This window comes from Nycticebus coucang, chromosome 3 (assembly GCF_027406575.1).
Source record: "Nycticebus coucang isolate mNycCou1 chromosome 3, mNycCou1.pri, whole genome shotgun sequence".
NCBI classification, from domain to species: domain Eukaryota; kingdom Metazoa; phylum Chordata; class Mammalia; order Primates; family Lorisidae; genus Nycticebus; species Nycticebus coucang.
This window is the reverse complement of record NC_069782.1, coordinates 7,891,087-8,467,802: the sequence shown is the minus strand read 5'-3', so window position 1 is coordinate 8,467,802 and position 576,716 is coordinate 7,891,087. Positions and strand designations below refer to the sequence as shown.

General features: G+C 42.9%; 6 protein-coding genes, 1 non-coding gene and 1 pseudogene across 32 annotated transcripts in view; 6 read left to right on the top strand and 2 right to left on the bottom strand.

The window, feature by feature from the left end:
- TNRC6B (trinucleotide repeat containing adaptor 6B) overlaps positions 1 to 169,580 on the top strand; it is a 259,143-nt gene extending 89,563 nt beyond the window's left edge. For 3 of the 7 annotated variants that reach the window (XM_053582661.1, XM_053582659.1, XM_053582660.1), the window contains 22 exons: positions 583 to 650; positions 92,127 to 92,214; positions 99,055 to 99,076; positions 108,363 to 108,704; positions 111,257 to 113,608; positions 115,147 to 115,305; positions 118,582 to 118,757; positions 121,239 to 121,313; positions 123,059 to 123,104; positions 124,334 to 124,482; positions 130,559 to 130,684; positions 142,331 to 142,462; positions 142,787 to 142,882; positions 143,034 to 143,226; positions 150,527 to 150,664; positions 153,163 to 153,339; positions 155,917 to 156,063; positions 156,298 to 156,393; positions 159,239 to 159,463; positions 159,867 to 159,937; positions 164,024 to 164,163; positions 165,720 to 169,580. In XM_053582661.1, the coding sequence (XP_053438636.1) occupies positions 583 to 650; positions 92,127 to 92,214; positions 99,055 to 99,076; positions 108,363 to 108,704; positions 111,257 to 113,608; positions 115,147 to 115,305; positions 118,582 to 118,757; positions 121,239 to 121,313; positions 123,059 to 123,104; positions 124,334 to 124,482; positions 130,559 to 130,684; positions 142,331 to 142,462; positions 142,787 to 142,882; positions 143,034 to 143,226; positions 150,527 to 150,664; positions 153,163 to 153,339; positions 155,917 to 156,063; positions 156,298 to 156,393; positions 159,239 to 159,463; positions 159,867 to 159,937; positions 164,024 to 164,163; positions 165,720 to 166,107 (5,406 nt within the window). In that variant the 3' untranslated portion in view covers positions 166,108 to 169,580. Of the gene's footprint in view, positions 1 to 582; positions 651 to 20,768; positions 20,986 to 92,126; positions 92,215 to 99,054; positions 99,077 to 108,362; positions 108,705 to 111,256; positions 113,609 to 115,146; positions 115,306 to 118,581; positions 118,758 to 121,238; positions 121,314 to 123,058; positions 123,105 to 124,333; positions 124,483 to 125,450; positions 125,622 to 130,558; positions 130,685 to 142,330; positions 142,463 to 142,786; positions 142,883 to 143,033; positions 143,227 to 150,526; positions 150,665 to 153,162; positions 153,340 to 155,916; positions 156,064 to 156,297; positions 156,394 to 159,238; positions 159,464 to 159,866; positions 159,938 to 164,023; positions 164,164 to 165,719 lie in introns of those variants that run through there. The other 4 variants (XM_053582666.1, XM_053582662.1, XM_053582663.1 and 1 more) reach the window with 4 other exon arrangements.
- On the bottom strand, positions 61,409 to 62,566 carry LOC128582439 (phosphopantothenate--cysteine ligase-like; annotated as a pseudogene).
- A 15,563-nt stretch (positions 169,581 to 185,143) lies between the features above and the next one.
- ADSL (adenylosuccinate lyase) lies at positions 185,144 to 204,342 on the top strand. Of its 5 annotated transcripts, none has more exons than XM_053582684.1 (13): positions 185,144 to 185,352; positions 189,179 to 189,382; positions 192,144 to 192,188; positions 192,859 to 192,938; positions 193,859 to 194,030; positions 194,256 to 194,302; positions 196,338 to 196,428; positions 197,239 to 197,308; positions 197,433 to 197,580; positions 199,805 to 199,895; positions 201,005 to 201,094; positions 202,359 to 202,535; positions 204,223 to 204,342. In XM_053582684.1, exons 1-13 carry the CDS (start codon positions 185,200 to 185,202, stop codon positions 204,307 to 204,309), a joined length of 1,455 nt encoding a protein of 484 aa, XP_053438659.1. In that variant the 5' UTR covers positions 185,144 to 185,199; the 3' UTR covers positions 204,310 to 204,342. The 5 variants fall into 5 exon arrangements, with proteins under 5 accessions (XP_053438659.1, XP_053438661.1, XP_053438662.1 ...); XM_053582688.1 differs by having other exon boundaries at positions 185,161 to 185,297; XM_053582689.1 differs by lacking the exon at positions 185,144 to 185,352 and adding an exon at positions 185,723 to 185,872.
- Positions 204,343 to 209,141: 4,799 nt separating this feature from the next.
- On the top strand, positions 209,142 to 250,128 carry SGSM3 (small G protein signaling modulator 3). 11 transcript variants are annotated; one of them, XM_053582674.1, is made up of 23 exons: positions 209,142 to 209,297; positions 233,008 to 233,156; positions 233,603 to 233,685; positions 234,144 to 234,210; positions 236,696 to 236,907; positions 237,002 to 237,109; positions 237,578 to 237,721; positions 237,962 to 238,157; positions 238,374 to 238,519; positions 238,750 to 238,974; positions 239,570 to 239,624; positions 239,757 to 239,884; positions 239,983 to 240,138; positions 240,277 to 240,331; positions 240,504 to 240,553; positions 240,670 to 240,822; positions 240,996 to 241,066; positions 241,160 to 241,208; positions 241,296 to 241,381; positions 241,595 to 241,717; positions 241,802 to 241,862; positions 242,072 to 242,167; positions 250,119 to 250,128. In XM_053582674.1, the coding sequence occupies exons 2-22, from the start codon at positions 233,120 to 233,122 to the stop codon at positions 242,150 to 242,152; spliced, it is 2,286 nt and encodes a 761-aa protein (XP_053438649.1). In that variant the 5' UTR covers positions 209,142 to 209,297; positions 233,008 to 233,119; the 3' UTR covers positions 242,153 to 242,167; positions 250,119 to 250,128. The 11 variants fall into 11 exon arrangements, 10 of the variants coding, with proteins under 10 accessions (XP_053438649.1, XP_053438654.1, XP_053438653.1 ...); XM_053582679.1 differs by lacking the exon at positions 250,119 to 250,128 and having other exon boundaries at positions 233,008 to 233,126; positions 236,699 to 236,907; positions 242,072 to 242,816; XM_053582678.1 differs by lacking the exon at positions 250,119 to 250,128 and having other exon boundaries at positions 233,008 to 233,126; positions 242,072 to 242,816.
- On the bottom strand, positions 242,853 to 457,203 carry MRTFA (myocardin related transcription factor A). Of its 6 annotated transcripts, XM_053582668.1 has the most exons (16): positions 456,868 to 457,110; positions 431,417 to 431,503; positions 421,585 to 421,646; positions 390,938 to 391,199; positions 297,662 to 297,727; positions 270,920 to 270,975; positions 265,002 to 265,077; positions 263,545 to 263,706; positions 258,303 to 258,478; positions 257,442 to 257,591; positions 254,428 to 254,681; positions 253,997 to 254,168; positions 250,857 to 251,873; positions 249,915 to 250,064; positions 249,565 to 249,625; positions 242,853 to 244,431 (listed from the first exon to the last, which is right to left on the bottom strand). In XM_053582668.1, the coding sequence occupies exons 5-16, from the start codon at positions 297,666 to 297,668 to the stop codon at positions 243,914 to 243,916; spliced, it is 2,799 nt and encodes a 932-aa protein (XP_053438643.1). In that variant the 5' UTR covers positions 297,669 to 297,727; positions 390,938 to 391,199; positions 421,585 to 421,646; positions 431,417 to 431,503; positions 456,868 to 457,110; the 3' UTR covers positions 242,853 to 243,913. The 6 variants fall into 6 exon arrangements, with proteins under 6 accessions (XP_053438643.1, XP_053438645.1, XP_053438647.1 ...); XM_053582670.1 differs by lacking the exon at positions 431,417 to 431,503 and having other exon boundaries at positions 456,868 to 457,203; XM_053582672.1 differs by lacking the exons at positions 421,585 to 421,646; positions 431,417 to 431,503 and having other exon boundaries at positions 456,868 to 457,005.
- Positions 368,721 to 369,159, top strand: LOC128580610 (V-type proton ATPase subunit G 3-like). The gene has a single exon (XM_053582703.1). The coding sequence runs from the start codon at positions 368,721 to 368,723 to the stop codon at positions 369,147 to 369,149; it is 429 nt and encodes a 142-aa protein (XP_053438678.1). The 3' UTR covers positions 369,150 to 369,159.
- Positions 457,204 to 461,006: 3,803 nt separating the features above from the next.
- Positions 461,007 to 505,596, top strand: MCHR1 (melanin concentrating hormone receptor 1). Its single transcript, XM_053582697.1, has 3 exons — positions 461,007 to 461,180; positions 502,031 to 502,557; positions 503,775 to 505,596. Exons 2-3 carry the CDS (start codon positions 502,476 to 502,478, stop codon positions 504,752 to 504,754), a joined length of 1,062 nt encoding a protein of 353 aa, XP_053438672.1. The 5' UTR covers positions 461,007 to 461,180; positions 502,031 to 502,475; the 3' UTR covers positions 504,755 to 505,596.
- A 33,780-nt stretch (positions 505,597 to 539,376) lies between these two features.
- LOC128582767 (U6 spliceosomal RNA) lies at positions 539,377 to 539,482 on the top strand. The gene has a single exon (XR_008379212.1). It is a non-coding gene; the product is annotated as a U6 spliceosomal RNA (small nuclear RNA).
- The last annotated feature ends 37,234 nt before the right edge of the window (positions 539,483 to 576,716 follow it).

Sequence of the window (576,716 nt, the reverse complement as noted above, 5' to 3'; positions counted from 1 at the left end):
TGCTGCTGTCACAGCTAACAGCAACCTCAAATTCTTTTTTTTTTTTTTAGCAACCTCAAATTCTTAGGCTTAAAGAATTCTCTTGCCTCAGCTTCCCAAGTAGTTGGGACTGCAGGCGCCTGTTACAACGTCCAACTATTTTTTGTTGTAGTTGTCATTGTTGTTTAGCAGGCCCAGGCTGGGTTCAAACCCGCCAGCCTCAGTGTACGTAGCCAGTCTGTTCGTGTATGTGGTCAGCGCCGTAACCACTGTGCTACCGGCGCCGAGCCTAATTCTGCAGTTTTCAAGTAGGTTGTCTTTTCTCGCTGACTTTTATAGCTCTTCTTCTATATTCTGGATACTAATCCTTTGTCACAGTTATATGAGTTGCAGATATAAATGCTTCCTATTTCATTCTGCAAATCTAGTCACCCAATGAGAAACATTCAGCAAACTGGGAGATTGAAAACCATTGGCCTAACCTTCTGTTCTAGGCACCATAGTGAAATGTCCCTGTGGTTCTGCACAGGGCAGGGCCTGGGACTTGGAGTGAGTGCATCGTAGTTACTGACTGTTGCTGACCTGTGGTGTTTGCATTTGCAGGTGGAACAGGAGGATTTTGTAATGGAAGGGCATGGCAAGACTCCACCTCCTGGTGAAGAAAGCAAACAGTGAGTCACAGTTTATTTTAAAAGGATCATATTACAGATCATCAGAAGCATGTTGGTTAAACTTGCTGGAAGCTTGTTTGCTGGGATGTATACATTAGAGACACTGTGGAACTAACTCACCAGTTGCTTTGGTGTCTGTTAATGCATTGCTGTATTTATAGACTGACTAACTGGAGGAACAAGAAGGTTGGCTTTGTAGTTTTTCACACTTGATTAATCAAAATTTATGTTATGCTTCAGCAAAGGCTTTAAGGCTCAGTATGTTGCAAATTGAACTAATTCAGTCTGGTTGATTTCCAAAGAAAGTATAAAATGGTACATCCTTTTCTTAGTGTATCTTTATGAAGTGAACTAAATTAATAGGCTGTTTCCCTGCGAACCAAGTGTGAATTTATTTGAATAGTACTTCCTGAAATTCTATTCCATTTGGTTATTTACACTTCTGGTCTTTGTTTAAATAAATTGTTTCCCTTAAGGACCAAGAATTATAAATAGTATAACTTAGCCAACATTCTAAATAATTCAGGATCTCTCCCCTGACTTCTTACAGGGTGATTGGTTTTAAAACCGAAGTTGAGAATTAGTAGGGTAGCTTTTTGGTAGCAGAGTTTTGGTAGTAGATTTTTTTTCCCTCCTGTCACAGAATTTGAAAAATTGTATTGCAAAGCAGACCGATTTTACGTATGCCCTCTTAAAGGAAAAGCAGTTAAGACCGGCTTAAAGTACTAACATAATTACTATTTTTTATTCAGATATTAATTTCCTAAATCGAACAAGCCAGGGATTCATAGAATTTACCAAAAATCTGTAGAGAGAAGTTCTTCTTGTTTGTCTGTTTCTTTTTTCCTAGAAGTAGTTTAATTTGGGACCAGGTGCAGTGGCTCATGCCTGTAATCCCAGCACGCTGGGAGGCCAAGGTGGGTGGATTGCCTCAGCTCACAGGTTCAAGACCAGCCTGAGCCAGAGTGAGACATTGTCTCTAAAAATAGCTGGGCATTGTGGCGGGCGCCTGTAGTCCCAGGTACTTGGGAGGCTGAGGCAAGAGAATTGCTAGAGCCCTAGAATTTAAGGTTGCTGTGAGCTGTGACACCACAGCACTCCTCCAAGGGCTACAAAGTGAGACTCTGTCCCCAAAAAAAAAAGTTTATTTTGCTCAGTCTCAAGAAAATTGTATCTCTGAAACCCCTAGGAATCAGTTATGCAGAATGGACTATGCTGCCACAAGGCTAGATTCATTAAAGGAGAATGGCTCCCATCTTGTATTTGTTGTGAATGGAAACCAGTATATTTTCACAACTGGTTTAATTTGCTAACCAGGCAGTTTTAAAAATAGCTTACAATATAAATCCTAACTTTGCTGATTTCTGTCAAATGTTCTTATATTCTGCATGAGCCGATGGAATCAATTCATCTTTAACAAATTATAATGCCAGATGTCTAGTCCCTACAGAATGACAGGAGTAAGACTCCAGGCACTTTTCTCCATGTCTCTCACTCATCTCTTCACCCCTACATACTGGTCAGAGGTCTTACAATATAAAAATCAGACCTCCCATTTGGCAAGGCTTTTCTGTGCCTAAGGTACTTTGCATAAATGTTTTTTAAGCTGTCATTTCCACTGATTATACCATATCATCTTCATTTCTCTCAGAGATTAGAGTAGGTACCTTGTCCATGCTTGAAATGGAATTAGGATTTGAACCCAGATCTTACTGACTTTAAAGTATTTTTTTTTTTTTTTGTGGTTTTTGGCCAGGGCTGGATGTGAACCCGCCACCTCCAGCATATGGGATTGGCGCCCTACTCCTTGAGCCACAGGCGCCGCCTGACTTCAAAGTATTTTATAACACTCTTTGAAATCCTTTGCCATCTTTGGGAGCTGTGTTCCTGAAAAATACTGTGGTTATCAAAAGGGTGCTTGTCAAAATCAAAGTCTCATGAATAAGAGGGAGTTGGGGGAAAACAATGAAAACAGCATTCAGCCTATTTTTCAAACACAGATGAAAGTTCAGTTCTCTAGAAGGTATCCATTTCCCAAACAAACCAGTCTTTTTCTCTAAAAACCTGCTCTAGTGACCGCTACCCTGAATTAGGTTTTTAGGTATTCAGGAAACATTGCTGGGGCAGATTCTCTCACAAGTTTTTTGTTATACAAACTATACTTCTTTTAGAGAGTCTCCAACAGCCCCAGCAGACTCGAAACGTCATGCATAGAATCCTTACCATTCTCCCTTGTTTTGTTTTCACAAGTCTCATACTACCTACCCTTTTCACAGATGGATTCTGCTCGTTTTTTTTTTCCGGAACCTGGTCTGCTATCATAAATTGAAGTGGTAAAGCAGAAATCAGTCTTCTTACTAGGCACTCCTCAGTAGGTCTGCCCACCTCTTCTGTGAGAGTGGTGAGCAAAGATGCTGTGTTCTTTTGTTTGAGGCAACAGCAATAAAAATATTTACAATCTTTTTTTTCAGAACTAAAGTTGACATATGATTACTTTATAAGTATAATTGAATCAGGATAGGAAATCTTGGAACTGAATTCTTTTTTTTTTTTTTTTTTTTTGTTTACAGTTTTTGGCTGGAGCTGAGCTTGAACCTGCCACCTCTGGCATATGGGGCCCGTGCCCTACCCCTTTGAGCCATAGGCGCCGCCCTGATTTTTTTTTATTTTTAGTACAGACAGGGTCTTGCTCTTGTTCAAGCTGATCTGGAACTCCTGAGCAGTCCTCCCATTTTGGCCTCCCAGAGTGCTAGGATTACAGGCATGAGCCTCCACGCCTGGCCCAGAGTGCTGAGTGTTTCTTGCTATTTCATCTCTGAGGGAGAAGCTGTTCAGAGGATGCATGAGGGACCTATAAGAAAATCAAAGTACTGAAGACAGTTTTATATTGATCCAGAGAGAAGAATGTAATTTATGGAGTTAGCACTGCTCTCTATACCCCAGTGTGGTGTAGTGTGGTTTTGTGATAACAGGTGCTGTTTTTAAAAACTCTTCTTGATTAAATTCTCTCCTCCCTAGTTACATTCTTCCCAACTTAAATGCCCTTTTAGGCTTGGTGCCCATAGCATAGTGGTTATGGCACTGGCTACATACACGAAGGCTGATGGGTTCAAAACCGGCTTGGGCCAACTCAACACAATGACATCTGCAACAAAAAAATAGCCAGGTGTTGTGGTGGGTGCCTGTAGTCCCAGCTACTTGGGAGGCTGAGGCAAGAGAATTGCTTAAGCCCAAGAGTTTGAGGTTGCTGTGAGCTGTGATGCCATGGCACTCTACCAAGGTTGACATAGTGAGACTCTGTCTCTCTCAATCAATCAATCAATAAAATGCCCTTTTAATTTTTCTGAATTATGTAGACTTTAAAAGTCCTAACAGTTTGTCCTTAACTTATCTTTATTTCTGTTCCTGCTCTGATTCCTTAACTTACAGTTCTGTCTTCCTCAGATTCATCTTAGGCTGCAGTGAAACTTCCAGAAGTTTATTTTTCCTAAATCTCTACAGTAAATATTCCTTTATTAATGTATTCCTGGTTGCATATTTTGATCACTTAATTTAACACTAAGCTTTTTTTGGAATCATTCTTTTGGGTGTTTGTTTAAAAACCTTGAGCAACTTCGTAGCATTTCCTAAATACAGAAAAAAAGAAAATATTTCCAAATCAGAAATCTTATAGATAGGCTCGGCACCTGTAGCTCAAGCGGCTAAGGCACCAGCCACATATACCAGACCTGGCAGGTTCAAATCCAGCCCTGGCCTGCCAAACAACAATGACAACTACAACCAAAAAATAGCTGGGCGTTGTGGTGGGTGCCTGTAGTCCCAGCTACTTGGAAGGGTGAGGCAAGAAAATCACTTAAGCCCAGGAGTTGGAGGTTGCTGTGACCTGTGATGCCACAGCACTCTACCCAGGCCAACAGCTTTAGGCTTTGTTTCAAAAAAAAAAAAAAAAAAAGGAACCTTATAGATAATGATCCTCAAAACACAAACCTTGGTATTGGCCATAGGAAAAATTTTTGGTTTTTCTTAACATTTTATTTGTATGTAAGGTTTTCACCAGTTTTTCCCCCTTTTGAACCATTAAAATATGTACATATTAAAATAAATTTATTAAGAAGTATCAAATTGAACTCTCTGTAAACCCAATCATTGTTACACTGTAGTAAGTTAGACATCAGAAGAACAGTTGGTTTTTCTATTTTTTGTATAATCTTTCAAGAGTTTTTTGGGGAAAGAGGAAATGATTTTAATTTTTAAGTTAATTGGTGTCTTGAAAATGCCACAAAGAGGTTCAGTACATTGTAGTTCATGTTCATGGAATTTTTGCTGCTAGGAATTTTAGTAAAACCATCAACATTTGTATTAGATCTTTGGGGAACTTTCAGTTACTAATACATTTTTTACTTTGCATTGAAGTTACTTTAGAAATTGATTCTCTGAAAACATCCTTTTTCCCTCAAGGGTCTCAGATTCACAGTAAATTCTAAATTCTATTTTATAAGGTTTTTCTTGGATGCCTGGGCCAGAAGTTAATTATAATAAAAGTAATTTCAATAGGCATGTGTTTTGCAATTGAAAATGAATGCAGACAATATGGGTTAGTTACTCTCACTTATAAGCTCTCGTGTTGACTTTTAAATGGCAGTGAATAGGTAGGTAATATAGAAAATTGCACTTAATTTTTTAAAAGTCTTATTTATTTGGTTTATATTTCATTTCTATGGAGAAACAATATGCCTTTATGGAAAAACATAAAGACAAGATGTATTAATCCTGTTCCTTGAAAGTGGTGTTTCCAGTCTGGTATGGTGGCTCACCCCTGTAACTCAGCACTTTGGGAAGCCAGGGCAGGAGGATTGCAACAGTGAGATTCTGTCTGTACAAAAAGAACATATAGAAAATATCTGGGTATGGTAGCATGTACCTTAGTCCAGCTATTCTAATTGGGAGGCTGAGGCAGGATGATCACTTGATCCCAGGAGTTGGAGGTTGCAGTGAACTATGGTGATACCATTGTACTCTAGCCTGGGCAGTAGAGTCTCTGTCTCAAAAACAAAAACCAAGAAAGAAAAAAAATAATAAAGTGGGTTTTTTGGGTTTGTTTTTTGAGGCAGAGTCTCACTTTATCACCCTTGGTAGAGCACCCTGGTGTCATAGCTCACAGCAACCTCAAACTCTTGGACTCTTGGACTCTTGGACTCAAGTGATCCTCTTGCCTCTGTTTTTCATATTTAGCAGAGATGGGGTCTCACTCTTGCTCAAGCTGGTCTTGAGCTCATGAACTCAAACAGTCCACCCTCCTTGGCCTCCCAGAGTGCTAGGATTACAGGTGTGAGGCACCACACCCAGTCTAGAAAATGGTGTTTTAAGGTTTCTTTTTGGAGATATTATAATCATTTAATATGTATATGTATAATTATAATCATATAATAATATAATACATAATAGTTGTTAAATATTTGGAAATCCTTAGCATGTAAAAATGCTAAGGTGAAGGTATATGGTGGTCAGCATCAAAAATCTCCAGTGGTTTTATGAAGAGAAGGTAGTGGTTGGTTATTCCTTACCCCAACCCTCCACTTTTTACTTTTTAGGGGTAAGGTCACTATGTTACCTGAGCCAGTCTCAAGTTCCTAGGCTCAAGAGACCCACTAGGAGCTGGGAGTACAGGTGCATACTACAGCATCTGGCCTTATTTACCCCCAAATTGTATGATCGCTAGAGGATATGGATGCAGTTCCAGTGGTGTTTGCACTCTCTTTGGGAATCTCTGTTGGCGAAGTGGGGGAAGGGGTTGAATATAGTAAAGGGGAGGGAAGGAAAATTTCACAACTTAGAAAAGATTAGGTTAAGGTTTTATGCTAGACCTTTGGCTCTACAAGGATAAATTTTTGTTGTCTTAGTCACTGCTTAGAAAAGGGCCTAGCACACAAAAAAATGGTAGTGAATATATATTGGCCGGGCATAGTGGCTCCTGTTTGAGACCAGGAGTTTGAGGCCAGTTTGGACAACTTAGCAAGACCCCCATCTCATAAATAAATAAATAGAATGGTTCCATAAACTCTTAAGAGTCCCTTTTTTACATACTAACTTAGAAAGTCTGAGGTAGAGATATTAGAAACCTAATTCCAGAATATTTTGTTATTGGCAAAAACAAAAAAAAAAGATAACACATGTTTGACTTTATATTCAGTCCTTTCTCAAATATGTTCCAACAGACCTGATTTTATAACTATTCTTCTCTTTAAGCATCTTTACCTGTAAGCCAGTAGTTGGTGATGGTTTATTTTTCAAAAAAGGCCTTTCTAGCTGAGTCTGAACTTTTTCTTTGCTTCTAAAGGCCTCCCTGAGATGGCTGTAGCCTGCTTATACATATTTTCACTATTCTTTGGAACATCCTGGCCCTTCTAGTGGGTCTCTTTAAGATCTTCCGTGCAGATCTGTTTTCTTTCCCCCTTATATGCCTCTGTTCACATGAAGAGACATTTCTTTCTGACTAAGCATAAATCCAGATTTTGTGGAAGTGCTCTTTAAGAAAATGAAAATTTATTTCAAATACAAAATTAGGTTCAATTAGGTGGACATTGTGGAGGGCACCTGTAGTCCCAGCTACTCAGGAGGCTGAGGTAGGAGGATCGCTTGTGCCCAAGAGTTTGATGACACCATGGCACTCTACTGAGGGCAACAAAGTGAGACTCTGTCTCAAAAAAACAATCAAACGAAATAATCCAGAAAAACAAAATTAGGTTCAGAAGTGAATCTTTGCACTGAGGAAAGAAATCACAAAAATGGTAACTTAAAAAGTTGACAAATATCACAAAATTGAGAAAAATAGCATAATATTTGTATTAATTCATTGTTTAAAACATTGCTTTGAAACTTTTTCCCTTGCATTTTTGGCCACATACTTTTTGATCATACTTTCATACTACAATAATTCTGTGATATTTTCTTAAAAGATAATACATGGCTGGGTGCCTGTAGCTCAATGGTTAGGGTGCTGGCCACATGCTCCAGGGTTAGTGGGTTCCATCCGTGCCCAGGCCTGCTAAACAAAAAAAATAGCTGGGGTGTGGTGGGCTGTAGTCCCAGCTACTAAGGAGGCTGAGGCAAGAGAATAGCTTGAGCCCAAGAGTTTGAGGTTGCTGTGAGCTGTGACGCCACGGCACTCTATCGAAGGTGACAAAGTAAGATTCTGTCTCAATAAAAAAAAAAAATAATAAAATAAGGCTCGGCGCCTGTAGCCCAAGCAGCTAAGGCGCCAGCCACATACACGGGAGCTGGAGGGTTCGAATCCAGCCCGGGCCGCCAAACAACCATGAGAACTACAACCAAAAAATAGCCAGGCATTGTGGTGGGCACCTATAGTTCCCAGCTACTTGGGAGGCTGAGGCAAATCGCTTAAGCCCAGGAGTTGGAGGTTGCTGTGAGCTGTGATGCCATGGCACTCTACCCAAGGTGACAGCTTGAGGCTCTGTCTCAAAAAAAAAAATAAATAAAAAGACAGTAAATAAATAATTCAGTGTTTCCTATAGCATGGTTGACTAAAATAATGGTTTTTATTACTGATGGATTAGAAAAGTTCCTTTATGGGGTGGCGCCTGTGGCGCAATGAGTAGGGCGCTGGCCCCAAATGCCGAGAGTGGTGGGTTCAAACCCAGCCCTGGCCAAACTGCAACAAAAAAAATAGCCGGGTGTTGTGGCGGGTGCCTACGGTCCAGCTGCTCAGGAGGCTGAGGCAAGAGAATCGCATAAGCCCAGAAGTTGGAGGTTGCTGTGAGCTGTGTGACCTCATGGTACTCTACCTGAGGGTGGTACAGTGAGACTCTGTCTCTACAAATAAAAAAAAAAAAAAAAAAAAGAAAAGTTCCTTTTTGTTTCACAACTTGTTATTGGTAACATCATATAAATTTGTTAAGATTGTTAGCGATTTGGAGAAACCTCTATCAAGGATCTTTCGTGTATACACTGTAAGATTGGGAGGCTTCACTTTTTTATACATTGACTAATCTGAAATAGTCTGTGAAGTGACACATTTATATCATGGTGTAATCTGACTCTGCACATTTCAGTCGTGATGCAGAGTATTGACCCAGTAACAGATCTTTGTAAATAGAATGGTTAATATTATCTTAGCAATACAGTTCCATGAGAACCGCATACATACAGAGGGTGCCAAAAAATGTATACACATTTTAAGGAAGGAAAAAACTGTATTAAAATTGTAATACTCAAGATACATTGAAAATGAAAGATGAATGAATACATACCATGTTGAAAACCTCTTATAATTGTAGAAGTCAAACATGACGTGAGTATTACAAATTTAACACAGTATTTTTCTTTCTGAAAATGTGTGTACAGTTTTTTGGCATCCTCTGTAATTTCACTAAACCCAAAATAAATGTACCCTCAACGTAAATTCTCCTTAGGGGATCTTCAGAATGCTTGCAGCCACTCAGAGTTCACTGACAAAAGAGGGGAATCACAATGGGAATAAAGTTGAGATGGAAAGACAAATGTACTATTTGATTCCACTTAATATGAGGCACTTAAGAGTAGTCAAAATCATGGAGACAGTAGAATGGTGGTTGCCAGGAACTAGTGGAAGAGGAGAAGTGAAGTTGTTTAGCTGTAATCTCAGCATTGGGGGAGGCTGAGGTGGGAGGATTGCTTGAGCTCAGGAGTTTGAGGCTTATCTGAGTGAGAGTGAGATCCCGACTTACGGAAAAAAAAAAATGGAAAAACCCAGCTGGGCGCTGCGGTAAGTGCCTGTATCCCAGCGGCTTCGGAGGCTGAGGCATCAGGATGCCCACAGACTTGAGTCTGAGGTTGCAGTGAGCTACGATGCCATTGCACTTTACTCCAGGGCATAGGGACCCTAACTCTGTCTCGACCAAAAAAAAAAAAAAAAAAAAAGAAAGAAAGAAAAGTGAAGTTTAATGGATATAGAATTTCAGTTTTGCAAGATAAAAAAATTCTGGAGATCTCCTTCACAATGTTAGACCTTCACACTTTAACACTACTGAGTTGTACAGTTAAAAATGCTTACAATGGTAAATTTTGTATTAGGTCTTTTTAACACAATAAAAACTTGTAGGCTGGGTACATGGTGGCTGACACCTATAATCCTAGCATTCTGGGAGGCCAAGGCTGGAGGATTGCTTGAGGTTAGGACTTTGAGACAAGCCGGAATAAGAGTGAGACCCCATCTCTACAAAAAAAAATATAGAAAAGTTAGCCAAGCATGGTGGCAAGCATCAGTAGTCCCATCTAGTTGGGAGGCTGAGCCAGGAGGATCCTTGAGCCTAGGAGTTGGAGGTCACAGTGAACTATGATGATGCCACTGCACTCTAGCCTAGGCACAGAGTGAGATTCTGTCTCAAAAAAAAAAAAAAATTTTTTTTTTTAATCCATGGTAACAGGGAAAAATGGACCATTTGGAACATTGTTGGGATCCTCCTCAGGCTTTAGGAAGGGCCTATGAAAGTGAGTAACACTGCAGCTCAAGCTTCATTAGCTTCACAGCAAAGCAACTCTGTTTTGAACATTCTGGTCTTCCCCTTCCTTTGAAGCCCAGCTGAAATGAGTTGTAGTGTCTCCATTTTCTAATCCCTGTCTATTTTATTACAGAACCATTCAGTTAACAATTTATCTTAAAGCTTTCTTGTTGACTGTCTCATGTATATATATCATAACTCTAAATTGTAGGATAAGTGTTGTCTTCTTATGGATATGCATCCATTCGTTTCCTTGTTTTTTTCTTTTTTTGAGATAGTGTCTCACTCAGTCACCTTGGCTAGAGTGCCAAGGCCTCCACCTAGCTCAACAAACTCAAACTCCTTGGCTCAAGCAATGCTCCTGCCTCAAGCAATCCTCCTGACTCATCCTCCCGAGTAGCTAAAACTACAGGTGCCCGTCACTATGCCCTATTTTTTTTTTTTTTTAATTTGGCCGGGGCTGGGTTTGAACCCGCCACCTCTGGCATATGGGACCAGCGCCCTACCCGCTGAGCCACAGGCACCGCCCACTATGCCCTATTTTTAATAGAGACAGGATCTCACTCTTGTGGGCGGTGCCTGTGGCTCAGTCGGTAAGGCTCTGGCCCCATATGCCGAGGGTGGCGGGTTCAAACCCGGCCCCGGCTGAACTGCAACCAAAAAATAGCTGGGCGTTGTGGCGTGCGCCTGTAGTCCCAGCTGCTCCGGAGGCTGAGGCAGGAGAATCGCTTGGGCCCAGGAGTTGGAGGTTGCTGTGAGCTGTGTGACGCCATGGCACTCTACCGAGGGCCATAAAGTGAGACTCTGTCTCTACAAAAAAAAAAAAAAAGGATCTCACTCTTGCTCAGGCTGATTGTGAACTCCTGGGCTCAAGAGATCCTCCCACTTTGGTCTCCCAGAGTGGTAGGATTATAAGGGTGAGCTACCACCCAGCCCATTCATTCATTTCTTCTCTTATTTGTTCATTCATTCAGTAAACATTAATTGAATTTCTCTTGTGCTAGAATCAGAAATAAAACCTACCTGCCCTGCCCTCTTGAGGGTTCATAGTTTACAGGAGGAAATGGCAAGTAAGTGGGTAACAATAATAATAGGTTATGAAGGTGCTATTGTAGGGCGGCGCCTGTGGCTCAGTGAGTAGGGCGCCGGCCCCATATGCCGAGGGTGGCGGGTTCAAACCCAGCCCTGGCCAAACTGCAACAAAAAAATAGCCGGGTGCTGTGGCGGGCGCCTGTAGTCCCAGCTACTCGGGAGGCTGAGGCAAGAGAATCGCTTAAGCCCAGGAGCTGGAGGTTGCTGTGAGCTGTGTGATGCCACGGCACTCTACCAAGGGCCATAAAGTGAGACTCTGTCTCTACAAAAAAAAAAAAAAAAATGAAGGTGCTATTGTAAAGGTTATGTGCTAGGTGCTGTGGAGTACAGCAGAGGTTACCTGACTCAGCCTGAAGTGTCAAGGAGAGCTTCCTGCAATTGCAACTTCTCTTTTCTTTCTTTTTTTTTTTTCTGAGACAAGAATTTCACTTTGTCACCCTTAGTAGAGTGTCATGGCATCATAGCTCATAGCAGCCTCAAACTCTTGGGCATAAGTGATCCCTTTGCCTCAGCCTCCGAAGTAGCTGGGACTATAGGTGCTTGCCACAACGCTTGGCGATTTTTAGAGACAGAGTCTTGCTCTAGCTGGGGCTCGTCTCAAACTCCTGAACTTAGGCAATCCTCCTGTCTTGACCTATCTCGAGTGCTAGGATTATGGGTGTGAGCCACCGCACAGGCCCTGCAACTTTACTTTTTGAGGATACTTTGAATTTGGGGATACTTTTCAATATTCCTCAAAAGGCATGCTAGCATTCTAATTTATAATAATATAAATGCTAACATTCTTGTTTTTAACTATAATCCAAAGATTTTGGATTCAAATGGCATTCAAGATCCTCATGTAGCTTTTGCTACTATTTCTAGCTTCTTACTTCATTGGGTATAAGAGTACTAGAAGCACTTAGCTCTCACATTTATATTTTTTCTTATCAGCCTTCTTATGTGCCATGGTTTGGTAGTACTAGAGTTGTTAAAACTTATAAGAGCCTTTGCCTTTCCCCTGTAAAGTCCCTGACTCTCCCAGCAGTTAGCCCTTTGTATTCCCATGGCATAAGCATGTTAATATCTCTATTTACCTTTTCATTATGATACTCACCATGGTATATTTTATTATTTTTTTATTTTTTTATTGTTAAATCATAGCTGTGTACATTAGTGCAATCGCCTATACCCATTCTAAGATGCACCATAGATGTGGCCCCACCCACTACCCTCCCTCCACCAAAACCTCCCCCCTCCCTTCCCCTTCCTTGGCCCTTTCCCCTAGACCATGGTATATTTTAATTATGGACTTATGTACCTCTCTGTCCATTGAAGTGGTAATAATCATGTTTTGATCCCCTAGTCCTGGTTTTAGCTCAGTACCTATGACACAGTAGGAGGTATGCAACAAATAATGCTTGTTGATTTCATGAAGGAATGGTAAGTCTAGAGTTTGAAGTCTTATTTTGAGTGAATTGATTGGCCATATTGTGCATATTATTAATATTTCATGGTCACAGATCGCATTCTTAACAAGGACCAATTAGCTTACAACAGGATCACTTCTACCTTCAAAATATACTGTTCTCCACCTCTACCACCTCTGTCTGGCTCCCTTCTCTTACCTAGATGGCCTTAGTCACTTCGCAGCTTGTCTCCCCACTTCTCCTCTTCATCCTCTGTAGTGAATTCTTCATAGAGAAGCCAAGATGAGCTTCTAGAAACAAATCTGATTGTGTGTCTCCTAAAGTGGTTTTAAGACCTCCATGGGTCCTTCGCATGCTTGCTTTTGGAGATTTTGAAGACTTCTTCCCTTGTTTATAGGAAAAATGAAAAGATACCCAAATTACATGTTAAGTATTTGGTTTTATTTATTTTTGCAATCACAATTTATAATTTTGCTTCTGAAATTCTTTAGCTACAAGTAACTGGTTTAATTCATAATTATCTAAGACTTCTTGTGATTAATATACTTAGGAATTTTTGAAAGTGAGAATTGCTTTAAAATGTGATTAAAATTTTATAGATACTAAATTTAACAATGAATGAAATTCCTCGGTAGTTGTGGACATTTGCAGGTGTGGTAACTCGTAGCAGCATGAGCAAGATAGTGAGACCCCATCTCTAAAAAATTTATATAGTATATATTTATGTACATTTAAGCGTTTATTAATTTTAATGGCTATAATTTGTTTTTGTATTTTGGACTTGTATTTTTCCAAGTCCCGTAATTTTTCTAGGTCCCTAAAAACATGACAGACCCTAGATATTCAGTGGAGAGCAACCAACTAATGGATAAAATGGCGCTGTTCACTGTCCTGCTTAAAACTCTCCTGTGACTTTCCACTATTCCTAAAATAAAATCCTTACTGTGGCCTGTGGGGCCTGGTATGATGTAGCTCTTCCTATCTCTGTCTTCCGCTCACATGTCGAAGCCTCCTGATCATCCCTCCTATTCCTTGACCACTCAAGCATTTGCTTTTCACTTCAGTTTAAATGTCACTCTTTTTTTTTTTTTTTTTTTTTTTTTCATTTTGGCCGGGGCTAGGTTTGAACCCGCCACCTCCATCATATGGGACCGGCGCCCTACTCCTTGAGCCACAGGCGCTGCCCTTAAATGTCACTCTTAAGAAGATCCTTCCCTAACCACTTTATCTAAAGTGAGCCTCCCTCAGTTATTCTGTATCCCATCACTCTGGATATTTCCTTCTCAGTAGTTCCTTTTGCCCTAAGGATGTTGGCTCCATGTAGGGAAGAACCTTCTGGTTTATTGCTATATCCCTAACACTTAGCACAGAGTCTGACATAGATAGTACTTAGTATATATTTGTTGAACAAGTGAAGAGTTGTATTAATAGATAATTTAACTATTCTTGTAGTGTTATAATTTTACCATCTTTATTTTTATTTATTTATTTATTGCAGTTTTTTTTTTTTTTTTTTTTTTTGTACGGGGCTGAGTTTGAACCTGCCACCTCCAGTATTTGGGGCCGGCACCCTACTCCTTGAGCCACAGGCACCATCCTTCCATCTTTATATTGTTGGTATAAACCCTACCTGGTTGTAATTTTCTTAAAATTGCTGAATGATTATTTTATTTATTTTATTTATTTATTTATTTATTTATTATTATTTTTTTTTTTTGTAGAGACAGAGTTTCACTTTATGGCCCTCGGTAGAGTGCCGTGGCGTCACACAGCTCACAGCAACCTCCAACTCCTGGGCTTAGGCGATTCTCCTGCCTCAGCCTCCCGAGTACCTGGGACTACAGGCGCCCGCCACAACGCCCGGCTATTTTTTTGTTGTTGCAGTTTGGCCGGGGCTGGGTTTGAACCCGCCACCCTCGGCATATGGGGCCGGCGCCCTGCTCACTGAGCCACAGGCGCCGCCTATTTATTTTTTAAGAGATGGGTTCTTCCTCTGTTGCCCAGGAGTGCAGTGACACAATCATAGCTCAGTGCAGCTTTGGACTTTTAGTCTCAAACAGTCTTCTTGCCCGAGTAGCTGGGACTGCAGACAAGCGCCATCATGCCTGGCTAATTTTTCTTCATGTTTTTAGAGATGGGATCTTGCTCTGTTGCCCAAACTGGTCTTGAACTCCTTGCCTGAAATGATCCTCCTGCCTTACCCTTCCATCTGCTGGAATTATATGCATGAGCCACTATACTAGGCAAAACTACTAAATTTTGTTTGCTAATATTTTACTTCAGGTTTTGACATCTGTCTTCACAAGTAAAGATTGGTCTACAGTTATATTTTTTGTACTTTCTTAGTCCAGATGGGTATTGAGAATATGTTAGCCTTGTGGAACAAATTAGGAATCTTTCCCCTTTATTCTCATACATTCTGGAATAGTAGGGATAACATGGAAATTATCTGTTCCATAAAAGTTTGGTCGTATACACCCAGAAAACCATTTGGGCTTGATGTTGTTTTAGTGGCTAGCTCTTTGACTATCTTCCAGATTTCTGCTATGGGTTATTTCCCTAATTTTTCTTGAGTTGATTTTGATAATTTCAGTTTTCTTGAGTATCCATTTTATTTAATCTTCATTTATTGACATAAAGTTATATGTAATTCTCACCCAATTTAAAAGATCTTTTCTAAATCTGTAGTTGGAATGCCCTCTTTCTTAGCCCTAATGTTTTATTTATGACCTCTCTCTCTTTCTTAATTGACCAGATTTTCTAGAGGATTATTTTCCTTCTTTCTTTGTCTTTTTCTTTCTCTTTCTCCCTCCCTCCGTTCCTTCCTTCTCTCTCTTTCTCTCTCTCTTTCTTTTTTTCTTTCTTTCCTTTCCTCCCTTTTTTATTAATCATAACTGTATATATTAATGCATTTATGGGGTACAATGTGCTGATTTTATATGCAATTTAAAATGCTTACATCAAACTGGTTAACATAGCCTTCACCTCACTTACTTGATTATTGTGTTAAGACATTTATACTCTACACTTAATAGATTTGACATGTACCCTTGCAATATGCACCATAGGTGTGGTTCTACCCTTTACCCTCCCTTCATCCAGCCTCCCCCCTCCTTTCCCCCTTCTCTCTTTTATTGTTTTGGATTCATTGAGGGTACAAAGAATTAGGTTACCCTGATTGCATTTGTTAGATAAAGTTCTTCTTATAATTGCATCGTGCCCCCAAGAGGTGTGCCATACACTGTTACCCAGTCCCCCGCTCTCCTCCCTTCTCCCCACTTGCTTATCCCTCCCTTTGTATTAGCTCATCAGCTGCCTTCATATTAGAATAGAGTACATTGGAATCTTGCTTCTCCATTCTTGTGATGCTTTACTAAGAAGAATATGTTCTACCTCCATCCAGGTTAATATAAAAGATATAATGGCTCCATGTTTTTTAGTGGCTGAATAGTGTTCCATGGTATACATATACCAGAGCTTGTTAATCCATTCCTGTGTTGCTGTTAATCCATTCCTGTGTTGCTGGGCATTTAAGCTGTTACCACATTTTGGGGATTGTAAATTGAGCTGCAATAAACAGTCTAATATAAAAGACCTTATGATAAAAAGAATTTTTTTTGTGTGCAGTTTTTGGCTGGGACTGGGTTTGAACCCACCACCTCCGGTATATGGGACCAGAGCCCTACGCCTTTGAGCCACAGGTGCCGCCTGATAAAAGGATTTTTTTATGAGATGAGGTCTTACTGTATCACTTAACCTAGAGTACAGTTGTGTCATCAAAGGTCACTGTAACTTCAAACTCCTGGGTTCAGGTGATTCTCAGCCTCCCAGTAGTTGGGACTATAGGCACATACTACCATAACCAGCTGATTTTTCTTTTTGTACAGCCAGGGTCTTGAGGCAGGACTCAAGCTATACTCCTGCCTTGGCCTCCCAAGTGCTAGGATTACAGGCATCAGCCCTGAGTTGTACTTTTATTTATTTAAAATATAAAACGGAGCCAGATGTGGTAGCTCACACCTGTAATTCCAGCACTTTGGGAAGCTGAGGTAGACAGATTGAGCTCAGGAGTTCATGACCATGCTGAACAAGAGTGAGACCCCATCTCTAAAAAAAATAGCTGGGCGTTGTGGCGGAAGTTTGTAGTCCCAGCTATTTAGGAGTATAAGGCATGAGAATCAACTTGAACCCAATAGTTTAAGGTTGCTGTGAGCTAGGCTGATATCAAGGGAACAGAGTGAGACTATGTCTCAAAAATAAATAAATAATAATAATAATACAAATAAATAAATAAATGTTAAAAAATAAACCAAAAGAACTGCTTTTTGTTTTATTGTGCTTTTTTTTTTTTTTTTTTGCTCTTTCTTTATATTTACACTTTTTATTTCTTTGGAGGAGTTCTTATTCTTTTTCTAGATTTTTGAGTTAAATGTGTAGTTTTTTTTTTTTTTTTTGATCTTTATTGGTAAAAAAAATTTTTTTTGAGACGAGTTTCACTGTGGCCCTGGGTACAGTGATGTAGTGTCATAGCTTGGCTAGTTTTTTTCTTTTCTTTTTTTTTTTTAAATAGAGACAGGGGTCTCGCTCTTGCTGAGGCTGGTCTAGAACCCCTGAGCTCAGGTTGCTCTACCCTCCTTGGCCTTCCAGAGTGCTGGGATTACAGGTGTCAGCCACTGCCGTGGGCCTGGTAAAAATATTTTGGTATGGTAAAAATATTTTGGTATGTAACTTTCAAAGGTGCCAACTTTGAAAGATACTCATTCGAATGTATAAGTTTTTGTTATTTGTTTTGAAAAGTAAATTTTTATTACTTTTTATCCTTTACCTTGTAATAATATGATTTTAAAATGCTATCTTAATTGTTAATATGAAAAAAGTATAATAAATATATCTGAAAACATAAAGAAAATTTGGCTCAGTGAGTAGGGCATTGGCCCCATATACCGAGAGTGGCGGATTTGAACGCAGCCCCGGCCAAACTGCAAAAAAAATAGCCGGGTGTTGTGGCGGGCACCTGTAGTCCCAGCTACTTGAGAGGCTGAGGCAAGAGAATCGCCTAAGTCTAAGAGCTGGAGGTTGCTATGAGCTGTGATACCATGGTGCTCTACCGAGGGTAACAAAGTGAGACTCTGTCTCTAAATAAATAAATAAATAAATAAATAAAAAGAAATAGGGCAGCGCCTGTGGCTCAAAGGAGTAGAGCGCTGGCACCATATGCCGGAGGTGGCGGGTTCAAACCCAGCCCTGGCCTAAAACTGCAAAAAAAAAAAAAAAATAACATAGATAAAAAGAAATAAAAATAAAGAAAATGTATTTATTATACTTGTTTCTTTTGGGTAAACAATCGGACTAATTACTTTAAATTTAGAGGTATCACACAAAAAAGGAGGTTAAAGAAAAAATATTCAGCTTAAAATTTGCAAAGTAGAACTGATAATTGTGTTTTATTTATTTATTTATTTATTTTTTGAGACAGAGTCTCACTATGTCATCGTCGGTAGAGTGCTGCAGCGTCACAGCTCACAGCAACCTCCAACTCTTGGCCTTAAGCGATTCTCTTGCCTCAACCTCCCAAGTAGCTGGGACTACAGGTGCCTGCCACAACATCAGCTATTTTTTTGTTGCAATTGTCATTGTTGTTTAGCTGGCCGGGACTAGGTTCAAACTTGCCAGCCTGCGTGTATGTGGCTGGCGCCTACCCAGTGTGCTATAGGTGCCAAGCCCAGTATTGTGTTTTAAAACGTATTCTGTTTCCTGACTTTTCATGCACCTTGCTGTTTAACACTTGCAAGGCAATGCATGTAAACACTTGGACACAATAATATTCTGCACTGGGGAATAGAGACTTAGCAAAATTCAGTTTCACAAAGAAATCATGTCTGTCATAAATTAAAACAAGGTGGCTGTATAATCTTGATGCATTTTAACATATTGAACATGCTGCACGTAAGGAAGCTTTCTGTAATTCATCTGGAAGGTATTTGAAGGATAAAAATAGACTAAATAATCAGAATTTCCATCCCAGGAATTTCCTGCTTTTGCCTACATTTCAATTGTTGGTCCAGGGCCTTGCTCTTCCACTCAGTACTGGGCAAAGACAGTGGAAGCTTGTTACATCACAAATATCCAAGCTGCCAGATTGCAGAGGCATCAGCCTGTGCCTGCTCTGAAACAGCCCCTTTCCTATTCTCCTTTCTTTTTCTTTTTGAGACAGAGTCTCACTTTGTCACCCTCGGTAGAGTGCTGTGGTGTCATAGCTCACAGGAACTTCCACCTATTGCACTCCGGTAATTCTCTGCCTCAGCCTCCCAAGTGGCTGGGCGCCATAATGCCCAGCTATTTTTAGAGACAAAGTCTCGCTCTGGCTCTGGCTCAGGCTGGTCTCAAACCTGAGCTCAGGCAATCCACCCGCCTCGGCCTCCCAGAGTGCTAGGATTACTTACAGGTGTGAGCCACCACGCTTGGCCTCCCTGTTTTCCTTTCTGAGTGGAAAAGCTAAGGAGACTGTATAAAGACCCAGAAGCTGCGATGACAAATGTGTGGGATTTTAAAAGCATTCATTGGTTCCTTTTCAAGGAAAACTGGGCTTCCAGAATCCATCAGTTCTTTGCTGGCCAGCTTGACAGCCTAGTTCATTTGGAAGAAGCAAAGGAGGGAATCTTCCTTTCCTAACTTACATAGATAGGTGGAGTCTGGTTAGTCAAAGGACACTCTTGCCTGCTTTTCTACACCATTTTAGTTACTTCATTTTCTCAATTCTTGCGTTCCTCTCAATTCTTATATATGGGTGGCAGATTTCTTCCTGTTCAGCTCAGCCCTTCTGAATGGGGTCCAGCCATCCATTCATTCATTTATTCACTTAGTATGTTGGGTTTGGTGAGGGGTCTTACAAAGCAGTAAAGAAAGAGGTGGTATTTGCCTTTGCATAGCTTACAGTCTGCTGGGGAAACCAATATTAAGCAATTTTTTTTTTCAAATAATAACTGTTATGACCATTGCTTTGAAGAAGTTGTGTTATGGGAATGTTTTCAGGAAGGCCTGGTCTAGACTGCGAGGTCAAGAAGCTTTCCAGGAGTAGTGACTTTCTTTTGAGATGGCCAAGATAAGATGACAACTGCTAAAAGAAAAGTCAAGTGTAGCATTTTAGAGGTGGAAGAAACCAAAGATACCATCTAGGGAAGTCCAATCTCCACATCGTACAGATGAGAAAACTGAGGGGGAAAGTTAGGGACTTGATCTTACTACTAAAGTTACAAAGCCTATTAGCCACAGAGCTAGAGATGCAGATGCAGCTTGGGTTTCTTGGGTGGGTAGTAAAGGAGATGCATACAGGGAAAAGAAGGGACACGGGACTTAGGGGTGTTGGAAACCAGGTAGGTTTTAATGTAGTGCTTATTCTGTCAGCTGCAGAGCTACTTCCTGTCTTGGGGGAGGGGGTTAAAGATGACTCAGACCTGCCCCAGCCGGAAGGAACTCAGTGTGCTATGCTGTAGCATAGTTTTTATGGGGGGAAGAGGTATAGAACTCACATTTACGCAGAACAATAAATGCAGAATTCAGAACTGGGAAGCCAGTCCCTGTTCTTGGGATAAGTCAATTAACCTTTCTGAATTGCTGTTCAGTTTATATTTGGTGCATTTCCTTTCAGTCTTTTCCTTTGCATTGTAGGAGCTTGTTAGAAGTCAGTTGTGCCCTATGTTTCACCTTAATCTTTCAAAACTTAGTCTCTTGTTCAGATAAGCTTTGTTTAATAAGCCCCTGTAACAGAGTAGTTTGCCAGCTTGTGCTTGCCCAAAAATCTAGAGAACAACTAGCAAGTGAGCCAGGATAAGATCCAGGAGGTATAAGAAACGTTAGCAACTAAGCATATTTCTATAAACCAATAAAGGTTTTTCTGTTTTGTTCATCTGTTACCCTTATGCTGTTGTCACTTTCACATGCAGTGTCTGTAGGCGGAGAGTATGAGATAACAGCATTTCACAAATGAAAGTGAGTGGAAAAGGGCTGCTTCCCCTTTAAGGTAGTTTGAGCCCCAGTTCCCTCCCCTTTCCTGATTGACAAACCTACCCAAAGTCACATGATCCGCCTCTATTTGAAGGTCACAAAAAGCTGCTTCCTTTAGAGACAGAGGGGGAGAAAGAGAGCTAGAGGGAGAGTGAGTGAGAGAGAGTTAGTTCAAGCCAAAATGGCCGACAGAGTCTCTGCTGGTTTTTGAATATTTAAAATACAAAAAAAACAGATAGACAAAAAGATCTCATTTTTTGGACCTTTTTTCATTTCCATTTCTACCTTGTATGCCTCAATTTGCTGGATTTAAGCACTGCTGCACTTTATGAGGTTGGTAAATATTTTCGATTTTTTTAAACCAATAGATTTATATGGATCTTGTCTAACCGTTTTCACTGGTGGTGTTGCAAATCGACATTTTCTAGCATGGAGACTGGTTTCAGACATTTCGTGGTTCTGTGTAAATCAGACCTGTGATGTACTTTTGGTTTGGCATTTTAGAAATGGAAAAGACTCGGTAAAATATTTAGATTTTGAAGTGATTTAATTGCACTTTTAATTTATATGCATATTTTCATCCTTGTTTCTATCTTGCAAATAAATGAAGCTTCGAGTAATTGGAAATTTGCTAGTTAGAAAGAGGTTTTTAAAAAACACAGACCTTTCCCTCCCCCCTTAAATCTGCTGCAAAAATTTGCATAAATATAAATGGGTTTGCATTCTTTCGGCTTCTAAGGCCGACAAAGGATCTGGGAGGGCAAACCCTGGAATGAGAAAGCCTTTTAATATTTTAAAAATTGTTTTAAAATGGGCCATTCTTCCTAGAGAGATTCAAAACCTAAAGTAAGACCTGATACATTTTAAACATCAGGTTGGGGGCGGGTGAACACCAGGAGGTTTGAGGTTTGTAGATTCCCCTGCTTGAAAGCCTCCCAAGCAGTATGTGGCTCACCCCTCTCCTCTCTGCGCGCGCTCATTTGCACTGGGTCTCTGTGTGTGTTCTCAAACGTGCAGCCAGATGCGCTTTTATTTTGATCGTGGTTTCAACCAAATGTTAGGACTATCTTGTAAACATGGTGTTTTAAAGATATAACCAGCTATTCACCCCGATTAGGAATTAGGTCTTTATCAGTTCTCACTGTAGGTTGGCCTTCTCCATTTCTCACGAAATAAAATTTTTGTTTAATTTTATACAAATGAATAACTGGGCTCTTCACAAATTCAATGTGTATGTGTGTGTATGTGTTTGCCTGTTTCAGCGATGTAAACATGTTGAAGTAGTCATTTAGGGTCAGATAAATAAGTAGCCGTCTGTGCGATTGTTATAACCCCTGAAACTATACAGTCTGAAGTTAAATTCCATTACTCCTAGTGCGGGATTCTAGAAGCCTGAGAGCAGGGAGGAAAGAAAGCTGAAAACTTGCTTTCTCAGAGCCACCTCCCCCTATCATTGTGAGAGTGTGATGTAATGCTTCTCGGTCTGGTGGGCTGAAAGGATTGTAGTTTGTGATGTGGCGGGTAAATTACCCCCACCCCTGGGTAAATTACCCCACCCCCTTCAGTATATCCCTGGCTCTGAGAGGCCTTGTTTTCTTTTTTTCCTAATTTGTACCCTCCTGATTTATGCTGTGGCATATTGGCATGAGAAAGAGACTGTTCTTCTAAATCTGTTACAAAGTATAGTTTAGAAAAGGCATTTAAAATATGCAAATGGGTTGAATTGTCATATCCCCATCATTAAATATGTAGACGTGGATTAAGCTAATTAAGCATAAATGGAATAATTTTCATCAGAAGGGAGCAGTGTTTTTTGTTGTTTCCTTTTTTAATTAATCTAATTATGAGATGCTTATTGGGTCTGAAAGTGTTAAAAAAAGATAAAATGAAAAATGCTGGACTGTTTTGAAAATTTGACAGTCTAGAAGAGGGTGTGTAGTGCTTTCAAAAGCTTTATTCACTGTTAAAATAGATTGGCCTCTTGTGCTGAAAATGGCCTGTTTCTTTGGGCCAATTGTGTGTAGATGAAGGGACTTTCACGCTAATTTAGCAAAAAGATTTTCCATTTGAATACATAAAGATAATTAAAGTCCCCTGTTTCTGAAAAGCAAGTATTTTATTATTTTTTAAAAAATTAATGTTGTTAGTATATTAGTAATGGTAATAAGTAGAGAAGTGATTGTTTAGATTCAGAGTACATGTTTTGGTGATAATAGATTTAGCTTTTGTGTAAGAGGGATTGGAAACATTACATTAAAAAGGTGGTCTGAAATAAATTGTGTCTTTAATTTTTTTACAGCTTTCATTTAAAGGAAAAAAAGATATAGAAATTACCTTGGTGATACTGTTGTATTGTGGTAAAATAAGGAAAATTAGAGCTCTGATTTTTGTTGTTGTTTTTCTGAAAATGAAAGTGCTTATTTGGGGCCTTACTTGTTAGATGATTAATTTTACACTTATTTCCTGAGTTGGCCTTACTGAGGAAAAGAGAAAAACCTAGCTATTTTGCCATAGCTTATTTTTGTGGACTGGGTAAATGTGATGGCAGTTTGCAGAGCAGAAGAACCTGAGCAGGGTGTCCACTCTCTTAGGCAAAGGGAGGATGATATAATAATGAGCATTAACAGATTGACATCTGATTGTTTGAAAGGTTTTTAAATATTCTGTTCCAGACAGCTAAAAGGTGAGATAAATAAGACTGGGTTTCATGTGTGGTTAGCATAGCTGTGGTGAGCTTCAGAAACTCAGCTGCCATTTTGGATCTAAGATCCTACAGAGCTAATAATCCTTAGGGTTCATCAGTGATGGCAACTCAGAAGCAAATAAGTCAAGTGTGCAGATGGATAGTATTTAACTTGTACCTTTTGTTGATTTTTTCTTTTTCTTGGTAGTGTGAAATGAAGCTATAAAAACTTTAAAGACACGGCTGATGTTCTGAAGAGCAAAACTTGCATCTTGTGGTTTTACTTTTTAAAAATGTGATGGCATATGTTGTAGAGAAAGTTTCTTCCTGGAGAAATGAATATAATCCTTACTAAAGCACCCCCTCCCACTCTATTTTTCCTTATATTTGTGTTATTATAGTACTAAGTCATTATTCCACAACACTGCTCTTCAGAAAGAAATGTCACAGGTTTATTACTGAAATATCACAAAAATTAATGGCATTTATCAGAAGTGGTGTCTTAATTTTAAAGTGTTTTTCGGTCATTCCATCTGCTTCCCAGATAGAAAGCCTTGGCATCTTTGATATGTAGCACAATCTCAGCGCTGTTGTTCAGCTTCAGATGGTCATTTATTATTCTCTATTGACACTAGGATAGTTCTTTAGAAATAAATGTCTGAAAATTGAAGTAGAGACTTCTAAGGTTTTTCCAGCTTTTACATCCCTGCAACAGATAGTGAAAGAGTAATATGTGATGGAGAGACATTCAGGTTCTGCAAAGCAGACTGGGCAAATAACCGTAATAAAGGGTGGTCCTCACTCTACCCGGGTGCCCCACGTCTGAAGAGATTGGGGGGATTTAATTTTTATAACTCAGACCATATAGTCATCAAGTATATGCAGTTAAAACTGAACATGGCCTTGAGAAAACACAGACAGATGCATGTACTTGGTACCTCTCTTCAAGGAGTACCAATCCAGTAGGGCTAGTAAATAGATCATCACAACTTGGTGGTACTTGTGCAAAATTTAGAACAAGTACCTGATAATCGAGTATCCTGAGTATCTTCATTAAAAGAGCCCTTATTGGGCAGCGCCTGTGGCTCAGTGAGTAGGGCGCCGGCCCCATATGCCGAGGGTGGCGGGTTCAAACCCAGCCCGGGCCAAACTGCAACAACAACAAAAAAATAGCCGGGCGTTGTGGCGGGCGCCTGTAGTCCCAGCTGCTCAGGAGGCTGAGGCAGGAGAATCGCGTAAGCCCAAGAGTTAGAGGATGCTGTGAGCCGTGTGATGCCACGGCACTCTACCCGAGGGCGGTACAGTGAGACTCTGTTTCTACAAAAAAAAAAAAAAAAAAGAGCCCTTATTGAAGGCTGGGCATGGTGGCTCAGGCCTGACATTCTAGTACTTTGGGAGGCTGAGGCAGGTGGATTACTTGATTAATTAGGAGTTTGAGACCAGCCTGAGCCAGCATGAGACCCCCATCTCTAAAAATAGCCGGGCATTGTGGTAGACTGTAGTAGCTGTAGTCCCAGCTACTCTGGAGGCTGAGGAAGGAGAATGGCTTGAGCCCAAGAGTTTGAGGTTGCGGTGAGCTGTGACGCCATGGCGCCGTAAGACATCTCCTCCCGCCCTCCCAAAAGTGCCCTTACTGAGAAATTTCTTTGAAGAAGCCAAATAATAACCCCTTTATTAATTTTTAGTTATCATTTAGTTATTAGATTTTCTTTAAGTGGAACTTAGGGTTTCAAGATGGCGTTTCCAACCATTGGCTGGGAGAAGGGGTAGCATGTGCTAATTATTTCTTCATGGATTTACACTAATCCCACTTCCCTCACCTGTTTCTTGTGATTAAGACTGGTGGCAGAGTGAGGGCTGAATTGAAGCCACTTGGCCTGAAAAGGGATTTAACCCCTGACGGTGACATCTTAACATTGTTCTCCTTCCTTCTTTCATACATTCAGCAGTTGTTCATTATGCCCTGATACAGGTGCTGGGGGGAATCTCAGAAGTAATTTGGTCAGCCCATTGCCCTGAATAGCCACTTGGTTCATGTTGAAATAGTCTATCTAACTTTACTGCTGGAGGTTATCACTGGGATAACTCTGTAGTTCTCTTTACTGATAATCAGGGAATGAATGGTAATTTGTTACTTCCAGTAGTTCTAGAGACTTCCATTTAATGTTTAACTTTATAGTCACTTTATCAAACATTTTCTTTAGCTTGGTATATTGTCTCCTCAAAACTATCTTTTGAATTATCTCTGAGAACTTTGCAACCCAAAGTTGCCTTCCTAGTTATTCTGTCACATCCCTCAGTTTTACTTTTTTAACATCCTGTAATTGTATCACTGTGTAAATTTATCTGTGTATGGTACATCTGTCTCCCCAAAACTGCGTTTTCCTGAGAGCAGAGACCTTATCTGTCTTGCTCACTGTTCTGTTCCCCGCCTCTAGGAAAGGGCTTGGCAGGAACAGGTGCTCAGTAAAAATGTATTTGAGTTAGACCTGAGTATAAGGTCACCAGGACTAGCTGTGTGACCATCGGCCCTTTTCCTCATCAGTAAAATGGGGAAAATGTATTGTTGTAAAACATAAAGAAAATACACGAAGACCGGGCACCTACTCTTGTTGCTTAAAAAGTGTTTCCTTCTCCTTTGCCATATTTCCCTTTGTTGAATAAACCAGAAAGGCTTTTATGGCGTCGTAGAATGCCTCCGTTCTTTCTCTGGACTGCCAACATGAGGCATGTGTGGTGATTACACAGAGCTTTCGCCTGGACAAGGACAGAAGCAGTGCTGAGCCTTTCTTTTTATTAAAGTCCCTACATTCCTGTAGTCTGATGTTGTCTCTTCATACTCTGTAGTTTCCTTCAGGCTCTGCCTGTGTGATGTATCCACGTTTGCTTGGCTGCTTTTCATACCTTCTGTGTTTTGCATCAAAGGTTCTCAGCAATTTCAAATGAATTGATCTTGGAGTTTACAAGGCAAAAGAGAATATAGAATACAGTGTTTTCCCTTTCATTTTGATTATTCTGCGCTCACACATGTAAATTCTGTTTATTTAACCAAATTATTACCGGTTTTGACTCCACAGACAGATAAAATAAAAATTTAGGTCAATTGCCCACTTTTCTACAGTGCTGTTGAATGAATAGAGTTTGTTTGTTTTTTTTGAATGAATAAAGTTAACAAAAATGTCTCAGTCAGTAACCTTGGGATTTTTTTTAAAAACCCAGAAAATTATGATCTGTTTATTCATTTATTCAGCGGGTAATTATTGACTGCCTATTACATGCCAGGTGTTGAGATAAGTACTAACATAGAAGTAGAATGAAAATTTTCTTCAATACTGTTGTTGAAGTTAGAAAGAAATAAATTTGAGGAGGCTGATTGTTGCTTAGGGTGTTGGGTGACTGGTTACAGAGGAAGGACCCCTGTCTCCAATAGACAGAATAGCTTGTGCAAAGGGCCTGGGGCAAACGTGGACATTGGCATATTTGTAGTTGTAGTATGATGTGCTTAAAGAAAGAGATGATTGGGTAATGCCTGTGGCTCAGTGAGTAGGGCGCCGGCTCCGTATACCGAGAGTCAAACTGCAACAAAAAAAATAGCTGGGCATTGTGGCGGGCGCCTGTAGTCCCAGCTACTCGGGAGGCTGAGGCAAGAGAATTGCTTAAGCCAAAAAGCTGGAGGTTGCTGTGAGCTGTGATGCTATGGCACTCTACCGAAGGTGACAAAGTGAGACTTTGTCTCTAAAATAAAAAGAAGAAAGAAAGAAAGAAAGAAAGAAAGAAAGAGATGATCACGGAAACTGAAAAGCTAACCCTTGGCCAGGTGCCGAAGAGTCTACAAGCCATGTTTGGAAGTCTTTTTCCTGAGAACAGTTGAAGGGTTTTAAACAGGGATGTTACCTGTTTGGGTTGAATTTTTGCAAGATGATTCTGGTTGTGTTGTGAAAGTTTTCTGGGGGTTTAGGGGTTACATATAAAATCAGATGATAGTATAGTAATCTGAGGTAATGGTAGCCTGAACTGACAACAGAGAAGTGGATAAATTTCAGAGACATTTAGGAAGATTTCATAGGAGTTGTTCATTGGGTGTGAGGAGACAGGGTTTGAGAAACTAAAAATGACGCCTATGCTGGGCTACTTGGGGGGATAGAGCTACTATTCACTGAGTTATGGCCCATTTAGACAAGGGACAGATGTGGGGTTGAGAGCCGGAGTTCAGTTTTGGAATTATTAAATCTTGGGACTTCCAGTTGAAGGTCTGGAGTAATTAAAAATTTGGTCTGGAGATAAATATTTTAAGAATCATCGCAAGTTTCAAGTTTACCAAGGTTTTCCTTTTTAAGTTAATTTCTTTGGTAAGATGTCCAAAGATAACATACCTATAACATTCAGGGCAATGTGCTGTTTGATGCTGTTAAAGGTGATACTGTTTTATAAAGAAGGCCATATGGTCCCCTTACAACTGTGGTTATTAGAAATACTAAAGGAGTTTGAGGGAAGAGAAGCATGATTTTAGCTGTGTTGAGTAGAGAAAACTTTATCGAGGACCTTGTGTTTGAACAGAGCCCTAAAGGTTGGGCAGAGCTGTGGTGAGTAGAACGAGGGCAGGCTGTTCTAGCTGGAGGAAGGTGGAAGACTAGCTGTGTCTAGGGAGGACTGGGTGTATACAGAGGAGCTGGATCGTTTCCAAGTAGTTTTGGATTGCCATGGTGGGTAGTGGGTATCTGTTGAAAATTAGAAGGCCAAAGTGTTATTCTGAGAATACTAATATGGTAGTGGGACAGAGGAGGACTTGGAAGGGATTAAGTGGAGAATTTGGAGATAGGCCAGTTAAGAGGCTGAGGATGAAGAAAAGACTATTATGGAAAGACCTTCTAGAAGACCATGGCCATGGGACTAGAAAAGAGAACTAGAGTCTTCAAGTTTTTAACATGAATGGTGGGAACCTTCAATAGAACTGAAGATGAGGACTTCCAGGACAGATGTACCAGTTTACAAAGTTGGTGGGACTTGGAGGTGGAACTCTTAGGTAGGTAGCTGACATGTAGAGCTGCAGCTTGAGAAAAAGGTCAGAAGTGGAGATAAAGAATTGAAAGGTGGGTGGCGCCTATGGCTCAAAGGGGTAGGGCACTGGCCCCATATGCCGGAGGTGGCGGGTTCAAACCCAGCCCTGTTCAAAACTTGCAAGAAAAAAGAAAAAAAGAATTGGAAGGCTTCCCTGTAGAAGTGATAGCTGAAGCTGAGGGAGTGGATGAAGTTATTGTGGGAGTGTAAAGAATAAAAAAGAGAACTGAGAATGGGATATTGGAAGAGAAAGACTTGGGAAAGGATTAAAAGAAAGGTGGTTCTGCAGGAGGTCAGGCAGTCATTATCACTGAAGATGAGGGAAGGACTTTTCAGTTGCAGGTACGGTCTGCAGTTTTAGACACTGCTCAGGAAGGAAGAATATTTGGGCACGGCACTGTTCCTGAATCTGGTGTTGAGTGGTGTTCAAGAGAAAAGTTTTGGAGATTATTAAATTATGCCAGTAGTATTCAGTAGGAAAAGAATGCTAGCCACTTAAGTTATTTTAAGTTTTCCAGCAGCTGCATTAAAAAAGTAAAAAAAAACCAAACAAACAAATGAAATTAATTTGAATGATGCATATTTTATTTAATCTCTTATCTGCAAAGTATTATTCCAACATGTAATTGATTTTAAAATATTAATATGATATTTTACATCCTGATTTTTCATACTAAGTTGTTGAAATCTGGTATATATTTTACATTTAAAAACATTTTGGTTTGAATGTAAAATTTGCATTGGAAATACTGGGTCTGTATTTAGATTTCATTAAATTTACTACTTTTTCATTCACATGCCCAAGTTTTCCAAAGCATACAAAAATTTTCCAATAATAGAAATAAGTGGTAGTTTTAGATTTAAAATAAACTAAAATACAAATAAAATTTAAAAATTCAGTTTCTGAGTGGCACCAGCTCATTGCAAGTGGGCTACCATATTGGACAGCAAAGTAAAATACTCTAGTTTATAGCAAATATGCACTTTGAAAATAACCAGAATGGTTTATACCATCACAGAGCATTTCATAGGATTAGTATTTCTTAGAATGCATATTGGTTTATCTTGGTGGGAGTTTTAGAATTAAAAGGATCAGATCCCTAATTTTGTGTGGGAGGAGGCAAACTTCTTATGAAAGTATACAGATAACAAAATTTAAAATTTCTGTTTTGGTTAAGGTCATCTAAAATACATTGGTTTGTATTCTTTTCTGAAATGCTTGGTACAGAGGCTTACAGAAACAGATCCCAAATCCCACCACTCAAGGCGGGTGGATTGCCTGAGCTCAGGAGTTTGAGATCAGCCTGAGCAAGAGTGAGACCCCTGTCTCTACTAAAAATAGAAAAAATTAGCTAGGCATGGTGGCACATGCCTGTAGTCCTAGCTACTTGGGGAAACTGAGGCAAGAGAATCGCTTGAGCCCAAGAATCTGAGGTTGCTGTGAGCTGTGACGCCACAGCATTCTACCAAGGGCAACAAAGTGAGACACTGCTTCAAAAAAAAAAAAAAAAATCCAGTGGAGTGATAGGAAGACTTCTGCCCATTGTTATGAATTTCTTTTATTTCTTTTATTTTATTTTTATAGAGACGAGGTCTCACTCTTGCTCAGGCTGGTAGGTATCCACACACCTCAACCTCCCAGAGTGCTAGGATTATAGCCGTGAGCCACTGCACCGGCTTTTTTTTTTTTTAGAGACAGTCTAACTATGTCACCCTGGGTAGAGTGCCCTAGTGTCACAGCTCACAGCTTAACCCTTGGGCTTAAGCGATTCTCTTGCCTCAGCCTCCCAAGTAGCTGAGACTGCGGGCGCCTGCTGTAATGCCCGTAATGCCCGGCTATTTTTTTTTTTTTGGTGCAGATGTTATGGTTTCAGCTGGCCCGGGCCAGGTTTGAACCCGCCAGCCTCAGTGTACGTGGCCGGCACCCTATGCACTGAGCTACAGGTGCCTCTGCACCTGGCCATTTTTATGAACTTTTGAACTCCCTGGAGTTAGAGAGGTGGTGGCTTCAGGTAGGTATGGATGAGATTACTTTAAATCAGTGTCCCAGCCTCCTGGTGTGGTGGAGGTATGAGGAGGGAAAGGCTGTCACAAGGCCAGTTATCTGTGCTTGCCTCTTAAATTGCCCATTGTGTATTATTTGCTGATCTGGGACAGTAGAACTAATGTTTACTAAAAACAGGTGGTTCTTTTTAGTTTATAAAAAGCAGGTTTAAAGACTTTCATATACTTGTCTCATTGATGTAGACTGCTTTGTAGTTATCAACTACGAGACCTTCTAAGTGGTAACTAGTAAAGATAGAAATGACTTTGAATTCTGCCTGGAAACAGACCTTGTTCACCCTGGAAAGTAAGTTCTGGTTTTGGTTATTGCACAGTTTCATTTCAGTTGACATAGAAGAGTTACTTTTTCTTTGAAGTGCCCTGTGAGGGTTTGGGGTGCCTGCTGGCAAATCCTATTTTTTGTTTGTTTAATCAATATGGAAAGTAGTATCTTACATTTTTTTGCTTCCCTTTAGAGGTTCATTTTGGTTATCCATTTATGCTTTTGAAAGTGGTGGACTTGAATCAGGCCCTTAATGTTTTAAGGCCAGAGACCTAGCAGAGGGTCACTGGCCCTTCCCAGGAGCCCAAAGCAGCAAGGCTTATGATCAGTACTTGCCTCTTGCTGCCATTGTTTCTTACCCTTTTGCTTATAGAAAATAAGTGCTGTTCTTTTTATGCTAAGAAGTTCCTATTTATAAGCTGAAGCTAGGCAAATAATTAATTGGGTAGCATAGAACGGTGGCGTTCAAACTTTTTGATGGGATCTACTGTAAAAATTCAATTTGCATTATATTACAGAGCTGAATGTATATACACTGAAAGCAAAAGTATTTACTTTCTGATACTGTATGTAATGTAGTCAGACATATTCAAGAGCATTTTGTAAAATACAAAACAAAACTCGTTAAAAGCTGATCCCAACCCATCAGATTGATTTAATAATTCAGTGAGGCTTGTCTTCCTGTGGTTTCAAGAAGTTTTAGAGGGAACCACCGTATTTTAATGTATGATCCTCAGTATTGCTGGTCTAGAGAATCAAATTTATCATTCCTACTCTGCCATCACATCAACCACATTCTTAAGCAACTTAAAAAAATGTTAATTTGGCTTGGTCCATAGCTCAACTTTTAGGGCGCTGGCCACCTGCACCGGGGCTGCTAAACAACAATGACAACAACAACAAAAAATAGCTGGGTGTTATGGTGGGCACTCGTAGTCCCAGCTACTTGGGAGGCTGAGGCAAGAGAATTGCTTAAGCCCAAGAGTTTGAGGTTGCTGTGAGCTGTGACACCACATCACTCTACTGAGGGTGACAAAGTAAGATGCTGTCTCAAAAAAAAAAAAAAAATGTTAGGGCGGCACCTGTGGCTCAGTCGGTAGGGCGCCGGCCCCATATACCGAGGGTGGTGGGTTCAAACCCGGCCCCGGCCAAAATGCAACCAAAAAATAGCCAGGCGTTGTGGCGGGCACCTGTAGTCCCAGCTACTTGGGAGGCTGAGGCAAGAGAATTGCCTAAGCCCAGGAGTTGGAGGTTGCTGTGAGCTGTGTGAGGCCACGGCACTCTACCGAGGGCCATAAAGTGAAACTGTCTCTACAAAAAAAAAAAAAAAATGTTAATTTGTTATTTCAATATGTGAGAGATTGCTATTTTTGATGACCAGAATGTTACCTCCTTTGTTCAGAGCATCTCATTCTGATAAAACAGAATAGGCCATCCATATTGGGAAATGGTATTTATATTGAGAAATAAAATATGTATACTTCCCCCCAGGTTTTAGAGAAACTTAAGTAGAAAACATCTTTTTAGCAATCAAATAATGTATTCTTTCTTGGAAAAGCCTCACAGAAAACACTGCCAACTTCTCTTTTTTGGAAGAGAGGGGCATACCCCCCAAGTTTCATGACGACACATCTCTCAACTAGTAATACATTCTGTTTTCAGACACAATTCAGTACATTTGATTAGTTCAGCATTCCCCACTGTTTATTGAAGTACTAATAGATTTGTCCACCGAAACAAAACAAAACAAAAAACAGGTTTGTTTCCTGATAAAGCTGAATTAAACCAGCCTTTGCCTTCTGTAGGACTTAAGATGGTAAGTAATGTGTACTGGAAATCTTAAGTGATATGTATATAAAACCTTTTTTTAAAGTACCAGGTTTTTGTTTTTTGTCTTTTAGTCTTCATTTGAGGAGATTATTGACTAGCTTACTCTTTCAGTTATTGCTTTCTAAAACCATATCCTACTCTAACAAGCTGGATTTGGGTTTTTCCCAAGTCTCAAAAATTTCCATACAGTGGTTCTCAGACTTGGGTTTCAGGAAACTGAAACATTAGAAAAGTAATATTGGGACCTAGCATGAGTTACTGGTTTTAAATTTGCCAAGTAAAGGCCTTACTTCAAAGATAAAGAATTTTAACACAGAAGTAGAATGGACAATCTCAGAATAAGGCACATCTCATTAAATTGAAGAGAACTTTATGAAAACCATTACATTTCCTTTTTTCTTTTTTTGTCCCCATGGATCAGCACAAGATCTTAAGTTCAGCATTTGGGAACTGTATCCTAATTATATACCATCTCTTAGCATGTATTACCATTAACTATATGCTTGCTGGCTTTATTAGCCTTACTCTTAGGAATAAACCTTATTTAAAGTTTCAAAACTACCTTCCTTCATTCTATGATGATGATTTCATAATTCACACTTTATAAAAATTACTTTGTTCCATCTGAATATATTGTGAGAAGATAATCATTCTCCAGTATTGTATAAAAAAAAATACGTCTCCATTAGGTGCTGAGCAGTTATTGAATCTAGAACAATAATCAAAACTTACAGCAAAGTTTATTTGATTCAGTGAGATATATAGTAATAGGGACTATGTGAAATGGCAAGTAGGTTACAAAACTAATATCTCTCTCGCTCTCATTTTTTTTTTTTTTTTTTGCATTTTTTGGCCAGGGCCGGGTTTGAATCTACCACCTCTGGCATATGGAGCTGGCGCCCTACTCCTTTGAGCCACAGGCACCGCTCTAATATTTATATTCTTTATGTATGTTTTAGCCAGCCTGTTGGCTCTTTAGGAGTAATGGCCAGGACAGATTTTCTATTATGTACACTTCTGTCATCCACTGTCACATTATAAATGACAAAGACCTTAAATCTGGAAACCCCCACATTGAATGGCCCTTCTATGCCTTTCACCCAGGGAGAGAAAGTGCTTCTTAGATGAACTTTACTCTTACAATCAGGAGGACCATGGCCAGCAGTTCTGAGCCTGCCCTGCTTGTGATAATGCTATCAGCTTATGTGAGGGGCCTCCCCAGCAAAGGCTTTAACTCATCACTGAGGAGTCCCAGGGCAGAGAAAAGAAGGGGGGAGAGAGAGGTTAAGGTTGGCAGCATAGGGCTTCTGGAAGTAGTGACATGCTGGACAGACTTGAATTGGAGCTTACTATAATCTATATCCTGTGTAATTTGAAGGAACTATTTATTACATAAGTATTTATTGAACGTTTGACAAAATAAGGGCAGTAATAGTACCTACCTCAAAGAATGGTTATGATGATGAAATGAGAATTTATTTTGAGTGTTCGAGGCGTTGAATGTCACGTTAGCTACTGTTTTTCTTGATATTACTGTTAGCATTTCAGGCAGAGGAATTAAGGCAAATAAAGGCAAAGACTTTGGAAGTGAGTGGGAGACTGACAAATAATGAGAGATTAGTGAGAAAAGTGTTGGCTGTCTGGAGGAGAGTGGAAGGGTAATTTGTAGTTGTATTCTGATGGGTTTTATATTCTGAGAAATTTGGATTTTATCTTGTGGAAAGAAAGCACTTAAACAGCTGTTTGTAGAGTCACTCTGAAATGGAATCCACTGGACATGATGAGGAATGGGGGGGGGGTTAGCCCCAGGCTGGGTGAAGAGATGATACTGTGACCTGGTGTGGGTGTTCAGTGGGTGGAGCAGGGGTTTGTGTATGTGGTGGGGTGATCATCAGGGTGGAAGGAAGTGTGTTTTGCCTGCAATGTGTTTTGGATTTGATGGACATTTAATTATAACTTGGTGGGTCTGGAGCGCGAGAGAAATTTGGGGGCTGTTGATTTACATTTTCAGATGGGTGTGTAGGCCATGGGACTGACAGGCTCCTTTAGTGTAAAGGAGCAGGATGAAAACAGAAAAAAGGGTGGTACAAGAGAAACCCAGCAGAGTTTAGGGAAATAAAAGGATAGGATAGCATCAGGGTAGCACCCAGCAAGTCAGCTGAGGAAGCCCTGCATGCCCTGGATGTGGGCAGTTAAGTTTGGCCTTGAGGAGCAGTGGAGTTGTTCATCCTGCTTGCCACACTATCTGTCACATTGGGAAGTCTCCCCATGGGCTTTTCTGGCACTACGTTGAGCAGCTTACTTCATAACCCCAGCACCTACCCGTCTGACACCCACTGTGGTCGCTCATGGAGCATTTGTTGAACGTATAAGTGAACAAAGGGTGACTTGAAGTAGCTCAACAAGTATTTGTCAAGTGCCTTGTATGTTCTGGGAGCTATGCTAGTCAATGATAAATAGTGAGCAGTAAGATGGGAAATCACTGCCCTTATAGGCCTAAAGAACAAAAGGAAGGCTAAGGCGAAGGAGTGAACAGAGAGGTAAAACTGGAAGGTACAAGAATGGGCTCTGTGTCTTGGTCATCCATGACTTAGAGCGTGCCACCCAAGGGGCATTCAGTAAGGTTAGTTGACTAGAACATGGGAGAGATCTTCTGGGTGTCGCCCTCAGAGAATAGACCTGAAGCCTTGGAAGAAGTTTGTGCACAAGTGACAGGCTAGCTTCAGAGAGGGAAAAGTAAATTTGGCAATGGAGGGAAGGGTGTTGAAGGGAGTTCTCCTATGTAGCTTTTATTGTTTCTGTGAAATAGAAGGTGAAGTCTAAATGGAAGAAAGAACCTGAAGAAAGATAAAACATTGGAACAGTGCTCCACCCACAGGTGAAGAAAAAGAAAAAGGACTATGGAGAGAACCATCTGCCTGCTCTGAGGGCTGTGCTGAAAGAGGAGGTGGCTTTCAGCAAGTCAGGGTGGGGTTATAGTTGGGGGTTAGGGATTGTCTGAGCCGGGACTGGTCAAGAAAGGTAATGTGGGATCACCAGGAGCTCAGGTCTTTGGAGAATGCTGGTGAATGTTCATGAGAGTCCAGGCCAGTGAGGAATAGAACAAAACCAGCAGCAGGCATGTGGTCTAGGTCTGCAGGAATAGGGAACAAAAGGGTCTTGTTGAAGGAGGGGAATTTATGTGTTGGGAGTTTATGTATTGGAAGAGAAGACTGTCACTTCTCGTGGGCTTCCTATGATGAATAATCCCCCACTCTGACCCAGCGTTCTAAGTACTTTCTATCTGCTAACTCAGTCTTCATGGAGACCTTAGAAACTTGCTACTGAAAGATTAACTCTGTTGCCCAAGGCTGCACAGGTGGGAAAGTGGCCCAGACAGCCTTGCCTGCTGAGTTTGTATGCTGGAGCACTATGAATTCTATCTTAGGAATAAAACAGATAAAAAGCTTCTTCTAGGCCAAATAGCTGTGCAATAGTTTTCTGAAGTTGCTGGGTCAGATTTTCTTCTAAAAGAAATATTTGGGGTCAGGGGGAAGAAGGCTGTGGATTATCCTCCCACCTCCTTAAAATACATATCTGTTTTAGGCAGCAGAGTACTTTATGTAGAACTCTTCATTTTCATACCCACTTTGCTCATGCTAGAACATTCTCTAATAGGAAACAAAGAATGCCTAACATTTCATGATTAAGGAAGTTTAAAATGCAAATCATACAAATCGGGGGTCTGGCATGGTGGCTCACACCTGTAATCCTAGCACTTTGGGAGGCTAAAACAGGAGGATCCCTTGAGGCTGGGACTTTGAGACCAGCCTGGGCAATGTAGTAAGACCCCATCTCTGTGCAAAATAGAAAAATTAGATGGATGTGGTGGTGCACACCTATAGTCCCAGCTACTTGGGAGTTTAAGGCAAGAGGATAATTTAAGCCCAGGAGTTTAAGATTGCCGTGAGCTATGCTTTTGCCACTGTACTCTAGCCTGTGCCACACAGCCAGATTCTGTCTCAAAAGAAAAAAGTAAATGCCAATCAGTCTGTGAATTCTCTCAGCTATAGCACATTCTCTATTCACCTGTCCTCCCCCCACCAAATAGAGAAAAAGGCCAGAGTAGCTGGCCCTTTCACCAGCTTGGGGGTGGAAAAATTACATGGTATGTGGTGCCTTTAAAAGGAGGGGAAGATAAAATTCCTAGCTTGACGAACATAGGAAAAGACACTCTTGCTAGAGAGTTTGCTTGTGTTTTAAGTTAACAACATTCTGGATAACTAGTTAATTCCTTCTTGGGTAAGGAATTTAGTCCTTGGCCCAATGCCTTCTACCTATATCTGAGGCCTGTGACATATCACTCAGGGTCTAGGCTCTTTGTAAACCCAGGGGAGACTTTTTTTTTTGAGACAGAGCCTCAAGCTGTCGCCCTGGGTAGAGTGCTGTGGCATCACAATTCACAGCAACCTCCAACTCCTGGGCTTAAGCGATTCTCTTGCCTCAGCCTCCCGAGTAGCTGGGACTACAGGCAACCACCACAACGCCCAGCTATTTTTTGGTTGTAGTTGTCATTGTTGTTTGGCAGGCCCAGGCTGGATTCAAACCCGCCAACTCTGGTGTATGTGGCTAGCCCCTAGCTGCTTGAGCTACAGGCGCCAAGTTTGGAGGCACAGAAGCTTTGCAAATGAAACACGTGGATAGCTTCATCCTTTATGAAGAAAGAGTTATTTTGTAGAGACAGCAGTATATATTCATGGTGCCTTTTCTGTTTGCATTTTGAAAATATCTAACTTTGCTCTTGAGGCAGTTTAGAGTGTACGTCACTACATTTTCTTCAATGTGAACAAATTTTCATGGTTTTAAAAGAAACATGACACCAAAAAATACATAATCTTATATGCCAAGAAAGGTTAGATTTTTTTTTTTTTTTGTTTAGGGAATTTCTTTTTTCTTTTTTTTTTTTTTTTTATTGTTGGGGATTCATTGAGGGTACAATAAGCCAGTTACACTGATTGCAATTGTTAGGTAAAGTCCCTCTTGCAATCATGTTTTGCCGAAAGGTTAGATGTTTTATATATTGAGAATGTATAGCATGTAGAGCATCTGGCATTATTTGCTGGCGGTTTTTAGATTGACTCCTGATTCTCCTGATTTGAAGTGTCTCACCTGCTGGGATCTTTCCAGTTCTGCTTGATTCACTCTTAGGATTAGCTTTTTTGTTTTTGTCTTTTAAAAACAAAAACACTGCTAGGATAGCCCACACAGTGCACTACATTATTAACACCTTTGATTTTTAAGAGGCATATTTACATCTAATGCATTTTTAACAATGAAACCCTAATATGTATATGCTAGTGTACCTGACAAAGTTAGATCACCCAACACAGAATGAGACTGTTTAGAGGTCTCTGTGCCCTCAGGCCAGGATTCATTGGGATCTCTAGGACTGGTTGGCACCTTTATTTGGAAATCAGGATGGAAAATATGCCCTTTATTTACCTTTTTTTAATTCCTTATTTATTCTTCATTTCTTTTCCCTTGAATACTGATACTATTCTCCCAGGGAGGGAGTGATTTGGTTGCTTATTTTTAGGTTATGGGACTCTTGCTGATGTGTTTTCTTGTTTGTCTTTGTTTTGTTCGGGGCAGACACACTTCAAGCCTAGAGTTACGACCTGTCATTCTTCAGTAGGTTCTCTTTGAGATTCTGTGTGACCAGATTTTAAAACGTTGGTCTGAGTCATACTGAGTTCTGTGAGGCTCTGTAGGGAAGGGACGTGAGCTAATACTCATTAAGTGCCTATTATGTATCACGTACTTCCATTACCGTATTACCTGTTGACAACCTGATATGGAGAATGGTTTTATCTTCACAAGAAAAGTGGAGTGCAAACCGTTCAGTGACCAGGCTGAGGCCTTCCTAAATACAGTGCAGAATGATTTATTAATTAATTGGGTGAATTAATTAATCTCTGTTTTGTTAAATGGAGTGTCTTAAATAAAACGTGGACACAAATAATGGGGACCAGTGGCTTTATGGGTAATCTCAGTGCAGCAGTCACAGTAAATAATAGGAGAATGAAACCTGGGCTGGTGCAGGGGTGTCTAACCCATGGATTGTAGGTGGATTATGTGAGGACTTTTTTGCTTATCTGTGCTGGCAGATATCATGAAAATTATGCACAGACTTTTTTTTGGAGACAGGGTCTCACTTTGTCACCCTTAGTAGAGTGCCATGGCGTTCTAGCTCACAGCAACCTCAAACACTTAGGCTCAAGAGATGCTCTTGTCTCAGCTTCCCGAGTACCTGGGACTACAGGTGCCCGCCACAGCACCTGGCTATTTTTTTAGAGACTAGGTCTCACACTTGCTCGGGCTGGTCTCAAACCTGTGAGCCCTGGCAGTCCACCACTTCAGCCTCCCAGAGTGCTAGGATTACAGGTGTGAATACAGACCTTTTTTTTTTTTTTAAATTTGTCTTTGTTCATCAGGTTTTGTTAGTGTTTGTGTGTTTAATGTGTGGCCCAAGACAACTCTTCTTTTTCTAAATATGTCAGAGAGAAGCTAAAAGGTTGGACACCCCTAAAAGAGGTCTTTGGGAGCGATCCTGGGTGATCATTGATGGGTCCTTTTTACTTTTTGAGCAGCATGACACATTAATGAAAAAGAGGAAGTCACAGAATTATTAAAAACTTTATTTCAGATTAATTGAAAAGCCAAACTGATTAATAAAGAGACATTTTTAAGAGGATCTTAACTGTATCGAGTCTGAGTTGTACTTCTTGAAGTGTCATCAAATAGAGGGCTTATCAAAGCTATAATGAAGAAAATAGAAATCATTTGTAATTAGACAGTAATTAAAGGCAAGTACATGCCCAGTGATTTTAAAATGCTTGAAAACAATTAGTTTTCTTAAGTAGGTTAAACATCTGGGTTACAAGCTTGTTTACACCATTAATTTACACACCTGTTTTTCATAGATGATTCAAAAGTGAATGAACTTTGGCTTGGCTCTCTGAATTATCACAAGTTCTAATTTAAAAAATATTTTTTAAGTTCTTTTTTTTTTTTTTGTAGAGACAGAGTCTCACTGTACCGCTCTCGGGTAGAGTGCCGTGGCGTCACACGGCTCACAGCAACCTCTAACTCTTGGGCTTAGGCTATTCTCTTGCCTCAGCCTCCTGAGTAGCTGGGACTACAGGCGCCCGCCACAACGCCCGGCTATTTTTTTGTTGCAGTTTGGCCGGGGCTGAGTTTGAACCCGCTACCCTTGGCATATGGGGCCGGCGCCCTACTCACTGAGCCACAGGCGCCGCCTTTAAGTTCTTTTTAAAAAAATATTTTTACATGAATTCTTCTTAATTATAAAAGTGTTCTTTTCTTTGCTCTTTTCCTTCCTGACCAATTTTAGTCCTAAGGCTATTAAGTGTGCAGAGCAAGGGCTTGGCCAGGGCAGCAGAACCCAAATAGGATGAGGAGGTCTTCACACAAAGGGAGGGTATGGTGTGGCACGTCAGAGCACAGAAGAGATGAGAGAGGCATCCATTACTGCTGGGGTGCCCTCCCTGTATTGACTAGTTCAGTATAGGAAGCTGATCAAACAAGTAAGTTTACTATGCTTATAGAAGCCAGCAGCTGCACTGGAGAAGGGTGTTATAAATACTGGGAGAAGACAACTAGAATGAATCTTGCATGTTAGATTGGAATCAAAGTATCGGTGTAAATGCATAGATTAAAAGGACCAACAAATATAGCAATAAAACCATTGTAAAATGCATGTGTATTTATATACATATGTGTGTGTGCACATAGAAACATACATCTGTTTCCTAGCTGTGTCCACAGTAGAGGGTAGCAATGGTGTCTGGAAACATTAACACTCTAATAGCAATGAGTACACCAAGTGCCCAGATCTTGGCTTCTTTTTTTTTTTTTTGGTTTTTGGCCGGGGCTGGGTTTGAACCTGCCACCTCCGGCATATGGGACCGGCACCCTACTCCTTGAGCCACAGGTGCCACCCCCAGATCTTGGCTTCTATATACCATTTTTCCCTAAAAGGAACCCCACCTTCTTGAAAAATGGCCTGTTACAGGATTGGGACAAAAAAGTTCAATATAAACCTGGAGGGTGAGTGTGGTGGCTCATGCCTGTAATGCTAGCACTCTGGAGGCTGAGGCAGAAGGATCACTTGAGCCCTGGAGACCAGCCTGAGCAAGAGTGAGACCTGTCTCTGAAAAAAACAAACAAACAAACAAAAAAAAAAAAAAAAAAAAAGAGGAAAAAGGGTAGCGCTTGTAGCTCACCAGCCATATACACCAGAGCTGGTGGGTTCGAATCCAGCCTGGGCCTGCCAAACAATGACAACTACAACCAAAAAATAGCCGGGTGTTGTGGCTGGTGCCTGTAGTCCCAGCTACACGGGAGGCTGAGGCAAGAGAATCACTTAAACCCAGGAGTTGGAGGTTGCTGTGAGCTGTGATGCCATGGCATTCTACCCAGGATGACAGCTTGAGGCTCTGTCTCCCACCCCACTCCCCCCCAAAAAAAACCCAGGGGGAAAAAATTAGGCAAGCATGATGGTGCATGCCTATAGTCCCAGCTGCTGGGGAGGCTGAGGCAGGAGGATGGTCAAAGTTTGAGGTTGCAGTGAGCTGTGATCATGCCTTTGCATTCTACCTGGCCAGCAACAGATAGAGGCTGTCTTAAAAAAAAAAAGAAAAGAACCTGCAACATCTGGTGTTAGAAAGCAAGAAAGACTTCAGAGTGATTAAAAACTTGCTAAAAAGTCCCAGACGTCTCTTTGAAGGGGTTCTCCCTGGCCAAGTCAGAGATAATTTGATCATTGAAATTTAAGAAGTGATAGACATGGGTGGCACCTGTGGCTCAGTGAGTAGGGCGCCAGCCCCATATACCGAGGGTAGTGGGTTCAAACCCAGCCTCGGCCAAACTGCAACCAAAAAATAGCTGGGCGTTGTGGTGGGCGCCTGTAGTCCTAGCTGCTCGGGAGGCTGAGGCAAGAGATCGCATAAGCCCCAAAGCTGGAGGTTGCTGTGAGCCGTGTGACGTCATGGCACTCTACCGAGGGCAGTAAAGTGAGACTCCGTCTCTACAAAAAAAAAAAAAAAAAAAAAATTTAAAAAAGAAGTGATAGACATGGATTGAAACCTATTCGATTAAAAAAAAAATAGAAGGGCGGTGCCTGTGGCTCAGTCGGTAAGGCGCCGGCCCCATATACCGAGGGTGGCGGGTTCAAACCCGGCCCCGGCCGAACTGCAACAAAAAAATAGCTGGGTGTTGTGGCGAGCGCCTGTAGTCCCAGCTACTCAGGAGGCTGAGGCAAGAGAATCGCTTAAGCCCAGGACTTGGAGGTTGCTGTGAGCTGTGTGATGCCATGGCACTCTACAAAAGGCCATAAAGTGAAACTCTGTCTCTACAAAAAAAAAAAATAGAAAACTAAGAGTTCTCCACAGTCTCACCTACATTATTAGAAAACCTGTTATTGGACTTAATAAATTTCATTTTAAGAGTGGGTTATTTAAATTTCAGAGTACCTTTTCACAAAGTACCTATTGATTACAAAGGAGGAACAAAGCAACTTTACAGTGAAAAAGACTGGCAGGCACTACCCAAAGTGATCCAGTGATCATCATCAGCAGTGGGACAAACTGAAATCATGCCATCTGCTAGGATGCAAAGAAAAAGCCACTTTGCTTCTGTAGTATTCTTGCCAAGGTGCATTACCTGAATTCAATCATGAGGAAATGACAGACAAACCCAATTGGGGGACATTCTGCAAAATAACTGACCTGTGATATTCAAAAATTTCAAGTAAGACTGAGGAACTGTTCCATACTGAAGGGAGACTACAGAGACATGTCAACTAAATGCAGCTTATGATTCTGACCTTGATCTCCGTGCTGCAAAGGCTATTGCTAGGACAAGTGGCAAAAATTAAAATGAGATGTGAAAATTACATGGTAGAAAAGTATCACTGCTAGTTTTCTGATTTTGATGGTTGTAATGTAGTCACATGGGACAATGGTTTTGTTTGCTACTGGAAAAACTTATACTAAAGGGTTCAGGTGATGAGGCCTCAAACTGACAGCTTTCCCTTGGTGGTTCTTTGTATTATTCTTGCAACTTTTCCATGAGTTTGAGATTGCTTCAAAAATTGATTGATTGAATGAGACAAAGTCTCACTCTGCTGCGTCAAGCTTGAGTGCTGTGGCCTTAGCTCACAGCAACCTCAAACTCCTGAGTTCAAGTGATGCTCCTGCCACAGCCTCCTGAGTAGCTGGGACTATAACACTCACCACAACACCCACCTAATTTTTCTATTTTTAGTAGAGATGGGGGTCTTGCTCTTGATCAGGCAGGTCTCAAACTCCTGAGCTCAAAGGATTCTCGCACCTCCACCTCTCAGAGTGTTAGGATTGTATGTGTGAGCCTGGCCTCTCAAAATTTAAAAATAATTTGAAAGGTGGCTTGGCGCCTGTGGCTCAAGCAGCTAAGGTGCCAGTCACATACACCTGAGGTGGTGGGTTCAAATCCAGCCTGGATCTGCCAAACAACAATGATGGCTACAACCAAAAAATAGCTGGGTGTTATGGTGGGCACCTGTAGTCCCAGCTACTTGGGAGGCGGAGACAGGAGAATTGTTTGAGCCCAGGAGTTGGAGGTTGCTGTGAGCTGTGATGCCATGGCACTCTACCCAGGGTGACAGCTTGAGGCTCTGTCTCAAAATAAATAAATAAATAAATACATAACTTGAAAGGTAATATTCTTGCCTAAGATTTAAGCCATAAGAAGTCCATAAAATTAAAAGTTCCCTATTTATTCAGTCTCACTTCGTTGCTCTCAGTAGAGTTCTGTGTCGTCACAGCTCACAGCAACCTCAAACTCTTGGGCTTCAGCAATTCTGTTGCCTCAGCCTCCCCAAGTAGCTGGGACTACAGGCGCCCGCCACAACGCCTGGCTATTCAGGCTGGTCTGGAACCTGTGAGCTCAGGCAGTCCACCTGCCTTGGCCTCCCAGAGTGCTAGGATTACAGGTGTGAGTCACTGCACCTGGCCTAAAAGTTTCCTACTTATTTTAACCTCTTCTCTTAAGCATTTTATTTATGTGTGTATGAATGTGTATATATAATGCATATTGTAGACCATAATGAGTGTTACAATGAGTGATGAGTATTTACAATATGCTACCCTGTTTCCCCGAAAATAAGACAGTGTTTTATTTTAAAGTGTGCTCCCAAAGATGCGCTAGGTCTTATTTTCAGGGGACGTCTTATCTTTCCTGTAAGCAGGTCTTATTTTCGGAGGATATTTTATTTTTGGGGAAACAGGGTAGGTACACTGTATTCCTGGAAATCACAATGATCAGCAAGCAAAACGAGCAACCCTCCCTCCTGCCCCTGAAGCTGCATGCTCTTGTGTTACTTGGAGGTGCTATCATTTTTTAAAGCTCCTCTCCTGAGAGGCAGCAGAATGTGGTGCTAAGACCTTGAGCTCTAAATTCATATCCCGGCTCTGCCAGCAACTCTGAAATCTCACTCAACTTCACTGTTCCTCCATCTCCTTACTTGTAGGTTGGAGATGTTAGTCATCCCCATCTAAGAGAACTGCTGTGAGAATTACTTGCAGTGATAATAATTCTACACTGATTGAATGTGTTACACCTGGGGGTGACACAGAGCAAACATAGTTAATAGTAGCTCCCACTAGATAGAAAAGGCTATCAAGAAAAGGCAAATGTGTGGAGGAAAGATGGATGGAGAGCTGTTGTCGTAGAGGCTATGATGAGGGCAAGTTCTGTGTCAAATGGGCTTCAGGCTTTGCAGATTGGCATTAGCTTACTAGCAGGTTCTAAAATATGCTGGCCACTGATTATCAGCCTGTCTTGTTCAGTGTAGTAGAAAGAAAGAATTACTGGTGAATCACATGTTCATATTGTTTAACAAACTTAACTGATAGCTCAAAAGAAAAAAATATTTTGGTCCCTAACCTATTTGTGCTTCCCAGCCAGGTGTCAGGACACTGTAATGCATCACAAAGACCTAACATGTCACAACATGCCAGGTTCCCCCCTACCCAGACTCTGGCTCACCCCTTTAATGGCATCAGGGTTGCTTCTGGCTTGTGTGACCCACCTTCCTCTTTCCATCAGCCTATGCCCTGCCATTCGCCCTTCCCTATCAGAACTGAGCTTCATGAGAATACTCTTTGCTTCTACTTTAATCTCTTCGAGGTATGTCATAAAACTGCAAAAATGTACAAGGCTATGGTGAAATATAATTGGGAATACTGCCCAAGAAACTCTTTGATTACTTTAATAAATACCACTTATGGTAAATCTTTACAGTTGTAATCTTTACACTTCAGATGAAATTTCGAGACCTCCTGTTTTCTCTTTTCAGACAGCCTAAGGTTCTGTCATCAGAACAGTCTCGTGTGGTGAGGCCTTCTGCTTCTGCCTATTTTATTTTGCTTTATTTTCATTTACTGCCACATGGCAGGTGCAGCTGAGAAGTGTTTTCAGAAACCGCTGAAAATTCTTACCTCATCTTTCTAAGGGTTCCGTGATATGGTGGGAGAGTGGCTGGCATTGACTATGACCCCCAGCTTATCTTTCCTTGTCCCTTTTAATGTATCTACATCACTTTTTCTTTTCTTTCCTTCGTCAGTTTTCCTTCTTTCTATCTTTCCACCTAAATAGCCTCATCTCCTGTGTTCTCCTTTTCAACTCTTAATAAATGAAAGGGAATCAAAAAGAAAAAGAAAGAAGAAACATTTTATAATGCAAAGTTTTGAGCAAAATACTTAACTTTGTACATTGCCACATCTCTTTACATTTGTAGAAAATGTGCATATATAGCCCTTTGTATTTCATAAGCCATCTGTATAATGTTTAGACTCTGTGGGTTCTTCGTTTAATTATAGGAGACGGAGGTATTCGACAGGAGCTTTTACACACTTGCAAATTTTGGTCAGTCCTGTGAAATGTAGGAGGCCAGCAGTTATTCACGGACCATTAAGATAAACTGTTTGTAGATTCATTCATTTCCCCCTTGTGGGGACGCTGGGCTAGTGGCCAGAGTCAGTGATCCCAGATTCACTTTGGTTCTCAGGGGTTAGCAGAACCCAGGCAGTGAACATTTTCCTGGCTGCTGACCTGTCCTCCTGCTTCCTAAAAAGTGACTAGTCAGAGTAAATTTTACATGTTACAAAGCAGTTTGTGGAACTTGGATTTTCATGCTTACACCACAATTTGTAAGCACGATGTTACCTCTAAATGATACAAGTGTAACCGACCCAGGAGGCTGCCTGGCCTCATTGATGCTCTTCTGTGAGAATAATTGACTCTGGTAACTACAGAGCTGCCTGCGGCTATGAAGAAGCTGTGCTATACTTACGCCACCTGCCATTGTTCTCTCTGGGCTGCTGCTTCTGCTTCTATTTTTAATAAGTTGCCAATTACTTGGTTTTTGTAGGGATACCAACAGTTCACTGAAATGGGCATAGGAAAATATCATTTATCCACTAAACCTTACTCTACAGCACTGTTTAGTTTTTCCATTTTGGAAACAGTATATAACCATGTAGCTAAGAGCAGTGTGGCAAACATCAGTTTTGACAATGATGTCAATTCCAGGTGTGATTTAATAAATTGCTCAACTCTTCCTGATCACTCCTGGACCACACTGGAGTGTGCTAAGCCCCCACCTCCCAGGGGAAAAATGTCAAGCAAGATCTTTTGTCTCTTTTTTTCACCGATGTGCCCCCTAACCCTTAGTAGAAGTTTAATTAGCATTGTAGCATTGTATTATTGTAAGCAAACAAATGCAATTACATAATTAGATGATATTCACCCATTATTTACTAACATAAGGGAAGTCCAAGGTTATGTGCCTCATTGGTGAAAATAATTGTTATCAACTAAGGTCATAAGATTACTGGAAGGTGGTTTTTCTAAATTGTTTTTTATTAAATAACTTTGTCCATTGGTGCATTTGTGGGTTCAGGGTACTGCTTCAATAGACAATGTAAAATGCTTACATTGAACTAAGTAACACATCCATCACAATTATACTCATGGAAGGTGATTTTATATATGCCCCTCTGGTCCCAAGAATGTCCAGAAGGATATCAAGATCACCAAGAATAATTTGGAGGTTGCCAAGGACTTGTTTATAAGTATTTTCAAGTCCGACCGAGAACTCAGACATTTAGCGAGAGGGCAAGAAAGAAAGAAGGAAGATTATTAGTATTGTAGCTTACATATTAAGGAATTTAGACATAACATTAATGAAATCACCCTGCTGTTCCAGTAAAAGTCATGAGTGTAGTCAATTGTTGGTTTGCCCACAGAAGCAGTAATAATTATCCTAATTTTCTTTTATTTTTTTGAGACAGAGTCTCAAGCTGTCACCCTGGGTAGAGTGCCCGTGGCATCACCGCTCACAGTAACCTCCAACCCCTGGGCTCAAGCGATTCTCCTGCCTCAGCCTCCCAAATAGCTGGGACTACAGGCACCCGCCACAATGCCTGGCTATTTTTTGGTTGCAGCTGTCATTATTGTTTGGCGGGCCCGGGCTGGATTCAAACCCGCCAGCTCAAGTGTAAGGCTGGGCGCCTTAGCTGCTTGAGCCACATGACCATATCACCCTGAACGCGCCTGATCTCGGAAGCTAAGCAGGGTCAGGCCCTGGTTAGTACTTGGATAGAAGCAGTAATAATTATCAACCTAGAACCTTTGGGAACTGGGTGAGGTTCACTGCTAAACCTTTAAAGTGAAATACTAATTCAAAAATTGACAGTTAAACATTGAGCTTTTTTTCTAAGTAATTGAAAAATTATTATTAGTAAGTTACCATTATAACAGAAAATTTAGTAAGTTACTAAATTTAGTAAGTTACCATTGTAACAGAAAATTGTTACCAATTAAGTTACTAAAAATTAGTAAGTTACCATTGTAACAGAAAATTGAAAAATTATTATTAGTAAGTTACCATTGTAACAGAAATACTAGTGTTGTGGTATTCTCAGTTAATCATATTATGTAATTATTTTTAAAGTGTTAATTATTCGGAGTGTTGAATTATTGATCATTATCAAATATTTTATTCTAAACTAATCAGAAAAATAGTTTGGAATCCATACATGCAGTCAGTTTCAATACTGTTTTGATTTGGAGAACCCACCAAGTGAATTTAGGCAGTCAGAAGGGATTTTATTAATAAAGTCTTCTTGGATTCTGAAGTTACAGGTGAATTTTATTTGTCTCATCTGTCACAACAAAGGACCAGTACACACTGTAGTACTCAGGAAATTAAACAGTAGAGGCAAAAACTGGTTTCTGTGTCTAGTGCTGCCTGCTTGGGTTCTTACCTCTTTAAGCCTCAGTTTCCTGAAGTGTACAATGAGATTAACAGAAATAACCTCTTAAAAGTATGAGCTTTACACATTGAAGGCAATGTCCAGCACATCATGAGCACTGAAATGTTAGGTATTAATGTGGTTATTAAAATGTCTGGCTTTTGTTTAAGATGCTCATTGAAGAGTTTATTGGGCATATGATTGGGGAGCTGTTTTTAATTTAAGTGATGTAGTTTTTTAAAATAACATTACAATAGCAAGAGAAAATCTAAGAAATCTGGGACTAAACCTAATAAGACTCCTATATGGAAGGAGTTGTAAAACTATATTAGAAGACATTAAAGTATGGCCTAATAGACATAGAGCTCTGTCATGTTCATGGATAAGAAGCTTCAGTAATTTTAAAATGTCATTTCCTCTCCAATTAGTGTATACCTTCAAAGCAATTCTATTATAATAAAAATTCTAATAGTTTTTCCTAAAACTCGATAAGCTGATTTTGAAATGTATATGGAAGGAGAAAGAGCAGGAATAACAAGTAGGATTTGACATACCATCGTTAAGCTGTGGTCAGGAGGGCAGTGTGGTGCAGATGCAAGGGTTGAGCTGGGTCAGCAGATGGGATGGAATGAAAGCCTAGACTCAGACTGCCGGACACACAGGATCCTGGTCTGTGAGAGGAATCGCTTTACTGATCAGCGGGGAAAGGTGACAGTTGACGCTACAGATTAGTGGGGAAAATAATGGACTTTTCAACAAATGGTGCTGGAATACTACTGATGGATGGTGTCTTAGGGCTGCCATAACAAAGTACCACAGATTGGCTTAAAACACCAGATGTTTATTCTCTGAAAGTTTTGGAAAGTAGAAGTACAAAATCATGCTCCCTCTGAAGACTCTAGGGAAGGATCATTCCCTGTTTTCCTAGCTTCTGTTGCTTGCTGGCAGTCCTTGGTCTTCCTTGTCTTACAGCTATATCACTTCAATTTTTGTCCCTGTCATCACAGAAAAATCTTTCCCTGGTGTGTTAAGGATCAAGTTGTATACCATATATACAAAAATAAATACCAAATGGGTTCAGATAAATATGAAAAAGTTTATTATTTCTAGAAATAGAGAAGAATGTGTATGACCTTAAACATAGTCAGAAAAAGCACAAAACATGAATTAAAAAGTTGATACATTTTTGTTTATTATAATTAAGAATTTAAACATTCACCAAATGCTGCTATAATGAAAGAAGCTAGGAGAAAATATTTTCAGCCCATTTGATAAACAGTGGATTTGTATCCTGAATACAATACAGAACTCCTACGAATCAGTAAGAAAAAGGCCTAGTAGGGAAAAAATAAACAAAAGAAACAAACAGAAATTTCACAGTAGAGAAAATCTAAATGGCCAGTGACTATGGTGGTGGTGGTAGGGAATCCAGCTTAATTAGTAATCAAGGAAATTCAAGTTAAACCATGATGAAATACCATTTTATGCTAATCAAACTGGCAAAAATTAAATAGTTTGAAAATGCCAAGTTTTTGTGAAGATTAGAACTATGAGAGCTTGTACTTGTGGGAGTGTAAATTGTTGCAACCTCTCTAGAAAACAGGGTAGCACTGTCCAGTAAAGTTGGAAAACATAGACAACCTGTGACCCATTCATTTTAGTTGTAGGCAAGAACTACCCCCACAGAACTCTTGTGTGTAGACATGGACTAGAATGTTTGCAGCAGCATGGCTTGAGTGGGAAAAAAAGGAAACTTAAACACCCATTAGAAGGAGGCTGTATAAATACATTGTGGTACTCTTTATAGCATTTATATGAATGAACTATAGCTAATTCATCAGTGTTAAGTGAATTTTGGGAGCATAGCATTCAGCAAGAAAAGCAAGTTACAGAAGAATAAAGTAGTATAATTGTACTTTATAAAATTCCAAAATATATAAAACTGAAATATTGTTTAGGGTACTTAGCATTATGTGGCAAATCAAAGAGATTGCTAAGCATTCAGTTAAGAGAGTTAACCCTTGTGAAGTAGGATAAAGTGGGACCATAGAAGGGGTTTCTGGGTACTGAAGATGTTCTATTCTTAAGTAAGTACATGGAAATTTTTTGCGTGTATTAAATACTTAATAATAAAAACTACTCCTAGAGTTGCATTATTTTTAAGAGTGGAAGAATAACCAAAATGTCATCTCCCTCCAAAAAGTAATTTAATACTGAATACTTAATTTTAAATGTGTTTCAGATTCTTTGTATATGAGAGATACTTGAAACACAGAAGGCAAAGGCTTAGTGGTCCTTGTTTGTCCCGTGTCTTTGGCTTTGAGAGGCTTCTGCTGCCCTAGATGGGGCAGTATGTCTCAAGAGCCAGCCAAAGGAGGTTTTAGCAGCTTGTGAAAGCTTATTCACATTTTGATTGAAGAAACAATATGCCCATCTCCTGTTCACTTTATTTTTTCTTGGCATCTAAGTATTTGAGCCAGATGGAAAATGTTTCCCATGTTAGGTTCTCTTTCAGTATGTCAGCCATTTAACACTTCCTAATGTGAGTAGCTGACTGAACGAGTCCAGTACAGAAGCTTTTAATGATAGTTTTACCTGCCCCTTTCTATTGGCATTGTGTAGTTAGTAGATAGTAAGAACAAAATAAATAAAACCAGCTTTCATTTCTCCCAAGCCTGTCTGCACATGCAGGCCTCTGGTCAGTTAGCAATTGAATTTATCTTACCATAAGAACATGGGCTTGGAAATCAGACTGACAGACCTTGATTCAGACCACATCTCTGTTTCTTACTATGTGTAAAAACTTTGTAATGAAAGTCTCCGAACCTCAGTTCAGAAAGTGGTGCCCATTGGCCACTCTCAGAATGGTGGGGTCCTTGCACTGACCTGGGCTCTTGGCCCCATGGCACACACAACTAGCATACTCTAGTGAGAGGAGCCCTGAGTTGACTCTGCCTCAGTCAACAGTTGCCTGATCTCAAGTAATCCACTTGACCTCTCTGAGCCTCAGTCTCCCATTTGCCAAGTGGGTAGAAAGAACATTCATGTACGAGCATGCACACACTGGTGACCTGGCGATCCTGCAAACTGCAGGCCCCACATAATCGCTGTTGTAGGACCAGTGCCTTGCCTGCTTTATGCCTACCTGTTTCTCACTCCTTGATGCTGTATTCCAGGCCCTGATGCTGCCTCATGGACACCTTCTCCCCTCACCCTCACCTGAATGGTTTCTTCAGGTATGAAACAGAGATGGCAATATCTGTGTCACAAGTTTGCTGCACAGATCAGGGAGTCAAGTGAGATGAGACAGAAGGAATGAAAATACCTTGTCATCTCTAGTGCTGGGAATATAGGCACAGCTGATGTTCACCTAAACTAACGCTAGGCATTGGCCCCCTGAGCAAACCTAGAGATGTGTTGTTCAATGTGCAGAGTTTGATTTATAAAATAGCTCTGAGGGTATGTGGCCTAGTTGGTAAGGGAGTTTATTTTCTACTTCCATATTCATTGAATACTGGTAACACCTTGGTCAAGATTATTTTCTCTACACCATTTTATATTCATTCCTTTCAGTAGTTAAAACAGATGCAGACTCTGGACTCCTTTCTGTTTTAAATTTTTGCTCTTTGCAGCAGAGATAGATAAAGACTGGCATTGGAAACCACTATGGTAACATACTTTGGTAGCAGTATTCTTGATACTTGTCTTTTCTAGAACTTAATTCAATTAAATTGAAAGAAAGATATAATAGTTTCATATGCTCAGTTTTTTAAGATTTATATTCTCCTTAGATCTGTCCTTTGGCATTCTCTCTTCTGTTTCCTGGATAAACTCATTACTCCTAGGACTTTGGCATCCTTCTCTGTGTACCGTGAGACTCTTTATTCTTATTACCAGACAGCCCTTACTCAATGTATATATCTGGATGGCCTATGGGAACCTCTGTTTCAACATGTCCCAAACTGATGCATTTTCCTGTTCCCTCCCCTAGTCCCTACTTGTATTCATCCTCCTGTGTACTGAATCTTTATTGATAGCCCCAGCTCAGGCACTTAGACCAGAGTTTCTATACCTTGGAAGTGACATTTGGGGATGGGTAAATCTCTGTTGTGGGGGCCATCCTGTGCATGTAAAGTGTTTAGCAACCTTCTTGGCCCCTGCCCACTAGATGCCCAGGGCGCCTGCTCTCTCTGTGACAGTCAGAATATGTCTACACATTGACAGGTGGCCCCTGGGGGACAGTATCATCTTTGTTGAAAACCACTCTTACTTACACTTTCCTTTTTCACTTCCCTGCCACATTTAGTCAGTTGCGAGCCCGTTTGATACTGCTTTCTAAATGTCTTCCTGAGATTTCTTCTTTTTTCTTTATTCTCATTGCTCATGCCATAGTGCAGGTTCTTTTCATATGCCTGAACTATTCTGGTAGTTACTAGGAACACCCCCACCTATATTGAGTAACTAGTATGTGTAAGACACCATGCTTAGTGCTTTCCATGTATCATTTGTAATCCTTACCACAACCTTATTGTAGCTCTCTGGGTTGCAAGCAATGTAAATCCAACAGAAATTTACCAGCTTAAATTATGAAGCCTCAACTCCACCTTGTCTATCTTGAGGCTATGCTTGCTTGTGCTTTGCTCCAAGCCCACCTTTGCCCCGGCCCGCGGGGAATTCAACGGCGACCTGGGAAACAAAGGGGTCAGTCGAATGAGGGGACAAGAGACACGAAAGAATGAGAGCAAGTCAAGAGTCTGATCAAGCTCCGAAGAGTTTCTTTTTCAGCTGGGCTTATAAGCACACAAACGAGGAAGTAACTAAGGGCTGTTCCTAGCAGGGCGGGGAGGGGGCTAGTTTCTGGAAAATTACTAGGAGAAGGACCCTAAGGCGGGGGGTGCATTTTTGAGGAGATATGCAAGGGGAAAGTACCGTTGCTGTTTATGGTTGAATTACTGAGAATAGTTTGCTCGTAAAATCAAGATAGCAAGGGGCATTCTTGTGATATGTTTTGGCTCCCGGCATCTCCTCCCTTTTAGTTTTTTAAATTGTTGGGGTCTGTCAGTTGTCGGCGTAGAAGAGAGGGCATTAACCTTTTGGGGGGAAGTATTGACCTGATTCCTCCCGCGGGCATAATGACCGCATGATAAGTTTGAGCGTCTTTTGGGGAGGAGAGGAGAAATTTTTACAACGCTAACCTCTATGCAAATCAGGTTTGCTTCCAAGGGACTCAGAGAGGCTGTTTATGCTTTCCCTCTGCAGTGTCTTTATTGCACCCCGTAAAAAGGTACCCAGGTTGTACTCACATATGATGGTGAGTCAACATGCATAGCTCTGAGTGCTTACGAGGTTCCCGGAGGAATATCTTCGTTGGCAAGGCCCCGGTCTGTAAGGTCGAGTCTATGATAATGGACTTGAATGGGTTTTGATGCCAGGGAGCCAATTGTGATTTGATAAAATTCATGATTTTGTTAAGAATAATGGGTCCAAGGGTGATTATTAATAGCAAGAATAAGGGGACCTGCAAGGGGCATGAGTAAGGAGTACATGGAGGATTTCCATCACTCGTTTGCCTTAGAAGAAAATTTTTGTTTTTGTAAATCTAAGCTAAGCTTATGAAGTTTGTCAATCTGTGTTTTCATCGGTCGAGTTTTCAGTTAAATAAAAGCACCAAGCGAAGGGCTTGGTAACTGCTGGAACAGGTTGGCCCAGTGCCGGAAGGCAGAAGATCAGGAGATAAGGCAGCATCATGGATGGAAATCCGTGGTTCTGGAAGGGAAAGGAGAAAGATAATCTCAGGGAGGTTTTTCTCCCTGGATTTTAGAATTGCTATCAATTTGTTTTACTAATCTTTCAGGCAGCCATCTGGCTGCATTTTCTTTCATATTTGGACTGCACATAATTAGTCTTAGTTGGGCCAGGATGTCTCTGCCCCAGAGATTGACTGGGAGGCCAGGCACAACATAAGGTTGGACAGTACCAGTGTTGCCTTCCTCGTCTGTCCATTTGAGGATTTCAGCACTCTGTTGGGGGTTGGAGGTTTGGCCAATACCCCGGAGATGGGTTAGGGAAGTAGTGAGGGGCCAGGAAGGGGGCCAGTATTTACTGGCGATTACTGTGGCGTCTGCCCCAGTGTCAAGTAATCCTTCAAAAGTTTTGTCGTTTAATTGTAGCTTAAGGAGGGGTTTTTCTTGTGTGATTTGTCTGACCCAATAAGCGTCAGAGGAACCGAGGTTATGAGTACCCCGGGTTTTTAGAGAATAAGGATGGTTGGAGGGTAAGAGGGGAAGTAATATTAGCTGAGCTATTCTTTGGCCTGGGTGAATGGTTATAGGGCAGAGGGAGGCGGAAGCAAGTATTTTAATTTCTCCGGCGTAATCGTTATCAATGATGCCGGGGGGAATAGTGAGGCTTTGTAGGGTGGTACTGGCACGGCCAAGAAGAAGTCCGAAAGTGTTGGGGGGCAAGGGACCATAAACCCCAGTAGGGGAGGATTTGGATGCCCATTTCAGGTGTTAGTATTGCGCCGGCGGAGGAACAGAGGTCCAGTCCTGCGCTGCCGGCAGTTGCTCGGGAGAGGGAGAGGAGGCTTGGACTTGAGGGGGCGGGTTTTGGGGGACAAACCTGATAGCCCCAGGGGTTTGTGCCCGTTTGGGGGCCAGGGGCTGGCCCCGTAGGAAGTTTCCCTGCTTCTGAGGTAAGGGATTGCCTTGGGCGTCTGTTTTTGAATGGCATTCGGACGCCCAGTGTTTGCCTCGCTTGCATCGTGGACAAAGAGTGGGCGGTATGGGTCGTTCGGCCTTAGGGGCCGTGCAGTCTCTAGAAAAGTGTCCTGGTTGTTTACAACTAAAACAAGTTTTTGGGTTGTTTCCCTGAGCGAATTCTTTAAGGGCGGCTCCAATAGCGAGTCCCATGGAGTGAGCGGTGCCGATACCTGCACAAAGTTTAACATAATCAGAAATGGTCTTGCCGCTGCGGTGAGGCCGTATGGCGGCTTGACATGCAGGGTTTGCATTTTCTTTCTTTTTTTTTTTTTTTTGTAGAGACAGAGTCTCACCTTATGGCCCTCGGTAGAGTGCCGTGGCCTCACACAGCTCACAGCAACCTCCATCTCCTGGGCTCAAGCGATTCTCTTGCCTCAGCCTCCCGAGTAGCTGGGACTACAGGCGCCTGCCACAACGCCCGGCTATTTTTTGGTTGCAGTTTGGCCGGGGCCGGGTTTGAACCCGCCACCCTCGGTATATGGGTCCGGCACCTTACCGACTGAGCCACAGGTGCCGCCCTAGGGTTTGCATTTTCAAATGCGAGATGTTTAATGCACTCGCTTTCATTTTCTTGTTGGCCGACGAGCCTCTCAGCCGCATCGGTAAGGCGGCTGATGAAATTACCATGAGGCTCGTCAGGGCCCTGTTGAATGTTGGCCAAGGAGGTAGTTGCCGATCCCTTGGGAGGGAGCTTTCTCCATGCTTTAAGGGCAGCATTCTGTATTTGGGCCAGGAGGCCGAGGAAAAATTTAGCTTGTATGATGTTACTATCATAGGGACTATGTCCCATGAGTTTATCCCTAGTCCATTTCTTGGAGGTCTTATTTTCGAGATTACGGGCTGCTGTTTCTTTGCAGTTATCAGCATATTCGGTTCTCCAGAGGACATAATCACCTCCAGGCAGGGTGGCACGGGTTATAAAGAATCAGTCATTTGGGGTGAGCCACCGCTCGCTCAGAGATTCAACTATAGATATAGTGAAAGGGGCTGTGGGGCCATAGAGGGACACAGCAGTTTTTCAGAGGCCTCGTGGTCATTATCTGAGGCTTCATCTGCCGAGGGGTGTTCATCCCCATCAGAGGGGGGTTTTGGTTCTGATTCGGAAGGGGGATTCCCTTTTATCTTAGTTACAGGAAAGGCGTGCAGCGCCTTTAAAGGTTTTTCTTTTGAGCTATGTTTATGGAACGTTGGGGTGGGGGGGGGAATTTTTAGCTCCAATTCTAAAGCACGTAACTCTTGAATGAGTTTTAAATGTTCCTTCCTTGTTTGGAGTAAGTCCTTAAGGGAGGAGACCTCTTGACATAGTTTGCATTTGACATTTTCAATTGGCGTATCTACGCCTAGAATTGGAGCACAAAATGGAGGGGCAGAAGCATAGGAAGGGGGATGATTTAGGACGGAAGGGAAGGGAGGCCAGTTAGAATTAGCGGCCTCCTCTTCCCGGGTGGTCGTTTCTTCGGGGGAGAGGGAGTTGGGAGGGGGCTCCTTGAGGGAGGGGTATAGGGAATTAATAGGAGGTTTGAGAGGTTCAGGATTGGGGAGAGTGTCAGGCTCAGGCATAGGAACAGAAACAGAAGGGCAGGCTGAGGGTGGTCTGGAGTGTTCTTTAAGCACCTTTTCTCCTTCTTTAACAACTTCTTGGATATCAGGCCATTGGTTGTAAGTTTTTAAAATACCATAGATCAAGTTCCAGTAGGAAAATGCCTGAACGGGGATTTTTTCGGGGCCAAATGTTCTATAATAATCTTTTAGACAATCACCGACTCTAGTCCATCTCAGAACATCAATAGTGCCTTCTTGGGGGAACCAAGGACAGATATCACCAATAAAAACAAAAAATTTATAGAGATCTTTTTTCTTTACCCGAATTCCTCGTGTCTTGAGGGACTCCTTGAGTCCCTGAATAAACAAGTCATGTTTACTTAACGTTTGTCCCATAAACTCGTTGCTTTCTCTTACCTTGACGGATCAGACTCGCAGGTGGGCAATTCTGCAGCGATCTCAGTGCGGATCTTCACTCACGTCCTTCTTGTGGCGCGGCGATCACAGTGCGGATTTTCACTCACAACCTTGGTGTTGCGGCAATCCAATGATAAGGGTACCCTTACTGGCAGCAACGTTCGATGACACCCCCGTACCCTTGCCCCACGTCGGGCGCCAATTGTCCCGGCCCGTGGGGAATTCAACGGGGACCTGGGAAACAAAGGGGTCAGTCGAATGAGGGGACAAGAGACACGAAAGAATGAGAGCAAGTCAAGAGTCTGATCAAGCTCCGAAGAGTTTCTTTTTCAGCTGGGCTTATAAGCACACAAACGAGGAAGTAACTAAGGGCTGTTCCTAGCAGGGCGGGGAGGGGGCTAGTTTCTGGAAAATTACTAGGAGAAGGACCCTAAGGCGGGGGGTGCATTTTTGAGGAGATATGCAAGGGGAAAGTACCGTTGCAGTTTATGGTTGAATTACTAAGAATAGTTTGCTCGTAAAATCAAGATAGCAAGGGGCATTCTTGTGATATGTTTTGGCTCCCGGCACACCTTAACACCGCTCCATCCCAGAAAGAGACTACAGGAAACTGTCACCAAACACTGGCAGCAGACCTTGCAGGGGTCAGGTTTTTGTCTTCACCAAAAATGTACAGAGATAGCCCCATCTTACCTGACAGGAAATGGAGGCTCTGGGAAGGGAACCCTGTTGCCTAGCCTACATTGTAGGTGGAGCTAGTGGGCCCTGACTCTGTATTCTAAGCTCTTTCCATTGATAAGCCAGCCTCCTGACTCCTTTCCTTTGTCTATCTTCAGCTGTGGGATAGCCTTTCTTCACTTTGAATGTTAGTTTTCCAGAATACAAGTATGGTTGTTTATAATTACTTTGATTAGTAGGTTCTTTCATGGGTTCCTCACCAAGATAAAAATTTAGCCTGGAAGACAAAGCCTTTTATCTTCCTCAACTGCGCTTATCTTAGGGTTATAGACTTAACATCTGTCATTTACCTGTTTGTGCTTACGCTGTAGGTACTCCCTGCTTCAGTACTTCATGCTTTTGCTTCTGAGTAGAACAGTCAAGATCATGACTGTGGGAAACGGACAGACCTGTGTTTGAGTCTTGGCTCCATGGCCTCCTAGTGCTGTGACCTTGGGCCCTCCCTAGAATGCCATGCCCATTGTGCCCCTCTAGCGGATGTCTGCTCCTTAAGAGGAAACACAGCCTTTACTGGAGAGGCTTTGCCAGCCTCTTTCTGCCTCTAGCCTCTTAACCATTTCATTCTTAGCCTCCTTGAATAGTGCTGTTAAAACACCCTCATTAACATCTTTAATGCCAGCCTTTGTATTTTTTTAAATGCGTACCTTTGGGAGCAGATTGGTTTGGAATTTTTGTGGCCTTTGGGTGTAGGCACAGGCCAAGGCTGTGGTCTGTATGTGCTGGATTTGTACATGCTTTTAGCATGCGTCGTTTCCTCTGTGGCTGGACAGCTTTGTTTCTGCCTATCTGCCAAGACCCTCACCAGCTGAGCATTTTTTATTAAAAAAAAAAAAATTGTAAGAATACTCTTACAGCACTTATTCCAGTGCTGTCCAATAGACTTTCCTTGATGGTGGAAATATTCACCTCAGCTAGAATGCCATGGCGTCTTAGCTCACAGCAACCTCAAACTCTGGGTTCAAGCAATCCTGTCTCAGCCTCCCAAGTAGCTGGGACTGTAGGCAGCCATCAAAACACTTGCCTCATTTTTCTATTTTTGATAGAGATGGGGGTCTTGAACTCCTGAGCTCAAGCAATCTTGCCACCTCAGCCTCCGGGGTATGCTAGGATTACATGTGTGAGCCATCACACCCTGCAAATGGAAATATTCTTATCTCTGATGTTCAGTACAATAGCCACTAGCTGCATACGGCTATTGAGCATTTGAAATGTGACAGGTGCAGTTGAGGAACTAATTTTAAAATATAAATTAAATTGCCACTGTGGCTAGTGGCCACCATGTTGGACAGCTCAAGTCTTAACTGTTACCAATAGCTTCCTGTTAAATGAAAGTTCATGTCTTCTCTAACTTCCTCTCCTAAGGAAAACTGTTACACATTTCACTCAGTGCCTTCTGCATCTGGTGTGATAAACATGTAGGAAAATTGAATGAAGTGGTGAGGGGACACAAAGCCTGCAGTGAAGGGCCATCAGAGAGGTTTCACCAAGGGGGCAGCACCCTGAATCTGACTGGAGCAAACTGTGGCCCCCGGGAAGGAGATGGCAGGTGGCTTCCTGACCTGGACCTGAAGAGGGTGGAGGGCAACTGGTCCCGAAAGGCATGGGAAGCGATGGAGGGAATTGAAGTAAGCAAATGACATGCTTGGATTTCATTTCTGTAAAAGAACACCCTGGCTGCTTAGGTAGAGTCTACCTCGGAGGAGGCAAAACTAGATCAAAGGAGATATAATCAAGCTAATGACAATCACAATAATAATAGCTACCATCTGATGTTGCAGGGGTTCAGGAGGAGATGAGGAGAGCCTGAAAGGCCATATAGAGTGCAGTGATCATACAGTAGTAAACAACAGGGTTTGGAGAGATGCCAGGATTTCCTCATTTGGAGAAATCTTTACCTATTATGCTGTGCCCTATGGTATAGGGATAGCAAACCCCAAGTCAACTGAGAGATTGTGTTCATTAATCACCCTTTAAATATGGAAAACAGAACTGTGGCATTGATATGACAGACAATGATGGGGTAATTTATAAGCTTTTTTCCTTAAAAAATAACGTAGACAGGTATGTCAGGAAGAGAGATGGCCGTGATCATCAGAGATTAGCGTGAGGATCCTTGTGGTGGAACTTTTTTTTCTTTGTAGTGGTGGTTTTACGTATCTCCACAACAAATCTCATAGAACTAAATACAGATACACAAATGAGCGCATGTAAAATTGGTGAAATCTGAACAGCATTGGTGGATTTTATTATTGTTGATTTCCTAGTTGGGATATTGTACTATAGTCATGTAAGAAGTTATCATTGGGGGAAACTGGATGAAGGGATCTCTGTGTTGTCTCATACGACTGCATATGTATCTATAATTATCTCAAAATAAAAAGTTATGGGCGGTGCCTGTGGCTCAGTGAGCAGGGCGCCGGCCCCATATACCGAGGGTGGCGGGTTCAAACCCAGCCCCGGCCAAACTGCAACAAAAAAATAGCCAGGGCGTTGTGGCGGGTGCCTGTAGTCCCAGCTGCTTGGGAGGCTGAGGCAGGAGAATCGCCTAAGCCCAGGAGTTGGAGGTTGCTGTGAGCTGTGTGACGCCACGGCACTCTACTGAGGGCAATAAAGTGAAACTCTGTCTCTACAAAAAAAAAAAATCAAAAAAAGTTAAAAAAACTAAATGAAGTAGTCTCCCTTGGTACTCCTAGTTTTCACTTTTCCTTTTATCTGGATGTTTCTTCACTAATAATTTTCTTCAGAAATGATTTGTTTTAATTAAATTTGGCACCTTACTAAAGAATATTTAGCTTTTTTTTCAACCTTTTAACATCTTTGAAATAACCAATTCATGGAGAATTAGCATTGATTCAGTTTAATTGGCAGCAGTTTTTCTTGGTGCACATAAATTATTGATGTGTCTTTCAATCACTGTTGTCCTAGATTTGATACATATGATTAGTGAGTCGTTTGTATCGGAAAAGAATGGTAGCTGGTAAAAATTTTTTTTTTTTTTTGTAGAGACAGAGTCTCACTTTATGGCCCTCGGTAGAGTGCCGTGGCCTCACACAGCTCACAGCAACCTCCAACTCCTGGGCTTAAGCGATTCTCTTGCCTCAGCCTCCCGAGCAGCTGGGACTACAGGCGCCTGCCACAACGCCCGGCTATTTTTTGGTTGCAGTTTGGCCGGGGCCGGGTTTGAACCCGCCACCCTCGGTATATGGGGCTGGCGCCTTATCGACTGAGCCACAGGCATTTTTGTGTGATTTTTTTGGTTATTAAGTGTGTGTTTCTCAGCTCCAAGCCCACCTCCCTTCTATACTCTGTTCATTCCTTAATTTTTTATTTTTATTTATTTATTTTTCAGCTTTTGGGCATACACTTTATTGTACTTTTTTATACATCCATTTCCCAAACAAGACATATTTGTTCATCGTTTTAATCCTCATAGCTCAGCATAGGGCCTGGCACATAGTAGGCACTCAACAAATACTTGATTTTCTTTTTTTTTTTTGTAGAGACAGAGTCTCACTGTACTGCCCTCGGGTAGAGTGCCGTGGCATCACACGGCTCACAGCAACCTCTAATTTTGGGCTTACGCGATTCTCTTGCCTCAGCCTCCCAAGCAGCTGGGACTACAGGCTCCCGCCACAACACCCGGCTATTTTTTTTGTTGCAGTTTGGCCAGGGCTGGGTTTGAACCCGCCACCCTCGGCATATGGGGCCGGCGCCCTACTCACTGAGCCACAGGCACCGCCCCAAATACTTGATTTTCAAAGCATGATCACTCATGCATCCATAATCCTTTTTTCATAGTATAAAGAAGGCTGATGTTCAGGCCCCCATGTAGATTTTGAGGAATATATAATTCCCAGTAAGTTCTTTTGTTAAAGGTGAGAAACAGCTTTAGGTTTAATTTCAAAATCAAGATGACATTCAGGTGAGTGTGTCAGGTGTCTTGGTCATTAAAAGACAAATCCCAAATTTTATTTGCCTGCACATCACTTTCCCTTTCTTTCATTATTTCTGTACTTATGAAAGCAAAGGATTTATTCTGCTTCTCACCATTTGATCCTACAAGGGCTTTATTTCAGTTTTTGTCACATATAAAAGTTGTGTGTCGAGACTGAAGATTATCCACTATCTTCTATCTCTATGCCTTTATCTACTTCTTATTCTGATAGCAGTAACTTGGTTTCTGAGTCTTTGGTTACAATAACCACAAACGAGGGTCGTGACTCAAGGATATTAGCCACCACCACTTGATGTTGATAAACTTCCAAAGCGTTCCGAGCACGATTAATTACGATGGAGGGTCCGTCTCCAACTTGAAGGAAATTATAAATACTTTGGGAGCCCAATCTTTTACCAAAGGAGAAAGCATTTTTGGCACCATCTTCGTTGTTATCTGCAATAGGCCCCCAAATGACTGGATCTTGTGTTCAGACAGGAACATAGAAATCTGACACGGCCGCAGCCAGGTAAAACATCCCAGAAGAGCCCAGCAGACTGAGTGCCTGGGCTGCAGCCTGCAACAAATGTAAATAGTCCGCCACAGTGGTGAACTCCACCACCAGAAAAATGCCGGCAGCCACAGCCTCCTGGTAGTTCCTCAGAGCCGCAGCAAAGCGCGGGAGTGTATTCTCCTCGGCCTCTAGGCTCAGCAAGCCCGAATGGGCTGGGCTGCAAGGCCGCAGCCTCTGTTCATTCCTTTAAAGTTGGGGTCCTACCAAGTAACATTTCTGATTGCCCTCTGACTCTTCATTAGGCAATGCCAGCAGGGGTATGAGAGGGTGAAGGAAGAAGGAACTTGCTGCTTCCTGTCTGCTTCCTGTTCCCTAAAGGTACTTGAGCAACACTTTTTTGCCTCAGGAGCAGTAGTAATTCTTTCCTGTGACAGCAGCTGAATCCATTTTGTCCTTTTTTCAATATGTGCAGGACCAGTGTCATCACACCTCCTAAGGCATTTGACACCTGGCCAAAGACCCATGGAAGCCTTTTCCTTTGTTGGGCCAGCCCTGGAGCAGCTTCTGCCTCTCAAGATCTCAGTGTTTTCTTTTTTTCTCTCTCTATCTCTTTTGCCTTTTCAGTGACCAGTCAATAACTTTATACTTAACAAAATAGTGAATGTTTCTATTTCCTGCATGGATCTTGACTAATACCTAGTCAATGGAGCTTCCAGTTCCAGTGGTGACTGTGTCCAGGGTTTTTTCTCATCCATACTCTGTGCAGCCAGTGACCTTTTGAAGTGTAAATATTCTTCCACTTAAAACCCATCAGTGGGTTCCTATGTTCTCAGAAAAAGAGGAAAATTCTTAGAGGACCTACAAGAGCCATGAGTGCTGTCAGCCCATCTCACATCCACTTCTCTCTCTCTCTCTCTTTTTGAGACAGAGCCTCAAGCTGTCACCCTGGGTAGAGTGCTGTGGCGTCACAGCTCACAGCAATTTCTGACTCCTAGGTTTAACGATTCTGTCTAAGCCTCCCAAGTAGCTAGGCCTACAGGTGCCCACCACAACACACAGCTATTTTGTTTTGGTTGTAGTCATCATTGTTGTTTGGTGGGCCCGGGCTGGATTTGAACCCGCCAGCTCTGGTGTATGTGGCTGGTGCCTTAGCCTCTTGAGCTACAGGTGCTGAGCCCCATCCACTTATCTCATACTTTGCTTGCTTCTCTTCCCTCGTTGTAATCCAGCCATGCTGGTCTTATTTAGTTCCTTTGTAACTAGGTTTCTTCCTGCTGCTCAGCCTTTGCCCATGGCGTTCTGTCTGCTTGGCCATCCCCTACCCAGTAGCTCTTTCTTTGGCCTCTGTTTAATTGTAACTTCCAGGGGAATGCCCTTCTGCCAAGGTCCGTTCCCCCACTTCAGGTGCTCACAGTTCTTCTTTCCCCTTACAGCACTCCCCACAGTCTAGGGTACATTTTTTTGTGTGCTGGTCTCTGAAGCATACCTCTTTCCCCAACTTTACCATCCAGGAACTAGTCGGTGTTGTGGGTTTTTCCCTTCCTACTGCTGTGTGCCTAGTGCCTGGCACATTGTATATGTTTGATAAATGTTTGTTGAATGGACAGTAGAGACCATTTGGTAATATCTTGGTTGTGAATCAGTTTTTGCTATAAGCTGAAACATTTTGAGAAAAAATCTCTCTTGCTGTTCATTAAATCATTTCAATAAAAATACTGAGAAGGAGCATCAAACCATAAGAAAAAATTTACTTATTAATTGCAAGTTACCATATGTTTGATTGCCACTTTTTGTAATACTCAGATGAAAAGATAATATGAAAACCTGTGCAGCCCAACAAAGCTTATTCTTACAGGGGTTTTATATTACCACCCCTCCTTAAAAGACATGAATTGTCCTACTTAAACATGAATTATCCTATTTCCTTTCTTTGAGTTGCTATTAGTCCCATGGTAGAGGTTTTTCTACAGCAGGAACCCACAATGTACAGATGTTTGCCCTCCTAAAACTTTCTCTCATCATCAGTATAGTGCCTCTTGTCTCACGGGCACAGCCTTTTGCTCTGGCTAGATGTGCCATATGTCCTTTCCCTTTACCTGGCTCCAGAAAGTCCGTCTGCCCTAGCTCATTACTGTACTCTGAAGAGTCCTTCTGATTTTGGAAGTGTTTCCTTCTTTGCTTATTGTCTTCTGTCACTGCATCATTGGTGTCTATTTTTTTATAGTGAATAGTAAAAGTGAAGACTTTTTTTTTTTTTTTTTGAGACAGAGTCTCACTTGGTCACCCTTGGTAAAGTGTTATGGCATCTTAGCTCACAGCAACCTCAAACTCTTGGGTTCAAGATTCTCTTGCCTCAGCCTCCCAGGTAGCTAGCTATTTTTTAGAGATGGTGTCTCGCTGTTGCTCAGGTTGGTCTTGAACTCGTGAGCTCAGGCAGTCCACCCACCCTACCTAAGGCTTCCCAAGTGCTAGAATTACAAGCATGAGCCACTGCACCCAGCTAAGACTATTTCTTTTTCTTTTTTTTTTTTGGTTTTTGGCCGGGGCTAGGTTTGAACTCGCCACCTCCGGCATATGGGACCGGCGCCCTACTCCTTGAGCCACAGGCACCGCCCCAAGACTATTTCTTAATACTTGTCCCACCTAGTAGTTCCCGGATTAGTCTGTTGTCGAAATCGGATTTTACCAATTCTCTAAAATCAACATAAAATCCAGAACTGAAGGGACCCTGACATTGTCTAACCCAACTCTTCTCTCACATGTATGACCCAGAATAGCTGAGTGGCCTGTCCAGGTCCCAGGTGGTGTCAGAGGCAGAGCCAGGGCTGTAGATGTGCTACCTGTGTCTTTTGTGACAGTCAGGACTACAGACATACTGTGTATATGACAGTGTTATGAAAGGATGGACAGTGTGAGTATATAAATTAATTTCTTTAAAAACTAGTCTCCTGGGTGGCACCTGTGGCTCAAGGAGTAGTGCGCCGGTCCCATATGCCGGAGGTGGCAGGTTCAAACCTAGCCCCGGCCAAAAACCAAAAAAAAAAAAAAAAAACTAGTCTCCTAGAACTTATACAAATCAGTGTTGCTTAAAAAAAAAAAGCAGAATTTGCAGATGTTGAAAACGGTCGTGTGGCCCTGCACTCCAGCCTAGATGACAGAGTGAGACCTTGTCTTTAAAAAAAAAAAAAAGAAAGAGGGCGGTGCCTGTGGCTCAGTGAGCATGGTGCTGGCCCCATATACAGAGGGCAAACCGAGCCCCAGCCAAACTGCAACAAAAAAATAGCCGGGCGTTGTGGCGGGTGCCTATAGTCCCAGCTGCTCGGGAGGCTGAGGCAGGAGAATCGCCTAAGCCCAGGAGTTGGAGGTTGCTGTGAGCTGTGACGCCACGGCACTCTACCGAGGGCAATAAAGTGAAACTCTGTCTCTACAAAAAAAAAAAAAAAAGAAAGAAAGAAAGTAAGAAAAAGGTGCCCCAGCCCTGGTTCAGTCTATCTGAAAGTGGCATTCCGAAATGGTATGAACCATGAAAACTAAGCTAGAATAAGCACAGAACCCTGCAAGGTAACTGCTTTGAATGGGACAAGACACATTTATCTCAGCACATTCTAGTATGAATTTTAAAATTCTCAGACTTATTTCTTGATAATACGGTTTATAGAATATGGCTACTATTTACAAGGTGCTTGACCTAGTTAATGATATTAGAAATAATTTGTAAAATCCTATTACATGGCACTTTATTGATCATTAACTGATTGCAAGGAGTAGGCATTCTGGACAGGAAGAGGAAGTGAAGCTAGGAAAGCTTTTCCAAGTTAGCTCCTGGTATAGTCGCAGGGACCTTCCCTTCATTTCTTTGTTTAGCACACATTTATTAAGTGCCTTTCTTAGACCAGGCATGGGTGGCACAGGGTGACCAGAGAAAGGCAGAAGGTTACAACTTACAGGAGTGTTCAGGGGGCTAGCAGGTGTGGTCTGTTCAAGCAGAAATGGTAGCAGAGATAGGGGTGTAAGTTGAGGTTACATGAATAGTGGGCTTTAAGAGCTAGGCCAAAAGTGGTGGCCTGATCCTGATAGGAAGGGGAAGTCATTGTCCACAGTAGGACACTTTTAAAAGAGGAATACATATAAAATAGAACTTTCTAGGCATTATGGGAAGCAGGTTCACTTGCTCCTTGGGTTTTCAGGCTGATCTGGGCAGATGACATCATATGCACACTCAAGAAAGAGTTAAGCTGCTATCAAAACCGTTATCTGATGAAAAGTCAAATGAAATTTTATTGCCACTGTTGGCTCACTGTATAGAATTTGTATGCTTACCAGTCTGCACTCTGGCTGAGATACTTGAAGAGAGTCGATATCTGTTTCACCTCTGTCTATGCCCGGGTTAATACCTGGCACTTAGTAGGTGGGCAGTAATATTTGCTTAAAAAAAATGAGTAAGCTCTGGGCTCTCAGGAGAAGGTGAGCTTTGGAGAAAAGATAAGAAGGAACAAGAAAGTCATTTATAGAGGTATTAATGACCTAAGCAAAGGTCTAAACTTGGGTATGAGGACAGGAGGAGGCCAAAGGTTCTTTAATTGCAACCCAAGGAGAGGACAAGTGCTGGAAAGGGTGGCAGAGGCTCTCTCCTTTTGTATTGTGTAGGCATTTGTCGTGCCCCCCCCTAGCCACACTGCACCTACTCTCCTAACTTCCATCCAGCCTGCCAACTTGGGCTGGTGGCCACAGTAGCCACCCAGACCTTCTTCATGTGTCTTACACTCAAAAAAGACAGTTCCCGCATTCTTCCTCTTGTAGGATCTGTCTTCTACAGTGGTCTTTTTCTTTTTCTTTCTTTTTTTTGTAGAGACAGAGTCTCACTTTATCACCCTCTGTAGAGTGCGGTGACATCACAGCTCACAGCAACCTCAAACTCCTGGGCTTAGGCGAGTCTCCTGCCTCAGCCTCCCGAGTAGCTGGGATACAGGCACTCGCCACAATGCCTGGCTATTTTTTTTGTTGTTACAGTTTGGCCGGGGCCGGGTTTGAACCCACCACCCTCGGTATATGGGGCCAGCACCCTACCCACTGAGCCACAGGCACTGCCCCAGTGGTCTTTTTTCAATATTCAGTTCTCAAATGTCCCTCTCTGAAGCCTTCCCTGACCTTATTAAAGACAAATATTTATCTCCATATTGGGTGCCATTACCCCATCTAATTTTTTTTCTTCCTAGTATTGATTCCTGCTAAAATCATCTTATTCATAGTTCTGCTGGTTCAATACTGATTCCTCTTACTGGAATCATTGTAACATGATTTCAGTCTTTTTCTCCATCCAGAGTGCCCTGAATCAGGTTGACCTATAGGGGAAAATAAGTCAATGTGTGTGTTTAGGGAGAATGGGTTTTATTACAGAGGGAGAACCTTTGTTTAAAGCAAATAATTTGTAAACTTAGGAACTTATATTGGCAACAAATTATGATAGAAATCACGCTGATCTCATTGAAAATTGCTGCTGTTACTCAATTTACAATTGGCAAAGTGTGGAAACAACTTAAATGCCCACCAACCCAGAAATGGATTAATGAGCTGTGATATCTGTATACCATAGAATACTATTCAGCCATTAAAAAAGATGGAGACTTTACATCTTTTTAAATTTAGTTTCTTTATTTAATTTGAGACAGAGTCTCCTTATGTCGCTCTTGGTAGAGTGCTGTAGCATCACAGCTCACAGCAACCTCAAACTCTTGGGCTTAAGCAATTCTCTTGCCTCAGCAAGTATCTGGGACTACAGGTGCCCGCCACGACACCTGGCTATTTTTTTGGTTGCAGTCGTTGTTGTTTAACAGGCCTGGGCTGAGCTTGAACCTGCCAGCTTCGGTGTATGTGGCTGGCACCCTAATCACTGAGATACAGGTGCCGAACTGAGACTCTACATCTTTTGTATTAAACTGGATTAAGTTGGAACACATTCTTCTTAGTAAAGCATCACAAGAATGGAGAAGCAGGAATCCAGTGTACTGAATTCTTTTTATTTATTTATTTATTTGAGAGAGAGAGAGTGTCTCACTTTCTTCCCCCAGGTAGAGTGCAGTGGTGTTATAGCTCACAGCAACCCCAAACTTATGGGCTTAAGCGATCCTCTTGCCTCAGCGTCCCAAGTAGCTGGGACCACAGGCACCTGCCACAATGCTTGGCTATTTTTTAGAGATGAGGTTTCACTCATGCTCAGGCTGGTTTTGAACTTGTGAGCTCAAGCCGTCTGCCGGCCTGGTTTCCTCGAGTACTGGGATTACAGTTCTCATATGAATGCAGTGGATGATCTAACACCAGGTAGAGGGTAGAACAATGAGAGTGGGGAGAGAGGAGGAGGGAGGAAGATGGGGGCGTCACTGTGAATGACACACCTCTTGGGGGTGGCACACAATTATAAGAGGGACTTTACCTAACAAATGCAATCATCGTAACCTAATTCTTTATACTCTCAACGAATCCCAAACAATGAAAAAAAAAACTGAATTCAAAATCTCTAAGGGAAAAAAAAAAAGAAAATTGCTGCTATAGTAGATGAGGGGTGGAGCTTTCATAGGCAAGCATTTCAACGTGTCCTGGCTTGACTGCCCTGGCTGTCTAAGCTCAGAATCTATACTGCTTACTCTCAGCTTATGGAATGTGTAGTGGGGAACTGCTGTGGATGGATCCCCAAACCCTTGATAGAGGCCTGGACAGGCCCCGTGGTCCTGGAGCCAGATCTAGAATTCTGAGTATGACCGGGAGCTAGTGTAAGGCATGGCAATGGGTGTACCTCCACGCACTTGCTATTCCTTTGAGGGTGGGGGAGCCCCTCCACCTCCCACTCGCACTGGTGCCTTTGTCACTCTGTCAGCTTTAGCATGACTTGGAAGGGAGAGGTGGGGGGGTTGTTTGACTGTACTCGCTGTAGGCAGTAAATAGTTGTGTGTGTGTACGCTCTGTTGTTTAAGAGGTTTTTTTACTTTTTGGTTACTGCCTTTACAGTTCACTTTTTGGTACTTAGTTTTCCATTTCCCATCTCCTTTCATCTTTTTTTTTTCCCTAAGCAAAAGATGCACATGAAACAGTGGAAAGCTTAGCTGTAGAAACCCTGAGTTGGCCAGAAGAATTGGCAGGCGTGAATGTGCTTGCTTTCTTCACTTTCCTTTCCCTTTTAAAGCCTTTGTTTTAGGAAAAAGGAAATTGGTGTGTTTGGAGAGCAGTTGTTAGCTTTTCAAGACCGGACTAGTTGGTCTAATTTGGTAAGGGCCCAGAGCACGTTGCATGAAGTAAATGAAAAATGTGAAGCTGAAACAGGCATGTAGAGGAGAACAAACAACTGGAAACTGTGACCCCAGGGCCCTGTCTCATACGCTTTTAGGGAAAGGCTTTGCTGTTTTCCTGGGAAGCTTTAGGTTTCCTTATGATGGTGGCATCCCTTCAGTTCTCTTGATAACCGGCAGCATTTCTTCTTATGTCTGGACACTCAGGCCAGGCCAGCATGTGGAAGATTCCAGATCTTTCTTAACTTTTTGTGGCACAGTGTGATGGGCAGTTTCCTTTTTGTTGAGGCAGTTGTTTCCTTCTTTTAGTTGGACTGTAACGCATACCTGGGCTCCTGAGATGCATCTCAAATGTCTAGCTTAAGTGTCTGGCTGCTGTTTCAGAAGCAGTGTTCATATACCAGTTGAGTGCTCAGGAACTAGATGAGCACCAGCTTCTTTAGTCGGAAATGGTTCAGCCAAGGTGAAAAGTGTTGGGCCCCTTCTTATCCCCTTTACTGACTTCTGTCTACCTTCCTGCTACCTCTTGCTCCAAAACTCCCACTGGACATTCTGCGCAACCCTGTCTTTACCCTGGTGCCCTGAGCAGGAGAATTAGATGGTTGGTTGCTCAAGATTTCAAAGAGTCCATATGTGGGGTGGTTGAACTGAAAGATCTTAATGCCTTATGTCCTGAAGTTAAGGTGTCCTGGCCCATCTGTCCCTTTTTCATTTTAAGGTGGAGGCAGGATGGTTTGGGTCTAGTAATGGAGGCACTTTCAGCTCCAGGAAAACTGGAGACACCATCAGAATTGTTCTGTGTGGATTCCTGTGACCATCAGTGCAGTATTCTGTCTTCATGCCGTTTCATAGCCTCTTCCTAAAGGTAAAAATAGAGAGTCCCTGAATCCTCTTAGTGATCTGTTGGCAGCTTATTGCTGAGGAGGGTTTAATCCTGTCATGGCTAATCTGGGACAGCTTGCATCTTCATGTTGGGGTACTTAAGTTACCTCTGTGCACCACTCTGCAAACTACTGAGATGTCAGGAATAAAAGAGGCTTCAAAGGGATTCATAGGTAAAGGGGAGGTAGCGTGGCTATTTGAGGGCCTTGCTGGAGCAAAGAAGGGAGGAATGCAGTCTGGGGTGAACCCGAGGGCCACCAAGGAATGGGAATTATTTGTGGGGATAAAGGGTTCTCAAAGAGGAACTTCAGGGATCTCGTAGTGAAGCCTCAGATCTAGTTTGTATTACTTACTGAAATAAAATGGATTATCATTTCTTATTTAAAATTTAAATTTTTATTTTGAAATAATTGTAGGTTCAGATGCAGTTTTAAGAAGTAATCCCTTGTATTCTTCTACCCAGTTTTCTCTATTAATAGCATCTTGCTATATTATCTTTTTTATTTCATTTTCTCTTTTTTGAGACAGTGTCTTGTTATTGCCCAGGCTGGTTTCAAACTCCTGTGCTCAAGGGCGACTCTGGCCTTAGCCTCCCAAAGTGCTAGGTGTGAGCCACCGCATCCCTCACTTGTATTATTATTATTTTTAATTAAATTTATCTGGTTAAAAAGGGTATATAGTTGTCTTACACCAGCTTTTCCTTCTCTGTCTCAGTAGTATTACTAGTTTTTTTAATTTCCTTTCAAGGAGTCCCTATTCATATAATAAAAATTACAGATGAGCGCCTGTTTTTTTTTTTTTTAATACACATGTTGGTATAAAAAGCATACTTTCTGGGGATCTTTTTTTTTTTTTTTTTTTTTGGTTTTTGGCCGGGGCTAGATTTGAACCCGCCACCTCTGGCATATGGGACTGGCGCCCTACTCCTTGAGCCACAGGCGCCATCTGGGGATCTTTTTTGTATGTATCTTAAAGATCTATCTTCATTAATACATAAAAAACCTTTGTTTATAGTTGCATGGTATTCCCTTGTGTAGATAAAAGTATAATTTGTTTAACCAGTTCCCTAATTAATGGACTGTTTCTGATTTCTTGCCATTACCAACATTGTTACAGTGAATATCCTTTATATACACAATTTCCCACATGTGTAATTATTTTTCTATGATAAATTCCTAGACAGAGATAGCTGGGTCAAAAACCATGTATGCTTTCATTTTGAAAGATAAGTTTCAAATTGTCCTTCACAGAGACTGTACCAGTTTATGTTCTTGTCAGCAATACCATACGTGAATGCCTTTTCCCTGTCATCTTTGACAGCTCGGTACTGTTACCAAATTTTATCTTTGCTAGTTCTGTCAATAAAAAGTGGTATTTCAGTATACTTTTAATAAATGCTAGAAATACATGTTGTCAAATGTTTTAGAACTCTTCATTTCCTTTTTTTGTGAATAGTCTGTTCATTTCTTTAACCCATTTTTCTGTTGGATTGTTGGTCTTTTCCTTGTTGATTTGGAAGTGCTCTTTATGTATTGTGGAGTCGAGCTCTGTGATATAAATAACTGATACTTTTCCCCAGCCATACTGACTTTCTTCTTGGTGGGTTTTATCATAATAATTGTTTTACAGAGTTTGTATGATTGGATAATAATTGCTATCATTTGTCTATGGCTTCTGAGTTCCTATCATAGTTAAAAGCCTTTGTTCATTCTGCATCAGGAAGAGAAAGATCAGCCACAATTTCCAGTGCTTTAATGGTTTCTTCTTCATGTGGTTCTTAAGTACCTTCTCAGGGGTTCTGTATGTCTCACCTCTCTTGTGTTGCACCTAGCTGCTTCTCTGGCATTTTATGCATAACAGGGACTTAATTGGTGGAACAGGGAGGAAGGGGAGGAGCAGGAGACGTTCCTGAAGCAGCAGCTGCAGTGATACCAGCCCATGTGTTCTGTATTGTTAGGTGCTTTCCATCCATTATTTCTAACCAGTGCAGCCTCTCTTGTAGATAAGTAGTACAGCCTCTAGTTAAAGATGCAGAAACTGGCTCAGAGGCCAGATGATTTGCCCAGGTTCCTACAGTTAGTGTCTGAGATACATAGAAGCTGATCTTAAACTTTCAGACTCCAAAATCTGTGCTTTTTTGCTCATTACCTGGGTACGGTGTAGAAAGGGAACACTTGTGGTGCATTAGTGTGTCACAGTTGATCATGCTTAAGTTTAGGACTTCAAAAGATGGATTCAAAAGAACTTTGAAGATGATGTTGGAAGCTGAGGATACTGAAACACAGTGAAATACAGAAATACAGTATGCATTCATTAACAGAATCCCTAGACTCAAAAGATGCAGAAAACCGGCTTCTCAACTAGAGGGGGGAAACAGTCCTCTTCGTAGCATTTTTAGGCGAAACTTAAGTATCCTCTCTGAAGAAAGTGATTTAATGTAGCTATTACTGAGATTATCTGTTGAAGAGTATAGTGGTATATCATTCACTAAACATTTCCCCAGAAATTATGTGCATTTATGGACTTGGATACCATTTTGAATGAAGCTAGGTATTCTATATCTGATCCTGAAGAGTTAAACACAGGTTAAGTGTTGGCTTAATTGTTACCAAAAGGCTGTTTATAAACCAAATTTTAGATTTTACGTCCTTTTCTCCTACTGCTGTATAATTTTAGTTAAGAACCAGCTCACGTAAGTTCACAAAATCAGCTTTACTCTATAGTTTGTTACTTAACTATTAAACATGATTATCTTTCAGAAATATATGTTTCCCTCAAGGTAATTCAATTATTATCATTCAGCTTGCTAAATTTAAATGACAACTGCTGGCACACAAGAACACGACTTTCCATTTTTACTTTTCTGAAAATAGAGCACAAATTACGAGCATTGAGAAGTAGGGTACAACTGTCACCTGTGGAATCTTGAATTTAGAGTTGATTTCCTTGTCTGCTAATTTTTTTCAATACCAAGATAAGTGTCACAAATAGCACCCTTTCTCAGAGGATTTCCAGAATTAGAATAACAGATACAGACTTAATAAAGTGGTAGTGATGCCTCACAATCAGGAAGCTTACCTGCTGCCGGCTCACTCCCTATTTGCAGTAGATACTATGCTGTGCGATCTCTAAGAAGGGTTCAGATCTCTTCCACTTAATTTCTGACGTATATGCTTGGATTTTTCCTCAAAGCACAGATTGAGAACAGTGTGCAAAAATCACATTCCTTGGTGGGTGAACTAGACCAAGTTATAAAAAAACTCCTCCGATTTTCCTGTGTCTGTGTCAACAAGGTTCTCATCAGCCCAAGTTCTGAGGACCCGCATCAGAGGAGAGCCAGATGTATTGTTGCTTGAATTCACCTTGTCTTTTTGATTCTTTTTTTTTTTTTTTTTTTTTTTTTTTGTGGTTTTTGGCCAGGGCTGGGTTTGAACCCGCCACCTCCGGCATATGGGACGGCGCCCTACTCCTTGAGCCACAGGCGCCGCCCTGTCTTTTTGATTCTTAAAATTTGAATAATGTTTTTAAAGATTTTCATGCCCATGATTTAGCTCCATTTCTTCTATCTGCAAGTGAGAGTAAGTAGCTTGGTCAGAGAGAGGGTCTAGAGCAGTGATTCTCAGCCTTCCTAATGCCTCTTAATGCTGCGACCCTTTAATATAGTTCCTCATGTTGTGGTGACCTCCAACCATAAAATTATTTTCGTTGCTACTTCCTAAATATAATTTTGCTACTGTTATGAATTGTAATGCAAATATCTGATACACAGGATATATTTTCATTGTTACAAAGGGGTCGTGACCCATAGGTTGGGAACCGCTGGTGCCCTTTCCTAGTGCCGGCAGGCAGGGCCGTCCTAGAAACCCTGCTTTCTCCACTGGGAATGCTCAGAACAGGGTTGGGGAACCTGTAGCCATCCTTAAGTGTAGCCTTTTGACTGAATCCACATTTTACAGAGCAAATCTTTTTATTTTTATTAATACTTTTTTTTCATCTTTTATACAGTAGAAACTCTGCAAGTTGAACACGCAAGGGACTGTAACAAACTGGTCACTATATGGAAGTAGTCAATGTAAAGAACTAGGCCTACTCTACTGATACGTCGTATATGTGGTACCTGTCCGGTCTGTGAAAATTAGGTAAACAGAAGGAGGTCATCAGTGTAGGGAGGTGGTTAACTATGAAGATTCTACTGTATTTTTATTTTATTTTTAAAATGAATGTATTTAAAATACCAAAGAATAAAATAAGTTTCAATAAAATAATCCTTCCAGGTTGACTAGCACCATTAGAACATTATTAAGCCATTAGGGCTAAATTGATGGCTGCAGCACTCAAGATTTAGTTCTAACTTCCCACGCCTGACTGGTACCACTGCTGCACAAGGCTGGTTGGTGAGAGTTTGTGGGGACTGTGTAGGCCAGTCTGTTACTGGCTTGTCACAGTGGTGCACTGTGTTTCTATTTGAGGTAGAATTTGTGAATAGTTACATAGCTCGACAGTATTTTATAATTCTCTCTGCTTAACAGACCACTGTGTCGAAGAACAAGATAATGCTGAAGGACAAAAACAGATTTTTTAATGAGGATTGGGAATTGCAATATGATCTTGTTTCTGCTAAAGATAAGGTGATTTGCTTGCTTTGTGATACTGCAGTATCAACATTAAAGAATTACTCATCAGCATTATAATACTCACAAGGACCACATACCTATTGTTCATCAGCATTATAATACTCACAAGGACCACAGACATTTGAAATTAGAGGGTAAGACGCAGAAGGTTGTATTATAGAAATTAAAAGATGAAAAGCAAAAGCAAAAACAATTCTTTCAAGCCACCTGTGAATAATGCCACTGAAGCAGCTTATAAAGTAGCATTTATTCTTAGGGGAAAGGTGAAGCCATTCAGTGACTTAGAAATTCTTAAAGAATGCATTGTCAAAGTTATAGGGTGTGTAGATCCTGATAATGTTTCAAAGTATAGACAGCCGCATCTTTCAAGGAGGACCATAACTGATCTACAGCATGAATTAGCCTTCAACTTAACACAACAGATTCATGCATTACTTCAAAAGGAAAATGGATTATTCAATCATGTTGGAAAAGTGAGCGGATACTACCAACTGGGCTAAAGTTTTATTCTTCATTCGGGTTATAATAAGATTTTCTTGGCTATGAAGTTAACTCTATTTGGACACTCTTGCGAACAGAACATGGAGAAATAGATATCTTTAGCAACTTTCAAGATAAATGTCATGAATTTGGACTGAATGTGGTAAATTTAGTGAGCGTTTATACAGACAGTGCACCTTCCATGACAGGAAAATATGAAAGGTTTATTGCACAGATAAAAAGTATTAAGAGACCAAGATGCTCTCATTTCTTTTTACATCAGCAAAATCTCTGTGCTAGGCCTAGCGTGGTGGCTCCCACCTGTAATCCTAGCTCTCTGGGAGGCCAAGAAGGGTGAATTGCCTGAGCTTGTGGGTTCTTAAGACCATCCTGAACAAGAGCGAGACCCCCATCTCTTAAAATAGGTATGTGGTGGCCACCTGTAGTCCCAACTCTCAGGAGGCTGAGGCAAGAGGATCACTTGAGCCCAAGAGTTGGATGTTGCTGTGAGCTATGATATCATTGCACTCTAGGGTGACAAAGGGAGACTCTTTCTCCCCCCCCCCAAAAAAAAATATGTGCTAAAGCTACTGTTTTAAGTGACATTTTGCAACACGTTCTAAGTAAATACAACATGGCATCATTGGTTTCATAATATGCTAAAGTTAAACAATGAGGTATTCAGTGTAGATTTGCCTTATCATTTTAAAGTACAGATGTTAGCCAAAATTTTATCTCTGTGAGAATAGATAGTTAAATTTTATGAGGAACAGAATAAGCAATGTGAATTATTAAAAGATTTCTATAGGAATGTGGGATTTGTGTAAAACTAAGTCTATATATGATATGTGGCAAAAAAATTCAAGCATTTCCCCAGAAGCTATCTTTTTTTCAAAACACTTCTTCAAAAGAAAATTTCAGATGAATATTTTCCCCAGACAGCAAAGGTCATTGATGATATATGTTCAAATCATTTGAAGAATGCAACACTCTTACAGACCTATTAATTGGAGAATACAATGTAAGGTTCACTGACTGGAGAATCATGGCATCACACTCAAACTAGCATTTCAGCCTCACCTAGTTGATATCACCAAAGTACCTAAGAACTACTGATGGAATTGATTGAGCTCTAAGTAGATGACATTTTAAAGTCACTATTTGATGCTAAGAAAGATCCATTTGAAATATGGACAAATTCAGTAAACTACCCATGCCTTTGCAACATGCCCCCAAATTGCCTTCTTGTTCTTCAGCCACATATTGCTGCGAATCTGCATTCTCCTACCTAACCCAAATCAAGATGTCCTTAAGGACACAAATGACTGATACCTATCTAGAGGATCAACTGAAACTGTGGACTTCCATGCTACAACTAAAAATTCAAAATGCTTTCCAACAAAAAGACACAACAAAGTCATTAAAAGGTTAGTTAACTTTAAAATCATCAGATAGTTTTCATTTTTTGAAATTTTTAAGTAGTAAGATCTTTGCAAAATAATGTACATGTTAAAGTGTATCTAATTGATGCTTCCTGAATACAGCCATATTTGATTATAACTAAATAAATATGGCCTTCCACCCTGAAAAAGTTCCTACCCCTGGCTCAGACCATGGCTTCAAATCAGCATGTTTAGAGAAGAGGCCCTGTTGTAATCAGCACATTTGAAGCTCTTCGGGTCATTTCTGTGTCCTAGCCACTGAATCGCTGCTTGATGCATTCAGATACCACATACTCTGACAGTCGTATGCCATGCTTTAATTGCTTTAAAATTATCTTTTAACAGTTTCGTCTTACTATAATTTTGATGTTGAATTGCTAACAATCTGATTGATTTCAAAAGTCAGATATTATTTATTCTCTCAGTATAAAAGAGTAATAGTTTTGGACCATGGATGGAGGCAGGTGAAGAAGAAAAATTATTATAACACAAAAATGAAAGCACCTCAATGTTTGTGAAAGCAACCCCTCTACCTGCTGTTAATCAGTCTCAGTTCTTCTTTTTTTTTTTTTTTTTTTGGGACAGAGTCTCACTTTATGGCCCTCGGTAGAGTGCCGTGGCCTCACACAGCTCACAGCAACCTCCAACTCCTGGGCTTAAGCGATTCTCTTGCCTCAGCCTCCCGAGTAGCTGGGACTACAGGCGCCCGCCACAACACCCAGCTATTTTTTGGTTGCAGTTCAGCCGGGGCCGGGTTTGAACCCGCCACCCTCGGTATATGGGGCCGGCGCCCTACCGACTGAGCCACAGGCGCCGCCCAATCAGTCTCAGTTCTTCTAAGTAACATGTGCCTCAGAGCTGTAGACTCTTAATTGATAAACTTTCTTTCCTGTTTTTGGATCTTATTTCATCACTCTTCTGTAATAAATACTTCTTTCCAAAGCCATGGCGTAGACTCCTGTTCCTTGTTTTCTTTTTTGTTGCCTTACTATGAAACGCTAAGCAGAGAGTATTTCTCTGGCTTGTGTGGGTTTGGCCTTTAAGGTGTAAACATAGTTTTTAGTGGTTCCAGGTTATAAATATTAGAGTATGTGATATAGCCTTCATTGTAATGCTGCTCCTTAGCCTGTTTGGATATTTGTAAAACTGCTCTTTAGATTGTCTGTAGGGGCCTGGCATACTAATTGTAGTGTATGGGAAAGTAACTTTTAGGAGTAAAATGTGAGGTGATTTTAACAGATTTGTTCACCACATCTAACCTTAAAACCTAGAGGGTCCTTTGAGATTAAGAATCTTATTTAAGGCAAGCAAAACCATAAGAATGGTTGAGGGCGGCGCCTGTGGCTCAAGTAGTAGGGCGCCGGTCCCATATGTCGGAGGTGGCGGGTTCAAACCCAGCCCCAGCCAAAAACCACAAAAAAAAAAAAGAATGGTTGAAAAATTAACAACTTTGATTGCATTGCTATATAAACACACAATATAGGTTTTACCAGTCAAATGAAAGTTCAGGAAAAATCTTATGATGATGCTAGTTTATGACAGTCCAGAGAGTTAAAGTGATGAGATGTAAAGGTACAGGTCTGAAATTCAAATGTTTGCCTTGTTAAGTTCTCTCTTACACGAGGCTGCATGGCATTGAAAAATGAAACCTGACACCCATTTTAGGAATGTTATCCGTGCAGAATCTCCAGTTTAGAGATTTGCGATCTTAGGGAACAGTGTGCATACCCAGGGTGAAATTTCAGCTGATTTTTATCAGATCTCCCTTACTGGCTGTATCAGTCAGTTCGGTCAGGGAAACCGAGGCCATTCTAGGTATTCCATAGGAATAGGGAGGGAAGGGTTTTCTTTTTCTGTTATTTATTTTTCCTTTTGGCCCTTCATTAAGGTTTAATTGACATAATAAACTGCCTATGTTTGGGGCATACAAAAGAGAATGACTATATCTTTCACCCTTCCCCGCTCAGGTCTCTCTTTGCCCATTTATCATCCTCTCTTTCCACCATTCCCCACCCTCCCTCATCCCCATTAATGTGCTTTCTGTCATTGTAGATGTTTGAATTTTCTAGACTTTTATACAACTGGAATCATACAGTAGGTACTCTTTCTTGCCTAATTTCTTATACTCAACATAATTATTTTTAGGTTTATCCACGTTGTGTGTATCAGTAGCTCCTTCCCTTTGTGGCTGAGTGGCATTCTGTTGTGTGTTATACTTTAATTTGTTTATTCCTTCACCTGTTGATGCTTAGTAGGGCAATTTCTAGTTTTCAGTTATTAAAGCTGCTATGAATATTCATTTAGAAGTCTTTGTTGGACATACGCTTTTTTTTCTCTAGGCTAAGTACCTGGGCATAGAATGGCAGGCTGGGCCATATGATAGGTGTATGGTGACCTTTTTAAGAAACTACCAGACTGTTTTCCAAAGCAGTTGTACCATTTTTACCTTCCTACCTTGAGAGAGACCCAGTTACAAAGGCTTGGTATAGTGAATCTTTTCTAATTCTGGATATTCCATTAAGTCTCTGTGTGTTGGCATCTCCATGTGGTTTTAGTTTTTTCCTAATCATTAATGATGTTAACATCTTTTTATGTACTTGCTGTCTGTATGTCTTACTTGGTGAAGTGTTACTTAACATCTTTTATCTACTTTTAAAATGTGGTAGTTTGGTGAGAGTTCTTTATGTGGTCTAGATACAAATAACTTTTTTTTTTCCGTTTTGTGGCTTATCTTTTCATTCTTTTACATGTCCTTTTGAAGAGCAGTTCTTAAGTTTGGCCAAATTTATCAGTTTTTAAAAATAGATTGTGCTTTCTAGTATTTTATGTAAGAAATAATTTGAGCCAAGATCATAAATATTTTCTCCTAGTTTTGTTCTATAAGTTTAGGTTTTACATTTAGGTCTATGATTAATTTTGAGTTAATTTTTATATAGTACAAGGAAGGCATGGATTGAGGTTCTTTTTTTTTGAGACAGAGTCTCAAGCTGTTGCCCTCGATAGAGTGTTGTGGCATCACAGCTCACAGCAACCTCGAAGTCTTGGGCTTAAGTGATTCTCTTGCTTCAGCCTCCCAAGTAGCTGGGACTACAGGTGCCCACCACAATGCCCAGCTATTTTTTGGTTGTAGTTGTCATTGTTGTTTGGCAGGCCTGGGCTAGATTTGAACCCACCAGCTCCCATATATATGGCTGGTGCGCTAGCCTCTGAGCTACAGGCACTGAGCCCTGAGGTTCAATTTTTGACATGGCTACTAGTTTTTCTGACACCCTTTGTTGAAAAGACTGTCCTTTCTCGTTTGAAGCCTTTGTACCTTTTTGGAAAATCAGTAGTCTATTTCTGGACTCCATTCTATACCTCCATTTATTTTAGTGCTATATCACACTGTTTTGATTATTGTAGCTTTATAACAAGTCTTGACATCAGGTGTATAAGTCCTTCATCTTTGTTCTTTGTAGAAGTTCTCAACCAGATGCGATAGTTCACACCTGTAATCCTGGCACTCAGGAAGGCTGAGGTGGGAGGATTGCTTGAGGTCAGGAGTTTGAGACCAGTCTGTGCAAGAGACTCCCATTCATCTCTATTTAAAGAGAGAGTGCACATGCATGCTTCTTGGTGGCTGCTGATCTGGAACCAGATGGGGAATTGGATTCCAGGAAATGTAGTTCTTGCCTTTCCCTGCAGTGCAGGGAAGATAGGGGTTGGTGGTGAAGACAGGTTGACAGTCTGGCTCAGAGGGTATTAGTAGGTATATATGTTAAGATCTTGTGCTTGGTTGTGGAAAGTGAAAAAATAGCGGTGTTAGGCATCTGTAACTCAGTAAGATGGTGATTTTCAAGAAAGCGAGCAAACAGGCTCTTTGACAGTATTGACAGTGGTATGTCATCTGAGATGAGGAAACTAGCAAATTCCTTACGTGTGCCTCAAAACTGGGAAACTCACTCGACATCTCTGAAATCTGCATTCACCCTACAGCTGATGGCACTTGCATGGCTTGATGCCTAAGTGCCTTCATTTGCATCGTACAGCTAGCAGGCGTCCTTGCCTGCACATGCACAGATTGGTCTTACCTGTTCCTAACGTCATCCTCTCAGTGGATTTTCATGTAGTCACTACTACTACAAGGAGTCATTTAATTGCCCTTTAAAATACCTCATGGGGTGGCACCTGTGGCTCAGTCGGTAAGGTGCCAGCCCCATATACCAAGGGTGGCGGGTTCAAACCCAGCCCCGGCGAAACTGCAACAAAAAAAATAGCCGGGCGTTGTGGCGGGCGCCTGTAGTCCCAGCTACTCGGGAGGCTGAGGCAGGAGAATCACTTAAGCCCAGGAGTTGGAGGTTGCTGTGAGCTGTGTGATGCCATGGCACTCTACCAAGGGCCATAAAGTGAGACTCTGTCTCTACGAAAAAAAAAAACAAAAAACAAAATACCTTCATAAAGATTACACTGTAATTTGGCATTGAAACAAAGAAATAAGACATAAGTGTAATATTAAGGGGTTATGACTCAGCAATCACTACAATTCTATATTTTCTTGAAAAGAAACAACCAAGGGCATTATACCTGTTCTCTTCAAAAGTAAGGCCCAGGGACCAGCAACTTACTAGAAATAGAGAACTGTAGGCCCCATCTCTACCTGCTACGTAAAAACCTGCATTTAATAAGATTCCCATTAAAAGTTGACAAGCATTGCTTTATACAACCTCAGAAAAAAAGATAACACAGATGTAGAAGGAGTTGTTACTTTTGTCAAACAATATAACTGAAGGAAGGAGAAATTTCTACATCCCTTTAAATCAATGAAAAATGTACTGAAACCTTCATTTTTCTAGGTTTAATGTTACTGTGTTCTTCTCATGAGCCACTAAGTCTCAGAATGATTTTTGTGTCCCAGTGCTGTTTGGCCTTGTCTGCTAATTTAATATGTGCAAATTACATTAGCATCCCATTAAACTCCCTTGGTGAGATCTAGCAAATGAAATAATGTTAAGAACAAATTCAACACAGATATTTGGAGTACCCTACTATGTAATTTCCTCTGCCTGAATGGATATATTCCAACATTCTCTTTTTTTTTATTGTGCATTTTTAATTAAAAACACTCTAAATGGATACTTTGAGCACTTTGCTTAACCCTTTTTATTGTAATCTTTTGTTAATTTTTCTCACCCCAAGCATGCATGTGGTATTGCTAATCTTTAATTGGTTATGATTAGTAATGGCTTCTTGCCTAATTATTTTATTACTGTCTTAAAAATTGCCTAGATTACCTTTTGTCTTCTGAGGAAATACATATCTCTGTGAGTACATATATTGGACACATTTTGAAAATCCTCTGTTTAAATTAGCGTTGAGCTGAGTTCTCAGTGTGCAGGCAGTAGAATTCACCCTTACTGGCGTTCAGGGTTTATTAGTGGTGAAGCTACCTCAAGGTCCTTGAGAAGCCGATGGTCCAGTGCTTTCCAGCACCACAGAACTAGGGTTCCCTTGGGAGCTTTTTCCTTTCCCAGCACATTCAAGAAACTGCTATTATAGCCATAAGCTCCAGCACCGTGTCTTCCCTGTTATGCTCCCCGAGAAGAGAAGTGTTCCCTATTGAAGTCACAAGTGCACTTTATTGGCAGACTATAAATCACATCTCTATCTTTAGTTGTGAAGGAGTCTAGGAAATAGAGCAGAGGGGCTTAGAGTTGGTATTGGGGTACATACCACCTCAAAGAGAAATAACAGCTTATGTGGCTGTTCTACCTCTGAGTTTTTTGTTTGTTTGTTTTTTTTTTTTTTTTGAGACAGAGCTTCAAGCTGTTGCCCTGTGTAGAGTGCTATAGCGTCACAGCTCACAGCAACCTCCAACTCCTGGGCTCAAGCGAGTCTCCTGTCTCCGCCTCCCAAGTAGCTGGGACTACAGGCGCCCGCCATAACGCCTGGCTATTTTTTGGTTGCAGCCGTCATTGTTGTTTGGTGGGCCTGGGCTGGATTCAAATCTGCCAGCTCAGTTTTATGTGGCTGACGCCTTAGCTGCTTGAGCCACAGGCGCCGAGCCTACCACTGAGATTTTTAGTAAAGGAATTATAATGTGAATTAGGTGGGCAAGGAGTAGTTTTAAATACCTTTGCGCATATCTGCCATATATCTAACTGTATTTAGAAAGAACATTTGATCAATTAAACTATAACAATTAAACTATACAATTTGAACATGTTGGGATGCAATGTCGATTTTAGAATGTTTTTGGCAATGCATTTCTGTGAATGTTGGAACTAAATGATTTCTGAAATTCCTTTTGATTCTTATAAGACTTTCATAATGAGATGAGAATTTTGACATTGATACAATCTGCCAGTCTTATCTTGATTTTCCCAGTTTTACTTGTACTTGTGTGTGTTTAGTTTTACAGTTTTTTGACATTTTATCATGTGTAGTTTTGTGTGTCTACCACCACTATCGAGATCCAGAACAGTTCTATCACCACAAAGATCACTGGTGTCACTGTTTTTTATAATCATACCTGCCTCACCCCATCACCCCTTGCAACCTCTGGCAACTAACCACTTGTCATTTCAGAAGTATTGTGTAAGTGGAATCATACAGTATGTAACCCTTAGGATTGGCATTTTGTATTCAGCCTAATTTCCTGGAGAGTCATCCAAGTTTTGGATGTGTAATATTATTACAGTTTGTTCCTTTTTACCGTGAAGCGCTTGTTAATCTTATTTGCTTCTAGCATAGTTCCTGTGTTGGTTGGCTTTGCTGTTCCTGTTCAAGTCTGCCTGCCTCGATTATGTGGGGTTGGTTCTGATCTAGGATCAAAGATGCTGCCACCCTTGTTGACCACAGAGTGTCGGGGAAAGGTTTGCATGCTGTTACGGCCAGTTATTCAGAGCCTTAAGAAAAGGATATTTTGGATATCTGCAGCCATTTTCCCATCAGGGTGAACTCTGGCTGTTTGTCTAATTGAGGTTCTTACAATCATTTGTGTACCAGTGGAGATTATTACTTTCATGTGTGAGGTGACCCTGCCTCTCCTTCCTGTTTGAGGCGCAATGGACTTGGGGGCATGAATTCAGAAACCAATGGTCATGACTCTAGTTTGTGGAAAGAAGTTGATCTCTTACTGGATTTTCACAGCTTGAATTCACACATCCAAGCTTGTGATACTTTTGAAACGCCAAAGGTGGCCGGGTATTGTGGTTCACACTCTGGGAAGCTGAGGCGAGAGGATCCTTAGTTCAGGAGTTCTAGACCAGCCTAAGCAAGACCAGGACCCTGTCTCTACTAAAAACAGAAAAATTAGCCTGGCATTGTGGTAGCCACCTGGAGTCCCAGCTACTTAGGAGGCTGAGGTAGGAGGATTTCTTGACCCCAAGAATTTGAGGTTGCTGTGAGCTATGATGCCATGCCACTCTATCCAGGGGGACAGAGTGGGACTCTGTCTCTCAAAAAAAAAAAAGGTCGGGTGTGGTGGCTCACACCTGTAATCCCTACACTTGGGAGGCCAAGCAGTGTAGATTGCCTGAGCTCACAGGTTCGCCTGAGCCAGAGTGAGACCCCGTCTCTGAAAAATAACTGGGTATTGTGGCAGGCACCTGCAGTCCCAGCTACTTGGGAGGCTGAGGCAAGAGGATTGTTGAGCCCAAAGGAAGACAAAGTGATACACTGTTGGGGGTGGGGGTGGGGGTGGGGAGACAACAAAGAAAGAAACACCGAAGGCACTGGCAGTAAGCCTAGTGTGTGGCGTCCATGGAGAGTAGTAGGAAGAGCACGGGGTCCTGCCCTGAAGGTGCTGTCCGGAGGGCTATGAGGTACCGTGTCTTATTTGCTGCTGAATCCTCAGCCTCAGTGATGTCAGTGTGCTGCCTGGCATCAAATCGACACTGAAATATTGAATGAATTAGTAGGAAGGAAGCTTTTAAATAGGATGCCCAGTTCTTTTGGTGTGGGTGAGGGCTGTCACCAGAGAAGCACAGAAAACTCTGAATGAAGGGTGTGGTACATGTATGCCCAGGGAGGCTTGCCGTGGAGGCAGGGCAGAAGAAGGGAGTATCCCTCTCCCTGCTCCCAAACTCACACCAGGTACTTGTCCATTTTGTGGTTTTGGGGACTTACTGTCCCCTCTGCCTGATTATTCATCTCCCAAATAATTTTCTTCATTGAAGTGTCTAAATGACCCTATCTCGTAAGAAGCCTTTTGGACATCTCATGGAAAATAGCCCACCCTCTTCTCTGTCTCCCATCTGTCTGTCTTTTGCCTGCTGTTATATCAGTGTTTAGATCAGTGCCTGACACACAACAAGCACCCAGTTGTCTGTCTATTACATGATTGAGTTCAGGTTTGGAGGCTTTTCTTTAAACACATCTTTCCTGGGAGGGAGAGAAAGTGCTGTTCTCTCTTTAATCATGCATTTGGTAACATTTGCAGGGAGGCCCTCCTGTGTTCTCAGTATATGTTCTAGGTGCCTATGACTGGAAGTAGAGTAAGACTGACTCCCCATCCCCTGCCTTTGCAGACACTAGCAGTAGGAAATGGACACATACTTAGCTGCTTTTCTCTGGTCTGACAGGTGCTCTGGAGGAGGCAGGCCAGGTACCTGTGGGGACACACATAGGAGCTTGTTTGTTGACACCTGAGGGGAGTGGTAGGCCTCTTGATTGGAGGTGGGAATAAGAGGTCGAGAAGTTTTAGTTGATGTATTTGTGTACACCAGTACCAGTTTGATTCCTTATTCAGTTTCTAGAAAATGTATGCCAGTTAATTTGAAAAATGCATTTCCTCTAGGGGGAGCCCCTCCCTGCAGGTTCTTCCCTGTCCCCTGCATTCACTCTTCCTGCACCTCCTCAGAAACACCAGGCTCACACTTCTTTGCCTTTGCTATTCTTTCTGTACAGAATATTCTCTCCCCACATGTGTACATGTCTCCATCCCTTGCCTCAGTGGGTCTCCATTCTCTATCCACTGTTATCAGAGAGGCCTTTACTAATTGTCATGTGTGGCTGTCACCCCACCTGTATCCTCTATCTGCTCAACCTGTCCTCTACATGGCACTGTTGCCTCTCTCCCCTACTTGATTGTAAGCCCCAGTGAAAGCCTAGGCTTGGTTTTATTTCTGCCATATCCCCAGTGCTTAGAAAAGTGCCTGGCTCATGTTAGACACCCAGTAAAAGTTGTTAAGGGAGTAGATCAGTTCCTGGCTATCCTGCTAGTAGGGAGGTGAAACACAGGAGCCTCCAAACCAGTCTTTGCCTATCAGATCCCTGGTAAAAGCAGCTCTGTGGCACAGAAAGTCATTTCACATGTTCTGATGCTGCCAATGACTGACAGCATTTGCCTTGAGACACTTCAGTGCCAGATGAGAGGCAGGTAATAGTTGTGGGATGTACGAAGGAGGACGGTTTTCTTTGGAATTGGAGTTGTCAGGGAAGGTTTCATTGAAGCAAATGGATGTTGAGCCGGGACTTGGCACTGGACTAAAGTCTGATGGGCAACAAAAAGATTCTTTTCTTTTCTTTTTTTTTTTTTTTGCAGTTTTGGCTGGGGCCGGGTTCGAACCTGCCACCCCCAGTATATGGGGCCAGTGCCCTACTCCTTGAGCCACTGGTGCCGTCCACTAAAAGGTTATTTTCTATGGTTAGGCATGCAGATGGGTGAGGGAAATGTGGGAGTTGCAGCTGTGTTGTGAGTGGCCTTGAATGCCAGCTCTGGGAGTTGTGGTTCAGATTCTCCAGCTCTGAGCATTGCTCTGTGTGATTTCAGACTGCTGGAGGGTTTGGCTGTGGATGCAGCAGGTCTTTAGGAATATCACCGTCATTGCTCGTCAACGTTCTGTACTTTTACGCAGAGTAGGGACTGCGCCTCAGTTCATGAGAATTCTGCATGTTTTCCTTTCTGTTCCAGAACTGCCTTTCTTTTAAAAAGTCACTTCTTTTTCTCTCAACTAAGGATTGTTGTAAAAAAAATAAAGAAAATGTTGTTGAATTTCTTTCCTCACCTTAGAGGTTCTTAAAAGTAGTTTGAAGTCAGGGATGGTGCCTGTGACTCAGTGAGTAGGGTGCCGGCCCCATATGCCGAGGGTGGCGGGTTCAAACCCAGCCCCGGCCAAATTGCAACAAAAAAATAGCCGGGCGTTGTGGTGGGCGCCTGTAGTCCCAGCTGCTCGGGAGGCTGAGGCAAGGGAATCACGTAAGCCCAAGAGTTAGAGGTTGCTGTGAGCCATGTGACGCCACGGCACTCTACTCGAGGGCAGTACAGTGAGACTCTGTCTCTACAAAAAAAAAAAAAAAAAGTAGTTTGAAGTCTTACCATTCTGGATTTATTCTAGATTATGGTGTTTGCACTTGCTTTATCTTTTGTTTACCCATACGGTCCCTCAGTTCTTCCAGTACTGACAAGAGTCAAGCAGAAGTGACAGGAAATCCCCAGCTCCTAGCCAAGTGCTTCCTAACCTGTTAATGTGAAGACACAGAGAAACAAGATTTGTGCAGCACACTGCAGCAAGATGAGGTTAGTTTGGGCTGGGAGTTCCTGAGGGCCATGAGGACTGTGCAGGGCTCTGTATTCCTTGCCTACCTGGAAGCCGGGCACACCTCTGAACCATTTTTGGCACATAGCACGGAAGTAGAGGTACCCACAGTATTCAGTAAATTTAGTAAGTGTTTACCAATGAGCCAAAGCAGTTTTATATCTGGCTGTGTTCTTAGAGATAAGAGAAAAGATGGATGATCTCTCCTGCCCTTTATGCTTAGACACAGTTGATGGTTGAGTAGGATTCACCTCGTCATCTGGCATTTGTATTTGGTTGCTGTATAGGAAGTTTGATTTTTGAGCTACAAATTAGGTAATAATCTTTTTTTTTTTTCTTTTAGAGATGGGGTCTTGCTTTGTCTTCTAGGCTGGAGTGCAGTGGCACTGTGATAGCTCACGGCAGCCCCCAGCTCCTGGGCTCAAGAAATCCAACTCAGCTTCTCAAGTAGCTAGGACCACAGGCATGCACCACCAGGCTGGGCTACTATGCATGTGTGTGTGTGTGTTTAGAGAAGGGGTCTCACTAGCCTGTTGCCCAGGCTGGTCTTAAGTTTCTCTCCTCAAGTGACTTGCCCACCTCAGCCTCCCAAAGTGCTGAGATTACAGGCGTAAGCCCCTGCCTCCAGTGGTAATAATGTTTTAAAGTGTATATTTAAACAAGAATTTTAGAGTAATGGTTCTCAACTCCAGCTGCATGTTAGAACCACTTGGGGGAGACTTCTGAATATCCCTAGAGATTTCTATGTAATTGATCCAGGGTGCTGCCTGAATAGTGGTTTTGTGTTTGTTGTTTGAATTTTGTTTTTAGAAACAATCTCAAATTTACAAAATCAGTATGATTTTAAAAATCCCCTCCCCACAGTCATTTGAGAATAAACTGCTGACTCAGCATCACCCACCTGCAGCCCTTTCACTAAGGCTGTAGTGTATTTCTAACAAAAAGAATGTTCTTCTGTAGAACTACAATATAACCAACAAGGGAAAAAACTAACACTGATACATGGAGAGTGCCAAAAAAAATTTAAGATGGGGAAAAAACTGTATTGGAATTATCATACTCAATATATACTGATAACAAAAGATAAATACAAGTCACATTTGACTTCTGCAATTACAGAAGATGATCAAAGTGATTTTCATCAGTGTCCAGACACTTCTGATTACAGAGACCTATTGCATGAGCAACGTTGACCAAAGTGTCCACTTGTATCACCGCGCATACCGTTTTAATTTCTTCCCAAAGTACGTTCAGGGTAGCTGGTTTCTTAGGGTACACCATATCCTTTAAGGTTCCCCATACTCACACCTCGTTATACTTCCACAACATTCTCAGATTTCACACACCACTTCATGCTTCTGCCATTTTCTTTGTCCTGCCTATCACATGGTGACGCTAACATTCTTTTGATTAATACCATCTTTTGAGCAAACTTCATCCTACACATTGCTACTATAATTCAATTCAACTTCAAAAATTAATACATCGATAATAGCTCTTAAAATGTGTATGCCTTTTTTTTTTTTTTTTGGTACTTTCGGTATTACTACTTCTTACTCTTTAGCTCTATTAAAGGTATGACACTCGCCTTTATAGGACCACAGGTTACATCTGGTTTATGTCTCTTCAGTCACCTTCCATTTGTAACAGTTCTCATTCTCTCCTGGACTTCCATGGCCTTGAAACTTTCGAAGATTGAAGGCCAGTATTTTGTAGAATGCCTATCAGTGTGAAATTGTCTGATATTTCCTTGTGATGACACACAGGCTATATGCATTTGAAAAGACCATTGAAGAAGTGCTGCTGTGTTCTTACATCATCCTGTGAAGCAGCTTACAGTTTCAATTTGTCCATTACCAACAAGGTTCACATGGATTCCTTGATTAAGGTGGTATCTGCCAGGCTTCTCCTTTTTTTTTTTTTTTTAGACAGAATCTCATTTAGTTGCCGTTGGGTTGAATGCCGTGGTGTCATAGCTCACAGCAACCTCAAACTCTTGGACTGAAGCTATCCTTTTGTCTCAGCCTCCAAGTAGTTGGAACTATAGGTGCCCACCATAATGCCTGGCTGGTTTTTCTGTTAGTAGAGGTGAGGGGTCTCACTTTGCTCAGGCTAGTTCCAAACTCCTGAGCTCACAATGGTTCTAAACCACTGTGCCCACATACTTCTCCTTTACATGATTACTCTTCTCCCTTTTATAAGTATTTTATAGAGAGATGCTATGAAACTATGTGAATATTTCATTCTTTATCACTTTCAGTTTCTTTGGTTCCTATTTCTCTTTGTATGGACTCATGTCTTCCTCTCATTATTTATTTTGATGTTCAACATGAACATGACAAGGAGCCCCTTCAGACTGTCTTCTGTGACCATTTGAAATTCTTTGAGCACTTCCTTAATTATTGGCAAACTTAATAAACACATTCTAGGCTCTTTTTCCAAAGGACTCTGGTTTGTTTAGTGACAAATGGTATTTAGGAGCCACAGAACTGGATGCTAAGTGTGTTCATTGCTGTCTCCATGTTGCTTGTCCTATAGCCCTTGAGGAGAGATTCAGCACAGAATCTCAGATTCCCTTGAGGAGAGAGATTCAGCATAGGGATCTTTTTAAAGCTCTCCAAATGCTGCTTATGCTCAGTCTAGATGGAGAGCACAGCTGAATTAGAAAAGAGGTGGATCCCACACCGTTTAATTCAGCATCAAGTAAATGGCAAGTTTTTTAAGTCTAGTTTGGCAAAAAGGAAATTCTTCCTAAGGAAGTAAAATATAAAGAGGAGACTAACTTCTACCAAGATCCAAGGTAAAAAACAAGGGTAAAAGCACAGTCTGTCTCCTGGAAAGCTTTGAAAAATATTTGTTTTGGAAATAAATCTTTTAGTAAGCATGAATGTCTATCTCCCTGAATTACCCATTTATAGGGAAAATATTTGAAAAGGTTAGTTGTTTTTTTTAAGAATATGTCTCATTAGAACTTCTTTTTTTACATTGTATTTTTTCAAGATAAACTTTTAATTTTATACTAATTTTAGATTGAGAGAAAATGGCAACTTAATGCTTGTTTTTTGTTTAAAGAATATTTAAACAGACATTCAGGCTGTGGTTGCTTTTTTTCTGTAGGCAGTTTCACTATAAAATCCAGCAATTTGGACATGAAGAAACCCCATCCCTCAAGCACTTTCAGCAAGAGGCTGTTAGAGCCAAATGTGACAGGATCTGTGGCCAGCCTAGCTTAGATGGTCAGCATCCATCTTGCCAGTTCTTGTAAACTCATTTTCGCAAAGTAGTGCCCTGCTGCTAGTGGATTTTCTCCAAGAGCTTCGTACTTATGCATACTCTGACTCCAAAAAAATCCAGCATTAGACCTAAGGAATTTTCAGTAAAATCTCATCCCTGATTGTATGAATTTTACTTACCGGGTTTTTGTATGTTTATGCCCCGAGGTGCAGGAGGAGAAAGGCTAGTGTTTGTGGAGGTAGACAAAGTCAGTGACAACTTAAACATGTAGGTAAAACAATTTTTAAATTTTTTGTTTTTTATAAATAAAAGATTAATTACTTATTCATGAGAGCCCACCTCAGTTTTGGTCCTCAGTTCTTTTAGTATGGGTTGAATGTGTTAAACTAGATCTCCACTGCCCAAACTTGAGTCCTTTAGGAACTATCTTTGTGATTTTTGCCATGTTTGCAAACCTACTATTTACTTACCATTTTTCTTTAATTTGATTCACTTTTTTCTTTTTTTCTTGAGACAGAGTCTCACTGTGTCACCCTCAGTAGAGTGCCGGGGCGTCACAAATCATAGCAACCTCAAACTCTTGGGCTTAAGGGATTCTCTTGCCTTAGCCTCCCAAGTAGCTGGGACTACAGGTGCCCACCACAATGCTCGGCTAATTTTTGGTTGCAGTTGTCATTGTTGTTGAGCAGGCTTAACCCACCAGTTTCCGTGTATGTGGCTGGCAGCCTACTAACTGAGCTACGGGCACCAGCCTTGACTCACTTTTTTGAGACAGGGTCTCAATCTGACTCCTAGGCTAGAGTGCATTGGCACAGGCAAAGCTGTTCCCTAAGATTATGGGTGTGAGCCACCTCACTTGGCCTATTTTAACTCACTTCGAACTTGGCTTTGATCTAGGGGATATTTGTGAAACTGTGGATTTGTTATGTTGATCACAGATAATCATAAGTACTGTAGGCATTGTCTGTTCAGTACTCTGGGGACCTGAGAAATAGGTCTGTGTTTCAGTAAGCATTGGGTCTGGGGGTTCCTACCTTAAGCTTTGAAGTTATACCAGTAGGTTGCTTATATAGTTTTTCTCGGTTTATACATAGAGTAAAAGTTGATGGAATTAGAGTAAATGTTACTTTCAATAGTTATTTGTGAAATGTGAAATATCAATTATATTATCTTAATTTCTTAAGATTCAGCACATTTCTTCAATTGGTATGTTTATTATTGTGCATTATTCTGTTGTAATTAAGTGGAACAAAACTTGATTGTTTTAATTCATGTGTACAGGAGGATACAGTTGTGAACTCAGTAGGGAATACATTGATTTATACTCTTTCAATAACTGCCTTAAATACATATATATCTATATAGAACCTGCTGTATTAATAATGAGAAAATATGGACTTTAGGACATAAGAGTTTTTCTGTTCACTCTGAAGATGTCATGGGAAAACACTGAAATTATGATATATATGTACTATAATTAATTGCATTATTTGTGAGGAATATTGCCAGAAGCAAATGGAATATTACCACATGCAAGTCAAGTCCTTTGCTGAGTAGAAATACGTTAATCCTCCATGTGCGTGCACATATTCTTTTAGCTAGATATTACATAATCTCATTTTAATAGACTTCTTTGAAACTAAATGCCATGTTTTATAAAAGGGATGATAAACCAAGATGTGAGAATAATTAAATGTGGTACATTTTATGCGTCCTTTTGGGTTTAGGTGAAATACTGTTCACAGAGATGAACAGTCTTGGAACCATCTATAAGCATTGAATTTGCTTATAGAAATGAATTATGAATATAGCTGTGTAACCTTCTGGTATGATATTACTTTAACAGAGAGAAGGAGCAGGAAAGGGAAGAACAGTTAATGGAAGACAAGAAAAGGAAGAAAGAGGATAAAAAGAAAAAAGAAGCCACTCAGAAGGTGGGTTTCATCAATTAAGTCTGTCTTACATCTGCTGAGCATCCACAATAAGAAACTGGCTTCAGGTGGTGCCTGTGGCCTCAGTGAGCAGGGCACCGGCTCCTTATACTGAGGCTGGTGGGTTCGAACCCAGCCCTGGCCAAACTGCAACAAAAAAATAGCCAGGCATTGTGGCGTGCGCCTGTAGTCCCAGCTGCTCGGGAGGCTGAGGCAAGACAATTGCTTGAGCCCAAGTGTTTGAGGTTGCTATGAGCTGCGATACAACGGCACTCTACCGAGGGCGATTAAGTGAGACTGTTTCTTAAAAAATAAAAAGGAAAAAGAGAAAAGAAACAGATCCCAATAATGCTACATGAGATATTAGTTTACTTAAAAGTTAGAAGAATTGGAAGTGGTAGAAAGTTCAGGGTCCGTACTTGTTACCATAAAGTAAATGTTAAATAGGGCTGCAGCTGATATTTTTCTTAATAAAAAATATTAAGAAAGGCAGGAGAGTTTTCAAATGCCCAACTTGTGTCATGCTTCCTTATTTGTCTAATAACCTAATCTCCTAATCTCTCATTTCCTAAAGCAAGTATAGAGAATAACTTTTTAAAATGTGCTAGAGTTTGCCTTGATATTCTTTACCACTGTAGCACTGTTGTTTTGATGAGTCTGCCTTTGGATAACTCCCCAAAGCAGAAACCCCCCCTCAGAAAGGATCCAGCAGGCCTCTGTAGTGTTTGAGGGACAGGGGGATCTAGCATTGCATGGCTTTGAGGAATTTACTTGAGAAAAGGAGAGACACTAAAAGAAAAAACACACAGGGCTGACAGCTGTCAACTGTGAGGTCTCACAGTGTTTGACAGAGCTATCTGAGGCAGAGTGGCCCTTGCCCTTGCCTGCTTCCCCTGCCTCACCATTCTTTTTGTGTCTCCTAACTGGGACTCTGGTTCAGCAGGGTCACTTTGGTGGCTTTTTTGGAGGCAAGATGATTTGCTACCAGTTCTGGTTACCACTTGGGAATTAGGGCCTCACTGAGGGGCAGGTTTGAGGGTCCCTGCTATGGTGCTAGTTAAACTGTTAATAAAGTTTAAAGGATCTCTCTAGGTTTAGAACAGTGTCAAAGCAATCAAATACAAGCTAGGGTAAGGTGTAAGGGTCACTGCAGGTTTTCCCAGCATTATTGGATATGGCATTTCCCATAATTCATTCTTTAAGTTATTGAAGTAAATCATTTGTGAGAATCAGCATAAGATTTTCGGATTTGGATTGTATGTGACCCTGCCATGTTAACTATATGAAATATAACTTTATCTTTTCTTTGTAACTTAATTCAAAGGGACATTCATAAATATTTGATGCTGTTAATAGACGGCTGTGCTCTTGAAGATTTTGTCTGTTTTTGTTTCTGTCGATTTCTGTTAATAAACTATGTTGTCTATCACCTCTTTGTGCTATCAGGGTATCTGCTTCTAATGTGTTGTTTCTCATCTATCTTAGTTTGTTAGGGTTGTATAAAAAATAGAATCTACAACAGTGGTTCTCTACCTTCTTATTGCCACAACCCTTTAATACAATTCCTCATGTTGTGGTGACTCCCACCCATAAAATTATTTTTGTTGCTACTTCATAACTGTAATTTTGCTACTGTCAAGAATCGTAATGTAAATATCTGATATTAGGTGACCCCTGTGAAAGGGTCATTTGGATCATGATCCACAGATCTAGAACTGCTGATCTAGAATAAAGAGTCTGGGCCAGGTGGGCATGGTGGGTCATACCTATAATCTCCACACTTTGGAGAAGGAGGATTGCTTGATCCCAGGAGTTTGAGGCTGCAGTGAATTGTGATCACACCACCTCACTCAGCCTGGGCCACACAGCAAGGACTCTGCCTCTTTTTTTTGAGTTTCACTATGTCGCCCTTGGTAGAGTGCTGTGGCATCACTGCTCACAGCAACTTCAAACTCTTGGGCTTCAGTGATTTCTCTTGCCTCAGCCTCCCAAGTAGCCAGGACTATAGGCGCCCACCACAATGCCTGGCTATTTTTTGGTTGCAGTTGTCATTGTCGTTTTAGCAGGACCGGGCCAGGCTTGAACCCCCCCTAGCTTCAGGGGGCGCCCTAGTCACTGAGCTTACAGGCGCCCAGCCAAGCCTCTGTCTCTTAAAAAGAAAAGAAAAAGGGCCAAGCACAGTGGTGCATGCCTGTAATCCTAGCACTCTGAGAGGCCATAGCAGGTGGATTTCCTGAGCTCACAGGTTCAAGACCAGCCTGAGCAAGTGCGAGACCCCCATCTCTGAAAGGTGGTGTGGCAGGTGCCGGTAGTCCCAGCTACTTGGGAGGCTGACACAAGAGAATCGTTTGAGCCCAAGAGTTGGAGGTTGCTTTGAGGGCGACAAAGAGAGACTCTGTCTCAAAAAAAAAAAGTTTGAATAAAGAAGTCAGATAATACCCAGAAGCTTTTTTGTACTTCCCTTTGGATATACAGCCACTTCCCCTATCCCTGAGGTTGCAGCATGCAGGTCCACCAGCTGTCAGGTGTTAGTAGCATCCTCCCTGTGGCTTCCAGGCTCTTGTTCCTTTCCCCTTGACCCACTGCCCACTCTCCCCCCGCTAATGGAGTGATGTGAGATAGAACCTTAGTGAAATCTTTATTTCCTTCAAGGTACGCACACATTTCATCTACTAAATTGGTACAGACATCAACTTTTGTAGTCTGTGGGAATGGCTGGACACAAAAGAACTCAAGCAAAGACTTTTAATAAGAGGATGCCAAATAGAGCAATTGTTTTACACAATATTCATTTCATTTTCATTCTTAGCATAGATAAGTGTTTCATTAAACTAAAAATATTAATATCAAGAAATTATTAATAAAATATGCATATTACCTATTACATACTTGTGTTGTGGATTCTACTATGAAAAATTATTTAAAATGGAGATGATATGGATATATTTGAGAGTGAATTGGGATTGCTGACACGGAGAATGGAATTTCTGCAGCTGGGCAGTCTCCCTTGTGTGCTTGCCTCTGCATTAAGAACTGATTAAGGAGTGCTGGCAAAGAGGAAAAGCACCATAAATGAGATTTGAAGTGGTTAATTGCGAGCAATAAAAATTCAATCATTTTTGCTCAAAAATTTTTTATTTCAGCTAACAGTCTAGGTTGAGACAGGCAAACCCGTGGCCTTTGAGATTGTTTTATTATATTGGACCATTGCATAATTTCAGAATTAAATTCTGATGTAGCAGTTTTAAGGAGAGAACACAAAGCTTACCATGTGACTGTCTTAGTGGTTTCCGACCTTATTGTAGAAACAACCCCTCAACTAAGAGGCATAAAATGTGCTGTGATGCAAAGAACTATAGAGAATGTGCCAGAGGTTCTATTACGTGGTCAGTCAGTCAGTCAGCAAACATTTGTGGTGCCTCTTCTAAGTGCTTCCACATCTTTCATGCTGCTTACCTCCCCCCCCCCCCGCTCCCCATAGCCAGTTCTTTGTGTCTGTCTTCACTGCTAGACTAAGTTTCTTGAGGTTTTATTCATATTTGTATTGCCAGTATCTGGGGCAGTGGCTGGTGCAGAATAGTCACTTAAAAATTGCTTATTTAGTGAATGGTCAAGAATGAATGACGGCAACATCATTTTCTTAAGGAACTGGTTTTTATTTAAAGCTAAAATTAAATGACTTCCACCCAGCAGTTAAGCATGAGCTTTTTACACTGTATCCAGTGGCACTGGCGGTTTACTGTTTATAAAGCCTTCACTGAGTAAACTGTTAGATTTCCATTCATGAGAAAGGTGTCAAAGAAGGATTCCATTCATGTTCATTAGGCTGATGCTGCTAAAGGAGCATTGTTTAGTGTTGGCTGAATAGACGCTTTGATCATCCAGCTTTTCACCATCTGGGGGACAGCTCTTTTAACAGAACCTACATTTTAAGACATATTTGACATTATTTGGGTTTGTAGCTTTCAGTGGGAAGGCATTGACTTCCTGTATTACGGATTTTCAAAATGGCATTCTAAGAAATACTTATAATGGTATAAAACCTAAATTGCTTTAGGGAATTGGTATGTGGATGCAAATCATTAACTCTTGGATAAGTGGGGTTATAGAAAAATTAAACAAGGATATTTTTGGTAGAATTGAGCTCTGTAACAATGAGTACTGAGTGAGAAACATTCGTTTTAAGGCACCATGTTCCACAAATTGACTACCATAGAATTAGCTTGTCCTTTCACGTAGGAAGCATTCCAGGAGGTCTTGCGGTAGACTACTTAAGTCAGATGTATCCCCTGACAGTGGAGTGCTGGAAGCCCTTGTGAGGGGGCAGGTTAGCTGCAGGGCATTCCCTCCAAAGGTGACCACATGTTCATAAACACCTATAGCAGTAACCCAATGTGGTCAGCTGCAAATGATCAGATCTTTTCTTTTCTAAATGAATATTTTTATTGCAAATATCAGATAACAAATATAAAAATGCTTTAAGAGATTAATAGTTAGCAAAAGAGTGACAAAGCACTTACAATCTCAATACTGTAAAGTAACCACTAGTGGAATGCCAGCATATTTCCTTTGGATGTTTTTCTTATGTCTGACCTTTGTGGGTTTCATGCAGGACAAGTATAATTAGGTATGCTCCTTTATTTCCCCCTCTTAACAGTATCAGAAGCAGTTTTTCACGTGGCATCCAATCATCATTTCCAAACTCTGTAAAAACCCATTACTGTGTCAGTCTGTCCAACCTTTTAAGTTAATTACTTCCATAGATGAATTAGTCACTGTATGAAGAAATGTTTTTAACAGAGAACTCTTGATTTGTTCAAAATTTACATATTTCAGTCCTATTGCTATACCTCATGTTATATATCAACTTTAAGAATGATAGCAAACATTTATTGAGCATTGGCATGAATATCTGATTTAATTTGTACAACAATTCATAACAACGTATGCAGGGATATACTGTTATCTCTGTTCAAAAGATAATAGAAAATGACAAGTCTTAGTTTTGAATCTTTCTTTCTTTTTTTTTTTTTTTTTTATTGTTGGGGATTCATTGAGGGTACAAATAAGCCAGGTTACATTGATTGCAATTGTTAGGCAAAGTCCCTCTTTTTTTTTTTTTTTTTTTTTGGCAAAGTCCCTCTTGCAATCATGTCTTTCCCCCACAAAGTGTGACACACACCAAGGCCCCACCCCCCTCCCTTCGTCCCTCTTTCTGCTCCCCCCCCCCCCGCATAACCTTAATTGTCATTAATTGTCCTCATATCAAAATTGAGTACATAGGATTCATGCTTCTCCATTCTTGTGATGCTTTACTAAGAATAATGTCTTCCACTTCCATCCAGGTTAATATGAAGGATGTAAAGTCTCCATTTTTTTTAATAGCTGAATAGTATTCCATGGTATACATACACCACAGTTTGTTAATCCATTCCTGGGTTGGTGGGCATTTAGGCTGTTTCCACATTTTGGCGATTGTAAATTGAGCTGCAATAAATAGTCTAGTACAAGTGTCCTTATGATAAAAGGATTTTTTTCCTTCAGGGTAGATGCCCAGTAATGGGATTGCAGGATCAAATGGGAGATCTAGCTTGAGTGCTTTGAGGTTTCTCCATACTTCCTTCCAGAAAGGTTGTACTAGTTTGCAGTCCCACCAGCAGTGTAAAAGTGTTCCCTTCTCTCCACATCCACGCCAGCATCTGCAGTTTTGAGATTTTGTGATGTGGGCCATTCTCACTGGGGTTAGATGATATCTCAGGGTTGTTTTGATTTGCATTTCTCTAATATATAGAGATGATGAACATTTTTTCATGTGTTTGTTAGCCATTCGTCTGTCATCTTTAAAGAAGGTTCTATTCATGTCTCTTGCCCATTGATATGTGGGATTGTTGGCTTTTTTCATGTGGATTAATTTGAGTTCTCTATAGATCCTAGTTATCAAGCTTTTGTCTGATTGAAAATATGCAAATATTCTTTCCCATTGTGTAGGTTGTCTCTTTGCTTTGGTTATTGTCTCCTTAGCTGTACAGAAGCTTTTCAGTTTAATGAAGTCCCATTTGTTTATTTTTGTTGTTATTGCAATTGCCATGGCAGTCTTCTTCATGAAGTCTTTCCCCAGGCCAATATCTTCCAGTGTTTTTCCTATGCTTTCTTTGAGGATTTTTATTGTTTCATGCCTTAAATTTAAGTCCTTTATCCATTTTGAATCAATTTTTGTGAGTGGGGAAAGGTGTGGGTCCAGTTTCAGTCTTTTACATGTAGACATCCAGTTCTCCCAACACCATTTATTGAACAGGGAGTCTTTCCCCCAAGGTAGTTTTGAATCTTTCAAAAATTCAAAGATAGAGGTGCAAAATACACAAGCCCAGGCCTCCTGCCAGGTTTTGAATACTTTCTTACCATGACCTCTCATGCCTCTATGATGGGTCCCTGAAGTTTTGCTTTGTAGGTGTAAGGCTAAGTGTCTGAGTCTGTATTCATAGGGGAATCTTTTTGTCTCTATGGCTAATTTAGTTTGGGGGCCATAACGATTTGATTTTCTCTAGTCATAGCAATCAAATGGCAAATAGCATTCACAGTGTAGCGACCACATCATGTAATGAGAGTATAGTGCTCTTATTATTATTTTTTTTTTTCAAGTATTCTTCCTAATGGTCATCAGGTAAATTATAGCTATGTTCTAGAAGATGTTTGAATTGACTCCCAGTTTCTTTTTCTGGATTTCAACTATGCTTGTGTATATGACAGCCTGGATTACCTGAGTTGTCAGAATAAAAGTAGTCATACATTATAATGCTGAATTGGAAAGCAAATCTCATTTGCTGATGTCTGTTCATTTTGCAGGTCACGGAACAAAAAACCAAAGGTAAGATATTTTTTCTTTTTAAATTATTAGAATGTTTTGTGTTTAGATTTTAGTGGCTGAGCAGGTTACTTTACAGTCACTGAAGAGCAGTAGTAACAAATTATAAGTACTTGTATTAGTGTTTCTAGTTGACCTTAAATTTTTTGGGAGACAAAAGAGGAAACACCTTGTTTTAAAAGTATATGGCGGGCACGGTGGCTCATGCCTATAATCCTAGCACTCTGGGAGCCCCGGGCGGTTGGATTGCTTGAGCTCATGTGTTTGAAACTAGCCTGAGCAAAAAGTGAGACCCTATTTCTACTAAAAATAGAAAAACTGAGTCAAAAGGATCGCTTGGGCCCAAGAGTTGGAGGTTGCTGTGAGCTATGTTGTCACGGCATTCTACCCAGGACAACAGTTTGAGACTCTGTCTCGGGGAAAAAAAAAACTAAACTAAATAAAAGTATACAGATCATGATTTTGAACTGAACCTTTTCAAAAAATTTTTTAGAGTCAGGGAAGCAAGAGGATCACTTGAGCCCAGGAGTTTGAGGTTACTGTGAACTATGATGACACCATGGCACTCTATCCTTTTGACTCTTGTCTCAAAAAAAAAAAAATTTTTTTTTTTTTTTTCAAGCAATATCAAAAGACAGACCACCAGCTCCTGATTTACAGATGGGAACTAGAAGGGTCGTTAAACACTTTAACCCATGGCACACATTGAATCCAAAAATGGAATGTTGGTGTGTGGATGTTCACACTATCTTCTGAGCTAGAGCCTGGAGTATGCTTTTTAAAGATAACACATCTTGAGTAGGTTAACTGTGTTACAAAATAGTGATGTGGTATAAATAAAAGCAGGAATCCCTCAGGTCATTCTTTACTTAATGGTCTTTGTCTCTTTGGTTTTTTTTCTCTCCTATCGATTTTAATTTTGATATGTTATGTCTGGTGATGGTTACATTTTGAGTCAGTTCCCCTTAAGAATGGGAGACTTCATCCCTGGATGTGGCTCCTCTTCTTGCTCACCTAAATATGTGTATCAATTTGGTATATATAAGATAGAGTCATTTGCATAGAGGTACAAAATACACAAGCCCAGGCCTCCTGCCAAACTTTCACAGTCCAGCCGTGCGTGGCCCTAGCAGATTTGTTTTTGAAAAGCTCTATAGGTGATCCCAGTACATAACCTTGGCTGAAAACCACTGTTCTGGAGAAAGGGAATCAGAGGGGACTGTAACTTAGAGGAGGGTAAGGGTGATGGAGAGGGAGAGGGGAGAGGTCAAGGCTTGACAGCGAGGCCCTGTAAAGATTGGTATCTTCATTGTTATGTTGTGTTTTGTTGTCTTGGAATACCAAACTAAAGCATGTCACACAGCGATGGAAGACTAATAAAGACAGTGCTAGTTCCTTAGAAAATTCTGTTATGGAGAACAAATTCTTGGATAATTAGGGAGTAATGTAATACATTTCTAATCAAAAGAAATTTCAAAGAAGAATATAGTCTAGGATTTTGAGGTGATTTATAAATTAAACTGAGATAACCATTACTAGTTATTATTAGTTACAGTTATCTTCATTGGCTGGAGAGAATCCTTGTACATCCCCTAATTTCTAGCCCAGAAGTAAGCCTTATTTTGGAAATATCTTTGTGAATTACTTGTTCGAAATATAATTTATACTTTGTCATAGAAATAGTATTATTCATGGTGGTACAGTGTATTTTCTAAACCAACATACTATTTGGGCATTTAAATATTGATATTTATAGGACTGTTTCATAATTTATGGGAGCAGCAGATGAGAAAATTGTCATTTTCCTGGATAATCCAGGTTCTTTGGTTTCTGGAACATGGTGGTTGGGTTCCTAGGCCTGGCCACAAGTCTAATACTTGTGAATCTAAGTATTAGTTGGGCTTTAGAACCAAGCTGTTCTGTATGGGTTAAGTGGTGTTTCTACTGGAAAACTGAAAATCTGTTAGGCATTTTTTCTCATAAAAATTTTTTTCATACAAGCTGTGTTCTCAAATGCATTCCTCTTTCCTTATAAAAACCAAACTTTCTTTTCTATTCACTTCCAATTTTTTTTTTCTAATTAGGATCTTTTCTCATACCTGCCATAGAATGGAATACAGCTTCATAGTCCCCATATCTCCCCTCTCCCTATTCTGCAATCAAAAAATAAAGTAAAATTAAAAAAAAAAAAAAAGGTAAAGTAATCCTAAGGGCAGCTGAAAGCTCATTTCAGGTTTCCTAAGGAATTTAATTATTAGAACCAGTGAGTAGACAGGAAATAAAAATACAAACTGCCCCTGGGGTGTGTTACACTATAAGTGTAAAAGGAGGTCTTGACTTGTCTAGTTTGGGGCCTAGGTTTGCAGCCACAGCGTCACCTTTCTTCCTGAGAAGCTGCCTGGGTGCTGTAAGTCTTATTCTTTTTGTCTTCCCTCAGTTGACATGTCCTGAGACTGGTTGCTCTTCCCAAGATGATGTCTTCTGGTGATGGTTACATTTTGAGTCAGTTCCCCTTAAGAATGGGAGACTTCATCCCTGGATGTGGCTCCTCTTCTTGCTCACTTAAATATGTGTATCAATATTTTAACTTCCTTCCTTTAACTCTAAATTTCCCCCCCTTTCCCCAACAGTCCCTGTAAGAAAAAAGAAAAGACTATTGGTATTGAGTCTTTGGTTGTAGAGAGGACGAAAGTCAAGATTTTTCCATATTTCACAGAAAAAGTAGATCCATTATATGGTCATTCTTTATCTTACATCATTTAAAAAATAGTGAGCATTCTGAAGAGAATAATTCAGAGATTTCAAGTGGAGATTATGTGAAGATTTAGGCTAGAGCTGGCTTGCTATCCAAGTACTAATTGATAAAAAACACTGAAGTTAGCGAATATCCTCCTTTCTTGGACATTAGACTTAGAATCCAAAGAGTCTGAGGAACTGATGTAACAGATCAAATTTAGGACAATAAAATTTAACAGAGATGAAGGCTAAGTTTAGGTTTAAAAAGCTCAATTTCATAGACTTATATAATGGAGGAATTTGGACACAGCAATTTAACCTTATTAAAAAGGTGTCAGTGTGATGGTTGACTTAATTAGAATTTTCAGTATTGAATAACTAACATGACCTTTAAGCAGCATTAATTGAGATATAGTATCCAGGAAGGGACTTACGGTTCTTATAATGGACCCCATGCTATGGAAAGAAACAGAGATCATTCTCCACTGACCATATGGAGTTTGGGCCACAACATTTAAGGAATTTGTCACCTTAGGAAGGTTAAACACCTGGGGGGCAAACAGGGAGGTGTTGCTTAGCTCAGGTAACTGTCTTCACAAATTTGAAGGGCTCTGGTGCCTGACACTTGATTGTTCCTTGGTAATTTTCTGTTGCATGTTTTGTTTGGTCACACTTGCAAAGACATCCGTGTGTGCTGACACTATGGTGAGAAACCACTTATTTAGAAATAAAACTGCCTGCCCCTAAGAGAGGGAGTGAATGTGGACTATTATGAAACATGGATCAACGCAGTGGGCATTCAGTGTTGGGGACCTGTGGCGTTCTGATTTCAAGGTTCTTACTTATTTTTTTTTTTTTGGAGGCTAAGTCTCATTTTGGTAGTGTGCCATGCCATCATAGCTCACAGCAACCTCAAACTCTTGGACTCAAGTGATTCTCTTGCCTCAGTCTCCTGAGTAGCTGGGACTACAGGCACCTGCCACAACGCCCAGCTATTTTTAGAGATAGGGTGTGGCTCTGGCTCAGGCTGGTCTCTTGTGAGCTCAGACAATCCACCTGCCTTGGCCTCCCAGAGAGCTAGGATTACAGGCGTGAGCCACTGCACCCAGCCAAGGTTATTCTTTTTTAAGTGCCAAAGGAGGTGAGAAAACCTCCATCCTTCTCTGCTGCTTCACTTTTATTTATTTATTTTGCAGTTTTTTGGCCAGGGCCAGGTTTGAACCCGCCACCTCCAGTATATGTGGCCGGTGTCCTACTCCTTGAGCCACAGGCACTGCCCTGCTGCATCACTTTTAATAAAAGGATTTGTTCTGTAAAATTTGGATTCAGTCAAAAGGCCATACTCAAGGATCCAGAAGGCCACATGTGGCCTCATTATCCACAGATAATGAGGGCTTGGATCTGGTTAGGAGCACTGGGGGTAGAAATTAAGGAATGAATTGCAGAAGTGCTTTAGTTTAACTTAAAGTAGATTGGATAATGATGGAGGGACACAGAAGTCTTAAGATACCTCCCAAGTTTCTGACTTAAGCAGCTGGTTGGATAATGGCTTCGTTCTTTGAGGGAGGAGAAATGAGATTTGGGTTATAGGGAGCAAGTTTGAGGAGAAAGGTAAAAAAGATCTGAGTTAGAGATTGTGATTTGAGAAACACACTATAAGTGTGTGATGGTTAAAGGAGTATGGAAGTGTTTGCATGCAAGTAACTTCAGTGTTTGAACTGTACAGGCCCTGATTTTTGTTTTTTGAGACAAAGTGTTTCTCTGTCACTCAGGCTAGAGTGCAGTAGCATCATCATAGCTCACTGCAACCTCTAACTCCTGGGATCAAGTGATCATCCTGCCTTAGTCTCCCCTTTAGCTGGGAACTATAGGAGCACACCACTATGTCTGGCTAATTAAAAAAAAATAATTTAGAGACAGGGTCTTGCTGTGTTCCCAGGCTTGTCTCAGATCCTGGCCTCCCAAAGTGCTGAGATTACCGGAATGAGCTATGTCGCCTGACCCACATTGATTGTTTTTTAAGAGCCACAATTCAATAACTAAATTCTGTAGTTAATGATTATGGAGGTAGTCAAAAGCAGGAGTTGCCCACTGCTGCCAAGGCTAGCTCTACCTCACCACCTATTTTTGTACTGCCCATTAGCTAAGAATGTTTTTTACATTTTTTAATTATTAGGGAAAAAAGAGCAATATTTCATGACACGTGAAAATACGAAATTCATATTTCACTGTCCATACATAAAGTTCTATTGGAACACAGCCATACTCGCTTGTGTACATATTATCTATGACTGTTCTTGTGCTAGAAGTGCAGAAATGAGTGTTAGGAAAAAGACTATATGGCCAATAAAGCCTAAAATATTTACTGTCCCTTCGCAGAAGTTTGCTGACTCTGATGAAGAGTTTGAGAATCTGAGCAAGAAAGAAAGGAAGAGCTAGCTGGAGCAGGTCTCATGAAAACAGAGAGAGGGAATGACCAGTAGTGTCAGAAGCTACAGAGAAGTCAAAGAAGAAATGGCCAAATGAGTACTTGTTAGATTGGCAGTGAAGATCATTAGTGACTTAGGGTAAAAGCCAGTGTACTTTTCTTTTAACTCAAAGGTTGAGAGGAGGGGTGACTGGAAGGTAAAGAAAGGGAGACAGTGCTTAGTAGTTACTGAAAATTGTTCGGTACACACCATTCATTCACTGTGTGTCATCAGATGTGAAACATTTTAAGACCTTGTTTATATATTAAACATTTCTAGATAATTTTTTTATGTTTGGTCCCGTCAAGATGATTAAAGGAAATAATAGTTTGTATTGGTCCTGTGTAGTTGTGGGCTTGTCATGAATATATACGTTTTTGTTTTTTGAGACAGAGTCTTGCTCTGTCCCCCAGGCTGGAGTGTAGTGGCATCATCACAGCAACCTTGAACTCCAGGGCTCAACCAGTCCTTCTGCCTCAGCCTCCTGAGTAGCTGAGACTATAGGCGTGCATCACCAGCTGATTTTTCTACTTTTTGTAGAGATAGGGTCTCACTTTTGTCATGTTAGTCTTGAAGTCCTAACATCAAGCAGTCTTCCTGCATTGGCTTCCCAAAATACCAGGATTATAGGAGTGAGCCACCGGGCCCAACCTACTTTTAAAAAATTCAGAAACCTATTTCAGAAGTTCTTAGAATACTTTTACCTGAAAAAAAAAGTAGCATCTTATTGCAGTTTTTTAGAAATAGACATTCATACTGTAAGACACGAGAATGGTATACTGCAAAGGGGATAAGAATGGTGAAAATTTGATCATTAGAATATGTAAGTAGTTAGCTCAGCGCCTGTAGCTCAAGTGGCTAAGGCACCAGCCACATACACCAGAACCCCCAGAGCTGGCGGGTTCAAATCCAGCCCAGGCCTGCCAAACAACAGTGACAACTACAACCCAAAAAACAGCTGGGTGTTGTGGCAGACACCTGTAAGAGAATCACTTGAACTTAGGAGTTGGAGGTTGCTATGAGCTGTGATGCCACAGCATTCTACCCATAGCAACAGCTTGAGGCTCTGTCTCAAAAAAAAAAAAAAAAAAAAAAAGAATATGTAAATGGTTTATAGAAGTAAATGAATGGAAATTAGAAAATAGAATGCCCAGCATTTTTACAATGTTTTTATTTCCCTATGATACATGTTTGGTCCCTAGAGACCATGTTTAAACACAGACCTTTTCTCTAGAAAATAAGAAAACTGTGCCCTTACTTAGAATGGCATCATCTTTAGAAAGACTTACACTATAACCTACAAATCCTTAACACTCAGAAAAGAAAGAACCTGCAATTAACAATTTGATCAATTCTGTGGCAAGGCGAGATGGGCAGTGTGTTCCAGACCATAAATGGAGGACGCTCATTCCACCTACTCTTAAGAACTCAGAAAAGGTTTTTCAGACTTAACGATAGTTTCTCATGATATTGCATAATGTTCTGGAGCATGACAAGGGACACTTACTGATTCTGATATCTTAAGTTTGGACTTGGGCTGATTAGGTTGTATCAGGCTTCTTGCCAAAGGCAGCATTGCTCTCCAGTTAGTTCCTAGAATTCTTACTAGCCTTTAAGTGCTTGATGTTCTTGAACTCACAGAAAGATATAATTTAAAAAAGAATAAGAATTGAGCAGCACCTGTGGCTCAGTGGGTAGAGCACCGGCTCTGTATACCAAGGGTGGCAGGTTCGAACCTGGCCCCAGCCAAACTACAACAAAAAATAGCCAGGCATTGTGGTGGGCACCTGTAGTCCCAGCTACTCCAGAGGCTGAGGCAAGAGAATCACCTAAGCCCAGGAATTGGATGTTGTTGTGAACTGTGACGCCAAGGCACTCTACTGAGGGTGATAAAGTGAGACTATGTCTCTAAAAAAAGAATTCATTTATGTACTGAAACACAGCTATCATATGACTAACATAGTATTATAGGCTTTTTCTATGTCCTGGAGTTTTGAATGAGTTATATCCAGGGACAGAGCACTGTATTGGAAGGAAAGTGGTTGTGGCATGTTCTTGTTTTATAATGACTTTTTCATTTTCATCCCTTCTATCTCTATGATGTGATGGTGGGAAAGTGCCCTGAGGAGCTTTTGCAAGGAATCTTGCACAAATGTGATGCCCACCAGATTTCTTTGATTGAAATGATGCTATAACTGTTGCAAAGTTAATCAAACTAGTGGTCAGCTCCAGTCCTATAGGCTGATCTGTCTTTGTCCTATTGCTTTTTTAGAGAAGTGAATTAAGGCATGTAGCGGACTTGGTTAAATAACTTCAAGTGAAGATCCTAGTCCTTTTATAGATGGGTAACTTCACAGAAGCATAGCTCCTTCTATCCTAAAAACCAGTTAGGAAGAATCCCTCCCAGACCATGCCAGCTTCTTAGTCTCATAATAAGGGAAAAAGAATTGGGAATGCCATGTGCTGTGAAATCCTCCAGAAACGTGTAGAAAATGAATCATTACATTATCTTTATTTATTCATTTTCTAAGTATTTGTACATCTGCTATTACAGGCCATGCTCTTCAGACTGTGGATGCTCTGACCTCCCTTCCTTACTAGGAGGGCCAGCCTTATGACTGGCTAAGGTTAGACACAGGGGTCATCTGGAAGTTACCTCCAGGCACCTGCTCTTTTCTCCTGTCACTCATAGTACCCGTTAACATTCAGTGGTGCTATAGATTTGGCCTCCAGATTTTTGATGATGTATCTCTCTCCTCATAAAGGAGCCAGTTAAATGAGTGACATGCTGGCCCAGCATCATTTTAGCAGGCAAAGCAGTACTGCCACCAGAGCTGGCCCTAATGTTAACCCTGGTGGAAGGGATTTGGGCCTCAGCCTGTAGTTGCCGGGTGGAGGTTTATGGAATAGGTAGTGGTCTCTTGGTACTATGAAGCTAGAGAAGTGCAGAAAGAGTCTTCTGTGGTGAGGACAGGGGAGGGCCAAAGATCTAGCAGTGTGCTGCCCTACATAGTCCTGTGCTGCCTGTTTGCCATTTTAAAAAGTTAAGGTAAAAAAAAAAAACAAACAGAAAAAGTAAATACATTTTGAAATTTTTATCTTAAATAATTGAGGAAGCATTTTTTATTTGACAAAAGCACAAAGATGTATGATGTTTGTAATGTCTACACAGATTGCTGTACAAGTCTTTGAGTCCTGGAGGCTGTAGAAACTAGAACAAGTCGAGGTCCTGTAGGCCCAGAGTTTCCTGTTGGGGTCTGCAATAGGGAGGGTGGGGCTTATCGAGGAGAGGGAAAGGGTACTGTAAATGTAGAACTTCCACACAATTTGATAAATTCTGTGGCAAGGCGAGATGGGCAGCGTGTTCCAGGACCATAAATGGAAGACGCTCATTCCAAGTACTCTTAAGAACTTAGGAAAGGTTTTTCAGAAGTAGTTTTTTGTTGTTGTTTTTTTTTGAGACAGACTCTCACTATGTTGCCCTCAGTAGAGTACTGTGGTGTCACAGCTCACAGCAACCTCCAACTCTTGGGTTTAAGCAATTCTCTTGCCTCAGCCTCCCACGTAGCTAGGACTATAAGCACCCGCCACAATGCCCAGCTATTTTTTTTGTTGCAGTTATTTAGCTGGCCCGGGTTGAGTTCAAACCCACTACCCTTGGTGTATGTGGCTGGCACCGTAACCACTATGCTAAGGGTGCCAAGCTGCAGAGGTAGATCTTTAAAGGAATGTGAGTGAAGAGTAGGGACCCTTGGGGAACCCCTTACCAAGGACTTTGCTAGGCAGTCCTTCAGGGACTTAATCCCGCTGTTAATTTAGGGGAGTAGATAATGATTGTGTCCCTCTCCCTTTAATTAATGCAATATAATTCTTTGATCTTACTGTGTTTGAATCCTTGTCACCATCACCCACTGCCTTCATTCTACCTTCAGTAAATTGAAGATGTTGTGGAGAATTTGGCAAGACTGTGTCCTTCGATAGTAGACTGAAAGAAGTTATTGGTCTCATATAAGCTTTCTAAAAAATAATCTTCAGAAAAATATATTTGACATATTTCAAAGATTGTTTCCCAACCTCTCTTTCAGTGCCCGAAGTGACGAAACCAAGTTTAAGCCAACCAACGGCCGCCAGCCCAATTGGCAGCTCTCCATCGCCACCAGTCAATGGTGGCAACAATGCCAAAAGGGTGGCAGTGCCGAACGGACAACCGCCAAGCGCCGCCCGCTACATGCCTCGGGAGGTGCCGCCGCGATTCCGTTGCCAGCAGGACCACAAAGTGTTACTGAAACGAGGGCAGCCCCCTCCACCGTCCTGCATGCTCCTTGGGGGTGGGGCAGGGCCTCCTCCCTGCACAGCACCTGGAGCAAACCCAAACAACGCACAAGTGACAGGAGCGCTGCTGCAGAGTGAGAGTGGGACTGCACCAGGTGAGGCTTGGGCTGGGGAATTGAATTCATGGCAGCTCTGAAAAGAGAATGCACGCTTTATTGCGCTGCCTGATGTTAAGTCCACGAACAGACTGTTGGGATTATTCAGAAGATGGAAGATGTTCCCAGTATGAAGTGTGTGTAGGTAATTCTCAGAAACTGCGTTTTAGTGTCCTGTTGGTGTGTGCTCTTGGCCTGAGAAGCTAGTGGAGCTGCTGTTGGTCATCACTCCTGGGGCCTTTCTTCCCCTTTTCAGACAAGAGCATTACAAAGTCGATCCTTCTGTGGTTCCACTGTCACCACAAGTGTGTGTTCAGAGCATGAGTGAAGGGGAGCTTCTGTGGAGGCTTGTTCTGTTTGTTTCCAAAAGGCTAGGAGAATGGAGAAAATGATTTCTTCGATTAAAATGTAGACTCTTGGAAGGTTATCAAATAATTCCTTCCATGGTTATTAGATTTTTAAACTCAGTATTTCTTTTGAGGGCCATGGATTTTAAGCTTTGTTAAAAACTGTATGGCTCGTCGTCTGTGGCTCAAGCGGCTAAGGCACCAGCCATATACACCTGAGCTGGTAGATTCAAATCCAGCCGGGGCCCGCCAAACAACAATGACAACTGCAACCAAAAAATAGCCTGGCATTGTGGCAGGTGCCTGTGGTCTTAGCTACTTGAGAGGCTGAGGCAAGAGAATCACATGAGCCCAGGAGTTGGAGGTTGCTGTGAGTGGTGATGCCACGGCACTCTACCCAGGGCAACAGCTTGAGGCTCTGTCTCAAAAAAAAACTGTACATAGACATCTTTAGCTGTTAGGAGTTTTTAGAGTTTTTAATAGATGAATACTAAGTCAGCTGACAGCTAAGAACTTCCAAGTACTTTTTTTCTTTCTTTTTTTTTATAGTTAACAGATTTGACTTATATCTTAAAATGCCTTTTTAGGTGATACTGAAATTGAGAGTTTGAACAGAGGCATTAGCAAGGACAATGAATCGATAAGTTGATGGTTGTCATTGGTAGGATGCTTTATTTGAGTTCTGAGTTTGAACAAAGAATTGCCTAGAAAATTCTTTCACCACCTTGTCATGTGCAGAGTAATAAGAATGGAAAGAAACCTGGTGGTGACACAGACGTCATGCAGAGATAAGCCCTACCCATGAGGCTTCAGGCCAGGCCCAAAGTAGAGGAATGGCCTCGTGGCCTGGCCCTGGTAACTAGTTGCAAAGAGAAACATGTGAGGGGATGGCCCTATCAGGCGTTTCTGCAGCTGATTCTAGTTAGGCCTGAGTGGAAACAGGGGACCACTGTGAGTCAGAGTCTCTTGTTTATGTTATTAAAACCAAGGAGGCTCCTAAATACCAAGAGTTCGGGGTTTTAGACATTCTCATTTTATATGGCTCTCTATATTTTTTCAACTTTATATTAATTTAAAGCTACTTTGTTGAAGGAGCTAAAATAAGTTTAGAAGAAATTAGCTCATTAAAAATGTTTCATTTTTTTCCCCCCACCAAATATGGTGAATTCTACCCAAAATATGTGCTGAGCCAGACTAATTTATCAGATGAATTTCCCTGGGGCTACGAAATCTGATTTTTACTTGTGCGTCCCATGGCATCTAGCTCAGTGGGCATATATCATTCAGCAGATGCTTACTAAGCAGCACTGTACTAGCTGCTCTGTGGAATTCAAACCTTCCCAAGATAGGGTCTCTGCCTAAGGGGCACTAACATGGGGAAGGAAAAATGTGATTGTGTTCATATCAGTACCACAACACTGAGCAAAATGGCTCTGGATAGGGCAAAACTATTTTCAAATGCAGAGCACAAAAAACAGCTTCATAGCAGAAATGAAGCATTAGCATGTAGGCCCGCTTGAATTAGGCCCAGAAGAATGAGTAAATATCATTGTGTGACTTCTGGAGGTAAAAACAGTAAGTGCCAATGTATAATGGTGCCAGAGTGAGAAGGCACAAGTTGTGGAATGTTGAGAAGTGTGGATCTACGTAAAAAGTAGCAGGACATAAGACTAGAAAGTTGATGGGTCCCAGGTCATGGAACATCTTGATCAAACTCCAAACCAAGGGGTTTAGCATTACTCTTGTGCATTAAGGAACTGTTGGAGACACTAAAAGGCATCCTTTGCCGGGAAGTATTACACTAAATACAAGAAGCCAGAAAAAGGCCACATGTTATATTTAAAAAAAAAAAAAAAAAAAAGGCATCCTTTGGAAAATTAGTCCAGCCAGGAGTGTCTAGAGCTGGTTGGAGATACAGAGCAAGTTCAAGGTGTTATTGCATCATCTCAAGATAGGAGAAGGCCCTTCTCTGTCCATAGGAATGGCAAAGCGATACTTTTGAGAGGTATTATGGAGTTAGACTTAGCCATTATAATACCAAGCAGATGAAAGAGATGACTTAGACATTTGTGACACAGGAACCAAATAGCAAAGGTGATTTATGGAGAAATGTGCTGAGCTCTCCTAGAAGCAATCTGAACTCTGGATTTTAATGGGTAATAAATGCATATGAAACTGTGATTGATAAGACAATCTCTTTCCTAGAGTCAACCCTTGGAGGTGCTGCTGCTTCAAATTATGCAAATTCCACTTGGGGCCCGGGAGCCTCCTCCAACAACGGCACCTCCCCCAATCCAATTCACATCTGGGACAAAGTGATTGTAGACGGGTCTGACATGGAAGAGTGGCCTTGTATTGCCAGCAAAGATACTGAATCTTCTTCCGAAAACACCACCGATAACAACAGTGCCTCGAACCCTGGCTCTGAGAAGAGCACTCTGCCAGGAAGCACCACCACTAGTAACAAAGGAAAAGGGAGCCAGTGCCAGTCTGCAAGTTCTGGGAACGAATGTAATCTTGGGGTCTGGAAATCTGACCCTAAGGCTAAATCTGTTCAATCTTCCAACTCTACTACAGAGAGCAACAATGGACTAGGAAATTGGAGGAATGTGAGTAGTCAAGACAGAATTGGACCTGGCTCTGGCTTCAGCAACTTTAACCCAAATAGCAACCCATCTGCCTGGCCAGCACTGGTCCAAGAAGGAACTGCTAGGAAAGGAGCATTGGAAGCAGATAATAGTAATTCCAGTGCACAGGTTAGCACAGTAGGTCAGACATCCAGGGAACAGCAGTCAAAGATGGAAAATGCGGGTGTTAATTTCGTTGTCTCTGGCAGAGAACAGGCTCAAATTCATAACACTGATGGACCAAAAAATGGAAACACTAACTCCTTGAACTTAAGTTCACCAAACCCCGTGGAGAATAAGGGAATGCCCTTTGGAATGGGCTTGGGGAACACCTCCAGGAGCACTGATGCCCCTTCACAAAGCACTGGAGATCGAAAGACTGGGAGTGTTGGATCTTGGGGTGCAGCTAGGGGGCCTTCTGGAACTGACACAGTCTCTGGACAAAGCAATTCTGGAAACAATGGGAACAATGGAAAAGAGAGAGAGGACTCCTGGAAAGGAGCTTCTGTTCAGAAATCAACTGGGTCAAAAAATGACTCTTGGGACAACAATAACAGGTCTACGGGTGGGTCCTGGAACTTTGGCCCTCAGGACTCTAATGACAACAAGTGGGGTGAAGGGAACAAAATGACAACTGGGGTCTCTCAGGGAGAATGGAAACAGCCGACTGGGTCTGATGAGTTGAAAATTGGAGAATGGAGTGGTCCAAACCAACCAAATTCTAGCACTGGAGCATGGGACAATCAAAAGGGCCACCCCCTCCCTGAAAACCAAGGCAATGCCCAGGCTCCCTGTTGGGGAAGATCTTCCAGCTCCACAGGAAGTGAAGTTGGAGGTCAAAGCACTGGAAGCAACCACAAAGCAGGAAGTAGTGACAGTCATAATTCTGGCCGTCGGTCATACAGGCCCACACACCCTGATTGTCAGGCTGTCTTGCAGACTCTTTTGAGCCGAACTGATTTGGACCCCAGGGTGCTCTCAAACACTGGCTGGGGCCAAACTCAAATTAAGCAGGACACAGTGTGGGATATTGAAGAGGTGCCAAGGCCTGAGGGGAAATCTGACAAAGGAACTGAGGGGTGGGAGAGCGCTGCCACACAGACCAAGAACTCAGGGGGCTGGGGAGATGCACCCAGCCAAAGCAATCAAATGAAGTCTGGATGGGGGGAGCTCTCAGCCTCTACGGAGTGGAAAGACCCTAAGAACACGGGAGGCTGGAATGACTATAAGAACAACAACTCTTCCAACTGGGGAGGAGGACGACCAGATGAAAAGACATCTTCCTCTTGGAATGAGAATCCCAGTAAGGATCAGGGGTGGGGAGGTGGACGCCAGCCCAATCAAGGATGGACTTCTGGGAAGAATGGTTGGGGAGAGGAAGTTGATCAAGCAAAAACCAGCAATTGGGAAAGTTCTGCAAGTAAACCTGTGTCTGCATGGAGTGAAGGAGGACAGAATGAAATTGGAACTTGGGGTAATGGTGGGAATACAAGCCTAGCTTCAAAAGGTGGATGGGAAGATTGCAAAAGATCCCCAGCATGGAATGAGACAGGCAGACAGCCCAATTCCTGGAATAAACAACACCAACAGCAGCAGCAGCCACAGCAGCCACAGCCACCACAACCAGAGGCTTCTGGTACCTGGGGAGGTCCGCCCCCACCACCTCCAGGCAACGTTCGACCTTCCAATTCCAACTGGAGCAGCGGGCCACAGCCCACAACCCCTAAGGATGAGGAACCCAGTGGTTGGGAAGAGCCATCCCCACAGTCAATTAGTCGGAAAATGGACATCGATGATGGCACTTCAGCATGGGGAGACCCTAACAGTTACAACTACAAGAATGTGAATCTGTGGGATAAGAATTCCCAAGGGGGCCCAGCACCACGAGAACCAAACCTGCCCACCCCGATGACCGGTAAATCAGCATCAGGTAAGCAGTGGGTTTTTCTTGCAGATTTTGATAAAGAAAAGGAATCGTAGACCAAAGCACTTTTGTTAAGGTGCATTTATTCAACTTAGCTTTATTCTCAGAATCTTTCCTACAGTTCCTACTCTGTTGCTTACAGAACCTCTCTTTTTATAAAATGCTAGGGATGGCAGATGCTGGTAGTACATTCTAATGTTCTTTCTTGGCAAAAGAAAAAAATGACAACCCCATGTTTGTCCCCGTAATTATTTTTCTGTAATTGTATTGGTTTGCAGAATCCAGAAGGCTTCTATCTTGGTAAACAAACTATGCTCTAGATTTTAAAATAAAGAATTAAAGTAGTAGCAAAAATAGACCTGATTTTCATTCTGGTTCTACCATGGGCACATCCTCTTGTGTTTCTCTTTCCCCAGCAAAGGGAAATATTCTGTGTTGTTCTTCCAGAGGCCATCATAATGCTGTAGTAAAGCTGGTATCTGAAAGGTTTCAATCTCGTTCTGGATGATTTTTAATCATCAGCTCTGGAAGGGGGAGTGCTTTGGGTTGGAGATTATTATCTCATGATGATCAGTTGTCCAGGATTAAACTTTGTTTCTCCCTATTTGAATAGGAAACATCATACCTGGTAAATTCAAAGTAACAATGGTAACAGTATTTTTAGTTTGGCATTGTCAACTTGAATGTTCTCATAAAGCATGTAGTTCAAAAAATTAAGGGGAATGATTATTTAAAATTAATTATAATATTAATAACTAGTTTTCCACTTTTCAGAGTAAACCTAGTGGTCATTGGATCCATTTCTGACCACTTAGAAAATGATTGTTTTTAACTGGTTCTTTTTTCCAAGTATTGAAAAGAATAAGGAAGGAAATGAAAATTGCTCATTAACTCCCTATCTAGACAAAAACCTGCTAACACTTTTGAAACTGTATCCACATAGTAAAAGCCTTCAAACTGTATAAGAAAGCAAAAAGTAATAATAAAAGAATCTTGACTTCCCTGTATAGGTAATCTCTTTTTTCATGCCTACAGCAAGATAGAGACACCTGTCCTTTACAGATTTTACAGAGAAGGGATTATACTTTCTACACTGTTCTTCACCTTGCTTTCTTCATTTATTTTACTTACAAGCTTTCCATTTTAGCACATACAGTTCTTTTTCTTAATTGCTTCTTGTATAGTATTTATTTTATGGGGGACCCACAATTGGTCTAACCAGTCCCTTTTGGTAGGCATTTAGGTTGCTTTCAAATTTTTTTCTAACAGTGATGCAGTGAGCATTGTAGTACATGTAATTTCATCTACTTTTACAAACATACCTGACGTATAATTTTCTGGCAGTGGAGTTACCAGAGTCAAAAGTTGTGTGGGTCAGACTTTTTAAAAAATGAGATTCCCAAATGCCCTCCATGAACGTTGAGTCCAATTACATTTTTATTAACAATGTAGGGATGGCTGTTCCCGCCACCTTCACCTCCATTGGATACTATGGTGTTTTATTTCATAAACCGTTCATAGAGACATATTTCCTTTCTTTACAGTCTGGAGCAAAAGCACACCACCTGCTCCAGATAATGGTACTTCAGCTTGGGGTGAGCCAAATGAAAGCAGTCCTGGGTGGGGCGAAATGGATGATACAGGAGCATCGACCACAGGCTGGGGGAACGCACCCGCCAACGCTCCCAATGCCATGAAACCTAGTAAGCGTGCAGCATTTTTATTTTTGAGAGATTTCTTGGTTAATTTGGGAATCCAACATTTTGGTGAGAGCTGTTTAGTGTTTAAACTATTGATCCAGTGAGATTCAGGACCTCGAATGTTATATAAATAGTAGCAAGTGGTGGTGACTTAACTTAGCATATGTTAAAATGTTTACAGTGAACTGAAAGTTATAAGCTGGGCACAGTGGCCCATGTCTGTAATCCCAGCTACTTGGGAGGCTGAAGCTAAAGAATCCCTAAGAGCCCAGGAGTTCCAGTCCAACCAGGATAACATAAGAAGACCCTGTCTCTTTTGCAAAAAAAAAAAAAAAAAGTCACAATTTTGTTTTAAATTAGGTTTAGTTATCTAGACAAAATTGTACTTTTGATGTTTTTTTTTTTTTTTTTTAGCCCAGTAACTTAAATATGCTCACCATCTCTAGTGCTCATTTATATTCTTTTGTCAGTATAATTTAAAATAAAATTCCCTGGCTTTCAGGAACATTTCATGTGGAATGTAGTCTTTGCTGCCCAGTGACTTCATCCTTCTCTGCTGTCCTTTTGCCTTTGTCTCTCTTTTCTTATATCCACCCTTTTAAGAGCTTTTCAGGTTTCTTGAACCTGACAAAGATTTCGTTTCAATTATTTAAACAAAGAATGCCATACTTATCCATAACCACTGAAAATCTAAGCTGTACTTGACATCCAGCTGGCAATGTATAGTTACAGTATTTGCAAAACTTTGTAGTCTGACACTATTAAATGTCTCATTGGATGTTCCTAAATTGAAAATTTTGAATTTCAAGTGCCCCTTTCCATTTGTTTATAACTTAAAAATGTTGCAATATCGCTTTTCTACCAAATAGTAGAATTAAGGGATTATTTTTTGATTAAATAATGAAATTTTATGGAATGCTCAAATTTTGAACAAGAAAAAAATAATCTCTTACGTGTAGTATGATATTTAGGACTCTGACAGTGCCACTTGAATGAATATGATATTCTAGACATTCACACTTATGCATACCTTGTCACTTGACTGCATTTTAAAAATCATGAATCTCTGGGGCGGCACCTGTGGCTCAGTGAGTAGGGCGCGGGCCCCATATGCCGAGGGTGGCGGGTTCAAACCCAGCCCCGGCAAACTGCAACAAAAAAATAGCTGGGCGTTGTGGCGGGCGCCTGTAGTCCCAGCTGCTCAGGAGGCTGAGGCAAGAGAATCGCGTAAGCCCAAGAGTTAGAGGTTGCTGTGAGCCATGTGATGCCATGGCACTCTACCCAAGGGCGGTACAGTGAGACTCTGTCTCTACAAAAAAAAAATAAATAAATAAAAATCATGAATCTCCTCTTCATAGAAGTAGCTTTATGAAAATTTTGTTTTCATCATGGTTTTCATAGTGAAATCAGTTGTGTCATCATTGGAATTATCGTCTAGTATACTTGAAATAGATCCAGAATGCTGGTGGAAGACATTAAACCAGACCCTTGGTACAAAGACTGTTTAGCAGTACCTTCAGGATCTTTATGTGTCTTTCCCAACCTCAGGACCACCTCTCCTCCATCATAAAACCCTCACTTTTCTCCAGATTTTAAAAATGTCTTCTATTCATCAAAATTGTCTATAGGTATAGTTCATGTCCTTTCTATGTGTGATTGGACTGTGTACTGAGTAGAGAAAAGGGCTAGCTCATCACAGCCTGCCAAGTGATGCTAGTAGTTACCCTGTGACTCTAGCCTGCAGATGTCTTAAATTCAGTGTTATGAGTCCTATGATGAAAAATGAGAGCTTTCTCATCTTTTCTATAAGAAACATTTGATAAAAGTGATCTCCTTCCTCTAATAGAAGGGTTCACCTGCATGTCTTCATTTTTCTAAAGGGATTAGCATGTTATTTATTAATGGGTTTTTTATTTCTATTACTTGTCAATAAAGGCTGTGCTTACATAATCACAAGTATATTATGGGATTATGTGAATTTATAACTCAATATGCAGAGGAAGCAATCCTGGTTATCAACTGCACTTGTTCATCAGCAGGGCCAGGGGCGTCTCAGCCCTGTTTCTTGCTGCCCTGTTGCCCCTGCATATAGCTAAAGTGAACCCCATTGAGGGGCTATCAGATTCACCTGGGCCTTGCTGAGGGGGTGGGGGATGAGATGGCATAGTTAGAAGAAATTTGTCACCCTGTGCCTTGTCTATTTAGTGAAAGCTTATGTGACTCTCATAGGCCTCATGTTTAAAGAGTGACAGCTGTCATTGGAGGGAAAGCCTGAAAGAGCCACTTTGCTGGCTCTAGAATCTTCATATGGAGCATCTGTAAATTAAATGATTTCCATAAAAATCCTGTCGTTTGGGAAAGTGAAGGGAGGGATGGAAATACTCGGGCACGAGAATGTATTTCTTGGCCAGAGAATGTACATCTTTGTCTCATCATTTTATCCAGTGTCATTACTGCACTGTGTGTCTTTTCATTCCATACAGTATTTTCAAAGGGAAATTAAGGATGTGTTCCGCCTTCAAATTAAAGATCTTAGCTTAGACCATAGATACTGACATCTTGCTTCCTCAAGCATGAAAGTCTCTTTTGATTTATATTTTTCTTCATCCGTCTTCCATATTTCCTCTTCCTCCTCTTTAAAACCTCATGTGGTCTTTGTCTGGAACGGCTTTAGTATCTAATACATTTCAAGTACTTAGGTCTAATAAATTTCAAATTGTATGGGCATATGTGAATTTCTCTTACATAATTTTGATATACAAAATCTTATAAAATTTTCATTTTCTTCCCTTTTTCGTGTCCTTTTTTTCTCTATACCGCATGCAAGGTAAACACTTGTCCTTTACCATGCCTTGTATTTGTAATGTCCATTGTATATCAAGTGTATAATGGATAGAAAAGTAAATCTAAGACCAGTAAATCATGTACATTAAAAGTAACAGATATCCTTTAACTGAGATGTGAAATTTCTTATCATGAAAGTAGTGATAAGTTGTTTTCAATTTTGTAATTCCTTTCAACTTGATACAAGGGAAAAAGCTTTGAACCAGAAGTCAGGAGGTCTTGATTCTCTTGGTTTTCCAACTTACTGAGTATCATTGGAGCATTACCATTTTCAGTTTCCTGCTCTCTAAAATAAGGATAGTCATATTTGCCTTCCATATAGATGGAGTAGGTAAAGTTAAAAAGATATTAAAATGCTGGATCTTCGTGGAATTATTGTTCTGGTTATTGTTATAAACACCTGTTGCAAAGAGTTTATTTATTCTTCCTTTAAAGATTCCAAATCTATGCAAGACGGCTGGGGGGAGAGTGACGGGCCAGTTACAGGAACTCGCCATCCCAGCTGGGAAGAGGAGGATGATGGAGGAGTCTGGAACACCACTGGCTCTCAGGGAAGTGCTTCCTCCCACAACTCAGCAAGCTGGGGACAAGGAGGAAAGAAACAAATGAAGGTAGCTCACCTTAGAAATGTTTCTGCTTGCTTATTTGTTCTTAGAAGGCAGAACTGAGAAATTTTTATTAGAGGTTATGAGGCAGCTGGGATCCTACAAACAATTAACGATTTCCGTTTTACCTGTTTTACCGTTTCCTTTCCCATGACCTTGACACTTTGAAGTACAGAACTATTGCTGTAGGTAAAATGAAATTTTCAAAGATACAAGATATTTTACATTTTTAGTTTCCACGTGGTAATAATTCAGTGGACGCTTATTTGATGAGAACTTTGGTTTTTAATCTATAATAGCAGTCTTCGAATCTGAACTACTATCTTGGCAGAAGCTCTCTTGTTTTTCCTTCATTTCTCTCATTTCCTACACATAAAACGGTGGAAATAAGTGGGCATCATTGCTTGATGGATGTTTATTTAGAGAGCCTTATATTGCCCTATGAAATGCTTTATAGCTAATATTCTCCTGGTGTTCAAATACAAGGTGCTATCTGAGAAGGCCTACCAGTGGCTAAAGATTGGGCCTTTTCTCCCTTTGCCTATAAAGTATTAATTGTATAGGATAACCTAACTTTTATACCATAGGAATACTTTTCCTTTCCCTTAGAGATATTTGATTTAAAGCAGTCAGTCATTCATAGCTTTCTCTCTTATAGGGGCTTTTATTTTCTATTTCTATATTTTAGTCACAGAAGGAATTATTCAGCAAAATTTTCAGCATTCTTTTCACTCTTACATTGTCTAGCTTGCTTTTGACTTTCTTTTGTTTATTTATGAATTAACAATAAGACCAAATTGAGGAAAAGGTGCCAATAAATACTCCACTCAGGTGATAATCAAAATTTAATTAATCAGGAATTGAATGTTTCAGCCCTAGTACCAGTGATTCTACTGTGGCCTTTACTATCTTAACAATTTTCAAGCATGTGATCAAGTGGCATTAAGTACATTCACATTTTTGTGCCACTGCTACTACCTCCACCACCGCCATCCATCCATCCACAGAACTCTTTTCATCTTGCAAAAATGGAACTCAGTACCTATTAAACAGTAACTCTGGCTGGGTGCGGTGGCTCACACCTATAATCCTGGCATTCTGGGAGGCTGAGGCGTGTGGATTGCTTGACCTCAGGAGTTCAGGACCAGCCTGAGCAAGAGCGAGACCCCATCTCTACTAAAAATAGAAAAACCAACTGGGTGTGATGGCAGGCATCTATCGTCTCTGCTACTCAGGAGACTGAGGCAAGAGGATCTCTTGTGCCTAGGAGTTTGAGATTACTGTGAGCCATGATGATGCCATAGTATTCTACCCAGAGCGACAAAGTGAATCTCTGTCTCAAAAAACGAAACAACAATAACAAGAAAAAAAACCTCATTCCCCCTCCTTCCTGGGTTTTTCTTTTTTTTTTTTTTAACCTTAAAACTTATACCTAAAGTTAAGTATCTCATCACTTTGAAGAGTGATAAAATTGACATGCTGGATGTTATTATAGCATACAAAATGTCTACTTGTGGAACACACACGTGCTAGAACCCCAGCATCCTCTCCCCAACAGATTCTCGTCATAATTCCTCCTGCCTTCTTCACAGAAATGGAAATAGAGCTGATAGCTGGTGCTTTAGTCCAAGGAGATAATACATTGTCCCCTTAAAAAGTGAATACCCCCCGCCCCCAGCCTTATTTTGCCTAGGGTATTGGTGATAACATGTCTCCCGCTGGGAAACCATGTCCTTTGTACTGTTAAGCAAGCAGATGAGGTGCTATGTGGTTGTTCCTCATAACGACCAGTTTAAGGGGCTCCTTTCCATATAAAATGCGCTGGCATCTGACTTTCTTTTCTCCTCATGCACACCAGTTTGGGTTACAAGAGAGCAGCCCGCTGAAAAATTACAGCCTAGCATGTGAAAATTTTATTTTATAAATTCTGATATTGACTTATTTCTATTTAAAAAGTAAAAATAGGCTTGGTGCCTGTAGCTCAGCAGTTAGGGCGCCGGCCACATATACCAGGGCTGGTGGGTTCGATCCCGGCCCAGGCCTGCCAAACAACAATGACAACTACAACCAAAAAATAGCCGAGCGTTGTGGTGGGTGCCTGTAGTCCCAGCTACTTGGGAGGCTGAGGCCAGAGAATGGCTTAAGCCTAGGAGTTTGAGGTTGCTGTGAGCTGGGACACCACGGCACTCTACCAAGGGTGACATAATGAGACTTTGTCTCAAAAAAAAAAGTAAAAATAACAGCTGACCATATATACTTTTCTAGTTCCCATTCAGTGCAGTGAATAAAAAAGAATTAAAACATAGATATGAACTAGAACTTATTAATTATTTAAACTAACAAATACAATATCACAATAATTGTAGTTGAAGAGAAATAGGATTTTTAAAGGTAAACTTGCTTCAACATTTTCAGTCTGTGGTGTACTCAGACGAGGTTGAAATAAATTATTATTTGGTTCTGAGTTTCTATATTTCACTTCTGTAGTGCTCACTAAAAGGAGGAAACAGTGATTCATGGATGAATCCTCTTGCCAAACAGTTTTCAAATATGGGGTTGCTGGTAAGTTTTATTTTTTTTCATATGTATAATGTATTCCAACGTTTAGGTTTAGAACAAACTTTTAGGATCACTGCCACGTATAGTACAAAATTACAGATTTAGAAACTGGTCTGGCACGGCACTGTGACTCACATTGGTAATCCCAGTATTCTGGGAGGCTGAAGTGGAAGGATTCCTTGAGCTCAGGAGTTTGAGATCAGCCTGAGTAATAGTGAGACCCATCTTTACACAAAACAGAAAAATCAGCTAGGTGTGCTGGCAGGTGCCTGTAGTCCCAGCTACTCAGGAGGCTGAGGCAGGAGGATCGCTTGAACCCAGGAGTTTGAGGTTGCTGTGAGCTATGATGACACCATTGTATTCTAGCCAGGGTGACAGCAAGACTCTGTTTCCAAAAAGAATAAAAGAAAAGAAACTGATCGTTTGGATTAAGCAGTATTTGTTTTCTCTTATTTTATTCTTTATGACATACTCCAACATCTAAAGGTTATAGCTTTTAAATGTGTGGTTTTTGTGTCCTTTTCTCTGGGAGGGTAGGGAAGAAAGAGTCAGACACTTTATATTTATGAAGATTTCCCTGACCGCACTGACATACTAGTTTTCATATTATAACTTTTAAAAGGCAACAATGATAAAATAACTTGAAAAACTATATTGGAACTACTTAGGAAATTCTTGTAGAATGTTTAATTTCCTTATCTCTTGGGAACATTGTAGGGACGCCCTGTCCCTGGTTGCCAAAAGACAATGACATGATTTGGCTGCACATTTCAAGATTTGATGACTTGACAAGTCACAAGAAGAAGTTGTCATCATTTGGCTGCCACTCATGGAATTTAATCCCAGGCTGACTGGAACTTGAGGACAGGGGTTTATTTCTTCAGGCAACTATTTAACTATTGCTCTGTTCATAGATTTATTGAGGCTAATTGTGTGCAAAAATTGAATTTTAGGAATATAGGCACCAGCAGGAATTAAAACTATTGTATTAAAAACATTAATATTGGTTGGGCGTGGTGGCTCATGCCTGCAATCCTAGTACTCTGCGAGACTGAGGCAAGAGAATCACTTGAACTTAGGAATTCGAGACCAGCCTGAGCAAGAATGAGACCCATCTCTATTAAATAGAGAAAAAAATTAGCTGAGTATTGTGGTGGATACTTGTAGTCCTGGATACTTGGGAAGCTAAAGCAGGAGGATCACTTGAGTCGAGGAATTTGAGGTTGCGGTGAGCTACGCTGCTGCTGCACTCTACCTGGGGAGACAGACTCTGTCTCAAAAGAAAAAGAAAAAATTAATATCTTGATTCTAGTTTAAAGTTCATTTCAGAGGTCAGGTACGATAGCTCACGCCTGTAATCCTAGCACTCTGGAACACTGAGGTGGGTAGATCGCTAGAGCTTACAAGTTCAAGACCAACCTGAACAAGCATGAGACCCCATCTCAAAATAGCCAGGCATTGTGGCAGGTGCCTGTCGTCCAAGCTACTTGGGAGGCTGAAGCAAGAGATTTGGTTGAGCCCCAATAGTTTGAGGTTGCTGTGAGCTGTGATGCCATTACACTCTACTGAGGGTGACAAAATGAGACTGTCTCAAAAAATAAATAAATAAATGAATGAATAAGTAAAGTTCATTTAAGAGGACCTTATGTAGTGCCCACAGTAAGATGTTGCTCTTACATGACTAATGCCACTTCTCTGATCAAATATGTACATCCTTAATTCTCTCTCATCTGTTCTTTATTTTCCAGAGTCAAACTGAAGATAATCCAAGCAGCAAAATGGATTTGTCTGTAGGTATGTATCATTCCATTGATAGGAATGGAATGTGTTGGTGTTAATGATATCCTGTTGGGCTTCTCTGCCTTAAGTTGGGATGGCTGTAGTCCAACAGATATTTATTAAATTCTTACTTTTTGTAAGATACTGTGTTAGACACTAGGTAGGGGTTGAAAACTCAGATGACCGTAAGATCCGGGAAAGAATGTGAATGAGTGAAGGGTGCTAGGTATAAGAAATTAGGATGATGAGCTCCTGGTTAATTGTGGAAAAGTGTATCTCACCTAAAAGAATCAGCCTTGTTTGGTTCCTAGTGGTGTTGGTGAAGGGGAGTGCAGGCTTAGCTGTGCCCAGTCTTCCAGGCTTTCATGAGAGGCCAGAAATTCAGATATATATTGATACCCTGATTTTTAAATACTGGGAACAAAATCAGATCTTATAAAATGCTATTTGGGGCCAATCAAAATATGTCCATGCCCTGCCAGACTTGGCCCCCAGGTTGCCTGTTGTGTAGAGTCAGCCATTAGTCTGTGGGATTTTCTTTGTAACGGTTGCTGTTGTTGCCCCTGAGGAACTTAAAAAGGATCTAACTAAAAAGAAAAGAAGACAGCCCTGGGTAGGAAGAGAAATAGCTAGTCATAGATCAAAGGTATTTTTCGATGTGGGAATAATTAAACCATAAGCTTCCTGGGGCACTGATGATGTCAGGAAACAATAACAAATGTGTAAATCTGTGAAAGGCAAGTGGGTATAGTCATTTGCATGGGGAAGAAATACATTGTGCAGGTAGCTTGCCTCTTTGATCTTTTTATCCCCATAACTGTGTTTTATGTTTAATAGCCCTGATCATTTATCTGGCAGGTACAGAAAGATCAATAACAGATAACTTCTCTTATGTAGGATATTTGAATTTATGAGCAAGATGTTTTCATCAAATAAATCAATAATGAAGCTAAAGATATTCTCAGCCAGATTTTTGCCAGGGTAGCCGTAAGGCTCTCTTTCAGTCTTTCAAGGAAAACAAGCTACAACACATCAATACTTTGTTTTGTTTTTAGAAAAGGACCCATGTGTGTTCTAGGGACAAACGCTAGTAGCCTAAGGCAGTGAGGGTTCTTCTGGTTTTACCCCCAGGAAGTAGAAAGAGGTTGTACCTGGCACCCCAGGAAGGACAGTGGGGCACATCACTCTTGGTTCATAAGGGACAGTGACTCTAGGGTTTTCACTGTATTTATGCTACTTTTCAGGAAGCCTTTCAGATAAAAAATTTGATGTGGACAAGCGAGCAATGAATCTCGGGGATTTTAATGATATCATGAGGAAGGATCGATCTGGGTTCCGTCCACCTAATTCCAAAGACATGGGAACCACAGATAGTGGGCCTTATTTTGAGAAGGTGAGTTAAACCTTTGTTTAAGATAATAATTCCTGAGAACCACTTTGGTTCCCCATTTGTCTTTTGGTAACTAATTTTGGAAGAGGCATAGAATTACTAAACTAAATGAGCAAAACACAAACATCACCTATTTTAAAGTGGTGACATGAAAACAGTTGATGTCAACAAGTGATTAGGAGCTAGAACCATCTGTCTGTAGCATGTATTGTGAAGAACATCTGAGTTTTGAAAAATTTGTAAAATTTGGAGATTTAGAGATAAATTTATTATGAGTTCTTTTTTCTGCTGCTTTGCAGCTACAAAATACATTTTGGAATTTTGTGTAACTATACCCTGTGTCTCCCAAGGCCTTACTTTCTAGTTTTGAAGAAACTCTTTTGTTAATCTTTCGCCATTTCCCTGGTGATCTGTGTTTAGTTACAATGCTGTACTTTTCAAATTCTCAACTACCTGATTTAACCAAGTAATTTATACTTATTGGCTTTGATTTTTTAACACTTCTAATGGAGGAAATTATTCTTTGATTCAGCATAAGAATTTGCAGTGTTTCTGGTCTTTAGAAAAACAGTTAAGACCAAAATTTTTAGATGTGGCACATTTTGACATGATTGGTTACTAGTCCAGTCAGCAGCATATTCACAAGATTGCCCTTGGCTTCTATTTGAGCAGCCACAAAGAGTAATGAGCATTAAATGCATAAAAATAAAGCATCTGGCAATTTTTATCTTAGTGCAATAGGAGAGAATGTATTACTAACTCAGAGGATAAGAAAAAGCTATATCAAAGAAGATGACAGATGGTGTCTGTTGGACAGAATATGATGATGATTATCAGAGCCAAATTCCATCCTCGGTTATTGCTAATACACTCTTTGTTTGTTACTAGTGTCTCTCTCTTTTCCCTTCTTGCATTCTGTTGCTTCACTAACCAACACTCATTGTGATTGGCTAACTCCTACTACTTTTCAGCTGACTTTGCCTTTCTCCAATCAAGATGGGTGCCTTGGGGATGAGGCTCCCTGCTCTCCCTTCTCCCCTTCTCCCAGCTACAAGCTGTCTCCCTCTGGTTCCACACTACCCAACGTCAGCCTTGGAGCAATCGGCACAGGGCTCAACCCCCAAAACTTCGCTGCTAGACAAGTAAGGAGGCCTCTCAAATTTACAACTGCTTGGCTGTGACCTCGCCTTGGCCCTGGTCTGCAGTTTATTGCATCTTTTGTCTGTCTTGGGAAATTTGTTGATTACTGAATGCACAGAATGATACTAAGTATAGGTTTTAGATCTTTCAGCCCGTAGAACCCATCTCTCTTCATGTTTCTCAACATGGATTTTATTTTAAACCTGTTTCTTTTGTCTTCTCATTTTTGATCATAAGTTCACATTTAGTAAGCTAAGTATTAGCTGACTCAGGAAAATGTTAAAGAGGTCACCTAAGTACCTTATATAATCTCATTCAGCACTGCATTTGCCATTTCCAACATTTGATTGGATAATAATACTTCGAAGGTCTTTTCAGTTTAATAATCCTGCTAATTTAAACACAAATCCTAGCTACTCAGAAAGCTGAGGCAGGAAGATTGCTTGAGTCCAAAAGTTCGAGGCTGCAGTTGTCTGTGTGTAGCTATAATCGTGCCACTGTGCTTCAGCCTGGGCAACAGACCGAGACCTGGTCTAAAAAGAAAAATAAATTAAAAAACAAAAATAGAAGCAAAACTATTAAGATTTAGTATTTGAACATCTTGAAATCTAGTGTCATAAAGTTTAAAATATACTAATTACCCAGAGAAGGGTAACTTTAATGGTAGATAATAAAGCTTTGAGAAGAGCAGGTATTGCTCAGATGTGGCATTGCTTCTTTGGCCCAGGGGTTGAATCTGGCAGTCCTCCAAGAAAGGGCTGTGCAGTCAAAACTAAACAGGTAGAGCTGGTAGGGCGATGCCACCTAACCTTCACAGGCCTGAGGGCAAGAGCAGGGCTCTGCCTGCCACCCCGCAGTAATTCTGTTGTAGATTTTTTAGAGACAACCAGGAATTTGGAGTCAGAATTCCTTTGCAACAGTAACTCCAGCAGTGGTATTTTCCTAGCCATAGTTCTGTGACCACTTGTCACTGTGACCTTCACTGAGGACATCATGGGAGGACATTAATTGTACAGCTTACAATTATTAATTACACCCATTTTCTGTTCCCACATGACGACTTTCACACGTACATTATGGGATGATGTAAAACAGCACCTCTTACACCATAGTCAAACTGCACGTGGGCCTTTCATATGCTTTCTAATTGTTGCAGTGGCAGGTTTTAAACAGTAGATGACATTATTTCCCTGTGTTCAGATTGGTTATCTCTGGATTGGGAGTTATAGCTAATTTTTTGTTTTCTTCCTTTATATTTCACTTTTTCTTAATGCTTCCAAAGAGGGCATGGATATTTATCATTTATATAAGTAGGAAGGAACAGTTACATTTGTGTTTGGGGGACTCTTGCTTTGAGTTGAGATACAAAAAACATGAAACAGACATAGTAGTCATGGTTAATAGTGATTATAAATGTAGTTACAGGATAACATGATTATCAAAAGCTATTAGTACATAAACTTGAGTATAATAAACCAGCCAAACTAGCTGGGCATTGAACTCTAAAAAAGACCATTCTTGGTTTCCCTGATGGGTGAATTGCTAATAAATAAAGGCCATTGTTCACCAGGTTGGCATACATATTCTATCCTAATATGGTCATGATTTTTAAATATGATCTTTTTTTATAGAGTATTTAATATAATACTTCATAATTATAAAATGTAAGATATTTTTGCAAATCACAGAAGATTTCAGTTAGCTTGATAATTTTATTCTTAGTTTGTTTACTATTCTGATTTAAACACTCATTGAGGAAAATATCACCAATAACTATGAGGGTGTGGGTCAGGCTTCATAGATAATAAGTAAAGGTTTAGCAGTAGCCAGATAAATCAGTGGTATATAGTAGCTTTTGATGACCATTTTCCTTATTTCTAAATATAATTTTTTTTCTTTTTTTTGTGAGACAGGGCCCCACCCTATGCCTAGCAGAGGGCAGTGGTGTCCTTGCTCACTGCAACCTCAGACTTGGGCTGTGGGCATCCCCCTGCCTCAGCCTCCGGAAGCCAGTGGGATTACTTGTGCTCGCTGCAGCACCCAGCTGGGTTTTTTTTCTGTTTGTTTGTTTTTTAAATGAATCGGGGTCTCACTCTTGCTCAGGCAAATCTCGAACTCCTGAGCTCAAGCAATTCTTCTTCCTCACCCTCCCACAGTGCTGGGATTACAGGCATGAGCCACCATGCCCGGCCTAAATAGAATTTTTTGAAACGTAGATCTATATGATTGCTCCTCAATACATCACTACAAAATAGCTATATCTGAACCAAGAAAATGAAGAGCTTGTGATGCCAGGGTTACATATTAATATACAGAGAAGGCATTTTTTGATCAACTACTATTGACTTACCTATACTGTTGGCCATTTCAGATGTATCAAAGTGCTTCGTACAGCTTTAAAGATCCTTGATAATGAAAAAACCTAAAACCTTTGTGGGGGGGGATGGTGGAATTTACTGTGAAGGGGAAAGTGGAGCTTGATTTTATAGAAACTTACAAAAGCAAATTCTTTTTAATACTTGTTATTAAAAGAGGAAAGGGATTGAAATTAAGAAGGACCCTTACGGGCGGCGCCTGTGGCTCAGTCGGTAAGGCGCCGGCCCCATATACCGAGGGTGGCGGGTTCAAACCCGGCCCCGGCCAAACTGCAACCAAAAAATAGCCGGGCGTTGTGGCGAGCGCCTGCAGTCCCAGCTACTCGGGAGGCTGAGGCAAGAGAATCGCTTAAGCCCGGGAGTTGGAGGTTGCTGTGAGCTGTGTGAGGCCACGGCACTCTACCGAGGGCCATAAAGTGAGACTCTGTCTCTACAAAAAAAAAAAAAAAGAAGGACCCTTACAAAGCAGTTCTGTATTTGCCAAAACATACATTCTGGGAAGGGCTTTAGTTGCTAGCAACCCTGCCATCCAGGACAGGGCATGAATAATTGACATCTAATGACAAAGGTCATTACTTCGATGGTAAATTGTAAGTGACAAAGATCTTAGCAGAATATTCTTAGAACAGTGTTAGTGAGACAGGGGAAGCAACAATATTTGAGTTTTTAGAATTAAAGGTCTTCTGATGTTTAAACAACCCTTTGGGAGATATAAAATTCATGGCAGATCTTTGATTTTCCTTTATGAGGTACATGGGTTTTAATTACCATTTCTACTTTATGTTTATAATCATTTTTATTTATTATGCTTTTAAGTTCATGAATTTCCCTATAGCAGTCCCTTAATCTATTTTTGAATCACTAAGCCATCATAGTATCTTCAGTATTGTAGAACTTCATGATGCCATTACAAAATTCTTCTTTATAAAATTACCTAATTTCCATGGTTTCAGGGATGAGATGATGGTGGTGACTTCAAATTAGAGTATGCAGAGTTGGAATAAGCACTGGTGCAGGCTCAGCACCAAAAGCACAGTGGTTATGGCGCCAGCCACATAGACCAAGGGTGATGGGTTCGAACCCAACCCGGGCCAGCTAAACAACTGCAGTAGAAAAATAGCCGGGCGTTGGTGGCGGGCACCTGTAGTCCCAACTACTTGGGAGGCTGAGGCAAGAAAATCAAGAAACCAGAATCAATGAATCATAGCAACCTCCAACTCTTAAGCCCAAGAATTGGAGGTTTCTATGAGCTGTGGCTCCATGGCACTCTACTGAGGGCGACATAGTGAGACTCTGTCTCAAAAGAAAAAGAAAAAAAAGGCACTGGTGCAGCTGCCTTTACTGAAGATGTTCAGTGGGACATTTTCAAGTGTATGGAATTGTGGGACGTGGATCTTTGCAAATGATTAATTCATCCTACAGGCCAGGGCTTTATTGAGATATGGGAGTGCAAAGAGGGAAGGATTAAACTGATGGTAGAATAAATAGAAAATATCTATAATGTGGTTTGATGATGTGTGTCATCCAAGAGTTTTTAAGGGTTTTGAGAACAGACAGGTGTGCTCAGTTAATTTGAACATGAAGTAAGAAAGGTTTGGGGGAAGACTTTCTGATGAGGACGACCTGGAGCTGAGCCTTCAAGAAGCCAGGTGAAGGTGGTGTAGAAAAGAGCCCTAGGCAGAGAGGGCAAACACAGTGTCTGTCAAGTTACCAGATACAGTTCTTTGCTAAAGGACTTTTCCCCTGCCAGAAACAAGTCAGAAAGGAAGGGCTACCCTATTATCCAGCTTTCTCTATCTCTCCTTGGGATAGAATGGAAGTGCTGAGTGAGTTGGTCCTTCAGAAGTCAGGGAGTAAGCTTATTTTTAACTAGTTTGATAGTCATGTGTTTGATGAGAAGTTACAGGTGAGTAATATTTGTTTTGGTATCCCTGTAATTATTTTTACTTTTTCCCTTTCTTATTTATATCACTGTGTGACTGACCCATATTTCCTCATCTAGCAAAGAAGGGGGCAGGCAGATCCAGGATAAAGAAGGGTATTCAGATCTGGAGCAGGGTCCTCATGATGCTAGGCTTGCTCTTTGATGGCACTGGTTTTATGATTAACCAATTCAGGAAAGTAATAGCATGGTGTGGTTTTACAGCTGGTAGTCGTAAGCCTGAGTTTTTACTCAAGTGCCTTTCAAAATGGATCTCAGATTATAAAGTTTAAGGATAAACTTAGCAAACCCAATCTCAAAGAATAGTTGAAATAAATGTTATATTGCCTTTATGTTTCAATCACAGAAAAGAATGTAGGACTGCTTCTGACATTTGACTAAATTTAACCCTTTTAGTTATAGAGTTCATCAGACTGCACAGATGGTGGTGATATATATACCCATGGTTCTATGTAAGTAATTGCCCCAAGCATTATAAGATCAGGAACTTGTCAGTTATAAAATTCTGTGATTCCATAAAATACAGTGTATGATTCTTATGAGTGATAGAAACCAGAAGTGTTACTTATGTGCATTTTCTTATGTTAACAAAAAAGTCTTACTATTTCTCTTATGTTTACAGGGTGGTAATCATGGTTTGTTTGGAAACAGCACAGCACAATCGAGAGGTCTGCACACACCAGTGCAGCCACTGAATTCTTCTCCTAGTCTCCGGGCGCAAGTGCCTCCCCAGTTTATTTCCCCCCAGGTAAGCAATTTTGTGTTTCAATGATTCAAAATTAAAGACCTTTCAGGGGGTTACTGGTTGTTAACTGACCAATTTTTGAGGGCATGAAGGAAATAATACTACTAGTTTTAATTATGAGAAGTCCAACATGGGCACTATGGCTCATGTGTGCAATCCTAGTACTCTTGGAGGCTGAAGCCAGTAGATTGCCTGAGCTCAGGAGTTCAAGACCAGCCTGAGCTAGAATGAGACCCCTTCTCTTAAAAAAATAGCTGGGGATTGTGGCGTGTGCCTGTAGTCCCAGCTACTTGAGAGGCTGAGGCAAGAGGATAGCTTGAACCCAAGCGTTTGAGGTTGCTATGAGCTAAGACGCCACAGCACTCTACTGAGGGTGACCAAGTGAAAGTCTGTCTGTCTGTCTGTCTGTCTCTCCCTCTCTATATATATACATATATAATACACACATATATATAAATAGTCCATTATTTCTTGGTCTTTTGAGTGAGGTCAAGTATAATATGAAATATCCATCTACCAAGGATCAAAACTTTTAGGAGAAAATATCAAATCTTATTTTTTATTGTATCATGCATACTAACAAAGTAGATTTTTTTGCATGAAAACCGTTCTGAGTAGATTCCTAAACTACCTTGATTTCTTAAATTGCATCTAATTAAACTAGTTTATGAATTGTGACATGTCAGCATGCAGACGTTGGTTGCCCTCAAGGATTCGCCCACAGATAAACCAGAGAATTGCCACGTTCTGGGTTATCCTAAAAAATTCTGAGGTGCTATCTGCTAAAGCAACGAGCATCTGCTTCCCCTCCTCTTCCTCTTCCTCTTTACCCTTTCTTCCCCAATAAATTTCAATCACCCTTCAAGCCCCAGGTGGTGGTATGTCTTCCAGACAGAGCCGTTCCTGACTTCCCTCATGCTGCACAATGGCAGTGTCTTTTTTGAGACAGTATGTCGTTCTGTTGCCAGAGCTAGAAATAGTAGTGTCATCATAGCTCACAGCAACCTCAAACTCCTGGGTCCAAGTGATCCTCCTGCATCAGCCTCCCGAGTAGCTGGGAATACAGATGCCTGCCACCATTCCCAGCTAATTTTTCTACTTTGGGGGAAGACAGGATCTGACTGTGTTGCTCAGGCTGATCTGGAAGTTCCTGTCCCTAGTAATCATCCCACTTTGGCCTCCCAAAGTGCTGGGACTACAGGTGTGAGCCACCATACCCAGCCAACAATGGCAGTACCTAAGTACAATGGCAGCCGTACTCTAAGTCTTAGAGTACTTTTCAGTATCCATTACTGTTAGGCTGACAGTCATCCATGGTTATCAGTTCCTTTACAGGCTCTTGGAGTTGGAGGCAGAGGGGCAGGTTGGGGTGGGGAGGAGGTGCTAACAGAATAAACAATAGCTGTATGGTAAACATTGCATAAAAATGTTGACAGAGTTTAGAGAATCAGGTGAGGCTTCTTATTAGCAGTGACATTTAAATTGGATGCCATTTAAACTCTTGAAGAGTCAGTCTTTTGGGCACAGCAGGTTAAAGGTGGCTTCTAAGCAGCCGTAGCCTCATGTGCAAGGGGCTTTAATACCTCGAAGAACTTGGCATGTTTGGGGAAATGCGGTTAGTTTGAAGAATTTAGCTTTTTGCATGTGTGCATATACACACACACCCTGTTTGGAATGGAACAGGAAGAAGTGAGACAGAAATTTGGAGACTGAGTGGCAATCAGTGTCTTGCTTAGGAATTTGAGCTTTGTCCTGTAGGCCAATCCTTGTCAGCATGGTTTACAGCCGTTATCTGGGCTGCTGCTTAAAGGTACAGTCCTCAGATCTTCCCTAATCTATTGATAGAGAATCTTGGGCTTTGGGGCCTAGTCACCCCCAGGTGATTTTACATGCACTCTAAAGTTTGGCTGGGTATACAGTGTTAAACAAGATTTTTCACCTGGGTGGTGATGTAGGAAAATTTAAGGTTTAGAAAGAAAGATAGGCCAGGTGTTTGGTGGCTTGTGCCTATAACCCTAGCACTCAGGGAGGCCAAGGTAATCATCTGAGGTCAGGAGTTTGAGACCTGCCTGAGCAAGAGCGAGTACTGAAAACAGAAAAATTAGTCAGGCATGGTGGCGGCACCTGTGGTCCCAGCTACTTGGGAGTCTGAGGCAGGAGAATCACTTGAACCCAGGATTTCGAGGTTGCAGTGAGCTATGATGTCACTGCACTCTATCCAGATGACAGAGTAAGACTGTCTGAAAAACAAAAAACCACAAACAAACACTGCCAGTAACATGTTTGAATGGCAGAATCACTATACTGTTGTAAAAGTTGGCTGTGATCCTTGTGTAGAGAAATACAAGGGTCTATTCTGCAGTCTGTATCAATAACATTTGACATGCTTACTTGGCCTTGGGGCACTTTCTGTATTGGTTCTTTATCTGCCTCTCCTCATCCATCTCCTTCACAAGTTCCTCCTCACCATTCCAACCTTTAGTCAGCAGAGTGCCCGGATCTCCGTCCTTGCCCACAGATAAACCACTAAGATAAACCACTGTTGACTAAGGTCAAGTATAATAAATGCTTATACGTGTATAGCCACTGCTGGGTGGTTTTCCTGGTGGAATAACTTCAAGTGCTAAATTCCAAAATTGTATCTTCATTCCACCATCTTTTTTTCTCTACTCCAGAGACTTCTAGACATCTACCAGGACATCAAGTTAACGTGTAAAACAGACCTTCTGATTCTACTCCGCATTTCCCACAAAGACATCCTTTTGCTCCAAGTAAATGGTACTCCCAAAGGCTTTGGAGCTGATCAGATCTTTTCTCACTGATTACATTCATCTTATCAACAAATCCTCCCTTCAAAACTTTATCCCAAATCTAACCATTTCTTATTATCTCCACTAATGGTGGCCCCTGGCCAAGCCACTGCTGTTTTTCCCCTAGATTACTACAGTGATCTCCTGCCTGGTCCCTGACTGCTTCATTCAACACTTGCTATCTCAAATCTGGGTCAGACTGATCCCCTAATACTTCATTGTCCAGTGCGGTAGCCAGTAGGTACATGAATGATCAAAATGTGGGTAATGGACTGAAAGAACTAGGTTTTATTTTATTTCATTTTAATTAAATTTAAGTGGCCACACCTAGTTAGTGCCCACCGTACCAGCAGTAATGTAGAACATTTCAGCATTGTAGAAAGTTCTGCACAGCACTCCTCTAAAACAGAAGGTAAATCTTGTTATAACTTTACTAGGAAGCCCTTCATGGCCCATCCCTGACAGTGCAAAGCAGGGGGTCTTAACTGTGGTTTTTAAGGCTCTTGGTGATCTCCCCACATACATGCTATTCTCCAATACATTTGTATTGCTCCAGCTAGCTGGCCCTAACACACCAACCATACTCATAGAACATGCTTAGGAAAGTGTACTTTGTCTAAGAGACTTGGGGTACCATTCTTTTATGGCCAGGGTATCTGCTCTGTTTAAAAAAATGTACCTGTATTCTCTACATTTTTGCAGTTTATTTATTGGGGAAAATATGGTTAACATTTATTTATGGAGGGCAGCGTCTGTGGCTCAGTGAGTAGGGCGCTGGCCCCAGATACCGAGGGTGGCAGGTTCAAACCCAACTCCTGCCAAATTGCAACAAAAAAATAGCTGGGTGTTGTGGCAGGCACCTGTAGTCCCAGCTACTTGGGAGGCCAAGGCAAGAGAATCACCTAAGCCCAGGAGTTGGAGGTTGCTGTGAGCTGTGTGTGATGCCACAGCACTTTACCTAGGGTGACAAAGCAAGACTCTGTCTCAAAATAAATAAATAAATAAATAAAATCCTATTTATTTATGGTGTAATAGGTGCAGAATATTAAATAATGGAATCTCCAGTCTTTTCCTGACATTTCTATATTAAAAAAAAAACAAATTTTGGGGTAGCTCTATTTAATAAAAATTTGAAAAGATAACTACATAGAAAGTTTGGATAGTGGAGGGAAAAAAATTCTTTTAGAAACTGCCTACCAAGGTGGGTGGATTTCCTGAGCTCTGGAGTTCAAGACCAGCCTGAGCAAAAATGAGACCCTGTCTCTAAAAATAGCCAGGTGCTGTGGTGGACCCCTGTAGTCCTAGCTACTTGGGAAACGGAGGGAAGAGGATCTCTTGAGTCCAAGAGTTGGAAGTTGCTGTGAGCCATGACGCCATAGCATTCTACCAAGGGTGACAAAGTGAGACTCTTTCTCAAAAAAAAAGAAGAAGAAAGAAAAAGAAACTCCCTCCCCAGATACAATGACAGGGATTATTTTTACACAATCTTCTACTCAGACTTTGTTCATGTACAGGCTTGCTTTTCACATAATTGCATTCATTGTCACTAGAACCTGCTGTTTTTGTTAACATTATGTCCCTGGGCGGCGCCTATGGCTCAGTGCGCAGGGCGCTGGCCCCATATACCGAGGGTGGCAGGTTCAAACCCAGCCCCGGCCAAACTGCAACAAAAAAAAAAATAGCTGGGTGTTGTGGTGGGCGCCTGTAGTCCCAGCTACTCGGGAGGCTGAGGCAGGAGAATCTCCTAAACCCAGGAGTTGGAGGTTGCTGTGAGCTGTGTGACGTCACGACACTCTACCAAGGACAATAAAGTGGAACTCTGTCTCTACAAAAAAAATAAAATAAAATAAAAAAACATTATGTCCTAATCGTTTCCCCTATTACTATATAATCTCCATGTTGATCATTCTTAATGATGTTTGTTCATCAGGTAGATTTACCTTGATTTACTTAACATTCCTTTCCTCTATTATTGTTTATTAAATTGTTTCCAATTTTCACTGTTACAAATAATGCCACAGGCAAATCCTCGTACATAAATCTTTGCCCACATTATTTCTAAGTTTAATTGCCCAGAATGAAATTCTACACATGAATGTTCAAAAAGGCTTTGATAGTGTCATCACACTTTACATCCATTCATCCACATTATCGGGGCAGTCAATTTTTTTTTCTTTTTTGAGACAGAGTCTCACTCTGTCACAGCCCTTGGTTGAGTGCCCTAGCGTTATAGGTCACAGCAACCTCAACTCTTGGGTTCCAGCGATCCTCTTTGCCTCAGCCTCCAGAGTAGCTGGGACTACAGGTGCCTACCACCACTCTGGGCTAGTTTTTCTATTTTTAGTAGAGATGAGGTCTCACTCTTGGCTGAGGCTGGTCTTGAACTCTTGAGCTTAATCAATCTAACCTGCCTTGGTCTCCCAGAGTGCTAGGATTATAGGTGTGAGCCACCATGCCCAGCCTGGCATAGTCAATATTTAATGTAAACATAAAAAGATGCTGCTGAAACTCATCTTTACAATTTGTTACAAGTGTCCCAGGCCTTGGGTTTCTGCCATTGCCTTTTTCCTCTGGTTACTCAGATGCAATATTCAGAAAACAGTACATTCTAGCAGGCTTTTGTGTTGCCTTTAAATTACTGTCATTTTGCACCTGCTGTGCTTCGTTAAATGCCATATTGATTGCAACAGATCTTCACTTTCTCCAACTCAGCTGGAGTTTGAAGGGCTTTTAAGACAGAGTAATTAACTCCTTGCAATAGGGTATGTGCAAACCTGCCCTGTAATTACTCTGCGCCCAGGTATGAATAGTCATTTGCCTAGAGCCTAGTGGTGTTCCTCTGTGGTCCTTTTTGCATTCTTTGGAGAAGGATAGTAGTTGGCTTTCTGAAGAAGGGAGAAATCGAGCAAGGCTATGATAGGAAGGCTCCAAAATGTGACTTTTATAGTCTGTAAAATAATCAGTGTACGGGACATGAGATGCCATCTAAATGTAAGATCACATTCCTTTTTTTTTTTTTTCCTTTATAGTCTTTCTGTGTTTCTCTTTCTGTCTTTAAATAATGTTGTTGTCATTTTGCCTTTTTTTGCCCTTTATAAGATTTCCTGTGCCGATTTGGGCAGTTGTAGTTCGTATGGCATTTCGTTATACTTACCTATTCTACTACCAACTCTGTTGTTTATACACATTTGAATTGTTTTTAGTTTTTTTCTATGATGAGCAGTGCTGCTATGAATATTCTTATATTTTATGTCCTAGGCTGAGTTTCCTTAGGTTATTACTGCTGGGCCATGGGCATGTTTTACTTTGAGTGGTAGCTTCTTTAACTGGTAGGGATTGGTGGAGAAAGAGGGGAAAATAATGGTCTCTTGGTAAGGGATAGCATTTATTCCTAAGACTGAAGAGAAGTGGGTTGATCCAGAGACTAGTTGATCTTTTCTGTAGAGCTTTAAAAACTGAACAGACAAGGAAAGCGATATGAAAGCTCAGATAATAGTCATTCATTTTGGAAGCCAACAAGTTGGAAAACAAAATAAGCACAGGAGATTTCTGGTACATCCCAGAAGAAAACTTTGGAAAGGAAGTTGGAAGCAGTGCCGTGGCCCAGAGCAGCACTGTCCAATAGAAAGAAATGCAATACGAGGCTCAGCGGCTGTGGCTCAATCGGCTAAGGCGCCAGCCACATATGCCTGAGCTGGCAGGTTTGAATCCAGCCCAGCCTGCCAAACAACAATGAGGGCTGCAACCAAAAAATAGCCGGGCGTTGTGATGGGTGCCAGTAGTCCCAGCTACTTGGGAGGCAGAGGCAAAAGAATTGCTTGAGCCCAGGAGTTGGAGGTTGCTGTGAGCTGTGCTACTGCAGCACTCTACCCAGGGGCGGTGACAACTTGAGGCTCTGTCTTGAAAAAAAGAAATGCAATATGAGCCACCTAAGGTAATTAAAACATTTTTTAATAGCCACATTAAAAAAGGTAAAAAGGGCTCAGTGCCTGTAGCTCAGTGGCTAGGGTGCCAGTCACATACACCAGAGCTGGTGGGTTCGAATCCAGCCCAGGCTTGCCAAACAACAACAACAACTACAACCAAACGTAGCTGGGTGTTGTGGCAGGCGTCTGTAGTCCCAGCTGCTTGGGAGGCTGAGGCAAGAGAATCACTTAAGCCCAAGAGTTTGAGGTTGGTGTGAGCTGTGACGTTACAGCACTCTACCCAGGGTAACATAATGAGACTCTGTCTTAAAAAGAAAAAAAAAAAAAAGGTAAAAATGGCCAAGCGTAGTGGCTCATGCCTGTTATCCTAGCACTCTGAGATTCTGAAGTGGGTGGATTGCTTGAGCTCATGAGTTCGAGACCAGCCTGAGCAAAAGCAAGACCCCCATCCCTATACTAAAAATAGAAAAATCAGCCAGGTGTGAAGGTGGATGACTGTAATTCGAGCTACTCAGGAAGCTGAGGCAAGAGGATTGCTTGAGCCCAGGAGTTTGAGGTCACTATGAGCTAGGCTGACACCATGGCACTCTAGCCTGGGGTAGCATAGTGAGACTATGTCTCAAATACATAAGTAAAAAGGAATGGGTAAAATTAATTTCAGTGACATATATTTTTAACATAATATTTCCAAAATATTTTTTTATCATATAATCTATGCTTAATTTACTGAGATTTTTACTTTCCTTTCTTTTTTACATGAAGCTTTTGAAATCTGATATGTATTTTTAATTAAAAGCATGTGTCAATTTAGATAAGCCATGTTTCAAGTGCTCAATAGCTGTATGAAACTAGTAGCTAACATTGGACAGAGTTGAATGGAGTTACTATATTAGTTTCTTAGGGCTACCATGATAAATCATCACAAACTATGTGGTTTAAAACAACAGAAATTTATTCTCTCCATTTTGGAAGCTACCAGTCTGAAATCAAGGTTGGTTCAGGGTTGGTTCCTGCTGGAGAACCTGTGGGACAATCCTGGTGGCTGCAGCTACCCTTGTTGTCTACTGGCTGGTAGATACATCACTCCGGTCTCTGCCTCTGTGTTCACCTGGCATCCTCAACTGTGTGTCTCATCTTTAGGTGGCTTTTTTTTCTCTTCACTGTCTCTAAATTTCCCTCTTATGAGGATAGGAGTTACTGGGTTAGGGCCCATCCTAATCTAGTATGACCTCCTCTTAAACTTGATTGTGTCTACGAAGACTGTATTTCCAAACAAGGTTACATTCTGAGGTTTCAGAATCATTTTAACCTCACTATTAGAAGGATATTCAAACCAAAAGAACTAAGACAGATGAAATCCTATAGTAGAGAAAGAATTTGTGAAGAGAGTTACAAAACTCTGTCTGTGATGATGTTTTAGGAATTCTGAGAGTCTTCAAGGAGAATTTAACAACAACCACCCCTCTTTCCTGCCTAGATTCTTTTAAGGCAAAAGTGGAAGCATTCTGGGCGGCGCCTGTGGCTCAGTCGGTAAGGCGCCGGCCCCATATACCGAGGGTGGCGGGTTCAAACCCGGCCCCGGCCAAACTGCAACCAAAAAATAGCCGGGCGTTGTGGCGGGCGCCTGTAGTCCCAGCTACTCGGGAGGCTGAGGCAAGAGAATCTCTTAAGCCCAGGAGTTGGAGGTTGCTGTGAGCTGTGTGATGCCATGGCACTCTACCAAGGGCCATAAAGTGAGACTCTGTCTCTACAAAAAAAAAAAAAAAAAAAGTGGAAGCATTCTAGTGGGGCTAGAATATCTCCTTTACCAGAACAGATGCTGGAGAATGTGTGAATTCCAAACTTCACCCTGAGTAACTAGAACAAGCAGTCTCCCTATAGCCTTGCTTCCAAGAAGGAGAAAGAGGCCTGGAGGGCTGTGATGAAGGGGCTGTCCCTCTGTGTGGCGCCTCAGATCAGAAATGAGAAAGAAGCACCCCTCCCCTAAAAGGAAGTGAGGGGAAATTTTTAAAACAATTTTCGAAGGAAAAAATAAGGAAAGTTGCTTAGACACTGATGCCGATGCACTTGGTGCCAATCCAAGCAACAGTCTAGATTAGATTATCAAAAAGATTGCTTTTGAGCACCTGTGACAGTAATCAGTAATCACAGTTCTCTAACAAGTTTTAACTCATTCACTTCATTGATTGGTAAAAATATTGGGTATAAAAATGATGTAGTTGTGTCTCTAATAGTAGGCCATTTGACATGCTATCTCTGTATTGGATGAGATGGAAAAATATAGGCTAAATGCTAAAACAGTTGTGTGAATTAGTAAATGATCGAGTAAGCAGATCCTAAGCTGATCTGTTTCATATTGGAAGGACTTTTTTATTTTTTTTTTGTAGAGACAGAGTCTCACTTTATGGCCCTCGGTAGAGTGCCATGGCCTCACACAGCTCACAGCAACCTCCAACTCCTGGGCTCAAGTGATTCTCTTGCCTCAGCCTCCCAAGTAGCTGGGACCACAGGCACCCGCCACAACGCCCGGCTATTTTTTGGTTGCAGTTTGGACGGGGCCGGGTTTGAACCCGCCACCCTCGGTATATGGGGCCGGTGCCTTACTGACTGAGCCACAGGTGCCGCCCCAGGACTTTTTTATTTTTGGAGAGAGTCTTCCTTTGTTGCTCTTAGTAGACTGCCATGGCGTCACACACAGCTCACATTAACCTCAAACTCTTGAGCTCAAGCCATTCTCTTGCCTCAGCCTCCCCAGTAGCTGGAACTATAGGTGCCCACCACAGCGCCAGGCTATTTTTAGAGACAGTCTCACACTTGTTCAGGCCAGTCTTGAACTTGTGAGGTCAGGAAATCCACCTGCCTCGGCCTCCCAGAATTCTGGGATTATAGGTCTGAGCCACTGCACCCGGCCCTGGAAGGACATTTTAGTGGCATATGACTGGATTATACCAGGTCTATCACATGCAACATTTCCATCCATGACCAGATGAGAGAATAGAAACTGGAATAAATGGAATGATGGGATCAAAAAGAACTTAGCGGAGTGACTCTAAACAAGTTAAAATATAGGCCAGATGCAGTGGCTCACGCCTATAATCCTAGCAGTCTGGGAGACCGAGGTGAGTGGATTACCTGAGTTTAGGAGTTCTAGACCTGCCTGAACAAGAGCAAAAGCATGTGTCTTAAAAAAAAAAAAAAAAATAGCCAGGCGTTGTGGTGGGTGTCTGTAGTCCCAGCTACTTGAAAGACTGAGGTAAGTTAATCACTTTGAGCCCAAGAGTTTGAGGTTGGTATGGGCTATGACGCCAGGGGGACAAAATAAGACTCTGTCTCAAAAAAAGAAAGAAAAAGCCAGCCAGGTGTTGTGGCAGGCGCCTATAATTCCAGCTAACCAACAAATTAAAATAGAATAGAGATTCATTCATGTAATAAGTTATTTATCAAGCATTAAGCACCTACTACATGTCATGTACATAAAGGTAAATGGAAAGTCCTAAGCTCAAATAAAACAATAAATTAATAAAAATGTTAAAACTTACTTGCATGGATTCAATAATATATAAGGGAGCGAAACATACACACACATATATATATGTATATATTTTAGAGACAGAGTCTCACTTTGTCACCCTTGGTAGAGTGCTGTGGCATCACAGCTCACAGCAACCTCCAGCTCTTGGGCTTAGCTGATTCTCTTGCCTCAGCCTCCCAAGTAGCTGGTACTACAGGTGCCCGCCACAATGCCTGGCTATTTTTTTGTTGTTGTTACAGTTTGGCCAGGTTGGGTTTGAACCCACCACCCTCGGTATATGGGGCTGGCGCCCTACTCACTGAGCCACAGGCACCGCCCCAACAAAACATTTTCAAATACAGTACATTTTAATTGACATTAAGCTTAGTGTATGAGTTGGGAATTATAATTGATCACTGGAAAAACTGAGGTCTTGGGCATTATTAGTAAAAGCATGACTTTTAGCAGAATGGATAGGCATAGCCAGATCTACTTAGACTGCTCTAGAAAATGGGCTTTCTGTTCCAGACTGTTTATCAAGAAATGAAATGGGATACAAATGAAAGAATAGATCATATTTAGCCTGAAGATGAGACACAAAGAAACCGTCATCATTGTCTTCTAGACATTTGAAGAACCAACCTGCGGAATAATATAAACATTTATGGAGTGCATCTAAGCATTTGACATAGATTAACTCACAAAAATCCTTAAGCCACCAAAGTTAATCTTATTATTGTTATTATTATTCCTCTTCTGGGAGATAAGGAAAGTAAGGGTCCGATTATGTAACTTGCTGTGGGTCACATAGCTTTGAAGGAGCAGAGCTGGGTTCGAGCCTAAACAGTTGGCACCTCGAGCCAAACTCGAGACCATCGTGCTGCCTGCTATTCATAGAAGAATTCTGAGTTCTTTTTCCATGCTCCCGACTGATCCAGTGTGTTCAGTGGATAAAAGTACAGTACTATCTTAGACAGTAGACCAATTCTTTCTATGTCACCAGAGGTTCCCGCAGCTCAACCCATACCTAAAAACTAGAGAGAGGAACCAGCTGAGTCAGTTGGCCTTGTAGGTTTTTTCACACTACGATTCTCTGTTTCATATCAGAAGTCATGAGTTGAGCCTCCTGTGTCTCCTATTTACAGGTTAATATGGTTTCCTTATCTTTCTTCTAAGCATGTATGTATTAGTTTTGTGCGATTTGATGTATTTCATTTTATGGCATCTTTCCACTAATAATTTCTTAGTTGGGCTGGAAAGTCTAAGAAGATTAAAGTCTCTTATAATCTCACTGCTCAGCGATAATCACTGCTAACACTTACTTTAGATACATCAAGATTCTTTTCACAGAAAAACATATTTGGATAAATTCTCAGGACACCCCCCCCCTTCTTTTGGCCAGGTTTCTGCCTCAATGCTCAAGCAGTTTCCCAACAGTGGCCTGAGTCCAGGTCTTTTCAACGTGGGGCCCCAGTTATCGCCTCAACAAATTGCCATGCTGAGCCAGCTTCCGCAGATTCCCCAGTTTCAGCTGGTAAGTAGCAGATTTTCTTCCTATGGCTGAAAACATTTCTTGGGTTTTTTTTTTCCCCCTTTAGCTTTGATCTGCTTTATGCATCTTTGCCACTTTTTATATTTGGAGGGTACTGATTCCCACTTTTACGGAATTATTGAGTGTGCTTTAGGATTGATGTATCAGCTGCATTGGAGAGAAACGTAATCAATGGACAGGAAACTGGTGCTACTTCCCAGAGACACTGGTGATTAGTGGCCTGTACTTCTGGGTACCGGCCTTCCTATTCTGTCAAGTCAGGTGGTCTTAGGAAACCTGGTTCCCTCTCTCCTCCTTGTTTTGTAGGCATGTCAGCTTCTCCTGCAGCAGCAGCAGCAGCAGCAGTTGTTACAGAACCAGAGAAAGATTTCTCAAGCTGTGCGTCAACAGCAGGAGCAACAGGTACAAATTATGGGAAGGGTCCCTCAGGTGCGCTCTGTCAGGAGTACATCCTGGTTTGGCCTCTTTGATAGCAAGAAGGCGTCCCATGTGATGTTCCCCTGGGAAGTTCTGGGCATTGCCTTATCATTTGTCTGTTCTCTCCTGTCTGCAGCTGGCCCGAATGGTGAGTGCACTCCAGCAGCAGCAACAGCAGCAACAGCAGCAGCAGAGGCAGCCTAGCATGAAGCATTCGCCGTCTCATCCCGTTGGGCCCAAGCCACATCTGGACAACATGGTACCCAACGCGCTGAATGTGGGGCTCCCAGACCTTCAAACCAAAGGGTCAATACCTGGATATGGTTCTGGTAGGTTGTTAGTAATAAACACTATATTTTTAAAAATCTGCCAGTCTAAGCCTGTGATAGGGGTTAAACGCTCTTTACCTTCCATTTTACAGCAGCCACACAAGGTAGATTCCTATCCCTGGTTTACAGAAGAGCTACTAGAGGCTTCTCAAGTTCCAGTGGTTTTCCAAAGCTTACCATGCAATTACAAAATAGCACAGATAGCCCTCTGACTTCTCTGGCTCCAAAGCAGTCTTTCATTTTTGTTTTGTTTTGAGTCTTCTTTCTGTTGCCCCAGGCTAGAGGACCACAGCCTCATCCTAGCTCACAGCAAACTCCAACTTCTGGGTTCAAGTGATCCTCCTAGAGTAGGATCCCACGTGGTCTTCCCCTAGGAAGTTCCAGGCACTTGTCCATTCTCACCTACCTGCAGCTGGCCTGAATGGTGGGTGCACTCTAGCAGCAGACTCAGGCACCAGCCACAACACAGAGCTAATTTTTCTATTTTTAGTAGAGATAGAGGTCTTTCTCTTTCTTAGGCTGGTCTCTAACTCCTGAGCTCAAGCAGTCCTCCTGCCTTAGCCTCCCAGAGTACTGGGATTGCAGGCATGAACCACTGCACCTGGCTCCAAAGCAATTTTTTTTTGTTTGTTTGTTTGTTTTGTAGAAACAGAGTTTCACTTCATGGCCCTCAGTAGAGTGCCATGGCATCACACAGCTCACAGCAACCTCCAACTCCTGGGCTTAAGCGATTCTCTTGCCTCAGCCTCCCGAGTAGCTGGGACTATAGGCACCCACCACAACACTTGGCTGTTTTTTTGTTGCAGTTTCGCCGGGGCTGGGTTTGAACCCGCCACCCTCGGTATATGGGGCTGGCACCTTACCGACCGAGCCACCGTGCCACCCTTTTTTTTGTTTGTTTTTTTAGAGACAGTGTCTTGATTTATCGCCCTCGGTAGAATGCTGTGGCATCATAGCTTATAGCAACCTCCAACTCCTAGGCTTAGGCAATTCTCTTGCCTCAGCCTCCCGAGTAGCTGGGATTACGGGTGCCTGCCAGAACGCTTGACTATTTTTTTGTTGTTGTTGCAGTTTGGCTGGGGCTGGGTTTGAACCCGCCACCCTCGGTATATGGGGCTGGCGCCCTACCCACTGAGCCACAGGCGCCACCCCAAAGCAATCTTTTACTACAGCATGTTTATGAATGGCAAAATGGTCTCCAATTGGGAATTTCTAAATGTTTGTACATGCTGTGAGTGCTACACATGGCTGAGGTTATGATGTATTAAAATATGTACTAGTTGGGCGGCGCCTGTGGCTCAGTCGGTAGGGCGCCGGCCCCATATACCGAGGGTGGCGGGTTCAAACCCAGCCCCGGCCAAACTGCAACCAAAAAAATAGCTGGGCGTTGTGGCGGGCGTCTGTAGTCCCAGCTACTCGGGAGGCTGAGGCAAGAGAATCGCTTAAGCCCAGGAGTTGGAGGTTGCTGTGAGCTGTGTGAGGCCACGGCACTCTACCGAGGGCCATAAAGTGAGACTCTGTCTCTACAAAAAAAAAAGAATATGTACTAGTTGAAGTGTGTTGCTCTACTGATAAAATTGCCTACTCTTGAAAAAAACAGGAACTAAAATTATAAGGCAGATTAATAAAAATTCATCTGATATTAGTATTTCATTTGATTTAAGTAGAATTAGTACAAGTAAGGTTATACCTTTGACATTCATCAAGAATTTCTTGGCAGGCAAATCGTAGCTTTTTTCAGAACCGAGGAACATGCTCTAAACAGAATTCAGTCAGTGAGGCAGCAGTGATTTCAAAACAAAACTTAGAAATTAAAAAGACAACCATACATTATATTGGTTTCCTCTCCAACTGACAACATTTAAACTTTGTTTTGGGGTGGTGTCCGTGGCACAGTGGTTGTGGCACCAGCCACATGCACCCAAGGTGGCAGGTTTGAACCTGGCCCAGGCCAGCTCAACAGCAATGACAACTGCAACCGAAAAAAAAAAAAAATAGTTGTGGCGGGTACCTATAGTCCAGCTGCTTGGGAGGCTGAGGCAAGAGAATCGCTTAAGCCCAAGAGTCTGAGGTTGCTGTGAGTTGTGACGCTACAGCACTCTACCAAGGACAACATAGTAAGACTCTGTCTCAAAATAAATAAAAGGTAAAGAATAAGCTATACTATGTATGTAAACTTAAAAAACCTAAGGTAAAACCTACAAGTAAGGTTATACCTAAGTCCTTCTTCCTAGGTGACAGAATGATCCTAGCTAGGTGGCCCTGCTGTCTGTGTCTAACCCTGTGATCTTCTCACTGGGGAGCCTATGTGCTAGCTGAGCAAAGATTTCAGACATCCTTGATCTTAGTTTAAGGGAATTGATTTCCACCAACTATTTTCTTTTCTTTTTTTTTTTTTTTTTTTTTTTTTTTTTGTAGAGACAGAGTCTCACCTTACTGCCCACGGTAGAGTGCCGTGGCGTCACACGGCTCACAGCAACCTCCAGCTCTTGGGCTTACGTGATTCTCCTGCCTCAGCCTCCCGATCCACCAACTATTTTCTATCTGAGCACTGACCTAAATTCAAATAACCTTTCTTCCACTTGACATAAAAGAAGAGCAGCCTCTGCCCATCCCACATCTTCTACTGTGTGCTTGGAACAAACACCCAGGTACCAAGCACAAGGGAGTCTCCCATGGTGATTAAGAAAGGTGTTCTCGGGCGGCGCCTGTGGCTCAGTGAGTAGGGCGCCGGCCCCATATGCCGAGGGTGGCGGGTTCAAACCCAGCCCCGGCCAAACTGCAACAAAAAAAAATAGCCGGGTAGGGCGGCGCCTGTGGCTCAAGGAGTAGGGCGCCAGTCCCATATGCTGGAGGTGGCGGGTTCAAACCCAGCCCCAGCCAAAAACCAAAAAAAAAAAAAAAAAAAAAAAAAAAAAAATAGCCGGGTGCTGTGGCGGGCACCTGTAGTCCCAGCTACTCGGGAGGCTGAGGCAAGAGAATCGCTTAAGCCCAGGTGCTGGAGGTTGCTGTGAGCTGTGTGATGCCACGGCACTCTACCAAGGGCCATAAAGTGAGACTCTGTCTCTACAAAAAAAAAAAAAAAAAAGAAAGGTGTTCTCACTGCTGGGTTTCCAGCCTGTTTGCTTTTGAGGATGAAGCTTGATGGAAGAACAAGATATTTTGGCATGTGTTGGGTTGTTCTGTATTTAGATACTGTGTGATAATAAAGCAGAGCAACTTGCTTCTTCCATTGCCTTTTGTCAAAGAGTGCATAGTTCTCTAGGTAGAGTCCAGTCATCACAAAAGAGACTTCTAGAAGTCACGCAGCCTTTTCACATGTTTAAATGCCCATAGTTCTTTTCAGCTCATCTCTGTAGTCATCCCAGGACATGTCATTAGGTAGAAAGAAAACCACCTTCCATCAGCTCAAGCAGAATAGGTTAGTGACATTGAGACTTTTAAATACACATTTTCAGAATGTATCAGATAAAGCCCATGGAAAAATGTTTATATCATTTCCTTTAGATTGACCAAGTGTTAAAAACCCAAATCGTATATTTATTTTAATGACAGTCATTCAATTTTTATGACATCTTTAATATTTTCTGCCTCCTATAAACAAGTAAAATTATGTTTGCTATAAACATGTGAATTTTTAGCAACATATACCTTTCATATTCATTTAAATACATGAAAAATTTTTATCGTAATGTCTTGTTAGATGAATGGTGTTATTTTGCTTATTTCCTACTTATTTCTAGTACTTAAAGGATTAGAGCTCAGTATATACATATATACATATACATTCGGTGAAGAAATGTCATGTTTTTTATCTTACTCCTGTTTCATAGGTAACTTACTGATTTAGCTGTGCAATATATTACTTCAAAATAAGTAAGAAGAAAGCACAGACCACCTTATTAGCTCATTTTTACATTTGCTGTCTTATCAAAGAATAAATTAATTCTATTAGGTCTTTATCATTTTAATTGTGATCTGATTGTAATTTGGTTTATAAGATACATTTTGTCATTTAGCAGTTATAATTTTCCTTAATTCATAGTACCACATTTATTTTAATTGAAAAGGGCTTGTTGGGACTGAAAGCAAGTTTGTTTTGGCTGCCTGTTTTGAATAAACTAAATCGTAACTTAAGATTTTGATGAAAATATATTCAAAGTACATATAAAAGCTAAAATTTTCTTTAAAAATTAAGTATTAGGGTGGCACCTGTAGCTCAAGCAGCTAAGGTGCCAGCTACATACACCAGAGCTGGCAGGTTTGAATCCGGCCCAGCCCTACCAAACAATGACAACTACAACCAAAATATAGCCGGGCGTTGTGGCGGGTGCCTGTAGTCCCAGCTACTTGGGAGGCTGAGGTAAGAGAATCACTTAAGCCCAGGAGTTGAAGGTTGCTATGAGCTGTGACGCCACAGCACTCTACGCAGGGCTATAGCTTAAGGCTCTGTCCCAAAATAAAATAAAATAAAAATTAAATATTAAAAGTGTAATAAATAATATTTCTGCCTTTCTTTTCTTTCTTTTTTTTTTTTTAGACAGTCTATTATGTCGCCCTCGGTAGAGTGCTGTAGCATCACAGCTCGCAGCAACCTCAAACTCTTGGGCTTTTAAGTGATTCTCTTGCTTTAGCCTCCCAAGGAGCTAGGACTATAGGTGCCCACCACAATGCCTGGCTATTATTTTGTTGTTGTTGCAGTTGTCATTGTTGTTTATCTGGCCCTGGCTGGATTCACACCCGCCAGCCTTAGTGTATGTGGTCAGCGCCCTACCCGCTGAGCTGTGGGTGTCACCAATAATAATTTCATTTGAAGTATTTTCATCTCATTCCAAGGGTTTCTGCACCCTACCATTTAAGCAATAATTTGGACTATTAAGTTCAGTTTCAAACGGTATGAAAGAACACTTTTTAAAATATAAATAGGCCAGTCAGACACCTATAATCCTAGCACTGTAGGAGGCCAAGGTGGGTGGATTGATTGAGCTCATGAGTTTGAGACCAGCCTGAGCAAAAGCAAGACCCTATTTCTACTAAAAATAGAAAAACTAAGGTAAGAGGATCGCTTGAGCCTGAGTTGGAGGTGGCTGTGAGCTATCACGCCATAGCATTCTACCCAGGGTGATAGCTCGAGACTATGTCAGAAAATACACACACACACAGATATATATTTTTTTGACACAGACTCAAGCTATCACCCTGGGTAGATCTATATAAAACATAGATCAAGAAGGTATTAGATTTTAAGGCCTAGCACAATGGCTCACACTTGTAATTGTAGCACTCTGGGAGGCCAGGGCAGGAGGATCACTTCAGCTCAGTAGCTTGAGACCAGCCTGAGCAAGAATGAGACCCCATCTCCATTAAAAATAGAAAAACTAGGGCAGCTCCTGTGGCTCAAAGGAGTAGGGTGCCAGCTCCATATGTCAGAGGTGGCGGGGTCAAACCCAGCCCTGGCCAAAAACTGCAACAAAAAAAAAAAAAAGAAGAAAGAAAGAAAAACTAGCCGGGCATTGTGGTGAGTGCCTGTAGTCCCAGCTACTCTAGAGGCTAAGGCAGGAAGATTGTTTGAGCCTAGGAGTCTGAGGTTGCAGTGAGTTAAGAGGATGGGACTGCGCTCTAGCCAGGAGAAGAGGTAAAAGAAGATACTAGATTTAACTTGATTTTGTTACATACTTATAAAACTATCCTAGACAAGTAGGTAGGCCCAGATGGTGGGAGGGCAAAATGGGTGTGGTGTGACATCTGATCCGGCTGGAGTTGCTCGTCTCCTTGAGTAGGAGGAGGCTGGCTCTTGCCTCCCACAGGCCACCTTTGGTTTGATGTGGTGGGAACCTTGCCCATCTCCTGCACTTTGACTACTGTTCTTTACTCATATGGCTCATTCTCATTTTTCTGTGGTTATTATTCTTCCCCTCCCCTCTTTTGTTTGTTTTAGTTCTTTATTTTACTTTTTTGACAGTCAGTTTAAAGAAGTGTGATGTACATTCTAACCCAAATGGGTGGTGGGCCCTAAAAGACTCTGTCACTAAGCCTCTCCCATATGGCTTTCAGCTCTCCAACTTTGTGCAGTGGGAAAATCTTACCCATCGTGACACCTGAGAGCCTGAACCCCAAGGCTTACCTGGGGGCTGGTGGCAAAGTGAACTCATAATTTTCCATAACTGTCTACTCAAGCTTTGGGGTCTTCCTGGTTTCATAAAGTTTTCAACTGCTTTCAAATTGGTCTCTCAGATTCTACCCTGACCTTCATCTACCCCTTTCTCACACTACCGGTTCTCTTTTTGAAATGCATCCCTAGTTATTTCTCTCTCACTTGCTTAAAAATTGCTTTATCTCCTGTCTTAGAGGAGAAAAGGGTCCCAACCAATTCTTTGCCTTTTTATATAAAGACTCTATATGACATGACCTGTCACTTTTCCCTGTCCCCGGCCTTCATCCCATAGTTACCTAGACATTGACATCACGTTGCACTTCTCACCATTCCCCAACATGCTTGATTGTCATGAGTCAGAGCTTTGTACTTTGCTTCCTTGACTTACCCAAGTACCCACCCTTAACCCTAGATCACATGCCCCTTCTGCAAAGCCCTTCCTCCAGAGACCCTTATCACACCCCTGTGCTGCTGTTGTACCATGTGGGTTGGATGTGTAGGCTTCTTCATCTTAGTTGAAGAACGGCTGGCACCAGCACACTGCCTACACAAATGTTAGTTAGCTAAAGGAAAAAGAGAATGCATGAATGCCCCAAGAACCAGCTGTGTACATCTCTATGCCTTAACAAAGAGTCTTCACTTTTTTTCCAAAAAAAGTGCAAGAGCCAGGATCAGATTTTTTCTTTCTCTTTTTCTTTTTTTTTTTTTTTTTAGAAAGAATCTCACTATATTGCCCCTGGTAGAGTGCCATGGCGTCACATCTGAAAGCACCCTCAAACTCTTGGTCTTAAGTGATTCTCTTGCTTCAGCCTCCCAAGTAGCTGGGACTACAGGTGTCTGCCACAGTGCCCGTCTATTTTTAGAGACAGGGTCTCACTGTTGCTCTGGCTGGTCTGTAACATGTGAGCTCAAGCAATCCACCCGCCTCAGCTCCCAGAGTGGTAGGATTATAGGTGTGAGCCACTGCACCCAGGCTAGGATCAGATTTTTTTTTTTTAACCAAAATACCTATTTTTAACTGGAGAAACTTTGTGGATTCACCTTTAGATGAGAAATGGAGACATTCGTGGGTTCAGCATCAGAACTCTTGGCTGCTGATGCTAGAAGTTCATGAGGAGACATAAAGTACAGTGTTCCTCGTTTCAGGCTTCAGCTCTGGCGGCATGGACTACAGCATGGTCAGTGGGAAGGAGGCTGGGACTGAATCTCGCTTTAAACAGTGGACGTCCATGATGGAGGGACTGCCCTCTGTAGCCACACAGGAAGCCAGTATGCACAAAAATGGTAAGAGTGAGCTGTTTTCTCCCTCTGCGGGTCTTGTGGAACAGTCTATAAGATTATTTTGAAGGACATATCTTTAGCTTTTTCTTAACAAGTCTCTGGGTTCTCCCCCCCAAACACCCCCCCCCAATCTTACAATCACCTTGTGAGAGGAAGGTTGGAGTTACATGTATTTCAAATTACAAGAGATTTAAAGTGCTAGCTTTAACCAAGGGAAAGCCAATTTCCCAGCTGCTGTGGGATTGAAGGTAATAGGAGTGAACTTAGGTACCTGTGAGGGTAAAACTCTGATAAATTGGCTGGCTGACAAAACTGAATCAGCTTGTTGAATCAGGTGTTTAGTTTTGTTTCATTGATGGGTAAGGGATTATGATAAATACACAATCTTGTTGATTATTTGAAACATATTACATTCATTTGCTTTTTAATTTCCAAAAGATGACTGATACATGAGATTTGAACTTTTCACAAAGCTTTTTTGGTTCTTTGTGAATTATAGTGTCTGTAAGACAGTATTTGAGAGCATTGCAGGCTTTGGTTGTAAATGTGGGTCAGTCCCTCCTCTCCATAATTCTCTGTGAGGGCTTCTCCATTTCCCTGTAAAACATATAAAAGGTCTCAGAACCTTCTTTCAGCCTTTGTTTCAATGTTTGTTTCATTTGACAGTAATTCACTTGGACTCGGCTGTATCCATGAGAACTGAGTATAAAAGGTATCTGGCTGTTCTGCTGCAGCTCCCTGGCAGGCCCCAGCTGCGTCATTCAGTCTGAAGCCTTTCAGATTTCCTTTATAAGCCACTCCTTAATAGCCCATCCGGGAGGCTGTCAAGGTGGCCAGATAAGGCTCTCTGCTTGATATCCCTAAACATTCTCATTTGATTTCATGGCACAAAGTCAAGAATGATTTATTGAAATTATAAAATCTGTTTATGGACTGAATAATCCAAGCCCAGTGTCATCTCTGGCTTTGGGCACTTTTCACTGCTTCCTTAGGCAGATGATTCACTGGGTCCCTTGTCCCCAAAGACATGATGGGTGCATGATAATAAATACAAAGTAGTATGAGAGAGGAAATCTTGATGGCAAAATATCTACTTGCCTTTTAGAGCTTATAGATCGTATTTTCCTCATGTCCTTAGCAATCCCCAAGATAATTGAGCTTTTAGTTTTCCACTACTTCACTGTAACGTACCCCTGAGCCAAATTTCTGTCAGTGGCTCCAGAGCATGGAGATGGTTTCAGTAATATTCCTGTTAGGCTCTATCACCTGGAAATAATTTTATCTGTTCACAAGCAGTGTCCTAAGAATAAATCGATAGACACAATACAGCGTATAAAACTCATTTGAGAAAAAGTACAGTGGTACCGCACAGACATCTGAAATTTTATTTAAAGCACATTTATTGTTAGTTTAAGGGAATTCTGACCTTTCAATTTTTCCCCCTGCCCCATAGCATATAAAATGCATAAAGAGGGCACCAGCAAAACCACTGAAATGCTCTCGGGAAAGTAGTTACAAAGGGTTTGCTGTTCTTTGTGTATGAGGCCGTGGATTTCAAAGCGGCAGAGTTTACTGCTGGTCTTGTGCTGGCAAAGACCCCAGATGGGAATCCATGTCATTGCCTTGGAATTTAAAGCAATTGCAGATGCTTTTTCTCTGCAGTGGGCTCTCTCTGTTCACACTGCTGCTTCCAGCTACTTTGAGCTTGATTAGCCTTTAAGAACTTGGGCGGGTAGCATCAGTAGAAGTGTAGCTAAACCCTCTTATGTGCTGCAAATGGTTTAGTATTTTTCCCATTTTACACTCTTAAGTCATTAGTGTAGATACTGTGGGGATGATGTACATTAATTTCTTAAGACCGTGGAATGTGGGCGGTGCCTGTGGCTCAGTGAGTAGGGCGCCGGCCCCATATGCCAAGGGTGGCGGGTTCAAACCCAGCCCCAGCCAAACTGCAACAAAAAAATAGCCAGGCATTGTGGCAGGCACCTGTAGTCCCAGCTGCTGGGGAGGCTGAGGCAAGAGAATCGCGTAAGCCCGAGAGTAGAGGTTGCTGTGAGCCGTGTGACTCCACGGCACTCTACCCGAGGGCGGTACAGTGAGACTCTGTCTCTACAAAAAAAAAAAAAAGACCGTGGAATGTTAAAGTAGAAGGAATAGTTATGAATGAGAGCGATCCAGTGTGCCCACGTGAGAGACTGAGAGGATCAGAGAGGTGAAATGAACATTTCTTATTTATTTCTTATTTCTTTATTTTTATTTTTGTTGGGGATTCATTGAGGTTACAAGAAACCAGGTTATACTGATTACATTTGTTAGGTAAAGTCCCTCTTCACATTGCTTATTAATTACATCCTGAGTCCCAAATGCAACCTCCTTCCAGTATTTTTTTTAGCTCTGTAAGCTTCAAATACTATTCTTATTTGAGTTCTTCTGAATAAAAGACAGACAAATTCTGGTCATAGGTATTACTGTGAATGAATTAATTTCCTCTCTCTTCTCAGGCGCTATAGTGGCCCCTGGTAAGACCCGGGGAGGGTCACCATACAACCAGTTTGATATCATCCAGGGCGACACACTGGGTGGCCACACGGGTCCTGCTGGTGATAGCTGGTTACCTGCCAAATCTCCACCAACAAATAAAATCGGAAGTAAATCCAGCAATGCCAGTTGGCCTCCAGGTATTGTCCAGGAAATTCTTTTTCCATGGTAGCATTTGTTTTTTAATTGTTGATTTCAGGTTCTATATATAAGATTTTGTGACCTACTTCACTAAGATACTTGTTTTCATTTTTTTATTCAGTAATTATTGCCTTGATAAAAGCAAGGCATGAACTATGGGAAGATACTGTGGGAAAGATAGAAAATTTTCATTATATGGGGAATCTGGGGCTAAAGGAAAGTGACACTGAGGCTGGAACTTGGCATTCATTCCATGCATAGAATTCCTTCTAACACAGGGTTTTTGTTTTTTTGGGTTTTTTTGTTATTGTTGTTGTTTGTTTTGAGACAGAGCCTCAAGCTGTCATCCTGGGTAGTGTGCTGTGGCATCACAGCTCACAGCAACCTCCAACTCCTGGGCTTGAGCTGTTCTCTTGCCTCAGCCTCCCAAGTAGCTGGGATTACAGGTGCCCACCACAAGCCTGGCTATTTTGTTGGTGTAGTTGTCGTTGTTTGGCAGACCTGGACTGGATTCAAACCTGCCAGCTCTTGTGTATATGGCTGGCGCCTTAGCCCCTTGAGCTATAGGTGCCGAGCCTACTACAGGTTCTTTTGAAGTATCTTTTCAATTGGTTTGTTAATTCTTAGGCAAGTATTTATTATCAGTTATGTTCCAGGGTATGCAGGAATGAGTGCAATGAGATGGTTTGTTAATTTTTTTCTTTCTCTCTTCTTTTGGATGTAGTAATCTATTTTCATTGTAGAAAAATTAGAAAATGTCCTAGCTACTTGGGAGGCTGAGGCAAGAGAATCACTTGAGCCCAAGAGTTTGAGGTTGCTGTGAGCTATGATGCCACAGCACTCTACCCAGGGTGACACTTTGAGACTCTGTCTCAAAAAAAAAAAAAGAGAGAAAGAAAAAGAAAAATTAGAAAGCTTATTTGAGTTCTTCTGAATAAAAGACAGACAGTAAAGCAGACTAAAAACCAGTTACTCCGTAAATACATGTCTTTCAAGACCTCTTTCTGTATGTGTTATTTATGACGTGAAAATGAATAATTTCTGGCTTGGGACCCGTAGCACAGTGGTTAGGCGCCAGCCACATACACCAAGGCTGGTGGGTCCAAACCCGGCCCAGGCCTGCTAACCAATAATAACAACTACAACAACAACAAAAAATAGCCAGACATTGTAGCTGGCACCTGTAGTCCCAGCTACTTGGGAGTCTGAGGCAAGAGAATCACTTAAGCCCAAATGTTTGAGGTTGCTGTGAGCTGTGATAATAGGGCACTCTACCAAGGGTGACATAGTGAGACTCCGTCTCAAAAAAAAAATAGTATCAGTTCATTTATTAAAGTAAGAGTCATGTAATGCATACTTTCCTACATAAGACATGTTGCTCTTTCTCATCATGATTAGGAAAATAAAAGTTTATTAATTCTATCTCATAGCTTTAAAAATTATTTTATTTGACAAGTAAAAAATGTATAAGTTCTCTCCTTATCTATGAATAAGTGTTCAGCTAAATTATTCCTGCTGGTTTTCCTTGGATATTCCATGTGGCAGTGGTCATTTGTATTAGGTTTTATGTATTTTGGCCAATAATCTGTGAAGAAAATGAGAAAAGTCACTGATCTCCAGTCTGGATTTCCTCCTAGTTCTTGGCCTAGATAGATGGACAGTTCTTGTGAACACCAGAGTCCTCATTCCTGCTTTCTCTGCCTTTGGGCCAAATTCCCCTGAGAACAGGAAGAGCAGGTAGCAAGGCCTGATGCCAGGCCTTGACCAGCTATGGCATCAAGTTCACTCCCTCAGTCAGATGGGTGTGTGTGGTAACACAGAGGTGCTTCTGACATGAATATATGTTCAGGCTGGTGTTTTGTTTTGTTTTTTTAAGCTTCATGATGAAAATCAGGAAGACAGTAGATTCAGTATTTAGACTTTTCATAGACCATTTATTATATCAAAAATTAATTATATTTGGGCGGTGCCTGTGGCTCAGTGAGAAGGGCGCCGGCCCCATATGCCGAGGGTGGTGGGTTCAGACCCAGCCCCGGCCAAACTGCAACAAAAAAATAGCTGGGCGTTGTGGCGGGCGCCTGTAGTCCCAGCTACTTGGGAGGCTGAGGCAGGAGAATCGCCTAAGCCTAGGAGTTGGAGGTTGCTGTGAGCTGTGTGACGCCACGGCACTCTACCGAGGGCAATAAAGTGAAACTCTGTCTCTACAAAAAAAAAAAAAATTAATTATATATTTTTTTGAGACAGAGTCTCACTTTGTCACCCTCAGTAGAGTGCTATGGTGTCATTGCTCACAGGAACCTCAACCTCTTGGGCTCTAGCAATTCTTTTGCCTCAGCCTCCCAAGTAGCTGGGACTACAGGTACCCGCCACAACACCTGGCTATTTTTAGAGACAAGATCTTGTTCTGGCTCAGGTTGGTCTCTAACCTGTGAGCTCAGGCAATCCACCTGCCTCGACTTCCCAGAGTGCTAAGATTATAGGCATGAGCCACTGTGCCCGGCCCAAAAATTAATTTTAATTTTATCATGCTATGAACAGCAATCTTTCCCCCCTAACATTTGTTCTCCTTATCTCAGAATTCCAACCAGGAGTGCCATGGAAAGGTATCCAAAACATTGACCCTGAATCTGATCCCTATGTGACCCCAGGAAGTGTGCTGGGGGGCACAGCTACATCTCCCATTGTCGATACTGACCACCAGCTGCTGCGGGAGAACACCACAGGTAAGGGACCAAGAAGCTCCCTGTGTGTCAGAGGTGTCTGTCTGGCTGTGTGTGCCGCACTTGCTGATAGCTGATAATTTAACCCAAATATGAGAATGTTGCTTTTCACATTTACTTTTTAGACATATTTTGTCCTCCCTTCTAGTAAAGTTTAAATAAAATACTCTCAAGGTTGCGTTGGTTATACTGCCATTTATCTTCAGTATTTTCTTCTTCTTCATTTATCACCCCAAGGGTCTAATTCTTCCCTCAACACCTCGCTGCCTTCACCTGGTGCCTGGCCCTACAGTGCCTCTGACAACTCCTTTACCAACGTTCATAGCACTTCAGGTATGAATGTGACCTGTTTGTTTCCCTTTGGTTAGCCCTTTTCCATCAGGTTCCCTTCTATAAAGAAAACAGGCATTTATTTCTTAAGGAATACTCTCCAGAAGTCAGCATAGGTGGAAGCTTCCAGTCTCACAGGGAATATGAAACAAAACACAGTTTGGGGATGAGGGTGATGGGTGACATAATCACAGAGATCTGGGGGTGTTCTGAAGGCTTCATGTCCTGATGACACAGATGCTAGTCCTTTAACCATCCTGTGAAGAAATCAAAGGCATTGGGAAGGCATTTAAGTCCAAGTTAGTATTCCTAAGGCAGCCAGTTACAGCTTGCTTTGCTCTAAAAATCCTTGCACTTAGACACAGGCTAAGGGCAGATGGCCAAAGGAAAAAAGAGGACCTCGGTTAATTGGTTGAGTTCCTCGTATTTTTTTCAAAGTCAGTAAGTAAATGGAAAAGTTAATGGGTATAATAAAGGCTTTGAAGTCACCCACTTAGCATAGCGCTTTATAGATTAGCAGACAAATCATTAGTAATTGGCACCTTGGACTTTAAGCCATTAAAGTCAAAGTTGGACTTTAAGCCATTAAAGTCATTAAGACTTCTGTGCTTTGTCCACACAAGAGCAAATAAAGCAAATCCTTAGGTGTCTACTAAGACACGGCAGGCTCATGGTCTACAAATTGTCTTCTTTTTCTTTCCACCTCCACATCATAGCAGTAGAACATCAATAACATATGTTTATGGAATGATGCTGCCGGCCAGGCATCATGCTGAACCTCTAGCATGAATTCTTATTTTACCTTCATCCAGAGGCTGTGAGTCAGTACTGTTGTCCTCATTTCATAGATAAGGAACCCGAGAAGAAAAGCTGACAGAGTCTGTCTCCGGGCTAAGCAGCTATGTAAAGGAGGCACCTCAGTATTCCCTATTTCTGGTCCCCACCCTGCAGTGTACTTTTATGGGACTTCTACATGTAAAAACTCACTCAGCTTTTCCTCCTGTAAGTGCCCATACCCAGGTTGAGTTGTGTATCTGAGAGGAACCAAGAATCACCTCAGACTTGTTTAAAACTAAACCTATACTTATCTCTCCCAAATTGTCTTTCCTTCTTTTTTGTTTTGTTTTGTTGTTTGTTTTTTGGTTTTTGGCCAGGACTGGGTTTGAACCCGCCACCTCTGGTATATGGGGCTGGCGCCCTACTCCTTTGAGCCACAGGCGCTGCCCATTGTCTTTTCCTTCTTAACTAAGCTCCTTATTTTCCTTCACGGTGTATGTCACTTAGCCACAAAATCCCAGCGTTTTTCTCCCTTTCTTTCCTTCCTCCCTGGATCCAGGTAGTGATGATGTCTCCTGCATGGTTTATCCTCTTGTCATAGTCCTCATATCCACTCCTTCCCTTCCTTTCCATTTACTTTCACCCTAGTTTAAACACTCTATGCTGATTCTACTGCAAAAACTCCTACACATCTTTATCAGCTCCCACCCTACCTTTACCTCTCTGCACCTGTGAAATGTGCAACCAAAATTGAAAGACGTACTTGATACAGGGGAGTTTGCATTGAACCTTGGTTTACATTTTCCTGTTTATATGAGGATATCCATGTGTTTAAATTCTTCAAGATCTACCTTTGCAAAGCCTTGGCAGCCCAGCATTTTTTTTCTCCTTTATACATTGAACATATTTGATGTGGCTGTGGCTGTAGTTACCAGTTCTCTTGTTTATCTGTTCTGTCTTCTCATCTGAACTTAAAGTTCTTGGGGATAACTGTTTATTTTACCCACAGCACTGGTTTAGTAAGCCCTTAGTGAATCTGTGTTGATTGTTTTTTAAAAACCTATTGAAATGTCGTTATCTGATAACACTGGTTGATCCAAGAAAAGTGTAATTTTCTAATGTACTTTTCATTTATTCAGTATCTGTAGAATACTCAGTTCTGCCAGGCTTCACGAAGTTCTATATATATATGCCCAGTGTCTTTAAAACAGTACTTTCTCCTTGAATTTATTCTTCCTTAAAGTTGTTTTTAGCTGAGAAAGCAGTAGTGAATTAGTTATCTTACTAAATCTTTAGCTCATGTGATAATTTTATCGATTCAGAGCAATAGTCACTGAAAATGTTATATTCAATAAGTCAAAGAATAATGCTATATTATATTGTGGTTGTGTTTGTTTTTGGAGACAGTCTCACTATGTCGCCCTTGGTAGAGTGCCCTGGCATTCCAGCTCACAGCAACCTCAAACTCCTGGGCTTAAGTGATTTTCCTGCCTCAGCCTCCTCCCAAATAGCTGGGACTACAGGTGCCCACCACAACACCCAGCTGGCCTTTTTTTTTTTTTTTTTTTGCTGTTTGGCGGGCCTGGGCTGGGTTCCAACCTGCCAGCCCCGGTGTATGTGACTGGCTCCCCAACCGCTGAGCTACAGGCACTGAGCCTGTTTGTTTCTTTTTTGAGAGAGAGTCTCACTATGTTGCCCTTGGTAAAGTGCCATGGCATCATACCTCATAGCAACCTCAAACTCCTAGGGTCAAATGATCCTCTTGTCTCTGTCTCCCAAGTAGCTGAGAATACAGGTGCCCACCATAACACCTGGGTAGTTTTTAGAGACGGGATCTCACTCTTGCTCAGCCTGGTCTTGAATTCCTGAGTTCAAGCAGTCCATCCATCTCGGCCTCCCAGAGTTCTGGTATTATAGGCATGAGCCACCATATATTGCTGTTTTTAAAATATATACTTTTTAGAATATAAATATGTATGTATGTATGTGTCTATAGACACAATTCATGTGTATTTATCAACAAAAGTGACCCATCTAACTTTCTTCCTTCCTTAATTTTCTCTTCTTACAGCAAAGTTTCCTGATTACAAATCAACATGGTCCCCAGATCCCATAGGACACAACCCCACTCATCTCTCCAACAAGATGTGGAAAAACCATATTTCCTCCAGGAACACTACACCGCTGCCCCGCCCACCTCCCGGTCTGACCAACCCCAAACCATCATCTCCCTGGAGCAGCACAGCACCCCGATCAGTCAGGGGGTGGGGGACACAGGACTCACGGCTTGCCTCAGGTGAGGAGAACCTGCCTAGGGAGCATCACTGTTCATCCATGGGGCTTTATGCTAACACACGTGAGACTAGAGAAGAGTTCACAAGAGAGGAAGGAGGAGCTCTTGAGTGAAAATTGTAGTCAGTATAAAAGAGGAACCCAAGAACTCCTGAGGGACAGATGGAGTAGAAGGAGGAATAGAAGAGTGATAATACTGGGAGGAAAATATTTTCTTATAAATAAAGCGTAAGAGTACAAGGGAGTCAGGGACTAGTGGAACAGGAAAAGAAGATAAGAGACCCATAGAAAAATAGAGAAAGTTTATAAAAAGAGAAAAAACACAAGCTACAGAAAAGTGTTTCTCTCTCGTGGCTTTCTTGAATTATTTGGTTACTCTCACTGATCTTTTTCCTGGTTGTTTACAGCCTCTACCTGGAGTGATGGTGGTTCAGTTCGTCCTAGTTACTGGCTAGTTCTTCACAATCTCACTCCACAGGTAATCATGCTTTCTTGTTGTTTTCTAGATAGACACTATTGTATTAAGAGAAGGAGAAACTCGAGATGTGGGAGTTGGCAGATGTGAAAACTCATTCATTTCCTGGTCTCTGCATAAAAGTCCTACCTGCAGGAGGTGGGTCTCTTCTCCCCACCCAAGGCTCACTGCCCACTTCCGAAGGGGGGTGGTGTTGGCCACTGAGCTTCACGCCTGCCATCAAGGTGATGGTAAAACTAAGAGTGGAGCAGTATCATTTGGTGACTTCTCTATAGCAGAGATAATTTTTGTATAGGTAAGCCTCTGAGAATCTGGAACACCTAGTGGAAGAGGGGTGTTTTAACCACACACAAAATAGTTATCTATTTCTAATGTTAGTTATCCAGTAAGAGTTGGAGTGCCATAACAAACATTTTTATGCATTATGAATAATTAACTGCCCATCTCTGCAGTGGAATGAATCAGTCAATTTTGTAGCTTATAAATGGTACATGGATCTTTTACTCTTTCATCTATTACCCTCACCATATGTAGATGCATTACTGATTTGCTCTCATCAGAACACGCCCTCTGGGTGGTTTTTCTGGTGGTAGGATTTCTTGTGCACCGAACCATCCTCCCTCTCTCCTTGGTTGTTCAATAACTGATACACTCACAGCAGCATTATGTTGAACACTTGAATGAAGTTAAATGAACCCATCGAACTGAGCTCATGACTGTCATCTGGACTTGATAGCACAACCTTTACAACACCTTGTTAAAAGGAGTCAATTATGCCTCCTCTCTCTTGACATGTAAGATGCATTGTCTGGCATTTAATTCATACATGGATTCAAGCATACTTCATTAAGCCTTTTCCAGAGTGTCCCCATGAGGTATTATATTAGGTCTCTGGCCTAATATATAGAGAGTTAAATAAAACTAAGCAGATTACTTTTAACCATGAGACTTCTTAAACCCTTTAATATGCTATCATGTATTATGATTCTCCATGGAGATTTATATCTTCTCCTAACTTTATTTGCCCAGTGAACATACTTGTGAGGTGTAAATTATAGGACTCACATTTTAAGGTACATGTTCTAAAAGGCAGTTTCCTAAAAACAGTTAACCTGGGGAAAGATCTGGGCCAACTCTTATTCTCCGTATCTAATCACTTCAGGTCAAAGTTGCAGATTATTTATTTAGCTAATAGTTGAACGAAGCATAATGAGCATTATATGATCATCCTTCAAAACTATGCATGTCTCATTTTCTCTGAGAATTCCCAAATAGGCCAACTGTGGTGGCTCCTGCCTATAAATCTAGCAGTCTGGGAGGCTGAGCCGGGTGGATTACCTGAGCTCAGGAATCTAAGGCCAACCTGAGCAAGAGCAAGACCCCATCTCTACTAAAAATAGAAAAAATTGGCGAGTGTGGTGGCTCACACCTGTAATCCTAGCACTGGGAGGCCAAGGCAGGTGGATTGCTTGAGCTCAGGAGTTCAAGAACAGCCTGAACAAAAGCAAGATCCTGTCTCTACTAAAAATAGAAAAACTAGCCAGGTATAGTGGTGCATGCCTGTAGTCCCAGCTACTCAGTAAGCTGAGGCAAGAGTATTGCTCAAACCCAACAGTTTGAGGTTGCCCTGAGCTATGACATGATGGCACTGTACTCAGGGTGACAGAATGAGGCTGTGTCTCAGAAAAAGGGGGGAAAAAAAAAGAATTCCCAAACAATGCGGTGGTTATAGTATAGTTAAAATGAGAGGGGCAATAAGGGATATGTTATTTTTAAAGTGTGCAGCTAACCAGCTATTCACTTGTTCTATCTTAAGAAAAATAGTAACTATACATGTATATAAAATGAATATGAGGATGGCTATGTTTGTATTAGAAAGAACTGATTAATTATTTTTTATTTTTAATTAATTAATTTATTTTTTACTTTGTCACTCTTGGTAGAATGCAATGTCGTCACAGCTCACAGCAATCAGCTCACAGCAATCTCAAACTCTTGGGCTTAAGTAATTCTCTCACCTCAGCCTCCCAAGTACCTGGGACTACAGGCGCCTGCCACAACGCCTGGCTATCTTTTGGTCGTAGTTGTCATTGTTTGGCAGGCCTGGGCTGGATTCAAACCCGCCAGCACTGGTGTATGTGGCTGGTGCCCTAGCCGCTGAGGTATAGGCATCGAGCTAAGAATTGATTAATTTAAAACATCAAAACTAATAGACTAATCTCAAACATAGCTTAAAAGGTTAAAAAGCAAATCTTGATACAGTGGTCCTCCCTTTATCCAGGATTTTATTTACCTACAAATCAACTACAGTCTGAACATACTAAGATATTTTAAGAGATGCCACATTCATGTAACTTCTATTACAGTATATTGTTGTAATTGCTCTATTTTGATCTGTACCTGATTTATAAAAATTAATAGGTACGTATATATAAGAAAATAGTATGTATAGGGTTTGATACTATCCACGACTTCAGGCATCCACTGGAGGTTCTTACAATGTGTTTTCTAATGGTGGGCTGCTGTACCTGATAGGTTTACTTTTCATCACCTAAAATTTATATAGAGGACATCTATCCTCACGGTCTCCTGTGCCACTGTCTCTCTATTTGACAAGGTCATGTAGTCAGTTGTCTTCTTACAAAACAACAAGAGCCGTGTAAGTCCATTTTGTTATTAATCCGTTTGTCTTCCAAAGAAATAAAATGCTGGTCTGAGTAGCTTAAATAAACCTATTTAAGATCTTGTTGCAAAATAAATTAGAGTGAAAAAACTTGTTTATCCAACTTCTAGGTGAGGGAAATTATCCCCAAACATCTTTAAGCACTAAGAATCTAACCAGGGTGAGCAGGTACAGCCTTTGGAAAGTAGGTATAGTTTTATTGAGATGGTCAAATCAGGAGTGAGACGGTGTTTGGGTAGGGCCTGAACTAGAGCAGCTGTCAGCATCTCAAATGATTGAGTGTTTAGCTTTTCTTGTTTGTATCTTTCTCCTTTATTATTTATTTATTTATTTTGAGACCATTTTATTTAGTTGCCCTTGGTAGAGTGCTGTGGCATAGTGGCTCACAGCAACCTTACACTCTTGGGCTCAAGCAATCTTGCCTCAGCCTCCCGGGTAGCTGGGACTGCAGGTCCCCGCCCCAATGCCTGGTTATTTTTAGAGATTGGGTCTTGCTTTTGCTTAGGCTGGTCTTGAACTGCTGAGCTCAAGCAGTCCTTCTGCCTCAGCCTTCCAGAATGCTGGGATTACATGTATATCTTTCTCTTAACCTCTTTGTGAGATTAACTCGGGGATGCAGAATAATCTGTTAGTAATGAAACTTTTTATGTTAACTTAAATTCTTACTTGTATACCATCTCCTTTCTACTTTTCTTTAAGCTCTACAGATTAAAGCACACTTGCTTATTTTACCTCTTAATGAAAATAGACCACAAGTGGAATTAAATGCTTTTGATTTGAGCTGTATTTATGCGAACGTTTTTTTGTTTTTTGTTTTTTTTGAGACAGAGTCTCACTTTGTCACACTTGGTAGAGTGCTGTGGGGTCTCAGCTCACAGCAACCTCAAACTCTTGGGCATAAGCAATTCTCTTGCCTCAGCCTCCCATGTAGCCAGAACTACAGGTGCCCACCACAACACCTGGCTATTTTTAGACAAAAGGTCTTGCTGTGGTTCAGGCTGGTCTTGAACTCATGAGCTCAGGCAATCCACCCCCCACTTGGCTTCCCAGAGTGCTAGGATTACAGATGTGAGCCACCATATACAAACGTTTTTATTTGCAAAATAGGCATACTACATCTCAGCCCAGTAAATTTGCCTCTTCCACCCCACCTCCTGATTTATTTGTTTTGGGGGGTTTTGTTTGTTTGTGACAGAGTGTCACTCTGTCATCCCAGTTTGAATACAGGGGCATTATCATAGCTCATTGCAACTTCAAACATCTGGGCTCAGGCAGTCCTCCTGCCTTGCCAGCCTGAGCAAGAGCAAGACCCCATCTGTACTAAAAATAGAAAAATTAGCCAGGTATGGTGGCTCAGACCTCTAGTACCACGTCCAGTTTTTATCATGATTGTCATTACTCCTTAGATTGATGGGTCAACCTTGAGAACGATCTGCATGCAGCATGGCCCACTGCTGACATTCCATCTGAATCTAACCCAGGGCACTGCCCTGATCCGATACAGCACCAAACAGGAGGCGGCCAAGGCCCAAACTGCACTGCACATGTGAGTATGCCACCCAAGACCCACTTAGCCAGACATGCCTAAAGGTGCACCTGTGAGTATTCTAGTACCTGCTTAATTAAACAGAAGGGCAAGAACGTGCACAAAAATGAGCAGCGCCTTTGCATATGCATTTGCAAGTCATAAGTACCAGGTTTTTGCTACCAAACTAAGCTTTAGATTGTCCTCGTAGACTGATGATCAGAATTCCAGATGTAAATAATTTTTGAAATAGTTAATTTTAAGTGCTATAAAACAAAGCCAGTATTTACGAAAATGTGAAACATTGTAAGTGCTGTCATTTTTCATAATAGAATTTAGCTACATCTGTGGTGTCTTTATAGATGAAGGTGAAATATTGTAGTCTTGGTCTGTGGCAGGGTCTTTGCTTGAAGTAGGGGGGACTGAATCAGACTTTAACCATCCCCCTCCCTGCCACTGTCGAACTGTTAGACAGAAAAGAGCTGACTCCTTCTGGCTGCAGATGCCGTGACAGAAAGCCACTCATGCAGCAAGCCCTGGATGGGAAGCACAGACCCTGAGACAGAGCAGCACTTCCAGGCGTCTGAGCTGCTCTCCTGGATGCTTTGGGTGTGATCTTTTACCTCTCATGGGGTAAAAGAAGAAATGACATTTTCCTTTTCTTTTTTGGTTGAGAATTTATTTTTAGAGCTATTTTAGGTTCCCAGCAAAATTGAGAGGAAAGTACAGAGATTTCCCATATGCCTCCTGCTGCCATGAACAAATGGCCTCCCCCATTATCAGCATCCTCCACCCCACATTTGTCACAACTGCTGCATACCTTATTATCACCCCAAATCTGTTGTTTACATTGGAGTTCACTCTTGGGTTGTGTTCTCTGTGGTTGGACAAATGTATTATGTATTATGGCACATACCCACCATTATAGTAGTCTCGCTGGTCTGGAACTCCTCCGTATTCTGCCTATTTATTGTCTTCTTTCTGTCCCTCTCTTCTCATATCCACACACACACATTTTTCTTGATGGATGAGTTCTATGGAATATATTAATATAAATTTTATTTATTTATTTATTTTGAGACAGAGTCTCAGTGTGTCATCCTCAGTAGAGTGCTGTGACGTCACAGCTGACAGCAACCTCAAACTCTGGGGCTTAAGTGATTCTCTGCCTCACCTCCCGAGTAGCTGGGACTATAGGCACCTGCCACAACCAGCACCTAGCTAATTTTTGGTTGAAGTTGTCACCATTGTTTAGCAGGCCTGCCAATTTCAGTGTATGTGGCTGGCGCCCTACTCACTGAACTACAGGCGCTGAGCCTGTATCTTTAGCTTTAGCGATACCTTGTCGTTTTCAGTCAGTACTTCTCAATCACCTGGCAATGTGGTGGAAATAACAGGTTCTTATCCTATAGGCCTTGAATAGAGACAGGGTCTCTGGCTTCTAAAAAGCACCCGGGGATAGGGAAGCTTCTAGTCAAAGGTTCATACTCTGAATGGTGAGGACTGAGAGTTTGTGTTCTCTGTGTGTGAGTGAGAATTTTCCTCAATCTGTAGCTCTCTTTCACTCCTTTTTCCAGGTGTGTATTGGGAAACACTACCATCCTGGCTGAGTTTGCCACCGATGATGAAGTTAGCCGCTTTCTGGCACAAGCTCAGCCCCCTACACCTGCAGCAACCCCAAGCGCGCCGGCCGCAGGGTGGCAGTCACTGGAGACCGGCCAGAACCAGTCAGATCCCGTCGGACCTGCTCTGAATCTTTTTGGTGGGTCCACTGGGCTCGGGCAGTGGAGCAGCAGTGCTGGTGGCAGCAGCGGGGCCGATCTTGCTGGCGCTTCGTTGTGGGGGCCCCCAAACTATTCTTCTAGCTTGTGGGGAGTCCCAGCGGTGGAAGATCCCCACAGGATGGGCAGCCCTGCTCCTTTACTACCTGGTGACCTTCTGGGAGGAGGGTCGGATTCAATCTGAACTTAGAACTTTCAACTCTGACCTCGTGACCTTTTTTGGAACAGCAGCAGCACTAACTTGACCTTTTCGTTTTTTTTTTCAACTTGCAATAAATACATTTTTAAAAGGAAAAAAGAAAACGGAGAGAGAAAAAAAGGTGGGTCATTGACAGACTGAGCACATAGTTGCCTCCCTTATAACTTCAGTTTTTTCGTTTGGAATATGAATCCAAAAAGAGAACATATCACTCTTGAAATACTTGAATCATGAACGCCAACCTAGAAAGACAATGTGAAGCAAGTACACATACCATTTAAATTTAAACACAAAAAAATTAAAAAAATTAGTTTCTAGTTTTTCACTTTTTTCATGTTATATGGAAGTTGTTGCTAAGAAACATATATACTGAAAAAATAGCTTTTTAACTTTGTTTGCACTGGGTGTGTTTCCGTCCTTAGGTCTACCATGTTTGGGAGGGAGGGAAATTCAAAAGAATTGTTGGGGGAGGAGGGAGGGAAGACTTGACGGAGCCTCACTTTAAAAACAAAAACATAAAAAACCTGAAAAAAAAAAAAAGGAAAAAATTTGTGATTGGCTGGTTGATAAATACCAGTGTGTTCTGGCACATGTAACTGCCCAGGCATGCTCGTTCTGGTGTGTGTGTGCACGTGTGTTCATGTGCATTCGCGTGCATCCTTCTCTGTCTCTGTGTGTGTGCCTGTGTCCTGCCTCTCCTGCTCCCCCACCCTGGTTTCTCAGAAAGCTGCATTGCTGACAGTCTGCAGGCTGGCTGGCCGGCCATCTGCTTTTTATTTTAATTTTTTTTTTAACTATGAGAACACACAAGTGCAGAGAGCCACTGCTGCTTAGAGCAACTCCGTTGGACTGCATTAAGATGAACATTGTAATTAGTGTAAGTGGCTGGGCGTGGTGTTAAGTGCCCGTCATCTCAGCTACGTAGGATGCTGAGGCAGGAAGATCACTTGAGTCCAGGAGTTTGAGGTTGTAGTGAGCTATAATGACACCACTGCACTCCAGCCCAAGTTAACAGATCAAGACCCTGTCACGACAACAACAGAAAAAAGATGAACAGAGTGGCTTTTTAATGATGAAAGCCAGGAGCTCCTTCTCATTTACAAATTAGCCTGAATGTGAGGTTTCTGTAGCTTATCTTTTGACCTAACAGTAGAGTAGAGTACTGCCAAGTCCCAAAAAAACAGGAGAGCAGGAGGTACCTCTTAGAGCAACTGTGTGTTTATTTCTGTTTCTTTAAAGTGAACAGCCATGATTCACATCTGAATATCTTTCATTAGTTTGAATGGAAACAGAAGATAAGTTTTTAATTATGTGATGTCTCAAAAATGTGATCAGGTTTGAGAAATTCATCAAAAAATTAGTTAATGCTGAATTGAATATTTCTGTTGGTTCTCTTTTTCATTCTATGAAAACAGAAACAAAAACAGTGGTAAGCAGCCTCCTGAAAGCACACGCAGCTACTCCCTGTCTGCTTCTCTTTTGCTGAGCGTTACCTGTGCCAGGCCGTGGAGTGTTACAGCACCAGGCCATCACTGACAGAAACGTTTACTTAACGAATGTTCTTAAACCAGTGTGTACTTCAATCGTTTCCTTTTGTTTCTCTGTGTTGTGTAATTCCTGTGTATGTGGTTTTGCTTAGGCAGGTATAACTTAGCAAAGACTTTTAAGTATTGCACCTTTTTTTGGTTTTGACCTCTTTCCCCCCCACCTCCCCTTGTAATGTTGCTTTTTTATTTCGGTATTTAAAGACTTTTTTTTTTTTTAAAGCATTGATGTAGTAGTATTCTGGGCCGAACAAGGGGCAACGTTTAATCCACAGTTATCACCAACATGTATGTACTTATGTTGGAATGAAAATGTATCAAACTGCTTATTGTGAAGAGAGTTATAGCAGACCCGAAGAGGGGTGCAAAGCAGAGGGCGGGTGGGGGGAGGGGGACATATGTGGGGATGTACTAGCACTTGTGTGGACATCCCAGTCTGCATTATACTGTTTAACATAAAGTGCCGACATTTTGTACCAGCAAATACCTGCCCATTCCAACCCTTGGTGGGAGTAGACCTCTACTGTCCTCCATAACCTGCTGCTATTGAGGACAAGGGAGTTTTTCTTTCCTTAGCATCTTCAGTGAAGGATACAACAATGCCTAATGTGTTTGACTTTTAGTTTGTCTGTGTGTAGGAGGGTGGGGGTGTGTATAGGAAAAGGCAAAAACAAATGATTTGCATTTTAAGTGGTTTTTTGAGACAAAGAATGGGAAATTCTGTAGTCCTCTAAGCTTACCCTGTTGATTTATAAACCTAGCCTCAAAGGAGAGTGACAGGCACAATCCAAGTGCACGCTCACACCTCTAAGTCTGTATGAGCCCTTGGTGGGTAGGTGGTCACACTTGAGTCTGCAGTGCTGGTTTGGCCCTGTTAGATGCCTTGTTGAAAACTGAGCATGCCCTCTACCTGCCGTCCAGTTTTCATCACCACCGTGCCCCTTCCACTGCTGCCCCTGTACAAAATGTCTCCTTCCAGGCCCCAATGATTGTTCTCTGTGTGTGGTGACTGCCCAGTGAAGAGCAGCTTGTGTTCAGACATCTACAGAAGGCTAAATCTTAGTGTCGCTGGGCCAGGAGCACATCCAAGGCTCCTGCAAGCCAGTGGTGACTCTGTCCACTGTCGCTCTTGGCTCACTGCTATGTCCTGCCCCGCCTTCCTCTCTTCCTGCCTGTTGGTTCCTTGACCTGCACTATGGGTTAGTTGAGTTCCTTACGATACTACGGTGAAAGCCGGGTGCTAGAGCCCCTCTTGTTTACAAGACATAATGAGGGATTTGAAATATGTAAAAATAAACATGAGAAGCTAAAATGTTCTTCCATCATAAGCTTAAAGGGAAAAAAACTAAAAACTTAAAAAAAAAAGACCAAAAAGTGCGTATATATATATATATACATATAAATATATATTTTAGATGAAGACTAACTCTGGGAGCATTTAACAGTGTTTTTTGTTTCTGTTTTTAACATTTATTTTCCTGCTTTAAAATTTGCAAGCATTCTCAGGAATTCTAGGGTAGGAAGCCAGTTTTTTGAAGATGGTTTATTTAACCGTATCTTATCCTAGATAGACGGCTGTTTCTTTCCTGTTAATAAAGTTTTACAAGTTCCTGAAACTTCAAAAGTTTAAACAATTTTTACTTAAATGTGTAAAAAGAAAAGTCTTCAAACATTATTGTCATACTGGGGATCACACATTTTAAAACACATAGAAAAAATATTTTTTAAAAATTATCAATTTAGCAGCAACAGTAAATTCATTATCTTAAAATAAGGGAGAAGGATTAAGCTTTATAAGAGCTCCAGCATGGATTCATTTGAACTTGTGTGTAGTTTAATGGGAGAGTGTTTGGTCTATACAAATGGGAATGCTATCACTTTGTTCCTTTCCATTTAAGACTGAACTGAAATCTCCCCTAGTGGCTTTTATTTTTTTAAAGGAACCCTTCTCCCTGTCCCCCCAACCCTAACAACAAAAGAAAGGAAGAAAGAAACAACAGCTTACAAAAGAGTAACTCGAATCTGTAAAATAATAGTACGGTTGGATTGCTGAGAATCTATGTAAAGAGTTAGGAAATATAGGTTAATAATTTTTGGAACAAATTTTAAATATAGGCATTACTAGAGGAAAATTATCTATGGACTGTTGTATTAATGAGGAATGTCTGTCTTACCTCCAGTCATTATGGGAGGAGGAGAAAATATAGAAGAATCTACTAAGGAACAAGTGATTTTACTCTTTTTTTTTTTTTTTAGCTCCCAGCTACTGTTGTGCTCGTTTTAATTGCTGTTTTGAAGATCTGCTGCTTAATTATCCCCATCCCTCAGCCAGAGATGTGGAGTATTTCCTTTCAGTTTTTGGTGATGTTGAATTCTCCTTTTGTATTCACTCCTGGGGCCAGGGGTCAGAATTCCCAAGCATGACCACAGCTTCTTTTAAACATTAAGCTTCCCAGTGGGAAAGAAACTCCAGCTCGACAGGTAAAGGGAGTGGGTGGGGTTGCTGCCTGCAATTTCCCTAAAACCGCTTTAGTGCCTTTGTACATACACCCAGAAACATCCTAAGCAGGGCCCACGCATACATGCACGTGGTCCAGTCCCTCCACATATGTTAAGATGTTGCCCAATAAAGAAAACTGGAGTGGTTCTGGACAGGCCCCAAAGACAGTGGGGTAAATGTAAACAAATAAGCAGAAATCAAGGAAGTTAAATAATGCTTTTATGTCTCCATAATGTTGGAATGCCAAGTTCCTTCCTAGGGTGTGCCCTCCCTGACTTCTCCAGGTATGTAATTATGACAACTGCAGTGATTTGGAAAGTCTGTGTTGGGCCAACAGAAAGAGATTCTTGTATTTTGGATCTTGTCTTGCTTTGTCTTCGCCCTTTCTCCCCACTCCTCTTCCCCTTCTTATTGTCAGTTGCTGGAAGCTTTGTTTTACTGGTTGGCAGTGACCTTAAGAACAGGATATAATGAGGATGTCATGGAACAGAGAAGCTCTTTTCTTTCCATGGTATTCTTTGGCAAGAGCCATGTCTACTGAGAGGTTTAGGTGGCTTTAGTACACTTGGAAAAATTCAGTACACACATTCTAGATATGCACAGAGGCTTGGTCACCCTTCATCACACAGATTTTTTTTTTTTTTTTTTTTTTTTTTTGAGATAGAGTCTCAACTATGTCACCCTTGGTAGAGTACAGCTCACAGCAACCTCAAACTCTTGGGCTTAAGCAATTCTCTTGCCTCAGCCTCCCAAGTAGCTGGGACTACAGGCGCCCATCACAACACATGGCTATTTTTTTGTTGCGGTTGTCGTTGTTTAGCTGGCCCACACTGCGTTCAAACCCGTCAGCCTTGGTGCATGTGGCTGGCACCATAACCACTGTGCTACAGGCGCTGAGCCCACACAGATTTATTTTTAAAACATTTTGATCATGTAAGTTTGAGCTTTCTATCTTTCACTAATTTATTTTTGTTTAAACACTTGATTACTGGTGGTTGGAAGTGTGTGCATCTCTTTAACATCACAAACTTGGTTTCTACCTACCACATGAGTGACCAAAAGAAAAGAAGCACTAGTAGGGAAGAAATGTCTTCCTTTAGACAGGGTCCCTACTGTCAGTGAGACCCAGTGCCATGACCTGGCTTGAGGTATTTAAAAAACTTTACATCTCCGAGACACTGTGAAGAAATGGATGGCCCATATGACATTTCTGATCCCTCAGCCCTTAATCCTTGAAATTTTCATTTACAACATCACAGGAGTTAACTTAGTAATGCTGCAAGTTAAGTTTCCAAACTAAATTCTTACATTAGTGTCCCTCAATAAATCAACATTATCCATTTTTTGCCATTCAGTTAGTTTTATTTATAGTAGCTTGATTTTTTTTTTTTCTTTTCTTTTCTTTCTTTTAAGAGAGAGTCTCAAGCTATTGTCCTGGGTGGAGTGCTGTAGCGTGATAGCTCACATAGCTCACAGCAACCTCCAACTCTTGGGCTCAAATGATCCTCTTGCCTCAGTTTTTCTATTTTTAGTAGAGACAACAGGGTCTTGCTTTCACTCAGGCTGGTCTTGAACTTGTGAGCTCAAGCAGTCCACCTGCCTTGGCCTCCCAGAGTGCTAGGATTATAGGTGTGAACCACCTTACTCCAGTAGCTTTATTTTCTATTACTATGGCTCCTGTTCTAAGAATTTCCCCACCTCTTCTGACATGAATGTAGCATAAGTTAGCAGTTGCTTCTTCCTAACTTCTGTGGGTTGAATGTGGTATATCAGGTATGTAAGGGGGAAAAAAGAAAGGAAAAGAAATTACTGCCTAAGAATTTGGAAGCACCTTTATGAATGCATATATCTAATAGAAACTAAAAGTTCATGGGCTGTTAACTTGTTTGTTGCAAATAGTCACTCTCACCTTTACCACTTTTGGGGGTGGGGCAGTTACTGTAGGGTTAACAGCCGGATTCCATTTTGACCTCAGATGCTATGTGTTTTTTATTTTGTGTATTCTGCCATCTTGACTCTTCTCTTAAACAGAAGGAAAATGTCTGCATTTTGAGCAAAATGCTTGAGCCACGCCTATTCCCCACCCACCCACCCCCGCATCGTAAACAGGATGTTTTCAGCAGAGTTGGCTGTAACAGCCTCCCTCTAAGATTAGGGAACAACTCAATCTTTATGTAAAAAAAGGTCCCCATCCTCAGAATTAAAATTCAACAGATAAAGCATTGTAGGTTACTGTTTGGGTTTGAAGCGTTTTATTTTACATTTTACTTTTAAGCATCTATAAGATCTTTAAGAGTAGAAAATAAATCTTTAGCTGGTTAAAAAAAAAATCAGACTTACTTCTCCAGTGTTTTGCCAAGTTTTGTCATATTCATGCCTGTGTGTTGATTGTGATTCTTAGTGTTACTGCAGAAAGAAGTCTTGTTCTTTCATTATGTTTTTTTCCTCCTGTGAATGTACAACTAAGGCCACAGGAGATAGTGCAGGTGAAAGTGTTCTAGCCTGTGTGTGTACAATGAATTGTCAGTCTTTAGACCTCAGTGTCACTCAGAAAATAGGGTGACCTCATCCCCTCTGCACATCAGGGTGTACCACTTGTGCTCCCTTCTCTGCAAGCACAGGGTGTCCGTGTAGTCTAGAAACAGAATAGCATACAGCGTGCTGAGGACATCATCAGTTTATAAGAAAACAGAATATTATCTGCATTTCACATCTTGTAAGATGGTCTGTAGGTTTATGACCAGTGCCAAAGATGTGTGCATTCTCAGAGATGGTGCCCATTTGTCAATGATAGTGTTTTTTGCTTGACCTTATATTTGACAAAGAGAGTGATAGTATCACATTCTTTAGATCTAAAATATTAACTTCAAGAATCTGTGAACATAGTAATAACATAATAAAATTGAACATGGACCTTCCATAACCCTGTGCTGCCAAAGAAAGAGACCATGAACACCTACAAGGTGGTAGAGGGGACCTTTTAGGTCAGTGGGTCGAGAGCTGCTTCCCCAGCTCAGCATCCACACTGCACACATGTGTGGTCACTCGGACTAGATCCTGAGTGATTATGAAGTATTCCTAACATTTGAGTGGTTTTTAAACTGTCAAATCCCTTGTCACAACCTACTACTACTACCCCCCCCCCAAAAAAAAAGCAGCAAAAATCGCAGATACTGCCAGCATTTGCCTCACAGAAGTTAAAGTTTCCTTTCAGTTAGCTTTACACTTGAATTTATTTTTACCAAGAAACTGTGCATGCCAGGAAAATGATACTACCCTGACCAAAGGGTCTCTGCAAAGCTCAGTCATTAGTTCCTCCTGGTGACCAAGAACTATTTTGTTGGTGGGAGAGGAAAGGTTAGCTAAACAGGCAAGAAGTGTTCTGTTTTAAATCAAAAAGTAACAGTGTTTCCTTAAAGCACTTTGTGCCTCAACTTGGCTTGCAAGCTATAAATCATTGCTTCGCAAATAAATTCCCATTTATAATTGAACCGTTTCTAGCCTATATGTAGAAGATGGGATTAGTTTTTCAAGAAAGGAAGTTCTGCTTTACTGCTGGTGGTGAGCAACAGAAGAAAGTTGTCAAGGTGACTTAGGTAATTGTAGCAGAATCTTCTCTTACCCTGGCTTCCTGGACCTCCTCCAGATCCAGCCTTGCACCTCAGTAGGCTGTGAGGTGTGTGCACAGTTCTCAGAGTGGTGGGTGTAAAAGATGATTGGAGGCAAAATGGAACCACCCTATGTCAGGACTGGAGAGGAAGGAAGTATATACTAAGTGTGTTCACCAAAAATGAAAGGGGGTATTTATGCAAAACATAACACAAACCATACGAACCCTCTAAGAAGTTACATACCTTTTAAACTCCACTTGGTGGAGTTTCTCACCAAGTGATGCATTTTAGCATGACACTTCTTGCCAGAAATTAAATGTGTTTAAAACACCACCCACCCCCTTTGCCCTTTTTTTACTTTTGTCTGAGGAATTACTTAAATGTAGTATTTCTGAATGTGCCTTTGTGAGTAGAAACCATCTGTTTCAGGATGAGACTGTCCATTGGGATACAAACAAAAAGACAGTCGGCTTAGTCTTTTAGGAAGCCAGAGTTTTCTCCTGGAAGTCCCAGGGGCAGCTGTTGAATTTTCATTAGTATCAATATTGCACAGTATAGAGAGGTGTGGAAGAGAATCTGGGACTTGGGAGAGGGGACAAGCCGGCGATTGTGCACAAATGACAAGAGACCCAAGTTAGTCCAAGAGTGCAAGTTGAATTTAGACGTCTGCGTTGCCTAGTTTTCCTTATGTGCATGTGTGTAGGCTGTGGCTGTTTTATTTTTTGTTTTTCTGTAAGCACTGGAAAATTGGAATCTGGTGTATTTGTGGGTCGCTCATGCACGTAAAGAAGGCGTCTTCTGGCTTCTGCTGTGTGCGGGGCAGGCAGCACATTTTTTACCCTCTTGGTCTGCATCCGAGAAGGCCATTATTTTCCTAAGTGGAAATCACATCATGTTGCCATTTATGACGGCACAGTGGAAAAGAGTCAAGACTGAAATGTTTGAGAAAGGAAAGAGAAATCTGAAATCCGATTTTATTTCTAAAGAACTGCTATAGTAACGTAGACGTCTGCAGTGTCTCTTCATCTGTTTTTGTTTGTTCTGAACAATTCCACCTCTTCTCCCTACTCCCTATCTTCTAAAGAAACTTCAAATGAATGGTAAGGGCCGTTTCTGTAATTCCTCAGAACTCCCCCAAAGAGGAAAGTGACTCCTTCAGCTTCATTCAGGAAGACAAAGGGAGGAGAGAGGCTGCTCCACCTGTGCTCCACTCTCATTCCTCTCCAATGGCCTTGAAATGTATTCTTATGCAAATGTGAATTTTGATACTGAATTTAAGAAGAGGTTGTTGGATTTTTTTCATTTTTCAAAAAGAGTCCCATATTTGGTCACCCTTGCTTTTTTATTTTGTAACGTGAATCGTGTAACTATGCATTCTGCAAAAGGGGGGGAGAAGAGGGCAGCAAGGGGAAGGGAGTAGCTTTGCATCCTTGTTCTCCAGTTTCTGTGTCCATGGTGTCCCCATGTCCTGGAAGGGTGGGAGAGTAAAAAGATGCAGTAAGGTCAGCACAGTGAGGTGGACGCAGACCTCTAAGTCCTCTCGCAGCCTTTGCTGGCAGGTCTGATGACCAGGCAAACTCCAGGGGGCCTGCAGTTCCTGTCAACCCATGTGGTGTGGGATTCTCCATCCTAGCCGTGCAGTGTTACTCCAGTGCAACAGGGAGACTCTTGAAGGCTCCAGTGTTCTCTCGAAAAAAGTACTCATTCTTTCCTACATTCAAACCCTTTCAAGCTCAGGAAACCATGCCTCACTCATGCTGACCTTAAAGTTAAATCTGTAGGTCAGTTTCAAAAACCCCTCCTCCTCTCTCTCTCTCTTAATTTTTCTTTCTTCCTTTTTAATCATTTTTAACTGAACTTATAAGGAAATTGTCCTTCTCTGTGCGGAAGATGGCTGTTGCTTGGCAGGCCAAAAAGGATTCTCTTCCCCATGCGCAATCCCTCTGTCTGTGGTATAAAGCCAGCGAGCTGGGAGGTGTGTGGCAGGGGAGGCCTTCCATGCAGCCTCTTGGTCCTGACAGAATTCTTTTGTTGATCTTGGCTGTGATGAATCACAGCACCTGCATTGCTCTGGTCCAAACATTATTTACAACATACAGTGTCGTCAGCGAGATTGTTCTGCCTATATACAGTGTCTCCACACAGCAGTTCGTGTTGGTGTTCACAGTACTGTAACAAGTAACAAACTTGATCACAGTCACCTCCCTCGTGCCAGTGTACGGCTGCACGGGCATGATCTTATCAGGGTTCCAATCTGTTAGATTGCCTTTAAACAAAAAACAAAACAGACAAAAAAAAAAATCCTGATGTTTCAACTGTCTCTCACAAAACAATACCTCGAGGTACATCCCCCCCTGCAGTGTAAACCCTTAACTCCCATCTCTTTTTCTGACATCAATGGATTATCCTTTTTAAAATATGAACATGTAAATAGCAAGATAACTTTGAAAATATTTTCTTTGCTGTGAAAGTAACCCTAAAATATGATATTTTCCTTTTTTTTTTTAAGCCATCAGGAGTTTCAGATCTTATTCTCTCATGTTTATGAAAAAAAATAAAGCAGAGCAAGTCAGGTGATTGGGTTTGCATTTGTGGTGGAGGGGTGACACCTTCTCTCCATTGCCTCCCACACAGCAACACCCTGTCTTAAGTAGACACTACCTATTCCAGCATTCTCGTTCCAGAGTAGGGAATGTCTGCATTTCTCTCTTCCAGAAGATCCATCTGTTCCGGGGATTCCAGAATGTTTTGTACACAAGACCTTGAGCTGTCAATCTTTCTTGGTTCAGACACCACCACCACCCACCACCCCACCCCCCAAGTAACTGAGTATCTTTCTGTAGTTCACAAAAGGATTTGGTCCCTGGCACTTCAGTCTGTGCTGTAGACTTCATAGCCTTGTCACTTTTGATGCAGTGGAAACGTACTGATCTCTTAGAAGACTACTTGTCTACGGAGTTGTGTAAACCACCCTGAGAGCTGTGCGTGTGCTTACATCTTTCCCCTCCGTGAGGCTTACAGCTGACATTAAGTAGAGTGAAATATGTATAACAAATGCTGCTGGTGTGGGTCTGTCTGCTACCACTCTCCTAGATTTGGGCACCCAGAAGGCAGGGCTGGAATGGGTCATTTTGAATAGTGTCTTCACAAACATCCCCTTTTCCCCATCTTTAAGATAGACTCTATCATGCAAGAAGTCTTTTTCAGTTTGATTCCACTGACTTGTATAGTGACGACTTCCCCTGAGGGAAGAAGCATGATTATAAGCGCATGTGTATTATCCACCCACCCTCTGATTTGGGCACTGTCGACCTTGGAGTTTGATTTTTCTTGTTTATCTGGAGGCCTTTTTTCTATCAGCCTCCTTCCTTCGATCCTTCATGGGTTCTGCCTGCCCTTATATGTGTATCCTTTATAAGATGCTCCCAAAGGGCTTCACTGATCTCTGCACTTCTTTCCTAGAACACTCCCCCCACCACCTCCCTTTGCACACACAGGCGACCAAAGTGTATGCAGTGATCTCACAGAAGACATCAAAAATGGTGCATGCACCAAGAATGTGCTCACAGAGACACGTGCACAAGATACTGCACCCTTGGCCTTAATCTCAGTATGACTTACGGTGCAGGAACATTTTTAACAGGTTTTAAAAAAACAAAAAACCCTTCTGGGAAGGAAAAAAAAAGCAGATACAACAGCTCGACTGTGCCCACTCCTAACTGTCCACTATTTGCTTATAACTTCACATTCTGTGCCGACCCCACCCCATCCCATCCCTGTTTTGCATAACCAAAAACAGACAACAAAGGCAACCTGAGGAGAGGTTTCTGGACTATTTTATCTCTCTCCATCTAGATGGAGATATAAATGCTGCTTTGGGTTCCATAATCCTAGGGGGCTATGTTTACATAGTAAAATACAACCTACCAAATCAGGAAACAATGAATAAGAATGAGAGTCACTTCACAGAGGAGCGGACCTGGGGGGTGTGGCAGAGGAGGAGAAGTACCATTTCAATTATTTGTGACATGTGGCTCCCTTCCTCCTTTTCTACTCCCTCGCGTCTCTCCTTTCCTCCCTGTAAACAGAAGGTGCAGAAAAGGGCATCAAAAAGAGGCTGGATTTTTAAAGGCAGCTTTCCAACTTTGCACACAAACAGGTAACAGGAAGGTACAGCAAAGATCCTCTCATCTGAAACACTGTTAGCAGAAACAAAACCTGTAAAAATGACTAGCTGCACAGACTGATGCTTTCTGCAAGTTACCTATAAGTGTTTTTGTTTTTCTTATACTTGAAATAGCCTTTACAATATTATTTTTTGGTGGCTTTCTTTTCTCTCTTCTGATGGGCAGTAGAGAAAGTGGATGATGGGATTTGAGGACGCCTGGGAGGGGAGAAAAGGAAGGATATGGCATTGTCTTTTTTTTTTTTTTTTTTTATAACAGAGAGGTTTAATCAAACTCCCATACGTTGAAATTGCTCCTCATATTACTGGTTTTACATGGACACAGAAACTAGGCACTTTAGAGGTGCACTTGCATGGCAGGCTGGGGCCCCCCTTTTCTATATTTTATTTTACTTTTTTAGTATAGTGGTACTTAAAAATCACTGGTTCACTTAAAAAAACAAACAATAAAATGTTAAACTCTACTAATGTACAAATAAGCTGAAAAATTGCATTTTATGTGTATTTTTTGCCATAGCAGGTACTGTATTTCTCATGCTGGATTTCAAAAAAAGTATCAAAACAAACAAAAAAAACTAAAGGGTGGTGTTTTATTGGATTGTGACAGGTTGAGTAATAAGGAATTAAGTCGTCGTCATTTCATTAAAACTGAGAGATGATGTAATGCATATATAAGAGTTTTCTGAAGGGTTTTTTGGGCTTTTAAACAGCTTATTTTTGTTTTTGTTTAGTTTTTTATTTTATTTTATTTTGGAAAGATTATGATTGTATTATGTGCAACTCAGTTGCTTACATTATAACTACAAAATATTTTTGGGTTCCTGGAAAAAAAAAAGAAAAAAGACTAATAAATGTGTTTGGCTGCTAAGCATTTACTATTGTGGTTTTCTGTTTTATTCTGCCAATTTTATTAGCTCATTTGTTGAATGTTTACTCCCCCCCATCCATTGTCTCCCTGCTCCATACAAAAATGCTGTTATAAATTCAGTATATGGATTTGTCTATCTTATTTTGTTATATTATTGTCATTAGGGTTGTCAGGTTGGTTTGTGCTGCTCGCTGCCTGACACAGTGCATGGTTCAGATTCTGTAGAAGAAGTTGTTGTTCTCCTTCTACCTTTGTTGTCTTTTTAATCCTAATTAGGACTTGGAGAAAGAACACTAGAGGAAAAGAAGGAAGATGCCATCGGGTCTTTTGGGAATTTGCTGCATGGCGCTGCTGCTGTGCCCTGGGGCAATAACCAGCCAGCTTAGTCTGGATGATGCCATGCTGAGTGTGCCTCCACTTTGAGTGGATGTTGCAACACTGCTTAGCAGCACGGTAACCTTGACCTTTAGGTTATCCCCATCTCCAATTTCTTAGCTGCTAAAATGGAGACTTACTAGATACGTGATCATGAAATGCCTCGAGAATTGCAAGGGGAAAACTGACAGGAACTAATAGTTTTAATTTCTAGGTACTTTTAGCCTGGAAATTTTTTTTTTTTTTTTTTTTTTTTTTGGTTTTTGGCCAGGGCTGGGTTTGAACCCACCACCTCTGGCATATGGGACTGGCGCCCTACTCCTTGAGCCACAGGGGCCACCCTCTAGGTACTTTTATATCTGATTTTGTTCCCAGAATGCTGTGTGAGAGAGATCATCAGGAAGCTGAGGCCCAGAATTACTTAATTCTGGGTAAAACTGATTGGGTGCTTACTATAAGCCAAGCACTATTCTAAGCATGCCACAAATATGCACTCATTTAACTGAAACTCATCTCCATCACTGAGGAAGTCAAATCAGAAACCAGATTGGATTCAAAAGTTATGCAAAATGCCTATGCTGAAGAGTCCCTGGATTTCTGAGAAAAGGTCTTAAAGAAGTTGTTTGTACAAAGTGGTAGGCCATATACCATCCAGTTCTTTCATGATAAAAGAAGTAAACACTGGAAAATGTGGGGTAAGAGAGATGAATCATATGTGTGAAAAAACACCCCGATGGCCTGCCAATTATAGGCAGGTGCTCTTTTTTAAGGAATAGAGATCATTGTAACAACTCTGAAGACCTTCATTACTGAAGACTTTATTTTAAATTTTGGACATTTTTTAAATGAATAAATGACTAAGAAGAAATATATTGTAGAATTAAAGGTGGTTGTTAAGACTTTGACATCTGACTCAGTCTTCCTCACCTTGAGTGGGTTCAGTGATCACAAAGAGAATCTGTCCTTGGTTTCTCAACTACTCCAGCCCTACCAATCACACATACCCATGCTCACCTGGACTTGCTTCCCTCCAGAATCACCAATTTCAGCATCCTGGACCATGACATCCTGCCTTCCCACCTTCCCAGCTGACTCCCATTCCTCTTTGTCTTTTTCCCCCTCTTACTGGAACCCTCTTTCAAGAAAAAATACTTGTTACAGATAGGGTCTTGCTCTGTTGCCCAGTCTGGAGTGCAATGGCACAATCATAGCTCACTGAGACCTCAAACTCCTGGGGTCTAGCAGTCTTCTTGCTTCAGCCTGTCAAGTAGGTGGAACTACAGGCTTGTGCCACTATACCCAGCTAATTGCTTTTTTTTTTTTTGAGATGAGGTCTTGCTATGTTGTTGCTCAGGCTCGCCTTTAACTGGCGTCAAGCAGTCTCCTGCATTGGCCTCCCAAAGTGGTAGGATTACAGGCATGAGCCACCACACCTGGCCGCCTGTTTTTCTTTGGCTGTGTTTGGCTTCATCAACCATTCCCACAGTTTGAATAATATGCTTGCTAGTATCCACACAGACCCTTGCCACTCTTATTTTCTTGATACCCACATGACAAAATTCCCACTTTAGAAAAACCCTGTTTTCTATTTTCCCCCAGCACCTGAAAGCAGCCCAGCATTTCCGGGAGGGGCAGGGATCACTACAGAGCAAGGAAGGATTCTCTTAAATCCACTATAACCAACTACCAATGACACCGTGACGCTGCCCAGCGAGCTTCTTGTGTTCCTCTGATCAGCTCACTCTACTACTCCTTTCCCAATTTTTTTTTTTTTGCAGTTTTTATCCGGGGTTGAGTTTGAACCCGCCACCTCCGGCATATGGGGCCAGCGCCCTATTCCTTTGAACCGCAGGCACCGCCCTCCTTTCCCAATTATTTAAGACCTTTTCTGATTTCAAATCTTAGCCCCTACCCTCACACGGTAGTGCTAATTTACCATTAAGGGATGAATGATCCTAAAAGGTAACAGTATGTTATATCAATTTGTTTCAAGAAACAAGGTTTTTTAAAGCCCCAAATAAAAACAGAAAGGAAACAATCAGAAGGCCTGTTCACTGAATTAAGGCACAGAGGTAAGAAAATGAAACTCTAATTTAGAGATGTTGCTTTAGGTAACAGGGATAGTCAGTTGGAAGTGTCTCATTGGCCTTTAAGGGTCATAAATCAAAACTTGTGGGCTCACAAGGTGACCCTTGCACATGTGCAAGTGGTTTCCAAGGGGAGAAAAGATGGGTTAAACCATGGGAAAACCCCACCAATTCCTTTTCTGGAAGTGAGAGGAGGAAGGGTAATCAAAAGACAACTCCAAAAGAGCACTCAGAAAGGGAGGAGAATCAGTACAGTTTGGTTTGGGGTTTTTTTTTGAGACTGTGTTGCCCTCAGTGGGGTGCTGTGGCATCACAGCTCACAGCAACCTCAAACTCTTGGACAAAAGCGATCTCTTGCCTCAGCCTCCCAAGTAGCTGGGACTACAGATGCCTGCCACAACGCCTGGCTATTTTTTTGTTGTAATTACTGTTTAGCAGGCCGGGGCTGGGTTCAAACCCACCAGCCCTGGTGTATGTGGTCGGTGCCCTCACCAATGAGCTACAGGTACTGAACCTACGGTTTGGTTTTTGAAGCAGAAGGTAGGGAGGCTGTCAAAAATACTAAATACTTCAATCAGCCAGAAGGGATGAATGAATACAGGAAAAAGAAAAATAGTTCAAAATGGCAAAGGTAGACATTAGGAAATTACTGGGCCCAGTTCAATCCCCGTCTATTCTATTCCCTGCATGCCCCAACACTTTATTAATGTTTCCGTGCAATTATAGGCAAACAAATATAAAGAACATTTTGACTTGGATATTACAGGAGGATGTTGGTGATTAAGAAACATGTGATTTGGAAGAAAGGGAAAGGACAGACATCACATCGCAATGCTAAGGAATAAAGCCAGAAGGGGAATGAATTTACTGAGCACTTGAGTCCCAGATGGTGAGCTGGGGAGTCAGCATCTATGCTTGCCTTTGGACCTCACCACACACCTGGGAACATCAGTCGCAAAGACAGGCAAGAAGACCCAAGTGCTGAAAGTTAAGTAATTTGCCCAAGAGACTAGTGGCAGTGCCAGGAATGACTGTTGAAGAAGCAGCCAGAAAAAGAGGACTCCTCGTTAAGGAGACATGCGGGCAAATGAAGATGTTCCTATAGAGCAGCGGTTTTCAATCTGTGGGTTGCGACCCCTTTCTAACAATGAAAATAACATCACAGCATTAGGAAGGTTGAGAACCACTGCTGTAGAGGGAGAGATCCATGCATGTAAAAAAACAAAATAAAATCAGAGGCCAGGTGTGGTGGCTCATGCCTGTCCCTTGAGGCCAGGAGTTCAGGACCTGCCTGGGCAACATGGTGAGACACCATCTTGACATTAAGCATCTGGTCAGGCATCACAGCACATGTAGTCCCACCTACTTGGGAAGTTGAGGCAGGATGACTGCTTGAACCTCAGAGTTTGAGGAGTTTGAGGTTGCTGTGAGCTATGATGCCACTGCACATTAGCCCAGGTGATAGAGACTACTTCAAGAAAATAAGGAATAATAAATTTTAAATGCTAGAGGAGAAGAGAGGCAGAACCGGGGAGATTTTAGACAAAGTAATTGAAAGAGTAAATCATTTCCTGAGTGAAAAGGTAGAAGACTGGATGTAAAAACTATTTTGAGAAGGAAAATTAACAGCAAAGTGAAGCAGAGGCAGAAGAGTGGGTTGAGAGAATGAGATGCTTGCAGTGGTCACAGTGGAAAGTGAGAACAGTAAACTTACCACAGTGTCTCAAAGCAATGACAGTGGAGAAGCACTCAGTCAAGAGTGGAGAGTTACACAGAGAAAATTCTTCATCTTTTCAGAATTGTGTCTGTCTCACCCCCAAAGCGGTCCTCTGCTACTCAAGAGATATAGAAGAGCTGGTGATGACCCCAGGTAATTGATGAGCTTCTCTGATGGCCAAGATATCCTGGAAGTACCACTGTAGTCAATTCTGACCACTAATTGTGGAGTCCAGTTGGAGACATAAAGGGGCCAGGAAATGAGGACATGGAAGAGAGGTGACAGAGACGGGGAAAGAGGGAGCATAGTGTCAGAATCTAGCTCCTGTCGTGACTATTGTGGGACTTCTCTTGCTGAGCTAGACTTCTTTCAGGCAGTATTTATTTATCCAGCAGTCATTTACTACTGAACACCGATACTATGCAAGATTTGGTGCTAGGGACACAGATGTGATTCCTGCCACCGCCAAGTTTGCCATCAATAGGAATCAGTGGGAAAGACAACACAATTCTGTTAAGTGTATTTTATTTATTTATTTATTTTGCAGTTTTGGCCGGAGCTGGGTTTGAACCCGCCACCTCTGGCAGATGGGGCCAGCGCCCTACTCCTTTGAGCCACAGGCGTCATCCAAGTGTGTCTCACTATATCGCCTATGTGGGTCTCCAACTCCTGGCCCAAAGCAAACATTCCTCCTCAGGTTCTCAAATATCTGGTATTAAAGACTCAGAAAGGAAGAAATCTAACCACTAACTTTTAATGTTCTTGATGTATATAGTTACTGGAAAAAGGAAGTTCACTGTTAGCAAACAAGCACACAATTCAAAGTGGAATTTCTCCAGGAAGTATCATTTTAGTGAGGAGTTCAGAAACACGTTATTTCAAAGCATTTCCCTGATACTGTAGCGCACAGGGAAAGGCACATTTGGAGCTGTTTTAGGTGCCTGGCTCTTCACCACCTGCATTTAACTCCTTGCTCTCCCCTTCGATGTAGTATCTGAGCAATCTAAACACATTCAACACCCCCCCCCCAGGCCTTTGTTTTATCATCTGCAAAATAGATTCCATAAATAATGACTACTGTTTTTTGGTTTTTGAGACAGTCTCACTTTGTCACCCTTGGTTGTGCCAGGGTGTCATAGCTCACAGAAACTTTAAATTCTTGGGCTCAAGTGATCGTCTTCCCTCACCCTCCCAAGCAGCTGGGACTGCCGGCCACAAGGTCTTGCTCAGGCTTGTCTAGAACTCCTGAGCTCAGACAATCCACCTGCCTTGGCCTCCCAGCATGCTGGGATTACAGGCCCGAGCCACCGTGCCTGGCCCTCAATGACTTCCGTTTATTGAGCACTCACTCTGGGCATTGCACCAAGAACTTTCCTTGTATTGTCTTAATACCTGAACAACTCAGGATTGTTAAGGGATTAATGAGATCACTTAGGATGGTGTCTACTAAGAACTTTAATAAACATTCGTGGTTTTTATTATTGGCTTAAAAGAGAAGACAGTGACATTATCAATCATTTTCTAGGCTGAGCTTTTTGGTAGTAGTGAGAAAGGAAAGGTGTTCTGGATAGGAGGGTGTAGGGGAAGGCCTTCACCCAGCCTTGGTATGACAGGGCGTAGTGTGTGACCGCAGATCAGCTCTTAAGTCCGGCCTCCTTTCTAGCTAGGTAGCTGGCCTTCAGCAAGTCACTCAACATAACGTGACTCTCAGTTCCTGGATCTGGAAGTGCGTGTTTAAATCCATTTCACCAAGTTTGATCCAAGGGGCTCACTAGGTAGGTTATTAAATACCCATTTCCCTTGGGCCCTGGTGCGCGTCAGGCAGTCCGACTTGGGGCGGGATTAGGCGACAGTAATAATAACAGACAACACGTTCAGGGCCTCCTATGTGCACCAAATATCGCCCTAATACTGCGCCACACAGCCACCTTACGCAGGTCTTAATATACCTCTTTTCTGATGAGAAAACCAAGGCGCAGAGAGGCAAAGTAACTTCGGAAGCGCTTACCACGTTCCTAAGTCGCAGATTGCTGCCCCACCCTCCACGAGCAAAACCTGTCAGGGCCTGGAAGCCCCAGGGGTCGGAATCGATGGAGGAAGTCCCGCCCCGCCCCGCCCCGCCCCAGCCTTCAGGCTTCCGCTTCCGCTCTTCCTTGGCCTGTCGGCTCCGGCGTGGTGGTCCTCGCAGGATGGCTGCTGCGGGCGACTGTGGCGGGCCCGACAGCTACCGCTCCCCACTTGCCTCCCGCTACGCCAGCCCGGAGATGTGTTTCGTGTTTAGCGACAGGTACAAATTCCGGACATGGCGGCAGCTCTGGCTGTGGCTGGCGGAGGCTGAGCAGGTAACGGGCTCCGGGTGGAGGGGCCGGGCCGGACAGGCTGGCCCGCCCCAGCACGTGCCGAGCTCCACGCCAGGCTGGGCTTAGCTGGCTATTTTCGGCCGGGTGATCCCAGACCTGAGGAGCTTCGGCCCCAGGAAAGCAAGGGCAGAAAGCCCGAGAGCCGACACCTGTTGCCTCATGTGTCTTTAGTCCCAGAGCGTTCGAGACGCGAAGGAGGCTGCGAAAAAGTAGTCTGCAGTTTCAGGGAATTTGTCTCGGCCCTTCCTGCGAGAGTATGCAGCTAACTACAAATAATGAGCGCTTGATAGCGTGACATTGTGACATTCTTTACACATCTTTTTTTCTCGTTTAATCCATAAAGGCCTTCCAAGCTCGTTGATGGTTTTCCCACCTTGCTGGGAAGAACACCAGTCCTGGAGAGGACGTTGTTTGCCTTGAGCCACCCAAGTATTAAGAGTGGAGCCTGGATTCAGTCCAGAGCCTGGGCTGAGAGCTAGCCACTTTGTCTTCCACAGTGCCTGTGAGTTAGTGACAGGACTGGAATGCATGCTTTCAGGCCCAATGTTTCCTCCTCACTCGGCTGCACTTAGCCTCTGAGGAGGGAGAATCCGGGTAGGGGTTTATGGTTTCTCTGCTAAGGACTACATAATAGTTACTTAGTCTAACGGTTTCAGAAATAACTCGAGAGGGGTCTTCCCGAGGACTGGAAGGAATGTTTCTTGACAAATTTCAGAGGAAAGCGCCACAGCAACCAAATTGGCAGTGTCTTCAAAAATGGCATAGTGAAAACCGAACAATCTGAGTGATGCCTAGGACCATGGTACCAGGAAACTTCTCAAACTGGAAACTTAAATCCTAGATTACCTGCCCAACCCCTATCACTGCGCTCCAAAAAAATTGGTATGGTAACAGTTACGTACTGCTTTCTAAGACCCAGGCACTGTTTTAAGACTTAACATATAATTGCTCATTAATCCTCAAAACAGTCCTGCAGGGTAAAGAGCTATTGCTGTACCAATTTTATAGATGAGAGACTGGAGGCATAGAGAAATTTACTGTAAACATTAGCTCAGGTAATAGTAGTAGTAGACCTTAATCATGTGTTGTCATGTGTTGTGGGGGGGCAGCGCCTGTGGCTCAGTGAGTAGGGCGCCGGCCCCATATGCCGAGGTTGGCGGGTTCGGACCCAGCCCCGGCCAAACTGCAACAAAAAAATAGCCGGGTGTTGTGGCGGGCGCCTGTAGTCCCAGCTACTCGGGAGGCTGAGGCAAGAGAATCGCGTAAGCCCAGGAGTTGGAGGTTGCTGTGAGCTGTGTGACGCCACGGCACTCTACCGAGGGCGGTACAGTGAGACTCTTGTCTCTACAAAAAAAAAAAAAAAATCATGTGTTGTGGTTTGGCGATGGCCTAGTGTGTACTCTTTTCTATTTCATTTGATACTCCTTTCTATAGATTAGAGAGTAGCAGCACTCAGAAACACTTTGCCAGGGTCACCATAGCTAGTAAATGGCTTCCAGCTGGTATTGGAATGTAGCTCTTAAATGTGTTCTTTTCCTCTGGTCCACACATTGTCTAAAATGCATATAATTTGGGGCTTGGATTATTTATTAGTGTCAACATTAGCATAAATTACAAAACTTAGTTAAAAAAAACTTGGACAGTGAGAGGAGGAATGCAGACAAGAAGCTGTAGGGAAAGTATGAAATTTAAGGAAATAAATTGGTTGGTGGAGGGAATAGTACAGCCACACCCTGCCCCCTGTTGTTTGCTTTGGGAGGAGTTTTGAGGTATTATATGTAAGATAAAGGCAAACCTGCTACATGCGGCTGCTAAACACTTGACATTTGGCTAGTGCAACTGAGAAAGAGAATTTTTAATTTTTGTAGAGTACTTTTTAATGTAAATAGTTACATCTGGCTAGTAGCTACCATTTTGGACAATACCAGGTCTAAGATACAAGATCTTCCCTCCCCAGAGTTAAGGCTTGTGAGTTTCAAGTTCACTGTACATCAGTTTCACCACTATGTATTCAGCCTTTGGATCCAGGGTTCTGAGCTGCTTATGGGCTGCCAGCTATTTTTTGCAGGCCTAATTTTTCCAGTGGTAGATGAATATAAGATGTTAATGTTTTTGTTTTCTGATCAGTATTACCTGGAATTGCTTTCAGTTGCACTGAATTAGCTGTACGTAATTTGCAGGCAAAACTACTTAACGGAATTTTAAATTTTGGTTTCTCTGAATAAATTTATCTGAGTAAAATGTTAAAGCTGCCACACTTGGCACCTATATGCCTAGCATTAGGGATTAAGCAATAAATATAACAAAGCGCTCTCAAGTATACGTTCAAGAGGGAAAGGATAGGTGAATAAATATGTAAAAATGTCAGGTGAAGCTAAGTGCTCTAAACAGACTGGAGGGATAGATCAAGGATAGACACAGAAAGGTGTTTTACATTGAAGTCAGGGAGGACCTCTTTGAGAAGATGGTATTAAGCACAGAACGTGTGAAGAGGTGAGCTAAGCAGAGGTACGGGGCAGATGGAGCAGTATGGTATTGTTATTTTATGTATTGGCTTAGAATATCATTTACCTCATACTTTAGCTTGGTTGCCCTCAATTTTTTGTGGGTTTTTTTTTTTTTGAGTCAGAGTTTCTGTTGCTCTGGGTAGAGTGCCTTGGTATCAGGTGGCTCATAGCAACCTCAAACTTTTTTTTTTCTTCGAGATGGATTGTCATTTGGTCACCCTTGGTGCCATGGTGTCACAGCTCACAGTAACCTCAAACTCTTGGGCTCATGTGATTCTTTTGCCTCAGCCTCTGGAGTAGCTGGGAGTACAGGCACCTGCCACAATGCCCAGATATTTTTAAATATGAGATCTCTCTCTGGCTCAGGTCTCAAACTTGTGAGCTCAGGCGATCCACGCATCTTGGTCTCCCAGAGTGCTAGGATTATAGGCATGAGCCACCAAGACCAGTCTTAACCTCAAACTCTTAAGCTCAAGCAATCCTCCTGCCTCAGCCTCCTAAGTACAGGGACTATAGGCGTCCACCACTACGCCTGGCTAGTTTTTCTTTCTTTTCTTTTTTTTTTTTGTAGAGACAGGGTCTTGCTTTTGCTCAGGCTGGTCTCTGAACTGAGCTCAAGCAGTCTCCCCACCTCAGCCTCTCAGAGTGCTGGGATTACAAGCATGAGCCACTGTGCCCAGCCCCCTCAGTTTTTTTCTGTTGTTGAGACAGGGTCTCATCTGACTCTGTCACCCTAAGTGGTGTGCAATGGTATCATTATAGCTCACTGCAACCTCAAATTCCTGGGGTCCTCCTGACTCAGACTACAGATGCCTGCGACCATACCTGGTTAGTTTTTTTTATTTTTGGTAGACACAAGGTCTTGCTTTTGCTCAGACTGTTAAACTCCTGCCTTGGCCTCCCAGAGTGCTAGGATTACAAGTTGAGCTACCATGCAGGCTCCCCCTACCCCAACCCCCAGGCAGGCTCTCAATCTGTCCCAGGCTGGAGTGCAGTGATGCAGTTCTTTTTTTTTTTTGGTTTTTGGCCGGGGCTAGGTTTGAACCTGCCACCTCCGGCATATGGGACCAGCGCCCTACTCCTTGAGCCACAGGTGCCGCCCAGCAGTGATGCAGTTCTATCTTGCTGCAGCCTTGTACTCCTGGGCTCAAGCAGTCCTCCCACCTCATACGCTCAAGTAGCTAGGACTACAGGCGGGTACCACTCAAATTTTAAGAATTGGGAGACAGAGCATAAATGCTAACATGAACCAAATAAATTTGATATTGAGGTTATTTGATTTTATTTTGCCTATTCTGCAGACATTGGGTTTGCCTATCACAGATGAACAAATCCAAGAGATGAAATCAAACCTGGACAATATTGACTTTAAGATGGCAGCTGAAGAAGAGAAACGATTACGACACGATGTGATGGCTCATGTGCACACATTTGGTCACTGCTGTCCAAAAGCTGCAGGCGTTATTCATCTTGGGGCCACCTCTTGCTATGTTGGAGATAATACAGTAGGAATCCCTTTTGTTTATACTTAGGATTCAATCTTTTTATTGCATTTATACATTTAATTTGATCATGTCCGGTTTAGGAAGTGACTCCATAGGTCTTTATTTTTAGGGGTATGCTGGCTGAAAATGTTTAGGAATTTTCTACTTTTAGTTTCCTCCTGATCTAAAGTGTTTAAGGACCTGGTGACTTCCATAAAATAAGACCTACAATGCTGCTTATGTACGGGAATTCTGGACATAAGCTAAGATCTTAGCATTTCAGTGGCTGAGATAATTTTCAATGGGCTTTTCTTTTTCTTTTTCATTTTTTTGAGACAGAGTCCCACTCTGTCGCCCTAGGTACAGTCCGATGGCATCATAGCTCACAACAACCTCAACTCTTGGTCTCTAGAGATCCTCTTGCCTCAGCCTCCCTAGTTGCTGAGACTACAGGCATGTGCCACAATGCCCAGCTAATTTTTCTTTCTTTTTAGTAGAGATGGGGTCTCACTTTTGCTCATCTTGAACTGAGCTCAAGCAGTCCTCTTGCCTCGGCTTACCAGAGTGCTAGAATTACAGGTATGAACTATAGTGCCAGGCTGGGCTTTTATTTCTAACATTCTTTTTCTCCCTCTTTCCCTAACATCCTTTATATAACTCTTTACTGTGGCTTCTGAAAGGAAAGAAGGATTGCATTATAATTTTTTTGTTTGTTTTATTTTGACAGGCTCTCATTCTGTTGCCTGGGCTAGAGTACAGATCTTTGCTCACAGGTCTCCTTGTAATTGTTGACTAAAACCTTTAATTAGAGAAAGCGTTTTATAGTCAAACATGGAAAAGTAATAGCAAATGTTTTCCTGAAAGTGTACTAGGTGCTGGACACTATTGTGAGCACTTTGTATGTACTACTTCATTTATTCACAGTAGCCATAGGAGATAGATGCTATTATGTCTGTTTTTTAGATAGTCTTTTTAAGTTTTCTAAAGATGTACACTTTGGTTAGTTTTAGTACCTGTATCCAGTTTTTCAGCCTTCACCATACTCCAGTTTTAAAGTGTATCCCTCAGGTGGCGCCTGTGGCTCAGTGAGTAGGGCACTGGCCCCATATACCGAGAGTGGTGGGTTCAAATCCGACCCCGGCTGAACTGCAACAACAACAAATAGATGGGCATTGTGGCAGGCACCTGTAGTCAACAACAAATAATACCGGGCATTGTGGCGGGTGCCTGTAGTACCAGCTACTCAGGAGGCTGAGGTAAGAGAATCACCTAAGCCCAGGAGTTGCAGGTTGCTGTGAGCTGTGTGATGCCACGGCACTCTTCCGAGGGTGATAAAGTGAGACTGTCTTCTACAAAAAAATAAAGTGTATCCCTCACCCTGAGACGTTCTCCTGTGCCTGTTTGCCATCTGTTGTCACTCCTGTCCCCAGTGCCAGACAATCACTGACCTTCTTTCTCTGTAGTGTTGCCTTTTCTAGAGATTTTATATATACGGAGTCATAGAATGTGGGGCCTGGTTTTATACAGATGAGGAAACATACAGACAGGTTAAAGAGGTGGCCTAAGATAACAGGTAGAAAGGATACAAGCCCAGCAAGAATGATTCCAAAGCTTGTGCTTTTAATCAGTGTATTCAGGGGCCCAAAAATTAGATTCCAGATAAACATCCAATTGAGGAATAAATCAGTAATTTTTTTTCTTTGAGACTGAGTTTTACTCTTTTGCCTTAGGTAGAGTGCCGTGTCATCATCATAGCTCACGGCAACCTTAGACTCTTGGGTTCAAACCATCCTCTTGCTTGTGTTTAACTATTTTTTATTTTATTTATTTTCAGAAACAGGCTCTTACTCTATTGCCCTTGGTAGAGTGATGTGGCATCACAGCTCACAGCAACCTCCAACTCCTGGGCTTAGGCAGTTCTCTTGCCTCAGCCACCTGAGCAGCTGGGACCACAGGCGCTCGCCACAGCACACAGCTATTTTTTTGTTGCAGTTTGGCAGGTGCTGTGTTCAAACCTGCCACCCTCTGTATATGGGGCCAGCGCCTTACCCACTGAGCCATAGGCGCCGCCTTTTATCTATTTTTTAGTAGAAATGGGGAAGTTGCTCTTGTTTAGGCTGGTCTTGAACTCCTGAGCTCAAGCACCCAGCCAAACCGGTAATTTTTTAAGTTGCCCCAAGTGGTACATAATTAAAGGTATCATTGTGTGATTGGTAAGATAATTGGAGGAGAACAATGATCTCACTTGGAAAATCCTGTTTAAAAGTACCCAGTGTGTAGCTAAGCTTAGCAATTACTGTTTTCTATAAGCACATGTTAGAGTTGCCTGAAATACATACACCTGTTACCTTCCTCAATAGCAGCTTCAAGCTTCCTCAACCTTGGTATTTTGGGTCATGCCTTTCCTTATTTACACCTGTAGGTGAGGGGAAGAAGGGAAGAACCGGTGGAATGTACTCAGAGACTCAAGTACTCTGGGAAATTACAAACCTTGTTGACTTGCACAGTTTCCAGTCTCTTTAGGTACCAGCTACATGGGGCTTTATGAATGTGAAGGTTTTGTTTCTTACAGATCCCTGTAATATTGCTCTCTAAGTTGGTCTGCTTTTAAAATAGCAACCAGAAAAGAACAACTTATTTTAGCATCTTCAGGCCTGTGTAGTGGGTGCAGGGTGAGAATGGCTGCTAGCTCAGACACCCAGCCATGATGGCCAATAAGTATTGCGTAATACTGTATGTATTTACTGTGTTTGATGTAACTCTATTACATTTTCCTTTGTAGGACCTGATTATTCTTAGAAATGCATTTGACCTGCTTCTGCCAAAGGTAAGGAGTTGGTAAGGTAGACATTTGCTACCAATCCTAGATTCCTATGATGGGACCACACAATTATGACTAAACACAGTTTAAATGTACAAGGAAAAAGGGCATAAAAAAGTTTATAAAAAACAACAAAAGGGTCACAAATGTACATAGATTATGATTTTCTCAAGTGGTTGACAATATATCTAATCTGTAGAACTAATTGCTTCTTTAAAACACTAGATGAAGGCTTTCTTAAAACATAGCCTTTTGGGCGGTGCCTGTGGCTCAAGGAATAGGGCGCCGGTCCCATATGCCAGAGGTGGCGGGTTCAAACCCAGTTGCGGCCCAAAACCAAAAAAAAAAAAACAAAACATAGCCTTTTAAACGAAGGAAGTGGAAGCAAAGGCATGGTGCTTGAATATGTCAGTCAGGATTATGATTTTGTCCTGGTTTTCTGCATTGGTCTTAAAATAGTTTGTAACTTTTTAGGTAGTCAATTCAGTTTTCAGATATTGGTTGCTGGGAACTCTATAGGGCACTTCAGGATACAAATATGAAAAGAAATGGGCTGCTGCCTTTCAGGAGCTGGAGATCTAATTTTGTATAAAATTATCTAAAAGTTTAGTTCCTATTATATAATGCGCTCAACCTGAATTCACCCTCCTTTTCTACCACATGATCTTTCTTATAGCTTGCCAGAGTGATCTCTCGGCTTGCCAACTTTGCTAAGGAACGAGCTGATCTACCCACATTAGGTTTCACACATTTTCAGTAAGTGGAAAGATTACTTCTTGGGAGTTGGGCTTATTTATGTGCATGTGGCTTCCAGTCAGTTCTTTGTTTTCCATGGTAACCTTGCAGTGAAAGATATTAAAGCATAACTTAAGCAAATAAAACTTAAATAATGTAAAACCTTACTAGCCATACTGGTGAGAGGGTAAGTCTAACAGTTCATTTGGGAATATGTATGAAGAGCCATAAAAAGATATTATTTGTGATAGTAGGCACTGGAAACAATCTAAACATCAAAAAAATAAAGAAAAATAAGGTATTCGTAAGTTGCAATAATATGCAGCCATTAAAATGACGTTCATGGCACTTAATAGCATGGAAATGTGTGTGAGTTAATGTTAGGAAAAGAGAGCTTATAAGTGGCACAAAGATTAGATGAAAGTATACCATAATGGAAATACTGATAACTCTGGTTTGCGAAATAAAGTAAATAATTTTTTCTACTTTTTGTATTTTTGACTTGTATTTTTTTTCTTGTTTTTTTCTTAAATTAGAGTGTATTTTTGACTTTTAAAATGTGCGTGTATTGGTTCAGCACTTGTAGCACAGTGGTTATGTTGCCAGCCACATGTACCAAGGCTGGCAGGTTCAAGCCTGGCCTAGGCCAGCTAAACAACGACAACAGCAACCAAAAAATAGCCGGGCCTTGTGGCGGGCACCTGTAGTCCCACCTACTTAGGAGGCTGAGGCAAGAGAACTGCTTAAGCCCAAGAGTTTGAGGTTGCTATGACACCACGGCACCTGACTAAGGGTGACATAGTGAGACTCTGTCTCAAATAAATATAAATAAAAAATTAAAAAATGTGTATTTTCATAATTAATACATGTAGCAATGAAGCTTTCATGAAGTAAGGCCTTGGTATAGACTTCTTTGTATTAAATCATTGGGTTATTTTCAGGCCTGCTCAGCTGACCACAGTTGGGAAACGTTGCTGTCTTTGGATTCAGGATCTTTGCATTGATCTCCAGAACTTAAAGCGTGTCCAGGATGACCTGCGCTTCCGGGGAGTGAAGGGCACCACTGGTACTCAGGCCAGCTTCTTGCAGCTCTTTGAAGGTGATCACCAAAAGGTATTCTGAAAGTGACCTGAGGGATACCAAAGTTCAGCACTGGAGCCCAGGAGAAAAGGCTGATCAGTATGATGAAAGTGATTGGAGGATGGAGTTGGGGGTGGAGAGGTGTGTGCTTTGGACTAGAAAGTGGTCCAAGGGCTGAGACCTGGTCAGGATGACAGGTTGAGATATTCTTATCCTGGATACCTGGATTTCTGTATGGGTGTGTCTTTTCTCTCCAAGGTAGAACAGCTTGACAAGATGGTGACAGAAAAGGCAGGATTTAAGAGGTAGGTAAATGGGAAGAGCACTGGCTTCCTATTGGCGAAAGTCTCTAGATTGGACCTTAACTTTTTTTGACAACTGCTTTTTTTATTCTTCTACCCATTTGTTTCTCTCTCTGGCTGAGATTTTCTTGTAGTCTGGATTTATTTTCTTATAATCTATAAGAAAAAAGAAAATTATTTACTTCTGATTTCTTTTTTTTTTTTTTTTTTTTTTGCAGTTTTTGGCCAGGGTGGGCTTTGAACCTACCACCTCTGGTATATGGGGCCAGCGCCCTACTCCTTTGAGCCACAGGTGCCACCCCTACTTCTGATTTCTTTTTTTTTTGGTTTTTGGCTGGGACTAGGTTTGAACTCACCACCTCCGGCATATGGGACCGGCGCCCTACTCCTTGAGCCACAGGCGCCGCCCTTCTGATTTTTTTAGAATGCACTTCCCCATTGATTGTTTTTATTTCCTTACTGAAAGCCTCCAATGAGTTAGGCTAAATATGACCCATTTCGATTGGGGGCCCCAAGCTCTACAATGGTTCCTTGCAGACATGTCCGTCAAGCTCTGGCAGGACATGCACATGTCAGACCATGTTTCTTCCTGAGTAAAAAGTGGTGTAGAATAGTTTGTCCCAGGCGCACATTACCATTCAGGGAATCTGGGCTCAATGTGATACAGTGTGCCACTGAGACCAAACTTTTCCTTAGGACCTATTTATGTTTGTTTGTTTGACAGAGCCACATTTGAATGTTTTAAAAAAAAATTTAATTCAGATTTGTCTTTTTTTTTTTTTTTTGTAGAGACAGAGTCTCACTTTATGGCCCTCGGTAGAGTGCTATGGCATCACACAACTCACAGCAACCTCCAGCTCCTGGGCTCAAGCGATTCTCTTGCCTCAGCCTCCCGAGTAGCTGGGACTACAGGCGCCTGCCACAACGCCCGGCTATTTTTTGGTTGCAGTTTGGCCGGGGCCGGGCTTGAACCCGCCATCCTCAGCATATGGGGCCGGCGCCTTACCGACTGAGCCACAGGCGCTGCCCCAGATTTGTCTTTTTAAGAGAATAGATCTTACTCTGTCACCCAGGCTACCGTGCAGTGGCCTAATCATACCTCACTGTAACTTCAAACTGCTGGGCTAAAGGGATCCCCCCACTTCAGCCTCCCAAATAGCTAGGACTTGCAGATGTATGCCACCATACCTAGATAATTTTTAAAAAATTTTTGTAGAGATGAGATGTTGCTGTGTTGCCCAGGCTGGTCTTAAACCTTTTTTTTGAAACAGTCTCACTACGTTGCCCTCAGTAGAGTACCTTATCTCTAAAAAAAAAAAAAGAGAGATATGGCATCACAGCTCACAGCAACCTCAAACTCTTGGGCTTTTAAGTGACTCTCTTGCCTCAGCATCTCAAGTAGCTGGGACTACAGGCACCCACCACAATGCATGGCTATTTTTTGTTGCAATTGTCATTGCAGTTTAGCTGGCCCAGGCTGGGTTCAAACCTGCCACCTTCCGTGTATGTGGCTGACGCCATAACCACTGTGCTACAGGCACTGAGCCTTTTTTTTTTTTTTTTTTTTTTTTTGAGACAGAGCTTCACTTTGTCAGCCTCAGTAGAGTGCCATGGTGTCACAGCTTACCTCAAACTCTTGGGCTTAAGTGACTCTCTTCCCTCAGCCTCCCAAGTAACTGGAACTACAGGCACCCGCCACAACGCCCAGGTTTTTTTTAGAGACAAGGTCTCACTCTGGCTCAGGCTAGACTCAAACTCCCAGAGTGCGAGGATTACAGGCATGAGCCACCTTGCCTGGCCTGGTTTCAAACTTCTATCTCCAAATGATCCTCCTGCTTTATCCTTCCAAAGTGCTGGGATTATAAGCATGAGCTCTGCACCCTGCCCCATTTTTTTTTTTTTTTTTTTTTTTGTAAGATGGAATCTGGGTAAGGAGAAGTTTGAATCCTCAACCTCCCAAGTAGCTGGAACTACAGGCATGGGCCACTGCACTGTACTTTGTACTATTTTGACATAAATCTCTTCTATTAATTTCCAGGAGTTTCATTATCACAGGCCAAACCTATACACGAAAAGTAGATATCGAAGTTCTGTCTGTGCTGGCTAGCTTGGGGGCATCAGTGCATAAGGTGAGTGATCATAGCTTGTGGAGTAGGGGATAGAAGCTTTGAGTGCCACAGCCAGACTGAATCAGCCTCAGAATTAATTTTCTCTCAAGGGAGATATCATACCTCATTTTTACAATTTGGGGACTATAAATGGAGCCCTTAAATTAAGGTGTGTTTAGGAGAAAGACTAGTTTTGGAATTCTCTTTAAAGTTACTCCAAGAACTGCAAAATATCCATCTTGCACAGTGGCACCGTAAAATTAATCTTATTGTTATCTTTCCACGATGTCTTTTTTTTTTTTTTTTTTTTTTTGAGACCGAGTGTCAAGCTGTCGCCCTGGATAGAGTGCCGTGACATCACAGCTCATAGCAACCTCAAATTCTTGGGCTTAAGCAATTCTCTTGCCTCAGCCTCCCAAGTAGCTGGGATTACAGGTGCCCACCACAACACCTGGCTATTTTGTTCTTGTTGTTGCAGTTGTCATTGTTGTTTTAGTTGACCCGGGGCTAGGTTCAAACCTGCCAGCCCTGGTGTATGTGGCCGGCACCCTACCCACTGAGCTATGGGTGCCCCCTTTCCATCATGTCTTAAGCAGTGTTTCATAAAAGTATTTTCATACTCCTTCAATTTGTCATCCTAGCTCTTTGGGAGTGGAGCAAAGTCTGAGTAAGATGCTCTCTAGGAGCTCTTCAGGAGGGGAGGACGTGCTGGTCATCAGCTCAGTGACAGCACACCTAAAGAGCTCCTCTTCATCAGCTTGCTACTTACTACTCCCAGACTCTTGTGCACACTGAGAGTGTGGGATGATGCTTGTTGCCTGCTCCCCCCAGATTTGCACTGACATACGGCTTCTGGCAAACCTCAAGGAGATGGAGGAACCCTTTGAAAAACAGCAGATTGGTGAGTGTTATGTAGAAATCTGTGAGTACCACACAGCTGCTGAAGCTCACCCAACAGCATGCTTACACACTCACTGTCCTCTGAAGTTTTTTCTGCCTTTGCATCTTGTCCTTTTACATGGCAGGCTCAAGCGCGATGCCATATAAGCGGAACCCCATGCGCTCAGAACGGTGCTGCAGCCTTGCCCGTCACCTGATGACCCTTGTCATGGACCCACTGCAGACAGCATCTGTGCAGTGGTTTGAACGCACACTGGATGATAGTGCCAACCGGTCAGTGGCACGGGGATATCATGTACAGCAAGTTGGTAGGAGAGAAGGAAGAACCTAGAGGCAAAAGGACGTGTTTGAGCATCTCTGCATTCCCTCCTTGTCCTTAAGGAGCCTGGAGTCTAGCAGGGAGGCAGAATCTAAAAGGACAATGTGATAAGTGTTATGACTGAAGTGTGTATAGCGTACTGTGGGAGGAATAGCATTTGAGAAATCAAAAATTGTCACAGTAGGGGTGATGCCTTGTGCCATAGCCCTTTTATAAGACAAAATTGAGAGCATGTATAAAGTCACAAAGGTAGGTGAAAAAAACATGAGGGAGCTACTAATACGTGGGTAGTACTGGGGGGTGAAGTCAGTATGGGGCAGGACGTGCTTGCAGGTGGTAGCCATCTATGAATGGTCTTAGAGGCCCCAAAAGGAATTTAACTATTATCCTGAGGGCAAATAGATGTCAGCTGCCGTGTCTTGGCATAGTGACAGATTGTTTAATTATGAGATGAGTCAGAAGTCATTTGTAACTACTAAGGTACCAGCTTGCACATGGTTTTCCGTTTCACATATATAATCATTTAATGCAGATTCCTGGGCCAGGCACCGTGGCTCATGCCTGTAATCCCAGCACTTAGGAGGCTGAGGTGGGTGGATTGCCAGAGCTCACCGGTTTGAGACCAGCCTCAGCCAGAGCGAGACCCTGTCTCTAAAAAAATAGCCAGGCATTGTGGCAGGCACCTGTAGTCCCAGCTGCTTGGGAGGCTGAAGCAAGAGGATCATTTAAACCCAAGAGTTTGAGGCTGCCGTGAGCTAAGATGCCACAGAACTCTACCAAGGTTGACCAAGTGAGACTCTATCTCAAAAAAAATAAATAAAGCAGATTCCTATTACTCTCCCATGGTACTGAGATTTCTCAAGCAGATGAGAATGTATACTTAAAGTTTGCTCTCAGGGTTTGTCTATGGAAATAAATTATGTGAACTCCTTCCAAAGTCAGCCAGTGAGAACTTTTTAGCAAGGGGTTACCTAGTGAGATATGCCTATTAAAACACCCTGGCAACTCTGGATAATCAGCTATAAGGGGGCATGGATCGGGTTAGAACAAGTTAGGAAGCTGAAAGTCATTAGTCCGGGGTGGGGCACGGTGTCTTACGCCTATAAATCTCAGCACTCTGGGAGGCTGAGGCGGGTGGATTGCCTGAGCTCACAGGTTTGAGATCAGCCTAAGCAAAAGCAAGACACTGTCTTTAAAAATAGTTGGGTGTTGTGGCAGGCACCTGTAGTCCCGGCTACTTAGAAAGCTGAGACGAGAATCACTTGCGCCTAAGAGTTTGAGATTGCTGTGAGCTGTGAAACCAGAGCACTCTACCCAGGGCAACAAAGTGAAACTCTTATCTCAAAAAAAGTAAAAGTTCTCAGTCTAGGCCGGGCATGATGACTCATGCCTATAATCCTAGCACTCTGGAAGGTCAAGACAAGATTGCTTGAGGTCAGGACTTCAGGACCAGCCTGAACAAGAGCAAGACCTCATCTCTACTAAATATAGAAAAATTAGCCAGGCATTGTGGTGGGTACCTATAGTCCCAACTACTCAGGAGGTAGAGGCTGAGGCAAAAGGATTGCCTGAGCCCAAGAGTTGGAGGTTGCTATGAGCTATGACAAACCCAGCACTCTACTCAGGGCAACAGAGGGAGACTGTCTTTAAAAAAGAGTTCCCAAGGGCGGTGCCTGTGGCTCAGCGGGTAGGGCGCCGGTCCCATGTGCCAGAGGTGGTGGGTTCGGACCCAGCCCCGGCCAAAAAAAAAAAAAAAAAAAAGAGTTCCCAAGCCCACATTGTCACAAAAGCCATGTAAATGGAGAGGAAGGATGTGGATTGAGGGAAAATGGCAGATTGGCCCACCGTGATGACTGAATGGAGTATGAATAACTTGGTGACTGGGGTGCTAGATCCATCTGAGCAGGGGTTACAAGGAGGGCAAGAGTGGTGAGAAAGTGGCTGAATTCACGCACGAGTCTGAGGTGCCAGTGGGTCAACGAAGGGAAACTCTCAGTTACAAGGGATGGCACTCAGGCACATCACCAAGACATTGGGGTAGTTGGAGTCATGAGATTGAAGGAAATTGTCTAGAGTACATATTCTATGAGAAGTCAGAAGGGCATCTTCTTTTGACACACCCTGCTTTTTACTGAAATTATTTGTTAAAAGGTAACTGAATGGCTGTTTGTTTTCTAGACGTATCTGTTTGGCTGAGGCATTTCTTACTGCAGATACTATATTGAATACTCTACAGAACATTTCTGAAGGATTTGTGGTGTACCCCAAAGTAAGAGCCCTCAAAAAAGTAAATTATTAGGGAAGGGTTGGAATGTGGGAAGAGGAGCACTCTGGATTATGTCACTGGAGCTGGATTCTGGTCCAGTCAGAGTTTGTCCCAACTTAGCACAACCTTGAGTTCATGACAGCTCTAGAGGAACTAGCTCTGTAGAGTTCATAGACACACTTACAGAAAAAGGAAAAAGAAGTACTTTAAATTGCCTCAATCTTGCTGCCAGCTTGAATCATTGGCTCTGGTGTGACCAGGCAGAGTAATGGCTCCGTTCGCCTCTTTTTAAGAACCTCAGCAAGATTGCTTCATATCATACGCTCAGCTCTTCCCTAACACTGGGCATTAAAATGTAACAAATTTGGGTTTTAGGAATCATTCCTCTGAGGCATCTTTTAAGTTTATTTACATCAATATTCTTTTCTTAAAATAAACCTCTGTGGCGGTGCCTGTGGCTCAGTCAGTAGGGCGCCGGCCCCACATACTAAGGGTGGCGGGCGCCTATAGTCCCAGCAACTCGGGAGTCTTAGGCAAGAGAATCACCCTAGCCCAAGAGCTGGAGGTTGTTGTGAGCTATGATGCCACGGCACTCCACCGAGGGCGACAAAGTGAGACTCTGTCTCTAAAAAAATAAAATGAAATAAATCTCTGGGGCTGGGCATGGTGGCTCATACCTGTAATCCCAGGACTCTGAGAGGCCGAGGCAGGTGGATTGCCTGAGTTCATGGATTCAAGACCAGCCTGAGCCAGAGCAAGACTCTGTCTCTAAAAAAATATATAGCCAGGCACTGGCAGGCACCTGTAGTCCCAGCTACTCGGGAAGCTGAGGCAAGAGAATTGCTTGAGCCCAAGAGTTTGAGGTTGCTTTTGAGCTATGACTCCACGGCACTCTACCAAGGGCAAAAAGTGAGACTCTCAAAAAAGAAAAAAAAAAATCTCTGGCTTAATAAGAAGACTGAAACATTGCATATAGAATAAAAACAACCCATTACTCTCTCCACAAATATTGTAGTTTATATCCCTGGGTTTTGCTTGAGATAGTTGATGTCCTGCTATGTATATTCCTTTGTAACCTGAGACATCCTTGACCACTCCATCTTTTCTACTAGGTAATTGAACGGCGCATTCGGCAAGAGCTGCCTTTCATGGCTACAGAGAATATCATCATGGCCATGGTCAAAGCTGGGGGTAGCCGTCAGGTTTGTAGCCCTTCGTGCCCATGGATAAATTGGGCATGCACCTTCAGTCCTACTGTTTTTCTCCCTGAAGTCACAGAGCAGTGACCATAGTCTTTTTTTTTTTTTGTTTTCTTTTTTGAGACAAGAGTTTCACTCTGTCACCGAGGGTAGAGTGCTATGGCATCATAGCTTACAGCAACCTCAGACTCCTGGGCTTAAGCCATCCTCTTGCCTCAGCCTTCTGAATACCTAGGACTACAAGCACTTGCCACAATGGCTAGTTTTTCTATTTTTAGTAGAAACAGGGTCTTGATCTTGCTCAGCTGGTCTCGAATTTGTGAGCTCAAGCAATCCACCTGTCTTGGCCTTCAAGAGAGCTAGGATTACAGGTCTGTGCCACCATACCCAGCCATCAGCAGTGACCATATTCTGCTATCTCTGAGATGATTGTGGTGAAATCAGTTTATTAAAAGTTGATCATTCAATTGGCTGTAGAAAAAGTCCACTTGGAGGGAGGGGAATGAGGGTCTCAACAGTGTGTGGCACACCTCTTGGGGGCAGGACACAATTACAAGAGGGACTTTACCTAACAAATGCAATCAGTGTAACTAATTCTTTGTATCCGCAGTGAATCCCAAATAGTAAAACAAAACAAAAAAGTTCACTTTTAGTGAAGCAGTGAGGTCTTAAGTTCCATGGAAAGTGGGCAGCGCCTGTGGCTCAGTGGGTAGCGGGTTCAAACCCGGCCCCCGCCAAATTGCAAAAAAAAAAGAGCTGGGCGTTGTGGCAGGCACCTGTAGTCCCAGCTACTCGGGAGACTGAGGCAAGAGGATCACCTAAGCCCAGGAGCTGGAGGTTGCTGTGAGCTATAACGCCACGGCGCTCTACTGAGAGTGATACAGTGGGACTCTGTCTCTAAAAAAAAAATGGATGGGTGGTGCCTGTGGCTCAGTGGGTAGGGCGTGGCCCCATAAACCGAGGGTGGTGGGCTTGAACCCATCCCCGGCCAACTGCAAAAAAAAAAAAAAAAGTGATGTAAAGAGCAGGAACCCAGGGCAAAGGTTCATAGGGCTTTAAAGAAGAGCCCAGGGCGAGGTGGGCACCCACTTCCAGTTCATGCAGAGATGTGGTCAGAGAATTGAGATCTTCGTGGGCTCAGACTGAGGAGGACCACTTTAGCCTAGTGGGCTTTGTGTACCAGCATTGATGTGCAGAAGCTCATGACTTGTGAAGAGCATTCATATGCCCTCTTGGTGGTGACTGTCCTGCTTCCCTGTCTTCTCAGGATTGCCATGAGAAAATCAGAGTGCTCTCTCAGCAGGCAGCTGCTGTGGTTAAGCAGGAGGGGGGTGACAATGACCTCATTGAGCGTATCCAGGCCGATGCCTACTTCAGTCCCATTCATGCCCAGTTGGACCGTTTACTGGACCCTTCTTCTTTTACTGGCTGTGCAGCCCAGCAGGTAGGTATCCATCAGAACTGTCCTGGGGACTTTTCCTAGATGCCCTCTTCTCACACTTTAGGGCTGCAGGACTTGGTATACTGTCTTCAATATTTATATTGTACAGTGGGATGGGGCTAGTTAGAAGTCAGAGCAGTTTGTTGGCTAAAATTTTTGTAAAGATTTGACTGTTTTGAGCTTCCTTAAGTATTTCTGCTGTGGCTTTCTCAGAATTCTCTTTTGTTCTCAAGAATGTGGTGTAATGGACAAATACTGGGTTTTATTGTCAGGTGGATCTGGGTTCCATCCTGACTTCCAGTCTTTATTGTCTGAAGGTATGGAAATAATATCTCAGTCTGGGTGTGGTGGCTCATAATGTAATCCTAGCACTCTGGGAGGCAAGGCAGGTGGATTGTCTGAGCTCACGAGTTCAAGACCTGCCTGAGCCAGAGTGAGACCCCATCTCTAAAAATAGCCAGGTGTTGTGGCGGGCACCTTTAGTCTCAGCTACTTGGGAGGGTGAGGCAGGAGAATCACATAAGCCCAAGAGTTTGAGGTTGCTGTGAGCTGTGATGCCAGAGCACTCTACCGAGGGCAACAAAATGAGACTCTGTCTCAAAAAGTAAAAAGAATTACCTATTGAATTACCTGTGTCAAAGGAGTAATTGCTAACAGGCAGTCAAGGAAAATCGAGTCTCAGTGATAACAGTTGACGTTGAAAAAGGTATTGTCCACTTAACTATTGTCACTATTCTCATAGTGTAAGGATTAAAATGCCTAGCATAGTGCTTGGTGTGTAGTAAATACTTTGTCATTTTTCCTATTGAGCTTTTGGAAAAGACTAGAAGGATTAATTCAAAAACGTTTACTCAGTACATACTAGGTGCTCAGTGCATCTTCAGATTCTGTATTTAATTCTGGGAATTTAAGGATGAAATGCATATCTTCATGGTTCTTACAACTTAGTGGTAAAGACCTGTAAATACATTCTTATAATACCAAGCAGTATATGTAGTGATTGAGGGACGTGCATCTTTGGTGTGTGGGGGGGGGCATTTGTCACAAAGGAGACATGCCTTATAAGGCAGAGTGTAGTAGAAGTTAGGAAGGACTTCTCAGAAGATAATCATATAACTGACAAATAGGAGTTAGCTTGGGAATGCCAGGGTGAGGAGGTGGCAAAAAGCAGCTAAAATCTGTTGAGTGTTGCTGGAATAGCGAGTGCCCCAGAAGTACTAACCAGATTTGAAGCTGAGGACAGAGTTTGTCCTTTATATTCAAATCACTCGGGTGTTATGTAGAAGTTGGACTTTTAAGACTTAAAACCTGGAGGTAGGGAGACCAATAAAGAGGCTACTGAAACAGGCCAAATAATAGATGATAAAGGCTTTGTGTGAAAGAAAGCAATGATGGTAGATACAAGGGAGAGAGGAAGTTGATCTCTAGGTGACTGGTTGAATAGGAGGAGGGTAGAAGCCATGTACTTTCAGCTTATGGAAATGGTAAGACCAACTGAGAGAACACAGGTGGGCTGGTTTGTGGGGAAGGGTGGTTGGCATGTTTGTTGAATTACCTGTGTCAAGGGAATGATTTTTAACAGGCAGTTAAGAAAAATCAATTAAGTCTCAGTGATAACAGCTGACGTTGAAAAAGGTATTGTCCACTTACATCTTTTCTTTTGTCTTATGTTTGCTTTCCTCTTTGGCAGGTACAGAGATTCTTGGAAGAGGAAGTCTGTCCCCTGTTAAAACCATATGAAAATGTGATGGAGGTGAAAGCAGAATTATGTCTATAGTGCCAGAAGAGAATTAACCAAAAACTCATTGTTGGTTCTGTCAACTTGATTGCTGAAGTGTGAAAAAATATTATTATAGTGCCTCATTTTACCTTAAGAATTGCTGCCTTACATTAGTGCAGCATTTTCTTCTTCCCATGGTGGTTTCACATTAATAGTGCAGAAACGTAATACATCGTAGTTGACTCTGTTCTCCACGGCAGCACAGACTTGTGTAATAGATGTAGCTCATACCTGCTCTCTGTTCTTCCAAGGCACATTTTCCAGCTGCCCTAGTCTAGTCCTTTTCACATGTTCACTTGTTTGTGAAATGGCAAATACCTGGTCCTTTCTCCTAAAAAGGTGAATTTGATCTAGGTCTAGCAAAGTAGGATGGATTCAGTATGTTCGGATACCTTTAGCTAGAATAAGTAATGAAATTTGGAGCTAACAATAGTTAAAAAATATACATATATCACCTGATTTGATCGTTAGGCTTATTCAGTTCAAGTTGTGCCCAACCTCTATTTTATCTTCTGATAAAGCTTGTGTATCAAGGAAATGCTAATTGGTGTATTGATTTTACCAAGGTATCTGAGTGTCTTTACTCCTTATCATGTGGATTTTTTTTTTATAGAGACAAAGTCTTACTTTATCACCCTCGGTAGAGTGCTGTGGCATTATAGCTCACAGCAACCTCCAACTCCTAGGCTTAGGCGATTCTCTTGCCTCAGTCTCCCGAGTAGCTGGGACTATAGGCACCTGCCACAATGCCCGTCAATTTTTTTTGTTGCAGTTTGGCTGGGGCTGGGTTTGAACCTGTTACCCTCGGTATATGGGGCCAGCACCCTACCCACTGAGCTACAGGCACCGCCCCCACGTGGTTTTTTTAAATTGACAAATAGTAATTGTTCAAATTCATAGTGATGTATAGACTCAGATCAGGGTGATTAGCATTCTGTTATCTCAAACATTATTCCTTTTGGGTTGGGAATGTTCACTATGCTAGCTATTTGAAACTATGGTGTTAACTATAGTTGTCCTATAATGCTATGAATGCTAGAACTTAGTGCTCCTATCTGGCTGTAATTGTCACATGGATTTATAGCTGATTAGAGCAGATGTAGCCAGAAAAGACTGATGGATGAAGTACCCTCCTGGGAAGAGAGCTCCAGTGTGATTTAGTCCAGTCTCATTCAGCATTTTTCAGGATAGATGAAAATGGTGATTGTTTAGCAGATTTGCAGATGACACAAAACTAGGAGAATTAACCAATACATTTATTTGGTAAAATAAGATTTTTATCTAGCTGGGTGAGGTGGTACACATCTATAGTCCCAGCTACCCAGGTGGCCAAGGCAAGAGGATCATGAGAGCACAGGAGGTCAAATCCAGCCTGGGTGACATAGTGAAACCCTGCCTCAAAAATAAAAAATTTTTTTTCATTGAAACTAAAATGTAGGCAAAATTAAAAAGCTAATATGGATAAATGTAAACAAGTTAACCTTAAACTCAGTATGAGCCACAACTGAGAAAAGACAGTTTTAGGATATATGTTAATTGTGGTATAGTGTCCAGAAAAGCTCCCTGAGGCTTCCTGTTCTATACTGGTAGCATTTTGTGTGATTTTAGAAACCCAATCTGAAGAACAGATAAATTGGACAACCAACCTCCAGATAGGACCGTGTCGTATGAGAAGTAGTGGAGGAGTGTTAAGGCTCTTCAGCCTATACCTGAGAACGCTTGTCAACATTTCAAATACTGTGTGGAGGAAGAGTGAATTGATTGTTACCCCAAGGACAACTAAGTCCAGTACCCATTGTTCAGAATCTGAGACTGTTTGGGCCCAGATGTTGGAACTGCTGAGAGGTAGTGACCCAGGTCAGGCAGAACCTGGAAGACCACCTAGTGGTCATAAATGTTGTGAGGGAGGAGAGGCTATAAATGAATCACCTTCAATTTTCCTAATTGAAAGTACCAAGAAAGTCAGGTAAGTTCGCACATGGCTGTAGTCAGGCTACTTGGGAGGCTGAGGCAGGAGAATCACTTATGGCCAGTGGTGTCATCACAGCTCACTGCAACCTTGAACTCCTGGGATTATTTAGGTGTGAGCTAAATAATCTGCACCCAGCCCAATAGCTCATATTGAATAAGTAGTATTAAGTGGCCACCTAAGTGTGAGATTCAGAGGAAGACAAGTAGACTTACAGTTTCCATCCAAAAATGAGCTTTCCTTTCATTGTGGCTCTAGGGCACTGAGAAATGCCTTATTAAAGTTTAAAACTATGGCCAAGTGTTGTACCTCTACCATGGGTTTAAATTTTAATAGAATGGCTGTCTTTAAAGTTGTAATTAAGATAATGCTGGTTATAAGAGTATAGGAAAGTGTCTCGGCACTTGTAGCTCCAGCTTAGGGCACCAGCTACATACACCTAGGCAGGCAGGTTCAACCCTGAGCCAGGCCTGCTACATAACGACAACTGCAGCAAAAAAATAGCCAGGCATTGTGGCGGCCACCTGTAATCCCAGCTACATTGGAGGCTGAGGCAAGAGAATCGCTTAAGCCCAAGAGTTAGAGGTTGCTGTGAGCTGCCCTCCTGGAGCTTACAGTTCCAGTGCAGGAAGCAGAATGTACTACAAAGTGGTGAGGGCGGTTTTTCAATAAGTAGGACATAATTCAACCTTTGAACAGTTCTGTAAGTTACACCGAAAAAGGGGGTTCTTGAATGAATACAACTTTTTGGTTACAGGAAACCTACCATGCTTCTCTTTTCAGTTGGTGAAGCATTTCGTAGTCATTCCCTGTTTTGGTTCAGATGCTGCTTTTCCCACCTGCATGGTTCTTGGCCGAATTACTTAAGTACACCTGGCTCCCATTTGGCATTGCCAGAATCGAGAATGACCTTGCCTTGGCTGCTGGCTGTCCTAGGAAACTTTCACTAATTTGACGTTTTTGAATGTAGAGTTCTTACACAGCATTTACAAATTAGAAAGTTTTGTATATATTGTTAGCAGCTCTACTACTGTTCTTCAAAAGAGAAGTATTTCTTGTGGCCTACCTGGTGTTGACCACTGACAAATGTTCCACTAGAATGCCAGGGAAGGGCCAAAGCTTTGTCAACAGTATTGACAAGTCTGTAGTTCCCTATTTAGTCTGTAGAAAAAGCTGGCAAAATTGAAATAGCAATAATTTCTCGCAAAAACCTTAAGAGTCTGTGCTAAAATTAGTGTTCACTGGCCATTGAATTTGATACTTCAGCTTATCTTATACAACTATTCTCACAAAATTGTATTTCCTGTAGAGATTTAAGAACTGTAGCCCCTGTAAACTGCGAGATGAGAAAAAAAAGAATGTTACCAAACTAAAAAGGCAGAATTATTGCCCTATGGCAATATTTTATTTTTTAAAAGCAGAATTGGAGGCAGTAGGCGCAGTGCCTGTAGCTCAGCGGCTAGGGCACCAGCCACATACACTTGAGCTGGCAGGTTCAAACTAGCCGGGGCCTGCCAAACAACAATGACAACTACAACAACAAAATAGCCTCAAAAAAAAAAAAAAAAAGAAGAGTTTCAGGCAGTACTGTGGTTCAGAAGAAAAATGAACTTGACTCAGAAAGTGGATTCAGATCCCTGCTCTGCCACTTAATAGCTCTCACCATTTTGGCCAGGTCCTCTTCTGTAAAACTCAATAATAAAATTCACCCTGCTTTCAGCGCATAAGGGTTGTGGAAAACGTGCCGAAGTACTTTGTAACCTGAGAAAATCACTGAGACTGCCTTGTAGGCTCTGCCTGTGGCTTCCCCTTCATTGATGGCTAGGCACCATCATCTTCCTACACCATTTAGGTACCTGGATAAGCAACTTTAAAAACAAATTATGTCTCCTAAGAATTAGGAGATATTTCTAGGAAAATATTGCTGAATACTGTTGGAGCTTTTGGTGACTTTTCTGGCACTCAAAATGAGACTCATACCTCTAGGCCAAGAAGCCAAAGGACTTCTAAAAGAATGTTTTTTTCTTTTCTTTTTTTCTAGAGGCAGAGTCTCGCTTTATCGCCCTCGGTAGAGTGCCATGGCGTCACAGCCCACAGCACCCTCCTACTCCTGGGCTTAGGCGATTCTCTTGCCTCAGCCTGTAGCTGGGACTACAGGCGCCCACCACAACGCCCGGCTATTTTTTGTTGTAGTTGCCCGGGGTCGGGTTCGAACCGTCAGCCTTGGTATCTGGGGCCGGCGCCCTACCCACTGAGACACAGGTGCCGCCCTAAGCATGTTTTTTTCAAGCGTAGGAACCAGAAGTCAAATGTAGATGCCCCCGCACTTTCCTGGACTATTCCTTCCTACTGAGTTTAACAGTTTCCCCACATAAGTTCACATTCTCACCTTAGCCAAGGTGTGGATTTCTCCAAGGCTAGTGAATTGTGATCTGGCTGGTCTAGAACTGATTCTGTGCCCCCCCCCCCCCCCACAAAGGAAGGGTTTTGTTTTTTTTTTGTTTGTAGAGACAGAGTCTCACTTTACCGCCCTCCGTAGAGTGCCATGACGTCACACGGCTCACAGCAACTTACAGCTCCTGGGCCTACGCGATTCTGCCTCAGCCTCCCGAGCAGCTGGGACTACAGGCGCCCGCCACAACGCCCGGCGGAAAGTCTTAAATATTCAGAAAATTTTAAAGTACTTTGCTGCATCTATTACCCGCTCGTGACTGTTGGTCCACCCCATATTGCCCTAAGCTGCTCAGGCTGCGATGCACATGGGAGGCAAGTAGACATCAATAGACCAAAACTGGACTTAGGGAACAGCCAGAGCGCGCGCGGATGCCCGGCAGAGCCAGCTCGTGGAAGGGCGGGGCCCGGCCGCCGGCAAGGACTACAGCCCCCAGCATGCCTCACGGCCGACCCAGCCCCGCCCGGCCGCGCGTGCGCGAAGGGGCCGCCGAGGGCTGACGGGTGCGAGGCGAGGAGCCGCTAGCTTGACCCGGGATTGGCGCTGAGGTGGCACGCGGGGCAGGTGAGTGCGGGGCGCGTCGCAGGGACTCTGGGCCCGCGGGCCCCAGCGCCTCCACGTTCCTCTCTGGCCGGTGGGGGCCGCAGGCGGCTGCGGCCCGACTGACAGCCGGGCCTCGGACCGGGCTGGCCTCGCTCGCGCCGCGGGAAGGACGGGGGTCCCGGGCACGCGGCGGGCCGGGCCTGCGGGGCTGTGGCGGCCGCTCGGACCTGCGCGCCCGGCCGCGTCCGGGGCCGGGAGGGGGCGCCGGGGTCGGGCGGACCCGGAGCAGGACACCCGCCGGTGCCCGGGGCGCGAGCCGGAGCCCACCGCCGGCAGCTGGGAACGATTTTACGGGAATTGCTCCTAATGATGGGAACCTTTTTTTTTTTTTTAAGTATGGCTGTTTCGGGCATATTTTCAGCTGCAAACTTCCTCAGATTTAACTTGTGGCTTTACATGTAATATTCAGATACCGGTTCAGAGCACCGGCCAGTTTCAGACCGAGACTCCGGTCCCCGTGGTAACCGTTTGTGTTTTAGCCCTGGGGAAATTGAGGCATACTCTAGCCAGAATCACCCACTGTGGTTTAGGATTCTAAGTTTGAACTTTATTTTCATACTTAGTTTGCTGATCCAGTCTCCTTTTTATTGGGGCGGGGGGAATGAAAACGTTTTCAAGTTTCTGTAGTGACAGGATGACTGTGGTGACATCCATCCTGCTGCCCATCTGTGGTGGATTGCTGGGTCCTTTTTGTTTGCTTTTTAGTGGGATGTTCTGGAATAAGATCCCCTTTCTTGTTCTTTCCTGGTAAATTCAAGTTCGTTTTTCTTTTTTTGTTTTGTTTGTTTTTTGTTTTAGTTTTTGGCTGGGGCTAGGTTTGAACCCGCCACTTCCAGCATATGGAGCTGGGGCCCTACTCCTTTGAGCCACAGACAACACCCTAAATTCAAGTTTCTAATCAGACTCTGATTCACAGAAACTGAGTTTGCAACTTAGACTTTTTTACTTGCAGCTTATATGATGTTTTGACTGCCCTAGTTTATAGGTACGTTTATTTCCCACTTTTGCAGATCTCTTTCACTTGTCTTCCAATTCTCTCTACACTTTAAAGGACAGAGTTAGATCTTTATCTTACATAGTCATTTCTCTTCTCTATGATTAATTTGTAATTGATTCTAAGTAAAGGGGGATGTCTTTCTTGTCTTTTGATAATACTTAAGTGAATGTAGCTTTTTCATTGTTAAATATCCCATTAGCCTTAGCTTTAGTCCTCTTCCTTATCCCTTTTTAAGCATGTGGTATGTAGTCTGAGGGAGAGGAAAGAGGGTGTGTGGTGCTTCTGTTGGCCAGATATAGGTAATAAATGAACATAACCCATGACCAGAACATTAAGAGGCTGTAACAAAAAATTGCTTCAATATAATAACACATACTTGACAAGTTGAAGGTTAAGTTGATAGAAAAGTGAACTGGGGTAGAACCTCACGGAGATGAACCTGACAGTATGGTGAAATATCAAGAACGGAATTTAGAAAGAGATAATCTCTTTTATTACATTTATATAGCCATCTTTCTGGATTGGATGTAAAACATCTTGCTGGCTTAAAAGCTTAAAGTTGTGTGTTTTCAGTTTTTCACTTAGTTCTCAATGAAGGTTTTGGCAGGAGCCCCAAATCTTGTACATTTGATAATTTAATATCATTTTCATTGGCTCCTTCTCCGGATTGTCTCTCTTACTCAGTTGGTGACATCAGTAATTTTCCATAGCAGCCCATTCATGAACTCTTGCAGACTGTCATAAGGATATGGGAATAGCACAAAGGGTGGTAAACACAGAAGAAATAACATTTTTGTTTCTCTGCCATTACGTATTACACATAGATTTAGGAATTCTGAACCAGAGCACAAGATATGTAGGAGGGGTTAGAACACCAGAGTTGAGGCCTCTAACCTGCCATAATAATCATTTAAATGATTTAGTGAATGCCTTCTATTTACCAAGCACTGTAACTGTCATAGTGAATTATGGGGAGGGGGGGCAGAAGTGGATACACAATTTAAGAAAGGAAAAAAACTGTATTAAAATTTTATTACTTAACATATACCAGTAACGCTTGTTATCTTATAGGTTGTAATTTGTATATTTTGTAATTTCAGAAGTTAAATGTGACTTGAGTACTACTTTAATACAGTTTTTTTTTTTTCCTTTCTTTTAGGAAGTCTCTGTATCTCTTCATTGAAAAATGACCTTGGGGGCAGTGCCTGTGGCTCAAAGGGGTAGGGCACCGGCCCCATATGCTGGAGGTGGCAGGTTCAAAACCCAGCCCAGGCCAAAAACTGCAAAAAAAAAAAGAAAGAAATATATATATATTTAAAAAAAAAAAAAAAGAAAGAAAAATGACCTTGGTTGAAAGATAACAGTGTAGGTTTTAGAGTCTGACAGACCTTTTGTGACTGAGCCATAGTTTCTTATTTGTAATACCTATCTGCAATGTAAGCTGTACAAAAGTAGGGCTTTGTCTCATTCACCACCTACTCTTACCTCCTAGAACAGTGGTAGCTGGTTAATAAATATTTTTTGAATGAATGCGTCAGGATTATTATTCCCTGGTAGGTACTATCAATAGTAACATGTGACTGAAGTAATGAGGCTGAGTTTTCAGTGGCTTATAAACTGATTTTGACAACATGATCCTTTGAATGTTGTCCATAGAATCACCTCTACTTCTTCTTTTAAATTTAGCCTTTTTTTTTTAATGGTTATTATTTATAACGAGGAGAGATCTCTACTCACCTCTTTTCAGTAGTCACAGTTAACTCCTCTAACATGTTTGTACCTCTTCTAGTTATATTTACACATTCCCGCTTTTTAAAGTGCTTGTGATGTTTATTTCTGTGTGTGTGTGTGTGTGTGTTTTTCTCTCTGCTAATGATGTGAATTGCTTCGGGAGATTAACTCTTTGGGAATTATTAAATAGCTTTTCAGTAAGAGTAACAACAAAAATGAGTTTGAAAACACCAATTCAGTAATCAAAAGTCTTATTCATGGTGCCTGGCATGGTGGCTCCAGCTGTTTTTTAAGAGACTGGATCTCTCTTTAATCCTAGCACTTTGGGAGGCCGAAGCCTGTGGATTGCCTGAGCTCACAGGTTAGAGACCAGCCTGAGCCAGAGTGAGAGCCAGACCTCTCTAAAAAATAGCCGAGCATTGTGGTGGGTGCCTGTAGTCCCAGCTACTTGGAAGGCTGAGGCAAGAGAATTGCTCGAGCCCAAGAGTTTGTGGTTGTTGTGAGCTATGATTTCATGCACTCTATTGAGGGTAACAAAGTGAGACTGTCTCAAAAAAAAAAAAAAAAAAAAAGAGTCTTATTCATGGAAAGGAAATTATTTCCAATTAGGACTATTTCCTCTTCTCCCCCCAGAATGATGTGATTGTCCCCACCCTTCTCTAGATACCAGTTAGACTTCTAGCTAACATTCTAAAGACGTGAAACAACAAGTCATTTCCTCCTTCTTGTGTTTGTGTTTCATTTGTAAATATTCTTAATTTGTGTGGCTTGAGGATGGGGTTAAAGTCCAAATACTAATTTCTTTTTTTTTTAACTTTTGAAAACAGTATAGAAGCTGGGAGTAGCAACAATGAAGTTTGGGTTCTGGCTCTGCAACTTTAAATGTTTTTTTTTTTTTTTCTTTATTTTTTTTTTTGTAGAGACAGAGTCTCACTTCATGGCCCTCGGTAGAGTGCCATGGCATTACACAGCTCACAGCAACCTCCAACTCCTGGGCTTAAGCGATTCTCCTGCCTCAGCCTCCCGAGTAGCTGGGACTACAGGCGCCCGCCACAACGCCCGGCTATTTTTTTGTTGCAGTTCGGCCAGGGCCGGGTTTGAACCCGCCACCCTCGGTATATGGGGCCGGCGCCTTACCGACTGAGCCACAGGCGCCGCCCTGGCTCTGCAACTTTAAACTTTGAGAATTTAACAAGTTATATACCTCATTTTCCTCATCTGTGAAAAATGGGATAATTACTACTACTACTCATAATAGCTAATATTTATAGGTATTAAGAATTTTATTTGTATTAACTCACTTAATCCTCACAGTAACCCTATGTATTATTTAACTTGTAATACCTGTCTGCAATGTAAGCTATACGGAAGTATTACACCCATTTATAGGTGAGGAAACAATCACAGAAATGCCAAGTAACTTGCTCAAGGTCCTACAAGTCAGTGAGAGAGGCAGGATTTGGATTTAGGTCTCTACCATAGTGTTTTGTTTTGTTTTTGAGACAGTCTCACTATGTCGCCCTGGGTAGAGTGCCATGGCATCACAGCTTACAGCAACCTCAAACTCTTGGGCTTAAGTGATTCTCTTGCCTCAGCCTCCCAAGTAGCTGGGACTATAGGCACCTGCCACAACACCCAAATATTTTTTATTGCAGTTGTCATTGGTGGTTAGCTGGCCTGGGCCGTATTCGAACCAGCCAACTTTGGTGTATGTGGCCGTAACCACTGTGCTATGGAAGCCCAGCCCATAACATTGTTTTGAAGTCTAAACAAAATCTATGTAAAATGGTTATGACAGGCATTCAGTATGTTAGCTACCACGGTTAGCTGTGAGTTTATAAAGCTTTTTGCATGCATTTTCTTTTTTTTTTTTTTTTGTAGAGACAGAGTCTCACTGTACCGCCCTCGAGTAGAGTGCCGTGGTGTCACACGGCTCACAGCAACCTGTAACTCTTGGGCTTATGCGATTCTCTTGCCTCAGCCTCCCGAGTAGCTGGGACTACAGGCGCCCGCCACAACGCCCAGCTATTTTTTTTTTTTGGTTTGCAGTTCAGCCGGGGCTGGGTTTGAACCCGCCACCCTGGGTATATGGGGCCAGCGCCTTACTGACTGAGCCACAGGCGCCGCCCTGCATGCATTTTCTTATTTGATTGTCATAAGAACAATCAGATGTAGTGACCATCACCATCATACAGATAGGAAACTGAAGCCTCAGTTTGGTTAGTTGCCCAAAGTTATACAGCATGTGTGGAAGCAGTACTCCGGCTTTGCCCCTCCACACCTGGATTACCGTGTTGAATTGAACCATCATGTTTGTGTGTGTGTGTGTGTTTTGAGACAGAGTCTTACTTTGTAGCTCTCGGTAGAGTGCTGTAGCATCACAGCTCACAGTAACCTCTAACTCTTGGGCTTAAGTTGATTCTCTTGCCTCATCCTCCCAAGTAGCTCCGACTACAGGCGCCCGCCACAACGCCCAGCTATTTTCTTGTTGCAGTTGTCATTGTTTAGCTGGCGCAGGCCGGGCTCGAACCCACTAGCCTCGGTGCATGTGGCTGGTGCCATAACCACTGTGCTACAAGCACCAAGCCTAGCAAACAGATTTCTGCTCAAGTTCAGGCCTAATCTTGGTATGTGGAGATAGATATAGCCAACCAAAATTGTTCAAGCCAGGACAGGATAAGATGGTCACCTGGGAGGAATAATAGGGGTTTAATAATCTAATGGGAAGTTGTACTAACTTGTAAAGTTCTCTTAATTCTGAGATGATGATGCTATGATTGAAGTCTTAAGTCTACAGACTGAGACCTAGAAATCTTTTTAGAATAGATGGTCTTGCCTTTCCCTACTTTTCCAACCTGCTCTCCTGTACTCCTGTTTCACCACCTACCCTGTTTCCCCAAAAATAAGACATCCTCCGAAAATAAGCCCTACTTACAGGAAAGATAAGACATCCCCTGAAAATAAGACCTAGCGCATCTTTGGGAGCACACCTTAAAATAAGACACTGTCTTATTTTCGGGGAAACAGGGTATATGATTTTCCCTCAGCCCCTCACCTTCTTCAGGTCTTTGCTCAGATCTCTCCTTCTCATTGAGTCTTCTCTGACCACCTAATTTTAAATACCAACGTCCTAAAACTGCCTATCCCCCTTCCTGCTTCATTTACTCTATAGTAGTATTCATCACCTGACATAAACTATAGCTTTTTATTTTGTTAATCACCTGCTTCCCCTTTAGAAGGCTGGATCCTTGAAAGGATTTCTATTGTGAACACCACTGTGTTCCCAGCATTAAGACTGCTTGATACATAGCAGGCATTCAATAAATACATGTCGAGTGAATTGTTTCCTCAGTAAAAAGATCACCATTTGGTCTGCTTTGTGTTCTAGGAATGTAGCCAGCTCATGCTGTCCACTTTGTACCATTTTCCCCATTGCTTCCTTTACTCTTTGGTGCCTTTCTTTTTACCTCTTCTCTTTGGATCGAAGCATTTTAGGACTGAGATCCCAGTATCCCACAGCTGATTAATGACAGACTTGGGGTGGGTGTGAAGGGTGACGAATGATAGGTTTATCTCTGATGAACTGTGGTACCCCTAAACCTTGCTCAACCCAGAGCCTTGCAGTACCTAGTACAATATATGCATATCCCTCAGGGGGTTAAGTAAATAAGTAAATATTTATCCCTTTCATGAAGGCTTTTCCACATCACCCTTTAGTTATTTCTTTTTTTTTTTTTTTTGTAGAGACAGAGTATCACTGTACCGCCCTCGGGTAGAGTGCCGTGGCGTCACACGGCTCACAGCAACCTCTTAACTCTTGGGCTTACGCGATTCTCTTGCCTCAGCCTCCCGAGCAGCTGGGACTACAGGCGCCCGCCACAACGCCCGGCTATTTTTTTTGTTGTTGCAGTTTGGCCAGGCTGGGTTTGAACCCGCCACCCTCGGCATATGGGGCCGGCGCCCTACTCACTGAGCCACAGGCACCGCCCCCAATATAAACATGCTTTAACATTATATTCATCCATATTAGGAAGAACCAAGTGCTTGGGAAAGAATATAGGTGATCTTCCTAAACTGTATAAGTTGTCAGAAAAGAGGCACAAACTTTTTTTTTCTTCAGACAGAGCCTCAAGCTGTCGCCCTGGGTAGAGTGCTGTGGCATCATAGCTCACAGCAACTTCCAACTCCTGGGCTTAAGCAATTGTCTTGCCTCAGCCTCCCAAGTAGCTGGGACTACAGGCACCTGCCACAACACCTGGCTATTTTTTTTTTTTTTTTGGTTGTAGTTATTTTGTTTGGCAGACCCAAACCCACCAGCTCGGGTGTATGTGGCTGCACTTGAGCTACAGGCTCCAAGCCAAACTCTTTTATTTATTTATTTATTTATTTATTTGCAGTTTGTTGTTTTTTTTTTGTTTTTTTTTTTTTTGGCCAGGGCTGGGTTTGAACCTGCCACCTCTGGCATATGGGGCCAGTGCCCTAATCCATTGAGCCACAGACACTGCCCTAGGCACAAACATTTTAACAATAAAAGATACAGGAACTGGAGATACAAACTGAAGTATTATTATTATTTTTTGTGTGTGTGTGTGGTTTTTGGCTGGGGCTAGGTTTGAACCCGCAACCCTACTCCTTGAGCCACAGGCGCCCCCTGAAGTATTATGTTTTAAGAAAAAGGATTTCAATTGTCACCCAGGCTAGAGTTCAGTGGCATGATAATAATTCATTGCAGCCTGAACTTTCTGATTTAAAGCAGTCCTCCTGCCTCAGCCTCCTCAGTTGCTAGAACTATGGATACATGCCACTACACCCAGATGATTTTTTTTTTTTTTTTGTAAAGACAGGGTCTCACTCTGTTGTACAGGCTGGTGTCCAACTCCTGGCCTCAAGAGATCCTCCTGCCATTGCCTGCTAAAGTGCTGCTATTACAGACATAAGCCGCTTTGCCCAGCATATTAATTCATATTATATTAATTTAAAAGATAATCTGATGTTCACTGAGGCAAAAAAAAAAATTATTTGATAAAATGAAAGATTATGACTTAATAAGGAGACTTGGAAGTTTATAGATTATTCAACTTGACTGCTGTGGCCTAAAAGACCAGCAAGATCTCTCAGAGTGCAGTGGCCTGATACATAGCTCTTTGCAGCCTTAAACTCGTGGGCTCAAGCGATCCTCCTGCCTCAGCCTCCAGAGTAGCTGGGACTACAGGCAAATGCCAACATGCCGAGCTAATTTAAAAAAAAATTTTGTAGAGACATGGGTTTTGCTATGTTGTCCAGGCTGGTCTTAACTTCCTGGCCTCAAGCCATCCTGAGCCACTGCTCAGCTGTTTGATGTGGGCAAAGTGCTTAATCTGTCTTGAGTCCTAGTTTTCTCAGGTGTGAAATGGGAATAATGCATGTGAGAGTGCTTAGCAGTATGAGAAATGCTTAATACCTGTTATTTTTCCTTCTTTCATTGTACCTCCTTTCTAATACCTCCATCCACTCACAGCTGCAAAGTTAAATAGGATTGAATTCTTTAGAGTTATTATGTAGGGATTTTCATGTCTGCAAATGAAAAATAACCATTAATCATGTGTATAGATGGTAAGACCAGATAAATGATTTAAAGATGAGATAGTTTATTGGCCTCTGGTTTAATTATATGAGAAATAGGAACTTTGTTAATTATATTTATAATCTGATCCTTTTAAGTGCCCTAAGCAACAATGTCAATATAAAACTTTAAGTAGAAATTTCTCAGTGGTCCTTTTTGCCACTTAGCCCTCAAAAAGCTTTATATTCCTTAAAAACTGTTGTTTGCTATTTTTCAGAGGTACCTGAGTGTGGAGTTGCTATTAGCTAACTAGTATTTGTTTCACTTTTACACCCTAGGGGGTTGTTGCCCCCATCCCTGGTGGTAGGAATGACAGAAGGTCCATGTAGTTAACCTTGGTTTTGCTTTGCTTATCATTATGCAGTGATCTTGGGAGGGACTCAGGTAAATAATCAGATGACTGTGAATGATTAACTATTTTACAGGAAGACCAAGAGGGGATAGCATGGTTATGAGCATGAGCAAGTTTGCATAGGACTGCTGCCTTTAGCTGACACTGCCATGTAGGAAGGGGAGACCTGCACCTTAGCTTGTGGAATTTTAGGGTGAAGTTCCTGTTTCCCTGTCTGTTTTTTCAGTGTGTGTTCTTGTATACAGTCACACCTAAATCTTGCCTAAAGGAACACTATGTGTGGACACAAAAAAAATATTGACTCAGGGAAGGGAGAGCAGCCCCAGCTGCAAACCTTATGGCAGCAGGAGTGGAGCTTGGTTTAAAAGCATGATTATTTTGTTCTTCAGCGTATGCCCGTTTAGTGGGAGCCAGCTGAGAAGTTTGTGTGATACAGTGGATGTTCATCTCAAATGTTATTGACACCTCAGCTGTATAATCGCTGAGGTGCCAGGATGACAGGGTGGCAGGAAGGGGAGCTAATTTCAGTGCCACTGGCTGCCTTATCATGGAGTTTGGTGGGGTCCAGGTTTCAAGCCTGTCTTTACATACTGCTAAGAAACTGCTTTAGTTAGCAGCCTGCTCTGAGAGAATGCAGTTGGGTTCCAAGCATAAAGTTTGTGTTGAGGGCAAGTGAGAGGCAGGTGTTGAACAATGGGGCTGCAAGGGTTAGCTAGGTCATGCAGAGGTCTTACAAACCATGTTAATAAATTAGGACTTTTTCCTAAAGGCAAAGGGAAGATTTTAAAGAGGGGAAGGAAATGATGCGTTGATTTTTAAAAGGATTTCTGTGGTGTAGATTAGAGGGTGGGTGTGGAGAGGGGGGAAGACTAGACGCAGAGGTCCCAGTTAAGAGATTTGTAATAATCACGGTGGTGAAAATGGGAACAGATTATAAGAGAAAAAAGATGGTTTTGAAAACATTAGGAAAGGCCTAACAGTTGAGGGGTGGAAATGGAAAAATGGAGAATTCATTAAATCTGAAACCCAACTCCTGTCTGGAAAAGGTGGGTGGATAGGTTGTAATACATGTAGCAATTTTTTGAAATAGGGACCACTGGAGGAGGACCAGGTTTGTAAGGAAAGATGATGAGTTAACTTGGGGCATGGTAAATGTAAAGTGTGCAGAGGGCAGCTGATGTTCTGTTCTGAGGTTCTGACAGAAATGTGTCTTGCAGATAGAGATTGGAGTCATTTGCTCATAGGTTTTGTTTGTTTGTTTTTGAGACAGAGTCTCAAGCTATCCCCCTGGGTAGTGTGCTGTGGCGTCATGGCTCACAGCAACTTCCAAGTCTTAGGCTCAAGAGATCCTCTTGCATCAGTTTATCTATTTTTAGTAGAGGTGGGGGGGCGGAGGGGTCTTGTGTTTATATATATATATTTTATTTTTTATTAAATCATAGCTGTGTGTGTGTGTATATATATATATATTTTTGCAGTTTTTGGCCTGGGCTGGATTTGAACCCACCATCTTCAGCATATGGGGCCAGTGCCCTACCCCTCTGAGCCACAGACACTGCCCGGGGTCTTGCGGGGTTTTTTTTTTTTTTTGCTCAGGCTGGTCTCGAACCCTTGAGCTCAAGCCATCCACCAGCCTTGGCCTCCCAGAGTGCTAGGATTATAGGCGTGAGCCACCACACCCAGCCTGCCCATAGGTATTAATTGAAGCCATGAGAGTAAATTGAGCCTCTAGGAGAGTGCTGAAAACTAGAGGAGAATGGAAGATAGAACGTTAAGGGATTTTAAAAACAACCATAGGAGGAGGAACTGGGAAAGAAGGCTAAAAAGGGGCATCCAGAAAGGCAGAAAGGGGCATCCAGAAAGGCATCCAGAAAAGAGGATCATGCGCTTAGACACCCAGAGAATGTTTCAGTGGTTACAGAGCTAAATGCTGAGGGGGCAGGTGTGGTAAGCACTCTAGTGTAGCCATTGGATCTAATGAATTTAGCTCTGCAGGTTGACTCTTCAGATAGGCCAAGAATGTGCTGAGGGCACTAATAAGCAGAACAAAAAGAATGTGACATCCATCATGTTAAAGAAACATAGCAAATCATCTTGGAGAAAATTAAACTTTGTTGAATTTCCTTCAACTCATTTCATTTTTATGTTGAATTAAGTGGGGGCACCTGTTTAACGTGTTCTATGATTCTCTAAAGTTCTTGAAAATTCTCTTCATATTTAACTTTGTTTGAACAGCTAATATATTAACATGGTTCAATACAAAAGAGTATTAAATAAAAAGTCTCCTTCCACCTATATTTTTTGTGAAAACTCCCCCCGCCTTTTTGCATAAATGTTTTCACATTCTTTTCACTGTTTTTCTCCTTGCTTTTTCACTTAGCATTATGTCTTGGAGATCATTACCTATCAGTGCATAAAGAGCTGACTCATTCTTTTTTGACAGCAGTGTACTATTATATAGATGTACTGTAGTTAAACAGTTCCCTATCAATTGCTATTAGGTATTTCAGCATCTGTCACACTGTATTATAGAACATATGGTTATAAAGAAAGCATTACTGGGGAAAATGCTGATAATTCAGTGTTCAATAGAGAAAGCATTTAAAATGTCTATAGCAGGCGTCCTCAAACTTTTTAAACAGGGGGCCAGTTCACTGTCCCTCAGACCGTTGGAGGGCCGGACTATAGTTTAAAAAAAAAAAAAACTATGAACAAATTCCTATGCACACTGCACATATCTTATTTTGAAGTAAAAAACAAAATGGGAACAAATACAATTCACACCGCTTCATGTGGCCCACGGGCCACAGTTTGAGGACGCCTGGTCTATAGTATCAAAACTATGTATCTATTTAGAGAAAAACCAAACCAAAGCATATAAGGGAGGAAAATGGGATTTGTTGGGATGACAGATTGTAGCAGAATTTTTAAAATTTTTTATTTCCATTAATGTTGTGTTAGTACAATTATAAAACTCTAAGAAGAATCCAAAACTTCCTTTCCATGATTAGCCCAGTTACTGTGTTTATAACCCAGAGATTTCTTTTGCCCTGTAGAGCTTAAATTTATCCTGCTGTGACTTAAGTCCATCGTTGTGTTTGCATCTTCCTGTATTCTAAGTGGAAAAGAACAGTCTTGTGGGAATTTGTACAAAGTGCCCAGAAGTGCTGGGAAGGACACTTTTGAGCCTTGGGCTCTGATAGCTTGGATAGCCTGCATCCTACCCAAATCCAGCTCGGACTGGGTCTGGGAACCCAATACCTGGATTGTGGAGAACACCCAGGAGACATGGAGACATTTGGAGGCATTTCTGTAAACGTAGATTTAAAAACAGTAATTTTTGCCTGGACACAGTGGCTCATGCCTATAATCCTAGCTCTTTGGGAGGCTGAGGCAAGTGGATCGCCTGAGCTCTGGAGTTTGAGACCAGCCTGAGCAAAAATGGAGACCCTGTCTCTACTAAAAATAGAAAAACTAGCTGACATCATGTGAGGCAAGAGGATCACTTGAGCCCAGGAGTTTGAAGGTTGCTGTGAGCTGTGATACCATAGCACTCTACCCAGGGCAACAGAGTGAGACACTGTCTCAAAAAAAAAAGAAAATAGCAATCTTTTTTCCCTTAGAGCCTATTTTGCGAATTACTGTATTTTTCTGATCTCCTTGTTTGTATTTCTTTTCCTTTAAACTGCCTTTAGTAGCTTTTGCTTTTTGGAGAATAATTTACTCCATTGTAACAGAAAACAACTGCAACCCCATGTGAAGTGAGACACCTGGGGATTTATTATGTGTAGCTTTAAAACCAAAGGGGCGGTGCCTGTACCTCAGTGGGTAGGGCGCCAGACACATATACCCAAGCTGGTGGGTTCAAACACGGCCCGCGCCTGCTAAATGACAATGACAACTGCAGCAAAAACATAGCTGGGCTTTGTGGTGGACACCTGTAGTCCCAGCTACTTGGGAGGCTGAGACAAGAGAATTGCTTAAGCCCAAGAGTTGGAGGTTGCTGAGAGGTGTGACACCATGACACTACCTAGGGGACATAGTAAGACTCTGTCTCAAAAAAAAAAAAAAAAAAGCAACAAAGAATTAGGGACCTGGAAACTTGAGATTCAAAAACATTGTCATTTCTTTTCCCAATGTTGTTGTTTAGCAGGCCTGGGCCAGGTTCAAACCCACCAGCCGCAGTGCATGTTGCTGGCGCCCTAACCATTGAGCTGCAGGTGCCGAGCCTCCAATTATTATCTAGACTATGGGAGACTTGTTTCAGTAACATAAAAAATGACAAAGACTTTCCCTTTTAGCAGCGTAGAAAGTTCCTGACTTCATAGGTTGCCAGGATGTCAAATGCATGCTGATCTGTATTAGTATATAGTATTTATTAGTTACAAATGAAAGACAAGAGGATCCTTTTCACAATTACAGATAAACTTTCTAATAGCACTTTTTTTTTTCATTTTTGCTTTTCTTGGTTTTGTATAAACATTAAATCCCTGAAGAGACAGATATTTGAGGTAGGTAGTAGTAGCTCTGTCAGAAGGCGAAAAGAAGATTTAGAGAAAGCTGTATCATTGCTCTGAGTCATCAGGGCTTCATTTGTGGTCCTCAGAAAAACTCAAGGAGGTACATTCTTATTCTCATGTTCTACTATCCTTAAACTGTAATTCTTCTTCTTTTTTTTTTTTTTTTAAGAGACAGAGTCTCACTTTATCGCCCTTGGTAGAATACCATGGTGTCACACAGCTCACAGCAACCTCAAACTCCTGAGCTTAGGTTATCTCTTGCCTCAGCCTCCCAAGTAGCTGGGAATACAGGTGCCTGCCACAATGCCTGGCTATTTTTTTTTTTTTTTTGCAGTTTTTGGCTGGGGCTGGGTTTGAACCCACCACCTCTGGCATATGGGGCCGGCGTCCTACTCCTTTGAGCCACAGGCGCCGCCAATGCCTGGCTATTTTTTTGTGGTGGTTTGGCTGGGGCCCGGTTTGAACCCGCCACCATCGGTATATGGGGCCGGCACCCTACTGACTGAGCCACAGGTGCCACCCAACTGTAATTTATTTATTCATTTTTGAGACAGAGTCTCACTTTATCGCCATCGGTAGAGTGCCGTGGCATCACACAACTCACAGCAACCTCCAACTCCTGGGCTTAGGCGATTCTCTTGCCTCAGCCTCCTGAGTAGCTGGGACTACAGGCGACCGCCACAACGCCCAGCTATTTTTTTGTTGCAGTCCAGTTGAGGCCGGGCCCGAACCCACCACCCTCCGTATATGGGGCTGGCACCCTACCCACTGAGCACAGGTACCACACCCCCAGCTGTAATTATTCTTTAACTGAGATCTAATTCACATACTATAAAAGTTACCCTTAAAAAAATGTACAATTCACTGGTTTCTAGTATATTCACTCTGTTGTACAGCCATCACCACGATGTACTTCCACACCATTTATATCAGCACAAAAGAAATTCTATAACCTATTAGCAATCATTTTCTGTTCCTCACTCCCTCCAGCCCCTTAATCTACTTTTTGTCTCTAAATTTTCCTATTTTGGACATTTCATATAAATGTAATCATACAATATGTGGCCTTTGTGACTGGGTTTTTTCATTGATCGTGTTTTCGAGGATTGTCCACATTTTAGCTTGTATCAGTATTTTATTCCTTTCTGTGGTTAAGTAATATTCCACTGTGTGGATATTCACACAGTGATGCCACGGCACTCTACCGAGTAGTTTATCTCTTCATCAATTGATGGAAAGTCAAGTTGTTGCTTTTTGACTGTTACAAATAATACTTCTCTGAACATTAGTATACACATTTTTATGTAATGTAATTATTGTTAAACATAATAACTTTTCAGAAAACATTAAAAATCAGGACTAGTAAACTCCATACTCCTACCACTTATTGGAGTCATATTCATTTTATTTTTTTTTAATTGAGACAGTCTCACTTTGTCACCCTTGGTAGAATGCTGTGGCGTCATAGCTCATAGCAACCCCAAACTCCTGGGCTCAAGCGGTTCTCTTGCCTTAGCCTCCCTAGTAGCTGGGATGACAGGTACCTGTCACAATGCCTGGCTATTTTTTTGTTTGTTTTGTTTAGCTGGCCCCGGCTGGGTTCAAACCCACCAGTCTTGGAGCATGTGGCCAGCAACCTAACAACTGAGCTACAGATACCCAGCCCATATTCTTTATTTATTTATTTTTAATTTTTTTTTTTTAATTGAGACAGTCTCACTTTGTTGCCCTTGGTAGAGTGCTATGGCATCACAGCTCACAGCAACCTCAAACTGTTGGGCTCAAGCGATTCTCTTGCCTCAGCCTCCTGAGTAGCTGGGACTATAGGTGCTCAGTACAGCGACCCGCCATTTTTTTTATTTTAGCAAGCCCGGGCTGGGTTCACACCCACCAGCCCTGGTACATGTGGCCAGTGCCCTACCCACTGAGCTACAGGCACCACCCCTCATATTCACTTTTTATATTACCTTTTTTTTTTTTTAATATTTTATTTTGTTTTATTTTGTAGAGACAGAGTCTCACTTTATTGCCCTTGGTAGAGTGCCATGGTGTCACAGCTCACAGCAACCTCCAACTCTTGGGCTTAGGCAATTCTCTTGCCTCAGCCTCCTGAGTAGATGGGACTATAGGCAGCCACCACAACGTCCAGCTATTTTTGTTGCAGTTTGGCTGGGGCCGGATTTGAACCCGCCACCCTTGGTACATGGTGCCAGTGCCCTACCCACTGAGCCACAGGTGCCACCCCATTTTTTTTTTTTTTTTTTAATTTGTGTGTGTGTGTGTGGTTTTTGGCCGGGGCTGGGTTTGAACCCGCCACCTCCAGCATATGGGACCGGTGCCCTTCCCCTTTGAGCCACAGGTGCCACCCCCCATTTTTTATATTACCTTTTATATGTATGTATTATAAAGTTGACCCTTGAATAGCATAGATTTTAACTGCTGGGAGGGGTCAACTTATATGCAGATTTTTTTCAAACAAACTTGTACCAAAAATACAATATTCATAAAAATTACCTGTGAAGGGGAGCCAACTTTTTTTTTTTTTTTTTTAATTAATTTGTTTTTTTTTTTTTTTTTGTAGAGACAGAGTCTCACTTTATGGCCCTCGGTAGAGTGCTGTGGCATCACACAGCTCACAGCAACCTCCAACTCCTGGGCTTAGGCGATTCTGTTGCTTCAGGCGCCCGCCACAACGCCCGGCTATTTTTTGGTTGCAGTTTGTCTGGGGCCGGGTTTGAACCCACCACCCTCAGTATATGGGGCCAGCGCCTTACCGACTGAGCCACAGGTGCTGCCCGGGAGCCAACTTTTTATGTATGCAGGTTCTGAGGGACTTGAGTATGCACAGATTTTCTTTTTTTTTTTCAGAGACAGAGTCTCACTTTGTTGCCCTTGGTAGAGTGCCTTGGCGTTACACCTCACAGCAACCTCCAGCTCTTGGCCTTAGGCGATTCTCTTGCCTCAGCCTCCCGACTAGCTGGGACTTACAGGCGCCCGCCACAACGACCAGCTATTTTTTGTTTGCAGTTTGGCCAGGGCCGGTTTCGAACCTGCCACCCTTGGTATACGGGGCCAGGGCCCTACTCACTGAGCCACAGACGCCACCCAAGCGAGCACAGATTTTAATACACATGGGGGTCCTGGAACCAGTCAGTCTTCTGTGTATACCAAAGGACACCTGTATATACATTTTAAGTGGTTGAAGTCATACTGACTTTATGTTGATGACTCTGCTTTTCTTCTATTCTCTTTTCAACCTACTCTAATTGGACTTTCATCCTTACAGTTAAAAGCTCCTGAAAGGGTCACTAACAACCTCCAGCTTGCCAAAGCAAGGACCAGTTCTCTGTCTTCTTTTTTTTTTTGCAGTTTTTGGCCTGGGCTGGGTTTGAACCCGCCACCTCCGGCATATGGGGCCAGTACCCTACCCTTTTGAGCCACAGGCACCGCCCTTTTTTTTTTTTTTTTTTTTTTTTGAGACAGTCTCACTCAGTCACCCTGGGTAGAGTGCTTTGGTATCACAGTTCACAGCAACCTCAAGTGAACCTCCTGGGCTCAAGTGATCCTCTTGCCTCAGCCTCCCAAGTAGATGGGACTATAGGTGCCCGCTATAGCACCTGGCTATTTTTGGAGATAGAGTCTCGCTGTAGCGCAGGCTGGTCTCGAACCTGTGAGTTCAGGCAATCCAACCGCCCCAACCTCCCAAAATGCTAGAATTACAGGCATGAGCCACCGCGCCCAGCCAGTTCTTTGTCCTTATATTGCTTGATACTGTGATCATTCCCTCCTTGTCTTAATCTGTTTTGTGTTGCCACAGGACAGGTAATTTACAAAGAACAGAATTTTATTTCTCATGGTTCTAGAGGCTGAGAAGTCTAAAATTATGGCACTGGTATTTGGTCTGATGAGGGCCTTCTTGCTGCATCTTCACATGGTAGAAGGTCAAGGGAACCAGCTCCTTCCATCAGCCCCTTTATAAGGGCACCTAATCCCTCACAAGGGAAGGGTCTTCGTGGCTTAGTCACTTTGGCAACACCTGATTTTGGAGAGGACCCATTCAAACTACAGCATGCCTCCTGTAGACTCTTCTTTTTGTTCCCACAGTGCAGTGCTGCATGGTGTGAGTTTCTTTTCTGTTTCATCACTATCCCTCAAATTTTATTCCCTGCCTCTTTTTCTGCCTAATCTCTAAATGTTGGGGTGTTTTAGGATATGGTCCTAGGCCCCTTACTCTGCATTCTCTCCTTGGTGATGACATATGCTGATGACTCCCAAATTTGCATCTCCAGTTCTGACTTCTTTGAACTCCCTACTCACTGTGAGAAAGTTGCCTACTTGACATCTCTGCTTAGGAGTTTAACAGGCATCCGAACTTAACATGCCAAGCAGATCTCTTGATTTCTAACCCTGAAGTCCATCTCCCTAGTCATCCCTCATATTGGTTGATGGGTCCTCATAGTTGCTCAAGTCAAAGGCTTTAGAGACAACATTGATTCTTTCTTTGCATTATCTGTCTCTCTTCCTCCAAATTGTATCCAGAGTTACTTCACATCATCTCAATGCTTTTAGTTCAAGGTAACTTTCTCACTTATATAACTGTATTAGCTTCTACCCTTAACCATCTGTAATTCATTCTTCACATAGTGGGTAATACGAGTTCTTTAAAAACCTAAGTTAGGTTCAGTGCCTGTAGCTCAAGGGGCTAGAGCGCCAGCCACATACACTGGAGCTGGCGGGTTCAAATCCAGCCCAAGCCCACCAAACAACAATAACAACTAACAACCAAAAAATACCTGGGCATTGTGGTGGGCGCCTGTAGTCCCAGCTACTTGGGAGGCTGAGGCAAGAGAATCGCTTAAACCCAGGAGATGGAGGTTGCTGTGAGCTGTGATGCCTACCTACCCACCCAGGGCAACAGCTTGAAACTCTGTCTCAAAAAAAAAAAAGAAAATAAGAACCTAAGTCAGATCATGTCATTCCCCTACTCAAAGCTCTCCTGTGGCTTACCATTACACTAAAAACACATAATCCAGGCTGGGTGCAGTGGCTCATGCCTGTAATCCTAGTCCTCTGAGAGGCCAAGGCCAGAGGATCAAGACTAGCCTGAGCAAGAGCAAGACCCCATCTCTATTAAAAATAAAAAAACTAGCTGGGCGTTGTGGTGGGCACCTGTAGCCCCAGCTACTCCGGAGGCTAAGCCAGGTTGCTATGAGCTAGGCTGATGCCACGGTACTCTAGCCACAGCTACAAAGTGAGAGTCTGTCTCCAAAACAAAACAAAAAAACCCACACAAAATCCAGAGTCTGCCATGGCTAGAAGGCTCTCCACAGCCCAGTTCCTACCTACCTGTCCAATGTTACCTGCTACTTACAGAGGTTCTACAGTATATTTTCCCCTCATTTTCCAAAAAATGTTGCTAGTTGTTACTGATAGCTTTCAGTGGCCTCTTACCCCCTCACAGAGAAAAATAGTCTTCAGGAGCTCAGAGGCCACTTTAAATAGAAGTGTTTTTTGCTTTCTCTGCTTGCATCTTCAGTGTACCCTGGCAGATGTCTGTAGAAAACCACCTATGGAGGAATAGGAACGCTGCTTTGTTTTGTTGTCAAAACAAAATAGGAAACTGGACAGGAGAGCAGGTCATGAGGGGCCATATCCCTCTGATCTTTATCAAGAGGCCATAAGAAATGGACAGAACCTTTTCTGTAACCCCAGCCCTGCCACATACATGTGAATTTGTACCGACAGTCTAAGCTTTGCTTTATGAACAAAATTCACTTTATAAAAAATTGTAGGATTGGTAAACGAGGGAGTATATACATTTAATTTTTTTAAATGTCCTTCTAGAGGGTGGTGCCTGTGGCTCAAAGGGGTAGGGCACTGGCCCCATATGCTGGAGGTGGCAGGTTCAAGCCCAGCCCTAGCCAAAAATTGCAAAAAAAAAAGTCCTTCTAGAACACCTCAAAGGTGCTTGAATCTATCCTGGTTTTCAAAAGTTTATGCCTCTCAATGCTCCTGTGACAACAGAGGACAGCCAGGGTGACCTGGCAACTCCCTGGGCTACTCCTGCCAACTCCCAGATGGCTGCTTTCAGGAAAGTTTCCATAGCAACCAGAGGCAGGAAAAACCTGCCCACCCAGCTTAGCAGTATCACATCCGGCTTGGCTCCTCAGCTCGTGGGAGAAGTGGGGTGTACACACATACACACACATGCACACATACATATAGATTGCATTGCATTGCATTGCAAAGCTGACCCTTGCAGACTCCTTAAAATGTATCCAGACTCTAACCATTTTTCAATGTTCCCACTGTAGTGATGCCAACATCATCTGTTACCTTAACTAGTGTAAGAGCTTTTTCTGTGTCCACTGCCTCCTCCTTCACAGGGTGGCCAGAGAGAGCTCAGAATTTTCCCCCTATTTTCCAGACCCATGAGAATGAAGCCCAGAGTCCCCACTGCACTGTGAGGCACCCAAGGCCCCTTACTGGGTCTCCTTTTCCCACTCTCCTCACTCCCCATCCCCTCTAGCCTGCTGGCCACCTTGCCTACAGGCTTCAGCCTGCCAAGGGTACTCCTTACTTGGCTGCGCCTTCTCCCTGGGTCCCCTTTCCCTCAGGAACAGAATGGTGAGCCCTCACTTCTTTTGGTCTTTGCTCAGATTTCACCTTATTCTGAAAGAGACATAAATAGCCCTTTTCTTCTGACACTCTCCATACTGTCACATTGCTTTATTTTTCTCATAACTGTAATTATCACAACCCATTCTTAATGTTTACTGTAAGATCTTCCACTGTAACATAAGGGCTGGGATGTTTCTTCCACTGTTGCATCCCAGCAAGTAGGAGTGTGGGGGCTCCCAGTGGCTGACTTACGAGTGCATAAGTGGGAGGGGAGCCAGAGTCAGGAAAGGGGGCTGCAGGTGAGAATTGCTTTCCTTCACTCTTCTGTTCCAGAAGAAACATCCAGACTACTACTTCTGGGATCATTGGTGATAAGAAGACCTTCTCATGAACTCAACTAGGATATTACACCAAACCATATAAAATTGTTTTTGTAGGTTGTAATGGATGAATATCAGCAGTTTCATGTAGTTCTGCATAATAGCTTTGAGTAGAACTCAGTGTAGAAAGTCCAGATATTAACAGTAACTTATAGGAATCATTAGAACTACTGATGCTTAGTGCTCGCTGTGTCACACAGTGTGCGGTGGGCCTCATGTGAACTTGTCTCAGTCCTCAGAACTGCAGTGAGGCATAGGTATTGCTCTCCATTTTATGGATACGAAAGTGATACAAGTGAAGTAAACTCGCCCTGGGTCATAACAAGTGGGAAGTAGCAGAGCCGGGATTTGAGTGCAGATCTGTCTGGAGATTCCTTCTCTTTAATCATGATGTAGAGGGTGTGTGCAAAAGCCAGTCTCCCCATGGCTGACTTATGGTCATTCCTCCCCAGCCTAACAATGTCCCAGCTGCGTTCCTGTTGAAGTGCAAGTGGATAATAATAGGTCCTTTCTCGTTTTAATAGGAGCAGTTGTTTAGAAATAGGAAGTTAGAAAGTTAGGGGAAGCCATGACTACTGACTCCCCTGTTGATGTTTTTTTCTTTCTTTCTTTTTTTTTTTTTTTTTTTTGTAGAGACAGAGTCTCACTTTATTGCCCTCGGTAGAGTGCCGTGGCGTCACACAGCTCACAGCAACCTCCAAATCCTTGGGCTTAGGTGATTCTCTTGCCTCAGCCTCCCGAGTAGCTGGGACTACAGGCGCCCGCCACAACGCCCGGCTATTTTTTCTTTTTTTTTAATTGCGATACAATACACATACCATAAAATACACCATTTTTAAGTGTACTAGTCAGTGATTTTAGTATATTCACCATGTTGTACAACTATCTCCACCATCCGATTCCATAACATTTCATCACCCCCAGTAGAAACCTTGTTGACAGTCACTCCTCGTTCCTTCTTCCCTTCAGCCCCTGCCAACCATTGATCTACTTTTTGTCTGTATAAATTTTCCTTTTCTGGATATTTCAGTTATGCACTTATATAATATTCATCCTTTTGTGTCTGGCCTCTTTGACTTAGCGTAATCTTTTCTAAGTCCGTCCACATAGTGTGTATCAGTACTTCATTCCTTTTTATGGCTGACTATTTCATTATATGGATATTTCACATATTTTTTATGTATCCATTCATCAGTTGACAGACATCTGAGTTGTTTTTACTTTTTGGCTATAATTAATGCTGCAGTGAACATTCATGTGCAAGTTTTTGTGTGGACATAGGATTTTATTTCTTTGGGACGTGTACATAGGAGTGGAATTGCCGAGTCACATGGTGACTCAGTATTTAACCATTTGAGGAATTGCCATGCTGTTCTCTACTGCATTTGCACTGTTTTCCATTCCTGGCAGCACTGTGTGAGGACTCTAGTTTCGTTTTTATTTATTTGAGGCAGAGTCTCACTATGTTGCCCTCAGTAGAGTGCTGTAGGGTCACAGCTCACAGCAACTTCAAACTCTTGGGCTTAAGTGATTCTCTTGCCTTAGCCTCCCAAGTAGCTGGGACTACAGGAGCCTGCCACAACACCGTTGTCATTGTTGTTTAGCAGGCCCCGGCCAGGTTTGAACCCACCAACCCTGGTGTATGTGGCGGCGTCCTAACCACTGAGCTACAGGCACCGCTGAGGTGGGGTTTTTTGTTTTCCTAATTTTAGAAACAGGGTCCTTTTTTTTGCAGTTTTTGGCTGGAGCTGGGTTTGAACCCACCACCTCCATCATATGGAGCCACAGGCACCGCCCCCTTTTTTTTTTTTTTTTTGTGAGACAGTCTTTTTCGCCCTCAGTAGAGTGCTGAGGCATCGTAGCTCACAGCAACCTCAAACTCTTGGGCTCAAACAGTTCTCTTGCCTCAGCCTCTCAGAGTGCTGGTATTGTAGGTGAGTGTCACTGTGCCTTGCCAGGATCTCACCCTTAGCGTGGTCTTGAACCCCTGATCTTAGGCAATCCACCCACCTTGGCCTCCCAGAGTGCTGGGATTACAGATGTGAGCCACTGTGCTGGCCCTTTTGCTCATTTTTAAGTTGGGCTATTTGTCTTTTTATTGTTGAATATTCTTTAATAGGCAAAAAAAAGAAAGAAGGAGCGTGCAGAGCTTTGAACAGAGATAGGAGAGACTTAAATTCTAAGCACTTTTTTTAATTAATTAATTTATTTTTATTGTTAAACATAGCTGTGTACATTAGTGCAATCAAGGGGTACATGTGCTGTTTCATATACAATCTGAAATATTCTCAAACTGTTCAATGTAGCCTTCATGGCATTTTCTTAGTCACTGTATGTAGGCATTTGTATTCTGCATTTAGTAAGTTTCGCCTGTACCCCTTCTAAGATGCACCGTAGGTGTGGCCCCACCCTTTACTCTCCCTCCACCATAACCTCCCCCTTCCCTTCTCCTTCCTTGGCCCTTTCCCCATAGTCTTGTGCTATAGTTGGGTTATAGCCTGCATGTGAAAGCTATAAATTAGCTTCATAGTAGAGCTGAGTACATTGAATACTTTTTCTTCCATTCCTGAGATACTTTGCTAAGAAGAATATGTTGCAGCTCCATCCATGTAAACATGAAAGAGGCAAAGTCTCCATCTTTCTTTAAGGCTGCATAGTATTCCATGGTATACATGTACCACAATTTGTCTAAGCACTTAATTGCCTAGCTGTATGGCAGAACAAAGCAGACTGCTGGCATGAAAAGCAGGAGCAGAGGGGAGCGGGAAGTGTCCACTCAGGCACAGTTGTGTGTTAGCTGAGTGATGCCTGGGTGACTCTGGCTCAGGGATACCTATTCACAGAAGTTTCATTTACTTTCTCTTTTCTGTGAATCATTACCTCAGAACAGGGCATCAAGGAGTCTGTGTGTGATTCTCCTTTAATAAAAAAGGAGTTGAGTGGACATTTCCCTGTGGTTTACAGAGCAGTTGAAAATGTCAGTTATGTAGTTTCTTCAAAGTGTATCCTTTTTTTTTAAGAGACAGTCTCACTTTGTCGCCCTTGGTAGAGTACTGTGGCGTCACAGCAACCTCCAGCTCTTGGGCTTAGGTGGTTCTCTTGCCTCAGCCTCCCAAGTAGCTGGGACTACAGACGCCCACCACCCTTGGTATATGGGGCCGGCGCCCTAGTCACTGAGCCACAGGCACCACCCAAAGCATATCCGCTCTTAGACAAAATATTCAGAATGGTAGCCTTTTTCTTTCAAATCCTGTGCCCCTTCCATTTTTTGTCGTTAAAAAATAGGGACTTAACAATAAAAAGACAATTTAAAAATGGGCAAAGTGTGACTTTTCCCTTCCTTTTGAACAGTGGCCAGGATTTGACTCCCCATTGCCTCCGGGCTTATAAAGTCAGAGGATGCATGGAAGGGACCCACCTTTGCAGGAGAGGGGTGCTAGAATAACCTTCCCTTTGCTCTCCTAACAGGGCAGATGTTTCTGAATCAAATGAAGCTCGAGGAGCCTTCCAGCTCTAAGATAGCAGGATAGTGAACTTCTAAGTCCGGAGCTGCAGAAGACTTGCCCTGCCTCCCAGCACAATGTCAGGTGGAAGCAGAGAATGGACTTGGAAATGGGGTACTAGGCTCTGACAAAGGAGCCAGATGAGAGGGAGCTAGCTTGTTTGTTTTCCATAAAATACCATCCAGGTCATAAGGGTGGAGGAGGGGGATGCAAGGCTGCTGACTACCTGAGAAAGTTACCATAGCTCTTGTCAGCTCAGCCCTCCAGTTCTCGTCTAGTCACCCTCCAGCCTGCAAGGCCTCCTTCCTATTAGGTGAAGAAGAGGCAAGAAGATGAAGTTTGGTTATGATCTTAGGACCTGTAGTTTCTTCCACACCCTTTCTCCAGAAATGTGCTCATTTCTAGACGGTTTCTTCTATTCTGACCCTTCCTTCCCTTGAGATGGCCCAGTCTCTTTAAGGCTGCTGGGTGCTCCTGAAGGGAGAGGGGCTCTCCTGACTTGAATTTTGCCTCTGCATTTTCTTGATTGTTCTCCTGTTCCTGGTTCTCTTTGGTTTCAGGAAGCCACACACCTGCCAACGGCCCCTTCTCAGCCCTGACTCCAAGCATATGGCCCCAGGAGATCCTGGCCAAGCACATGCAGGTACAGCAATTAGTCCTGGCAGGCACTTGTGAAGGGGACCCACCTCTGCAGGCTTCCCAGGAATGGGTGGCCGACTCACCCAAGATCATGGGGTCACAACCCGAGATGGATCTTAGCTCTACATTCCTGTGTCAATCTGTCCTTTGTGGATGACAAGTTTATGACTCTTCTCTCAGAATTGTGGGAATACAGACGTACATAAAACATGTTTCTTGTCTCAATCTGATCATCTTTGACTTCTTGGACGAGCTAGGAAAATGCTAGGAGAATTCAGAGAAGGTAGTGAATCCCTGTAGTTTTGTGATGGCCAGAGAAGGCTTTATTGAACAGTGGCCTTTGATCCGAGTCTTGATGGCTAGGTGGAATTTTAGCAGACAACCATGTGGGTGGCATCTTCCAGAGCCTATGTTCTCAGTGAGGGGATAGAAAACTGATTTTCTTCCTAATCCTGGTTCTAGAAGGAAGAGTCAGCAGAACAACCAGAGTTCTACTATGATGAGTTCGGTTTCCGTGTGGACAAGGAAGGTAAAATGAAGCCCCTCATGTGTAATCGTGCTGATAACCTTGAAGAGGACTCTGGCTCAGATTTCATAGTGCATGACCTCACAGTTCTGGCTGTTTCAGTCAGACCATATTTAAAGACAGAGGCATAGCTGAGGCTGAGGTTCTTATCAGTACAAGGAGACTTCTGATGATGATTATTATTATTTTAGAGATAGAGTCTCACTTTTTTAGAGACAGAGTGTCACTCGGTACAGTGCTGTGGCGTCACAGCTCACAGCAACCTCCAACTCCTGGGTCTCAGCCTCCTGAGTATGTGGGACTACAGGCGTCCACCACAACACCTGGCTTCAAACCCACCACCCTCGGTATATGGGGCCAGCGCCCTACCCACTGAGCCACAGGTGCCGCCTCTCTGATTATTTTTGAGGTAAATTTTATTGATGTTTATCTGATAATAAAAGTAGTAGAGAAGGTGAAAAATTCAGAAAAGTATAAAGATTAAAACAGAATTATCCTATAAACCTGAAGATAACTTCTGATATACCTATCCTGGCTTTGTGTGTGTATCTACAGATAATGTCTTAACATTATACCATCAGCATTTTGCTATGTCAGTTAAGACCTCTTTTTTTTTTTTTTTTGCAGTTTTGGCCAGGGCTGGGTTTGAACCTGCCGCCTCTGGTATATGGGGCCAGTGCCTTACTCCTTTGAGCCACAGGCACCGCCCAAGACCTCTTTAAAATCATATTGTTTCCATGGTTGCATAATACCCCATTACGGTAGATTTATTTATAATATTTTTATAACTTTTTCTGTAAATGGGCCTGTAGGCCATATCCTATTTTTTTATGCTATAATTAGACTTACTGGTTCTGAGTGGACTACTGTAAAGGCTGCTCCTAGGACCCAGAACGGCCTGTCAGTGGGCCAGAATCGTGGCAAAAACATTTTAATTGGCTGGAACTAATCTTCATGTCACTCATATTTCCAGTTATGATAGAAGTTCTCCTTGTTCTTATTTTCAGGCAGATATTTGGATGTTAAAAGATGGAATTGAAAGGGACACAGAGAACTTTCTAGTACATTGGAAATGTTCTATATTTTGATGGGTCTCTGGATTCATGGTCCAGAATGCTCACCGTTAGACCCTGGAACTACTGCATCTTTTTCTTTTTACTTTTTGAGGGTCTCATTCTTTCACCCTGGGTAGAGTGCAATGGCATCATTGTAGCTCATAGCAGCTTCAAACTTTTGGCCTTAAGCAATCCTCTTGCCTCAGTCTCCCAAGTAGGTGGGACTAAGGGGGCCTGCCACCATGCCCATGCCCACTAATTTTTCTATTTTTGGTAGAGATGGGGTCTCACACTTGCTCAGGCTCGTCTCAAACTTCTGAGCTCAAGCAATCTACCTGCCTCGGCCTCCCAGAGTGCTAGGATTGTATGTGTGAGCTACCACACATGGCCTTAAGTTGATATTTTTGAAGGCTTGACTGAGGGATGAGGCTGTCTGTGGAGCTTGCCCATACAGTGAGTGCAGGGTTGCCAGCAGAGAGCCATGTCCTGGGTCATTCAACAAAGATTTCATGAAGCCGACTATGGGTCATATGCTCTTTAAGGCTGTATCCCCAATGCCTTGAATAAAACTGAAGATGGTCTGGACCATAGAGTTCTCATTCTCATGTAGGAGACAGGCAGTAAGCAAACAAACATAATGCTGGGGACAAGAAGGACTATGAAAAAATACTGAGGCTAGAGAAGAGGGGAGGTGAATCATCTGTAAGTTGGTCAGGTAAGGCTTCTCAGGAGAAGTGTGAATAGAGATTGAATTTGGTGAGGGAGTGAGTGTCACTGGAAAGGGGAATTGAGGTGCCAGGGCTCTGAGGTGAGGGTGGATTTGGAGGGAAGAACAAGAGGGACCTGTCAGTGGAGCAGGAGGTGAGGTGGAGAGGGTGGGGCTGAGAGGAGGCAGGTCATGGGCCCTGGCAGACCCTCGGCTTTGAGTTTGAATGAGCTGCGCACTGCTAGCAGGTTCTGAACAGCGACATGATCTGACTTACATTTTGGAAGGGTCACTGTGACTGCTGTGGAGAACAGCTTTTGGGAAGTGACGTACAGTAGCGAGGCCACTGTGGTGATCCAAAGAATGGTAACTGAGAGAAGGGCAGTGGTCAGGGTGATGAGAGGTTCCCTGCGCATTTACTGCTGGATTAAACATGGGGTCTGGGCAAGGAAGAGCCGAAGGGGACACCAAGGTATAGGCCTGCATATCTACAGAGTGGAAGTGTCATTTCTGGATCTGGGGAAGAGGGTAAGGGGAGATCCTCTTTCTGTGTGGGAGAAAGGGAAGACCTCAGTTTTGCTTATCGTAGGGATGCCTGTCCAGTGCACCCCCGGAGCTGTCAGGAAGCTACTGGCCATAGGTTTCAGGAGTGAGATCTGGCCTAGAGGCATAAGCCTCATGTTTTGCTCTCTGCTCACTGCTGCTCTGTCCTTGGGCTCTTCCCTAGCAGAAGTTGCCGAGCCTGGCTCGCATCTGCTGGTGAGCACTCCTTTGACAGAGGACCCTCCGCAGAGGCTGCGGTGGCAGGCCCACCTGGAGTTCACCCACAACCACGACGTGGGGGATCTCACCTGGGACAAGATTGCAGTTTCCCTGCCCCGCTCTGAGAAGCTCCGCTCTCTTGTGTTGGCTGGCATCCCACATGGCATGAGGCCACAGGTGAGAAGGCCACAGGGACCCACAGAGGCAAGAGAGGGTCCTGGCCCCTATGATGAGGTGTCACGAGAAAGCCTCGTGTGGCCCCTTCCCTCAGTTGTGGATGCGGCTCTCTGGGGCCCTGCAGAAGAAGAGGAACGCCGAGCTGTCCTACCGTGAGATGGTGAAGAACAGCTCCAACGACGAGACCATTGCTGCCAAACAGGTGAGACTGTGTGTGGGCCCCAGGAGGGAGGTGGTCTTTCTGAGGTTCTGGGAAGATCCCCTTGGCAGGGGTGGCAGCTCTTTGACCCACAGACATGTGCCTGGAGGAAACCTGCTCCCTCCTGGGTCTTCTGTAAGCCATGGGAGAATTGTCTAAAAGGTCACCAGTGCTGTGGAAGGACGTGGAGGAAATGAGTTCACAAGCCAGTTTCTGCTTTAGGAACAGGTGGGAATTCTACATTAGACTCCAGGCCTCGTGCCCGACTTTCTCATTCTGAGAAGTCTCTCATTCAAAGTCCATGTACTCTCCTCTCACTAGCTGGGACCTGACCCGGAAGGGAGGGAGGGTAATGTTGACGTGGAGCGTGAGCATCCCCAGCACTGGGAGAGAAGCCTGCCTGGGGTTGGCCCCTCCCACAGGGCATCACAGGGTCTTGTTGTTGTGGGTGTTGGTGCGGCCACTTGACAGATTGAGAAGGACCTGTTACGCACCATGCCCAGCAATGCCTGCTTTGCCAACGTGACCAGCATCGGGGTGCCCCGCCTGCGCAGGGTCCTCCGAGCACTGGCCTGGCTCTACCCAGAGATCGGCTACTGCCAGGGCATGGGCATGGTGAGCACAGCCCCAGGGAGGGTGGCAAGTCTCCCCAAGGTCCACTCCAGACTCCCCGAGGGGAGTGATTCTACCCTCAGGGCAGTGGAGTGGGAGGTGAGGGTGGACGTGGGTAATCCCCCAGGAGGGCAGAGGTCGTTCAAGCAGAATGGGGCCCCGGGGGAAGGCACATCCTCCGCAGAGACTTTCCAGTTGGCACAAAGCCCTAGGTGGAGGCCTTTGTTCCCCTGCCCTGGCCAGGTGGCTGCCTGCCTTCTACTATTCCTGGAGGAGGAGGACGCCTTCTGGATGATGTGTGCCATCATCGAGGACCTGCTCCCTGCCTCCTACTTCAGCACTACCCTGCTGGGTGTCCAGACTGACCAGCGGGTCCTGCGCCACCTCATTGTCCAATACCTGCCTCGCTTGGACAAGCTGCTTCAGGAGCATGACATAGGTAAGGCCTGGCAGTCACCCAGGGTTTCCTGAGTCGGTGGCTCTGAGTCCTTGTGACACACCTGGCTGGGGCAGCCGCAGACACACATGGTCTTCGTTCCTCTCCTGCTCGCTCCTCTCTGAGCAGGCAAGGCTTCTTCCCACTTTTCAGCAGGCATCATCCAGCTCTGGTCAGGCTGTCCCTGGCCCCAGCACAGTGACCGGTGTCTGTTCACAGAGCTGTCCCTGATCACACTGCACTGGTTCCTCACGGCCTTCGCCAGCGTGGTGCACATCAAGCTGCTGCTGCGCATCTGGGACTTGTTCTTCTACGAGGGCTCCCTGGTGCTGTTCCAGGTCACCCTGGGCATGCTGTGCCTCAAGGTGCTTGCTGAGCCCCTGCTGTCCCCGCCATGGCTGCACCACCCAGCTTTCAGGCTGAGGAACAGGAAGCCTATGTGGGGCAGGCAGGGGAGCTCCCTGGGCCAGGCAGGACCAGCCTCTGATGGCACACCAAGGAAGCACAGGTCTCTGGGGTAGAGATTGGGGTCAGCTCAGTGCCAGATGCCTGGCAGTGACATTCCCCTCCCCTTTTCTGCCCTGGAATGGCCCAGGAGGAAGAGCTGATCCAGTCAGAGAACTCGGCCTCTATCTTCAACACGCTGTCAGATATCCCATCGCAGATTGAGGATGTGGAGCTGCTGCTGGGGGCAGCCATGCGGCTAGCTAGCTCCCTCACTGATGTGGCTGTAGAGACCCAGCGCCGCAAACACCTGGCCTACCTCCTTGCAGACCAGGGCCAGCTCCTGGGGACTAGCACCACTACCAGCCTCTCTCAGGTAGATCTGGGGGAAAGACCCTGCCTCAGCCCGTGGGGAGGTGGGGAGTACCCTGAGGAAGCCCAGGGAGAGGAGGCCACAGCCAGTAGTGTGCCCTGCACCCCAGCCGTCCTGCATCCCAGCACCTGAAGCCCAACATAGCCCCGTCAGACCACAGCGATGGGGCCACCCAGTCCTCGGGCTTCTCTGGACTCTGCCCCTGGTATGGCTGAATATATTTTTGGTCCTCACAACTAGCCTCAGGCTATTTCAGAAGAGACAGCATGAGGGGGGTGAGTCTGGGGTCACTGCTGACATGTTCTCTTTTTTTATTGAGACAGAGTCTCATTATGTCACCCTTGGTAGACTGCCGTAGCGTCACAGCTCAAAGCAACCTCAAACTCTTGGGCTTAAGCAATTCTCTTGCCTCAGCCTCCCCAACCCAATAGCTAAGACTACAGGCGCCCACCACAACACCCGGCTATTTTTCTATCACAGTTGTCATTGTTGCTTAGCCAACCTGGGCTGAGTTCTAAACCCACCAGCCTCAGTGTATGTGGCTGACACCGTAACCACTGTGCTACAGGCACTGAGCCAACATGCTCTCCTCTTGCAGGTTGTTCGCCGCAGGGCCCAGCGGAGGAAGTCCACCATCGCCACCCTGCTCTTTGGTGAGAACCTGCTGTGGGTGCTGGGTGGGCAGGCAGCATAGATGGGGCCATTGGTCCTGACGCTGGTGTAGGCCTGGAGGTTCCTCTGAGGGCCTGGGGAGGGTGGTCACCATTGCTCTATGGGTCTCCTAGGGGAAGATGACCTGGAAGCACTTAAGGCCAAGAACATCAAGCAGACAGAACTGGTGGCGGACCTCCGGGAAGCCATCCTTCGCGTGGCACGCCACTTCCAGTGCACAGACCCCAAAAACTGCAGTGTGGTAAGTCGCAGAGCCCAGGCTCTCCAAAGGGATGGAATGGCCCTACCCAGTCCAACTCATGGTGCTGAGGCTTTTCCCCACACTGTTCGCTATGGCAGGAGCTGACCCCGGACTACAGCATGGAGAGCCACCAGCGGGACCATGAGAACTACGTGGCGTGTTCACGCAGCCACCGGCGTCGGGCCAAGGCTCTGCTGGACTTTGAGCGTCACGACGATGACGAGCTAGGCTTCCGCAAGAACGACATCATCACGGTATGTGTGAGGCCCAGAGCCTGCTCCTGAGGCAGTGACCAGACTCCCTTGCTGAGAGTCATGCTTTGCAAAATGTGGGGGGTCTGGGGGTTGTGTGTAAGGCCCTAGCCTGAGCATGCTGTTTTCCCTCCTGTGCAGATCATTTCTCAGAAGGATGAGCACTGCTGGGTGGGAGAGCTGAACGGCCTGCGAGGTGAGGGCTTCACTCTGAGGTGCAGAAGCTGGGAGGGCTGAACCGTGAAGACTGGGGCACCCTCGCCACCTCCCTACTTCCCTCCTGTTCCCTCCTCCATGCCCCTGCCTGCCCTGGGTGGGAGGGTCAGACTGCTCAGGGCTGCTGCTCACAGGGTCTGCTTCTTCCACAGGCTGGTTTCCAGCCAAGTTCGTGGAAGTCCTGGACGAACGCAGCAAGGAGGTGAGAGGGGCAGGACAGGGTCCGTGCCTGAGTGAGTACCGGCTTGTGGCCATGGGGCGGGTGGCTGGCTGCAGGTGGTGCTGGGCAGGGGCTACTAAGACCCATTCCCCCCATAGTACTCCATCGCAGGGGATGACTCAGTGACAGAGAGTGTCACAGACCTCGTGCGAGGGACACTTTGCCCAGCCCTCAAGGCCCTGTTTGAACATGGACTGAAGAAGCCATCCCTGCTTGGAGGTGCCTGTCACCCCTGGCTGTTTATTGAGGAGGTAAGTCAGTGGCTGGACTCATGTCCCACATCAGCCCTGCTGTGCCCCACCATGGTACCCGTGAGATCTTTCTGCCTGTGGCCCTGTGGAGATGCAGAAGGAGTGCAGGGTGGTTACATGTGCTCAGGCACACTTTCAGGTCCCTCTACTCACACTGGGTGCATCCCCCACAGGCAGCGGGCCGGGAGGTAGAGAGAGACTTCGACTCAGTGTATTCCCGCCTGGTGCTCTGTAAGACATACAGGTAACTGGGCCCTGCCTGATACTTCCTGGCAGGGAAGGAGGGGCCTGACCCTGCACCCTCCCCACACACCAGGGAGCTTTGGTCTCTCCACAGGTTGGATGAAGACGGCAAAGTCTTAACCCCAGAGGAGCTGCTGTACCGGGTAAGCAGGGCCTGCTCTGCCAGACCCTAGAGACCTCTCCTGGGATGGCCAGTGGAGGTGCCTGAGTGGCAGCTGTGCCCTTCCCAGGCTGTGCAGTCTGTGAACGTGACCCACGACGCGGCACATGCACAAATGGATGTCAAGCTACGCTCACTGATATGCGTGGGGCTCAAGTAAGTGTAGAAAAGGGAGTGGGAACCCTGGACTGGGGGTAGCCCAAGGGGACCCTAAAGAAAAGAAACAGAATCACAGGGACTTTGGTCCTGCTTAAGGCCTCATCTTCCTACAGAGGGTAGTCTAGGAGCTGCTGGCAAGGCAGGTTGGAGGCACCCATGGCCAGCAGGGCCAAAAACAGCCACTTCTCCCACTCCTGGCCTTGTCCCCAGTGAGCAGGTGCTGCACCTGTGGCTGGAGGTACTCTGTTCTAGCCTGCCGACCGTGGAGAAGTGGTATCAGCCTTGGTCTTTCCTGCGCAGCCCTGGCTGGGTCCAGATCAAGTGTGAGCTCCGGTGAGGACATGGCCTGGCTCCTGGGTGGGGGGCAGGGACCCCTGAAGGTAATTAAGTCTCACCTCTACTCCTCCTCACCTCCAGTGTCCTCTGCTGCTTTGCCTTCAGCCTCTCCCAGGACTGGGAGCTCCCTGTGAAAAGAGAGGTAGGTGGTGTGGGCTGCTCCCAGGCCCCACAGCCAGCCTTCCCAAGGCTGTGCTGGTGGAGCTCCCCTATAGTTTCTGGGTGGCTGAGGTAGGGTCCCAGGTGCAGCTGGCACCAGCTGTAGCAAATGCTCTGGCCCCAGTCACCTGGGGCTTTTGGGGGCATCCCCAGCCCAAGGCCTATTAGGTGAGGGGCTATTCCTGTGCACAGGAGGAAAAGCAACCCCTGAAGGAGGGCGTCCAGGACATGCTGGTGAAGCACCACCTGTTCAGCTGGGACATAGATGGGTGACGCTCTTCTTCCAGCCGCTGTCACACCCCAGCCACCCCTCAACCCACTAGCTACCAAAGAGGCTGGGACTGGGTCTGAGGTGGCCCAGGCCCACCCCAAGCTGCAGGGTCCAGAAAAGATGTTCTAGGACCCTGTGATCAGGAAATGAGGATCTTCCACCTCTGGCTTCTCAGAGCATTGCTGGTGGCAAGAACAGAAGCTGGGTGCCCAGCTCAGCCTCTCCTCCCAAATGCCTGGAAGGTGGAGGGTTGGGGCTGTGCCTCCCCAGGGTCCCTAGGAAAGTCCCAGGCCCCAACTCTAGTTTGTATCAACCAAAAACCTTTTGAGGAGAAGAGAGCTGCGTCTGTCTGACTTTGCTCAGGAAGAAGGAGAGAGGTGGTGGCTAATGGCAGATAAGGCTCCTTGTCCTCTTTGGTTTGTAAATAAACCATCTTTGAGAAAGTTCGTCCTGTCGTCTATCCAGTCAGGGCCACAGGAATCCCCAAGGTTCTGCCCTTCTGGAATAGTCCACAGCAGGTACAGCCTGGCTACTTCTTCCTGCCCACGAGGCAGCTTGTGCTGAATGCTTTCCCCAAGTCAGCCTGAGGAGGAGGGGGCATTAGGGTCACTCCCCATCCCCCCAAAAGGCTGGGACAGATTAGGCCCAGGACCCTGCTGCCCCCTCCCTTTCATGGATTGAATGAAATGGACTATAACAAGCCAGTGTTTTTGTTTTTATTTTAAAAAGTTCACACAGCTTCCCCACCTTTTCCCAGCACTGGTGTTGGTGACTCTGTCCCTACTCTACAAATCAGGCCAGAATGTGGGGCCACCAGGGTAGAGGGAACCCACAGCTTCGTGGCCACCTCTCAGACTAATGGTAGGGTGGAGCCCCTCCGTCCCAGAGCCATGTTGGCTGCAGCAAGGCAAGGGGGACGGAATGTGGGTGGAAGCACATTCCTGGATGGCCAGGAACCACCTCTGCCCTAGTGGCACTGGTAAGCAGCCAGGAAGCAGGGCAAGTGGGGCACAGGCTGTGGCAGGCGGTCTACATGTCACACACACGTGATGGGTGGGTAGGGCACCAAGCCACATGGCACATAGCTTAAAGGTGACCCTGCGTCCAAGACCCAGGAGCTGTGGCCCTACAGGCCCTTCTGTGAGTATGATGTGAGGGAGCTGCACCCACCTCCCGCCCCCACAAATTTACGTATATATATGCATATTGATATATAATATAGAGGTATATACACCTGTACAGAAAAATTTTGCCACCAACCACTAAATGGTTACACTACACCAAGACACTAAAATGGCAGGGAGAAGCCTCGGGAGCTTGGGGTTGGCAGACAACAGGGAACGGGGAGGTAGAGGCCCAAAGTTTCTTCCCGTCTGGTGAAGGGTAAGAGACAGGAAGACTAATCCCCTCAACCCATCTCAGCATGGGGCTCACCCACTTAGCCAAACTGCAGCCAGGAGGTGTACCTTGGACCTCAAAAAAGGAGGTCAAATTGAAAGGGCCCAACCCCATCCAGGCCTCTAAGACCCCAGCATGGGACCCAGGGCTTCTTGACATCTGTTCTCCTCTGTCCTGGGTAAGACTGCACCAGGAGTAGGGACCCCCTCTGCTCCAGCCCCCTAGGGAAGGAAAAAAAAGACTGATTGTCAAGACACAATCACGTGTAGAGGCTGAATCAAGTAAGTGAGGGCCACATTTGACAAAGTTCTGTGGCTCCCCAATTTCCAGCCCCTTCCCCACGCCCAGTCTCTGGAGCCAGAGAACTACAAGCAAGAATCCCAGTGCAGCTGCAAATCGTGGCCATCAAGGAAGTCCGTGGAGAAGAGGCTGGGGGCCGTGGTACTGAGGGGGGCCAGGCTTAGCACAGGACCACCGGACGACAGCTCCAACCAGTCCATGCTGTCCAGGTGCCCATCAGCCAGGTCCAGGCCCATGCTGCTGCTAGGCTCAGGGGCAAAGTGCAATTCTGAGGTGTCCATGGGTGACGGGGGGTGGTCCAAGATGGCAGAGCTGCTCAGCATCTGGCTGTGGAGGTCGTCAATGAGGGAAAGGGGCTCTGACCCTTCATGCCCACTGGTCAGCAGAGGCAGCCCTGTGCTGCTCTCCAGGAAGTCCTCCAGGCGACCAGGGAGGGAGGTGGGGCTTGGCGGAGGAGGGGCAGCCTGCGGTAGCTCAGTGGAAGGTGAGGGCTGGGCAGCCAAGGGGGACCCACAGCCTGCTGTCAAGAGTGCCTTCTCCTTCCCTGGCAGGGATGGTGGCTCCTTGAAATCTGCTGAAATTTCTGCCAAAGACAGTGAGTGGAGATTAGAAACCAGGCTTGAATATCTATATGCAAAACAACGAAGGTGGACCTTAAACTCACACCATATCCAAAATAAAATGGATCAAAGACTTAAATGTAAAAGCTAAAACTAGAAAACTTACAAGGGCAAATACGACACTCAGTTGGGCAGTGATTTCTCGGTTATGACACCACAAGTACAAGAGGACAGACTGGGCTACCTCAAAATTTTAAACTTAATTTTAAAAATTTTTGTGCACCAAGAGAGTACAAACCCACAGAATGGGAGAAAATGTATACAAATCACATTTGATAAAGGATTAATATCTAGAATACATAGCAAATTCCTGATATGTAACAACTCAATTTGAAAATGGGCAAAGGACTTGAAAAGACATTTCTCCAAAGAAGATACACAGACGATAGCACATGAAAAGATGCTCAACATGACCAGTCATGAGGAAACACAAGTCAAACCAGAATGAGATACCACCCCAAACCCACCAGAGCAGCTACTATAGAAAAGCAGAAAATGAGAGGATAGGGGGAAATCGGAACCCTTGTGGCCAGTTGGTGGTCACATAAAACAGTACAGCTATTGCGGAAAATAGTACAGAGTTTACTCAAACTAAAAAATTGAACTACCTTGTGATCCAGAAATCCTACTTCTAGATATATATCCAGAAGAATTGAAAGCAGTGTCTCAAGGTACACCCATGTTCCCAGCATTATTCACAATAGTGACATGTGCAAACAGCCCCAGGTCCACTGATGAATAAATGGATGAACCTTAAGGATATTATGCAAAGTAAAATAAGCAATTCACAAAAAGACAAAATACTTCATGATTGCACTTGTATGAGGTGCTCAGGGTAGTCAAAATCAGTAACAAAGTAAAATGGTGACTGCCAGAAATTAGGGGAAGGCAAGAATTGAGATTTTTTTTTTTTTTTTTTTTTTGAGACAGTCTCACTACGTCACCCTGGGTAGAGTGCTATGCTGTCACAGCTCACAGCAAACTCAAACTCTTGGGCTTAAGCTTCTCTTGCCTCAGCCTCCCAAGCAGCTGGGACTACAGGCACCCGCCACAACACCCGGCTATTTTTTGGTTGTAGTTGTTTGGCGAGCCCAGGCTGGGTTCAACCTTGCTCACAGCAACCTCAAACTCTTGGTCTCAGGCGATCCTCTTGCCTCAACCTCCTGAGTAGCTATGACTACAGGTGCTGCCACAATGCCTAGCTAGTTTTTCTATTTTTAGTAGAGACGGGCTCTTGCTCTTGCTCTTGCTCAGGCTAGTCTTGAACTGAACTCAAGCGATCCTCTTGCCTTGGCCTCCCAGAGTGCTGGGTTTAAAGGCATGAACCACTGCACCTGGCCAAGAACGGGGAATTATTTAATGGGTATGGAGTTTCAGTTTTACAAGGACAAATTACAGAAATAGATGTGATGATGGCTGCACAACATTCTGAATGTATTTAATACCACTGGACTGTATACTTAAAAATTGTCAAGATGGTTAATTTTATGTGTATTTTGCCACCATTTAAAAATTAGAGAAAAAGTGAGTGAAGAATCCAAATAGACATTTCTCCAAAGAAGATACTCAAATGGCCAATAAGCACATGAAAAGATGCTCAACATGACTGGTCATTACAGAAATGCAAACCACAATAACTAGACACCACTTCACATCCATCAGGATGAAAAAGTGAAATATGAATGTTGGTGAGGATGTGAAGAAACTGGAACCCTCATGAGCACTGCCAGTGTGAATGTGAAATTCCACTTGGAAATTGGTGATTCTTTAAACAGTTAAACATTAAATTACCATATGATCCTGCAATTCCAGTTGTATATATATATATATATATACCCAAAAGAACTGAAAGCAGAGGCTCAAACCGATACTTGCACACCCATGTTCACAACATTATCCTCTATAATCAAAAAGTAGAGGCCAGGTGCAGTGGCTCATGCCTGTAATCCTAACACTCTGGGAAGCTGAGGCAGGTGGATTGCCTGAGCTCATCAGTTCAAGACCAGCCTGAGCAAAAGCAAGACCCCGTCACTAGTAAAAATAGAAAAACTGAGGCAAGAGGATCACTTGAGCCCAAGAGTTCAAAGTTGCTGTAAGCTATGACATCATAGCACTCTAGCCAGGGCGATAGCTTGAGGCTCTGACTCAGAAAAAAAGAAAAAGATCAGGATAATATAATTCCTCTTACTTGAGGTCCCCAGAGTAATCAAATTCATAGACAGTAAAATAAAAGTTGCTGGGGGTGGGGGGGATGGGGAGTTACTGTCTAGTACAAAGTTTTAGTTTGGAATGATGCGAAAATTCTAGAAATGGATACCATACCGGTGATGGTTAATGTATTTAATGTCACATTTTATTTATTTACTTATTTATTTTGAGACAAAGTCTTACTCTGTAGCCCTGGCTAGAGTGCCTTGGCATCATAACTCACTGAAACCTCAAACTCCCAGGTTTAAGCAATCCTCCTGCCTCAGCCTCCTGAGTGTTAGGATTACAGGAGGCTGTAATTACCCTCCTGAGTAGCTGGGACTACAGGTGCTGCCACAAGGCCTGGTTAATTTTCATATATGTATCATATATATATGTACACACACTATTTTTATAAATACATGTATATATATATGCATATATATATTTGAGACAGTCTCACTCTGTCACCCTGGGTAGAGTGCCTTGGTGTCATCACAGCAACCTCAAATTCTCAGGCTTAAGTGATCCTCCTGCCTCAGCCTCCTGAGTAGCTGGGACTAGAGGAGTGCCATGGTATCTGGCTAGTTTTTCTATTTTTAGTTGAGACAGGGTCTCGCTCTTGCTCAGGCTGGTCTCCAACTCCTGAGCTCAAGCAATCCTCCCACCTTGGCCTCCCAGAATGCTAGAATTATGGGCATGAGCCATGGTGCTGGCCTTAACTCTACATTTTAAATTGTACATTTAAAATGGTTACAATGACAAATTTTGTATTATTGTATCAAATACAAAAAGCATTATATAGAAACTGGGCACCACCGGGCTTTTTCCCTGAGGCCCTAGTCTGCTGCCTCCTGTCCCAGCTGACTGCTCTCAACAGGGGAGAGGCAGTGCTGCCTACCCAAGCCACCACTACCTACCCCATTCAAACACCTGCCATGCTGGGCATCCCAGACACTACTTCTCAGCATCCCTTTGGTGCAGGCAACATCCACATCTCCCTTTCTCTGCCATTCCTAGAGTTCAAGCTTGCTCCCTATCCTTTCGGGAACAATCTCTCTTCTCTGTGGTAGCCACATCCTTCCCACAGTTGTCTAGAGTCTGGAACCTCCCGAACTTGTCCTGAACTCTTGGGTTGTGCCAAGCTCTGCCCAGCAGGTCCTCAGAGTGAGTCCCACACCTACCATCTCTGTGCCACCTGCACAGGTTAAAGGTGCACCTCAGGCCCCTCGCCTGAAGGCTTGAGAATCCCTGACCCCAGGGATGTCAGCTAATGAACCCTTATTTTTTTTAGTTCAGCAAGCTAAGAATAAGCTTATTTTAAACTGAAATAAAATTCACATAACATAAAAATACCATTTTAAAGTGTGCAGTTCCCTGGCTGAGCCCTCACCTTCCTGCATCACCTTTTTACTTCTGAGTTAGAGCGCGCAGAAGGGAGCGCCCAGCACCAGCCCCTCCTCCTGCAGAGGGATCTGCAGACACAGCTGTGGGGACCTCAGAGCTTGCCACGTGTGGCCTCCACAGCAACTGACAGACAGATCCCCACTGCCCTGAATGGGCCCTGACTGGGCTTGTCCTTCCCTGTCATTGGCTTCTAGGACATCACACTCTGCCCACTGCGCAACTGCACCTGCCTGTCCCCTCCTCTGTCCTTGGCTCCTCCACCTTGCAGCTCACAGCTCCACTGCCAACCTGCGGACAACCCCTCAGCTCCTACCTCCAGCCCAGACCTCTCTCCCAAATGCCACTGTCCTCATGAATCCTTCATTTCAGTGACTCCTGACATATTTGATCACATCCAATGCTATGCCACTATGTCTCCACATGACCTTGGAGTCATCCCTGGGTGCTCTCTCCCTTAGGACATCGAACTGGCTCTCCCCAAACACACCAGGCTCCGGCCACTCCAGCCCCTCATCCCCTCTCCACTGCCTCTCCAGGCTCCTTGCTTCTGCCCTATAAGTGACTTCTCAGCTATCGAGCCAAAGCCCCCTGCCCTGGTGCCCAGGAGGTCCTACGTCACCTGCCAGACCTCTGCCTTGTTCCCCTCCTCTTCCCTTGCTCTCTGTGCCTAGAATATTCATAAAGGAGGAGGGCCCCCAAGGTGAGGACCTGCACTGGTGGCCTTCCCCAGGACATGTGGCCTCCCGCTCAGTGAGACCTGCCCCTGCACTCCCACCATCTTTCTCCCTCCCCTGCACTTTTCTCCTAACATGGGTACCCTCTTATATGCCATACAATTTGCTCAGTTTTTTGCTGTCCACCTCCCAGTGGTTCTCAACCTGTTGGTTGGTCGGGTTTCCTGCATATCAGATATTTACATTACTATTAACTAATGTAATGAACTGTATTAAAGGGTCACGGCATCAGGAAGGTTGAGAACCACTGAGATAGAGAGCTCGTGACGGAAGTAGAGACCTCTCAGCAGGTCCCCCAGTCCCAGGCCTTGGAGACAGGCTGCTCTGAGGCTGCGGTACGCACAGTGCCTGACAAGACCTCTCACCCACTGAACAGTCAAGAAATAAAAACAAATTAACTGGCTCGGCGCCTGTAGCTCAGTCGTTAGGGTACCAGTCATATACACTGGAGCTGGCAGGTTTGAATCCAGCCCAGGCCTGCCTAAATGACAACTACAATCAAAAAATAGCCGGGTGTTGTGGCAGGCGCCTGTAGTCCCAGCTACTTGGGAGGCTGAGGCAAGAGAATCACTTAAGCCCAAGAGTTTGAGGTTGCTGTGAGCTGGGACACCACAGCACTCTACCAAGGGCGACATAGTGAGACTCTTGTCTCAAAAAAAAAAGAAAAAGAAAAAGAAAAAAGAAAGAAAGAAAAACAAATTAACCAACCTAAGGCTAGACACCCATGAACAGAGAAGGTGGGTAGGGAGGCTGCGGGGTCTGGGTTACCTCCACTCTGAATAAGAATGTCAAATAGGTCATCCATCTGCTGGCTCGAGGAACCATTTTCCTGTAGAATAAAGAATAAATATGAAAATCTTCAACAGTTGGCCCCTAGCCTGGTCTAGGACCAAGGCTGGCCTTTCTCTCTGCTCCTGAGTGGGCAGTTGGATCCACAGTGTCCATGGGATGTGGTCAGACACCCAGAGCCCAGACTCACCCCATCAGACCAGATTCTCATGCCCTATCCCCTAATGGCCCACTCTCAACCGCTGTCTCTGCAGTGGGACTGAGAGAGCCACGGTCCAGCATCCTGGGGCAGTCACCCACTGAAGACACACCCAGGTGGCCTTCCTCACCTGCTGTTTGGGCTGGTTCATGGCTTCCTCATAGCCAGGTGGCTCCTTCTTCAGCAGAGAAGGGGGGGTCCCAAAGAGGGGCTGCAGTGGGTGCTCCAGGTCCATCTGTGTGGGTGGGCCGGGGGCTGGAGAACCAGGCTGGGACAAGGGCTGGATAGGAGAATAGGAAGAGGACATGTGGCTGGGAGGCTAGGGTTGCACACCTGCCCTGTCAGGGGAGGGGGACACAGGGCCAGGGCACTCAGGAGGATGTAGCCTGGCTTCTAGACAAACCAGCTGTACTGGCTATATCAGCTTTGGGAAAGCATCTGTGAAAGCCGTTAGGAAAGAAAGGACATAGGATGGAGGGTGGGGCTGGTCGCTAATCATTAAGGGGGTGACTGACTGCCAAGGATTTGGGGAGAGAGCAGGAGCTCTGTGCCGATCACTCTCTGAGATTTCTGCCTCCTGCCCTGAGGTGCCTGGTTCTTTGCAGGAGACAGATGGCTCTCAGAGGAGGACCTCAAGCTCAGTCCTGGCCAGACAGCCAACCCCACAGCCTCTCCCCAGGGCAACAGGGCACTTCAGTGGACATCACTGCATCCTCCACTCCCGTGCAGCAGCACTGACAAGGTCCCAGCCTAGTTGGGGGCTGCTCAAGGGCCCTGTTGCCGAGGTACAAGAACTTTCTGGTATCAACAGCTACAGAAGTGGATGGCTCCCTGATGGCTCCACCCTCCTGGCCAGGGAGCCTGAGGCAGGTCCTTTAACTTTCCTGAGTCTCGGCAGCTGTTTTGGTGAGAGGAGGATGGCACTCCCTCACTCTGGAGGGTTGGCAGGAAGGTTAAATGAAGCAAGTATAAAATATCCAGCATGTGAGGATGCCTGGTACTGGAGAGCTGCCATGAGAAGGATCTTCCCACCCTCTGGGGCCCTTCCCTGCTCCTCCTCCAGCCCAGGTACCTGCTGGGGGCTCCCACTGGACAGGCCAGGGCTGTCTGCATTCTTATTGGTCACGGTGAGAACAAGGTGGGTCCCTGTGGAGTCACTGATGAGGGTGGGAGGTGCTACCCCCTTGATGAGGCCGGGGCCCTGGGAGCCCAGCAGCAGCTGGGGGACAGGAACCTGCTCAGGCTCAGGCAGCACGGCCTCCTGCTTCACCACCACGGCAGAGGGCCCAGAGGCTGGGGTACAAGTATCTATTTGGTTGGTGGTTGGGGCTGCCAGGGTAGGGGTGAAGGGGTGAGCAGGGCCCAGAGGCTGTCGGCTCAACTGGCAGCTAGAGAAGCTATTCTCCTGCTTCACTGGGGTACAGAGCACGGTGGGGGTGGAGGCAGGGGCAGGCTGCTGGGCCCGCTTCTCCTGCTCTAGCTGCAGCCGCAGCCGCTCCACCAGCTGCTGCTTCTGCCGGAGCATGCGGGTCAGTTCCTCGATCTGCTTGTCCTTCTCCTGCAGCATCTGGTCCTTGTCACAACCCTCCAGCTCTGCCCGCCCCCCAGGGCTCAGGCAGCAAGACGCAGCTCGGGAGCCCTCCTCCTTCACGAGGATCTGCAGTGGCGAGGCCTGCAGGGTGAGCTGTGTCAGGGGTGACGTTACCATCTCGCCAAATGTGTCCCCAGGGGTGGAGTTCTCATCACCCGTGCTAAGCAGTGAACGCTCTGAGGGAGTGGGAGACACGGGAGGTGTGGAGCCTGTGCTGCCAAACTTCACCACTCCATTGCTGGTCACCGTGGCCACCACCACCTCAGTTGGGGCCAGGCCTGCTGCCACCAGGGCTGGTCCTGTGCTCAGCCGGGCTGCTGGGAAGGCCACCACTACCTCACCAGCCTTGGGCAGAATAGAGGTGGTAGCAGGGGCCTTGGGGGCTCCTGGGGCAGGGTTAATTTGATCTTGGTAGGTGCGCAGGCGCTCGATCAGCTCTGTCTTGGTGCCTGACACAGGCAGTGACCGCAGCTTTAGCTCCTGCTTCAGTTCTGCCACCTGCAAGGGGTTAAGAGTCAGAGCAGCAGGGAACCAGTGGCAGCTGGACAAAGGGAACTGGGTCCAGGTAGGATGATAGTCTGGGGAGACTGGGAGGGACCAGTATTTTATTTTATATATATATATATTTTTTTTTTGTAGAGACAGAGTCTCACTTTATGGCCCTTGGTAGAGTGCCGTGGCCTCACACAGCTCACAGCAACCTCCAGCTCCTGGGCTTAAGCAATTCTCTTGCCTCAGCCTCCCGAGTAGCTGGGACTACAGGCGCCTGCCACAGCACCCAGCTATTTTTTTTGTTGCAGTTTGGCCGGGGCTGGGTTTGAACCCGCCACCCTCGGCATATGGGGCTGGTGCCCTACTCACTGAGCCACAGGCGCCACCCAGGACCAGTATTTTATAAGTTAGGCCTCATCTGTGTAAGCCCCACTGGCCATTTTCTTTTCTTTTTTTTTTTTTTTTTTTTTTGAGACAGAGTCTCACTATGTCACCCTTGGTAGAGTGCTGTGGTGTCACAGCTCACAGCAACCTCAAACTCTTCTCTTGCCTCAGTCTCCCAAGTAGCTGGGACTATAGGTGCCTGCCACAATGCACAGCTATTTTTTGTTGCAGTTGTCATTGTTGATTAGCTGACATGGGTCGGGTTTGAACCTGCCAGCTTGGGTGTATATGCCCAGTGCCCTACCCAGTGAGTTATGGGCACTGCCCCATTTTATTTTCTATTAGAGATGGGATCTCACTATGTTGCCCAAGCTGGTCTCGAACTCCCGGCCTCAGCCTCCCAAAATATGACAATTATAGGAATATGCCACTACACCCTGCTCCACTTTAGACACATCAACTCCCCTAATCCTCCAATCCATGGAACCTCCAACCAGCACCTTCCCTTTCACTGTCCTTACTCCAACAGGAGCCTGTTTACCCCCCTCTACAGGCAACAGGGTCTGTACACGTCACACTCACAATGTCCCCAGTGCCCCAGCATGGTTCCTGGTGCTCACTAAATATTTAATTGAATAGACTGAATTTTACAGATAAGAAAACAGCTCATACAAGTTACATAACTTTTTCAAGATCATAGAGCTAGTGAGGGGCCGGGCATAGGGGCTCACGCCTGTAATCATAGCACTCTGGGAGGCCAAGGCGGGTAGATTGCTAGAGCTCAGGAGTTTGAGACCAGCCTGAGCAAGAGCGAGACCCTGTCTCTACTAAAAATAGAAAAAAATTAGCTGGGTATGTGTCACAGGTGGGTACCCTGTAGTCCCAGCTACTTGAGAGGCTGATGCTAGAGGATCATTTGAACCCAAGAGTCTGAGGTTGCTGTAAGCTATAACGCATAGCACTCTACCCAGGGTGACAAAGTGAAACTCTGTCTCAAAAAAAAAAAAAAAAAAATAGAGGAGCTAGTGAGTGGCCAGACTAGGATTTAAACCCAGGTCTGATAGACTCTGAAGCCTGTGCCCAGCAGCCTCCATGAGTGCTGTATCTTGCCAGGACCCAGATCATAATGCAGAAAGGGTCAGCATGGTTCAGAAGACAAGTTCTCAAGGGAGAATTGGGCCCATTCCATTTTCTGACTGAGGCAGAGAAAACAGGTGAGGCATTGGACATGGCCTACTCTCTAAGGCTCCAAGACATGAGCCACTCTCTCCTTAAGCAGACATAGCATCTAACCAGCAGGTTCAGCTGGGAATTAAGTGGCAAAGTGGAAAGGCAGCCCTGTCTACAACTGACTAGCTCTGTGACCCCGGACAAGCTCCTCTTCCCATCAGCCTCAGCTTGCTCATTCTCAAGGGGGACAGATCCCTGTTCCTCACACAGTACAGAGGTCAGAAAGGGCAGGAATATACCACTGCTGGATCTGTCTCAAGGCCCTGGACAGACACTAGCGATGTCATAACAACATCGAATGGACTGAATTTTACAGATAAGGAGGCCAGTAATGCTCTATGACCAGGCAGGCTTGGACCAGGTTCTAAGGTACACCTGTCCAATGGAGAACAGAGCCTGCAACCCTGCTCTGCATGGTGGCTCCTAGGCTAGCTTCCTTCCCCGCTTGAAAAACAGCACCCTGACAGCCCCTGTGAGAGAGGCCAGCTGGCAGTGTGAAGGGAACAGCCACCTACCTTCATGTCATCCAGGTTGGCCGGCAGGACTCCTGGCTTTCCAGTCATTGAGGTGCTGTTCTGACGTGCCAACCCACTGGGCCCAGGGGTGCCCGTGCTGGAGCTGCTATTGTTAGTGGAAAGGCTGCGGACCTGGGGTGCCCCGCTGCTTCCCAGGGCCTCACCTGCTGACCTGAGAAGCAGAAAAGGCCGAAATGGGTGCCAACAAACAGCAGCCTCGGCCTCTGCAGGGAGCAACCCTGAGTATGGGCTGCAGGGCTGGGTACAAATGGGCACTGAGTGTCCTGCACACAGGCCAGACATGCCCTGCCTGGGGACCTCCCGAGGATCCAGACCAAAGTGCTCTACAATCTGGGCTTCTCCCCAGCAGACTGGGCACAGGGTAGCGACAAGTGGGCACAGGACAGGCAGTGCGGGGAGGGGGCTCCTACTTTGGCGGGGCAGGCAGGATGGTCTGGTAGTTGTAGTGCTGCTGCTGCTGCTGGTTGAGAATCTGCAGCTGCAGGAAGAGCTGCTGCTGCTGCAGGATCTTGGCATAGGAGGAGTCCATGGGCGGCACCCCCTTGTCCTGCTTTTGGTCCGGGGGAATATACTGGTGATACTTGAGCTTCTTCACCTTTGGCTTCAGCTCCTTGGCCTTCTTGCTACGCTGCAACTTCTCACTGGCAGACTTGGGTTGGCTTTGCTGAGGGCACAGAAGATGGTGCCATCAGGGCACAGTCTCAGGCGTCTCAGGCTACTCCCCACCAGAAGCAGAGGCTTCTTTGGTGTCTGGAAATTTGCCAGGGAGAGGGCTGGATAACGGAGAGGCGCTCTGCTTAAAAAAACTTCTAAACTTTTTAAACTTCCATCTTAAAAAAAACGTCTAGTCCTGGCCAGGTTGGGTAGCTCTCGCCTGTAACCCTAGCACACTGGGAGACTGAGGCAGGTGGATTACTTGAGCTTAGGAGTTCAAGACCAACCTGAGCCGGAGTGAGAGCCTGGCTCTACTAAAAACAGAAAAACTATCCAGGTGTTGAGACTGGTGCCTGTAGCCCCAGCTACTTGGGAGGCTAAGACAAGAGGATCACTTGAGCTTAGGAGCTTGAGGCTGCTGTGAACTATGACACCATGGCACTTTACCAAGGGTGACAGAGTGAGACTCTGACTCCAAAAAAAAACAACTTCCAGCCTGGAAAACAAATCCACTGAGTATACAGGCAAAGATGTCACATGACCCTGTGGCCACCAAGGAGGGAAAGCTGATGGAGCATGGTCTAGCAGACCAGGCACCGTATAAAGCCTTTTCCAGCCAAGCCTCTCGCAAACCCTGCCTAGCAGGGAACTGTCCTATCTACTTGTAAATGAGGAAACAGGTTCAGAGAAGTTACTTGCCCCAAGAGACATGGTGATTTTGATCCAACCTGGGACTCTAAAAGCTCCTGTTTATGCCCCCAAATGTGCCCCCAAAGACTTCTGGCTGGCACAAGCACTGGACTTGGAGGGTGAGAAGACCCAGACTAACCAAGAAGAGCCAGTGGGCTATGCCTGGGGGCAGGGGCTGTCCTGGGAAGGGTGGGTTGGATGAGTGGCAAGAGTTACCAGAGGAGAGCCAAAGAGGGACTGAGGAGAACCTAGAAGTTTCTGAGCAGAGAAAGGCAGACAGAGGAGAAGACTTAATGCAGGGGTCAGACGGGGTCTCCACCAGGCGGCAATGGAGGCCAAAAGGAAAGTCTGGGCAGAGTCAGCCAATGAAGAACAGGCAGCACAGCAGGTGAGAAGTTAAGGTTCATAGAATGTGGAAGAGGCTTTGGTTTTGCCAGGCAGTATGGAGACGGCAGAGAAAGGGCAGGTCTATAGAGCTGTGGAGCCAGCAGCCCCCAAGTGGATGGAAACAGAAACTACAGGAGGGACCTTGAGCACAGGCCAAGAGATGGAGGAACCTCAGGAGGAATGGGGGCAGACCCCAGGGAGTAGCTACCTACGGGGAGGAGGAGGAAAGGCAGGGGAACCACAAGAGCTGGGCAGGGTGCACACCAGGGAGTGAGGCAGATGCTGTTGTGAGGGGAGGGCGGGTCTGGATCAGGGACCCGTGAAGGACTTGCGTCAGTCTGGTGGGTCGGGCACCAACCCCTAGAGCAGGCGTCCTCCAGCTGCGGCCTGCGGGCCCCCATGAGGCAGTGTGATTGTATTTGTTCCCATTTTGGTTTTTTTACTTCAAAATAAGATATGTGCAGTGTGCATAGGAATTTGTTCATAGTTTTGTTTTTTTTTTTTAAACTATAGTCGGGCCCTCCAAAGGTCTGAGGGACAGTGAATTGGCCCCCTGTTTAAAAAGTTTGAGGACGCCTGCCCTAGAGGCTGGAATGTAAACCAGGAGAGAAGTGCAGACAGAACACACACAGACGGGGCCCCCACACGTGTGGTGGTCAGAGGGGCAGCAGGTGTGCGGTGAGAAACGCGCTGGACGGAGGGATTTGGGGAGAAACATGTGACATCTGCAGATGTGAGGAAGAGGCCACAGATACAAGAGAGGGGCCAACCAGCAAGGCAATGTCCTGGTACCAACAGAGGATATGGGGAGTACAGGAGGGCCAAGAGGAGAGGCCACTACCTGCTCTCCCAGGCCCAGGGGAAGAGAGTGACAGAGAAGCCACAGTGACTTTCTGACATAGGCAGGGCACAGATAGCCTCCACAGAGATGACAGGCAGTCATGCACAGATGGGGGCCCCGGGCATGCTGTCACCATAGGACAGTGCCAGGGAGTACTGCAAGACAGACAGGCAGCCCCAGAGCAGGCTCGGCGAAGGTCAGAGCACAAGGATCACACACTCTAGGCCACGAGCTGTCAGTCACTCCTGAGGCTCAGGGCAAGAGAAGAGTTGCCATGGACTGTCCTGAATGGCTAGAGGTGCCAAGCCAGGTATTGGATCTGTGTAGGAAGGTAACCCAGAGAAGAAAGTGCAGAGTGGAGAGGATAGGAGGAAGCGTGCTGGGCAGGTGTGGGCCAGGTGGCTCTGCAGGGCGGGGAGGGCCTGGCTCCTGCTTTTGGTGCTGAACTAAGTATCAGACTCCTTTGCACATGAGGCCAGCAGTACATAGCACAGTGTCTCCTGCCACGTTCAGGTATTTCACATCAGGCCTTGGAGGAAGAAAGTAAAAACAAACACCCAGTGGAGGGTCGCTGTGGGACTCTGGGCTGTCACTCCACTTCTCAGTTGTCTCATTTGGGTGCATGAGGCCCTGTGCAGCCAGAGTATCTTCATGGGTGAGGGCAGGATTGAGCACCAGCAAGCCCTAGCCCAGTGTCTGGCATACTGCTCAACAGCCAGTGTCTCGATGGGAGGGAGGAGAGACACCCCCCACACACACACAGCTGTCCTCACCTCACAGCTGGGATGAAGTCTCAAGCAAACTTCCAGGAGGCACAGGGAGGGGAAGACATGCTCGGTAGTGGGACTGTACCTTAATAAGCGTGGGGGTGGCCTTGGCAGTGGGGACCGAGGTTCCGTTGGTGAGGCTGGGAGGTAGCAGAGGTGGGGGAGGCAGAGGGGGCTGCTCTGTCAGGAAGAGCATTTCTCCAGAATCCGGGCCCGTCGGGACCTGCGACACAACCTGAGAGGACAAGAGGGGAGAGGACCCTGGCTGCCCACCAGCCCCTCCTCAGACAGCAGAGGCCAGGGGCTGAGAAGAGCAACCCCAGGGTGGCAGAGCAGCAAAGGAAGAGATGCGGTGGGGAGGGGCCCCTGACCGAATGCACTTAGGAAAAGCAGGGGCCGGGCACAGTGGCTCACACCTGTAATCCCAGTAGTCTGGGAGGCTGAGGTAGGCACATCGCCCGAGCTCACAAGTTCAAGACCAGCCTGAGCTAGAGCAAGACCCTAGGCTGGTACTGTGGCAGGCACCTGTAGTCCCAGATACTCGGGAGGCTGAGACAAGAGAATCACTTGAACCCAAGAGTCTGAGGTTGCTGTGAGCTGTGACGCCACAGCACTCTACCAGGGGTGACAAAGTGAGACTCCGTCTCAAAAAAAAAAGCAGCTACTTGGAATACATGAGCATAGGGCTAGGTCAGGGAGATCTGCACATCTACCTGCAAGGCAGCCTTAGCCAGCCTCCTCTGCCTAGGACTGCAGGCTGCTGGAAAGAGGGGCCTGATGCCCACATCTCCCACCTCACCCCTGGGAACTCAGCAGCCAGATGCTGAGTAAATGGCGCCCCCAGCCCCTTGTGTCATGTGAGCTGTCACCCTGCATCCAGTATACAGCTCTCACTCTGGGCAGCCCTAATGACCCTGGGGAGGCATCTGGAAGTGGGCAAGCTCACCTGAGTGGGGGATACGGAAGTGGCACTGGGCAGTGGTTCGCTGATGCGGGCCTCCAAGGGTGACGGCACTGAACCGTGGGACTCGTGGCTGGCAGGTTGCTCAGGGGATAAGGCATCGCTGCTGTCCTCATCAAAGGAAGAGCTGTCTGCTACTTTTGGGTAGTTCACCTGGCCCACTGAAACCGAAAGCCACCATGAGGCTCCACTTCTGGCCCCAAGGCACCAGTAGCAGAGAGGACACACCTTGCTTGTTAGCCAGAGGTGAGGTCACAGCAAAGTGACTGCCCTCAGCCCCTATTCCCTGAGAAACAGATGGGCAAAGGAAGGCTAATACCAGCCTGCTTTCTTGGTTCAAATAGCTCTGGAAAAAGTCATCATCTGAACCCTGTACCACAGGACAGAAAGGCCCCATTGGCTATCAGAGCACTCCCTTGGGCTGAAAAAAGACCTCATTTTTTCCCTATACTATGTTAAGCCTTCAAAGTTAAATTCCTTCCTCCCTGCCTCCTGCCTGTTCCTCCTGGGAGACCAGTCTCTCCACTTCACCTGTTCCCTGCTACTAGAGGTACTTGTCTCTAACCTGTGGCTACACAAAACTCTCCTTTCTCTTGATGCTTACAGATCACATGATGAAGGCTCTGACCCTGCTGCTCAGGGACCAGGTGAGAAAGGGTGACAGCCACGTGAATGAGCCTGACTTCCCCAGAAGCCAGGATCAGGCCAAGGAGCCTGGCTCTGAGGCTGCAGATAGGGACATCCCAGGAAAGGGATACTGGCTCCTACAGCTGAAAGAGAATCAGACAAGTGACTCCCAGAAACCCAACACCCGGGCAGCAGAGGCACCAAAGGAAACATCCTACTGCCCGTGGACGCCCTGGCCTGACCCACAGCCACGTTAGCACATCCTCCTGGGCTGGTTGGGGTCAGAGGCAGCTCAAGGCTTTTCCACAGAGTCCCAACATGGGACTCCCTGGCCGCAAAGGGGAGAAAAGACAGGAACAGAGGCCAGGAGGGACTTCAAGACCTACGTTACAACCACCACCTCTGCCCACACTGTCACAGAGAGGTGGGTGGTGGGCTCTGAGCCGGCCTGCTATCCACACAGGAGGAGCTGAGGCAGTGGCGAAGGCAGAGGTGAGCAGCCTGCCAAGCCTGGGGAGGTGTGCCGTGTAGGAAGTCCCCAGATTAGCAAGAACAAAGTGTGATGGCTCAGGCTGGGTTTGTCTAGGCGGTAACCCTCCTAGCAGCCAGGACCTGAGGCTCTCTCTTCCCCTGGAACCTGGAAGGACACACCTGAGCTCCTCACTGGGCAACTGTGGTGACAGCCAGGAGTGCCCATGGCTGGGCTCACTCCTCTGTCCCCTCAACTGTCCTCACAGGGGCAAGTGTGCAATCCACAGAGGGTCTGGCCATGCATCCTTCATGCAAATCACACACCTGATTTTCACCAGCCTCTAACTCCCAGCTAGGGCACCTGCTATGGCACAGCAACTGCATGGTGCCCAGCACTGATGAGGGTGACGCAGGATGGAGAACTGCAGCTCCCACCCCAACCAGTCCAACCCAAGGATGCAGCTGGCCACGCTGGGGAAGACACAGGGCAGGTGTGGACCAGAGTCACCACAGAGTCTACTTATCTCTCCACTGATACCAGTGCTGCTGAGTAGGAAAGCCATGGCCCTGAGATGCCACAGCTGAGTCATGGGCCTTGTGGGACTGTCAGCAGGATCACATGCAATGATAAAGATCCCGGCAGGGTCCTCGGCAGGGCACCTGCTCTCTAGGAGCACCTGGTTCAGTCCCCTTGAAGCAGAGTAAATGATCCGCTAGAGGGACACACACACACTCAGGGCACACGGAGGAGAGATGCAACAAGACTACCCGGACCAGAGGGCTGGACGCAGGTCTTGATGACACTATGAGTAGCCTGGAGGAAAGGGGCGGGTGTGTGTGCTACTGCATGGAAGTGGGCTTGAGAGTGTGGGGAGACTCCATGGCCCCCACCAGCCCCCTTCTCAGCAGGGCTCGGGGCGGCCTTCTCCCTATCCTCCTGCTGTCCCCTTCTCAGCAGGGCTCGGGGCGGCCTTCTCCCTATCCTCCTGCTGCCCCCTTCTCAGCAGGGCTCGGGGCGGCCTTCTCCCTATCCTCCTGCTGCCCCCTTCTCAGCAGGGCTCGGGGCGGCCTTCTCCCTATCCTCCTGCTGCCCCCTTCTCAGCAGGGCTCGGGGCGGCCTTCTCCCTATCCTCCTGCTGCCCCCTTCTCAGCAGGGCTCGGGGCGGCGTTCTCCCTATCCTCCTGCTGCCCCCTTCTCAGCAGGGCTCGGGGCGGCCTTCTCCCTATCCTCCTGCTGCCCCCTTCTCAGCAGGGCTCGGGGCGGCCTTCTCCCTATCCTGCTGCTGCCCCCTTCTCAGCAGAGCTCGGGGCGGCCTTCTCCCTATCCTCCTGCTGCCCCCTTCTCAGCAGGGCTCGGGGCGGCCTTCTCCCTATCCTCCTGCTGTCCCCTTCTCAGCAGGGCTCGGGGCGGCCTTCTCCCTATCCTCCTGCTGCCCCCTTCTCAGCAGGGCTCGGGGCGGCCTTCTCCCTATCCTCCTGCTGCCCCCTTCTCAGCAGGGCTCGGGGCGGCCTTCTCCCTATCCTGCTGCTGCCCCCTTCTCAGCAGAGCTCGGGGCGGCCTTCTCCCTATCCTCCTGCTGCCCCCTTCTCAGCAGGGCTCGGGGCGGCCTTCTCCCTATCCTCCTGCTGTCCCCTTCTCAGCAGGGCTCGGGGCGGCCTTCTCCCTATCCTCCTGCTGCCCCCTTCTCAGCAGGGCTCGGGGCGGCCTTCTCCCTATCCTGCTGCTGCCCCCTTCTCAGCAGGGCTCGGGGCGGCCTTCTCCCTATCCTCCTGCTGTCCCCTTCTTCCCAGTCTCCTTCCCCTGCTGTCTAGGCCCAATCCTCAGGCGCTTTCAGTGTCAGATGCCTCAGTGGAGTTGTGCTCTACCGGGCCATAGCCATGCTGCTCCCTCTGCTGGAATGTCCTTCTATATTTCTCCATTTGGCAAACAGTGATCCAACCTCAAGGCTGCCCCCAAATATGCTGTATCACATGTAGGTACTTCCCTGTCCACCACCACCTCTCCCCATCCCTAAAAGCAGTCCCCCTGCTGGGCTCTCCCCCACTGATAGGCATATATCTGTTATATACTGTCCAGGAAAGCAGTTGTCAATTGGTCTGCAAGGAGCATTACTGCTGAAAACAGCAGCAGCAACCATTACACGAGCCTCTAGGCACATCTCCATCACTGCATGTGATGCTACCAACGGTCCCACAAGGCAGGCGACTCAGCTGCAGTGTCACAGAGACATGGCCTTCCTACTCAGCACTGGCATCTGATTGGGACCCAGACTCAGAAATCATTTGTTCATACATCAGTCTTCTCACATCAGACTGAGTGAGTTCCTTGAGGGCACAAGTCCTATTTCATTCATCTTTGTGACTCTAGGACTTCACACAGGGCCTGGCACATCGCCAGCACTCAGCAAATGTTTATCAGATTGTGGCTGGCTGCAGATTCCAGGACTTCTCTGGCCTGTACGCTGGCCTGTACTTGGGGACTGCTGAGGAAAATAAGGAGAAAAACACTAAAATGAAGCAGGATGAATGCCACTGAAATTGTAGGGGCCACACACTGAAATGGGAAAGAGTTATTCAGGGCCCAGGGTGTGCCAGCTTATGGCAGGGTGGCTGCAATGCAGATGTGGCCCTAGAAACCACTAGTCTCCTTTGATCAGAGCAGTCTTGTGGGGCTGAGCCTTTAGCCTGTGGAATTTGACACTGTCTCTAGGTAGACAGCATCAGAATTGAATTGGGAACATTCAGTTGATGTCCACTGGAGGATGCCTTGGTATATGGGAAAATACCAAGCCAGAACATCAGTGCCAAAAGTGCTGAGCACCCCCCTACTGAGTGGAGGAGTGGAGAGAAAATGGGGTTTTTATTCCTTTTCTTTCTTTTTCTTTTTTTTTTAGAGACAGAGTCTCACTTTGTCGCCCCCAGTAGAGTGCCATGTTGTCATAGCTCATAGCAACCTCCAGCTGTTGGACTTAGGAGATTCTCTTGCCTCAGCCTCCCAAGTAGCTGGGACTACAAGTGCCCACCACAACGCCCGGCTATTTTTTGTTGCAGTTTGGCCAGGGCCAGGTTCGAACCTTCCACCTTCGGTATATGGGGCCAGCACCCTACTCACTAAGCCACAGGCCCCGCCCTTTTTTTTTGAGGCAGTCTCAAGCTGTTGCCCTGGGTAGAGTGCCGTGGAGTCACAGGTCACAGCAACCTCAAACTCTTGGGTTTAAGCGATTCTCTTGCCTCAGCCTCCCAAGTAGCTGGGACTACAGGCGCCCACCACAACGCCCAGCTATTTTTTGTTGCAGTTTGGCTGGGGCCAGGTTCAAACCCGCCACCCTTGGTACATGGGGCCAGCACCCTTATCACTGAGCCACAGGCGCCGCCCTTTATTCCCTTTCTGAGCATGGCACCAGAGGCCCTGCACATCCTGGACTGCTCACCTCCCGCATTCTTGACACTCTCCCTTCCATCGCCTTCTCTCCAGGTCCCAGGCTGCTCTTCTGTCTCCTCCCCCTGACCCCACTCAGGTACTCTGGCTGATTCTTACTCATCCTTCAGCCCCAGGCCTTGCCACCACCTCCTCTGACAGATGCACTCCCCACTGCTGAGGCTGGGGCCCCTTTGTGTACCTAGAGGGGAGCACAGGTGTTCTCTCTAGCACAGCTGCTGCTGCTGTCTAGTCACCTGTTTCTGCACAGCACACAATTTGGGTCCATCGATTGGTTGAGTGAAATTATCTATGGAACAGGCCAAGCTCCAAGAAAGAGTTTCACTAACCAAAAGGTACCTATTTCTAATTCCTGGCATCTCTGCGTGTTCATACATACTTAGCCTGATGTCTCCCTAACCTGTGAAAGAGGAACAAGTCCTTGAATGTACAAAGATGGAAAGTAAACAGAGACTCCTATTTATTTGGTTATTTGCCCTTGTATGTCACTGATCCCTGAGGCAGCTGGCACGGTTCCAAGCTCACACAACCTGTTATCAAGCCTCCAACTCTATGTCTTGGTTCTCCCAAGGTTAGGCAGGAAGTCTAAGAGCAACAAGCCAAGAGCCCCAGCCCAGCCCTGCTGTGGTCACAGTGCTCCCTCCCTCCTGCACCTGGCCTGGGCCCACACAGAGCACTGAGCCTCCTCACCAATGATGGCTTCCTTCAGGCTGGACTCCACGGGCAGGATGTTCTTCTCCACCAGCTCCATGGGGCCAGGCCTCTGTGCAATCTTCTCGTTGAGGTCATCGGCTAGCCTGGCTCTCTTCAGCTTTAGCTGCTTGGCCTGGAGGGAAGGCTCAGCTGAGGTTTCTGTCCATGGGAGAGAATGGGGTGCAGGAGGACATATGAATGGGCCTGGTTCATTATCCTTCCTTGTGGGCAGGAGCAGAGAGCATCAGAATGGAAAGCACATCCCTGACAGAGAAGGGGGCGCCTAGCATGAAGTCTCATAAGAACGAAAGAGGCTCCTGCTGTGGGTGGCACAGTCGCATATGACTGTGACCAAGCACAGGTTGGCTCAGGGGACTTTCTGAGGTGCAGCTGCAGACAATCGAATGGTCTCTGCTCTCCCGCAGACTTTCGTGGTAAGTGGGGTAATTCACGTCTCTGATCTGGGTCTCAGTGTCTTATCTGCAAACTATGGAGTTCAGACTGAAAAGTCTTCTTTTAGCCATAAAGACGCCTCAAAACTTAGCTAGTCAGGCTAGGCGCAGTGGCTCACACCTATAATCCTAGCACGCTGGGAGACCGAGGCAGGTAACTACCTGAGCTCAGGGGTTCAAGACCAGCCTGAGCCAGAACAAGACCTTGCCTCTAAAAATAGCCAGCATTTGGCAGGTACCTGTAGTCCCAGCTACTTGGGAGGTGGAGGCAAAAGAATCACTTAAGCTCAAGAGTTTTGAGGTTGCTATGAGCTGTGATGTTACAGCTCTCTACAGAGGGCGACACAGTGAGACTTTGTCGCCCCCAAAACAAAAAACCTTAGCCAGGCATTGTGGTAAGCACCTATAATCCTAGCTACTCAGGATGCTGAGGCAACTGGATCACTTGAGCCCAGGAGTTTGAGGTTGCTGTGAGCTAGACTGACACCATGGCACTGTAGACGAGGCAAGAAAGTACAACTCTATCTTATGGAGATAAAAATGTGGAAAGAAGTCTGCAGCTGGGGCAAGTGGGGTACATCTAGGATGCTCTTAGATGAAGAGGGCACTGTAGGTACTCTTCAAATTAATCACAGGTGCCCTTTAAATAAATCTCAAGTGAATGAATGAATGAATATAAAAAAAAAGAAAATAAATGCTTTTTAAAAACAAATTTTGGAGAAGAGAAGGGATCTGCCCTAGCAGAGAGAAACAATTTCATACCAAAGTATGGTGAGACCCAGAACAAGGCAAGCCAATCCAGGAGATTATGCTTCTTGGGAACTGCCCCAAACCGACAGTGGCCACCAAAGCACAGCTATCTTATGTGTCAGGACTCTAGCTCACCCACTGCCAAGAGTAGTGGGAGTGAGAAGAAAGAGACAAGGAAGGAAGTGGGTGGTGCAGCGGTGAGCACGTGTTAAGAAAGGGTTTATGTGTAGAAGCATTTCCGATCCCACACACCTTCCAAAATATGCATCCTGACCAGCTCCGATCTCTCAGGCCGTGAACGAATCTTCCGTTTCAGATAGTCCTCTGTCTATAGAAAAAAAACACACCAAGAAATTTTCAAGTCTAGGTTATAATCTTATGGAATGGCCAGGCCCACAAAACAGGCTTGGCCATAGTGCTGCCACCGATTACCTCTGTAGCCTCTGTGATCTTGATTTGGCAAGGGCAGGGTTCTGCGGCCAGAGGAGGCCTGGGGAGGCCGTATCAACTTCCAACCGCACCTACCAAGGGCACCATCCTTAAAGACTATTTGTCTCGGCTGGGCGCGGTGGCTCACGCCTATAACCCCAGCACTCTGGAAGGTTGAGGCAGGTGGATTGCCTGAGCTCAGGAGTTCTAAGGCCAGCCTAAGATATACCAAGACCTCATCTCTAAAAACATAGCCAGGCGTTGGGGTGGGTGCCTGTAGTCCCAGCTGCTTGGGAGGCTGAGGCAAGAGGATTTCTCAAGCCTAAGAGTTTGAGGCTGCTGTGAGCTATGACACAATGGCACTCTACCAGGAGTGACAAAGCAAGACTCTGTCTCAAAAAAAAAAAAAAAAAAAAAATTGTCTCTCTGAAGCTGCACTACTAATAATCTATGAAAAAACTACTACATTGGGTGGCGCCTATGGCTCAAAGGAGTAGGGCACTGGCCCCATATGCCGGAGGTGGCGGGTTCAAACCCAGCCCCAGCCAAAAACTACTACTTTGGGCAGTGCCTGTGGCTCAGTGGGTAGGGCAAAGGCCCCATATACCAAGGGTGGTGGGTTCGAACCCGGCCCTGGCCAAACTGCAACCAAAAATAGCCGGGCATTGTGGCAGGCGCCTGTAGTCCCAGCTACTCAGAAGGCTGAGGCAAGAGAATCACCTAAGCCCAACAGCTGAAGGTTGCTGTGAGCTATGATGCTATGGCACTCTACTGAGGGGGATAAAGTGAGACTCTGTCTCTATTTAAAAAAAACAAAAAACAAAAAACTATTACTTTTACTATCATAAAAGCAATAAATGGGATGAGTACAGTGGCTCCTATCTATAATCCCAGCACTTTGGGAGGTGAGATGGGAGGATCGTTTGAGGTCAGGGCTTCAAGAACACTCTAGACAACATAGTGAGACTGCCATATCTTTAAAAAAAAGACTAGCTGGGCATGGTTACGCACACTTGTAATCTCAGCTACTCAGGAGGCTGAGCAGGGAGGATGAAGATCATCTTAGCCAAGGAGTTTCAGGTTACAGTAAGCTGTGATCATACCACTGTACTACAAGCTGGCCAACACAGAGAGACTCTGTTTGTTTATTTTAAAAAGTAATGCCAGACACAGTGGTTCATGGTTGTAATACAAGCACTCTGAAAGGCTCAAGTGGGTAAGCTCAGGAATTCGAGACCAGAATAGCCTGAGCAAGAACAAGAAACTGTCTCTAAAAAAAAATAGCTGGGCCCTGTAGTAGATTGCCTGTAGTCCCACCTAGCTGGAAGACTGAGGCATGAGAATCACTTGAACCCAAGAGTTTGAGGCTGCTGTGAGCTAAGATGCCACAGCACTCTACCAAGGGTGACGAGGTGAAACTCTGTCGCAAAAAACAAACAAACAAACAGAAAAACACTTTGGAAAATTAGGAAATAAACTGATAAAGCAATTTTTTAATTATCCACTATTTTGGAGATAATTTGCTTCTAGTCATTCTTCCATGAAGATGATGTTTAATTTTGCAGTTACAATCATACTGCATATTTTATATTGTTTCAAAAAATTTAGCCCTGCAGGATCTCATGAGCATTTTCCATTCTTTTTAAGAGGATGCCAAATGGAATACTAATTTTGATACACAGGGTTCTAGCTGTAGTTCCTCAAAGTCCAATGTCCTCATTTCTGCATTTATTTGACTATGGGCAAATTAAACCATTCCTTCAATAGTCACAGAGTCACTCCACTCCCCAAGGCTAATTATAATGTGTATGTGACCCCAGATCTGACTCCAGAGCCTATACTCTTAACGTTTACACAGGCATTTTCAAATGCTGAGAACATCTGAACATCAGTGAGTCAACACCAGCAAAGAATAGGACAGTACAGGCTAAGACAAAGCACAGTAGGAAATGAATATGTAAACACATTATATCTACCCTGTTTCCCCGAAAATAAGACAGTGTTTTATTTTAAGGTGTGCTCCTGAAGATGTGCTAGGTCTGATTTTCAGGGGACGTCTTATCTTTCCTGTAAGTAGGTCTTATTTTCGGAGGATGTCTTATTTTCAGGGAAACAGGGTAGTAAAGGCCAATACTGGTCCTTGCCCTGGCCATCTGCTGCCTCAGTGCTCTGGCTAGGCAGCTCTGTACCAGCCCAGGAGTGTGGGCAGGGGGCTGAGCTCTCCAGGAGAAGGTTTGAAGTAGCTCTGGGATACGGGTCTGCTACCCCATCTGGAAGAGGGAGAGGTATTGCCTCGTTTATGGCAGAGGATGGTAGAGCAGGTATCGGGCACTGTGGGTCTTCATAAGCATCACAGGGAGCCATGTTTTCTGAACCACTTGAAGTCTATACAGTGGCCAAGGCTAAGGCACAAACTGTACCGATTATGAAAATATCTGGAGTAGGCTGGGCACAGGGACTCACACCTGTAATCCCAGCACTCTTGGAGGCCAAGGCAGGAGAATAGCCTGAGCTCAGGAGTTTGAGACCAACCTGAGCAAGAGCAAGACCCTATCTCTACTAAAAATAGAAAAACTACAGTGGGGGAGGTCGAGACAGATGGATTGCTTGTGCTCACAGAGTTCAAGACTAACCTGAGCAAGAGCAAGACCCTGCCTCTAAAAATAGCCAGGTGTTATGGTGGGCGCCTGTAGTCCTAACTACTCGGGAGGCTGAGGCAAGAGAATCACTTGAGCCTAAGAGTTTGAAGTTGCTGTGAGCTATCATGCCAGAGCACTCCACTGAGGATGACAAAGTGAGATGCTATCTCAAAAAAATAAAAATAGAGAAACTAGCCAAGTGTTGCCAAGTGCCTGTAGTCCCAGCTACTCAGGAGACTGAGGCAGGAGGATCACCTGAGCCCAGGGGTGTGAGGTTGCCTTGGGCTATGGTGACACCACTGTATTCTACCCAGGGTGACAGAACAAGACCTCATCTCAATAAAAAATAAAATAGGCCAGGCACAGTGGTTCACGCCTGTAATCCTAGTACTCTGGGAGGCCAAGGCAGGTGGATTGCTTAAGCTCAAGAGTTGGAGACCACCCTGACCAAGATCGAGAACCGGTCTCTTAAAAAAAAAAATAGCCAGGCATTGTGGCAGGCACATGTAGTCCCAGCTACTCAGGAGGCTGAGGCAAGAGGATCACTTAAGGGCAGCACCTGTAGCTCAGTTGGTAAGGCGCCAGCCCATATACCGAGGGTAGCGGGTTCAAACCCGGCCCCGGCCAAACTGCAACAAAAAAATAGCCGGGTGTTGTGGTGGGCGCCTGTAGTCCCAGCTACTCGGGAGGCTGAGGCAAGAGAATCGCTTAAGCCCAGGAGTTGGAGGTTGCTGTGAGCTGTGTGATGCCATGGCACTCTACCTAGGGCCATAAAGTAAAACTCTGTCTCTACAAAAAAAAAAAAAAAAAAAAAGAGGATCACTTAAGTCCAAGACTCTGAGATTGCCCTGAGCTATGACACCATAGCACTCTACTGAGGGTGACAAAGTGAGACTCTGTCTCAAAAAAAAAAAAAAGAAAAAAAAGATAAGAACTTTGCAACTGATATCATTAAAAGCATTCATGACCATGGGACAGCATTAGTGTCTAAAACTTCTGAAAAAAGAATCAGCTGCAGGAACACACAGTGTCTGAGAGTCCCTCAAGTGTGGCCCTGAGGCACCACCAGCTGGAGGCACCTGCAGACGTGGGTGACTGGCTCCAGTGCCGGAAGAACAAAGGAGATTTCTCAGGAATAAAAGCTGATAGTATTATATCCTATTTATCTGGAAGTATGAAATGCAAAGCAGCAGCTTTTCAAACCTTTAAACTTTTAGAATTAACTAAAGAAAATTCTGCTACAACCAATTCAGTATATTCATTTTTCATATATCAACTAAGATAATTTTTAGTACATGCTTAAATATGAAAGTAGTTAATGGGATCTGAAAGTCATTTGTGAACAGATGTGCAAGATAAGTACATATTGGATGTATATGGTTACCATGTGTTAGGAAGTAAAGTTATTTTGCTTAAAAAAGAAACACCGGGCTCGGTGCCTGTGACTTAGCAGCTAAGGGCACTGACCACATACACCGGAGCTGGCAGGTTCAAATCCAGCCCGGGTCTGCCAAACAACAATGACAACTGCAACCAAAAAATAGCCAGGCATTGTGGCGGGCGCCTGTAGTCCGGCTACTTGGGAGGCTGAGGCAAGACAATCGCCTAAGGCCAGGAGTTAGAAGTTGCTGTGAGCTGTGATGTCAAAGCACTCTACCCAGGGCGACATAGTGAAACTCTGTCTCAAAACAAAACAAACAAGAAAAACCCTAGAATCTACAAACCAGGATTTGAGTCCCAGCTTTGCCACTTTGTTGAACAAGATGTCTCTCAGCTGCATCTACAAAATAAGTATAATGATACCTAATTCATAAGAGCTAATGTGCTCAATGAAACAGTAACTGTCTAGTTAGTTCTCATTTGCTCCTTGCCTGTGTGAGAAGGCAGCAAGGAGATGGTGCTTGGGTGGGGACACAGGCAATGCCACTCCCTCCCACTGTGGCCACTCCTTACTGCTTTGGTTCCCAATGCCTGTGACCTCATTCTTCCCACTCATTCTAAGAATTAATCATGATTTTCTAGGGGGGGAAAAAAAAAAAAAAACAGAACAAAATGAGAAAAGTCTAAGAGGTTAAGTATTTCCCAGTCTCTAAAAGAGCTGTGGGTCTTCCAGGAGCCATGGTCCTCCACCCTTCATTTCAGGGGGTTCTCTTTCCTTGTCTTAATGTAAAAGAAAAAAATTAAGGGGGTTGGAGAGGGAAGCAACTTCTGGCAACTTCCCCAATTCTGCCCACAATAAGCGCAGAATATTCCCCCAAAGGCCCCCGGGGAACTGAAACTGAGAGTGGGACGGAGACACCAGAAAGGTGCTACAGTAGCAAACCTGGGCTCGGAGGGTGGGCCAGCTTCTGCTTTCCACAAGGGTCAAGTGGACACTGGGTGCTCTGGCTAGACAGAGACTGGGGAGGTTTCCCGGTCCTGCAGAAGTATGGGCAATATAGCCCTGGATCGGGGAGGTTTCCCGGTCCTGCAGAAGTATGGGCAATATAGCCCTGGATAAGGAAGCTTTCCCATGGCTAATGTTCGTGTCCTAACATCTACAAGAGGGGAATATAAGTGAAGATGGGGAAACACTTGTCTCCAAAGCAAGGTTCAGGGAAGGAGGATCAGGTGATCATTCCATATTCTTAAATGCACTAAAGGAGAAACTTCATTCCAGTCATGTTCCATATCATTGCCCTGGGAGGTGGCTGAGAGTAGGGATGAAGTTTGTGTTTAAAACTGTGAGGACAGGGCAGCGCCTGTGGCTCAGTCGGTAAGGCGCTGGCCCCATATACCAAGGGTGGCGGGTTCAAACCCGGCCCCGGCCAAACTGCAACCAAAATATAGCCGGGCGTTGTGGCGGGCGCCTGCAGTCCCAGCTACTCGGGAGGCTGAGGCAAGAGAAACGCTTAAGCCCAGGAGTTGGAGGTTGCTGTGAGCTGTGTGAGGCCACGGCACTCTACCGAGGGCCATAAAGTGAGACTCTGTCTCTACAAAAAAAAAAAACTGTGAGGCCAGAGCTGACCCGAGTCCTGCTGGACTGGAAGGAAATATAACCAGCAATGTAGTGGGCTCTGAAAATGTTCTTTGGGAGACCTTGGGGGAAGAAAAATGCCTTACCCTGGCCCGCTCCAAGCTCCTTCTCTGCTCATGAAATGCAGCTGGGCTTTTCAAAGCTGTTGAGAGAAGAACCATAAAAGAATTACCTTATGGTGAAGCATAATGTGTATTGCTACAATTTTCAGTGAAGAAGGCATCTTACATTCAAGTTAATTTTAGCAGTGCTATTAATATCAGCAGAAGTGAAGACAGCGATGACGCCTGAGTAAGCGTACATCTTTATAGTTCAACTACCCCTTCAAAAAAGTTTTGGTTACTTTATGATTCCCAATGGGAATAGTCACTGCCTAAGCTTGAGCTCTATAAAGCACACCCATGCAATAAAACTTTAAAAAATACCCTGGACCACTACTGGACTGCCCAACAAACAGCCCTTATCAGACAAGCCTCCAAGAATGTCTGTTGGAACTCCTGATACTCTCGGGACACCTGGGCACAGGGAGTGGCAGGGCTGCATGCCAGGTTAGCCGAGTTTCTTCGACTTCATTAGGAATCATAAAGTGGCCGAATTGTTTCAGTGGGACAGTTAAACCAGAAAGATAAACTCATATGTCCAATCAGGCACCATTTCCTTCTTTACTTTTCATAAGGGTTGCTAAGGTTAACTTGAATTTCATCTCTAAGGACTAAAAGAACTTCACAGCAGGCACATGGCTGACCCTGGTGAAGGAACACACACCACGAACAGCTGATGAGAAGGGCTCAGCTCTATTCTGGGGATACCACCACACAGACTGCAGCTCTCAACTCCAGCAAGCAATGCTCATGTGGGGAGACCAAACCAAGGCCCTCCAGAAACAATGCATCATGCACAAACATCTGTCAAAAACTTGGCTGTAAGGACAAACAATTTAAGGATGAAGGAAAGGCCTGACTCACTCCAAGTAGGGAACAACATCAATAAGAGAGAAATGTACAAGACTGTGGTCAGTTTCACTTCTGTTGCCCTAGAATTTCAGAACAGCTGTGAAACTGTGCTGGAAGATAACTTTTGCTAGGCCTCTGGCTGTGGTAGGAGTACATGGGTAAGGAGCTGCTAAAAGTAGCAAGAGCACAGATACGACCCTATCCTGCCTAGGTCTTTGTGCTTCCTCCCCATCCTTCCATTCAGTGGGGGTTGGGCCTCAGCAACAGAAGTCCCAGAAGAAAGCTTCAAATGTGCCAGCAGTTATTTTTAATTTTTTTAAATCTTAAGATAAAAAAGAAACTAGTCTTAAAAATTCCACTGCATGTGAATCCCATCTTCTAACAGCAGGGGGAACTCTAGATTTGACAAATAATGTCTAAGAAAAACCAGAACAGGTTCCCACCAGAGCGATCTCAGGCACTGTCAAGGCAGTCCCAGTTCTCAAACAAGCAAGTCTTAGGCATTTCAGTGAGTTAACAGAAGCGCCCTCCACCTGCTTCTACTGTGTAAAGCAGGTTCAATTCCAAAATAAGTCTCCAAAAGCCCTTCTCTACAGGAACCTGTACTGGGTACAAAAAACCACCAGGAATAAAAAGCCTGAATGGAACAATTAGCACAAAGAACCAAGAGAAAACTTAACAGTTGTCCACCTCACCCCACTCCACTGCAGCTTCTTCAGCTGCCTGACTTTTCTCCATAGCACTCTCCACCATCTTGGCATTCTTTTTATTTATTTTTTATTTTGAGACAAGAGTTTCACTTTGTCATCCTTGGTAGAGCACTGTGGCGTCACAGCTCACAGCAACCTCAAACTCTTGGGCTCAAGCGATTTCTTGCCTCAGCCTCCCGAGTAGCTGGGACTACAGGTGCTTACCACAACACCCAACTATTTTTAGAGACGGGGTCTTGCTCTTGCTCAGACTGATTCGAATCCAGCCCAGGCCCGCCAAAACAACAATGATGGCTGCAACCAAAAAAAAAAAAAAATAGCCAGGCATTGTGGCAGGCGCCTGTAGTCCTAGCTACCTGGGAGGTGGAGGCAGGAGAATCACTTGAGCCCAGGAGTTAGAGGTTGCTGTGAGCTGTGATGGTACAGCACTCTACCCAGAGTGACAGCTTTAGACTCTGTCTCAAAAAAAAAAAGAAAGAAAGAAAGAAAAAGAAACAGATACACAGTGACTAGTGATGGGAGAGCCAGAGGATTCTGTGGCAGAGCTCTAAACTTGCATCTGAACAGCCAGAATTCTGGCTCTTATCACCAAAGTCTTGGATAGAAAGTCAAGATATTTGTGTTCTAGTACTGGATTGTAGCAATTACTACTTCAGTGGCACATTCATGGGTCTCATTTTCTCTAGTAGAGTAAGAATCTGTACATCTCCCAGAATTTCTGTAAGATCCTCCGAAATTGTAATCCAGCAATTTCTTTTCTTTCTTTTTTCTTTTTTTGAGGCAGAGTCTCACTTTGTTGCCCTGGGTAGAGTGCTGTGGCATCATACACAGCTCACAGCCACCTCAAACTCTTGAGCTCAAGTGATTCTCTTATCTCAGCCTCCCGAGTAGCTGGGACTACAGACGCCTGCCACAACGCCCAGCTATTTTTAGAGATGGTGTCTCAAACCTGTGAGCTCAGGCAATCCACCCACCTCAGCCTCCCAGAATGCTAGCATTACAGGCGTGAACCACCGTGCCCAGCACAATTCAGCAATTCCAATCGCCACTCCTGCTAGCTGAGAGGAGGAGCACTGGCCCCTCTTCCTTCAGGCTTCTGTCAGGACTTCCTGTTGGACAATTGTCAGGTTTACATGAAGAGAGACTGGGGGTGGGGACACTAAATACTCGGTGCTTTGGGGTTGGAGGTCAGGAGGACTACCTATGTGTCCAGCCAGCTTTTTAAAAAGCCATCCTGTGTATTTCCTTTGTTTATTGTGTCCTTAGCTAGGCAAAAGCTTTCTTCCCCTCCCCCCCTCCTTTTTCTTTGAGACAGAATCTTACTATGTTGCTCTCCATAGTGTGCCGTGGCATCACAGCTACCTCAAACTTTTGGGCTTAAGTGATACTCTTGCCTCAGCCTCCCAAGTAGATGGGACTACAGGTACCTGCCACAACGCCCGGCTATTTTTTTTGTTGTAGTTGTCACTGTTAAGCAGGCCCAGGCCGGGTTTGAACCTGCTAGCCCCAGAGGATGTGGTTGGCACCCTAACCACTGAGCTATGGGCACCGGACCTTTCCCCAATTTTTTTTTAATAGAGACAGGGGTCTCACTCTCACTCAGGGTGGTCTCAAACTCCCAAACTCAGGTGATCCACCTGCCTTGACCTCCCAGAATGCTAGGATTACAGAAAGTTCCATTTATTCATTTTTGCTGTAGCTGCAATTGCCAATTGGGTCTTCTTCATAAAATCTTTTCCCAGGCCGATATTGTTAAAAGTTTTTCCCACATTCTTCTACAGTTTTTACAGTTTCATGTCTTAGACTTAAACCTTGTATCCAGCATGAGTTCATTTTTCTAAGTGGTGAGAGGTGCAGGTCCAGTTTCCATCTTTTACATGTGACTAAACTATTTTCCCAGCCACTACTTATTAAATAAGGATTCTTCTCCCCATTGTGTGCTTTTGTTTGGTTTACTGAAGATCAGATGGTGGTATGAGGCTGGTTTCATGTCTAACTTCTTTATTCTGTTCCATAGATCTATATGTCTGTTTTTATGCCAATACCATGCTATTTTGATCACTATAGACTTGTAGCATAATCTGAAGTCTGGTAACATAATACCTCCAGATTTGTTTTTTTGTTTGTTTTTGCAGTTTTTGGCCAGGGCTGGGTTTGAAACCGCCACCTCCGCTATATGGGGCCAGTGCCCTACTCCGTTGAGCCACAGGTGCCGCCCTCCAGATTTGTTTTTAATTCTTAGAATTGCCCTGGCTCTGGAAGGCCTGTTATTATAGCAGGCCTGGGAGGGGTTCAAACCCACCAGCCCCAGAGTATGTGGCCTGGACCCTATCCACTGAGCTGTGGGCACCACCCCAGCTACTTCTTTTATTTTTAGTAGAGACGGAGTCTTGCTTTTGCTCAGGGTGGTCTCGAACTCCTGAGCTCAAGGGGGGTGGACTGTCTGAGCTCAGGAGTTCAAAACCAGCCTGAGCAAGAATGAGACCTCATCTCTAAAAGCAGCTGAGCGTCATAGTGGGCACCTGTAGTCCCAGCTACTTGGGAGGCTGAGGCAAGAGAATGGCTTAAGGCCAGGAGTTGGAGGTTGCTGTGAGACGTGATGCCACAGCACTCTACCCAGCGTGACAGCTTGATGTTCTGTCTCAAAAAAATGAATATAAAGTTTCAGAGGGCAGTTCTTTACCCCTTTCTGCCCCTCCACCACCCCACCCCACCCCCGGTAGCTGGTGCCACTGGAGTTCTTACACTGCTTTGTGTGACAAAGGGAAGTGTGTAGCAGGCACTGAAAGGAAAAATGACCAAGGCACCCCCCAGGTATCAAATGAACTGAAGCGGCCAAGTGGTGTGGTGTTCTTCAGCACAGTTTCAGTTCTAGATGTGGGTCTTGCCCTGGCTGGTTACAGTTACCAGTTAATATTCTGTTCCTAGTCTCCAACACCCATCTCCTTTCTCCCCTGGCCCATTTACTGTCTTCATTAAATGAGGTCATTTATGAATTAAAGAAATAAAATGAGAAAAACTATGAGGGGGGAACTCAGCGCTAATACTCAGTGCAACCCTGTGCCTGCAGGTATCTGTGCTCACAGTACAGGGCCCCAGGCCCAGATTGATCTTGATTTACTCTGGCACTGAGAGTAAACCAACTTGTCTCAGTAATCTAGAACATCAAACCAGCATTCTCCCCTCACTAGCTCGGTATTTACTTAAACACACAGACAAATGAGTCTTCTAGCATTCACAAATCAGTTCTGGAAATGCCTCTCAGCCAGGAATGACAGCAATTCACCATCAAACCTCATTTCCTCATCATTATCATTAAGGAATATATATTAGGTGCCTAGGTATAAATGTCACTTTATTAGGTGCTATCATTAAAAAAACTGGTTCTGGGCGGCACCTGCGGCTCAAGGAGTAGGGTGCCGGTCCCATATGCCCGGAGGTGGCAGGTTCAAACCCAGCCCCGGCCAAAAAAAAAAAAAAACCACACACACAAAAAAACTGGTTCTACCAGGCATGGTGGTTCACGCCTGTAATCCTAGCACTCTGGGAGGCTGAGGAGGGTGGATTGCCTGAGCTCACTGGTTCCAGACCAGACTGAGTAAGAGCAAGACCCTGTCTCTAAAAATAGCAGGTGTCTATAGTCCCAGCTACTTGGGACTTAAACCTAGGAGTTTGAGTTTGCTCTGAGCTATAACGCTACGGCATTCTACCAAGGGTGACAAAATGAGACTCTTGTATCAAAAAAAAAAAAAAAAAAAAAAGTCCATCCTTAATATGCCAGAAGCTCATCAACTATTCTCTATTCAGAGGAATTCAAAGGCTATGAACATAATACAGTTAATAGACGTCACCAGAGTGCTCTAGTCCAAGCAGCCCTTCTTTCAGGCAAGTCTGTTGAGTTTCTTTTTTTATTTTTCTTTCTTTCTTTCTTTTTTTTTTTTGAGATACTCTTACTCTGTTGCCACCCTTGGGTAGAGGTAGAGTATCTTGGTGTCATGGCTCACAGCAACCTCAAACTTCAAGTGATCCTCCTGCCTCAGCCTCCCAAGTAGCTGTGACTACAGGTGTCCAACACCAGCTACTTTTTTCTTTTCTTTTTTTTTTTTTGTAGAGACAGAGTCTCACTTTATGGCCCTCGGTAGAGTGCCGTGGCCTCACACAGCTCACAGCAACCTCCAACTCCTGGGCTTAAGCGATTCTCTTGCCTCAGCCTCCCGAGCAGCTGGGACTACAGGCGCCCGCCACAACACCCGGCTATTTTTTGGTTGCAGTTTGGCCGGGGCTGGGCCTGAACCCGCCACCCTCGGTATATGGGGCCGGCGCCCTACCGACTGAGCCACAGGCGCCACCCTCTTTTTTTTTTTTTTTTTGAGACAAAGTCTCAAGCTGTCATCCTGGGTAGAGTGCTGTGGTGTCACAGCTCATAGCAACCTCAGACTCTTGGGCTTAAGCGATTCTCTTGCCTCAGCCTCCCAAGTAGCTGGGACTACAGGCACCGACCACAACGCCTGGCTATTTTCTTTTTGTTGCAATTATCATTGTTATTTAGCAGGCCTGGGAGGGGTTCAAACCCCACCAGCCCCAGAGTATGTGGCCTGGACCCTATCCACTGAGCTGTGGGCACCACCCCAGCTACTTCTTTTATTTTTAGTAGAGACGGAGTCTTGCTTTTGCTCAGGGTGGTCTTGAACTCCTGAGCTCAAGCAATCCATCTCCCTCAGCCTCCAGAGTTCTGGGATTACAGGTGTGAGCCTCTGTGCCCAGCCTTAAGTTTCTTCTTCCACTGTGGAAGCAACAGGCACATACAGAGTGCATCAGTGAGGGCTGTGTGTATGGGGAAAAACACATTTAACAAACTGGGCAGGAAACTAGAAATACAGCCATCCATCTACCAATAAGCAATTCTCCAGTAAGTACTACACTAGTTACTGAAGACAGGATAGACAGATGAGGGCTTGACAAAGGACAGACAAAGAGAGCTTGAAGGGGCAAAGAGACAAATAGTTACGATCCAAGATGGAAGTGTAATATTAGAGGTAATTTAAGATGCTACTAAGGACACAAGAGGCAAAATTCAACCTGAGGAAAGAATGTGTGAACTGCCCAGGGAGATCCTACAGAGACAGAATGAGGGCAGTGGGAGCACCACAGGCAGACAAGGAAAAGCAAGAGCACAACAACAAACATTTAAAAGAACAAGGCAAGTTCCCGAAACGCCAGGAACTCTGACACGACCGGACTCAGGATGTGGGGTGATGTGACTGGCAGGGCTGCCAGGGCCCAGCTCACAAAGAACTTTTCTGTGCTACTGTATGGACTTCTGCTTCAGGGAAGATGGAACAGACATATTTTTCTGTGTCTTCCCACTAAGTACAAGTTAAAACTCTGGACATTCTACATAAAACAAACAAAAGTGAATTCTGAAAGGTAGAAAGAAGGCGGCAGACTGGCTAGGGACCTTAGTACCCAAGGAATGACAAAGTGGTTAAGTTCCCTAGAATTTTGTTTTGTATTTTTCTTCATATATCCCAAACTTGGGGCTGAAGAAAGTGGCAACCTGGAACTGCCAATAGGTACAGACCAAAAAAGTCACAATAAAACGTGTTCTCTAGCAAAAGGACCAGGGAGGGACAGCCGAGCAAGGCACAGACTTTCAGACAGTTGCTGTTCTACTCGAAATACCACACCCCCTCACACCCCCTCACACAAGGCCAAGTTGGGAGTCTAGACTTTCACCCTTGCAAGCTATAATGATGGTGTGGTGTCAGAGAGGGCCAAGCAGGAAGCTAGGGTATTCACTCCCACTGTCAGTCAGTAACAAACATGTTCCGAAAAGTGTAAGTGGAGACCCAGTGAGGAGTCTGGACTTACACCCCCCTCCTGGCACTAATGAGGCATGACTCCCATCCTCTGAGTGATGTCAGAGGAGGGCTGGGGGAGAATCAGGACTTTCACCATTGTCCAGGGGTAACAAGGCCACCCCCAAACACTGGTAGCACAGACCACACGGGGAGATGGAATTCTGATCCCCAATGAAGAACCCCCCCAACTTAAATGTCGATGGCTGCCAAATGGGGCGCTTGGACTTGTACCTCCATCTGGTCATAACAAGGTGGCACCATCCCTACCTTTCCCTATGGGAGCAGTGTCAGAGAAAGGCAGCTATAACAGAAGAAAACAAAACCGGCAGACTTAAAATATATTACAAAAATGTCCAGGTTTCAATCAAGAATCATCCAACACACCAAGAACCAGGAAGATCTCACACTTAAACAAGATAAAATCAAAAGATGAGGCAGCGCCTGTGGCTCAGTGGGTAGGGCACCAGCTCCATATTCTGTGAGTGGCGGATTTGAACCCGGCCCTGGCCAAACTGCAACAAAAAAATAGCCGGGCCTTGTGGTGGGCACCTGTAGTCCCAGCTACTGGGGAGGCTGAAGCAAGAGAATCACTTAAGCCCAGGAGTTGGAGGTTGCTGTGATGCCACAGCACTCTACCGAGGACAATAAAGTGAGACTCTATCTCTAAAAAAAAAAAAAAAAAAAAAAAATGCTAACACCAAGACAACAGATGCTAGAATTACCTGATAAAGATTTTGAAGCAGCCATGATAAAACAAACAAACAAACAAACAACAACAACAACAAAAACACTTCAAAGGGCTGGGTATGGTGGTTCATCCCTGTAATCCTAGCCCTTTTAGAGGCCAAGGTGGAAGGATCACTGTGGTTCAAGACCAGCCTGGGCAACACAGCAAGGCCCCATCTCTACAAAAATTTTTATCGGTTAGCTGGGCATAGTGTGTGTGCTTATAGTCCCAGCTACTCAGGAGGTGGGGCAGGAGGCTTGCCTGACCCCAGGAGTTTTAGGTTACAGTGACCTATGATCTGCCTATCCCTAAAAAAAAAACTTTTTAAGTTTTTTTAAATGCTTCATTGAATAGTTATTACCATACTTGAACCAAATGAAAAAACAGAAAGTCTCAGCAAGGAAATTTTTTTTTTTTTTTTTTTGGAGATAGAGTCTCATTTTGTCACCCTGGTGTTATAGCTCACAACAACTTCAAACTCAGTCTAAAGCAACCCTGCTGCCTCAGCCTCCTAAGTAGTTGAGCTATAGGCACCCGCCATAACGCTCAGCTATTTTTAGAGATAGGATCTCAATCTTGCTCAGGCTGATCTCTAACTCCTGAGCTCAAGGTGATCCACTCACCTCGGCCTCCCAAAATGCTAGGATTATAGGAGTGAGCCACTGTGCCCGGCCTTTAGCAAGGAAATTGAAGATATAAAGAATAACAAATGAAAATTTTATAAATGAAAAATATAATAATTGAAATTAAAAGCTCAGTGAGTTTCAGGCACGGTGGCTCACAACTGTAACTGTAGCACTCTGGGAGGCTGAGGCAGGTGGATAGCTTGAGCTCAGGAGTTCAAGACCAGCCTGAGCAAGAAAGATCCCATCTCTACTAATAAAAAAACTAGCTGGGCGTTATGATGGACACCTATAGTCCCAACTACTCAGGAGTCTGAGGCAAGAGGGTCACTTGAGCCGAGGAATTTGTGATTGCTATGAGCTATGATGCCACAGCGTTCTACACAGGGCATCAGAGAGATTCTGTCTCCAAATGAATAAATATATATTAAAAAAATGAAAGCTCAGTGGATGGATGGTCTCAATAGCATAATGGAGGAATGAATCAGTGAACTGGAAGACAGAATAAAAGTAATTCCCCAACTTAAACAACAGACAGAAAAGAGACTGAAAAAAAAAAAAAAAAAAGAACAGAGCCCCAGGAATTCTGTGGGACTTCTACACAATAACATGTTACCAAAGTCCTAAAAGAGAGGAAAAAGAAGGTAGGATTGAGAAAGTACTTAAATAATCGCTGAAAACTTTCCAATTTGGAAAAGAGACATAAGTCTACAGATGGTACAGGCTGAGTAAATCCCAAATAAAACTTAAAATAAGAAATTTGTGCCAAGATACATCATAAAATTAAACTTTGAGAACTAAACAGAAAGAAAAAAATCTTAAATGCAGCCAAGAAAAAAAACAATTTGAATGACAGTGTATTTCTCATCAAAAACCATAGGGACCAGAGGGAAGTGACACAATATTTTTCAAATGTTATTAAGGATTACATCCTGAGATCAATGTGTACCTACCAAATTAATGGGGGTGGAGGGAAAGGATCACAGCTTCACAGAGAGGTTTGGGCAGTTGTTTCTAACTTGATGTTTTACATGTAAAATATATTCCTTGTATTCATTTCATCCTCTGTGTATGCACTCACAGCCCCTATTTAGATTTCCCTTTTTAATTTTAGATTTATCAAACCTACAAAAACATTGAAAGAATAAACAGCCTTATAACCCTGACCTAAGTTCATCAGTCATCTTTTAGCCATATTTCTCTCTCTCATACACATATAGTTGTTTTTTTGTTTGTTTGTTTGTTTTTTTGTAGAGACAGAGTCTCACTTTATGGCCCTCGGTAGAGTGCCGTGGCCTCACACAGCTCACAGCAACCTCCAACTCCTGGGCTTAGGCGATTCTCCTGTCTCAGCCTCCGGAGTAGCTGGGACTACAGGCGCCCGCCACAACGCCCGGCTATTTTTTGGTTGCAGTTTGGCCGGGGCCGGGTTTGAACCCGTCACCCTCGGTATATAGGGCCGGTGCCTTACCAACTGAGCCATAGGTGCCACCCACATATAGTTTTTTTAATGGAATCACTTGAAAGTAAATTGCAGGTATCAATCATGATACTTTGCCTCCAAGTTCTTCAGTGTGCTCAAGTGTCCTAAGAATAAGGACATTCTTTTATATAACTAAGATACTTTGACTCTTGAAAAAATTAACGTTAATACAATAACATAATCTAATTTACAGTCCATATTTCAGTTTCCTCAGCTGTCCCCTGAAATGTTCTTTATCCCCCAATCCAAGACTGGATGAAGAATCACACACTGCATTTCGTAGCTGTTTCTTTTTTTCTTTTCTTTTTTTTTTTTGAGACAGAGTCTCACTTTATCGCCCTCAGTAGAGTGCAGTGGCATCACAGCTCAAAGCAACCTCAAACTCCTAGGCTCACGTGATTCTCTTGCCTCAGCCTCCCAAGTAGCTGGGACTACAGGCATCTGCCACAATGCCCAGCTATTTTTTTTTTTTTTTTTTTTTAATAGAGGCTGGGTCTCACTCTAGCTCAGGCAGGTCTCAAACCTGTGAGCTCAAGCAATCCACCTGCCTCGGCCTCCCATAGTACTAGGATTACAGGTGTGAGCCACCATGCCGGGCCAGTGGTTGTTTCTTTAATCATAATCTAGAACAGTACCCCTGCCTTTTTTGTTTTCATGACACTGATTTGTTTTAAATATCTAAACCAATTAATTGTCTTGCAGAATGTTCTATACTCTGAATTTGTTTCCTCATAATTAGATTTATGTTAAATATTTTTGACAAGAAGACTACAGAGGCAAGATGTATTTATTATCAAGAGGCATATGGTATCAGGCTGTGTAACCACTGATTGTGCAAGAAGTTTGAAAGATCTCTTCAGCTTGAAGGTGGCATTTCCCTGTTTGTGATTAATATATAATCTGTAGGCAATATAATATATAATCTGTAGACAATCTCTAAAGTCAAGTGAAAATCCTGATTCCCAACAACCAATTACCTAATGGTTTTAGCACCTACTGATGATCCTTATCTGAACCAACTGTGATAAGTGGAATTGCAAAATAGAATTGCATTTTTACATAATTATTCCAGTATAATGATCAAAAGCTCATTTAAAAAACAAAACGGAGACACTGGATAAATGAGATGCCATCTTTTTTTTTTTTTTTTTTTTTTTGTAGAGACAGAGTCTCACTTTACTGCTCTCGGTAGAGTGCCATGACGTCACAGGACTCACAGCAACCTCCAGCTCTTGGACTTCCACGATTCTCCTGCCTCAGCCTCCTGAGCAGCTGAGACTACAAGCGGACACTGGATAAATGAATCATTTTGTCATTAATACCCTCAGCATCCCAGGAGAATAAACTTATGGCAGACAGGCAGAGACTCTGCTTAATTTTGACGTTCTGCACCTGAAGTGATAGTGAGATAGCCTATTAAGAGATGTCTTAGCAGGGTATATGTGTCTGTGTATCAAAGCCTCCTATATCCCTACGTGTGTGTGTCTGTGAGAGAGAGAGACACTACTAAAGAGGACATCACCTAGGGATGAAACAATATGATAAGTAGAGACAGAAGAAAATACTCCCAAGGCTGAACTTCAGAGAACCCATAATTCTAGGACAGAAGATGAGGAGAACCCAGCAAAGGAATCTGAGGAGCGTCACAGAGGCAGGAGAGGACGAGACAAAGCTGTTACCAGGAGTCACCTTCACAAAGAAGGGTGTAAGTAGAAATAGAGAGGTGTTAACAGTGAAGAAGGTGGGTAAAATAATGGCTGCAACATTCCCAGAGGATTACTATAGTTAAGACAAGGCCAGTGGTCTCAGAGTTATACCAGTGGGTTGACAGACAGAGAAACTGACTGCAACAGACTGAGCACTGAACAGAGGGGGAGCACTCCTGAGCCCAAGGGATCCTCCCACCCCAGCCTCCTAGAGTGCTAGGATTACAGGTGTGAGCGACCACCCCCTGCCAAGAGTTTATTACTCGTTTTTTCTTCAAGTAAATATTTGTAAGCTCATGAATCAAACCCCATGTTGGGTGCTGAGATATCCATGTTCTTGAGGAACCTACACTCGAGTGAAGAAAGACACACATAGTACAAATAAGCACGTAACCCAGGAGGAGGTGGCATACACTACACACAAGTATGAAGCAGGGCATGGGTGAGAGTGGAGGGTGAAGCCATTTCACATGCAGTGGTCAGGGAAAGACTTTCTGACAAGGTAATGTTTGAGCAGAGATGTGAAGGAAGGCAGAGAGCTCTACAACTGTCTGGGGAAGAGCCTTCTGGACAGTCTTCAAGGAGAACAGCAAGTGCAAACATGAAGAGGCATGAGGGAGGCGCATGCAGGCGGCCACGGTGGCAGTGCAGAGCAAGAAGAATGGGCGGACGTGCCCTGAGAGACGGGGTGAGACTCTAGACTTTCTCTGTTCTCAAGGGGCACTGGAGCAAGTGAAATGAGGAGTAGAAATAAAACAGGATGGTGCCTGTGAACCTGGACAACAACAAAGAAGTTTCCAAGGGTAACACAAATAAAAAGATTTACTGCAGTTGGTTTGTTTTCCCCAAGATGAGCACAGTTAGCAATTACCTTACTTGAGCTTCTCGGTACTTATTACTTTCCACATTTTATAGTTGAGAGCTGATGTGCCTGTGATCACTTTCTAATCCACTACAGAATGAAGACTAGACTCTGGATTCCAAAATTCAGGTCTTTTTCTTAATTTCAGCAAGGAGGTGAGGAGAGCAGAGGAGAGTATAGAATAGATTCTTCCCTGATAAAGCATATTCCCTCCCTCCAAAATTGTGTGAGGTTTACAAAAAAATATTAACAGTGATTTCAATCTGATCTTTCATATTTTTCCTTGTTTTTCTGGCTATTTCTTTGGAAATAAATGCTGCCTTGTCATTTTCTCTAACATGGGCAATGGGACAGAGGGAAGACTTCAGATCCCACCTTAGAAAATGTTTTTTTTCTTTTTTGGAGATAGAGTCTCACTTTGTCACCCTCGGTAGAGTGCTGTGGCATCACAGCTCACAGCAACCTCCAGCTCTTGGGCTTAGGCAATTCTCTTGCCTCAGCCTCCCAAGTAGCTGTCACTACAGGCGCCCACCACAACACCCTTCTATGTTGTTGCAGTTTGGCCGGGGCCGGGTTTGAACCTGCCACCCTTGGTATATGAGGCTGGCGCCCTACTCACTGAGCCACAGGTGCCGCCCGCACCTTAGAAAATGTTAAGGGGCACAGGTTCTTTTCCTTTGCCCTCCAGCCCTCTCTTGAAGGGGGCCAACAGAGCAGAAAAGGGAGTTAGTCTATAATCAAATTCCATCCAAAGTTAACTGAGCCTTTTACCGTAACCCCTTCCCCTATAACACTGGTCTGTCACATAGCTCTAGGCCAGTGGTTCTCAACCTTCCTAATGCCACGGCCCTTTAATACAGTTCCTGTGGGTCATGACCCACAGGTTGAGAACTGCTGCTCTAGGCAGTTCACTGAGTTTCCAAAACTGACCACTGACAAGGTTCAAGGCCTCAAGAGAAGCAAACGAGTCAGGCTTTTCCCAGCACTGGAGATAGGTTCATAAATTGCCTATACCCAATCACCTGGTATACAGAAGGCCCATCAATTCCTAGGCCTCAAGTATTTATTTATTTTTTTTGTGTGTGTGATTTTTGGCTGGGGCTGGGTTTGAACCCGCCACCTCCGGCATATGGGACCGGCGCCCTACTCCTTGAGCCACAGGCGCTGCAGGCCTCAAGTATTTAAATCTTTAGTAAGCTCTTTGAGCGATGCTGATGCTACTTAATTTGATAACCATTGCTTCCCTAGTCCAAAAGATACAGAAGAAATGAAAAAGAATTTTATGTGCTAATTCTCCACCATCAGGTGCTGACTAAAAAGTACACTTAGTAAAGAAGGACTTGATAAATTTTCTCAACGATCTAATTCAAAATTTCAACTCTGCTGGCTGTGTGAATAAAGTTTTAATTTCCTAAACTTCTTTCAAGACCAGTGCAATGCATATATTTCTAGGAGTCAAGGAATCAAGGTTTTTTGTCATTTTCCTAAAACCCTGGCTAGGACCTAATTCCTGGGAAGGAATCCACACCCTGTTGTTTGTATCAGAGGTGTGGTGATCACACCCAAAGGAAGACTGCTACAGAAATGGTCTTAGTACCCAGCAGGTATCAGTGCAGGAAGTGGGAAGAGCACAGGCCTGCTATGTCACTGGTGTCTAGGGTTGATTCTAACATTAGGTAGAGGACTTTTCTTAGGATTCCACATCCAGACAGAGTGGAGGCTCTTTACCTGGGACATACTATACCAGCTTTAGAGTAACCATGAATCCTTGGAAACTGTATGCTGAATTTTGGGTTTTTACTGGGGCAACTGTCTACTGAGAGAATGTACAAGATCATGGAAGAACAATTTATGGCATAAAAGAAATCAAGAACTCTGATTTAGGCCAGGCATTCACTCCTGTAATCTAGCTCTCTGGGAGAACCGAGGTGGGTAGATTACTTGAGTTCAGGAGTGCGAGATCAGCCTGAGCAACAGCAAGACCCCACCTCTAAAAATAGTCAGGCTTTGTGGCAGGTGCCTGTAGTCCAAGCTACTCGGGAGGCTGAGGCAAGATCTCTTGAGAATTTGAGGTTGCTGTTGCCCAGGGTGACAGAGTGAGACTATTCCCAGGTAGACAAGAACCACCCTGCAGCCTTCAGGAATTAACACAGAGTTTGGAGCCAGAAATCCTGGACTGGATCTGCCTACCTTCCAGTGGCTGTGTGGCTGAGGACAAATCACATGACCCCTCTAAGGTTCAGTATCCTCATCTGCAAAAAGGCAATTATGCCTACTACTGCTCTGGATGATTACCAGCATTAAAACAAAAGCACTTTGCCACCTGCTAGAAGCTCTGTTAAGCTTACAGCATTGTTATTGCTGTAATTTATTTTCTGTATCATCTTCCTTCTAAAATAAACAGCATGTGTGTGGAGTCAAATGCTGAGAGCTAACTGGGCTTGACTTGCATTTTTTTTTTGGGGGGGGGGTCTTTCTGTTTTTAGCTGACACACTAAAATACCTACAGAAATATCCTGCAACAAAGAGTTGTGTCAACAGTTCCAGGGACTGACCATGACAGTGAGAACCAGAACCACATTCATACGAAAGAACTTGGGTGGTGGGTCAGGGGAAGGGACCACACATTCTAGAGTAAGCAAGGATCCAAACCAATAGTCACCATCTTTTCGTGTTTACATGGATGGAGCTGGAACATATTCTTCTTAGTAAAGTATCTCAAGAATGGAAGAAAAAGTACCCAATGTACTCACCCTTATTATGAAACTAATGTAGGACCTCCACATGAAAGCTATAACCCAGTTACAACCTAAGAATAGGGAGAAGGGGGGAAAGGGAGGAAAGGGAGGGGAGGGAGGGGGGAGGTAGGTGGAGGGAGGGGGATTAATGGGATTACACCTGCGGTGCATCTTACAAGGGTATATGTGAATCCTAGTAAATGTGGAATGTAAAGGTCTTAGCAAAATAACTAAGAAAATGCCACGAAAGCTATTTTAACTAGTGTGATGAAAATGTGTCAAACTGTCTATGAACCAAGTGTATGGTGCCCCATGATAATACTAATGTACACAGCTATGATTTAATTAAAAAACAAACAAACAAACCAACAGTCATAAAATGCTCTTCATACACATCCTGTTTTGGTATGCAGGCTTGCCACCACCACTGTGTTGGCGCCTGGGCTGTCATCCCCACCCAAACCAGCAGGAAGGCCAACTACCAAGAATAAATGTAAGAAGTGGAGACTCAAGGATGCTAAATCTTCTCCTTCCCAGAAGTGCAAGCTTCTCCAGTCTCAATCTTGATGGTGAAAGAGGCTCAAGACTAGGAGAGAGATTAGCAAACAATTTTGTACAGCGTAAGTGTCAACAGATACAGTGAACTCTAAAAGGTTAAAGTATTAGAGGACAGATATCTTGAACTTGACCATCCAGGCTCTTCTTGTTGAAGCCTCATAATCAATATGCCTAAGTGATCTGTTTGGGCATAGCTCCAAATCACCTTTGCCCCTTTGCAAATCACATCCCACTACACTGAAGAACTGAAAATCTTCATCATCAGATATTTATCAGGGCTCCCTTTGGACATGTGATTCTCTAGGATTTGTATTGTGTGGGTAAAATCAGTGAGTAGCACCAACAAATGACTTTATAGCCTTCTCTCCCTTAATTTATTATCTTGAGCTTTGCACAGTGGCAATATCGTACGTTGCTAGTAAGGTTTATCCAAGGTATGATTATTGCTGCTTGAAAAAAAAAATTAGTATCTTGAAAAGAAGTTGGCCTTGGATATTTCAGATTCTTCAAGAAGCAATTATTAAGTGAAATATAACATACACCATACTTTTTAGATATTAAATTGTATCAAGAACTTAGATCAGCTGAGTCTGGTGCCTCACACCAGTAATCTCAGCACTTTGAAAGGCTGAGGTGAAAGGATAGCTTAAGGCCAGAAGTTTAAGACCTAAGCAATACAGGGAGACCCTGTCTCTCCAAAAAATAAAAAAAATTAGCCAGGCATGGTGGTATACACTACAGTCCTAGCCAACTCAGGAGTCAGGAAGAGCACTTGAGCCCAGTAGTTTGAGGTGACAGTGAGCTATGATTTGTGCCACTGTACCCCATCCCAAGCAACAGAGCGAGACCCTATCTCAAAAAAAAAAAAAAAAAGAAGAAGAAGAAAAAGAAGAACCTGTATCAGGAAGACTATTTCAGTGGTAGATGATGAGAAACTACCTTATTTTACCAGGTATAATGTGCATATTTTTGCCCAAATTTTTGAGGGAGAAGTAAGGATGCGTGGGTAGTATTAATTCTTACCTGTATAAATGCTTTTAATTCTTTTATTTATACTTATGTATTAAAAGCATAACTCTAGAAAGCAATGATATCCCTATGCAAAATAATACACTATTGGTTGTTTTTTTTTTTTTTGAATTTACAAAGAACTTGCAACAAAAGCCCATATTACACAAAGAACAAAGGCAACCACAGCAGACTTGAAAACCTAATTTGCTGTGATAACTGGTGGGCTCACCAACCAACTGCAACTTCTTGAGGTCAGTAAACAAGACTTTTAAGGCTCTATTGAAGAAAGAGTGGACATCATGGATGCAGTCAGCTGGTATTGATTTAACACCTACAGGCAGAATCAAGAAGCCATCCATCACCTTGGTTTGTGACTGGATCCTAAAATACTGGACTGGTGTCAAGAAGGAAGTGTTTGTGAAATCATTTTAAAAATGTGTCATCAGCAATGCTATGGATGAAACCGAGGATGATGAAATTTACCAGGATGAGAAAAGTAACTCTTCAGAAAACATCAGTAATTTAGAAATTAAAGAGGATATTACTTCTTTTTTTCTTTTTTTGAGACAAGAGTCTCACTATGTCACCGTCGGTAGAATGCTGTGGCATCACAGTTCACAGTAACACCTGTAATCTCAGCACTTGAAGGTCAAGTTCAAGATATCTGTCCCCTAATATCAAAGTCCTGGTGGGCTTAAGCGATTCTCTTGCCTCAGCTTCCCAAGTAGCTGGGACTACCAGCACTCTCCACAATGCCCAGCTATTTTTTGGTTGTAGTTGTCATTGGTATTTGGCAGGCCCGGGCTGGGTTCAAACCCACCAGCTCCAGTGTATGTGGCTGGCACCCTACCCACTGAGCTACAGGCACCAAGCCAGAAACTGAAGAAGATGATGCTTCTGATGATGCTTCTTTTTGCCTTCTGTGATGGGTAAATATCATAATTCTATTATGGGTACATAAAATTACTTATGCCTATATCTGTTTTGGTGTTTTATAATTATGTGTTATATAATATTTCTAATATCATAATATGCTAAGATGTAAATGCTAAAATTCCTTTATAATACAAAAAACAAGCACCTAAATATAAACAAACATTTGAATTAAAAATTAACATGAAAGATTTTTCCTGAAAATTTGGGCCAAAAACATGGATATGCACTATACATAGGAGCATATTAAACATGACAAAATATGGTACTTAAATAAGTACAATGTACCTCTTTTGGGTAATGGATACATTAAAAGACCAGACCTCACCACTAAAGCAATATATCCATGCAACAAAATTAAATTTGTACTTGTATCCCTTAAATTTATACAAATAAAGAAGGCTACTTTCTATGGCCTGTTCAACAGAGCTCAATGTTGGATTCCTTGGATTCAACAATGAATATACTCAGAACATGAACACACAACTCATTCCTCAGTACTATTTTATTATTTGTTAGCAACTGGCTAACTGACGATGCTAGTCACTGATCACTGAGGTAGAAACATGCCCTATAACTGCCAAAACATATCCCAAAACAAGGATACAGATAGCTATCAAATGCCAGCAACATAAAATACCTGGCAATGATGTGCCCACTGGTTTTCTTCTGGTAAAAAAGAGAAGATTACGAGGCCACAAGCCTAACATAATTGTCTCTCGGCTTCAAATCTGGGATAAAATAGCCTCACTCCTGGAGCACATGCTTCCCTATGGTGTTTGTCAAATGCCATTTAAACTAGGGATATAGGGGCAGTGCCTGTGGCTCAGTGGTTAGGGCACTGGCCCCATATACCAAGGGTGGCGGGTTCAAACCTGGCCCCGACCAAACTGCAACAAAAAATAGCTAGGCATGGCAGGCACCTGTAGTCCCAGCTACTTGGGAGGCTGAGGCAGGAGAATCGCTTAAAAAAGGACATCCAGGGTGGTGACCAGACTGAGACAGTGGGCTGACTATGGGGCTTGGGGAAGGCCTTTTCCGAGTTTGTATTGGAAAGAGGGCACTGGCTGGATCTCAGCCAAACTTCTTTGGCTCACAAAGTAGTTCAGAGACCTACCGCACAGAGCTTCTAGCAACTTCCAAATGGACTGGAGCAAATGGAAGATCGTTAAGGCCCAGAGAGACCAGGATCTACCCCCTCACCTTAGCTCTTACCCAAACTCATTCATTCATAAGTATTCACTGAGACATAATGTCCCTGATAGTGTAACACTTTACTTAAAAGCAAATAACTTCACTTTAAGCATTTCCTTAAAACCATTAATTCTGTAAGAAACAAAACACAAAAAAGGGAGCGATGACTCTCGCACCAGACCCTCATCTGCCCTGGACTCAATACTGTGTTTTCACCAGTAAACATTTCTGTCTCTTGGCAAATTGCCTAGCAATTATAAAACACTATTTCCAACACAGCAAGGTTTTTTTTTTTTTTTTTTTGGGGGGGGGTTGTTTTAACAAAAATAAGTTTAAAAGAAACATCCACTATCAGAGAGAAGGCTGTTTTTTAATCCACTGGTAGAAAGGAAAATAAAACTAAGAAGGATTTTATTCTTTGAAAAATAGTTCCTCTTCCAAAGCACTAGTTTTGACAGACCTTAATTAGGATAGCTAGATATATTAAAAACCACTTTCAGATTAACAAGGTGGTAGGTCCAAGCTAATGTTCTTCTCATTCCTAAATGAGAACAAAGATGCCTACATTTGTTCTCCAAACTAATCCTATTGGTAACGTGCTACTGTGTGTGTAACCGTTAAGATGGGCTATAGCTTAATTTTATAACAATGGAAGTTTAGCTCATAAAAGTTATTGAGTTGCCTGTAGTCATCTAATTCCTAAGCAGCAGAGTATGTCTAAAACTCCACTGTCTAACACAATGCAACTAACCACATGGGACTATTTAAATTTAAATTAATTAAAAATTAAATAAAATTAAAAATTCAGTGCTTCAACTCAAGCATGCCACATTTTAAGTGCCCAATAGTAATGTTGCTAGTGGCTAGGTTTTAAAATTTTTCTATCATTGCATGAAATGCTCTTGGGGAGGGCTGTTCTAGAAGGTAGTTCCTTTGAATTCATGGTAACTTGGGAGAAAGATCCTACAGCATCCCACTATTTAGTAAAATAGCTTAATAATGACAATGTTAAATCATAACCCCTTCGTTGTTACAAGAAACTCTGAAGCATCAAGATGTTGGTTTATCTTCCCAAGGGTTATAAGAACTAAAAAACTACAAATTAAATTTAATTTTTTTTTTTTTTTTTTTTTTGAGACAGAGTCTCATTATGTCACCTTTGGTAGAGTGCCGTGGCGTCACAGCTCACAGTAACCTCAAACTCTTGGGCTTAAATGATTCTCTTGCCTCAGCCTCCCAAGTAGATGGGACTACAGGCGTCTGCCACAATGCAGGGCTATTTTTCGGTTGCGTTTGTCATTTTAGCAGGCGCCTGGGCCAGGCTCGAACTCGCCAGCCTCAGTGTATGTGGCTGGCACCCTACTCACTGAGCTACAATAAATTTTTTTAGTAGAGGGCATATGTAAAATCTCTGTATCTTCTGCTCAATTTTGCTATGAACCTAAAAATTCTCTAAAAAATAAAGTCTAATTTTAAAGATTCAGGGAGTTTTGCTCATCTTATATCTTTATTACTATCATTGCGGTTAATATATTTGCTCAGTCTATCATAAGAGAAATGGTAGTCTCTGTATTATTTGATTTCCATTAACATCTCTGCACAAATTGTGATAGCCTAGTGTACTAGATTTTATATACTCGTTACTAAATCCTGATCATCTCATTCATAATTAATGGCCTAATCGATTTTTCTATTCTTAATTTTAGAAAAGGTTTACCAAAATGGATTTGATTCATATGTACTCAAGAAAAAGAATTTTGAAACTAAAGTGGTACCTTTAATGAAGAATAATGTAAGTAATGATTCTCAAGTCACAAATAACAAAAACATTATTAAGAATTTTAGCTTCAGAGGAAAAGGGATGGATTATAGGGATCAATGCTGACACTTCCAAGCATCAAATAACCTATTATCAACAGTTAAGAAGAAATTTTTTCACTCTGCTCTGGGCACACAAAAATATCATTTAAAATGAAAAAATAAGCTCACTCAAGAAGACACAGACTAACTATTTCTTCTGTGCTTGCCAAGGTATCTGGGTTTTCCTACTGCTTGCACATGGGAAAATAAATGAATAAACGATGTGAGGGTTAATTGTACCATTAGAAACATGCTACTCTATGCTTTTTTCAAGGATTCTAAATGGAGTAACAAAAGGCTGAGAAGGAAAAGACAAACAAGACCCTTCTCTCACTCCAGAAAGATCACAGGAGACTTTTTCCCTCGTTTGTCTTGAGTCAGGAGACCCTCCATGTTTTCCTTTAAAAGGTTATTACCCTCCAACAGCTCTCACTGCCAGAACATTTTTCTTAATTTTCACCTTAACCTTATGACCTTGTACACCTTTAAATGTCAAAGAGAAAAGCTGTGGGGGAAGGGGGTGTGGCTTTGTTTGAGAACAGAGTGTACTACCCGTGATCCTTCTCCGTGATTCTCCTCTGTAAGTCACTATCCTGGAAATGGCCACATTCCTAGTCTTAATCCTTAGATTTGAAGACCAGCTCCCTATCTGTGCCATCTTCCCTCACACTCAAGACATGCAGAGCTTCAGATATCATTAGTAAAAGACTATGTGAGCCTCTGCGGTACAGTTTAAGTGGTGTTAAGTTCGAAACATTTGTTTACATACTGAGAATAATAAAGGATTCTAGAAAACTTACCTAACAGGTACAATGGATACTATCTGGATGATGGACACACAACCCTAACTCAAGCTTAACAAAAGCAGGCTAGGCACCCATAGCTCAGCCGCTAGGGCGCTGGCCACATACACCAGAGCTGGTGGGTCTGAACCCAGCCCTGGCCTGCTAACCAACAATGACAACTACAACAAAAAAATAGCTGGCAGGCAGGCACCTGTAGTCCCAGCTACTTGGAAGGCTGAGACAAGAAAAAAAATTTTTTTTTTTTTTTTTTTTTGTAGAGACAGAGTCTCACTTTACCGCCTTCAGTAGTGTGCCATGATGTCACAGGACTCACAACAACCTCTAGCTCTTGGGCTTCAGCGATTCTCCTGCCTCAGCCTCCCGAGCAGCTGGGACTACAGGCGCCAGCCACAACACCCGGCTATTTTTTGGTTGCAGTTCAGCAGTGGCTGGGTTTGAACCCGCCACCCTCAGTATATGGGGCTGGCACCCTACTCACTGAGCCACAGGCGCCACCAAGAAAATTTTTTAAGCCGAAGAGTTTGAGGTTGCTTTGAACTATGATGCCATGCCACTCTACCAAGGGTGACATAGTGAAACTCTGTTTCCAATAAATAAATAAATAATTTTTTTAAAAAGCGTAACAAAAGCAATTCATGTAATCAAAAACATTTGTACCCCCATAATATTTTGAAATAATAAAAAAATAAAGTTATGATTCTCATTCTCATTCTGAGAAATGATTCTGTTCAATTTCTATACCCTACAGTTGAGATGTTATGAACAGAGCATATGTAACAGTGAAGAGAAAGCTATGTGGGAACTGGGAAATCCTTTAATCTTCTAAACTCTATGGAAAGTTCACAAGGCAACTTTGGATACTACACAGAAACATAAACAAACCTAAAGGGAAGGGAGCCACGGGAGCACATTGTATCCTATGGGTATAGTGTTAGAACTGGCGGCCAGTCCTACACGAGAACTGTGTGCACATTCTGGGAAATAAGGTGGATGGGTTCTTTCTTTCACTGAGTTAAAAGAGACTGAAATGGGCGGCGCCTGTGGCTCAGTGAGTAGGGCGCCAGCACGATAAGTCGAGGGTGGCGGGTTCAAACCCAGCCCCGGCCAAACTGCAACAAAAAAATAGACGGGCGTTGTGGCAGGCGCTTGTAGTCCCAGCTGCTCGGGAGGCTGAGGCAAGAGAATCACATAAGCCCAAGAGTTAGAGGTTGCTGTGAGCCGTGTGACACCATGGCACTCTACCCGAGGGCGGTACAGTGAGACTCTGTCTCTACAAAAAAAAAAAAAAAAAAGAGACTGAAATGAGAATCTGATAAAAGGTACAAACTAGAAATGATGAGACAAAACACAGGCATGACTCTTGTTTTTTGCCCTAGCTTGATGGCCCTGCCTACCTCAGAAGTTGAATAACAAACTTAGACAATAAGGATTCTCTTTAGAAATTCCTCAGGCCAATAGAATGGGAATGGAAGTAAGCACTTCAACTGACATATGACTTTTTCTGGTCTCCAAACATGCTGACCATTTATGATTTTTCCCCAGCACTGCTCACATGTTCTTTAAAAGACATGGAGTAGAAGCTCAAGAATGAGGCTAGTGGAAGACAGCAGGGTTGTTAGGTTAGGGAGGCAGAGGATGTTGGAGAGTACAGTAGCAGTGAGGGGACACAGGGTGGTGATGAAGGAGTGTTACACACCTGTGGGGGCGCTGGCAAAAAAAAAAATAATAATAATAATTAACCTCATCTGCCCAGGTATCAACAGGTACATGGATGAACAGCAAATTCATACTTGAAACTACTCCCAGGCCTTAACAATGTCTTTTATAATCTAAGAGTTTACAATGTATTACTTTCGCTAGAAAAACAGAATAACAAAATTGTGCCCATAGCTGAAGGTGGGTGGCTCTCGGTAGACAGGAGAATGCAGTATTCTCTATTCCTATAGGAAAGGTAATTATTCTCAAATACAGAGAACAATCCAAAGTATACAATTAGATACTCAGAACAATTGTAGAATCTGGGCTCCTGACAGAATGGAAGCATTTCAAATCCTGTGCTCAAAAGTCAGACAGGTTTGCAACAGACTGGTATCTGTTTCTGTCTTTCTGTCTCATATACACACGCATACATCGCACTTTGCAACTGGCTGTCTTCATTTGCTCAGTGCCAAGCACTCAGGACAGAAATATACATAAGATACTTTCTCCGGGAGGTTGTGGAAATACAAGCATACGTGTATAAGCAGAAACTGCAATAAGTGAAGCATCATTTGTCTTAGCAACATGGACTACTACCAAAAATTGCTAAGCAAGGAGACGGTAATCGATAAATCCTATGAAATTGACCATCTCAACTGGTCCCTGTTATGAAATGAAAGACAGGAAAAAGGATGAAGAACACTCACCCCGTGCGTGGCTTTTACATCCTTAACATATTACAAATCCTGGCAAATAGCATTATGCTCTCAGGACTAGTACTGTAATTATAGTCAGCATCCCATGGAGCAGCACTGAACTGCTCTTTATTTTGTGTATGGGTAAATTTTGGCTACCCAAACTTTTGCTGTTCAAAGTCTTGAGAGCAGGTACTCTGTCTCTTATTTCTTTTATCTCGGTAGCATCTGGGACTTCCCTGGGCACAAAGGAGACACGAAGTACATGACGTCCTTGGTGAAAGGGACAAGTAGATGAGACACTGGGTGTCTCTACAGGTGTAAGGTGTGGAATGGCAGATCTGCAGTGTTTTTTAAAGCACAGCACCCTACCTGATCACATTACTGATCCGCTATAAAAGCCACCTGACATTTTAAGGGTTGAGGGTGGAGAGTCCTTCATTGGAGGGCCACAGAAAAAGATAGCATAATGTGGGCGGCGCCTGTGGCTCAGTCGGTGAGGCGCCGGCCCCATATACCGAGGGTGGCAGGTTCAAACCCGGCCCCGGCTGAACTGCAACCAAAAAGAAAAATAGCCGGGCGTTGTGGCAGGCACCTGTAGTCCCAGCTACTCGGGAGGCTGAGGCAAGAGAATCGCTTAAGCCCAGGAGTTGGAGGTTGCTGTGAGCTGTGTGAGGCCACAGACTCTACTGAGGGCCATAAAGTGAGACTCTGTCTCTACAAAAAAAAGATAGCATAATGTAGGTAAATAGTTCAGAAGTTAAATGCCCTAAACAAAAATATTAAGATTTAAGCTCCCAGCTGATAGAAACAGACCCAAGATTTCTTACTCTTGTTATATGGTTTTCTTGCCCATGGATTACCATGACATAAATCAAATCCTATCCTCACGTGTTTAAAAGCCTTCAATGGCTTCCCATTGTACTTAAAAAACAAATCCAACCAGGCACAGTGGTGTACACCTATGGTTCCAGCTACTCAGGAGGCTAAGACAGCAAGATCACTAGAGCCCAGGAGTTAAGTCCAGCCTGGGCAACACAGCAAAAGCCATCTCTTAAAAAGCAGTAAAAACACCCCAAAACACTCTGCTGCTGTGTGACCTTATTTTTTAATTAAAAAAAAACAAAAAGTAAAAACAATGACAAATCCACCTCTTCTGCAGGGGTGACAGGGCTTTGGCTCTGGCCCTGCCCACCTTTCCCAACTTCACTTTCCCCCCAGTCACACTGGCTTCCTTGATGCTCTTTAAACCTGTCAAGCTCCTGCTGACACTTGCACTTGCTTTTTCTTATCCCTGAGCCTCTTCCTGCTTTCGGAATGGCTGGCTCTATCTCATCCTTTAGAACTCAGCTCAAACATTTCCTCTTCAGGGCGCCTTCCTTACTGTCTTTTCCACAGTGACCCCATCTTATTCCTATTACTTGTTAACATACCAACTAGTTCATTTACTATGCTCCAAAATTATCTTATTTGTCTCCATGTTTATGACCAGTCTTGCTCTTCTAAATATAAACATCAACTGGCACATATTAGGTAATCAAACATTGTGAATGATGAGTGAAGGAAAGAAAAATATGGTGGCAGCAGGTCAACAAGTATTGAGTTAAGGTGGAAAACATAAGTTCTCCCACTACAAAGCCAGAAGTTGTTCTAAGACTTTTTTTTAACTTCATTAGCACATAGTCAAGTGGTGATAACATACAAACAGAAAAGAAGGAAAGCCTATGTTCTCTGCTTATGACTTAAAAAAGAAATGTCAGAAAGAGCAATTATCTTGCTGGCTCTAGCTTCCACTTCCTTTTTAAAACTGTTAGCATTAAAAGCAAATTTTCTTACTTCTCACAGATTCCAAGGTTTGCTTTCATTTCTCCCCAAAGGGCTGCAGTTCTGTACTCACTACGCCCAAAACCATGAACTACTCCATCAGCCATGCTCACATCCATGCCAGCCTTACAGTATCTGAAGACCTCATTCTAAAGAAAACTGTGGTTGATTCGAAATACCAGACAGAAAAGAGGTTTCTCTTCCTAAAAACTTGAACACATAGGCAAAGCATATACAAGAAGTGGGTTCTTCCTCACGATACGGCACCCCCAGCTCAAAATCTGCCCCTCCTATAAAGGGAAATGTACAGGGCATGGCACTCTTTTTAAAGATGCAGTTCCATAGCTAAGGATGATTCAATGGCAACCTTTAAAGCTAATGCTGTTTGTTTCATCGAACTTGATCAATTAGTTAACTTAACTATTTAGCAATTTAGAGCCCATGAACTTGGAAAAGCACAAAGAAAAGAATGAAAACAAAACCTGTCATCCTTATTTTACGGCAGGTGTTTCCCATGGCACACTGGGCACACAAAACCATGTCCTAAAACCAACTTGATCAAATGCTGAGAGAGAGAGGCACTTACGCGGCATGATCCCTTGGCTCACCAGCTCTTCCCGGGTCCGGCGCTGCTGGAGCTTCAACTGCAGCACTGCAAGGCACCAAAGAGAAAGGAGAGACGAAGGGTCAGTCGAATATTCCACCTCAAAAGACACATGTTCAAATGCAAGGAAAGTCTTAAAAACAGAAAGGGTAGTGTGAAAAGGATCTCCTAGAATTATGACTGTCTGCAATTGCAGAAGTGGCCTGATACAGCAGGGTTTCCGTATTCTGCTGCGGGTGGCGAGAGGAAGTTGCAAAGGGTCTTGCAGAGCGATAACAATCCACAAAGTACCAGAGTCTTGCCTCTTGCTCAAAACCTCCTACAACCCTGGAGTCTTAGGAGTCCTACTCCTAAGACTAAGAAACACCAATTCTGAACTCAAAGAAAATATCATAACAAGGACCACTATTCAGCAGGAAAAGCTTTCTAGATACTCTACACTTTATTAGCAAATGTTTACCACTGTAATTATAGTGAATGAAACAGCTACTCACATGGTTTAGGAAGTATTGTTTGTTTGTAAAGTCTTCTCTTTTGTATCTAAAACTTATAGCTATTTCACTAAGCAATGCATTTTTCTAGACTAGAAAACATTTTACCACTAATATACCTTTTTTCTTCTTCCTCTTCACTTACGAACCTTTTTCTGTTGAGGTAAAACAACCAAGCTAGATGACTCAAAGCACATCCGGGCTAGGAGAGAATGATGGGTATTTCTCCTATTTGTACTCTGGCAACACTGCTTAATGAAACAACTGAGTACGGATTTTTTTTTTAAGTTAAAAATCAGTTATCTCTATTTCAAAAGCTAATGAAGCCAAAAGGGTGTTACAATCTCACACATTAGGCAGAGAGAGACTGGGAGAATACTGGGAGGAGGAGGGTTAAGAGGAAGTTCCTGCACATAGTAAGCCTTCAGCTGTAGGGGCCCTGCAAGTTCACATCTGAAGAGAACATACTGTCTCAGTATCTGACTTTTCCATCACAAAGCAGATTGTAGGGAGGCCTCCAAGAATGGCAAAAACATAACTAGGCTCCTGCTTACATCTCAAATTCAGGAGATCCACAGTAGAACTTGTCTCTCAAAAACCTGGATCTGTTTTCCATCTTCTTTAATGGCATCTCTGTCCAGAGCTAATATCAAAATGTCTGCGCCAACTTTGACTCCTCTAACTCAGCTTTACCTCACCTTGCTTTCCCCGGCTTCAAGCTCCCCGGTGTGTCCTTACCTGTACTGTCTCTCATTCTAAGGCATCCCCATCAAGGTTTTCCACATACCCTTCTTCAAGTACCATGAACTTTTCCCCAACTCTTTAATTCACATCACCTAGAAATGCCTACCTTCTTCATCTGAACTTCCAAGCCACCTTTTATGTGTTATAAAAAAGATAGTAATATTCTGCTCGGTGTAGTATTTAATAGTTATGCCTAACCATAACTTATCTCTCCTGCCAGTTTATAAACTTCTGGAGAAAAGGGAATATATCTTTTTGATAAATGCCCCCTGCAGCATTTAATTTACGTAGGCAGTTAATAACTCTTTCTTTCTTTCTTTCTTTTTTGAAACAGAGTCTCACTCTGTCACCTTGGATGGAAAGCCATGGCATCGACTTGGCTCACAGCAACCTCCAACTCTTGGGCTCAAGAGATCCCCTCAGTTTTTCTATTTTTAGTAGAAATGGAATCTCACTCTAACGTAGGCTGGTCTTTAACTCCTGAGGTCAAGCAATCTGCCCACCTCAGCCTCCCAGAGTGCTAGGATTACAGGCATGAGCCACTGAACCTGGCCTAATAACTGTTTCTTGAATTAGATTTCAACTCCATTGACTGGCTAATGTATATAGTCTGAGAAATCTGAAAGGTTATTATTTCACAAATTAACAGTGTTTAAAACAAAGCCTTGGAAAATTAAATAGATAAAAACAGCAAAAGCAACACTAGTAGCTGACATGTACAAAGCGTGTACTGTGCGCCAGACACTGTTCTATATATTTTTATATTTTAACTCATTTAATCTTCATAACATCTATATGAAGATAGGCATTATTAATCCTATTTTAGTTTATATAAGGTGATCTCACAAGAGGTACAAGAGGATTTGGATCCAAACATTCTGATTCTAGAAGCTGGGCTTCTACGTTCCTACTCCAGCATCTTCTGGCAACTTGCCCTGCTGAGATAATGGCATGGAGAATAATCACTGGGCTCATTCTCTGGTGAGACAGAAAAACAGGCTAAGGAAAATGAACGGATTATACCAGGACCAAAGGAGTTGAGATGATTAACTTGAGTAAAACAAATTTAGTCTAGGAACTTGATCTCAGAATAAATGATAAACACAGATCAGCAAAAAAGCAACTGCATTGATAAAATACAAGTAACAACAGTTAGGAGCACTGAGTGTATTAGTATGTGTCAGGCCCTGTGTTAAATTATTGACATGCTTTTAACTAAATTAAAAAGAAAAAAGCCCCTTGAGGATGGTACAACTATTATCTCCATTTTACAGATGACAAAACTAAGGATTAGTCCAGTGATTTTCAACTGGTATGCTGCAAACATTTTTAAGTCATTAATTTTTGAAAACTTCAAAGCACAGTAAGCATATTCTTTTTTTTTTAAAACCTCTGATTTTTATTTATTTATTTGCAGTTTTTGGCTGGGGGTCGGTTTGAACCCACACCTCTGGCATATGGGGCCAGCACCCTATTCCTTTGAGCCACAGACACCACCCAAGCATATTCTTTTTTTCTTTTTTCTTTTTTTTTAATCAACATAATTTAAGTGTGCTATAGAAGTTTTAACTATAGGTTCAAGTGTGCGGTGAGATAAAAAAGGTTGAAAAACACTGGATTAGACCTTTAAAATTTCCCTTCTGGGGCGGTGCCTGTGGCTCAGTGAGTAGGGCGCCGGCCCCATATGCCGAGGGTGGCGGGTTCAAACCCAGCCCCGGCCAAACTGCAACAAAAAAATAGCCGGGTGTTGTGGCGGGCGCCCATAGTCCCAGCTGCTTGAGAGGCTGAGGCAAGAGAATCGCGTAAGCCCAAGAGTTAGAGGTTGCTGTGAGCTGTGTGAAGTCATGGCACTCTACCCGAGGACAGTACAGTGAGACTCTGTCTCTACAAAAAAAAAAAAAAAAAATTCCCTTCTGTCACATAGCTCAGATGTGCTAGTACTAGTTTGCATATAATACATCTCTTTGTGTAAAAAAAAAAAAAAAAAGGAGGCGGAGCAAGATGGCAGCCGAGTAACAGCTTCCTTGCATCTGGGCACCGTGAGTCTGGGGAGATAGGACTCCAGGCGTCTCTGGCTGGTGAGAACTGCCTATCATCACTCCTATGAGGATACAGGGAGTCAGCGAGAGACTTCTGGACCCCAAGAGGAGGACTAAATCCGTGGAAAACCGGCAAGTGGTCGCGTGTGTTCAATCCGTCTAAACCCGCCCACAACTGTAAGTTCAGTAGCAGCGAGACTGCAAACCAGAAAGGCCTTACCTGTGAACTGTTTTGATGTCCTTGGACTTGGCACTGAGTTGAACTGCCTTGGGGAAGGCCTGAGCGGGAGTGCAAGAACTTTGGCCGTTGTCTAGGGCCCCAGTCTGAGCCGCTGAGCCAGACGGAGCTAATAGTGTTTGGCGGTGGGTCACACGGATCCATTGCCAGCGATCTGCCCCGGCAAGCTCCGCCCTCAGGGTCGCAGAGCTAGAAACGGGTGGGAGCTGGTAACCCAGCAACCAAGTAGCCTAAGGGTGGGGTCTGAGACGCCTTGCAGCCCTAACCCTCAGGGGCAGAGTGAGACCGGTTTTGGCACACTGAGTAAGTGGATAGCCACTTCAGCAGCAATTCCAGCAAGAAAGCTGGGAAAGCTTCTGCTCAACAAGTTTACAAGTTCGAAGTGCCTTTTAAGTAGGCTGAAGAAAGATTCAGGGTGTCTACCTGCTGGGGTTTGAGTAATCAGCAGCCTCCAGTCGTATCTGAACTGTGACTAACATCTCATACCCCAGAAGACCACGTGTTGCCCAGACAATATTCAATAACATATACAAACTGCTTTGTTTTTGGTTGTGTATTTTTTTCTTTCTTTTTTTGCTTGGTTGTTTTTTTTGTTTGTTTATTTTGACGTTGCTGATATTCTTTTGTTTTTTTAATTTCAATCTTTTCCACACAGATCCCTTTTTCTTTCTCAATTTTCCTAGTTTAATTATAATTTCCCATTGCTGCTTTTTTTAATAACTTCAACTTCATTTTTGCTAGTGTTTCTACCGATATAATTTGGTTTTTCACCCAATTTTATCCCTGTAAAGTTTTCTGTTTGCTTCTTTTGGTTTGATTTATAGCATTTTTGTCTTTCCTCTCTACTTGGTGGAGGTGGGGTACTGTGTCTGATCAGGTTAGCAAAGAGCTGCTGACCTCAAGGGAACCACGCAACTGGGCACCCCCAGAAGGTGGGGTTTTTTAAGGTTGTGTCAAAGTACCCTACTGTACACCTATATTGCCCTGTCTCCCTCTTTCTGTGCCTCTCTTCTTTTTGTCAATATTCCTTATACCCACCCCCTCTCCTTTCTCTATCTTTCTTTTTTTCTTATCACTCGGTCCTCCTTTCTTTCATCCCCTTTTTTTTTGCTCTTCAACCTTCTCACCCTTCTGGTCCTGTAACCTTTAGTCCACAGGCACAAGAACTTAAAGAGCAAGAGGAAGTGAAAGGAAAATTAGGGCAAGCAAACAGATAAAAGAAATCACTCATGAGGAAGAATCAGCAGAAAACTCCAGGCAACATGAAGAACCAGTCTAGAACAACCCCACCAAGGGACCATGAGGTAGCTACTGCAGATGATTCCACCAGTATAGAAATGTTAGGAATGACAGAAAGGGAATTTAGAATACACATGTTGAAAACAATGAAAGAAATGATGGAAACAATGAAGGAAATTGCTAATAAAGTGGAAAATAACCAAAAGGAAATCCAAAAACAGAATCAAATAAGAGATGAACGATATGAAGAATATAAAAAGGATATAGCAGACCTGAAGGAACTGAAACAGTCAATTAGGGAAGTTAAAGATGCAATGGAAAGTATCAGCAACAGGTTAGACCATGCAGAAGAAAGAATTTCAGAGGTAGAAGACAAAGTTCTTGAGATAACTCAGACAGTAAAAGAGGCAGAAAAGAAGAGAGAGAAAGCAGAACGTTCACTGTCAGAATTATGGGACTTTATGAAGCGTTCCAACATTCGAGTTATAGGAATTCCAGAAGGGGAAGAAGAATGCCCCAGAGGAATGGAAGCCATACTAGAGAATATTATAAAAGAAAATTTCCCAAACATCACCAAAGATTCTGACACACTGCTTTCAGAGGGATATCGGACCCCGGGTCGCCTCAACTCTAACCGAGCTTCTCCAAGACACATTGTGATGAACCTGTCCAAAGTCAAGACAAAAGAAAAGATTCTGCAAGCTGCCAGGAGTAAGCGCCAGTTGACCTACAGGGGCAAATCCATCAGAGTTACCACAGACTTCTCTAATGAAACTTTCCAAGCAAGAAGACAATGGTCATCTACCTTTAATCTACTTAAACAGAACAATTTTCAGCCCAGAATTCTGTACCCTGCTAAGCTAAGCTTCAAAATTGACGGAGAAATCAAATCATTTACGGATATACAAACATTGAGGAAATTCGCCACAACAAGACCAGCTCTACAGGAAATACTTCAACCTGTTCTGCACACTGACCACCACAATGGATCAGCAGCAAAGTAAGAACTCAGAAATCAAAGGACAGAACCTAACCCCCACACTGATGCAAAAGATAAAACTAAGCAATGGACTCTCACCAAATAAGACGAATACAATTCTACCACACTTATCCATTATCTCAATAAATGTTAATGGCTTGAATTCCCCACTGAAGAGACATAGATTGGCTGACTGGATTAAAAAACACAAGCCATCAATTTGCTGTCTGCAAGAAACACACCTGGCTTCAAAAGACAAATTAAAGCTCCGAGTCAAGGGTTGGAAGACAATTTTTCAGGCAAATGGAATTCAGAAGAAAAGAGGAGTTGCAATCTTATTTTCAGATACATGTGGATTTAAAGCAACTAAAGTCAAAAAAGACAAAGATGGTCACTTTATATTGGTCAAGGGAAAACTACAACAAGAAGACATTTCCATTCTAAATATTTATGCACCCAATTTAAATGCTCCCAGATTCTTGAAGCAGACCTTACTCAGTCTGAGCAATATGATATCTGATAATACCATCATAACAGGGGACTTTAACACACCTCTTACAGAGCTGGACAGATCCTCTAAACAGAAATTAAACAAAGATGTAAGAGATTTAAATGAGACCCTAGACCAACTATGCTTGATAGACGTATATAGAACACTCCACCCCAAAGATAAAGAATATACATTCTTCTCATCACCCCATGGAACATTCTCCAAAATTGATCATATCCTGGGACACAGAACAAATATCAACAGAATCAAAAGAATTGAAATTTTACCTTGTATCTTTTCAGACCATAAGGCACTAAAGATGGAACTCAACTCTAACAAAAATGCTCAACCCCACCCAAAGGCATGGAAATTAAACAATCTTCTGTTGAATAACAGATGGGTGCAGGAAGAAATAAAACAGGAAATCATTAACTTCCTTGAGCATAACAACAATGAAGACACAAGCTACCAAAACCTGTGGGATACTGCAAAAGCAGTTTTGAGAGGAAAATTCATCGCTTTAGATGCCTACATTCAAAAAACAGAAAGAGAGCACATCAACAATCTCACAAGAGATCTTATGGAATTGGAAAAAGAAGAACAATCTAAGCCTAAACCCAGTAGAAGAAAAGAAATATCCAAAATCAAATCAGAGATCAATGAAATTGAAAACAAAAGGATCATTCAGAAAATTAATGAAACAAGGAGTTGGTTTTTTGAAAAAATAAATAAAATAGATAAACCATTGGCCAGACTAACTAGAAATAGAAAAGTAAAATCTCTAATAACCTCAATCAGAAACGATAAAGGGGAAATAACAACTGATCCCACAGAGATACAAGAGATCATCTCTGAATACTACCAGAAACTCTATGCCCAGAAATTTGACAATGTGAAGGAAATGGATCAATATTTGGAATCACACCCTCTACCTAGACTTAGCCAGGAAGAAATAGACCTCCTGAACAGACCAATTTCAAGCACTGAGATCAAAGAAACAATAAAAAAGCTTCCAACTAAAAAATGCCCTGGTCCAGATGGCTTCACTCCAGAATTCTATCAAACCTTCAAGGAAGAGCTTATTCCTGTACTGCAGAAATTATTCCAAAAAATTGAGGAAGAAGGAATCTTTCCCAACACATTCTATGAAGCAAACATCACCCTGATACCAAAACCAGGAAAAGACCCAAGCAAAAAGGAGAATTTCAGACCAATCTCACTCATGAATATAGATGGAAAAATTCTCAACAAAATCCTAGCCAATAGATTACAGCTTATCATCAAAAAAGTCATTCATCATGATCAAGTAGGCTTCATCCCAGGGATGCAAGGCTGGTTTAACATACGCAAGTCCATAAACGTTATCCACCATATTAACAGAGGGAAAAATAAAGATCACATGATCCTCTCAATAGATGCAGAAAAAGCATTTGATAAAATCCAGCATCCTTTTCTAATTAGAACACTGAAGAGTATAGGCATAGGTGGCACATTTCTAAAACTGATTGAAGCTATCTATGACAAACCCACAGCCAATATTTTACTGAATGGAGTAAAACTGAAAGCTTTTCCTCTTAGAACTGGAACCAGACAAGGTTGTCCTCTGTCACCTTTACTATTCAACATAGTGCTGGAAGTTCTAGCCAATACAATTAGGCAAGACAAGGAAATAAAGGGAATCCAAATGGGAGCAGAGGAGGTCAAACTCTCCCTCTTTGCTGATGACATGATCTTATACTTAGAGAACCCCAAAGAGTCAACCACAAGACTCCTAGAAGTCATCAGAAAATACAGTAATGTTTCAGGATATAAAATCAATGTCCACAAGTCAGTAGCCTTTGTATACACCAATAACAGTCAAGATGAGAAGCTAATTAAGGACACAACTCCCTTCACCATAGTTTCAAAGAAAATGAAATACCTAGGAATATACCTAACGAAGGAGGTGAAGGACCTCTATAAAGAAAACTATGAAATCCTCAGAAAGGAAATAGCAGAGGATATTAACAAATGGAAGAACATACCATGCTCATGGATGGGAAGAATCAACATTGTTAAAATGTCTATACTTCCCAAAGCAATCTACCTATTCAATGCCATTCCTATCAAAGTACCTACATCGTACTTTCAAGATTTGGAAAAAATGATTCTGCGTTTTGTATGGAACCGGAAAAAACCCCGTATAGCTAAGGCAGTTCTTAGTAACAAAAATAAAGCTGGGGGCATCAGCATACCAGATTTTAGTCTGTACTACAAAGCCATAGTGCTCAAGACAGCATGGTACTGGCACAAAAACAGAGACATAGACACTTGGAATCGAATTGAACACCAAGAAATGAAACTAACATCTTACAACCACCTAATCTTTGATAAACCAAACAAGAACTTACCTTGGGGGAAAGACTCCCTATTCAATAAATGGTGTTGGGAGAATTGGATGTCTACATGTAAAAGACTGAAACTGGACCCACACCTTTCCCCACTCACAAAAATTGATTCAAGATGGATAAAGGACTTAAATTTAAGGCATGAAACAATAAAAATCCTCAAAGAAAGCATAGGAAAAACACTGGAAGATATTGGCCTGGGGGAAGACTTCATGAAGAAGACTGCCATGGCAATGGCAACAACAACAAAAATAAACAAATGGGACTTCATTAAACTGAAAAGCTTCTGTACAGCTAAGGAGACAATAACCAAAGCAAAGAGACAACCTACACAATGGGAAAGGATATTTGCATATTTTCAATCAGACAAAAGCTTGATAACCAGGATCTATAGAGAACTCAAATTAATCCACATGAAAAAAGCCAACAATCCCTTATATCAATGGGCAAGAGACATGAATAGAACTTTCTCTAAAGACGACAGACGAATGGCTAACAAACACATGAAAAAATGTTCATCATCTCTATATATTAGAGAAATGCAAATCAAAACAACCCTGAGATATCATCTAACCCCAGTGAGAATGGCCCACATCACAAAATCTCAAAACTGCAGATGCTGGCGTGGATGTGGAGAGAAGGGAACACTTTTACACTGCTGGTGGGACTGCAAACTAATACAACCTTTCTGGAAGGAAGTATGGAGAAACCTCAAAGCACTCAACCTAGACCTCCCATTCGATCCTGCAATCCCATTACTGGGCATCTACCCAGAAGGAAAAAAATCCTTTTATCATAAAGACACTTGTACTAGACTGTTTATGGCAGCTCAATTTACCATTGCCAAAATGTGGAAACAGCCTAAATGCCCACCAACCCAGGAATGGATTAACAAGCTGTGGTATATGTATACCATGGAATACTATTCAGCCATTAAAAAAAATGGAGACTTTACATCCTTCGTATTAACCTGGATGGAAGTGGAAGACATTATTCTTAGTAAAGCATCACAAAAATGGAGAAGCATGAATCCTATGTACTCAATCTTGATATGAGGACAATTAATGACAATTAAGGTTATGGGGGGGGAAGCAGAAAGAGGGATGGAGGGAGGAGGGTGGGGCCTTAGTGTGTGTCACATTTTATGCGGGCAAGACATGATTGCAAGAGGGACTTTACCTAACAATTGCAATCAGTGTAACTGGCTTATTGTACCCTCAATGAATCCCCAACAATAAAAAAAAAAAAAAAAAAAGTGGGGGAGGGGTCCAAGCAGAGTAAAGAGGTAAAGTATTAAAAAGATAAAAAGGCAAATATTTGTTATCTTTTATAACGCTTCTAAGGCCCACTGCAAGATGAGCTATTAGAAAATAAATAAATGGGACCTAATCAAATTAAAAAGTTTCCACACGGGCGGCGCCTATGGCTCAGTCAGTAGGGCACCGGCCCCATATACCGAAGGTGGCAGGTTCAAACCCAGCCCCGGCTGAACTGCAACCAAAAAATAGCTGGGCATTGTGGCAGGCGCCTGTAGTCCCAGCTACTCGGGAGGCTGAGTCAAGAGAATCTCTTAAGCCCAGGAGTTGGAGGTTGCTGTGAGCTGTGTGAGGCCACGGCACTCTACCGAGGGCCATAAAGTGAGATTCTGTCTCTACAAAAAAAAAAAAAAAGTTTCCACACAGCTAAGGACACAATCAACAAAGCAAAGAGACAACCTTAAGGATGAGAGAAGATATTTGTGTGGTACAAATCTGACAAAGAGCTAATAACTAGAATGTATAAAGAACTCACACAAATCAACAAAAAGAGCAAACCCCATTAAAATCTAAGCAAGAGATATGAACACAATCTTTTCTCATTAGGACAGATGAATGGCCAATAATATCATGAAAAAATGCTTATTCTACTTATTCAAGAAATGTAAATCAAAACCACTTTGAGATATCACCTAACCCCTGTAAGAATGGTCCACATCACAAAGTTCCAATATAATAGATGCTGGTGTGGGTGTGGAGAGAAGGGAACACTCCTGCATTGTTGGCAGAACTGCAAACTGCTACAGCCTTTACGGAAAGAAGTACTGAGGGTCCTCGAAGAACTAAAAGTAGACCTTCCATTTGATCCTGCAATCCCATTATGAGGTATCTACCCAAAAGAAAAGTCATTTCAACATAAGGAGCTATGCACACAAGTGTTTACAGCATCCTAATTTACAATTGCAAAGATGTAGAAACAACCCAAGTGCCCTTCCACATGTGAATGGATCAATGAACTGTGGTATATATATACCGTGGAATACTAGTTAGCCATAAAACGATAGCGATTTTGTCCATTGCTACAACTTGGATGGACTGGGAGAATACTCTCCTGAGCAAAGTATTGCAAGAAAGGAAAGACATCACATGTACTCGATACTAATATGAAACTTGTAGATTAACAACATGTTCACATGAGAGAAAAACTCAAGTCAATCCAAAAAGGCAGGAGGAGAGGTGGGAAGAGGGGCCGGCAGGTTCTTTCCCAGAGGAAAAAATGTGTAAGAGTATGGCACACTTTCTGTGTGAGGGACATAGCCACAACTTAGACTTTGCCTTACAAATGCAAGCAAGGTGGCCTAATTATATATACCCTCATATTAATCGAAATTTTTTAGAAAAGAAAATGATTAAATATAACAAAATAATTTTATTTCAGAGACTAGGGAAACTAATAAACCTGAACATTTCAAACAAACAATAATTAATGAAAGTAACATAGCTATTATCCAAGAATAATTTTTTTTTTTTTTTTTTTTTTGCAGTTTTTGGCCGGGGTTGGGTTTGTACCCACCACCTCTGGCATATGGGGCCGGCGCCCTACTCCTTTGAGCCACAGGCACCACCCAATAATTTTTTGTTTTTGAGACAGAGTCTCACTCTATGGCCCTCGGTAAAACGCAGAGGCATCAACCTCAAACTCTTGGACTTGAGCAACCCCTTTTGATTCAGCTTCCCAAGCAGGTGGGACTATAGGTGCCTGCCACAATGCCAGCTAGTTTTTCTATTTTTAGTAGAGCTGGGGTCTACCTCTTGCTCAGGCTAGTCTCAAACTCCTGAGCTCAAGCAATCTACCCACCCCAGCTTCCCAGAGTGCTAGGATTACAGGCATTAGCCATCACACCCAGCCTTTAAGAATAATTTTGAAATGTAAATCAGTAGCCCTCTTGAACTCCATAAAGATAGGACCATAAGGGATATTATGCAAACTTCTTTTTTTTTTGGAGACAGAGTCTCACTCTGTAGTTAGTGCCATGGCGTCATAACTCACAGCAACCTCAAACTCTTGGACCGAGCGATTGGCTTATCTCAGCCTTCCAAGCAGCTGGGACTACAGGCGCCTGCCACAAAGCCACACTAGTTTTTTATTTTTAGTAGAAATGGGGTCTCGCTTTGCTCAGGCTGGTCTCAAACTCCTGAGCTCAGGCGATCCAGCCACCTCAGCTTTTCAGAGTGCTAGGATTACAGGCATGAGCCTCCATGCCCAACCCAAACTTCTTGATTTAAAAACTTCTTGCTTCATGAAAACTAACCCATTTGTTCTTTAATAACCTCCTTTGAGACACAGTCACACTCTGTCATCCGGGTAGAACGCTGGGGCAACAGAGCTCATAGCAACCTCAAACTCTTGGGTTCAAGTGATCCTTCATTTTATTTTGTAATTTATCTGCTTAGCTGTGTAGAGTTACAGTGACCCTTTTCCTTGGAATTTCAACTACAAAGAAAGGGCTGTTGGTATGAAGTTTTCATTTCCTTAGTCTATCTTAATTCCTCTTAATTCTAAGCACTCTAAATAAAATGCCTTTACATTTCCAGACCTTAGGATTAGTCATTTTAGAAGAAATCATTTAATAACTCACTTCTGAGTGAGCCATATGTTCTGTGTTCACTGCAGAAGTTACTCAAATCAGCAGAATATATCTGAGGCCATAAATTTAATGTACAATCACCTTCACAAAAAAAAAAATCTAAAATAAATTATTATTTTCAGATACTACTAGTCTAAGAAGACTTGATAGAGTAGGAATTTGACATAATCTGTCACTGTACATCCCTATTTATTTTTCCTCACCACTTAGTCAATAAAAACTAAACAGGGGCGGCGCCTGTGGCTCAGTTGGTGGGGCGCCAGCCCCATATACCGAGGGTGGCGGGTTCAAACCCGGCCCCGGCCAAACTGCAACCAAAAAATAGCCGGGCGTTGTGGCGGGCGCCTGTAATCCCAGCTACTCGGGAGGCTGAGGCAAGAGAATCACTTAGGCCCAGGAGTTGGAGGTTGCTGTGAGCTGTGTGAGGCCATGGCACTCTACCGAGGGTCATAAAGTGAGACTCTGTCTCTACAAAAAAGAAAATAATAATAAAAACTAAACAAAAATATCTATTTTTACACAAATATAAGTCTTTATACATTTACCGCTATTAAATTCCACAAATTTAATGTCATGTTTCTAAATGGGTCTATGTTAACAGCCTATATATAGATGAACAGATGTCTTTAAAGCTGATGGATGCTGAATCAACTGAGATGCCTTCCAGAAAAGAATTAGAATAAAAAGAAAAGAAACCAAGCTATAAAGTGAAAAACCTTAGGTTTCTCTATTCTCCGTGGAAATAATCAGGATTTTCATCTGCCTTAAATGAAGCATTAATTGCGGGCGGCGCCTGTGGCTCAAAGGAGTAGGGCGCTGGCCCCATATGCCGGAGGTGGCAGGTTCAAACCCAGCCCCAGACGAAACTGAGAGAAAAAAAAAAAAAAAAAAAAGAAAAGAAAGCATCAATTGCTGTTTAAATAATTGGCTACTTGGGAAATCAAAACCAAGGAAGTACCTTAACATATTTCTGCCCTGCGAGACCACAGAAGCATGCTGATTACATTAAGAGAGTAATAATGTCCAAGAACTAGACATATCAAAGCCCAACTATGTGGCTTCCACTGGTCATTAGTCCTGGATTTCACTGGAAGGGGATATGTGCAGCCTGGGAGGCTGCTCTTTTTTTTTTTTTTTTTTTGTAGAGACAGGGTCTTACTTTATGGCCCTCGGTAGAGTGCCGTGGCCTCACATAGCTCACAGCAACCTCCAACTCCTGGGCTTAAGCGATTCTTTTGCCTCAGCCTCCCGCGTAGCTGGGACTACAGGCTCCCGCCACAACGCCCGGCTATTTTTTGGTTGCTGTTTGGCCGGGGCCGGGTTTGAACCCGTCACCCTCGGTATATGGGGCAGGTGCCTTACCAAATGAGGAGCCACAGGCACCGCCCTGGGGGGCTGCTCTTAAAAACCATTTATCCATTGCTTGATTCCCACAAGGCTCCTAGGAGGGTGTTAGTATGGCAACAAGATAGCAAAAAAGCAAAATCCTTCTCTCCGTAACATCCTTTGCTCAGTAAGTCCTCTCACAGACATTTCTCAGACTATAGGGACATTCCATTAACTTGGCCCTAACTGAGGAATACTGACAAGTCTTCACAAAACTTTTAATCAAATGACAAGGAATCTGGCCATGGCTTTTCAGACTATTTGCTAGAAAAGACTCCAAAACAAACTTGTTGACAAATAAACAAAATGCTCCTTGACCAGGAATTACTATGTAATTCATATTATGTATGAATTCATACATAGTTATTCTATGTAATTCATTCAGTCAAAAAAACGCTGCATTAGAAAGTCAATGATGTTTATACCCTTGAGGAAACCAAGCAGACAAAAGTAGGCAAAAATGCTCCTCAAAAATCTTTTCTCTCCCCAGACCCCCATATTTGGCTCTAACCTATGGAGCTCCCATGCTTCAAAAGGAAGAAACTGCTTCCCAGAAACAATTAACTGAAAGACTGGTCTGGTGGGAACCAAGTTTGAAAGCATCACTTTTCATGAGAATTAAAAGTAACCTCACACGGGTGGCACCTGTGGCTCAACGGAGTAGGGCGCCAGCCCCATATGCCAGAGGTGGCGGATTCAAACCCAACCCTGGCCAAAAACTGCAAAATAAAAAAAAGTAACCTCACACCAAAATAAAATATTAAAATAGCCCCAATATACTAGAAAGTAAATTAGGATATGTCATTTCTAACATTCCTAAAATATAAGTAATACCAAAGGATTTCTACATTTTGATTGAATTTCATGATGCTTATTTAGATGATTTAGAAAAAGTAGTATTTGCGTTTATCTCCTAAAGAATTACAACCTACCTCATTCTCAATAATGGACAAAACAACTAGGAGAAAGCAACAAGAATATATAAGACTCAAATACTATCAACCAAATAAAACAGACATATACAACACTCAACCCAACATCAGCAGAATACAAATTCTTCCCAAGCACACATGTAGCATTCCCTAGGACAAATCATTTACTAGATATACTAGTTCCAGTACATTTAAAAGGACTAAAATCAATCTCTGATCACAATGTAATTAAATTACAAATGAACAACAGAAGTAAATATGGGAAATTCCTAAATATGTAGAAATTAAACACCACTTTTTTGCAGGAGGGAGGGAAACAGGGTCTTACTCTTTTGTCTGGGCTACAGTGCAGTGGCATCATCATAGCTCACTGCAACCTCAGACTCCTGGGCTCAAGCAATCGTCCTCGCTCAGCCTCCTGTAACTGGGATTAGAGGCACACATCAATCACCACACCTGCTTTATTTTTCTATTTTTTGTAGAGTCAGGGTCTCACTCTTGCTCACGCTGGTCTTGAACTCCTGGCCTCAAGAAATTCTCCTGCTTTGGCCTCCCAAAGTCCTAGGATTACAGGCATAAGTCATTGCACCTGGCCTAGGAAGGTGTTTAATTGGTCTGGTATGGGGCCTGGATATTGATGTTTATTAAGAGCTTACCAGATGATTCCAATGTAATGTCATGTCAAAAGCTACCCTATTTAATGCTACTTTCACCTAACTTAAATTCATTTAGTACTGAGAAATTAAATATGCTCCATCCATGTTCATGATGCCAATTATTAGGTCAAGTAAATACGGCAAAGCATGTTTAATTTACCCAGTAAACAATAAGTAGCCTTTCTTCTGATGCTGCTCCCAATTAAACTGCTTTAAGGCGCATCATCTTTTGATGGGTATTGAACAATAGATCATGGGAGAAACAAACACCAAATAGTACTAATAAGCGTGAAGAGCACTTTCAAAGAAAACAGTTAACTACATTCCAACTATGGGGCTGATTGTCTCCATGATCCAATTCATGCATACAATATCTTTTGTACTTTCAAAGGTAAGGCTAGGTGTTAAAGATACAAATCTAAATAAGACATGGTTCTCATTCTTAGGAGCTCTTAAGTCGTCTGATGGGGGAAAAAGACCCAAAATAATTAATTACAATACTATAAAAAAAAAGATACTAATGTCTGTAATACCAACTTCTATTTTAAAAGACATAGGAGGGCTGGGCACAGAAGCTCATAATCCTAGCACTCTGGGAGGCCGAGGGAGGTAGACTGCCTGAGCTCACAAGTTTGAGACCAGCCTGAGCAAGTGCAAGACCCCATCTCTAAAAATAGCCGGGTGTTGTGGCGGGCGCCTGTAGTCCCAGCTACTTGGGAGGCTGAGGCAAGAAAATCACTTGAACCCAAGAGTTGGAGATGAGCTATGACGACACAGCATTCTACCCAGAGCAACAAAGTGAGACTGTCTCAAAATAAATAAATAAGTAAACAAAAAGACACAGGGAAGTGTAACATCAGCCAGCACACATGCCAAAAGTGGGCTTGCCCTACTACGAAGGGTTCCTCACAAATTCAAATCTCATCTGACCATATATGTGACACATATTATGAGTAAATAATAAAAAGGGAAGGCTAGCTTCTTAAAACCACCAAAATTAAAATAGTTATGTACTTTGTTATACATAGAGAACAAAGGTGATATACTAGAAGTCAGAAAGAGAAACAAGATCTTTTCTAAACAGGGTAGGACTAGTGAACATAAAAACTGGACCTTAAAGATATTTTATCTCCATCATCAGTTTCTACTAACGTTTCAAGCAACTTCCTGATATCATTCCCCAAAAGTAATACTCCTCTGGCCCCTACTTATTGTACATTCTCCTGAGTTTTTCCTGATACGGCCTAGAAAAGATAGAAAACAGAGACGTCTCTATATCCTTAATTTGGTTCCACTGCCTCTCTTGCTTTCTGGTTCTTGATTCGTACCTTGTTCTATAGCATCCCAAGGAATTTCCTCTCCTACTTCTTATATATAATTTTCTTAAGCTTTCTAAACACTTAAGTTTCTCTAGTCCTCTTCATGATTAATTTTCTCCTCTCAACTTGGGAAACCAGCCTGAATGGTTTAGCACCATGTACACTGCACCAAAAACATATCTCTGGCATGTTTTTAATATAAACAATAGCATTTTTTAAAGATCCAATATGTTCTATAATTAGCCATACCCTTAACCAGAAAGGGTTTACTGTCAACTTAGCTAGGATTTCTGGGGAAAGGGATGAGCATTACACTTGGGCTTAGTTATATAAATACATCATAAGATCCAAGGGAATGCCATACACCTACAGCCTGACCTTTAAGTGGAGACCAAAGATATCAGAGAAAGAATGAGAAGACACAGATTCCAGTCCTAGTTTGGCTGCAACCTAATCAAGTCACTCAACTTCTTTTATTCAATTTTCTCTAATACAATTTTGAGAACTAATCCCTGCCCTTTGAAACTAAAAAAACAGGCCTGCCTGGACCTCCGTAAGAGCTGAGCTGCACTGCAACCCGCGCCCACCGGGCCTCCACATGCCCTGACCAGGAAATGCGGGAGCCGTGCAACCCCGTGACCACCCTACTGTACCCTCCCTGTCTCCACACCAGCCCGCTTGTCTGGCCAGGGACTCTGGTAGCCGCATGCCCCTCCAGAGCCCTCCCTGCCTCTGTGTGGAGCCCTTCTCCTGGCCAGAGACTGCTGGAGCCTTCGGCTCTCTGTGCCAAAGTCACTGGGCACCAGGCACTCCCAGAACCGTGTGCACCACCCCCCGCCCTGTTGCTGGATCCAGGTGTGTCACACTCCAGAGCTGCTTCCACAACCAGAACTCCCTGGCTGGGGCAGCCCCAGAGGAACTACACACGGTCACTCCCTACAAAGAGCCAGCAACAATAGAGTGATCCTGCTGGGGTCTAATCTTGGAGAGATACCTCCCCAACTCTGAGGACAGCCAGAGGCAACGGTGAAAAACAATCATGAGGTGAAATCAATAGAAAAACTCTGGCAATATGAATAATCAGAGTAGATCAATGACCCCAAGGATCAATGGGGCAGACACAGCACAAGATCCCATGCACAAACAAATAGCTGAGATGTCAGAAATTGAATTCAGAATCTGGATAGCAAATAAGATTGAATTAAAATTCCAAGCAGTAACGCAAAAGATATCTCAAGAATTCAACGAATTCAAAGACCAAATGACCACAGATTTTGACACTTTGAGACAAGTTGTTGCAGCCCTCAAAGATCTGAGAAACACAGTAGAATGCCTCAGTAACAGAATGGAGCAAGCAAAAGAAAGGATTTCTGACATTGAAGACAAAGCTTTCGAATGCTCCCGAACTCTCAAAGAAGAAGAGAAATGGAGGCAAAAATAGATCACTCTCTCAGAGAACTCTGGGATAATTTGAAGAAAACCAATGTTTGTCTTATAGGGATCCCTGAAAGTGACGAAGTGGCTTCACAAGGCACAGAGTCTCTTCTCCATGAGATTATGAAGGAGAACTTTCCAGACATGCCAAGAGATTCTGAAATTCAGATAGCAGACAGTGTCAGAACTCCAGCACCACTCAACCCAAATAAGACATCCCCCAGACACATCATAATCAATTTCACTAAAGTTAATATGAAGGAGAAAATTCTGAAAGCAGCCAGACGAAAGAAAACCATCACCTACAAGGGCAAGAATATGAGAATAACTGCAGATCTCTCTGCTGAAACCCTTCAAGCTAGAAAAGGATGGTCATCAACTTTTAATCTCCTAAAACAAAATAACTTTCAACCCAGGATCCTGTACCCAACTAAACTGAGTTTCATTTATGATGGAGAAATTAAATACTTCAATGCCATTCACATGTTGAAGAAATTTGCCATAACTAAACCAGCTCTCCAGGATATTCTCAGACCCATCCTCCATAAAGACCAGCATAATCCTCCACCACAAAAGTAAACCCACCCAGAAAATTTTGATCAAATTCCAACTTCCACGGTCTCAAAAGGATTAAAAATGTCCACTGGACTCTCGAAAGGCTTATCAATATTCTCAATTAATGTGAATGGTTTAAATTGTCCTCTAAAGAAGCACAGGTTGGCTGACTGGATACAAAAACTCAAGCCAGATATCTGCTGCATACAAGAATCTCATCTTACATTAAAAGACAAATATAGACTCAAGGTAAAGGGATTGTCATCTATATCCCAGGCAAATGGAAGAAGAAAAAAACAGGCGTTGCAATCCTATTCGCAGATACAATAGGCTTTAAACCAACCAAAATAAGGAAATATAAGGATGGACACTTCATATTTGTTGAAGGTAATACTCAATATGATGAGATTTCAATTATTGATATTTATGTACCCAACCAGAATGCACCTCAATTTATAAGAGAAACTCTAACAGACATAAGCAACTTGATTTCCTCCAGTTCCATAGTAGTTGGAGATTTTAACACTCCTTTAGCAGTGCTGGATAGATCTTCTAAAAAGAAGCTAAGCAAAGAAATTCTAGATTTAAACTTAACCACTCAACATCTGGACTTAACAGACACCTACAGAACATTTCATCCCTATAAAACTGAATACACATTCTTCTCATCAGCCCACGGAACATACTCCAAAATCGACCACATCCTAGGCCACAAATCTAACCTCAGCAATTTTAAAAAAATAGAAATTATTCCTTGCATCTTCTCAGACCATCATGGAATAAAAGTTGAACTCATTAACAACAGGAATCTGCATACCCATACAAAAACATGGAAGCTAAACAACCTTATGCTGAAGGATAGATGGGTTATAGATGAGATTAAGAAGGAAATCACCAAATTTTTGGAAGAAAACAACAATGAAGACACAAATTATCAGAAACTCTGGCATACTGCAAAGGCAGTCCTAAGAGGAAATTTATAGCACTGCAAGCCTTCCTCAAGAAAACGGAAAGAGAAGAAGTTAATAACTTAATGGGACATCTCAAGCAACTGGAGAAGGAAGAACATTCCAACCCCAAACCCAGCAGAAGAAAAGAACCAAAATCAGAAAACAAAACAATTATACAACAGATCAATAAATCTAAAAGTTGGTTTTTTTAAAAGATCAATAAAATAGATAAACCTTTGGCCAAGCTAATCAGGACAAAAAGAGTAAAATCTCTAATTTCATCAATCAGAAATGATAATGATGAAATAACAACAGACCCCTCAGAAATTCAAAGATTTTTCTTTTCTTTTCTTTTTTTCTTTTTTTTTTTTTTTTGTGTAGACACAGAGTTTCACTGTATCACCCACTCTGGTAGAGTGCCATGACGTCACACGGTTCACAGCAACCTCTAACTCTTGGGCTTACATGATTCTCATGCCTCAGCCTCCGAAGCAGCTGGGACTACAGGTGCCCACCACAATGCCCAGCTACTTTTTTGTTGCAGTTTGACTGGGGCTGGGTTTGAACCTGTCACCCTCGGCATATGGGGCCGGCGCCCTACTCACTGAGCCACAGGCACCACACATAAAATTTTTTTTTTTGTGACAGAGTCTCACTATGTCGCCCTGGGTAGAGTGCCGTGGCATCACAGTTCACAGCAACCTTGAACTCCTTGGGCTTAAGTGATCCTCTTGCCTTAGCCTCCCAGATAGTTGGAACTACAGGTGCCTGCCACAACGCCTGGCTATTTTTTGGTTATAGTTGTCATTGTTGTATGGTGGGCCCAGGCTGGATACGAACCTGCCAGCTCCACTGTATGTGACTGGCGCCCTAGCCACTTGAGCTACAGGCTCCAACCCCTCAGAAATTCAAAAAATCCTTAACAAATACTACAAGAAACTCTACTCTCAGAAATATGAAAATCTGAAAGAAATCGACGATTACCTGGAAGTACGCCACCTACCAAGACTTAGCCAGAACGAAGTGGAAATGTTGAACAGGCCTATATCAAGTTCTGAAATGGCATCAACTATACAAAATCTCCCTTAAAAGAAAAGCCCAGGACCAGATGGCTTTACATCAGAATTCTACCAAACCTTTAAATATTACTAAACCTCTTCCAAAATATAGAAAAAGAAGGAATATTACCCAACACATTCTACAGAGCAAACATCACCTTGATCCCCAAACCAGGGAAAGACCCAACAAGAAAAGAAAATTATAGATCAATATCACTAATGAATATTGATGCAAACATACTCAATAAGATCCTAACAAACAGAACCCAACAACACATCAAAAAAATTATACACCATGACCAAGTGGGATTTATCTCAGGGACTCAAGGCTGGTTCAATATACGTAAATCTATAAATGTAATTCAGCACATAAACAAACTAAAAAATAAAGACCATATGATTCTCTCAATTGATGCAGAAAAAGCTTCTGATAATATCAAGGATCTCTTCATGATCAGAACACTTAAGAAAATTGGTATAGAAGGGACATTTCTTATACTAATAGAGGCCATCTACAGCAAACCCACAGCCAGTATCGTATTGAATGGAGTTAAACTGAAATCATTTCCACTCAGATCAGGAACCTGGCAAGGTTGCCCATTGTCTCCATTGCTCTTTAACATTGTAATGGAAGTTTTAGCCATTGCAATTAGGGAAGAAAAGGCAATCAAGGGTATCCACATAGGGTCAGAAGAGATCAAACTTTCACTCTCCGCAGATGATATGATCGTATATCTGGAAAATAGTAGGGATTCTACTACAAAACTTTTAGAAGTGATCAAGGAATACAGCAATGTCTCAGGCTACAAAATCAACACCCATAAATCTATAGCCTTTATATATACCAACAATAACCCAGCTGAAAAAACAGTCAAGGACTCTATTCCTTTCACAGTAGTGCCAAAGAAGATGAAATATTTGGGAGTATACCTAACAAAGGACGTGAAAGATCTCTACAAAGAGAACTATGAAACTTTAAGAAAAGAAATACCTAAAGATGTTAACAAATGGAAAAACATACCATGCTCATGGCTGGGAAGAATCAACATTGTTAAAATGTCTATACTACCCAAAGCAATATATAATTTTAATGCAATTCCTATTAAAGCTCCATTGTCATATTTTAAAGATCTTGAAAAAAATAATACTTCTTTTTATATGGAATCAGAAAAAACCCCAAATAGCCAAAACGTTACTCAACAATAAAAACAAAGCAGGAGGAATCACAATACCAGGTCTGACACTGTACTATGAATCGATAGTGATCAAAACAGCATGGTACTGGCACAAAAACAGAGAAGTAGATGTCTGGAACAGAATAGAGAACCAAGAGATGAATCCAGCTACTTACTGTTATTTAATCTTTGACAAGCCAATTAAAAACATTCAGTGGGGAAAAGATTCCCTGTTTAACAAATGGTGCTGGGTGAACTGGCTGGCAATCTATAAATGACTGAAACTGGACCCACACCTTTCACCATTAACTAAGATAGACTCTCACTGGATAAAGGATTTAAACTTAAGACATGTATAAAATATAAAAATATACATGTCTTAAGTATAAAAATACATGAAGAAAGTGCAGGGAAAACTCTTGAAGGAATCAGCCTGGGTGAATATTTTATGAGGAGGACTCCCCAGGCAATTGAAGCAGTATCAAAAATAAATAAAATCAAACTAAAAAGCTTCTGCACAGCCAAGAACATAGTTAAGTAAAGCAAACAGATAGCCCTCAGAATGGGAGAAAATATTTGCAGGTTATACCTCCAATAAAGGTCTAATAACCAGAATCCACAGAGAACTCAAACATATTAGCAAGAAAAGAACACGTGATCCCATCTCAGGGTGGGCAAGAGACTTGAAGAGAAACTTCTCTAAAGAAGACAGACGCACGATCCACAAACACATGAAAAAAGCTCATCATCCTTAATCATCAGAGAAATGCAAATCAAAACTACTTTGAGATATCACCTAACCCCAGTAAGAGTAGCCCACATAACAAAATCCCAAAACCAGAGATGTTGGCGTGGATGTGGAGAAAAGGGCATACTTTACACTGCTGTTGGGAGTGCACACTAATACGTTCCTTCTGGAAGGATGTTTGGAGAATACTTAGAGATCTAAAAATAGACCTGCTATTCAATCCTTTAATTCCTTTACTAGGTTTATACCCAGAAGACCAAAAATCACAACATAACAAAGACATCTGTACCAGAATGTTTATTGCAGCCCAGTTCATAATTGCTAAGACATGGAAAAAGCCCAAGTGCCCATCAACCCACGAACGGACTAGCAAATTGTGGTACATATATACCATGGAATATTATGCAGCCTTAAAGAAAGGTGGAGACTTTACCTCTTTCATGTTTATATGGATGGAGCTGGAACATATTCTTCTTAGCAAAGTATCTCAGGAATGGAAGAAAAAGTATCCAATGTACTCAGCCCTACTATGAAGCTAATTTATAGCTTTCACATGCAGGCTATAACCCAACTATAGCACAAGACTATGGGGAAAGGGCCAAGGGAGGGGATTGGAGGGGGGAGGTTAGGGTGCATCTTAGAATGGGTACAGGCGAAACTTACTAAAGGCAGAATGCAAATGTCTACATACAGTAACTAAGAAAATGCCATGAAGGCTACGTTGAACAGTTCGATGAGAATATTTCAGATTGTATATGAAACCAGCACATTGTATCCCTTGATGGCACTAATGTACACAGCTATGATTTAACAATAAGAAAAATAAAAACAAAGAAACAACAGCAAAAGAGACCCACACAGTGTACATGAAAAGTGCTTTGTAAAACTATACCATAGATTATGAATATTTCACTAGCAGCATTTGTGTCAGGTAGATTTTCTCTAGGGACATTAAGAACTGTTGACAATCTGATAGCACACCTCTGAAAGATATTTTACATCACACCAAAACATCCTTATTTAACATCACATCCCAAGTTGTTCGTGGTGGGGTGGGTAGAAGAAAAGATGAAGGGCAAGGGGGAGAGAAAATTATTGTCTTTTGGGAGGCAGTTCAGGAACACGTAGTCAGTGAAGCATGCTCTGATAATTATAAAGAGCAAGACTCAGAAAGAAAGAAGAATCAGTACCCATTTATTATTAAACTTAAATACACAGAAAGTTTTCAAAGCATGCTCCCAAAATTCTAAGCTATCAACATGGAAGTAGTGGTTGAAAGGCCCAAAGAGTCCATTTATCTTCTGCCAGAGAAAGAAGGAGCTGTTCAAATTCAGATCCAAAATTAAGCCAAAAAATAATAATAATAATAATAATAATAGTAAAGGTAAGAAAAGTAAATTCTCTTTGGGATCCTACTGATCCACCATTTAAAAATCATATGACTAAGTGCAATATGGTATCTTGGATGGGATCTTGGAATAGAAAAAGGACATTAGTGGGAAAACAAAATCCAAATAAAGTTTGGAGTTCACTAAGTGATAATTTACTAAGTAGTAATGTATCAATGTTAGTCTCTCAGTTTTGATGAATGTACAAAATACTTATGTAAGATGCTAACAGTAGGGGCAACTGGGTAAAGAACTCTCTATACTGTCTCTGCAACCCTTTTTTTGGGTGGGGAGCAGACAGAATCTTACTCTGTGCCCTGGGTAGAGTGGCGTGGTGTCAGAGCTCACAACGTCAAATTCTTGGGGCTGTTGCCTCAGACTCCCAAGTAGCTGGGAGTATAGGTGCCCACAACAATGCTCAGCTAATTTTTCTATTTTTAGTAGAGCCAGAGTCTTACTCTTGCTCAGGCTGATCCCGAAATCCCAAGCTCAGGCAATCCACCTGCCTCAGCCTCCCAGAGTGCTAGGACTACAGGCGTGAGCCACCACACCCGGCCTAAAACTAAGTAAGTCTAAAGTTATTCCAAAATTCAAAGTTTATCTTAAAAATCCATGGATTTGACTCTTCCTTCAGAAAGTTTTCTGATCAATCACTGAAACATAACAAGGTTAGGGGATTCAAACTAAAATGGTGCCATCTCTTAGAAGAAAATTACCAATTAATTCCTATAAATTATTAATTATGAAGACCAATAGGCTATCTAACAAAAATCAAATGATAAAATGATTGTGGCATAACAAATATAATTAACCATAATATAATGCTATAAAGACTTGAAGAGAAGAATCCCTAATTTTTTTTTTTTTTGTAGACAGAGTTTCACTTTATTGCCCTCGGTAGAGTGCTGTGGCATCACACAGCTCACAGCAACCTCCAACTCCTGGGCTTAGGCGATTCTCCTACCTCAGCCTCCCGAGTAGCTGGGACTACAGGCGCCCACCACAACGCCCGGCTATTTAGAATCCCTAATTTTATTTAAAATTACACACTCTAAAAACCATCTATCATAAATGAGACTTCAAATTTGATTAAGTTTTTCAATATGCTCAATCATTCAACGTCATAATTTCATAAACTTTCTCTTCCATCTCTGCATACAGTGTGCAAACATTAATTAGATTACTTTCTCAAATAACATGTTTTAGAAATGAGAAATACAGGTTGAGAATCCCAAATCTAAAATTCTAAAATCCTAAATGCTCCAAAATCTGAAACTTTTTGAGCATCAAGATGATGCTCAAAGGAAATACTCAGTGGAGTATTTCAGATTTGGAATGTTCAACTGGTAAGTACATAATCCAAATTGTTTTTATTTTATTTTTTTTTTTTCAGAGACAGAGTCTCACTTTATTGCCCTTGGTAGAGTGCCGTGGCGTCACAACTCACAGCAACCTCCAACTCCTGGGCTTAAGCGATTCTCTTGCCTCAGCCTTCCAAGTAGCTGGGACTACAGGCGCCCGCCACAACGCCCAGCTATTTTTTTGTTGCAGTTTGGCCGGGGCCGGGCTTGAACCCGCCACCCTCAGTATATGGGGCCAGCACCTTACCGACTGAGCCACAGGTGCCGCCCATAATCCAAATTATTTCAAAATCTGAAAAAAATCCAAAATCCAAAACACTTGTGGTCCCAAACATTTCAGATAAGGGAAACCCAAACTGTAATGACAAAAAATGTTTAAGTATTTTCTATTCACTCTGGATTCTGTCAGGGATAAAGGTAAAGCATTAGACGAAGCACCTTCCTGGTGTAGGAAACCTGTGCTACTTATAGATAGGCATCCCCCACCCTATGAACTTACAAAGAAACAGCTTATGAAAATGTAACATATGCTATTAAAATGTAGAGTAAAAAAAGGTCTCTGTACTGTGTAAGGATACTTGCAAAATAGCAAAGACATGCATGTATCATCTTATTAAATTCTTACAACAAAGCTATGTGAAAGAAACTAATCCTTTTTTTTTTTTTGAGACGGGGTCTTGCTCTGTTGCCCAGGCTGGAGTGCAGAGACACAATCATAGTTCGCTGTAATTTCAAACTCCTGGCCTCAAACACTTCTCCTACCTCAACCTCTTGAGTAGCTAGGAGTATAGGCATGTGCCACCACACCTGGATAATTTTTTTTTTTTTGAGATGGAGTCTCATGTTGCCCTCGGTAGACTGCCGTGAAGTCACAGCTCACAGCAACCTCAAACTCTTGGGCTTAAGTGATTCTCTTGCCTCAGCCACCCAAGTAGCTGAGACTACAGACATCTGCCACAACGCCCAGCTTTTTTTTTTTGGTTGCAGTTGTTATTGTTGTTTAGTTGGCCTGGGCCGGGTTCGAACCCGCCAGCCTCAGTGTATGTGGTCAGCACCATAACCACTGTGCTACAGGTGCCGAGCCAATACCTGGATAATTTTTAAATGTTCTGTGGAGACACGGTCTCACTATGTTGCCCAGGCTGCTCTGGAACTCCAGGCCTCAAACAATCTGCCCACCTTGGCTTCACAAAGCACTGGGATTTCAGATGTGTGCCACTGTTCCCAGTGTAGAGGATACTATTATACAATCTTGTTGATGAGGCAACTGGGGTTTAGATCGATTAAGCAACTTGCCCAAGGTCACAGAGTAAGTAATACGTAGAGCAGAAATAGGAACCCAGCTCTGCCTTAATATAGAGCCCAAACCCTTAACCACTGTTAATATATTACCCCCTTCTTCTTTCATAAAACATACCAGTCTTCTATGTATTGTTCTTTTCTTTATTATTATTATTTTTTTTTTTGCGATAGAGTCTCACTATGTCACTCTCAGTAGTGCCGTGGCATCACAGCTCACAGCAACTTCCAACTCTTGGGCTTAAGCAATTCTCTTGCCTCAGCCTCCTGAGTAGCCGGGACTACAGGCACCCACCACAACACCTGGCTATATGTACTGTTTTAAAATGAAACTATATCAGTAGGGCCATTAGCATGATGTGGCCGAGAGAAAAATGAGCTATATACTATAGTTACTAACTAGGTAAACCAAGGTGATTTCTGTGAATAGTATGTGACATGCGCAGAATATACAGACCTCCACAATCTGAAAAGCCTGCTTATGGTGAAATTCCAAAGGTACAGAGATTCTACCAAGATAAAGATGGTCGTATCTAAAGGTCATCCAAAGGAACTTCTCTAAGAGACAGAAGTCTAGAAATAGGCAAGAGTAATTCTCAGGCCAACTTCTCATCTGGCTCTCAATGTGGGAATATCTACTCTACAACGGCAGAAAAGCTATCACTTCCTGGTACAATTTCCTTCCCCCATTCGGCCAGGGGTTCTTCTCTGGAACTAGAAGAGTCTCAGTTAGTTCAATCATTCATTTTATTGAACTATTATTTATCATGCACCTATTGTACATACTAGGTGATAAAAAAATAACATGGATTGATGTAGTCTCTGACCTCACAGAGCATACGTTCTATTGGAGAAAACACAGTAAATTGCACATACAGTAATCTCTAAATTTGACCATCTCCAACACTGACCACCTCCTTATGCTGGCCTAATTTTCACAGACTGGACATTCACCACACGTATGTCTCAGTACAGTAGGCCTAGTTCCTTACGCTGACCACCTCCATAGATTTACCAGTTTGTTACACTCCCTTGGGTGGTCAACTTACAGAGTTTATGTCTTATAATTTCAGGTAGTACATTATGTGACGTAAAATACAGTGGGATAAGAGAAAGTGACTAGGGGGTGGGGTAGTAATTTTTGACAAGAGTACACAGAGAATGCCTTCTGAGGAGACACACAACTCTTACACCGAAGCCTAAGTAACATGATAAACCAGGGAAATGATCTGGAAAAAGAATGTTCAGATGTCAGAAATAGTAAGTGCAAGGGCATTGAGAAAGGGCTTGTCTTGAGAAGAAAACTAACATAAACAAAAAAGGAATCTAAGATGTTGCCTTCCTACCTTAGACACTCACTGGGTTAGGTGTATTACTACAGTGACTCATTTTATCTCAACTCCTATTTGGAGTATGTACTACCCCTATTTTATGAAGAAACTGAGGTTCAGAGAGGTTAAGTGACTGATTGCACAGCTAGTAAGAGGTACAGCCAGAGTTCAAACACAGTTTGGCCTGATATCAAAGTCTGTGCTTTTTCTACAGTATCACATTTAATGCTAAAGTCATAACAAAAATATTAATAACTATATAAAAATAAATAACTAAATCAAACTCTCCTATCCTCACCATTTCATTTTGGGCAGGTGCTCATCTCCCTCTTGATGTGATCTCCTTTTATAATGGCAGCAAACAGATTCCAAATTGCCAACAACTTCTACATCATTACAATCTCCTTCATGAGGATCTACAAGGCAACGCTTAAACAGCTCCATCACATAAGATCTGGGCATAGCATGTACTTGCATCAGATGCCTGAATGGGGTGGGGATAAATTGGGAATGTGCTTCCTTTAGCACATTTAGGCAGAGCCATCTGAACAATCTCTTCCAAAGTTAAAAGCACCAGGAACAGCACTTTCCCTGTCGCGTTAGTTCTGCACACTCACCCAGAAAATGCAGGCATCTCATTTGCTAATTCCTGCTGCTATCACTGGTGCTGACATTCTGCATCCAGCTTTGTTGAGGGCAGGTGACAGGTGAGCAGATTTGAAACTTGGAATAGGGTAGTCATTCTACAGCAAGCCAAAAGAAACTAAAAACCTTTTGTTCTTGAAAACTAGATTGGCATACTTAAGCTTTCCATATCTTTATAATATGGACTTGAAAAACACATTGTGTGGTGGAGAATAATCACGAAAAATCATGAAGGAGGCCTATAGCATGATACAAATTCTGTAAATAATCGAAACGTTAGTTTTTTTTCTATTAAGGTATTCAAGCTCTCATAGGAGTTTACTAATTATGTAGTTTCTTGATTTTTTTTTTACAGTCACAAACCAATTGAGGGGGAGGGCTAAGGAACATAAACTAACTGTCCCTAACACCCCCTCCCATTGGTATGTGACTGTTAAATTGTCAGTGTTTGTAGTAATTAATGACATTTCACTTAACTAACATTTTAGGGGAAAAAATTAATAAGTAAATTCTGATTTAAAAGTTTTTTACCGGCTCGACGCCTGTGGCTCAAATGGCTAAGGCACCAGCCACATACACCTGAGCTGGCAGGTTCGAATCCAGCCCAGGCCTGCCAAACAACAATGATGGTTGCAACCAAAAAATAGCCAGGTTTTGTGGCAGGCGCCTATAGTCCCAGCTACTTGGGAGGCGGAGGCAAGAGAATCGCTTGAGCCCAGGAGTTGGAGGTTGCTGCGAGCTGTGAAGCCACAGCACTCTACCCAGGGCGACAGCTTGGGGCTCTACCTAAAAAAAAAAAAAAAAAAAAAGTTTTTTACCTTTGAAAAAATATTTTCTAAGAAAATATTAGGGAGCAGAGATACAATTAAAGATCAGAAATTTAGTCACTGTGGTGGTAGAAGCCTGTAGTCCCAGCTTCTTAGGAGGCTGACATGGGAAGATCACTTGAGGTGGGAGGATTCCTTGTGCTTAGGAGTTCAAGACCAGCTTGGACAACACAGTGAGATGTCAAAAATTAACAAATAAATAATAAAGAAAGAAAGAAATTAGAAATTTGACCATATGGTATAGAAATAAATAAATACATATACACACACATAGATAGATATAATCTGAAAGTTGTTCAAATATTTATGTATAAAGTTCTCTATGGATACTTATAAAGAAAAAATAATCTCTCACCTTTCAGTCCTAGGCAATATAGAATTTTAGCTATTTGACTCAAAAAATGGATGGAAGATTTAAAAATAAATTTTGGTAATGGATGCAGGGAAATTTGTCTCTATAGAAGGATGAAATCTGCAAAATTAAACTTCATGCAATAGGGTAAAAGCTACAAGTCTACCAGGTAAAATTAATGGAAAAGGTTAAAATTCTAAGAACAAATACATAAAGGAGAAGCCACTCCATTTAATACAAAAGCTCATTTACCCACTATAGAATTTTCCTACTTCTCATACCCCAGGTTTAGTAAAGACATCTGAAAAGCAAAAGTATATGTAACTGGAGGAGAGTCATGTTGTTATAACTGGAGGAGAGTCATGTTATAAGAACTGTAACTTTGTATTTCCTGAAGTTTGTGTGGTCACATTTGCAAGTGGAACATTTCATTACTAGGGGTTTTGTACAAAATTTTACGAAACAAATCTCCATTAAGTTAAAGCAGAACTGAAATTAATGCCTTTTCCTGGTCACTTCAGAAATGATTTCCTAACACAGAAGCCTCCTTTTTGTTTAGATATTTGGCTTCTTCAACACAGGTGGAGAGGACATTCCAGCTTAAAAGCTAAGTAGAATGCAAAGTGATCAAATAATTACCCTGTCACTATATACTACAAATTTCTAGTATAATTTTGAATGATGCAAAGTGCAGCCCACCTCTCAGCAGAATGCTTATTTTTAAAATGTACCTTATAGTGGCTTGTACTTTCCCTCCTGCATTTTCAAATCACCCTAGTATTACCATCTCTCCCTAAGCAGTCTCACTCTAGTGGTTTCAGAAAAATAAATTAGACTTGTTTGACACACGTGTAATACAGAGCAAGCAAAACCCCTTTTCCGGCTCTTCTGCTTCTCCTGGGCATGAAAACAGCCAGAACTACAACAGCTGGGGATCATTAAACAGACAGAAATAGCTTAGGAGACTCCAGTGGTGTGTGAGTGGGGGGTGGGGGGGAGAAGCTAAGTATCAGATTAAGAAAATCAAAAGAGCAACAGGAAAGTGGGGGTGGGGTGAGTGAAGCCTAAGGTGTGCAGCACACCTAAATTTCCTTTACATAGCCAAGGAGATGCACTGAAGCGAATAAAAGGACGGGTGATGCAGCCTACTTTGCCTAGCTCCCACCTATTCTTGGACAAAAGGTTTAGTCAAACCTAAAAATCTAAGTCTGAATGAAGACAGGCTGCAGGTGGGAATGGAGGGGCATAATGGAATCTCAAAGCCTAGCCTAGGTCATTCCCAGTCTGGAGGAATCATTTCAAGAAGGTGAGTCAGTTCTGGGGTTGTACTGACAGCAAAAAATCAACTCTTGAGATGGGGCAGGAGCAAAGGCTGTGAGAACGTATGCCAACCCCAAAAGTGAGCTCACAAACTTACCCAGTCCCAAGACATTCCCTCAACTGTGGAGGACCAAATGCTACTTGAAATGCAGCTCTTGGGGCTGTTGTTGCCAAAGCACAGCCACACCTCCCCATGGTAGCTTTCGAACCTGGCAGGCTTCCGAAGGTTGGTGCAGGAATGTGCCATTTGCCTGGCCCACTGCCCAAGCGTGTTCAGCACATACCTGAATGCCTCAGAGGAGCTTTATTCAGATCACTCCAAGGGAGTGGGCTTGCAGATCCTGATCTATGCCATTAAGTTTGGTTAGTCCCAGGATCTTGGGGTACCTTCTTCATCCCCACACTTGCTAGACTGTCTGTTTAGTATCATCAAGGCCTTTCCCACCAAGGCATTTTCTTTATAACTAATCTTAACAGAACTTCAGTTTAAGATGGTTCCCCACCTGCAAGCCTGAACAGGAAATGATTCGACTACAGATATTAAGAATGCAACTCTTTGGCAAGAGTGTTTTGTAACTTTGAGGTTGCATGAACTTCAGCTAAACATTTTATTAGACCAATCTAATGATTTTATTTGTTTCTTTTTTTTTTGGACACAGAGTCTTACTTTGTCACCCTTGGTAGAGTACCGTGACCTCATAGCTCACAGGAACCTCAAACTCTTGGGCTCAAGTGATCCCCTTGCCTCAGTTTTTCATTTTTAGTAGAGACAGGGTCTCAGTCTTGCTCAGGCTGGTCTTGAACTCAAGAGCTCGTGCAATCCACCCACCTCAGCCTCCCCAAGTGCAAGGATTAAAGACATGAACCACCATGCCTGGCCACGAATCTAATGATGTAGTAGAGAAAGCTCCAGGCTTATGACTGGTCTCAACAAAAAGCAACCATCATACTACCCTCTTCTTGATAGCTTGCTTCTTTTCTAACCACAAATCTGTTAGGAAAATATGTTCATGTTAATTTCAAAACCATGCCATTTTTGTCCAAATAACCTGGTTTTCTATAATGAATCAAAAAACCTCAGAATAATTAGCTCATTCTGAATACTTAATTCACACACACACATACAAATATATATACACACACATATATATAAAATAAAGATATATATACATATATCACACATGGTTCATTTTGAGGCTAAATACCATCTAAGAGCAGAGTATACGTTAAATTATTGTGACTGTAATCACCTCTGTGTGCAGCCTAGATGCGTATAATTGTATTAATATCTCTCTCTTCAGCCTTAACAGAGTATATACTTCAACTAAAATTTAAATAGTAATGTCATAAATATTTATTTTTTTATTTTTTTTTTTGAGACAGTCTCATTTGTTGCCCTTAGTAGAGTGCTGTGGCATCATAGCTCACAGCATCCTCAAACTCTTGGGCTCAAGCAGTTTTCCTGCCTCAGCCTCTCAAGTAGCTAGGACTATAGATAGGCACCCCCCACAAGGCCCAGCTATTTTTAGAGATGAGGTCTCGCTCTGTCTCAGGCTTGTCTTGAACCTGTGAGCTCAGGCAATCCACCCACCTCGGCCTCCCAGAGTGCTAGGATTACAGGCATGAGCCACCACGCCCGGCCCAATGTCGTAAATATTTATAATTGATCACTTACTATGTGCATGCCACAGTACCATGTACAAGATAGAAACTGAGAAGGAAAATAACACTATACACGGACCTTACAAAGCTACTTTCATACATACGACCTTATGAGTTAGAACTACAGACATTATACTCACTACACAGTGAAAGGAACTGGTTCTCCAAGCCTATAGCAACTCAGCCAAATTCACTACTGGCAAGATGAGATCAAGAACTTCTTGACTACCAGCTCCATGCTGGGACACTAGCTGTCTACCACAAAAAAGCTTCTGCCTTCAAGGAATTAATCTCGGATACCTAATGCCTTGGCCGGTGTTTCTGACATACATCAAGTTTCTTCCAGGTAAGAATCTCACCAATTCCTGGCCTAAGACTATATTCTGACTCTAATTCAATGTAATTTTAGAAAAAGGTTACTTATTAATATTACTGATGATCAAGAATAGGGGGAAGAGGGAAGGGGGAAAGAGAGGGGAGGGAGGGGGGAGGTGGGCGGAGGGAGGGTGATTGGTGGGATTACACCTGCGGTGCATCTTACCAGGGTATATGTGACACTTAGTAAATGTAGAATGTAAATGTCTTAACACAATAACTAAGAAAATGCCAGGAAGGCTTTGTTAACCAGTGTGATGAAAATGTGTCAAACGGTCTATAAAACCAGTGTATGGTGCCCCATGATCACATTAATGTACATAGCTATGATTTAATAAAAAATATATATATATGTTACTGATGAATAACAGATGTGAGTACCTTCCCAAAGTTAGAATTACATCATTTTGCTTATGGGCCTGATACTGCCCTCTAGTGCCAGGAAGCAAAGTGATCATTAACAAATTCAGATTAACTCAACTAATGCAATATGAACCATTTATTAGATATAACAACACTTTGCTAGGCACTCTGAAGGGAAAAGAGGGAAAAAGTTAAACCTATCCCACACATACAAGTATAAAAATCATATACGGAATCTATAACTATAATGGAGAAGATGAGAAATATAAAACAAAGCATTGTAATTTGTGTCAGTGTTAAAAGTGCTTTCAGAATTTGCAGATAATAAATTGCTAGAGTTCAAAAGGATTAACTAAGCTTCACAGGGGCAGCAGCACATAAGCAACCTGAAGGACTTCATAAACTAGAGGTGAACAACATGAGCCAATGCCAGGAGGCAGGAAATATGAATAAGGTTAAGAATACAACCAACACTCTCCAATTACCTAGAGAATTAAGTTTGTGAAAGAGTAACAGAAGAAAAGCTGGCTACAGTCTAGAGTGGGTTTAGAATGGAGGGTCTAGAATGAAGGGTCTAGAATTATACCATCAGACATGGCAACCACTAGCCACATATGCTATTTAAATTTAGTTAAAATCAAATAAAATTAGTGGTGCATACCTGTAGTCCCAGCTACTCAGAAGGCTGAGGCAGGAAAATTGCTTAAGCTCAGGAATTTGAATCCATCCTGGGCAACATACTGAGACTCTCTTAAATAAGTTAAATTAAATTAAGTTAAAAACTCAAGTTTCTTAATCGCTTTAGCCATATTTCAAGTCTCAAAAGCTGCATTTGGTTAATGGCTACCATGTTGGACAGTACACAGATCTAATACTGATTAGTGTTGTACCTGAAGGTTGTATAAAACCACAAACACCAATCTTTCAAGATGGCTTGTTCCTCCAAAGAAAAATCATGCAGATTTGATTCTTGCCAAAGTCTATTAATAAAGAAAATAAAACTACAAAAAAGAAAATTATTATTAGGAATTTATCTATGATAACAAAACACAAGACTGAGAAGAAATTTTTTTTATTTCTGAGTCTCAAGCTGTCACCCTGAGTAGAGTGTCATTGCATCATAGCTCACATCAACCTCCAACTCTTAGACTCAACAATCTTCTTGCCTCAGTTTTTCTATTTTTACTAGATATAGGGTCTCACTTTTGCTCAGGCTTGTCTTGAACTTGTGAAGCTCAAGCTATCCACCTGCCTCAGCCTCCCAGAGTGCTAGAATTACAAGGGTGAGCCACCACACCCAGACAGAAGAATCATTTTCACTGTTATCTTTAGGTATGTCAAGGAAGAAGTATCTTTATCCTTCAAACATCTGGTTCAGCCCAAAAGGAGTAACATCAGATATGCTTTATATTTTAGCATCTAATGCACAATCTGTTTCTCTTGTGCAATTTACAAAATGACATCAAGTTTTTAAAAATATGTGTATTTATTTATTGAAGACAAAAATATGTGTATTCTAGTACTCTGGGAAGCCGAGGCAGGTGGGTTGCCCAAGCTCAGAAGTTTGAGACCAGCCTGAGCAAGTGCAAGACCCCATCTCTAAAAATACCCTTGAGTTGTGGTAGGCACCTCTAGTCCTAGCTACTTGGGAGGCTGAGGCAAGAGAATTGCTTGAGCACAAGAGTTTCAGGTTGCTGTAAGCTATGATACCACAGCTCTCTACCAAGAGTAACAAAGTAAGACTGTCTCAAAACAAAAAGTATATATTATTTACTGTACATATTTATTGATTTATAGCATATATACAGAATTCTAAATACTGAAGAATCTCCATAGTTGACCATCTTCCTATACTGATCACCTCAAGTTGACCTAACTTTCATCGACAGGACATATACCACGTGTACTTACCAGTATAGTAGGCCTAGTTCCTTATGTTGACCATCTCTGTATGTTGATCAGTTTGTTACAGTCCCTTGGTTGGTCAAAAAACTTACAGAGATGCTATTGTATGACCTTATAAATATAAGCACACTATAAAACCATAAAAGCATACAGTCAATTGCTTAGGGTAGTTACCTAAAACTACCATTCTGAACCTAATGACAAGTCTGAAATTTTTATTTCCTACAGGTTTTCAAAGCCAATCTTTTTTCGGGGAGTGGGGGGCGTTTTTGGCCTGGGCTGGTTTTGAACCTGCCACCTCCAGCATATGGGGCGCCACCCAAAGCCATTCTTAACGATCAGACTAAGAATCTGGAACACTACAACCCTCTAATTACCAAAAATCAAAGGTAACAGTCCAAAAATTTAAGTCCTGAGCCATATCTCTCTGCCTCTCAAATAATCTTCCATCTAATATTGGTATAATGTTTCTTTGACATTAATCCAGAACACTTCTAGATAGTCAAAGAAAATCAATGGTCTCCCAACCATTTCTTTTTTTTTTTTTTTTTGAGATAGATCCTCAAGCTGTCACCCTGGGTAGAGTGCTATGACATCACAGCTCACAGCAACCTCCAACTCCTGGGCTCAAGCGATTCTCCTGCCTCCGCCTGCCACAAAGCCCGGCTATTTTTGTTGTTGTTGTTGTTGTTGCTGTAGCTGTCATTGTTGTTTGGTGGGCCCGGGCTGGATTCGAACCCGCCAGCTCAAGTGTATGTGGCTGGCACCTTACCCGCTTGAGCCACAGGCGCAGAGCCACCCCAACCATTTCTTAAAACTATTCTCTTTGCAAACTGGACATTGACTTGATTTCCTCTTTGGCATGTTCATTCACTGCCAACTTGCTCAAATCATTCTGCCAAATGTTAGTAAAGTCCCAAAGAAATCTTGAAAACTCAAAAGAAATGTTCAAGTTTTTAGAAAAGTAGCATTTATGTAATCAATATTATAGACACAGGGGTCCTCAAACTTTTTAAACAGGGGCCAGTTCACTGTCCCTCAGACCGTTGGAGGGCCGGACTATGGTTTAAAAAAAAAACAACTATGAACAAATTCCTATGCACACTGCACATATCTTATTTTGAATCAAAAAAACAAAACAGGAACAAATACAATCACACCACCTCTTGTGGCTGGCAAGCGCAGTTGGAGGACCCCTGTATAGACTGTACATACATTCTGACAGTAAGATCTCCAAGCCAGGAGAAGAAAATACTGATGATTCTTTCCCATTTACATTTTACAGAATTTGGATAAAATGCCTACTCTTTATTTCATAAACCAGAATTCTTCTGAAAGAATTTTCCTCAAATTTAAAACTGAATTTTTCTGAAAACTCAAATGCCTCCATTCCATTCCCAAATAATTTTTTCTCAGCAGTTTAAGAATATGAAAGAACGCTGTTCGCAAAAGAAAATTCCTGGCTGAGCACCTGTAGCTCAAGCGGCTAAGGTGCCAGCCACATACATCAGAGCTAACAGGTTCGAATCCAGCTGGGGCCTGCCAAACAACGACAACTAATAAATAAATAGCAGGGCATTGTGGCAGGTGCCTACAGTCCCAGCTACTTGGGAGGCTATGGCAAGAGAATCACTTAAGCCCAAGAGTTGGAGGTTGCTGTGAGCTGTGATGCTACAGCACTCTACCCAGGGCAACAGCTTGAGGCTCTGTCTCAAAAAAATGAAAGAAAGAAAGAAAAGAAAATTCCTTTAAGATTAATAAGGCTTGGGGCGGTGCCTATGGCTCAGTGGGTAGGGCACCAGCCCCATATACCGAGGGTGATGGCTTCAAACCCGGCCCCGGCCAAACTGCAACAAAAAAATAGCTGGGCGTTGTGGTGGGAGCCTGTGGTCCCAGCTGCTCAGGAAACTGAGGCAAGAGAATCACCTAAGCCCAGGCGATGGAGGTTGCTGTGAGCTGTGATGCCACAGCACTCTACCAAAGGCAATAAAGTGAGACTCTGTCTCAAAAAAAAAAAAAAAAAAAAAGATTAATAAGGCTACTCTAACCAAAAGTAAGCTGCAATCTTAGTAAATGGCCCTCCAGGTGTTATTTAAATTATGATATCTTGGTGTTATGAGATCTTAGAAGTTATCTACCTACTTTCAGTACTTAAAAGAAGAAATTGAGATTATCAATAGCCCCCTAATTATTTGTATAGTATCTATACCCAGGGTACTTTTACAGATAAAACACTGAAGTTGAGCCACAAAAAGAGGAAGAAACACATCTCATTATAGCTTTTTCTTCCCTCACTTCACAATCTAGGCTTGGCTATATGAGCTGTGCATAGGGAAAGGAAAGGAAAAAGAAAGTGAAACATCCTAATCACTACCCCATCAGGTCACGAAATGTACCTTACAGCTATGGTCCCCAACCACTGGGCCATGGACCAGTACCAGCTGCACAGCACAAGGTAAGTGGTCAGTGAGCAGAGCAAAGCTTCATCTGTCACTGTCTCCCATCACTTCTAGACGGGACTTTCTAGCTGTAGGAAAACAAGCTTAAGCTCCCACTAATTATGTATTATGGTGAGTTATAGAATTACTTCATTATGTTTTACCATGTAATAATAAAGTATACATTAAAAGTAATGTGCTTGAATTCCCAAACCATCTCCTCCTCCCTTGTCCCCAGCTGTGGAAAAACTGTCTTCCATGAAACCTGTGCCTGGTGCCAAAAAGATCAGGGACTGCTGCCCTTCAGAAGATTATATATCCCCAGTTATCTATTTGCTGGGTGCTGGAGAAACTGTAATATAAATCATGGGAGAATAAACTATCCAAAGTCAAAGCTTGGATGGCCACTGAGAAATAGGAAGGGGATAAAGGATACCAGTTAAGTTTAGGAGGAAACAAAAACATGCAACTACGAAAGGGATAAACACTCTAACCTTCCCGCAAACTGTCATAAGGGGCCAGGCACACTGCTGAGTAGCTGTCCTTTCCTGGCTTCAGGACAATCCATGGAAGTGGCAGAATCCTGTAGGTGGGCTCATGAATCTTGATCTTCTCCCCCAGCATGCTACAGAAGATGTGAGATTCCAATGGCCAATACTGTAATAAAGCAGTCTTCCTTCCCTCACTCCTTAAAGATGCCATTTATTATTTGCTGAAGATCTGATTAGCATCGCTCTTTAGGTTAAAGTGGGCGCTTCATTTCTGCAGTACAAAGGGCTGCAAAAATAGCTAGATCCCAAGTTTACTTAGGGAGTGGGGAATTAAAAGCAGTGACAGCAGAAGGTCAGAATCAGTCTCTTGGCAAAATATTTCTTCCTGTCAGCACTGGGCCTCAACACAGACACCTCCCTCCTCTATCCAAATGCCAAAAGCAGGACCAGGACGATTTCAATGTGTAGAGTTGGAATCGAAGAGGGTTCCCTTGGAGAAAATGCTCGTAGCAACCAACCAACCTCATTCACCCAAAATAGTAAACAGTTGGTTTCTCTGCTCAGAACCAAAAGTCTTCTGCCAGACAAGCAGTATCACATGACCAAATTCCCTCTTCTGTATCCTGCCCTCCCTCCCTTTTTATGCAAAGCCCACACCAAAGTGGAACAAGGAGCTATAACACAGCACTATTTTATTTTCCTTGACATTTGTTTTTAAAATGTTTATAGATGAAAGATACCAAATTGGGGGGTGAGGAGAGGTACCAAATAAAAAATTCAGGAAGAATTTACTTTGAAAAAAGCCATATCACAGCAATGAGATGGGAGCCGTAAACATAATGGTTACTTGGCAAATGTGCTCAATGAATGAACAAACAAATGGATGGACACTTCTTAGCAATCTGCACATACTTTGCTGATAAAGTCCCTAGAATAAGATACAGCTCAGTACACATTTGACTTTTTCATTTAGAAAAAATATAAAGGCTCTTAAGATGCTAGTGTCAGAGACACTGGGACAATAGTGATAGTTCACCAAAACTTTCAGATTCATACCCTTATTTTGTTGACCTCAGCTTGCCTCATTCTTTGATTTTACTTAGATGTTGTTAGTCCATTGCTGGGTAGACAATGAGGACAGTTACACCCACAGACTGAACTGAAAAATCTACCCAGCTGATTATGAAAACAGTTGCCACCATGACACTCACTGGCACTTCCACCTAAAAGTAAGGGGAAAGGTAAGATAAATCTGGTAACACAGCTTGGAGCCAGATGTGACACTGTATTCTTTTCCCTACAAGTTTCCTCAGCATTTGAAAGCTGAGCAAGGAATTCAGTGCAGAGGCATGGAAGTGAAAACCTCTACAATCAATTTGCTCCTAGGAACCTAGGTAGACCATTATCTGCCACGGGCCCTACTCTACGGGCCACCTAGGGGTTTTGAGAGTAAAGTTACTCATTCTCACGCATCCCACATACTGTAAATTACTCAATAAGTATTTGTCAAGGAGAAAGGGAAAGAAAAAAAAAACCACTTATATCAAAAACTCCGAACTTAATTAAGCAACACCTTTTTCCAACAAGAACATATAGAGACAATTATTTGGCTAGTGTTGGAATAAAATACTACTAATAAATAATTTGCTATTGAGGATGAGGAGCACTTAAAACTCCCAGACATGCTTGGGGTGGGAGGTGCAAAATAATAATGCTACTTTGAAAAACAGTTTGGAAGTTAAGAAAAGTTGAACTTACATTCACCATACAACTCAGAAATCCTATTCCTGAGTATCAAAGAAAAAGTAAAAATGTGTGTTCACAGCAGCATTCTTTGTAATTGCCAAAAACTATAAACAACCCAAATGTCCTCCAACTTATGAATGGAATAAAATATTATGATACATCAATACAATGAAATACTTCAGCAATTAAAAACTTCCTACACACTACTGTTACAGGCAACAGCACTGATGATCCCCAAAGACATTAGGCCAAGTGAAAGAAGTCAGACACAAAAGGCCACATACTGTAGACCACAGTTAAACAAAACCGAGGAGAATGCAAAACCATATGGGCAGAAATCAGATTGTAGCTGTCAGAAGTTAAGAATAGGAAAGGAGACCCTACAAGTATTCTATAGGTCCTGGTTGTTGTGATGGTTTACCTTTTATCAAAACTCATTGAACTGCACCGCTAAAAAGGGTGACTGTTATTGCACATAAACTGACCGCAATTGTTTTTTTTTTTTTTTAAAGATTATAAAATGTTATGCATCAGAATGGAACTATAGCTTAGAGTACAGCCTCCAGAGCTAATTGTCTGGGTCTAAATTTTGGCTCTACCACATACTAGCTATGCGACTCTGAGATATTTAACATCTCAACTTAAAATATCTATGCCTTCATTTTCTCATCTGTTGAGTGAGAGTAACAGTATTCACTTCAGCAGTGTTGTAATAAATCAGTTAACACATGAAAAGCACTTAGAATAGTGCCCATTGTATAAGCATTCAGTAAATTCAAGCTATTGTCATCACACAATACATGTCTCTATATACGCACCAAAAGCAGTAGAAGGATGGTCACTGGGGGTAGAAACAGAGTGATTTTACTTTCTCTTTCGCCCTTTCATTTCTCTGTAGTATCTTCTATCGATAATCTGATCCAGGGCGGGAGTGACAAGAGTCTGGCTCTGTCACCCGGGCTGGAGTGCAGTAGCATTATCACAGCTTACTGTAGCCATGAATTAACTACTGGGTTCAAATGATCCTCCTGCCTTCGCCTCTTGAGTTGCCGGGACTACAGGCATGAATCACCATGCCTGGCTTAAATTTTCTAAACTTTCTACATTAAATACCATTGCCTTTAGAATAAGTAAAACAAACAAACAAAAAACTTCCTCGTCAAAAATCAATGAAAGAGGGGCGGCGCCTGTGGAGCAATGGAGTAGAGCGCTGGCCCCATATGCTGGAGGTGGCAGGTTCAAACCCAGCCCCAGCCAAAAACTGCAAAAAAAAAAAAAAAGCAAAAAGCAATGAAAGAAAGGACACTGAGGCCGGGTGTGATGGCTCCCTTACACCTGTAATCTTAGCACTTTAGGAGGCAGAAGGTGGGAGGGTCAGCTGAGTTTAGGATTTTTAGACCAGCCTAAGAAGAGTGAGATTCCATCTCTACTAAAAATAATCAGCTGGGTATCCTGGAGCATGTCTGTAGTTCTCCTCAGGAGGCTGAGACAGGAGGATGGCTTGAGCCCAGGAGCTGAGGTTGCATGAGCTATGATGGCACCAATATACTCTACTCAGGGAGACAAAGTGAGACTCTTTCTCCAGACAAAAAAGACACTGGGCTAGGAGTCAGAAGTCTTGGTTTTCTGATTTTCAGCTATGTTGCTAATCTCTACAAAAGGAGTGGAAAGAGCAGACAGGGTATCTTTTATTTCTAAAATGGAATGCCTAAGATTTACAGTGGGATTAGGCAAGCTACAAGCTTTATTTTGCTTCATTTTTCTGTAGATATTTATCATCCGCCTGGCAAGTCCCAGGCACTGCAGACACACAGAGATGAAACACCCAAGTCACTGCCCTCATGGAGTTTATGACACAGGCTGTTCAAAAAAACAAAGACATAGCCAAGCATTGTCACAGGAGCCTGTAGTCCCATCTGCTCAGGAGGCTGATGCAGGAGGATCGCTTGGGTCCAAGAGTTTGAGGTTGCTGTGAGCTGAGATGCCATGGCACTCTACCAAGAGTGACAGAGTGAGACTGTCTCAAAAAAAAAAAAGAAAAGAAAAAGAAACAGAGACAGATTTGCACCCACTTACACAATCCTTCAGCATAAGTGCTCTGAAGGAGAACATGGTAGAGGGCACCTGGCTAGGTTGGGAGGAGAAGGCCTTTGAGAAGACACCTAAGCCAAGTCCAGAGTGACTTTTGAGTCTTTTTAAAAAGTCAAACCAAAAAAATGGAAGGGCATTCTAACTAAAGAGAGGGGAATGTACAAAAGCAAAAGTGAAAATAATGTTAATAATTACTTGGGAGATGAAGGAGGGAGAGAAAGAGAAATAGTGAAAGGTCATTTTGACAGCTGTGTGGAGAGGAGGAACAGGACCCACAGCAGGGAAGCTGGACAGGAAGAGGGAAGTGAGCATTCAGAATGCTTATTCTCTCCAGAAAGTCATGGACAGTCAATGTTTTATTCTTATTTAAAAGGCTATACACATGCCACAAATAAATCTGATAAATACTAGTTTAAGATGCACTTTATTATATTTATAAATATAGCATATACTTACAAAATGTTACAAAATGTCAGTATACTTCTATTTCTCATGTTAACTGTATATACCTTGATCATTCAATTTAAAAAAATTGTTTTTTTGAGACAGGGTCTTACTCTGTTGCCCAGGCTAGAGTGCTGTGGTGTCAATCTAGTTCATATCAACCTCAAACTCCTGGGCTCAAGCGATCCTCCTGCCTCAGCCTCCCAAGTAGCTTGGACTAAAGCAGCAGTTCTCAACCTGTGGGTCGCAACCCCTTTGTAACAATGAAAATATATCCTGCATATCAGATATTTATATTAAGATTCATAACAGTAGCAAAATTACAGTTATGAAGTAGCAAAAGGAAAATAATTTTATGGCTGGGGGTCACCACAACATGAGGAACTGTATTAAAGGGTCCCAGCATAAGGAGGCATTAGGAAGGTTGAGAACCACTGGACTAAAGGCACCTGCCACCACGCCTGGCTAGTTTTTCTGTTTTTTAGTGAGACAAAGTCTTGCTCTTGCTCAGGCTGGTCTCAAACACCTGAGCTCAAGGGATCCTCTTGCCTCAGCCTCCAAGGGTGCTAGGATTATAAGTGTGAGCCACTGCACCCAGCCAATAAATAATTACTGACTGCCTGTTACACATATGTAGGTGCTGAGAGAGAAGGGAGACAGAGTGAGCACATGAACCACCAAAAGCAACCAAGAGAACCTGATCACTTTTTGTCTGTCCAAGACCTATCCAGATCTTCCTCTCAGAAACAGGACAGAGGAAGTGTGATATAGTGAGCAGCTGAGAATTTGCACTTGGAATCAGACAGACTTTGTTCAAATTTTGGCTCTTACCACCTACCACCAGTCTGGCTTCTGGTAAGTTACTTAGCATTTCTGAGCTTTCATTTCCTTACCTGAAAATAGGGATGATATCACCAAAATCATATGGTATTAGGATAAACTTAATGAGACAATCAATAATCAATGTGTCAGGTATATAGAAAATGTTCAATTGTCCCTTTTATTATTGTTTAATTTTTACTTCTCATTTTTAGGAGTCTATGATCTCCCAACAACACAGACAAAAATACACTCAGGATAGAAAAAAGGGGGAGCAAGATACAAAAAAGATCTGTTTAACATTACTAAACTCACAGTTTAGGGGATTCACAACTGTTTCCTTGTAAAGATGTCATGCTTGGAAGTTACATTCCTTTAGGATTTCTCAAACTGTTAATATCTGCCTACGTTATATCTGCCTAGTATATTAAATAAAAACTATCGTCCAAAATAGGGAGCCAGTCACAATCTTTCCCAGGATTCCTTGTTCTGATTCTCTAATACTGAGTCATTTAAAGAGCAGAGGCAACACAGAGTACTGATAAGTAGTCTGAACACAAAACTATGGCACAGAGTTGCCAGAGCAACTGTGGACTGACCATTTCCTGCAAGGAGAACTTTCTGAAGCAGAAACACCATGATGAAAGGAGAGCTTTCTAACTGGCTATGCCTTTGAGTAATCATGTCTTCTAGGAGAAAGAGGCACAGCAATTAATTAATGTTTCTCTAGACAAAAACAATTTTTAATGTTTTTTTTTTTTTTTTTTGGCCGGGGCTGGGCTTGAACCCGCCACCTCCGGCATATGGGACCGGCGCCCTACCCGTTGAGCCACAGGCGCCGCCCAATTTTTAATGTTTTAAAACCTGCTGCCTCCCTATAATTATATATTCAAAAATGTTTTAACTGTCTTTTAAAAATGTTTCTTACAAATGCCTTGGAAAGCAACAGTGGTCATTTAAAGCTTTTGAAGGCAGATGTAAAACAAAATGTCTTCTCTGTGACTCCTGGCCTTAAAGGCCAAATTGTCTTTACTTACCACGGGTGTGATACTATAGTTCAAACTATAGACTAAGAAGCAGAGGAAACCTGGATAGGATTTTCAAGTATAGTCTACTTGAAAAGTAGAAGTCTATGCCTACAGACAGAAAGAATACCTTAATTTACTGCCTTCTTTTCTGGGTGGCTTACAACTCCTTTATGAAGACAGTCTTCTGTAGATTAATTATTATGGTTCCAGAGAACCCTAGGATCTTTTCTCCTGCCTAGTGCCACAGAGGACATTTATTTGCTACCCTTTTCCACTCTGCCCTGCTCCCATCCATACTTACACACAGAGCACACCCACACACCCTGCATCAACGCACAGGAAAGCCAGCAGCTAGTAAAGCTTCTGAACAATCTGTGTACCCAGCTCTGCTCCACTCTGCTTAAAGGCCTCTAAGCTGCCCCGTGTATTAGCAAGAAGAGCCCACAAAATTCACAAAGGCATGTTCTTTTCGTTAGGTACAAGATTAGAAATCCTGTTCATTTGTGTTTCACCATAGCTACTTCTGACAGCCCCATAACGTACCACCATTTACTCTTTTTTAAGTGGTTCAGATGTCACCAGCCAATCAATCTCTCCACATTATAAACTCTCAACAAAATCAGAAATACAGTCTGGGAAAAAACTATCAGATGACGTCAAACTACATTTCTGCTGGCTCCTTTTCACTAGTTGGTTTTGATTTTTCACTTCTTTCAAGGCAGAAGGCTATCAGAGTTCCTCCATCGTAAGGCCGTCTCTCTTATTTCCTGTGCAGCAAGCAAAGGCACTCCATGATAATTCTTCTGCAAATTCAAACATTTCCCCCAGAAGTCAGGGTGCCCAAACATCACTCACTCACCAGGGCTATATGTTTTGCTTCATGGGCATCAATCCTATAGTTCACAGGATACCCACAAGAACAGGACAAACAGGGGAGCCATTTACCTACTAGGAATCTGAGGGAAGTTTTAGCCCTTTAAAATAACGAGTTGACTGAGCTTCTTAAAAGGTATGCCATACTTAGGATCAATTCCAGTTGGGAATGCTTCATGTTTTTTAAAAAAAAGAATGGAGGCTGGGCACAGTGGCTCATGTTTGTAATCCTAGCATTCTTGGGAGGCTGAGGCAGGAGGATTGAAGTTAGCAGTCTGAGACTAGCGTGAGTAATAGAAAGACCCCCATGTCTATAAAAAACAGAAAAATTAGCTGGGCTTAGTGGTATACTCCGTAGTCCCAGCTACTTGGGAAGCTGAGGCAGGAGGATTGAAGTTAGCAGTCTGAGACTAGCGTGAGTAATAGAAAGATCCCCATCTCTATAAAAAACAGAAAAATTAGCTGGGCTTAGTGGTATACTCCGTAGTCCCAGCTACTTGGGAAGCTGAGGCAGGAGGAACACCTGACCCTAGGAGTTTGAGGCTGTGGTAAGCTATGATGATACTACTCCACTCCAGCCCGGGGAACAGAGGAAGATTCTGTCTCAAAAAAAAAAAAAAAAAAAAAAAATTAACATCCTTCATCATATGTACTATGATTCTGATACAATTCAACAAATAATCTTTTTCTTTCCATTCTTTTTTTTTTTAATTGTTGGAGATTCGTTAAGGGTACAATAAGCCAGGTTACACTGATTGCATTTGTTAGGTAAAGTCCCTCTTGCAATCATGTCTTGCCCCCAGAAGGTGTGGCACACACCAAGGCCCCAACCTTCTCCCTCCTTCCCTCGCTCTGCTTTTCCTCCCCCGCCCCATGACCTTAATTGTCATTGTCCTCATATCAAAATTGAGTACATAGGATTCGTGCTTCTCCATTCTTGTGATGCTTTACTAAGAATAATGTCTTCCACTTCCATCCAGGTTAATACGAAGAATGTAAAGTCTCCATTTTTTTTTAATAGCTGAATAGTATTCCATGGTATACATATACCACAGCTTGTTAATCCATTCCTGGGTTGGTGAGCATTTAGGCTGTTTCCACATTTTGGTGATTGTAAATTGAGCTGCAATAAACAGTCTAGTACAAGTGTCCTTATGATAAAAGGATTTTTTTTCCTTCTGGGTAGATGCCCAATAATGGGATTGCAGGATCAAATGAGAGGTCTAGCTTGAGTGCTTTGAGGTTTCTCCATACTTCCTTCCAGAAAGGTTTTACTAGTTTGCAGTCCCACCAGCAGTGTAAAAGTGTTCCCTTCTCTCCACATCCACGCCAGCATCTGCAGTTTTGAGATTTTGTGATGTGGGCCATTCTCACTGGGGTTAGATGGTATCTCAGGGTGGTTTTGATTTGCATTTCTCTAACAGATAGGGATGATGAACATTTTTTCATGTTTGTTAGCCATTCGTCTGTCTTCTTTGGAGAAGGTTCTATTCATGTCTCTTGCCCATCGATATACGGGATTGTTGGCTTTTTTCATGTGGATTAATTTGAGTTCTCTATAGATCCTAGTTATCAAGCTTTTGTCTGATTCAAAATATGCAAATATCCTTTCCCATTATGTAGGTTGTCTCTTTGCTTTGGTTATCTCCTTGGCTGTACAGAAGCTTTTCAGTTTAATGAAGTCCCATTTGTTTATTTTTGTTGTTATTGCAATTGCCATGGCAGTCTTCTTCATCAAGTCTTTCCCCAGGCCAATATCTTCCAGTGTTTTTCCTATGCTTTCTTTGAGGATTTTTATTGTTTCATGCCTTAAATTTAAGTCCTTTATCCATCTTGAATCAATTTTTGTGAGTGCGGAAAGGTGTGGGTCCAGTTTCAGTCTTTTACATGTGGATACCCAGTTCTCCCAACACCATTTATTGAATAGGGAGTCTTTCCCCCAAGGTATGTTCTTGTTTGGTTTATCGAAGACTAGGTGGTTGTAAGATGTTAGTTTCATTTCTTGGTTTTCTATTCGATTCCAAGTGTCTATGTCTCTATTTTTGTGCCAGCACCATGCTGTCTTGACCACTATGGCTTTGAGGTACAGACTAAAATCTGGTATGCTGATGCCCCCAGCTTTATTTTTATTACTAAGAACTGCCTTAGCTACACGGGGTTTTTCTGGTTCCATACAAAACGCAGAATCATTTTTTCCAAATCTTGAAAGTACGATGTTGGTATTTTGATAGGAATGGCATTGAATAGGTAGAGTGCTTTGGGAAGTATAGACATTTTAACAATGTTGATTCTGCCCATCCATGAACATGGTGTGTTCTTCCATTTGTTAAAATCCTCTGCTATTTCCTTTCTGAGGATTTCATAATTTTCTTTATAGAGGTGCTTCACCTCCTTCGTTAGGTATATTCCTAGGTATTTCATTTTCTTTGAGACTATGGTGAAGGGAGTTGTGTCCTTAATTAGCTTCTCATCTTGACTGTTATTGGTGTATACAAAGGCTACTTACTTGTGGACATTGATTTTATATCCTGAAACATTACTGTATTTTTTGATGACTTCTAGGAGTCTTACGGTTGAGTCTTTGGGATTCTTTAAGTATAAGATCATGTCATCAGCAAAGAGGGAGAGTTTGACCTCCTCTGCTCCCATTTGGATTCCCTTTATTTCCTTGTCTTGCCTAATTGTATTGGCTAGAACTTCCAGCACTATGTTGAATAGTAAAGGTGACAGAGGACAACCTTGTCTGGTTCCAGTTTTAAGAGGAAAAGCTTTCAGTTTTACTCCATTCAGTAAAATATTAGCTGTGGGTTTGTCATAGATACCTTCAAACAGTTTTAGAAATGTGCCACCTATACTCTTCAGTGTTCTAACTAGAAAAGGATGCTGGATTTTATCAAATGCTTTTTCTGCATCTATTGAGAGGATCATATGATCTTTATTTTTGCCTCTATTAATATGGTGGATAACGTTTATGGACTTGCGTATGTTAAACCAGCCTTGCATCCCTGGGATGAAACCTACTTGATCATGATGTATGACTTTTTTGATAATAAGCTGTAACCTATTAACTAGGATTTTATTGAGAATTTTTGCATCTATATTCATGAGTGAGATTGGTCTGAAATTCTCCTTTTTGCTTGGGTCTTTTCCTGGTTTTGGTATCAGGGTGATATTTGCTTCATAGAATGTGTTGGGGAAGATTCCTTCTTCCTCAATTTTTTGGAATAATTTCTGCAATACAGGAATAAGCTCTTCCTTGAAGGTTTGATAGAATTCTGGTGTGAAGCCATCTGGACCAGGGCATTTTTTGGTTGGAAGATTTTTTATTGTTTCTTTAATCTCAGTGCTTGAAATTGGGTCTGTTCAGGAGCTCTATTTCTTCCTGGCTGAGTCTAGGGAGAGAGTGTAATTCCAAATATTGATCCATTTCCTTCACATTGTCAAATTTCTGGTAGTATTCAGAGATGATCTCTTGTATCTCTGTGGGATCAGTTGTTATTTCCCCTTTATCATTTCTGATTGAGGTTACTAGAGATTTTACTTTTCTATTTCTTGTTAGTCTGGCCAATGGTTTATCTATTTTATTAATTTTTTCAAAAAACCAACTCCTTGTTTCATTAATTTTCTGAATGATTCTTTTGTTCTCAATTTCACTGATCTCTGATTTGATTTTGGAGATTTCTTTTCTTCTACTGACATTAGGCTTAAATTGTTCTTCTTTTTCCAACTCCATAAGATGGCTTGTGAGTTTGTTGATGCGCTCTCTGTTTTTCGAATGTAGGCATCTAAAGCAATAAATTTTCCTCTCAAAACTGCTTTTGCAGTAACCCACAGGTTTTGGTAGCTTGTGTCTTCATTGTTGTTATGCTCAAGGAAGTTAAAATTTCCTGTTTTATTTCTTCCTGCGCCCATCTGTTATTCAATAGAAGATTGTTTAATTTCCATGTCTTTGTGTGGGGTAGAACGTTTTTTGTTAGAGTTGAGTTCCACCCTTAGGGCCTTATGGTCTGAGAAGATACAAGGTAAGATTTCAATTCTTTTGATTCTGTTGATATTTGTTTTATGTCCCAGGATATGATCAATTTGGAGAATGTTCCATGGGGTGATGAGAAGAATGTGTATTCTTTATCTTTGGGATGGAGTGTTCTATATGCGTCTATCAAGCACAGTTGTTCTAGGGTCTCATTTAAATCTCTTATATCTTTGTTTAATTTCTGTTTAGAGGATCTATCCAGCTCTGTAAGAGGAGTGTTAAAATCCCCTGTTATTATGGTATTATCGGATATCATATTGCTCAGACTGAGTAAGGTCTGTTTCAAGAATCTGGGAGCATTTAAATTGGGTGCATAGATATTTAGAATTGAAATGTCTTCTTGTTGTATTTTTCCCTTGACCAATATAAAGTGACCATCTTTGTCTTTGACTTTAGTTGCTTTAAATCCACATATATCTGAAAATAAGATTGCAACTCTTCTGTTCTTCTGAATTCCATTTGCCTGAAAAATTGTCTTCAACCCTTGACTCAGAGCTTTAATTTGTCTTTTGAAGCCAAGTGTGTTTCTTGCAGACAGCAAATGGATGGCTTGTGTTTTTTAATCCAGTCAGCCAATCTATGTCTCTTCAGTGGGGAATTCAAGCCATTAACATTTATTGAGATAACTGATAAGTGTGGTAGTATTCTATTCATCTTATTTTATGAGAGTCCATTGCTTAGTTTTATCTTTTGCATCAGTATGGAGGTTAGGTTCTGTCCTTTAATTTCTGAGTTTTTACTTTGTGATGGTCAGTGTGTAGAAAAGGTTGAAGTATTTCCTATAGAGCTGGTCTTGTTGTGGCGAATTTCCTCAATGTTTGTATATCCGTAAATGATTTGATTTCTCCATCAATTTTTTTTTTTTTTTTTGTAGAGAGAGAGTCTCACTTTATGGCCCTCGGTAGAGTGCCATGGCATCACACAGCTCACAGCAACCTCCAACTCCTGGGCTTAAGCGATTCTCTTGCCTCAGCCTCCCAAGTAGCTGGGACTACAGGTGCCCGCCACAACGCCCAGCTATTTTTTTGGTTGCAGTTCAGCCGGGGCCGGGTTTGAACCCGCCACCCTCGGTATATGGGGCCGGCACCTTACCAACTGAGCCACAGGCGCCGCCCTTCTCTGTCAATTTTAAAGCTTAGCTTAGCAGGGTACAAAATTCTGGGCTGAAAATTGTTCTGTTTAAGTAGATTAAAGGTAGATGACCATTGTCTTCTTGCTTGGAAAGTTTCATTAGAGAAGTCTGCGGTCACTCGGATGGATTTGCCCCTGTAGGTCAACTGGCGCTTACTTCTGGCAGCTTGCAGGATCTTTTCTTTTGTCTTGATTTTGGACAGGTTCATCACAATGTGTCTTGGAGAAGCTCAGTTAGAGTTGAGGCAACCTGGGGTCCGATATCCCTCTGAAAGCAGTGTATCAAAAGCTTTGGTGATATTTGGGAAATTTTCTTTTATAATATTCTCTAGTATGGCTTCCGTTCCTCTGGGGCATTCTTATTCCTCTTCTGGGATTCCTATAACTCGTATGTTGGAACGCTTCATAAGGTCCCATAATCCTGACAGTGAACGTTCTGCTTTCTCTCTCTTCTTTTCTGCCTTTTTTACTATCTGAGTTATCTCAAGAACTTTGTCTTCTACCTCTGAAATTCTTTCTTCTGCATGGTCTAACCTGTTGCTGATACTTTCCATTGCATCTTTAAGTTCTCTAATTGACTGCTTCAGTTCCTTCGGCTCTGCTACATCCTTTTTATATTCTTCATATCGTTCATCTCTTATTTGATTCTGTTTTTGGATTTCCTTTTGGTTATTTTCCACTTTATTAGCAGTTTCCTTCATTGTTTCCATCATTTCCTTCATTGTTTTCATCATGTGTATTCTAAATTCCCTTTCTGTCATTTCTAACATTTCTTTATTGGTGGAATCCTCTGCAGTAGCTACCTCATGGTCCCTTGGAGGGGTGTTCTGGACCGGTTCTTCGTGTTGCCTGGAGTTTTCTGCTGATTCTTCCTCATGAGTGATTTCTTTTATCTGTTTCCTTGCCCTAATTTTCCTTTCACTTCCTCTTGCTCTTTAAGTTCCCGTGCCAGTTTTCCACTGTTTTTGTCCTCCTCTTGGGGTCCAGAAGTCTCTTGCTGGCTCCCTGTATCCTCAAAGGGATGATTATAGGCAGATCCCACTAGCCAGAGATGCCTGGGGTCTTATCTCCCTATACTCACGGTGCCCAGATGCAAGGAAGCTGTTACTCAGCCACCATTTGCTCTCCCCTGTCAACAAATAATCTTTTTTTTTTTTGTAGAGACAGAGTCTCACTGTACCGCCCTTGGGTAGAGTGCCGTGGCATCACACGGCTCACAGCAACCTCTAACTCTTGGGCTTACGCAATTCTCTTGCTTCAACCTCCCGAGCAGCTGGGACTACAGGCGCCCGCCACAACGCCCGGCTATTTTTCTGTTGCAGTTTGGCCGGGGCTGGGTCCGAACCCGCCACCCTCGGCATATGGGGCCGGCGTCCTACTCACTGAGCCACAGGCGCCGCCCAACAAATAATCTTTATCAAAACAAATAATCTTTATCAAAACTGTATTGCATGGCTCAGCGCCTGTGGCTCAAACGGCTAAGGTGCCAACCACATACACCTGAGCTGGCGGATTCGAATCCAGCCCAGGCCCACCAAACAACAATAACAGTTGAAACCAAAAAATAGCCAGGCTTTGTGGTGGGCACCTGTGGTCCCAGCTACTTGGGAGGCTGAGGCAAGAGAATCGCTTGAGCCCAGGAGTTGGAGGTTGCTGTCAGCAGTGATGCCACAGCACTCTACCCAGGATGACAGCTTGAGGCTCTGTCTCAAAAAAAAAAAAAAAAAAAAAAAAAAAAACTCAAATTCCCTAAGCCATTTTGTTAAGACACAGTAACATTTTCTGATTAATCAAGCTAGGTAAATGGTGAAGAACAATTTAAAATTACCTCTAACTCTCATATTTTTGTGAAAACAACAAAGAACTGAGAATTATTTTCTGAATCCAGAGCTTAAACATCACCCCCATAAATTCAAGCAATCAAAATGACAAGGTGAGGCAAGGCATAGCTAAGTAGTCACTTACACAAGTGAGAGCCTACAAAAGGATTTGATCAAACACGCCTCAACTTCAGAATGACAAGTTAAGATGTGTGACAAAGGACATGGCATTCTTTTTAAAATTATGAAACATTCCAAGGGCCAGGCATGGTGGCTCACACCTGTAATCCTAGCACTTGGGAAGCCAAGGCAGGTGGGTTGCCCAAGCTCATGGGATTGAGAACAGCCTGAGCCAGAGCATGACCTCATCTCTAAAAATAGCCAGGTGCTGTAGCGGGCCACCTATAGTCCCAACTACTTGGGAGGCAGACGCAAGAGAATTGCTGAGCCCAAGAATTTGAGGTTGCTGTGAGTTGTGACACCACAGCACTCTACCAAGGGTGACAAAGTGAGACTCTGTCTCAAAATAAATAAATAAATAAAAATTAAAAAAATAAAATAAAATTATGAAACATTCCAAATAGTAATAGATCCTCTTAGTATGGTATCATTCAGGAAACTCAGTCCTGCCACCTGTTCATGTCCATCACCTTACAAACCTGGCTCAAAACTTCCCATGATTAACCTCAAAAAATTGCTCACTCCACCTGTTGTACCTTCAGTATAAAATTTCCTCTTATTTTATAGCATAATAACTACATCTATCTCCAAATGAATGCTAAACTTTCTGAAAAAGAGCATCATCTTTTTTACCTTTTTCTGGAAAAATAAAACAGGGCTCTATCCAATGGATATTCAGCCAACATCATCAGATACTCACACCATCTAGTCCACTGTCTTTCCACTAGCAATGCTCAATTATAACTGAACTCTTAGTAATAGTACTTGTCGTCATTGCCAGCTCCCAAGACAGAGGAAATAGAAAGAGATCAAACGCACATTAGCCTCTGGTACTGATAAGGTCTAAACGGTGATGGCCTATCTTTACATCAAAATAAAGTTTAAAAATTATCTATGAGTCTCATCCATCCTCTTTGATACTATCTAATTAAGAGACAATACAGTTTAATAGGTGCTTTGAAGTGAGAGGTTTGAGCCTTAACTTCAGCATTTATCAGCCAGTTTCCAGTTTCTCTTAAAGTTAAGTTTTACTTGACTTGAAGGGTTGTGTTGGAGTTAAATGAGGTAACTAAAGTGCCTAATATAAAAAAGGCATCCAATATATGGTAGCTATTCTAACTGTTAACCTACACTTAAACTATGTTAAACTGTGATTAATGCCATTTTTGTTGTGTATCACTTCTGCTTGGTAGCAGTTAACACATTGAGTTAGCTATTTTCTGACAGTGTGTTTGCTAGTATCAGTTTTAACATGTCCCCTCCAAAATTCAGAAGTTGCCAATGTGACAGTATTAAAACGTACTAAAGAGATATTAGGCCATTAAGGCTTCTCCTTCACAGATGGGATTAAAGCCTTTATAAATGAGGCTTAACACAGCTTTGGGGTGGTTTGCCCTTCTTCTGCGGTGTGAGGACACAGTGTTCCTCCCCTCCAGAGAATGGAGCCCCCATAAGACAACCAACCTGCCAGTTATTTGATCTCAGATTTCCCAGCCTTTAGAACTGCAAGAAATCAATCTCTATTTTTTACAAATTATCCAGTCTCAAGTATTTTAGCAGAAAGACTAAAATGATTATAAAGAAAATTTCATAATATAGATTTTTACAACATTCAAGTGTACGTGGCATCAATCCTCCTGCCTCAGCCTCCCAGAGTGCTAGGATTACAGGTGTGAGCCACCGCACCCAGCCAAATGCTGTCTTTCTATATACCATGTCTGTAAAACTAATGACCCCTCATTTATCACCACCTACACAGCTTAAGCAGAATTAAACCCACAGTAGCAAACACAGTATTAGAAAACAGCTAACTCGCCAGGCGTGGTGGCTCACGCCTGTAATCCCAGCACTGTGAGAGGCTGAGGAGGGAGAATCGCTTGAGCTCAGGAGTTCGAGACTCTCCTGAGCGACAGTGAGACCCCAACTCATGAAAAAAATGGAAAAACCCAGCCGGGTGCCACGGCAAGCGCCTGTAATCCCAGCGGCTTCCGGAGGCTGAGGCAGCGGGGTGCCCGCAGCCCGAGTCTGAGGTTGTGGTGAGCTACCACGCCCACTGCACTCTGCTCAGGGGCATAGGGTAGGACCCTGTCTCAACAAAAAAAAAAAAAAAAAAAGAAAACAGCTAACTCAATGTGTTAACTGCTAGCAAGCACAAGTGATACACAATAAAAATTTACTCTAAAAAAAAAAATTTACTCTATAAAATATATCCATGAAATATTGTTAAATACACTATTAATTCTTCAATGACATTATATAAAAAATACTGATTGTGCTTATTATGGTCGAAGAGTCCTGACTAGGACACATTATAGTCTCTATTAGCACTTTGTTAAAAGCTACTCCCTCACAGAAACTCTTCCTTTAGGCTGCAAGTGTTTATTAATTACTGATTATATATTTAACATTGTGGTAGTTACTGTGGGGGTATTCCTGAGAAGCAGCAAGAATGATTCTGAATACAAAAGAATATTTATAATTCTTGTTGGAGATATAGGGATTAGAATTACAAGACCCTAAGAAAGAGAAGACAAATGAAGTTTTCTTGGAGGTTAGTGAAATTTGAATAGGCAGGGGGAGTCAGAGGAGGGAAGCCAGATGGTATTCAAGTAGGAAAAGTATTCCAAGGAAAAGACCTGGTAACTAGATTAGGCATAGTACCTACAGAAGAATAAGGTTTTCACCCTTGATTAAAATAGAAAGCATGGGAGAGTTGGAAGATTGGGTTGAGGGCCAGGCACGGTGGCTCAAACATGTAATCCTAGCACTGTGGGAGGCCGAAGTGGGTGGACTGCCTGGGCTCAGGAGTTGGAGACCAGCCTGAGCAAGAGTAAGACCCCCATCTCTAAAAACTAGCCAGGTGCCTGTAGTCACGGCTACTCAGGAGACCGAGGCAAGATAATCGCTTTGAGGTTGTTGTGAACTATGACGCCACAGCACTCTACCGAGGGCAACAAAGTGAGACTCTGTCTCGAAAAAAAAAAAAGGAAGATTGAGTTGAAGAGGTAGCAAGGAGTTGGATTGTTTGAAAAGCCTGAACTTAAATTAGAGTTGGCTTCACTAAATAATAGTCATTTTAAGTTCTTGACTCGGCAGTCCCCAACCTTTTTGGCACCAGGGACCAGTTTCATGGACGATCATTTTCCCAGGGCCAGGGTGGTGAAGCATTAGACTCTCACAAGGATACACAACCTAGACCCTTCACCTGCACAGTTTACAATGGGGTTTGCACGCCTATGAGAATCCAATGCTCCCCTTGATGTGACAGAAGGACAAAATGATTTAATGCACTTAGCCTAGTACCTGGCACACAGCAAGTGCTTAGAACATGTTCGCTATTATGGCTAATGCTACCACTACAACAATTAAGCATGAGAAGATGAATGGTAAGCTAAATAGCTTAAAGATATAGAAAAGCCTTAAAAGCCACATTAGCAGTTTAGCCTAAGAGCAACGGGAAGTCATTGAAAGATTTTAAGTAAAGACATGGCATTAGATTTGCGTTTTACAAAGATTACTCTAATTTCAGTGTAAGGATAGAATGAAGGGAGCTAAGAAAGGTGGCAGGGAGACCAAGTAAGAGGCAGTTGGGAGCAGGCATGGTGGCACCTATAATCCTAGCACTCTGGGAAGCTGAGGTGGGAGAACTGCTTTAGCTCAGGAGTTTGAGACCAGCCTTTGCAAGAGGGAGACTCTGTCACTACTAAAAATAGAAAAATTAGCCAGGCATAGTATCACATGCCTATAGACCCAGCTACTTGGGAAGCTGAGGCAGAAGATCACTTAAGTCCAGGAGTTTGAGGCTGCAGTGAGCTATGACGCCACAGCACTCTATCTGGGATGACAGAACTAGATGAAAGAAAGAACAGAAACAGAGACAGTTGGAAAAATTCCAGCTGAGAGATAGTAGTCATGGGGAAATGGTTAGATTGAAAGGTATTTCTTAATCTATTCATTCCAGAATTACTTATAGAATGCTTACTATGTGCCAGGGATACTTCTGGAGATAGAGCTCTTATGAGCCCTTATGTTCTACTGTTGAGAGGGACATCAGTGATAATGAACAAAATACCAGTTAACATATAATATCAGTAATAAGTACTATCAAGAATCATAGGCTCAGTGCCCGTAGCCAGTGGTTACAGTGCCAGCCACATACACCAGAGCTAGTGGGTTCAAGCCTGGCCTGGGCCTGCTATACAACAATGACAACTACAATAAAAAAAAAAAAAAAAGCCAGACATTATGGCAGGGACCTATAGTCCCAGCTACTTGGAAGGCTGAGCTTAAGAGAATCGCTTGAGCCCAAGAGATTGAGGTTGCTGTGAGCTGTGGTATCACAGCACTCTACTGAGGGTAACATAATGAAACTGTCTTAAAAAAAAAAAAAAAAGAAAAAAGAATCAAAAAGTAAATAAAGAAGAATAGAAAGGGTCTGTCACTAATTTAGAAAAGGTGGTCAAGGAAGGCTTTCTAGGGAGGTGACATATGAGCAGAGAACTGAATGAAGTGAAAGAGTGAGTTATACTTATGCTTTCCCAGGGAAAGCTTTCCCTATGATGGTTGGTGGACTAATATGAATAGAGTACATGTGTTACAAGGACAGAGGTCACATCCATCTCATCCACTTAGAATTGTCTTGAGCAATAGCTGATTCATAGAGGACACTTGGTGAATAATTGTTGAATAGACAGAATGTTCAATGAATAAATGAACAATTGGTTCTCCCCCAAAAGCTTGGAATTTAGGAAGGGGAGAAAGAATAGGAAGATTGTAGAATGTTGTGGGTAAGTTTCCCAACTAACACCTTTCTTACTGGTGAGAGCTTAAGAGAATGGCCTCTGAAGCTAGACCATTAGGTCCAAATCCTGGCTTTGCCACCTGTTGGATGTGTGACACTGGCCTAGCCTCTTATCTTCTGTGCACCTCAATTTCTTCATTTTTAAAATGAGAACAATTATACCTACCTCACAGGGTCATTGCAGGGTATTATTCACATTTTGGGTCAGATAATTTTTTGTTGTAGGGACTGTCCCGTGGATTACTGGGTTTTCAGCTGTATCCCTGGCTTTTACCCATTAGATACCAGTAACAACTCTCCAGTTGTAACAAGCAAAAATGTCTCCAGATAGTGCTGTATGTCCCCTCGGGGTCAAAATTGCCCTGAGTTACTGTGAGGATGAAAGGAGTTGATATATGTGGAACACATAGGATAATACCTCATACGGGTGCTGTTATTAAGAATAGCATAGTGGCTTCTCAGGAAAATCAGTATTTCTCCTAATACCAATTGAGGACAATTTAGTCTCCCATTTGATTAAGTAAATAACCAAAGATTAAAATAAATAAGAGATACGGATAAGGTGTAAAAAATGGGTTTGTCTATTCCCAATAAGATTTATTTATACTCACTGCCACTTTCCAAGGATATAGTGTATTCTATTCATCCAGAACCTCTAGCCCTGCCTTTAGATATAAAACTGTCTCCCAACTGAAAGTTTCTTTACAGTGGAAGAACATTAGTAACAGATTTTTTTCCACAGTAACTGGGTTTTGGGAGCACTTTTTTCTAAGGTAAGAAACGAATTTCTAAGAAGACAGGATACTTCTCTTTATGTACACAGTAGCTTTTAACAAGGGACTGGTACCAACAGCTGAACTCTCCAACATCTACATGCTGATAGTAGAAAACACACTGCACAGAAAACACCGTGGATGATTCCAACTGTCTTTCAGGGTGGACAGGAAGGTTTGTATTTGCATTAAGCCCTGTGTAGATGTTTCCAATCTCCTAGGAAGTCACAAAGCTGCCACAAACAGTTCAACCACACAGTACTTCCCTTGTCTGGGTCCAGTGCCCACTCAGCTTATTATTTCATACTGGCAAACAACTATACTATTTTTCCTCATCTGTGATATAAAGATTAAAATAAACAGAGGCGGTCATAATCTAAACATTTGCTGGTTCACACCTTCCTCTATTAGAAAGATCACTGTTTGGGAAAAAAAGATCATCCTTTCTAACTTTTCCTGGGCAAACATCTGGTGCCAACGAAGCACTTTATAAAAAGAATATAATGACAATATCTTTAAAAATTTGAAAGGTAAGATTTGCCCCCCAAAAATCCCTGTATGATGTACTCTGAGGATAATCCAGGATTGACAAAAAGCCAAATTCTTCCGAATGCCCACAGAGATTTGCCTTGGCCTAAGGCTTCTTTCCCTAAGTGAGGGTTTCTAAACTCCTAAAATTCTCTCTGGTTAGCTTCTTTCTCATCCAGTTGGTCAAAGTTTTCTTATAACAACATACTGCACAACTGAAAAGTGGTTTCTCAGCCTGAATTTTTGTTTATACCTGGTAGAAGCTACAGCTTTCTCCCAAAGCAATTTCAAAATGCCTAAGCTTCTCTTCAGAAAACTTTTCAAATACTTTCAGTAATCTAATGGCAAAAGCTTTGCTACTAAAAATTTCCCAACATCTTCCTGTTTTGGTAGGTCCTGCTGAAATCCCCCTCCCCATAAGGGAGAATTTTAATAAAAACACTGCCAACTTCAAGTTCCCTTAGACAAATTTCCAGCCCCAGTGCAAGGCCATGAGGTTAAACATTTCTCAATGACGCAGGCTCCCTCAGAGGGAGGAATAAGAAAAAAAAAAAAAAAAAAAACCAAACTTATTCTTCCCAGTGCAGTAAATCAAGAGGCAGCAGCCAAGTCCTTAAAAAAAAAAAAAAAAAGTGAGTGCAGTTAAAACTACATACTATCTGTTCTGCCAAGACCTCCAGTGGGAGTACAGAACCCAAAAGAGAGTTGTGGGATGGAATAAAAAAAACTGCAGAACTAGCAATCCAGTCTAATCAATAGACACATCTCTAGAGTCTTTAGATAATCTCTAGAATATTAACACAGTGTACGTTTCATGATAACTACAGCAAGTAAAGCAAAGTGACTAAAGTAGTGGTTGTAGAATGAGGAATGGAGTAACATGTGAAGCAGATCATTATTCATAATTAAAACGTATATTAGGTGGGAGCTTGGGATAACTAAAAGAGAGTATATTTAATCAACTTCTTGAAGAAAGAAAATAAGGCTGATCATAAAGAAAGCAAGCGCATCTGAGGGACTGGGGAGACTTCTTGGACCTTTGGCCATAGAACTTTAGAGTTTGGGGTTTTTTGTGGTTTTTTTTTTTTTGAGACAGAGTCTCACTATTTCGCCCTGGGTAGAGTGCTGTGGCGTCACAGCTCACAGCAAGCTCAAACTCTTGGGCTTAAGTGATTCTTTTGCCTCGGCCTCCCAAGTAGCTGGGACTACAGGCACCCACCACAAGACCCAGCTATTTTTTGTTGCAGTTGTTATTGTCGTTTAGCTGGCCCGGGGTGGGTTTAAACCCACCACCGTTGGTGTATGTGGCTGGCGCCGTAACCACTGTGCTATGAGCGCTAAGCCAGAACTTTAGAGTTTTTAAAAGTACCTATGCTTACAAGAAAATACCAAAGATGAAAATATATTACATGGCCAGCTGTGGTGGCTCATGCCTGGGAGGCCGAGGCAGGTAGATTGCTTAAACTCAGGAGTTCAAGACCAGCCTGCACAATAGTGAGACCAGTCACTACTAAAAAAGGAAAAAATAACTAGGCATTGTGGCAGGTACCTGTAGTCCCCGCTACTTAGGAGGCTGAGGTAAGAAGATTACTTTTTCCCAAGAGTTTGAGGTTGCTGTGAGGTAGGCAGACATCACAGTACTCTAGCCTGGGCAACAAACTGGCTCTCAAAAAAAGAAGGAAAGAAAAGAAAATATCATTTCATGTAAACAGTTTACTCCCTAAGATGCTTCTGCTTATTGAGTTATTACATGAAAATTATTATATACCGACTGTGTGTCAGGAACTGGGGTTATAGAAATTAAGTGTCATCCCAGCATTCAAGGAGCTTACTTCTAACAGTGAGGCCTTGTAGGAACAATAACACAATAAAATAACCACTCTGTGGTGGTACATACCATATATAAACACAGAAGAAGGACCTAAATTTCTAGGGGGAATCAAAGACAGCATGCATCTCAGAAGAGGTAGCTTTTGAGCTGGGACTTGAAGTATGAGTAGAAGTTAGAGGGCTGGCAAACAGAGAGAGAAATGATGAAGGCAGAGGAAAGATTATTTGCAAAGGAAGAGAAATACAAATGAGCATGAAGTATTCTGGAAACCAAAAGCTGGTCAGTATTGCTGGGGACTGTGAGGTTGGATATGACAAGAGATAACCAAATCATTAGTCAGAGACCAAAAAGACAATATTGTTTAAATTTTACTCCATAATAAATTGAAGAATTCTGAGTAGAAGAATAAAATGATTAGAATTGATAGTTAGCAAAAGTATCTTGGCAGCTGTATGGAGAGATTAGAGGACATTCAAGCTAAAGGCCAGGGGCCAAATAAGGTGGCCACTGAAACCACAGAAAGAAATGCTCAGAATATGGTTTAGGGCAGTGAGACAAAATATGAGTTTAAAGTAGAGGTCGAAGCTACAGAACTCCGAAGTCAAATAGACTTGAGGAGTAGAGGAAACAAAGAATCAAGAGTGACTCCTAACTTTCTGGCTAGATTGCCACAAAACCATAGCTCACAGCAACTCAAACTCTTGGGCTCAAGTGATTCTCTTGCCTCAACCTCCCAAGTAACTGGGACTATAGGCGCCTGCCACAACACCTGGCTATTTTTATTTTTTTTTTAGAGATGGGGTCTCACACTTGCTCAGGCTGGTCTTGAACACATGAGCTCAGGCAATCTACCCTCCTTGGCCTCCCAGAGTGCTAGGATTATAAGCGTGAGCCACTAGGCCCAGCCCTCTGCTCATTTTTTGAACTTTGTTATTCAGGTTTCCTATCAAGGCTGTTTATTATCCAATACTCTTCCAATAAGTTTATTTTGTGCCTCGGTTAACCAAGATTATGCAAAGAACCCAGACTATTATAAAATGAGGAAAGAACATTGAATAGGTTCAAATGATAAAGAAAGATCAAGTAAGAGGTGGCGTAGAGTGGGCCCAATAGATAGGGTGACTAATAGGTTGTTGGTGATCTTGGTAAAACACTTCACCTGTATTACTGCTTTCCATACTTACAAAACCTAGTAAGGAAGTCAAGGCAGGTACTATGTCTTTATTTTGAAGATGAAAAACTGAGGCTGAAAGAGATTAAGGTCATAGAATTCTTGGGTTGCTCTCAAAGTTGTTTTATAGATGCTCATTAAAGGAGATGTGAATTGCCTATATAATTCTTATACTAAATGTCAACTGACACAGATGATAATCACATATGGTTCCCAATTCTGGTCTCCCAGCTTCTTAAATTTTGGCAATAATAAAAGGATCCTAATAAAACCACTAGATTCCTTCTCGATAATCACCCAGAAACATACATAATGAGGTTCCTTGCCATCACCCCTCTATGTCTCACTCAGGGTACTCTGGACATTACTTAAAGACGACATCAGCAGCTAAACGGGACTCCTCAAGTGGAAGAAGGGATCTTCTATCCCTGACCATGAGAACCACTGTGGGAATGAGAGGGTGAGAACTTTCAAAAAACGATGATTATTTCTCAACTTCATTCCTTTGGGATATGTCACAGCCAGGAAGGAAGAAATTGGAAAAAGCAGCTTTCACAAGCTGCCAAATCCATGTCCTAGTCCCAGGGGATAATTAGCCAGTGAGGTTTTGTGGAACTGATGTAATGTTGGCAGAGGCTAATGTTTTGTAGCTGAACATGTAGCCTCTTGCTATTTAGCTACAGGGCTAAAAAGAATGACATCTGAAAAGCTAAGAAACTCTACTGGTAACACCACCAGTTAGCAGTTTGCATCTTAAAAGTGATTTGTAAACTTTAACCAATCCATCTTCATAATGAATAGTTTACAAGAATATTTGTTAAAATATAACTTTCTAAATCTTATTTTATGTAATTCTCTTGCTGTGAAAAGAAATTTCTAGACATCTCAAAAGAACAAAGACAATTTAGAACTAGCTTAAAGTAACAAAAGAAAGAAGTACAAGGGAAGTTTCTAAGGAATAAAGTCTGTTTCTGGCACTTTGATCCCACTACCAGTACACCAAGATGGAGGCCATCCGATGAGCTTATGAAAACAATTTTTGAAGCAAGTACACTAAGCCATAGCTTTCAAGAGTACCACATAATTCCATGAAATTATCAATCTTAATCTTGTAAGTGCTCTGAGATATAGGAGGTAAAAATCAGTGGACAAGGACCAGAAATAGGCTGGGCTCAGTGGCTCATGTCTATAATCCTAGCACTTTGGGAGACCAAGGGGGTAGAATTATTTGAGCTCAGGAGTTCAACACCAGACTAAGCAAAAATGAGACTTTTCTCTACTAAAAATAGAAAAAAAAAATAGCTGGGTGTGGTGGTGGGCGCCTATAGTCTCAGCTGTTTGGGAGGCTGAAGCAGAAGGATCACTTAAGCTGGGGAGTTGGAGGTTGCTATGAGCTATGATGCTGCCACTTCACTCTGGCCACAGTGTGACATAGTTGAACTCTGTCTCCAAAAAAAAATAAGAGAGAAAGGAGTAGTTAAGTATTAAGACAGTAACAGTTTTGGCTATTACACTTTAAAAAGAACACTTGCCATTTTAATAAAAATTGGTAAGTCCTTTGACTTAAATATGCCACAACGATCTCCCAAAACCTCAACAAAACAAAGTATATCCAAAAGATAAATATTTAAATCCATAATCAATAAACTAAAATACTATGTAGCACTTCCTCCAAATATGCACTAGCTCCTTACTTAAAATAAGAGACAATTTTTGGTTCAGCCCTGGGCAGAGGTATATCTAGAGATATAGATATAAATATTCTGTAGTTTATATACCTTTACAATTGCACGAAAATTGAAAATCACATTCTTAAAATGAAGAGATGACAAAAAAAAAATGTCCCTCTATATCTTATGAATGAACTAAAGAGTCATCCTTAGGAAGATGGTTTGTACATGTTCTTCAGAGAAATATTTCTTGGGAGAAATCGTTGGGTTGGAAGACCCAATTTCCCCAATATTTCATGTTCACTTCATTCATCCGTTAACATACATTTATTCAGCATTTACTATGTTTTGTATCAAGCACTCTAACAGATGTTAGGTATAAACTGGTAAAACGACAACAAATAAGATACCTGTCTTTGTATCATTTACTATTTATTGAGGGAAATACACATTAAGCAAGCCCCTCAAAATCCCATAAATAAACATGATACAGGATCTCAAAACGTATGTGCAATGAAGAATGAATGAATGAGAAAGTATGAAAACTGGAGTTGAAAGGCATTTTTGGAGCCCTGAAGAATGAGTGGGAATAAGGAAGGAAAGGAGGGAAGGAGAGAGGGAAGGAAGGAAGAAAGGAGAGGGGAATTTTCCCATTGCTTTCCCCTAGAAAGCAATGGGAAAGCAATGGGAAAAAACAGCAGTTGAAGAGATAGGCAGGAACAGAGGAAACCACCACACACACCAGGAAATCGGCCTCCCAGTCTCTAAGGACAATTTCAGGACTAGATATTACTTAAACTCTTATTCTAAACTATTTAAACTAGAATTTGATCCCAATGTAGGTGGGGACCACATTTTTTTCTAGATTCCCAAATACCTTTTATGTCATACGTAGGATGTGACAAATTCCGTAGGCACAAAAACATACTTTTTTCTTGAAATTTGTAAAGACCTCTCTAAAATCATTCATACTGACTATCTTAGTTGGAATTAAACATAAATTTAGTAACACTAAGTCAGTTGACCAAAAGCCTAAATACAAGAGGATCTTCAGGATAAAGCTAATGGAAGATTATTTGCAAACATCTCATAGACTGACTTAGCAGCTACATAAGTTCAGCTGTTAAAGTTTCTCAAAGCCTTCTCTGAAGAGAAGGGAGAGGAAACAAGAGACCTTTTTTCTTACTAGAGCCAACACAGACCTTCACATGGCAAATGTTCCTACTCTAAAGATACACAGGTTTAAATTTAATTCCAACCCACAGAAACTATGTGCTACATCGGAAAAAATTTCTAATGCACGTTTATGGCAAGACACTCAAGAAGTTTTGCTTAGTTTCAAACATATGACGCTGGTTTTGGCCATGGGTGTAGAGTAAGAAATCTTACTACACTATAATTCAAAATATATCCCCTATAATCCTTGTAAACAGGTATAAGAGTCCCTGTTAAAAACTAGAAGCTTCTATGCAAAGGTTAAAGCTCACCACATAAAAGCCTCTTTAAAGGTCAAATGTACAAAAAAGGCCACCCCTATGCAGAAAGGACGTCTTGGACAACAGAATTTAATATATATATTCTAAAAGAAGAGAAGGTTAGGGAGGTTTTGGTTTGTTTATTTTTAACAGTTGTAGTGCTCTGGGAGGAGAGACAAGACAGGGAGGAAAGAGGATCAAAAAAGACAGACAGGCCAGGTACTGGGAGAATGGAACAGAGGAAACCTGACAAGTTAGGATAGTCTATCAAGAGCTAACACACAGGGTCTCACAAAGGGGCTGCAGTTCACATGAATGGTGATATTGTGTAGGGAAAAGGGCATGGATTCTAAAGGCAAACTACCTCAGTGTGATCTTAGCTCTACCACTTTCCAAGTAAGTAGCACTGAACAAGTTTCATATCTACTTTTCCCTCAATTTCCTGATCTGTAAATGGGATAAGAGCATACATCTTACACAGTTGTTGCAAAGATTAAGAAAGACAATACACGTAAGGAGCTTGGAACACTGTCTGACACACTGTGATACTGTGATAATATGAAATATATATGGGCGGTGCCGTGGCTCAGTGGGTAGGGCGCTGGCTGCATATACCGAGGGTGACAGGTTCAGATCCGGCCCCAGCCAAATGGCAACAAAAAAATAGCCAGGCATTGTGGCAGGCACCTGTATTCCCAGCTACTCGGGAGGCTGAAGCAAGAGAATCGCCTAAGCTCAGGAGTTGGAGGTTGCTATGAGCAGTGTGACGCCACAGCACTCTACAGAGGGCGATAAAGTGAGACTCCATTGCTCCCAAAAAAAAAAAAAAAAAAAGAAAAGAAAAGAAAAGAAATACATATTTGGTCTTCATCCTCCTTCCTGACACTGATCTCCTAAAATTGAAGCTGCAATCTCCTAATATGAACAATAAATGTGAAAGGCATGTCTTTTGTTGTTCATACATAACAAGCCCCTTTCACCCACACCTTAGTATGTTAGTGAGGTGAAACTGGAAAGCCCCTTAGGATGAGAAGGCTTATTATCAGGTGAACCAACCATGTGATACCCTCATAATGAAGCCTCCATAAAAATCCAAAGAAGGATGGATTCAGAGAGGTTCCAGGTTAGTAAACACATGGAGATGCTAGGAGGATGGCACAGCTAGAGAAAGCATCGAAGCTCTATACAACCTCCCTTAAGCCCTGCCCCACACTTCTCTTCCATTTAGTTGTCCTGAGTTGTATCCTTGATAATAAACTGGTAAGTATAAGTATAGTGCCCTAACTTCCATGAGCCATTCTAGCAAATGATCCAACCTAAGAAGGGGGTTGTAGGAACTTCTGATTTGTAGCAAAGTCAGACAGAGGTTGCAGGAAATCTGGGAACCTACCACTATGGATTGGCATCTAAGGCTGGGGTCAATCTTGTGGAACTAAGCTTTTTTTTTTTTTTTTTCTTTTTTAGCAGGCTCAGGCTGGATTTGAGCCCGCCAGTCCCGGTGCATGGGGCCAGCACTCAACCCATTGAGCTAAGGGTGCCCAGCCCGAACTAAACTCTGAATCTGTGGCGTCTACACTAACTCTAGGCAATAAATGTCAAAACTAAGTTAAATTGTAGGATACTCCATTCATGTCCAAAGAGTTTGAACTTGGTGTTGGTGGAGAAATAAACTTACACATCTGATGGCATCAGAAATGAAGTACAACTAGCAGAACAGGAAAAAAAAAGAGTATTTCCTCTTCATTCGAAGTAAACCCTATTTAGGTGTTAGCTACTATTATTTTAAATATTTTAAAATACTTTTATATTTTTGCTGGAATTCTTAGAAAATCCACTTACAATACTATATTCTAAAAATGTGTCTCGTGTTTTGGAGGTTTTTTGGGTTGGGTTTTTTTTTTTTTGAGACAGAGTCTTACCTTGTCACCCTTGGTAGAGTGCCTTGGAGTCACAGCTCACAGCAACCTCCAACTCTTGTGCTCAAGCCTCAGCCTCCCAAGTAGCTGGGACTATCAGCATCTGTCACAACACCCAGCTATTTTAGAGACGGGATCTTGCTCTTGCTCAGGCTGGTCTCAAACCCATGAGCTCAGGCAATCCACCTGCCTCGGCCTCCCAGAGTACTAAGATTACAGGCATAAGCCACCACACCTAGCCTTCAACTTTTTAAATTGACATAAAATTCACATACCATACAATTTACCCAATATGAGTACGTCAGTAGTTTTTTAGTGTATCCACAAAGTTGTGCAATCATCACCATTATAAAATTCCAGAGCACCCCAGAAAGAAATTCTACGTCCACCAACGCACACTTCTAACCCCTGCCACCACTGCCGCCACCACGCCCACACACACCAGCCCTAACAACCACTAATTTACATCTTGTCTCTATGGATTTGCCTATTCCAAACATTTCATATGAATGCAATCATTTTATATGGGGCGTTTTATGTCCATCTTCTTTCACTTGGTACAATATTTTTTTTTTTTTTTTTGTAGAGACAGAGTCTCACTTTATCGCCCTTGGTAGAGTGCCGTGGCGTCACACAGCTCACAGCAACCTCCAACTCCTAGGCTTAGGCGATTCTCTTGCCTCAGCCTCCCAAGTAGCTGGGATTATAGGCGCCCGCCACAACACCCGGCTATTTTTTTTTTGTTGCAGTTTGGCCGGGGCCGGGTTTGAACCCACCACCCTCGGCATGTGGGGCCGGCACCCTACCCGCTGAGCCACAGGCGCCGCCCTTGGTACAATATTTTTAAGGTTCATTCATTTTATACCATATATCACCATTTCATTCCTTTTTATGACTGAGTAATATTCCACTGCATGGATATATATCACATTCTGTTTATTCATCATGATGGACATCTGGGTTGTTTCCACTTTTTAGCTATTTGAACAATGCTGCTAACATTTATGTATAAGTTTTTACACAAATGTTTTTAATTTTCTTGGTTATCTAGGAGTGGAATTGCTAAGTCACAGGGTGTTTTTTTAACATTTAATTTTTTTTTATTTCAATAGATTTAGGAGGTACAAGCACTTTTTTGTTACGTGGATGAATTGTGCTGTGGTGAAATCAGTCTTTTAGCGTACCTGTCACATGAATAGAGTACTTTGTTCCTGACAAGTAATTTTTGATCCCTCATTCCCTTCCCACCTTTGCCCCTATGTTTAGCTTTTTATAAAAAAAAGTATGTCTGCATTTTAAAATTAAACTTTTCATTGAGATAATTATAGAATCACATGAAGCTGTAAGAAATAATACAGAGAGATCCCACAGATCCTTAATTATAGAATCACATGAAGATATAAGAAATAATACAGAGAGATACCACGTATCCTTTACCTAGTTTTCCCCAGTGACAACATCTTGCAAAACTACAGTACAATATTACAACCAGCATACTGGTCGTATACTGTATACCGACATTAATACAGTCAATATGCAATATATCACCCTAAGGATCCCTCAGCTGACCTTTAACAGCCACACCTCCTTTGGTCCCATCCCCACACTGTCCTTAGCCCCTGACAACCATCAATCTGTTTTTCATATCTATAATTCTGTCATTTCAAAAATGTTACACAAATGGAATCACACGCTTTGTAAATTTTAGGATTTTCTTTTTTCACTCAGTATAATTCTTGAGAGTCATCTAGGGTGTTTTATTTATCAAAAGTTCACCTCCCCTTTTTTAAGCTACTGAGTAGTATTTCACAGCTTGTTAAGAGGATTTTCACACTTATATAGGGTCAACAAACAAATTATGGAAATGTATCTTCAAATAACTAAAACATGTTACACTAACAGTACCATTTTATCCCTAAAAGTTGCCCAATTGTTTCTACCCACCAAAAACAAAAAAAGTAAAGTGTTTTAGCTTATAAAAACTTCTGAAAGGCTCAGCAAATTGAGGGTAAATTAGTGTGCACAGGAAGGATCTACTACTCTGCCAAGAACATAGCCCAGAATAAACACTGCAAAGATAAATTTCAATAAATCTTATAAAATAGAAACAAAAGCAAAAAAGAAAGAGATTTATACAAACTAGACGGGTCAAAGGAAACAGCTGAATGGGATGGAGGGCCTCCTTATCGTGTTATTTGGTCAGTGGAGGCTTTGACTGCTGAGGTCCCAAATCAATAGCTCTAACTCCTGACCTGAGACAGTATGCTTCCAGACACTTTTACTGGAAAACCCAAAGTATTAAAAAATTTAAAATTAAAAAAAAAAATTTTTTTTTAAATCCTCTATGAAATCCCACTGCCCAGTGGCAGCTATTAGTATTCTGATATACAGTCTTACAGCCACTTTCCTAAAATTATAAGACAAATGATAAACATCATTCAACATCTTTAAATACCTCATGACTACATAATATTATTCATTCATATGAAGGGACTTAACCAATATGCTGCTGTTAAAACTTAGATTGTTTCCAATTGTTTCTGGTTTTTTACTATTATAAAAAATACTGCTTTGAACAATCTTATATATAAATCGTATATGTTTTAAACTTTCCTTAGAACAAATTCTCAGAAATATTAAGGTTAACAAAGAAATATTTTTTAAAAACTATCTTTATCTAGGCTGGGTGCTGTGGTTCATGCCTGTGATCCTAGCACTCTTGGAGGCCAAGGTGGGTGCGTGGATTGCTTGACCTCACGAGTCAGAGACTAGCCTAAGTAAGAGCAAGACCCCCATTTCTACTAAAAATAGAAAAACTATCTTTATCTAATAGTATTCAAAATGTCAGCAACAATAAACTACTACAAGAACATCAAAAAACATAAGGCATTTACTATATGCCAGAAGCTATGATAAGCATTTTACATATATTAACTTATTTAATACTTACGGTAAGTTCTTGAGGTAGGTATTATTAGTAGTAGTATTTTATAGTGAAGTAACAGACACAGAGATGTTAAGCAATTTGCCTGATGTCACACAGCAAAGCCAGAAAACCTAGACTCCAAAGTCCATTCTCTTAAACATTATTCCTATACTTCTCAAACTTCTGGTGTCAGGGTTCTTTTATTCTCTTAGTTACTAAAGACTTCAAAGAGCTTTTGTAGTTTTGGGGGGGAATTTTGTTTTTGTTTTGTTTTTATTAAATCGTAACTGTGTATATTGAGGCATTAATGGGTTTCAGTGTACTGATTTGATATACAATGTGAAATGCTTACGCTGAACTGATTAACACATCCATCACAATTATATTCTTTTCTTAATAGTTTTTAAATGTACCATTGCATCATGCACATGAGGTGAGGTCCCCCCAAATACCCTCCCTCCTTCCTTCAAAGAGCTTTTGATTATGTGGGCTATCTCTACCAATATTTATCATATTAGAATTTAAAACAAAACATTTAAAATAAACCTGTCATAATTATAACCAATAATTCCAAAATATTTTAACATATTTATGAAAAGTAAATGTTATTTTCAAAAAAAACACAGTAAAAAGAGTGAAGTTATTTTACTATTTTTGCAAATCTCTAATGCAAGATTTACTAAAAGATGAATTTTCATATCTGATCTTGTATTCATCCTGTGTATCATGTAGCTCTAGAAAACTACCCTCATGAGAGGACAATAATAAAAAAGTAAATTACATTTTTTCATAAATATTAAAAGTTTTAATGGCACACCCATCGAAAATGTCAGAGAACCCAAACCACACTTTGAGAATAAATGAACTATACTATAGGATCTCTTCAGTTAGAGCATGTTAAAAGGTACCTAAAACACATTCTAAATTTTTTGGTAATTATTTATTGAAGAATTAAGTCCTTTCAGGAAGAAAGAAAGATACTTAAATGTATCATATAAGTAGTGTTTATACTCAAAAACCTAAATTTGAACACTTGTTCCATCCCTTACGATGAGTCCTTAAGCTTTTGAACCTCAGGTTCTTCTGTAAATTGTAAAGATATAGATACCACAAAGGGCTGTCATGAAGATCAAATTAGTTAATATACATAAAATTACTTAAAATTATGACATTATAAAAATTTCACACTGAGTTTATTTATACTATGTAACTGCCACGTGCTATGTAATCCTCTTTTCTAGACCCCCTGTACTCACACTACTGCCTCTACTACCCATTTACGTGACTCTGTCATGAGATTAAGAATGCTACAGCAGTCGCAGGGGATCCAACAGCTTCTTCAGACTGAAAAGTGGGCCAAGGATAAGCTAGAGGAAGCCAAGAAGAGGAAAGGGAAGCGATTAAAGCAAGCTAAGGAGGAAGCCATGGCAGAAATTGACCAGTACAGAATGCAGAAAGATAAGGAATTTCGACTGAAACAAGCTAAGATAATGGGTTCCCAGAGTAATCGCTCAGATGAAATAGAAGAAGAAACACTAGGGAAGATACAAGAACTGAATGGACGCTACAACAAGTGCGTGGAAAGCGTACTGAATCAGCTTTTGAGCATGGTCTGTGACATGAAACCAGAAATCCATGTGAACTATAAAGGCACCAACCAAATGCACAGTGTATCATTCAAAGACAAGCGTGTGAGTGCCACCTGGTTGCATACGGCTTTGTATTCATATTAAAGAAGTTGAAATGCTGATCTTAAATTTACTGGACATCTACAGAGAATGTTTGACATAATTCATTCCTGAGCACTGAATTAAACAGATAAACAAAAAAGCAAAAAAAAAAAAAAAAGAATGCTACAGACCTCTGACACCAAGAGCTCAGCCTACTGCTATCCTTTAGCTTGAAAAGAAAGTTGGATTTTTTGTTGTTGATGGCAAAGTGGGGGTCTTTAGTATTATTTTTGTTGCCTTTACAAAGAAAATCTTTTTAAAATAATGCATGTGGTAATCATAAAAGTGAAGCTCCAAAAAAACAAGACTGTATGAGTCGCATCTTTTTTAAATTTGGCACTGTGTTAATAAAGCTAAAACTGTGGTTCATGGTCTTGACAACTTGCCTCATTCAAAGGAAACAAAAAGAGGGGGAGGGAGATACAGACAGACAGATGAATTCAAATTCCTTTGATCTGGGTCCTAACTCTAAAGGGACTCCAGATAAATCAATGAGTCAGAGAAAGAGCAGTAGATGGAAACCAGAATACTGATGACAACAGCTTTCTGTCTGCCTACCTGTCTTCTGAGATCACCATCAAGATATGAGATCATTACCCAGGCCAGAGAAGACACAGCAAGAGGCAAGTCCACCAGAGAATTACGAGGTCTGTAGCATTCTGTCTACACTTTCCAGGGGGCAGGCAGCTGATGCCCAAGCACTGGTTTTCATCATACCTCCACCTCTGAAGATGTGTGCCAATCTGAGTAGTGAGAGAAACCTACAATGGAAAAACCCAAGGAAAACCAACACCTCCAGGAAAAATTAAAAACAATCTCTTATAGTAGAGGTAGGTCTCTGATGGTTTCTTTTTAAGTGTGCTATAGCAGAAAGAACACTGACATGGGAGTAAGGAAATGAATTATCTTTCCATCTCTGCCACTAATTATTTATGTGACTTCAGGAAATAAATTAACCACGACAGGCCAATTTCCTCATCTTAAATAAAAAGAAGGGAAAGAAAATACCTAAGGTTTGCTTCTTGCTCTAAAATCCCTTACAGGTAAACAAAGTGTTTTTTATTTTTTTGTTTGTTTGTTTGTTTTGTAGAGACAGAGTCTCATTGTACCACCCTCGGTAGAGTGCCGTGGCGTCACACGGCTCACAGCAACCTCCAGCTCTTGGGCTTACATGATTCTCTTGCCTCAGCCTCCCGAGCAGCTGGGACTACAGGCGCCCGCCACAACGCCCAACTATTTTTTTGTTGCAGTTTGGCCGGGGCTGGGTTTGAACCCGCCACCCTTGGTATATGGGGCCGGTGCCCTACTCACTGAGCCACAGGCGCCGCCCAACAAAGTGTTTTTTAAAAGCATTAATTTTTAGAGTATTAAGAAATTTTAAAAGTAGGTATTACTAAAGGTTCTGAGTTTTTCAGGAGCTCTATAGATCTCTGAGTAGTGTGAACCCAAATGGAATGTGGTCCTTAAAGAGTTAACATGCCACCAAAAACAGGCAAAATTTCTCTTCCAACAATCTGTCCTTTTTGCCCCACTACCCTTCCTTCCATCCTAAATTTTTATCACTCCCCCTCTCTGTATCCCATACAGTTCAGAGGCAAACTGTAATGACTAGTCAACTAGGAGTTAAAGAAATATGCAGGAATTAAGTACACAGACCTCAAGAGGTAAGAGAGTAAAATGACTGAGGAGAAATTTTTTTAAATAATTAACAAATATTTTTTAATAGATAAAATGCACATGATATAAAACAAAAGATTTAAATGGTATACAGGTGAAAACAAGCAAAACCACTTTCTGAGAGATAAATCAAAGAGGACACTTAGAGAACTTCAGTGTATAGCTGTGCTCTCTTTGTTAGGCTGGGTAGTAGCTATGAGTTTGCATCAAATTATTTATACATGTATATATTAAAAATACTTACTCTATAAATTCTTTTGCATGTATCGAGTACTCCTGTAATAAACTTGAAATTTTATTAATTTTTTGTTAAACAAAAATTCTCTTCTAATCCATTCCTCCAGATACCCATCTCCCCTCCCTGAAGCAGCTACTATTACCAGTTTCTTTTGGTCCTTTCAGAAATATCCTATACATGAACGTGTACATGTGGACATATATACACACAAGAGAGACAAAGAAAAAGCAAACTGACTCCTTAACAGTGCCTTTCAAGATCAGAAGTGTATTCATGGACCAAAGCACACCTTGGGAACTGTCTCAATCCTTTTCTGTGCCATGGAGTGATGCACTGAGAGGACTGCACTGGCTGGGAATAAGGAAAGGGCCTGCCTGGTTAAAAAGCCCTGTATACCAGCTGTCAAGACTGAGCCCAAGTGTTCTTCCATTCTCAACTACACCAGAGTCAATGCTATGACCCAACATTCCCTTAGCCTTAGCTTCAGAAATTCCATAATGTCTACCTGAGATTATTTACTTTCTAATCATGATGATCCAGATAGGTTTCCATAATAGTGATAAGGGCTCTAACTGTGACTTGATCAGAACACCTAAGGTACAGCAATATACATTGTCGGCAGACAGTGCACACTGTACATTCTGAGACACAAAAGAATTTTAACTTTGAAGATCATGAAGATCATGCTTTCAACAGCACCTGCTTCAGGCAAGGACTGCCTAAAATACAGGATGGTGGTTCAGAGGATTCATTTCTTAATGTAAAAACAGACCTCAAATACTTTGGTAAAGTTGATTTAAAGGCATATGCCTATTAAGGGGAAGTATGCCAAACCAATTTCATCATTCTTATTCAATCAAAAATACTGAGTGTCTACCACGTGCCAACTTCAGGAGCCAATATACAGATTAATGTATTGCCCTTGAGAAATTAATAGGAAGACATTTTAAAATGACAATTCATGTACATTACCAAAGTAGTAGTGCAAGAACAAAGAGGAGGAAGTGCTGATTCTACTGAGATAGGATACACAAAAAGGCAGCATCTGATTGGATCCAAAGGATCAGTGAGAGACCACCACCAGTAAGAACAATGAAAGCCTATATACATACATGAGCATGTGTCACCAAAATCTCCAAGTTCCAAATACTGAAGGAAAACTATTAATAAACATAGCATTTATTTTAAGTGCAACCTCCAGCTCTTGGACTAGGGTGATTCTCTTGCCTCAGCCTCCCAAGTACCTGGGACTACAGACACCCGCCAAAAGGCCCAGCTATTTTTGTTGCAGTTGCCATTACTGTTTTAGCTAGCTGGGGCCGGCGCCCTACCCACTGAGCCACAGGCACTGCCCAAAATACAGCATTTATTTATTTATATTTTATTATTTTTTTTTTTTGAGACAGAGCCTCAAGCTGGCGCCCGGGGTAGAGTGTTGTGGCATCACAGCTCACAGTAACCTCCAACTCCTGGGTTTAAGCGATTCTCTTGCCTCAGCCTCCCAAGTAGCTGGGACCACAGGCACCTGCCACAACGCCAGCAATTTTTTGGTTGTAGTTGTCATTGTTGTTTGGTGGGCCTGAGCTGGATTCGAACTTGCCAGTTCAGGTGTATGTGGCTCGCGCCTTAGCTGCTTGAGCTACAGGTGCCGAGCCAGCATTTATTTTTTATAAATAAATGCACCCTGGTTTTTGCCATCGTATTCAGTATCCTAAAGTTTGACTTCAGACAAAAACTTTGCATCTGTGGCTCAGTTGGTAAGGCGCCGGCCCCATATACCGAGGGTGGTGGGTTCAAACCTGGCCCCGGCTGAACTGCAACCAAAAAATAGCTGGGCATTGTGGCGGGCACCTGTAGTCCCAGCTACTTGGGAGGCTGAGGCAAGAGAATCGCTTAAGCCCAGAAGTTGGAGGTTGCTGTGAGCTGTGTGATGCCATGGCACTCTACCGAGGGCCATAAAGTGAGACTCTGTCTCTACAAAAAAAAAAACAAAAAAACTTTGCATCTTGAATACTGTCCAAAGAACTTTAATTCCTTTAAAAATCTCATTAAATAGTAATCTCACCTATAAAGCATATATTTGTGGTCAAAATACTCTTATCACTAGAAATCCTATGATTCATATAAAATCTAAATGTGTTGAATTTCCAGAATGGTTGGCTTTTAGTTCATTGAGGTTTCATAACAGATACTCTTTCATTTCCTATCATAAATGACTGCAATATGTTACTATATACCTTTCATATTACTGCTACAATCCAACTAATAACTACAGCATTTCAGAACAAGATGGTAACAATTTTACAAAACCAAAACATTATTAAAGATTTTCAACTGAGAAATCAGTTTGCTACTACTCTTTCCTATACCCAGTTTCTCCACTTTTACAAACATAAGCAAAAGAAAGAAGTCCATATACATGCTATTCTTGGCAGACCTTTCCTTCTACCTGTATCCAACACCCTTGTCAATTTCACCCATACTTGTCTTACATACTGTTATCCTTTGAAAGTTTTATGAAGTAGCTGGTCCAACAGATGGATGGTTAGGCCTACCCAACATATGCTGTAGGAAAAACAGCTCTTAGGCAAGACAAGAAAAATACCAAGTATATCCCTTTCCCTTTCAGGGCTGGGAACACTGATATCACCTTGGGGGAAAGCAAGCAAACTTTTAAACTTTATAAAGAAAAGTTACTGGACTGAGATGATCTGTAAGTAACAAGGTGATCAAAGAAGGGAGAGACAGTTCAAATGCTAAAACCTACCCCTCAAAACAAAACATGCACTTGCTCATACATAGCAGAGAACTGGAGTACAGACAGGGGGAAAAAAACTGAGTCAGTTTAATTGGGAACTTTTCATCAAAGACAGATGGAAAACATTCAGATAAGCATACTATCTTGTTTAGAACACAAAGCCCAACAGATCTGTGGGAAGAAAAAGAAAGGCAACCTGGAAAACACAGCCTGTATCAACAGAAAAATCCAACTAATAAATGACTCATTATGGTCCTATTAGTAAAACCAGAAACAATAAAATGGTAGTGGTATCTTTCCTCTTTGCCCTTTCCCTGGCCATAAAGCCTATTAATCTGATAGCATCTGACCCTGTCTCTGACTGATGTATGTCTGTGTCTTTCAACATACTACCTAAGGCCCCCCCAAGGAGGACAGTGAAACCAGTTCTGCCAGACAGGATCTGCCAGAATCAAGGAGTCTTATTCTCCTCTGAGTGAAGGCCAGTAGATAAAGAAGAGGCTTCCAAAAGCCACTTGTATGAATCTTTTAAGATATGCACTGAAACAAGAAAACACTACAGATTACATTTTAGTAAAAGTCTAAAAATAACTAAAGAACATTCCCTATTTTTAGATATCTGACTTACAAGTTTAAAAACACTGAAAGTAGAAGAAACCATTTAAAATTACCTAGAATTTTAAAATGTCTTAAAAGACACTTCTGAACTGGAAAACTATTTATTAGAGATAGGCTTTGTTAAATCCTGCATTCTCTCTGTTGACTGCCTCCTTGCTCAAACTTCCCCATCTCCAAAATTTAGTCCCAATCCTACGTGTTATCAAGAGCAATTTCACAGAATGAAAAGATGACATATGAAGGTTATACCATGAAAGAAGAATAGCTAAGAAAAAAATGTAAAAGATGCTTCAAAAAGATACAAAAATAGAGTGCAGATTGGTGATTAAAGACAGCAATGCATAAAACAGCAAAAGCAATTTAACTGCCCTTCATTAAAAGCAATGCTATGAATAAAAAACTTGATTAAAAAAGACAAGTAGTTTTTCTTCTCTAATAGGTCTCTTCATTCAAGTCTTAAGATCAGTAAGCATCTAATACAAAGCTATGTCCAAACAACTAAAATTTGTGATTAGAGAAGTTATTAATATTTTTACAATAAACACCTGAAGATGCAGCATATTTATTGGATAATTCATGTTTTTTCTTCCTCCCCACCTCTGTCCATCCCCTAGCAAAATATGCCCAACCTTTTAAGAAGTCTATGGCAAATCCTATTTGTAGGAAATCCAGAAATTACCTGACTGTACAGCCATCATTAACATCTCAGGTTCCAGCAGAGTCATGATGGATTCTTCTTAGAAACAACAGCCCACAAATACAATGAAGAAAGTCAATGTCACAGAAAAAAAAAAAAAGATGTCTTCGGAGGCTACAGAAAGCTTTCACAAATTCAATCTCACGCCTTATGTTCAAACCAGACTGTGAGAACTCACTCCTCTTCTCAGTGCAGTTACCTATTTATCCCCACTTCGGGCAAGTCAAGATGGCACAGAGTTGAATTACAGCCCACAGGAAACCAGAAAGCACTCAAGACATACGAAGTGTGGTTAGAACAGGGAGTAAGCTCCTCCCCTCACTGCTCCTCTCTGGGAGGAGAGGAGGGACATATATAAAGAGACTTTCAGAAAAGAGATTAACTGCTTTTTTTCCTTTCTTTTTAAGAAGAGATGAGGTTTTGTTCAAAACCGTATTGTAAGAGATTCTGCTGCTAATGCAGTTTAGAGCAACAGATTAAACATAATCTGAACAATTCAATCTCGTGAAAGCAGTCCAATTACCCATTAATGAGGAGGAGGATAGGGATTAGACACATATAAACATGAACATACAAATAAATACGTAAACGGAGTAAATTTTCTGAAAAAGAATTCCGATGGCTTTTTCATCTCTGATATTTATAGATAACAGGCTAGGGAAGTTGAACATTTAACTACAGAAACTCAACTATTTCTCCACCCCCACATCAATTAAAATATCTGTTTCAAAAAGTCAACTGAATACATTCCAGAGCTATAATCTTTCAGATCTGTCAATCCCTTAAAAGAGCCCTTTACTTATTAAGCCTATGTTATCTGCAAATAGATAGCATACTGGTGCTATTTGACTTTTATAAAATATTTTATGATCATGCTACATATATGAAACACATAGGAAGATAGTTCTAATATTTTAGAAACATTAATCCTTTTCCCGCCAGTTCAGAGCAAATCTTCAAACATAGGCATTTTACCTTCCATTGCAAAAACAAAAACAAAATCCTTTTAAATAATAGCAAATTTTTATTTACTCAAAATTAAAAGCTCATTCATTCCCTTCACATTATTAAGAACTGACTGATATTCATAATAATGATATTAAGATGCCTTTCAGTATATTGGATTGGCTTAAAAAATTTAAAACTAGAAATCCATGTTTATCTAGAATTCCTCTATCTTTTGGGGTATTAGCCTATATCTTGAAAGTCTACAGCTATAAACTCAGCCCAGATGATATCTTAATCTACACAGTGAAACAAATGATTTAAAAAAGAAAAAAAAAAAGCAGTCCTCTTTTAAGGAGACCTTAAAAGAGAAAATAGTCTCAGAATGCTTGAGAGCACTATTTTGTTATTAGAAAAGAGAAAGCAATGCAGATTTGAGGTGGGGGAGATTCTGTGAAAGGGAGAAAAAGTTCCTTTCTTTCTCACTCCAAGAACATCATGTCTAAAAGAAAAGCCAGAAAAGCTCTATATAGAACTGTGGGAATGACTCAACAGGCAACGGAGCGGCAGCCAGTGTGGGCTACACGCTGCTATGGGATGCCAGAAGCTTCTCACTACCCCTTCTCACAAACCAGCTCTCAAACTGTCTCATGAAAACTTCGTAAATTTTAACTTTCAGACTACACAGTAGTCTGGTCAGAGGTTAGCAACTAAGGGAAATGCATCCTACAAGGTTGAGTCATTCCTTTGTCCCTATGTGGGCTGTACAATTTGCTGTGTGAAGCTTTTTCAAAGGAAACAAGTTCTTACCGTTCTGTACTTACAGGAAAATAAATACAAATTGTAAGATTCCTGCACAGAAGATAGCAGGAAGGGCAGAGGGCTGTTTCCCTCCTGCCAAAATTCCCCTCTGCCATAGAAGAGTGCTTGTAATGTCACAGTTACCACTGTCCAGATACTGATAGTCTTGTGGTGGTAGAAACAAACAAACAAACAAACAAAAAAAAAACAGCACATTTCAGTTAATTTCCCTTTTTCATAGCAATTCCACATCCCTTATCTGATTTGCACTTTATGATAAAAGGAGCTAAACAAAAAAAAACAATTTTTTTTTTAGAAAGAAATCTTAAAAAGTGGTTTGGTGCTTGTAGCATAGTGGTTACAGCCCCGGCCACATACACCCGGGCTCGCAGGTTTGAACCCAGCCTAGGCCAGCTAAACAACGACAACTGCAACCAAAAAAATAGCCAGGTGTTGTTGGGCGCCTGTAGTCCCAGCTACTTGGGAGGCTGAGGCAAGAGAATTGCTTAAGTCCAAGAGTTTGAGGTTACTGTGAGTGATGCCACAACACTCTACCGAGAGCAACATAGTAAAACTCTGACTCAAAAAAAAAAAAAAAAAAAAAAGAAATCTTAAAAAGTAATGTTGAAAAATAAAACAAGAAGCAATGTAATCTTTGCCTATGGTTCAGATTTTGCATTTACCCTGAAGAGCGTCAGTTCAACAACTGTCATTGTAAAAACAGACTTTAAAACAGATTTCACAATTCTAAAATTTTGAGACCCTATACTAGCTTTTGTGCCACTATTATTTGTGTAAACGAGCAGCACTTCATAGAAAAAGAGCTTTAACAAGGCCTCTGCACAAATGAAGATGATTTCCAAGTTAATAGCATCAAGGGAATGAAGGATAACACTCTTAATTTCCAATAAAATAAAAGCTTTGCTTCTAATGGTAACTCTAGCTAATCAATACAAATTTAATATAGTCTACAGTCTCTATGAATTCACTCTAAAGCAGCGGTTCTCCACCTGTGGGTTGTGACCCCTTTGTAACAATGAAAATACATCTCGGCATTAGGAAGGATAAGAACCACTGCTCTAAAGGGACGTGATACTGTAGGATACCAATATAGTTTTTAAATGCCTAACATTTTTTAATAGTTACTAACAAATGTTTAATAATTAACAATAATATAACCTGGTGTATACATTTCTCACCCCTAACCTGACAGAATCCTCAAAGGCCCTCAATGTTCATAGTCAAAAAGAACCAGAAAAGTTTTATCCCAGCTGACATTCCCACTGGATTTGTTAAGAGTTTCCACATTCTTCTTCAAGATTTTCTTAAAATCTTACTTTCCTATCTTTCAGAATCTGAAATGACTCCTTTTTCTCTTGTCACCTCAGGGCCATCCCTTTTCCTCTTTTACATGCTCTCCCTGGGCAATCTCATCCTTTCTCAAGGTTTTGAAGCAACCAGTAAAGACTGATCCTTATCTAACTCTGACTTCGTCTTTAAGCTTCAAATGATGCCTTTCTACCCAGCTATCCTAACCTCAGTATGTCCAAAAGCACACTTGGAATGTCATAACCTTACACCAACCCTTCAAGGTATACTCCTTCCATTTTCCCTATCTTGGGTAACAATATTCCAGTCCCAAACCATAAACTTAGATTCCCTTCCCTCCACCCCTAAATATCTAAAAGGGAATTCCTTATGAAAGGTAACTATCTCACAACATATTCCTCAAATTCATTATTCTTGTTCCATTTCTACAAGGTGCTTTATGTCAGGTCCTTTGTATTTCTTGCCTAGAATATAGGAACCACTTTTTAAAAATGTATTATAGGCTCGGTGCCTGTAGCTCAAGCAGCCAGGGCGCTAGCCACATACACTGGAGCTGGCGGGTTCTAATACAGCCTGGGCCCGCCAAACAATGACAACTACAACCAAAAAATAGCCATGCGTTGTGGCAGGCACCTTTAGTCCCAGCTACTTGGGAGGCTGAGGCCAGAGAATTGCTTATGCCCAAGAGTTGGAGGTTGCTGTGAGCTGTGACGCCATGGCACTCTACCCAGAGAAACAGCTTGAGACTCTGTCAAAAAAAAAATTTTTACTATATAAAAGTTCACACATACAGAAAGGTAACAAACGATAGCAAAATAAACTGTTTGTGCATTCATCATTTAACTTCAAAATGTATCATCACACGGCCTCATCTGTTTCATTTGTACAATATCATGGTCCCCTGGCCCCAAACCCCACAACACTGCGCGCGCGCGCACACACACACACACACACACACACACACACCTACCTAGGCAGCACCAGATCATTCTGAAGCAAATTCTAGGCATCATTAATTTCTGAAATACTGTCCTTATAAACAATGTTAACACCAGTGGGGGTACAAACACAAGGATGAACCAGACTGATAACTATCTCTGATTTCAAGACCCTTACAGTGAAGTAGGGTAGAAAAATCCCTAACTAACAATTAAAAGAAGAAAAAACTGAAGTGCAACCATAAGCTAAACAAATATATATATTTTGGGGGGGTGGGGGGGAGACAAAGTCTATGTCGCCCTCAGTAGAGCGCCCTGGCACCACAGCTCACAGCAACCTCAAACTCTTGGGCTTAAGCGATTCTCTTGCCTCAGCCTCCCAAGTAGCTGGGACTACAGGCACCCACCACAATGCCCGGCTATTTTCTTTGTCTCTTTTTTTTGTTTGTTTTTATTTATTTTTTTTGCCCGGCTATTTTCTTGTTGCAGTTATCATTGTTTAGCAGGCCCAGGCCAGGTTTGAACCCGCCAACCTCGGTGCACGTGGCGGGCCCCGTAACCACTGTGCTATGGATGCCAAGCCCAAACAAGTATTTAAAACAGCAATTAATTCTGATTAGAAGAGTCTTAAAGTGGTTCTTAGAGGAGGAATAATGTGAGTGGCTCTAAAAACAATAAAGGCACCAGAGTTTACCCATTTTTTTCAAAATTCCCAACTCCATAGATTTGCATACCCAGCAAACATAAAATGACAAAACCCAAAGAAACCTGGTCTTGACCTCTTATCCAGAATACTGAGAGTAAGGAACATGTAAGAAACTCTTCTAAAATTCCTGGCAATTTGCTCACAATCTGTTACTAGAGTATCTGTGGAAAAATCTTAAAAATAATGTTTTAAGGGCCAGTGCAGTGGTTCTCACACCTGTAATCCGAGCATGCTGGGAGACTAAGGCAGGCAGATTGCTTGAGCTCAGGAGTTTGAGACTTGAGCAAGAGGTAGGCTGGTCCCAGGTCTATTTAAAAAAAAGAAAAACCCCTAGCTGGATGTAGTGGTGCACACCTGTAGTCCCCGCTACCCAGGAGGCTGAGACAAGAGGATTGCTCAACCCCAAACGTTTGAGGTTGCTGTGAGCTATGATGATGCCAACGGCACTATACCCACAGTGACACAGTGAGACTGTCTCAAAAATAAATAAATAAATAAATAAATAAATAATGTTTTAGTGAATAAAGAAAATGAACTGAATAATCGAAAACAATAAAATACCTACTGTCTACAAACAACTGGGGAAAGATTCTTCTTCACTAGTAACCAGAGAAACATAAACTGAAATAAAAATAGTTCAATCAAATTAGCAAAGTTTTTTTTTCTTTTCTTTTTCAAAGCAAGTAAGACTATCAGTATTAGTAAGCAAATCAGGTACTCATACAGGGTTGACAGAAGTAGAACCCAGTAGGTCAATGTGGAATGTATTAATAATTGGACAATGTATTTCTCCAGTACCTCTTTTTTTTTTTTTTTTCTCGGTAGAGACAGAGTTTTACTTTATCGCCCACAGTAGAGTGCGCCTAGCTCACTCACAGCAACTTCCAACTCCTGGGCTTAGGCGATTCCCTTGCCTCAGCCTCCCAAGTAGCTGGGACTACAGGCGCCTGCCACAACGCCTGGCTATTTTTTTTGTTGCAGTTTGGCTGGGGCCGGGTTTGAATCCACCACCCTTAGTATACGAAGCTGGCGCCCTACCCACTGAGCCACAGGCACGGCCCAAGTACCTCAATTCTTAACAAGGCCTACAAAGGCATGTGTGATTTGGCCCCCAGTCTATTCATTTCACATAACTTTCTTCTTCTCTCCCTCCTACTGGCATAGGAGGGAGAAAAAAAAACCTCCCTCTGCTGGTTTTCTCTTAGGTATTTTGTGCCAATTTTCTACAATAACCTTTGCTATCCCTCCTGTCCATTTCTCCTTCTCCTCCAGCCTTGATATGTGCTATTCCTTTTTGTTTAGAAACCCACTACTTATACCGAGGCTCTCAGCTTAAATGTCTCTTCTTCAAAGAAGCATTTCCAGACCAACCCCCTCACCTACATTAGAATCATCACTATTAGATCTGTTATTCTATTATAACCTCTATGTTTTTTTTTGTTTGTTTGTTTTAATTTGGCCGGGGCTGGGTTTGAACCCGCCACCTCTGGCATATGGGACCAGCGCCCTACCCGCTGAGCCACAGGTGCCGCCCTCCTTTATGTTTTTTTTAAAACACTAAAGTTTATAACTGTGTATTAACTTGTATAAATCTTTGTTTCATCTTTTTCTCTCTCATGGAACTATAACTTCAAAATGAGAACCTTATCTATCTTGTTCATTACTGTCTCTCCGATATTAGCATAGATTTGGCACTTAATCATCACCAAATAAATTTTTCAATATTAACATGGCCGAATTCTTTATGTCACTATCTCTACTTCTAAGGAAATGATCTGAAACACGCACCAAAAACAAAGTTTTAAAAGATGTTTAAATGTTGGTGTGTAAGTGGGAAAAAACAGAAAATGATTCTAATGTCCATTCAGGGGGAAATTAAATAAATGGTGGCATAGAACAGAATGCTATGGTCGGGCACGGTGGCTCCCACCTGTAATCCTAGCACTCTGGGAGTCCAAGGTGGGTGGACTGCCCTGAGCTCACACAGGTTGGAGACCAGCCTGAGCCAGAGTGAGACCCTGTCTCTAAAAATAGCCAGGCATTGTAGCAGACGCCCACAGTACCAGCTACTTGGGAGGCTGAGGCAAGAGAATTGCTTAAACCCAAGAGTCTGAGGTTGCTGTGAGCTATGATACTACAGCACTCTACCAAGGGTGACAAAATCAGACTCTGTCTCAAAAAAAAAAAAAAAAAAAGGAAGAAAGAAAGAACAGAATGCTATGTACCTCACTAAAAAAGCTACATTTTTTAGATTTCAGATTATGAGGAGACATACATGTTTTGTTTACATACTTTGCTTTTGTAAAGATTGAGTCAAAGTTATACATGTAAGTGTGTACTATACCCAAGAGGTGTGAATTTACTCATCCCCTTCTTCTCCCTCCCCTAGCTTGATATTCATTGAGATTTACTTTAAAAGGCCACTTATAAAAATATTCCAGTAACACTAAAAATCTTAAGCTATAATGCTAAATGAAAAGAACATAACCGAACTGGGTATGTAGTATTAGCTTGGTCATTTTTAAAATATAAATTTGGAAAAACACTGGAGGGAAATAAACCTATGGGAACAACCATTTTCTCTGGGAAATAGGATCCATTGGGAATTGTTTTTGTGTTTTTATTTTGCCTTTTTAGAGCAGGAATTCTACCTGGTATTTATTCTTCAGGAGTCTAGCATAATATGTGATGAATAAGTGAAAATGGGAAATTGATTATTTCTATGTACTAGGATTAAATAGGTTATGAAATTCTCTAAATCATATTATAAACAGAATCATTTAATGAGCTGACATACTTGAGATTCCGGCATTTTTAATTGGGGGACCTAATCTAGAAAATCCTTGAAAACCAGGCTTTCTGAGGAACATAATTAACAAATCTCTTTCCTTCCCCCCCTCAAAAATACTGTAATTTGGATCAGAAACTGCCCACTCAAAATTTTTACTTAGCCCAGCAATTAATTTGTACCTCCTGTGCAACACTACAGCATGAAAGATACAGTTCGTACCCTTACAGGAAATAAAAAGAATACATGATCTGCTCTTTCTTCCCCAGGCTGCACATGTGAAAAACAAGTGCATGCCTCCTGAATCTTACACAAAGGAGGAGAAAGACCACTGTGAAAGGCAAATAAGGTGAGTCCTTCTTCACTCCCATACTCTCTCACTTACTTCTCTTTATAGAACTCTTCCCATCCTACCCAGCACCACTGGTAACAACAGACAGAAAAACCACGTCTGTAACAACTCTCAGAACAATGTTTGAGCCCAGCAACAGTAGCCCAAAAATAATTTTGTTTTGTTTTGTTTTTTTTTTTTTTTTGAGACAGAGTCGACTTTGTCACCCTTGGTAGAGTGCAGTGGCGTCACAGCTCAAGGCAACCTCAAACTCTTGGACGTAAGTGATTCTCTTGCCTCACCCTCCCAGGTAGCTGGGACTATAGGCACTCACCACAACACCAGGCTATTTTTAGAGAGGGGGTCTCACTCTTGCTCAGACGGGTCTTGAACCCATGAACTCAGGGAAATCCACCTGCCTCAGCCTCCCAGAGTGCTGGGATAACAGGTGTGAGCCACCACGCCCAGTCAAAACAAAAAAAAAAAAAAAATTTATAACATTTACAACAGTATTGAAATATATCTAAAAATAAACGTAACAAAAGATGGGTAAGACCATCACACAGAAAATTATAAAAACTCAATTGGAGACCCGAGAGAAGATCTGAATAAATGGGGGAAATGTACCACATTTGCAGTGCAGTATTCTAAAGACATCAACTCCCCCAAACTAGTCCATAATGTAATTCCAATCAAAATCCCATAGTGACTTTAAAATTCACATGGAAGGGGGGAGCCTGTGGCACAGTGGATAGGGCACCGGCCCCATATACTGAGGGTGGTGGGTTCAAACCCTGCCCTGACCAAATTGCAACAAAAAATAGCCCAGCACTGTAGTGGTTGCCTATAGTCCCAGCTACTCGGGAGGCTGAGGCAAGAGAATCGCCTAAGGCCAGGAGTTAGAGATTGCTGTGAGCTGTGATGCCACAACCCTCTACCAGGTGCGATAAAGTGAGACTCTCATCTCTACAAAAAAAAAAAAAAAAATAGAAAACAGAAAATAGATCTTAGTGCTCAGCCTAGAGAAGGACAGAGAAGTTATATTTTAAAAATATACCTTGGGCCAGTTATATATACTTGGCCAACCTGAGCAAAATAGCGAGACCCTATCTCTAGAAAAAGTAGAAAAATTAGGTGGGCATGGTAATCCCAAATTCTCAGGAGGTTGAGATAGGTAGATCACTTGAGGCCAGGCGTTTGAGGCTGCAGTGAACTCTGAAGATGCCACTGCACTCTAGCCCTAACAACACAGTGGGACCCTATCTTATATATAAACCTTGAAACTTCTTATCAACTTTTTCCTATTAGGCTAGCCAAAGGCATCTCCTCTCTTTAATGCTCCAACTATCTCTTCTAGAAATAGTCGTATCAGGATCTTGACTGCCTACTGCCCCATAAGGACCATTGCTAACCCACTAAATCTTTATACAAAATAAGCTTCTAAGTGAAACAGACCTAAGAAGTAAATTTCTTACTCCACTCTCTCAATATGCAGAATATCCATTCATGAAAAAGCACCACCTTTCACTCCAGAGTTTATTTTGTTATAGATAGAATTCCACACCTCCCAATTTCACAATCTTCTCAGGGATTTTTCCATTTCTGCTCCTACCATCACCTCCCTACAAATGACCATGCAAAGACCTACTGTAAAATATAATGATTTCCTTACCAGTACAACATTAAGCCTCTTTCCTGCAGGGCTGAATGCAGGGGAGAAACTAAATTTATGAGGGGGGTGGAGAAAAGATAGCAAAGTGAGCAGAAAAGGGAGTGGCTGGAAAGGCAGAGTTTAAAAAAGACAGAAAAAAGTAGTGTCACAGATGTCAGTGGATAAGATGTTTCAAGTCTGAGGTAGTGGCCAACCATGTCATGCACATGGGGCAGAGGTTATGTAGGCCAGAGACTAAAGACTCATTTGAGCTACAATAAAAAGAATACACATCACTTTAGAGATGGCATGTTCTGAAGAGAGCTAGTGACAGAGCCAGAAGCAGTGAAGTCTCTACACTCCGAGTGAGTAGAGACAATGACTATAAACAACTCTTTCAGGCACCTGAATACAAAGGGAAGGTTAGAGTTGTTGGCAAAGATTTTGGTTAAATTTATGTGCTAAGAGGACTTCAGAGAAAGAGGCTGGTGATAGACCAACACCTTGGCCCCCACGACAAAAGCTGCTTCTACTCCACTGTCAGCACCAGCTTTCTTTATTTCCTGCCCAGACAGTGGAGGTTTGTCGTTTGCTGCCTGTCATTACCTTTACTTGCATTCCTCCTACCCAGGAGGAAAGGTGGTTCTTTCTCCTGCGCAAGACAGAGCAAGTGCCCTAGTCCCACCTCTTGCATCTCCACAGGAAGCCTTCTCCATCAGTTATCCCTTCCATTTCTGTCTCTTTTCTCTTTCCCTCTAGATCAGGGGTCCTCAAACTACGGCCCGCGGGCCACATGAGGCGGTGTGATTTGTATTTGTTCCCGTTTTGTTTTTTTACTTCAAAATAAGATATGTGCAGTGTGCATAGGAATTTGTTCATATTTTTTTGTTGTTTTTTTTTTTTTTTTAAACTATAGTCCGGCCCTCCAACGGTCTGAGGAACAGTGAATTGGCCCCCTGTTTAAAAAGTTTGAGGATGCCTGCTCTAGATTAACTCTTTCCTTTTAACCCATAAGTAAGCAGAAGTCTCTGCCATCTTGAGGGGTGACAAAAGGAGTAGAATTTAGAAATAAGGGGAAAAAAGCCAAAACTGCTGGAGACATACCTACTATTTGGGTTTTGTTTTGTTTTGTTTTACAGAGTCTCACTCTGCTGCCCTCAGTAGAGTGTCGTGGCATTACAGCTCACAGCAACCTCTTGGGCTTAGGTGATTCTCTTGCCTCAGCCTCCCCAGTAGCTGGGACTAAAGGCACCCACCACATGCCTGGCTATTTTTTTGTTGTTGCAGTTTGGCTGGGGCTGGGTTTGAACCGTCCACCCTCCATATATGGGGCCCAGAACCCTACTCACTGAGCCACAGGCACCAACCGACATACCTACTATTTGGATGTAAAAGCAGAGTTCTTACATCTACTGTGACAAACAATAAACCAATCATCTTATTCATTCAACAAACATTTACTGGGCCTACTAAGACCCAAGAGTCAGTATACACCAGCAAACAAAATAAAGTTTCTCCCCTCAGGAAATGTATTAAACACACACACACACACACACACACACACACACACACACACACACACACACAGAGTGACAGACAATAATGAGTGCTCTGAAGAAAAACAAAGGAAGGTGGAGAGGACCAGGAGGGTCTATTTTAAAGAAGACAGGCAGAGAAGTCCTCCCCAAGGAAATGATCTGCATACAAGAATGTCACTGCAGGCACAGCAAGTACAAGGCCCTGGGACAACAGTACATTTCATGTAGTCAGAAAATAACAAGAAAGTTACGGTGGCTAGAACAGAGTGCAGTGAACTAGGGTAGAGTGGCAAGAAATGAAGTCAGAGAGGATACCATGTCATGAAAACCAGAAGTGTACCAAGGTCTGATTTCAGTTTTCAAAGGCTCACTCATTGCCAAGTGCAGAATTCCAATCACTGTATGGAGTGATGAGTATGATAACAAAGAGTAACTAGGCAAGCTAAAAGAGGGCACCTAACACTAAACGTGAGTTAGGAAAGACATCTCAATGAAGTGGTGCCAGGATAGAATCCAAAGAACAAGTAAGAGTGAGCAAGAAGAGTAGGAAAGAGAAACAGTATCCTAAATAGGGGTACAGATGTAGAAAAGACAAAGGGAAGTTGAAAAGGCTTGACATTTCTATTCCAGCATCAAACTGAAAATATTTATAAAAATACACCATTTATAATGTTCTAATATAGAATGTCTATAAGAAAAAAGTTACCCAGGAATAAATCTAATAAACATCTGTATGACCTTTATGGAGAAATTCATAAAACTGTGTAAGACTTTAAATAAAACCTATTTAACTAGAGAGATAAAAATAATTAATGAGCAGGAATATCTAATACTTTAAAATGTGATTTTCCAGGCTGGGAAAGGTGGCTCATGGGCCACCTCTGGGAGACTGAGGTAGGTGGAATGCTTGAGCTCACAGACTGGCGACCAGCCCAAGCAAGAGCAAGATCCCAGTCTCTAAAAACAGCTGGGCGTTGTGGTGGGCCCTACAGTCCCAGCTACTCAGGAGGCTTAGGCAAAAGAATCGCTTGAGCCTGGCAGCTCAGTGGGTAGGGCGCCGGGCCTGTTAAACAACAATGACAATTGCAACAACAACAAAATAGCCGGGCTTTGTGGCAGGCACCTGTAGTCCCAGCTACTCGGGAGGCTGAGGCAAGAGAATCACTTAAGCCCAAGAGTTAGAGATTGCTGTGAGCCACAGCACTCTACCTAGGGTGACAAAGTGAGACTCTGTCTCAAAAAAATAAAAATAAGAATCACTTGAGCCCAAGAGTGCGAGGTTGCTGTGAGCTATGATGCCACCGCACTCTACTGAGGGTGACAAGTGAGACTCTGTTTCCAAAAAAATAAAAGTGATTTTCACCATTTACCCATAAAGGATATATTTCAAATCAAAATCCCAACAAGTACATCAAAGCAAGGTGAATATAAAGGGAAGGTTAGAGTTGTTGGCAAAGATTTCGGTTAAATTTATAAGAACAAAAGAAAAATATACAAGAAGAAAATAAAAAAGAAGAAAATATATACAAGAATTCTACAGCAGCATGATTTGTAACAGTGCCCAAATAAAACAACTTAAATATCCACCAACAGTAAATAGAATAATTGGCATATATCCATAAAATGAAATTATTACACAGGAATGGAAATAAACTACAGCCACACACAATTCAACACAGATGAACTTCAAAAACATAAAAGAAGCCACCCACAGAATACATGCAGTATGATTCCACTGATATAAAACTTAAAAATAAGCAAAACTAAACATGTGTGGTGTTACAAATCAGGATGATAGTCTCCTTTGGACAGAAGAGAAGAGTTCTGATTAGGAAGAAGCACATGGGGGAGAGTTCTGGGGTGCTGGTAATGTTTTATTTCTTCATTAAGCATTAGTTACACATAGGTACATTTACTTTGTGATAACTCACCAAGAACATGTACAAGTTGTGTGTTATTCTGTACTTATGTTATTCAATAACAGGAAGTCTGTGATTTACTTTGAAATGCATCAAAAATAAGATGGATCAATGGACAGAGAGATGGATATGTATTTTATAAACCAAGTATTATAAAATGGTAATGGCAGAATCTAAAATATGAGCACACAGCCTTATAAAGTTCTTTCTACTTTATTATACGTTTAAAATTTTTCATGAGAAAATGTTGGGGGAAAAATTCCAATGGGTTTTTTGCTTTTTTTTTTTTTTTTGCAGAAATTGACAAGCTAATTCTAAAATAATGGAAAATGACAAAGGTAAGAATAGCCAGGACAAGTTTGAAAAAGAAAAAGGCGAAGAGAGACCTGTCCTGACTAGGTGCAATGGCTCACACCTATAATCTTAGGACTTTGGAAGGCTTGAGCTCAGGAGTCTGAGACCAGCCTGAGCAAGAGATACCCATCTCTACAAAAGAAAAAAATAATAATAGAGAAACAAACATTTTTTTTAAAGAGAGACCTTTGCCAGGCACAGTGGCTATGACTGTAATCCTAGCACTCTGGGATGCCAAGGCAGGTGGATTGCTTGAGCTCACGAGTTCAAGATCAGCCTGAGCAAAAGTGAGACCGCATCTCTACTAAAAATAGAAAAACTGAGACAAGAGGATCACTTGAGCCCAAGAGTTGGAGGTTATTGTGAGCTAGGATGCCACAGCACTCTACCCAGGGCAATAGCTTGAGACTCTGTCAAAAAAAAAAAAAATAATAATAATAGGCTCAGCGCCCGTAGCACAATAATTACAGTACCATCACATACACCAAAGCTGGCAGGTTCAAACCCGGCATGGGCCAGCCAGGTTGTTAAACAACGACAACTGCAACAAAAAAATAGCTGGGCATTGTGGCAGGCACCTGTAGTCCCAGCTGCTTGGAAGGCTGAGGCAAGAGAATTGCTTACGTCCAAGAGTTTACAGTTGCTGTGCTCTACCTAGGGCGACAGTTTTAGACTGTCTCAAAATAAAAATAATAATAATAATAATAATAAATAGAGACCTTTCTTAATAGATAGCAAGATTAATTATTAAGCAATAGTTACTAAAATGAGGTAGTACTGACACAGAGATAAAGAAACTAATGAAGAGAATAGACAGCCTAAAAACTAACTCATGCACATACAGAAAATACAGTTGGCATTAAAGATCAATAGGAAAAAGTGGAACTGTTCAATAAATAATAGATTCAATTAGAAGAAAATATAGAATATATTGAATAACTCAGAGGGAAAATAAATACTGAAAAGTAAACACAAGTTGCGGAAGAATACACAGTTTTCTCTCATATACAGTAGAACCTCCATAGTTGATCACCTGTCTACAACGACCATCTCCTTAAGTTGACCTAATTTTTTTTTTTTTTTTTGTAGAGACAGAGTCTCACTTTACCGCCCTCGGTAGAGTGCCATGACATCACGGGACTCACAACAACCTCCAGCTCTTGGGTTTAGGTGATTCTCTTGCCTCAGTCTCCCGAGCAGCTGGGACTACAGGCACCCGCCACAATGCCCGGCTACTTTTTTGTTGCAGTTTGGCTGGGGCTGGGTTTGAATCCACCACCCTTGGTACATGGGGCTGGTGCCCTACTCACTGAGCCATAGGCGCCGCCCAAGTTGACCTAATTTTCATAGACCAGACATGCACCACATGTACTTATCAGTACAGTAGGCCTAGTTCCCTCTGTTGACCACCTCTGTAGGCTGACCAGCTTGTTACAGTCCCTTGAGTGGTCAACTTACAGAGAGAGGTTCTACTGTATATATATTTGGGTTAAAACATGAGAACCAATATTATGAGTCAGGTGGTACTTCAGCACATATTTGCTATATTATTCTTTATACCTTTTTTCAATTCTTAAATATAATATAACAAATTTTAATTTTTTTTTTTTTTTTTTAAGACGGGCTCTCATTCTTGCTCAGCCTGGTCTCAAACTCCTGAACCCAAGCAATCCGCCCACCTTGGCCTCCCAGAGCACTAGGATTATGGGTGTGAGCCACCACACCTGGCCACAAATTATTGATTTTTTTTTTTTTTTTGGTAGAGACAGAGTTTCACTTTATGGCCCTAGGTAGAGTGCCGTAGCGTCACATAGCTCACAGCAACCTCCAACTCCTGGGCTTAAGCGATTCTCTTGCCTCAGCCTCCCGAGTAGCTGGGACTACAGCAAATTATTAATTTTTTAATCAAAAAAAGTTTGAGGTATGAGTAAATGGTTTGTAAATGGTACTAAATGTAGTTAAATAGGCTAAAGTAAATAAATGCTAGGAATGGGGGAATGATAAGAGAAGAAGCTAAAGAAAGAGACTAGATCCTATAAAATCCTATAAAACACGTCAAGAAATTTAATTTGCTTTTGTTTTATTCCATAGGGCAATCTCTGAAAAGTATTAAGCTCAAAGTTCTAAAAGATTATTCTGACAAGATATACAGGAAGGGTATTTCTTCATTAGGACAGGGGCTTGTTTACCATTTCATCCATATTCTTCGTATAGTTTATAAAACATTACTGTTAATGAACATATATGTCAAATTAATTAATTTAGGGAAGGAATGGGGTGGGAGAAGCAGAGAAGTAGGAAGATAAATTAGAAAGATATTATAGTAACCCAGGCAGAAAATGTTGGGCTTACAATGATCATTTAAACTTACTGCTATTTCTCTATAAGAAATATTAATAAGAAACTTTCAAGAGATAGGAAATAAAGGATCTATAATACGTGTATTATAAACATGAAGATCCTGGTTCAAATTAGGCAATGTAAAAATTTCGTGTCTACTTACCATTCTTCCGCTCACTCAGTGGAGGCAAATTGGGATTTCTGCCAGGGTGGAGGCCTAGTGTCAGCTCAGGCTGCAGGGAGAGCTCCTGCAGTTCATTGGCAACAGCTTCACTCTGGGGACTGGGTGCTGCTGACAGGGACACGAGCACTGGTTCATCATCATTTTCGCCAGCCCCTCCTCCGTCCAGCCCATTCACAGCAATGACGGAAGGGGGCAGGCACACCACACTGGAGAAATCCACTTTGGCTTTCGTGATGGCAACCTGGAAATGGAAGAAGAGACAAAAGTTTAGGTGGTACCATGAAGAAACTATTCCACTTAGAATATGCCAATTACTAATATTAAAATTACATTAATGGCAAACTACTTCCTTTTTCTTTTGAGACAGTCTCACTATGTTGCCCTCAGCAGAGTGCTGCGGCATCAAATCTCACAGCAACCTCAAACTTTTGGGCTTAAGTGATTCTCTTGCCTTAACCTCACAAGTAGCTGGGACTACAGGTGCCTGCCACAACACTCAGCTATTTTTTGTTGTTGTTGCAGTTGTCATTGTTGTTTTAGCTGGCCCAGGCTGGGTTCAAACCTGCCACCCTCGGTGTATGTGACCAGCACCCTACTCACTGAGCTATAGGCACCGCCAACAGCAAACTACTTTTATTCATAAAAGCTTTTTATAAAGTAAGTTAGGATTGTTATCAAATGTTTACAGAATGCACAAGATTTCTAGTCTGATGCTATCCCCAACTAGATCATTCAGGAGGACAAGAAGTGAAACAAAAGCAACATACACACACAAAATGGGACAAAAAGAAACAGCAGTCAAGGAAAAATAGCTATGAGATAAGGTGACTTTGCATCTACTATGAAAAATATCTGGAGAAATAATAGCTAATGAGTATCTACAACATATTCAAGTATCACATTTTACCAGCATAACCTAAGGGAGAAAATTTCTTTAGGAAAACAATTCCCAAGTCATTAGATTCATAAAGAAATGTCAAAATAGAGAAGTCTGTGTGATGATGGATATTAGCCCAATTATTTTAACCTTCATGAATATGTAATCATTGTACCTAGGACTGGGATTATTAAAAATAGAACACTTATATACAGCTAGTATGTACCCATAATAATTAAAAATTAAAGGTTGAGTGTGGGGCTCACGCCTGTAATCCTGGGAGGCCAAGGTAGGCAGATCACCTGAGCTCATGAGTTCAAGACCAGCCCCAGCCAGAGTGAGACCTCATCTCTAAGAATAGCTGGGCGTTGTGGTGGGTGCCAGTAGTCCTAGCTACTTGGGAGAATCACTAGAGCCCAAGAGTTTGAGGTTGCTGTGACCTGTAAAGCCACAGTACTCTAATGAGGGCGATAAAGTGAGACTCTATCTCAAAAAAAATTAGAAAAGAACACTTGGCAACATAAGAAGAGTAAGTCTTTAAACATGACAAAAGAATGCATACAACGGGAAAATCTTTTCAACAACTTCAGTTGCCCAGGCTAAGGTTCCATGGCCTTAGCCTAGGTCACAATAACCTCACACTCCTGCGTTCAAGAGATCCTCCTATCTCAGCCTCCTGAGTAGCTGGGACTACAGGCACCTGCCACCAGTACCCAGCTAATCTTTCTTTTTGTTTGTTTGTTTGAGACAGAGTCTCACTTCGTCACCCTTGGTAGAATGCTGTGACGTCACATCTCACAGCAACCTCCAACTCTTGGGCTTAAGCGATTCTCTTGCCTCAGCCTCCCGAGTAGCTAGGGACCCACCACAAGGCCCTGCTATTTTTGGTTGCTGTTGTCATTGTTGTTCAGCAGGCCCAGGCCGGGCTGGAACCCTCCAGTCTCAGTGTATGTGGCCGGTGTCCTATTCTCTGAGCTACAGGCACCAAGCCTAATTTTTCTATTTTTAGTAGAGTCAGGGTCTCGCTCTTGCTCAGGCTGGTCTCATACTCCTGAGCTCAAGAGAGCCTGTAGCCTGAGCCTCTCAGAGTGCTAGGATTATAAGCATGAGCCACCACACCCAACCATATAAAAGGTTCTTAACCAAATAGGAAAACCCCATTATTTCAGACTTAACTGACATCCGTGATGTCTGAACTTGTGAGACTAAGTAAAGTTTTTATGCTAGTTGGCAGGGGATGGGGATGAGACAAGTAGAAGTAAAGAGTGGCAGTAATTTAACTCTATTCACCACACCAAGAAAAAAATATACTCATTGGAAAGATTTATTTCTCCAGCAAACACTCTACTTTCTACTCATTTTGAAACAGCCACAGGAGAAAATCTTGTAAACTATGACAACACAGAGAAAAGATCTAAAATGTGGAGGTACAGCCATACAAATTAAGTCCCTTCTACCAATTCCTGAATACTCCTAAAATATTATTTATTGTAAAACATTCATCATGTTTTAGTGTTATAAATTTATTTATTTATTTTTTTTTTTTTTGTAGAGACAGAGTCTCACTTTATGGCCCTCGGTAGAGTGCCATGGCCTCACACAGCTCACAGCACCCTCCAACTCCTGGGCTTAGGCGATTCTCTTGCCTCAGCCTCCCGAGTAGCTGGGACTACAGGTGCCCGCCACAATGCCCGGCTATTTTTTGGTTGCAGTTCAGCCAGGGCCAGGTTTGAACCCGCCACCCTCGGTATATGGGGCTGGCGCCTTACCAACTGAGCCACAGGCGCCGCCCATAAATTTATAATTCTACTGCATATATGATCAAACATTCTTGTTCATCAAAGGATCACTAACTCTAATTTCTGGGCTGCTGATTCACATAGATCAATAGACAGAGCAAAAACAACACTGGGGCAGGGTCGTCTCCCACAACCCATCTGTTTCCCTCTCTTGTTGGCCTGATTCCGCCTCATTTTTTCTCTACCTCACCCCCCTTTTGGGCTGTATGCCTTCTGCTGGTGCTGAGCAACATATGTAACCAGAAGCAATAGCACAAGATGTGTGAGAGAAATGGAAGAGTTCACACAACTACTGATAACTCTAAAAAGTAAGTACCAGCAGGATTCTTTATTATGACCCATGACAAAGAGGCAGTTTTATGCAACCAAATGGTACAGTTCTTCTGAAAAAAAATTTTCTGTATGAAAATTGTTTCCAATCAATTAATGAACCTTATTGCTGGATAGATTTTTATCTTCCTTGATAAACCAAATCTTGAAAATTCTTACTGTCTAAGCAAATGTGTGTATGTGTGTATATATATGTAATATACATATATACAATTATATACATATATATACAATTATATACATATATATAATTTGAAATGAAGGAATTCAAATCAACTGACTATTTCCTGAGACATTACTATCTAGGTACTGCCCTAGGGCCTACAGTAGAAGATGAGGAAAATATCAAGTCTTGACCAACTAACTGCCCTTACCTCTGTCACTACCACCCCCATTATCTTCAGCTTAACTACAAAGACTTCTAAAGATGGCAAATGAAAGGCCTTCTTGTTCCCTCTACATTGCGGAAATCATCTGAAAACAAGTAGTACAAGAAACAAAAATATATAACAAAACAATGGAAAGCACGTGGAAAAGTGGTGAGGCAAATTAAAGATGGATGCAAATTCCATCTATTTCCCCTTCCCTTAAATCTGAGCTGGCCTCTGCGTTGACCAATGGAGTATAGTAAAAGTGATGATATGCCAGTTTCTGGGTCTAGACTTAAAGAGAATCAGCAGCTTCTACCTTGGTCTCCTGGCGCCCTGAACCCCTTGTAAGAAGTCCACCTACCCTGCTTGACAGATCATAGGAGGAGGTCTCACATCTACACAGAAAGGCAGAGGGGTCCAACCTGAGCCCAGCCTTCCAACAAGGTGTCAGGCATGTGAGCAAACCCATCCGGAACACTCCAGACAAGTCCAGTCACTTGCTAAATGTCCAGTAAATGATCTCAATTAACACTGATGTTAACCTGCACCCAGGTTGACATCATATGGAGAAGAAGAATCCCCAAGCTAAGCTCTGCCCTAACTCCTCACTCACAAAATTGTGATAAATAATAAGTGGCATCAAAATTGTGATAAATAATAAGTGGCATCAAACTTCTCAAAAGCAACATTGGAAACTACATGATAGTGGGATAATACCTTCAAATTCTGAGAAAAAAAAGAAATTTTTCAAACTAGAATTGCTTAAATAGCCTAACAACCATCACTCAAGTGTGAGGCATTCCAAGTGATTAAACATTTAACTTCTCAAGTAATCTTGTCAGGAAGCTATTCCACCACAACTAGGAAATAAACAAAAAAAGAAAAAGGCATGGGATCTAGGTAACAAGAGGTCCAACACAGGAGAGAAAGAAATACAATCTCCAGGATGAAGGTGAAGACAAATACTAGGGCAACTACTCAACAGCAGGCCAAGAAAGCCAAGAGTCCAGATTAGAGCAGGAGGATGAGAGCACAGGGGGGAAATCTCAGCGGGGTGGGGGGACCAGAGAGAAGTCACCTAATAGGTTTAAAGGTGTAGAAAATTGTCTTTGAGACTACCAGAGTGTAGGAAGAATGAGTATAGCAAAAATTTTAATACAGGTTATTATCAACTCCAGAAAAACAAAAAATCGTAAAAGAAAAATTAAGGTAAATGAAATCATAAAATGATATTTGACTAAATAGCAAATAATACTCATACATTCATAATGTCAACATCAAATATAGATTTAACCAAAAATTATAATATAACCTCATTGAGAAGATGGCAGAAAAAGAGTTATGAGACAACTTAATTTTCTTCTACTATTAATAGGCAGTTAAATGGTGAGGTTTTAAATTGCTGAATCAAGGGCAGCACCTATGGCTCAAAGGAGTAGGGCGCTAGCCCCATATGCCAGAGATGGTGGGTTCAAATCCAGCCCTGGCCAAAAACTGCTGAATCAAGAAACCAAAGTAAGCTCGGCGCCTGTAGCTCAAGCGGCTAAGGTGCCAGCCACATACACCAGAGCTGGCGGGTTTGAATCCAGCCCAGGCCTGCCAAACAACAATGACAACTACAACCAAAAAATAGCCAGGCATTGTGGCAGATGCCTGTAATCCCAACTACTGGGGAGGCTGAAGCAAGAGACTCGCCTAAGCCCAGGAATTGGAGGTTGCTATGAGATGTGACGCCATGGCACTCTACCGAGGGCAACAAAGTGAGACTCTGTCTTAAAAAAAAAAGAAAATGGGGACTATGTTTCAAAAGGGCAATTAGATTTGGCAGATAACATGGTTGAAGTATAAGAAATTAATATGAAACGGTGTTATATGTATACCATGGAATACTATTCAGCCATAAAGAAAGAGACTTCATATCTTGTGTATTTACCTGGAAGGATTTGGAGAACATCCTCCTAAGAAAAGTATCACAACAATGGAACAGCAAGCATCCAGTGTACTCAATATTAATATGCAACTAGTAGACAAACAACTATACGCCCACATGAGAGAAAAATACACTTAAATTCAGGAAGGAGGGAGGGATGGGGAAAGGGTGTGGTTAGTTTTCACCTATCAGATACAATGTAGGGATATATGACACACCTCCTGTGGGAAGCAATCAACTGCAAGTTGGACTTTACCCAACAAAAGCAAACAATGTAACCTAATTTTCTGTGCCCTTATATAAATCTGAAATTTTTTTAAAAAATTAAAAGAGAAAATTAATATGGCAGTAGAGTATATACTAAATTGAAAAACGGAAATACAAAGTGGGGGAGAGAAGGTTACAAAGCTACTTCTTTTTCTTTCTTTTTTTTTTTTGAGACAGAATCTTACTTTGTGGCCCTTGGTAGAGTGCCATGACGTCATAGCTCACAGCAACCTCAAACTCTTGGGGGTACAAGTGATTCTCTTGTCTCAGCCTCCCAAGTAGTTGGGACTACAGGCGTGCACCACAAAGCCTGGCTATTTTTAAAGATGAGGACTCACTCTGGCTCAGACTGGTCTCAAACTCATGAGCTCAGACAATCCATCCACCTCGGCCCCCCAGAGTGCTAGGATTACAGGTGTGAATGTTGAATGAATGAAGACAGAATTTATATGAGATAGGACATGTTTACGTTTGGTTGTGGGGGATAAAGGAGAGAGAAGTACCACAGATAACTACAAAGTTTTAAGCCAGAGTGACCACTACAATGATATTCTACTAACAGAAACAAGGAAAGGAAGAAGAATTTTATGAAAAGATAAATCTGATTTTGCATGTTGGGTCTAGGGGCCAAGACCAAAAAATGGGAAAGAAAATACAGAAATGAAAACAGAATGAAAAAAACCAATAAAGATTACAAGAATAGGAAGAGAATGACAAAAAAAAAAAAAATCAGAGTATAAGAAAAATGTTGAGTTAAGGGGGGGCGCCTGTGGCTCAGTGGGTAGGGTGCTGGGCCCATATACGAAGGGTGGCGGGTTCAAACCCAGCCCCCGCCAAACTCCAATAGAAAAATAGCCGGGCGTTGTGGCAGGTGCCTGTAGTCCCAGCTACTCGGGAGGCTGAGGCAACAGAATCACCTAAGCCCAGGAGTCGGAGGTTGCTGTGAGCTGTATGACACCACGGCACTCTACCCAGGGCAATAGAATGAGACTCTATCTTTACAAAAGAAAAAAGAAAGAAAGAAAGAAAAAGAAAAGAAAGAAATAAGTTGAGTTAAAGTATAAGGGAGTGATAAATTACTATCAAACCTAACCCACTTGATAACTCAGGAATTCCTACTCTTAGATCACCTACTTTGGATCTTGGACCACCCCTCTGGCTCCTAAAATTATCATATACAGCTGAGTATCTAATTACATATCAGCATTTTCTACTCGCACTATTTTAAAAGAAGCTCAATAAAGCTGTAACTTTATAATGCTGAGGGGCAACCAGCTGTTGCCAAACTTAAAGATACAAGTAAGCTCAAAGGCTTAGGTAAAGGAACAAGAACTAAGCAGCTGGAAGCAGAAATAATTCTTGGGCTCAAGTGATTCTCCTGCCTCACTTGCCTCAGCCTCCTGAGTAACTGGGACTACAGGTGTCCACCACCACACCCGGCTAATTTTTAGAGATGGGGTCTTATTCTTGCTGAGGCTGGTCTCAAACTCATAAGCTCAAGCAATCTGTCCACCTCACCCTCCCAAGAGCTAGGATTACAGGCATGAGCCACTGTGCACAGCCTCCCTTCTTTATTGACTACTTCTCTACACCATTCCCACTAGCCCTTGCCAGATACACCATAACTTAGAGCATAACCTAATGGTATTAGGTACACACGGGAACATGTTCCCTTAACTGAACAACACAAAAATATCTTTCAGTTTTATAGTACCTAAGACAATCTTCTGGGGTAGACCTGACTTTCTTAAATTCACTCAACAAATATATACTGATCAGGCACTATTCTAGGTACTGGGACTGTAACAGATAGAAAACATCTCTGGTTTCATGGGACTTACTTTACAGTGGGGGAAACATATAGATGAAAGTAAATAAATATATTAAGAAAATAATTTCAGATAACGATAAGTGTTATGTGCCTGGGGACCAGGTGGCTAATTTAGATTAAATAGTTAAGAAAGGTTTCATTGGCTGGGTGCAGTGGCTCACGCCTATAATCCTAGCACTCTGGGAGGCCAAGGCAGGCGGATTGCCTGAGCTCACAGGTTCAAGACCAGCCTGAGCAAGAGCGAGACTTCATCTCTAAAGAAACAGCTGGGTGTTGTGGTGGGCACCTGTAGTCCCAGCTACTTGGGAGGCTCTGGCAAGATAATCACTTAAGCCCAAGAGTGTGAGGTTGCTGTGAGCTGTGATGCTACAGCACTCTACCAAGGGTGACAAAGTGATACTCTGTCTCAAAAAAAAAAGGTCATAATGAAGAGGTGCTATTAGAGCAAGATTTGAGTAATGGCCAACACTTAATGAATGTTTATAATAAATCAGGCACTTTATGTGTATGCATTCAATCTTCACAACACCAAGGGATGTATTTACTGACATTATCTGCTTTTTTTTTGGTTGGGGGTGGAGATAGAGTTTCACTTTGTCGCTCTGGGTAGAGTGCTGTGGCATCACAGCTCAAAGCAACCTCCAATTCCTGGACTTAGGCAATTCTCCTGCCTTAACCTTCCAAGTAGCTGGGACTACAGGTGCCTGCCACAACGCCTGGCTATTTTTTGTTGCAGTTTGGCCGGTGCCAGGTTCAAACCCGCCACTCTCGGTATATGGGGCCGGTGCCCTACCCTCTGAACCACAGGCGCCGCTATCTTCTTTTTTATAGTTAAGGAAACAGAGTTTAAACAACTTGACCTCAGGCAGTCAGGCTTCAGAACCTATGCCTATAATAACCACACAATCTGATTTGCCTGAATTTGACAAGGAATAAGTCACCCATGCAGAAGGAACAGCACTTTCTACTCAAACTATTTTAGAAAAAGCTCAATAAAGCTGTAACTTTATGCAAGTTCAAACGCCATGAGGTGAGAATAAGCTTGGCATCCTGAAGGAATTGAAAGACCAGCATGGCCAGAGAGGAGAGAGAGCCGGGAAAAGGACATTCTAAGAACAACTGGATGCCACTGGGAGGTTTGAAGCAATGGAGTAATATGATCTGATTAATCTTCTGAAAAGATCATTTTGGCAGGTGTGTAGAGAAGAATTGTAAGAGAGCTGTTCGCTTTAGCCTGCCACCTGACTTGGAGTTTCATATAATTACTATTCCACCTGGCCCCCTGATAACAATGCAAATAGGCTGGGTGCAGTGACTCACATCTGTTATCCTAGCACTTGTGAGCCCAAGGTGGGTGGATTCCTTGAGCTCCGGAGTTTGAGATCAGCCTGAATAAGAGCAAGAACTGGTTTCTAAAACAAAAAAAACAGGGCAGTGCCTGTGGCTCAAAGGGGTAGGGTGCCGACCCCATATGACAGAGGTGGTGGGTTCGAACCCAGCCCTAGCCAAAAACTGCAAAAAAATAATAACAAAGTAAATAAAAACTAGCCAGGCGTTGTGCCAGGCACCTGTAGTCCAAGCTACTTGGGAGATTGAGGCAAGAGAATCAATTTAGCCCAAGAGTTTGAGGTGGCTATAAGCTATGTCACGTGACACTCAACCTCAGGATGACTGAAAGAGACTCTGTCTCAAAAAAAAAAAAAAAAAGCAAGCAAGCATACCTGGGCGTTAAGGTGGACACTTGTAGTCCTGGCTACTTGGGAGGCTAAGGCAAGAGAATCGCTTGAGCCCAAGAGTTTGAGGTTGCTACGAGCTGCAATGCCACAGCACTATACTGAGGGTGACATAGTGAGACTCTGTCTAAAAAAAAAACATAATAATAATTCTTTTTAATGATAATGTGTATGTGACTTGTCTCTTAATATATCACATAACAGAATGTAGTGATACGACCTTGAGCAAGTCACTCCAAATGAACTATTACTACAGTATCTGTCCTACTATGATGAAGGATCTTATAAGAAAGTATTCTGAAAAGTTCAGAGAGATTAACTATAAAGTAGTATTTTGTGGCAAACATTTAAAAGAAAACTGACAATTTGCCTTAAACTCTCCCCTACCTCCAAAACGGCTGCTTGAAATTTTAAGCACTATTTTGTTAAGATGACTTCATTACATTCCTTGAACTTTATTCATACCCACAAACACTACAGGTATGCTATCCTTATTATTATAGTGTTCGAATGTGTTCCAATTTCTAAATGTGGAATTCTATTTGGCTTTTAGAGATTTCTTCTGTAAGAGACAGAGTAATAGATATTCCGAAGTCCACATGCTAAGTATAAAAAGCCTCAATAAATTTAAATATGATCTGCATATATATTGTGTATTGACTTACAAAGTTATATAATCTGTTACAATTTTGAAGTCAGGAATTCTTCAGTTTTACCCTTATACCCAAGACTGTGTACACCAACAAGCCAGGACAACCTGAAATGTGGCCAGGCCACAGAAAACATGCCACAGAAAGAAAATCTGCCATATAGAAAACCTACTACAATAATCCTGGCTCAAGTATAATATTAAAAAGACCAGTTATTGGGCGGTGCCTGTGGCTCAAAGGAGTAGGGCACCAGCCCCATAAGCCAGAGGTGCAGGTTCAAACCCAGCCCCCGCCAAAAACTGCAAAAAAAAAAAAAACAAAAAACATTATTTTTTGAAAATATTAACTTTGGAATGAAAAACCTGTTGAGACAAACCTCACGTAGGATAAAGACAGGCAACAGTTGGGGAAGGAGGAAGACATTTACAGTACTGTGCTTTGTTTCCACACTACAATGGTGCATTTGAAGAGAAGTCTTATTTTCCAGTATCGAGACTCTCATATCCTGAAATTTATGGACAAATTAATCTCCCAGTATGTCAATAATATACTCCTACTTTACAAAAGGAACCATGAATATTTTCTAAATTCTTAAGCAATTTCTTAAAACACTAGGAATAAAATATCTTGCCATAAAAATAAAGAAAAAATCTATGGTAATGTTTAAAGAATATACAAATACAGCAAAATAGATTTTGGTTCTCAAACAAATCAGCAAGAAAAAAATCAACACCATAAAATGTGGGCAAAAGACATGAACAGAAAGAACCTTTTGAGAAGAAGATAGACTAATGGCCAATAAACAAATGAAAAAACATTCAACATCTCTAATAATCAGGGAAATGCAAATCAAAACCACAATGAGATATTACCTAATTCCAGTGAAAATGGCTCTTATCAACAAATCCCAAGACAACAGATGCTGGTGGGGATGCAGAAAGAAAGGAACACTTGTACACTGCAAACTAGTACAAAACCTACGGAAAATAGTGTGGAGATACCTCAAAGAACTAAAAGTAGACCCGCCATTTGATGCAGCAATTCCATTATTGGGTATTTATCAAAAGAAAAATGTCATTTCATCAAAAAGACACATGCACTCTAATGCTTATTGCAGCAAAACTTGTAAGGACAAAGATGTGGAATCAACCCAAGTGCCCATCAATACGTGAGTGGATTAATAAAATGGGGTGTATGTACGCCATGGAGTACTACTCAGCCACAAAAAATGGTGAACTAAGGCCAGGCACAGTGGCTTATGCCTGTAATCCTAGCAATCTGGGAGGCCAAAGCAGGTGGATTGATTGAGCTCCTGGGTTCAAGACCAGCCTGAGCCAGAGCAAGACTCCATCTCTACTAAAAATACAAAAAACTGAGGCAAAGGGATTGCTTGAGCCTAAGAGTTAGAGGTTGCTGTGAGCTATGATATCACCATGCACTCTACCCAGGGTGACAAAGTGAGAATCTGTCTCAAAAAAGAAAAAAATGGTGAACTAATTAATACCTTTTGTGACAACTAGGTTGGAACTAGAGACCATACTTCTAAGTGAGTTATTGCAAGAATGGTAAAACAAACACCACATGTACTCACTGTTAAATTAGAACTAATGGATCAACACCCAAGTGCACACATGGTAGTAAATTAAAACTCAATGGAAACTAAGCAGGTGGAAGTGGGAAGTAAATTCATACCTAACAGGTACAATAGTGTGCCTATCACCCAGATAGGCACACTTACAACTTTGTTTGTTTGTTTGTTTTTGCAGTGTTTGACTGGGTTTGGGTTTGAGCCTGCCACCTCTGGCATATGGGGCCGGCGCCCTACTCCTTTGAACCACAGGGGCTGCCCACAACTGTGACTCAAACTACACAAAAGCAATTCACGTAACCAAAATGTTTGTAATCTCATTATGAAATAAAAAATAAACACCAACACCCCCCTTCCAATAAAACAAAACAAAATGAATTGCTAGTTAAAAGCATCTCTGCACCCAAAAGATATGACACACAGAAGGATTTATATAGCCAAGTTTTACAGAACCCTCAAGGGACAGATAAATTTAACCTTACATAAATTTTTTTAAATGAAACACTACACAGCTCATTTTATAAAGATGGAATAACCTTTATATCAAAATTGTAAACAGTAGGCCAGGCACAGTGGCTCACACCTGTAATCCTAGCACTCTGGGAGGCCGAGGCAGGTGGATTGCCTGAGCTCACAGATTCAAGACCAGCCTAAGCCAGAGCAAGACCCCATCTCTAAAAGTAGCTGGGCGTTGTGGCAAGTACCTGTAGTCCCAGCTACTCAGGAGGCTGAGACAAGAGGATCACTTGAGCCCAAGAGTTTGAGGTTGGTGAGCTATAATGCCACCTACCGAGGGTGACAAAGTGAGACTCTGCCTTTAAAAAAAGTTGTAAATAGGGGCGGCGCCTGTGGCTCAAAGGAGTAGGGCGCCGGCCCCATATGCCAGAGGTAGTGGGTTCAAACCCAGCCCCAGCCAAAAATTTTAAATAGTCAATTTATAAGAATGGATACAAAAAAACTCAAATAAAATATTTGTATATCATATAGTCATAATAGAAAAGAAAAACAAATACAGCAACATACACTCAGAGAAAAGTACATATTTGAGGTTGTGTTATCTGTGAGTCAATGAAAACAGGTCATGCTTTTAGCTCCTCAGCACCAACTGGTGCCGCAATGAGGGACTCTAGGAACAATGTACACACTCATGACAGCAATGCAGCATCAGAGCCAGACACTAAGGCAATGACCAGCATGTTCACGAATTATTCTTCCAATTGCATTTTAATTTTAAAAACTAATTTATTATTTAAATTAATCTAACCTGGTAAGATCAGTTGCCATATAAAAATAATGGCTCTTCACATTAGTGTCATGAAATTCAGTACAAAATTCATTTCTAAAAATCCATTTTCACTTTCTCATGGTTATTTAATGCTTCAATCAAGACAGAACCTCTGAAACTATAATGAACCTTGAAACTTTAAATAAAAACAGCTCCTTAGTCATGGCTCATTATTCATCCCTTCTGACAGCCTCTTGCTTCATTAGTGTTACTCTTAGCCAATTAATATTCTGAAAAAGGTACTGAGAATTGCTAATGGAATGAAATGTAAAAGATATTTTAATACCACTTTAAACTCAGCACAATTACGTTTAAAGCTAATAAAGAGAGGCTGAGCTCAATGGTTTACAATACTTTGAGAGGCCAAGGCAGGGAAGATCACTTGAGGTCAAGAGTTCTCGAGCAGCCTGGGCAACATAGTGAGACTCCCTGCCTGTACAAAAAATATATATATATATATTTTTTTTTTGTAGAGACAGAGTTTCACTTTATGGTCCTTGGTAGAGTGCCATGGCATCACACAGCTCACAGCAACCTCCAACTCCTGGGCTTAAGCGATTCTCTTGCCTCAGCCTCCCGAGTAGCTGGGACTACAGGCGCCCGCCACAACGCCCGGCTATTTTTTGGTTGCAATTCAGCCGGGGCCGGGTTTGAACCCGCCACCCTCAGTATATGGGGCCGGCGCCTTACCGACTGAGCCACAGGCGCCGCCCTACAAAAAATATTTTTAAAAATTAGCCAGGCATAGTGGCATAGTGGCCCATGCATATAGTCCTCACTTTGCAGGAGGCTGAAGCACTGAAGTAAAAGGCCTTAATTCAAGAGTTCCAGGCTGCAGTGAGCTATTATTAAGCTGCTGCACTCTAGCCTGTGGAACAAAGTAAGAACCCCATCTCTTAAAAAAAAAAAAAAAGATAAAAACTAAATAAAAAAAAGAGGGAAGATAGGCAAAGACATCCACTTTTCGAAACAAAGCAAACAATACAGCAAAAACGTTCACAGCACTGCAGAAATTCCCACAATTACATCTAAGAGCAATTATTATAAAACTTATAAAATGCAAACAAACACAACTACACCAATTGGTGCTGTGCATTTTGAAGGCATTTATGTAGGCAACAAACATGGTATGGATAACAAAAAATGAACAGGTAGGGGCCGGGTGTGGAGGCTCACACCTGTAATCCTAGCTCTCTGGGAGGGCACAGTGGGTGGACCATTTGAGCTCAGGAGTCGGAGACCAGCCTGAGCAAGAGCAAGACTCTGTCTCTACTACAAATAGAAAAACTAGCAGGGGGGCGGCACCTGTGGCTCAGTCGGTAAGGCACCGGCCCCATATACTGAGGGTGGCGGGTTCAAACCCGGCCCCGGCTGAACTGCAACCAAAAAATAGCCGGGCGTTGTGGTGGGCGCCTGTAGTCCCAGCTACTCAGGAGGCTGAGGCAAGAGAATTGCTGAAGCCCAGGAGTTGGAGGTTGCTGTGAGCTGTGTGATGCCACGGCACTCTACCGAGGGCCATAAAGTGAGACTCTGTCTCTACAAAAAAAAAAAAAAAAAGAAAAAACTAGCAAGGAATCATGGTGGGTACCTGTAATCCCAGCAACTAAGGAGGCGGAGGCAAGAAGATCATTTGAGAGCCTAAGAGTTCAACTGTGCTATGAGATATGATTATGTCACTACACTCTTGCCTGGAGACAGAGCAAGACCATGTCTCAAAAAAAAAAAAAAAAACAGAAAAACAATTTCACCTAGATTATTTCGCCTATTGCCCAATAGTCACTCTCCTGTTCTTCCTAGTAAAAGAACATCTCAGTTTTACTAAGGGCATACCAAAACAAACACTACATTTCCTACCCTCCCTTACAGCTCGGGGTGGCCATGTAATTCAGTTCAAGGTGAGGGTACGAATCAAAGTATTAGGTGTGATTTCCAAGAAATGCCCTTAAAATAATTGGATATGTTACTCTTTAGACAATTCTCCTTCCTCTTAGCTAGAATATAGATGGGGTGGCTGGAATATAAGCAGTAGTCATATACTATGAGGAAGAAGTCACATGTTGAGAAAGGCAAGGCAACAAAATAGAAAAAGAAACTGGTTCTCCAACACTGAGGAGGTACCACACCAGCCCTGGGCTATCTATTTCTGGACTTCTACAAAAAGACAAGAAACAGATTTACGTTATATTTAAAGCTACTATTACTTTACTTTTTTGGGTCACAAACCATCAAACATAATCTTAGTATAGAATTTGGTACTGGGAGTAGAGTGTTTCATGAAAAGGAATATAGCGTATATGGTATTGGCTTAACAGTTAAGTGGTAAGTAGTGAACACTCCAATACTGAAGACTGAAAAGCTAGTGATCATTTCTAACCAGTGGTGAAACATTTCATTAAATCATTGCCTGATTATCTTGAAATGTTACAGCTTTAAGAGATATACAAGCAGTTCCTGAGTTATAAACATGACTTACATACAACTTGAACAGAGGCTATTATAGGTAATAGGTAAATGTACCTATTCCAACTTACATACAAATTCAACCTAAGAACAAACATACAGAACCTATCTTGTTTGTAACCCAGAGACTGTAGTTTAAAAGATTCAGAATGTTGTATGCCTTTGCTATATTCTTGCAACTTTCAACAAATTATACCGGAGAAGTATAGCCCAGATTAGAGCTAGTCATTAAGCAGAAATATAAAGGGACATAACTTTGCTAATGAGAGTATACTTTTTCCTGTGACCTGTAAGCTAAGTTGACTAAAAGCCTCTTTCCTTTGAGCTTTATAGAGAAAAGCAAACTATTTCTATACTCCAAAGTGTTGCAGCTAAAAGCAGCAGCAGCCTTAACAGAAGATAAGACTGAAGCTATGCCATATAAAGGATATTAACTCAATGGTCTCCCCAAGTGTGGGGTAGGTAAGAGTGCCTTCTCACACAAGCACATTGTTTCAGACTGCCTCACAGTAATTGCCACTAGGGTAGGGTGTGGTGGAGATGAGTGAGCATGTTAAAAACCAGAGTTGTCGCCTGTAGTCCCAGCTACTTGGGAGGCTGAAGCAAGAGAATTACTTAAGCCCAAGAGTTTCAGGTTGCTGTGAGCTGTGACATCATAGCACTCTACCCAGGGCGAGAGTCCTCAAAAAAAAAAAAAAAAGGTTCAGCACACATAGCTCAGTGAGTAGGGCACCAGGCACATACACCAAGGCTAGTGGGTTTGAGCCTGGCCTGGGCCAACTAAACAGCAATAACAACTGCAACCAAAAAATAGCCGAGCATTGTGGCAGGCACCTATAGTCCCAGCTACTTGGGAGGCTGAGGCAAGAGAATCGCTTAAGCCCAGAGTTTGAGGTTGCTGTGAGCTGTGCTCTACAGAGGGCGACATAGTGAGATTCTGTCTCAACAACAAAACACAAAGTTGTCAGGTTTAAAAACAGTGCTTAATCCAGGCTTTTTTTTTTTTTTTTTAAAGACAGAGTCTCACTATGTTGCCCTCAGTTTAGTGCCATGGCATCACAGCTCACAGCAACCTCCAACTCCTGGGCTTAAGCAATTCTCTTGCCTCAGCCTCCCAAATAGCTGGGACTACAGGCACCCGCCTCAACACCGGGCTGTTTTTTTCTTGCAGTTGTCATTGTTGTTCAGCTGGCCCAGGCTGGGTTTGAACCCGCCAGCCTCGGTGTATGTGGCTGGCACTGTAACCACTGTGGTATGGGCACCGAGCCTAATCCAGGAATTCTTTACTCTTTCAGAACAAAAAGTCTTCCAATTTCCTATAGAGTAGCATATAATATGTAGCAATTGCTATGGCCCAGTAACTTCTGAGTTACTAATCTCCACTTTTCTGAATGGTAATTTTTTATTATTATCCTACTTCTACTACACCTAGATATACTATTTTGGGGGAAGCCCTGTCTTTTGGTTTACAAGCCCTGCACCACACCTAACAGAAAAGACTGCACATTACTCAGACATCCTGGGCTTTGAGCTGCATGCAGCAAATGAAATATTGGAGTTATTTATCTTGGAGATGAACGAATGAATGTATGTGCATGTTTGTAAAGAAGGATAGGCATGGATATTAAAACAACCAAAACAATAGACTGTAGTAAAAATCAAATCCTAATAATAGCCCAAATGCATTCTCCTCTTCCTTAGTAATTAAAGTTCCAGGCAATGGCAACCTAAATTAATGACTACAATTCCTTGAAAGTAGGTGTAATCATATGTGACATCATGGCCAGTGTCTCTAAGGGACTTCTAGAAATACGAAGGGAAGTATGTCTTCATCTGCCTTCCTTCCTGCTGCCTAGAATACCAAATGTATGAGAGCAGACATTTAAGATTATAAGGTAGAAAATGCATGCTGAGGACAACAAAAGAAATTGTCCCTGGGGAAGCCTAGATATTGTCTTTACTATGCAAAGATTTTAAATCAGTTCTTTCAAATATGTTCAAAGATCTAAACAAAAACATGTCTAAAAAACAAAGAAAAGTGTGAAGATGATGTCTCACCAAATAAAGAATTTCAATGAAAAGACAGAAATTATAAAAATGAACGAAATAGAAATTTTGGAGTTGGAAAGTACAAAAACTGAAATAAAATATTCACTATAAAGGGTTTTAAGCAGATTCATGCAAGCAGAAGAGAAAAATTATAAGTGAACTTGAAGATAGATAAATTGAGATTATCCAGTCTTAGAAAAAGAAGAAAGAATGAAGAAAATGATGGACTCCCTCAGAGACCTTATAGGACACTATTGAGCATACCAACATATGTGTAATGGGATTCCCAGAGGAGAGGGAAGAAAGAATGTTTGAAGAAATAGCGGCTGAAAGCTTCTCAGATTTGATGAAAACCATTAATCTACACATTCAAGCAGCTTAATGAAAGCCAAGTAGGGTAAACTAAAAGATATTCACATCTGGACTCATCATAAGCTATAAAAAGACAAAGAAAAAAATCTCGAACGGAACAAGAAAAAAACAATTATAAGGTATACAAGGTCCTCAATACAATTAGCAGCTAAGTTCTCATCGGAAACCAGGGAAGCCAAAGGGCAGTGCAATGATAGACTCAAAGTTCTTAAAGATAAAAAAAAAAACTAGCAACTAAGAATTTTATCAAAACTGTCCTTTAAAAATTAAGGAAAAATTAAGACATTCCAAGAAAAACAAAATTGAGAGAATCTGCTGGTAGGGGAGCTGACCTATAAGAAACAATAGGAGGAGTCCTGCAGGTGAAAAGAAAATACACTCAATAAGAAACAATAGGAGGAGTCCTGCAGGTGAAAAGAAAATACACTCAAGAGTAGCTCAAATCCGCATAAAGAAATAAAAGACCACCAATAAAGACAACTACATATATAAATACAAAAGACAGCATAAACTTTTTGTTTTTCTTTTCTTCTGTCTGATTTAAAAGATAACGCATGAAGAATTATACATCTATGTTGATGAGAGCACAATGTATAAAAATGTAAATTGTGACTAACTGCACAAGGAAGGGAAAAACAGCTATATAATAAAAGCAAAGTTGCTGTATACTGTTGAAATTAAATTGGCATAATCCCAACCAGAGTTATAATATAGTACTCCCTGCTTATCCGTGGTTTCACCGTCTGCAGTTTTAGTCATCAAGTCAATTGATATCCAGAAATATTACATGGAAATTCCAGAAATAAAAAATTCATAGGTTAGCATGACTTAAAAATATATAAATTATGGGAGCAGCTGCATCTGCTCATTAAACTTTTTTTTTTTTTTTTGTAGAGACAGAGTCTCACTTTATGGCCCTCGGTAGAGTGCCGTGGCGTCACACGGCTCACAGCAACCTCCAACTCCTGGGCTTAAGTGATTCTCTTGCCTCAGCCTCCCGAGTAGCTGGGACTACAGGCGCCCGCCACAACGCCTGGCTATTTTTTGGTTGCAGTTTGGCCGGGGCCGGGTTTGAACCCGCCACCCTCGGTATATGGGGCCGGCGCCCTACCCACTGAGCCACAGGCACCGCCCCCTGCTCATTAAACTTTATCAGAGCTATATATGTACAGGGAAAAAACACTGTATATATAGGTTTCAGTACTATCCATGGTTTCAGGCATCAACTGGGTGGGTGTGTTGGAATATATCCCCCATAGATAAGGACTGCCTATTGTATTTTGTTTTATCTTTTGTTTTGTGGGTCAGGGATTGAGACAGAGTCTCACTCTGTCACCTAGACTAGAATGCAGTGGTACAATCACAAATCACTGCAACCTCGAACTCCTCGGCTCAAGCAATCCTCTTGCCTCAGCCTCCTCAGTAGCTATGACTACAGGCATGCACCACAAAAATTTTTTTAATTTTTTGTAGAGAAGGAGTCTATGTTACCCAGACTGGCCTCAAACTCCCTGGCCTCTAGTGATCCTCTCAGCTCAGCCTCCCACAGTGCTGGGATTATAGGCACAAACTACTATAGCCAGCTAAGATGAAATTTAAATGCTAGACTTAAATACAAAATACTGAGATATGTTCAGCATTTTTCAAAAAAATATACTCACCTTACAGTAAATTTTAAACAAAAAAATCCATTCTTTGTTAAAATTAGTCCAATTTTTAAAAAATTATTTGCTTTCCAAATGAGTTTTCGTAAAAAGTGAAATGGTATGTTAAATGTTAAACAAGGACCCACATCTCTTGATTCAAAAAGAATTTATGGCCTGTGTATCTCTATAGCTCAACTATCATAATTCGGGTGATATAAACAATATATGGTGACTTTTTTTTCAGTCAATATGGTATCAAACAGCATGAGTATTTTTTTTTTTTTTTGTACCAGAATGTTTATTGCAGCCCAATTCATAATTGCTAAGTCATGGAAGAAGCCTAAGTGCCCATCGACCCATGAATGGATTAATAAATTGTGGTATATGCACACCATGGAATACTATGCAGCCCTAAAAAAGATGGTCAGTTTACCTCTTTCATGTTTACATGGATGGAGCTGGAACATATTCTTCTTAGCCAAGTATCTCAGGAATGGAAGAAAACGTATCCAATACTCAGCCCTACTATGGAACCAAGTTATAACTTTCATAATATAGCACAAGAGTATGGGGAAAGGGGGTGGGGAGGGGAGGGGAGGGGGAGAATGGGTGGAGGGAGAGTAATTGGTTGGGACCACACCTACAGTACATCTTACAAGGGTACATATGAAATTTACTAAATGTAGAATATAAATGTCTTAACACAATAACTAAGAAAATGCTGTGAAGGCTATGTTAACCAGTTAGATGAAAATATTTCAAATTATATATAAAACCAGCACATTGTACCCCATGATTGCATTAATACAGCATGAGTATTTTAGTCAAAGTGTCTTTTTTTTTTTTTTTAGAGACAGAGTCTCACTGTACCGCCCTTGGTAGAGTGCCATGGCGTCACACGGCTCACAGCAATCTCTAACTCTTGGGCTTATGCGATTCTCTTGCCTCAGCCTCCCGAGTAGCTGGGACTACAGGCGCCCGCCACAACGCCCGGCTATTTTTTATTGTTGTTGTTGTTGCAGTTTGGCCGGGGCCGGGTTTGAACCCGCCACCCTCGGCATATGGGGCCGGCGCCCTACTCACTGAGCCACAGGCGCCGCCCTCTTTTTTTTTTTTTTAAGAGACAAACTCTCACTTTGTCACCCTTGGCAGAGTGCCGTGGCATCACAGCTTACAGCAACCTCCAGCTCTTGGGCTTAGGTGATTCTCTTGCCTCAGACTCCCGAGTAGCTGGGAATACAGGAGCCTGCCACAACACCCAGCTATTTTTTTGTTGCAATTTGGCCGGGCGGGGCTCAAACCCACCACCCTCAGTATAAGGGGCCTGCACCCTCCTCACTGAGCCACAGGCGCTGCCCGTGTCTGATTTTTTTTTAATTTGTTTTTTTATTTTGGATTTAGCATGAAGGTACGTGCGATTAGATTACATTTTGTGTGTATGTAAGGTAAAAGTATCTGATTTTATTTATTTATTTATTTATTTATTTTGAGACAGAGCTTCAAGCTGTCACCCTGGGTAGAGTGCTGTGGCATCACAACTCACAGCAACCTCCAACTCCTGGGCTCAAGCGATTCTTCTCCTCTGCCTCCCCGGTAGCTGGGATTACAGGCACCCTCCACCAGGACTGGCTAGTTTTTCTATTTTTAATAGAGATAGGGTCTCGCTTTTGCTAAGGTTGGTCTCCAACTTGTGAGTTCAAGTGATCTAGCCACCTGGGCCTCCCAGAGTGTGGAGGGTTAGGGTTAGGTTAGTCCTCCTGAGGAAGGAGGACTCCTTGAACCCAGGAGTTAAAGGCTGCAGTGAAGCATGCCATTGCACTCCAGCCTGAACAACAGAGTGAGAGCTTATTTAAAAAACAAAAAACAAAAAAACAGTCAACTGATATTATTAGGGAGAATATCCAGGGCCAAGTCACTTAAGATGAATGCTAAGGAATTTTCAGTCTTGTAAAGGCATGCATATCTTGGGCTATTTCTCTAAGATTCAAGATGAACAGCTAAAATAATTATAATCTACCCCTCACCCCATTCTTCATTGTCTTCAGTTTTTAAAACCTCATGCCCAAGAAGCTCTTCAAAAGGATACTTCCATCTAGTAATCTGCACTTTGTTAGTATAAATGGTATTTACTTTAAAAAATAATATTCATAACAATAAACATTTAAGTCATCAATGTAGTAAGTACCTGCTAATATCATACTACTTTACAGCCTTCCTTAGAATCTAAGTGTGTGTAAAGAACATTGGAAAGAGAGCACTATGACCCTTATTGGGCAATATTCTGACACCACTACTAAAGACATAGATGCTCTCACAGAAGAAAACCAAAGGCCTAGCTATAAAATTTTAAAAACCATGCACTTTTAATGAGAACTCAAACATGCCAACCACTAATGTGTTACTGTATGACACTATTGTGTTGGTCAAGCATTTTACAATCAAAGAAAAAATTAAAATAAGGATAAGCGAGGATATTAAAATAAAAACATAAGGTACAAACCACATACATTGTACTTCTTCAAAAACTAATTTAATGACCATTAGGATGAACAATTTCTGTAACAGTTAAGTATAAAAAAAGCAAGGAAAAAAATGTGTAAGCTGACTTTTTTTTTTTTTAAACTACACCATCTGATTTTTTCACTTTTCTTTTTTTTTGGTAGAGACAGAGTCTCACTTCATCGCCCTTGGTAGAGTGCCGTAGCGTCACAGCTCACAGCAACCTCCAACTCCTGGGCTTAGGCGATTCTCCTGCTTCAGCCTCCCGAGTAGCTAGGACTACAGGTGCCCGGCTATTTTTTTTTTGTTCTTGCACTTTGGCGGGGGCCGGGTTTGAACCTGCCACCCTCAGCATATTGGGCCGGTGCCCTTACCCACTGAGCCACAGGTGCCACCCTCACTTTTCTGATTTTTAATTATGAGTTTACTTAAAATATAGAAAAATAATAATGTAACAAACCCAAATAAAACAATTAAAACATACTGCTCTGTCTGCTTCTGATTTTAAGAAAGACTATCAAAGGTAAGTCAAAGATTCCATGTTCATTTCATCCCCCTTCAGAAATAAACATCCTGCTAAAAGTAATATATCTTCTTCGAATCCATGGGGTTTTTTTGGGTTTTTTTTTTTTGTTTTTCTTTTTAGTGACAGAGTCTCACTTTATCACCCTTGGTAGAGTACCAAGACATCACAGCTCACAGCAACCTCCAACTCCTGGGTTTAGGCGATTCTCTTGCCTCAGCCTCCAGAGTAGCTGGGACTACAGGCACCTGCCACAATGCCCAGCTATTTTTTTTGTTGCAGTTTGGCTGGGGCTGGGTTTGAACCCACCACCATCGGTATATGGGGCCGGCACCCTGCTCACTGAGCCACAGGCGCCGCCCAATCCATGTTTTAAAAATAATTTTACAGCATATATACATTTACATTTTCCACACACAACACAGAATCGTTTTAAACAATCATAAATGGTATCATATCTAACTTTCTGTAACTTGCTTTCTTTTTTCAAATGTAGACAAATGTAGACATTTCAGGCATGGAAAAGGTTAACAAATGGATTCTACAAGTATCCTAAGTTAAAAGTGACTCCCCCCCCCCCACCAAGTTTCACAAAGAAAGGATGAACAGAGATAATTACAGAAGAAATTTCCTTGAGCAAAATCTACAGTTATATTTATATGTCTGCATAAACCATGTATAGTGCACAGAATTAATGAAAAAGTCACTGAGAATGTGACAAGTTTTACCAGATTGAGAAGAACTAAAAGACTAACTGAACACCTGTGACCAGAAATAGTATAAAATGCCCATGTAAGCCTTACAGCGAGCTTTTAAGGTATTATTTCCATTTTACAAAGGAGAATACTATAGTATAGAGAGGATAAATAACTGCCAAGCCAGGGATGAAGCCCAGGTAACTCCGGACTCCTCACCAAGAGCTGTATTGTTCCAAGACACACATGAAAAGACTAGAGGAATGAATTTTAAAAGCAGGAAAGAACTTGTCTGAAAGCTGTGAAAAAAATGTTAATACTCTACTGAAATGCAACTATGAAAAGGTTATCAGCAAAAAATTCCTTATGACCCAAGAAAAACTAGATTTGCATCCCAAGGCTCTTAGGCAACTGATATTTAAACTCTGAATTTATAAGCTCACATTGCAAAGAAAATCAAATTAAATGAACTCTGAACTCCACTTTTTATGTATTGCCTTCCAAATCATACTCAATTTTTAAACACTGTTAGCCAGTTTACAATTTGTTGCATTAAAATAGACACTTTTTTTATTAAATCATTAATCATAATTGTGTATATTAATACATTTATGGGGTACAATATGCTCATTTGATGTACAATGTGGAATGCTTACATCAAACTGATTAACATAACCATTACCTCACTTACTTGTTGTGCTAAGACATGTATACTCTAAATACCTTTGAAATGTACCATTGCATTGTGCACATTAGGTTAGGTCCCACCAAATACCCTCCCTCCTCCCCACCTCCTTCCTTCCCTGCCCTCCCTCTAAAAGAGATACTCTTATTGTAGCAATTCATGGTACTTCTGTACAAGAGATACAAAAAGAAAATGATCTGTATGCCCCTACGGATTATGAATTACAAACAGAAAAAAGCCTACAATGGACAAATCTAGCAGACAGAAACTTAACCAAATGATAAGATTTAATACCCTGTTTCCTCGAAAATAAGACATCCTCCGAAAATAAGACCTACTTACAGGAAAGATAAGACATCCCCTGAAAATAAGACCTAGCGCATCTTTGGAAGCACACCTTAAAATAAGACACTGTCTTATTTTCGGGAAAACAGGGTATCGCCATTAGTAAAACGGACCGATATCATGGGCCCTTAAAAAGCTCAGATGTGGGCACGGTGCCCGTAGGTCCGTGGTTAGGGCACAGACCACATACACTAGGGCTGGTGGGTTCAAACCTGGCCCAGGCCTACTAAAACAACAATGACAACTACAACAACAACAACAGCAGCAACAACAAAATAGCTGGGCATTGTGGCGGGCACCTATAGTCCCAGCTACCTGGGAGGCTGAGGCAAGAGAATTGCTTAAGACCAAGAGTTTGAGGTTGCTGTGAGCTATGACGCTACGGCACTCTACCAAGGGCAACATAGCGAGATTCTGTCTCAAAAAATAAATAAATAAATAAATAAATAAAAAGTTCAGATGTACTATGTAATATTCATTTACCTTATCCTGAGCAGCTGAATATTTAGGACAGGGAATTCTCCAAATTACCAAATAGTGTCCCCTCCCAAAAAAAAAAAAAAAAAAAACCAGCTAAATTATTTCCTTTAAAAATAAATAAATCACTGGACACTGTTAAAAATAAATAAATCACTGGGCCCAGTGGCTCACATCTGTAATCCCAGTACTCTAGGAGGCCAAGGCTGGCGGGTCTCCTGAGCTCATGGGTTTGAGACCAACCTTAGCCAGAGCGAGACCCCATCTATAAAAATAGCCAGGGCTTGTGGTGGTGTGTGCTTGGTAGTCCTGGCTTGGGAGGCTGAGGCAAGAGAATCGCTTAAGCCCAACAGTTTGAGGTTGCTGTGAGCTATGACTCACAGCACTCTACAGAGGACAACAAAGTGAAACTCAGTCTCAAAAATAAATTAAATCAATCAATCAATCAACAACAAATGAACAGAAAAACCAAGAATAATAACAAGAGATCTAATGAGAGGCCTGAGGCATTAGAGAATAACATCTTACAAAGAAAAAAAAAATCACTTTGGCAAGGCGCAGTGGCTCACACCTGTAATTCCAGCACTGTGGAAGGCTGAGGAGGGAGAATTGCTTGAGCTCAGGAGTTCGAGACTTGCCTGAGCAAGAGTGAGACCCCAACCCATAAAAAAAAAAAAAAAATGAGAAAACCCAGCCAGGCACTGCAGCAAGTGCCTATAATCCCCATGGCTTCCAGAGGCTGAGGCAGCAGGATGCCCACAGCCCAAGTCTGAGGTTACAGTAAGCTATAACGCATATATAGCTGAACTCTGCTCAAGGCATACGGTGGGACTCTGTCTCAACACACACACACAAAAGCAAAGAAATAAAAATAAGGCTCGGCGCCCATAGCACATTGATTATGATGCCAGCCACATACATCCAGGCTGGCGGGTTTGAACCTGGCCCCGGCCAGCTAAACAGCAATGACAACTGCAACAAAAAATAGCCAGGCGTTGTGGTGGGCACCTGTAGTCCCAGCTACTTGGGAGGCTGAGGCAAGAGAATCACATAAGCCCACAAGTTTGAGGTTGCTATCAGCTGTGATCCCATAGTACTCTACCGAGGGCGACATAATGAGACTCTGTCTCCAAAAAAAAGAAAGAAAAATAAAAAATAAGCAAAGAAATTTTAAAATAAAGAAATCACTCTGAATAAAGCTAACTCCCTTCTTTTCAAGATGGGTTACAGCTTTTCGAAAGTCATCAGAAGAAAACCAAAAATCACATTATAACAAAGATATTTGTACCAGAATGTTTATTGCAGCCCAATTCATAATTGCTAATTCATGGAAAAAGCCCAAGTGCCCATCGATCCACGAATGGATTAATAAATTGTGGTATATGTACACCATGGAATATTATGCAGCCTTAAAAAGAAAGATGGAGACTTTACCTCTTTCACGTTTACATGGATGGAGCTGGAACATATTCTTCTTAGTAAAGTATCTCAAGAATAGACGAAAAAGTATCCAGTGTACTCAGCCCTACTATGAAACTAATTTACGGCTTTCACATGAAAGCTATAACCCAGTTACAACCTAAGAATAGGGGAAAGAGAGGGGAGGAAGGGGGGAGGTGGGCGGAGGGAGGGTGATTGGTGGGATTACACCTGCAGTGCATCTTACAAGGGTATATGTGAAGCCTAGTAAATGTAGAATATAAATGGCGGGTTTGTCTTAACACAATAACTAAGAAAATGCCAGGAAGGCTATGTTAACCAGTGTGATGAAAATGTGTCAAACGGTCTATAAAACCAGTGTATGGTGCCCCATGATTGCATTAATGTACACAGCTGTGATTAAATAATAAAAAAATTGAAAAAAAATAAGAAAGTCGTCAGAGAAGGGAATAAAAATGACAATAGCATATATGTCTGATCAGCAATAAAAAAATAACTATATAAATAAGAAGGGGGAAAAGATATGCAATAGGTAAAGTCTTAGAAAACTTATTGTAGAAGGAATGCAATTAAATTTGATGTAGAACTTAATAAAATTTGTAGATGACTTTAAAGAAGTTAAAAAGTGGTATTTACTGGCCAGGCATGGTAGCTCATGCCTGTAGCCCTAGCCCTCTGGGAGACCAAGGCAGGTGGAATGCTTGAGCTCAGGAGTTCAAGACCAGCCTGAGGAAGAGTGAGACCCCCGTCTCTAAAAATAGCTAGGCGTTGTGGTGGTGGGTGCCTGTAGTCCCAGCTACTTGGGAAGCTGAGATAAGAAGATCTTTTAAGGCCAGGAATTTGAGGTTGCTGTGAGTTATGAAGACCCAATACTCTACCCAGGGTGACAAAGTGAGACCCCATCTCAAAATAAATAAAATAAAAAGTGGGCTTACAAAGGATCTTTTGGGGGTGTTGGAAATGCACACTGGAGTGAGGTAATAGTTACTCAAACCCACAAATTTATTAAAAATCACTCAACTGCATACTTTACGCAGGTGGATTTTATAGTATGTAGATTATATCTCAATAAAGCTGTTTTTGTTTTTTTACAAAGTGGACATTTACCAAAACAAGAAAGAAAAATTATATTAAGGTCTCTCTGAGTAAACTATAAAAGGGAAGTAGTCAAGAGAAAAAGTATAGTGACACATTTAATAAACAGGAAAATAACAATGAAAACTGTCATAGGTTAAGAAATGTCAGCGGTGGCTCACGCCTGTAATCCTAGCACTCTGGGAGGCCGAGGCAGGAGGATCACTTGAACTCAAGATCAAGACCAGCCTTAGCAAGAGCAAGACCCCGTCTCCACTTAAAAACAGAAAGATTAGCCAGGCATCGTGGGTGATGCCTGTAGTCCCAGCTATTCAGGAGGCTGAGGCAGGAGGATCACTTGAACCCAGAGTTTGAGGTGAGTAGGCTGACCCCATAGGTAACAGAGACTGTGTCTCAAGAAAAAAGAAAAAAATAGAAATGTCAACGTGTCCATTTCAGCCCTTGAAAGGACAGTATAGTAACTGAGTAACTTTCCATAGACCTTTTTCAGACCACGATGAGAATCCACTATTTTAAGAGTAGAAAAATAACTGATTTGGAAACCCTAAATGAGTAAGAAGGAACACTTCAGCTTAAGTTCGTATCACCTAGGAGGGAGTTAAACAATTTATTCTTATCTTACTATTATTGCATAGGACTGATTAGCTCCAATGAGAAAATTTCAAGAGCAAATCTAAAAACAGAAAATTCATAATTGTTTTAGAAGAATGTAAGGTAATTTCTTTTTATTTTATTTTGTTTGATTTTCTGAGAAAGAGTCTCAAGCTGTTGCCCTGAGTAGAGTGCAGTGACATCACAGCTCACAGCAACCTCAAACTCTTGGGCTTAAGTAATTCTCTTGCCTCAGCCTCCTAAGTAGCTGGGACTACAGGCATCTGCCACAACGCCCATCTATTTTTTTGTTGTTGTTGCAATTGTCATTGTTGTTTAGCTAGCCCGGGCCAGGTTTGAACCCACCAATGTCGGTGTATGTGGCCGGCGCTGTAACCACTGTGCTATGGGCACCAACCCTATTTTTTATTGTAGTTGTCATTGTTGTTTTAGCAGGCCCAGGCAGGGTTCAAACCAGCCAGCCTCGGTGTATGTGGCTGGCGCCCTACCCACTGAGCTACAGGCACCACCCATGTGTGGTAATTTCTTTACAAGCATGATGATCATAATCAATTCCCTCCCCAAATGCGGAGTTTTTTAGTATTTTCAGAGAAAATTAATTTGCGTTGATTCAGGGACTTTTGCAGAAGTTTCCCAAAGCAGTGGTATTGTACTTTACTTACTCCATTTATAGATACAGAGATCAAGCCTATAAACAACCCCAATTCACATTTGCTTTTAGTTCTGAAAATATTAACCTACTCTAACCTCGCCTGCACCAACTTCAGCAAACTGAGTCAAGAGTCTCAACTTCCCAAAACAGCATAGGTGTCTCTAATTTCAGAACTGCCCTGCCTTTGGCTAAATCAGTAGTAAGCCCAGAAGATAAAAGCAAGTAACTACTAATTCTTGTAGGTATATTTTCTTTCCTTCTCCATAAAATAATGTTCTAGCAGACACAAATCAAATAACATAAATGAAAAGATAACTCTATTTCCTCTAAATGACTATAATAAAGGTCAAAACAGTTTAAGATACTGATAGTCACAGTATCCACCTGGACTTGAAAAGTTGTAGCATCAAGGAACTTGATATTTTTCAATAAAAGAATGTATGTGAGAGTTTACAGTATCATATCTAACCCCCAGTAGGCAGTCAATAAATGTTAGTTCCTTTTTTCTTTTTCATTAATTCTTAGAGTGCAGCATTTCCATGAAGTAGATACTGTTTACTATTACCCCAATATGAAACTAAAACAACAGAAGACAATTACCTGACTGACCACCCACATCAGACCCAGAAAATTCAGGCCACCAAGTAATTACGAAGGGATTTGCTTGCAGAAGTGAAATTTTTTATTTATTTATTTTTTTTTTTTTTTGCAGTTTTTGGCCGGGGCTGGCTTTGAACTTGCCACGTCCGGCATATGGGGCTGGCGCCCTACCCCTTTGAGCCACAGGCGCCGCCCTACCCTCTCTCCTACTCCCTTCCTCCATTCAGCAGTATCAACTCCAGACTATATCCCTTCTGCTATAGTAAGTAGCTCAACTGGTTTTACTTGAAGCTATGTACGAAAGGTTCCTCTTTTTTCCGACTGAGAGAAAGCAAGTCTCAAGAACCTACGCTGTTCAAACTGTAAGTGTAACAAAGGTCTAATGATTGATGTCAATCCATAGAACCCCAAATACAAGTTCACAGGATTCCTGAGGGAGACTATGAGGAGTATTTTTGTTTCAACTATCAAATTTACTTTTCAAGTGATACAAGTTTCCTGCACCAACAACCACTGGCATCTCAACATACTTAAGATGATAGAAGACTAGAACTACATAAGCTAGCATGACCCTTACTTTGGCATAAAATGCTCAGAAATAGGTTTGCAGAGCTGTGCAAAGTACTCTTTTTGCAGGCATCCGATGCAAGACAGACATAAACCATAAACCAAGCCAAAACCATATCTGCTGTACTTTTGTTTAGGCCTTGCAGTGTAAGATAGGAAAGAACATGTTGTGTCAAATCAAACTCTGTGCTTACAGATGGACAGATCCCATTATCAATAACAAAACTGATACTTGTCAGTGATGGCTTAGCTACTGTCAAGGCAGGCCCTTTGTTGTATTTAGTCTACTATTCACATAGGTATTGAATTTTAGTGACCAGAAACCCACTGCCCTAAACTGGATTACATAATGACTTCAATACAAGAAAAATTTACCTTCAAGGATTTTTTGTTTGTTTTGAGACAGACTCTCAATAGAGTGCCATTGATGTCACAGCTCACAGCAACCTCAAACTCGAGCTCAAGAGATTCTCTTGCCTCAGCTTCCCAAGTAGCTGGGACTACAGGTGCCCGCCACAACACCTGGCTAGTTTTTCTATTTTTAGTAGAGAAAGGGTCTCACTCTTGCTCAGGCTAGGCAATCCACCGGCCTTACCCTCCCAGAGTGCTAAGATTACAGGTATAAGCTACTATGCCTGGCCCTGGCTTCAAAAATTGATAAGAAAGGTAGGAGTGGGTTGGGTTGTATATGTGTATTTGTAAACTCATGGTTCTGTTCTATGATTGCCAAAATTTTTAATTGATTATGCTGTTTCTCAGCATTCTCTACATTCTTTTTTTTTTTTTTACTATGTCACCCTCAGTACAGTACCACAGCATCACAGCTCACAGCAACCTCAAACTCTTGGGCTTAAGCAATTCTCTTGCCTCAGCCTCCCAAGTAGCTGGGACTACAGGTGCCCACCACAATGCCTAGCTATTTTTTTGCTGCTGTTGTACTTGTCATTGTTGTTTAGCAGGCTTGGGCTGGGTTCGAACCTGCCAGCTCTGGTGTATGTGGTTGGTACCCTACCCACTGAGCCACGGGCGCCAAGCCAGCATTCTCTACATTCTAACAAGCTACTAGATGTAGTCCACACTATTAGTTATGGTGACAAACCATCATGGGGCCATGATGAATAAACTGCAAAAGATAATGTTTCCCTAAATAATAATCAAATTGGATCTACTATAGGTCAGTAAAATGGAAACGACTATCTACCACATTAGGAAAGGAGGCAGGAAAGAGTAAATAAACCTGGGACCTACCTTGCTTATAATTCCCACAGACAGATGAAATTCAATTCCATGCCAACCATACCCTTCGATCACTAAAACACAAAAAGAAAAATAGAAGTTCATGCAATATAAACAGTTCTTCCAATTCCTAAAGGGCATTTGGTTTCAAAGGTAAGAGTCTGTTTTTTATGTATGTTCTTTTCTCTCCAGGCCCACAACAGTGACTGAGCTCTGTCACTGGCAAAAAGGGTCATACAGGTGGAGTTAAATAACAAGAAATACTAATGAGCCCTTACTATATACACTAGGGACTGTTCTTAGTGCTTAAATGCACTAATCAATTTAATTCTCACAACCACCTTTTGGGAGAGGTATTCTTTTGTTTGTTTGTTTGTTTGTTTGTTCTTTTAGAGTCAGAGTCTCACTATGTCGCCCTCGGTAGAGTGCCGTGACATCACAGCTCACAGCAACCTCCAACTCCTGGGCTTAAGTGATTGTCTTGCCCCAGCTTCCCCAATAGCTGGTTACAGGCGCCCGCCACAACACCTGGTTACTTTTTTGTTGCAGTTTGGCCAGGGCCAGGTTCAAACCCACCACCCTCGGTATATGGGGCCAGTGCCCTACCCGCTGAGCCACAGGAGCTGCCCAGAAGAGGTATTCTTAACTCACTTTACATCCAAATGACAAGTGACCTACATCTCTAAAAACTGCTTTTATTGGTGTTAAGATATGCTATTTTCATAGGCAATCTCAACCACTATAGTTGGGTTATCTCAATAGTTTGTATCTATAAATGCTCCATATTCATCATATGTTTGACTCCCCACAATGTGATTAAGCACTATACCAGTTGCTGAAGAGGATTCATTCTCTGTCCTTTAGGGATTGAGAAAATAGTTGGGCAGATCTGATTAAACTACAAGAAATGGTTCAAGAAATGGAAGTCCCAATTACAAGGCATAAAATAAACTTTTCGTACACTTGTTCAGTAAAAAAATCAGTAATCTTTGGGGAAAAGGGAAAAAGAGTTTCACAAAAGAGATGTCCTAAAGCTGGACCTTTTAGGGGATAGGTTAGATTGAGGCTGGACATAGTGCTTACATTTATAATCCCAGCACTTTGGGAGGCTGAGGCAGGAGGATCATTTGAGGTTGAGAAGTTATAGTGGGCTATGATCAGGCCACTGTCCTCCAGCCTGGGTAAGAGAGTGAAACCCTATGTCTATTTAAAAACAACTACAGCCAAAAAACCCAACTGAAACATTTTTCTAAAGCCTTTCCCAATTACTCTGAGTCAATCTACCTGCCTCTTCTCCGTGCTCTCCCATCATTTGTCCACTTCTCCATTAGCACAGTTGAAACATTTCACTGTACCGAGATCATCTTTTATCTTTCTTGCTTACTTGTCCAAATAGGAATGGTCCTTCTGTTTGTTTTTGTTTTTGTTTTGAGACAGTCTCACTCTGTCATCCTAGGTAGAGTAACATGACATCACAGCTCACAGCAACCTCAAACTCTTGGGCTCAAGCAATCCTCTTGCCTCAGCATTCCAAATAGCTGGGACTACAGGCACCCACCACAATGCCTGGCTAGTTTTCCTATTTTTAGTAGAGCTGGGGTCTTGATCTTGCTCAGGCTGGTCTCCAACTCCTGAGGCTCAAGCAATCCACCTGCCTTGGCCTCTCAGAGTGTTAGGATTACAGGGGAGAGCCACCGAGCCCGGCTATTTATAATTCTTTTTCTTAGTTTTTTTTTTAATTTTTATGTATTTATTTATTTTGAGACAGAGTTTCACTATGTTACCCTCGGTAGAGTGCCATGGCGTCACAGCTCACAGCAATCTCAAACCCTTGGGCTTAAGTGATTCTATTGCCTCAGCCTCCCAAGTAGCTGGGACTACAGGTGCCCGCCACAACGCCTGGCCATTTTTTGTTTCAGTTGTTGTTGTTCAGCTGGCCCAGCCCAGATTCGAACCCGTCAGTGTATGTGGCTGGTGCCATAACCACTGTGCTACAGGCGCCGAGCCAAGCCCGGCTGTTTGTTTGTTTTGAGACAGAGTCTCTCTTTGTCATCCAGGTAGAGCCCTGGCATCCTAGTTCATAGCAACCTCAAACTATTGGGCTCAAGCAATCCTCTTGCCTCAGCCTCTTAAGCAGCTGTAACTACAAGTGCCTACCACAACGCCTGGCTATTTGTAGAGATGGGGTCTCGCTCTTGCTCAGGTTGGTCTCAAACTCCTGAGCTTAAGCAATCCACCAGCCTCAGCCTCCCAGAGGAATTATCTTTTTTTTTTTTTGCATTTTTTGGCTGTGGCCGGGTTTGAACCTCCCACCTCCGTATACGGGGTGGGAGAAATGCCTACTCACTGAGCCACAGGCACCACCTCCAGAGGGATTATCTTTTACACAACTTTGTATCCCCCCAAGACTTGGCAATGTCTGTGGCACATCATAGGTAGGTGCTCAGTAAGTACTTGTTGATTAAAGGCCCAACTGACCCAAATTTACAAAATGAAAAACAACAGAACTCTTAATTATAGGGACAAGGTCTTGATGTCACTCAAGCTGGAGAGCAGTGACACAATCACAGCTCACCAAAACCTCAAACTCCAGGGCTAAAGCGTTCCTCTCACCTCAGCTTGTCAAATAGCTGGACCACATGCCCACACTACATCAGCTAATTTTTAAATTTTTTTTAGAAAAAGGGTCTCGCTATATTGCCCAGACTGGTTTTCAGCTCCTGGCCTCAAGTAATCCAATCACCTCAGCTTCCCAAAGCACTGGGATTAGAAGTCTGAGACACTATACCCAGCCAGAACTCTTTATAACATCAGGTACTTTGGTACATTTAAACAATTTGGATTGTCAAAATCTAATACACTTCTATTTTCATGAATATGTCTACTATGTAATTACGCCAATAATGCATGCACAAAAAATTAAAGTGGATTCACTAAAAACCACCAACCAAGTAATTTTTGCTTAACAATAAAACCAAGTCATCATCCATGTCAACTAAGATATAAACTGAAGATAAAGTAATTTAATCAATATTTTAGATATTTTGGGTGATCTTTTTTACTAAAATGACACCACAGCTTTGTGTTTAAGTATTTATATCAGCTCTAGTGATGGACAGTAGAAGTTACAAATTTAGAAGTCCAATAACAAATCCAAAGTTTATTTTTAGAAACTTTCCATACGGTAAGAGTTTAAGTAGTAAAACAGCAGCCTTTTCCCTACCAAGAGAAGAGTGTAGCTGAGTGCCAAAGGGGCAAACCCTCTCCTGACTCTGCTCCTGGCAGTGACTGCTTAAATCAGAGACAGAAATGTGCAGGGCAAGCAACAGTATCATTGAAACTCAGTCACCCAAGGCAACAGGCATTTTGAATGTCTGTGCTATTCCAGGCTTAAAGTATTAATTTTATACATGCCCATCTGCACTTAAAACACATTTATGGCTTGGAACTTAAAAAATGTTTTAATGTGCTAATTTGTTCACATATTAATCCAGTCTGCCAGGTTTGAACATGCCAAGCTTAAAATACTTTCCACATCATTATGCAAAGGTATGAGCTCAATCTTTTACTCAGGAAAAGGAACTTAGGGGAGAATGACTAAAGCAATAGTATTTCAGTGAAAGCTATAACAGAAAAAGTCAACTCCTAAATGGTGATGAGTAACTTTTTAAAAATACTAGAAGTAAGATATAAGCTAATGACAAATTTCTTAAATTAATCTCAAGTGAGATCCTAGATTTTAGTTCAGAGTTGTCAGGGAATATATTTTGAAACTGACTTCTACACAAGATAATCTTATATAAAAAGTTGTTTTAGTCATCCACTGACTAAGCCCCTTTGAATCCAAGTCTAACTCACTTTATACTGAAATGAATTATACTTTTATATGAAATTATAAGCAAAATTCTTTTCAATCTTTTATCAGCTTTAGAGAAATGCCAACAAAACCTAGAATGACTAAACGTTTATAACTAGAACTTTAGAAACTAACATATCCTTTTTTTATTTTAAAGACTGTCTCACTTTATTGCTCCAGGCTAGAGTGCACGGCATTAGCCTAGCTCACAGCAACCTCAAACTCTTGGGCTTAAGCCTCCTGAGCAACTGGAACTACAACCACAATGCCAGGTTCATTTTTCTATCTTTAGTAGATACAGGGTCTCAGTTTTGCTCAGGCTGGTCTTGAACTCCTGAGCTCAAGCAATCCTCTCACCTCGGCCTCCCAAAGTACTAGGACAATAGGCATGAGCCACCATGTCCAGCCCTAATCCCATTTTCAGCTCGGAAGCCAGAGCACAAGAGTTCAGGGACTTGATAACAGTGAAACTGGAAGTATAATCTGATGGCTAGCCCAGTGCATTTATTCCACTACTAAATATACCACTTTACCAAGAAAATGTTTTAGAAATTACAACAGAAAAGTTTAAATATTCATTCCTTAACTGGAACAATTTTAAAAATTAAATGTATATACCCTGAGAATTTGGAAATATTGTCCCTTAAAAAACTTAGGCAAGCCAGGCACAGTGGTTCAGGCCTCTAATTCAAGCCCTGTGGTAAGTGAAGGCAGGAGGATTGCTTGAGTCACTCATCTCTACCAAAAAAAATAAGAAAAATTAGACAGGAACAGTGGCAGCCACCTATAATTCTAGCTACTCAGGGGCTGAGGCAGGAGGATTGCTCAGTCCACTGCACTCCACCTGGGCAACCTAGAGACTCTTTAAAAAAAAAAAAAAAAACCTTGGGCAGTAGAAAACTATAGTGATTATTTCCAATGCTTTTGGCTCAATACATGCTCACATAGAATCTCAGCTGAAAGTTCAGTTTGTCTGTTTTTGAGACAGAGTAAGACTCTGTTGCCCTGGGTAGAGTGCCCTGGCTTCATAGCTCGAAGAGACCTCAATCTCTTAGGCTCAGGCAATCCTCTTGCCTCAGCCTCCCAAGTAGCTGGGGCAATAGGCATCCATACAACACTCAGCTAGTTTTTCTATTTTTAGAGATGGGGGTCTCAATCTTGCTCAGGCTGGTCTCAAACTCCTGAGTTCAAGTAATCTACCCATATCAGTCTTTCAGAATGCTAGGATTACAGTCGTGAGCCACCATACTGAGCCTCTGCAGGTAGTCTTAAATAAATACATAGATTTCTGTTCCTTTTAAACAGAATAAAATGAACATTTTTTGGTTTCCCCATGATAAACTTTTAATTTTTCTAAATAAATAATACATAACTATATATATATTTTTTTTTTTTTTTTTTTTTGGAGACAGAATCTCATTATGTTACACTCAGTAGAGTACGATGGTGTCACAGCTCACAGCAACCTCAAACTCTTGGGCTTTAAGCGATTCTCTTGCCTTTGCCTTCCAAGTAGTTGTTTGGCAGGCCTGGGCCAGGTTCGAACCCGCCAACTCTGTTGTATGTAGCTGGCGCCCTAGCCACTGAGCTACAGGTGCCAAGCCCATAACTATACATATATATATATATACACACACACACACATATATATATATGTATTTTTTTTTTAAGCAAACAGTACAGTAAGGTATATAGTGAAAAGTAGGTCTCTCTCCCACCTATTCATCCAGTACTCCTTTCCCAGAAATAATTTCAAATTTGTGATTTAACATTTCATTTTTTGTCTGTTTTTTGAGACAGTCTCAAGCTGTTGTCCTGGGTAGAATGCCATGGTGTCATAGCTCACAGCAAGCTCCAACTCTTGGGTTCAAGCGATCCTCTTGCTCAGTTTTTCTATTTTAGTAGAGACAGGGTCTCACTTTTGCTCAAGCTTGTCTTGTAAGCTCAAGCAATCCACCTGCCTCAGCCTCCCAGAGTGCTAGGATTGCCCAGCCTGATCTAAAATTTCTTGATGACTGAAATCAATCTCCTATTGAAATCAATCTCCTGTGGCTACAGGACGAGCTGAATGGCTTCCCTGGCTACTGCACTACCACATCTCATCACTAATGTCTGATGATCTGCACAACAGGCCTAGCTTCAGTCTACACTCAGGCCCTCCCTGTACATACTGGAAAGCAGAGGCTTCTTTTGTGTGCGCATGGTAAAATATACATAAAATACAATGTATTACTTTCCTCTTTTTATTTTAAGAGGTTGGGTCTTACTATGTCTGTCCTCCTGCCTCTGAGTGCAGTGGCTATTCACAGGCATAATACCACTACTGATAAACACAAGAGTTTTGATGGGCTTTGTTCCCATTCTGGTTCCCTGTTCCCAGAAGGCCACCGTACTGATGACAAACTTGATGCAAACACCCAACTCACATAGCACGCTATAGCCCAGCACTCCTGGGCTCAAGCAAACCTCTCATCTTAGCCTCCCAAGTAGCTGAGACTACAAGTGTGCACCATAGTGCCCCATTTTAATAATTCAGTATACAATTCAGTGGCATTAAGTGTCTTCAAAATCTTCTGTATTCATCACCATTATCCATCTTCCAAATACTTTCTCTTCCAGAACACAAACTCTGTACCATTAGGTACAGAAGTAACATCTTTATCTCTGAATCTGCCTATTCTAGGGACCACGTATAAGTGATATCTAAGCCCTTTTGTGTATGGCTTTTTTCACTTAGCATAGTACTTTCTTTTTTTTTTTTTTTTGTAGAGACAGAGTTTCACTGTACCGCCCTCGGTAGAGTGCCGTGGCGTGACACAGCTCACAGCAACCTCTAACTCTTGGGCTTACGCGATTCTCTTGCCTCAGCCTCCCAAGCAGCTGGGACTACAGGCGCCTGCCACAACGCCCGGCTATTTTTGGTTGCAGTTTGGCCGGGGCTGGGCTTGAACCTGCCACCCTCGGCATATGGGGCCGGCGCCCTACTCACTGAGCCACAGGCGCTGCCCATTAGCATAGTACTTTCAAGATTCATCTGTATTGTGGTTATATATCAGAATTTCATCCCTTTTAAGGCTGAATAATATTCCATTGCATGTACATATCCCATTTTGTTTATCCATCAGTCAATCTCACAGACATCTGGGTGGCTTCCACCCTTTAGCTATTATAAATAAAACTGCTGGTGGACAAGTGTCACAGCTGGCAATTCTTTTAGGTCTCAGCTTGCAATTCTTTTAAGTTTACATCTAGAGGTAGAATTGCTGGATCATAGGGTAATCCTTTAACTTTCTGAGAACTATCAAACTGTTTTCCACAGTGGAAATACCATTTTCATTCCCAACAGCAACACACTATTTCTCCTTCTTACCAACACTTTATCTTCCATTTCTTTTTTTTTTAAAATGATAGCCATCTTAATGAAGGTGAAGTGGTATCTCATTATGGTACTGATTTGCATTCAAAGGAGAGTCTTCAAAGCCTTTTGTATTTGAAGGTGTTCCTGCAGCACTGGTTCTTCTCCACCAGACAGAGAAGTGTCTTTTCTGGCTCTTCATTTCTTCTGTGTTAAAAAGTCTACAACTGGCTGGCACAGTGGCTCACGCCTGTAATCCTAACACGCTGGGAAGCTGAAGTGGGTGGACTGCTTTGAGCTGAGGAGTTCGAGATCAGCCTGAGCAAAAGTGAGACACCCCATCTCTACTAAAAATAGAAAACCTAGCTTGGTGTTAGAGCAGGCACCTGTAGTCCCAGCTACTTGGGAGGCTGAGGGAAGAGGATCACTTGAGCCCAAGAGTTTGAGTTTGCTATGAGCTGTGATGCCACAGCACTCTACCCAGGCAACAGTGAGGCTCTGTCTCAAAAACAAAAAAAGTCTACCCCTCATCAAGTACACCACTGTCACTTCAAATCTCATCTGCTACTCTGACTACTGTACTCCATTCTTCCCTTTCTGCTTTTCCCTGAATGTCCTGTCACCTAGGGTTTTGGGTTTCTTCTCACAAAATGCTGACTTATTTATAACCAGACAGTTTAATGAATACACTCCAACTTCTGATGGAAAAACCAACTCCTCACAATACTTCTGGCAACTCAAGTATTCTCAGGAATTGTAAATAACGTTCACATTTTCTCTTGACTATCTAAGGCATTTTCTTTCCCTTTTTGTTGGGCTCAATGCTCTTCAGGATGCTTGAAGACAAGACAAAGCTGGTCTCTACATAACCAAAGTTTTACCATAGCAATTTTTGTTTAAATCTACCTGCATTTAAGCAATGCCCACAAACAAACTTCCCAAGAATACAAGAAAGTTGATAAAATTAGAAATACTTCAATAACCCACAATATTTTTCAATTGTCAACAGTGCCTGGAAAATGGCAGGTGTTCAAAAAATATTTGTTGAATGAGACACAGCAGCTCACTCTTATAATCCTAGCACTTTGAGAGGCTGAGGTGGAAGGATAGCTTGAGGCCAGGAGTTTGAGATCAGCCTGAGTAACACAGTAAGAACCTCATCCCTAAAAATGATTTTAAATTAGCTGGGCATGGTGACACATACCTACAGGTCCAGCTACTGAGGAGGTGAGGCAGAAGGATTGCTTGAGCCTAGGAGTTCAAGGCTCCAGTGAGCTATGATCAGGCCACTGCCCTTCAGCCTGGAGAACAAAGTGAATGATTCAGCTCAGTGCTTACAGAGGCAGGAGTTGAAGACTAGCCTGGGCAACACAGTGAGGAACCCATCTTTACAAAAAATTAAAACATTAGCCAGGCACGCTGGTATGCATCTGTAGCCTCAACCACTCTGGAGGCTGAGGTGGGAGTATCTCTTGAGCCCAGAAGTTTGAGACTGCAGTAAGCTATGATGATGAAACCACTGCATTACAGCCTGGGTAACAGAGTGACACCTCATCTCTTAAAATAAAAAGAATGATTCAGCCTACAGTGTTGAGAATAACAGGGTAGAAGCTGAGAGATCAGTTAGGAGGTACTACAACAATCCAGGCAAGATAGGACAGTGGCTTGGACCAGAATGGTAGCTGCAGAGATGGTGAGAAATAGATGATTGGGATATATTTTGAAGACATGTCCAGTAAGTTCTCCTGGCAGACTGGTTGCGAGGTATGAGAGAAAGATAAAAGTTCAAAGTTTTGACCAGAGCAACTCAAAAAATAGAATTGGTAACAGATGCCAGAAGTTCATTATGTCTTACTATTCTTTATCTACTGAGGTTTGGTCCCCCACCTGTGACTGTGAGGAAAAAAACAGGAAAAGCTGCTGGTTTAAAAGAGGAAAATGAATGAATTTGGAAAAGGTTTAGAGGAGGAATATAAATGGTTCACTTTTGATTTTGTGTATGTGCAGTTTGAGACAAAAGGCTTTCCAACTTTTCCAACTGGTAAACAGGGTTGAGTTGATGAAATAATATATTTTTTAATCTTACTATCTTATAATAATAGATGATAAACCACAGATTTAATTTGGCCTAGACTCTACATTTTGTCCAAATTAATTTCAGCAGTTACCATATAGACAACAAAATAAATAATATAGTTTAATTCTGATCAATTCTGCATGATTGGCTTGATGATCAAAACTGAAATCCATTCCCCCTCACAGTCACAGGTAGGGGACCAAACCTCAGTAGATAAAGAATAGTAAGACATAATGAACTTCTGGCATCTGTTACCAACACTGAAGTCAGTGATCCCAACAATAAACAACTTCAGTGACATACTCCTCGTTTTTTTCTTTCTTTCTTTTTTTTCTTTTTTTTTTTAAGTGCACCGCCCTGGGTAGAATGCCCTCATGTCATAGCTCACAACAACCTCAAACTCCTGGGCTCAAGTGATTCTTGCCTCAGCCTCTCGAGTAGCTGGGACTACTGGAGCCCACCAGTACACCTGGCTAGTTTTCTATTTTTGGTAGAGACAGGGTCTCGGTCTTGGTCAGGCTGGTCTCAAACTCGTTAGCTCAAGCAATCTACCCACCTTTGCTCCAAAGTGCTAGGATTACAGGCCACAGAGCCCAACCAACTCCTCTTGTTTTGAACACAAATTTTTCTCTCCTTCTGTTTCCTGGAAGGTTCCAAAAGAAGAAGATGGTTTAGAGCCTGAAAGCAAAGCATCTAGGAAGAATAATACAGAAAGGAACATACACAAGACTACCGCTATTATCACATTCTGGATTAGCCATCAGGGAAATAACAAAAGGACACCATCTCAGCACTGAAATCAGGACCGTAACAGGTGACCATGTGCTAGATGCTAAGGATACACAGATGATTATGACAAAATCTCCATTCAAGGCATTGCGTGCTAAGTACCAATAGAAGAATTTACTAAGGGTTACAGGAATATGGACTAGGGAATAAAAGAGAAGATTTTCAAAATATATTGCCAGGAATGAATTTGGGATTGCTATATCCACCATCTCCTACCAATCTTCATGCAGAAGTCTCAGGTAGTAATTCAGCATAAAGAGAAAGTAAGGCTGCAATCCTAGCAGGACTAGAACTTGCAGCATCTGACAGTTAGGGTCTTGCTCTCCTATGTGGCTGGTTTAGGAAAAAAAAAAAGTTGATATGATCATTTCTTGCCCCCTTCATTTCTTCTGCACAAAAAAAAAAAAAAAAAAAGGGATCACAAGAAAGCATGGTTCTGGTCCAACCATTCACTCAGTGCCAGTCTCTAAATTCTACAAGTTAATACTTAATCCTTTAAAATATTTACCAAAGGAAAACAGTGCCATGTCTTCCCTTCCTAAAGGAAATTTTATATACAGACTATGCTATTTACAGAGGTCTAGGTTACAACTTTAACTTTCAGAATAAAACTAACCATAACCACTACAAACGCCACGTGACTTTTCCTTTGGCCCAAGTTCTAATCTAAACTGTCTACCTCCCAAGGATTAGGAGTCTTTCTAGCTCAGAGTCTTCTGGCACTCTTGCCCTTCATTTTACTAATGTGACTCTCAGGAATTCATCCACAAAGAACTACAGGAATTTACTCGATTAATCCACAAACCATATTTCATTTTCATTTTCCAGACAAATCTTAAAGGCCTGTAATATACAAAACCAAAAAGTATTATTTGTCTTTACAAATCTCCAAAGGGAAAAATTTATTTCTGACATGTGAGTTTTTACTTATTGGTAAGCTCTATCCCATAGAATCATATTTAACTACTGTAGCATATTCTAGCAAACTGTGGCTATTTCAGCAATTATAAAAGAGTATATGTTTTCAACAGTGAATCAGGCCTTCGGAGTGGCTTAACACATGGAAATTCATCAGCTGGCATCTCCAAGGAGACAAATGAAATTTTTGTATCAGGTTTTTCCAAGAGTTAACTAGTTTTTAATGGTATAATGTCCGAAATTTGTTATAAAATATTGAAGAGAAAAGGGGAGTAATGTTGAACAAGATTGGTCACATGTAGATAATTGTTGAAGCCGGGAGATAGCTCTGTGGTTGTGGTTCATTACACTATTCTCTTTATTTTTATATGTATTTGAAATTTTCCACAATAAAGATTAAAAATTAATTTTTACTAATATCATGAGCTGGTGAACTTGAAAAATCAGATGAACCACAAAGTGATTCTTGGGACCAATGAGCCCCATAATCTATCAGAGTAAAAGTTATTAGTATCTGGGGCGGCACCTTGTAGCTCAGTGAGTAGGGTGCCGGCCCCAGGCAAACTATAACAACAACAAAAACAAAAATAGCCAGGCATTGTGGCAGGCGCCTAGTCCCAGCTACTTGGGAGGCTAAGGCAAGAGAATTGCCTAAGCCCAAGAGCTGGAGGTTGCTGTGAGCTGTGATGCCATGGTACTCTACCAAGGGTGACAAAATGAGACTCGGTGACAAAATGAGACTCTGTCTCTAAGAAAAAAAAAAAAGTTGTTAGATACTGAAGATAAACCTCAATTCTAACACTTACTCCTCTCTGAACAATCATTATTGAGCAAAACCACCATGTGCCAGACACCAACCTGAGTGCTAAGGATATAATATAAAACTAAACTTTCTTTCCCTCGAGGAATCAAGTACACACTCTGTTGATGTGAAAGAGGCAAGTACATAGTGTCACATACTAAACAAGAGGAGAATCTAGTCTAATTGTGACCAATCAGGAAAAGCTTCCCAGAGTAAGTTAAATCATGAAAAATTTAACCCCCTAAAAATGAGTCATTTTTTTTGGACCCATGTTGACCTTTATCATTTTATGGATTATCAGATCAGCAAGTTAATACCTGTCCCTTAATGAACTAAAGTATCCATTTTTTTTTTTTTTTTTTGGCCTGGGCTGGGTTTGAACCCGCCACCTCCGGCATATGGGACCGGCGCCCTACTCCTCGAGCCACAGGTGCTGCCAGTATCCATTTTTCTATAAAGCATAATTTAGCAAAGTACTCATTCAGTAAATATTTATTAAATATCTATCACATACTGGCATGGGGCAGACAAAAAAGGATAAAACACGGTTTCTGCCTTCATGGGTTTATAATCTAATAGCATAGGGAAACAAAAATAAGCAAGCAAGCCATCAAGCAGAAAACTAAGTAAAACTTCCCCAAGTTATAAAGGAAACAAAGAAGGGAATGTTGGGGGCAGAAAGTATTCCCTTATTAGATATTATGATAAGAAAAGTTGAAAGAACTGAATCAGACCAATGTATGGCAGCATCATCAATTGAAGGGAGAAAGGATGCCACATGACGTGGTGAGAACAGCAAAGGTACAGTATGCATGCACCTTGGAGGCCATGGAAAAATCTGGATGTTATTCTAAGTACCATGGAAAAATCACTGGCTACGGTAAGGGCTTTAAGCAGTGAAGTGATACAATTTCATTTATGTTTTTAGGAACATTTTTGCTACCCTGAGAGAGAATGGATTGATAGAGAATAATGCTATACCAAGGCAAATTTTGGATGAGTAAAACCAAAACACCAAAATTGATTTGGGCCAGTAAAAATAATCCTGTTGTTCCCTTACCAGCCTAAATCTTTTTTGTTGTTGTTGTTTTGTTTTGTTTTTATTTAAGGCAAGATCTTGCCCTGTTGCCCAGTCTGGAAAGCAGTGGCATGATCACAGATCACTGCAGCCTCAAACTCTTGGGCTCAAACAATCATCTTGCCTCAGCCTCTCAAGTAGCTGAAACTACACTACAGGCATATGCCACCACTCTCAGCTTTTTTTTTTTTTGCAGTTTTTGGCAGGGGCCGGGTTTGAACACAGCACCTCCGTATATGGGGGCGGCACCCTACACCTTTGAGCCACAGGCGCCGCCCTTTTTTTTTTGTAGAGATAGGGTCTCATGATGTTGCCTAGGCTGGTCGTGAACTCCTGGCCTCAGGTGATCCTCCCACGTCAGCCTTCCCAAAAACTGGGATTATATCATGACCAACTGCACCTGGCTACAACCTAAAATCTTCTGAATTGTCCTACTTAATTCAGACTTCATCTACAGTTTGAGCTTTTATAAAAAAATGTTTACAACCAATGGGTTATAACCTCTGAGGAGATCCCTGGGAGCTAAAACTAGCCTACATGCCTGGGGTTAGCATTCTTCTCATTCTCCAGTTGCCAAAGCCAGATTAATTTTCATTTACTCATCCCCTATTCCACAATCAGCTTCTTGACTAAACGGAAAGAAGTAGGGGACTTCCTTGAGTGTTTCAAGAGACAATAAACTCTACCGAACATCTGATAAAGAATGTGATTGCACAACCTTTCTTCCTACTGCCAACTATGTCCCAGGTGGGGACTCCACTGTGAAAGCAATTCTAATTTTCCTGCCCAAATTTGCCAAATCTCAGAAAACTGCCTAAAGCAAACTCATTTAATTATGCCTTAAAAATTTTTTCTCATTCCAAAGTCTGAACAAGAATAAATTTCTAATAGTATTTGCAATTGATAAGAAAAAGGAAATTACATTATCAATCTGGGGTATGTGGCTAAATAATCTTAATACAGAGATTAATAAAGTTAGTTACGCTAAAAGAGATTTTGCTCAGTTATATGAAAAACAGAATGGAAAAATGAATGGGAAACAGAACCAACATGTGCTGCATATGCAAGAACTTTACATATATATTTCACTTAATTTTAACAGCATCTCTATATCTCCATTTTATTCCTAAGGACACTGAAAGCCCAGAGGCTTTCACACTGTGTACAATGTGTCTCGCTGTCACGTAATCATTAAGTACCTTCCATGGCCCTTATTCTTTCCATTAAACAAATATTTAAAGAAAGATGTAAATTATAGAAATTCTTCCACCTGACCATGTACTAATAGATCAGTTTGGCAGCGTGTGCACATATATGCATGTTATATGCATGCTATGCATGTACAACAGAGTGAAACCCTGTCTCAAAAAAAAAAAAGAAAGAAAGAAAGAAAAAAGACCAAAAGGTATCTTTATTTATGTTTGTTTTTTATTTATTTGAGACAGAGTCTCACTCTGTCATGCTGGGTAGAATGCCATGGCATCATAGCTCACAGCAACCTCAAATTCTTGGGCTCAGGCAATCCTCTTCAGAGCAGCTGGGACTACAGGTGCCCAGTAGGACACCAGGCTAGTTTTCTATTTTAGGTAGAGACAGGGTCTCACTCTTTCGCAGGCTGGTCTAGAACTGACCTCAAGGGATCCACTCACCTCAGCCTCCCAGAGTGCTAGAGTTACAGGCATGAGCCCAAGAGTCTGAGGTTGCTGTGACCTATGACACCACAGCACTCTACCCAAGGCAGCAGAGTAAGACTCTGTCTCAAAAAAAAATTTGTTTAAAACACCTTTTCTATCAGGGGCAGCGCCTGTGGCTCAGTCAGTAAGGCGCTGGCCCTATATACCGAGGGCGGTGGGTTCAAACCCAGCCCCAGCTGAAATGCAACCAAACAATAGCTGGGCGTTGTGGCGGGTGCCTGTAGTCCCAGCTACTCGGGAGGCTGAGGCAAGAGAATCGCTTAAGCCCAGGAGTTGGAGGTTGCTGTGAGCTGTGTGATGCCATGGCACTCTACCGAGGGCCATAAAGTGAGACTCTGTCTCTACAAAAAAAAAAAAAAAAAACACCTTTTCTATCAATTCTATTGATAGAATAGAATCTATTGATGCTTCTGAGATTTAAACTCTGGAATTAACAACCTTTCCTTTTTTTAAAGTTGAAAAAGTATTAAGTGGTAATGATTGCTGCAGTGAATATAAAGAACTGTTAAGGATCAAATGAAAATTGCAGAAGAGCCATTAGAGGTCATCTAACTTAATGTTCTAATTTTACAGATGAAATAACTCAGACCCTAAGAAATTAGTCAAAGTGTTCAATATTACACAGCTTATGGGTGGCACCCATAGCTCAGTGCGTAGGGCGTCGGCCACATACACCCAGGTTGGCAGGTTCAAATCCAGCCTGGAACAGCTAAAACAACAATGACAACTGCAACAAAAAAAACAGCCAGGCACTGTGGAGGGCGCCTATAGTCCCAGCTACTTGGGAGGCTGAGGCAAGAGAATCACTTAAGCCCAAGAGTTGGAAGTTGCTGTGAGCTATGACGCCACAGCACTCTACTGAGGGTAACATAGTGAGACTCTGTCTCAAAAAAAAAAAAAAAATTACATAGCTTATTAGTGGTAGAATGAGGATATTTAAACTCAAGTCTACTTATGTCCTGTTGGTCAGGTGACCTTTAATAATAATAGCTGCCACTTACTGGATAATTACCATGTTCCAGGTGCTGTACTAAGGGTTTTATATATGTAATCTCATTTAATAGTACCATTATCTTATGAGAGTGGCATTATCAAATCAATTCTACAAACAAGGAAATGAGGATTCAAACCCAGGACTGTCCAATGCCACAGTTTTTGGTCTAACCACTGCACTATGATTCTTTACTTCCCATTCACTCATATTCATTCAATACTTGCAAAACAAGCATAATGTGTCAAATACCGTCTGAGCCCTAGAGATACTAGTGATGAAACTCCCTGCCTTATGGAGTTTACGGTTAACAAATAAAAGCATAAGCACTTCAGATATGACTTGTAAGTGTTGTGGGAAAAAAAAACTCGGTAATGTGATAATAATTAAAGAGGCAACACTATGTTACCAGTCATATATGAAAACATCAAAACTTTAAAAGACTACCACCTCACATCCATTAGGATGGATGTTATTTAAAAAAAAAAAAAAAAAACAGGAAATGAGTTTTGGTAAGGATGTGGAAAAACAAGAACTCTTATGCCCTGCTGGTGAAAATATAAAATGGAAGTATATTTAAAGGCCAGGCACAGTGGCCCACACCTGTAATTCTAGCACTCTGGGAGGCCAAAGCAGGTGGATTGCCTGAGCTCAGGAGTTTGAGACCAGCCTGAGCACGAGTGAGACCCTGTCTCTAAAAATAGCCAGGCATTGTGACGGGCACCTATAGTCCCAGTTACTTGGGAGGCTGCAGCAAGAGGATCATTTGAGCCCAAGAGTTTGAGGTTGCTGTGAGCTATGATGCCACAGTACCCTATCGAGGATAACAAAGTAAGACTCTGTCTTAAAAAAAAAAAAAAAAAAGGTATATTTAATCTTTGATAGTGAAAAATGACTAAACAAGATTTTTTTTTTTTGTAGAGACAGAGTCTCACTTTATGGCCCTCGGTAGAGTGCCGTGGCCTCACACAGCTCACAGCAACCTCCAACTCCTGGGCTTAAGCAATTCTCTTGCCTCAGCCTCCCGAGCAACTGGGACTACAGGCGCCCGCCACAACGCCCAGCTATTTTTTGGTTACAGTTCATCCGGGGCCGGGTTTGAACCCGCCACCCTCGGCACATGGTGCCGGCGCCTTACCGACTGAGCCACAGGCGCCACCCCTAAACAAGATTTTGAACCCATCAAAGATACAAGAGGCTCAGCACCTGTAGCTCAGTGGTTAGGGCGCCAGCCACATACACCAGGGCTGGTGGGTTTGAACCTGGCCTGGGCCTGCTAAACAAACACCAATTGGATACAGCTACTAGCCCAATGACTTATGAGGCTAATAGAAAAGAAAAAAATAGGGCGGCGCCTGTGGCTCAGTAGGTAGGGCGCCTGCCCCATATACCGAGGGTGGCGGGTTCAAATCCAGCCTGGAACAGCTAAAGCGACAATGACAACTGCAACAAAAAAAACAGCCAGGCACTGTGGAGGGCGCCTATAGTCCCAGCTACTTGGGAGGCTGAGGCAAGAGAATCGCTTAAGCCCAAGAGTTGGAGGTTGCTATGAGCTGTGTGATGCCATGGCACTCTACCGAGGGCGATAAAGTGAGACTCTGTCTCTACAAAAAAAAAAAAAAAAAAAAGAAAGAAAAGAAAAAAATAGTCTTGAGGGAAAAAGAAATTAAGTTAAAAAAGAGAAATTAGATGAGGGCACAAAAGAAAGGTGAGTCTGAAAACAAGTTTGAGACTGCATGATTGATCAGTATTAATGAAGCAAAGTTGTATTCTAGAAAGTTTAGCATCAAACCAACCTTTAAAATGGGCAAGGACAGTTTGGGGAATGGGAAGAAGAAAGCTGTTCCATAAATTCAGGGCAGCTTGGCCAAAGTCAGGAAAGTAATAATTACCAGTACACAATGATAACCAGTGCTTTTTGAGTTCTAGTTGAAAAAAAAAAAAAAAATGTAATAATTCTACGTGGTTACCTATAAAAGTCTTAAGTAGCCATAACCAAATTCTATGTAGACAGTGTACAGTTATAGACTAACTATAAGACCAAGAAACAATTTGGTTCTAGTGACTAAATTAAGTCAGGACACTCATCCTTCATAGACCCTAACTGGAAAGGAAGAAAAGAAACCTGCCATTTCTTCAGCTATATCATAAAAAGTTTTTGCTTTCTCCCATCTGAGAAATCATAAGCAGAGTCTATTATTAAGCTTATGTTATTTTCCCACAGATAACTGATTATAAATATATAAGACAAAAGAACAGTAGCTAAAACAGATTCTAAGCAAGAACAGCTTATCTTGCATTTGCTTTTATAAGTCAAATGTAAATTTTATATATATAATCAACTGACATTTGTGTGATTCCTCACAGTCAGCAAGTACTTTATTTAGGGACAGTAAATACACATGGTACATGTTCAGTAACTACTCCAATCAATGAATGATCTCAAGGGACTACTGCCAGGAGAAGCCAAATAAATTAGCTCCATAAAATGACTGCAATTAGGAAACTGTAAAAGGATGAAGAATGGGCTATATTCTTGCAATGGGGCTGCAAAAAGGCACATTATTCATCCATTCATTCATCCATCAGAAACCTGAGGACGTATCATGGACCAGACACTCCTGCAGTGTGTACACGTGTAGAGGTATAGGTCAGCTGTTAGATTTGGCACATAAACATCTTTTGTTTATTCCAGAGTGCTGACCCAGATACTATTTTTTTAATTAATTTAGAAGTATAATTTACATTCAGGAAAATGAAAACATTTTAAGTGTACAGATTCAGTGAGAGTTCTGATAAATGTATACTCTCATGAACCATGATTCTCAATCAAGAAAAAGCATCCCGAGCCAGTGCAGTGGCACATGCCTATAGTCCCAGCTACTTGGGAGAGTGAGGCAGGAGGAAGATCAAGAACAGGAGTTCAAGGCTGCAGCGCACCATGTTGGCACCTTGAATAGCCACTGTACTCCAACCTGGGCAGCACAGTGAGCCCCCATCTCGAAAAGAAAAAGAAAAAAACAGAGAGAAAGAAAAACATCCCATCACCCTTCATGTCCTTTTTGCAGTCAGCCTCCCCGTAAGCAACCACTGATGGAATGTCTATCCTTATAAATTGGTTTTGCCTATCCTAGAACTTCATATAAATGAAATCATAAAGTTCTCTTTTCGTCTTTCTTCTTTCAATCAACATGCTTTGAGATTCATTCACGTTGTTTGCATGTATCAATAACTGATTCCTTTCTTTTTTTCTAAGTACTAATCCATTACTTATTTATCCAGTTTATGCATTCATCTGTTGATGTTTCTGTTGTTTCCAATTTTTTGGCTATTATGAATAAAGCAGCTAGAACATTCACATGGTCTTCTTGTGAATGTGTTTTCCTTTTTCTTGAATAATAAACACCTAGGAACAAGACTGACATTATATGATCAGTATATGTGTTTAACTTTCTAAGAAAGTGGTTATATTAGTTCACACATCCATCACCCACACACACCAACTCCAGTTGCTCTACATCAGGGGTGTCCAAACTTTCGGCTTCTCTGGGTCACAATGGAAGAAGAGTTGGCTTAGGCCATATGTTAAACACAAAAACACTAATGAAAGCTGATGAGCTAAAACAAAAGTCCACACACAATCTTCATGATATCCACCACCAGAGACAAGCAAAAACATTGTCACGTAATAATCCTAACTATGCAGTAACCCATTCAGAGAGTCTTTCAAAATCGAGGCGGTCCCAAGTCTGGGATCACTAATACAGAAAAAGTATGTACATGGGCCAAGCGCAGTAGTTCACGCCTATAATCCCAGCACTCTGGGAAGCCGACTGCTTGAGCTTACAAGTTTAAGATCAGCCTGAGCTGGAGCGAGACCCTGTCTCTCCTAGAAATAGAAAATCTAACCAGGCACTGTGGCAGGTGCCTGTAGTCCCAGCTACTGGTAAATTGAGGCAGGAAGATTACTTGAGCCCAAGAGTTTGAGGTTGCTGTGAGCTACGATGCCAGGACATCCTATCCAGGGTGACCGAGTGAGACTCTATCTTAAAAAACAAAACAAACAAACAAACAAATCAGAAAGAAAGAGGCTGGACTGCAGTGGCTCCTGACTATAATCCTAGTCCTACTCTGGGAGGTTGAGGCCGGTAGATTGCCTGAGCTCAGAAGTTCCAGACCAGTTTAAGCAAGAGCAAGACCCCCATCTCTAAAAGAAAAAAGTAGCCAGGTGTTGTGGCGGGCGCCTGTAGTCCCAGCTGCCTGGGAGGCTAAGGCAAGAGAATTGCTTGAGCCCAAGAATTGGAGGTTGCTGTGAGCCAAGAGGCAATGGCACACTCTACTGAGGGTGATCAGGTGACATTCTAACTCAAAAAAAAATAAAAGAAAATGTACGTATCTAAGTAATAAAATGTCTTTGGTTTCTTTAGATTTTTTTATTATGAAAGTGGGCAACATGGGTGCCGGCCCCATATATGGAGGGTGGCAGGTTCGAACCCGGCCCGGCCAAACTGCAACAAAAAGATAGCTGGGCGTTGTGGTGGGCACCTGTAGTTCCAGCTACTAGGAGGCTGAGGCAAAAGAATCACTTAAGCCCAGGAGTTGGGACGTTGCTGTAAGCTGTGACACCACGGCACTCTACCGAGGGCAATATAAAGTGAGACTCTGTCTCTAAAAAAAATTAAAATAACAGTGGGCAACATAAAACTAGAGGGATATTTGACATTGAGAAACTAATGTATCAACATCTGGTTCAATGGAAGCAGCTGCAATTCTCAGTGAGTTCTCAAGTTAGATATTCTGGTTTTAATTTTACTCTTTTTTTTGAGGGTCTCATTTTGTCACCCTCAGTAGAGTGATGTGACGTCACAGCTCACAGCAACCCCCAACTCCTGGGCTTAGGCGATTCTCTTGCCTCAGCCTCCCGAGGAGCCCACCACAACGCCCGGCTGTTTTTTGTTGTTGAAGTTTGGCCTGGGCCGCATTCAAACCCTCCACCTGGTATATGGGACCCGTGCCCTACCCACTGAGCACGGCCATTGCCCTAATTTTACTCTTAAGGGGCTTCATTCTTGAAAATAGTTGCTCACAAATGCAGGTGCTACCCAAAAGCAATGACATGAATAAGGCATGGTTGTGAAGTGAAGGATATTTGCCTCTAGGAATTTAGGACCTTTAAAAGCCCAGTAAAGAGATATGATCAACTTCTTAAGCTGAATATCTGATGGCAGCTCTGTGCATTCCATATGAAAATTGGCAGGTAGCTTATTTATGTTGCCTGAAAATGGAGTCACAAATGCACCAAAATATTATTTTCCCAGAAATCTTGAAATGTTACCAAATTCTTGTGTCAAATCAAAAGGCAAGGCTGCATATTTCTCACTATTCACAGGACTATGTTTACTTAGCCAATGTGCTGAAATGCATAAAATTGTTTGCCTTAATTTCAGTTCCATTTGGAATGCTGTTATGGTTTAAAACATATTGAGGCTCGGCACCTATAGCTCAGTGGCTAGGGCACCAGCCACATACACCAGAGCTGGAGGGTTCAAACCCAGCCCAGACCCACCATACAACAATGACAACTATAACCCAAAATAGCCGGGCGTTGTGGGGGCGCCTGTAGTCCCAGCTACTTGAGAGGCTGAAGCAAGAGAATTGCTTAAGCCCAAGAGTTTGAGGTTGCTTGAGGTTGCTATGAGCTATGACACTGGCACTCTACTCAGGGTGACAGCTTGAGACTCTGTCTGAAAACAAAAAACATTGTATTGGTAGGTTGGTTTTCACTTTCAAGGCCCATGTTCAACTCATTTAAATGAGTGGTTAAATATACTAAAAATGCTAAATCTGTAAGCCAGTTTTCATTGTTAAGTCCTAGCACAATTTTGGTTTTCAATACCATAAATGACTTGATAACATGTGCAAATCATAAAATATTTTTAACATGTGGCCTCAATTTGGCTGTCATTCTTCCCAAAAATAAATGATGCTGCCACAGTCATTATCAATTCTTCTAAGGAATTCCTGGAATTGGCAATCATTCAATCACTTGGCCTGTATGAAATTCACAATCTTGATGACGATGTGACTGTCATACATTTTTTTTTTAGTATTTTATGTATTTTTTTTTTTAATTGAGACAGTCTCGCTCTGTTGCTGAGACTAGAGTGCCATGGCATCATCGTAACTCACAGCTCATTGCTCAGGCTAGTTTCAAACTCCTGAGCTCAAGGGATCCTCCCACCTCGGCCTCCCAGAGTGCTAGGATTATAGGGATGAGCCACTGTGCTCTGCCATGCATAAATTTTCTTGACGGACTATGCAATGATACTTCAGCAAACATGAGTTTGGGGTGGCAATTGAATCATCTATTAATTGTACATGTCCTTCTCTTTTACCTAACATTGCAAGGGCATCATTGGTAACTACACCAGACATGTTGACAATAGACAAAATCACTTTAACATACTTTTACCTCTTTGTATAAATCTTTGATTTAGCTGCATTTTTTAATGACACTAAGGAAAACGTTTCTTCAGTAGCCTTATATTCATTATCAGTATCTCTAATTAAAATGGCAAGTTGAGCCATATTTGAGTAGCATCAGGGCTGTCATCCATCACACCAAATCATTAAATTTAAAATTAGCAGGGCGGCGCCTGTGGCTCAGTGAGTAGGGCGCCAGCCCCATATGCCGAGGGTGGCAGGTTCAAACCCAGCCCCGGCCAAACTGCAACCAAAAAAATAGCCGGGCGTTGTGGCGGGCGCCTGTAGTCCCAGCTGCTCGGGAGGCTGAGGCAAGAGAATCACGTAAGCCCAAGAGTTAAGAGGTTGCTGTGAGCCGTGTGACGCCACGGCACTCTACCCGAGGGCGGTACAGTGAGACTCTGTCTCTACAAAAAAAAAAAAAAAAAAAAAATTTAAAATTAGCAGCTCTACTCTACAAATTTCTTTCAATAGATTTTCCTACTTCTTCAGTTCACCTGACTATAGTCTAGTAAGACAAAGTGATTTTAGAAATATCTCTTCTTTTCCGGGAAATTTTATCCACCATGCTTTCCATACATTGCTTAATAAACCACCATCAATAAATGGTTTTGCTTTTTTGCTATTAAATATGCCAACACATAACTAGGTTTCACAATGGAATCCATCTGAGTTATAACTTTCTAAAAAAAAAATTTTTGTTGAAAACACTTTTTTTCAGTTCCACTGTTTTGTCCTTATAACACAATCCTTCATAAGCATTGAATTTGCCCACATATTTTTGCATATAAGGCCTTTCCAAATTACAGTCTTTGAAAACTTGCACAAATTCCCTACAAAATAAGCAGAGTGCTTTACTATTAGCCTCAACAAAAAAGTAGCCATCTGTCCACTTTTCACTAAACAGTCTTCCTTCATTAGTAATTTCTCTTTTGTGTTCAGTCTTCTTTTGAGACATTGTAGAATCCATGCGGGATTTAAAAAAATAATTATTAAATAAGGGACTATATTTACTTTTATTATGAAAATTAACAGGAAAATACAAAGCAAGATTTGGGCCCACATTTCAGCTACTAATGCAGGGCGAGGCAGAGAGCCAACTGTAAAGCAGCGTGGGATGACATGAGTGGCACCATCCAGGTGTAGAAATACCCTTAATAATCAAATAAGAATGCTCACCTGACTTCTAAATAACATTAAACACCTAATGTTGCAATGGCATATTGAAAAATTATTAATGATCACTGCCTTGCCAAGTCACTCTGAGCACAGGTAACATCTGATGTCAATTTAACTTGGAGGATAAGACACTGGAGGCTCGGCGCCTGTGGCTCAAGCAGCTAAGGCTCCAGCCACATACACCTGAGCTGGCGGGTTCAAATCCAGCCTGGGCCTGCCAAACAACGATGGCTGTAACCAAAAAATAGGCCGGCGTTGTGGCAAATGCCTGTAGTCCCAGCTGCTTGGGAGGTGCAGGCAGGAGAATCGCTTGAGCCCAGGAGTTGGAGGTTGCTGTGAGCTGTGATGCCATAGCACTCTACCCAGGGCAACAGGCTATGTCTCAAAAAGAAAAAAAAAGACACTGGAAGCCACACACGCATACAAATAGCAAGAGCATACTTATGTTTATTTTATATGACACTGGGACACAATGTTGTCTACAAAGTTCACACTCAAGAACTGCACCCAAATCAAGTTCCACCCAAAAACAATCACAAAAAAAATCTCATAATGTTTTAAGTAAGTTTGAGATTTTGCCTTGGGCTACATTCATAGCCATCCTAGGCCTTGGGTTAGGTTCCCCTGCTCTGCATTTCATCAATACTTGGAATTGGGCTCGGCGCCTGTAGCTCAGTGGCTATGGCGCAACCACATACACTAGAGCTGACGGGTTCGAATCCAGCCTAGGCCTGCCAAACAACAATGACAACTACAGCCAAAATATAGCTGGGCGTTGTGGCGGATGCTTGTATTCCCAGCAACGTGGGAAGCTGAGGCAAGAGAATCACTTGAGCCCAAGAGTTTGAGGTTGCTGTGAGCTGTGATACCAGGGCAATCTACCCAGGGCAACATAGTGAGACTCTGTCTCAAAAAAAAAAGAAGTGTTTTATTTATTTTGTAATTGAACCATTTGTCATATTACTTTTTCAAGTTTTTTGTTACGTTTTGTAGATGATATGTAGCAAGTACACATTTCTTCCTAGGTCTGTAGCTTAACTTTTCAGTTTCTTAACAGTTATCTTTTTTTTTTTTTTTTTTTTGAGACAGAGTTCTCAGTCCCGTGGTGTCACAGCTCACAGGAACCTCCAACTCCTGGGCTTAGGTGATTCTCTTGTCTCAGCCTCCCAAGTAGCTGGGAATACAGGCGCCCACCACAATGCCTGGCTATTTTTTGTTGCAGTTTGGCAGAGGCTGGCTTTGAACTCGCCACTCTCGGTATATGGGGCTGGCGCCCTACCCACTGGGTCATAGGTGCTGCCCCTTAACAGTACCTTTCAAAGAAAAGAAAATTTTGGTAAGGTCCAGTTTATCAATTTTTACTTTTATGGTTAATGTTTCTTTTTTTGTTTTTGAGACAGAGTATCACTATGTCACCCTCAGTACAGAGCTGTGGCATCACAACTCACAGCAACCTCAAACTCTTGGTCTTAAATGATTCTTTTGCCTCAGCCTCCCAAGTAGCTGAGAGTAGAGCCACCCGCCACAACACTTGGCTGTTTGTTGTTGTTGTTGTTGTTTAGCTGGCCAGGGCCAGGCTCAAACCCACCAGCCCCGGTGTATGTGGCCGGTGCCCTAACCACTGAGCTACGGGTGCCAAGTCAATGGTTAGTGTTTCTTATCTGCTAAATAGAAATCTTTGCCTATCCCAAGATTGCAAAGATTTTCTCCTACAATTTCTTCTCTAAGTTTTATGGTTAGCTTGTATGTTTAGGTGCATGAACCACTTCAAATAAACTTTCGTATATGCTGTAAAACAAGGATTGAGACTCGTTTTATTTTACATACAAATATCTAGCTGTTCAAGCAGCACATTCCTCTACTAAATTACATTTGAGCTGTCACTGAAAATCAAATGAATATATATGTATTTATTTCTAGACTCTCTATTTTGTTTCAATGAACCATACATCTATTTTACACTAATACTACACTTTTTTCACTCTAGCTTTATAATAAGTTTTGAAATCAAGTGATTTAATTCCCCAACATTTACACACAGAGGGTTATGCAGGTAAAGTTTTAAGAATCCCTGCTCTGGAAAGAACTTTTAAGCTTTCTAGCACTCATTTGATGAAGGTGAATTTTGGAAGTTATTCAAAAATCCCTCAACACTCTCCAAATAGAACAAAAGGTTACACTATAATTATCTGTTTTATTTAGGCACCAAGAGGTTATTAGACATGTTGAAAATAAAATCTAAAATCTCATGAATAGCTTATGAAGTCTGATGACATATAGAACACAAATGAACCATACCATCTTACGTATTTCTACTGGATAAGGAAATCTGTTTTGTTTTGTTTTTTTTTTTTTTTTTTGAGACAGAGTCCCACTCTGTCACCCCAGGTAGAGTGTCTTGGCATCATACCTGACAGCAACCTCAAATTCTTGGGCACAAGCAATTCCTCTTGCCTCAGCCTCCCAAGTAGTTGGGATTACAGCCATGAAAACCATGCCTGGCCAAAATCTTTCTATTTATTTCATTGCAAATCATTAGCATAAAATCTCATTATGTTCTTCGTTGTCTGTTCCCACTCCAGGATCTTTACCTTTACCTCCCCCCAAAAAAATCTGACCAAAAAGGAAATATCAACAAGATAATGTGAACTGGTTCGCTGAATCTGTAAAATAGAATAAAATACTACATCTTTGCCTTCAATGCCACAAACTTTAGGGCATGAACCTGATGTGTTCGTTAGATTTAAAGAATAAAAGACTCCTGGCTCAGCGCCTGTGGCTCAAGCAGCTAAGGCATCAGCCACATACACCTGAGCTGGCGGGTTCTCATCAGCCAGGGCCCGGCAAACAACAATGACGGCTGCGACCAAAAAATAGCTGGGCATTGTGGCGGGTGCCTGTGGTCCCAGCTACTTAGGAGGCAGAGGTAGGAGAATCAGAATTGCTTGAGCCCAGGAGTTGGAAGTTGCTGTGAGCTGTGATGCTACAGCACTCTACCCAGGGCGACAGCTTGAGGTACTGTCTCAAAAAAAAAAAAAAAAAAAAAAGAGTAAAAGACTCCTGAATAGAACCTTTAATCTAAATGATTCCTTTTCATAAAACTTAATTATCACATATAAAGAAAAAAGAAAGAAAATAACCCTTACTTTTAATTTCTAAATTCTGTTTTCCCATCTCTTCCTCTTAAAGGAATGATGATATACACATACGGCTAACTCAGAAAGATGATTTTTCGTTTTTGTTTTGTTTGAGACAGAGATGAGCCCAGGCTAGAGTACAGTGGCAACATCATAGCTCACTGCAACCCAGAACCCCTGGGCTCAAGGGATCCTCCTGTCTCAGCCCCTGTGCAGCTAGGACTAGAAGTGTGCACCACCATGCCCAGATAATTTTTCTATTTTTTTGTAGAGACAGGGTCTCACTTATGCTCAAGCTGGTCTCAAACTCCTAGCCTCAAGTGATCCTCCTGCTTTGGCCTTCCAAAGTGCTAAGATTATAGGTATAAGCCACCACATCCAGGAAAAAAAAAAAAAAAACACTTTAAATATATCCATCATAAGTGCATATAAACATAAAAACAACAAAGCCAAAGTTTCCATCATGATAAAACCACTGTAAAACCAAAACGCAACACAGTGTATCCTAAAATATGAGGAAAGAACAACTTTCCAAGTTCCTGTAAATTTTGTGGTAGTAAAAATATGCACAATTAACCACAATTAAGAGCCCCTGGAATCCCTTATATCATTGACAATTTAAAAGATACTGAAACACTTACAAAATATCCTAAAAATTCGGACATTATAGGATGCCCTTATTTGGTTAAGTATTTATTGAGCATTTTAAGTCACTATTAAGAGCTTTCCTTTTCCATTTCAGGAATGGTAACAAGACACAAATTACATATAAGAAATACTGAAAGAATATTTTGAGAGCTCTAACACCTAGATTACTACCACGAATTCTTAGCACAAATGACATTTTCACTAACTCTGCAAAAGACATTGAGCAGGAACAGACATTTCCTAGAGATAAAGTTAAGCATTTCACATACACCATCATAGAGAGCCACATCATTTAATTCAAAGACAGATCAGGGTTCAAATCCTAACTGTGGTCTTCCTAAATTAGTTTCTCTCAAGCTTCTGCCCTCATGTTGCTACTAACACTTATTTCACAGAGTTGGTAAGAGTATTAAAGAGGTACCACAATGATTATCATAAAGTTGATGCCTGTGTTATTTCCTTTTACATTTCTCCACAATCCTTATGACAATCTCATGTTGTAAGAATTATTAATTCCATTTTACAGATGAAGAAAACTGAATCACAAGAAGGTTAAGTAATAAACTTATGGTTAAGCAGCTGGTAATTGTCAGAACCCAGATCTGCTCACGCCCTTAAACTTAATATGTTACCTCACTTGTTATTTTACTCTCTCATACTAGGGAGTTTATAATTATTTTCAAACTATACCCATTATACTTTAAATTTTAATACCAGAATATTTTTTAAAAAATCATTCATATTTTCCACTCATAATTTCATAAGGTAAAGACCTATAAATTGCCCACTATCTTCAAATTCACTAACAAATAGATTATATACTTCAGATCTCAAAATGAGCTATTCCAACTACTCAAAAGACACAAAGAGTAAGAGAAACCCTTAAACCACAACTGTGTACCTCCTTGGGTCTTGTTTTAACCGTGGAGTTCAGCTAAATAAAGGCACTGGTTCACTCTACATCATGAAATAAAAATTATCCAGATATAGGTACTTGAACTGGAAAAACTGATACTGAAGCAGCAATAGTTGACATTAAATGCCGCTTTTTGAATACTCGCATCATCCCACATTCATCCATCTCTCTGACTCCAACCTTAGTCACCCATGGTCAGTTCCACGCTACTGCCAAAAACCCATATAATGATCATGACACTCATGATGATTATGTGCATGTGAAGCTGCTCCAAAGACTTTACAGATTTTTTATTTATTTCATCCTCACAGCAGCAATATAAAGCAGCCATCATTATTATCTCCACATTATTGCTACTTAGTCACAGAGAAGACAAAGTAGCAAGAGTATCATAGTCACACAGCCCAAGGTCACACACACACACACAGGTAACAAAAGGAACCAGCATTCCAACCCAGACAGTCTAACTCTAGTACCTATGTTCTTAACTACTTTTACTCTGTAACTGCTATTACTCTGATAATCTGCTTTCTTCCATACCAGAAAAATGACTCAAACTTCACCTTACACATAGATACCAGATATTTGTCCTTATGTCAATGCTGCCCTCGTTACTTAAAACATTTACGTGGGAGGGGCACAATGGCTCACACCTATCATCCTAGCACTCTAGGAGCCCAAGGCAAGTGGATTGCTTGAGCTCAAGAGTTCCAGACCAGCCTGACCCCGTCTCCACTAAAAATAGAAAAATTAGCAGGTGGCGCCTGTGGCTCAGAGGAGTATGACGCCGGCCCCATATACTGGAGGTGGTGGGTTCAAACCCGGCCCCAGGCAAAAACTGCAAAAAAAAAAAAAAGAAGAAAGAAAAATTAGCTGGGCATTGTGGAGGGCACCTGTAGTCCCAGCTACTCAGGAAGGTGAGGCATGAGGATAGCTTGCGCCCAAGACTTTGAGGCTGCTATGATGCCACAGCACTCTAGCCTGGAGTGACCGAGTAAAAATAATAAATAAATAAACAAACAAAACATTTCACGTGGCCCTAATTCAGGGTCTACTTCCACATATTAGCCTACCATGTGGAAGACACACAGTAAACACATGATAAATATTTATAAATATCTGTTAAAAGAATTAAATCTTGGCTGGATATATTAGCTCATACCTGGAGTCCAAGCACTTTGGGAGGCCTCACCTGGAGGACTGCTTGAGGTCTGGACATCAAGATCAGCTTGTACAACATAGTGGGACCCGTCTCTACAAAAAATTAATTTACTTACTTTCTTTCTTTCTTTTTTGGTCACTGTAGGTAGAATGCCATGGTGTCATCATAACTCACAGCAACCTCAAACTCTTGGGCTTGAGCAATCCTCTTGCCTCTGGAGTAGCTGGAACTACAGACATGTGCCACTACACCTAGCTAGTTTTTCTAGTTTTAGTAGAGACAGGGTCTTACTTGCTCAGGCTGGTTTCAAGCCCACTTTAGCCTCTCAGAGTGCTAGGATTACGGATGTGAGCCATTGAGCCCAGTCACTACAAAAAATTTAAGAATCAGCCAGGCATGGAGGCACTATAAGTCCAAGCTAACTGGAAGACTGAGGTAGAAGGTTCGCTTTATAAAGCCCACAGGTTCCAGATTACAGGGAGCTACGATCAAGCAACTGCACTCTAGCCTGGGTGACAGAATAAGAACTTGTCTTAGGAAAAAAAAAAAAAAAAAGAATTAAACCTTTCCCAATTCTCTCATCCTCCCAAACGTAATCTACCCTACTTTTAATTCCTCCCTCCCTCAAGTTCACACTTTGTAACTTCTTCCAATACTTAGTTTCTACTTTATCACTGTAGTAGCCAGTCTCCAAGATGATCCTCATGGCTTGCCATTTACATCCTTCCCACAATGTGTGGCAAATAGAAAGTTTTAATTCTTAGAAGGTTTAAAACTTCGGTCAGGAGGTTATATTTCAGAAGGTCTTTGAAAGAGAAAAAGGAAGACATTAGTGGGTCACTTTGTTCAATGTCCCTTTTCTTCGAAAATGTACCCATTTATAAACTACTCCCTATGCCTATACTACTTCATCTACAGTCCACTAATGTCTTCCTTTTCCTCTTTCAAAGACCTTCTGAAATATAACCTCCCGACCAAGGTTGTTTCTCAGCCGTAGAAGATGAAGTTTTGTCAATCAATTCCAACTAGCAATCCTAGCACTTACGTAAATACATATATGTATATATACACACACGGTAAATATATTTTTTCATGTTTATCTTATAGTCAATAAATACTTACTGAGCACCTACTATGTCCCAAGAACTGCTCTGGAAGATGAGAAGAAACAAATACTCTTGCTCTTGGGGAGCTACCATCTAGTATATACTCCTGTCATAGTGTTTTCTCTATATGTAATACAACGATCTTTGTTAATATGACTTCAAAATTCTTTGTAAATTAATTGGACATATATCTACAAATCCTTTTTTTCCAAATATTTACCTAAGTAAATATTTAAGCTGCAGTCTCAAAAGTCTACACCTGTTCACAAACTTTGTAAAGTGCCCTACATAGACTCTACATGTATCAATGTCCTCCACTTTTACTAAATGCTCCCTCAGGCCATACTTTTTTTAAAAATACTGCCACATTTCCAAGTATAAAATAAATAAAACTTAGCTCAGCACCCGTAGCACAGTGGTTACAGCGCCAGCCACATGCACCAAGGCTAGAAAGTTCGAGTTGGGCCCGGGCCAGCTAAACAATGACAACTGCAACAACAACAACGACAACAAAAAAAAAATAGCCAGGCATCGTGGGGGGCACCTGTAGTCCCAGCTACTTGGGAGGCTGAGGCAAGAGACTCACTTGAGCCCAAGAGTTTGAGGTTGCTGTGAGCTGTGATGCCACGGCACTCTACAAGGGCAACATAGTGAGACTCTGTCTCAAAAAAATACATATGTAAATAAATAAAACTTGATAATGACAACCTTTATTTATTATACAGCCTTAGTGACTCTAAAATATTTAATTTCACAGAAAGTAGTTTGTAATAGACGTAGTAAAATGATAATACAAGTAGAACTTTCTAACCTCCTTTGTATACTATACTATACTTCCATAAAGCAATGTTAAAAGGAAAAAGGCATACTATTTTTTTTTTTTGAGACAGAGTTTAACTTTGTCACCCTCAGGTGAGTGCCATGGCATCACAGCAACCTCAAATTCTTGGGCTCAAGCCTCAGATCCTCTTGCCTCAGCCTCCCAAGTAGCTAGGACTACTAAAATAGCCCACCACAATGCCTGGCTATTTTTAGAGATGGGGTCTCACTCTTGTTCAGGCTGGTCTCAAACTCCTAGCTCAGGCAATCTACCTGCTTTGGCCTCCCAAAGTGCTAGTATTACCGGAGTAAGCCACCCTGCCCAGCCCAGCATACATTTTTAGGTCAGAGATTCAAATCCTGGGAATATCACTGCGTATCCCTAGATGAATTATGTAACTGCTCTAAGCCTCACTTTCCCTATTCTAAAGCTCAGTACACCCGTAATCCCAGCTACTTGGGAGGCTGAGGCAAGAGGATCATTCAAGCTTAGGTGCACAAGTTCAAGAGCAGCCTGGGAGCCTGGTGCCTGTAGCACAGTGGTTATGGGCACCAGCCACATACACGGAGGCTGGAGGGTTCAAACCCAGCCCAGGCCAGCTAACAATGACAACTGCAACAGAAAAATAGCTGGGTGTTGTGGCGAGCGCCTGTAGTCCCAGATCTTGGGAGGCTGAGGCAAGAGAATCACTTACGCCCAGGAGTTTAAGGTTGCTGTGACACCACAGCACTCTACTGAGGGCAACAAAGTGAGACTCTGTCTCAAAAAAAAAAAAAAAAAAAAGAGCAGCCTGGGCAACACAGTGAGAGAGAGTCTTAAAAATAAATAAATAAAGGTAAAATCAACCTAACATGGTTTGTATGAGGATTAAGTAATACCTTAAAAGCCTCACTTAATGCTTATTACATAGTGAACGTTGAGTAACGTTTCCTTACCCTTTCCTGCAGCAAATAACTGCTATGTCAGATTTGTCAGGAACCTTTCTAAGCTCAGTTACTTCTCTTTGGAATGGTCTTCCTCTTTTTTGTCTGAGTTGAGATTTAACTCAAATGCCATCTTCTCTTTGAAATCTTCACGCACATCCAAAGGAAAAGCTCCCTTGACTCGCCCTCAATTCTAAGTTGGTACCTAAGCATCTTTCTCAGAGTATTACAATCATCTGTCACTTTCAGCCTCTCCCCCTGGATTTGAGAGCTCCTCAAGAGTAGGGACCATATCTCACTTATCTTGATAACCCAAGCTCTTAGAAAAACACCTGGCACATTAAAGACATGAAACAAAAGTTTGCTGAGTGAATAAGTGAAATTATTCCTTAAATACTACCTGTAATTACTACTGGGTAACCCAAACTTTATGGTTTGGCCCTTCATGAACTGAGTTCCTATTTCATACTTTTAATCCCTTCCCAATAGCAGTTGGCAGAGTACTAAGGACATGAAAAGTCCACAGTAAATACTTTTGGATATTGGGATACTTATTACTTTGTCATCTCTCATGATTTTGATTCTAAATAAAAAACTTACAGTGGGTGTGACTTTTGGAAGCCTTTTAAAACGGGGCTTTTCTTAACAGTTATTGGCAAAGAACTGAAGCAAATGCTAGAACTAGACTACAGACACTTTCTTTGCATGTTGATTCTGAAGACAGTAGTAATGGACTGCTTCTTTCTAAATCATTCCATTAAGAAACTGAGTAACATAAAGCCTTTTGATTTGCCATGAAAAATGCAAATGACATTAGGCAAAACTTAGTTTAGTAACTTTCAGCCAAAGACTCCCCACCCTGCAGTCATGGGGCTATGGGCCAGCTGGCTGTACCGCCTCACCCCTGGGAGGTGGCTGCTTTTCTTTTTTTTTTTTTTTCCAGTTTATGGCCAGGGCTGGGTTTGAACCTGCTACCTCTGGTATATGGGGCCGGCGCCCTACTCTTTGAGCCACAGGTGCTGCCCAAGATTTTTTTTTTTTTTTTTTTTTTTTCAGTGAGGTGGCTGCTTTTCAACAATAAAACTGCTTAAGACAAACAAAGTTTTTTGGGGTCTTCTAAAATAAAACACATAAGTTGAACTTCTTATTGAAAATAAAGCTTATGTTACAGGCTTTGGCTTCATGTAGAAAAGATGCTGAAAATATCTCAACAACTTGCAACTTGGGGACATTCCAGACATCTTATGGGTTTAAAACTATGTAAAAATACATGAAGCGTAGGTGTAATTTCATTACTACATTTAAATGATGTATTTCACATTCCTGCATACACGCAATTCATGCCAAGTATAGGCTGGACCAGGCACAAGGCTCATGCCAATAATCCCAAGCATTTTGGAGGGCCAAAGCAGGAAGATGTCTTGAGGCCAGCAGTTCCAGATCAGCCTGGGCAATATCAAGACCCCGTCTCTACAAAAAAATTGCTTTAAAAAAGGGCGGTGCCTGTGGCTCAGTGAGTAGGGTGCCAGTCCCATATATAAGGATGGCAGGTTTGAACCCGGCCCCGGCCAAACCGCAACAAAAAAATAGCCAGGTGTTGTGGCAAGCATCTGTAGTCCCAGCTACTTGGGAGGCTGAGGCAAGAGAATCACCTAAGCCCAGGAGTTGGAGGTTGCTGTGAGCTGTGTGATGCCAAGGCACTCACCAAGGGCAATAAAGTGAGACTCTTAAAAAAAAAAAAAAAAAAAAAAAAAAAAAACTTTTTTTTTTTTTTTTCTTTAAAAACTAGCTGGGCGTAGCAGCTGGCGCCTTTACTCCCAGCTACTTCAGAGGCTGAGGCAGGAGGTTGGCTTGAGCCCAGGAGTTGGAGACTCCAGTGTGCTATGATAATGCCACTGCACTCTGGCCCTGTCAACAGAGCCAAAGCAGGTCTCAGATGGGTAAAAAAAGCATAGACTGGGGCAGCGGCTGTGGCTCAGTAGTAGGGCACTGGCCCCACATACCAAGGGTGGCGGGTTCAAACCCAGCACCGGCCAAAGTGTAACAAAAAAATAGCCGGGCATTGTGGCAGGCATCTGTACTCCCAGCTACTCAGGAGGCTGAGGCAAGAGAATCGCCTAAGCCCAGGACTGCTGTCAGGATGCTGTGAGCTGTGACGCTATGGCACTCTACCAAGGGTGATAAAGTGAGACTGTCTCTAAAAAAAAGGAAAAAAAAAGTATAGACTGGCTTGGGGCCTGTAGCAGTGGTTACTGGGCTAGCCACATATGCCAAGGGTGGCGGATTCGAACCCTGCCCAGGCCAGCTGCAACAAAAGGCACCTGAAGTCCCAGCTACTTGGGAGGCTAAGGCAAGAGAATGGCTAAAGCCCAAGAGTTTGAGGTTGCTGTGAGCTGTGATGCCATGGCATTCTACCGAGGGTGACATAGTGAGACTCTGTCTCAAAAAAAAAGTATAGACTGCCATGCAGTTAACTGTCTACTAAACTTCCCTTTAGTTATGTTACTTAACAGAAAACGAAGAGAAATCATGACAAAACTAAGTTGTACTAGTGATTAAACACACATTGGTCTCCCTATCATTCTCAACATCACAAGAGCAAGCATCTCTTGGACCCTTACTATGTGCCAAGCACCAACCAAAACATTTTAATACTTACGACAACCTACGTGATTGGTGCTATTATTATTCCCACTTTTCAGATGAGGAAACTGAGGCCCAAGATTACACCGCTAGTGAGTGGCAAGTTTGGGACTCGGACTCGAAAGTTCCGGCCGCCATAAAGTGTCAAGGTTTTCTAATGGCACCCGCGATGGGTGGGAATCAAAGTACCCGAGCAGACACTTTCTTAGCGGGTAAAGTTCTCGGCTGTCGGGTTTCTCATCCGCACAGAATTCCAGGTACACCTGGACTCATTCAGGTTGCTACACAGGCATCAACAAGTCCAGGTGAGCCTCCTTGCCTAGCAATCCTGAGGACTGCACCTGGATCCCGAAGGTTTGCACAAGATCCCAGAGAAAAGAGGCCGACACCCCGTCCCTGCAATCAAAAACACAGCCAGGGCGCAGCGAGGGCGGGGACCTCCGCGCCTCGCCACCCGGCACGACACAGCCGGCCCGGCCAGGCGGTGCACAGGTGCACGGCCGCACCCGAGTGCCCTGGCCCCGCTCAGCTACCGCGGCACAGCAACTCCCGCCCCGAGCGGCAGGGCGGGAGGGCCGCGGGGAGGGGGTTGGGGGCGGGAGGCCTGCCCCGCCCGACCCCCGGAGAGCGCGCGCCGCGGGGTCGCGAGGAGAAAGGATGCTCCCGGCGAGGCGGGGCCGCTGTGGGGGAGGGGTCTCCCGCCCGGACTCTCACTCACCGCGGCGCTCTCCTCCCAGCCCCGGCTCCGCAGCTTGCCCCGCTGCGGCTCTAGTCGCTCGCGTCTCCTCTCGAGGCTCAACGTCCAGCCAGTGCGCGCCGGGCTGACGAGAAGTCGGCCCGAGCGCAGGGCGTGTGGCTAGCGGAGCCGAGGGGGTGGGGAGGATGGGACGTTCACTCTCGCCGCTGCGGCCACCACAGACACTGCTGCCACCGGCTCCTCTCAGCCACGGAAGCTGCGGACCCGCCCTCCACGCCCGCCTCTCGCCCTCCACATTGCTGGCTGAAGGAAGGACAGCGACCTTGGCCAATCAGAGGCCTAGTCAATGCCGGAGTTGGCAGACTAGGGTGGACAGAGAAGGAAGGGGAACGTAGGAGACTAGGACGGCGGCGAGACTTCCTGTGACTGACGGCACAGCACAGCCAATGGGCAACGGGGAGATGACCTCATCGCCGAGGGAAGTCTGGAACTGGCGGAGCGGCGGCTAGGAGGTGGGAGGAGGTCGGCAACGAGCTGGGGGCGGGGCACTGGACCCTTAAAGAGGCCGCAGCCCATTGGGCACTCTGTGAAGGGGGGACCCAGCTGGACCTTGCCAAGTTGCGGAGGGGTCTGTGCCCGGTCGCCAGCAGTGACTGCGTTAATCGTCCATATGTCATCCCGATTTTTCTCGGGGGTAAAGGGTCTCCGCCTGGGGCGTCTAGGTCCATTATTTCACTTTCATGCTTCCCAAAAGAAGACACAATAAATTCCGTTCTGGCCTAGAGCCCTGAATTCCTGTTACAGTCCCCGCCCCGCAGAGGCTGGTCGCCTTGTTTCTGAGTCAGTTTCCCTAGCAGCAAAAGGGAGGATACTGACACCTACCTACCCCTCCCTACCTGCCGAGGATGTTGAGATCAGCAGCGGCGAAAGTGCTTGGAGAAGAACCGCTGCGTGAACCAAAGCGCTTGTGCGTAGTATCTGGAGACTCCAGGAAGAGCATCTGTAAAAGGGAGACTCCAATAGATGACTCCCGACGATTCTTGCAGTTCTAAAATTCTAAAATGCTGCTGTCCTGCTCTTGCCGGCATCCACTCAGTAGGGAAGATGTGTGTGTGAGCACGTGCATTAGGCATAGAGGCCTCGGACTCACCAAGAGCATGTGAGAAAGAACACAGGTTAATGGGGACAAGCAAGTTAAGCAAGGCCCACTGTTGTTAAGAGCTCTGGTCGGCCAGGCCCTTCGCACCCTACTCCCTATCCAACAATGGGAGAGAAACCCAAAAAGGAGAAGTAACTCCAACTTGGTGGGGTGGGAAAGGGAGCAGGCGCTTTCCTGAAGGCTTCGTGGAGCTGAGATCAGCAAGTGGAGTTAGAGGGAGTAACATTAGCTAGAGGAAGGAGGGAACTGGGCATCTTTCTAGGTTTGGGGACGACCAGGATCATGTAAATGCACTAAGACTGAAAAGTGACAACTCACTTTACCTCCCCGATTGATTCTTACTGTGACTCGCTGTTCTCAAAGGTCTCCAGGCCTGCCCATTGCTGTAAGGCTAAGTGGGAGGGCAGGAGAGGGTGCTGCTCTATCCAAGAGCTGCAAAAGCCAGCATGGCCCTGGGTATACCCAATTATTCATCTATAAGTCAGCTTCCAGTTCAGTACCACGTGCTAGTCACAGAATCTTGGAGTTAGGTAGAGTCCTTAGTCACACACTTTCCCTCAAGGCAAAAACCTTTCCACAAAAGCCCTGATAAAATTATTTATTCAATAAATATTTCTCATTTAAGACACTGACAGGCTTAGCCAGAAGAGATACAGTTGCTGTGTTGGGGACACTTACTAAACTGGGAAAGAGAAGGCACATGCTGCAGTGACTTCAGTGTGAGGCTGTGTGTCCCACAGCCACTCTCTTAGTATCATAACTAAGAGAGAATGCAGAACCTCGCCTCAAAGGAGGCAGTGCTGCCCCTTGGAATTGCTGGAGTGTAGCAGATTTCCCCAAGACTAGGGTGGAGCATTCCAAATAGTGTCAACCTTGACACAGCTCTCCCGGAAAAAGCCAGGTAAAGAGGCAGCCCAGACATTTTATTAATCAAGGAGAGAGATGTGCCCATTTACAATGGAGGTTACAAGCAAGCTCAGGCCTATTTTTTCATACAACATAAATTGTATATTTTTATGTACTGTATATATACACATATAAATGTTGTTCATATGTTTACATATATTTCTTTTTTTGAGAGAGTCCCACTTTGTCACCCTTAGTAGAGTGCCATAGTGTCACAGCTCACAGCAACCTCAAACTCTTGGATTCAAGAGATTATCTTGCCTCAGCCTCCCAAGTAGCTGGGACTATAGGCGCCTGCCAAAAGGCCTGGCTATTTTCAGAAATGGGGTCTCACTCTGGCTCGGGCTGGTCTAAAGCTCATGAGCTCAGGCAATCCATCTGCCTCAGCCTCCCAGAGTGCTAGGATTACAGGTATGAGCCACCTTGCCTGGCCAGTTTACATATATTTCTTACAGATGATCTGCCTCCCTCTAATCTCCAACCCTGGATCCTAATGTTATCCTCCAAAGCTACACAGAGATGTCTAATTCCACTATACCCCCTTTCCTGAGCCTGCTACCCAACCCCTTCCCCCATAACAAGGGTAAAGTCTTTTTTTTCTTGCCATTATTCCTCTGATGAAGGTTTCCATATACTTACTATCCTAAGGACTTCATGTGGACCTTCTTCACGTGGCAGGGAGCAGGTATTATTTTTGTCTTACAGCAAACATTCTCTTTCTGCTGGTAAAGAAGCCCCAGCTTCCTCTGGAAAACCACTCCTCCCCACTCTGTCCATATGGCAGCCTCCTGAATGACTTCACTTTCCAGGGGTAAATACATGGCCCAGTCCTAACCAATGAAAGCACCCACTCACCCCCACCATTTATAGTGATTGATTTAGAGTAAGTCATGTGACCCAAGTCCCATCAGAATGAGTCCTGGGACTTTGTTAGAACTACTCTGATGAAGATCTCTTTGCACCAGGGCTGCTGAACTGTCTGGCTATATACCGAGTTAATGGGGAGGACCACGGGGAGAACAAAACCATTACAAAAACAATCAGAGCTGAGATACACATGAATATCACAACGGGTGATGACTTTGAGAACCTGGATCCAGTTGTTTTCTGGTGATTCAATTTCATAGGTGTCTTACTTAGAAACAGTCTGTATGAGAGAGCGGATGAACAAGATTTATTGGGAGAGGAAAAGACTATAAGGGAGGAAGATGATCAAGACAGAGAAAGGGAAAGTTGATCTTACCTTCATCTGATGCATAGTAGGAGAGCTCTGGAACACAGTTATCCCCCCTTGAGGCATGGACAGCCTTTTGTACCCTAGTAAATGTCTGTCATTGGCTGTAGGCCCTAAGGAAGTCAGGGTCCCTGAGGCCACTCCCTTCAAATCAGAGCAATTCTCTGAAATTTGGAGCAGCTGGGAAGCCTTTGCTGCCAACCCTCACAGCAGGTGGGGGATGGATGCACTGGCCTGTTGAGGAGACACATTTAAATCTACCCCCGTGGGACATTCCTGTTGTTGCAACCACAATGTAACTAGATAAAATACTCAGATGTGACTTGACCACCATGGAGTACAGTTAGACCATGGCCTGCATTGACCTGTCTCCCTACATCTGTTATTCTGCTACAAATTTTACATTTACATTAGCAAACGTAGTGGCTTCACTGACCCTCTGGCTCAAACTGACTTTATAACCAATCCTCTCCACTCCCTTCCTTCTAGACCAGGGGTGTCCAACCTGCAGCCATGGGGCCACATGCAGATTATTTGAGGACTGTTTTGCTTATCTGTGGTGTGGGATATTGCAAAAAGCATGCACAGACCTTTTCTTTTGCTCATCAGCTGTTGTTAGTGTTTATGTATCTAATGTGTGCACGACAACTCATGTTCTTCCAATGTGCAGAGAAAAGTGTTGGACACCCTTTGGAGCTGTGTCCCCCACAAGCTAACACTAAACCAAATTCACTCTTAAATTTCTGGAATTAATTCTTTAACACAAATGTAGGACTTTAAGTCTAACTCTGCTAATAATTAGCAGCCAGTTGTCTTTTTGTCCACTTCTATCCCAATGACCTTCAGCAAATCACTAGAGACTGATTTCACTCCTTCCAACCTGCTAATGCATATTCCAGTAAAACTTACTCTCCAGTTTTTGCCTCTGTCTCTCCTCCCAGGGAATCTCTCCAAAAATGTTTCTGAGGATGACTCGAGCAGCCCCAGCCTCAGCACATCCTGCTCTTTCCTGTTTCTTCTTAAGTCTTTGTTCAGGTGAGTCCTTTTGTCCAGAATATCCTCTCTTCTGTAAGTATCTATTTAAATCCCAGTTCTCGGCTCGGCACCTGTGGCTCAAGTGGCTAAGGCGCCAGCCACATACACCTGAGCTGGTGAGTTTGAATCCAGCCTGGGGCCCGCCAAACAACAATGATGGCTGCAACCAAAAAATAGCCAGGCGTTGTGGCGGGTACCTGTAGTCCCAGCTACTTGGGAGGCTGAAGCAAGAGAATCGCTTAAGCCCAGGAGTTGAAGGTTGCTGTGAGCTATGATGCCATGGCAGGCTACCCAGGGTGACAGTTTGAGGTTCTGTCTCAAAAAAATAATAAATAAATAAATCCCAGATCTCATCCCACTTCCTCCAGGAAGCCCTCCACTATTCCTTCAGCCTATGAGAATCTTTTCTTTCTCTGGCAGCTAATAGGTCCTACTGTGCCAAGCACAATGCCAAGTATTCTAAGTGCATTACTTTGTTTCATCCACGTGGTAACCCTGAGGTGGGTATTGTTATGACCTCCATTCTCCAGGTAAGGAAACTAAGGCTTAGAGAGCCTCATTAAGTAACTTGCCCAATATCACACAGCTAATATCACAGGCTAAAGCCATGATACAAATACTTAGATTTGGATTCCAGGTACAGTGCAATAAGCATTTGTTGGCTACATTCAAGAAATTTTTTTTTTTTTTTTGAGACAGAGCCTCAAGCTGTCACCCTGGGTAGAGTGCTGTGGCCTCACACAGCTCACGGCAACCTCCAACTCCTGGGCTCAAGCGATTCTCCTGCCTCTGCCTCCCAAGTAGCTGGGACTACAGGCACACAACGCCCGGCTATTTTTTGTTGCAGCTGTCATTGTTGTTTAGCAGGCCCAGGCTGGATTCAAACCCGCCAGCTCAGGTGTATGTGGCTGGCGCCTCAGCCACTTGAGCCACAGGTGACAAGCCTACATACAAGAAATTAAAGGAAGACTGGGCACAGTGGCTCTCACCTGTAATCCTAGCACTCTGGGAGGGCAAGATGGAGGGATTGCTTTAGCTCAGGTGTTCAAGACCAGCCTGAAAAAGAACGAAACCCCATCTCTACTAAAAATAGGAAAATTAGCCAGGTGTTAAGTACCTGTAGGCCCAGCTACTTGAGAGGCTGAGGCAGGAGGATCACTTGAACCCACAAGTTTGAGGTTGCTGTGAGCTATGATGACACCAGGGCACTCAACCCAGGGTGGCAAAGTGAAACTGTCAAAAAAGAAAAAAAAAGAAAGAAAGAAAGAAAAAGAAATATTAAAAAATGAAATAGGCTTGGCGCCTGTACCAAGATATCTTGCCCCATATCACACAAACCTTAGCTCAAGCAGCTAAGGCACCAGCCACATACACCAGAGCTGGCAGGTTCGAATCCAGCCCAGGCCCGCCAAACGACAATGACGACTATAACCAAAAAATAGCCAGGTGTTGTGGTTGGCACCTGTAGTCCCAGCTACTTGGGAGGCTGAGGCAAGAGAATCGCTTAAGCCCATGAGTTGGAGGTTGCTGTGAGCTATGATGCCACAGCACTCTACCCAGGGTGACAGCTTGAGGCTCTGTGTCAAAAAAAAAAAAGTGAAATAGACCACCCTTTCTCACAATCAAGAACAGGGTCCAGGCAGCCCCTGTGGCTCAAAGGAGTAGAGCGCCATCCCTATTTACCAGAGGTGGCAGGTTCAAACCCTGCCCTGGCCAAAAAATGCAAAAAAAACCCCCAAAACCAGGGTCCATAAAATGATGTTACTATGAATGATGTTGTAAGGACAGTAAAACTGAGGTAAGAGAAGGGAGAGCTCCTGTCTGGTGGGGGACTGAGGAAGGCCACACGGAAGTTTATGTTTGACAGGCAGGATAAGGTGGGACATTCCAGCTTAGGGAACACTATGACTGATAGTGTGGAGGAAGGAAAACATAGGACATGTTTGAGCAAGGGAGTTGTCTGCTTTGTTTAAGAGATAAGGCTTGAAATTTTGTTGAGGTCCTGTTGTAAAAAGTAAAGAATGCCATGGTGAAGGAAGTACTGGGCTTTTTTTTTTTGTAGGGACAGAGTCTCACTTTATCGGCCTGGGTAGAGTGCCATGGCGTCACACAGCTCACAGCAACCTCCAACGCCTGGGCTTAGGTGATTCTCTTGCCTCAGCCTCCCAAGTAGCTGGGACTACAGGTGCCCGCCACAACACCCGGCTATTTTTTTGTTACAGTTTGGCCGGGGGTCACGTTTGAACTGCCACCCTCAGTACATGGGGCCGGTACCCCACCCACTGAGCCACAGGTGCCGCCCTAAGCACTGGGCTTTTGAAAATAGGATCTAAACTGTATTTTAAGATTCACCCGGTAGTCTGTCAACTGGATCGGAAGGAGACTGAAATGGAGCTAGGAATATAAGGCTGTTATCCAGCCGGGAAGAAATAAGGACCTAGAAGGGTGGGAACAGTAGCTTGAATTTTTTCTCCTATACTCAGTACCCACTCTTTATGTCTCTTTGTCCCCTAGACATCATAGTATCCTTGAGAAACAATAATAATTTTTCAAAATATACCCATACCCTCTAACAACTTCTTGACATGTTGTTAGCGCTCAGCAGATAATTTTGGAATTAAATCGAATGCATGAGCAGGGTATTAAAAATGCTAGGGCTCCAAAAAAAAAAAAAAAAAATCTAGGGCTCCATTTAAATGGTTTTATAGGACTTTGAGCCAAGCCAGGAATTTCAACCACCTATGGTATTACCTGATAAGAAAACTAAGCTAGTTTTTATTCAGCACTTACTCTGTACATCATCATCTTGTTCAATTTTCCCATCAACAATTTGTGGTAGATACTACCATTATGTCCATTTTGGAGATGAGAAAAACTGAGGGTCAAGCAAGAAGAGTGACTAACTGTCCCAGTTGGTAGGAACTGAGGGGTTACGATGCAGGACTTCTCTCCACCATCACCCTCACCCCCCGCCCAGGGCAAATTGAGAGAGTTGGTCACCGTACCAAGGTATCTTGCCCCATATCACACAAACCACGTTTCAACACAGGTCTGACCAACTCAAACCCCGGTGGGATTTTACTTTGGTTTTCTGATCATTGCAGCCAATATAAATGTCTTCTTTGGGTATTTCTGGGATAGAACCCAAGCGGAATCTTATCTTTAATTTGGCTCGTGTATTTGCGGCCTGCTTGAGACTAGAGCAAATAGAGGGGCAGAAAATCACAAAACGGATGGTTTTTTTCAGGCTGGGGAATGTCATTCCTGGAAGAAGGCCTTACTCAACAAGTCTGCTTTATACGCTGTTCTTTGGCGCCCCCTAGAGGTTACGATCTGAATAACTCTTTCACTGCCTAGACTAGAGAACAGCCAGAGTTGGAACTGAACTGAGAGTTCTGTTGCTTGGGAAACAAAAGTATTTTGTTTTAAAAATAAAAATTAGCAGAGTTTTTTCTTAAATTAAAGCTTGCTAGAATTTTATAGTCTAGGATAGGGAGAATCAGTCACAAAATTGAATAGGATGCTTAAAAAAATCAGTAATAAAGGTAAATAATACAGCATTTCAAAAAATCAAAAACCCATAATGAACTATATTTAAATACAGAACAGGCAGGATCTGATCTTGAACTCACCAGACCCTGCCTCACACGTCTCACCCTAAATTTTGACGCAGAAAGTCACAGAAGTGAATGCTGTTAACTCTGGGTGGGGCTTCTTGAGGGAACCAGCTCAAAATCTCACTATGGGAGAATGGAAGTGATCCTTCTCATGCTTTTCCACCAAAGAACCTTCCTAGAAGAAAGCAGCTCATGCTCCTGACTGCCAGGAGTAGCCAGAAGGCCTGCAGCAAGCAGGACATTTTTCTAAGGCTCTCGAGACAAGAGTCTCACTCTGTTGCCCTGGGTAGAGTGCCATGGCATCATACTTCACAGCAACCTCAAACTCCTGAGCTCGAGCAATCCACCCACCTCAGCCTCCCAGAGTGCTAGGATTACAGGTGTGAGACACCACACCCAGCCTGCCTAGGTACATTTTGAATTTCAGACATCATAATATATCCATTTTTGGTTTTGTTCTTATCCCTTTTATTGCAGTATATATGCTACTTCAGAACTGTTTAGAAAAGTACATATCATGACTGTCCTGCTCAAAGAGTTTTCACAAATGGGGCACACATGTTTAACCAGCACCCAGGACAATAGTGAGAATATTGCCAGGTCCCCAGAAGTCCCTCTCACACCCCTTCCAATCACTTCCACCTTCAGGGACCTTCATTCTGACATCTGACAGCACAAATTAGTTTTGCCTACTTTTATCCCTTACATGAAGGGAAAGATACAGGACCAAGGCTTTCCCCTACTCCTCTTCCTGACACTGTGGCCCTGAGAAGCAGAGAAGTGCTCTTCCCTGTTACTGACCCTCTGAGCCCATGCTCCTTGGCCTCTGCAAGCTCAGTCTTGGCTCTCTGGGTTGAGGTCTCTTCCTTTGGCTTCTTCAGGCCCCCTCCCTTTTCCTCGGGCCCTTGTCCGGGCTTTCTGCATTCTCTTCCCTCCTCATACAGGGGCCCAAAATAACAGCACGACAGATCAGGTGGAGCCTTAATGAATCTTGATTAAGAACTTTGACTTAGAAGTTAGATCCTGTCTGACTTAGACAGTGAGATCCGGTCTCTAAAAAAAAATTAGCCAGGTGTGGTGGTACACATTTGTAGTCCCAGCTACTCAGGAAGCTGAAGCAGGAGAATTGCTTGAGCCCAGAAATTTGAGGTTGCAGTGAGCTGTGTATCAGGCCACTGGACTCTAGCTGGGGTGACAGAGTAAGACTGTCAAAAAAAAAAAAAAAGAGCTTGAACTTTATCTCGTGGGCAATGGGGATCCACTAAAGAGTTTTAAATAAACTGAATAACCTGAGTAGATGTTCGGGTTTTACTTTTTTAAAACCTTATAAAACACAGATACACAAAGCCACATTAAAAAAAAGTTAAGCCACATGAATTATTATAAGAGAAATACCCTTGAAACCACCTCAAAATCTTCCAGGTCAAGAAATGGAGCTAGTTGGATGTGATGGCACTTACAGGCAGTCCCAGCTACTTAGGAGGATGAGGTGGGAAGATTGCCTGGGCCAAGAGTTTGAGACCAGCCCAGGAACATAGTGAGACATTGTCTCTAAAAAGAATAAAAGAGAAAGAAATGGTGCTTTGCCAGCCTCCCAGTAGCCCTTCCATGTGCTCCAATCTTTAGGTGACAGTCTCCTTCCTCCCCCTAAAACTAACCCCTAACCTCAGTTTTATCAAATCAGTCCCATGTGTTTCTTTATAATTTTATTGCTTAAATGTGTACATCTAGACACCATAGTCTGGTCCATTTTTTAAGTTGTGTCTGTTAAATCCCTTAACCTAGAGGTTCATGGTTTATTCCAGTCTTCCATTTCCCCCCTGAAATGTTTATTCTAAGCCAATCACCATAATATCCTGGCACTTCTGGAAGTTACTGGTTTAGGAATGGGCCAGTTGCCCAATCCTTGTCAATGGGACACAACAGATGTCTGTTGGATGGCTTTTGGGAAAGGTTTCCTTGCTTCTAAGAAAAAGACAAAGGATGTTATTTGGATGTGAGATCCAGAACTGCTGCAGCCATGTTGTGAGTCTGTGGGAAACTAGACTTCAAATGAAGCTTACGCTGAGAAGGCAGAGGGGAGAGATGGGAAGAACTCAGCACTTCTATGGCAGTATTGAGTGGCTGAGTGTACCACCCCAGAGGGTACCAGGTTTTCATTTGTGTGGCATAATACATTTTTTCATTGTTTAAGTGAATTTGTTTCTTACAGCTAGAAGCAGTCTAATGGGTGGCACCTGTGGCTCAAAGGGGTGGGGCGCCGGCCCCATATGCCAGAGGTGGAGGGTTCAAACTCAGCCCCAGCCAAAAACTGCAAAAAATAATAATAATAAAATTAAATTAAAAAGTCTAACAAAAAAATAGAAGCAGTCTAACTATTAATAACATAGATTGGTTAAAATTGTTCACGCTGCCAGGAGGCGGCACACATAAGGTGAAGTGGACGTCCTTTGTCAGCCCAGTAAAACTTCTAGGGCAGTGGTCCCCAAACTTTTGGCATTGGGGACTGGTTTAATAGAAAACAATTTTCCCACAGATGGGCAATGGTTTCGGGATGATTCAAGCACAGTACATTTATTATGCACTTTATTTCTATTATTATTACAATGTAATAACAATATGTTGAAGTAATTATATAACTCACCATAAGGCAGAATCAGTGGGAGCCCTGACCTTGTCTTCCTGCAACTAGATAGCCCTATCTGTGGGTAATGAGAGACAATGACACCCAAAGCATGTTGCTTATGCCCAGTCTATTTTGTAATCTCATTTTGGCTGCTGTCACTGCAGAAAACCCTGCTTCACAAAGATAGGATGTTGCAAATGGAACAGGCTTTTCAGTGCTTTTGTGGCAATCTCAGGATATTCACCTTGACTTTAATCCAGAACCTACGGAGATTTGAAGTTGTCTCAAACACACTTTGAAGCCCACCGTCTCAACTAGTGCAAACATAAGCAGCTGGTCCTCTTCTAGCACAAAGTCGATTCACCTGGTTTCTTCACAAATGGGTCACAGATCCATTCTTTCCCAGTTCAGGGATCTTTCGTGGCTGGGAAGTAATGCTCAAACATACTTTTTGTATGTCACTGCCATAATTCCAGTTTGGCTCTGAAAGCAGCCACTTTACCTTGTGACTTGAACACAGTTGCTTCTTCTTCCCTGAAGTGACAGATTGAGTTCACTGAGGAAGTTGAATATATCACACAAGTAAGCAAGCTTTTCGACACATACTGTGTCACCAAAATGTGCTGCCAGTGGTAACTGTTTTTCTAAAAGAAATCTCTAGATTGGCATTCTTTACTCAAAAACTCTGGCCACTTTAGAAAGCCATCCCACTTCTGTGTATAAGAGAAGATGTGTGTGCTCTGCATCCCTCTCCTCACAAAGCTGCATGAACAGATGTGAGTTAAGGGCATGTACTTTAATGTGCTTGACAATTTTAATCACATCCTGCGAAATGTTATTTAGTTCAGGTGACATTTTTCGGCTAGCCCAGCATTTCTCTATGGATGACACAGTGTGTAGATTCAGATTCAGAAGCAACCTCCTTGGCCCGAGTAGTGAAAACAGAAGGCCATCCAGTCATAGCAGCCATTCCATTTGTGCAGACACTGACACAAAATGACTAATTCATGGCTTACATCTGTAATCTTAGCACTCTGGGAGGCCGAGGCAGGTGTATTGCCTGAGCTCATGGGTTCAAAACCAGCCTGAGCAAGAGCAAGACCTTGTCTCTAAAACTACCCGGGCATTGTGGCTGGCACCTATAGTCCCAGCCACTTGGGAGACTGAGGCAAGAGGATCACTTTGAGCCCAAGAGTCTGAGGTTGCTGTGAGCTGTGACACCACAGCATTCTACTAAGGGTGACATAGTGAGACTCTGTCTCAAACAACAACAAAAAAATGACTAATTCAGCTTTCCTGACATGAAATCATTCAAAGACATGAACAGTTCTGCAGCCATGGTGTTGGCTGGCACATAACATATCCTTGGGCACATCCTTCTGGGAAAATCTATTGCACAAAACAAGCATTGCTGACCTGTCAGCATTGGTAGACTCATCAAACGTGGATTGCGTACCACAGTGGCTCAATAATCCTAACAATTATGCCTTCATATCCTCTGTTATTTCATTAGTTCACCGAGTTATGGTACTAGCTGACAGAGGAACACACGCCACCTTGTGAACGGAAGCTTCTTCTATAAGTTCACAGTAAAAGTCCTTAGCAGCAGGCAAGATGGACTCTTCAGCGATACTAGAGGACTTGTCACCTTGAGCAGTGTGGTTAGCTACTAGAATGCTGCTCTCAGCAGACATGTTTGATGAAGTGGTGCTTCAGCAATTGCTTCTGTTCTTTGTGTTCACTTTTTTTTTCTTTTCTTTTTTTTTTTTTTTTTTGTAGAGACAGAGTCTCACTGTACCGCCCTCGGGTAGAGTGACGTGGTGTCACACGGCTCACAGCAACCTCTAACTCTTGGGCTTACGCGATTCTCTTGCCTCAGCCTCCCAAGCAGCTGGGACTACAGGCGCGCGGCACAATGCCCGGCTATTTTTTTGTTGCAGTTTGGCCGGGGCTGGGTTTGAACCCGCCACCCTCAGTATATGGGACCGGCGCCCTACTTACTGAGCCACAGGCGCCGCCCACTTTTTTTTTTTTTTCTTTTGAAAAACTGCAAAGGCTTGTCTTTTAGTGCAGGATGCTTGGTCTCCACTTGGCGAAGTCGTCGTGAAGGTTCATGGCTTCGTTGGCTAGCTGGTCACCACATACTATACGTGTATTACGCAGGCTTGGAGAATGTAAATCGCCTGTTGCAATGAACCTGTAATTTAAGCAGGACTGCTGGGAATTTCTTTGAAATGCAGCTTTCACTGGCAGTCTTAGAGTCTTCTGCTGTCTCATCAGTGGCCCATTTCAAAGAAGCTCTCCAGCAGTATTTGTTTTGCATTCATTTTTTTTTTTTTTTTGGCCAGGGCTGGGTTTGAACTCGCCACCTCCGGCATATGGGACCGGCGCCCTACTCCTTGAGCCACAGGCGCCGCCCTGTTTTGCATTCATTTTTGCTAGGGTTAGCTTGTGAGCTTACCGAAACTGTGACTGAGAAAAGTGTGCAATGCATGCAGGAAAGAGGTGCGGACGAAAGGGATAAAATAATGGGTGGCCCACATGTTTACTGAAATTCTGACTTAAAGCTACATGCACCTGTCCAACTGAGGTTCCCTCAACTCACTTGTCACTATAAGGCTTGCCACCAGCTGCAGCTTAATTGTTACTTGCCACCCACTGAGGGGGTTTTGATACGAGCCTCCAAGCATTTGATTTATTACGGTTGTTGTGCATTTAAACCTCTCTGCTAATGATAATCCGTATTTGCAGCCACTTGCCAGCACTAGCATCACCACCTCAGATCACCAGGCATTAGCTTTCCATCAGATGGTGCCGTCTAGATCCCTCACATGTACAGGTTACAGTAGGGTTTGCGTTCCTCTGAGGATCTAATGCCGCTGCTCATCTGATAGGGGGCAGAGCTCAGGCCTTGATGTGAGTGATGGGAAGCAGCTATAAATACAAGGGTGAAGCTTCACTTGCTCACCCATCACTCAGCTCCTCCTGTGCTGCCCAGTTCCTAACAGGTCACAGATTGGCCCTCGCCCATGGCCCATGGCCCAGGGACTGGGAACAGCATTTCTAGGGAATAACCAGCTCCTATTCCTTCTTGGTCCATGTGATTTGAGTGGGTTTGAGTCCTCTTCCACACCCCAAAGAGGCCACACAATCAAATTCTGACTGAAGTACCCCACCTCCCTAGCAAAGGAATGTAAACCAAACCAGGCCAATCAGAATGCTTCCTGAAACTTTTGCCATAAGGACTCCAGACATCAGGTGGAACTCTGTACTCTGAGTCCTTGGAACAGGTTAGGCTTGTTTATTTCCCTGCTAAAGTTCTACCTGATTAGAGTGTTCTGAAGTAACTTTTTACCTGTTTGTGCTGCCTTCCTGCTGACTCATTCTGAAGTGACTCTTTTTTCTTGCCTGAACGGATAGAGATACTCAAAGCCCCACTGCACTTCGGTCTTAGAAGCCTGGAGTGCAGAGAAATCAGCAGCAGCAGAACTCTGATTAGAGTCAAGTTAAATGATTGTTGCATGAATGGCACAAGCTCCCCATAGGTGCACAAAATGTGCCTCGTGATAGCAGTAATAAACACTTTACAAGAAACTCACAGTGAAGAGGGCCGGGGCTACTTGGTGGAAAGATAGGTGTGGTGGCCGGGCACAATGGCTCATGCCTGTAATTCCAGCACTCTGGAGGCTGAGATGGGTGGATTGCCTGAGCTCAGGAGTTCAAGACCAGCCTGAATAAGAGTGAGACTCCCCCCTAATCTCTACTAATTTTTTTTTTTTTTTTGGCTAGGGCCAGCACCCTACTCCTTTGAGCCACAGGCGCCGCCCTCTGTACTAAATAGTGAAAAACTAGCCAGGCATCATGGCAGGTTCCTAAAGTCCCAGGTACTCAGAAGGCTGAGAAGAGAGGATTGCACAAACCCAGGTGTTTAGCTTGCTGTGAGCTATGATGTCAGAGCACTTTACCTAGGGTACCGAGTAAGACTCTGTCTCAAAAAGAGAAAAAGAAAAGAAGACGGGTGTGGTATCAAAGCCTGGCTCTGCCCTGTGGTGACCTTAGGATGGACTGAATCTCCCTGAGTTACAATCTTGTCATCTGTAAATTAGAACTAACCATATCTATTGTAACTGAACACTTGCTTCTGCCTCCAGGGGGGCTCAGGTTGGGCTGACACTGCATGAGGAAGGGGAGTTATCTCTCAGCCTCTCCTGGGTTTCTGCTCACTCCCAGTATGCTGGGTGCTACCCTGCACTTTGGTGAGGGGCAGGACCTAGAGTCCTGTCCTGTCTACTCCAAGCCTGTTGCCTCCTTCCCACAGGTGCCAGGCTAGAGGTTCTTTCTACTTTTTCTCACCTCTGGTCTCTGCTTCCTCACTCAAAGGCGTGGCCCACACTTTATAGAAGGGTAAGGTGATTTCTGAGAATTTCAACAAAGAGCTATGGCATAAACCTGATGGTAATGAGATGGAGAGAATCACATTCACTGGAATTCTTTTCAGGGGAGGCATTGTTTATTTGTTAAAAAAAAAGATTCCTGGGTTTTCATTTTGAAGGCTCCTGCCTATACATGTTAAGTAAACTAGGATATTCTTTTTTTTTTTTTTTGAGACACAGTTTTACTCTGTCACCCTGGGTACAGTGCTGTGGTGTCATAGCTCACAGCAACATCAAACTCCTGGGTTGGCGCCATCCTCTTGCCTCAGCCTCCCAAGTAGCAGGGACTACAGGCACCAGCCACAGTGACTGGCTATTTTAAGAGATGAGGTCTCACTCTTGCTCAGGCTTGTCTTGAACCTGCAAGCTCAGGCAATCCACCCACTTCGGCCTCCCAGAGTGTTAAGATTACAGGCGTGAGCCATCTCGCCCAGCCCCAACTAGTTTTTCTATTTTAATAGAGACAGTGTCTCACTCTTGCTTAGGCTGGTCTCAAACCCCTCAGCTCGGCTCAGCGCCTATAGCTCAGTGGCTAGGCGCCAGCCACATACATGGGAGCTGGCGGGTTCAAATCTAGCCCGGGCCCACCAAACCATGACAACTACAACCAAAAAAGAGCTGGGCATTGTGGCAGGCACCTATAGTCCCAGCTATTTGGGAGGCTGAGGCAAGAGAATCGCTTAAGCCCAGGAGTTGGAGGTTGCTATGAGCTATAGATGCCATGGCACTCTACTCAGGATCACAGCTTGAGACTCTGTCTCAAAAAACAAACAACAAAAAAAAAAACTCTTCAGCTCAAGCAATCCACCTCAGCCTCCCAAAGTGCTGGTATTACAGGCCACCTGTGTCCTGGCCAAATTAGGATGTACTTGCTCCCTACAAAAAAAAAAAAAAAATTCCTTGATAAACCCAAGTTGGGGAGATGTTCAATCACTAATCCCCCACCCCATAAGCCGTGAGGATGGCTGGAATTCTCCTATGTGATTGGGGCTAAGAATTTTCTGGTTAGTCTGGAACACAGTGGGGGGTGAGAAGAGTGAAGGTCTTAGGATGTGACCCCTCAAATTGCCAGTGAAATGATCACAAATTGCCGGTGAAATGATCACATTTGTGAGAAGCAGGGGTGTGGTTGCTTAGTAGAGCCAGGGCAAAGAGATGACTGTTTACCTTATACTTCAGGCTCAGAGAAACCCCAGCTGACCCCTGAGTTAGGTGGCTTTGTTCCAGAGTCCCAGAGCAAAGTGCCTAAACTTTGGAATCTTCCCAAGAGGGGTCCTAGTGTGTGCACCCCCAGCTTCTAATCTGACTCTCTATGCTCAGAGTCTGGTCTCCTCTCACAAGGCCTGCTTTCCCAGCTGCCTGCAGCAAATCTCTATCCACCTTCCAGGAAACCCCAGTCTCAAGGGATTCATTCCCCTCCCTCCAGAAGCACACTCTTCCAAGTCTGTGTTGGTACGCTGTCCGTACTCAGTAAGTACTTGTTAACTGACTGAGTCAATAATGATGAGCATCAATAGTTGGCACCCTGCAGAATAGTCTGGGTTTAAACTGGAGTGAGGGCTCTAAGCATGGCCCAAGGCAGGCAGAGCCCTTCAGGTCAGCGCTCTTGACCCACCTGTGTAAGTTTCAGGTACCCTTTGTCTAGGCAACTTCTGGAGAAAACATAAATATACACACACTCCTCCCAAGATTGAACCTTTTTTGTTGTTATTTTTCAAGACAGTCTCATTTTATTAACCAGGCTAGAGTGCTGTGGTGTCATAGTTCACAGCAACCTCAAACTCCCAAGATTAAACCTTAATTCTTTGAGAGAGTTTGGTCTAAACCCCTAAGAAGGAAGAAAAGTATTCTCTTACAATCCTCAAATTTTGCAAAATGTCTCTCTCTCAAAGTGTTAGTGTAAGTTTTCTTGCTGTTCCTTTCCTGACCCCCAGATAGAGCCAGAGAGAGAGAGACCCAAAGCAGGGCCCTATACCTTAAAAGTTTTGAGATTAGCGCCTATAGGAAGGATGAGAAATAAGAAGTTCCAGAAACTTCCATGTAAGATTAATTGGGTAAGATTCCCAGCCCCATAACAAGAGCCAGCTATTGTCAGTTCTTTGCATATGTATCCCAGTGCCTAACAGTGTCTAACAAACAGCCGACACTTACTATATGAGTGAATAAAGTATTACATTTGTCCTTTCTTGAAACAGAAAACATCTGTGGCCAAGTATGCGTTAGGAAGGGAAATAAGAAATTCTCAGGGGCCAGTGCTCTGTGACATCTGCTATCCCACATCCTCATGATGGAGAGTGCTAGCACATCACATGCCCCATGCTGGCTGATGTTCTTTATTTTTTTTTGTTTTTGAGACAGAGCCTCAAGCTGTCACCCTGGGTAGAGTGCTGTAGCATCACAGCTCACAGCAACTTCCAACTTCTGGGCTCAAGCGATTCTCCTGCCTCTGCCTCTTAAATAGCTGGGATTACAGGCACCTGCCACAACGCCTGGCTATTTTTCGGTTGCAGCTGTCATTGTTGTTTGGCGGGCCCGGGCTAGATTCGAACTCACCAGCTCAGGTGTATGTGGCTGGCATCTGAGCCGCTTGAGCCACAGGCACCGAGCCTGATGTTCTAGCCTTTTACATGTTAACTTAATAATCCCCATACAAAATTGATAGAAACTGAGGCACAGTAGTATTAAGTAAATTAGCTGAGGTCACACAGGCAGTAACAGTGAAGCTGTGATCACAACTCAGACCACCTGGTGCCACGACCCAGCCTCCTAGCTGTAACAGGCTGCTTAGCTGTGTTTGGTAAGCTTTCTGTGGGTAGAGCAAGGGCTAACCTCTGCCAGTCACAGGGCCCAGGCCCTGCCATGGGCCAATTAGTTTTGTTCTGTTCCTTTCTTTGCTCATTCAACAATATTTACTTATTTATTTATTTATTCTTAATTTTATATTTTTTGAGACAGAGTCTCAAGCTGACGCCAATAGCGTCATAGCTCACAGCAACTTCAAACTCTTGGGCTTAAGCGATTCTCTTGCCTCAGCCTCCCAAGTAGCTGGGACTACAGGCATCCACCACAACGCCTGGCTTTTTGTTGTTGTTGCAGTTGTCATTGTTTTTAGCTGGCCTGGGCCAGGTTTGAACCTGCCAACTTCGGTGTATGTGGCCAGCACCCTACCCTCTGAGCTATAGGCACTGCCCTATTTATTTATTTTTAACCTGTTTAATTTTTCATACTTTATTCCTTGTATTAATGGGTTAAGAAAAGGCTAGGCACGGTGGCTCAGGCCTAGTTGATCCTAGAACTCCGGGAGGCTGAAGCAGGTAGACTCCTTGAGCTCAGGAGTTGGAGACCAGCCTGAGCAAGAGAGAGACCCCATCTCTACTAAAAAAAGAAAAACTAGCCAGGTGTTATGGCAGTGTCTGTAGTCCCAGCTACTTGGGAGGCTGAAACAAGAGGATTGCTTGAGACCAGGAGTCTGAGGTTGCTATGAGCTGTGAAGCCATAGCACTCTACTGAGGTTGACAAAGTGAGACTCTGTCTCAAAATAAAAAAAAAAATTAATAGGTTAAGAAAGTAAAATTTTCCGGGCGGCACCTGTGGCTCAGTCAGTAAGGCGCCAGCCCCATATACCGAGTGTGGCGGGTTCAAACCCGGCCCTGGCCGAACTGCAACAAAAAAATAGCCGGGTGTTGTGGCGGGTGCCTGTAGTCCCAGCTGCTTGGGAGGCTGAGGCAAGAGAATCGCTTAAGCCCAGGAGTTGGAGGTTGCTGTGAGCTGTGTGATGCTATGGCACTCTACTGAGGGCAATAAAGTGAAACTCTGTCTCTACAAAAAAAAAAAAAAAAAAAAAAGGAAGTAAAATTTTCCAGTAGGTACTGTCTATAAATGGCCCTCAAAAAGTTCAGATTCATAGTGATATTCAGTGATTTATTTAAATGCAGTTTTAATCCTTATATTAAGCTAAGTGCAATAATAATTAAATACGATAAGCTACATACACAAGAAACCTGGATATCCTCTGGTGTCCATAGACGCACGTGGCTTTCATCAGTACACATTTCCACAATGAACAAGTACTTACAAATATGTGAATAAAACACTACCCTAAATGCTTATCTTGCTATCAATGCCATTGAATTTTTAAGCAATGCTGTTCTTGCTACTGAAAACATTTATTTTTAGAGCTTTAATATAATCTGGGGAAATGAGTTCTCCAAAAATTAACAAATAGTGCTATAAGCCCTAAAAGGTTTCAAATCAAAAAAGCCTTCCAAGACAGAATCATTCACATGAAATTTTTAGTTTCTTTCTTTCTTTCTTTTTTTTTTTTTGAGACAGAGTCTCACTCTGTTGCCCTGAAAGAGTGCCATGGCCTCATAGCTCACAGCAACTTCCAACTCTTTGGCTTAAGTCCACTGTGCCCATCCAGAAACTTTCAGTTTCTAAAAAAAAAAAAAATCATTCTTGTTGTCTGAAGTAAAGAATATTAAAACAAATTATCTTTTAAAACATTCTTAAAAAAAACCCTGTACATTCCCATCATCTCCTTACTACTTAAAAGAAATGCAAAAATGTTCACTATAATAACCTCTCAGACTGCTTTTGTATAAAAACTTCAGTATACATAAAGCACGTTTCAGCTATCATAAAGATGCCATTTAGATTTCCCATGTTAAATAGTTGCAGTACACCATAGGATGGCACAAACATACCTAACACATAAATATTATTTCATCTTTTAGATAGTCAAGAGTCCAAAGGAACTCCATAGTTTGCAATGTACTTTGACTTATGTGTGTTCATTAAAACCCAAAAAGGAGGGGCGGCTCCTGTGGCTCCGTGAGTAGGGCGCTGGCCCCATATACTAAGGGTGGCGGGTTCAAACCTGACCCTGGCCAAACTGCAACCAAAAATAGCCGGGTGTTGTGGCGGGTGCCTGTAGTCCCAGCTACTCAGGAGGCTGAGGCAAGAGAATCACCTAAGCCCAGGAGTTGGAGGTTGCTGTGAGCTATGTGACGCCATGGCACTCTACCAAGTGAGACTCTGTCTCTATAAAAAAAATAAATAAATCAAAATAAAACTCAAAAAGTAATTGAAGAATGGTCATATAAAGACAGGCAATTCATCCAATATTAGTCTAAATTGCTCAGGCTGGTTTCAGACTTCTGGCCTTAAGTAATTCCCACCGCACCCACGGCCAGCATCCCAAAATGCTAGGATTATAGGTGTGAGTGACCATGCTTGGCTTAAGCTATCTTGTTAAAAGCATAAAGAGCTAAGAAGGAAGTAAGGAATTACTGGGCCACGTCTTTGTGTAGGAGAAGTGGTACATTACTTGATAAATACTGATTTATCTAGTCCTCGTAAGTATCCTCTGAATTGTTCAATGGAAACAATAGGCTGGGCGTGGAGGCTCATGCCATAATCCTAGCACTTTGGGAGGACAGCCTGAGTAATACTATGAGACCCTTATCTCTTTAAAAAATTAAATGATTTTGTCGGGTACAATGTGCACTATTCTGGTGACAAGTACACTGAAAGCCTTGATTTGAGTTTGATACAATTCATCTATGTAACAAACACCACTTGTACACCTAAATCTATTGAAATCTAAAAAAAAATAAAAATGTATACTTCTTTAAAATAAAAAAAAAAAATTAAATGATTAGCCAGGCATGGTGGCAAGTGCCTGTAGTCCCAGCTACTCCAGAGGTGCAGGAGGGAAGATCACTTAAGTTCAGAAGTTCTAGCAGGTTATAGTGAGCGTGATTGCACCACTGCATCCCAGTCTGAGCAACAGAGTAAGGCCTATCTCTAAAAACAACAGCAAGAGCAACAAAACAATAATACCTGGCATATGTGTATAAGGTCTGTTAAAGACATTAGTGTGTCAGGCTCTAGAGCAGGGGTGCCCAACCCAAGGCCCAGGATGGCTAGAACGCAGCCCAACACAAAATCGTAAACTTAACTTAAAACATTGTGAGATTTTTTTTGGTGGAACTTCACTAAGTGGTTCTCCAGTGTGAACTCGGTAGATGACAATGTTGTGCCACAATCTCACATGAAATAAACGTACACACACTCTTGCTATTTGTACACGTGTGGCTTCAGTTTTACAGTGGCATGTGACTGCCAGTGTGTTATCTTCCAAGTGCAGACAGTTGAACTGACACCGTTGGACATTACATGTGCTCACGGTGATTTGGCAAGGCAGTGATTATCTATAATATTTCAATCTGCCATTGCAAAGTTAGGTGTTTAATGTTATTTAGAAGTCAGGTGAGCATTCCTATTTGATTATGAAAGTACTTGTACACCTCAGTGGCACCTCACACATAACCTACCCTGTTTTCATCAGCAGCTGAGATGTGGAAGCGCTCAAACCTTGTTTCTATTTTACTGTCAATTTTCATCAGAGAAGTAAATATAAGGCCAGGTGCTGTGGCTAGGTGGTAAACCTAGCACTCTGGGAGGCCGAGGCGATGGACTGCGTGAGCTAAGGAGTTCAAGATCACCCTGAGCAAGAGCAAGACCCCATTTCTATTAAAAATAGAAAAAACTAGCTAGGTGTTGTGGCGAGCACCTATAGTCCCAGCTACTTGGGAAACTGAGGCAACAGGATTGTTTGAGCGCAGGAGTTTGAGGTTGCTGTGAGCTATGATGATAATGCAGCCCTCTACCCAGGATGATAAAGTGAGACTCTGTCCCCCTCAAAAAAAGTAAATATAGTTCTTTCTCTATTATTATTTTTTTAATCTGAGCTTGGCTTCTACAACGTCTCACAAGAAAATAGAACCCCCCCCAAAAAATTACAAAACAGGGAAGAAAGTTCATTGGGAAGTGGACACATCAACTACTTTTTTGTTGTGGCAAATAGTGAAGCACTCTGCTTAATTTATAGGGAAATTGTGCCAGTTTTCAAAGACTATAATTTGAAACATGCTGCCAAATTCAATGTATACAGAGGATTGTGTCATAAGGACAAAATAGCATAACTGAAAAAAAGTCTGCCTTCTCAACAAAAAAAAATTTTTAAGCTAATGACTCAGATGGATTCCATTATAAAAGCTAGCTATGTGGTAGCCTATTTAATAGCAAAAAAACAAAACCATTTATTGACAGCCAGTTTATTAAGCAACATATGGAAAGCATGGCAGATATAATTTCCCCTGAAAAAACGAGGCATATTTCTAAAATTAGTTTGTTTCAGCAGACTATAGTTAGGGAAAGAATGGAAGAAATTGGAAAATCTATTGAAAGAAGTTTGGAGAGTAGAGCTGCTAATTTTACATTTTTTGCTTTGGTGATGGATGACAGCATAGATGCTACAAATATAGTGCAACTTGCCATTTTAATTAGAGTTGTTGATGACGAATATAATGTCACTGAAGAAATAGCTTCTTTAATGCAATTAAAAGACACAACTGAATTGGCTCAGTGCCCGTAGCTCAGCGACTAGGGCTCCAGCCACATACACTGGAGCTGGTGGGTTTGAACCCAGCCCGGGCTTGCCAAACAACAATGACAACTACAACCGAAAAATAGCCACGTGTTGTGGGTGGACGCCTGTAGTCAGTCCCAAGCTACTTGGGAGGCTGAGGCAAGAGAATCAATCACTTAAGCCCAAGAGTTTGAGGTTGCTGTACTCACAACATAGTGAGACTCTGTCTCAAAAAAAAAAAAAAAGAGACACAACTAAATTAAGAGATTTATACAAACCGGTAACAACTTTATGTTAAACTGGTTTTCTTTGTTTATTATCAACATATCTGGTATAGTTAACTGATGGTGCCCCAGTAATCGTAAATCACTGGGACTTGTAAAAAGAGAGGGACTTATAAAAGTAAGGACCACTGCATAATTAGGATTATTATGTCAGGACTTTTTTGCTTATCTGTGGTGGCAGAGAGCATAAAAATTATGCCTGGACCTTTTCTTTTGCTCACCAGCTTTCGTTAGTGTTTGTGTATTTAATGTGTGGCCCATGAAAACTCTTCTTCTAATGTGGCCCAGATAAGCCAAAAGGTTGGACACCTCTGCTCTAGGGCTTTGTATAAGATATACTGTCTCACTTAAGCCTCACAACATTTGTACAAAGTAGGTCATATACTGTCATGTAGTAGTATCATAATTTTTTATTTTTTGGCGGAGTCTCACTTTGTCACCCTTGATAGAGCACCGTGGCATCATTGTTCACAGCAACCTTGGGCTCAAGCGATTCTCTTGTCTCAGCCTTCCAAGTAACTGGTACTATAGGTGTCTGCCACAATGCAAGGCTTTTTTTTTTCCAGTTTCTGGCCGGGGCTGGGTTTGAACCCGCCATCTGTGGCATATGGGGCTGGCACCCTACTCCTTTGAGCCACAGGCGCCGCCAATGTAGGACTATTTTTTAGAGACAAGGGACTCACACTTGCTCAGGCTGGTCTGGAACCAGTGAGCTCAGGCAATCCACCCACCTCGCCTTCCCAAAGTGCTAGGATTACAGGCATGTGCCACCTTACCTGGCCTTCGTAATTTTTTTTTTTTAAAGACAAAAGTTTCACTCTGTTGCCTCAGGCTAGAGTGTTGTGGCATCAACCTAGCTCACAGCAATCTGAAACTCCTGGGCTAAAGTGATCTTCCTGCCTTAGCCTCCCAAACAGCTGAGACTACAGTTGTTTACATCACACCTGGCTTATTTTTTCTATTTTTAGTAGAGACAGGGGTCTTGTCCTTGCTCAAAATGGTGTCTAACTCCTGAGCCCAAGCAATCCACCCGCCTCAGACTCCTAGAGTGCTAGAATTACAGGTGTGAGCTACCGCACCCAGCCAGTATCATCATAATTTTACAGATGGAGAACCCGAGAGGTTTTTTTGTAAAGACAGAGTCTTACTTTATCGGCCTCAGTAGAGTACTGTGGCGTCACACAGCTCACAGCAACCTCCAACTCCTGGGCTTAGGGAATTCTCTTGCCTCATCCTCTCAGTAGCTGGGACTACAGGCACCTGCCACAATGCCCGGCTATTTTTTTGTTGAAGTTTGGCTGGGGACGGGTTCGAACTCGCCACCCTCAGTATATGAGCCACAGGTGCTGCCCAGAACCAAAGAGTTTAAGTAACTTGCCCAGAGTCATATAGCAAGTAGGTGGCAGAACTAGGCTTGAACCCAAGCATTTTGAGACCAGAGTGTGTGTGTAAAACCATCATCCATGCCAGCTTGTAGTAAATAACATGTATTGTTTTTCTATTAGCTTTACTAGAAAGACAATCTAATAAGAATGTTATTGATATTTTGTGTGTGGAGAAATGAGTACATTATGTTTACAGAAATCCTGCATTATGCAAAGATGATTAAAAATACTTAGAGAAAAAAGTACAACCCAAAGCATAACCTACTGGCACTACTCAAATTATAGACATAAAAATTATTGGGGATGGGAGGAGTCTTTCTAGTGAAATCAAACAATATGACAGCAAACATCACTGAAGACCCAGGCCACTTGGTTCTACCTGTCCTCAGCCAGTGTAGCCAGAGTGCTAAGATAGCAGGACTGGGATGACCAGAACATGTCCCAGTCCTCCACTACCCTTGACCAATAGGAATCCAGGGTGGTGGGTGGACAGGATGTAATCGTTTAGGTCCATAGTTTCCGACTCAGCCTGCAATCTTGAGCTAGTAACTTTAACAGCACTTTTGCAATCCACTACTAAGAAAAAGAACATACCACCAATTGAGCTATGACAATGTACAGTGTCTCGACAATAGTCCTGCACAATCATAAACAAGTCACAGTGATTCTTTTTGCTTTGACATTTCTCTCATCTCTTCTGTGAGATTCTGCTATTTTCTTCTGCCTTCGCTTGTGTTGTTTGGTGTATAATCATAGTCAATCTTTTTATCGATATCACATAAACAAAGTATAACACAACTTCAACTTGTGGCTATCTTCCTATATTATGTTTTACAAAGCACTTGCTTGTTTTTTAAGAAAACAGCAGTCATTTCTCTAAAGAGAAAAGGTGTTTCATTAATATTAACTTCACTCACCGTTGCTCGGTATACTTGGTTTTCTCGCTATATAATCACTTTTTTATCCAAATGTTGAACCACTATATAATCTTTTGAAGACATTTTAAACAGCAGCACTGAATTCAGTACATGCAGTATCAACAGCGTACCTGGCACAGCTGAAGTGAAGGCAATCTGAACAGCTATGCTCAATTTCTTACATCTGCAAACAATGATCGCTCCATTAAAACAACAAAAAAAGTATGTCTTAGGAGTGGTTAGATGTGGTAGTAAATACCTGTATTGATTAGGATTCTTTCAACTGCAAGTGACAGAAAACTCATACTGACTTAAGCAAAAACAGCGCATTGAGCCACGGAAATCCAAAAATTTGTTTATCATTCCATCTTGAAGAATGGCTGGATTCGGGACTCCAGGATATAAATAGGACTCAGTTTCCCACCATTTCTCTCTTTTCTGTAGGGTTGGCTTCAGTCTCAGGTTTCACAAAGTGGCAAACTGGAGTCAGCGGCTCTAGTCCCTGCCTCCTCTGGGAATTCAAGTTCAGAAAAAAAAAAAAGGAAGAAAGAAAAGAGAGAGAAAGGAAAGGAAGGGTTAGGAGAGAGAGGAAAGGGGAGGGGAGGGAAGGGAAGGGAAGGGAGAAAGAAAGAAAGAAAGAAAGGTTTTCTCCCAGAATTTTTAGGCTGAGTCTCAGTGCCGGTCGTTGGCTGTGAGCAGTCACGTGCTCAGCCCTAGGCCAATCAAGCAACGTGTTTACATCCGGGTAAGTTGCTATTGCCCCGCCCCCGCTGAGATGCCCACCTGAAACCTGGGGGCTGCTGCGCGTCCCAAAGCTGGACGAGGAGAATGGGTGGGGGTCACGGGAAGGAAGGATGGACGTCCTTGGGTGGGATTAGTCCCCAGAGCAGTCGTCCGGGCCTGGGCCCGGCGAGCCTCTCCGGATAGAGCCGCCCCCTGCTGCCCCGAGCGCCTGAGTCAGCCGCACAGTCGCCCGCCCGCTGACTCAGGGCCTGCGTTATGTGAGCTGGATGCCGCCTGTAAAGCTAATAAGCCTGCGGGCGAGTCGTGCCTCCTGTGATGTGGGTTTGTGCAGCGAGTGGGCGGGAATGAATGAAAAGGAGTGGGCACACCACGGTTCCTAGAGCTTTTATGAAGTTAAGAGAGAGCGAGGGAAAAGTCAAGAGCAGTGATTGCAAGAGGCCGCGCATCCACCGCAGCTGTGCTGCTTTCTGCAAAAGCTGTCGCACTGTCCAGTTCCGGGGGTGGCACACACGTGCCTGGCACCACCCCAGCCACCCCCAGCCCCTGGAAGCTCCTGCTCGGCGGCTAGCCCAGCCCTTTCAGGCCCCTCCCCCAGTCTGCCTCTGTCTCTTTGAAACGTAAGTGTTTTTTGTTTGTTTTTGTAGAGACAGAGTTTCACTTTATTGCCCACAGTGCTGTGGCGTCACATAGCTCACAGCAACCTCCAACTTCCAACTCCTAGGCTTAGGCAATTCCCTGGCCTCAGCCTCCCGAGTAGCTGCGACTACAGGCGCCCGCCGCGACGCCCAGCTATTTGTTGTTGTTGTTGTTGCAGTTTGGCTGCGGCCAGGTTTGAACCCGCCACCCTCGGTATATGGGACCGGCGCCCTGCCCACTGATCCACAGGCACTGCCCTGAAACCTAAGTTTTGAGAAGGTTAATAAGGGAAGTGGAAAGTTGGCCAACCCCACTTCTTGGTCCTCCCAACTCAGCCTGGACAAACGGACATTTTTGTCACTTATCGGGGAGGGGGAGACCAGAAGAGGGAGACATGATTAGGAGGGGACCCCAGGGGAAAGCAGAACCGCTCAGAAGCTTAAGAATTCTACATGGAGACCTTCTCTGTGCCAGGCCCCCAAGTGGCAGGTGTGGACACCGGCCCTGCCTTTGAGGAGTTCAGAGTCTAGTCTAGGAGACTATAAAAAAAATGATTAATTACCGTGGAATGTACTAGTGCGTTAGCCGGAGACACCGATCTGGCTGCAGAGGTTTTGGAGGGAAAATGCCTGTATGGGAGGAAGTGCAGCAGGTCAGTGAAGGAGAAACCGCTGAGCCAGATCTCAGGTCCAGTCTAGCCTTGGCCTGGTCCAGAGCGGTGGGAAAGAGGTGGGCTCTGGAGCAGAGTCTCTCCCTTAGAGCAGTGTTTTGCAACCTTTTTTTTTTTTCTTTTTTTATCTCACTGGTACACTGGAACGTATAGATAAACTTCTGTGGCACATTTAAATTATGCTGATCAAAAAAAGAATATACTTACTGTGCTTTGAACTTATTTCAAAAATAATTAATGATCCTTAAATTTTTTTTACAACACACCTAAGATCCTCTCTCAGCATGCCTCAGCATACCAGTTTAAAATCACTGCCTTAGAGGAAAAGGAATTTTTTTTTTTTTTTTGTAGAGACAGAGTCTCACTGTATGGCCCTCAGTAGAGTGCCGTGGCCTCACACAGCTCACAGCAACCTCCAACTCCTGGGCTTAAGCGATTCTCTTGCCTCAGCCTCCCCAGTAGCTGGGACTACAGGCGCCGGCCACAACGCCCGGCTATTTTTTTTTTTTTTTTGGTTGCAGTTTGGCCAGGGCCGGGTCTGAACCCACCACCCTGGGTATATGGGACCGGCGCCCTACTCACTGAGCCACAGGCACCGCCTCAGAGGAAAAGGAATTTTTTGTTTATTTGTTTTTTTAGACTGTCTCACTTTCTTGCCCTGGTAGAGTGCCATGTGGCATCATAGCTCACAGCAACCTCAAACTCTTGGGCTCAAGCGATCCTCTTCCTTCAGCTTTCCCAGTAGCTGGGACTATAGGTGCCCACCACAACACCCAGCTTTTTTTGCCTTTTTTTTTTTTTTTTTTCTGTTTTGCTTTTGGTTTGAGGTTTTTTTTTCTTTAAGCTTCCTTTCAAGCTTTAGATGCAAGCTGATGGGGGAACGGGTGTGGGGGTCCTCAGAGCCAACATTCACAGCAGTTGGAGGATGGGTGACCAGCCTGGTAAAGCACCAACAGACTCTGCTGTACTACTTGCTATGTCAGCTGTTTGGTGGAGGGCAGGGTAGGGAGCAGAGGGCAGCGGGAGCTTCCTGGAGGTCATTCTGCTGCATCCTGAAAAACAGCTGAGGACGTGGCCAAGCAGGTCTAGGGGGTCAGCATGTGCAAAAGTTGCACTCTGGGAGGCTGAGTTGGGCGGATTGCCTGAGCTCACAAGTTCCTGAGACCAGCCTGAGCCAGAGCAAGATCTCGTCTCTAAAAATAGCTACACATGGCTCAGTGCCTATAGCTCAGTGGTTAGGGTGTCAGCCACATACATCAGGGCTGGCGGGTTCAAACCTGGCCCCGGCCTGCTAAAAATGACAATGACAACAACAACAAAACAGCTGGGCATTGTGGTGGGCTACTCGGGAGGCTAAGGAAAGAGACTCACTTAAGCCCAAGAGTCTGAGGTTGCTGTGAGCTGTGACATCACGGCACTCTACCGAGACTGACAAAGTCAGACTGTCTCAAAAAAAAAAAAAATAAATAAAAGGATTAGTTCTCCTTTCAGTCTTTTCTGCAAACATTTAATCAATGTCACAGGGCGGGCAAGCCAGCTCAGCCCTGTCCAGTTGTGTGAAATCGAGTCCCAGGTGCTGCAGAACTATGGGAAGGGGCCACTAGCAGCCAAATGGCTGAACAGGGTTGGCCAGAGAGGGGCTGACTGACAGGGCTGAAAACAGCCTTGGTAGCAACTTAAAGTTAGGTTGATTTCCTTAACATAGGCATTCTGTAAGTAGAAAGAAAAGGGAGCTCTTTGGAAAGGAATGAGAGCAGAATTTGGAGTCAGAAAAGCAGAAAGCCTGGGCTTGAGGCCTGGCTCCACTGTGCCAGCTGGAGTCGCCCAACTCTCTGTTCCACAGCCCCCACATCTGTCACTAGGAAACATGTCTGCCCCACAGGGTTAGTTGAGATAAAACACGTGCACTAAAAGAGTGTACAAATGTTAGTTACCATAAACTTGCTTCAAAAAAATAAAACCCACAGCAGGAAAATCCCCAGGCAAACTCATTTTACTCCAGTTACTATTTGTCACTGAGCAGGTTGCAGACTAACTGGATGACACAGCAAGTCAGTGGCAGAGCCAAGGTATGAATTCATCCAAGTTACTGACACTGATGTCAGCAGAACCAGTTGAAACCCAATTTCATGCTACAGTACGGAGTGTGTTCTCAGGAAGTTCCTTTCAACAAAACGTTCAAGGTGGTTCCCAAGGTGGCGGGTTCAAACCTGGCCCCGGCCAAACTGCAACAAAAAAATAGCCCTGCATTATGGTGGGTGCCTGTAGTCCCAGCTACTCAGGAGGCTAAGGCAAGAGAATTGCCTAAGTCCAGGAGTTGGAGGTTGCTGTGAGCTCTGTGATGCCACGGCACTCTACCAAGGCCGATAAAGTGAGACTCTATCTCTACAAGAAAGAAAAAAGACTCCATCTTTCTTTAAGGCTGTATAGTATTCAATGGAGACTTTACCTCTTTCATGTTTACATGGATGGAGCTGGAACATATTCTTCTTAGCAAAGTATCTCAGGAATGGAAGAAAAGTATCCAATGTACTCAGCCCTACTATGAAGCTAAATTATAGCTTTCACATGAAGACTATAACCCAACTATAGCACAAGACAATGGGGAAAGGGCCAAGGAAGGGGAAGGGAGGGGGGAGGTTTTGGTGGAGGGAGGGTCATGAGTGGGGCCACATCTATGGTGCATCTTAGAATGGGTACAGGCGATTGCACTAATGTACACAGCTATGATTTAACAATAAAAAAAAGAAATGAATGACAAAGAGAAAAGATTTGAATAGAAATTTTAAAACTATGTTTTTTGAAATCTATAATTGTTTGAGATATACTCTGAGTATACTCTTAATAAATTTCCTGAGAATGAGTAAAAAGAAAAAAGAAAATGGAGACAAGGAGTAGGAGACTAATGTTCAGAATTGGCTGTTTGCCCTGAGGACTGGAGTGGAGACTGCATTTCTAAGTGCTGCTTCTAGCCACAGCCCCCTGCCCCAACACCTTTAAAACAGATTTTTTTTTTCTCACTCTGTCACCCTGGATAGAGTGCTCTGGTGTCATAGCTCACAGCAACCTCAAACTCTTGGGCTCAAGCAATCCTCTTGCCTCAGCCTCCCGAATTGCTGGGACTATAGGCAACTGCAACAACGCCCAGCTATTTTTTAAGTAGAGATGAAGGTCTTGCTCTTGTTCAGACTGGTCTCCCAACTCCTGAGCTCAGGCAATCCACTCGCCTCAGCCTGCCAGAGTGTTAGGATTATAAGCATGAGCCACCGCACTCAGCCTAAAAACAGATTTTTGAGGTATAATTTACATACCATAAAATACATTCTTTTAGGGCAGTACCTGTAGGTCAGTGGGTAGGGCGCTGGCCCCATATACCGAGGGTGGCGGGTTCAAACCTGGATCCAGCCAAACTGCAACAAAAAATAGCCAGGCGTTGTGGCAGGCGCCTGTAGTCCCAGCTACTCGGGAGGCTGAGGCAAGAGAATTGCTTAAGCCCAGGAGTTGGAGGTTGCTGTGGGCTGTGATGCCACAGCACTCTACGGAGGGCGATAAAGTGAGACTGTCTCTAAAACAAAACAAAACAAAACAATTCTTTTAAAATGTACAATTCTGGGATTTTTAGCATCTTCACAGTGATATACCACAATAAATCTTACTATATTATCATTACCCCGTAAAAGAACTCTTACCCATTAGCAATCACTCCCTTTCTCCAACCCCTACCTTCCTCCTAGCCCTAGGTAACCACCAATCTACTTTCTGTCTCTATAAATTTGCCTATTCTGGACATTTCACTAGATTGAATCATACAATATGTTGTCTTCTTGTTTTTGTTTTTGTTTTTGAGACAGACTCAAGCTGTTGCCCTGGGTAGAGTGCTGTAGCATCACAGCTCACAGCAACCTCCAACTCCTGGGCTTAAGCGATTCTCTTGCCTCAGCCTCCCAAATAGCTGGGACCACAGGCGCCCGCCACAACACCCGGCTATTTTTTGGTTGCATCCGTCATTGTTGTTTGGCAGGCCTGGGCTAGATTCGGACCTGCCAGCTCAGGTGTATGTGGCTGGCGCCTTAGCCACTTGAGCCACAGGCGCCCGAGACACAATATGTTGTATTTGAGGCTTCTTTTACTTAGTGTAATGATTTCAAAATCCATCCATGTTGGAACACATATCAGTACATCATTCTTTTTTGTGGATTAATAATATTCTATTATATGGATGGACTACATTTCCTCCAGAAATTAAGTTCTGTTACTTATTTTCTACCACCACAGAGTCTATACATCTTCACTGAAATGAGGAAGCCTTTCTCACCTGCTACTTCTCCCACCAGGAGCCAATCAGAGGTGCTGGTACTTCCCTTCCCAGACTTTCTCAAGAGCAACCAAAAAAATGCCACATCTATTATACACTCTTAGGGAGTTAACTTTGTTTTGAAAGCAACTGGGGACCACTAAAGTGTTTTCAACACTGGGGTAACATGGTAAGATTATATTTTAACAAGATTACTCCTGCTATTCGGTGGGGAATATATTGGAAGAGGCAAGGCAGGAGTGAGAGGGAGCAAGGGGTTATCTGACACAGTGACCCAGTCAGTGAGCCTTAGCCTGAGTCAACAGGCTAAGAAGGGAGCAGCCAAGTCCTGGGAAGTACAGGACAGGTGGTCATCAGGGTTGGAGGAGGCAGGACACACCCAACCCTTCCGATGCCTTGGGCAGGGCGTGGTGGGTGGCAGACACATGGATGGCAGGAAAAAGGGCTTACTGCTCTCATTAGACTTGATGTCCTTGAAATATTGCTGGGCAGGGCTGAGCAACAGGACAAGAGCCAGATGGCTTCGAGGAGAGGAGGCTGAGAGTTCTGTTCTGGAGGAGTCTGCAGGCAGTGGCAATCTTATCCAAGGGTTTTGGTGAGATTGAATGCAGAGCTCTGAATCCAAGCGCCTGGCCTGTGGAAATGGCCTGGGCTAGCTTGCTTGCGCTTGTCCGAATCATCACAGAGGAAGATGCTCTGTGCTACCTCCCCACCCTCAAACAAATGGCTGTATACGAAGCTGGAAACGCTCTCTTACCTAAAGTCTTTGCACATTCACCCAAGCCTTTGAGGTGTGTCATTGGCCCTTTGTGCAGCTGAAGAAAGTGGAACAAGAGCTGCCAGCCCTGGTCCCTCACACAATAGCAGGGATGAAGCTGGGAGGTGGGAGTAGCCCTGCAGAGCTCTGCCCTGCACTCTGGAGGTATCGTGAAGTCTGCCCATCCTGCCTTCCTTGTTCCTTCTTCTCCCATCCCTGCATTCCACCTCCAGCAGCCTCCCTCTGCCTCTTATTGTCCCGTCCAAGCCCAAGTGGGCGGAAAGAGCTGCTAACTTTGGAGTTAGACCAGATTGCAAACAATTTATCTGAGCCTCCCTATGGCCAACAGGGCAACTGCGCCACTCAGATTCCTCTTTGAAAAAGGGCTTGCTGCCCAGCTGCAAGGGGTGTGGGTAAGCTGACAATCCCAGTCCTTTCTGGGGACTGCCTCAGCTTTTTTCAAAAAATCAAATTTTGACAAATTATAATTGTATACATTTTTAGCAAAATGATATTATATGTATACAACGTGGAGTGATTTAATCAAGTTAATTAACACATGTATTACTTCAAATACTTATTGTTTGGCCGCACCTGTGGCTCAAGGAGTAGGGCCTCGGTCCCATATGCCAGAGGTGGCGGGTTCAAACCTAGCCCCGGCCAAAAACCAAAAAAAAAAAAGAAATACTTATCGTTTAATCCTCCTGTCTGATGGAACCACTGTACCCTTTGTCCTACGTATCTCCATTCCCTCTACCTGCCAGCCTCTGGCAACCACCATGCTTCCTTCTGCTGCTGTAAGTTTGATTGTTTTAGAACTCCCACGTAAGTGAAAGCACGTGCTATTTGTCCTTCTATGCTTGGCTTATTTCACTTAGCACAATGCACTTCAGACTCATCCATATTGTTGCAATTGATGAAAATTCCCTCTTTTTAAGTCTAAATAGCATCCCATTGTGTATATAGGCCATGTTTTTTTAACCGTTCATCTGCGGATGGGCACTTATGTAGGTTGATTCCATAACTTGGCTTTTGTGAATAATGCTGCAATAAACATGGGAGTACAGATATCTCCTCAAGATGCTGATTTCATTCCCTTTGGATATATACTCTGAAGTGAGATTGCTGGATAACATGGAGATTCTATTTTTACTTTTTGGAGGAAACTTGCCTCAGCTTTTGAGCTGGGATCACACCCTTCTTGGAGTGGTTCCCAGCCACTGACTAGGCAGGGCTGTGGGATAAGGGCCCAGCCATTTCCACCTACCATTAGGCTGCTTTGCTCAGGAGCTTCCCACCAGGCTGGCACTTTGCTTGGAAGAAGAAATGGCCAGATGTACGATCATATATTGATCCATGGGCTGTAGCCAATGGTTTGACTAGATGATTAGGGTCTTGGAAGTAAGAGGATTGGGAAATTGGTGACAAAGAAATCTGGGGAAGAGGTTCAGTGCCCATGCTCAGTGGTTAGGGCACTAGTCACATGCTCCGGGGCTGGCAGGTTCGAACCCATGACAACAACAACAACAAAAATAATATTTGGGTGTTGTGGTGGGTGCCAGTAGTCCCAGCTACTTAGGAGGCTGAGGCAAGAGAATCATTTAAGCCCAGGAGTTTGAGGTTGCTGTGAGCTGTGATGCCACAGCACTCTACCAAGGATGACATCATGAGACTCTGTCTCGAAAGAAAGAAAAGAAAAGAAATTTGGGGAAGAGAAATGTGGAGATATGTGGATAGAGCTCTCTGAGTGGGCAAAAGATGTGAAGATATTTGGGTCCCATGTGAATGCTCACCAAAGGGTGCTCACAGAAGAGGAGGATTTTAATAAACAAGTAGAAAGGATGACCAGGTCTATGGATACCAGTCACCCTTTCCCCAGCACTGTAGTCACTACCTAAGGAGCTCATGAACAAAGTGCCCTGGTGGCAGGGATGGGGTCATGCTTGTGCTTGGCAACATGGAATTCCACAATCAAGCCTGACCTGGCTATAGCCACCACTGATTGTACCACCTGCCAGCAGCAGATATGGTACCATTCTCTGGGCTGATCAGATAGCTACCTGTGGCAGGTTGATTACACTGGGCCACTCCCATCATGGAAGGGGCAGTGTTTTGTCTTTACTAGAATAGACACTTACTCTGGTTATGGGTTTTCCTTCCTTGCACACAATGCTTCTGCCAAAACTACCATCCTTGGACTTACAGAATGCTTTATCCCCTGTCATGGTATTCTAAACAGAAATGCTTCTGACCAAGGGACTCAATTCACAGCCAAAGAAGTGCAGCAATGGACTCGTGCTTGTAGAATTCTTTGCTCTTACCATGTTCTGCATCACCATGAAAAAGCTATCTCTATAAAATGGGAGAATGGCCTTTTAAAGCTGCAGTGACAGCACCAGCCAGGTGACAATACTTTGCAGGACTAGGTTAAAGTTCTCCAAAAGGTTATGCATGCTCTGAATTAGCATCCAACGTATAATGCTGTTTTTCTCATAGCCAGGATTTATAGGTCCAGGGATCAAGGGGTGGAAATGGGAGTGGTACCACACATCATCACTCCTAGTGACCTACTAGCCAAACTTTTGCTTCTTGTTCCCCTGTGTCTTATGTCCTGCTGGCCTAGAAATCTTAGTTCCAGAGGGAGGAAACCTCCACTAGGAGATACAACAGTGATTCCATTGACCTGGAAATTAAGACTTCCATCCAGTCACTTCAGACTCCTCATCCCTGTGAGTCAACAGGCCAAAAGGGGAATTACTGTGCTGGGGTGATAGATCCGGATTGCTAAGGGGAAGTGGACTGCCTGGACTACAGAAGGTTCCTTAGGGTGTCTCTCTGTATTACTATACCCTGTGATGAAGGTCGGTGGGAAACTACAGCAACCCCATCCAGGCAGGACTACGGGTGACCCAGGCTCTTCAGGAATGAAGGTTTGGGTCACCCCCTAACACCCCAAGGTAAGAATCATGCCCAGCTGAGGTGCTTGCTGAAGGTGAAGGGAATATAGATTGGATAGTAGAAAAAGGTAGTTATAAAATCCAGCTACAACCACATGGCTAACTACAGAAACAAAAATACTGAAAATTGTCATGAGTATTGCCTGCCTATTGTGTTAAGAATAATAAATTTGTGCATATATACATTAAGCAAATATCTTTGTTTTCTCTTCTCTTATTACTTTATCATGTAAGATAAGATTTATTAACTTTCTGTCAGCATTTAAGACCTGTTAAATTTACATCAGACCATTTAAGTTATTGAATAATCAGGAGAGTAAACATCACTCCAGAACTTCAACTCCTCTCCTGGGATGGGATCAGTGTGTGTTTTCAGGTGTATGCAGGGTGCTTGTATCATGTTGGGTGGAATTATGACCTTATTGTTGTCTTTACTTGGAGATTAAGTGTGGTTTTTGGAGGAGCGTATGGGTAGCAAGTTGAGAAGGGGTGCACTTGTGAAGGTTAATATCAGGTGTCGACTGGATTGAAGGATGCCTAGATGGTTGGAGTAGCATGTTTCTGGGTGTCTGTAAGGTATTTCCAGAGGAAACTGATGTGTGAGTTAGTGGACTGAGAGAGGAAAACAGCCCTCCATGTGGGTGGGCACCATCCAATCTGCTGGGGGCCCCTGCAAGGACAAAGCAGGCAGAAGAAGGGACACTCAACTTTCTCCCTCTCTCTCCCTCTTCTGGAGCAGAACACTTTTTTCTCCTCCTGCCCTTAGACCCCAGACTCCCAGGTTCTTCAGCTTTTGTAATCTGGAACTTGCACTAGTGGCCTCTTGGGGGCTCTCAGGCCTTCAGCCTCAGACCAGGGCTGCAGTTTGAGCTTCCCTGGTTCTCAGTCTTTCGGGCTGAGCCTCCCTACCCACATCTCTGGTTCTGCAGCTTGTGGAGCTTTGCCTCTGTGATCATGTGACCCAATTCCCTCTAACAGGCCCACTTTCATATATGTCCTAGTCATTCTGTCCCTCTGGAGAACCCTAACAGAGATACTTGTCGATGAGATAATTTGGCTGTTGTGAGCAATGCATGGGAGTACAAATCTCTCTACAAGATACTGATTTCATTCCTTTGGATATGTACTCAGAAGTGGGATTGATGGACAATATCATGATTCTATTTTTAGTTTTTGGAAGAACCTTACCTCAGCTTTTAAGCTGGGATCACACTCTTCTTGGGGTGGTCCCAGCCACTGACAAGGCAGAGCTGTGGGCTGAGGGCCACCCTCCCTCGTCCACCTACTGTTAGGCTGCTTTGCTCCAGAGCTTCCCACAGGGCAGCAGAGCCCGGGTCAGACCTGCGTCTCGACCCACAGCTCCCATCGTGGTGCCTCCCTTCCTCCTCATGCAGGGCTCACCCCACACGCACTTGGCATCTGCTCCTGGAAATCCTAGACTTTAGGGCTCCTTCAACTGTCAAATGAGATGAGAAAGAAATAACATTTTATCTAAAGAATGAGAGCTCTTTGTAAATTGCCAGCAGCCACATCTCACTCTCCAGTCAAGGTTAATGGCTTTAAAACAATGGAAATTCCTGAAAAGTAATTTTTTTGCCACCCCTTCTTCTGATTCATCTTTCTTTTCCATTTTCACTATGTTGCCCAGGCTGGCCTTGAACTCACCTCGCAAGCTGATGGGATTACAGGCATTGCCACCACCTCTTTTCTTTAAAAATTCAACCCTCTTCTCTGTTCTCTGGAGCATCTCCCAGTGTTTCCCAGGCTGCAGTCCTCAACTTTGGCCCAAATGAACTCTATATAAATTTTGCCTCAGTTTTCTCACTTACATCAACAGAGGATAATAAAATACTGAGGGCCAGGTGAGGTGGCTCACACCTGTAAGCCTAGCACTCTGGGAGGCCAAGGCGGGTGGATGGCTTGAGCTCAGGAATTCAAGACCAGCCTGAGCAAGAGCGAGACCTCCTCTCTACTAAAATAGAAAAACTGAGCCAAGAGGATCACTTAAGCCCAAGCGTTTAAGGTTGCTGTGAGCTATGATGTCACAGCACTCTACCCAGGGCAACAGCATGAGACTATCTCAAAACAAAAAACTGAGTTGTTTCAAGGATTAGTAACAAAGTGATGTCGACTCAAATGCCTCCTCTGGTATCAGTGGGCTGATTTTCCATCTGCCCCTTCAAACCTACTTCCTACCCTTATACACCCTGCTCTGGGCCCCAGGAGGCGTACCCTTGACCAAGCAGAGATGAGGGGATGAGAGGGGGGCGAGTCAGATTACTCCTCTGGTCCCTCCTGACTAGGCTGCTGCTGGTTGGCCCTGTGTCAGACGCTTCTGGAATCCATGTCACATTACCCCTTGGCCACTTCTGACTTCAGCTACAGCTGAAACAGGAGGTTGGTTGTGAGTTCAGCTCATCTCTTGCCAATCTCTCGCCTCAAGTGTGCACCTCATTTCTGTTTGCTTTCTCCCCTGGATGTCTTTGACACTGTGGGAAACCTCTGAGGTCTAGCACAAGCGCACTCCAGAAGTTCAGGCTTAATGTCCCAGGGCAGAAGCCTCAACCAGCTGGGACGGGAGCCAGTAGATGAAAACTCAACCTCCCATCCTTCAGATGGATACTTCTGAGGGATGTTCTTTTTGTTTGTTTGTTTGTTTTGTTTGTGACAGAGTTGAGACTGGGTAGAGTGCCATGGCATCATTGCTCACAGCAACCTCAAACTCCTGTGTTGAAGCGATCCTCTTGCCTCAGCCTCTTGAGTAGCTGGAACTACAGACACCCACCACAATGCCCACATACTTTTTCTATTTGTAGTAGAGATAGGGTTTCGCTCTTGCTCAGGCTGGTCTCAAACTCATGAGCTCAAGGCCTCCCACAGTTCTAGGATTATAGGTGTGAGCCACCACACCTGAATCTGAGAGACATTCTTAACCCTCCCAGGTGGCCAGGACAAGTGGAGCTCCCGCTGCCACACCAACAAACTTGGTAATGTACCCTTACACAGACTTTCCTTCTTTCGTCCCTCTGTTTCCTTATGCCTGCTCCTAGAATCACATCAAGAAAAGAAAAGAAAAAATAATGCAATACAAGTCCTTGTCTCAGGCTCTGCTTTTAGAGAAAACTAAATTAAGAAAATTAGCACTGGGCGCCGCCTGTGGCTCAGTCGGTAAGGCGCCAGCCCCATATACCGAGGGTGGCGGGTTCAAACCCGGCCCTGACCAAACTGCAACCAAAAAATAGCTGGGCATTGTGGCGGGCGCCTGTAGTCCCAGCTACTCGGGAGGCTGAGGCAAGAGAATCGCTTAAGCCCAGGAGTTGGAGGTTGCTGTGAGCTGTGTGAGGCCACAGCAGTCTACCGAGGGCCATAAAGCGAGAACTCTGTCTCTACAAAAAAAAAAAAGAAAATTAGCACCGCCTGGGCATCTGTAGTTCAAGTGGCTAAGGCACCAGCCACATACACCAGAGCTGGCAAGTTCAAATCCAGCCCGGGCCTGCCAAACGACAATGACTACTACAACCAAAAAATACCCGGGCGTTGTGCGGGCGCCTGTAGTGCCCTACCCACTGTACTTGGGAGGCTGAGGCAAAAGAATCAATTAAGCCCAGGACTTGGAGGTTGCTGTGAGCTGTGATGCCACCGCACTCTACTACCCAGGGCAACAGCTTTAGGCTCTGTCTCAAATATAAATAAAGATAAAAAAAAGAAAATTAGCACCAGCTGGGTGTAGTGGCTGGCACCAGTAATCCCAGCTACTTAGGAGGCTAAAGTGGGAAGATTGCTGGAGACTAGGAGTTGAAGATCAGCCTGGGCAACATAGTGAGACTCTGTCTCTAAAAAAGTAAAAATAATAATTAGCTGGACATGGTGGCTCATGCTTGTAGTCCCAGCTACTTGGGAGGTTGAGACAAGAAGATCACCTAAGCCCAGGAATTTGAGGTTACAGTGAGCTGTGATTTCTCTACTATACTCTAGCCTGAGATCCCATCTGAAAAAAAAGAAAAGAGGGAAGGAAAAAGGGAGGGAAGGGGGGGAAGGAAAAAGAAATTTGGTACCAGGCCAGATTTGGTGGCTCAGGCCTGTAACCCTAGTGCTCTAGGAGTTCGAGACTAGCCTCACCAAGAGCCAGACCCCATCTCTACTAAAAATTAAAAAACTAGCTGCATGTTCTGGCAGGTGCCTGTAGTCCCAGCTATTGGGAAGCTGAGGCAAGAGGATGGCTTGAGCCCAAGAGTTTGAGGTTGCTGTGAGCTATGACGCTACAGAACTCTACTGAAGGCAACAAAGTGAGTCTCTGTCTCAAAAAAAAAAAAAAAAAGGCGGCACCCGTGGCTCAAGGAGTAGGGCGCCGGTCCCATATGCTGGAGGTGGCGGGTTCAAACCTAGCCCCGGCCAAAAGCCAAAAAAAAAAAAAAAAAAGAGGAGCGGTGCCTGTGGCTCAGTGGATAGGGCACCAGCCCCATATACCGAGGGTGGCGGGTTCGAACCCAGCCCCGGCCAAACTGCAACAAAAAATAGCCAGGCGTTGTGGCAGGCACCTCTAATCCCAGTTACTTGGGAGGCTGAGGCAAGAGAATTGCCTAAGCCCAAGAGCTGGAGATTGCTGTGAGCTGTGACGCTACGGCACTCTACCAAGGGCGACAGAGTGAGACTCTGTCTCTAAAAAAAAAAAAAAAGAAAGAAAAAGAAAAGAAATTTGGCACCAGGGATAACAATAGCAAGAAGACCACACCCCTAGAAGAGATTCTGGAATATATTGATTACCAGGCAGAAGGGCACAAGGATCCCATTGCTGGTGGTAAATAGGGTGCTTATCAGCCTGGGCCTGGCACACAGAAGCAGCACACTGACAGACTCTCGCCTGCGGTTGACTGAAATGAAGTACAAGCAGACGCGAAAGCATCGTGCTATGCAACAGCTCCAGACGCGAACAGGACCGTGGATTTGGATGGTGTTCGTTAACTGCTTTGGGAGCTTTGAAGAAAGAAAATGGCAGAGTGAAATAGCCAAATTATCAATACAGGACACACAATGAAAAGCAGAAGGCCTCCAAAGCAGCAGTTGAAGAGACTCTTATCTGCAGCAATAGGGCAGATGATGCTGAAAATAAGACCTAGAGTCTAATTGTAAGGGTGAAAGAGTTGCAAAAAAGTTGGACTATGTATGGGCCCAACAGATCACCAAGTGTGAAAGTCAAGGCCTGATAGGATTGGAAGCCTGAGGACTAGGAAGGGACATCTGGGTACACTCGAGAACACTGAACCCCAGATTCCTCTGAACGCCCTGAACATTCCAAGCCACGAGAAGCAACCTTCTCCCCCTTTGTTACAGGGAAGCAGCCGGCTTTTGTCTAGAAAATGTGCTAGGATTCAACTGAAATGCATACCTTACACGAAGATATTTGTCGTCCTCATCTTTTTTTTTTTTTTTTTTCGAGATAGAGCCTCAAACTGTCACCCTGGGAAGAGTGCTGTGGCATCACAGCTCACAGCAACCTCCAACTCCTGGGCTCAAGCGATTCTCCTGCCTCCACCTCCCAAGCAGCTGGGACTACAGGCGCCTGCCACAACGCCTGGCTATTTTTTGGTTGCAGCCGTCATTGTTGTTTGGTGGCCCAGGCTGGATTCAAACCCGCCAGCTCAGGTGTATGTGGCTGGTGCCTTAGCTGCTTGAGCCAAGGTGCCGAGCCTGTCCTTCTCATCTTATTGCTTCTGACCCAATAACTAGGATCAGGTCTCAGTGTGGCCTGAGGTGAAAAATATGGTCCCACTTTTGGAGAAAATGGTTCTCTTACCAGGAGCTAGCTAATATGGACTGGAAGAAATAAAGGGAACATGTGTGAGCATGGACCCTGACGGATGATGGTGCAAATATGGGGGAGAAAAGAGGTAGTCTCTTATCAGGGGAGCACTCCCCTGTAGTGTGGGATATACCGTCCTGGGAAGGATACCTGGAGCCAGTCCTAATGTGCTTCTGGGATAGCCCCATGAAACGGTCTGCAGTAATAACATGGGGATGCTGGGGCTACCTTGGCAGAGTTTGGGGATTTTTCTTTTGTGATAAATATATATAACATTTACCACTTCATTTTGTATATTGTAGTAAAATGGACATGACATAAAATGTACTATTTTAACAACTTTTTTTTTTTTTTTTTGAGATAGAATCTCAAGCTGTTGCCCTGGGTAGAGTGCCGTGGAGTCATAGCTCACAGCAACCTCATCCTCTTGGGCTTACGTGATTCTCTTGCCTCAGCCTCCAAAGTAGCTGGGACCACAGGTGCCCGCCACAATGCCTGGCCATTTTTTTGGTTGTAGTTGTCATTGTTGTTTGGCAGGTCCAGGCTGGATTTGAACCCGCCAGCTCCGGTATATGTAGCTGGCGCCCTAGCCGCATGAGCTACAGGCATCAAGCATATTTTAACCACTTTTAAGTGTCCAATTCAGAGTCATTAAGTACATTCACAATTGCAACCATTACCACTGTCCATTTCTAGAGCTTTTTTGTCAACCCAAACAGAAACTCTGTACCCATTAAACAATAACTCCTCACACCCACTTCCCCCATGCCCTGGTCCTTGGCAGAGTTTTGAAAAAGAGGTTAGAAGACTCAGGGAAGTGTGCAGCTAAGCATATAACAATTAAAGCAAATAGACAGTTTTCAGAATGGGAAAAGATATTTCCATGTTATGAATCTGACAAAGGGTTGATAACTAGAATCTACAGAGAGCTCAAATTAATCAACAAAAAAAGAGCAAACAATCCCATCTATCAGTGGGCAAGAGACATGAACAGAACCTTTTTGGAAGAAGACCGTGATGGCCAACAAACATATGGAACATTATTCATCTTTCGTAATCATCAGAGAAATGCAAATCAAAACCACCCTGAGATATCACCTAACCCCAATGAGAATGGCCCACATAAAGTCCCAACGCTGCAGATGCTGGCATGGAGTTGTCAAGAAGGGAACACTTAACACTGTTGGTGGGACTGCAAACTAATATAGCCTCTTTGGAAAAGAAGTATGGAAAATCCTCAAAGAACTCAAAATAGACCTTCCATTTGATCCTGCAATCCCATTTCTAGGCATTTACCCAGAAGAAAATAATTTTTTCATAAGGACATTTGCACTAGATTGTTTATCACAGCTCAATTTACAATTGCCAAGATGTGGAATCAATGTGAATGCACATTAACCCAGGGATGGATTAACAAGTTGTGCTATATGTATACCACGGAATACTATTCAGCCATAAAAAAGATGGAGACCTTACATTTTTTTGTATTAACCTGGATGGAATTGAAACACATTCTTCTTAGTAAAGTATCATAAGAATGGAAAAGCAGGTATCAATACTAATATGAAGCCAGTAAACGATCTAGTACATACCCATGCAAGAGAAAAACTCAATCAATTCAAGATGGGGGGAGGAGGAGGGGGAGAGGGAGGAGGAGGGGGTTGGTGTGCTCCCACTGAATAGGTACAACATGGTGGGCAGACGGCACATCTCCCGGGGATGGGATACAACTACAAAGGGGACTATACCTGATAAATTCATGGTAACCTAATTCTTTGCACCCTCAAATTTACCTGAAATTAAAAAACAAATTAAATAAAATTTTTAAAAAAGAAGACTCGGGGATTTATTATGTGAAACTAGAGAACCCAAAGACTAAGTTCCCCAGGGAAGACCAGAGGCCACCCCTTCATGAATATGATAAGGAATGCACTGGTCGGGGGCCTCGGAGAGGAGAGGGCTCCACTAGGGTACTTAGGAAGGGTTCCACTGGATCTGGAGCTAAACTCTCACCTGGTTTTATTTTGGACTCATGCTGGTGGCCCAAATGGCCAGGAATGGAGTAACTATACAGGTAGAAGTAATCAACTATGACTGGCACGAGGAGCTAGGTATGCTACTACACAGTGGGGCCAAGGAAGAATATGTCTGGAACTGAGGGGTCTTCAGAGGTGTCTCTTGGTGCTTCCATGCCCAGTGATGGGAGTTAACAGGCAATTTTGGCAACTGAGGACACCTCAGGTTTGGATTATTCCACTGAGCAATCATCCCAGACCAGCTAAAGTGCCATCTGAAGGTAAGAGAAATCTAGAACGTAATGTTCATGCATTTAAATCTTGTAGAGAGTGTAGCCAGCCACCACCTTGAACACTCAATGAGATATTGGAGTCAGAGTGAGGCATAGATAAATCTGAGCCATGCAAGGGGCAGTCAGTACGACGACACACTTCTGGAAGTCTGCATCACACTCCCTCCGCCCATCTGGTTTCCAGGGTCAGTGGTTCCAGGTGAGCTGAGATTCACCTGTCCTGACAGTCTCTTGCCTTAAGTATGAGCTGCACAACTTTTTGTTTCTGTTGCATTGAAGCTGAAGCCTGGTCTGCTCGTGCACCCAGAAGTGCAGAGTTCGCAGTGGCAGACAGGGACCATGGATAAACCTTCCTGCCTTTTATCCTTCAGGCAATGGTTCAGGAAGACCATGCACTTTTCAAGGATCCTGGTGAACCCAAGGCCCTACTGCCCACAGTAACAACACTGAGAGCACACCCTTAAACAGGCCTTTTCTCCTTTCCTGCATCTTGTTCCTCCTCCCTCACACCTGCTGCCCACTAGGATCATCTTTTAGATAAATTTTGTACACTTGGGTCCTCCAGGCTCTGCCTTCAAGGGAACCCACGGAAAACACCTTATCAACTTGTTTCCCTTCCTACCCAACAGCAGGTTCATCCTTTTATTTATTTATTTATTATTATTTTTTTTTTCTGTAGAGACAGAGTCTCACTTTATGGCCCTCGGTAGAGTGCCGTGGCCTCACACAGCTCACAGCAACCTCCAACTCCTGGGCTTAAGCGATTCTCTTGCCTCAGCCTCCCGAGTAGCTGGGACTGCAGGCGCCCGCCACAACGCCCGGCTATTTTTTGGTTGCAGTTTGGCCGGGGCGGGCCTGAACCTGCCACCCTCAGCATATGGGGCCGGCGCCCCACCAACTGAGCCACAGGTGCCGCCCAGGTTCATCCTTTTGAAACATGCCTGATCATGTCTCTTTTCAGCAAAAACCCTCTGGTGACTTCCATTTCCTAAAGGAAAAGCCGAAGTCTGCACAAAGGCTGACAAGGCCTGATAGAATCTGCCTTCCTGCTATCTACTCTCTGACGTCATCTCCAGCTACTCCTGCCTCAGGACCTTTGCATTGGCTCTTTCCACTGCCATGAATGCTCGTCCTCCTGGGCCCCCTCGTCCTTATTTAAGTTTTTCATAGCAATTACCAAAATCAAAAATTATCATTTTGGGGTACATTTTCTGTCTCTTCCCAACCTTTCTGTTCTCATCCCCAATCTCCATGAGGATGAGGACTCTATTGTCTTAAAAAATTTTTTTTAACCACAGAACCTAGAACAGGGCTTGGCAAGTGTAAATATTTGTCAGATGGAGCAAGTAAGTACATAAGATGGAAGAACTATGTATGATCAGACTGTGAGCCCCCAAGCCCCTGGCCCCGAGTCTGGGCTGGCATATGGTGGCAGCTGGGAAGGCCTCTGCAGAGAATTCACTCAGTACCTGAGTGTTCCTTTGTGATGATCTCTTTGGGAGCTTATGTGCTAGTATTTGTTTCAAAGAGTCCTAGGTCAAACCTCAAGGACTTCAGAGCACCTAGAAAAATAAAACTTCTGTAACCCTAGTCCAGGCTGATCCGATGCAGATGGGAGTTTGTCTCCTTCTGGTGCTTTGGGTTCTGGCCATTGCCAGCATGAGTGACTTGAGTCACCTCTGATTGCCATGCAAGGGCTCAGCTTCTGAAGGATGCTGGTAGTCTGGCCAGCTAGGTGGTTGGAATCCATCAGGGCATAGGGAAAAGACCAAGGGTGATTTGGACTGTGTGTAGGGGAGGCAGGAAAGCTGTAGTCCAAGACTTTGATTCTCAAGCTCTGTGAATAGTACCCTTTGGCCCCTGCCACGTGGCCCAGCCACCCATCCATACCTGGGGTTAGGGGACAGACCAGACTTGTTCTTTCCTCCAAAGCAAGGCAGCTCATTTCACCCTTTTGCCTTTGCAGAGACCTTGGATCCTCACGCAAAGCAAGCCGTAGCCTCTGTGAGCTCACCACACTGCTCCAAGTGCCAGTGGGAAGGAGATCCCCTCCCACTTGGGGCTGCCTGAGCCCAACCCTCCCACTTTCTCCAGGGTCCCTGGGCTCTGCAAGCAGTCAGAAGTGGGAGCTACAGCCCAGCCCGGGACTGAAGAGGTTAATGTGCATCTGCCTCCGAATGTTAATGTGTCTAGGTGATGTCAGTGGGAGCCGGGAAGGAGGGAGTGGGGAGGGCAGTTGGGTTCGGAGGCGGCACAGGCTGCCAGGCTGCTGAGGAAGACCCCCTTCCTGACTGCGGGTCTGCGGGGCTTGTGCTCCGGGACAAGGCGGGTGCTGGAGGCTGCCGCAGCCTGCGTGGGTGGCCAAGACCTCAACTCGAGGGAGCAGGCGACTGGCAACCAGCACCGACTGGATGGACCTGGAAGCCTCCCTGCTGCCCACTGGCCCCAATGCCAGCAACACCTCTGATGGCCCGGCTAACCTCACCTCAGCAGGTGAGTCGAGTTGTGGGGAGTCCTCCCTCCTCTGGGCTGGGGGTGGGAAATGGGAAGCTTTCACCCCTGAACCAAACTGCTTGGGAAACTTTATTACAGTTCTTGGGGACAAGATCTGCAGTCCACTTTGCCCAGTGGGGAAGGGGAGAAGCGGGCAGGGGCGGCCGAGAGCAGAAGGGAGGGCGAAGGCACACAGAAGTGACAAGGAATGGTGGCCAGGCATGAGGGAGGGAGGAGAAGGCTCGCTGAAGAGTTCCAAATCTGCTTGGCAGATAAAATTCCAGGCTGGAAAAGCAAGCAAGAGAAGCTGGAGGGTGGGATGTGGGAGCCGGTGGAGGCTCGTTCACTGCCACCCCTGGCTGCTTACTCGGCGCACTTCAGGGATGGGGTCTGAGACATCCCTACTCCCCCGGCGAGAGGCTGTGGGAAGGGAAGACCTCTCCCAGCCAGGAAGGGATTCACTTTTCTGGTGAATTAAGCTTCCTTACATTTCCAGTGCTGCGATGCCTTGGGATTCTAGCTTTGAAGGCAAAGGGAAGGAAGGCAAAGAGGAAAAGGTTTATGTGGAGAAAATCCTCGGGCTGCTGGGCTGCAGCCCAGAGATTCCATCTCTGATTCTGGAAGCCCAGACACAGAGGGATACTGACCAGGGAAATCCCTGATAGGGAGCCCGGAGTGGGAGGGTGGCTGGCCTGACCCAGGCACAGTGGGCACAAGTGTCTGTAAGAGAGGCCCAGGAATCAGCACACAGTGCCTAACCAGCAATCTCGAAGATGAAATGATCAGGACTGAGAATAGGGAAAGAACACACACATGCACACACACACACACACGCACACACAAACACACTTTGCTGCCCTCTGGCTATTTAGATGCGGTTTCCTAGGGAAGCCCAGGAGTGCACAGGGTAATTCTCTGAAAGCCCTGGTTCTTGATTCCCCTGTAGGAGGCAAAGGACTGGGTCCTTTGGCTATAGGTGGCTCCAGAGAATCTGGTAGAATTCCCCAGAAAACTGGTGGGGGAGGGCAAGGGGACAGGATTAGCAAAGTGTAGGGAAGGAGAATGGCAGGAGAGGATTCGGGTAAATGGTGGGCCCTCAGCTGAAACCGTAGGGAGGCTGAAAGGGAAGCAAGAGGGTAGCTGGGGGCTGAGCAAGACAGCAGGACATCAGCCCTCAGAGCAGGGCCCATGGTCCTGTGTGCTCCCTCTGTCCCCAGGGCCACCTCCTCGCACTGGGAGTGTCTCCTACATCAACATCATCATGCCTTCCGTTTTCGGCATCATCTGCCTCCTGGGCATCGTCGGGAACTCCACGGTCATCTTCGCTGTCGTGAAGAAGTCCAAGCTGCACTGGTGCAGCAACGTCCCCGACATCTTTATCATCAACCTGTCAGTGGTGGACCTCCTTTTCCTTCTGGGCATGCCCTTCATGATCCACCAGCTCATGGGAAATGGTGTCTGGCACTTTGGGGAGACCATGTGTACCCTCATTACAGCCATGGACGCCAACAGTCAGTTCACCAGCACCTACATCCTCACCGCCATGGCCATTGACCGCTACATGGCCACAGTCCACCCCATCTCCTCCACCAAGTTCCGGAAGCCATCTGTGGCCACTCTGGTGATCTGCCTCCTGTGGGCCCTCTCCTTCATCAGCATCACTCCCGTGTGGCTCTATGCCAGGCTCATCCCCTTTCCGGGGGGCACGGTCGGCTGCGGCATCCGCCTGCCCAACCCAGACACTGACCTTTACTGGTTCACCTTGTACCAGTTTTTCCTGGCCTTTGCCCTGCCCTTTGTGGTCATCACAGCCGCATATGTGAGGATCCTGCAGCGCATGACATCCTCGGTGGCCCCCGCCTCCCAGCGCAGCATCCGGCTGCGGACAAAGAGGGTGACCCGCACGGCCATCGCTATCTGTCTGGTCTTCTTTGTGTGCTGGGCACCCTACTATGTGCTACAGCTGACCCAGCTGTCCATCAGCCGCCCAACCCTCACCTTCGTCTATCTGTACAATGCAGCCATCAGCTTGGGCTACGCCAACAGCTGCCTCAACCCTTTTGTGTACATCGTGCTCTGTGAGACGTTCCGCAAGCGCCTGGTCCTGTCAGTGAAGCCTGCAGCCCAGGGGCAGCTCTGCACCGTCAGCAACGCTCACACTGCTGAGGAGGAGAGGACAGAAAGCAAAGGCACCTGACAATTCCCCTGCCACCCTGGACACCTCAAAGTCAGGACACCGCAGAATACCACAGGGAGAGATGCTGAGAAAAACCCAAGACTGCTTGAGGGAATGCAGGGAGGCTGGGTGGTGACGGGTTGCTGCAACCAAGTAAATACCTTCCATGGGACCCACAAATTGCTAGGGAGGCTTGGGGCCAGGTTTGGGGGCTTCAGACATTAGAAATCCCCTTTGTGAGGCAGGACAAGGCCTTTAGTGGGAACAGAAACCGAGTAAGAGCAAAATTTTGGCTTGAAGGTTCAGTTGAGGTCTTCTGTTAGGTCTTCTTCCCAGGGGAAAGGATGGAAGGACCCTTGCTGGATTTGTTTAAATCAGACAGGGCCACACTGCAAAGGGCCCAGAGGGGATGGGAAGAGGCGAGGCCCAACGCTTTTTCCAGTCTCATTGTTATGATGGAAGGCTGTCTTTCTCCCAAGCTGATAGGTGATGAAAAACAAAGCCTTCCATCTCTCTGCGACAGCACCCTCTGTCCATTTCCCTTTATAGGGGAGGGAGGCATGTTTACTATGTGGGGTGGGGCTTTGAAGCCCCAGGAGTAGAAGCTCCATTTGCTTAGGAGATTCACTCACTGAGAAGGACAAGGCAACCTTGGGGGGCTGTGGGTGTGGGTCCTGAAACTAATAAAAATGGAGGGCAGGGTTGCAGCTGCAGGGACATTCTCTCCATGGGGCACATCCACATATCAGCCACTAATCCAGAGTGAGCATCCTCATGTTCTGCATGTGCAGGGGTCGTGCTAGTGCCTGGTGTGTTGGCATTATCTTTTTGCTCTAGTCCTTCCTCTCCAAAATTAAAATGAATAAAAGAAAATCTCCACCCACCCCCCTACAAATGTTCCTGAGTCATTGCTGGAGCTTTGGGTGGGGGTGGGTAGCAGGAAAGAAAAGAGGGGTCACTTGGTGGTGGAATTTAGACCTTGGCTCGGGCTGCATGTTTAGGGATCATGGAGCAGGGGATCCATTTCCCTAAACCTGCAGAGAAGATTCAGTAGCATAAATGGAATTACTGTGAGTTCATTAGATCACAGTTCTGCTGTGGGGCTTGTTCTCAGACCTCAGCTTCCTGTCTTCTGCACAAAAGCTCCTGGAATCTGTTGTCACCAGCACTGGCCCCTCAGGCCCCCAGCCCCACCCTAACCTCCTCCGCTGAGTCACAGCTGCAGAGCCAGCTCTTGGGGCAGCCTGAGCCTGTCCCTGTCTCTGCAGCGAGATAGGAGATCTGGTGTGGGCACCTTGAGCCGGAGATTTTAGCTGGGGCCACTGGGAGGCAGCCACGGCTGCTGCTTCTCAGCTTCTTCCCCAAGAGGGCTCAACAGACCTTACTTAGTGAGGTAGTGGGAGCAAACTGTGAGCTCCCTGCCTGTCCAGGAGCCTCTTTAGAGCAGGCATATCAGCACAGCTGGTCCTCTTCCTGTGGGATGTTTCCGCGCTTGTTTAGGAAACTTCTGGGCAGCTTCCTTGGGGCCTGGGAAGCTCTTTTTATCATCATCATTAGTAGCAGCACGGGGGTGGGGGGGGTGGGGGGAGGAGAAGAAGGGGATGGTTAATTGTTCTTACTATCAGTAGGTCTCCAGCTGCCATAGTAAACTGAAAATCTACTTTAGAAGCATATCCAAAAAAAAGAAAAGAGATTCTTATGGGAGCACTCAAGCAAATCCAAGAAGACCCACTCCTCAGCCACTACTAAAAAAAGGACGGTTTCCCGGGGTGTCTATCAGCCTCCTCACTCCCCTCAGCCTCTGACCAAGGAGGAATCTGGGAGAGGAAGCAGGTGAGACAGCCTCTCCCAGGAAATGCACCTAGGAAGGGGGAGAGCACACCCTGTCCTCTCCAGCCCTCACTGAAGCAACTTGAAATGAAAGCAAAGTGGGTGGAGACATGGGAGAGAGTGAGGGGTAACATAAACCCAGGGAGCTGAGGAGAGAGATGGAGAAGTCAGAGAGTGAGGGGTGGGGGAAGGAATGCAGGGGAGAAGGGGCCAGAGAGATTTAAAGAGGTAGGGAGGCGTCCTGTCACCAAGTCTCTCCCCAGCCCCACCATCAGTAACCTGAACACACTTGAGATATTCAGGGTAAGTTAACACATGTGCAGAAGTGAGGGGTGGGTGCTGGTGGGACTGTCTTCCTGACAGTGTTGGTAGGACTGGTGGACTGTGTGTAGGGCTGGGATCTGAGGAATGAATGGAACTTTCCTTTTCTCCTCTTTCAACCTGACACCTTGAATTCTGACTTCTGGCCTCCAGAACCAGGAGAGGATCCTCCAGTCATGATAAGCCATCTGTGGTGCTTTGGTAGGGCAGCCTAACACCCTCCATGGCTCACCTCAGATGCTTTTTTATCTGGAAGGACCTGGGCCTCTCCCAGAGATTAACCACTGCCTCTCCTGGGTTCCCAGAGCTCCCGCACGATCCTTCCCGCATTGCACACCTGCTGTTGGTGCTTCTGCCTCCTCCTCCAAGTCTGCACCACCCCGGAAGGGCCATATCACCTGCGTTCTTGGTTTCTCAGCCTCTCTCACAGGCCCCTCCAGCACAAGAGCTCAAGTGGTGTCTCAATAAATGTATCATCAGTGGTGATGTGTCCAGAATCACCAGGTTGGCAGGCCCAGCAGCGGCCCTTGGTTCAACTCAATGTTAACAAATCTCCCAGGACGCTCTGGGTGGGGACCGCCACCGACTCGCAAACCTGCCAAAGCAGGCCTGGCTGCTGGCCCTTGGAGCCCCTCTGAGATGCTGTGCCCCTTCCCTCCCTGGAAGCTCTGTTCAGGCAAGTACCTGGCCCTGTGGCCTTGGGAAGTGACTTCCTCTCTCAAGCCTATTTTCCCATCTGTAAAATGGGGATAACAGCACCTTCTTAGGATGATTAAATGAGGAGTCACACCTGTAACCTGATCCTTGGGGTCACCTTAACCTGAAATAGTCACATAAACCAGCTTAAGCCTCCATCCATGGGGGCTGACAGCCAGCCCCCGGGAGCCTTCTTAAATATCTCTGTGGGCCATCACAGGCAGGTCCTATGTGTCACCTGCTGCCTCTGGCTCAGGTCATTCTGTTGGACTGCCACCTCTCTAACCTACTCCAGCTCTCTGTAGGAGGCTTTACCCCAAGGCAGCCTGCAATAGCTCAAGCCTGAGGGTGGGACTCCGGAGTTGTGATGGCGGAGAAGGAGAGAGGGTGACACCAGGATGGGAAAGGACTGGAGTTGGCTGGCCATTGCCCTGATCCCTGGGACAGAGAGGTGGGGAAAGGAGGCCTCCCCATCCTCTCCTTGCAGGCTTGGCCTGCTGCCCCCTGTCTAAGCTATGGACACTGGGTGGGAGCCCTTTTCCCTTTTCCCAATCCCTCTTTCCTCCCACTTCCAGGGCCTCCAAATTCCTTCTCTCCTGGGCAATAAGGAGAAAACCCGCAATTCGATGTGAAAGCAAAACTGTTCATGCCAAGGAAGACACCCTCCTACTCTGCTATGCGGAGCAGCCTGCTCCTCTGGGAAAGGGAGAGAAGAGATGCTGTATCTTTGCATCCCCCCAAAACAAACCTGTTAAATGCTTGTCAAACAAATGCATTCATAACTTTTCCAGCTGAAGTCCTGCCTGTGACCCTTAGAGCAGAGGCCAACAATCGGCTGTTGAGGAGCTGCGTCGGAGAAACAGGTATCGTTTTTGTTTTTCTTTTGCTTAATATAAAAATGTTTGTGATTCAGTTGCCAGCTTTGGAATTGGTAGCTTTACTTAAAAATCTGGGTGACCAGCTTCTGCTGAAATCAGATATGTCTAGCAAGTATCCATGCCCTCAGACAGGCAGCCCGTGTGCCACGGTCCCTGCATTTATTGAAGTTACTTGCCTGCCTCCTACAGACATTAAATTTCACATCCCTGGGCCCAGTTCATAGAGGGCTTTGTGAACCACATCAGTGATTTTAGATTTTATACTCAATCCAGGAGAAACCATGAAAAGGTTTTAAACATGTGAGACACATGATTAATTTGCATCTTTAAATCATAGCTATAGATTCTGTGTAAAGGGGGGGATAGAAGGAGGTATAAAACAAGAGCAAGGAGCCCAGGTGACTGTCTACAGCAGTAACAGTATGTCCCAGATTAGGGTGGTGGCAGCATAGGTGGAGAAGGTGGACAGCGTGGGAAGCCAAGCTGTGGGACGAGTTGGATGCAGAGGGTGAAGGGGAAGGGGTTTAAATGGGGAAACGGGGGCAGCAGGTTTATGGAGGGTCTAAAAAGTCCGTTTGGGGTTTGTTCATGTGTGAGGTGCCCACACATGCCTTAGTTTCAGAAGAGCCAGGCTGCAAGTTTAAATATGGGAGGCCTGGTAGAGGTGGAGTTGGCCTGGGAAGACAACAGGAGTCAGATGAAAAGGGGCCTGAGCCTGAGCCCTGGAAATCCCCACCAAGCAGAGGCTGATTGGAAGAGAACAGCCAGCCCGGGAACCTGAGAAAGGTGGCCAGAGGGGTAGAAGAAAAACCAAAAATTTGTGGGCATCCTGGGGGGATGAAGAGAATGGTTCAAGGAGTAGTGCTTAGAGGCAGCTGGAAGAGAAGGGAAGGTCCACTGGATTTAAGGTCACGGTGGTCAGTGGGGACACAGCTGGCTGGGCTGAGGAGGGGCTGCCTCATTTTTTTTTTATTTTTTAACTTTTTTCTAGAAAATTGTTTTTATTTTTCATTTTTTAAAATTATTAAATCATAGCTATGTACATTAATGCGATCATGGGGCACCATACACTGGGTTTTTGTTTTTGTTTGTTTTTGTTTTTGTAGAGACAGCGTCTCACTTTACCGCCTTCAGTAGAGTGCCATGATGTCCCAGGACTCACAGCAACCTCCAGGTCTTGGGCTTCAGCAATTCTCCTGCCTCAGCCTCCCGAGTAGCTGGGACTACAGGCGTCCGCCACGCCCGGCTATTTTTTGGTTGCAGTTCAGCGGGGGCTGGGTTTGAACCCGCCACCCTCGGTATATGGGGCCGGCACCCTGCTCACTGAGCCACAGGCACCACCCCATACACTGGTTTTATAGACCGTTTGACACATTTTCATCACACTGGTTAACATAGCCTTCCTGGCATTTTCTTAGTTATTGTGTTAAGACATTTACATTCTACATTTACTAAGTTTCACATATACCCTTGTAAGATGCACCGCAGGTGTAATCCCACCAATCACCCTCCCTCCGCCCACCTCCCCTCTCCCTCCCCTCCCTTTCCCCCTTCCCCCTATTCTTGGGTTACAGGGCTGCCTCTTTTAGAGGAAGCAAATGCCCTTCAGTTGGCCACAAACTGCACCACTCATTATTCCTCCTCAACTGGCCCCCGGAAGCATACATACTTGTGACGTTGTCTTGGAGCAGTAAGTACTGATTTGCAGCATAATTTTAAAAGGGAGATTTTCCAGCCTGCTAAACACAGAAAGCACTTAACACTATGCCTGACTCTTAATAAATGTTAGTTGTTAATTTTATCGCGGTTTCCTGTCCTATCTTCCATTAACCTCCATGGGTGGCCCTGGACACTTTTCCTCCTTCTCTGGGTGATTGTAAATAACTTGAAAGCTGAATCGGTGCCTATAGCTCAAGGGGCTAAGGTGCCAGCCACATACACCTGAGCTGGCTGGTTTGAATCCAGCCCGGGCCCACTGGATGACGGCTGCAACCAAAAAAATAGCTGGGCACTGTGGCGGGCGCCTGTAGTCCCAGCTACTTGGGAGGCAGAGGCAGGAGAATCGCTTGAGCCCAGGAGTTGGAGGTTGCTGTGAGCTGTGATGCCACAGCATTCTAGCAAGGGCAACAAAGTGAGATTCTGTCTCTAAAAAATAAATAAATAAATAAAAAATAACTTGAAAGCTGGGTGGCGCCTGTGGCTCAGTGGGTAGGGCGCTGGCCCCATTTACCAAGGGTGGTGGGTTTGAACCCACCAAACTGCAATAAAAAAATAGCCAGGCGTTGTGGCGGGCGCCTGTAGTCCAGCTATTCAGGAGGCTGAGGCAAGAGAATCGCCTAAGCCCAAGAGCTGGAGGTTGCTGTGAGCTGTGACGCCATGGCACTCTACCAAGGGCAACGAAGTGAGACTCTGTCTCTAAAAAGAAAAAAATTAATAAATAAAACAACTTGAAAGCCTCACTTGTGCCCTGTAGCCCCCTCCACTGAATTGACCTCTCCCCTGCTGGCTCAGTCCCCTGCTTTTCCACAAATCCCCTTCCCACCCCCAGCCAGCTCTAGCCTCAAATGCATCCATCATTCTCTGGACTTGCCACTTACTGGAACATTACTGTTGCTCTGTGGTGTTACTGGACGGTTTCTTACTTTTCTTGCATCATTGCCTTATCTCTCCCAACTCCGAGTGTGCTCATGGCTGGGGCGGGGGTGCATTTCTTCAAATCCTGGCAGCTTTTACACATCACCTTGGCCACAGTAGTCTCTTGTATATAGTGGTTGATGGATAACTCGTTCCCACCTCCTGGGTAGGACTGGACACATACTGTTTTGTATGCGAAGTCTACCTTCCTGTCCTGAGAACTGTTCAGTCTCTCTCCTCCACGCCTGCTTCTCCATCCTCATGTTTACAGCATCCCTTCTCCACTGCTCCTGCTCATCTACTACTCTCTGAGTTTCAGAGAGAAACGTAGAGTGTCCATCACCAAGTATTTTGGGTTTTTTTTTTTATTTTATTTTTGAGACAGAGTCTCACTCTGTTGTCCTGGGTAGAGTGCCTTGGTGTCATAGCTCACAGCAACCTCAGACTCTTGAGCTCAAGTGATCCTCTTGCCTCAGCCTCCTGAGTAGCTGGGACTACAGGCACCGGCCACAACACCTGCCTAAGTTTTCTATTTATAGAGACAGGGTCTTGGTCTTGCTCAGGCTGGTCTCAAACTCCTGAGCTCAAGCAATCCACCTGTCTCAGCCTCTCAAAGAGCTAGGATTATAGGTGTGAGCCACTTCACCTAGCTTATCTACAAGTTTTTGGATGAGAGCAGCAGTTATAGCCAACATTGATTGAGCATGTGCCAGAGACTGTTCAAAATGGCACATAGGCTTGGCGCCTGTAGCTCAGCAGCTAGGGCGCCAGCCACATACGCTGGAGCTCGCAGATTCAAATCCAGCCCAGGCCTGCCAAACAACAATGACAAAATGGCACATAAACTTTTCATTCAAGCTCATTAACCCCCTACAAGATCATAGCCAGGGATGGTGGTGTGCACCTGTAGTTTAGCTACTTAGGAAGCCAAGGCAGGAGAATCTCTTGAGCCCAGGAATTCAAGGCCAGCCTAGGCAATATAGAAAGACTCTGGGGCAGTGCCGGTGGCTCAGTGAGTAGGGCGCCAGCCCCATATACCCAGGGTGGCGGGTTCAAACCCAGCCCCGGCCAAACTGCAACAAAAAATAGCTGGGCATTGTGGCGGGTGCCTGTAGTCCCAGCTACTCGGGAGGCTGAGGAAGAGAATCACCTAAGCCCGGGAGTTGGAGGGTGCTGTGAGCTGTGACGCCACAGCACTCTACCGAAGGTGATAAAGTGAGACTCTGTCTCTAAAAAAAAAAAAAAGAAAAGAAAGACTCTGTCTCCAAGAAAATATGTTTTAAAAAATATTTTAAAATCCTATAAGATTCCTACAAGGTAGGTAATATTATTATCCCCATTTTAGAGATGAAGAGACCAAGGCAGCCCACCTGTCTGCCGTCTGTCTTGGGTGGTACCTGGGCTTCTCATGAGTCAGATGCCGCCGTGTCACAGTCCAGACTATTGTCTCCCAGCTCCATGCCTTTCCTCATGGTGTTCCCCTTGCCTGGGAACATCATATCCCCTTTTTTGCCTGAGTAACTTGTACTCAACTTTAAGACTTAGCTTAGGCAGCATCTCTTCCAAGAAGCCTTTCTTAATTAATTTTTCTTTTTTGAGACAGAGTCTCACTATGTCGCCCTCAGAAGTGTGTCGTGAGGTGCTCACAGCAACCTCAAACTCTTGGGCTTAAGGGATTCTCTTGCCTCAGCCTCCCAAGTAGCTGGGACTATAGGCACTCACCACAATGCCCGGCTATTTTGTTGTCGTAGTTGTCACTATTGCTTGGCAGGCCAGGCTGGGTTTGAACCAGCCACCTCCAGTGTAGGTGGCTGATGCCCTAGCTGCTGAGCTACAGGCACCGAGCCAGGAAGCCTTTCTTGAAAAGCGTCTCCCTCATTAGGTGCAGGAATTGGTGCCATCTCTCCATCAGTCTCCGATAATAATGCCTGGGCCCCCGTCTGGGATTGTATTTAGCACGTTGCAGTTGGATGCTCTGTTGTCTTAGCTGTGCCCCCTTAGACTCCGGGCTCCACCAGGTCATGGACTTCAGGGCTCAGCGCTGGGCCTGACACAGACCAAATTCAGAGTTCTCTCCAAACCCAGTGTCACAGTTAATGCCACCAGCAGATAAACTATGCCTTTACACCAGTCTCACGGGAGAGTGAGCAACCCAGAGAGCTTCCAGCCAACAAACTGAATACCTCCAAGGTGCAGTCACTGGGGAAGACATGCAGAGTGAGAAGGACAGTGTTGTCAGGGAAGCAGAGAAATGGGAACTCTGCTTGGGGGAACGTTAATGGTGCGGCCACTGTGAAAACAGTTTGGCAGTTCTTCAAAATGCTAAATGTAGAGCTACCAAATAACTCAGCAGTTGCACTGCTAGGTACACACCCAGGAGAACTGAAACATGTCCACACGAAAACTTGTACACAAATGTTTATAGCAGCAAAAGATGGAAGCCCCTAACTATCCATCAGTTGATTAGTGGATATGTGAAATGTGCTGAAGTCATACGGCAAAATGTTATCCGGCCATAAAATAGAAGGAAGTACTGCCACGTGCTACGACATGCGCCAACCTTAAAGGCATTAGCTAAGAAAGGAAGCCAGGCACGACAGATCTCATATCACACGATCCACCCAGATCCAATGTCCAGAACAGGCGAATCCATGGAGACATCAAGCAGATGAGTGGTTTCCAGGAGCTGAGGGGAGGGAGAGAGGGTTGTGACCACTAACAGGGACAGGGTTGCTTTGGGGAGTGATACAAAAGCTCTGGAATGAGATAGTGGTGATGTTTGCATATCTTTGCAAATATACGAAAACCCACCGAATTGTACACTTTAAAAGGATGACATTTCTGGCATGTGAATTATATCTCAATTTTTTTTAAGCGATAGGCTATGCAAAACTGAGAAAGGCAGAGACTGTGAGGGAGGGGATGGCGAGAGCAGGGCAGCAACAACAATGGCTGTGATCAGGCACAAGGCTGAATGGTTCTCACAAATTATCCTCTGTAAGCCTTCCAACAATTCTATGAGGCAGGTTCTAATATTATTCCCTTTCTATAGATAAGGAAATTGAGACCTTGGAGAGGTCAAGTGACCTGTCCAAGGCACACCTGGAATGTGGCTAGACCAAGGGCTCAGGGCTATGCCACAGTGGACAACTGCCCCATGCAAGGATGAGGTACGAGGTGCCAGGAGGGGCTGAAGAAGTCTGCACATCTCACTGGCGTCCAGGACAGTGGAAAACGATTTGAAGGGTAGACAGGACTTTGATAAGCTGAGCTCTTCAGACAAGTGGAAATAACTGGAGTAAACAGGTACAAATGAGAAAGGATGGGCGTATATACGGAACTGTACTTGGCATTATTGGTAACCACCCAATATGCATGACCCTCCTTCCTTGATAAGAAACCCCCCAGGTGAGGTGATATAATCAGTCTAAACCTATCAGGACCATCCTGCTCCCAGCTTTCCCAGCCTCCCTTGTAGCTAGGGGTGACCAACAGGACCTAAGCAGAGGTCTACTGTGGGCCCTTCTGGGAAAAGGTTTGCTTTCTTTATAGAAGGAAACAGATAAGGTTGGCACCATCTGGGCTTTTCCTCCTTTCTCCCTGCCTTGAATGCAGATGCCTCATCTGGAGCTGCAGACGCTCTCTTGGGAACCAAAGAATCTTGTCCCACCCTCGTGCTAAGGTGGGACAAGAAGACTAAGAGTCTACAAGGCCACCACTGATCGGTGGAGCCAACACCATCTTCCAGACTTCATGGACCACAAGAAAAATAAGTCCCTATTTGTTTAATAAGCTTTTATGTTAATTGCAGGCTGAAAGCAGCCCTAAGTTACACAGAATTAATAAGTATGCTAATTTGTTTGGCTGGAGCACAGTAAACTTGTCTTTTAATGTTCCTCTAATTATTCTGTACAATAAATTCTTCTAAGTGCAATTAAATCTAATCATGTGGACATTCAGTTTTGTCTTTCTAGACCCCATTACCCATTCCTGACAATATCCTGAGCTTCCATGTTCAGGAAGTACTGACCGCATCCCCAGCTACAGGGACAGGCCCTGAGTGGCTTTAACCAATCACTGTATCCCATCTCCCTGGTTTCAGTGACTCATTCAGGAGTGTCAGAGTAACCAGTGGGATGTAAGAAGCCAGCCAGGCTTTCTGGGAAAGAAAGTCCTTTTTGTCTTTGTGTGGAGCACCTGGTAAAAACTCTTACATGGGCGGCACCTGTGGCTCAGTGGGTAGGGCGCCGGCCCCATATACTGGGGGTGGTGGGTTCGAACCCGGATTTGGCCAAACTGCAACAAAAAATAGGCGTTGTGGTGGGTGCCTGTAAGCCCCAGCTACTTGGGAGGCTGAGGCAAGAGAATCGCCTAAACCCAGGAGTTGGAGGTTGCTGTGAGCTGTGATGCCATGGCACTCTACTGAGGGCAATAAAGTGAGACTCTGGCTCTAAAAAATAAAAACAAACAAAGAAAAACCTCTTGCATTTCCTCTGGACTTGACTTTGGAAGCACACAGCTCCACCAGCTGCAGGCAATGACTTTGGGATTGCCAGCAAAAAGCCTTCCTGAGAATGAAGCCAGCTCAGAAGAACCAGAGCTGAGTGAAAACAAGGTGACATTGTTGGAGGCTTGGTCAAGCCTTGCCTGAAGCTGGAACTACTCCTGAACTATTTCATGACAGGAACCAATGATTTCTCTTTATTTAAAAAGCCATTTGACCTGGGTTTTCTGTTATTTGAAACTAGAAAGCTCTACTTGATAAGATATGAACATTTTAAAGATTAGGTTGGTGGCTGGGCATGATGGCTCATGCCTGTAATCCTAGTACTGTGGGAGGTCAAGGTAGGAGGATCCCTTGAACTTGGGAGTTCAAGACCAGCCTTAGCAAGAGTGAGACTCCATATTTACTAAAAAATATATATAGGGCTGGGTGTGGTGGCTCACACCTGTAATCCTAGCACTCTGGGAGGCTAAGGCAGGTGGATGGTCTGAGCTTGGGAGTTTGAGACCAGCCTGAGCAAGAGTGAGACCAGTCTGTACCAAAAATAGAAAACCCAGCTGGGCGTTGTGGTGGACACCTGTTCTCCCAGCAACTCAGGAGGCTGAGGCCAGAGGATTGCTTAAGCCCAAAAGTTTGAGGTTGCTGTGAGCTATGACGCCATGGCACTCTATTCAGGATGACAGAGTGAGACTGTCTCAAAAAAAAAAAAACATTAGCCGGCATTGTGGCAGTATCTGTAGTCCCAGCTACTCAAGATGCTGAGGCCAGAGGATCATTTGAGACCAGGAATTTGAGGCTGCTGTGAACTATGATGACACGGCACTCGCCTGGGCAACACAGTGAGACCTTGTCTCAAGAAAACAAAACAACACAACTAATGAGAAAATAGCTCCTCTGTCAACAACCTTGAAAGGACAGGAGATTCCCAGGATTCCAGAGCTGGAAGGCAAGGGCACAGAGATAGAGACGGGGAGAATAGCCTGCTGCGTGACGTTAATGCGCTTTCCTCGGTTGTGCTCCCTTCCCTGTGCCAGAGGCATCTGTTTGCCTCAGAGAGGATGCGGAATGCAAGGGGAAAGAGAAAGTCAGTGCTCAGCTGTGGATGTCCAAAAAAAAATCCCTCAGTAAAAAGCAAGGTAGTAGCTTTGAAAACCAAGAGAGAAAAAAGGATTTTCTAAATAATTTAAGCATGCTTTTTAATATATCAAGAGCGAGGCCTGGTGGGCTAGGCCACTGAGTTTTGTTATGTGTGACTGGAGTGGGAGGAAATCTGAGTGTAATGCTGTGGATGTGGCTCCAGGAGCACCATGAAGAGAAGCAGAAGCAAGGGACATGGGGACACGCACCCCTGTGTCTTGAGCTCCTTCTCCAGGTCAAAGCCAGGAGTTGACGGAGGGACCTGTTCGAATGGTGAAGGGGACAGCTAAAAGGATAGGGTCCTTGGCCCTTTTTCCTATTTGGAGCCCTAGGATGAGCCCTGTCCTGGGCTAGGCACTGTGTCCAGCAAGCTAGAGGGAAGAAGGGCAACGCTGAGCTGGGGAACAGTGGCATAGGTGAGCCCCACAGCTGCAGGGGATCCTGAAATCCCTCTGGGATCCGACCAGGGGACTTGGAGGTGCTGAAGGGCCTGGAGAGCCTCAGAGTCTCAAGGCAAGAGAAAGAGACCAGTATATGTGGGGACCTCCTGACTGGGACCTAGCCGTAAGGACTCCCTGGGCAGGGAGTGTCAGTGGGGTGCTGCAAAAAGCCTACAGGTGACCACTCAGCCACTTCCATCATGGAGAGTGACAGCAGGAAGAAGAGGAAAATGTTAAAACGGAGCATTTACCCCCACAGAGACTGAGTCATCAAAGAGAGACTGTTTCAAATGAAACGTGCTGTGGTGCCGTGAATTGGCACCTCCCCACAGAGGGCAGGGGCTCAGAGCTCACCAGATTGCTTATGGAAATGGAGAAGTGACATCTCTCCGTGCATTTTTCTTGTGTATTAATCTGTCATTGTCACCCAGGCAGTGCTACAAAGCCTGGCAGACACAGAGCAAGATTCCTGAGGCCTAGCTGGAGGGGACAGGCGTGTGAAAAAAGGTTACTAGGACACAGAAGGTGGAGTGTAACTGTGTGTGAGTGAGACAAGAGTCTCCTGGGAATGATTCCAGGCATGAGTGCCTCCTGGATAGGTTGTAGAAAAATCAAATTCAAGGGTACAAATCAATACTGTCTATACCAGGCGTCCTCAAACTGCGGCCCGCGGGCCACATGAAGCAGTGTGAATTCTATCTGTTCCCGTTTTGTTTTTTACTTCAAAATAAGATATGTGCAGGGTGCATAGAAATTTGTTCATAGTTTGTTTTTTTTTAAAATTATAGTCCAGCCCTCCAACGGTCTATGGGACAGTGAATTGGCCCCGTTTAAAAAGTTTGAGAACACCTGGTCTATACACTGGAGGCTTTGGAAGCAGGAGAGCCCAGGATTCAGAGCTAGCAAGGAGAAAAGGCTCCCCACACGCCACTGGATAGAAACTGGGGTTGGGGCCGTTAGAGTTAACTAGAAAAGTCAGGTCATAGGTTCCTTCTCCGCAGTTCACGTAACACTCCTGGGTTCCTTTTCTTTTTTTTTCCTGAGACAGTCTCACTTTGTCACTCCAGGTAGAGTGCTGTGGCTTCACTGCCTTACAGCAACCTCAAACTCTTGGGCTCAAGTGATCCCTTTGCCTCAGCCTCCCAGGTAGTGGGACTATAGAGACCCACCACAACATCCGGCTATTTTTAGAGATGAGGTCTGGCTCTTGCTCAAGCTGGTCTTGAACTTGTGAGCTCAAGCAGTCTACCCGCCTCAGTCTCTGACAGTGCTAGGAATACGGGCGTTAGCTACCGCACCCAGCCCTCCTGGGTTTCTTAAAATAACAGAGTTGTCATTTTCCCATGTTTCTGCAGGGAGGTTCAGACAAGATTAAGGAGTCCATAGCACCAACAGGTTTGAACCCGTCTGCCTGGCTCCACGCAGCGTTTCCCTGCGTACCCCACTGCCTGAATTGAGGAGGTCCTTCACCAAGGACCAGGTGAAGCTGGTTGGTCAAGCCCCCGCAGACCTTGAAGCTCAGAGGGAGACAGCGACTGGTTGGCATCAGGTCGGAGATAAGGAGCTGTTCCTGCCCTGACTAGTTTGCTCCTCCAGATTACCTCCTGATGAGGGGGCCTGACCTTGAGGTCCAGGTGGACCCAGGTTCACATTCCTATGCTCAACCTTGGGCAAATCACTTCAACTTGTAGAGCCAGAGCCTCAGGATTCATGCTTATAAAACTAGGGATAACAAGTTCCACCCCACTGAGCCCCACAAAGCATGAGCTGAGAAAACATAAATTATATGTCCACAGGGAACCACGCACTAGCAGAGTGAGTCCTTGCCCTGCGTACAGGAATGAGAGTCAGAGAGAAGGGTTCAGATACCACATATGAGGAAAAGCAGAGAAGTTTAGTGAAAACAAAGTCAACTATTTCAGAGAAGAGAGTGGACTCATCCAGACAGGAACCCCAATGCCACCCCAGGGTTAGGGTCTGCCCTTTTATGCAAATCCCTAATAATATGTTAAGTTGGTGTGGAATATTCATGGTTTTCTGGGAATGGGGTGAAGAGTTCCTAGAAATGGGAATCCTTTCCTTTCTTGACCTCACAAGAGTTGCCATGGCATTTGTAAAGGTCAAGGGGCTGATGGGTGTCATTGTTACAATTTTTTTTTTTTTTTTTTTTTTTGAGACAGAGCGTCAAGCTGTCTGGGTAGAGTGCCGCAGCATCACAGCTCACAGCAACCTCCAACTCCTGGACTCAAGCGATTCTCCTGCCTCCTCCTCCCAAGTAGCTGGGACTACAGGCACCTGCCACAATGCCCGACTGTTTTTTGTTTGCGGCCATCATTGTGGTTTGGCAGGCCCAGGCTGGATTCGAACCCGCCAGCTCAGGTGTATGTGGCTGGCGCCTTAGCTGCTTGAGCCACAGGCGCTGAGCCCATTTTTACAATGTTAATGAGGATCCTTCATTTAGGGACACTGTGCACATGCCCCAGTGAAAGGAATTCCTCCCTTTTACCTTAGGTAAAGACGTTACTGGGCACGGGTGGTGGTTCACGCCTGTAATCTTAGCACTCTGGAGGGCCAAAGCAAGTGGATTGGTTGAGTTTGGGAGTTTGAGACCAGCCTGAGCCATAGCAAGACTCCATCTCTACTAAAAATAGAGAAACTAGCTGGTCCTTGTGGCAGTACCTGTAGTCCTGGCTACTGTGGAGGCTGAGGCAAGAGGATCGCTTAAGCCTAGGAGTTTGAAGTTGCTGTGAACTGTGATGACACCTCGGAACTCTACCCAGGGCAACAGAGTGAGACTCTACTTCAAAAATAAATAAATAAATAAAGAAGGCTTGGCACCTGTAGCTCAGCGGCTAGGGGGCACCAGCCACATATACCGGAGCTGGCAGGTTCAAAAGATTCGAATCCAGCCAGAGCCTGCCAAACAACAATGACAACTACAACCAAAATATATAGCTGGGCATTGTAGCAGGTGCCCGTAGTACCAGCCACTTGGGAGGCTGAGGCAAAAGAATCGCTTAAGCCCAAGAGTTTGAGGTTGTTGTGAGCTGTGACACCACGACACACTAACTCGATGACATAGTGACACTCTGTCTCAAAAAAAAAAAGATAAAGATGTTATGGCTAAAGTAAAATAACTAAAGTGTCCTTATTGCCTATTGGCTACATTTATCTTAGCTAAGCACATTCACATTCTTTTTTTTTTTTTTTGCAGTTTTTGGCCCGGGGCTGGGTTTGAACCCGCCACCTCCAATATATGGGGCCGGCGCCCTACTCATTTGAGCCACAAGCGCAGCCCAGCACATTCACATTCTTTTTTCTTTTTTTTTTAAACATCTCTGATTTTTATTTTATTTTATTTTTTTGCAGTTTTTGGCCAGAGCTGGGTTTGAACCTGCCACCGCCAGCATGTGGGGCTGGCACCCTACTCCTTTGAGCCGCCCCACGTTCACATTCTTACCACTTTCTTGTCCTCTTGGCCTTCTTCAACTTCTGATCACTGCCCTAACTGCCTTCAGGGCACCTGACTCCTGTCTCACACCCACCTGTTGTTCCCTCCCTCACCTCTATTCCAATCAGCATTTTCAAGGTTCAATGCTGTAGAAGTATAGGACAAAATGACTTGGAACCAGAAAACTGGTAAGGTCAGCGCAAGCAAGCTCACCAGGTGTCCTTAACAAAAATCTAGGAAAGCTTTTCTTGGGAAGGGAACAGAATAGTCTCCTTGCGGGCATGGCCCACCAGGTCCCTCTGGAAGTATCAGCAAGGACAAAGTATCAGCAAGGACAGCTTACCTAGAGTCCCTGCTACTCCAGACGCTGAAGTAGGGGGATCACTAGAGCCCAGGAATTGGAGACCAGCACAGATAAATAAATGAATTAAATTTTTAAAAAAAGACAAGACTAAGTCCAGGCATGGTGGCTCACGCCTCTAATCTTAGTACTGTGGGAGGCGGAGCAGGTGGATCGCCTGAGCTCAGGAGTTCAAAACCAGCCTGAGCAAGTGCAAGACCCCGTCTCTAAAAATAGCTTGGTGTTGTGGAGGGCGCCTGTAGTCCCAGTTGCTCAGGAGGCTGAGGCAGGCGAATCACATTAGCCCAAGAGTTTGAGGTTGCTGTAAGTTATGACACCAAGGCACTCTACCAAGGGTGACAAAGTAAGACTTTGTCTCAAAAACAAGGAAAAAAAAAGATGAGACTGCCCAGGTTGGTGTGCCCCATGACATTGGTGCTTTGGGGCAGGCACCCAGGGGCATTCTGTCCACCTACTGCCAGACAGGGCTCAGCCAGCTCTGTACCTGGAGAGAGCACTTTCTCTCTCAGTGACAGTTGGCTACTGACATTGACCTCAATAAAAGAATGCCAAACTCTGTCTGTCTTTCTCAAGTAATGTGAAGGGAAAGGAGCCCCTGCCAGGTGCAGAAGAAAGACGAAAACCCGCTCTTGGCAGCAGGGGAATCAGGTTGCCACAGCAACGAGCTTCTTCCCAAGTCCACTTATTACACAGCTTTAGAGTCAGACTGCCTCCCGTGTGTGCAACTGCAGCTTTGATTCCCTCATCTGCCACCAGCTCATCTCCCAGGCTTCTCCCGGGGAAATCACCACAGAAGGGAGTTGCTGACCCCTCCTTTCAAGACTTGCTCCTGCTTGTCCCTGGGGTGGCACAATATTTACTCGTTGGCTTACAGGGGGATGAACCTGATGGGTGTGCGGGGTAGAGAGGCCTCTCAGCCTCTGTGGGTGAGAGAGTCAACTGTTGCAACTGCTTTGAGCCGCAATTTAGCAAAACAGAAGTGCATACCCTTTGGCTCTCGGGGTTTAAATCTGGCATTTCAGCATTGTTGGGAATAGCAGAAAAAAAAAAAACTGGAAACAACCTTCACATCACTGATGGGAGATAAGTTAAATATCAGCTGTAGCCATCATGGAGCACTAGACAGCTGAAGGAATAATGAGCTAGATCTTATGTCCCCATATGCAAAGATGTACTGTTAAGTTAAAAAAAAGCAAGTCGTTCAAACTCATAGAAACAGAAAGTAGGATGGTGGTTGCCAGAAAGTGGGCGGAGGGAGAAACAGGGAGTTGTGTAATGGGTATAGAGTTTCATTTGTGCGAGATGAAAAAGTTCTGGAGGTTGGTTGTACAACAATGTGACCATAACATGACTGAACTCTACATTTAAAAAACAGCTGGGCATGAAGGTGGGCACCTGTAGTCCCAGTTACTTGGGAGGCTAAGGCAGGAGGATCTTTTCAGCCCAGGGGTTTGAGGTTGCAGTGAGCTAAGGCTCCTGGGAGCTGTGATTGTGCCTGTAAGTTGCCACTGCACTATATCAGCTGTGACATAGTGAGACCTGGCCTCTAAAAAAACATGGTTAAGATGGTAAATGTATGTGCCCTTTACCAAAGCATTTTAAAGAAACAAGTTACAGAATAGAATTAATAAAGCATGATCTTTTTGGTGGCTGTTTTTTAAAAGGGCTCTCTAGTTTTGGAGAGAGACAAAGTAAGCTGTTATCAGTGGTTACTTTTGAAGTTGATGGGAACTGGGAGGGGAAAAGATGTTACTTTTCATGTTATTCCCTTCTGAAGAGCTTGTTGAAGAAACTTAATTTCAACAAGCCAATAAATACAGGAAGATGAAATTAATATGCCTGATCTACAGAAAGCAGTCATTCACTCAACAGATTTTTACTGAGTATTAACCCTCTATGTACAGGCACTGTGCTAAGTGCTACAGATACAAGGGCAACAAGCAAGGCAGAATGATCCCTGCCCTCATGGAGTTCTCCTTCTTCATCAAACAGGTAGACCAAAAAAAAAAAAAAAAAAAAAAATCAGCAATAACAACAGCTGGGGGCCAATGCCGCGCTCACACCTGTAATCCTAGCACTCTGGGAGGCTGAGGTGGGTGGATCAACCTGAGTTCAGGAGTTCAAGACCAGCCCCAGCAAAAGTGAGACCCCATCTCTACTAAAAATAGAAAAACTACCTGGGCATTGTGGCAGGAGCCTGTAGTCCCAACTACTTGGGAGGCTGAGGCACAACACTCTAGCCAGGGTGACAGAGTCTGTCTGGAAGGAAGGGAGGGAGGGAGGGAGGGAGGAAGCAGAGACTGTGACAACCCAGAGGTGGAAGAAGAGCTTGATCCACCGTGGACAAGAGAGGTCCATGTGGCAGGAGGGAGTACAAAAGAGAGTGGGCGAGGCTGGGTGGAGGAGGTTGCTGCGTGTTCCCAGGGTGATGGAGAAGCACCTCAGGGCTCCCAGCAGGAGAGCGACATGATCTGACCTGTGTTTTTGAAAGATCGTCACAACTGCTGTGGGAAAATGGAGAGGGGGCAGGAGGGAGCAAGGGACAAAATCATGATATCTTTATTAGCTTCCTGCTGACTGACATTGATGAGGATTTTTGTTTCTGATAAGGTTGGAAAATTGCAAGTAATTACTGAAAAAGATTAGAAGAGTATGCTTTAAAAAAAGCTTTCAAATACACACAAAACAGGTGACACTTGTCACCTTAGCTGGAGGTGAGGAGGATAGTCGTGGTTAGCAACTTTTTTTTTTTTTTTTTTTTATAGAGACAGAGTCTCACTTTATGGCCCTCGGTAGAGTGCCGTGGCCTCGCACAGCTCACAGCAACCTCCAACTCCTGGGCTTAAGCGATTCTCCTGCCTCAGCCTCCCGAGCAGCTGGGACTACAGGCGCCTGCCACAACACCCGGCTATTTTTTGGTTGCGGTTTAGCCGGGGCTGGGTTTGAACCCGCCACTCTTGGTATATGGGGCTGGCGCCTTATTGACTGAGCCATAGGCGCCACCACTGTGGTTAGCAATTTTTAAACATTAAGGTGCCCCCCAGTCAGTGGGATCTGGTTCAATATAAAGCGATCACTCTGATTCAGCAGGAGGTGTGGGTGGGGCCTGAGGTTCCACATTTCTTTCTTTCCTTTTTTTTAGAGACATAGTCTCACTTTAATTCCCTCAGTAGAGTGCCCTGGCATCACAGCTCATAGCAACCTCCAACTCCTGGGCTTAGGTGATTCTCCTGCCTCAGCCTCCCCAGTAGCTGGGACTACAGGTGCCCGCCACAACGCCCAGCTATTTTTTGTTGCAATTTGGCCAGGGCTGGGTTTGAACCTGCCACCCTCGATATATGGGGCCGGCACCCTACTCACTGAGCCATAGGCACCACCCAGATACCATGTTTCTAACAAGTTTCCAAGACATGCCAAAAAGCTGCTGGTCCACAAACCACACTTGGAATAGGAGGATTATGAAGGACTTTCATTTTCAAAATTTCTGTAATATACTGATTCCGGTTTTTTAAAAAGACGATTTGCTCTTGTAATGGAAAAAAAACCTTTTTAAAGATATTTTTCAGCTTCATTGAGGTATAATTGACATAAAAATCATACATATTTGCATATATTTATGGAATGGTTTATATTTACATTGTAAATGATTAGCACAATCAAACTAATTAACACATTCATTACCTCACATAGTTACCTTTTTGTGTGTGTATGACGACACTTATGATCTATAGCAAATTACAAATATACAGTATTATTTACTGTAGTCATTGTAAAAAAAAAATAAATAAATCTCAAGATCTTCTAAATGTATTATGCCAAGGAGGAAGTTAAGCCCTAGAGACTGAGTCATGCAGCATGTGTGAATTCTACTTCTTAGATTGTGGTTTAACGGATTCTCTTCTTCATTGCTCTTGTTCTGTAAGTGAGTAGGAGAGAACAGAGAGTAGACATCCCCCCGTCCAATTACTATCCTTGTTCTAGATGAACTGCCTCATTTTTTTTTTTTTTTTGAGATAGCATCTCACTCTGTTGCGCTGGGCAGAGTGCTGTGGCATCACAGCTCACAGCAACCTCCGTCTCTTGGGCTCAAGTGATTCTCCTGCCTCAGCCTGACGAGTAGCTGGAACTACAGGCTCCCATCCACCATGATGCCCAGCTAGTTTTTCTATTTTTAGTAGAGAGGGGGTCTCGCTGTTGTTCAGGCTGGTCTTGAACTTGTGAGCTCAAACCATCTACCTGCCTTGGCCTCCCAGGGTGCTGGGATTACAGGCATGAGCCACCAGGCCAGGATGAACTGCCTGTTTCTTGTCCTGCTCCTAACTCAGACCAGACGGGGGGGAAAAGATCTCATGTCTATTACATCTTCAGTGTGGAATGTTAAAATGCCTTTCCCGAAAGAAAAAAGCTCAGTGATCCTGGTTAGTCCTTTCCTGACTGACCAAGTTTATCATTGCAACTGTGCATTAAGCCTTATGTAAAAAGATGTTGAAATTCTGTTAAGTTTTTCTAAACTTTATCCATATCAACCATGCCAAACGTTTGTACTGCAGAGCACTAACTCCTATTCTATACAAAATGTGCTTCCTGGGCAGCTGTCTATAAATTTTGCACTCAGATAAAATCTCTTTAAATTAGATTCTGACCCTTTTGATTATTTTAGGCCCGACAGTGACTATGCTGTACATTAGATCTCCAGAACTTACTCATCCTGTATAATTGAAATCTTTTACTCTTAGACCAACATCTCCCTCCCTCAGCTCCTGGCAGCCACCATTCTACCGTCTATTTCTAGTCATTCAACTTTGCTAGATTCCCCATCTAAGTACAATTATGCAATATTTGTCCTTCTGAGCCTGGCTCATTTCACATAAGAGCATATCCTCAAGTTTATCCATGTTGTGATAAATGACAGGATTTCCTTATTTTTAAGATTGAGTAATATTCTATTGGCGATATGTATATCTATAAAACATTTATAGATATACATATCTATATTGGCGATATATATATATATAAAACATTTTCTGGTGGCGTCTGTGGCTCAGTGAGTAGGGCGCCGGCCCCATATACTGAGGGTGGTGGGTTCGAACCTGGCCCCAGCCAAACTGCAACAAATAAATAGCCAGGTGTTGTGGCAGGCACCTGTAGTCCCAGCTACTCGGGAGGCTGAGGCAAGAGAATCAATTGCCTAAACCCAAGAGCTGGAAGCTGCTGTGAGCTCCACAGCACTCTACCAAGAGTGACAAAGTGAGACTCTGTGACTAAAAAAAAACTAAACAAAAAAACATTTTCTTTATCCATTCATCCTTTGACAATTAGGGTGATTCTGTATCTTAGCTATTGCAAATAACATTGCAATGAATATGGGAGTGCAGTTATCTCTTTGAGATATTGATCTCATTTCCTTTGGATATATAGCCAGAAGTGGGGTTACTGAATTATATAGTTCTATTAAAAATTTTTTGAGGAACTGTCATACTATTTTCCATAATGGTTGGACTAATTTAAATTCCTTTTAAATGTGTATGGGATTCCCTATTCTCCACATCCTTGCCAACACCTGTCTTTTTTAAATTCTTACCTGTGTGAGATGATAGTTCATTGTGGTTTTAATTTGCATTTTGCTGATTCCTGATGATCAGTAATGCTGAGCATGTTTTTCATATACTTTTTGTACATCTTCTTTTCAGAAATGCCTTATTCAGGTCTATTGCCTATTTTTTTTTTTTTTTTTTTTTGTGGTTTTTGGCCGGGGCTGGGTTTGAACCCGCCACCTCCGGCATATGGGACCGGCGCCCTACTCACTGAGCCACAGGCGCCGCCCTATTGCCTATTTTTTTTTTTTTTTTTGAAACAGAGTCTCACTTTGTTGCCCTTGGTAGAGTGCCATGGCATCATCATAGCTCACAGCAACCTCAAACTCTTGGGCTTAAGCGATTCTCTTGTCTCAGCCTCCCGAGTAGCTGGGACTACAGGCGCCCACCACAATGCCCAGCTATTTTTAGAGACGGGATCTGGCTCTGGCTCAGGCTGGACTCGAACTTGTGAGGTCAGGTGATCCACCCGCCTCAGCTTCCCAGAGTGCTAGGATTACAGGCATGAGCCACCACACTGGGTCCATAGGTTATCTCTTCACTCTGTTTTGTTTGCTGTGCAGGTGGCTTTTAGTTTGATGCAATCTCATTTGTCTATTTTTGCTTGTGTTTTGGGGGGCTATATCCAAAAGTATCATTGCCCAAACCAATGTCAAGAAGCTTTTTCCCTATATTTTATTCAGTGGTTTTACAGTTTTTGGTCTTTAATCTATTTTGAGTTGATTTTTGCATATAATATGAGAGAAGGGACCAATTTCATTCTTTGAATGTGAACATCCAGTTTTCTCAACACCACTTTTTGAAGAGACTGTCCTTTTCCCATTGTGTGTTCTTGATACCTTTGGTAAAGATCAATTGACTATAAGGGACCTTAAAAAGCAGCTCCCCCCACGCTGCTTGAGTCATGAAAGCAGAAAAGAGCAGATTGGAAAGTGGAGTCTCTGGCCCTGGTCACCAGGAAGAGGATGAGTCACCCAGCAATAGGCTCAACACTTCTTAAAAGAAGAAACAATTTTTAAGTAAACATCAAGCGCCTACTATGTATAAAGAACTACGTTTAGTGCCCGGGATATGGGAAGGACGAGTCATTGGCAGGCAATCAGGGGAGAGAAAGACATAAACAGAACATTGTAATCCAAGCCCAAAGTGCACGGCTGGCGGCACCCACCACGTGGGTTCAGAGACTGGCTGCCTGAGGCCGCCAGACAGCCAGTCTCTGAAGATCTCACCTGCCATGTCAAGCCAGGAACAGTGGTTCAGATACCAGTAACAATGATTTACCTTGGACTGTGTGCCTCCTGGGTGTCAGGTACTGCACAGGCTCCTTGCAGACATATGGTGTCTGAGGGAACAGACTTTGGAACTGGATTACTTGGGTTCAAATCCCAGCTCTGTCACTCACAAGCTGAACTGGAGCAAATTATTTATGCTCTCTGAGCCTCAGTCTCCTCCTCTGAAAAATGGAAATAGTAATACCTAAGGGTGTTGTAAAGATTAAATGAATTATTGTATGTAAGGCATTTAGAATAATGACCGGCATATAAGAAATGTTATTAAAGCACTAGCTGATACTATTAAATCTTTATGCCAACTCTGTAAACCCAGTAATATCAGATGCCCATTTTGCAGGTAAAGATACTGAGGACTGGAAAAGTTCCACTCAGCTCTGGAAAAGAACCCTGCTTGTTGTTCCATCCTACAGGAAAGCCCTGGGAGACAGCAGAGCTCCAGATGCCTTTCTGAGTCCTGAAGCCCACATCCCATAGTGCTGCTTAGGCCACTGGCCTGCGTGTCCCGTGCCCACCACAGGTACTGTAAACAGAACCGGTACCTCCCTCCCTGTGACTTTAAACAGCTGCCCGGCAGGAGGTTCAATCGTCTTTCATCCTCAGAATGCAGCAACCCCAGCTGTTTATCCACCAGGCAGATGAATCACAAATCTCAAACTCAGCCCCTAGGGGACGAATTAAAACAAAGTGCTCCAGCTGCCTTCCGCACAGCGGCCTTCATGAGAGGACAGGGGTTTGTGAGATGAGAAGGCAGGTTACCTCCATCTATCTTACTTAAGCGTGTTGGTTGGATGCAAATTGCTCTGTCACTTGGAAGCAAGAGAACATTGGCACGTGGGATGGAGCTGAATGACTGCACTCAGACGGCTGCAGGAACTGGTAGCCAGAGCCGGTCCCTGAGGCAAGTTGAGGTGCCAAGACGTCTCTGCCCCCACACCACCCTGACTTCCCTTTTCCCCTGCCCCCCCTGCCTCTGGGTGTAAACTTTGCAGAGTGTGGGAGTCCCAAGGCTCATGGAATATCTCCGGTGGTCACAAAAAGGAGGCTGCTGGGCCGAGGGTAAGGCTGGAGAGGTGTGGGAGTGGGGGGCTCCTGTGAAAGGCTCTGGGGAAGGAAAGGCAGGCATCACTCTGGGCAGCCAGGCTGGCTCCTGGATTCCATCCATACCCATATTTTATGTACGTATGAATGGGCATATTTATGTGCAGTAGTCCCTGCTTATCCCAGGCTTCACTTTCTGTGATCAACTGCAGTCCAGATATAGGTGAGATATTTTGACAGAGAGAAAACGTGTTCACATAACTTTTATTACAGCATATTGTTATAATTGTTCTATTTTATTGTTAGTTATTGCTGTTACTCTCTTACTGTGCCTAATTTATTAATCAAACTTTATGATAGGTATGTATGTCGAGAGAAAAACATACACTTGGAATACATATACACTTGGAAAAATATACACTTGGAAAACAGCCCCACAAGTCAGGGGACCACTCTGTGTCTGTGTTCATAACATGAAGAACTTGAGATGCTTACAAAAATGTATGCAATGTAAGGAATAAAACAAATAGCTTTGGGAATTGAAATGAAAGGAAGATAAGGGGAGGGAAAATAATAAAACCAAGAGTGACAGCAATGGATTAACAAGCTGTGGTATATGTATACCAGGGAAGACTATTCAGCCATTAAAAAAGATGCAGACTTATGGGTGGTGCCTGTGGCTCAAGGGGGTAGGGCACCGGCCCCATATGCAGGAGGTGGTGGGTTCAAATCCAGTCCTGGCCAAAAACTGCAAAATAATAATAATAATAAAAAGATGTAGACTTCACAGCTTTTGTATTAAACTGGATGAAAGTGGAACACATTATTCTTAGTAAAGCATCATAAGAATGTAGAAGCAAGAATTCTATGTACTCAATTCTGATATGAGGACAATGGATGACCTAGTATACGGTGGGAGGTAGGAGAAAGGGGGTGCAGGGGGAGGGACAGAGGGAGGAGGTGGGGGGCGGTCATGAGGTTTGACATACCTCTTGGGGACAGGACACAATTATAAGAGGGACTTTACCAGGGAGGCGCCTGTGGCTCAAAGGAGTAGGATGCTAGCCCCATATGCTGGAGGTGGCAAGTTCAAATCCAGCCCTGGCCAAAAACTGTAAAAAAAAAAAAAAAAAGAGGGACTTTACCTAACAAATGCAGTCAGTGTAACCTGGTTCCTTGTACCCTCAATGAATCCCCAACAATAAAACAAAACAAAACAAAACAAAATACAAGCCCCCCAAAGAAAAACAAACAAGCAAAAAAAAAAGAATGAAATTAACATCCATAAATATATAATAAATAAACACGAGCCATGGAATCTATAAAATGAACAAAGCAGAACTTCACAGGAGAAGCACTGCCTAATCTTAGTACTGAAACTTAGAAGGATTTCCTGGTCGGGTCCACTTAAAGATGACCTGGTGATGTAGTGAGCGATGGATGCCCTCAGTGGCACCTGAGATGTAACAACAGCCATTTCTCATCGGGTTCCTCAGTGTGAGCTATGGCACAGCAATGCCACTTAGGAATAATCCTGATATTCATTCTGCACCGTTTATAATAATAGAAACTGGAAGCAGCCTAAATGGCCACCAAATACATGGTGGAACAAACACATAACAGAGTATTAGATGGCCATTAAGAAGAAAGAGGAGCAATTTAAGAATCACATGAAGCAATTTCTAAAATGCATTGGGCAGGGGAAAAAGCCATGGGCAGAACAATGTCTATATAGTATACTACTATTTGTGAAAAATGGAAAAAAAAAAAGGTCTATATGGTTAAATGCTTATGGAAGGAATCACAAGAAACTTGCTTACTTCTGAGGAGGGGACCTGGGTGGGAGAGGTAGAAGGAAAGGAATGACTTTTCACTATATTACTTTGGCCTTCTGAATTTTGTAACATGGAAGTGTATTACATATTCAAAATGATTAAATAATTCATTCAAAACATGAAGCAAAGGGTGGCACCTATGGCTCAGTGGGCAGGGTGCTGGCCCCATATACCGAGGGTGGCGGGTTCAAACCCGGCCCCGGCTAAACTGCAACAAAAAAATAGCCGGGCGTTGTGGCGGGTGCCTGTAGTCCCAGCTACTTGGGAGGCTGAGGCAAGAGAATCAATCGCCTAAGCCCAGGAGTTGGAGGTTGTCGTGAGCTGTGTGATGCCATGGCACTCTATGGTGGGCGATAAAGTGAAACTCTGTCTCTACAAAAAAAAAAAAACAAAAAAAAAAACATGAAGCAAAAATAATCTAAGAGAGGCTAAATACAAGGAACTCCAAGCTTAAGCACAACATAAAGATTACTCCAGGCCAGCTGCAATAGTTCATGCCTGTAATCTTAGTACTCTGGAAGGCCAAGGCAGGAGGACTGCTTGAGCTCAGGAGTTAAAGAAAAAGCGTGAGACTCTGTCTCTACAAAAAATAGAAAAATTAGCTGGTCACAGTGCAAGACTATAGTCTCGTAGTCCTAGCTCCTCAGGAGGCTGAGACAGGAGGATTGCTTGAGCCTAGGAGTTTGAGGTTGCAGTGAGCTAGGCTGAGGCCATGGCACTCTAGCCTGGGCAACAGAGTGAGACTGTCTCAAAAAAAAAAGAAAAAAGAAAAAGGAAAAAAAAATCTTGTAAAAGAAAGTAAGAAAAATTAGCCCAATGTCATGTCCCAGCTAATGGGAAGCCAAGGAAAAAGGATGGCTTGAGCCCGAGAGTTTGAGGTTGAGGTTGCTGAGATCTGTGATGATGCCATGGCACTCTGCCCCAGGTGACAGAGTAAGACTCGCTCTCAAAAAACAAAAAATAAAAACAAACAAATAAACAAACAAAACAAGACATAACGAAAGATTACTCCAGGGAATGGATGGCTCAGGCATCTGTCAAGGGAACCTTCAGGCCTGTCATCTACCCTGAGGCTCTGGTGGGCAGAAGATTTACATTACTAATAAAGAATCATCACTTTCGGGTGGTGCCTGTGGCTCAGTGAGTAGGGCACCGGCCCCATATACAGAGGGTGGCAGATTTAAACCCAGCCCTGACCAAACTGCAACAACAACAACAAAAAAATGGCTGGGCATTGTGGTGGGTGCCTGTAGTCCCAGCTACTCAGGAGGCAGAGGCAAGAGAATGGCCTCAGCCCAGGAGTTGGAGGTTGCTGTGAGTTGTGACACCACAGCACTCTACAGAGGTCAATAAAGTGAGACTCTTGTCTCTAAAAAAAAAAATTCCCAAATTCATGTGAAATCTCAAAGAATCCTGAATAGCCAAAAATACCTGCCAAGAAGAACAAAGTTGGAGGTTTCACACTTCCTGGTTTCAAAACTTGCTACAAAAATACAATAATCAAAACAGTGTGGTGCTGGCATAAAGACAAACATACAGATAGATGGAACAGAATAGACAGCACAGAAGTAAAACCTTGAATACACAGTCAAACAATTTGTGAAAAGGGGGCGAAGACTATTCAATGGAGAAAGGATAGTCTTTTCAATAAATGGTCTTGGGTGGCGCCTGTAACTCCAGAAGGTAAGGCACCAACTACATACACCAGAGCTGATGGGTTCAAAACAAGTCCCGGCCTGCTGAACAATGACAACTACAACCAAAAAATAGCCAGGCATTGTGGCAGGCACCTGTAGTCCCAGCTACTTGGGAGGCTGAGGCCAGAAAATCGCTTGAGCCCAAGAGTTTGAGGTTGCTGTGAGCCGTTATGCCACAGCACTCCACCCAGGGTGATAGCTTTAGGCTCTGTCTCTAAATAAATGAATAAATGGGCTTGAGAAACTGAATATCCATATGCAGAAGAATGAAATTGAACCCTACCCTAATACCACACACAAAGATTAACTAAATGGTTTGAAGACATATAAGAGCTAAAAGCATGAAACTTTTAGGAGAAACTATAAGGAAAAGCTTAATATTTGATTTGTTAATTATGCTACAACAAAATGTAAATGTTTTGTCCATCAAAGAACACTATCAACGGAGTGAAAAAGCAAACTTTAGAGGGAAAAAATACTTGCAAATCATCTGTGTGATAATGGTTACTATCCAGAATATATAAAGAACACCTGCAATGCAATAACAAAACAAACACAATTAAAAAATGGAGGCCAGGGCCCAGTGCAGTGGTTCACACCTGCAATCCTAACACCCTGGGAGACCAAGGCATGTGGATAGGTTGAGCTCCAGGAGTTCAAGACCAGCATGAGCTAGAATGAGACCCCATCTCTATTAAAAATAGAAAAATAAGCTCAGTGTCATAGCAGATGCCTGTTATCCCAACTACTTGGGAGGGTGAGGCGAGAGGATTACTAGAGCCCAAGAGTTCGAGGTTGCTGTGAGCTATGATGATGCCACAGCACTCTACCCAGGGTGACAGTGTGAGACTATGTCTCAACAACAACAACAAAAAGAAAGAAACGAAAACAAGAATGTGGAGAAATTGGAAATCTGTGCATTGCTGGTAGCAGTGTAAAATGGCCTGATTACTATGGAAAACAATATGGTGGTTTCTCAAAAATTAAACAGAATTAGCTCGATTCCCGTAGCACAGTGGCTATGGCGCAAGCTACATACACCAAGGCTGGTGGGTTTGAAACTGGCCTGGGCCAGCTAAACAATAATGACAACTGCAACAACAAAAGAAATAGCTGGGCATTGTGGTGGGCACCTGTAGTCCCAGCTACTGGGAGGGCGAGGCCGAGGCAAAAGAATCGGCTACTGCCTGAGAGGCCGAGGCAAAAGAATCGCTTGAGCCCATGAGTTTGAGATTGCTGTGAGCTGTGACGCTATGGCACTCTACCGAGGGTGACATAGTGAGACTCTGTCTCAAAAAAAAAAAAAAAAAAAGAGAGAGAGAGATTTATCTCCTCACAGTCCTGGAGGCTGAAAGTCTAAAATCAAGATGGTAATGCCATGCTCCCACACGGAAGAATCCCTCCCAGACTCATCCAGCTTCTGGTGTTCCTTGGCTAATGGACACATCACTCCAACCTCGACCTCCATTGTCACATAGCTGTCTACTCTGAGTCTCTTCGAAGGACACTATTCATATTTGATTAAGGGCCCAGCCTATGGCAGTATGAGCTCATCATAATTAATTACGTCTACATTGAAGCCATTTCCAAATAAGGTTATATATTTTGAGGTATTGGGGGTTAGGACTTCAACATATCTTTTTATGGGGTATAGAATTCAACCCTTAACACCAGCCCTGCCATTTGTTAGCTAATTGTGTAACTTTTCTCTGCTTCAGGTTTTTTCAGCTGTGGGAATGAGAGGACCAGGGTGATAAAAATTTACAGCCAGCAGAGGTGGCAGGCACCTGTAGTCCCAGCTATTTGGGAGACTGAGGTGGGGGGTGGCTTGAGCCCAGGAGCTTAAGGCTATAGTGAGCCATGACGACACCACTGCACTCCAGCCTGGGTGACTAAGCAAGACTCCATCTCTAAATAAAAAACAAAAAACGCACCATTCTACGGCTGATGGATATTAAGTAAAAATAATTTTAAAAATCCCAAAATGTCTATTATAGCTCCTGTTCTCTCCCACTCCACCAAGCAGCCTCCACACTGACTGCTCTGTAGGAGAGCTTTGATCCACCCTAGAGATCTATTATATGTTAACAAAAGATTACAGGAGACTTGCAGGAAGTTAGGCTTAAGGGTCTGTTACTTAAGCGCCACTGCCTATGACTGCTCTGTGAGCAATAGGAGTACTAAGTCTGTACTGAGTAGGACAAAGTGGGTGAGTGGAACGCACACAAAAGGCTCAACACACGCCCCTCCTGGCCTCACAGTGACTTTGCACTTAGTGCAAATCAATCTTCTCAAGGCAATTTCCTGTTGCTAGGACAGAGCTGTCTCCCTTCTTCTCACCTTCATCCTGCTCTGACAAAGGGCTGAGTGTTCAGCATTTCTCTTAACTGATGCTGTGACAGGCCCCTTTGCTGACATATCCTCCATTCTATCTGCCTTATTCATGGCAGCATCAGCCCGAAATTGGCAGCCGTTTCCAGAATAATCAGTTCTCTTCCTCATCTAAGTCTCAAAGTTTGCATTAATTTTATTCATTCTAGGATGTGTAGGTCATTTCAATAGGCTGTCCCCACCCCCACCCTAGGCTCCCCAAAACAAAGGCAATGAAAAGACTAACCCTCAAAAGCAGCTCACCAGCCGTCAACTCTTCTCAAATTTTAAGTTTCACACAAATCCCCTGGGATCTTGTTGAACGTAAATTAAGATTCTGTAAGTCTAGGTGAGGCCTGAGATTCCTGTTGGCTCACAGACCTCACCTTGAATGGTGGGTCAGACCTGCTTGTTCCCTCTCCTGAGGTTGATAGCTATGCCAGGGATGTGACAGGCAGTACAACCAAGGTTTGCTCTGGGTGCTGGAGCAAGAAAGAGGGGGCATCTACCTGCCTAGGGGAGGTAAAGGAGACCTCTCAAAAATGTATGCCACAGTGAAGGGGGCAGAGTATTTTCTCTAGAACAATCACTCTGGAAAAGACCTGCCACGTGGAGAATGGAAAAGAGGGGCCTGACTGAGGCAGGGGGGCATAATGGGGTTTTTGCAATAATCAAGATCAAGCATGATAAGGTCTGAAGTGGGATGAAGGGAAGAGGAGGGGCTGAAGAAGGGAAGGTGAGGGAGGCCTGTGGGAGATGGACGGGGCAGGGCTAAGTCCTGACCTCTGTGAATGAGAAACAGCCTTCCAAGAGAACTGCTGGGGGTGGTGTCCTTAGGGAAAACCCAGAACAGGGAGGACAATGAGATTCGCCATTGAATGGGGTTCTAGTGAGAAGGGCTTCAGAAGAGGCTGTTGGTGGGAGGGAGGTGAGGAAAGACACAGGGGCAGCACGTGCCCCTGGTGAGTGGGGTCGCTAGGGCTCCTGTCTAGGAGTCACGGTAGCCTGGATGGGGGTAGGGAGGTGGGAAGGGGCTCATCCAAGGGAGGCCCAGGCCCGCAAAGCAGCAGCCTGCGACAGAAAGATGCATCCAGGACACCCATCACGTTAAGTAATGGCCTTTTGTGGATGACCTTTCCTCTCTGCTCAGACCTGGCTTAGTTACCTCTGCCATCCCCCTCTGACTACTGTCCTTGAGTTTATTGTATTGGTTATTTCTCTGACTTTTAGCCTTTCTTCTCTTCTATAAGCATTTAAAGCCATAAATTTGGCTGGGTGCAGTGGCTCACACCTATAATCCTAGCACTATGGGAGGCCGATGCGGGTAGATTGCCTGAGCTCACGAGTTCAACCAGATAGAGATAGAGCGAGATCCCATCTTTAAAAATAGCCAGGTGCTGTGGCAGGCACCTGTAGTCCCAGCTACTTGGGAGGCTGAGGCAAGAGGATTCTTTGAACCCAAGAGTTTGAGGTTGCTGTGAGCTATGACGCCACAGCACTCTACCCATGTTAGGTGAGGGCCACACGTAGGTCTCCCTCCTTTGGGAAACCTCTATTGTATAAGTCAAGGCTTCCAGCAACACGAAGGTGCACCATGAGGGGCTCTCACTTTTGCAAATGGAATAAAGGTATGGGCTTGGGAAACAAATACTTTTTTTTTCTGTCTCAAAAAAAAGAAAGAAAAAATGCTCAACGTCGCTAATTATCAGGGACCAAGTGAGACTCTGTCTCAAAAAATAAATGTCTCGGCGCCCATAGCTCTGTGAGTAGGGCACTGGCCACGTACACCAGTGCTGGAGTGTTCGAGCCTGGCGGGCCTCCTAAACAACAATGACAATGCAACCAAAAAATAGCCGGGCGTTGTGGCGGGCACCTGTAGTCCCAACTTCTTGGGAGCCTGAGGCAAGACAATCGCTTAAGCCCAAGAGTTTGAGTTTGCTGTGATACCATGGCACTCTACCGAGGGCGACATAGTGAGACTCTATCCCCCCCCAAAAAAAAGAATAAAAAAAATATATATATAAATAAATAAAGCCATAAATTTCCTTTGAAGTATGGCTTTTACGGCATCTGACAAGTTTTGATATGAGGCATATTCATTGTGATTTTATTCTAAATCATTCAAATATCCATTATTTTTTGAAAGAGTCTACTTTGTTGTCCAGGCTAGAGTACAATAGCATCAGCTTAGCTCATAGCAACCTCAAACTCCTGGATTCAAGTGATCCTCCTCCCTCAGCATCCCAAGTAGCTAATGACCAGCTAATTTTTCTATTATTATTATTTTTTTTTTGAGACAGTCTCAAGCTATTGTCCTGGGTAGAATGCTGTGGCATCATAGTTCACTGCAACCTCCAACTCTTGGGCTCAAGTGATCCTCTTGCCTCAGTTTGTCTATTTTTTAGTAGAGATGGGGTCTTGCTTTTGCTCAGGCTGGTCTCCAATCCGTGAGCTCAAGCTATCCACCTGCCTCGGCTTCCCAGAGTGCTAGGATTACAGGTGTGAGCCACCACGCCTGGCCTAATTTTTCTAATTTTTGTTTGTTTGTTTTTAATTTTTTTTTTCTAATTTTTCTATTTTTTTAATAGAGACAGGGTCTTGCTCTTACTCAGTCTGGTCTGGAACTCCTGAGCTCAAGCAATCCTTCCTCCTCAGCCTCCCAGAGTGCTAGGATTAGAGGTGGGAGCCACCAGACCCAACCCTGTTATTATTATTTTAGAGATGGGGTCTCTCTATTTTGCGAGGCTAAACTTTAACTCTTGGGCTGAAGAGACCCTCTTGCCTCAGCCTCATAAATAACTGGGATTACTGACCCTGTCTTTACAAAATAAGTTTAAAAAAACAAAGAACAAATGATCTCATTGAAATTTGGAAAATGGAATAGTCAGAGAAGGTTCTTTAAGCCTAGTAATCCTTTCTTCTCCCAGCGAATCCATCTCCACCATAAACCAAACAAACATGGAGGTACTTGTCAAAAACAAGTCAATTATTTTGAAAATCAATCATTCATATGCTTTGAAATAAGCATGTCAAAAAAAAAAAAAAAAGTCTGGAGAAAAACAGTCAGAAGCCATGGGCACCGAACTGCTTATTAGTTAAATGAGTTCTTTGTCTTTCTGCTGTGCTCATGGTTAGCCTTTTGACTTTTCTGCTAATTAACCCTAGCTATGAAGTCAGATCCCACTGGGCTTGGTTTGTGCATACTCTTCTGAGTGACATTATCCCTGTTCTAACAGCATAAAAGCATAATGAGGTGAATGAATCATAAGAAATAATTATGAAGAAAAAAAAACCTAGGCAAGAACAAAACTGAACTCATTACCATGAAGAGGTAGCATTTTGATAAGGAAAGAAAATCACTACAGGGCGGCGCCTGTGGCTCAGTGGGCAGGGCACTAGAGCCATATACCCAGGGTGGCAGGTTCGAACCCGGCCACAGCCAAACTGTAACAAAAAAATAGCCAGGCATTGTGGCGGGTGCCTGTAGTCCTAGCTACTCGGGAGGCTGAGGCAAGAGAATCACCTAAGCCCGTGAGTTGGAGGTTGCTGTGAGCTGTGACGCCACAGCACTCTATCAAGGGCAACAAAGTGAGACTCTATCTCTAAAAAAAAAAAAAAAAAAAAGAAAAGAAAAGAAAATTATTACAGAATAAGAGAGAATATATAATTAACATTTATATTTCTTGCTTACAACATGCCAGACACCATTCTTGGCACTTACATGCATGCACTCATTTAATACAAGGAAAAGCGTTTTACTGATGAAGAAACTAAGGCACTGAGGGGTTAAGTAGTTTATTTAAGGTCACTCAGCTAGGAAATGACCAATTTGGCATTTAAATGAAGCAGGCTGGCTCAAGCCTAGACTGTGTTACTCCTTACAAGGAAAGGGAACGGCAAAGCCTTGGAAGGCAGTTAAACATTTATAAAGAAAAGGACTAAAAACTTCTGTACAGGAAAGGAAATAATCAACAGAGCAAGCAGACAACCTACAGAGTGGGAGAAAATATTCATGAACTATACATCCAATACAGGGCTAATATCTAGAATCTACAAAGAACTCAAGCAAATCAGCAAGGGAAAAAACCAAACAATCCCATTAAAAAGTGGGCAAAAGACATGAACAGAAGCTTTCAAAAGAAGATAGACAAATGGCCAAGAAATGTATGAAAAAATGCTCAAAGTATGGCCAGGCGCAGTGGCTCACATCTGTAATCGCTCACATCTGCATCTGGGAGGCCAAGGTGGGTGGATTGCCTGAGCTCACAGGTTCGAGACCAGCCTGAGCAAGAGCAAGACCGGGTCTCTAAAAATAGCCAGGCGTTGTGGCAGGTGTCTGTAGTCCCAGGTACTTGGGAGGCTGAGGCAAAAGAATTGCTAGAGCCCAAGAAGTTGAGGTTGCTGTGAGCAATGACACTACAGCACTCTACTGAGGGTGACAAAGTGAGACTGTCTCCAAAAAAAAAAAAAAATGCTCAAAGTCACTAATCATCAGGCAAATTAAAACTACAATGACATATCACCTTAGCCCTGTGAGAACGGCTTTTATTAAAAAGTCCAAAAATGTGCTCACTTTGGCAGCACATATAGAAAATTGGAATGACACAGAGAAGATTAGTATGACCTCTGTGCAAGGGTAACAAGCAAATTCATGAAGTGTTCCATATTTTTATTAAAAAGAAAGTCCCCAAACAATAGATGCTGGCAAGGATGCAGAGAGAAAAGAAGGCTTGTACACTGTTGGTTGGACTGCAAATTAGTATGGAAAATAGTATGGAGACTCTTCAAAGAACTGAAAGTATATCTGCCATTTCATCTAGTAATTCCACACTACTAGAGCAAAGTCACTCGATCAGAAAGACACCTGCACTTGAATGTTTATTGCAGCACAACTCACAATTACAAAAATGTGGAATCTACCCAAGTGCTCATCATTTCATGAGTGGATTGACAAAATGTGGCATATGTATACCATGGAGTACCACTGAACCCTAGAAAAGGATGAATTAATGCTTTTTGCAACAAATTAGATGAAACTGGAGACTGTTATCCTAAATGAAGTATCTCAAGAATGGAAAAAACACACCAGGCTGGGGGCAGTGGCTCACGCCTGTAATCCTAGCACTCTGGGAGGCCAAGGTGGGTAGATTGCTTGAGCTCAGGAGTTTGAGACCAGCCTGAGCAACAGCAAGACCCGGTCTCTACTAAAAAGAGAAAAATTAGCTGGATAGTGCATCTGTAGTCCCAGCTACTTGGGAGGCTGAGGCAAGAGGATCACTTGAGCCCAGGAGTTTGAGGTTCCCGTGAGCTATGATGCTGCATTGTAGCTTTTTTTTTTTTCCTACAAAAAAAAAAAAAAAAAGAGAGAGAGAGAAACAAACACCATATGTGCTCATTATTATACTGGAACTAACTTGGGCACACAAGTGCATAGAGGGAAGTAAAACTCATTGGAAATTAAGAAGTGGGTGGGGGAGGAAGGAAGAGACAAAACCTATCAAACAGATACAATGAACATTATCTGGCTGATGGACATACTTATAGCTGTGACTCAAGCATTACAAAAGTGATCTATGTAACAAACACATCCCTACCCCTTTAATATTTTGAAATACAAAAATTTAAGGCTGGGCTCCCTTAGCAAAGTGGTTACAGTGCCAGCCACATACACCAAGTGTGGCTGGTTCAAACCCAGCCTGGGCCAACTAAACAACTACAACAAAAAATAGCCGGGCCTTGTGGCAGGTGCTTGCAGTCCCAGCTACTTGGGAGGCTGAGGCAACCAAATTACTTTAGCCCAAGAGTTTGAGGTTGCTATGAGTTGTGACACCATGACACTCTATTGAGGGTGACATAGTGAGACTCTGTCTCAAAAAATATATATATACATAAAAATTTCAAAAAAGAAAAGGATAAAAATATTTCCATATGCACATTGATTAGTGTATTCGTTTCCTCGCACTGCTGTAACAACCATAGCCAAGTGGTGTTGGTGGTACAGTGATGAGCATAGTTGCCTTCCAAATAACCATAACCTTGGTGGTTTATTTTTATTTATTTGTTTTTGAGACAGAGTCTCAAGCTGTCATACTGGGTAGAGTGCAGTGGCATCACAGCTCACAGCAACATCCAACTCTTGGGCTTAAATGATTCTCTTGCCTCAGCCTCCCAAATAGCTGGGACTACAGGGATCTACCACAATGCCCAGCTATTTTTTGGTTGCAGTTGTCATTGTTGCTTAGCAGGCCCAGGCCAGGTTTGAACCTGCCACCCTTGGTGTATATGGCCGGCGCCCTGCCCACTGAGCTATGGGCACCGCCAACCTTGGTGGTTTAAAACCACAGCTATTTATGCTCCCATAGTTCTGGAAGCCAGGAGTCTGAAATCAAGGTGTCGGCAGGGCTGTGCTATCTCTGATGGCTTAGCAGAGGATCCTTCCTTGCCTCTCCAGCCTCTGGTGGCTCCAGGTGTGTGTTGGCTTGTGGCCACATCACTCTGATCTCTGTCTCTATCTTAACATAGCCTTCTCTCGTTGTGTCTCTTCTAAGGATGCTTGTCACTGGATTTAGAAACAACCTGGATAATCCAAGATGATCTCATTTAAAGATCTTTAACTTAATTAGATCTGAAAAGACTCTTTTTCCAAAATTCACATTCACAGGTTCTGGGGTTAAGATGTAGACGTTTGGGTGACCAACACTCAATTGATTATAATCAGTTAGGACTTTCTGATGTCTTAAGAAACAGAAAATAGTCAGGCATGGTGGCTTCCAACTGTAAATCCCAGCATTTAGGAAGGCTGAGGCGAAAGACTGCTTGAGGCCAGGAGTTCAAGACCAGCCTTGGCAACATATTGAGACACTAAACACACACACACACACACACACACACACATTAGTTGGTTTGGTGGCTCCCACCTGTAGTTCTAGCTACTTGGGAGGCTGAGAAGGGAGGATCACTTGAGCCCAGAAGTAGAGGTTGCAGTGAGCTGTGCTGACACCACCGCACTCTAGCCTGGGTGACAAACTGATACCCTGTCTCTGAAAAAAAGAAAAAGAAAAGAAACAAAACTCATCTCAAACTGCCTTAATTGAGCAGACTAGCGCTAGCTCTGGCTTCAGGTCAGGCTCGTGTCAAGACTCAAAAATGTAAACAGGACTTGGTTTCTGTAGGGACACACAAAAGTATTTGGGCTTGGCAGTGCCTGTAGCTCAGTGGGTAGGGCGCCAGCCACATACATCAAGGCTGGCAGGTTCGAACCCAGCCTGGGCCAGCTAAAACAACAATGGCAAAAAAGAAAAATAGCCAGGCATTGTGGTGGGCACTTGTAGTCCCAGCTACTTGGGAGGCTGAGGCAAGAGAATTGCTTAAGCCCAAGAGTTTGAGGTTGCTGTGAGCTGTGACGCCACCCATGGCCTCTACCTAAGGGAACAGCGCGAGTAGAGACTGTCTCAAAAAAAAAAAAAAAAAAAGTGTTTGGGCTTTCTCTCCCATGGCTTTGGGTGTGGGACAAGATGGAGTTGCCTAGGCTTTCTTCCCCTGGGAAAGCACCATGTACTCCTAGATAGCCACAACTGTGTACAGTGAAGTCACACTTATGTAACAGCTGCTTGGCGTGTTGCCACTTTTGTTCTCCTGGGTATAACAGTGCACAGGACCTTTCCTCTGAGTGGACTGTGGATTGCAGACTGCGATGTGTAGGTCAGCTCCCGGCTGCCAGGAGTGAGGGTGGACTTGCCATACTTGCTCTTCCTTGCTGTGTGAGCTGAATAAAGCATGTTACGCCCGCCCTCCATACCTCAGTTTCTCTCCGATCTGGCCAAATTAGAACACTGGCAATATAGTCTTTCTCTCTCAGTCCACTGGAAGGCAATGAAACGTGTGCTGGAGTTGAAACTGTGGTCTAAGATACACACCCATCAGTAGACTAATCCCACATCTAGAGGGACAGGGTATGTTGGCTGAGCTAAGCCATTCAGGACCACACCTGGAGGGAGAGACAGTGCTATCCCACGCAGAATGCAAGCCTAAAAAGAATGCAGCTTACAACCAAGCTGCTATCAAGAGACAACTAAGTAATGGCTCCTATGGGCCCTGCAGTTCCTTCTCTAACCTTCTAGGCAGGTACAGCTGCCTTCATTCCGCAGATAAGGAAATGGAGCTTCAGCAATATGGATTAACTTGGTCAAAGTCACTCCCTAATATAAAGAGCAGAACCAGGATTGAAACTCTGGTCTGCTTGACTTTGAGGCCCTTCTCCCGCCTGCAGCCAGCCCCAGGGCCCAGTCTCTACTCTGCGGCAGCTCCTGGTTCTCTGTCTTTTAGCAATGCCATGATGGGTAAATGTCAGTCAGCTAAAAATGCAGCAAGAAATGTTAAAGGAAATTACAAGCATCAGATAGCCCTTCAAAGAATTCACAAAAGGTTCTGAGGTTAAAGATGATCAAAACACAAAAATTAGATACCGTGGCTGATGCAGTGGTGTTCACAGATAATTGATCCCAACCAGTTACAGATTGCTTTGCTCCTTCTCCACTCCTACTGCTTCCCTTGACCAGCCTTAAAAAAAATTAGATACTGGGCGGCGCCTGTGGCTCAACAGAGTAGGGTGCCAGCCCCATATGCCAGAGGTGGCGGGTTCAAACCCAGCCCTGGCCAAAAAAAAAAAAAAAAAAAAAAATTAGATACTGGCCGGGTGCAGTGGCTCACGCCTGTAATCCCAGCACTTGGGAGGCCAAGGTGTGTGGAGTGCCTGAGCTCACAGGATCGAGACCAGCCTGAGCCAGAGCTCTTCTCTAAGAATAGCGGGGTAATGGGCTGTACCCGTAGCTTTGAACCCGTGGGTTTGAACACAGCCCGGGCCAGCTAAACAACAATGACAACTGCAACCAAAAAAAAAAAAAAAAATAGCTGGGTGTTGTGGTGAGTACCTGTAGTCCCAGCTATTTGGGAGGCTGAGGCAAGAGAATCGCTTAAGCCCAAGAGTTGGAGGTTGCTGTGAGCTTTGATGCTATGGCCCTCTACCAAGGGTGACAAAGATAGACTCTGTCTTAAAAAAAAAAAAGATAGATACTATCTCACCTTATACTCAGTTTAATGGTCATTAATGCTTTCGTTCCAATAACTGTGAGACTCTCCTCATGTTCTGGCAAACGTGGTTGAAAAGTGACATTAAATATATCATTGTTATCTGCTTTCCCTATTCTATCGATGAGAAAATGAATTCTCTTCAGGACCACTGGGGCCCAGCTTCCTTGTCATTTGCTCTGACAAAGACAAGTCAAGAGTTCTGCTACCACTGAGCAGGAGCCAGTCCTAGGGAGGAAGGAATTTGCAACAAGAAGTTGTGATTTTTATTTTGTTTTTTTATTGAGGCAGAGTCTTAATTTGTGGCCCTGGGTAGAGTGCCGTAGTGTCACAGCTCACAGCAACCTCCAACTCCTGGGCTGAAGCGATTCTCTTGCCTCCACCTCCCGAGTAGCTGGGAACACAGATACTCACCACAACACCTGGCAATTTTTTTTGTAGAGACAGGGTCTCACTCTGGCTCAGGCTGGTCTCAAACCTCTGAGCTCAGGGTAATCCACCCACCTCAGGCTCCCAGAGTGCTAGGATTACAGGCATGAGCCACCATAGCCCTGCCTATTTCATTTTATTTTTGAGACAGAGTTTTACTTTGTTGCCCTTGGTAGAATGCCATGGCATCACAGTTCACAGCAGCTTCAAACTTTTGGGCTCCAGCAATTCTCCTGTTTCAGCCTCCCAAGTAGCTGGGAATACAGGCACCTGCCACAATGCCTGGCTAATTTTAGAGATACAGCCTTATTCTTGCTCAGGCTGGTCTCAAACTCCTGAGCTCAGGCAATCCACCTGCCTCAGCTTCCCAGAATGCTAGGATTACAGGTGTGAGCCACTTTGCCCAGCCTAAGAACTTGTGATTTGGGTGGTGCCTGTGGCTCAAGGAGTAGGGTGCTGGTCCCATATGCCGGAGGTGGTGGGTTCAAACCTAGCCCCGGCCAAAAACCACACACACAAAAAAAAGAACTTGTGATTTTATTAATAACCTATTATTAAAGCCGGGATTTAAAGCTTTTCCAGTTCATCCCTTTACTTCACACAGGGATCCACTTCTACTGTTAGTCCTTCAGGGCAGAGGTTGTGCCCTATTTCTGTCTGTATTCTGAGCACTGCACAGTAGCTGGCCCTTGCATGGGTGTTCAATCAATGTCTGTCAAATAAATGAATAAATGAACAAACATACCTTTTCTGGTGCATACAAAACTGGGTCAGGTTCTTAGGGACTGAGTTACCTGATTCTTGCTAATCAAAGATGCACAAACAAAACTACAAAGAAATTATTATGTAAAGCAGAATGCTAATATTTTCCTTTGCATGCAGGAAGTGGGGTAGGTGGTATATTATAATGCAGGTCTTCAGAATGAGGGAATGGAGCAGCTATTGAGATGAGACTTGAGTTATAAGAATACAGTGGGACCTCTATAGCTGACCACTTCCCTACATTGACCACTTCCTTTAGTTGACCTAAAAATAAAGTTCATGACCAGACATGTACACACATGTACATATCAGTACAGTAGGCCTAGTTCCTTATGTGGACCATGTCATGTTGACCAGTTTGTTACAGTCCCTTGGGGTCAACTTACAGAGATTCTACTGTATTTTGGTTTATAAAATCCTCGCAGATGTTCTTTCTGGGCCAAGCCTGGACTAGAACCATTCCCCAACTTCCTGTGCACAGCAAAATGGATTTCATAGGATAAATTAAGAGTGTCTTGGGCTAGGCACGGTGGCTCACACCTGTCTGTAATCCTAGTACTCTGGGAGGCTGAGGCGGGTGGACTGCCTGAGCTCACAGGTTTGAGACCAGTCCAAGCAAGAAGACAGACCTTGTCTCTAAAAATAGTTGGGCACTGCAGCGGGCACCTGTAGTCCCAGCTACTCAGGAGGCTGAGGCAAGAGAATCCCTTGAGCCCAAGAGTTTGAGGTTGTTGTGAGCTATGACACCATGCCACAACACTCTACCAAGGGTGACAAAGTGAGACTCTGTCTCACAAAAAAAATTTTTTTTTTTTTTTGCAGTTTTGACTAGGCTTGAACTCGCCACCCCTGGTATATGGGGTCGGCGCCCTACTCCTTGAGCCACAGCACTGCCCCCCACCCCAATTTTTTTTAATTAAATAAACAAATAAATTGATAAATTAATAATGTCTGGATCGGCGGTGCCTGTGGCTCAGTGAGTAGGGCCCCATGTGCCGAGGGTGGCAGGTTCAAACCCAGCCCCTGCCAAACTGCAACAGAAAATAGCTGGGCATTGTGGCGGGCGCCTGCAGTCCCAGCTGCTCGGGAGGCTGAGGCAAGAGAATCGCGTAAGCCCAAGAGTTAGAGGTTGCTGTGAGCCGTGTGACGCCACGGCACTCTACCGAGGGCCATAAAGTGAGACTCTGTCTCTACAAAAAAAAAAAAAAAGAATGTCTGGACCAAACAGATATCTGCCTTGTCCTGTTAGCCTGGATCACAGGAGTCACAATTACTTAGTCAAAAAGATGGGGAGATCAGTGTAGCAGTTATGCCTGCAGCATTCTTTTGCAATGTCAAGTTCACAGCTTCAAGAATTTGGAATCACATGCTTCTCGTAGTCACATCTTCTGTCCCCTCCCCATTGTGAAAGGTGAGGGCAGGCCTACCTTTCACCTCCGACCTAGGACCTGATACATGGTACCTAGAACACAGTAAGGACTCAACATGTTTGCCAAATACATGAGCAAATGACTATTCCTGCCTCGTGGCAGAACACATCACTCCAGGGACTGTAATATTCTCATCTATCAGATTTGGCATCTCCCTTCCCTTAGACAGTCCTGGGCAACTGCTGCTAATTTCCTTCTCTTTGCTGTCTTTTCTTTAAAGTGCAAACAGACAAGCAGTTCCTTTTAGGTACATAGTCTTGCTTTAGTCTCCCAATATCAAGCCTGCTTTTAGACTCTTGTCTTCCTGAGACAACACTCCTGTAACGGTGATAATTCCAACAAAGTCAAGCCTACTCTGATTTAGAAGACACCAGGTCGTTGAGGGAGGGGACCTAATTGCATCCCATGAAGTAATGCTTTTACTAGTTTGAAACCTCACAGGGAAACACGGTCTTCCATTCCTGGAGTGCCCCTGCCCCAGGAGGAGCTAAATGACCCCTGAGAAGAGGTGGCACAGGGAAGAACTGCGAGCCAGTGAGGTATGAATTCTTTGCCTCCTTTCTCCGCCTTCGGCCACCCTCTCCCTAACTCTAAGCCTGGCCAGCACAGGTCTCACGTTGCCTTCTCTGCCCCCCTCAAGAGGAAGGCCCTTACAGGGAGACTTTCTTTTTTTTTTTTTTTCGTAGAGACAGAGTCTCACTTTATGGCCCTCGGTAGAGTGCCGTGGCCTCACACAGCTCACAGCAACCTCCAACTCCTGGGCTTAAGCGATTCTCTTGCCTCAGCCTCCCGAGTAGCTGGGACTACAGGCGCCCGCCACAACGCCCGGCTATTTTTTTTTTTTTTTTTGGTTGCAGTTTGGCCGGGGCCGGGTTTGAACCCGCCACCCTCGGTATATGGGGCTGGCGCCCTATGGACTGAGCCACAGGCGCCGCCCTACAGGGAGACTTTCTATAGAAGGTGACCTTTGGAAGGTCAGGTAAGGAGTATGATAAGTGCAGAAGGAATGGAAGAACATCCTGGGCAGGGGACCAGGGTATGGAGCCAGTGCCTCAAGGCTAACATACGGCTGTGCGTCCCCTAGCGCTGTGAAGTCCTGCAGTATCCCCCTCATGGGCACATGCTTCGTGGCTGTATTTCCCACTGCATCATGATCACACAAGCAGAGATCGTGTCTGCCATTGCCTAAATGTTTGTGTCTCCCCCAAATTCATATGTTGAAATTCTAATCCTCAAGGTGATGGATGGTTCTAGGAGATAAGGCCTTTGGGAGATAACTAGGTACTGAGAGTGAGGCCTTCAGGGGTGGGATTTGTGACCTTATTGGAGGGGAGCAGGGAGCCACAATGAGAGGTGAGTAGTCTGCAACCCAGAGAGGCCCCTCCCCAGAATCTGACCAGGCAGGCTCCCAGATCTGGGATGTCCTCACTTCCAGAATGGTGAGAAATAAATGTCTGTTGCCTATAAGCCACCTGGCCTGTAGTGCTTCGTTATGGCAGCCCAAGCACTATTTTTTTATTCCCAGAACTCAGCACAGGCCTGGCACATAATGAGGATTATTAGTCACTGCTGATGAAATGACACTGGGTTCAGGTTCAGATTTGGTTATAGCATGGGTTCACCAGGCTCCTGCCAGCTTAGAGTTCACCAGGAGGACTTGGGGAAGAGAAAGGAGACATCACCATAACTATTCCCTTTTTCTTTTCTTTTCTTTATTTATTTTTGAGACAAGAGTCTTATTATGTCACCCTCGGTACAGCACTGTGTCATCACAGCTCACAGCAACCTCAAACTCTTGGGCTTAAGTGATTCTCTTGTGTCAGCCTTCCAAGTAGCTGGGACTACAGGTGCCTGCCACAACGCCCAGCTATTTTGTTGTTGCTGTTGTCATTGCTGTTTAGCAGGCCCGGGCCAAGTTCGAACCTATCAGCCCTGGTGCATGTGGCCGGCTCCCTAACCACTGAGATACGGGCACTGCGCCAAACTATTCCCTTTTTACTGTGAAAAAAGGTTTGTTTTACTGTGCACACAAAATAAATCCAGTAAAAAGCAGAAACTTAAAACATTTTCTCCAGCGGTTTATGCCTCCACACTCATCTAAAACCTCTTAATTCTGCTCAGCACCTGTTACTCAGTGGTTAGGGTGTCGGCCTGCTAAACAGCAATGACAACAACAACAAAAAAATAGCTGGGCGTTGTGGTGGGTGCCTGTAGTCCCAGCTACTTGGGAGGCTCACGCAAGAGAATCGCTTAAGCCTAAGAGTTAGTTGGAGGTTGATATGAGCTGTGACGCCATGGCACTCTACCAAGGGCGACATAGTGAGAGACTGTCTCAGAGGAAAAAAAAAAAAAAAAAAACCAGGCAATGTGGTGGGCACCTGTAGTCCCAGCTACTTGGGAAGCTGCTGCAAAGAAAATCACTTAAGCCCAAGAGTTTGAGGTTGTTGTGAGCCGTGATGCCACAGTACTCTACCAAGGGTGACATAGTGAGACTGTCTCAAAATACATAAATAAAAAATAAAACCTCTTTATTCAGTGGATGGTTTTTGAACAAATCAATAGTCACATCCCAGTTCCCACTATGGTGCATGTACTATCCTCAGTGCCATAGATCATTTTGGCACATGAAAGCATGCAATTCCTCGTGGAGTGTTTTCTGAGTTTTACATACAACGCTATGAAAGGGCAAAAGCTGCCCAGTTGGGAGGGCAGCTCTCAGTTATCCCACCAGGGACCCTGGACCACAGTGAAGAAGAGAGCAACCAGGAAGGTCAGCGCCACCCACACCACTGGCCTGGTCGAGGACAGTTTCTATAGCTACAAGCTCATCTCTTAGAGAACAGAACACACCACACAGTAGTCTCCCTAAAAGGGTCACATTAGTCACAGGAGATGTAGATCTCTGCCAAAATAGAGATGTTTTACCATTAATAATGTGACAGTTAATAGTGTGCCAGCACAGAATACAATAAATGGAATGAGTCTGCTTCCCTCTGATGGAAACAGACAGGTCTGTTATGAGAGCCAGTGTGAAGCAACAAGCCTGACACTATAATTATCTGTTCATTATGACACATCATCAGCTATTGGACAGGACATGCTTCCAGAAGGTACGTGAAGAGGACATGTCGGAGAATTAAAACAGGCTGGGTATGGTGGCTCACGCCTATAATCCTAGCAATCTGGGAGGCCAAGGTGGGTGGATTGCTTGAGCTCAGGAGTTTGAGACCAGCCTGAGCAAGAGTGAGACCCATCTCTACTAAAAATAGAAAAATTAGCCAGGCATAGTGGTGGTGCATGCCTGTTGTCCCACCTCCTTGGGAAGCTGAAGTCAGGGTATCACTTGAGCCCAAGAGTTTGAGGTTGCTATGAGCTATGATGCCACCACATGCTACCTACCCAGGGAGACAGGGTGAGACTCTGTCTCAAAAACAAACAAACAAACCCTTTCAGAAGTGGAGTCTGAGCAGTGGTGTATGCTATACTCACTAATGATAATAATCACATAGCCATATCACATTGTAATATTTCTTCTGTACTTTCTTGAATATTATTAAATTTAATTAAATCCTCTAACATCCTTCTGAGGTTGTTATGTAAAATGCCTACTCTATAGCAGAGAAAACCAAGCTTCAAAGATGTGACATAATTTGCCAAAAGCCACTCAGACAATCAATGAAAGACCTAGGGACTCAAATCTAGGTCTCCTGCTCCTAAATTCGGTGAGCTTGCTACTGTACCCAATGATGACTTAAAAAATAACTCACTTTCCCGTCTGAATCTTTTGGGAAAGCAAGTGAAATGAAAGATTTTCCAGGAAGCAAAGACCATGGCAGTAGTGACAGAGCTCACACAGAGGGCCACAGGAGAAGCTTTTATAAACCTCAGAGCCCTAGGAAAGCTCTATGGAGCATTTATCAAGAAGAATCAGACTTTTGGCATTTTTGTGGGAAAAGAATTAATGACATGCTAAGTTTATAAGAGGATTTTTCCCCCTGAATCTATTCTCTCTCCCTTCTGAATTAAATTAAATTCTAATATTCATACAGAAGCAACACATTTGTTCCTAAATATAATAAAGGACCTTAAGGCATACAAAATAAAAATATTATAGTTCTTCCCATCTCACTGTAAGACCTCTCCTCTCATACATAAGAAAGATAGTGGGGCCGGGCGCCATGGCTCACACTTGTAATCCCAGCACTCTGGGATGCCAAGGTGGGCGGATAACGTGACCTCACAAGTTCGAGACCAGCCTGAGCTAGAGTGAGACCCCATCTCTAAAAAATAGCTGGGCGTTGTGGCAGATGCCTGTAGCCCCAGCTACTTGGTAGGCTGAGGCAAGAGGATTGCTTCAGCCCAAGAGTCTGGGGTTGCTGTGAGCTATGACACCACAGCATCCTATCAAGGGACGACAAAGTGAGATTGTCTCAAAAAAAAAAAAGAAGAAGAAGAAGAAAGATAGCTAACATGGGCGGCGCCTGTGGCTCAAGGAGTAGGGCGCCGGTCCCATATGCTGGAGGTGGTGGGTTCAAACCTAGCTCCGGCCAAAAAAAAAAGATAGCTAACACTTCCATAATACCAGGCACTGGTCCATGTACATATCTTAATTCCTTTAATTGTCCCAAAAACCCTGTAAGGAAGAAATTATTATCTCAACTATACGAATGGGAAAACAAGGGCAAAATAGCTTGTCCAATGGAAGAGAAACATAGGACAAGGCTTCTTTGGGGACATCACCCTCTAGGTCAGCGGTTCTCCACCTGTGGGTCATGACCCCTTTGGACTGTATTAAAAGTTCGCAGCACTAGGAAGGTTGAGAACCACTGCTCTCGGTACTTCCACATGTTCGGCTATCCAGAATTATCCAAACTTCTGGGTTTTTATAGAGGCTTCATTATGTAGACATGATTGATTACATCATTGGCCATTGGTGATTAGCTCAACCTTCAGCCCCTCTCTCCTTCCCAAAGTTGGGGGAGTGGAATGGAAAATCTCAACTCTCCAATCCTGACTTGGTCTTTCCGGTGAGCAGCCCCATCCTGAAGCTGCCCAGGGGTTGCCAGCACCAGTCATTCATCACATGCCAAAGAGAAAGCTCTTACCACTCTGCAGAGTCCACGGGTTTTAGAAGCTGTGTGCCAGGAAACAGAGGCAGAGACCAAACTAAATACACAAAGTTATTGTAAATCACAATATCAGAGCTAAATGATTATGAGATACTACTTAAATATTCTTTTTTTTATTATAGAGACAGAATCTCACTTTATCGCCCTCGGAAGAGTGCTGTGGCATCACAGCTCACAGCAACCTCCAGCTCTTGGGCTTAGGCGATTCTCTTGCCTCAGCCTCCCGAGTAGCTGGGACTACAGGGGCCCACCACAATGCCTGGCTATTTTGTTGTTGTTGTTGTTGCAGTTTTGGCCGGGGCCAGGTTCGAACCTGCCACTCTCAGTACATGGGGCTGGCGCCCTACCCACTGAGCCACAGGCACTGCCCCTACCTAAATATTCTTTAGCCTATTTAATTTTCAGAAACAGATAAGCTAAGAGCTCCATGTGATTGTTCAATCTATCAATTTCTTTTAGTGATTCTGACCATCTTTGTTGTTGGACGACCTAATGTAGGCACACACAAACCCTTTCTCCTCCCCCTCTCCTCTTCCTAAGACAAAGACACAAAGGATCTGGTTAGCACCACCCTTGAGATTCACCCCAAATTCACCCCATCTAAAGGGGTCTCTAACTGCCCCTGCACAGATGCCACCTTTGCCCTACCCAGACAGGTCACCTTTCCCTTTCAATAAACCTGGCCTGAACATCTCTGCTCCGTTCTCATCTCTGGGCACCACCACTCATATCTTTCATTTGTATTGTGCATTTGAGTCAATGTGATTAAGTATGCTACATAAAAAGTATAGGAGGCCATTGTTTTGGACTAATTTTTTGCCCTAAACCCTAATAGACCAGATTAAAAATCAAAGGAAGTCACTTCTGCTAAAGTTCCACTGCACCAAACCCAAACTAAGTTGTCTGACCTTCAGAAGAATCAGGAATAAGAGATAATAACCAATTTCTCAGACAGGACCAGCTTAAAAGACCCTCAGCTTTAATCCTTACACAAAAGAAGTCACCAGAAGTAACCTGATGTTGACTAATCAGTTATCTTGATCTTGCTCTGTCTCCTTGTCCCCAAGTAAGAATAGCTTTGAAACGGCTCGGCACCTATAGCTCAGGGGTTAGGGAGCCAGCCATATACACTGGAGCTGGCAGGTTCAAATCCAGCCCGGGCCTGCCAAACGACAATGACAACTACAACCAAAAAATAGCCGGGCATTGTGGTGTCCACCTGTAGTTCCAGCTACTCGAGGCTGAGGCAAGAGAATCGCTTAAGCCCAAGAGTTTGAGGTTGCTGTGAGCTGTGATGCCACTGGTGCTACTGGTACTCTACTGAGGGTAACATAGTGGGACTCCATCTCAAAAAAAAAAGAATAATATTGAAACTAACATGCTCTTTGTTCTTGATTTATGCTTTCTTCTGGCTCTTTTCTATGTATAAAGCCAAACTCTTCTGCTTAGCTCACAAGAACATTTATTCTATTTTATAAAATGAAATGCTGATCAATTCTAGAATTGCCAACTTTAACATTGTTGTAATTTTGTCTTTTGACAGGTCCATCTAGGTTTAAGATTTTTCTATCTTCTGGTGACTTACCCATTTTACCATCACACCTCATCATCTTTCCTCTCCTGCAAAATGCCCTTTCCTTTAATATCAACCAGCTTTCCTTTGGCTTGACCTTTGCTTGGAATACCTATTTTCATCTCTGTACTTTCTGACTTTCTGCCTTATCTTAGTTGTGTCTTATTGCCCCTGTGCTCCCTAAAAGTAATCACTGTCTTGACTTCTAACACTGCTTTGATATTTATGTAAATGAATCATATATTAAGTTTTGTATCTGGCTTTTTTTACTCAACATTATGTGACTAATCCACATTGTTGCATATAGCTAGAATTTGTTCACTTCAATTGCTGCACAGTATTCTGTTGTATTAATAAACAAGACACCTGTTATTTACTCAACATTAGGTTTGAATTTTTTTTTTTTTTTTTTTAGAGACAGAGTCTCACTTTGTTGCCCTCGGTAGAGTGCCGTGGCATTACAGCTCACAGCAACCTCCAACTCCTGGGCTTAGGGGATTCTCTTGCCTCAGCCTCCCGAATAGCTGGGACTACAGGCGCCCACCACAACGTCCGGCTATTTGTTTTGGTTGTTGCAGTTTGGTGGGGGCCGGGTTCGAACCCACCACCTTCAGCATATGCAGTCAGTGCCCTACCCACTGAGCCACAGGTGCCACCCCCCAGGTTGTTTGAATTTTTGGCTATTATAAATAATGCTGGGATTAACATTCACGTTCTGGAGGAGTAACAAAAATAAGGAAAGTTCAACTAATGAAAACTAACTAGGGGGTGGAGGTAATGTGGAGGACACTAGAAGAGGTCTTAAAAAATAATTTCATACATGCTGTAGTAATATTGCACAGTGGTTCATCCAGAATAGAGCTGAGAAGGTGGTGTCGGAAGCTCAGTGGGTAGGGTGCCAGCCACATACACTAAGGCTGGCAGGTTCGAACCCGGCCCAGGCCAGCTAAAACAACAATGACAGTTGCAACAACAACAAAAAAATATCCAGGCGTTGTGGCGGGAGCCTGTAATCCCAGCTACTTGGGAGGCTGAGGCAAGAGAATAGCTTAAACCCAGGAGTTCGAGGTTGCTGTGAGCTGTGATGCCACAGCACTCTACTGAGGGCAACAAAGTGAGACTCTACGTCTCAAAAAAAAAAAAAAAATTTTAAAAACTTGTTCTCTGGCAGCTTGTTCCTCAGCAAATTATATATTATCTATTTAGAAGAGAATGTTCTCAGAGGCAGGCATGTGAAGGTCAGAATAAGTGTTAATTAACAGCTAGAAAAGGACAATGTGTATTTGTTTTTGTTTTTTTTTGTAGAGACAGAGTTTCACTTTATTGTCCTCGGTAGAGTGCCGGGGCGTCACACAGCTTACAGCAACCTCCAACTCCTGGGCTTAGGCGATTCTCCTGCCTCAGCCTCCCGAGTAGCTGGGACTACAGGCGCCCACCACAACGCCCGGCTATTTTTTTTGTTGTTGTTGTTGCAGTTTGGCTGGGGCTGGGTTTGAACCCGCCACCCTCGGTATATGGGGCTGGCGCCCTGCTCACTGAGCCACAGGCGCTGCCCGACAATGTGTATTTGTAAAATAAATAAATAAATAAAAACAGAAATGCAAATCATGGAGCAGTTTTGAGTGATTCTTTAAAGGGACAGAGTAGCCAATAATTCCTCAATGGCATCACCACGTTATTAGCCAGAAGAGTAACACATCACAATGACATCTAAATTCTAAAGCAACAATTGAATATGTATTATGTTTAAAATGGCCAGGGATGTTTGGCATTTGAAAGATTTCTGTGTAAAATGATTAAGGCAAAAAAAGGGAGTAATTCCAAATACTTCATTGCATAAAGTAGCCCCACAATGATGGTGGGAAAGCAGTGTACTGGTGCACTGCCACACAGTCCCAAGAATGGCTGAGAGTGCTAAGTACGGAGGAGGTGCTCTGTCCTAGTTAACTGACTGCTTACAGGCAACAAAACAATGAAGGGAATCTGCGAACCTGCCAACTCCCATCATGCTCGTTGGAGAAAGCCTGGATGCTTTCCGGTGGTGCCTGTAGCTCAGTGAGTAGGGCGCTGGCCCCATATACCAAGGGTGGTGGGTCTGAACCCGACCCCGGCCAAACTGCAACAAAAAAATAGACGGTGTTGTGGCGGGCGCCTATAGTCCCAGCTACCTGGGAGGCTGAGGCAAGAGAATTGCCTAAGCCCAAGAGCTGGAGGTTGCTGTGAGGTGTGATGCCACGGCACTCTACCGAGGGCAACAAAGTGAGACTGTCTCTAAAAAAAAAAAAAAAAAAAGACTGGATGCTTTCCTTATAAGATTAGGAACAGACAAGGATGTCTGTTCTTATCACTTCTATTCAACATTGTACTTGAAGTTCTAGCCAGAGCAATCACACAAGAAAATTTTTAAAAAAGGGTTCCCACGGGCGGCGCCTGTGGCTCAAGGAGTAGGGCGCCAGTCCCATATGCCAGAGGTGGCGGGTTCAAACCCAGCCCCGGCCAAAAACCACAAAAAAAAAAAAAAAAAAAGGGTTCCCAGATTGGAAAGAAAGAAATAAAAGCTCTTCCATTCTCAAATGAATGGTCTTCTAATATATTGAAAACTCTAAGGAATACACTAAAAAGACTATCAGAATTAGTAAATAATTTGGGTCATCTTAGAATTTTGCCTATCTCAGGGCTCTATAAATATAAAAAAAGAATTAGTAAATGAGATCAGCAAGATTATAGGGTATAAGATAAAATTAAAAAAAATCTTATTTCTATCTATTTGCAATGAACTACCCCAAAATGAAATTAAGACAAAAATTCCATTCATAATAGCATCAAAAGAAAGAAATAGCTGAGTGGCTCATGCCTGTAGTTACAGCACTTTAGGAGGCTGAGGTGGGAGGACTGCTTAAGTCTAGCAGTTTAAGACCAGCCTGGACAACAGCAAGACCCTGTCTCTATAAAAAATAGAAAAATTAGCTGGGTATGGTAGCAGGTGTCTATAGTTCCAGCTACTCAGGAGGCTGAGGCAGGAGGATGGCTTGAACCCAGAAGATAGAGGCTGCAACAAGTTATCATGACACCATTGCTCTACAAACCAGGTAACAAAGTAAGACCCTGTCTTAAACAAACAAACAAAACCCCAAACAATGAAATAGGAATATATTTAACAAAAAAGTGCAAAACTTATGCTCTGAAAACTATAAAACATGTTTCAATAAAGATCAAAATAAATTAAAAGATATCACATGTTCATGGATTAAAAGACTTAACACGGCTAAAATGATAATATTCACCAAATTGGTCTACAGATTCAGTGCAATCTCTAATAGAATCCTAGCTTGGTTCTTTGAAGAAGCGACAGGCTGATTCTAAACTTCAAATAGAATTGCAAAGCCAGGCATGGTGGCTCAAAATGGTAATGCAGCACTTTGGGAGGCCAAGGTTGGAGGACTGCTTAAAGCCAGGAGTTCAGCTCCAGCCTGGGCAACACAGTGAGATCTCATCTCTATAAAAAATTTAAAAATTAGCTGGATATGAGGGCATGTGCCTATAGTCCCAGCTACTTGGGAGGCTTGAACCCAGGAGTTCAAGTTTATAGTGAACTATAAGCTGTGATCAGCTGATTGCATGTCAGCCTGGGTGACAGAGTGACACTCTATCTCTATAAACAAAACAAAAGAAAAACAAAACCAAATAGAATTGCAAGAAACTCAGAATCACCAAAACAATCCTGAAAAAGAATAAAGTTGGAGAACTCACATCCTGATTTCAAAAGTTACTACAAAGAGGCTGGGTGCAGTGGCTCTCACCTGTAAACCTAGCACTCTGGGAGGCCGAAGTAGGTGGACTGCTTGAGCTCATGAGTTTGAGACCAGCCTGAACAAAAGCGAGACCCCATCTCTATTAAAAGTAGAAAAACTGAGGCAAGAGGATCACTGGAGCCCAAGTTGGAGGTTGCTGTGAACTATAATGCCACAGCACTCTACCCAGGGGGAGAGCTTGAGACTCTGTCTCAAAATAAATAAATAAAATATACTACAAAGCAACAGTAATCAAGTCAGTATAGAACTGGCAGAAAGACAGACATATAGGCCAATGGAATAGAACCAAGAATCTACAAATAAATCCCCATGTTTATGGTGAAGTAATTTTCAAGAGTGACAAGACCATTCAATGGAGAAAGAACAGTATTTTTAACAAATGGTGCTGAGAAAACATGCAAAAAATAAAGGTGGATCCTTACCTTCCACCATAATAAAAAATTAAGTAAAAATTTATCAAAGACCTAAAAGAATGCATCAAAAACTGAGATTTAACAGCTAAAACTATAAAACTATTTTCTATGATCTGAAAGCTTGTCTCTCTAAAAGTCATATGTTAAAATCTAATCACCAATGTGCTGGTATTTGGAGGTGGGGCCTGTGGAAGATACCAGGTCATGAAGGTGGAGCCCTTATGAATGGGATTAGTATAAAAGAGGCCCCAGAGAGTTGCTTTTCCCTTCCACGAGGTGAGTACATGGTGAGAAGTTACTATCTATGAGCCAGGAAATGGGTCCTCATCAGATACCTAATTTGCTGGTGCCCAGTTTATGTTTGGTTACAGTGGCCCCAATGGATGGGGACACTCTTAGAGGAAAACACAGGGGCAGATCTTCAGGACTTCAGGTGTTGCAAGGGATTTTTAGACATGACACCACAAACACCAGCAACAAAAGAAAGCACATACAAATTATCAAAATTAAAAACTTTTGGGCTTCAAAGGACATTATTTAAAAAATGAAAAGATAACCCACAGAATGGGAGAAAACATCTGCAGATCACACATCTAGTAGAGGGCTTGTATCCAGAACATATAAAAAACTGGTAAAATTGTTGTTTCTTTTTAAAATACCTTTTTTTTTTTTTTTTTAAGGCCTGGGAGAGGTGGCCTGCAAGCCTGCCACTGCATCTGGCCAGCTGACCTCCCACCCAAACTGGTAAAATTCAATAATAAAGACAATGTAACTTAAAGATGAGCATAGGATCCGAATGGGCATTTCTCCAAAGTTATACAAATAGCTAATAAGCACAAGCACAGAAACTTGAGATCATTAGTCATCAATGAAAGCAAATCAAGCCAGGCACACAGTAGCTCAGCAGTGGCTCATGCCTATAATCCTAGCACTCTGGAAGATTGGGGGTGGGGGTGGGGGTGGGGTGTGAATTGCTTGAGCTCACGAGTTCAAGACCAACCTGAGCAAGAGCGAGACCTCGTCTCTAAAAAAAAAAAAAAAAAAAAAAAATAGCTGGATGTTCAGGCATTGCCATGGTCATCTATAGTCCCAGCTATTTGGGAGGCTGAGGCAAGTAAATTGTCTGAGTCCAGGAGTTTGAAGTTGGTGTGAGCTATGACGCCACAATACTCTACCCAGGGCAACAAAGGCCAAAAAAAAACTTCAAAAAAAAAAAAAAGCTGGCACAGTAGCTCACACCTGTGTAATCCCAGCACTTGAGGGGCCAAGGTAGGTGGATTGCCTGAGCTCACAGGTTTAAGACCAGCCTGAGTCAAAGTGAGACCCCGTCTCTAAAAAAAATATATATATATATAGCTGGGCGCTGTGGTGAGTGCCTGTGGTCCCAGCTATTTGGGAGGGTGAGGTAGAAAAATCACTTGAACTCAAAGAGTATGAGGTTACTGTGAGCTAAGATACCACGGCACTCTACCAAGAGTGATAAAGTGAGACTCTGTCTCAAAAAAAACCCCAAACTATAAATATAATACATCACATAAACAAAATAAAAAACAAAGACCATATGATTCTCTCAATTGATGCAGAAAAAGCTTTTGATAATATCCAGCATCCTTTCATGATCAGAACACTTAAGAAAATAGGCACATGGCTTGGTGCCTGTAGCTCAGCAGCTAAGGCACCAGCCACATACACCAGAGCTGGCAGGTTTGAATCCAGCCCAGGCCTGCCAAAGAACAATAACAACTACAACCAAAACATAGCTGGGCATTGTGGCAGGTGCCTATAGTCCCAGCTACTTGGGAGACTAAGGCAAAGGAATCACTTAACCCAGGAGTTTGAGGTTGCTGTGAGCTGTGATGTCACAGCACTCTACCCAGGGTGACAGCTTGAGGCTCTGTCTCAAAAAAAGAAAAAGAAAAGAAAAGAAAATGAAAATAGGCATAGAAGGGACATTTCTTAAATTGATAGAGGCCATATACAGCAAACCCACAGCCAGTATCATGTTGAATGGAGTAAAATTGAAAACATTTCCACTCAGATCAGGAACTAGGCAAGGATGCCCACTGTCTCCACTGCCATTTAACATGGTAATGGAAGTCTTAGTCATTGCAATCAGACAGCAGAAGGAGATCAAGGGTATCCAAATAGGATCAGAGGAGATCAAACTTTCACTCCTTGTGGATGATATGATTCTATACCTGGAAAACCCCAGGGACTTAACCACAAACTCTTAGAAGTGATCAAGGAATACAGTAGCATCTCAGGATACAAAATCAATACTTACAAATCAATAGCTTTTATATATGCCAACAATAGTCAAGCTGAAAATATAGTTAAGGACTATTCCTAATAGTGCCAAAGATGATGAAATATCTGGGAATTTACCTAACAAAGGACGCAAAAGATCTCTATAAAGAGAATTATGAAACTCTGAGAAAAGAAATAGCTGAAGATGTTTTTTTTGTTTTTTTTTTTTATTATTGGGGATTCATTGAGGGTACAATAAAGCCAGGTTACGCTGATTGCATTTGTTAGGTAAAGTCCCTCTTGCAATCGTGTCTTGCCCCCAAAAGGTGTGGCACACACCAAGACCCCCACTCCCCTCCCTCCTTCCCTCTCTCTGCTCTTCCTTTCCCCACCCCTCCCTCCTTCTTTCTCTCTCTGCTCTCCCCTTCCCCTACCCCCACCGTAACCTTGTCATTAATTGTCCTCATATCAAAATTGAGTACATAGGATTCATGCTTCTCCATTCTGTGATGCTTTACTAAGCATAATGGTCTTCCACTTCCATCCAAGTTAATATGAAGGATGTAAAGTCTCCATTTTTTTTTTTTTTTTTTTTTTGAAGAAATAGCTGAAGATGTTAACAAATGGAAAAACATACCATGCTCATGGCTGGGAAGAATCAACATTGTTAAAATGTCCACGTTACCCAAAGCAATCTACAGATTTAATGCAATCCCTATTAAAGCACCATTGTCATACTTTAAAGAGCTTGAAAAAATAGGCTTTGTTTTATATGGAATCAGAAAAAAACTCAAATAGCCAATACATTACTCAGAAATAAAAACAAATCAAGAGGTATCATGTTACCAGACTTCAGGCTATACTGGAAATCTATAGTGATCAAAACAACATGGTACTGGCTCAAAAACAGAGTTAGATTTATGGAACAGAACAGAGAACCAAGATATGAACCCAGCTACTTAATTGTTATTTTATCTTTGACAAGTCTATCAAAACTATTCAGTGGGGGAAAGACTCCCCATTTAACAAATGGTGCTGGATGAACTGCCTGGTGACCTGTAGAAGACTGAAACTGGACTCCCACCTCTCACCATTAACAAAAATTTATTCTCTCTGGATAAAAGACATGAAACTATAAAAATACTAGAAGAGGGTGGCGCCCATGGCTCACTGGGTAGGGCGCCAGCCCCATATACGGAGGGTGAGCCCGGCCCCAGCCAAACTGTAACAAAAATAGCTGGGTGTTGTGGTGGGTGCCTATAGTCCCAGCTACTCGGGAGGCTGAGGCAAGAGAATCTCCCAGCCCAGGAGCTGGAGGTTGCTGTGAGCTGTGATGCCATAGCACTCTACCAAGGGCAATAAAGTGAGACTCTGTCTCTTAAAAAAAAAAAAAATACTAGAAGAGAGTGCAGGGAAAACACTTGAAGAAGTCAGTCTGGGGGAATATTTTATGAGGACCACCCAGGCAATTGAAGTAACATCAAAAATACATTGCTGGGGGTGGTACCCCTAGCTCAGTTGGTAGGGCACCTTCACATGCACCAATGGTGGCGGGTTTGAACCCAACCCAGGCCTGCTAAACAACAATGACAACTGCAACAACAACAACAACAAAAATAGCTGGGTGTTTGTGGAGGGCGCCTGTAGTACCAGCTACTTGGGAGGCTGAGGCAAGAGAATCACCTAAGCCCAGGAGTTTGAGGTTGCTGTGAGCTGTGATGCCACAGTACTCTACCAAGGGCAGCAGCTTGAGATTCTGTCTCCAAAAAAAAAAAAAAAAAAAAGGGCAGCGCCTGTGGCTCAGTGAGTAAGGCACCGGCCCCATATGCCAACGGTGGCGGGTTCAAACCCAGCCCCGGCCAAACTGCAACAAAAAAATAGCCGGGCGTTGTGGCGGGCACCTGTAGTCCCAGCTACTCGGGAGGCTGAGGCAGGAGAATCGCCTAAACCCAGGAGTTGGAGGTTGCTGTGAGCTGTGTGACGCCACAGCACTCTACCGAGGGCAATAAAGTGAAACTCTGTCTCTACAAAAAAAAAAAAATGCATTGCTGGGATCTGATCAAACTAAAACGCTTCTGCACAGCCAAGAGCACAGTAAGTAAAGCAACAAACAAGCTTTAGAAGGGGAGAAGATTTTTCTAGGTTATGCTTCTGATAAAGGTCTGATAACTAGAATCCACCAGATCTGATCTATCAAATCAAAATCAGAGAACTCAAACTAATCAATAAGAAAAAAATAAATAACCCCATTTCTATGTGGGCAAGAGACTTGAACAGAAACTTCTCTGAAGAAGAGAGGCACATGGCCTACAAACACATGAAAAAATGCTCTTTTTTTTTTTGGCAGTTTTTGGCTGGGGCTGGGTTTGAACCCGCCACCTCCGTCATATGGGGCCGGCACCCTACTCCTTTAAGCCACAGGAGCCACCCAAAATGCTCACCATTTTTAATCATAAGAGAAATGCAAATCAAAAGCACTTTGAGATATCATCTAACTCCAATAAGATAGCCCACATAACAAAATCCCAAAACTACAGATGTTGATATGGATGCACAGAGAGGGGAACGCTTCTACACTGCAGGTGGGAATATAACCTTTTTAGAAAGAAGTTTGGAGAATACTCAATGAACTAAAAGTAGACCTACTGTTCAATCCTGCAATTCCTCTCCTAGGTATATACCCAGATGATCAAAAATCATTTTACAACAAAGACATTTGCACCAGAATGTTTACTGCAGCCCAATTCATAATCACCAAGACATAGAAACTGCCTAAGTGCCCACTGACCCATGAATGGATTAACAAATTGTGGTATATGTATACCATGGAATACTATGTAGCCATAAAAAGGTGGAGACTTCACTCACATCTTTTATGTTTACCTGGATGGAGCTGGAACATATTCTTCTTAGTGCAGTGTCACAAGAATGGGGAAAAAAGTATCTAATGTACTCAATACTACTATGAAATCAATATATAACCACCTACACATTCATATGAATGGCAAAACATAACTAGAGTCTGGAAAGAAGAAGGGAAAAGGAGAGCGAGGAGAGGGGAGGGAGGGTATTTGGTGGGACCTCACCTAATGTGCATAATGGTACATTTCAAAACTGTTAAGAAAAGAGTATAATTGTCTTACCACAACAAATAAGTAAGTGAGGTGATGGATGTGTTAATCAGTTTGGTGTAAACGTTTCACATTGTATATCAAATCACTACACTGAACCCCATAAATGCATCAATGTACAGTTATGATTTAATAAAAAATGCAAATCAAAATCAAAACCACTATGATTATCACCAATTTAATCACAACCAGTACGATAATCAATAACCATTGGCAAGGATGTGAAGAAACAAGAACCCTTACACATTGCTGGAGGAAATGTAAAATGAGGCAGCCACTTTGGAAAACACTCTGGCAGTTCCTCAAATAATTAAAATAGAGTTAGCACCTGCAACTCTATGCCTAGGTTTATACTGAAGAGAAATAAAAACATACACATGCACAGAAACTTGTACAAGAATGTTCATAGCAGTATTATTCATAGTAGACCAAGGTGGAAACAACCCAAATGTCCATCAGAAAATGAACAGAAAGGCTCGGCGCCTGTAGCTCAAGTGACTAGGGCACCAGCCACATACACCAGAGCTGGTGGGTTCGAACCCAGCCCGGGCCTGCCAAATAACAATGACAACAGCAACCAAAACATAGATGGGCATTGTGGCGGGCGCCTGTAGTCCCAGCTACTTGGGAGGCTAAGGTAAGAGCATCGCTTTAAGCCCAAGTGTTTGAGGTTACTGTGAGGTTACTGTCTACCCAGGGTGACAGCTTGAGCATGTTCTGTCTCAAAACAACAACAACGACAAAACAAATGAATGGAAAAACAAAATATTAAGTACTAAAATTAAGTACTATGCCGCCATAAAAAGGAATGAAGTACTGATACAAACTACAACTTTAATTAACCTTACAGAGGTTATGGTAATTTTAAAAAGAGAAGCACATTTTATATGATTCCATTAACATAGAAAAATATAGAGAGATAGAAGGTAAACTAGTGCTTGCTTAGGGCTAGGGGGAATTGGAAGATAAAGGGATGATACCTAATGGGTACAGCGTTTCTCTTTGCGAAACAAGGTTTCACAAGCTCTGTCACCCAGGCTAGAGGGCAACATTATAGCTCACACCAACCTCAAACTCCTTGGTTCAAGTGATCCTCCAATCTCAGCCTCAGCCTCAGCCTCCCTAGTAGCTGGGCCTACAGGCACACCCAGCTAACATTTATACTCTATTTTTTTTTTTTTTTTTGGCCGGGGCTGGGTTTGAACCCACCACCTCCGGCATATGGGACCGGCGCCCTACTCCTTGAGCCACAGGCGCCACCCTAACATTTATACTCTAAATGCATGAATTTTATAACATGTGAATTATATCTCAATAATGCTGTTAAAAAAACACTAGGATGGCTCGGCACCTGTGGCTCAAGCAGCTAAGGCACCAGCCATATACACCTGAGCTGGAGGGTTCAAATCCCGGGCCCGCCAAACAACAATGACGGCTGCAACTGAAAAAAAAAAAAAGAATAGCTGGGCGTTGTGGCGGGTGCCTGTAGTCCCAGCTGCTTGGGAGGCAGAGGCAGGAGAAATCGCTTGAGCCCAGGAGTTTGTGGTTGCTGTGAGCTGTGATGCCACGGCACTCTACCAAGGGTGACAGCTTGAGGCTCTATCTTAAAAAAAAAAACACCAAAAAACACTAAGGATAAGTACATAAACAAAAATGGCAAAAACAAAACACAAAAGAAAAAAGCAACAGAAAAACAGCTGCTTAAGCCTTAGAGAAAGATGGAGACTTTACCTCTTTCATGTTTACATGAATAGAACTGGAACATATTCTTCTTAGCAAAGTATCTCAGGAATGGAAGAAAAAGTATCCAATGTACTCAGCCCTACTATGAAGCTAAATTATAGCTTTCCCATGAAGGCTATAACCCAACTATAGCACAAGACCATGAGGAAAGGGTCAAGGAAGGGGAAGGGAGTGGGGAGGTTAGGGTGGAGGGAGGGTCATGGGTGGGGCCACACCTACGGTGCATCTTACAAGGGGTACAGGTGAAACTTACTAAAGGCAGAATACAAATGCCTACATACAGTGACTAAGAAAATGCCATGAAGGCTACGTTGAACAGTTTGATGAGAGTATTTCAGATTGTATATGAAACCAGCACATTGTACCCCTTGATTGCACTAATGTACACAGCTATGATTTAACAATAAAAAAAAAAGAAAATGAAAACAAACAAAAAAAATGGCTGTTTAACTCACTTTAGATTATAATTGATTATTCCTGAATTCAGTTCTGAACCAGGTTCTAATTCTGGGGAAACTGATGACATACTAACATAGACAGGGGAAAGAGCACCAAGCTCATGAGTGGGAGCAGAATCACATCCATCTATAGATACCACACACTGGAACTAGAACAATTGGGGGGAGTCATTAAATCTGAAATGTCCAATTTTGAATCAAAAATTGTTTATCTCAAATAAGAAGCAGTACAATTAATCAAAGTATGTGTCTAAACTACGGATATAGTTTTGCCATCTTAACTGTAGCTTCTGTATGCCAGCAGCAAAGAAGCCTGGAGGGCAAGTGGTGATAAAATTATAGCAGAGATTTTACACAGTTTGTTGAGAATTGAATACTTTTCCTTGTAAAAAGTGCTCCAAAGCCTGGAAGTGGTAGTCATTTGGTGCAACTGGTGAACACAGTGGCTCCAGAGAGTTTCCAGGTCCAGCTTCTGTAGTTTGAGCAGTGTTGTTTGTAAGACAGCATTGTCTGGCAAGATTATTGGACTGTCGCTACTGACCAATCTCAGCTGTTTAATCACAAGCATCCTCATGATGTCCATTTGCTTGCAGTAGGCATCTTTTATAATTGATCGACCAGGCTTCATGAAGCTGTAGTGGACACCAGTGCTGGACCACCAGGTACCATTAACTTTTGTAAATAAACATATAGTTTTGAACTGTGTTTTAGCACTTTTTTAGTTAAGCATTGTGCCAAACAGTTATGATTGTCAAAAAGAATCCATTTTTCATCACACATAACAATACGGTGCAGAAATAGTTCGCCTTTATGTTGTGACAGCAAAGAGAAGTAAGCTTTGAGATGACTTCTGACGCCTCATGTGGAATCCATCTATCCGGCTTAACAGGCCGATTTGTTTTAAATGGTCCAATATTGTTAGAATAGTAACATCAAACATTGCTGCTAATTCACGTGTAGGTTGAGATGGATTCACTTCCAGTACAGCTTATCATCGTCCTCCTTGGTCTCAGGTCACCCATGTGGCTTATTTTCAAGATTAAAATCTCAGCCATGGATAGACCATGCATTCATTAGCCACATCCTTCTCAAACACTACATTGATATTTCAAGCTGTGTTATTTCCACTATGGAACTCATATTACAAATAGCACAAATTCTTGACTTATCTGTGAGTTCACAAAAACTGCTCTAAAAAATAATTTGAAAGATAACCATAAGCCAAAATGTGCATTTGAAAGAAAGAGGATGTACCTTCATACACCAAAAAAAAAAAAAAAAAGTGTCACGGTGAAATGTCAGAGGTATCAACTGTCAAACTTAGTACTTAAAAGGCCGGGCAAGGTGGCTCATGCCTGTAATTCTAGCATTCTGGGAGGCTGAGGCGATGGACTGCCTGAGTTCATGGGTTTGAGACCAGCCTGAGTAAGAGCGAGACCGCGTCTCTAAAAACAGCCAGGTGTGTGGCAGGTGCCTGTAGTCCCAGCTACTTGGGAGGCTGAGACAAGAGAATTGCTTGAGCCCAAGAGTTTGAGGTTGCTGTGAGCTATGACACCATGGCACTTTACCAAGGGTGACAAGATAAGAGTCTAACTCAAAAAACAAACAAAAAGTAACTTAGTACTTAAGGAAATCGGACACTTCTTAATAACCTAATATTTCTAACCATAGGTCTTTTGGCCTATTATACCTATTGAGCACAACTCGAGAGTAGTAGGTTTACCTCTTCTAGGAAGATAGCAGGATATTGTGGGAAAGGATGGCATTTGGAGTCAGAAGACCTGTATTTGGTTCTGCTCTGTAACTCAGTGGTTGTGTGACTGTGAATGAATCATTTATCTGTTTGAACCTGTCCCCACACCTCTAAAATGGAGATATTGTCTGTCCAGTCCATCTCAGAGGCCTGAAGAGAGTACCAAATAAGATAGCAGATGCCGGATGATAATATGTAAAGATTATTATTAGCATGTGCCTGGCATAAATGTACTCAATAAATGTTTATGAAAATTGGCTTGGCGTCTGTTGCTCAGTGGTTAGGGCATCGGCCTACATGCATCCGGGCTGGTAGGTTCAAAGCTGGCCAGGGCCTACTAAACAACAACAACAAAAATAGCTGGGTGTTGTGACAGGTGTCTATAGTCCCAGCTACTTGGGAGGCTGAGGCAAGAGAATTGCTTAACCCCAAGAGTTTGAGGTTGCTGTGAGCTGTGACGCCATAGCACTCTACCGAGGGTGACATACTGAGACTCTGTCTCAAAAAAAAAAGTTTATAAATTAATATTTCAAACATTTCTGGAGTATAGCTCAATGAGAATTCTAGTTGGCGATAACCTAGAAACCTTAAGAATTATGTTTATTTCATATATGTGGAAAGATTTACCTGTTTACCTAACGCTACTTGTTTAGTGATGATTTGAATTGAGTTTTAAATTCATAGATTGTCAAATGCTTTTTACCTATTCTCCCTCCTGCTCTTTTGTGGAGGCAGAGTCTCTGTTGCTCATGCTGGACTGTAGTGGTGTCATAGTTCACAGCAACCTCAAACTCCTGGGCCCCAGTGATCCTCCAGCCTCAGCCTCCTGAGCAGCTGGGACTACAGGTGTGTGTTACCATGCTCAGCTGATTTTGAAAAAATTATTTTTTGTTGAGTTGGATTCTTGCTATGTTGCTCAGGCTGTTCTCAAACTCCTGACCTCAAGTGATCTTCCTGCCTCAGCCTCCTGAGTAGCTGGGATTATGGCCACGAACCACAACACCTGGGTTAATTACAAGTTTTTATTAGTGCCAGTAAAGGCCATAAAGATGTGGATGTTACTGGCCAAAAACTGTGACTTTCTTGTCTCTGACTCCAATATCTATTGATACTGAGAGGTACTGGCTTTATCATTAGGCCAAAAAAATTAAAAGTTTAGGCACCTTCTTGGGAAAGGAAAAAGTTAAAGATTCTAATTCTAACAAACTATCAACTTCATTCTTTGCTTTTATAAAAAGGGTGCTTCAAGGTAGTGCTCCACCAAGTTCAAGCCACAGTTTCTATTCAGATTGCTCATTGAGTCTAAATATGCTTCTTTTACTGATTTAATTGGGAACAAATTTCACTAGGTATCTATGACAGCGGTGATTTATAATGAAAATGATATAGGAGGATGACTGCAATGCCCTCTGCTGGTTTAAAGGTTTCTTCATATCTATTACTACAAAATTTTTTTAAATGCAGCCATTTTCTATCAAATAGAAGCTTACTTGTAAATTAAAAGCGGATTAAATAAGATTACATAAGTAGAGCATTTAATATGGCAACTAGTCATAGAAGGTGTTCAAGAAAAGGCAGCTTTACCACTGTATTTAGTATGTGATACTCCATGACCTTGGCTACCTGCTGGAAGACTAACTTTTTCTTTTTCTTACTTTTTTTTTTTTTGACTCTCATCATGTCTCCCTCGGTAGAATGCTATGGCATCACAGCTCACAGCAAACTCAAACTCTTGGACTTAAGCGATTCTCTTGCCTCAGCCTCCCAAGTGGCTGGGACTACAGGCACCCGCCATAATGCCCAGCTATTTTTTGGTTGCAGTTGTCATTATTGTTTTAGCAGTTCTCAGCAAGGCTCTAACCTGCCAGCTTCGGTGTATGTAGCTGGTACCCTACTCACTGAGGTACAGGCGCCGAGCATGGAAGACTAACTTCAACTGTAAACTCCTATGACATTTACACTTGTGACATGCCTCATTTAACTCTATTTCATTACACTGTTGTGACAATTAAATGACAAAGCATGTAAAGGAGTGCGAGACCAGTCTGAGCAAGAGAGAGACCGAGCAAGAGTTTGAGACCAGTCCGAGCAAGAGTGAGACCCCATCTCTAAAAAATAGCCAGGTGTTGTGGTGGGTGCCTGTAGTCCCAGCTACTTAGGAGGCTGAGACAAGAGAATCACTTGAGCTCATGAATTTGAGGTTGCAGTGAGTTATGATGCCATAGCACTCTATTGGGGGCAAGAAAGTGAGACTCTGTCTCAAACAAAAACAACAACAAACAAAACATGTAAAGCACTGAGCTCAGTCCTTTGTGTACAATACCCTGCTTCCCTATCACACCCAGAAGGCACTACTTGCTGAAATGAAGATAAAAAGAGAAAGAAAATGTTCATATAGTCCGATGTGACAATGACATAAAGGATTAGATAGGATAAAGTTTTAATTTAGTAACATAATATCACAGTACACAAACACTGTGACCCAGTAACTGAATTTCTGGCAATTTTTCTTAAGGAAATAATCAGAAGGTGGTGCCCATAGCTCAGTGGGTAGGGTGCCGGCCACATACATGGAGGCTGGCAGGTTCGAACCCAGCCCAGCCAGATAAAACAATGACAACTGCAACAACAACAACAAAATAGCTGGGCATTGTGGCGGGTGCCTGTAGTCCCAGCTACTTGGAAGGTTGAGGCAAGAGCATCGCTTAAGCCCAAGAGTACGAGGTTGCTATGAGCTGTGACACGACAGCACTCTACCTAGGGTAACAGCTTGAGACTCTGTCTCAAAAAACAAAAATCAGAAAATAATAAAAAAGATACATATACTAAGGATTTTATCACCAAATTATTTATAATAGCAAAAAATGGGAAACAACCTTGAAGTCCATTAATGGGAGTCTAAGTAATGATGCAATCACATAATGCAATTCTATAAAGCAATTAAAATTAGCACATAGGATCATGCCTATAATTCCAGCACTCTGGGAGGCCAAGGCAGGTGGATCACTTGAGCCCATGAGTTTGAGACCAGCCTGAGCAAGCGCAAGACTCTGTCTCTACTAAAAATGGAAAAACTAGCCAGGAGTTGTGGAGGGTACCTGCAGCCCCAGCTACTTGGGAAGCTGAGGCAAGAGGATTGTTTAAGCCCAGAAGTATGAGGTTGCTCTGAGCTATGATGCCATAGCACTCTACCTGGGATGACTAAGACTCTGTCTCCAAAATAAATAAAAAAAATAAAATAAAATTAGCACATAGATATTTACCGACATTATATTTGAAAAGTTACAGAACTAGCCAGTCTGATCCTAAAAACCCTTCCACTTACGTTGCCTCACTTGACTAACCTTAAAGAAAAATTCTTATCTATAAATATATCTGCCTATGTATACATTTAAACAAGTCTAGAAATAGATATACTAAAATATTAAGAGTGGTTTCTAGATAGAAGGAATATAGAGATATATACATATCTTCATTTTTCTTTTCTGTATTTTCTGAAATTTTTATGACTGTGTATTATTTGTTTGTTTTTGAGAGAGTCTCACTTTGTTGCCCAGACTACAGTGCCCTGGTGTCAGTCTAGCTCATGGCAACCTCAAACTCCGGGATTAAAGCAATCCTCCTGCCTCAGCCTCCTGAGACCTGGGACAACAGGCGTCCACCACCAGGCTTGGCTAATTTTTCTATTTTTAGTAGAGATGTGGTCTCACTCTAACTAAGACTGGTCTTGAACTCCTGAGCTCAAGCAATCCACCTGCCTTGGTCTCCAAACTAGCTGGGACAACAGGGACTTGCCATGATGCCTGGCGTGAGCCACCATGCCCAGATTCTCCCTTCCTTTTGTGAGACAAAGTCTTATTCTGTTGCCCGGGCTAGAGTGTCGTGGGGTCATCATAGCTCATTGCAACCTCAAATTCCTGTTTTCAAGCAACCCTCCTGCACTGGCCTCCCAGTTGCCAGGATTACAGGTATGAGCCTCAGGACCCAGATAAGAACCTGCAATTTCTTAGAATAGGAATTTGCAATTTAATAAGGTCCTCCATATGACACACAGGTAGAGAAACACCTCCTTGGCTGGCCATTTACTCTGCCAACAGGTCCTATAGAAACTAAAGCAAAGGAAGAAAGAGGTACACATGAAGTAATTATATAAATAATACCATTAGCATAATTTCTTTTTTTTTTTTTTTAAGAGACAGAGTCTCGTTTTGTTGCCCTTGGTAGAGTGCTGTAGCATCACAACTCACAGCAATGTCCAGCTCTTGGGCTTAGGCGATTCTCTTGCCTCAGTCTCTGGAGTAGCTGGGACTACAGGAGCCTGCCACAATGCCTGGCTATTTTTTTTTGTTGCAGTTTGGCTGGGGCTGGATTCGAACCTGCCACCCTCGGGATACGGGGCTGGTGCCCTGCTATATTGAGCCACAGGCACCACCCTAGGGTAGCTAATTTTAGTGATTCCAATTAAGCAAAGAAATAATGAATCTTTAAAGGTTAAAAAAGCCAAATGACTAGCAAAATAAAGGATACTTCAAAAATGTGTGAACTAATTAATCTGAGGAAAAGAAATCTTTCTTTCTTTTTTTTTTTTTTTTCCTTCAGTTTTTGGCCGGGGCTGGGCTTGAACCCACTACCTCCAGCATATGGGGTCAGCGCCCAAACCTTTGAGCCACAGGCGCTGCCCCAGGAAAAGAAATCTTAAAAACTGATAATCAACTAAGAAAATACCAGGGGTAGAAGAATTCCAAAAACATGTAAACTCCTAATTAGCAAACACATCAATCTGAGTGAAGAAAGATCAGCATTGTCTTTAGCCAGAAACACTCATGCAACTGGGGCCTACTGTTATCAAGACACTCTGCTGGTTGGTGAAGACTAATTTCCTGCCCTAAAATACCCAGTGTCTAGGCAAAGATGCAGATATAGATTGTTGCAATCCAAAAAATGCAATGTAGTAGGAACAATGATGGACATATGCACAAAATATTACAGGAGTACAAAGAAGTCCTTTTGGGGTGGGTGGGAGCAAAGCTCCAGAAAGGCTTCAGAAACCGCTGATGCCCCATCTCAGCAGTAATTCATTAAGAGTACAAGAGATTCTGGACCAAAAAGCATAAACAAAGGCATGGAGGGAAGAGACAGCATAGTATGCATTCAAGGATACAGAGGCCACGAGATTTCCTTGAGCCTGTGGTATCATGCTGGGGTACAGACAGGATACTACAGAAAAAATTACATGTCTTCAATCATATGCCCCCCACCCCGCCCCGACTGTGAAAACGAAGCACACACTGGCTTAGATGACTCACTTTTAAGGACTTCTGAAAGATGTAGTATGGCAGTGTAAAAAGTTTGGAAGTCAGCATTAATTTCAAATCCTGACTCCTACTCATGAAGTGTGTGACTATATATAAGTCACTCTTTAAGTCTCAGTTACCTCATCTGCCAATGGGAATGAACCCCATACATGTGGAGTTGTCGCAAGACATCAAGATGTATATAACAACTGCGACTAGCATTTAGTAGGCATTCAGAATGTGACAGTTTACACTACCCATTCTCATGTTTTACAGGGTGTCCCAAAGGTTGCCCATAAAGTCACTGTACACAGGGGAAAAAAAGGAAATTGTAGCCAATGTACCTTTATTTATAAAATATTTAATATTTAAAATTACCAAGAGGGCCAGGTGCAGTGACTCACACCTATAATCCTAGCCCTCCTAACCAAGGAATGTGGATTCCTCAGCAAGAGCAAGATCCCATTTCTGTCAAAAATATAAAAACTAGCTGGACATGGTGGTGGGTGCCTCTAGTTCCAGCCAGTGTCCCAGCTCTAGTCCTCTACTGGGGAGACTGAGGCAAGAGGATCACTTGAGCTCAGGAATTTGAGGTTGCTGTGAGCTATGCAGCCACAGCACTCTAGCCTGAGGCAACAGAGTGACTCTGTTTCAAAAAAATAAAACAGGGCGGTGCCTGTGGCTCAGTGAGTAGAGCGCTGGCCCCATATGCCGAGGGTGGCGGGTTCAAACCCAGCCCTGGCCAAACTGCAACAAAAAAATAGCCGGGCGTTGTGGTGGGCACCTGTAGTCCCAGCTGCTTGGGAGGCTGAGGCAAGAGAATCGCGTAAGCCCAAGAGTTAGAGGTTGCTGTGAGCTGTGTGATGCCACGGCACTCTACCCGAGGGCGGTACAGTGAGACTCTGTCTCTACAAAAAAAAAAATAATAATAAATAAATAAATAAAACAAATTTTAGGAAGAGGTAGCCAATACATAGAGAATATTTTGTAAATATTTTGTATTTACAAAGAGTAGCACTAGCCCAAGGCTCTTTTTCAAAAGATGTGATACCTTAGCCAGTGACTTTCTGCCATTAAACCAGTTCATTCATCACTAATTAACTGATAAAATGTTTGGGAGACATTTTTTTTCTTTTTTTTTTTTTTAGAGACAGGGTCTCACTTCATCACCCTCGGTGAGTGTTGTGGTGTCACACAGCTCACAGCAACCTCCAACTCCTGGGCTTAGGTGATTCTCCTGCCTCAGCCTCCCAAGTAGCTGGGATACAGACACCGGCCACCATGCCTGGCTACTTTGGTTGCAGTTTGGCCCGGGCCGGTTTTGAACCCACCATCCTCGGTGTATGGGGCCATCGCCCTACCCACTGAACCACAGGCACCACCCATGTTTGCGAGACAATTTGCATACTAAAAAATAAAAAATGACTGGATTTGGCTTATCTTTTGAGAAGATACACCAAAAGGCTCCCAGAAATGTTCACAATTAATATGAAAGGAAAAAGGAAAGCTACCCCAAAGTAAAATCTAGTCAATTTTTTTTTTGCTCAGACGGCATTTATTAATTACACACATATGCCATTTACTGTGCCAGATGCTTTTGAATATTTGTATTTTATTTAATCCTCATAACAGCGTTGAGAGGCATCATGTCTTTTTTTTTTTTAGACAGTCTCATTTTGTCACCCTTGGTAGTGGGCCATGGTGTCATAGCTCACAGCAACCTCAAACTCTTAGGCTCAAGTGATTCTCTTGCCTCAGCCTCCAGACTCCTGAGTAGCTGGGACTATAGGTGCCCGCTACAATGCCAGGCTATTTTTTTTAGAGATGGGGTCTTGCTCTTGCTCAGGGTGGTTTCAAACTTCTGAGCTCAACTAATCCACCCACTTTGGCCGCCCAGAGTGCTAGGATTACAGGTATGAGCCACTAGCCAAGAGGGAATCATTTGTATTTGACAGATAAAGACAGAATGTCGGAAAGGCTAAGTGACCTGTCTATGGCCACAATGCTATTATGAGAACCAAATCAGGCTCAAAACCCAGAGTGCCTTCCATTAGACCACAGTTACATCTATTCAAACAGCCTTATCCCTAGTCAATAATAACATAATAGTTATTGCTAACATTTATCTAGCTCTTCATGTGTGCAAATACTGTGTTGAGCAATTTATGTATATGATCTCATTTAACCTCAGAATTGCCCTATGAAAATGTTTATCGTGATCTCCATTTCACAAGTTGCAGAAACTGAGTTTCATAAAAGTTCAGTAACTGGTGGCACCCAAAGCTCAGTAGGTAGGGCGCTGGCCACATACACTGAAGCTGGCAGGTTCGAACCTGGCCCAGACCTGCTAAAACTATGACAGCTACGACAAAAAAAATAGCTGGGCATTGTGGCAGGCAGGCACCTGTAGTCCCAGCTACTTGGGAGGCTGAGGCAAGAGAATCGCTTTAGCCCAAGAGCTGGATGTTGCTGTGAGCTGTGATGCCATAGCACTCTACCGAGGGTGACATAATGAGACTGTCTCAAATAATAATAAAAAAAAGTTCAGTAACTGCTTTGTTCCCACAGCTGGTAAGGAGTAGGGCCAGAAGTTGGATGTAGATTTGCCTAATTCTAATACCCATTCTCTTAATCATTACACTACACTGCTGGAAATTCAACTCTAATCCTGACCCCAGAGAGGCAAGTCATTTGCTAGTTCTGTCACAATTAAATTAAATGGGGACACTGCTACTTGTCCCTGCCTATTTCACAGAGATATTGGGATTATAAAATGAGGAAGTGTATAAGCTTTAAGAAGAGAAATTACTATATGAATCTAGGCACTGTCTTAAGTTTCACTCAGATTTTCCCCAACCCATGGTCATAAAGGGATTTAGCTGGCACCATTAGCTCTCAGACAGCCTCTGAAGTGGGTAGTATTATTATCTTCACTTATCAAAGAGCTGAAGCACAAGATGATGTAATTCGCCACTTGGTGGCAGAGTTGGAAATAAAACCCAAGATTTCTAATTCCCAATGAGTATGTTCTTATGATAAATCCTATTTCTATATTTTGTACATAATTGTAAAATAGACCAGGGTAGAAATATTACAGTATCTACTTCAAACAGATTAAATACTTAACAGAAATTTTCAACTGCAGTGACACTAACGTAACCTCTAAGGTTGTTTTGTTTAGGTTATAAAATATACATTTATTTTATGTAAGAGAGAGGGGGAAAAGAGATGAGAGAGAGAGATAAGGGAGCAGAGAGCAGAGCAGGGAGGGAGAGAGAGGAAGATAGGGAAGGGGGGAAGAGAGAAAATGAGCAGGGAGCGGCATGGCATACCAGATAAAGAAAGGAAGGGTGCCAGCCCTCTCTAAGGTTTGTTTGTTTTCAGACAGTCTCACCTTTGTCAACCTTGGTAGAGTTCTATGGCATCACAGCTCACAGCAACCTCAAACTCTTGGGCTCAGGTGATTATCTGGCCTCAGCCTCCCAAGTAGCTGGGACTATAGACGCCTGCCACAATGGTCAGCTATTTCTTTTAGAGATGGGGTCTTGCTCTTGCTTAGGCCAATCTCAAACCAGCCTGAGCAAGAGCTCAAGCAATCCACTCAGCATGGGCCTCCCGGAGTGCTAAGATTACAGGCATGCCCGGCCTCTCTCTAAGGTTCTTAATCATCATATTCTAGAGTAACAGCACAAAGAACCAAAAAGAAAAAATTTTCATTCCCATAGTATGGATTTCAGCTCTAGTTTTCTCGAACAACTAACCAACCAAAATTTACAAAATGAGGTAAGTTACTAACTACTTTCAACTAGTGAGTCTATAAGCTACCTAAGGAACATAACAGCTCATGAAAGAATATTTATGGGTAGCCTGTACCTCAGTGGGTAGGGCACTGGCCCCATATACTGAGGGTGGTAGGTTCAAACCCCGACGCGGGCCAAATTGCAACACAAAAAAGCTGGGTGTTGTGGCGGGCGCCTGTAGTCCCAAATACTTGGGAGGCTGAGGCAAGAGAATCACCTAAGCCCTGGAGTTGGAGGTTGCTGTAAGCTGTGATGTCACCGCACTCTACCAAAGGTAATAAAGTGAGACTCTGTCTCTTAAAAAAATATATATATATTATTTTATTTATTTATTTTTTGAGACAAAGTCTCAAGCTGTAGCCCTGGGTAATGCACCATGGTATCATAGCTCACAGCAACCTCAAACTCTTGGGCTTAAGTGATTCTCTTGCTTCAGCCTCCCAAGTAGCTGGGACTACAGGTGCTCACCACAACGCCCAGCTATTTTTTGGTTGTAGTTGTCATTGTTCGGCAGGCCCGGGCTGGATTCGAATCCGCCAGCTCTGGTACGTGGCTAACACCCTAGCCGCTGAGTACAGGCACCAAGCCATGAAAGAAAATTTAAAAACAGAAAAAAAGACTCTGGGAAGCCGAGCAGGTAGATTACCTGAGCTTATGACTTCAAGACCAGCCTGAGTCAGAGTATCTCTAAAAAAAAAAAAAAATAGCTGGGCATTGTGGCAGACACTTATAGTCCCAGCTACTTGGGAGGCTGAGGCAAGAGAATCACTTAAGCCCAAGAGTTTGAGGTTGCTATGAGCTGTGATGCCACAGCACTTTGCCCAGGGTGACAAAGTAAGAGTCT

What these genes read in the sequence shown, in the direction of transcription:
- SGSM3 (XM_053582674.1), top strand. Translation starts at nt 233,120, where the DNA reads ATGTCAGGTGGAAGCAGAGAATGGACTTGGAAATGGG. An exon ending in GCAAGAACGACATCATCACG is followed by an intron (nt 240,139 to 240,276) that starts GTATGTGTGAGG and finishes CCTCCTGTGCAG; the next exon opens with ATCATTTCTCAGAAGGATGA. An exon ending in CAGAGGAGCTGCTGTACCGG is followed by an intron (nt 241,209 to 241,295) that starts GTAAGCAGGGCC and finishes TGCCCTTCCCAG; the next exon opens with GCTGTGCAGTCTGTGAACGT.
- ADSL (XM_053582684.1), top strand. Translation starts at nt 185,200, where the DNA reads ATGGCTGCTGCGGGCGACTGTGGCGGGCCCGACAGCTACCGCTCCCCA. An exon ending in TTAGGTTTCACACATTTTCA is followed by an intron (nt 192,939 to 193,858) that starts GTAAGTGGAAAG and finishes GGTTATTTTCAG; the next exon opens with GCCTGCTCAGCTGACCACAG. An exon ending in CTTTGAAAAACAGCAGATTG is followed by an intron (nt 197,309 to 197,432) that starts GTGAGTGTTATG and finishes TTTACATGGCAG; the next exon opens with GCTCAAGCGCGATGCCATAT.
- MRTFA (XM_053582667.1), bottom strand. Translation starts at nt 336,371, where the DNA reads ATGGCATCTTTAAGGAGTGAGGGAAGGAAGACTGCTTTATTACAGTAT. An exon ending in GAGCCAAGGGATCATGCCGC is followed by an intron (nt 270,976 to 297,661) that starts GTAAGTGCCTCT and finishes TTCTCTCAACAG; the next exon opens with CTTTGAAAAGCCCAGCTGCA. An exon ending in GGAGCTTGGAGCGGGCCAGG is followed by an intron (nt 265,078 to 270,919) that starts GTAAGGCATTTT and finishes TTTTTTCTATAG; the next exon opens with ACAGAGGACTATCTGAAACG.
- MCHR1 (XM_053582697.1), top strand. Translation starts at nt 502,476, where the DNA reads ATGGACCTGGAAGCCTCCCTGCTGCCCACTGGCCCCAATGCCAGCAAC. An exon ending in GGCTAACCTCACCTCAGCAG is followed by an intron (nt 502,558 to 503,774) that starts GTGAGTCGAGTT and finishes CTCTGTCCCCAG; the next exon opens with GGCCACCTCCTCGCACTGGG.
- LOC128580610 (XM_053582703.1), top strand. Translation starts at nt 368,721, where the DNA reads ATGCTACAGCAGTCGCAGGGGATCCAACAGCTTCTTCAGACTGAAAAG.